Source organism: Ranitomeya variabilis, chromosome 1 (assembly GCF_051348905.1).
Source record: "Ranitomeya variabilis isolate aRanVar5 chromosome 1, aRanVar5.hap1, whole genome shotgun sequence".
NCBI lineage: Eukaryota > Metazoa > Chordata > Amphibia > Anura > Dendrobatidae > Ranitomeya > Ranitomeya variabilis.
Genome location: NC_135232.1, coordinates 1009715573 through 1010292288, shown reverse-complemented (window position 1 = coordinate 1010292288; position 576716 = coordinate 1009715573). Strand labels below are relative to the sequence as shown.

At 43.5% G+C, this 576716-nt stretch overlaps 1 protein-coding gene and 2 long non-coding RNA genes across 4 annotated transcripts; 1 reads left to right on the top strand and 2 right to left on the bottom strand.

Moving 5' to 3' along the window:
* Window positions 1-119256: 119256 nt before the first annotated feature.
* Window positions 119257-567759, top strand: GPM6A (glycoprotein M6A). Of its 2 annotated transcripts, none has more exons than XM_077279524.1 (7): window positions 119257-119479; window positions 483505-483697; window positions 506801-506957; window positions 532110-532263; window positions 543493-543569; window positions 544935-545000; window positions 564124-567759. In XM_077279524.1, exons 1-7 carry the CDS (start codon window positions 119476-119478, stop codon window positions 564274-564276), a joined length of 804 nt encoding a protein of 267 aa, XP_077135639.1. In that variant the 5' UTR covers window positions 119257-119475; the 3' UTR covers window positions 564277-567759. The 2 variants fall into 2 exon arrangements, with proteins under 2 accessions (XP_077135639.1, XP_077135638.1); XM_077279523.1 differs by lacking the exon at window positions 119257-119479 and adding an exon at window positions 326327-326969.
* On the bottom strand, window positions 161561-161895 carry LOC143782990 (uncharacterized). The gene is made up of 3 exons (XR_013217083.1): window positions 161874-161895; window positions 161713-161791; window positions 161561-161623 (listed from the first exon to the last, which is right to left on the bottom strand). It is a non-coding gene; the product is annotated as an uncharacterized LOC143782990 (long non-coding RNA).
* On the bottom strand, window positions 368684-394406 carry LOC143782968 (uncharacterized). The gene is made up of 4 exons (XR_013217072.1): window positions 394185-394406; window positions 383200-383322; window positions 369770-369952; window positions 368684-368896 (listed from the first exon to the last, which is right to left on the bottom strand). It is a non-coding gene; the product is annotated as an uncharacterized LOC143782968 (long non-coding RNA).
* Window positions 567760-576716: the final 8957 nt, after the last annotated feature.

Below are 576716 nucleotides of genomic sequence, written 5' to 3'. Positions count from 1 at the left end.
TAAAGTGTTACTTCTGTTTTAGTAATAACACACTTTGACATCATCATGAAGAAGATTCTTCTGTTTCAACCTAGATGCAAGAAATTCAGATTTTTTCTTTTGACAATAAAAGGTCTCTGATGAGATCATTTAGTTCACGTTGAGTAAAGCGTTCTGGCTGCTCCATCAGGTACATACTCATCTTGACTTGAGGTCTCCATGTCTTTGCCAGTAGCGTCAGCTCCATAGTCTTCATATTCTACTTCATTTTCATCCAATCCAGACAATGGTGGTACAGGAACTGGCAAGGTACCATCATGTGGAACTGGCCTAATCGCAGATTCAAGTTCAGGGTAATTAATCTTATGTTTGTTCTTTGTAGAAAAGACCTTCAATTTGACAAAACAAAAGTTGTAGTCATCACTAGTGTTGAGCGATACCGTCCGATACTTGAAAGTATCGGTATCGGAAAGTATCGGCCGATACCGGCAAAATATCGGATCCAATCCGATACCGATACCCGATACCAATACAAGTCAATGGGACTCAAGTATCGGACGGTATCCCTGATGGTTCCCAGGGTCTGAAGGAGAGGAAACTCTCCTTCAGGCCCTGGGAACCATATAAATGTGTAAAAGAAAGAATTAAAATAAAAAATATTGCTATACTCACCTGTCCGACGCAGCCGGGACTTCAGCGAGGGAACCGGCAGCGTTGTTTGTTTAAAAATCGCGCTATTACTTGGTTACGTGAATTCCCGGCTTGTGATTGGTCAGGTCGGCCATGTTGCCGGGACGCGGACCAATCACAGCAAGCCGTGACGAAATTACGTCACGGCTTGCTGTGATTGGTCCGCGTCCCGGCAATATGGCCGCCCTGACCAATCACAAGCCGGGACGTCACGGGAGGCTGGACACGCGCTCATTTTAAAATGGGCGCGTGTCCAGCCTCCCGTGACGTCACGGCTTGTGATTGGTTGCGCCGCGATCAACCAATCACAAGCCGGGAGGCTGGACGCGCTCATTTTGAAATGGGCGCGTGTCCAGCCTCCCGTGACGTCACGGCTTGTGATTGGTTGCGCCGCGATCAACCAATCACAAGCCGGGAGGCTGGACGCGCTCATTTTGAAATGGGCGCGTGTCCAGCCTCCCGGCTTGTGATTGGTTGACCGCGACGCAACCAATCACAAGCCGTGACGTCACGGGAGGCTGGACACGCGCCCTTTTTAAAATGAGCGCGTTTCCAGCCTCCCGTGACGTCACGGCTTGTGATTGGTTAATGGCGGCCATGTTGCCGGGACGCGGACCAATCACAGCAAGCCGTGACGTATTTTCGTCACGGCTTGCTGTGATTGGTCCGCGGCCCGGCAACATGGCCGCCCTGACCAATCACAAGCCGGGACTTCGCGTAACCATGTAAAAGCGGGAATTTTAAACAAACAACGCTGCCGGTTCCTGCGCTGAGGTCCCGGCTGCGTCGGACAGGTGAGTATAGCGATATTTTTTATTTTAATTCTCTATTTTACACATTTTAACATTAATGTTGTTCCGATACCCGATACCCGATACCACAAGAGTATCGGAATCCCGGTATCGGAATTCCGATACAGCAAGTATCGGCCGATACCCGATACTTGCAGCATCGGAATGCTCAACACTAGTCATCACTATGATTTTTGGGTTCTCTCCAAATCATGGGAACAGCAAATGGCATAGCCACTTTCCTCATATTCAACCAGTCACGAAGACCATTTGAACAACTTGGGCATATCACTAGGGTTGAGTGACTTTTCATTTTTTGAGATCGAGTCGGGTTTCACGAAACCCGACTTTCTCAAAAGTCAGATGGAGTGAAATCGGCCGATCTTATTGAAAAGTCGGGGTCGGGGATAGGCCAAAACACAAAACCCAATGCAAGTCAATGGGGAAGCATACTTTTTTTATATTTGCTTCAGCGGGATAATGTTGAAAAGCTGGTAATTCAATTGCCGGCTTTTCATTTCTCCTGCCTAAACCCGACATGATATGAGACATGATTTACATACAGTAAACCATGTCATATCCCCCTTTTTTTTGCATATTCCACACTACTAATGTTAGTAGTGTGTATGTGCAAAATTTCGGCTCTCTAGCTATTAAATTTAAGGGTTAAATCGCGGAAAAAATTGGCGTGGGCTCCCGCGCAATTTTCTCCGCCAGAGTGGTAAAGCCAGTGACTGAGGGCAGATATTAATAGCCAGGAGAGGGTCCAAGGTTATTGGCCCCCCGTGGCTAAAAACATCTGCCCCCAGCCACCCCAGAAAAGGCACATCTTGGAAGATGCGCCTATTCTGGCACTTGGCCACTCTCTTCCCACTCCCGTGTAGCGGTGGGATATGGGGTAATGAAGGGTTAATGCCACCTTGCTATTGTAAGGTGACATTAAGCCAGATTAATAATGGAGAGGCGTCAATTATGACACCTATCCATTATTAATCCAATTGTATGAAAGGGTTAAAAAAACACACACATTATTAAAAAGTATTTTAATGAAATAAACACACAGGTTGTTGTAATATTTTATTGCTCTCTCAATCCACCCGAAGACCCTCGCTCTAAAAATAATAAACCAACAATATACATACCATCCGAGGATCTGTCAGGTCCCACAATGTAAATCCTTCTGAAGGGGTTAAAATATTTTATTATATTAGCTGTGCTAATGCACTCGCTGCTGCCTGTAAACCCCGGCGAATGAATGAAGGTAATGTAGGTCAATGACCTGTAGTTACCTTCATTCGCGGTGATGCGCCCTCTGCTGGTTGTCCTCAAATGACCTCGAGCATGGGAACTTTCCTAGAAAGCTCCCAGGCTGCAGTTCATGAGGACATCCAGCATCCATTCGCCGGGGTTTACAGGCAGCAGCGAGTGCATTAGCACAGCTCCTGCCTGTAAAATATTTTAACCCCTTCAGAAGGATTTACATCGTGGGACCTGACAGATCCTCGGATGGTATGTATATTGTTGGTTTATTATTAGTGTTGAGCATTCCGATACCGCAAGTATCGGGTATCGGCCGATACTTGCGGGTATCGGAATTCCGATACCGAGATCCGATACTTTTGTGGTATCGGGTATCGGTATCGAAACAACATTAGTGTAAAATAAAGAATTAAAATAAAAAATATTGCTATACTCACGACTTGTGATTGGTCGCGTGCCGCCCATGTGGCCGCGACGCGACCAATCACAGCAAGCCATGACGTAATTTTCAGGTCCTCAATGCCTAATTCTAGGCATTCATGATTTTAAAATTACGTTCCGGCTTGTGATTGGTCGCGTCGCGGTCACATGGGCGACGCGACCAATCACAAGCCGTGACGTCACGGGAGGCAGGAGACGCGCGCATTTTTAAAATTACAGGTAAGCAAAGTGTCAGATGAAAAGGGTATACATACGCCCTATGGATCCAATACTGAGCCTGGCAAATGCAAAACATGCAAGAGCAGATGGAAACAAAAATAGCAGTGAGAGGGAGGGAAAGGGGTGTGGGGTGCGATCCCACGCGTATCGCCGCAACTGTGGCGGCTTCCTCAGGGAAAGAATGCTATTCACACCCCTTTCCCTCCCTCTCACTGCTATTTTTGTTTCCATCTGCTCTTGCATGTTTTGCATTTGCCAGGCTCAGTATTGGATCCATAGGGCGTATGTATACCCTTTTCATCTGACACTTTGCTTACCTGTTGGTAACTTTTTTTGCGGCGTATTTAGCAGGCCAGGTGGTACTGTGATACAGATAAGGCCCTGTATATGTGCATACTGGGTGTATATATATATGTATATTTCCACAGTCATGGGTCCAGAGTTGCAGGTTGATTATTTATACTCCTGCACTCTCTAATCACAGCATGTTTTTCTGTTATAACATTCCAGCTATTGCACCTTAAAACTTATTCAGTGGGAGAGGTTAGGGATGTGGTTCGTCATTTTTTCCCTATATTAGGAAATGACCGATGTGCAGGTTGTTGTTGTTGCTTAATGCACTTTTAAATGTTTTTAATCTTGTATTCTGTGTGTATTGCTGTGCTATTTATTAATAAAAGCGTTTATTGTGTAAAATAATCCCTTGGATCCTGGTTTGAGGTGCTCCCATTTGTATGGACATGATCTTTTTTTCTTTGGTTATTATCTGCAGTTTCTTCTGTCCATGGTGAGCCCCAAATACCGTTATATTCAGTGGTGCCCTCCGCATCCTTGTAATTACATTTTTAAAATTACGTCACGGCTTGTGATTGGTTGCGTGCCGCCCATGTGACCGCGACGCGACCAATCACAGCAAGCCGTGACGTAATTTTCAGGTCCTGATGCCTATTTCTGCATTCAGGACCTGAAATTACGTCACGGCTTGCTGTGATTGGTCGCGTCGCGGTCACATGGGCGGCACGCAACCAATCACAAGCCGTGACGTAATTTTAAAAATGCGCGCGTCTCCTGCCTCCCGTGACGTCACGGCTTGTGATTTGCCGCGTCGCCCATGTGACCGCGACGCGACCAATCACAAGCCGGAACGTAATTTTAAAATCATGAATGCCTAGAATTAGGCATTGAGGACCTGAAAATTGCGTCATGGCTTGCTGTGATTGGTCGCGTCGCGGCCACATGGGCGGCACGCGACCAATCACAAGCTGTGACGTCACGGAAGGAAGTAAAAGCGCGCATTTTAAGCAAACAACGCTGCCGGTTCCCTCGGTGAGGTCCAGGCTGCGTCGGAGAGGTGAGTATAGCAATATTTTTTATTTTAATTCTTTCTTTTACACATTAATATGGATCCCAGGGCCTGAAGGAGAGTTTCCTCTCCTTCAGACCCTGGGAACCATCAGGGATACCGTCCGATACTTGAGTCCCATTGACTTGTATTGGTATCGGGTATCGGTATCGGATTAGATCCGATACTTTGCCGGTATCGGCCGATACTTTCCGATACCGATACTTTCAAGTATCGGACGGTATCGCTCAACACTATTTATTATTTTTAGAGCGAGGGTCTTCAGGTGGATTGAGAGAGCAATAAAATATTACAACAACCTGCGTGTTTATTTCATTAAAATACTTTTTAATAATGTGTGAGTGGTTTTTTTAACCCTTCCATACAATTGGATTAATAATGGATAGGTGTCATAATTGACGCCTCTCCATTATTAATCTGGCTTAATGTCACTTTACAATAGCAAGGTGGCATTAACCCTTCATTACCCCATATCCCACCGCTACACGGGAGTGGGAAGAGAGTGGCCAAGTGCCAGAATAGGCGCATCTTCCAGATGTGCCTTTTCTGGGGTGGCTGGGGGCAGATGTTTGTAGCCAGGGGGGGGGGGGGGCAATAACCATGGACCCTCTCCTGGCTATTAATATCTGCCCTCAGTCACTGGCTTTACCACTCTGGCGGAGAAAATTGCGCGGGAGCCCACGCCAATTTTTCCCGCGATTTAACCCTTAAATTTAATAGCTACAGCGCCGAAATTTTGCACATACACACTACTAACATTAGTAGTGTGGAATATGCAAAAAAAAGGGGGATATGACATGGTTTACCGTATGTAAACCATGTCTCGTATCATGTCGGGTTTAGGCAGGAGAAATGAAAAGCCGGCAATTGAATTACCGGCTTTTCAACATTATCGCGCTGAAGTAAATATAAATATATATATATATATATATATGTGTCTCTATGACATATATATATATATATATATATATATATATATATATATATATATAAAACGAAACCCGACTTTGGATTACAGATCGTGTACCGTTGACCCGATCCCAGAGTGGGATCGGGTCGGGTTTCACGAAACCCGACTGTGCTAAAAGTCGGCGACTTTTGAAAAGTGCCGATCTGTTTCGCTCAACCCTACATATCACATGAGGGGCCCAGCTTTTGTCTTGATCACCAAGTGGGCACTTAAATTACATCTTTTTAATATCATGAGTAGTGTTGAGCATTCCGATGCTGCAAGTATCGGGTATCGGCCGATACTTGCTGTATCGGAATTCCGATACCGGGATTCCGATACTCTTGTGGTATCGGGTATCGGGTATCGGAACAACATTAATGTTAAAATGTGTAAAATAGAGAATTAAAATAAAAAATATCGCTATACTCACCTGTCCGACGCAGCCGGGACCTCAGCGCAGGAACCGGCAGCGTTGTTTGTTTAAAATTCCCGCTTTTACATGGTTACGCGAAGTCCCGGCTTGTGATTGGTCAGGGCGGCCATGTTGCCGGGCCGCGGACCAATCACAGCAAGCCGTGACGAAAATACGTCACGGCTTGCTGTGATTGGTCCGCGTCCCGGCAACATGGCCGCCATTAACCAATCACAAGCCGTGACGTCACGGGAGGCTGGAAACGCGCTCATTTTAAAAAGGGCGCGTGTCCAGCCTCCCGTGACGTCACGGCTTGTGATTGGTTGCGTCGCGGTCAACCAATCACAAGCCGGGAGGCTGGACACGCGCCCATTTCAAAATGAGCGCGTCCAGCCTCCCGGCTTGTGATTGGTTGATCGCGGCGCAACCAATCACAAGCCGTGACGTCACGGGAGGCTGGACACGCGCCCATTTTAAAATGAGCGCGTGTCCAGCCTCCCGTGACGTCCCGGCTTGTGATTGGTCAGGGCGGCCATATTGCCGGGACGCGGACCAATCACAGCAAGCCGTGACGTAATTTCGTCACGGCTTGCTGTGATTGGTCCGCGTCCCGGCAACATGGCCGACCTGACCAATCACAAGCCGGGAATTCACGTAACCAAGTAATAGCGCGATTTTTAAACAAACAACGCTGCCGGTTCCCTCGCTGAAGTCCCGGCTGCGTCGGACAGGTGAGTATAGCAATATTTTTTATTTTAATTCTTTCTTTTACACATTTATATGGTTCCCAGGGCCTGAAGGAGAGTTTCCTCTCCTTCAGACCCTGGGAACCATCAGGGATACCGTCCGATACTTGAGTCCCATTGACTTGTATTGGTATCGGGTATCGGTATCGGATTGGATCCGATACTTTGCCGGTATCGGGCGATACTTTCCGATACCGATACTTTCAAGTATCGGACGGTATCGCTCAACACTAATCATGAGTGATTGAACGTACTTGGCCTTTTGGTATAAAAGAACCACACAACTAGCAGAATCTGTTGGGATGATTGATACACTCTCGGGGCATTTTCCTTTAAATCAGATCAAACAGTAGAGTAAGTTCAGTTCAATGGTGGTGACAAACTAAAATAAAAATGCGGTGAGCCGACCGACTATATGTAGATATTTCCCTATAGGTGACAGAGGCAGCTTGTATTTAGAACTGATTTTACTGATGATAATCTGGTTGACAACTATATACAGTTGGGAGGTAAATGGGTCAGCCTATTCCTTACAGATGAACATTTGCAGACAGGCAGTTTCTCAGTGTGATATTGGCTGCTTTCAGGTTCTCTCTCTGTGGAGACTCTCACTCAGTTACGTCTCAGTGGCTGAGCTGTTTTCTTCCCTCTGAGGCGACTTGCCCTCCCAGAAATGCAGTGAAAATCCTCTCACAATTGTGGCTGACTGCTGCCTTCCCTTCTATCTCCCTGTGGCAGGGCTCAGATCCCTGTAGAGGCCTGTCTCCTTTCAGAGTCTCACATACCAGTCCTTACTGCCATCACCTTCCTTTTCTGACTGACTCAAATCTTACCGCCTTATAACTGTTAACTCCTCCCCATAACATGTGACTTTTCGAGAAGCAGTCATTGGTTGACTGCACTGTCAATACTCCTTCCCATAGAACTCACTAAAACCTTTACTGATGTTGTCCCTGTATGAAAATTCACAATTAAGTTAGACAAGTAAAGAAATGGGAATAACATAGGAAAAACCACATACATTGAAAATGCAGAAATAACGTAACATAGTTAGCAAACATATAATCTTATAATCCATGCGTCTTATTGCTTACCGGGGGTGGGGGCTGTGCTGAGATTTCATCTGCCGAGATCTCCATCTGCGCATGTGCCGCCCCCGGCAGCCATTTTCCTGGAGTCCACCGCATAGGAAACCATGTAACTGCGGGGACTCTAGGCTTTCACAAAATGTCGGCAGATCCCCGCAGCGCCGAACACCCGAAGCGGCGCGCCGCACATCTGAATACCCCCTCATCCCAGTGTAATAATTATAGGGAATAACTCAGGAGACTCTTTGCGTGGAACAAGACAACTACAGGACACAGTTTTATAAGTGGTAAAGTCTATATTATCACACGGTGATTCAAACAGGTGCAGAGAGAAACTCAAGTCCACAACACTTGGTGCAAATATCAAATGCAGCTCAGCAGTCTATAGGAAACTTCCGAGGAAAATGCAATCACGCAGAAAGTCTATGAAGCACAGTTATTTTTGAGGATACTTGACACGAGTAAGTCCTTGCTTAGTCCAAAACACAGATAGATATGCTTATAAGGCAGTTCAAATAATATCTTAGCTCAACCAGGGAGGTCTGGGTAATAGTCTCAGGTTCTTGCAGAGCAGAAACAGCTTACATGTCCAGCAAATGCAGATGGAAGTAACACGAGCAGCAGATGAAGGAGGATTATTGGAACTGGTGTATGCAGCAGGAACTCAGAGCAGAGTAGCAGGATAACCCCACAGGTTCACAGGAGCAGGTATATAGCCAGGGAGTCACCAGAGGTCAGGAGCTGGATGCAAAGCAGAATACTCTAGCACAGACTGAAGACTGGGGTGGAGTTTTATATCAGGAAGACACAGTGCACATGAGACCAAAGACGCCATCTTGGAAAAGGGCAGTAATGCACAAAAAGGTAATAAAAAATGTTCAGAGTCCTGACATTACTCCCTCCTTAGAAGTGGCCTCAGGACGATCCTGGACCTGGTTTCTCAGGGAATCTCTGATGAAAATGAGAAATCTTCTGTTGGGCATTGATGTTTTCCACAGGTTCCCAAGAGTCTTCCTCAGGGGGATATCCCTGCCATCTTATCAGATATTGGAGCCGATTCCTGCGAATCCTGGAATCAACAATTTCCTCCACCACAAATTGTTCTTGCCCATCAATCACCACAGGCTGCGGAGGTGGCACAACATGTCCCTGGAAGGTATTAGGAGATACAGGTTTTAGTAAAGATACATGAAAAACTTGGTGTACCTTCGTAGTCCTAGGCAGCTTCAGCCGGCAGGCCACAGAGCTCACAATACCGTTGATCTTGAAAGGGCCAATGAATTTCTGTCCAAGTTTTTGTGAAGGAACGTTTAACTTCAGATTCTTAGTTGCTAACCACACGGAATCTCCTACCTTGAACATGGGTGCAGGTTTACGGAATCTATCAGCCGATCTCTTATAACGTTCTTGAGCTGTGGTCAGGGATTCCTTCAGAACCTCCAGATTTTGCCTCATCGTAGTCAGCCTTTCCTCCACTGCCGGAACCGGAGAATTAATTGGAGACCTAGGTAAGATACATGGATGATAACCCAGAATGGCAAAGAAAGGTGTAAATTTAGTGGAGGCGCTCTGAGAATTGTTATATGAAAATTCGGCTAACGGCAGCAACTCCAACCAATCATCCTGGAGATGGCTGACATAGCATCTTAGATATTGTTCCAGCGTCTGGTTGGTACGCTCAGTCTGACCATTTGTCTGGGGATGGTAAGTGGAAGAGAGACAGACATTAATATTGAGTGCAGAGCAAAACCCCTTCCAGAATCTTGAAGTGAACTGCACTCCACGGTCAGAGATGATCTCATCCGGAACCCCATGCAACCGAAAGACATTCTGTATAACCAAGTTCACTGTATCTTTAGCTGAGGGGAGGCCGGTGCACGGAACAAAATGAGCAGCTTTAGTCAGGCGATCAACTACCACCATGATTGTATTCATGCCCCCCGATGTAGGCAGCTCCACAATAAAGTCCATTGACATAGACCCCCAAGGGCGGGACGGAACACGTAATGGTTGTAGAAGACCCGTAGGTGCCACATGAGGAGTCTTGTAATGGGCACATACCTCACAAGAGAGAACATAGTCCTTGGTATCCTTCAGGCAAGTTGGCCACCTGAAGAATCGGATCAGGAACTCTTGTGTCTTCTGTACCCCCCTGTGACCAGCCAACTTGGAGTCATGTACCAACTTGAGGATCTGCAGACGGACGACCTCAGGGACGTAGATACGTCGATCTCTGAACCACATGCCACCCTTAAAGACAAGATTAATATCCACAGGTGGGTTGGCCAGAAATACATCACCGTCATAGGCCTCCCTGCACTCCTTCCACAAGTCCTGATCATGGATAACTCCGATGAAATTGGCATCAGATAGAATGGTCTTGGACGGGGCTCCAGGTATGGAATCCGCAGCATGGATTCGGGATAAAGCATCAGCCTTCCCATTACGAGAACCTGGACGGTACGAGATAACAAAGTTAAATTGATTTAAAAATAAGTTCCAACATGCCTGACGAGGAGAAAGACATCTAGCGGATCTAAGGAACTCTAAATTGCGATGGTCAGTTAGCACTATGATCTGTTGTGCAGCTCCTTGCAGATGATGCCTCCATTCTTTGAAAGCCGCAATAATAGCCAGCAATTCCTTGTCTCCCACGTCGTAATTCTTCTCTGCTGAGGTTAGTCTAGGGGAAAAGAAAGCAGAAGGATGTAGCAGACCCTTCTCTCCAGTTCTTTGGGAGAGAATAGCCCCCAAAGCATTATCAGAAGCGTCCACCTCCACAATGAAAGAAAGTGTTGGATCTGGGTGTATCAACAGCGGTGCTGATGTGAAACAGATCTTAAGCCGATCAATAGCTTCTTGAGCCTGTGATGACCACTTAAAGGGCTTTTCTTTCTTTGTCAAGGAAGTAATGGGACGGACAATATCAGAAAAATTTCGAATGAAGCGTCTGTAGAAATTTGCAAAACCAATAAACCGTTGGACCTCCTTAACGTTCTTGGGTACCGGTCAGTCAAGGATAGCCTGAATCTTACCAGATTCCATGTTCAGCCCCTGGGGAGAGATGATATAACCTAAGAACTATATCTCAGAACGATGGAACTCGCATTTCTCCGGCTTAATGTACAGATGGTTCTCTTTCAGACGTCTTAAAACAGTTTTGACATGTTCTTCATGTTCCTGTAGAGAGTCAGAAAAGATTAGTATATCGTCCAAATAGATCACTACAAACTGGTCCAACAAATCTCTGAAAATGTCATTAGCAAGGTGTTGAAACTTTGCAGGGGCGTTACAAAGCCCGAAGGGCATCACAAGAGATTCAAAGTGTCCATACCAGCATCTGAATGCTGTCTTCCACTCATCCCCTGGACGAATACGCACCAAATTATAAGCCCCACGAAGATCCAGTTTAGAGAACACCTTAGCATGGCGGACTCTTTCCAGTAATTCGGGAATCAGAGGCAAAGGGTAACGGTTTCGTACGGTTACCTTATTGTTGTGGATTCTGTTTGTGGGCTCCCTCTGGTGGTTACTGCTGGTACTGGGTGACTTTGGTGGGTTGCGGCCTTTGGTTTCCACCTGTCCATCAGAGGCTGGGTGTTTCCTATTTTACCTGGCCTTTCTGTCATTCCCTTGCCGGCTATCAATGTATTCAGATGTGCTCTGTTTGGTTCCTGCCTACCTGCTCCCAGATCTTTCAGGATAAGCTAAGTGCTGATTTTCAGTTGTTGTTTTTTTTGTCCAGCTTGCTTATTATGTCTCTATGCTAGCTGGTAGCTCTAGTGGACTGAGGTTCTCCCCATGTGCCATGAGCTGGCACATGGGTTCTTGTAATCTCAGGATGGTTTTTTGATTAGGGTTTTTTGCTGACCGCTCAGACCCCTTTTGTATCGTTCTGCTTTCTAGTTTACAGCGGGCCTCAATTTGCTGAACCTATATATATCATCTCTATGTGTGTGCCTTCCTCTCATTTCACCGTCAATACATGTGGGGGGCAACTATACCTTTTGGGGTTCATTCCTCTGGAGGCAAGTGAGGTCTTTATTTTCCCTGCAGTACTAGTTAGCTCTTAGGCTGGTGCGTGGCGTCTAGAACCAACGTAGGCACGCTCCCTGGCTATCTCTAGTTGCGTTTGTCAGGCGTAGGGCAGCGGTCAGCCCAGGTTCCATCACCCTAGAGCTCGTCCGATATTTTGTATTACTTTGCTTGTCCCTTGCTATCCCTAGCCATTGGGATTTATGACAGTATAGCCGGCCCACAAAGTGTTAATTGTTTGGGCTGAAGCAGGAGAAAAAGAAGTGTTTAAGGGAAATTTATTTATTTTTTTTTTTATTTTTTTTTTTCCTTCAGAGTTTTGCTGCCTAGCCCTTAATTGCTGTCTAGCTGCTTCTTACCTCCTCTTAACCCTTGAATGGCTCTGATATTAGCTGTTTAACATGGATGTCCAGAGTTTGGCTTCCAGCCTGAGTAATCTCGCGGCAAAAGTTCAAAACATACAGGATTTTGTTGTTCACACTCCCATGTCTGAACCTAGAATTCCTATTCCAGAGTTCTTTTCTGGAGATAGATCTACCTTCCTGAATTTCAGGAACAATTGTAAATTGTTTCTTTCTTTAAAATCTCGCTCCTCTGGAGACCCTGCTCAACAGGTCAAGATTGTAATATCTTTCCTGCGAGGCGACCCTCAGAATTGGGCAATTGCATTGGCACCAGGGGATCCTGCATTGCTCAATGTGGATGCGTTTTTTCTGGCATTGGGATTGCTCTATGAGGAACCCAACCTGGAGATTCAGGCTGAAAAGGCTTTATTAGCCCTCTCTCAGGGGTATGATGAAGCGGAAATATATTGTCAAAAATTTCGGAAATGGTCGGTGCTTACTCAGTGGAATGAGTGCGCCCTGGCTGCAAACTTCAGAAATGGTCTTTCCGAGGCCATTAAGGATATTATGGTGGGGTTCCCTACGCCTACAGGTCTGAATGAATCGATGGCTATGGCCATTCAGATTGATCGGCGTTTACGGGAGCGCAAACCCGTGCACCAGTTGGCGGTGTCTTTTGAACAGGCACCTGAGACTATGCAATGTGATAGAATTCAGTCCAGAAGTGAACGGCAAAATTATAGGCGGAAAAATGGATTGTGTTTTTATTGTGGTGATTCAGCTCATGTTATATCAGCATGCTCTAAACGCACAAAAAGGGTTGATAAATCTTTTGCCATTGGTACTTTGCAGCCTAAGTTCATTTTGTCTGTGACTCTGATTTTTTCACTGTCTTCCATTTCCGTCGATGCCTATGTGGATTCGGGCGCTGCCCTGAGTCTTATGGATTGGTCATTTGCTAAACGCTGCGGTTTTAGTCTGGAACCTCTGGAAGTTCCTATTCCTCTGAAGGGAATTGACTCTACACCATTGGCTATGAATAAACCGCAGTATTGGACACAAGTGACCATGCGCATGACTCCCGTTCATCAGGAGGTGATTCGCTTCCTTGTACTGTATAATTTACATGATGTACTAGTGCTTGGTCTGCCATGGTTACAAACTCATAATCCTGTCCTGGACTGGAAAACAATGTCTGTGTTAAGCTGGGGATGTCAGGGGGTTCATGATTATGCACCTCCGATTTCAATCGCTTCATCTACTCCTTCTGAGATCCCTGCGTTTTTGTCTGACTATAGGGATGTTTTTGAGGAGCCTAAGCTCAATTCGCTCCCTCCGCATAGAGATTGTGACTGTGCTATAGAATTGATTCCTGGCAGTAAGTTCCCTAAGGGTCGTTTATTTAATCTGTCACTGCCAGAGCATACTGCTATGCGGAATTATATTAAGGAGTCCTTGGAAAAGGGACATATTCGTCCATCTTCGTCCCCTCTGGGAGCAGGTTTTTTTTTTTCGTGGCAAAAAAAGATGGTTCCCTGAGGCCTTGTATAGATTATCGCCTTCTGAATAAGATTACAGTCAAGTATCAGTATCCATTGCCATTATTGACTGATTTGTTTGCTCGCATTAAGGGGGCTAGGTGGTTCACTAAGATAGATCTTCGCGGTGCGTATAATCTGGTGCGGATAAAACAGGGTGATGAGTGGAAAACCGCATTTAATATGCCTGAGGGCCATTTTGAGTATTTGGTAATGCCTTTTGGACTCTCCAATGCTCCGTCAGTCTTTCAGTCCTTTATGCACAATATTTTCCGTGAATATCTGGATAAGTTTATGATTGTGTATTTGGATGATATTTTGGTGTTTTCTGATGACTGGGAGTCTCATGTTCTACAGGTCAGGAAGGTGTTTCAGGTTCTGCGGGCCAATTCTCTGTTTGTGAAGGGCTCAAAGTGTCTCTTCGGAGTCCAGAAGATTTCTTTTTTGGGGTACATTTTTTCTCCTTCTACTATTGAGATGGATCCTGTCAAGGTTCAGGCGATTTGTGACTGGACACAACCTACATCTGTTAAGAGCCTTCAGAAGTTCTTGGGGTTTGCTAATTTTTATCGTCGGTTCATTGCTAATTTTTCCAGTATTGTTAAACCTTTGACTGATTTGACTAAAAAGGGTGCTGATGTTGCTGATTGGTCTCCTGCGGCCGTGGAGGCCTTTCAGGAACTTAAGCGCCGGTTTTCTTCTGCTCCTGTGTTGTGTCAACCAGATGTTTCACTTCCTTTTCAGGTTGAGGTTGATGCTTCCGAGATTGGAGCGGGGGCGGTTTTGTCACAGAGACGTTCTAATGGCTCGGTGATGAAGCCATGTGCATTCTTCTCTAGAAAATTCTCGCCCGCCGAGCGCAATTATGATGTGGGTAATCGGGAGCTTTTGGCCATGAAGTGGGCATTTGAGGAGTAGCGTCATTGGCTTGAGGGTGCTAAACATCGTGTGGTGGTCTTGACTGATCACAAGAATCTCATTTACCTTGAGTCTGCCAGGCGTTTGAATCCTAGACAGGCTCGTTGGTCGTTGTTTTTTTCTCGTTTCAATTTCGTGGTTTCATACCTGCCAGGTTCAAAGAATGTGAAGGCAGATGCTCTTTCCAGGAGTTTTGTGCCTGACTCTCCTGGAGACTCTGGGCCTACTGGTATCCTTAGGGATGGGGTAATATTGTCCGCCGTATCCCCAGACTTGCGACGTGCATTGCAGGAGTTTCAGGTGGATAAACCGGATCGTTGTCCACCAGAAAGACTGTTTGTTCCGGATGATTGGACCAGTAGAGTCATCTCCGAGGTCCATTCTTCTGTGTTGGCTGGTCATCCTGGAATATTTGGTACTAGAGACTTGGTGGCCAGGTCTTTTTGGTGGCCTTCCTTGTCTAGGGATGTGCGTACCTTTGTGCAGTCTTGTGAAGTGTGTGCTCGAGCTAAGCCTTGCTGTTCTCGGGCCAGTGGGTTGTTGTTATCCTTGCCCATCCCGAAGAGGCCTTGGACGCACATTTCCATGGATTTTATTTCTGATCTCCCGGTTTCACAGAAAATGTCCGTTATCTGGGTTGTGTGTGACCGCTTTTCTAAGATGGTTCATTTGGTGCCCTTGCCTAAGTTGCCTTCCTCCTCTGAGTTGGTCCCTTTATTTTTTCAGAATGTGGTTCGTTTGCATGGGATTCCGGAGAATATCGTTTCTGACAGGGGATCCCAGTTTGTGTCTAGATTTTGGCGGACGTTTTGTGCCAAGATGGGCATTGATTTGTCTTTCTCGTCTGCATTCCATCCTCAGACGAATGGCCAGACGGAGCGAACTAATCAGACCTTGGAAACTTATTTGAGGTGTTTTGTTTCTGCTGATCAAGATGACTGGGTTGCTTTTTTGCCACTGGCCGAATTTGCTCTTAATAATCGGGCTAGTTCTGCCACGTTGGTCTCTCCTTTTTTTTGTAATTCGGGGTTTCATCCTCGTTTTTCCTCTGGTCAGGTGGAGTCTTCGGATTGTCCTGGAGTGGACGTGGTGGTGGACAGGCTGCATCAGATTTGGAACCAGGTGGTGGACAATTTGAAGTTATCTCAGGAGAAGACTCAGCAGTTTGCTAATCGCCGTCGCCGCGTGGGTCCCCGACTTCTTGTTGGGGATTTGGTGTGGTTGTCTTCTCGTTTTGTCCCTATGAAGGTCTCTTCTCCTAAGTTCAAGCCTCGGTTCATCGGTCCTTATAGGATCTCGGAGATTTTTAACCCTGTATCTTTTCGTTTGGATCTCCCAGCATCGTTTGCTATTCATAATGTGTTCCATCGGTCGTTGTTGCGGAGGTATGAGGTGCCCGTTGTTCCTTCGGTTGAGCCTCCTGCTCCGGTGCTGGTGGAGGGAGAATTGGAGTATGTTGTTGAGAAGATCTTGGATTCTCGTGTTTCCAGACGCAAACTCCAGTATTTGGTTAAGTGGAAGGGTTATGGTCAGGAGGATAATTCCTGGGTGGTCGCCTCCGATGTTCATGCGACTGATTTGGTCCGCGCCTTCCATAGAGCTCACCCTGATCGCCCTGGGGGTTCTCGTGAGGGTTCGGTGACCCCTCCTCAAGGGGGGGTACTGTTGTGGATTCTGTTTGTGGGCTCCCTCTGGTGGTTACTGCTGGTACTGGGTGACTTTGGTGGGTTGCGGCCTTTGGTTTCCACCTGTCCATCAGAGGCTGGGTGTTTCCTATTTTACCTGGCCTTTCTGTCATTCCCTTGCCGGCTATCAATGTATTCAGATGTGCTCTGTTTGGTTCCTGCCTACCTGCTCCCAGATCTTTCAGGATAAGCTAAGTGCTGATTTTCAGTTGTTGGTTTTTTTGTCCAGCTTGCTTATTATGTCTCTATGCTAGCTGGTAGCTCTAGTGGACTGAGGTTCTCCCCATGTGCCATGAGCTGGCACATGGGTTCTTGTAATCTCAGGATGGTTTTTTGATTAGGGTTTTTTGCTGACCGCTCAGACCCCTTTTGTATCGTTCTGCTTTCTAGTTTACAGCGGGCCTCAATTTGCTGAACCTATATATATCATCTCTATGTGTGTGCCTTCCTCTCATTTCACCGTCAATACATGTGGGGGGCAACTATACCTTTTGGGGTTCATTCCTCTGGAGGCAAGTGAGGTCTTTATTTTCCCTGCAGTACTAGTTAGCTCTTAGGCTGGTGCGTGGCGTCTAGAACCAACGTAGGCACGCTCCCTGGCTATCTCTAGTTGCGTTTGTCAGGCGTAGGGCAGCGGTCAGCCCAGGTTCCATCACCCTAGAGCTCGTCCGATATTTTGTATTACTTTGCTTGTCCCTTGCTATCCCTAGCCATTGGGATTTATGACACCTTATTGAGTTCCCGATAGTCAACACAGGGTCTCAGGGTCCCATCCTTCTTCTTTACAAAAAAGATAGATGCCCCTGCTGGTGAGGAAGAAGGACGTATGAAGCCTTTGGCCAGATTTTCATCAATATACTCCTTTAAGGCTTGAAGCTCAGGTGCCGCCAAAGGGTATACATTACCAAAAGGAATAGCTGCCCCAGGAAGCAACTCAATGGGACAGTCATAATGCCTGTGTGGAGGAAGCTGATCTGCATTCTTCTTGTCACAGATGTCAGAGAACTCTTTATATGCTGGAGGTAAAGAAAATACCTGTACATGTGGTTCCATAGCCGTGGACTCAGGGACAGCTTCTGTTAACGCTAAATTGCTCCTTGTTGGAAAGATAATCTCCTTGGTCTCCCAGTTGATAATTGGGTCCTGAGAACGCAACCAAGGAATGCCTAAAATCACAGGAAAATGAGGAGAAGAAATTAGCAAGAAAGAAAGTTGCTCCTGATGATTAGGCTCCAACAAAATTTCAAGGGGTACGGTCTCCTGATCCACAGGCCCAGAGATTAAAGGTGACCCATCCACTGTTTTCATGGTAATTGGAGAGGCTCTTTGCAGAATTTCAATACCATGTTCCTTGGCAAATGCGATATCCATGAAATTGCCACCTGCACCAGAGTCAATCATAGCTGCACTGGAAATCCACTGTCCTGAACACAGGATCTTAATAGGGAGAGAACAGTGAGAGTTCTTTTCCTTAAGCTCCTTGGGGGGTGAAGTCATAGAAAGTGAATGGAATACAGTGTTTAAAGGCAGGCTACATTCAGAAATGTCAGAATCATCATTACAGTTGTCATACTCCCCTACTGCTGCTAGCACCTTGTTAGGCCGTCTAGGACACTTAGGACAATTGATCAAGAAGTGGTCGGACTGGCTGCAGTAGAAACATAGACTTTCACGAAGGCGATGCTCCCAGCGCTCATTGATCTCGCGCCTCTGAACGGAATAAATTTGCATGGGCACCTCCTCCACCTCCCGAGATGTTATACCTGCAGGCTCTTTGGAAGGAAGGGAAAAGTTAGAAATACGGTTATATGAAGCAAACTTCTCCTGCCTACACTCAGTAAGGCGAATGTCAATGCGCACACAATGCTGTATAAATGTCACTAGCTCTTGTGGTGACTCAGAGTGAGCTAGTTCATCTTTTACAATACTAGACAGACCCCTTTTAAAAATAGGCAATTGTGCATAACTGTCCCAATTGGCATCTACCGCTAATCTCCTGAATTCAGTAGCATACTCAATAACAGAACGTTTTGCCTGGCGTAAAGACAATAAAGCAGATTCAGCGGTTGCACGGCAATTAGGATCATCAAACATTAATGCCATAGCGGCCAAGAAATCATCCAATTTATTTAACCATGGGTCACGAGACTTAATCATCGGATTCGCCCAGGCAAGCGCTCGTGCGGTCAGCAGCATTATTACACACAATACTTTGGATCTATCATTAGGAAAACAGTCAGCATTCACATCAAAATATAGCATACATTGATTCACAAAGCCACAAAATTTGTCGCGATCACCATTAAATCTGAATGGAGGCAACTTAGGTGGGCTAGCTGGTGGTGGTTGCCCAGAGGGAAAAGTCGCTTGTACTGCTATTTGCGTGCTTATGTCCTGAAAAGCCCGTCCATACTGGGACTCTATGCCAGCAAGTTTGTTTTCCTGGGCTGCCATGCGGGTGCTTAAGTCCTGCAAAGTGTGTCCAAACACTTGTTGATTGAGTTCAAAGCTAACAAACTTCTTTTGCAGACCTTCCACATCTTTCTGCAGTGATCTAATTATGGAAAACACCTGCTCTAGTCTGCTTTCTGCAGTCATTGTTCCAGCAGTCTCCTTTTATTTTTTAGGCTAGAGTATCCTGTAATAATTATAGGGGATAACTCAGGAGACTCCTTGCGTGGAACAAGACAACTACAGGACACAGTTTTATAAGTGGTAAAGTCTATATTATCACATGGTGATTCAAACAGGTGAAGAGAGAAACTCAAGTCCACAACACTTGGTGCAAATATCAAATGCAGCTCAGCAGTCTATAGGAAACTTCAGAGGAAAATGCAATCACGCAGAAAGTCTATGAAGCACAGTTATTCTTGAGGATACTTGACACGAATAAGTCCTTGCTTAGTCCAAAACACAGATAGATATGCTTATAAGGCAGTTCAAATAATATCTTAGCTCAACCAGGGAGGTCTGGGTAATAGTCTCAGGTTCTTGCAGAGCAGAAACAGCTTACATGTCCAGCAAATGCAGATGGAAGTAAACACGAGCAGCAGATGAAGGAGGATTACTGGAACTGGTGTATGCAGCAGGAACTCAAAGCAGAGTAGCAGGATAACCCCACAGGTTCACAGGAGCATGTATATAGCCAGGGAGTCACCAGAGGTCAGGAGCTGGATGCAAGGCAGAATACTCTAGCACAGACTGAAGGCTGGGGTGGAGTTTTATAGCAGGAAGACACAGTGCACATGAGACCAAAGACGCCATCTTGGAAAAGGGCAGTAATGCACAAAAAGGTAATAAAAAATGTTCAGAGTCCTGACACCCAGCCTGCAGAAATGCTCTACTCTTGCCTCCTCCAGCAGCAACCCTGGGACCCTGCTCCACCGAGGCTGGTAAGGTATATACTTAGTTTCCACCATAATTTGCAAAACAAATCTTGCCAAATCAGACAAGGTGATTTTCTTTATTTGTTTTCTCATTTTGATTCCCACAGTTGTGGTCTACCTATGATGTCAATTACAGGCTTCTCATCTTTTTAAGTGGAAGAACTTGCACAATTGGTGGCTGACTAAATACTTTTTTCCCACTGTAGCTAAAATTGCTATTAAAAAATTATAGTTCATATGAAAAGTAATGAGAAACCTGTTCAAAGTTCTTTATATCAAGAGTAGCTGATATTAAAGGGAATCCGTCAGTAGGATCAACCCTCCTAAGCCGTTTATATGGGCATGTAGGTCATAGAAAGCTGAATAAAATGATACCTTGATATCTGTGATTGCAGAGTAATCCAAGATTTTCATATAAACAAATGAGCCATTAAGATCTATGGACAGGACTCTGTTTTGCATGAGAATCTGCCTCCTCTCAGTGCTTCAGCTTCCATCTCCAGTGCTGCAATGCAGCGGAGCTGTGAGAGCTGCAGCTGACGTGTTTGTAAGGAGACAAAGTTCAGTTCTGCTGTTTTATGTTAGTTACATGTATCACACCAGTAAAGCCTCCTTTTATTAAAAAATAAGCTCTGGAGGCAGATTCTCATGCAGATCTGTGTGTTTCCCATAGTCCTGAACAGCTCATTTACATAAAAACTGTCCTTACTGACTGACTCCCTTTACGTTCATCAAGAACAAAATATTTAATGACCTTTGAAGATCTTCCTGAATTAAGGATGACCTCTTAATAATAATAATAATGGATCTAGCCTATTGAGTAACAAATAACCAATAATCAACAGAAAACAAAAATAGGGGGGAATTAGTGAGGAGGTCCATGGGTCCCAGCATGCTCATGTTTTTTAAGATGTTTTATGTGCGTTAAATAGGTTAGTCTTGTAGTAGTTCAATTTTCAAGAACTACCATCTACTATATAATTGTCTAAGGGTCACTTCGTCTTTCTGTCTGTGTTTCTGTCTGTCTGTCCTGGAAATCCCGCGTAGCTGATCGGTCGCGGCCGCCAGGCCGCGACCAATCAGCGACAGGCACAGTCTGGCCGAAAATTAATCCCTCCCTACTCCCCAGCCGTCAGGAACATTGAAACACAACTAACATCAGCAGGTACGACCGAGGAGCTCAGCGCACTCAAGACACAGATCCAGACTCGTGTTGATCAGCATAAAAGAGATACAGAAAACCAGAAAAGAAGTAAGTTCTCCAGGGACACCATCAATTATGAACAAAACCAAATCTACAGATGGCAGGGCAACTCTACTACAAGACGTCCATCCCCCCGGAATCAAAGATCCTCAACAGACTTCTCCACCTCAGAATCCGATGTGGAACGGGACACACCTTCTTCCAGCCAGGCTTCTTCTTTTTTAGGACAAGGGCGCCGGTTCCCACAAAGAAAACGAGGCGGGGGCGGAAGCAGAAACGACAACACGGACAGGATGTGGGTGACGTGCTCCATGGTACGGAATTGTTGGTGGTAAACATTTCCTCTAGGTCTCTGGGTATCGCTGAATTAAGTGTGTTACAAAAAGGCCTCTCCTTTTGCCCCTCACATAAATGTCAGACTTTCCAATTGGAGATGGACCTGCAATGCTTTTTCCGTCTTCTCAGGCTGAAAGCACATTTCTCCACTATACCACCTTCTCCCCCCAGTACTGACAGCCCCCCAACCCTCTATCTATTACCCAACTAGGACTACGTTGTAAAAGCAACTTTCGCCCACCCCAGGGGTCACATGCGGTAGAAACCTTCATCAACTTCATATACAAATCTTTTCTTGACATACGTAATGATATTGAGAAGGGGAGACTCTTCTTCCCTCCCAATTTGTCCACTGTTGAGAAACAGGCCCTTAGAACCCTCCGAGAGGATGAGAATCTGATAATAAAACCAGCTGACAAAGGTGGTGCCCTAGTGGTCATGGACAAATCCATGTACCTATCAGAGATGGCACGTCAGTTACAGGATGGGTCCATCTACACCAAACTTATCAGTAATCCCACTGGGGATATTCGGATTAAGGTAGAGGCCATATTACAAAAATACTCCACACTTGGGATTCTTGATTCCAAAACTGTTGAATTCCTTACTAAAAGGAACCTGGCTATACCGGTCTTCTACACCTTACCAAAGATTCACAAGAATCTACAGAATCCCCCTGGGAGACCCATAGTGGCCTCTACAGAGTCCATACTATCACCTATTTCTATTTTTTTAGAAAAAATCCTTACGCCCATTATCCGAAACACTCCGTCATTTCTTTTAGACACGGGCATTCTTGAATAAAATCCAGTCCATAGGCACTGCACCATCTCATGCTATCCTAGTCACTATGGACGTAAAGGACCTGTACACCTCAATTCCCCATATAGAGAGTATTAACTCAGTCCACCACCTCCTGACATCAGTTGGATTGGATACCAACCAAATTAATCTATGTGTGGATCTCCTCTCTCTGATTTTGTTTAACAATCATTTCCTTTTTCAGGACCAGTTTTTTCTCCAGACACGCGGGACTGCTATGGGTTCCAACGTTGCGCCCCCTTATGCTAATGCCTATATGGCACACTTCGAAGAGTCCGTCATCTATAAACACCCACAATTCATTACAAATGTCCTTTATTGGACACGCTATATAGATGACATTTTTTGCCTATGGGGGGGCACGTTGGAATCCCTGGAATCATTTTTTACATTCCTAAATGGGGCGTGGCCGGGCATACAATTCACTATGACCCATGATACCGGGTCCGTCAGTTTCCTTGACACAGTCATCCTGAAAGACAAGGATGGTCAGTTAACCACTGACCACTCATATAAAACCCACTGACCATAACAGCATTCTGCATTATCAGAGCTTTCACCCCCCAGCGGTCAAACGCTCCATACCCAGATCACAATATCAACGCGTACACCGCATTGTCTCTGACTATAACTTACGGAACCAACGTCTACAGGACATGACAACCAAGTTTTGCCGCCGCGGCTACCCCATTAATGTTCTGAAGGAACAACTAAATCTGTTGTGAATTCTGCTTTTGGGCTCCCTCCGGTGGTTGTAGGTGGTAATGCAGTTGCCCCTGAGTTGCAGTCCTGGTCAGGTGTATCTGCTGATTGCAGTTCTGACTGGGGTATTTAGGTGTGCAGGATTCATTAGTCCTTGCCAGTTGTCAATTGTTGTTGGGAGGTGTTTGACCTCTTCCTGGTTCCTCCTGCCTTTCTGCCAAATCAGCAAAGATAAGTGTCTGGTTTTTTTTTCCTGTGACACACATGTTGTGTGTTTCACAATTCAGTGCTATTCTTTGTGTTTTCTTGTCCAGCTTAGATTGTGTCAGTATTTTCTCAGTCTTGCTGGATTCTCTGGAGTGGCAGATATACATTCCATGTCTTTAGTTAGATTGTGGAACTTTTTGTATTATCTGCTGTGGATATTTTTGGAAGGGTTTTAATACTGACCGCCTAGTAATCTGTCCTATCCTTTCCTATCTAGCTAGAGTGGCCTCTTTTGCTAAATCCTGTTTTCTACCTGCGTGTGTCTATTCTTCTCCTACTCACAGTCAATATTCGTGGGGGGCTGCCTATCCTTTGGGGGTCTGCTCTGAGGAAAGATAGCATTCCTATTTCCATCTATAGGGGTATTTAGTCCTCCGGCTGTGTCGAAGTGTCTAGGGTTTGTTTGGCACACCCCACGGCTACTTCTAGTTGCGGTGTTAGTTCAGGATTTGCGGTCAGTACAGGTTCCACCGACTCCAGAGAAAGTTTCATGCGGCTCCAAGGTCACCGGATCGTAACAGTACAACTGGCCCATAATGAGTTAAATGCATCTCAGAAGAAAGGAAGAAAGGTGTTGAGCCATTTTTTTTTCTGCAGCCTGTTTTGTCTTTTCTTCCCTCTTTAGCTATGGGTGGCTGAGGAGTCTTGTGCCAGCATGGATGTTCAGGAATTAGCTTCTTGTGTAGACCAGCTTGCTGCTAGGGTACTGGGTATTTCTGATTATATTGTTCAGACTCCTGCTTTAGAGCCGAAGATTCCTGCTCCTGTTTTGTTTTTTGGTGATAGGTCCAAATTTTTGGGTTTTAAAAACAATTGTAAACTGTTTTTTGCTCTGAGACCGCGATCCTCCGGTGATTCCATTCAGCAGGTTAAAATTGTCATCTCCCTGCTGCGTGGCGATCCTCAGGATTGGGCATTTTCCCTGGAATGTGGGAATCCGGCCTTGCTTAATGTAGATTCCTTTTTTCAGGCTTTAGGATTATTATATGATGAACCGAATTCTGTGGATCAAGCGGAGAAGACCTTGTTGGCCCTGTCTCAGGGTCAAGAGGCGGCAGAATTGTATTGTCAGAAATTTAGAAAATGGTCTGTATTGACTAAATGGAATGATGATGCTTTGGCGGCAATATTCAGAAAGGGTCTTTCTGATTCCGTTAAAGATGTTATGGTGGGGTTTCCCACGCCTTCCGGTCTGAGTGATTCTATGTCTCTGGCTAGTCAGATTGATCGGCGCTTGCGGGAGCGTCAAACTGTGCGCGCTGTGGCGTCGTCCTTAGAACAAAGTCCTGAGCCAATGCAGTGTGATAGGATTTTGTCTAGAACGGAACGACAAGGATTCAGACGTCAGAATAGGTTGTGTTATTATTGTGGCGACGCTTCTCATGTCATTTCAGTCTGCCCTAAGCGGACAAAAAGGATCGCTAGTTCATTTACTATCAGTACTGTACAACCTAAATTTCTGTTATCGGTGTCCTTGATCTGCTCATTGTCATCATTTTCTGTCATGGCATTTGTGGATTCAGGCACCGCCTTGAACTTAATGGATTTTGAGATTTTGAGTTTGCCAGGCGTTGTGGTTTTCCCTTGCAGCCTTTGCAGAACCCTATTCCTTTAAGGCGGATTGATGCTTCACTGTTGTGAATTTGCTTTTTGCTCCCTCTAGTGGTTACTAGTTTTTTGACTCTGGTTTTTCTGTCATTCCTTTTATCCGCACCTGGGTCGTTAGTTAGGGGTGTTGCTATATAAGCTCCCTGGACCTTCAGTTCAATGCCTGGCAACGTAGTTATCAGAGCTAGTCTGCTGTGCTCTTGTCTACTGATCCTGGTTCCAGTTATATCAGCTAAGTCTGCCTTTTGCTTTTTGCTATTTGTTTTGGTTTTGTATTTTTGTCCAGCTTGTTCCAAATCTATATCCTGACCTTTGCTGGAAGCTCTAGGGGGCTGGTGTTCTCCCCCCGGACCGTTAGACGGTTCGGGGGTTCTTGAATTTCCAGTGTGGATTTTGATAGGGTTTTTGTTGACCATATAAGTTACCTTTCTTTATTCTGCTATCAGTAAGCAGGCCTCTCTGTGCTAAACCTGGTTCATTTCTGTGTTTGTCATTTCCTCTTACCTCACCGTCATTATTTGTGGGGGGCTTCTATCCAGCTTTGGGGTCCCCTTCTCTGGAGGCAAGAAAGGTCTTTGATTTCCTCTACTAGGGGTAGCTAGATTCTCCGGCTGGCGCGTGTCATCTAGAATCAACGTAGGAATGATCCCCGGCTACTTCTAGTGTTGGCGTTAGGAGTAGATATATGGTCAACCCAGTTACCACTGCCCTATTAGCTGGATTTTTGTATTCTGCAGACTTCCACGTTCCTCTGAGACCCTCGCCATTGGGGTCATAACAGTTTGCCAGGCCAGTATTAAATGTTTAATGCATTGCAGAAGAGGGATTATAAGAAAGAAGATTCTGAGTTTTTTTTTTTTTTCTTCTTCCCCTTTACCTCAGAGTGGCTATGCTTGCTGCAGACATGAATGTCCAGACCTTGATTACAAGTGTGGACCAGCTGGCTACTCGTGTGCAGGGCATACAAGACTATGTTATCAGAAATCCTAGGTCAGAACCTAAAATACCGATTCCTGAACTGTTTTCCGGAGACAGGTTTAAGTTTAGGAATTTCGTGAATAATTGTAAATTGTTTTTGTCCCTGAGACCCTGTTCATCTGGAGATTCTGCTCAGCAAGTAAAAATTGTTATTTCGTTCTTACGGGGCGACCCTCAGGATTGGGCTTTTTCGCTGGCGCCAGGAGATCCGGCATTGGCTGATCTTGATGCGTTTTTTCTGGCGCTCGGTTTACTTTATGAGGAACCCAATCTTGAGATTCAGGCAGAAAAGGCCTTGCTGGCTATGTCTCAGGGGCAGGACGAGGCTGAAGTGTATTGCCAAAAATTTCGGAAATGGTCCGTGCTGACACATTGGAACGAGTGTGCACTGGCCGCTAATTTTAGAAATGGCCTTTCTGAAGCCATTAAGAATGTTATGGTGGGTTTTCCCATTCCCACAGGTCTGAATGACACTATGGCACTGGCTATTCAAATTGACCGGCGGTTGCGGGAGCGCAAAACCGCAAATTCCCTCATGGTGTTGTCTGAACAGACACCTAATTCGGTGCAATGTGATAGAAAAACCGCAAATTCCCTCATGGTGTTGTCTGAACAGACACCTGATTTAATGCAATGTGATAGAATCCTGACTAGAAATGAGCGGAAAATTCATAGACGCCGGAATGGCTTGTGCTACTACTGTGGTGATTCTACACATGTTATCTCAGCATGCTCTAAACGTATAGCTAAGGTTGTTAGTCCTGTCACCGTTGGTAATTTGCAACCTAAATTTATTCTGTCTGTAACTTTGATTTGCTCACTGTCATCTTATCCTGTCATGGCGTTTGTAGATTCAGGTGCTGCCCTGAGTCTCATGGATCTCTCATTTGCTAAGCGCTGTGGTTTTACTCTTGAACCATTAGAAAATCCTATTCCTCTTAGGGGTATTGATGCTACACCATTGGCAGCAAATAAACCGCAGTATTGGACACAGGTTACCATGTGCATGACTCCTGAACACCGCGAGGTGATACGTTTCCTGGTTTTACATAAAATGCATGATTTGGTTGTTTTAGGGCTGCCATGGTTACAGACCCATAATCCAGTCCTGGACTGGAAGGCTATGTCAGTCTCAAGTTGGGGCTGTCGTGGTATTCATGGGGATTCCCTGCCTGTGTCTATTGCTTCTTCTACGCCTTCGGAAGTTCCGGAGTATTTGTCTGATTATCAGGATGTCTTCAGTGAGTCTAAGTCCAGTGCACTGCCTCCTCATAGGGACTGTGACTGTGCTATAGATTTGATCCCAGGCAGTAAATTTCCTAAGGGAAGACTGTTTAATCTGTCGGTACCTGAACATACCGCTATGCGTTCATATATCAAGGAGTCTCTGGAGAAAGGACATATTCGTCCGTCTTCTTCCCCTCTTGGTGCGGGATTCTTTTTTGTGGCAAAAAAGGACGGATCTTTGAGACCTTGTATTGATTATCGGCTTTTAAATAAGATCACTGTCAAATTTCAGTATCCTTTACCGCTGTTGTCTGACTTGTTTGCCCGGATTAAGGGTGCCAAGTGGTTCACCAAGATAGACCTTCGTGGTGCGTACAACCTTGTGCGCATTAAGCAAGGTGATGAATGGAAAACCGCATTCAATACGCCCGAAGGTCATTTTGAGTACTTGGTGATGCCTTTTGGGCTCTCCAATGCGCCTTCAGTTTTTCAGTCCTTTATGCATGACATTTTCCGGAAGTATCTGGATAAATTTTTGATTGTTTATCTGGATGATATTTTGGTTTTTTCTGATAATTGGGATTCGCATGTGGAGCAGGTCAGGTTGGTCTTTAAAATTTTGCGTGAAAATTCTTTGTTTGTCAAGGGCTCAAAGTGTCTCTTTGGTGTACAGAAGGTTCCCTTTTTGGGGTTCATTTTTTCCCCTTCTGCTGTGGAGATGGACCCAGTCAAGGTCCGAGCTATTCTTGATTGGACTCAGCCCTCGTCAGTTAAGAGTCTTCAGAAGTTCTTGGGCTTCGCTAACTTCTACCGTCGTTTTATCGCTAATTTTTCTAGCATTGTGAAACCTTTGACGGATATGACCAAGAAGGGCTCCGATGTAGCTAACTGGGCTCCTGCTGCCGTGGAGGCTTTCCAGGAGTTGAAACGCCGGTTTACTTCGGCGCCTGTTTTGTGCCAGCCTGACGTCTCACTTCCCTTTCAGGTTGAGGTGGATGCTTCGGAGATTGGGGCAGGGGCCGTTTTGTCGCAGAGAGGCCCTGGTTGCTCTGTTATGAAACCTTGTGCCTTTTTCTCTAGGAAGTTTTCGCCTGCCGAGCGAAATTATGATGTGGGCAATCGGGAGTTGTTGGCCATGAAATGGGCATTTGAGGAGTGGCGTCATTGGCTCGAGGGTGCTAAGCATCGTGTGGTGGTCTTGACTGATCACAAAAATCTGATGTATCTCGAGTCTGCTAAACGCCTTAATCCGAGACAGGCCCGCTGGTCATTGTTTTTCTCCCGCTTTGATTTTGTTGTCTCGTATTTACCAGGTTCAAAGAATGTGAAGGCCGATGCTCTTTCTAGGAGCTTTGTGCCTGATGCTCCTGGAGTCGCTGATCCTGTTGGTATTCTTAAAGATGGAGTTATCTTGTCAGCTATTTCTCCGGATCTGCGACGTGTGTTGCAGAGATTTCAGGCTGATAGGCCTGAGTCTTGTCCACCTGACAGACTGTTTGTCCCGGATAAGTGGACCAGCAGAGTCATTTCCGAGGTTCATTCCTCGGTGTTGGCAGGTCACCCGGGAATTTTTGGCACCAGAGATCTGGTGGCCAGGTCCTTTTGGTGGCTTTCCTTGTCAAGGGATGTGCGGTCATTTGTGCAGTCCTGTGGGACTTGTGCTCGAGCTAAGCCTTGCTGTTCTCGTGCCAGCGGTTTGCTCTTGCCCTTGCCTGTCCCGAAGAGACCTTGGACACATATCTCCATGGATTTCATTTCTGATCTTCCGCTATCTCAGGGCATGTCCGTTATCTGGGTGATATGTGATCGCTTCTCCAAGATGGTCCATTTGGTTCCTTTGCCTAAGCTGCCTTCCTCTTCCGATCTGGTTCCTGTGTTTTTCCAGAACATGGTTCGTTTGCACGGCATCCCTGAGAATATTGTGTCAGACAGAGGATCCCAGTTCGTTTCCAGGTTCTGGCGATCCTTTTGTAGTAGGATGGGCATTGATTTGTCGTTTTCGTCTGCTTTCCATCCTCAGACTAATGGACAGACGGAGCGAACCAATCAGACTTTGGAGGCTTATTTGAGGTGTTTTGTCTCTGCTGATCAGGACGATTGGGTGACATTCTTGCCGTTGGCTGAGTTTGCCCTTAATAATCGGGCTAGTTCCGCCACCTTGGTTTCGCCTTTTTTCTGCAACTCTGGTTTCCATCCTCGCTTTTCTTCGGGTCATGTGGAGCCTTCTGACTGTCCTGGGGTGGATTCTGTGGTGGATAGGTTGCAGCAGATCTGGAATCATGTGGTGGACAACTTGAAGTTGTCACAGGAGAAGGCTCAGCGCTTTGCCAACCGCCGCCGCGGTGTGGGTCCCCGACTACGCGTTGGGGATTTGGTATGGCTTTCTTCCCGCTTTGTTCCTATGAAGGTCTCCTCTCCCAAATTTAAACCTCGTTTTATTGGGCCTTACAAGATATTGGAAATCCTTAATCCTGTATCTTTTCGTCTGGATCTTCCTGTGTCGTTTGCTATTCACAATGTATTTCATAGGTCCTTGTTGCGGCGGTACATTGTGCCTGTAGTTCCTTCTGCTGAGCCTCCTGCTCCTGTGTTGGTTGAGGGCGAGTTGGAATACGTGGTGGAGAAGATCTTGGATTCTCGCCTCTCCAGGCGGAGGCTTCAGTACCTGGTCAAGTGGAAGGGCTATGGTCAGGAGGATAATTCCTGGGTGGTCGCCTCTGATGTTCATGCGGCCGATTTAGTTCGTGCCTTTCATGCCGCTCATCCTGATCGCCCTGGTGGTCGTGGTGAGGGTTCGGTGACCCCTCACTAAGGGGGGGGTACTGTTGTGAATTTGCTTTTTGCTCCCTCTAGTGGTTACTAGTTTTTTGACTCTGGTTTTTCTGTCATTCCTTTTATCCGCACCTGGGTCGTTAGTTAGGGGTGTTGCTATATAAGCTCCCTGGACCTTCAGTTCAATGCCTGGCAACGTAGTTATCAGAGCTAGTCTGCTGTGCTCTTGTCTACTGATCCTGGTTCCAGTTATATCAGCTAAGTCTGCCTTTTGCTTTTTGCTATTTGTTTTGGTTTTGTATTTTTGTCCAGCTTGTTCCAAATCTATATCCTGACCTTTGCTGGAAGCTCTAGGGGGCTGGTGTTCTCCCCCTGGACCGTTAGACGGTTCGGGGGTTCTTGAATTTCCAGTGTGGATTTTGATAGGGTTTTTGTTGACCATATAAGTTACCTTTCTTTATTCTGCTATCAGTAAGCGGGCCTCTCTGTGCTAAACCTGGTTCATTTCTGTGTTTGTCATTTCCTCTTACCTCACCGTCATTATTTGTGGGGGGCTTCTATCCAGCTTTGGGGTCCCCTTCTCTGGAGGCAAGAAAGGTCTTTGATTTCCTCTACTAGGGGTAGCTAGATTCTCCGGCTGGCGCGTGTCATCTAGAATCAACGTAGGAATGATCCCCGGCTACTTCTAGTGTTGGCGTTAGGAGTAGATATATGGTCAACCCAGTTACCACTGCCCTATGAGCTGGATTTTTGTATTCTGCAGACTTCCACGTTCCTCTGAGACCCTCGCCATTGGGGTCATAACACTTCACCTTTGGCTAAAAATAAGCCCCAGTTTTGGACACAGGTGACCATGCACATGGCGCCAGCCCATCAGGAAGATTGTCGATTTCTGGTGTTGCATAATTTGCATGATGTTATCGTGCTGGGTTTCCCGTGGTTGCAGGTACATAATCCTGTGTTGGATTTGAAATCTATGTCTGTGACTAGTTGAGGTTGTCAGGGGGTTCATAATGATGTTCCTTTGATGTCAATCTCCTCTTCTTCCTCTTCTGAAATTCCAGAGTTTTTGTCTGATTTTCAGGATATATTCGATGAGCCCAAGTCCAGTTCCCTTCCACCGCACAGGGACTGTGATTGTGAGATTGACTTGATTCCAGACAGTAAGTTTCCTAAGGGCCGACTTTTCAACCTGTCTGTGCCTGAACATACCGCCATGCGGAGTTATGTTAAGGAGTCTTTGGAGAAAGGGCATATTTGGCCATCTTCTTCACCGTTGGGAGCAGGTTTTTTTTGTTGTTGCTAAGAAGGATGGTGTTGTGAATTCTGCTCTTGGGCTCCCTCCGGTGGTTGTTAGTGGTAGTGCAGTTGTCTTGGGGTTGTAATCCAGGGCAGGTGGTTCTGCTGATTGCAGCTCTACTAGGTATTTAGGTGTGCAGGATCCATTACTCCTGGCCAGTTGTCCATTGTTCTTGGAGGGATTGCATCTCTCTCTGGTTCCTCATGCTCTGCTGCCAATTCAGCTAAGATAAGTGTCTGTTTTTTTTGTCTCTGTGCACACATGCAGTGTGCTTTGCAATTCAGTGCAATTCATTGTGTTTTTGTTCAGCTTAGACTTTGTTTGGATTTTTCAGTAATGCTGGATTCTCAGGAGATGCAGATATACTGGCTATGTCTTTAGTTAGATGTAGTATATTTGTATTTTCTGCTGTGGATATTTTTAGGATTTTAATACTGACCGCTTAGAATTCTGTCCTATCCTTTTCTATCTAGCTAGAAGTGCCTCTTTTGCTAAATTCTGTTTTCCTGCCTGCGTGTGTCTTTCCTCTTATACTCACAGTCAATATTTGTGGGGGGCTGCCTATCCTTTGGGGTTCTGCTCTGAGGCAAGATAGAATTCCCATCTATAGGGGTATTTAGTCCTCCGGCTGTGTCGAGGTGTCTAGGATGTGTTAGGTACACCCCACGGCTACTTCTAGTTGCGGTTTCAGTTTAGGGTTTGCGGTCAGTACAGGTTCCACCTACTCCTGAGAAAGTCTCTCATGCGGCTCCAAGGTCACCGGATCATAACAGTACAACTGGCCCACAATGAGTTAAATGCATCTCAGAAGAAGGGAAGAAAGGTGTTGAGTCATTTTTTTTTCTGTAGCCTGTTTTTTCTTTCCTTCCCTCTTTTCCTCTGGGTGACTGAGGAGACTTCTGCTAGCATGGATGTTCAGGGATTAGTTTCTCGTGTAGACCAGCTGGCTGCTAGGGTACAGGGTATTTCTGATTATATTGTTCAGACTTCGCTTTTAGAGCCTAGGATTCCTACTCCTGATTTGTTTTTTGGGGACAGGTCCAAATTTTTGAGTTTTAAAAACAACTGTAAACTGTTTTTTGCTCTGAAACCTCGTTCCTCTGGTGATCCCATTCAGCAGGTTAAAATTGTCATCTCCCTGTTGCGTGGCGACCCTCAGGATTGGGCATTTTCACTGGAATCTGGAAATCCGGCCTTGCTTAATGTAGATGCCTTTTTTTAGGCTCTAGGATTATTATATGATGAACCAAATTCTGTGGATCAAGCGGAGAAGACCTTGTTGGCCCTGTCTCAGGGTCAAGAAGTGGCAGAATTATATTGTCAGAAATTTAGAAAATGGTCTGTGCTGACTAAATGGAATGAGGATGCTTTAGCGGCAATTTTCAGAAAAGGTCTTTCTGAATCTGTTAAAGATGTTATGGTGGGGTTTCGTACGCCTGTTGGTCTGAGTGATTCTATGTCTCTGGCCATTCAGATTGATTGGTGCTTGCGGGAGCGCAGAACTGTGCGTGCTGTGGCGTTGTCCTCAGAGCAGATGCCTGAGCCTATGCAGTGTGATAGGATTCTGTCTTCTCATGTCATTTCAGTCTGCCCTAGGCGTACAAAGAGAATCGCTAGTTCAGTTACCATCAGTACTGTACAACCTAAATTTCTGTTATCTGTGACCTTGATCTGCTCATTGTCGTCATTTTCTGTCATGGCGTTTGTGGATTCAGGCGCCGCTTTGAACTTAATGGACTTTGAATTTGCCAGGCGTTGTGGTTTCCCCTTGCAGTCTTTGCAGAACCCTATTCCTTTAAGGGGCATTGATGCTACACCTTTGGCTAAAAATAAACCCCAGTTTTGGACACAGGTGACCATGTGCATGGCGCCAGCCCATCAGGAAGATTGTCATTTTCTGGTGTTGCATAATTTGCATGATGCTATTGTGCTGGGTTTTCCATGGTTGCAGATACATAATCCTGTGTTGGATTGGAAGTCTATGTCTGTGACTAGTTGGGGTTGTCAGGGGGTTCATAATGACGTTCCCTTGATGTCAATCTCCTCTTCCACCTCTTCTGAGGTTCCAGAGTTTTTGTCTGATTTTCAGGATGTATTCGATGAGCCCAAGTCCAGTTCCCTTCCACCGCATAGGGACTGTGATTGTGCTATTGACTTGATTCCAGGCTGTAAGGTTCCCAAGGGCCGACTTTTCAACCTGTCTGTGCCTGAACATACCGCCATGCGGAGTTATGTTAAGGAGTCTTTGGAGAAAGGGCATATTCGGCCATCTTCTTCACTGTTGGGAGCGGGATTTTTTTTTGTTGCTAAGAAGGATGGCTCCTTGAGACCCTGTATTGATTATCTCTTCTTGAATAAGATCACGGTCAAGTTTCAATACCCTTTACCTTTGCTTTCTGATTTGTTTGCCAGGATTAAGGGGGCTAGTTGGTTTACTAAGATTGACCTTCGGGGGGCATATATTCTTGTTCGTATTAAGCAGGGTGATGAATGGAAGACTGCGTTTAATACGCCCGAAGGCCATATTGAATACCTTGTGATGCCATTCGGACTCTCTAATGCTCCATCTGTTTTACAGTCCTTCATGCAGGATATCTTCCGGAATTATCTTGATAAATTCATGATTTTATATTTGGATGACATCTTGATTTTTTCCGATGATTGGGAGTTTCATGTGAAACAGGTCAGGATGGTATTTCAGATCCTTCGTGACAATGCTTTGTTTGTGAAGGGGTCTAAGTGTCTCTTTGGAGTGCAGAAGGTTTCTTTTTTGGGCTTCATTTTTTCTCCCTCATCTATAGAGATGGATCCGGTTAAGGTTCAGGCCATTCATGATTGGATTCAGCCTACATCCGTGAAGAGCCTTCAGAAATTTTGGGGCTTTCCTAATTTTTATCGCCGTTTCATTGCTAACTTCTCCAGTGTGGTTAAACCCTTGACTGATTTGACGAAAAAAGGCGCTGATGTGGCGAATTGGTCCTCTGCGGATGTCTCTGCCTTTCAGGAGCTTAAATGCCGATTTACTTCTGCTCCGGTGTTGCGCCAACCTTAATATTCTTAGAACCTGGAAGATACGAGATCAGTTTCTCTTCCGTTTCAGGTTGAGGTTGATGCTTCTGAGATTGGGGCAGGGGCCGTTTTGTCTCAGAGGGATTCTGTTGGTTCTTTGATGAAACCGTGTGCCTTCTTCTCCCGCAAGTTTTCGCCTGCTGAACGCAATTATGATGTCGGCAATCGGGAGTTGTTGGCTATGAAGTGGGCGTTTGAGGAGTGGCGACATTGGCTTGAGGGAGCTAAGCACCGTATTGTGGTCCTGACCGATCATAAGAATTTGATTTACCTCGAGTCTGCCAAACGGCTGAGTCCTAGACAGGCTCGATGGTCCTTGTTTTTTTCCCGTTTTGATTTCGTGGTTTCGTATCTTCCAGGTTCTAAGAATATTAAGGCTGATGCCCTTTCTAGGAGTTTTTTGCCTGATTCTCCTGAGGTCCTTGAACCGGTCGGCATTCTGAAAGAAGGGGTGGTCCTTTCTGCCATTTCCCCTGATTTACGGCGGGTTCTTCAGGAATTTCAGGCTGATAGACCTGACCGCTGTCCTGTGGGGAAATTGTTTGTTCCTGACAGATGGACTAGTAGAGTGATTTCTGAGGTTCACTGTTCTGTGTTGGCTGGTCATCCTGGTATTTTTGGTACCAGAGATTTGGTTGGTAGGTCCTTTTAATGGCCTTCGTTGTCACGTGATGTGCGTTCTTTTGTGCAGTCCTGTGGGACTTGTGCGTGGGCCAAACCTTGTTGTTCCCGTGTTAGTGGGTTACTTTTGCCATTGCCGGTCCCTGAGAGGCCCTGGACGCATATTTCTATGGATTTTATTTCGGATCTTCCGGTTTCCCAGAGGATGTCGGTTATCTGGGTTGTTTGTGACTGGTTTTCTAAGATGGTTCATTTGGTGCCTTTGCCTAAATTGCCTTCATCTTCAGAGTTGATTCCGTTGTTTTTTCAGCATGTGGTTCGTTTGCATGGTATTCCGGAGAATATTGTGTCCAACAGAGGTTCCCAGTTTGTTTCTAGGTTTTGGCGGGCCTTTTGTGTTAGGCTGGGCATTGATTTGTCTTTTTCTTCTGCATTTCATCCTCAGACAAATGGCCAGACAGAGCGAACTAATCAGACTTTGGAGACTTATTTGAGATGCTTTGTGTCTGCCGATCAGGATGATTGGGTGGCCTTTTTGCCATTGGCCGAGTTTGCCCTTAATAATCGGGCTAGTTTGGCTACTTTGGTTTCACCTTTTTTTGCAATTTTGGTTTTCATCCTCGTTTTTCTTCTGGGCAGGTTGAGCCTTCTGACTGTCCTGGTGTGGATTCTGTGGTTGACAGGTTGCAGCAGATTTGGGCTCATGTGGTGGACAATTTGGTGTTGTCTCAGGAGGAGGCTCAACGTTTTGCTAACCGTCGTCGATGTGTTGGTTCCTGGCTTCGGGTTGGGGATTTGGTTTGGTTGTCTTCCCGTCATGTTCCTATGAAGGTCTATTCCCCTAAGTTTAAGCCTCGGTTTATTGGTCCTTATAGGATTTCTGAGATTATTAATCCGGTGTCTTTTCGATTGGCGCTTCCGGCCTCTTTTGCTATCCATAATGTCTTCCATAGATCTTTATTGCGGAAATATGTGGTGCCCGTTGTTCCCTCTGTTGATCCTCCGGCCCCTGTTTTGGTTGATGGGGAGTTGGAGTATGTGGTTGAGAAGATTTTGGATTCTCGTTTTTTGAGGCGGAGGCTTCAGTACCTTGTCAAATGGAAGGGTTATGGCCAGGAGGATAATTCTTGGGTTTTTGCTTCTGATGTCCATGCTACTGATTCAGTCCGTGCCTTTAATCTGGCTCGTCCTGATCGGCCTGGGGGCGCTGGTGAAGGTTCGGTGACCCCTCCTCAAGGGGGGGGGGGTACTGTTGTGAATTCTGCTTTTGGGCTCCCTCCGGTGGTTGTAGGTGGTAATGCAGTTGCCCCTGAGTTGCAGTCCTGGTCAGGTGTATCTGCTGATTGCAGTTCTGACTGGGGTATTTAGGTTTGCAGGATTCATTAGTCCTTGCCAGTTGTCAATTGTTGTTGGGAGGTGTTTGACCTCTTCCTGGTTCCTCCTGCCTTTCTGCCAAATCAGCAAAGATAAGTGTCTGGGTTTTTTTTCCTGTGACACACATGCTGTGTGTTTCACAATTCAGTGCTATTCTTTGTGTTTTCTTGTCCAGCTTAGATTGTGTCAGTATTTTCTCAGTCTTGCTGGATTCTCTGGAGTGGCAGATATACATTCCATGTCTTTAGTTAGATTGTGGAACTTTTTGTGTTATCTGCTGTGGATATTTTTGGAAGGGTTTTAATACTGACCACCTAGTAATCTGTCCTATCCTTTCCTATCTAGCTAGAGTGGCCTCTTTTGCTAAATCCTGTTTTCTACCTGCGTGTGTCTATTCTTCTCCTACTCACAGTCAATATTCGTGGGGGGCTGCCTATCCTTTGGGGGTCTGCTCTGAGGCAAGATAGCAATTCTATTTCCATCTATAGGGGTATTTAGTCCTCCGACTGTGTCGAGGTGTCTAGGGTTTGTTAGGCACACCCCACGGCTACTTCTAGTTGCGGTGTTAGTTCAGGATTTGCGGTCAGTACAGGTTCCACCGACTCCAGAGAAAGTTTCATGCGGCTCCAAGGTCACCGGATCATAACATAAATCCTCCCCCCGCACTCAACATGAAGACCAGGGTAGACGTATCCCATTTGTACACGTCTACCATCCATTCTCCTCCATTCTTCATAAGCACATTAGAAAACATTGGCCCCTACTCACTACAGCATACCCTAATGTCCCGGAGTTCAAACTCCCGTTTCTTCCATGTTTTAAGAGACCACAAAACCTTAGGGACAACCTGGTTAGGGCGGACTTGGCTCCCACACAACTAAAAAAGCCGAGATTTCTGTCACATCCCAAAATGGGTACGTTTCCTTGTGTACATTGTGCGCAATGTGGTAATCTACAAAAGGGTAACACTTTTCAACACCCACATACAGGCAAAAGCTTCCAGATCAGGAATTACCAATCAGCAACGGGCACAGTCTGGCCGAGAATTAGTCCCTCCCTACTCCCCAGCCGTCAGCGCCTGCTCCATACTCCCCTCCAGTCAGCGCTCACACAGGGTTAATGGCAGCGTTAGCGGTGTAACGCACTCTGTTAACGCTGCTATTAACCCTGTGTGACCAACTTTTTACTATTGATGCTGCCTATGCAATCATTATATACTCACCTGCCGGATCCAGCCCAGGCCTTTCCCACTCCTTTCGATGCTCCGGTGACCGGTCCATGCATTGCGGTCTCGCGAGATGATGACGTACCGGTCTCGCGAGACCGCAATTATTTAAATCACGCTTCGCTGATTGGTTCTCGCCGGCTGGGCGCGACCAATCAGCGACATTGCCGCGGGATTTAAATCCCGCTTCACTCATTGCTCGCGCCCAATCAGCGACATTGGCGCGGGATTTAAATCCTGCTTCGCTGATTGCTCACGCCCAGCCGGCACGACCAATCAGCGACATTGGCACGGGATTTAAATCCCGCTTTGCTGATTGGTCGCTCCGGCTGGGCGCCACCAATCAGCGACATTGCCGCGGGATGTAAATCCCGCTTCGCTCATTTCTCGCGCCCAACTGGCGCGACCAATCAGCGACATTGGTGTGGGATTTAAATCATGCTTCGCTGAATGGGCGACATTGCCGCGGGATTGAAATCCCGCTTTGCTCATTGCTCGCGCCCAATGAGCGACATTGCCGCGGGACTTAAATCCCGCTTCGCTGATTGCTCACGCCCAGCCGGCGAGACTAATCAGCGCCATTGGCGCGGGATTTAAATCCCGCTTCGCTGATTGCTCGTGCCCAGCCGGCGCGACCAATCAGCGCCATTGGCACGGGATTTAAATCCCGCTTCGCTGATTGCTCGTGCCCAGCCGGCGCGACCAATCAGCGCCATTGGCGCAGGATTTAAATCACGCTTTGAACCGCATTATGCCGTGGTGTAATGCAGTCCGTTAACGCTGCTATTAACCCTGTGTGACCAACCAACCGCTACGTCATCATCTCGTGAGACCGCAATGTACTTTTGGGACCGGAGCACAAGAGGAGCATCGGTAAAGGCCTCGCTTGGATCCAGGGGCCAACAGAGGGTAAGTATATAACTATTTTTTTTTTATTTTTTTTTAACAGGGATATGATGCCCACATTGCTCTATACTACGTGGGCTGTGCAATATACTGCGTGGGCTGTGCAATATACTACATGGGCTGTGCAATATACTACGTGGCTGTGCAATATACTATGTGGCTGTGCAATATACTATGTGGCTGTGCAATATACTACGTGGGCTGTGCTATATACTACGTCGGCTGTGCAATATACTACCTGGCTGTGAAATATACTATGTGGCTGTGCAATATACTACGTGGCTGTGCAATATACTGCGTGGCTGTGCAATATACTACGTGGCTGTGCTATATACTATGTGGGCTGTGCAATATACTACGTGGCTGTGCAAAATACTACGTGGCTGTGCAATATACTACGTGGCTGTGCAATATACTGTGTGGCTGTGCTATAGCCTACGTAGCTGTGCACCAAACTATGTGGGCTGTGCAATATACTATGTGGGCTGTGCAATATACTATGTGGGCTGTGCAATATACTACGTGGGCTGTGCAGTATACTACGTGGGCCGTGCAATATACTACGTGGGCTGTGCAATATAGTATGTGGGCTGTACAGTATAGTACGTGGGCTGTGCAATATACTACGTGGGCTGTGCAATATACTACCTGAGCTGGGCAATATACTACGTGGGCTGTGCAATACACTACATGGCTGTGCAATATACTACGTGGCTGTGCTATATACTATGTGGCCGGCCGTGAACAATCAGCGACAAGAGCAGTCCGGCCGTGAATTGGTGCGGGATTTGAACCACGCTTCGCTAATTGGTCTCGCCCGGCCGGCCGAATCCTGTGTATTCAATGTATTATTCTAAAATCTTCATAAATTAACTACATATATATTCTAGAATACCCGATGCGTTAGAATCGGGGTACCATCTAGTCTACTATATAATTGTCTAAGGGTCACTTCCGTCTGTCTGTCTGTCTGTCTGTCTGTCTGTAACGGAAATCCCAAGTCGCTGATTGGTCGCGGCAAAACAGCCACGACCAATCAGCGACAGGCACAGTCCGGTGGCAAAATGGCCGTTCCTTACTCCCCGCAGTCCATGCATTGCGGTCTCGTGAAATGATGACGTACCGGTCTCGCGAGACCGCACGTTAACATCTCGCGAGACCGCAATTATTTAAATCACGCTTTGCTGATTGCTAACGCCCAGAAGGCGCGACCAATCAGCGACATTGCCGCGGGATTTAAATCCCGTTTCGCTGATTGCTCACACCCAGCCTATGCAGCATCAATAGCAAAAAGATCTAATGTTAAAAATAATAATTAAAAAAAAATCATTATATACTCACCTTCCGGATCCAGCCCAGGCCTTTCCCGCTCCTCGCGATGCTCTGGTGACCGGTCAATGCATTGCGGTCTCGCGAGATTATTATGTACCAGTCTCGAAAGACCGCACGTTAATATCTCGCGAGACCGCAATTTAAATCACGCTTCGCTGATTGCTCGCGCCCAGAAGGCACGACCAATCAACGACATTGCTGCGGGATTTAATTCCCGCTTTACTCATTGCTCGCGACCAATCAGCGCCATTGGCGCAGGATTTAAATCACGCTTTGCTGATGGGTGACATTGGCGCCCAGCCGGTGCAACCAATCAGCGACATTGGCGCGGGATCTAATGTTAAAAATAATAAAATAAATAAAAAATCATTATATACTCACCTTCCGGGTCCAGCCCAGGCCTTTCCCGCTCCTCGCAACAATCCGGTGACCGGTCCATGTGCAGCGCCCCAGAGTCCTGGTCGTTGCAGTATTTTCGCTCTGCCACAAGGGGGAGTGATGGTATGTCTGATGGAACTAAAGGAGTTCACCTGACCAGGTATCACAGTCACACACTACACCTAACACTCCGGCCTCCAGGGGGAGCAAAAGGTTCTATGTATTAGGCCACTCCTCACACTCTGGTAAAACTGGGAGTCGGATAGGAAGTTAGGAAGAAGCTGACTGGGTTTTGCCCAGGTAACATCTAGTGAGAGAGAGAGTTGCTTGGGAAGACTCAGGGAGGTCCCTGTCAGGGGTGGGATCCTGGCAGTGGCCTAGCACGAGACAGATCGTTACGGAGCCGTGCCTGCACCTCATTGCGGCGGCATCTTAAGAAAGGACACGAAGCGAAGTATATTGTGGAGAAGTGAGAAACGAGATCACAGCACAAAGGAGATAGATCCAGGAGGAGTCGTGCCCCAAGATCGGCAACATCCTTCTGAGGCGTGTAGCCGGCGGCCGGAACGCCGAGGAAGTAATAGGCTCTACGCATTACTTTGAACTACGGCAGGGCAGTTAACTCTAGGTTGGCTGTCTCACCTTTACACCTAATGAAGACAACGGAGGCAATTGTGGGAGAGGGGCGTCTCTAGGGTCCCTATAAAATAACTCCAGGCCTACCCCGTCATACGGGTGCGTCCTATCCAAACCATCTGGGGGACAGAGAGAAAGAACAGAAACATACACGACAGTTGTGAGGACTATCCCGTGGTGCTCAGCAGTGAGGTACTACAACACACAGGCGCTAGTAGGAAGGCTACTGATTTCCACCTGCAAAGGGAACTCTGGATGTGCCTTCGGACTGGCCGGTCTCAGCCAGCCCTGTTAGCAGTGCTCTGGATTGCGGATGCCGAAGCCTTCAGTAAAGAGGTAAAGAGACTGCAACCCTGTGTCCTCATCATTTACTACGACCTACACCATTACCATCTACTCATCAAGGGAAGCCCTGGGGACATACTTCACCTGTGGGAAGTTACAACATCTAGCTGCCATTCCATCACCCCAGTGGACCCCTAGCAGCGTCGGTCACCCTGACCGAATACCACAGGTGGTGTCACGAACACTTGACAAACTTTCACCTACACCTTTATTTGGGCGCCCCTTAGCAGGGCCACGGACCGGGTCGGGCCACCGTGACACCCCTAGAACCGAGACCGAGGGACCCGGTACCGAGTACCCCGCTGCCCTGTGTTTGGGGGCCGCTCCACATGCATTGCGGACTGCGACCTACACCATTACCATCTACTCATCAAGGGAAGCCCTGGGGACATACTTCACCTGTGGGAAGTTACAACATCTAGCTGCCATTCCATCACCCCAGTGGACCCCTAGCAGCGTCGGTCACCCTGACCGAATACCACAGGTGGTGTCACGAACACTTGACAAACTTTCACCTACACCTTTATTTGGGCGCCCCTTAGCAGGGCCACGGACCGGGTCGGGCCACCATGACACCCCTAGAACCGAGACCGAGGGACCCGAGTACCCCGCTGCCCTGTGTTTGGGGGCCGCTCCACATGCATTGCGGTCTCGTGAGATGATGATGTAGCGGTCACGCGACACTGCTACGTCATCATCTTGCGAGACCGTAATGCACTCTTGGGACCGGAGCGCGCGAGGAGCATCGGTAAATGCTTTGCATGGATCTGGGGGCTAATGGAAGGTGAGTATTGTCACGGGGATACAAGGAGGGCGAGAGCTAATAACCTGGGCCCCTGCAATTTCCCTCAGACTAGGGAAACCCTGTCTGACCCTCTACCTGAAGTTTACACTGAAGTTGTGCATGTTCAGGCCTCCACCCTCACCCTGACTCCTGATTCAGCCCTACACTGAATACCACCGCCCACCACCCAGTAGACCAATACCCACAGTTATAACAAACAAGGATAAAGAAAAATATACACCACGCCGCAGTCAATCAGGAATACACTATAATGGTGCAGGGCAAAATAAATACAAATATAGGAAGGAGTAAATAAGACAAGGAAAATACACCACCAGCAACGATTCTCCAACAACCAGCTCTCCACTCTGGACCAAGATAACTACGGATAAGACAGAAGCTATAATCGGCGACGCCCAAAGATCAGGAGAACCATTTAAAGGAAATGGGCATGGCCCAGCTTCCAATCCGAGGATCAGATAAATTAACCCTGGAGCAGCCAGACGAAAACTAGCCGACGCCAATGAGCAAACAGTGGTCAAACGCGGAATTACCGCTGTCTGTCAGACGACCTGGTCTGAACAGTGTCCGACATGACAGTACCCCGCCTTCTACGAGGGACCCCAGGGCCCTCACGGCTTATAGGACCCGGCTTGTCCAGATGGCGACGATGAAAACACCTGACCAGCCGATCCGCATGAATGTCCATGGCTGGTACCCAGGACCTCTCCTCAGGCCCATAACCACGCCAGTGTACCAAATATTGTAAAGTGCGGCGCACCACACGAGAGTCAACCACCTTGGAGACTTCAAATTCTAGGTTACCATCCACCAAGACTGGAGGTGGCATAGGCGCCGCGTCCACAGAACCCTCCACCTTCTTAAGAAGAGACCTGTGGAACACGTTGTGTATTTTATACACCGTAGGGAGCTCCAGTGGGTACGCTACTGGGTTAATGACGGCGGTGACTCTAAATGGACCAATAAACCGTGGACCCAATTTAAGGGATGGTATCTTGAGTCTTATGTTTTTTGTGGATAACCACACCCAGTCATCCACACTCAGGTCCGGACCTGGCACACGCCTACTGTCAGCCACACGTTTGTACCTAGCACCCACACTCAACAGGCGCTGTTTCACTCTCCTCCAGACTGATGACAACTGTGTTCCTAACTGGTCTTCCTCCGGAACGCCGGAAGAGCCTCTCTGACTCAACGTACAAAACTGAGGATGTAGCCCATAAACACAAAAAAACGGAGACTCCCCAGACGACTCCTGGCGGTGATTATTGATGGCAAACTCAGCCAAAGGAAGAAAGGTAGACCACTCCTCCTGGTTATCAGAGACAAAGCAGCGCAAGTACTGCTCCAAATTTTGGTTCATACGCTCGGTCTGACCATTTGACTGGGGATGAAACCCAGACGAATGAGACAACTTGATCCCCAGCCGTGAGCAAAATGCTTTCCAAAATTTTGCTACAAACTGAGTACCCCTATCTGACACAATGTCAGATGGAACTCCATGAAGCCTGACCACCTCCTGCACAAACACCTGAGCAAGAGTCTTAGCGTTAGGTAAAGAAGGCAAAGACACAAAGTGCGACATTTTTGAAAACCGATCCACAATCAACAAAATGACCGTGTTCCCAGCTGAGGGAGGCAAATCCGTGATGAAATCCATGGAGATTTCCGTCCATGGCTTACTAGGTACCTCCAGAGGAAGTAGTGTGCCAACAGGACGGGAGCAGGGCGTCTTCGCCCTAGCGCACGTGGTGCAAGCTGACACATATGAGACCACATCCTGTCGGATTTTGGGCCACTTGGGCCACCAAAACCGACGTGACACCAACTCCAAAGTACCTCTAACCTCTGGGTGGCCAGCCAGGACAGTATCATGACGCTCCGCCAACACCTTTAGGCGGAGATGAAGTGGTACAAAAGATTTGTTGATGAGGAGCTCAGATGGTACCTCCTCCTGAGCCTCGGCAATCTCAGCCTCAACCTCGGTAGTGAGGGCTGAAACCACAACACCCTTTTGGAGAATGGGTACTGGGTCTTCCCGAGGTTCTCCCCCCGGAAAACACCTGGACAGAGCATCCGCCTTAGTGTTTTAGACCCTGGTCTGTAAGTGACAACAAAGTTGAACCGCGTGAAAAACAATGCCCAGCGAGCCTGCCTGGGAGACAGACGCTTGGCAGACTCCAAATACAGCAGATTCTTATGGTCGGTAATAACAGTGACCTGATGTACCGACCCCTCCAAGAAGTGTCGCCATTCCTCAAAGGCCAACTTAATAGCCAACAACTCCCTGTTGCCGATATCGTAGTTACGTTCAGCGGACGACAGTTTTTTGGAGAAATAGGTGCACAGACGCAAACCACTCAAGGATGAGCCTTGAGATAGTACCGCCCCCACACCAACCTCAGACGCATTGACTTCCACGACAAAGGGTTTAGATATGTCTGGCTGCACAAGAATGGGGGCTGAAACAAAACTGTTCTTGAGAAATTCAAATGCGCGAACAGCAGCCTCAGGCCAAACGGAGAAATTGGTACCCTTTTTAGTCATGTCAGTTAGCGGTTTAGCAATGATAGAAAAATCCTTGATAAATTTCCTATAGTAGTTAGAAAACCCAAGGAACCGCTGAAGTGCTTTCAGGTTATCAGGACGTTCCCAATGCAGCACCGCTTGCACCTTAGCGGCGTCCATTTTAAAACCAGAAGCAGACACAATATAACCCAAGAACGGCAACTCTTGAGCAAAAAATACACATTTCTCAAGTTTAGCATACAGCTTATTCTCTCTGAGAAGCTGTAACACCTGCCTGACATGATCTAAATGAGCATCACGGTCGCAAGAATATATGAGGATGTCATCTAGGTACACGATAACGAATTTCCCCAAAACATGCGAGAACACATCATTGATGAAATGTTGGAACACTGCAGGTGCATTAGTTAACCCAAAAGGCATCACCAAATTATCAAAATGACCCTCAGGGGTATTAAAAGCCGTCTTCCACTCATCACCTTGACGGACTCTTGAGGTTGTACACCCCCCTGAGGTCAAGCTTGGTAAACCACTTAGCACCTGCCACCTGGTTGAACAAGTCAGGTATCAGTGGCATAGGGTATGGATCACGAACCGTAATCTGGTTCAACTCCCTGAAATCCAAACATGGGCGTAATCCGCCATCTTTCTTCTTCACGAAGAAGAACCCTGCTGCCACCGGCGAGGATGACGGCCTGATGTGCCCTTTGCTCAAACTTTCAGAAATGTAATCCTTGAGCGCTTGTCTCTCCAGACCGGAGATGTTGAACATCCTTGCTTTAGGCAACTTGGCCCCTGGTTTAAACCTGATAGAACAGTCATAGGAGCGGTGTGGCGGCAACTCTGAACAACCCTTCTCAGAGAACACATCCGCATAATCCTGAAGTGACTCAGGAACGCTTGAAGTCACAGCGGACACACATGTGGCCAGGCAATTCTCCTGACAGAAATCACTCCACTGGATTAAGTCCTGAGTTTTCCAGTCAATCACCGGGTTGTGTGTAGACAACCATGGAAAACCCAGAACCAATTGTGCCGGAAGACTCTTGAGCACCTTACATGTGACCTGCTCGAAATGAAGAACCCCAATGTGGAGTTTAACCTCAGCCACGAACTCAGTAATCTCCCCCTGTGGAAGAGGAGCAGAATTGATGGTGACCACACGGATAGAATGAGGCAGTTTTTCAATCTTAAAACCAGCAGTGCACGCAAACTCCTCATCAATGAGATTTGTGGCGGAACCACTATCCACAAAAATAGTGATTGGTATCTCTCTGCCAACGACAACAACTTTGGCAGGGAGAATGCACTGAGAAATCATCATGGAGGATATACATAAGCTCAGACTGGACTCCTCCACACCCTCTGAGCTCAGAAGTTTTCCGCCGTTGCGCTTTTCTTTAACAGCAGAGGACAGATATTAATAAAATGACCAGTTTTACCGCAGAAAAAACAGGCTCCCTGCTTCCTGAGTACAGGGGTACGATTCTTAACATGTGACACCCCTGCGATTTGCATAGATTCCGTGAGCTCACCTGCAGCAACCTCACGTGAACCTAAACCTTCACCCACAGGCGGCGTCTCATGATTCCCCTGACGCAAACGGCGATCAATGCGGACAACAACACTCATAGCGGAATCTAGTGAAGCAGGAGTCTCGTACATCAGGAGGGCTTTTTTAACCCTATTAGAAACTCCATGAATAAAGTGACTCCGCAATGCTGGCTCATTCCACTGAGTGTCAACCGCCCAGTGGCGAAATTCAGAACAGTAATCCTCTGCAACACGCTCCCCCTGGCAAATAGTGCGTAACTTAGATTCTGCTAGAGCCATTCTGTCTGGATCGTCGTAAATGTGTCCTAGAGCAGAAAAGAAACCCTCCACTGAGTTAAATGCAGCAGAATCAGACGGCAACAAAAATGCCCATGCTTGGGGATCCCTGCTTAATAATGACAACACCAGGCCCACACGTTGAGCTTCATTACCAGAGGCATGTACTACGGAGGACAGAGAATGAATCCAATATTGCAGCCAGCATGCAGCCGGCGGGTTAGGAAAGGGTGCATCAAACACCCGAAAACCCCGCCCCTATGGCTAAAGATTGTTCCCTCCAAATTCAGGTGACAGTGTCCCTTTAACTCCTCCTGTCGCTCCAGCCTGTATATTAGATACTGCTAGTCCCTGTTGCTGCACTGCTCCCCTCAACTCAGTGACCTGTAGGGTCAGCGCCTCCAACTGGCGGGTTATGGAAGTCATGGGATCCATGACAAAACACAGAGAAGAGAAAAAAAAAAAGGAACCCCCTTTTTTTTTTGTTAGGCCGATTATAATGTCACGGGGATACAAGGAGGGTGAGAACTAATAACCCGGGCCCCTGCAATTTCCCTCAGACTAGGGAAACCCTGTCTGACCCTCTACCTGAAGTTTACACTGAAGTTGTGCATGTTCAGGCCTCCACCCTCACCCTGACTCCTGATTCAGCCCCAGACTGAATACCAGTTACACAAGGATAAGGGAAAATATACACCACGCCGCAGTCAATCAGGAATACACTTTAACTGTGCAGGGCAAAATAAATACAAATATAGGAAGGAGTAAATAAGACAAGGAAAATACACCACCAGCAACGATCCTCCAACAACCAGCTCTCCACTCCGGACCGAGATAACTACGGATAAGACAGAAGCTATAATCGGCGACGCCCAAAGATCAGGAGAACCATTTAAAGGAAATGGGCATGGCCCAGCTTCCAATCCGAGGATCAGATAAATTAACCCTGGAGCAGCCAGACGAAAACTAGCCGACGCCAATGAGCAAACAGTGGTCAAACGCGGAATTACCGCTGTCTGTCAGACGACCTGGTCTGAACAGTGTCCGACATGACAAGTATATAATGATTTTTTATTTTAATTCTTTTTTTTTTTAACAGGGCTATGATGCCCACATTGCTATATGCTACGTGGGCTGTGCAATATACTGCGTGGGCTGTGCAATATACTGCGTGGGCTGTGCAGTATGCTACCTGAGCTGGGCAATATACTTCGTGGGCTGTGCAACACACTACATGGCTGTGCAATATACTACGTGGCTGTGCTATATACTATGTGGTCGGCCGTGAACAATCAGCGACAGGAGCAGTCCAGCCGCGAATTGGCACGGGATTTGAACCACGCTTCGCTAATTGGTCGCGCCCGGCTGGCCGAATCCTGTGTATTCAATGTATTATTCTAAAATCTTCATAAATAAACTACATACATATTCTAGAATACCCGATGCGTTAGAATCGGGCTACCATCTAGTCTACTATATAATTGTCTAAGGGTCACTTCCGTCTGTCTGTCTGTAACGGAAATCCCAAGTCGCTGATTGGTCGCGGCAAAACAGCCACGACCAATCAGCGACAGGCACAGTCCGGTGACAAAATGGCAGCTCCTTACTCCCCGCAGTCAGTGCCCGCTCCATACTCCCCTCCAGTCAGCGCTCACACAGGGTTAATGGCAGCATTAGCGGTGTAACGCACTCCGTTAACGCTGCTATTAACTCTATGTGACCAACTTTTTACTATTGATGCTGCCTATGCAGCATCAATAGTAAAAAGATCTAATGTTAAAAATAATAACACAAAAAAATCATTATATACTCACCTGCCGGATCCAGCCCAGGCCTTTCCCGCTCCTCGCGATGCTCCGGTGACCGGTCCATGCATTGCGGTCTTGCGAGATGATGATGTACCGGTCTCGCGAGACCGCACGTTAACATCTCGCGAGACCGCAATTATTTAAATCACGCTTCGCGGATTGGTTCTCGCCGGCTGGGCGCGACCAATCAGCGACATTGCCGCGGGATTTAAATCCCGCTTCACTCATTGCTCGCGCCCAATGAGCGACATTGGCGCAGGATTTAAATCATGCTTCGCTGATTGGGTGACATTGGCGTGGGATTTAAGTCCCGCTTCGCTGATTGCTCGCGCCCAGCCGGCGCGATCAATCAGCGACATTACCGCGGGATTTAAATCCCGCTTTGCTCATTGCTCGCGCCGAATCAGCGACATTGGCGCGGGATTTAAATCACGCTTTGCTGATTGGGCGACATTGGCGCGGGATTTAAATCCCGCTTCGCTGATAGCTTGCGCCCAGCCGGCGTGACCAATCAGCGCCATTGGCGCAGGATTTAAATCACGCTTTGCTGATTGGGCGACATTGTCGCGGGATTTAAGTCCCGCTTCGCTGATAGCTCGCGCCCAGCCGGCGCGACCAATCAGCGCCATTGGCGCAGGATTTAAATCACGCTTTGCTGATTGGGTGACATTGGCGCAGGATTTAATCCCGCTTCGCTGATTGGGCGCGCCCAGCCGGCGCAACCAATCAGCGACATTGGCGCGGGATCTAATGTTAAAAATAATTTAAAAAAATAAAAAATCATTATATACTCACCTTCCGGATCCAGCCCAGGCCTTTCTCGCTCCTCGCGACGATCCGGTGACCGGTCCATGCATTGCGGTCTCGCTAGATGATGACGTAGCGGTCACGCGACACCGCTACGTCATCATCTCGCGAGACCGCAATGCACTCTTGGGACCGGAGCACGTGAGGAGCATCGGTAAATGCTTTGCATGGATCCGGGGGCCAACGGAAGGTGAGTATATAACTATTTTTTATTTTAATTCTTTTTTTTAACAGGGATATGATGCCCACATTGCTATATACTATGTGGGCTGTGCAATATACTACGTGGGCTGTGCAATATACTACGTGGGCTGTGCAATATAATACGTGGGCTGTGCAATATACTATGTGGGCTGTGCAATATACTGCGTGGGTTGTGCAATATACTGCGTGGGCTGTGCAATATACTGCGTGGGCTGTGTTATACACTACGTGGGCTGTTATATACTACGTAGCCTGTGTTATACATTACGTGGGCTGTGTTATACCCTGCGTGAGCTATGTTTTACACTACGTGGGCTGTGTTATATACTGCGTGCGTGGGCTGTTATATACTACGTTAGCTGTGTTATATGCTACGTGGGCTGTTATAAACTACGTGGCTGTGTTATATGCTATTTGGGCTGTTATACACTCCGTGGACTGTGCTATATACTACGTGGCTGTGCTGTATACTCCGTGGGCTGTGTTATATACTACGTGGCTGTGCAATATACTACGTGGCTGTGCAATGTACTACGTGGGCTGTTATATACTATGTGGCTGTGCTATACTGTATACTACGTGGCCGGCTGAGAACAATCAGCGACAGGCGCAGTCCGGCCACGAATTGGCGCGGGATTTGAACCACGCTTCGCTAATTGGTCGTGGCCGGCCGAATCCTGTGTATTCAATGTATTATTCTAAAACCTTCATAATTAAACTACATACATATTCTAGGATACCCGATGCGTTAGAATCGGGCTACCATCTAGTAAGTTATATTCAGGAAGTGTATTTTGACTTCGCTTTGAACTGTGGAGTGTAGAACAGTTATGAAACTTTCTCACGTGTCAGAAACCTGTTCCACACTAGATTCTGGATGCCACTACTCAGAGAAAGGATAGTTTTTCTAAGAATAATTTATGTGTTGGTGCCTGGGCAGAAATCTAAAACTAAAGAATTGCTTTTTGACCCAAAAAAGTTTTTACAATTTTGGTAATGATATTTGTCTGTTATACTTTAAAAAAAAAAATCTAAAAAGAGCCATATGGTTAGCTGAGCAAGAATGACTTACAAAAAAAGAATGTGTTTATGTGTCATGTGACAAGTGTGAAAAGCTATTTAATTGCATTGGTATTTAGTTGGCTGAGACTAATGCACACTATAATAATAAGTATCTGGACTAAATTATAATTTAATAATTGGGCTTCTGCTTTTAATAAGACTTCAACAATTAGATTTACATTATGGCACAAGCTCTCCTGTTCTGTCCCACATCATATAACAATTCTACGTTGTTATGTAGCAACATTTTAATAAACTGTAAACAACTTAAAATAAATCTACCAATCTCTCCCTGTTATATTTCCTGACAATGTTGATGAGAACTAACCATTTCATAAACGTAACTGCCTGTAGAATGGTTGGTTTTCTTTGTACAGTGGAGACCCTTCTGGAAAAAGATGATGTGATGGTATATCACCTTAAGAGCACAGATACCATGTGTGTCCCTTAATGACAGTGGAGAGAATGCAGCCATATACACAGATGACAGTTCTATAGATTTATTCACATGGAGGCAACAAACTATATGGTTAGAGTGTTTTAATGAGGCAACATGCTTGTTGGTTACAGAAACCTACGAGAAGCCACAGACTTAAAGAGGGTTGGGCAGTTGTCTGCACAAAAATGGGCTAACACTTGAAACGAGTGGTGTAGCTAGGGGTTTAGCTCAGGGAGGGCGAGAGACCTAAGTGGGCCCCTAATCAGGTAACCCTGATTATAACTATAGTGACGTACCCCATTTGTGGGCAGATGGGAAGCTCGGCAGATGATATTACTGAAAATAAATCTCTATTAAAAAAAACACTATTATTACCGCCATATAGTGCCCATATAGTGGTAGATATAGATGTCAGTGTTCAGGTCATATTGGAGATTACTGCACAGTTATACATAGTGACTTACAGCTGAGGTTCTTTCTGATGGAGTCATTCACTTCCCTTCTTTTCCATCTGGCCCAGACCGACATAACTTCTCCAGCCAGGACTCGTCTGCAGAGATTACAACAAAGACACATCTGACTTCTCACATTTACAGCATCGTCCACATCTATCCCCATCCTGCATGAATTCATCATCCTACTGATACCCCAATACTGAGCCACAGCTGCTGTGTGTGTCCCTTTTACTGCTCCTACTGTGTAGCACAAAAACAGGGCTCTTCTTACTGCTCCACTTAATAATGCCAGCACTGTGCCCCTTACAATGTAATAAAGCCTCCTTTGTGCCCTCTATATGGCAAAATCGCCTCATAGAAAATATTAATGCACTGTGTAAGCGCCCTACAAAACAGTGTCTACATTTAGTCCCTAGAAAGTAATAATGTCCCTGTGGATCTTTGACAGTCATAAAACTCAGAGTGCCCCTATAACAATAATGCTTCTTAAGTGCCCACCTAACATTTATTAATGTCCCCTGAGTCCCTCCATGTACAGTTCATCTATACACAGAATGAGGGGCCCACAGCTGTATTATACACAGTACATTGCTTCCACAACTCTCCTATACACAGTATGAGGGGCCCACAGCTTCCCTACATACCGTATGTTCCCATAGCTTCACCTTACAGTATGAGGGGCCCACTGCTCCTCCAAAACACAATATAATGACCCCCACAGTAGTCCTCACACTGTATAATGGCTCACAGAGCAGCCCCTATGCTATATAATGGCCCTCACACTTTATATTAGCCTCCACAGTAGTCTCCACACAGTATGATGGCCCCTAAACTGTATAATGTCCCTCTCATTAGCGCTCACACTACTGTATATAATGACCCGACAGTAGTTCCCACACTGTATGATGGCCCCTAAGCTGTATAATGTCCCTCTCATTAGCGCTCACACTACTGTATATAATGACCTGACAGTAGTTCCCACACAGTATGATGGCCCCTAAGCTGTATAATGGCCCTCTCATTAGCTCTCATACTGTATACTGGCCCTTTCATTAGCTCCGACACTTTATAATGGCCCCCACACTTTATAATGGCCCCCTTACATTTTAATGGCCCCCCACACTGTATAATGACCCCCACAGTAGTCCTCACACTGTATAATGGATTTCACCACAGCCCCTATACTATATAATGGCCCTAAAACTTTATATTAGTCTCCACAGTAGTTTCCACACAGTATGATGGCACCTAAAGTGTATAATGACCCTATCATTAGCTCCCACACTGTATAATAGCCCCACAGTAGCTCCCATACTGTATGATGGCCCCCAAGCTGTATAATGGCCCTCTCATTAGCTCTCACACTGTATAATGGCCCTTTCATTAGCTCCCACACTTTATAATGGCCCCCACACTTTATGAGGACTTCACACCATAAGAGGGCTCCATACAATAGTCCCTACAATGTATGAGGGTTCCCCCATACTTTATGATGCCCCCATCACACTACAAGTTTTCATTAAAATAAAAAAGATCATATGAGTCGCCCACTAGGGCAATGGGGATACTCGGTACCGGGTCCTGTTGCTCTTAAAGGGGATGTCACGGTGGCTGCGACTCGGTCCATGGCCCTGGGCACTGAATAAAAGAGGGGAGGTCTTTTAAGGGAATTTGGTAATAAAGTCTATTTGTGATGCCACCTGTGGTTCTCGGTCAGAGGAACCGACGCTGCTTAAAGGGGTCCTCTGGGGTGATGTTGTTGCAGCAAGATGGTGACGCTTATCACAGGTGAAGCGGGGTCCCCAGGGCTCCCAACGTGTATGGCAGGGATGGTGGGTTGCCGGTAAATAACGGATGACACAGAGTTGCAGTCTTTACCTGGTTTACTGATGGTAACAGGCCTCAGTCCAGGGTACTGGTAACAGGTGCAGAAGGAGTCCAGGCAGCCTGAAAACAAGTGGTAATCTCCCTTGGCAGGTCAGCTTGGGAGTCTTCCTCTATGCGCTGGTTTTCGGGTCCCTTGCTACCTGTAGTTCGCTGGCAAGGTGCCCTTTTCACTCTCCTGTCCTGGGACAGTACCTGCACGGCAGGCAGCTTGAGCTGTACTCTTGGGGGTCTCTGACATGGTGACTTCAGGCTCTATTTGCTGCTGTGCCTCAGGTATGGTATGGGCAATTAACATCCAGTCCTATGCCCTCCGGTTCTGCTGTGGACTTAGTAGTTATCCACAACCTCGGGCTCCCGGAGCCCGGTTTCTGCGCTCTGGCTCACAGGACTCCCAATTGCAGCCTCCCTGAGCTCCTAATCACCCCTCTCCCTTCACTGTCTGCTCCAGACTGAACTAACTCCTCCTCCAGACCAGGATGGAAATCAGGGAAGCTCCCCTAAAACAGGGTTTTGAGCTCCTCCTTCTGGCCTGGAGTTAGAATATGTTGTGTGTAAGATTTAGCTGCCAAAGGGATCCCACTTGTCTCCAGGCATGGCACTACCCTCCCAGTGAGGAAGGCAGCATCACTGTGGTACCCGAACTCCTGGGGTGCCACACATATACTCCACCAAATCCAGGATCCTGACAAGGACATCGGCAAAGCTGAGTAGACGAACACAATGTCATTGTGCTGGCGCATGCACAGTACATCAGAATGACGTGAACTCGACTGGACTATACAGTTCTGTGCATACTTTGACCAGTGTATCACCCTGTGATTCTGTAAACTGCCGGCTTTAAGCGACATGCTGCTACAAAATGGAGAGCAACACTGTGACACCCCTGCGCGCAAGGCACCCAGTACAGCGGGCATGGGTCAGATCCTTTCTTGCCGTCATGGGGTTTGGTGGCCGTGCTCGGTGCCTGGCGCTCTGGTGCACAGTTAAAAAAAAAGGAGACACAGCTGTGGTTGTGCGGGCTAATGCTGGTTCTTATACTGTTCCCTCTCTTTGTGTGGTAGTAATAGTGGCGTTCCCCATGGTATTGACGAGGAGGGAGCCAGGAGAGTCAGGGGGCAGATAAACTTTAAAAACAGCTGAAACTTTTACTTGTAACACAGCCAAAAAGGATCACAGCCATAGATGGTATAACATAAAGATGACAAAGTTCCTCAGACGGCGACATTTAGTGACAGATGCAGGAAACAGCACATATGAGGTGTGATAAACAGCAAGTGTGAACAGAGCCTATCCTGTTATCCAAGCTGACACAATAGTCTTCTTCTATCCAGCTGGGGTGATGTTTCCCAGCAGACCCCAATATCTCTTCTTCTGTTTTCCCATCTCCATTATGGGGGACCACCATCCAGGCCTGTACTCCTCCTTCGTCCACAGCATAGTATTCAGGTAGGCTAAGGGTGCTGTGCAGACCAGGGAATTCCATCTGCCTCAATGGTGCTAGTCCTTAGGCTACCCTACAGGTTTCTTCTGGTCAGTCTATCTCTATTTGGCCCACTGTAAGGGGGAAACATATAATCCTCTCACATGTTTACTGGCTGGTGACTGTACTCTGAGTCGCTCACTGGAACTTTGACTGGAATAACAGTTACAGCTATTTTTAGTATGACCAAAGGCTCCACCCACCAAGCCATCACCCAGAGGCTCCACACACCAAGCCATCACCCAGAGGCTCCACCCACCAAACTATCTGCCTAGCAACTGTCTCAGTTGGGAGTTTAACCCCTTCCCGACCTGTGACGCCATGTAGGCGTCATGAAAGTCGGTGCCAATCCGACCTGTGATGCCTATGTGGCGTCATGGAGGGATCGCGTTCCTGCAGGTCGGGTGAAACGGTTAACTCCAATTTCACCCGACCTACAGGAACAGGAGGAGTGGTACTTCAGCCCAGGGGGGTGGCTTTGCCCCCACGTGGCTACGATCGCTCTGATTGGCTGTTTCACTTTCAACAGCTAATCAGAGCAATTTGTAATATTTCTCCAATGAAACTTGGTGAAATATTACAATCCAGCCATGGCCGATGCTGCAATATCATCGGCCACAGCTGGAGACCCCGATCTGACCCCCCCACCGACTGACAGCAGCGATCTGCCGCCACCAATCTTTCCTCCCCTCTGTTATGTCCCCCACCATAATCATCTCCCCTCCTCTCCCCTCCGTCATGTCCAGTGCCCCCCGCTGTCCGATCCCACCACCCCGTACCTCCAGGGTCCCTCCCGGTGTCCGTCCGGCTTCTAGGATGGGCGCTGCCATCTTCCAAAATAGCGGGCGCATGCGCAGTGCGCCCGCTGAATCTGCCGGCCGGCAGATTTGGTCATTCATTTTGATCACTGTGATAGATCCTGTCACAGTGATCAAAATAAAAAAATAGTAAATAACCCCCCCTTTATCACCCCCCATAGGTAGGGAACATAATAAAATAAAGAAAATATATTTATTTTTATTTTTCTACTAGGGTTAGAATTAGGGTTAGGGTTAGAAATAGGGTTAGGGTTAGGGTTGAAATTAGGGTTAGGGTTAGAATTAGGGTTAGGGTTGGAATTAGCATTAGGGTTAGAATTAGGATATGTGCACACGGTGCGGATTTGGCTGTGGATCCACAGCGGATTGGCTGCTGCGGATTCGTAGCAGTTTTCCATCACATTTACAGTACCATGTAAACCTATGGAAAACCAAATCCGCTGTGCCCATGGTGCGGAAAAATTTGTACACAAATCCGCAACGTGGGCACATAGCCTAAGGGTTAGGGTTGGAATTAGGGTTAGGGTTGGAATTAAAGATTAGGGTTAGGGGGTGTGTTGGGGTTAGGGTTAGGCTTGTGGTTAGGGTTATGGTTAGGTTTGGGATTAGGGTTAGGGGTGTGTTGGGGTTAAGGGTTGCGGTTAGGGTTGGGATTAGGGTTAGGGGTGTGTTGGGGTTAAGGGTTGTGATTAGGGTCATGGTTAGAGTTGGGATTAGGGTTAGGGGTGTGTTGGGTTAGTGTTGGAGTTTGAATTGAGGGGTTTCCACTGTTTAGGCACATCAGGGGTCTCCAAACGCGACATTGCACCACCATTGATTCCAGCCAATCTTGCGTTGAAAAAGTCAAATGGTGCTCCCTCTCTTCCGAGCCCCGATGTGTGGTTTACCCCCACATATGGGGTACCAGCATACTCATGACAAACTGGACAACAACTTTAGGGGTCCAATTTCTCCTGTTACCCTTGTAAAAATAGAAAATTGCAGGCTAAAAAATCATTTTTGAGGAAAGAAAAATTATTTTTTATTTTCACGGCTCTGCATTATAAACTTCTGTGAAGCACTTGGGGGTTCAAAGTGCTCACCACACATCTAGATTAGTTCCTTGGGAGGTCTAGTTTCCAAAATGGGGTCACTTGTGGGGGAGCTCCAATGTGTAGGCACATCAGGGGCTCTCCAAACGCGATATGGTGTCCGCTAACGATTGGAGCTAATTTTTCATTCAGAAAGTTAAATGGCGCTCCTTCCCTTCCGAGCCCTGCCGTGCGCCCAAACAGTGGTTTACCCCCACATATGAGGTATCGGTTTACTCAGGAGAAATTGCCCAACAAATTTTATGATCCATTTTATCCTGTTGCCCATGTGAAAATGAAAAAATTGAGGCTAAAAGAAAATTTATGTGATAAAGTACTTTTTAATTTTTACGGATCAATTTGTGAAGCACCTCAGGGTTTAAAGTTCTCACTATGCATGTAGGCAAGTTCCTTGGGGGGGGGGTCTAGTTTACAAAATGGGGTCACTTGTGGGGGAGCTCCAATGTTTAGGCACACAAGGGCTCTCCAAACTCGACATGGTGTCCGCTAAAGATTGGAGCTAATTTTTCATTCAAAAAATCAAATGGCGCTCCTTCCCTTCCGAGCCTTGCCGTGCACCCAAACAGTGGTTTCTCCCCACATAAGGGGTATCGGCGTACTCAGGACAAATTGGAAAACAACTTTCGGGGTCCACTTTCTTCTTTTACCCTTGGGAAAATAAAAAAAAAATGTTGCTAAAAGATCATTTTGGTGACTAAAAAGTTAAATGTTCATTTTTTTCCTTCCATGTTGCTTCTGCTGCTGTGAAACATATGAAGGGTTAATAAACTTCTTGAATGTGGTTTTGAGCACCTTGAGGGGTGCAGTTTTTAGAATCGTGTCACTTTTGGGTATTTTCAGCCATACAGACCCCTCAAACTGACTTCAAATGTGAGGTGGTCCCTAAAAAAAATGGTTTTGTAAATTTTGTTGTAAAAATGAGAAATCACTGGTCAAATTTTAACCCTTATAACTTCCTAGCAAAAAGAAAAAAAAAATGTGTTTTCAAAATTGTGCTGATGTAAAGTAGACATGTGGGAAATGTAATTTATTAATTATATTGGGTCACATAAGTCTCTGGTTTACCAGAATAAAAATTCTAAATTTGAAAATTGCAAAATTTTCGCCAAATTTCAGATTTTTTCACAAATAAACGCAAAAATTATCAACCTACTAACATGAAGCCCAATATGTCACAAAAAAACAATCTCAGAATCGCTAGGATCCATTGAAGCGTTCTTGAGTTATTACCTCATAAAGGGACACTGGTCAGAATTGCAAAATATGGCCAGGTCATTAAGGTCAAAATAGGCTGGGTCATGAAGGGGTTAACTGCTTTCTACCTGCGCTGCTGCAATAAGTGTTGAGTCACAGTGACAAATAGACAAATCCCTACATGAAATAATACTGAACTTCAATAATAAATAAAAATACATAGAGTTATAGTAATACCCATCTCTGGGGTACTACAATAGTGCGGGAGATCATGTTGCGCTGTGTTACTGTAGAAATTAAAGGGAACCTGTCAGCGCGATTGTGCACAGTAACCTACAGACAGTGTCAGGTCGGCGCCATTATACTGATTAAAATGATACCTGGGTTGATGAAATCCGCCTTGTGGTTGTTTAATCTTTATTTGCAGTTTTCAGTTAATGAGATTCTCGTCCTTCAGGGAGGCCTTTTGGTGGTGCTGTGAGAGGCATGTGGGTTGGAATGTGGGCAGCATGTGGGTGGGGCTGTGGGCTGTCTGTGTATTGGGTCTTTATGTAGTGCTCTTCTTAATTATTCATCTGTATGGCTGATGACAGGTCACTGATCCCTCAGTAACCTGCCCCCCTATTTTACATACTGATTATTATATTGTTGATAGTATAGCATGATACGATTTATACTTTGCATATTTTTATTTGATTTTGTCATATAATTTTGTTTGAGAAAAAAATTGTCACTTTTAAATTGTCATGGTCCCCAAGCTATGCAAAAAAAATTAAATCAGCTATTGACAATTCAGGGAGTTTAACAGAAAAAGTAAACAAAGAAGTAGTTTAAGGTAGATGTAATGCAACTGTGGAGCCACCAGGGGGCGATGTTACAGGAAAAAGGGTTGCACTTACTGTGCAGCACTTCGGTGCAGAAGTGCAGGCCGTCACCAGGAGGTGGCAGAGTTGTCAAAGAGGCCGAAGTCAGCAACAAACAGAAATTAAGTACCAGAGGTCCCAGCAAAGCACGAGGCCAGAGACGAGCCAAAAGTTAGAGCCAGACAGGAGTGCGGTATCCAAAACGTGAGACGGAAAGAGGAGTCAAGGCACAAGCCAGAAAGTCAAAAGCCAGTCGTGGAATGCAGCACCAGAGACAGAGTTCAGAGTTCTAGCTGAGTCATACACTATAGGGAAATCACTAAACGTACACTGAGTCAGGGATAGGGAACAGGTCAGACACACAGGGGAAGTCAGAGGCAGAAGGATCACTAGGGTATACGGATCAGCTGCTCTAGCCTGGAAGCATGAACTATCACTGACAAAGGCTACCTAAAATAGCACCAATAAATAGCCACCCAAGAACCAAAGAGAGGCAGGAAAAGTTAACCCCTCCATGACCAGGCCGGGGAAAGGGAAGCAAGAAGCAAACCATGACCTGGATCATGACAGTAGAATTGCCAGCCCATTTAACCCCTTCCTGACATCCGACGTACTATCCCGTCGAGGTGGGGTGGGCCCGTATGACCGCCGACGGGATAGTACGTCATAGCCGATCGGCCGCGCTCACGGGGGGAGCGCGGCCGATCGCGGCCGGGTGTCGGCTGCATATCGCAGCTGACATCCGGCACTATGTGCCAGGAGCGGTCACGGACCGCTCCCGGCACATTAACCCCCGGCACACCGCGATCAAACATGATCGCGATGTGCCGGCGGTGCAGGGAAGCATCGCGCAGGGAGGGGGCTCCCTGCGGGCTTCCCTGAGCCCCCCGCAGCAACGCGATGTGATCGCGTTGCTGCGAGGGTCTTACCTCCCTCCCTGCCTGCTCCAGACCCGGATCCAAGATGGCCGCGGATCCGGGTCCTGCAGGGAGGGAGGTGGCTTCACAGACGCCTGCTCAGAGCAGGCACTGTGAAGCAGCCTGTACTTCTCGCAGATCGGTGATCTGTCAGAGTGCTATGCAAACTGGCAGATCACCGATCTGTATTGTCCCCCCCTGGGGCAAAGTAAAAAAGTAAAAAAAAAAATTTCCAAACGTGTAAAAAAAAATAAAAAAAAATATTCCAAAATAATGAAAAAAAAATAAAATATATTATTCCCATAAATACATTTCTTTATCTAAATAAAAAAAAAAAACAATAAAAGTACACATATTTAGTATCGCCGCGTCCGTAACGACCCCACCTATAAAACTGCTCCACTACTTAACCCCTTCAGTAAACACCGTAAGAAAAAAAAAAAAAAAACGAGGCAAAAAACAACGCTTTATTACCATACCGCCGAACAAAAAGTGGAATAACACGCGATCAAAAAGACTGATATAAATATCCATGGTACCGCTGAAAACGTCATCTTGTCCCGCAAAAAACAAGCCGCCATACAGCATCATCAGCAAAAAAATAAAAAAGTTATAGTCCTGAGAAAAAAGCGATACCAAAATAATTATTTTTTCTATAAAATATTTTTTATCGTATAAAAGCGCCAAAACATAAAAAAATGATATAAATGAGATATCGCTGTAATCGTACTGACCCGAAGAATAAAACTGCTTTATCAATTTTACCAAATGCGGAACGGTATAAACGCTTCTCCCAAAAGAAATTCAGGAATTGCTGGTTTTTGGTCATTCTGCCTCACAAAAATCAGAATAAAAAGCGATCAAAAACGGTCACGTGTCCGAAAATGTTACCAATAAAAACGTCAACTCGTCCCGCAAAAAACAAGACCTCACATGACTCTGTGGAGCAAAATGTGGAAAAATTATAGCTCTCAAAATGTGGAGACGCAAAAACTTTTTTGCTATAAAAAGCGTCGCTGGTTTCACACTTGCGTTTTTGTCTGCAGCGTTTTTTGCACAAAAAAACGCATGCGTTTTTTCCCTATATTTAACATTGAAAACGCATGCGTTTTTTTTGTACACGTTTGGTCGCGTTTTCAAACGCATGCGGTTTTTTTCTGCATGCGTTAATTTTCAGAAATACAACCTGCAGTATTTTCTTGGTGTTTTTAAGCACATGCGTTTGTTTGCGTTAAAAACGCATGCATTTTTATCGAAAAAAAACAGAAAACACACTGAAAAGCCACCCACCACCATCAAGGTGATAAAGGGATCCAAACCCTAACCCTAACTCTACCCCTAACCTCACCCCTAACCATTTAATGAACATTTTCTGACAGTCATAGTGCCACGTATTTCAGTGCCACGTATTTCAGTGCCACGTATTTCAGTGCCATGTATTTCAGTGCCATGTATTTCAGGGCAACGTATCACGTATTTCAGTGCCACGTGTTTCAGTGCCACGTATTTCAGTGCCACGTATCACGTATTTCAGTGCCACGTATCACGTATTTCAGTGCCACATATTTTAGTACCACGTATTTCAGTTGCACGTGTTTCAGTGCCACGTATTTCAGTGCCACGTATTTCAGTGCCACGTATTTCAGTGCCACGTATTTCAGTGCCACGTGTTTCAGTGCCACGTATTTAAGTGCCACGTATCACATATTTCAGTGCCACGTATTTAAGTGCCACGTATTTCAGTGCCACGTATTTCAGTGCCACGTATTTCAGTGCCACGTATTTCAGTGCCATGTATTTCAGTGCCACGTATTTAAGTGCCACGTATCACATATTTAAGTGCCACGTATTTAAGTGCCACGTATTTCAGTGCCACGTATTTCAGTGCCACGTATTTCAGTGCCACGTATTTCAGTGCCACGTATTTCAGTGCCACGTATCACGTATTTCAGTGCCACGTGTTTCAGTGCCACGTATTTAAGTGCCACGTATCACATATTTAAGTGCCACGTATTTCAGTGCCACGTATTTCAGTGCCACGTATTTCAGTGCCACGTATTTCAGTGCCACGTATCACGTATTTCAGTGCCACGTGTTTCAGTGCCACGTATTTAAGTGCCACGTATCACATATTTAAGTGCCACGTATTTCAGTGCCACATATTTCAGTGCCACGTATTTCAGTGCCACGTATTTCAGTCACGTTTAGGGTTAGGGTTAGGGTTAGGGTTAGGGCTAGGGTTGGAGGTAAAGTTAGGGTTGGGGCTAAAGTTAGGGTTGGGGCTAAAGTTAGGGTTGGGGCTAAAGTTAGGGTTAGGGTTTGGATTACATTTACGTTTGGATTAGGGTTGGGATTAGAATTATGGGTGTGTCAGGGCTAGGGGTGTGGTTAGGGTTACCGTTGGGATTAGGGTTAGGGGTGTGTTTGGGTTAGGGTTTCAGGTAGAATTGGGGAGTTTCCACTGTCCAGGCACATCAGGGGCTCTCCAAGCGCGACATGGCGTCCAATCTCAATTCCAGCCAATTCTTCGTTGAAAAAGTAAAACAGTGCTCCTTCCCTTCCGAGCTCTCCCGTGCGCCCAAAAAGGGGTTTACCCCAACATATGTGTTATCAGCGTACTCGGGACAAATTGAACAACAACTTCTGGGGTCCAAGCTCTCTTGTTATCCTTAGGAAAATAAAAATTTGGGGGGCTAAAAATCATTTTTGTGGGAAAAAAAAGATGTTTTATTTTCACGGCTCTGCGTTATAAACTGTAGTGAAACACTTGGGGGTTCAAAGTTCTCACAACACATCTAGATAAGTTCCTTGGGAGGTCTAGTTTCCAATATGGGGTCACTTGTGGGGGGTTTGTACTGTTTGGGTACATCAGGGGCTCTGCAAATGCAACGTGACGCCTGCAGACCAATCCATTTAAGGCTGCATTCCAAATGGCGCTCCTTCCCTTCCGAGCTCTGTCATGCACCCAAACAGTGGTTCCCCCCCACATATGGGGTATCAGCGTACTCAGGACAAATTGGACAACAACTTTTGGGGTCCAATTTATCCTGTTACCCTTGTGAAAATACAAAACTGGGGGCTAAAAAATCATTTTTGTGAAAAAAAAAAAGAATTTTTATTTTCACGGATTTGCGCTATAAACTTTAGTGAAACACTTGGGGGTTCAAAGTTCTCAAAACACATCTAGATAAGTTCCTTGGGAGGTCTAGTTTCCAATATGGGGTCACTTGTGGGGGGTTTGTACTGTTTGGGTACATCAGGGGCTCTGCAAATGCAACGTGACGGCTGCTGACCAATCCATTTAAGTCTGCATTCCAAATGGCGCTCCTTCCCTTCCGAGCTCTGTCATGCGCCCAAACAGTGGTTCCCCCCCACATATGGGGTATCAGCGTACTCAGGACAAATTGGACAACAAATTTTGGGGTCCAATTTATTCTGTTACCCTTGTAAAAATACAAAGCTGGGGGCTAAAAAATCATTTTTGAGAAAAAAAAAAAATTATTTTCACGGCTCTGCGTTATAATCTGTAGTGAAACACTTGGGGGTTCAAAGCTCTCAAAACACATCTAGATAAGTTCCTTAGGGGGTCTACTTTCCAAAATGGTGTCACTTGTAGGGAGTTTCAATGTTTAGGCACATCAGGGGCTCTCCAAACGCAACATGGCGTCCCATCTCAATTCCAGTCAATTTTGCATTGAAAAGTCAAATGGCGCTCCTTCCCTTCCAAGCTCTGCCATGCGCCCAAACAATGGTTTACACCCACATATGGGGTATCAGCGTACTCAGGACAAATTGCACAACATTTTTTGGGGTCCAATTTCTTCTCTTACCCTTGGGAAAATAAAAAATTGGGGGCAAAAAGATCATTTTTGTGAAAAAATATGATTTTTTATTTTTACGGCTCTGCATTATAAACTTCTGTGAAGCACTTGGTGGGTCAAAGTGCTCACCACACATCAAGATAAGTTCCTTAGGGGGTCTACTTTCCAAAATGGTGTCACTTGTAGGGGGTTTCAGTGTTTAGGCACATCAGGGGCTCTCCAAACGCAACATGGCGTCCCATCTCAATTCCAGTCAATTTTGCATTGAAAAGTCAAATGGCGCTCCTTCACTTCCAAGCTCTGCCATGCGCCCAAACAATGGTTTACACCCACATATGGGGTATCAGCGTACTCAGGACAAATTGCACAACATTTTTTGGGGTCCAATTTCTTCTCTTACCGTTGGGAAAATAAAAAATTGGGGGCGAAAAGATCATTTTTGTGAAAAAATATGATTTTTTATTTTTACGGCTCTGCATTATAAACTTCTGTGAAGCACTTGGTGGGTCAAAGTGCTCACCACACATCAAGATAAGTTCCTTAGGGGGTCTACTTTCCAAAATGGTGTCACTTGTAGGGGGTTTCAGTGTTTAGGCACATCAGGGGCTCTCCAAACGCAACATGGCGTCCCATCTCAATTCCAGTCAATTTTGCATTGAAAAGTCAAATGGCGCTCCTTTCCTTCCGAGCTCTGCCATACGCCCAAACAGTGGTTTACCCCCACATATGGGGTATCAGCGTACTCAGGACAAATTGTACAACAACTTTGGGGGTCCATTTTCTCCTGTTACCCTTGGTAAAATAAAACAAATTGGAGCTGAAATAAATTTTGTGCGAAAAAAAGTTAAATGTTCATTTTTATTTAAACATTCCAAAAATTCCTGTGAAACACCTGAAGGGTTAATAAACTTCTTGAATGTGGTTTTGAGCACCTTGAGGGGTGCAGTGTTTAGAATGGTGTCACACTTGAGTATTTTCTATCATATAGACTCCTCAAAATGACTTCAAATGAGATGTGGTCCCTAAAAAAAAATGGTGTTGTAAAAATGAGAAATTGCTGGTCAACTTTTAACCCTTATAACTCCGTCACAAAAAAAAATTTTGGTTCCAAAATTGTACTGATGTAAAGTAGACATGTGGGAAATGTTACTTATTAAGTATTTTGCGTGACATATGTCTGTGATTTAAGGGCATAAAAATTCAAAGTTGGAAAATTGCAAAATTTTCAAAATTTTCGCCAAATTTCCATTTTTTTCACAAATAAACGCAAGTTATATCAAAGAAATTTTACCACTAACATGAAGTACAATATGTCACGAGAAAACAATGTCAGAATCGCCAAGATCCGTCAAAGCGTTCCAGAGTTATAGCCTCATAAAGGGACAGTGGTCAGAATTGTAAAAATTGGCCCGGTCATTAACGTGCAAACCACCCTTGGGGGTGAAGGGGTTAATTCCCCTTTGTTTACTAATCTTCATATTTTGGCGTTAGTGATCATACCAAAAAAGGGCACAGGGAAATATTGTCTCATACATCATTTGTCCTACCCTAAAGGAAAATCAAAATTAGAAAGAAGAACGGCACTCCTTAGATGAAAAAGAGGTGCACATATAGGTTCCCAACCCTTATGATACAAAATATATGTACAATTAGACTCCAGCCAGGCTCGGACTCCGGTGGGCCCAGGCACTGACACCTGCTTGCATACTGCCCAGCAGCTGCCTAGGGCACCCACTGCTTCATGGGCCCCCACTGCTCCAGTGGCCCCCTGCCAGTGGCTATGGGGCCCCTGAGTCAAGGGGGCCCACCCTGTGCCAGCATAACAGCAGCTGGAGACAGGATTCTGTCCTCACTGCTAAAGCAAAATGAATATTCATGCTTCCCCACACCCCTATGGGCGTGGGGAGGCGTGAATACCATTTCTCTTTAATAGTGGGCAGCGGTAGCCGCAGGCTGCAGCTAACACTGCCCGCATGTAAAGCCCCACCACTGCACCACACACAAACACACACAGACAAAGCACCACACCACATACACACACATTCAGACAAACAGCGCAGCACATCCCAGCGTCCTGCTTCCTGTCTGAGACAGCCCAGCTGGATGACGTCATCATCCAGCACGCTGTCTCATACAGAAAGCTGCCAGCGAGAAAGAGGCTGCCAGGATGTGCTGCTGCTGCGGGGAGGTGAGCTGAGCTGTGTGTCTGTGTGCCTGCATGTGTGTATGTGATGCGGTGCTTTGTGTGCGAGTGTGAGAGAGTAGTGTGTGTGTGTGTGTGTGTGTGAGTGAGAGTGTGTGAGAGGGGTGGTGGGGGAGGCAATGATGCAGGTGATGGGCAATGATGGTGGGGGAGGCAATGATGGATGTGATGGGCAATGATGGTGGGGGAGGCAATGATGGAGATGATGGGCAATGATGGTGGTGATGGGCAATGATGGGGAGGGGAGGCAATGATGGAGATGATGGGTAATGATGGTGGGGGGAGGCAATGATGGTGAGGGGAGGCAATGATGGAAGTGATGGGCAATGATGGTGGGGGAGGCAATGATGGAAGTGATGGGCAATGATGGCGGTGGGGGGAGGCAATGATGGAGGTGGGGGAGGAGGCAATGATGGAGGTGGAATGGGCAGTGATGGGGTGGTGGGGGAGAAGGCAATGGAGGTGGTGATGACAATGATGGGGTGGAGAGGGGCTGCATTATACTTTATGAGGGGGCTACATTATATTCTGTGGGAGGACTGCATTATTTTCAGGGGACTACATCATACTATATGAGGAGGGCAGCATTATGCCCTATGAGGGGGCTACAGTATACTCTATGGCAGGGGTCCCCAACCTGTAGCTCGGGAGCCACACGTGGCTCACGGACCCATGAATTGTGGCTCGCGGCTGTCTGTCAGCTTGGTGCATTAGCTCCAGTTCTAGCAAATAGGTATCAAGAGCACATCTGAATTTTGTGGGCAGCCCTGCACAGAAGAGCAGATCTGGATGCACATATACTGGCCTTAGTGTTTCGAGATAATTTAAGTATGGTACACTGGAGACAAAGATGACACCACCTGTCAGAGGAGGTGTTTGAAGCTGGATATGACAGTGTCTTGGGAGTGCTTTATAGGAGAATACTGAATGGGGGTATTGTAGGAATCCTTGGATCTTTGTATACTGCTTTGCGGTGATTGATTTTTGTGGAAAAACTTTGGTTACCATTATGCCTGTAATGGGGGCTTTGGTTGCCACTATTTTGAGGGGGCGGGAGCTGAATGTGGCTCACGACCCTCTCTCAAGGCTGGATGTGGCTCGCGACTAGTGTTGAGCGATACCGTCCGATACTTGAAAGTATCGGTATCGGAAAGTATCGGCCGATACCGGCAAAGTATCGGATCTAATCCGATACCGATACCCGATACCAATACAAGTCAATGGGACTCATGTATCGGACGGTATTCCTGATGGTTCCCAGGGTCTGAAGGAGAGGAAACTCTCCTTCAGGCCCTGGGAACCATATTAATGTGTAAAATAAAGAATTAAAATAAAAAATATTGCTATACTCACCTCTCCGACGCAGCCTGGACCTCACCGAGGGAACCGGCAGCGTTGTTTGCTTAAAATTCGCGCTTTTCCTTCCTTACGTGAAGTCCCGGCTTGTGATTGGTCGCGTGCCGCCCATGTGGCCGCGACGCGACCAATCACAGCAAGCCGTGACGTAATTTTAGGTCCTTCAGGATTTTAAAATTACGTTCTGGCTTGTGATTGGTCGCGTCGCGGTCACATGGGCGACGCGACCAATCACAAGCCGTGATGTCACGGGAGGCTGGACACGTGCGCATTTTAAAATGCGCGCTTGTCCTGCCTCCCGTGACGTCACGGCTTGTGATTGGTCGCATCGCGTCGCGACCAATCACAAGCCAGAACGTAATTTTAAAATCCTGAAGGACCTAAAATTACGTCACGGCTTGCTGTGATTGGTCGCGTCACGGCCACATGGGCGACGCGACCAATCACAAGCCGGGACGTCACGGGAGGCAGGACAAGCGCGCATTTTAAAATGTGCGCGTGTCCAGCCTCCCGTGACGTCACGGCTTGTGATTGGTCGCGTCGTTCATGTGACCGCGACGCGACCAATCATAAGCCAGAACGTAATTTTAAAATCCTGAAGGACCTAAAATTACATCACGGCTTGCTGTGATTGGTCGCGTCGCGGCCACATGGGCGGCACGCGACCAATCACAAGCCGGGACTTCAAGTAAGGAAGTAAACGCGCGAATTTTAAGCAAACAACGCTGCCGGTTCCCTCGCTGAGGTCCAGGCTGCGTCGGAGAGGTGAGTATAGCAATATTTTTTATTTTAATTCTTTATTTTACACATTAATGTTGTTTCGATACCGATACCCGATACCACAAAAGTATCGGATCTCGGTATCGGAATTCCGATACAGCAAATATCGGCCGATACCCGATACTTGCGGTATCGGAATGCTCAACACTACTCGCGACCCTCTCTCAGAGCTGACTGTGGCTCTCAAGGCCAGAAACGTTGGGGACCTCTGCTCTATGGGGAGACTGATTTATATTCTGCGGTGGGCTGCATTATACTATATGAGGGAGGCTGCATTATACCCTATAAGCTATAAGGGTGCTATATTATTTTTTATGGTAGGGACTGCATTATACCTGAGGGGGTTGCGTTATATTTTGTGGCGTGCTGTATTATATTCTATGAGAGGCGGCTACATTATATTTTATGAGGGGGGCGACATTATATTCTATGAGGGGGCTGCCCTAACCCCTGCTCCATAATTATGACGTTTACTACCTTATATTATACCCTGATATTAGCGTTTTACCTCACAATTGGTGGTCTTGTATTTATTTCTATGTAGCTATATAGTGGGCCCCAAGAATGATTTTCTCTGGTGGGCCCAAGGTGCTCCAGTCCGACGCCAATTCCAGCTATTTAGATTTCCAATTGCAACCCCTATGCTTACGAGCGCAGGAATGCCTGATGCAGCATTGCAGTAGCAACTTCTGTTGCAAGCTGGCTAAGCTCGGAAATCCTCCAATGTGGCTGAACTACAACAATGCTGCGAAGATGAGTGTCCAAAATTTCTCCAGAGCATTCTAAAAGACTCATTGCTAGTTATCGCAAACACTCAATTGCAGTTGTTGCTGCTAAGTGTGGCCCAACCAGTTATTAGGTTTAGGGGGCAATCACTTTTTCACACAGTGCCATGTAGGTTTGGATTTCTTTTTCCCTTAATAATAAAGAGCTTTATTTAAATACTGCATTTTGTGCTTACTTGTGTTATCTTTGTCTAATATTTATATTTGTTTGGTGATTTGAAATATTTATGTGTAAGAAACATGCAAAATAATAGGAAATCAGGAAGGGGCAAACACTTTTTCACACAACCGTGCATGTGGAAATGATCAGCATTTTATTTTAAGGAAGCTATATCTCATAGTATATACAGGGAAGCTGACATCAGATGGTGGCTAGGATCATGGAAATATAGGATGCACATCACAGGCCTAGCTAGGTGTTCAGTTCTGGGGAGGAGGGGGTGAAACATCTGAGTGAGCCCCTAACAAGTTAACCATGTGTATAACTATGGTAGCACAGACCAATCATAGGTATAGGGGAACCTCAGGAGATGACTATACTGTTACTGAAACTCTCTATTCATAGATTAACACTGACATTACCACCATATAGTGACCATATTATATAGTGGTAGATATCAGTCCTGCAGAACATATAAGTGGTTACAGTGCATTTACAGATCAGGGCTGCCACTAGGAATTTCAGGGCCCCATACTGGCAAAATTTTCAGGGCCCCCTTGAGACTCCACCCAGGCTCCACGTCCACCCATCGAACTGTCCACAGCCCCACCGCTCTCTCTTGGAAAAACTCCACTTCTCACCAATCACACATTAACAGTTCCCATCACCAGATCACACATGTAGCCAGCAGCTTTTGCTTTGACCAAAAGATTTTTTACTCTGCCACCACGACAATGTGGACTCTTTTGGCCAGACCCTACTCTACTCTAACCTTTTAATGATTTGTTAAAATCTGCAATACAATTTACGTATATTTTTATTTATTTTTCAATTTTTAAAATGAACAATAATATCACATATATGGAACATATACCACCACACCATGTCCATACCACATATTACCACCACAGTGACCAAATAATATCACATACAAGTAACAAATACCATTGCACCATGTCCAGACCACATATTACCACCACATGGTGATCAATATTAGCACATATAAGGGACAAATACCGCCACACCGTGGCCGGACAACATATTACCACCACATATTGACTGAATACTACAACACTGCTCATTAATAATAATAAAAAAAACACACAATACTAATATCACCATAAGTGCCATTATACACAGAGTATCTGTACTTAGTACGCAGTGTCTGTGTACAGGTAATACAGTGACATTATACACAGGAGCTCTGTATATACTGTCAGTGTACAGGTAACACAGTGATCACCAGTGACATTATACACAGGAGCTCTGTAAATACTGTAAGGATTGTACTCAGATGTATAGGAGGAAACAGGAGGCACATTCTCTTCAATGTCCATGTGGGTTTATTTGCTCCATAAACCATCAAGGCAGCAACAAAAAGGTAAACAGTCCGTACATCAGGCCGACACAGCATTAATGTCCATAGAAGACCTCTGCTCTCTCAGGCCTGTGGGCACACAGGCTGTGCAATGTCCAGCACTCGGACTCTATCTGAAGCCACGGACACAGAAATGCTTCTCTCTCTCTTTACACAGACTACTCTGTAGTGTCCAGCCTGGACACATGGAAATCTGTCCACCCTGACAGACTCCCAAACACTACTATGTGCTAAACACATCTCCATTAGGTAGCCTGTAACCACACCCACAGGTGAGGTAACATCACATGCACTGGTCACATGATCATGACATCACTGCAGGTCCTCAAACTCCTGCAGGGAAAAGGGTACAGTGAGCACCCCCACTCAGAGGTGAGGTATGTTGGTAGCCAGACCCTCCCATCTCTCATAGCTACCTGCAACCCGGACCCAGGTGCACTAAACAACATCTTTAGTGCTCATGTGCACTAAAGACAAAATACTCCGGGTTGCATCCATCCCTGTCACACATACCTCCCATTAACCACATGGCCACCAGTCACACCACAATACTGTCAGAGTAAAGGTAATAAAGTGATCACTGGTGACATTGTACACAGGACCTCTGTATATAGTATACAGTGTATAGTGTCAGTATACAGGTAACACACTGACTCACCAGTGACAGTGTAATAGAGTGCAGGGTTGAGTATGTCACCATGGAACAGACAGACCAACTGTTGAGGGGAATTTATTAACAGGGGCGATATTCTCCTCGCCGGGAGTAAACAGGGGGTTAATAGAGATAAAGCAAACAGTAAACAGTTAAGCTAAATTGCAATGGTTAACGATTGTTCTTGTAACTTATCAGTCCTGGGCGGTCCTGACTGGAAGGTTCTTATTCCAACGTGTCTACAGTCACCAGCAGCGCTTGAAGATCCTGAAGTCTCTCCTCTGTCTCCTGGGAACTGGAGACTCCGGGGTTAAGTATTTGCAGCCTTTTCTTCCAGTGAAGCTGGAAGCAGGAAGTCACACAGCCACTCTGCTACAAGTCTCTGTATATCAGGCTGGCAGTCTCTCTCTCTGCAGCTGCAATGCTACACACACACTGAGCAGTTTACTTTGTCACACTCAGGGGTCCTGGCTTGTCAGTGCAGTCACCGGGGCTGCGCGCTCAGGTCACTGTAAGGGGATATGTCTTCTCTGATTACGGAGGCTTCCAAGTCCACCCTCTCACATCCAGTCTTCACTATGGCTGGTATCTCAGCCTCAGTGCCCTCACAGGGAGCACTCTGTTTCAGGGAGCACGGCGCTGCAGCCTGCTCTCTCTCTGGCATGCTGTCCCCTCTGTCTCGCACGCTCTGCTCTCCCGCTCTTTTCTGACAACACCCCTCTTCCTCTCTGCCCCCAGCAGTCACATGGTCCCTTCTGTCCAGGGCAGAAAGTCTTCCCCCCGACAACCCAGCTGTCTGACTAAGTGGTTCCAGGTAAGGAGCAGGGAAAGCAACCTCCTTACAACGTCTCTAGATGAAGTCCTTAATGTTCGCTTTGCATCTTCATCCAGCACAGACCGCCATCACTTCTTCCAGCCAGGGCTCGCCTCTGCAAGAAATAACACAGTTATCTACACCTCCACTTGCAGAACACATTACATAATTTTTTCCCAACTTCTACAGAGGTGAAGAAATAAGGCAACATAGTGTTGCTCTGCACAGTAACAGGACCACCCCCATTTTAAACAGTATCCTCCAAATATAAAATAAATACTTCACTGCAGTAATAATATCCCTTAGTTAGCCCCTATGGTAATAATATCCCCCATCCTGGCCCACGAGTATCTTATTCCTGGCTCCAGCCATATGTTCTCCCATCCTGGCCCCATATGTTCTCCCATCCTGCCCTCAAGAGTATCTATTCTGACTGTTCTGACCCCATGTGATCTCGCCATCCTGCCCCATCTGTCTCCATCCTTCCCCATCTGTTTCCATCCTGCCCCATCTGTACCATGATCCTGCAACATCTGTCCCATGATTCTGCACCATCTGTCCTCCATTGAGGTAAAAAAAAATCACAGAGAAAAAAGCAGAGATGGTTACCTGCTAAAGCCTCCAAACAAATGCACCAGCAGGGCGCATCGGACCCAATTAATGATGGCAACAACACAGGTGCAAAAAATACCGATGAAACAACCACTTTCAATCCAGTATTGGTTGTTTGGCATTAGTGCACAAAAAGATAAGCGATAATAATCTGTATGTGGCATTGTTCACACAAGCAATGCAGAGCATCTGGTCTACAGCCTATTACTAACGCACATACAGGCGGGCTGCCCAGTGCTACAAAATGCATGCTGTGTGAATAGAGGCCTACTGTTTACAGAGCCATCTTGGTCCGACTGCGACCTCCATTGAGGTCCACACCATCAGGCTCTTTCTTCCTCTCTCCCTCAGAGTAGCGGTCATATACCACCCCCCAGGCTCACCCACCCACTTCCTGGACCATTTCTCTGCCTGGCTGCCGCACTTCATGTCCTCAGAACTACCAACCCTTATCCTGGGAGACTTCAACATCCCCATTAACAGCCTCACTTCCACATCTGCATCCCAGCTTCTATCACTAACCACTTCTCTAGGCCTCTCACAGCTCTCAACCTCTGAAACACACAAAGACGGTAACACCCTTGACCTGGTCTTTGTCCGTCTCTGTTCAATCTCTTACCTAGATAACTCACCACTTCCCCTCTATGACTACAACATTCTATCCTTCACAATCACAATTCCTCGCCCACCCCAGAACTCTGCTACCTACCACACATTCAGAAATCTACATGCTATTAACCCTCACACACTTTCATATTCCCTACACTCATCATTGTCCCCAATCTCCTCTTTTTCCTGTCCTGATTTGGCTGTACATCACTTCAATGACACTCTTAGAAGCACCCTTGACCAAGTAGCTCCCCTCACCCTCAGAACCTCCAAACACAGAGTAAAACAGCCCTGGCTCACATCGCAAACCCGATTTCTGCAGCGATGCTCTAGTTGTGCTGAATGCTTATGGAGGAAAAATCGTACACTTCAATTTTATGTTAAGGACCAATAACTCTGCCTTTCACCTCGCCAAACAGACCTTCACCACTTCACCACTCTGATCTCCTCACTATCCAACAACCCCAAGAAACTTTTTGACACCTTTCACTCCCTCCTCAGGCCAAAAGCACAAGCCCCTATCACAGACATTTGTGCTGATGACCTGGCCTCCCACTTTATAGAGAAAGTAGATAATATCCGTCAGGAAATCCGCTCCCAGACACCAAGTGCAGTGACTCTCATCCCTCCCTGAATCTCCCCTGGCTCACTCTCCACATTCGATCCCATCACAAAAGAAGAAGTCTCCAAGCTCCTCTCTTCTTCTCGTCCAACTACATGCACCACCAGCCCCATTCCCTCACATCTCCTCCAGTCTCTCTCTCCAGTCGTCACAACTCGCCTAACTACAATCTTTTATCTCTCCCTCTCCTCTGGCATTTTCCCCTCCTCCTTCAAACACTCTATCATTACTCCATTACTAAAGAAACCCGCCCTCGACCCATCCTGCACAAATAACTACAGACCGGTCTCCAATCTCCCCTTCAACTCTAAACTCTTGGAGCGCCTGGTCTACTCCCGCCTTACCCATTACCTCTCCACTCATTCCCTCCTAGACCTGTTGTGAATTCTGTTCTCGAACTCCCTCCTGTGGTCATGAATGGTACTTCGGCGAGTTCTGTCCATGGACTCCCTCTGGTGGCTGTGAGTGGAGCTGCTGGTTCTGAGGTTCCTTCTCCAGCTGACCTCATTTAGTTCTAGGCTGGCTGCTCTATTTAACTCCACTCAGATCGTTACTTGATGCCAGCTGTCAATGTTCTAGTACTGGTTCAGTTCTCTCTTGGATCTTGCAGATTACCTGTCTACTCCAGCAAAAGCTAAGTCCCTGCTAGTTAAATTGTTTATCTCTGTTTTCTGTCCAGCTTGCTATCATGATTTTGCCAAGCTAGCTGGAAGCTCTGGGATGCAGAGTGGCACCTCCGCACCGTGAATCGGTGCGGGGGTCTCTTTTGCACACTCTGCGTGGTTTTTACAGTTTTTTTGTGCTGACCGCAAAGTTGCCTTTTCTATCCTCAGTCTGTTTAGTTAAGTCTGGCCTCCTTTGCTGAAACCTATTTCATTCCTGTGTTTGTGACTTCCATCTTAACTCACAGTTAATATTTGTGGGGGGCTGCCTGTTTTCTTTGGGGAATTTCTCTGCGGCAAGGTAGGCTTTATTTTCTATCTTTAGAGGTAGTTAGCTCTTAGGCTGTGAAGAGGCGTCTAGGCAGAGTCAGGTACGCTCCACGGCTATTTCTAGTTGTTGTGATAGGATTAGGGGTTGCGGTCAGCAGAGCTCCCACTTCCCAGAGCTGGTCCTGTATTACTAGTTTGCTCATCAGGTCATTCCTAGTGCTCCTAACCACCTGGTCACCATAACATAGACCCTTCACAGTCCGGTTTCCGCCCCCTACATTGGACAGAAACTGCACTCATCAAGGTGACCAATGACCTTCTGACAGCAAAATGTAATGGTGACCACTCTCTGCTCATTCTTCTCGACCTTTCTGCAGCTTTCGACACTGTTGACCTCCCTCTCCTACTCTCTAGGCTCCAGTCATTAGGCACTAAGGACACTGCTCTCTCCTGGTTCTCCTCCTATCTTTCTGACCGCTCCTTCAGTGTTCTGTTCTCTGTCTCCACTTCATCTCCTCTTCCTCCCACTGTTGGGGTACCTCAGGGATCAGTCCTTGGCCCCCTTCTCTTCTCCCTCTACAGGGCCCCAATTGGACAGACCATCAGAAGATTTGGCTTTCAGTACCATCTTTGTGCTGATGTCACACAACTACACACGTCATCCCCTGACCTTACCTCCGCTGTACTACAGAACGCCACTGACTGTCTGTCTGCTGTCTCCAACATCATGTCCGCTCTCTATCTGAAACTCAACCTCTCTAAAACAGAACTTCTGCTCCCGCCATCTACTAACCTCCCTAAATCTGACATTTCCCTCTCCGTGGGTGGCACCATATTAACACCCCAGCAGCAGGCGCGCTGTCTGGGTGTTATGTTTGACTCCGATCTTTCCTTCACCTCCCATATACAATCTCTTGCCCGCTCGTGCCACTTACTCCTAAAGAACATCTCTAGAATCCGCCCTTTTCTCACCATGGAAACAACAAAAACCCTCACTGTCGCCTTGATCCACTCCCTCCTGGACTACTGCAATTCTCTATTAATTGGCCTCCCCCTTACTCGACTTTCCCCCTTCCATTCTATCCTTAATGCAGCAGCCAGGGTTGTCCATCTAGCTAATCATTACTCGGACGCGTCTGTTCTTCGCCAGTCGTTACACTGGCTGCCCATTCATTACAGGATACAACTCAAAGTACTTGTTCTCACCCACAAACCTCTCCACAGTGCGGCACCCCCATACATCTCCTCCCTCATTTCGGTCTATCGGCCTAACCAACCGCTGTGCTCTGCAAATGACTTTTGACTAACCTCTGCACTTATCCGTACCTCCCACTCCCGACTCCAAGACTTCTCCCATGCTGCGCCAATCCTCTGGAATGCTGTACCCCAAGATATTAGGACCATCCACAATTTGCTAGTTTTAGGTGCTCCCTCAAAACACATTTGTTCAGAGCAGCCTACCACGTTCACTAATCAAAGTCATTTTATGTTTGTGTGTGTGTGTAGCCCATTCACTATCTCCATCTATTCCACACCCCCTGAAGATGGCTGGACCATCATTGTAAATACATCATTGTAAATACACACCTGTACTTTGTATCTCCATCACCTCATTGTAGATTGTAAGCTCTCACGAGCAGGGTTGTCTTGTGTTGCTTTAATTATTATATTGTTAACATTGTTACTTATGACTGTTGTGTTTGAAACTGTTAAACTGTAAAGCGCTGCGGAATATGTTGGTGCTATATAAATAAATATTATTATTATTATCACTACCCATCCTGCCCCATGATCCTGCACCATGTGTCTCCATCCTGCCCATGACCCTGCCCCATCTGTCTCCATCCTGCCCCATGACCCTGCCCCATCTGTCTCCATCCTGCCCCATGACCCTGCCCCATCTGTCTCCATCCTGCCCCATCTTCCTGCCCCATCTGTCTCCATCTTGTCCCGTGTCTCCATCCTGCCGCGTTTCTCCATTCTGTCCTTGTATCTCCATCCTGCCCCTGTGTCTCCATTCTGCCCTGATTCTCCATTCTGCACCATGTGTTTGCATCCTGCCCCGTGTCTCCATCCTGCCCCCATGTCTCCATCCTGCCCCGTCTCTCCATTCTGCCCCCTGTCTCCATTCTGCCCCATGTCTCCATTCTGCACAATGTGTTTACACACTGCCCCATGTCTCCATCCTGCCCCCGTGTCTCCATTCTGCCTTGTGTCTCCATTCCGTCCCTTGTTTCCATTCTGCCCCTTGTCTCCATTCTGCCCCATGTCTCCATTCTGCACCATGTTTGCTTACTGCCCCAGTGTCTCCCATCCTGCACCCGTGCCTCCAATTCTGCCCCGTGTCCCCATTCTGCCCCTGTGTCTCCATTCTGCCCCATGTCTCTATTCTGCCCTGTGTCTCCATTCTGCACCGTGTCTCCATTCTGCACCATGTGTTTACATCCTGGCCCCCTGTCTCCCATCCTGTCCCTTGTTTCCATTCTGCCCCCTGTTTTCACGGTCAATGTGTCTCTATCCTGCTGTCAAAACATATTGCGGCTTATCGCTTTCAATAAAAATAAAAACAAAAACTTTCTCCTTACCTGGCTGCATTCCTGCGGCGATGTTCCTTCCAGGCATTTCAAGCGTAGACTCGCCGGCATATGACAATGATGTCATGTGCTGGCGACGTGCGCGATGACTTCATCTGCCAGCCTCCGATTGGCTGGCGGCTTTTATCTATTACCGTGTGGGCCCCCAGTGGCACCGGCAGAAACCTGCCACTGGGGCCCGATGAGCAGAAGAGACGGGACCTGATGCGGCCCCCTCTGCTCATCGGGCCCCATACTCCAGTCAGGGCAGTAATGCCCTGATGGTGGCTCTGTTACTTACAGATGATGTTCTTTCTGACAGACTCATTCACCTTTCCCATCTGGTCCAGGCTGATATCACGACTTCTTCAGCAACAACTCATTTGCAGAGATTACAACACAGACACATTTGACTTCTCGCATTTCCTGCACTGTCCCCATTTATCCCCATCATGCACAAACTCCTTATCCTGCTGTAACCCCAATGCTGAGTTACTGCCGTATGTGTCCCTATTACTGATGCACTTGGTACTCCACAAAATAATGTCCACCACTGTTCCTCTTACAATGTAAAATGTCTCCTATATGCCCTTTAGATGGTAAAATTGCCCCATAAACTATTATTGCCTTGTGCAATTGCCCTACAAAACAGTGCCCACACTTTGCCTCTAGAAAGTAATAATGCCCCCAGTGTACCCATTTGATAGTCACAATACCATGAGTGCCCATATAACAATTATACTTCTTAAGCACCCAAAAGCGGCCAGTACTTAGTAGAGGAGATGGTGCCAGAACAGGGGACGGCTACCATCTTAGATTTTCAGCTGTGGCGCACACTTCAATACTGCTTTCACCGGCTCTCCACTTTCCCCTCAGACCTTGTTGGAGCAGTGTTGAAGTGTCCTGAACTCGCAGGCCGTATAAAATGACATGACGGGCTGGATTCATCGCGCAGGCCTTGAGTGTGACACCTATAGCTCAACCCCTTATTTTGGAAATCTGACCATTGTCACTATATGTAGCAATAACCCTGGAATGCTTCAACATATCCAATACATTTTGAGATTATGATTATACCTTTAATCCAGATATCTGTCATGGCGCCCTCCATTGATTCCATCCAATTTTGCTCCCTCCCTTCTCGAGGCTTTCCCCCACATATATCGGTATCGGCATGCCATTTTGTGGTCCATTTTCTCCCATTACCATTGTGAAAATAAAGTTTGGGTCTAAAGTAAATTTTTTATGAAAAAAAGTAAAATGTTCATTTTTTTCCTTCTACATTGCTTTAGTTCTGAAGGGATGAAACTTCTTGAATGTGGTTTTGAGCTGCAGTTTTTAGAATGGTGTCACTTTTGGGTATTTTCTGTCATATTGACCCCCAAACTCACTTCAAGCGTGATGTGGTCTCTAAAAAAAATGATCTTATAAATTTTGTTAGAAAAATGAGAAATTGCTGATCAACTTTTAACCCTTATAACTTCCTAAGCGAAAAAAAAAATGTTTCCAAAATTGTGATGTAAAGTTGACATGTGGGAAATGTTGTTTATTAACTATTTTGTGTGACGCGACTCTCTGATATAGGGGCACAAAAATTAACAGTTTGAAAAATGCAAAATGTTCTAAATTTTTGCTAAATTTCCATTTTTTCATAAATAAACACAAGTTGTATCGAAGAAATGTTACCACTATCATGAAGTACAATAAGTTACGAAAAAAAAAACATTCTCAGAATCAATGGAATCTGTTGAAGCGTTCCAGAGTTATAACCTCATAAAGTGACAGTGGTCAGAATTGTACAAATTGTCTTGGTAATTAAGGTCAAAATTGGCTCTGTCACTAAGGGGGTAAAGAGGAAGCCACCACGCTCTGTTAACCATCTAGATGCTGTAGTCACTGTTACAGCAGTATTTAACTGGTTAAGCGAGCATGGTCGGTGCCAACACTGATCGTGGCTGATGCAGCAAGTTGTCAGCTATAGTGTACAGCTGATAGATGCCGGGTTGTCTCCCCTCAGGGATGCTAGCCTCTTATATCGCAGGTCAGTTTTAAGTCGTATTGATGGCCATTAAGGAGCTAACTGTTTTATTCAGATCAGTTTCATGTTGTGGTCTGACTTGAGGCATTACAGTGCACTTGGTGCAAATATTTATTTTATTTACTGTTAAAATGTATTAAAACTGACTAAGGACTTTTTTTATGAAGCTGACTAACTTTGTGCCATGTACTCACCCAGCCCCATTCCAGTCAGACTGCGCTGACAGACACACTGGGGGGGTTCATGTGCAATGTGTCAGACCATCCAACCAGGACTATTGAAAGTGCAGGTGACTATTTGCAGTGCAGTGTCCTGAAGCAATCAGGGTTCCCAGTATTCTACTTAACTTCACTTAGTTGTTGCACTTTGTCAGCTTGTACTACTCTGGTGCACTTATTGGACTGCCATATCAGTGATCTAAGGGTATGTGCAAACGATCAGTAAATGCTGCAGGTTGGACGTTGTGTACTTGTGCAGCATCCAGATGTTACAACATAGTGGATGGGATTACAAGAAATGCCATGCCTACTATGCATCCACAGATGCCCCCGGCTCACCCGCGGAGACGGATATGCAGCACGTCTCTACAGACAGCAGCTTGTCAATTTATTTTGTGGAGATGCAGATTTCACCCATATAATGTATTGGATTTGGTGAATCTGCATGGTTCAGTGAACACATGCAGATTCACCTGCTTTCAATATTTGGCAGTGCTTTGGATGCAGTGAACATGCGCTGAGTCCAAAGCGCTGCCACTTCTGGAACATGTGTACATTCCCTTACCCAGCTTTTCCTTTGATCATTCTATGGAATGATCTTCCCTAATTTGTTCCTTGGATGTCCACTCTGTTTTGACCTAGGACTGCCTACTCTTTGCCTGTCTATGCTAGCTGTCTTCCGTGATTCTGATCCTATTGTACATGACTGCGTTTCAATTCTGAGTCCCATTCTGTCCTTGCAGCTAATGCTCTGATTCTGACCATAACTAGTTTAGTTTTTCAATCCACTCCATCAGTAGGAAGCTACTTTGTAGACGCAACCTGGTCCCCCCTACTGCGAAGACGATATGACTAGTGCTAGCCACTCTTAGTGGTGATGTCTTGTAAGACTTTGTATACTTCTTTGTTTCTGATTCTAAGTTGCAATCTCACCTGGACTATCCTGAAGATTTCATACGTGAATTCTCCTAGATTTTCTTGCTTCCTCCAAACCATCATAAAGCTTTGATGCTTTGTACTCCGGGCATTGTCATCTCTCTCTACCATGAGCTGGACGCTACCCTAGATTCCAATATCCATCCTCTGTTGGGCTTGTCTACTTTGACTGTTTCCAATTGCAGCCAACCAAAGCTGTAAATGGAACAGGTAATATAGGTAAGGCTTTAGGAGGTGTAACTCAGGATATGTACAATATAAGTATAAAATGTATCTACAACGTTACTTCATCTTCTTTATACATTACGTCTACATATAAAAACAAAAATGTTCTTCAAAGGAGGACCTGTGTGTCTGAATGGTACGTTTCTCCATATTTCATTACACATTGATACATTGTATGAACTAGCACTTTAAATATCACTTTTTGATTCAGTTTTCTTCCTCTAACTACAAACACTATAATTCCCAATCTTGTTTTTTTTTTTAAACTGAAATGAACAAAATTGTATTTGAAGTTGCCATAGGAGCTCGTGAGGGGACTCGATTCACCGCCATTTATCTCCATATGTCGATATAAAGTTTGAAGTGCTTATCAGTGATACAATGGTCATTGGCCTGTGAGATGACAAATTCCCAGCTGACTCCATTACAGAATATACCGATAGTGCTCTCAAATGCAGCTTCAATGGCTATAAATGTATCTGCTGCTGCGGCTTCAAAGAGAACTTGTATCATGAAATGGGAAAAGATGGGAAGAGATGTCTCATTAAGAGACTTTGCATTACAGGGATCTGATGATGAGTATTATCTGTGATCAGCTTTTATTATGAGATTAGCTGACGTGCCATAGTATATGTGGGCTAAGGCAGCATTGCTGGATTATGGTATTGCATGCTAATTTACCTTGTGCGGATTATTACTAGATGAATCTCACCCGTACATAACCCTGGCATCAGAAATGTGCTTTATTTTCATTGGCATAGCAAGAATTCCAGCTAGTTCTATTCAGGCAACAATATATCACACGTAATAAAGGGAAGGAGATAGCATTTCTTGCACAGAATTGACTCATTTATTATATGTGCTGAGCAGCGCGAGGAATGGAATACAAATGACATTAATACTCTGCAGCAAGGCAGCTGTATTTCTTTATTTTCTGAATAATACTGTATCAGAAGCTTCATGTGGATGCCGTGATGCATATACGAGGGTGACACACACACACATCAGGAGCATTTATACTCGTGAGGTTTTTTTTTCATTTACTTTCTTCAATCTTAATTGCAGGGACCTGTACATTGACAAGAACTGATGTATTGGTTGCAATAAAAAAAAAATGAAAATCAAGGGAACAGTTAAATCACACTTCGTATTTCAATGAATGAAATATTCAAATTGAAATTCTTTACTGATAAAATGGTATAATTCTTTGAGAACAAAATTACGTATCAAAGGAAATGAGGTGGATTCCGACTCGCAGCAAAAAACCCCAAAGTAATTGAAATCACAAGTGGATGCAATTTGCATGAATTTCATCCAGGCAAGTCATAATGTGATTCAGTATTATGTATGGCCCCCATGTGCCTGTATGCGCTCCAAACAACATCTGGGCATGTTCCTCATGAGACAGCAGATGCTGTTCTGGGTGGTCTCATCAAAACCTGAGTCTGGGCATCAATGAGCAACTGAACAGTCTGTGGCACTACTTGGCATCAGACCCAGTGATACATCAAGTCTCAGAAGTTCTAAAATGGATTCAGGTCTGGGGAACGTGAAGATCACTCAATTTTACAATGCCTTTGTCACCCAGGAACTGCCAACACACTCTGGCCACATGAGGCGGCCAGTGTCTTGGATCAGGAGGAATCCAAGGCCACTGTACCACCACCATAAATCTGACAATACCTCTAAGCAGGGTTGGCATTAGAGGGGTAGCAAAACTGGGCAACTTCCCAAGGTCTTCATTCTAGCGATGGTCTCCAGCAGTAGCAAAGCAGAGGGGCCGGCCAATGCAAATGGAGCAGCCCATCCACAGTGACTAAATCAGCGTGCACAGCACATGGTGACCCTGCATTACCTTTTCGTTATGCCTGTATTCTACAGAATGCTGAGAGCGCACGTAAGATGTTAGTTTCCTGGCATAGATGGCTTGATAATGTCACCAAGTCCCTCCATCTCCGCACTGGCGCTGACTGTGCTGGTAGACTCAGGTATAGGGGAGTATATAAGGTCTGTTTTTTATTGTATATGTCACTACTTGTAGAGGATTGCAGTGACACTATACTGTATATAAGGGATGTGAGGCCCCTTAATATATATAGCGGGCTGTGGTGGCCCCATGCTGTATATAGTGAGCTGTGGGGTGCCGCATACTGTATAAATAGAACTTTGGGGGGCTTTCGGGTATTAAAACTGTATATAGGGGTATGTGGGGGACATTATACTGTATATAGGAGTCTTTTGGGACAACATACTTTATTTAGAATCTGTATACCGGGAGTTGTGGGGGCCTATACTGTGTATAGGGAGTTGTGGTGACATTATACTGTATATAAACTGCTGTTGGGATCCCATACTGTATGCTTTGAATAGTGGGCTGTAGGTGGGGGCCTCGTACTGTGTATAGGAAACTGAGGATACATTATCCTGTATATAAGGCACTCACAGGGGGCTTTAATATTCTCTAGTGGGCAGTTTTACCACATAGAGAGAATATTACTATGTAAGGGATATAGTGGTGGGCATTACTTTGTGGGACAATAAGGGTACCGTTACACTAAACGATTTACCAACGATCACGACCAGCGATACGACCTGGCCGTGATCGTTGGTAAGTCGTTGTGTGGTCGCTGGGGAGCTGTCACACAGACAGCTCTCCAGCGACCAACGATGCCGAAGTCCCCGGGTAACCAGGGTAAACATCGGGTTACTAAGCGCAGGGCCTCGCTTAGTAACCCAATGTTTACCCTGGTTACCATTGTAAATGTAAAAAAAAAAAACACTACATACTCACATTCCGGTGTCTGTCATGTCCCTCGCCGTCAGCTTCCCGCACTGACTGTGTCAGTGCCGGCCGTAAAACACAGCACAGCGGTGATGTCACCGCTGTGCTCTGCTTTTACTTTACGGCCGGCGCTCACAGTCAGTGCGGGAAGCTGACGGCGAGGGACGTGGCAGACACCGGAATGTGAATATGTAGTGTTTTTTTTTTTTTACATTTACAATGGTAACCAGGGTAAACATCGGGTTACTAAGCGTGGCCCTGCGCTTAGTAACCCGATATTTACCCTGGTTACAAGCGAACACATCGCTGGATCGGTGTCACACACAACACACCGATCCAGCGATGACAGCGGGTGATCCAGCGACGAAAGAAAGTTTCAATTATCTGCTGCGACGTACAATTCTCAGCAGGGTCCCTGATCGCAGTAGCGTGTCAGACACAGTGAGATCGTATGTATATCGCTGGAACGTCACGGATCATGCCGTCGTAGCGACCAAAGTGCCACTGTGAGACGGTACCCTAAGAGGCACGATGTTATCATGTCACGCAGTAGGCACAGTAATAGGAACAAACACAGCAGCAGGATGAGCTGTTTGTGTATACTGGGAGCAGACGGAGATGGTGATAGAAATGTGTGAAGTCAAATGACTTTGTTGTAAATTCTACAGATGTTTTCTGCTGGGGAAGTCATGTTGGTCTGAGCCAGATAGAAAAGACGAACAACATTAAATGATTCCATGAGAAAGAACATCACTTGTAAGCCACTATCTATATCTGCACTCTTAACATGATGTTCACAACTGGTATCGATCACTATACGATCCCCCATATAACGGTAATAACGATTGTGGTTTCTGTGTAAATGGATCGCCCCAGAGTAGGGCAATGGGGTACCCGGCACCGGGTCCTACGGTTCGGGGAATGTCACGGTGGCTGACCCGGTCCGTGGGCCTCAGGGGTGTCCGGTAAAAGAGTTTATATATGGGCAAGGTGCAGTAAAGAACGAGGAGACAGGTTTGCAGTCTTTTACCTTGTTTACTGAAGACTTCAGATGGTATCCTCAGCCCGGAGCGCCAGATGACACGACAGGCAGAGTCCGGCCGGTCTAAAGGCAAATCCAGAGTCCCCTTATCCAGGTGGAAATCAGTAGCCTTCCTACTAGCGCCTGTGTGTTGTAGTACCTCCCTGCTGAGCTTCCCGGTAAGGTCCTCACAACTCTTGTAGATGTTCTAGATGTTATTTCTTCCTCTCTGTCCCCCAGATGGTATGGATAGGACAAACCCGTATGACTGATGGCCTGAGGCTTTTTATAGGGACCCTAGAGACTCCCCAGCCCTCGCAAGTTGCCACTCTGTCTTCTTAGGTATTAAGGTCGGGCAGCCAACTTGGAATTGACTGTCCTGCTGGTCTCTGGAGCAAGGCTTGGAGACAGTTACTCCCTCGGTGTTTCTGGCTACCGGCTTCTGCGCCTCAGAAAGGAGCAGTTTGTTCCTGGCTGATCTCCCTCTGGTATTCCTCTCCTGTGCTCTGCTTTCCTGCACACTCTCTGCATTATGTTCACCTTTTAGTGTCTTTTCCCAGGAGTTGCAGCACTTCATGCCAGCAGAGCTCCTCTCCTTCTCTCTGCCTGACAGGAACTGAACTCTGAACCCCTTTTCCCTCCAGATCAGGATGTTAAATAGGGGAGTTCACTCTAAACAGGCTTAGAGCTCCCCCTTCTGGTCTGGAGTGTGAACATGTTGTATGTGTGTGATACCTGAATGTGGTTGTCCTTCATTGCCTTCAGACATGACATCACTTCTCCCCTGAAAGGATAATGACATCACTGCGACGACCAGGATACTGGGGCACCGCATAAACTTTAACAAAAATTGTTGTTCTCAGCTGCACATCACTCTGTGTAACCAGGAGATGTGCTGCCGATAACAAGATAAATATGAGATCAGAGCGATCTGTTAGTGATCGTGCAGCGCCCCAGAGTCCTGGTCGTTGCAGTACTGATGCTCCGCCGCTAAGGGGGGCTATGGTACGTCTGATGGCACTGAAGGAGTTCTTCTGACCAGGTATCACAGACACCAATACACTTCACAGTCTGGCCTCCAGGGGGAGCTAAGGGTGCTATGTATTAGGCCACTCCTCACAATCTGGTAAAACTGGGGGTTGGATAGGAAATTAGACAGAAAGCTGACTGGGGATCAAACAGGCAGCACCCTGTGGCAGAGGGCGTTGCGGGGAGAGACTCGGAGGGGTCCCTGTCAGGGGTGGGATCCTGACAGAGGCCTAGCGAACAGAGAGAACGTTACAGGACCGCGCCTGCACTTGATCGCGGCGGTACCCTAAGAAAGGACAAGAAGCGAGGTATATTGCGCTGAGTGAGAAACGAGATCACGCAACTAGGAGAAATACCAGTAGGAGTCGTGCTGTAAGACGAGGCAACATCCTACTGAGGCGCGTAGCCGGTGGCCGGAACGCCGAGGAAGTACTAAGCTCCAAGCAAATACTTCAAACCTACGGCAGGACAGTCAGCTATAGGCGGGCTGTCTCACACATATCACCTATGAAGACACAGGGGGCAACAATAGGAGAAGGGCATCACTAGGGTCCAGGAAGAGCTCCGAGCCTACCCGTCATACGGGTGCGTCCTAGCCATATCATCTGGGGGACGAAGAAGAACATCAGAATCGAGTTGTGAGGGAACACGAGAAACAGACACAACAGTTGTGGGGACTATCCCGTGAGCACAGCAGGGGAGGACCGCAACACACAAGCGCTAGAAGGTAGGCACAGATTTCCAACTGCAAAGGGAACTCTGGAGGTGCCATCGGACCGGCCGGACTTGCGCAGCCTGGTTAACAGTATTCCGGACTGAGGACCCTGAAACCTTCAGTAAAGAGGTAAAGAGACTGCAACCTGGTGTCCTCGTTATTTACTGCGACCGGCACTGCACCGCACTACCACCACCATCCACACCTATTATTGGGCGCCCCTCAGCAGGGTCACGGACCGGGTCTAGCCACCGTGACAATCCCAGAGCAGAGACTCAGAGGCCCGGTACCGGGTACCCCTCGGCCCTGCGGCAGTGGGGGCGCCGCAACTTGGCGTCACGAACAGGATCTACTTAAGCCTGAAGAATCAGGTCATGTGTGCCTTGGAACTGTGATTTATTGTACTTGGACTGTGACTTATTGCAAAGACTGTGGATTGCCACTTGCTGCCAAAAGTTCCCGCCAAAACCCGCCGCCATTGCAGCGCCACAGGGAGCGCAGAGGAAGAAGGAGGGCGTGCCATGGGAGGAGTCTACCAAAGCGGCACCAGAAGTAGCGACCGCCCCCTCCGGCTTCTGCTGCGAGATGACAACCTGCCTAGCAGCAGAGGAGAACCGCCCCCTGATTTGCAACGGCGGGAACGAGGTGAAGAGGGAGCTCGACCTCGGAGAAATGGCGGAGCCAGGTGCATGCGTTGCCGCCGAATGCCGGACAGCGATGACGAGCAGCAAGTGCCCGAGCGGCGGCGAAGTGATCCCGACTTGCCCTCACCCACCAGAGGCGGACTTGCGTCCACCTCCAGTGAAGGATCTGAACTCCTTGGAGCCACCGGCGGAGGAGCCGAGCCTACCTATCCCAACCACGGAGCCATGGAGGGCGGAGCCACATCAAGAGGCCACCTCGGAGGAGCCGCGGTCCGGGCTGCAGCCGATTCCAGTGTCCTTGTCAGCGGAGCGGATCGACACCGGTGGAATCACATCAGGCGCAGGTATGGAAGGCGCCCCTATTCCCCCGGCCGACTCTGTTCCCCCGACCGATCCTGCTCTCCTGCCCGATCCCGCTCCCGCGACCGCTCCTCACCCCAACAATAACTGCTTCCTCTCGGTGGAGCGGGTGATCCTCACCCCCGACACAATGGGGAGGCTGGTGCCTCCACTGCCGACCAGGAAGGGAGAGCCCATAGATGTGAGCTCAGACGGGGTGGTCCTCCGGTGGGACACCCCCTGGATCGGGCCGGATGGAGCTCAGGAGGAGGGTCTCACCCTTGCTGTGCTTACTTGGGAACAATACAAACAATGTCTGATCCTACATTGGAAAAACCGAAAAGAGACTGAACAGACTGATCCGCCAACAGTACGACACCCAAAGCCTGCGCACAGCAGGAAAGACGTGGTAAAGCGGGGAACTGTGCTGGCCTTTCACCCAAAGCGGGGTTGGGGCTCCAAACAGGAACCGGGACTACCGACTGACGTCTTCGTTACCAGTTACAACGTGAAGACTTCCTGCCGCAACCAATATGGTGACCCACTATTGCAAAGGGGGGATCAGGTGACCTACACCCGCCACCGGAGTGCGCAAGGATGGTGCGCTCGGAACGTCCAACGATGTGGGCCTGAGGGGGTGTCACCTGTTGCCTCGACCCTGATTGAACCAGACTTGACAGATCTTGTTACTATCGCCACTGTACGTCTTGTTGCAGCTACTGAGCTTGCAGCCAGGGTTAGCCTTCGAATCCAGACACCGGGTGACCTGACTGCACCCGAGAGACCAACCCTTGATACTGATACCACATCAGCCGCAGATAGGAGACCGCCTCCTGCGCAGCCAGAAACTGAGTAAGCAAGAATGCTTCATCATTTGTAAATAGTTAACTGTTTGTCTTTTTGCTGTTTTGCTGCTACCACCCGATCAGGGTTAACTCTTAAAGGGATCCCTTTGTTTACCCGGGATCCCTATTGCTTTTTACTTTTTGTTTTCTACCTTTTTGCACAAGTTATCAAGAACTGCTGAATCATGAACACTGCATGATTACAAACTCCTTGTACATAGTTTGCACCTTCTTAAAGGTGCCCTCTACTGGTTTTATAAAAGAAAGGACTCTTTGCGAAGAAACTGTTCCTGGAAGCAGTACTGGAGTTCTTGCTGCATACGGACTTGCAGCTTGAGAAGTTGCACTACCTCATAGAGACTTGGTCCCCTCTTAAAGGGGATGTTCACCAATAGCACTTAAAGAATGATGATGTTTTGAAAGAAAGTACTAATAATGCTGATATGTAAAAGTTATATGTAGAAAGCTAGTTAATTGTAAGAAATGTTTAATGATGTGTCAGAGAATGAGGACAGGAAGTGAACCCAGATGGGGTTAGTCAGTGAGTCCTCCTAGGAGCCATACAGAGATGGCTCAGAGATCCTGAACTGAGAGATGGATGATACGTTCTATACTGTGTATAGTAGCAGAAAGGCAGTAGGCCCGGGCAGAAAGGGGCGGTCCTGCAACAGAACGAGAGGCAGTAGGCCTGGGGCAGATAGACAGGCGGTCCTGCAGATGTAAGAATGGAAAATGAAGAGAAAGTTGATTAGCCTTATAATGTTTTATAAGAAGGTCTTTAGTGGATTCAGCGTGTACGTCCTTAAAGGCAATGTTAAATTATTGTTCAGAAATTTGCACTACGTAGAATACCCGGTTGGGTAAGAAAAGTTATTTATAGTATGTTATTTAAAATATTTAACCATGTTTGTAACGTTCAAGTGTCCTCACCTCCCATAAAGGGAAGCTCTGTTCAAACTTACTTGTTATTTGCGTTTTCAAAATTGTATGTCTTTTTGCTGACATGTATTGTTGTTTTCTTCCCAGTCCAGGAGTACTGGATTTAACCGGGGGGGAGTGCAGCGCCCCAGAGTCCTGGTCGTTGCAGTACTGATGCTCCGCCGCTAAGGGGGGCTATGGTACGTCTGATGGCACTGAAGTAGTTCTTCTGACCAGGTATCACAGACACCAATACACTTCACAGTCTGGCCTCCAGGGGGAGCTAAGGGTGCTATGTATTAGGCCACTCCTCACAATCTGGTAAAACTGGGGGTTGGATAGGAAGTTAGACAGAAAGCTGACTGGGGATCAAACAGGCAGCACCCTGTGGCAGAGGGTGTTGCGGGGAGAGACTCAGAGGGGTCCCTGTCAGGGGTGGGATCCTGACAGAGGCCTAGCGAACAGAGAGAACATTACGGGACCGCGCCTGCACTTGATCGCGGCGGTACCCTAAGAAAGGACAAGAAGCGAGGTATATTGTGCTGAGTGAGAAACGAGATCACGCAACTAGGAGAAATACCAGTAGGAGTCGTGCTGTAAGACGAGGCAACATCCTACTGAGGCGCGTAGCCGGTGGCCGGAACGCCGAGGAAGTACTAAGCTCCAAGCAAATACTTCAAACCTATGGCAGGACAGTCAGCTATAGGTGGGCTGTCTCACACATATCACCTATGAAGACACAGGGGGCAACAATAGGAGAAGGGCATCACTAGGGTCCACGAAGAGCTCCGAGCCTACCTGTCATACGGGTGCGTCCTAGCCATATCATCTGGGGGACGAAGAAGAACATCAGAATCGAGTTGTGAGGGAACACGAGAAACAGACACAACAGTTGTGGGGACTATCCCGTGAGCACAGCAGGGGAGGACCGCAACACACAAGCGCTAGAAGGTAGGCACAGATTTCCATCTGCAAAGGGAACTCTGGAGGTGCCATCGGACCGGCCGGACTTGCGCAGCCTGGTTAACCGTATTCCGGACTGAGGACCCTGAAGCCTTCAGTAAAGAGGTAAAGAGACTGCAACCTGGTGTCCTCGTTATTTACTGCGACCGGCACTGCACCGCACTACCACCACCATCCACACCTATTATTGGGCGCCCCTCAGCAGGGTCACGGACCGGGTCTAGCCACCGTGACAATCCCAGAGCAGAGACTCAGAGGCCCGGTACCGGGTACCCCTCGGCCCTGCAGCAGTGGGGGCGCCGCAATCGTTCTACTCCCACCATTCTTTGTCAGCCTGTGTGAAGAGGCCGGTAAACAAGCTCCGACCAGATAGAATAAAGTTGAATGTTGTGAGTTTAATGGTCTGAAATCAACTTACAACCAAAACGTTTGTGATGATGTTGCTATCTACTGTGGCACATGTGAAATTGTGGACCCACTTTGCCAAAGGGACGGGCCTGCCCAGGATGGGGCACAGCTAAGGCCTCTTTCACACTTGCGTCGGTACGGGTCCGTCGCTAAGCGTCGGGCCGATGTACCGACGCACGTTGTGAAATTTGTGCCCGACGTGGGCAGCGGATGCAGTTTTTCAACGCATCCGCTGCCCATTCTGAAGTCCGGGGAGGAGGGGGTGGAGTTTCGGCCGCGCATGCGCCGTCGAAAATGGCGGACGTGATGGACAAAAAAATGCGGCGGATCCAGTGCACGACGGACGCAACGTATGGCCATACGTCGCGATCCGTCAGCACTAAAAGTCAATGGGCAAAAAACGCATCCTGCGAGCACATTTGCAGCATCCATTTTTTGCCCCAAACGACGGATTGCGACGGATTACAAAATAAGCTAGTGTGAAAGTAGCCTAAGCGGCTATCTTGTTTTCACTGGAGATCCTGATGTTGGAGACATACTGAGCTGCAGATAGCCACCACGTACCACTCCTGAGCATAACCCAGTACTGCATCTGCTGACCTCAGGGGTCAGGTATGCTGACACTGATTAGGGCTAGGGCAATATTCAGACACACCGGTCTCGGATACCGGAACAGGGAAACAGGGAGAATGTTCAGGCACTGACCACTCCGGGGCCAGGGGATGAGGTTCAGGCACTGGCCGCTCTAAAACCAGGCGACTAAGTTCAGGCACTGGCCACTCCAGGACCAGGGGACTTAGCATACAGGACTGTCCACGTCATGACTAGGGGATTGCCGATACAGGACTGGTCACATCGGGACCAGGGATACAGGATCAGGACACTCCGCGGACTGGGACTGCAGCTGGCACACAGGGGTCAGGAAGCAGGAGCACGCATCAAGTGCCTGAGAGGTGAGTAAGCCGGCGTCCCTGCATGAAAAAAGAAGGGGATAGAATCTGCGCTACAGATGGTGCTATATGTCAGCACTTGGGGCTAGGTCCATATTTTATCTAAAACCATCCTGAGTCTGAGGATTTCATCCTGGTACCTAACAGAAGTCAGGATACCATGGAGTTTTGTGGGACCCTTCAAAAATATGCCTCTCCAAACCACAACTGACCCACTGTCAAACTGGTCATGCAATACATCTTTCATATGTGGTCATCTCTTTTTTTTTTAGTTTGCCAATGTGGGTATAACAAGGGCAACCGGGGGGCTAGTTGTGGCCAAGCATTTTAGAGGGACAGTTCACCAACAGAGTCCACTGAGCTAACATTCAGCAAGCATCCCTGGCCCCTTGTACATGTACACGGGAGTGATGCAGTTTTTCCCCACAGATTACAGTCTCTTCTGGTCACAGCAGTCCAGACATTTCAAAGCACACCAAGGCAATTGTTGTCCAAGAGGGAAAACTAATTCTTTAATTAACAGTGGTGAAGAAGGAGAAGAAGAGCATGAGTACAACACTGGTTTTCCTACTCTGTCACTGTGACGCTCTCCAACTGCACCCACAGCAGCTGCAGCAGCCAAAGATTAGAGGAATTCTGCATGGCGGGATTACCCCTTCAGAAGTGGGGGCTCTTTCAGAGTCCTGGGGCTCGTGTTGCAGTCCTTAGCCCTTTTGTCCAGTCCTTAGTCCGTAGCCCAGGGCAACAGACCTCCCCCATCCAGGGGGTCTGGCAGTGCCCTGTCTGTAAGGCACGTCTGCCCTGGCCAACATATCCGGACAGTTCTGAGGAAGCAACATCTTCCTCTCTCCTGGTGGCTGCAAGTCCAGCCCCCAACATTAACCATCCACTGTCCATAACTATATACAAGCAGCAGTGAATACAATGAACACATTAGCATTTAAAGGGAACATACACATTACAATACAAACATTACAATACAAATACAGCATATACATTACATTAAGATAAGACAAACACAGCTCAACATAATACATTACATCACAGTACATAAAGTGCACGGGGTGTCATACAGAAGGAGGAGAGGGCATAACTGAGGGGACCTGCCACCGCCTTACATGGGCATAGTTTAGGGTTACCAGAAGTTTTTGCCCCACAGGTGAGTATGTTGAAACTTATTTTTCTTCTCTTATAGGTCGGGCTGGAGGCAGATATACAGCATTATAGAATTCTGTATATAATCCCTCAAAGGTGATGGCCGTATCTCTTATCGGCCAAACCTGGTGACAGGTGCCCTTTAACCATTTAACCACCCTGGGCCTAGTAATTAAAAGTTGCAAAGTAGTGAGTAACCCCTGTAATTATAGTTAGGTAATCCATTTCGACATCCATCATACATGTACAGTGCATGTTGGCAGCAAGTATATGCAGTGGGCTCAGGATCTGAGCCAGCACAACACCATATGCTGGCTGTGCTACACAGATGGCATCTGCCTTAAAGGCACTGATCAGAGTTGAGCTTCGATATCTGCTATTAACATTAGTGATGAGCGAGTATACTCGTTGCTCGGGTTCATGGTTGCTAGGGAATCCCCACATGTAATCAAGCAGGCTAGTAGCTGTAAATCATTCAGCTGCCGTGATGAAAACTAAATCTCCGAGCAATCATAAATACTCGGAGGACACCCGAGCGTGCTCAGGAAAATCCGAGCAACAAGTACACTCGCTCATCACTAATTAACATCTTTAATATAAGGGTCAATCTCTGACAGTGGCATTTACAGCAATGTGGCCCTGGGCATATGCCATTTCAGATGCTCATTGGCCCTATGTAATGTGATTGTTGGATGCCAAGGGGTTGGGACAGCTTCCTGTCGTTTCTCATGGCTTTTATGTTGGTATTAGATGGAGGCCCGATGCTATCACATCGGGAGGGTGGTGACATCACGATGGGGGCAGGCTTTGCAGCAGTGAGAATCTCTCATCCCCAACTGCTCACCTACCTATCCACTCTCTCTCTCCACCATGTGCTGAGTTCTCCTGTCTGTGCTTTCTCCTCTGACCTCTCTCTGCCCTGTGCACTGTCTCTCTCCTTCCTGTGTGCTGTCTCTCAGGTTCTCTCTTCTTTGACCTGTGTACCCCATGTGCTCTCCCCCTTGTCTTCTCTCTCTCTCCTCTTCCTGTGCTGTCTTCTTTCATCATGTGTTCTCTCGTTTGAGCTGTCTACCCCCTGTGTATTCTCTGTTTCCCGTGTGCACTCGCCCCTCCTCCTGTGGTAAAATGAAAACAAAGTAGGTAAAAAATAACTTTTTATTAACATGGAAAAATTTATTACAAAGATGTTTTAATTTACATTGTATCAACATAAGCACAAAAAAACACATATTATTCTATAATGTATGTCTATCTATCCCTGTATCTATCTATTATTTATCCATGTGTCAAACAATGACTTGCTGTGACACAGTTCATAAATAAACAAATAGATCAACTGTGCATGCCACCGTCATCTGCCTCTACAAAGATGGCGGTCTGATTTACTGCGCCTGCGCAGTGAATCATTATCCTACGGCTGTCCGGCGGGGAGGGTGCCCTGGTGGTCTGGATCCGAGTGGTGGCCGGGATCCCACCAGCGGCCGGGATCCCAGCGGTGGCCTGGATCCCAGCAGCGGTCTGGATTCCAGCGGAGGCCAGGATCCAAGCGGTGGGGAGGAGTCCTTGCAGCGGGGGAGTCCCAGCAGCGGGGGTCCAGCGATGACCCGCTGGTAGTACTGCGCAAGGGCCTGGTACCACCAGCGGGTGCCATATTGGAATACCCATCACTTGGGTATTCCAATATGGCGGTTGGCGTACTTCCGGTGCGACACGGTGGATTGTGGGATTCGAGGACGTCCAGACGGAAGTGGATGACAGGCAATTTAAGGTAATTATATAAATAGATTCTTCTGAAGTCCACAAGCTGTGCTTCAGGGAAGGCCGTCATTTCAGCTATAACCTGCAATACAACTATGTTACAGTGTAAAGAACAAGTGATCAGATGATCGTATGTTTAAGTTTCTTAAACGCTAATGGAACGCCCATCAAGGCCTAGGGGTACTCGGTACTTAAAGGGACGTGTCACGGCAACGGCGACCCGGTCCGTGGCCCGGGGTGCACATGGAGTAGGGAATGTCTTTAAAGGGGTTGTGGAAATAAGGAATGTTCGTGTTGTACCACCTGTGGTACTCAGTCAGTGGGGACCGACGCTGCTTAAAGGGGTCCTCTGAGGTGATGTTATGACAACCGGATGGTATAACTTCCCACAGGTGAAGTAGGTCCCCAGGGCTCTTGATGAATAGATGGAGGATGGTGAGTGGTGCAGTAAAGAATGAAAGACACAGTTGTGCAGTCCTTTTACCTGGTTTTACTGATGGTAGCAGGCAGCCACAGTCCAGGGCACCAGATCACAGGTACAGGCAGGGTCCTGCCGGCTTAGTAGCGAATTCAGAGTCCAGCTTTATCAGGTGGAGTTAAAAGCCTTTCTTCTAGTGCTGTGGTGTTATATTCCCTTACTGCCTATGGCTTTGTAGCAAAGTCCTCTCAGTTATCTCTGTCCTTTGTTGAACTGGGACACAAACCCGTATGACAGGTGACTCGAGCCTTTTTACAGGGTCTCTATCACGACCCAGGCTCTATGTGTCACTGTGTCTCCTGGGTGTTATGGCAAACAGGTGATGCTTAATCCAGCTGTCCTTCCGATTTCTGCTATGTGTCTTAGAGTCCCACAAAAGCCTCGGTCTTCCAGCTACCAGTGTCTGCGCTCAATCAGGGATATAGCCCAGTCACAGCTAGTCTCCTATGTTGTCACACTCCTGTGCTTCGACCTCCGGCACGTTAGCTAAAGGCTGTTCTTCCTTCTGTATCTTGCTATCTAGGAGCTACAGCTCTTCAGACTGTACGGCCCCTCACCCGTCCTTCTGCCTCAGAGTGCTCCAGTCTGCTGTCTGGCAACCAACTGTCTAAATCTTCCTAACTGCCTAGCAACTGCCTAGCAACTAACTCCTCCTCCCAACCAAAGAGAGAGCAGCAACCCTGATTTTGGGTGTAGATCTCCCCCTTCTGGCCTGAAGTCAGAATGGTGTTGTATGTGCTAATTACCTGTGAAAAAGGAATTTTCCATCGCTTCCAAGCGTGACATCACTCTCCCCGTGAGGAAAGCAATGCCACTGTGACAACCAGGACCCTGGGGCGTCACACTAAAACAAAAATAAATAATAAAAAATATATAAGAATTTAAAAGAAATTTTAAAAAAATTCAAGTTAGCCTCCTTTCACCAATTAGAAATAAAGAAGTTAAAAAAATAAAAACATTCCCGTATTTGGAATTGCCGCATCCGTAAAATTCTGATTTATCAAAACATAGCATTTTGAATCAATACGATAAATGAATTAAGGAAACAATAAAACTCCAGAATTGCTGGTTTTTTGGCCACTGCAATTCCCCAAGATATGAAAAAACAAAATTGACCAAAATTTTGAATTAACAAAAATTCAAATCAATAAAATGAAGGGAAGAATACAAAAAAGTCTCCGAAAAAGGCAACAAAAAACATTGAATTTTTTTTCCCCCTTTAAAATAGATTAAAAAAACAACAAGAGTTTGCTATTGAGCTGAGTTTTTTTTCACCGTTTCACCACACTTAGAATTGTTTTGCTATTTTCCCTTAGTCTATAGGATAAACTTAGTGCCTTTAAAAAAATTATAACTCATCCTAGAAAAAAATGCCCTAAAATGTCTATAAGGCCATGTTCACACAGTGCGTTTTTTACCGCGGAACCGCAGCGGTTTTGCCGCTGCGGTTCCGCAGCTTTTTTCCATGCAGGGTACAGTACAATGTACCCTATGGAAAACGGGAACCACTGTGCACACGATCCTGAATTTCCAAAAAAAAGCCGCGCTGAATAGCTGCGGGAAAAAAGAAGGAGCATGTCACTTCTTTGTGCAGAACAGCAGCGGTTCTGCACCCATAGACCTCCATTGTGAGGTCAAACCCGCAGTAAAACCCGCAGATCAAAAATATATCTGCGGGTTTTATTGCGGTTTGTGGTGCAGAACCGCTGCAGCAGGAAGTGCGGGGAAGCGGCCGGAAGTGCGTGGGCGGAAGTGCTTGGGCGGAGAGACATGGAGGCGTACCGTCGCATGGGGATCGTGTCGGCCGTTTGATTGTTTTGGTATGTGTGTGTGTGTGTGTGTATATGTGTATGTGTGTGTGTGTGTGTGTGTGTGTGCGTGTGTGTGTCCCCATGCAACGCTAGTGCCACCATTGTGCTAAGTCGCCGTATGGGACTACTACTCCCATCCGGTATTAGGATGGGAGAGTTGTCCCTGTGTCCGGCGACTTGGCACAGTTGTAAAGTTACACAAAACACACACAATACACATACATGACACACAGTACATGCAACATATAACATAGAGTATATACTCACCAACAGCACACTTGTAGGCGAAGCCCTCGATCCCCTAGATAAAATCCCAAAATAAAAAATCAAATCCATACTCCCTGTCCGCAGAATCCATAAAACGAGTGTCCCACGCCGATCGGCTGCTCTCCGGCGATACACTGCCAGGAGCGAAGCTCCTAGCAGTGTATCGCGTACTGTTCCGGAGTTCAATGGCTCCGGCGTCTCGGTTAACGGCAGTACAGCTGCGTTGAACTTTCCCACGCAGCACTGCCGTTAAGCGAGAGTGCCGGGGTCAATGACCGCCGGTAAACTCGCTCGCGCATGCGCAGTGACACACCGACAGGAACTATGGCTCCTGTCAGTGTGTTATACGTTATATATATGTGTGATACGTGGCACTGAAATACGTGATACGTGGCACTTAAATACGTGATACGTGGCACTTAAATACGTGATACGTGGCACTTAAATACGTGATACGTGGCACTTAAATACGTGGCACTTAAATACGTGATACGTGGCACTTAAATACGTGGCACTGAAATACGTGATACGTGGCACTTAAATACGTGATACGTGGCACTTAAATACGTGATACGTGGCACTGAAATACGTGATACGTGGCACTTAAATACATGATACGTGGCACTTAAATACGTGGCACTTAAATACGTGATACATGGCACTGAAATACGTGGCACTTAAATACGTGATACGTGGCACTGAAATACGTGGCACTTAAATACGTGATACGTGGCACTGAAATACATGATACGTGGCACTTAAATATGTGATACGTGGCACTTAAATACGTGGCACTGAAATACGTGGCACTGAAATACGTGGCACTTAAATACGTGGCACTGAAATACATGGCACTGAAATACGTGGCACTGAAATATGTGGCACTTAAATACGTGGCACTTAAATACGTGATACGTGGCACTGAAATACGTGGCACTGAAATACGTGGCACTGAAATACGTGGCACTGAAATACGTGGCACTTAAATACGTGGCACTGAAATACGTGGCACTGAAATATGTGGCACTTAAATACGTGGCACTGAAATACGTGGCACTTAAATACGTGATACGTGGCACTTAAATACGTGGCACTTAAATACGTGGCACTTAAATACGTGGCACTTAAATACGTGATACGTGGCACTTAAATACGTGGCACTTAAATACGTGGCACTGAAATACGTGGCACTGAAATACGTGGCACTTAAATACGTGATACGTGGCACTGAAATACGTGGCACTGAAATACGTGGCACTGAAATACGTGGCACTGAAATACGTGGCACTGAAATACGTGGCACTTAGGCTATGTTCACATTTGCGTTGTGCGCCGCAGCGTCGGCGCCGCAACACACAACGCTAACAAAAACGCAGCAAAACGCATGCACAACGCTGCGTTTTGCGCCGCATGCGTCCTTTTTTTGATTGATTTTGGACGCAGCAAAAATGCAACTTTCTGCGTCCTCTGCGCCCGGATGCGTGCGCTGCAGTGACGCATGCGGCGCAAAACGCAAGTGCGACGCATGTCCATGCGCCCCAATGTTAAATATTGGGGCGCATGACGCATGCGGCGACGCTGCGGCGCCCGACGCTGTGGCGCAGACCGCAAATGTGAACGTAGACTTAAATAGCTGGATAGAGCTGGATCCGCGGGCTGTGATCTGGCCTACGCTCAGCACTCTGCGGAGCGCTGTCATTCAAAACACGTCCAACTCATTTTGGTGTTTAGTCCCAAAATGGAGGATGGAAGAAGAAAAGGGTTGGACAAGGAAATGACATCAATTTTTTTATTCCCCCCACTGCAGTTAAAGCTTTATTTGTGTCAAACACAGACAATCTGCAGCGAAAACTGCATAAAAAACCACATCAAAAACCGCATCAAAAACCGCATCAAAAAACGCACCAAAAACGCACCAAGAGCTGCGGTTTTAGTCCTCAAAAAAAAGGATTGAAATCAGGAACGTGTGAACATACCCTAAATATAAATATTATGGCTCTTGGAAAAAAAAGGAGAAATAAAAAACAAAATTAGCTGTTGTGGGAAGATGTTAAAAAAATGAACCCTGATGCTATTTTTTCTTTAAATGTATTTATTAGCTGCAACAGAAAGGGGCTAAAAAATTAAACTTGATAGTAATTTTTTAAATATATTTCTTTTTTAATAGAAGCAAAAAGCTAGTGTGGACACAGAGTATATTTGCAGCATGCTGGGTGCTTTTGCTTTGTTAACCCCTTTCTGACATTAGACGTACTATCCCGTCGAAGTGGGGTGGGCCCGTATGCCCACCGACGGGATAGTACGTCATAGCGATCGGCCGCGCTCACGGGGGGAACGCGGCCGATCGCTGCCGGGTGTCAGCTGACTATCGCAGCTGACATCCGGCACTATGTGCCAGGAGCGGTCACGGACCGCCCCGGCACATTAACCCCCGGCACACTGCGATCAAACATGATCGCAGTGTTCCGGAGGTATAGGGAAGCATCGCGCAGGGAGGGGGCTCCCTGCGAGCTTCCCTGAGACCCCCGGAGCAACGCGATCACATCGCGTTGCTGCGAGGGTCTCCTACCTCCTCCTTCCTGCAGGCCCTGGATCCAAAATGGCCGCGGGGCTGCATCCGGGTCCTGCAGGGAGGTGGCTTACCAAGCGTCTGCTCAGAGCAAGCGCTGGTAAGCCTGCAGGAGTGCACGTCAGATCGCTGATCTGACACAGTGCACAGCAAAGTGTCAGATCAGCGATCTTACACTATAACATAATGCCCCCCCGGGGCAATGTTATAGTGTAAAAAAAAATATTCACATGTGTAAAAAAAAAATGTAAAAAAATTCCAAAATATATATATATATATATATATATATATATATATATATATATATATATATTGTTCCCATAAATACATTTCTTTATCTAAATAAAAAAAAAACAATAAAAGTACACATATTTAGTATCGCCGCGTCCGTAACGACCCGACCTATAAAACTGTCCCACTAGTTAACGCCTTCAGTGAACTCCGTAAAAAAAAAAAACGAGGCAAAAAACAATGCTTTATTATCATACCGCCAAACAAAAAGTGGAATAACACGCGATCAAAAAGACAGATATAAATAACCATGGTGCCGCTGAAAACGTCATCTTGTCCCACAAAAAACGAGCTGCCATACAGCATCATCAGCAAAAAAATAAAAAAGTTATAGTCCTCAGAATAAAGCGATGCAAAAATAATTATTTTTTCGATAAAATAGTTTTTATCGTATAAAAGAGCCTAAACATAAAAAAATGATATAATCGAGGTATCGCTGTAATCGTACTGACCAAAAGAATAAAACTGCTTTATCCATTTTACCAAACGTGGAATGGTATAAACGCCCCCCCCCAAAGAAATTTATGAATAGCTGGGTTTTGGTCATTCTGCCTCACAAAAATTGGGATAAAAAGTGAACAAAAAATGTCATGTGCTCGAAAATGTTACTAATAAAAACGTCAACTCGTCCCGCAAAAAACAAGACCTCACATGACTCTGTGGACCAAAATATGGAAAAATTATAGCTCTCAAAATGTGGTAACGCAAAAAATATTTTTTGCAATAAAAAGCGTCTTTTAGTGTGTGACGGCTGCCAATCATAAAAATCCGCTAGAAAACCCACTATAAAAGTAAATCAAACCCCCCTTCATCACCCCCTTAGTTAGGAAAAAATAAAAAAATTAAAAAAATGTATTTATTTCCATTTTCCCATTAGGGATAGGGCTAGGGTTAGGGTTAGGGCTAAGGTTAGGGTTAGGGTTAGGGTTAGGGTTAGTGTTAGGGCTAGGGTTAGGGTTAGGGCTAGGGTTAGGGTTAGGGCTAGGGTTAGGGTTAGGGCTAGGGTTAAGGCTAAATTTAGAGTTGGGGCCAAAGTTAGGGTTAGGGTTGGGGCTAAAGTTAGGGTTAGGGTTTGGATTACATTTACGGTTGGGAATAGGGTTGTGATTAGGGTTAGGGGTGTGCCAGGGTTAGGGGTGTGGTTAGGGTTACCGTTGTGATTAGGGTTAGGGGTGTGTTTGGATTAGGGTTTCAGTTATAATTGGGGGGTTTCCACTGTTTAGGCACATCAGGGGCTCTCCAAACGCGACATGGCATCCGATCTCAATTCCAGCCAATTCTGCGTTGAAAAAGTAAAACAGTGCTCCTTCCCTTCCGAGCTCTCCCGTGCGCCCAAACAGGGGTTTACCCCAACATATGGGGTATCAGCGTACTCATGACACATTGGACAACAACTTTTGGGTCCAATTTCAACTGTTACCCTTGGGAAAATACAAAACTGGGGGCTAAAAAATAATTTTTGTGGAAAAAAAAGATTTTTTATTTTTACAGCTCTGCGTTATAAACTGTAGTGAAACACTTGGGGGTTCAAAGTTCTCACAACACATCTAGATAAGTTCCTTGGGGGGTCTAGTTTCCAATATGGGGTCACTTGTGGGGGGTTTCTACTGTTTAGGTACATTGGGGGCTCTGCAAACGCAATGTGACGCCTGCAGACCATTCCATCTAAGTCTGCATTCCAAATGGCGCTCCTTCCCTTCCGAGCTCTCCCATGTGCCCAACATATGGGGTATCAGCGTACCCAGGACAAATTGGACAACAACTTTTGGGGTCCAATTTCTTCTTTTACCCTTGGGAAAATAAAAAATTTGGGGCGAAAAGATCATTTTTGTGAAAAGATATGATTTTTTATTTTTACAGCTCTGCATTATAAACTTCTGTGAATCACTTAATGGGACAAAGTGCTCACCACACATCTAGATAAGTTCCTTAAGGGGTCTACTTTCCAAAATGGTTTCACTTGTGAGGGGTTTCAATGTTTAGGCACATCAGGGGCTCTCCAAACGCAACATGGCGTCCCATCTCAATTCCAGTCAATTTTGCATTGAAAAGTCAAATGGCGCTCCTTCGCTTCCAAGCTCTGCCATGCGCCCAAACAGTGGTTTACTTTCACATATGGGATATCGGCGTACTCAGGACAAATTGTACAACAACTTTTGGGGTCCATTTTCTCCTGTTACCCTTGGTAAAATAAAACAAATTGGAGCTGAAGTAAATTTTTTGTGAAAAAAAGTTAAATGTTCATTTTTATTTAAACATTCCAAAAATTCCTGTGAAACACCTGAAGGGTTAATAAACTTCTTGAATGTGGTTTTGAGCACCTAGAGGGGTGCAGTTTTTAGAATGGTGTCACACTTGGGTATTTTCTATCATATAGACCCCTCAAAATGACTTCAAATGAGATGTGGTGCCTAAAAAAAATGGTGTTGTAAAAATGAGAAATTGCTGGTCAACTTTTAACCCTTATAACTCCCTAACAAAAAAAAATGTTGATCCAAAATTGTGCTGATGTAAAGTAGACATGTGGGAAATGTTACATATTTAGTATTTTGTGTGACATATCTCTGTGATTTAATTGCATAAAAATTCAAAGTTGGAAAATTGCGAAATTTTCAAAATTTTTGCCAAATATCCGTTTTTGTCACAAATAAACGCAGGTAATATCAAAGAAATTTTACCACTATCATGAAGTACAGTATGTCACGAGAAAACAGTGTCAGAATCACCGGGATCCGTTGAAGCGTTCCAGAGTTATAACCTCATAAAGGGACAGTGGTCAGAATTGTAAAAATTGGCCCGGTCATTAACGTGCAAACCACCCTTGGGGGTAAAGGGGTTAAATAGACATATAATAAACCATGGAGGCCCTTTAATTAAAAATGACCCTATAGAACTGTTAAATAAATGATTGCTAATAAGGCCAACCATTTTCTTGCTAGAGACTTTATGATCACATATGATGACAGCCTATAAAACGTGACGGATCCCACAAGCCAGCAGGTGGCGCCGGCTCCATAGATGTGTATTAGAGTGGGATTCCTTCTGATTCTTTTGTCTCAGATGTTGAAAATTGAAACACTCCCACACTTCCACCATCAAATGTATTCTTACGTGTTAACTCTCTCTATATATATATGTACGTATATAGATATGAGCAGCATTTTATAGCCAATGATCATTTACTGATGATTCTCATGTGGCCATTCATTATAAATCCCCTATAAGCAGGTGAAGATTCTGATTGGTGACGTTATGTATTGTACCCTTCTAAGAGGCAAACATATGGGTTACATTAGGTGCAATTTCCTAATTTGTTCTTGTTCCTGTGACTGCTATTATTGCACTGACGATGTAGAGCAGAAACGCTCCGTTGCTCGCTCTTCGTGGCTGGACTTTCTTCACCTCCCCTGGTCCCATATCTGTGGCTCGTAGCCCCCATGTGTTTAGCTGTATAATGTCCTTTTCCCAGTTTTACAATTGTAGAAATTATTTTTACAAATGAGAGAATACAAGAATGTGAAGCAAGACTCATCTCTAAGGATGAATTTACCATATGAGCAAGTCAGCATATACAAACTGCAGCAGGTGACAGTATCTGGGTGACACAGTGTGCCGGAGTCTTCAGCCATCACTGTCCTCACACTGTACATGGAATTAGGGAAGCCAACCAGTGAAATAATAGTGAATAATGCATGAGCGCTCAGCGTTCTGGAGGATTTTCCTGATGCTCTGAAGATCGCACTTAGTCCTGTTCTTAACATAACAAAGGCAACGAAGGAAGAAACCAACACTGCAGACTAACAAGCACAATACTAAACCTGGAGACCAATAACGCTCCCTTCATTCACATGACAAAATGCAAATGTAATGTTATATAACATCTATTACGGAATATTGCTATGGTCATTTGGTTAACCCCTTTATGCCTAGAAAATGTTGCCTGTAATGGTTGGAACCTATGGCAGAATCAGTTATACCATTATGGCATACTGCTGCCATGAACGTGTAACTGATCTACCACAATATTTAGATGAGTGGTGTCATGACTCAGCTGTCGGGTGACCAGGGACCAGGGGCTCCTTCCCTGTCCCTAACACTAGGGGGCACCTTAGCTCGCCCTATTCCCCAGGATACTTCTGAAGGTGAAGATGCCTGGGCTGCCACCCTTGCCTTATCTCCTGAATCAGCCCTTTGTCTGTTTTCTTCCCCCACCCAGGAAGAGGGTCACTACCGTGCACTGCAGTATACCAACCCAACAAACAAGGGTAAACTGAAAATACCAAGCATACAAATATTCACTCACATATAACAGAGGAATGCTCCAGGTGGTGAAGGACGGGGCAAAACCAAAGTAAGAAGAGGGAAGGGAATTATCACACTTACAAACCCACACAACAGTCACAGACAATTTCTCCAAACTCCTTCTCATATAAACACCTCTCTTCCAAGCCATGCAGCATAAGCTAGCTCTGATATGGATTTCAAACAGGACCAAGATCAAAAAGGGTATGGGAGTGGTTAACCGAGCTCCCAACATGGCCGATTAACCCCTGTTCTGCCAAAAGAAATTAACACCATTTAAAAAGAAGGTGAAGTGCTTCTTTTCAGCACAAGAGTAGGAGCAATCAGACGCTGTGGTCTTTTTGCTCCTCTCTGTTGTGGTAACCGCGTGACAAGTGGAACATGTCAATCTAACATCTAAATGAATGCCAGGACCCAAGGTTTATCAGCAGAGCAATTCTCAAAGCATCACACTGGCTTGGCAAATTAAAGGGGTTGGCCATTACTTTTATATCGATGGGCTATCCTTAGGATAAGACATTGTCAGGGGACAACGAGGGGTGGATGTGGAAACCACAAATACGACTACAACAATCCAATATATATGTAAAAAATTCCTTTATTGCATATATAAGACAGAACAAAGAAGGGGGCTCATAGGAAGCATGTGCAAAAACAAGCAGAAAGTGCAATCGGACATTCTGGAGATCACACAGATATCCCACCGCTGTCTCCTGTTTGTCATGAACCAGCTCTCCATTGCCCCAAATCATCACGACAATCATGCAATTGACTGACAATTGATAGTCAAGACCATAGCTACTTTCAGTACTAGGAAGGATATTGTGTGCTACCCAGGGAATGTATAGTTTATATACACCCAATTCTAAAGCATTGAATACAGTTGTGTGAAAAAGTGTTTGCCCCCTTTCTGATTTCTTATTCTTTTCCATGTTTGTCACATTGAAATGTTTCCGATCATCAAACAAATTTAAATATTAGACAAAGATAACAAAAGTAAGCACAAAATGCAGTTTTTAAATAAAGGTCTTAATTATTAAGGGAAAAAGAAATCGAAACATACAGGGCCCTGTGCGAAAAAGTGATTGCCCCCTAAATCTAATACCTGGTTAGTCCACCCTTAGCAGCAAAACCTGCAATCAAGCGTTTACAATATCTGACAATGATTGTTTTACAACACTCTGGAGGAATTTTGACCCACTCATCTTTGCAGAATTGTTGTAGTTCAGCCACATTGGAGGGTTTCCAAGCATCAACTGCCTTTTTAAAGTCATGCCACAGCATCTCAATCGGATTAAGGTCAGGAATTTGACTAGTATTAATTTGGTTTTTCTTAAGCCATTCAGAGGTGGACTTGCTGGTGTGTTTTCGATCATTGTCTTGCTGCATAACCCAAGTGCGCTTCAGTGTGAGGTCACGAACTGATGGACAGACATTCTCCTTCAGGTTTTATGGTTGACAGCAGATTTCATGGTTCTATTTACCACAGCAAGTGTTCCAAGCCCTGAAGTAGCAAACAGCCCCAGACCATAACACTACCACCACCATATTTTACTGTTTCTTTTCTGAAATTCTGTGTTACTTCTATGCCAGATGTAATAGGACATATACCTTCCAATAAGTTCAACTTTTGACTCATTAGTAGTGTTGAGCGATACCGTCCGATACTTGAAAGTATCGGTATCGGAAAGTATCGGCCGATACCGGCAAAGTATCGGATCCAATCCGATACCGATACCCGATACCAATACAAGTCAATGGGACTCAAGTATCGGACGGTATTCCTGATGGTTCCCAGGGTCTGAAGGAGAGGAAACTCTCCTTCAGGCCCTGGGAACCATATTAATGTGTAAAAGAAAGAATTAAAATAAAAAATATTGCTATACTCACCTCTCCGAGGGAACCGGCAGCGTTGTTTGCTTAAAATTTGCGCTTTTCTTTCCTTACGTGAAGTCCCGGCTTTGTGATTGGTTGCGTCGCAGTCACATGGGCGACGCAACCAATCACAGCAAGCCGTGACGTAATTTCAGGTCCTTAAGGATTTTAAAATTACGTCCCGGCTTTGTGATTGGTTGCGTCGCAGTCACATGGGCGACGCAACCAATCACAGCAAGCCGTGACGTAATTTCAGGCCCTTAAGGATTTTAAAATTACGTCCCGGCTTTGTGATTGGTTGCGTCGCAGTCACATGGGCGACGCAACCAATCACAAGCCGTGACGTCACGGGAGGCTGGACACGCGCGCATTTTAAAATGCATTTTAAAATGCGCGCGTGTCCAGCCTCCCGTGACGTCACAACTTGTGATTGGTTGCGTCGCCCATGTGACTGCGACGCAACCAATCACAAGCCGGGACTTCACGTAAAGGAAAGAAAAGCGCGAATTTTAAACAAAGAACGCTGCCGCTTCCCTCGGTAAGGTGCAGGCTGCGTCGGAGAGGTGAGTATAGCAATATTTTTTATTTTAATTCTCTCTTTTACACATTTTTACATTAATGTTGTTTCGATACCGATACCCGATACCACAAAAGTATCGGATCTCGGTATCGGAATTCCGATACCCGCAAGTATCGGCCGATACCCGATACTTGCGGTATCGGAATGCTCAACACTACTCATTAGTCCACAAAATATTCTCCCAAAAGTATTGGAGATCATCAAGATGTTTTCTGGCAAAACTGAGATAAGCATTTATGTTCTTATAGCCCAGCAGTGGTCTTTGTATTGGAACCCTGCCAGGCAGGCTATTTTTGCCCAGTCTCTTTCTTATGGTGGAGTCATGAACATTGACCTTACCTAAGGCAAGTGAGGTCTGCACTTCTTTGGTGTTGTTGTGGGGTCTTTTGTGACCTATTGTATGAGTCGTAGCTGCGCTCTTGGGGTAATTTTGGTGTGCTGGCCACTTCTGGGAAGGTTCACCACTATTCCATATTTTCATCATTTGTGGATAATGGCTCTCACTGTGGTTCGCTGGAGTCCAAAAGCTTTAGAAATGACCGGTGTTATTTGCGAGAGTCAATATGTGTCCCCCAGGATGCGCTCAGAAGCATATTGAGGCTGCAGAAGTGCATTGCAGTCACAGGCGAGGATGTGCTCAGAAGCGTACCGGCCGGGTTTTTCATGCGTCCTACGGCCACAGGGTGATTCTTAAAACCCGTGCAACAGAGTGTTGGGTGTGTCAGTGTGGAGTTTGCAGCAAGCAGAGCAGACAGCCCTGCAAAAGCTTAGTCTGTGTGAGGGAACACAGAGCCAAGCAGAGTGAACTCCTGACGCTCTGCAGCGTGATACGGTGGTACAGTCGCCCTTGGCAACTGAACGCATTTATGGACTGTCCTGTTTCCCGGCTGTGATCTGGAGAATACCGTGTGCTGTACACTGTGTGAGTTTGGACATTAAACACTTTTGCTGTGAACTTTCCCTGTGGTCACTGTCTGTCACACTGCACCAACCCCGCTGCACTACACCCTGTACACAGGTCATCCTGAAGTAGAACTCTCCTTTTGGTCCCATGTACATACTGCCCATCCTGCAATATATCTATACTTTTTGTCCACTGTATATACACCACATTCTGCAGTATATCTCTCCTTGCTGTCCCCTCTATAGAGTCCAATCCTGCAGTATATCGCTTTCTGTTCTCTGTATACATAGACAATCTTGCAATACATCTCTCCTTTCTGTACCCTCTATATACAGCACATCCTGCAGTATATTGCTGCTCTTTAATTACTAGTATAGAGGCTCACTGCTGCTTCCTGGTATGAGATCAGCTTTGCAATTAAAGACTCTCCCTTTTCCCTGACATCATCCCTCATAGTAGAAGCTTCATTCTAGACACAGGGCAGCTATGCTATGCTGTCAAGATGCCATCTGAGAAAGACTGCACTATGCAGGATAGGCGAGGTCCCCAAGAATTGCAGGGCGGGTCCAATGGCAAATGGAGTGTCCTTAGAGCTTAGAGATTTAGCTTTTCTGGGTATCATATGTGTTAATTTAAAAATCTAGATCTAAAAATGGTTCAGATGTTTTAAGATTTTTTAAAGGTCCAGATTTTAAAGTGGATTACATTGAAACAGATTAATATTTATATACAATTGTGTTCAAAAGTTTACATACCCTGGCAGAATTTTTGCTTTCTTGGCCTTTTTTCAGAGAGTGTGAATGATAACACCAAAACTTTTTCTCCAATCATGGTTAGTGGTTGGGTGAAGCCATTTATTGTGAAACTACTGTGTTTTCTCTTTTAAATCATAATTCCAACCCAAAACATCCAAATGACCCTGGTCAAAAGTTCACATACCCCATTTCTTAATACCGTGTATTGCCCTCTCTAGCATCAATGACAGCTTGAAGTCTTTTGTGGTAGTTGTGGATGAGGTTCTTTATTTTCTCAGATGGTAAAGCTACCCACTAAAGCTACCCACTTGGCAAAAAACCTCCAGTTCCTGTAAATTCCTGTGCTGTCTAGCATGAACTGCGCGCTTGAGATCTCCCCAGAGTAGCTCAATGATATTGAGGTCAGGAGACTGAGATGGCCACTCCAGAACCTTCACTTTGTTCTGCTGTAGCCAATGATAGGTCGACTTGGCCTTGTGTTTTGAATCATTGTCATGGTGGAACATTCAAATGCTTCCCATGCACAGCTTCCAGACTGATGAGTGTTGCCTCCAGTATTTGCTGATAACGTGCTGCATTCATCTTTCCTTCAACTTTGGCCAAGATTCCAGTGCCTTTGTAGCTCACATCCCCAAAACATCAGCGATCCACCTCCATGCTTTACAGTAGGAATGGTGTTCCTTTCATCATAGGCCTTGCTGACCTCTTTCCAAATATAACATTTATTATAATATAATAATAATATATATAACATTTTTGGTCTCATAACTCCAAATTACCTTGTTCCAGAAGTTTTGAGGCTTGTCTCTGTGCTGTTTTACGTATTGTAGGCAAGATACTTTGTGGCATTTGCGCAGTAATGGCTTTCTTCTGGTGACTCAATCATGCAGCTCATTTTTCTTCAAGTGCCTCCTTATTGTGCATCTTGAAACAGCCACACCGCTAGCTGTAGAGAGTCCTGTATTTCAGCTGATGTTATTTGTGGGGTTTTCTTTGCATCCTGAACAATTTTCCTGGCAGTTGTGGATGACATTTTGTTGGTCTACCTGGCTTTGTTTTTACAGAGCCCCTGATTTTCCATTTGTTAATCACAGTTTGTACGCTGCTGACTGGCATTATCAATTCCTTGGATATTTTTTAATATCCCTTTCCTGTTTTAGACAGTTCAACTACCCTTTCCCGTAGATCCGTTGACAATTCTTTTGCTTTCCCCATGACTCACAATCCAGAAACTTCAGTGGCTGGATGGAAGACGCAAGAGTCTGTTTGGATCCCAGAAACGCGCTCAACTTTTATGCACACACACACTGATTACAAGCAAACAGGTCACAGGTGAGGATGGTACCTTTAGTAGCCATTCAAACCCATTTGTGTCAATTTCTGTGCTTGTTATCAGGCCAAAATCACCAGGGTATGTGAACTTTTGATCAGGGACATTTGGACGTTTTGGGTTGTCATTATGATTTAACCCCTTAATCCCGTATGACGTACTATACCGTCGAGGTGGGGTGGGCCTTAATTCCCGGTGACGGTATAGTACGTCATACGCGATCGGCCGCGCTCACGGGGGGAGCGCGGCCGATCGCGGCCGGGTGTCGGCTGCATATCGCAGCTGACATCCGGCACTATGTGCCAGGAGCGGTCACGGACCGCCCCCAGCACATTAACCCCCGGCACACCGCGATCAAACATGATCGCGGTGTACCGGCGGTACAGGGAAGCATCGCGCAGGGAGGGGGCTCCCTGCGGGCTTCCCTGAGACGATCGGTACAAGGTGATGTACTCACCTCATACCGAACGTCTTCTCCCTGCAGGCCCCGGATCCAAAATGGCTGAGGGGCTGTATCCGGGTCCTGCAGGGAGCACTTCCGGGTCGGAGCAGGCTGCAGATGAAAGCTGCAGCCTGCTCCGATGAAAGTATGATCGCGGATCTGATAGAGTGCTGTGCACACTATCAGATCTGCGATCTGTGATGTCCCCCCCTGGGACAAAGTAAAAAAGTAAAAAAAAAAATTTCCACATGTGTAAAAAAAAAAAAAAAAAATTCCTAAATAAATAATAATTAAAAAAAAAATATTATTCCCATAAATACATTTCTTTATCTAAAAAAAACAAACAAAAACAATAAAAGTACACATATTTAGTATCGCCGCGTCCGTAACGACCCAACCTATAAAACTGGCCCACTAGTTAACCCCTTCAGTAAACACCGTAAGAAAAAAAAAAAAGAGGCAAAAAACAACGCTTTATTACCATACCGCCGAACAAAAAGTGGAATAACACGCGATCAAAAAGACGGATATAAATAACCATGGTACCACTGAAAACGTCATCTTGTCCCGCAAAAAACGAGCCGCCATACAGCATCATCAGCAAAAAAATAAAAAAGTTATAGTCCTCAGAATAAAGCGATGCCAAAATAATTATTTTTTCTATAAAATAGTTTTTATCGTATAGAAGCGCCAAAACATAAAAAAATGATATAAATGAGATATCTCTGTAATCGTACTGACCCGAAGAATAAAACTGCTTTATCAATTTTACCAAACGCGGAACGGTATAAACGCCTCCCCCAAAAGAAATTCATGAATAGCTGGTTTTTGGTCTTTCTGCCTCACAAAAATCGGAATAAAAAGCGATCAAAAACTGTCACGTGTCCGAAAATGTTACCAATAAAAACGTCAACTCGTCCCGCAAAAAACAAGACCTCACATGACTCTGTGGACCAAAATGTGGAAAAATTATAGGTCTCAAAATGTGGAGACGCAAAAACTTTTTTGCTATAAAAAGCGTCTTTTAGTCTGGTTTCACACTTGCGTTTTTATCTGCATGCGTTTTTTAAAAAAAACGCATGTGTGAAAAAATGCATGTAAACGCGGTAAAACGCATGCATTTTTATAGAAAAACACAAGAAAACAAGAAAAAAACAAAAAACCCTAACCCTACCCCTAACCCTACCCCTAACCTGAAATACGTGGCACTGAAATACGTGGCACTGAAATATACGCTTATATACGTATATACGTATATAAGTGCCACGATATTTCAGTGGCCACGTATATAAGTGCCACGTATTTAAGTGCCACGTATTTAAGTGCCACGTATTTCAGTGCCACGTATTTACGTGCCACGTATTTACGTGCCACGTATTTACGTGCCACGTATTTTTCAGTGCCTGAAATACGTGGCACTGAAATACGTGGCACTGAAATTCGTGGCACTGAAATATCGTGGCACTGAAATATCGTGGCACTGAAGTATTTACGTGCCACGTATTTTTCAGTGCCTGAAATACGTGGCACTGAAATACGTGGCACTGAAATACGTGGCACTGAAATATCGTGGCACTGAAATACGTGGCACTGAAATACGTGGCACTGAAATACGTGGCACTGAAATATCGTGGCACTGAAATACGTGGCACTGAAATACGTGGCACTGAAATACGTGGCACTTAAATACGTGGCTCTTAAATACGTGGCACTTATATACGTGGCACTTATGACTGTCAGAAAATGTTCAGTAAACGGTTAGGGGTGAGGTTAGGGGTAGGGTTTCAGGTAGAATTGGGGGAGTTTCCACTGTTCAGGCACATCAGGGGCTCTCCAAACGCGACATGGCGTCCAATCTCAATTCCAGCCAATTCTGCGTTGAAAAAGTAAAACAGTGCTCCTTCCCTTCCGAGCTCTCCCGTGCGTCCAAAAAGGGGTTTACCCCAACATATGGGGTATCAGCGTACTAGGGACAAATTGAACAACAACTTCTGGGGTCCAAGTTCTCTTGTTATCCTTGGGAAAATAAAAATTTGGGGGGCTAAAAATCATTTTTGTGGGAAAAAAAATGTTTTATTTTCACGGCTCTGCGTTGTAAACTGTAGTGAAACACTTGGGGGTTCAAAGTTCTCACAACACATCTAGATAAGTTCCTTGGGAGGTCTAGTTTCCAATATGGGGTCACTTGTGGGGGGTTTGTACTGTTTGGGTACATCAGGGGCTCTGCAAATGCAACGTGACGCCTGCAGACCAATCCATTTAAGTCTGCATTCCAAATGGCGCTCCTTCCCTTCCGAGCTCTGTCATGCGCCCAAACAGTGGTTCCCCCCCACATAGGGGGTATCAGCGTACTCAGGACAAATTGGACAACAACTTTTAGGGTCCAATTTATCCTGATACCCTTGTGAAAATACAAAACTGGGGGCTAAATTTCATTTTTGTGAAAAAAAAAAAAAAAATAATATTTTCACGGCTCTGCGTTATAAACTGTAGTGAAACACTTGGGGGTTCAAAGTTCTCACAACACATCTAGATAAGTTCCTTGGGGGGTCTAGTTTCCAATATGGGGTCACTTGTGGGGGGTTTGTACTGTTTGGGTACATCAGGGGCTCTGCAAATGCAACGTGACGCCTGCAGACCAATCCATTTAAGTCTGCATTCCAAATGGCGCTCCTTCCCTTCCGAGCTCTGTCATGCGCCCAAACAGTGGTCCCCCCCCCACAAATGGGGTATCAGCGTACTCCAGACAAATTGGACAACAACTTTTGGGGTCCAATTTATCCTGATACCCTTGTGAAAATACAAAACTTGGGGGCTAAAAAATCATTTTTGTGAAAAAAAAAATATTTTTATTTTCACGGCTCTGCGTTATAAACTGTAGTGAAACACTTGGGGGTTCAAAGCTCTCAAAACACATCTAGATAAGTTCCTTAGGGGGTCTACTTTCCAAAATGGTGTCACTTGTGGGGGGGTTTAATGTTTAGGCACATCAGGGGCTCTCCAAACGCAACATGGCATCCCATCTTAATTCCAGTCAATTTTGCATTGAAAAGTAAAATAGCGCTTCTTCCCTTCTGAGCTCTGCTATGCGCCCAAACAATGGTTTACACCCACATATGGGGTATCGTCGTACTCAGGACAAATTGCACAACAACTTTTGTGGTCTAATTTCTTCTCTTACCCTTGGGGAAATAAAAAAATGGGGGTGAAAAGATCATTTTTGTGAAAAAATATGATTTTTTATTTTTACGGCTCTGCATTATAAACTTCTGTGAAGCACTTGTTGGGTCAAAGTGCTCAACACACATCTAGATAAGTTCCTTAAGGGGTCTACTTTCCAAAATGGTGTCACTCGTGGGGGGTTTCAATGTTTAGGCACATTAGGGGCTCTCCAAACGCAACATGGCGTCCCATCTCAATTCCAGTCAATTTTGCATTGAAAAGTCAAATGGCGCTCCTTCCCTTCTGAGCTCTGCCCTGCGCCCAAACAATGGTTTACACCCACATATAGGGTATCAGTGTACTCAGGACAAATTGCACAACAATTTTTGGGGTCCAATTTCTTCTCTTACCCTTGGGAAAATAAAAAATTAGGGGTGAAAAGATCATTTTTGTGAAAAAATATGATTTTTTATTTTTACGGCTCTGCATTATAAACTTCTGTAAAGCACTTGTTGGGTCAAAGTGCTCACCACACATCTAGATAAGTTCCTTAGGGGGTCTACTTTCCAAAATGGTGTCACTTGTTAGGGGTTTCAATGTTTAGGCACATCAAGGGCTCTCTAAATGCAACATGGCGTCCCATCTCAATTCCAGTCAATTTTGCATTGAAAAGTCAAATGGCGCTCCTTCCCTTCCGAGCTCTGCCCTGCGCCCAAACAATGGTTTACACCCACATATGGGGTATCAGCGTACTCAGGACAAATTGCACAACAATTTTTGTGGTCCAATTTCTTCTCTCACCCTTGGGAAAATAAAACATTGGGGGTGAAAAGATCATTTTTGTGAAAAAATATGATTTTTTATTTTTACGGCTCTGCATTATAAACTTCTGTAAAGCACTTGTTGGGTCAAAGTGCTCACCACACATCTAGATAAGTTCCTTAGGGGGTCTACTTTCCAAAATGGTGTCACTTGTTAGGGGTTTCAATGTTTAGGCACATCAGGGGCTCTCCAAATGCAACATGGCGTCCCATCTCAATTCCAGTCAATTTTGCATTGAAAAGTCAAATGGCGCTCCTTTGCTTCCAAGCTCTGCCATGCGCCCAAACTGTGGTTTACCCCCACATATGGGGTATCAGCGTACTCAGGACAAATTGTACAACAACTTTTGGGGTCTATTTTCTCCTGTTACCCTTGGTAAAATAAAACAAATTGGAGCTGAAATAAATTTTGTGTGAAAAAAAGTTAAATGTTCATTTTTATTTAAACATTCCAAAAATTCCTGTGAAACACCTGAAGGGTTAATAAACTTCTTGAAAGTGGTTTTGAGTACCTTGAGGGGTGCAGTTTTTAGAATGGTGTCACACTTGGGTATTTTCTATCATATAGACCCGTCAAAATGACTTCAAATGAGGTGTGGTCCCTAAAAAAAAATGGTGTTGTAAAAATGAGAAATTGCTGGTCAACTTTTAACCCTTATAACTCCGTCACAAAAAAAAATTTTGGTTCCAAAATTGTGCTGATGTAAAGTAGACATGTGGAAAATGTTATTTATTAAGTATTTTGTGTGACATATGTCTGTGATTTAAGGGCATAAAAATTCAAAGTTGGAAAATTGCGAAATTTGCCAAATTTTTGCCAAATATTCGTTTTTTTCACAAATAAACGCAAGTTATATCGAACAAATTTTACCACTAACATGAAGTACAATATGTCACGAGAAAACAATGTCAGAATCGCCAAGATCCGTTCAAGCGTTCCAGAGTTATAACCTCATAAAGGGACAGTGGTCAGAATTGTAAAAATTGGCCTGGTCATTAACGTGCAAACCACCCTCGGGGCTTAAGGGGTTAAAAAGAGAAAACACAGTAGTTTGACAATAAATGGCTTCACTCAACTACTAACCATGAGGGGAGAAAAAGTTTTTGTGTTATTATCATTCATATTCTCTGAAAAAAAGGGCCAAGAAAGCAAAAATTCTGCGGGGGTATGTAAACTTTTGAGCACAACTGTATACATATATGTACACATTATTATAAGACCACATTGTGATTTTGGGAATAACATGTACACACTCCTAGGATCCTATCACCCATTGCTCTTCTTTGGACCATTTTTAAAGGTACTAACCACTGCTTACAGGGAATACCAATACCAGCCATAGCCATCATAACATGGCTTCTGTCAAAGCTGCTCGTCATGGTTGTTCATTTTTCCTGCTTCCTACCCATCAATTTTAATAATCAGCACCATTCAGATGTCAGTAATTTTTCTGGTACACAAAAAGAGATCAAAATTTATCATTGTTTTGTATCAGATATTCATTATTGTTTGATCTATGTATCAGCTTTTACTGTCAGTGTTTCATCAGAAATTTTCTCTTGTGCTTTTTTTTAAAAAAAGATAGCAATGTGTGCAGTCAGTGATTTTTCATGAGCCCATAGACTTGTATGGGTGACTTTAATCCATGACTTGGATCAAAAACGGACATGTTTCCATGATTTTTTGTGGACACATGGTCCACAAAACATTGCAGACATTTGAAAAGCTCAATAGATTATAATAAGTGTTCTACCCTTGAAAAACACACATACAGCATGTACGTGATAAATATTTCTGAATAAATCCTATCATTTGGTGCCTAATATATTCCACGCTTTTATGCCTGGTCAGTGAATAAATAGTGGCTGAACCTAAATGTATAATATTAAAGTACTCACATTCTACAATTCTTCCATGCTTTCTGTACACAGTGCTGCACGCGCTGGTTGGATCCCCTGGCCTATAGGTTCCTGTTTACCTGCACATATATGAGATTCCCCCCTTTAAAGCACCGACATAATCTTCATCACTGTACACATATTGTATTCACCCATATTACCGTAGCCCATGTCTTCCATGAGGCCAAATCATAATAAATCATTTCACATATTAATTTGTTTTTGCAATACTAATTTTCATTTTTATTTGTTAGGGTACTTTTATGGAATTGTATGGTTTGAGCATAATAGACTTCAGAAAGTGTAGGGGAGACTTTCAGTATGTGAGGAGGTGGAGAGGGGGTCTAACAGCAGAAATTAGACTTTGTCGAAACAGCAATTGTTAGGAAGAGATATTTGAAAAACAATGGAGATGGGTTGATGTGTGTACTGTAGATCAGAAGGGGAGTATATACCTTCAGTTTACAGTGGATGGAGGTGTATGCAGTTTTAAGGTGACCAAGACAGGGGTAGGCAAACAAGGAGTCTTTGCAGATTTAACACCCATGAGGATAGAAACAGTGACACCAAAGTCGGCAACTAAACCAAATCTTTACTCCCATGAGACAAAAGCCTAATGGTTACATGCACAAAGTGCAGACTTTAGCAGTTTGGTATAGGCAGATTTGCTAGTACTCATAAATTATCACTGACTATAATACTTTGCTAAATGACAAGCTTGGTAACTTCGGTTTGCCAAATCAGAACTGCGGCACAAAGGACAGTTCATCCAATCTGTGATTGTTCAGTAACTGGACTGCAACCAGGATATGCAGCACAGCAATATATCATACTCTGCGGAGGGGTACTTAGTGGCAAACTTGCCAGCACCCGGCTTAGCAATCACTCTGTATATGGCACCTACCTGTAACAGCAGTAACCAGATCTTGCTCCGATCGCTGTTTATTTTTTTTTACAACCATATTCCTCCTCCAATGAAGTCCTGGGGTCGGGTTCTGGAGAGACCACCAATTTACCTATTAACTGCAATAATGGCTGTACTCCCACCCAAAAAAATAAATAAAAAGCAATTAAAACATTATGTGTAGAACTAAATGGTGTAGATAAATATGGAAAAACCCTATACAGCTTGGAAAAAGGAGTTAAAAAAATGCACACAAGTGAGAAATCTGCCAGTCATAATGGGATTAGTACACAGTATAACAAACATACAGTCCATCTATCAACCCTGTCGCTGCTGTCATAATTATGTGATGATTTCCTTATTCTGTACCATATCTTACTTTTAGCAAATAGTAGTGGTCGTTTTAGAAAATTCACTCAAAGTAAAGCATGAAGTATTAAAATTTATCAATTTTGGCAAATTTTTAAACATTTGTGGGAAAATCTACAGACTTTAAAACTGATATATATGGCATATTTTAAGACTGTCTACTGCAAGTTTGCACTATCGAAGAATGATACAGTGCCGATACATCTGCCCCATTGACTTTTCCTACAAAGGGCAATTGATAGCTGTTGTATAGAACGAGTCACTTTTGCTGGTACTTTACAGGGACAGATGATTTTTCACAGACATGTATTTTGTATTATAAAAGTGTGTGTATCTCTCCTTCTGTAGGCTGAGACTTGACCAGGATCTGAGTAGTCTTCCATTAGTTAGTCTCAGCTATATAATACTGGAATATATAATACTGGAACTATTACAAGGAACCTGACAGTATGTTTTTATGCGCAGTATGGAAGTAGTAGTGTGGCTGTATAGACACTTATCCAGCAATTAAGACTTCCCATTTTTTGTAAAATCCCATTCCCTAATCCAAAACTTGATAAGCAGACAGAGGTAAATGTCTTGTGATTTGTCACTTGAAGGATCTGCGAGTGGTAATATTTCTACCATCTCTCACTAGGTCACTGTCTTTTTCCTATGTATAATTTATTTTCGGTTATCATTGCAAAAATGTTAACATGACAGAATACTGTACAGAAGAAACAAACTAGAAGTGTGAAAATAATTGGGTGCAAGGTGATGAATTCCAGAATAATAAAGCAATAAATCAGGATAAAACATATTGGAAAAGTAATAAGACATTGAACAGCTGTTCACAAAGAAAAATGCCATAGTGGAAATAATCAATTACGTTGTGTCCAGGACTACAACACAGACACTTTAATTTTCAATAACAATTTTTTATCTACAATCATTTCCTTGTGTTTTATAGGTTTAATATTTTATTTAAAGTGAAACCACCTTTGTTTACCTTTCCTATCATTGTAAACTTGATTTATATTTGTATTATAACTTCAAATTAAATTTGTCCACAGTAGAACTTTCCGATTGTCCATTTGTGGAGCTGCCTGGGTTATGACTAAAAATGTTGTACTTTTAGCACTTTTGTACTATTTTATGTCTTTGTGTCAACAGTGGAACCTCCTGGGTCTCCATTCATAGCATTTAATTTCATTCAAATGCTGATAGCTAGTTCCTGCTGACACTGGTGCACCCAGAGCCTGCAGGACAACTTGAATTTCTTTGGAACTCGATTGGGGTTGCTTATCCACCATACGGACTATCCTGCTTTACAATCTTTCATCAATTTGTCTCTGCCATCCAGTTCCAGGAAGATTAGATACAGTACCATGCGTTGTAAACTTCTTAATTATATTGCACACCATAGACAAAGGAAGATCAAAATCTCTGGAGATGGACTGGTAACCTTGACATTGTTGATATTTTTTGGTTCTCAACTCCTCAGACAGTTCTCTTCTCCTCTTTCTGTTCTCAATGCTTAGTATGGCCCACACAGACACACAATACAAAGATTGAATCAACTTCTCCCCTTTTTAACTGCTTTCAGGTGTGATTTTCATATTACTGACACCTGTTACTTGCCACAGGTGAGTTAAAGCGAGCATCGCATGCTTGAAACAAAGTTGTTTACACTCAGTTTTGGAAAGGTACCAACAATTTTGTCAGGCCCTTTGTTTGAAATTATGTCCAACTTGCCTTTTTTATCTATTTTTTTTGTTTTGTTCCAATATACACAAAAGGAAATAAACATGTGTATAACAAAATATGTATAACTGCATTCATTTTCTAAAATAAATACTTCATTTTCAGGAACAATTTCAGGACAGTTCAATCCACATCTCTTACAAAAGTCCGGATGGTGGATAGGCAGCCCCAATCAAGTTCGAAAGAAATTCAAGCTGTCGTGAAAACTCAGGGTGCATCAGTGTCAGCGCAAACTATCTGTCATCATTTGAATGAATTGAAATGCTATGTCAAGAGACTCATGAGGACCCCACTGCTGACATAAGCTAGACGGCAGTTTGCCAAAATGTACGTGAGTAAGCCAAAATCCTTCTGGGAAAGTATCTTGTGAACAGATGAGACCTAGATAGAGCCTTTTTTGGTAAAGCACATCATTCTACTGTTTACCAAAACCTGAATGACACATACAAAGAAAAGAACACAGTACCTACAATCAAATATGGTGGAGGTGCAAAAATGTTTTGGGATTGCATTGCTGCCTCTTGCACTGGGTGCCATGGCTGTGAACAAGGCACCATGAAATCTGAAGATTAGCAAAGGATTTTGAGTCACAATGTAGTGCCAAGTGTCAAAGCAGGGTTTGCGTCCCAGGTCATGGGTCTTCCAGCAGGACAATGACCCCAAGCATACTTCAAGAAGCACCCATAATTGAATGGAAACAAAGCACTGGAGAGTTCTGAAGTGGCCAACAATGAGTCAGGATCAAAATCCCATTGAGCACCTGTGGAGAGATCTTTACATTGCTATTGGGAGAAGGCACCCTTCAAAGATGAGAGACCTGGAGCAGTTTGCAAAAGAAGAGTGGTCGAAAATTCCAGTTGAGAGTTGTAAGAAGCTTGTTGATGGTTATAGAAAGCGATTGATTGCAGTTATTTATTCCAAAGGGTGTGCAACCAAATATTAAGCTGAGGGTGCCAACAATTTTGTCCGGCCCAATTTTGGGGTTTTGTGTGAAATAATGCCCATTTGCCTTTTTTTCTCTTTTTTTGGGTTGTTCCAATACACACAAAGGAAAAAACAAAACATGTGTGATTGCCAACATTTTCGGCCATGACTGCATGTGGTCTTACAAAAATGATATGTTGTTTTCAATCCTAATGACACCTATGTCTGGGACAATGCTAGTAAGTGATCAAGAAGTATATATAATTGTAGAACTTGATTTCTATAAGCCTCACCTTCTGCATACCCCCTATATTGACAACTGCCATTTGGACCTGTTATAGGGAACTAGTGTTGGCCAGTTAAACTATCTGATGTAAAAACATTATGAAGACCCCCTCCCTTTGGATGTTTCACGCTGACTAGCACTTCCTGGGAGGCTTCTCCTGGAAAAGAAACTACATTTGACTCTTCTGTGCTTGTAAGCTCTGTTAGGATAAGCCATACACATCTCTTCTTACAATAGGACACAGACTTCTCAAAGAAGGCTTGTAATTTGGAATAAATAGAGGACATGTGCAGAATATTGAGGCAAATGAAAGACTGAATCGGAGATATTTCTGATTCCCCTGACACTCCAGCTGTATCGCAGAACTGAGTGAGAAGCACCATAATGGGTGAGTAACTACAAAACATCATTGCAACTACACTCCCATCATTGCAACTGACTTCTCCTGCTAATACACAAGGCTTGTAATCTTACTGTTTTCTATTGTATGAAGATTCCTTACTATTTTTTGCTTGAAAACTTATAAGATAACTCCTATATATTGGTATTTTCATCAGAGGAATATATTCTACCTGAATATAGATGTGCATGTAACAGTATTTGAAGATGTGTTCTATACTGAAATCTATTAACCTACTGGACATTGGTACAAATGAAAGCACAAAAGTACATAGCTGGCACTGGCAAGATCAGATATGAAGATGATATAAGGCATGCTGATAGAAGTAAATGGAGGAGTTGGCCAGCTTCCTTTATGTGGAGTACATAAGTAATTTAAGTGCAGTTAAAGGAGTTTTACCTTTCGCTAACTAGGAGTGATAGTAGCAGTACATATAGTGCTGTAGTAAAAGGAACTCAATTTGATCTCTCATAAGTGATCTTAGTACAGTGGTGGTGTGCTGTTTTGATGGTTTCAAAGGTTTTTATCAACTTTTCTGCTCCAATATTTGTTTAAGGATGGGGTACTAATGTGTTATATCCTTTAAGGTATCCTGTCACCATGAAAATGCCGTCCAGTCTGCGGGTATTATATTATAGAGCAAGCGGAGCTGAGCAGAATGATATCTAGTTTTGCGAGAAAAGAATTGGTATATCCTGTGATTTAATCATTTAATCCTCAGCTCTTTCTGTGATTAATTTCGGTCCAGTAGGCGGTCCTATCAGTGACTGACAGCTTGTTTGCATAGCTGTGCACACAGAGGTAGCTGTCAGTCACTGATAGGTCCGCCCAGTGGACTGAAAATCACAGAAAGAGCCGACGATTAAATGATTTAAACACAGGATGTACCAAACCTTTCTCACAAAACTATATGTCAGTCTACTCAGCTCCTCCTGGTCTATAACATGGGGCCTGCAGATTGGACGGCATTCTCATGGTGACAGGTTCCCTTTAAGAATATTAGAAGTGAGGTTTGAAGTTTTAAGCTCCATTTCCCCTTTTTCATGAAGGTGTATAATATTTAGGCAGTTTCAGTAAGAAAACAATATGTTACAATTGGAAGGATGATGACATGATACGAACTTTGGCATTCAATCTTATTTTTCCCTTGAAATTCTTGAAGACACAGTTAGTTTTCAAATCGAGAAACCAAAGAATGTTTCAGTTATTCTTCTTTGGATTCTGTGGATTATATAGTATTTTTTTCAGAAAAGGCCTTTTTCTTCCTTTTTTTTATTTTTAAATCAATACATAGAAAGGAGGAGTAAGTAGGCCAGGAGCCCTATTGCAGTGAATGTGGCACCAAATAAACATAAAGTTATCGACAGCCCCATAGATTGGTTATAAATATTTTATTAATCATTATTGTTGCCATCACATTTATGTACTTTTTTCAATTAGCATTCGATATTTTCATAGCTTGTGTCCCCTTTTTTAAAAATATTGATATATTTACAGACAAATCTCCAGATTCATCAAGAATAGAAACCTGCCGATATTGATGAAGGGGCTTTTTGAAGGGGGAAGGGTGAAACAATATCATTTTTAGTTTGTGAGTTGAAGATTGTTTATTTATTACATTATCCATCAACTCAAATCAGGTTGTCAGAAAATACAAACATGGTACAGAGGTGACTTTCTATTTTATTCAGGGGTGGATTCATGGTAAAGAAGTTGTCCACTACTTGGACAACTCCTTATTACATCCTACGCTTGGCTCCAATAAAATAAAAAGGCCTGTACTCACCTCCCGTGCCAGCACCGTTTACTCGATGTCGGTACTCGCTCTCCCCGGGGCTTTCGTGCGGTGTTGTGACATGTGACCTCGGCTCCAAATCAGCACTGACATCATTGTCCCCGCCGCCGGACGAATTAAACATGAAGAGAAAGTCAGAGATCAGCTGCAGCCTGGACTTCCTCTTCATGTTCAACTCGACAGAAGGCGGAGACCGTGATGTCAGTGCTGATTGGGCGCAAGGGTCACATGTCACAACAACCGCACGAGAGCCCCAGGGACAGCTAGCGGTGACACCAAAGGAATGGCGCCAGCACGTGAGGTGAGTATAGGCATACCTCCCAACTTTTGAAGATGGGAAAGAGGGACAAAGCTTGCGGCGCGCTTTGCGCGCCGCGGCAAATTTTAGGCCACGCCTCTGACCACACCCATTCATAACTAGCCACACCCATATCCACGTCCCAATCACACCCATTTAGCACTGCTGATCACACTTTCATAAAGAATAATTATAAACAAAAAACTATGGCCACACAGTGCTCCATACTGTATAATGGCCACACATGATGCTCCATACTGTATAATAGCCCCACATGATGCTCCATACTGTATAATGGCCACACATGATGCTCCATACTATATAATGGCCACACATGATGCTCCATACTGTATAATGGCCACACATGATGCTCCATACTATATAATGGCCCCACATGATGCTCCATACTGTATAATGACCACACATGATGCTCCATACTGTATAATGACTGCACATGATGCTCCATACTGTATAATTTTAAAAAAAGCTGTAAAGCCGCACCCTATAATTATATAGTCTCTATGGACATCGGGGCGCACGTCCTCACCAGGGGGTCCATCCCAGACAGAACAACCAAATCCAAATTGAAGAAAAGGACAGCGCCACACCGGATAGTGAAAAGCAGCTCACATATTTATTCTGCCTCCTGCGGCAACGTTTCGGTCCAAAGACCTTTGTCAAGCTTGACAAAGGTCTTTGGACTGAAACGTTGCCACAGGAGGCAGGAGGCAGAATAAATATGTGAGCTGCTTTTCACTATCCGGTGTGGCGCTGTCCTTTTCTTCAATTTGGATTTGGCCATACTGTATAATGACTGCACATGATGCTCCATACTGTATAATGACCGCACATGATGCTCCATACTGTATAATGGCCGCACATGACACTTCGCACCGTATAATGGCCACACATAGCTACTCCTACACACGCGGCTGCGCTCCGTACACACACGCTCTACTCCATACACCTCGTACACACGCGGCTCCGCTTCGTACACCTCGAACACATTTAGCTCCGCTCCATACACCTCATACACACGACTCCGCTCCGTACACCTCATACACACGGCTCCGCTCTGTACACCTCATACACACGGCTCCGCTCACCTCATACACACGGCTCCGCTCACCTCATACACTCGGCTCCACTCCGTACACCTTGTACACATTCAGCTCTGCTCTGTACACCTCGTACACATTCAGCTCCGCTCCGTACACCTCATACACACACGACTCCACTCCATACACCTCATACACATGACTCCGCTCCGTACACCTCATACACACGGCTCCGCTCCGTACACCTCATACACACGGCTCCGCTCCGTACAACTCGTACACACTCCGCTCCGTACACATGCAGCTCCGCTCCGTACACCTCGTACACACACACGGCTCCGCTCCGTACACCTCGTACACACACGGCTCCGCTCCATACACTTCATACACACATGGCTTGGCTACATCCACACTGTAAACACCTCCTGACCCCACACATAACAGGCAGCACATCACCAGGGCACTTGCTTCTCACCAGAGAAGGGGCTGTGTGAGCCCTGTGCCAGTGCTGCATGGCGCTCACCTGCGGGTGCCCTCACCAGGGCATGTGTTGCTTCCCTGGCAGTGATGGAGGGGCAGCGACAGCACAAAGCCTCATTAGGTGCAGATCAGTAAATCTGGACACATTTCTCTGCACGGTGAGAACTAGTTTCCTTACAAGCAGAGCAACAAGCAGCCTGCTGCAGCACAAGGCTACTGAGCACGCCCACTCCAGCTCATTATCCTGCTGGCACCTACCTGGCACCGCACACAGGGGCAGGAGGGTCGGTGTGCCTGCTCGTCCTGCACAACATCCAGCAGAGCTCCTCGTCTTCCTCCTCCAGCAGATCATGACCCCGTGCCCAGCGCTGGCAGTGCCTCCTTCATGCCACAGGCAGGAAGCCCTAAGAGTAAAGGCCCCGTCTCACATAGCGAGATCGCTAGCGAGATCGCTGCTGAGTCACTAGTTTTGTGACGCAACAGCGACCTCAGTAGCGATCTCGCTATGTGTGACACGTACCAGCGATCAGGCCCCTGCTGTGAGATCGCTGGTCGTGTCGGAATGGCCTGGACCGTTTTTTGGTCGTTGAGGTCCCGCTGACATCGCTGAATCGGTGTGTGTGACACCGATTCAGCGATGTCTTCACTGGTAACCAGGGTAAACATCGGGTTACTAAGCGCAGGGCCGCGCTTAGTAACCCGATGTTTACACCCTGGTTACCAGCGTAAATGTAAAAAAAAAAAACAGTACATACTCACCATCTGATGTCCGTCAGGTCCCTTGCCGTCTGCTTCCTGCTCTGACTGAGATCCGGCCGTACAGTGAGAGCACAGCACAGCAGTGACGTCACCGCTGCGCTCTGCTCTCACTGTACGGCGGCACTCAGTCAGAGCAGGAAGCAGACGGCAAGGGACCTGACGGACATCAGATGGTGAGTATGTACTGTTTGTTTTTTTTGGTAACCAGGGTAAACATCGGGTTACTAAGCGCGGCCCTGCGCTTAGTAACCCGATGTTTACCCTGATTACCCGGGTGCTGCAGGGGGACTTCGGCATCGTTGAAGACAGTTTCAACGATGCCGAAGTCGTTCCCCTGATCGTTGGTCGCTGGAGAGAGCTGTCTGTGTGACAGCTCCCCAGCGACCACACAACGACTTACCAACGATCACGGCCAGGTCGTATCGCTGGTCGTGATCGTTGGTAAATCGCTATGTGAGACGGGGCCTTAAGACTCAGGAACATGGGGAAGGGGCGTGGCCTAACGCAAGGGGGCGTGACGGCAGCTTCTCCTGTGTTGTATGCGGGATCAGCGTGTCCTGCGCTGGACAGCAGGACAAAGCATCAAATCCGGGGCAATCCCGCAGAATGAGGGACGGTTGGGAGCTATGAGTATAGGCTTTTTTATTTTATCGGAGCAAATGTGGGGTATGAAAAAGGGTTGTCCTAGTAGTGGACAATCCCTTAAATTTATAAAGTGGGCACAGTGGCATAATTAGTTTACAACCAGGGATACTCACAGTGGTGGCTTCATTTATATTCAGGGGGCACAGTGGTGGCTTCATTTATATTCAGGGGGCACAGTGGTGGCTTCATTTATATTCAGGGGGAACAGTGGTGGCTTCATTTATATTCAGGGGGCACAGTGGTGGCTCCATTTATATTCAGGGGGCACAGTGGTGGCTTCATGTATATTCAGAGGGCACAGTGGTGGCTTCATGTATATTCAGGGGGTACAGTGGTGGCTTCATGTATATTCAGGGGGCACAGTGGTGGCTTCATTTATATTCAGGGGGCACAGTGGTGGCTTCATTTATATTCACGGGGAACAGTGGTGGCTTCATTTATATTCAGGGGGCACAGTGGTGGCTTCATGTATATTCAGAGGGCACAGTGGTGGCTACATTTATATTCAGGGGGCACAGTGGTGGCTTCATTTATATTCATGGGGTACAGTGGTGGCTACATTTATATTCAGGGGGCACAGTGGTGGCTTCATTTATATTCATGGGGTACAGTGGTGGCTTCATTTATATTCAGGGGGTACAGTGGTAGCTTCATTTATATTCAGAGGGCACAGTGGAGGCTTCATTTATATTCAGGGGGAACAGTGGTGGCTTCATTTATATTCAGGGGGCACAGTGGAGGCTTCATTTATATTCAGGGGGCACAGTGGTGGCTTCATTTATATTCAGGGGGCACAGTGGTGGCTTCATTTATATTCAGGGGTACAGTGGTGGCTTCATTTATATTCAGGGGGCACAGTGGTGGCTTCATCTATATTCACGGGGTACAGTGGTGGCTCTATTTATATTCGGGGGCACAGTGGTGGCTTCATGTATGTTCAGGGGGCACAGTGGTGGCTTCAGGTATATTCAGGGGGCACAGTGGTTGCTTCATTTATATTCAGAGGGCACAGTGGTGGCTTCATTTATATTCAGGGGGTACAGTGGTAGCTTCATTTATATTCAGAGGGCACAGTGGAGGCTTCATTTATATTCAGGGGGAACAGTGGTGGCTTCATTTATATTCAGGGGGCACAGTGGAGGCTTCATTTATATTCAGGGGGCACAGTGGTGGCTTCATTTATATTCAGGGGGCACAGTGGTGGCTTCATTTATATTCAGGGATACAGTGGTGGCTTCATTTATATTCAGGGGGCACAGTGGTGGCTTCATCTATATTCACGGGGTACAGTGGTGGCTCTATTTATATTCGGGGGCACAGTGGTGGCTTCATGTATGTTCAGGGGGCACAGTGGTGGCTTCAGGTATATTCAGGGGGCACAGTGGTTGCTTCATTTATATTCAGGGGGCACAGTGGTGGCTTCATTTATATTCAGAGGGCACAGTGGTGGCTTCATTTATATTCAGAGGGCACAGTGGTGGCTTCATTTATATTCAGGGGGCACAGTGGTAGCTTCATTTATATTCAGAGGGCACAGTGGTGGCTTCATTTATATTCAGAGGGCACAGTGGTGGCTTCATTTATATTCAGAGGGCACAGTGGTGGCTTCATTTATATTCAGGGGGTACAGTGGTAGCTTCATTTATATTCAGAGGGCACAGTGGAGGCTTCATTTATATTCAGGGGGAACAGTGGTGGCTTCATTTATATTCAGGGGGCACAGTGGAGGCTTCATTTATATTCAGGGGGCACAGTGGTGGCTTCATTTATATTCAGAGGGCACAGTGGTGGCTTCATTTATATTCAGAGGGCACAGTGGTGGCTTCATTTATATTCAGGGGGTACAGTGGTAGCTTCATTTATATTCAGAGGGCACAGTGGAGGCTTCATTTATATTCAGGGGCAACAGTGGTGGCTTCATTTATATTCAGGGGGCACAGTGGTGGCTTCATTTTTATTCAGGGAGCACAGTGGTGGCTTCATTTATATTCAGGAAGCACAGTGGTAGCTTCATTTATATTCAGGGAGCACAGTGGTGGCTTCATTTATATTCAGGGGGAACAGTGGTGGCTTCATTTATATTCAGGGGGCACAGTGGAGGCTTCATTTATATTCAGGGGGCACAGTGCTGGCTTTATTTATATTCAAGGGGCACAGTGGAGGCTTCATTTATATTCAGGGGGAACAGTGGTGGCTTCATTTATATTCAGGGGGCAGAGTGGAGGCTTCATTTATATTCAGGGGGCACAGTGGTGGCTTCAGGGGGCATAGTGGTGGCTTCATTTATATTCAGGGTCCACAGTGGTGGCTTCATTTATATTCAGAGGGCACAGTGGAGGCTTCATTTATATTCAGGGGGCACAGTGGTGGCTTCATTTACATTTAGAGGGCACAGTGGTGGCTTCATTAATATTCAGGGGGCACAGTGGTGGCTTCATTTATATTCAGAGGGAACAGTGGTGGCTTCATTTATATTCAGGGGGCACAGTGGTGGCTTTATTTATATTCAAGGGGCACAGTGGAGGCTTCATTTATATTCAGGGGGAACAGTGGTGGCTTCATTTATATTCAGGGGGCACAGTGGTAGCTTCATTTATATTCAGAGGGCACAGTGGTGGCTTCATTTATATTCAGAGGGCACAGTGGTGGCTTCATTTATATTCAGGGGGTACAGTGGTAGCTTCATTTATATTCAGGGGGAACAGTGGTGGCTTCATTTATATTCAGGGGGCACAGTGGAGGCTTCATTTATATTCAGGGAGCACAGTGCTGGCTTTATTTATATTCAAGGGGCACAGTGGAGGCTTCATTTATATTCAGGGAGAACAGTGGTGGCTTCATTTATATTCAGGGGGCACAGTGGAGGCTTCATTTATATTCAGGGGGCACAGTGGGAGCTTCAGGGGGCATAGTGGTTGCTTCATTTATATTCAGAGGGCACAGTGGAGGCTTCATTTATATTCAGGGGGCACAGTGGTGGCTTCATTTATATTCAGGGGGCACAGTGGTGGCTTCATTAATATTCAGGGGGCACAGTGGTGGCTTCATTTATATTCAGGGTCCACAGTGGTGGCTTCATTTATATTCAGAGGGCACAGTGGAGGCTTCCTTTATATTCAGGGGGCACAGTGGTTGCTTCATTTACATTTAGAGGGCACAGTGGTGGCTTCATTAATATTCAGGGGGCACAGTGGTGGCTTCATTTATATTCAGAGGGCACAGTGGTGGCTTCATTTATATTCAGGGGCACAGTGGTGGCTTTATTTATATTCAAGGGGCACAGTGGAGGCTTCATTTATATTCAGGGAGAACAGTGGTGGCTTCATTTATATTCAGGGGGCACAGTGGAGGCTTCATTTATATTCAGGAGGCACAGTGGTGGCTTCATTTATATTCAGGGGGCATAGTGGTGGCTTCATTATATTCAGAGGGCACAGTGGTGGCTTCATTTATATTCAGAGGGCACAGTGGTGTCTTCATTTATATTCAGAGGGCACAGTGGTGGCTTCATTTATATTCAGGGGGTACAGTGGTGGCTTCATTTATATTCAGGGGGCATAGTGGTGGCTTCATTTATATTCAGAGGGCACAGTGGAGGCTTCATTTATATTCAGGCGGCAGAGTGGTGGCTTCATTTATATTCAGGGGGCATAGTGGTGGCTTCATTTATATTCAGAGAGCACAGTGGTGGCTTCATTTATATTCAGGGGGCACAGTGGTGGCTTCATTAATATTCAGGGGGCACAGTGGTGGCTTCATTTATATTCAGGGTCCACAGTGGTGGCTTCATTTATATTCAGAGGGCACAGTGGTGGCTTCATTTATATTCAGGGGGCACAGTGGTGGCTTCATTTATATTCAGGGGGCATAGTGGTGGCTTCATTTATATTCAGAGGGCACAGTGGAGGCTTCATTTATATTCAGGCGGCAGAGTGGTGGCTTCATTTATATTCAGGGGGCATAGTGGTGGCTTCATTTATATTCAGAGAGCACAGTGGTGGCTTCATTTATATTCAGGGGGCACAGTGGTGGCTTCATTTATATTCAGGGGGTACAGTGGTAGCTTCATTTATATTCAGGGGGAACAGTGGTGGCTTCATTTATATTCAGGGGGCACAGTGGTGGCTTCATTAATATTCAGGGGGCACAGTGGTGGCTTCATTTATATTCAGGGGGTACAGTGGTAGCTTCATTTATATTCAGGGGGCACAGTGGTGGCTTCATTTATATTCAGGGCGCACAGTGGTGGCTTCATTAATATTCAGGGGGCACAATGGTGGCTTCATTTATATTCAGGGTCCACAGTGGTGGCTTCATTTATATTCAGAGGGCACAGTGGAGGCTTCATTTATATTCAGGGGGCACAGTGGTGGCTTCATTATATTCAGAGGGCACAGTGGAGGCTTCATTTATATTCAGGGGCACAGTGGTGGCTTCATTTATATTCAGGGGGCACAGCGGTGGCTTCATTTATATTCAGGGTCCACAGTGGTGGCTTCATTTATATTCAGGAGGCACAGTGGAGGCTTCATTTATATTCAGGGGGCACAGTGGTGGCTTCATTTATATTTAGAGGGCACAGTGGTGGCTTCATTTATATTCAGGGGGCACAGTGGTGGCTTCATTTATATTCAGGGGGCACAGTGGTGGATTCATTCATATTCAGGGGGCACAGTAGTGGCTTCAATTATATTCAGGGGGCACAGTAGTGGCTTCATTTGTATTAGAACAGGGACACAGAAAGTAAGTTTGTATACATGGGGGCCAGTGGCATAACTTAAAGCAAATGTAAAATCTCCAACAGGGCCCTCATTTATTGCAGATTTGTAATAGTGATGTTTTTTTCATATGGGCCAAGAGGACCTTTTGGGCCTGCTAAGCTCCACGGCCCATGTGTGATTACAACTCATGCACCTATCATAGTTAAGCCTCTACATGGAGCACAGTGACTGGTTATATATTCATGAAGTAGCTGCATGTATATTCAGAGGGTACAGTGGTTACTTATTTACAGAGGGACAGATTGGGACTAAAATTCAGCCCTGGCATTTGAAATCACAGAAGCCATGCTATCCCCACCCCCGAGCACCAGATGGGGATACCTATCACTAATATTACCCTGCCTAAAGGAAATCAAGATTTACTACAAGACCAATAATTCTAATAATACCAATAATATTTCTATATAAGATTAAATAATTATAATATCAAAATAATATTATTGCAATATGACAGACAAATACCAACAAACTATAACTAAATATTACCAGCATATACAATATTTATAATACCATCATGCTGATCGTTAAAGGGGTTGAGGTTAAAGTCTATGTAACTTCAGAATTCTGAATCCCCATAGGGCACACTGTGAGGATTCTCCGCTGCTGGCATTGGGAGTGGGCCATCATTCTGGTTAATTGTATAAAGCTTTGCTAATTTCACTTGTATTGAGCGAGGCCGTGTACGTCTAGTTAGCATGTGACTGCGTGTATGCCAATTGCATACTTGCAGTAACATGATCAGGGACATAACTATAGGTGGTGCGAGAGTTGCAATCGCACTCTGGCCCTGGGGCCTAAGGGGTGCTAAAAGTACCCTTTGCCTATATAAAAAGACTAATGCTATTGAAGACTTGCAATAGTTGGGGGCCAAATTAGAGCTTTTGCTTTGGGGCATATGCTGTTCAAGTTACGCTACTGCACATGATCACCAACTCCCAGCACCGGCACCGGAGACTCCTCACAATGCGCAAGCCCTGAGAGGATTCAGACGTCCTCAGTCACATAGTCACGACGGACTTCCAGCTTGGACAACTACTTTAACTAAAATCGCTGTACTAGGACTGGTATTTCCACCATACAGTGACCATATAATGGTAATATCAGGTCTACACCAGTTCTCTGCAGACCATATACTGTATGTGTATATTGTGCAGGTTCTCATAAGTGACGTTCTCGCTGATTGTTTTGTTTTGATCATTTTCCCTTTTCCTTTACATTCAGTCCAGACCACCACAATCTCTTATTCCATCCATAAGTCGTCCCTGCAAAACGTCAAAACGTGACACAGACATCTTCACTTTACTGATTTTCCAGGACTCTCCTCACATTCTACCACCATCACAAACCACAACTTGTGATACCTTACAGTAATTCCCCTGTGCCTCTTTTAATAATCATCCTCACTGACCTCTTATAATAAGCACCTTGTACCTCCTTATAATAATAAAAATATCCCCTGTGCTTTATTATATTAATAATAATAATGATTCCTTGCTTTCTCTAAAATGATAACAATGCCCCCATTGTGCCTCCTTTTAATAATAACTCTCAGTGCATCATTATTGTAATAATGCTCCTCAGCAGGGGTGTGTATAGAAATAACAAGCGCCCCATAGAAAAAGTCCTATCACGTCACAGTCAAAGAAGAGCATATCTCCCACCATTTTAAGAAACAGAGAAGGCAATTTATTGCAGCATTTAAACAGTTATTTTGCCCCTACTGAAACCCCTAAGTGGTCTCACTCACTATGATACCCCTTTCATGACCACTATAGAGTAGAGTACAAAGTATGATTGCCTTACAAACCTTACACAAAGTATGATACCCCACAGCACACCACACAGTAAGATTGTCACGACAGCCCCCAATATACAGTATAATGTTTACCACAGACTCCTATATCACGTGAGATGTCCACCAAAGCCCCCCTTACAATATGAGGACCCCACAGCCCCACACAGTATGATGTCCACCATAACCATCCCATTAAGTATGATGGTTACGACAGCCTCCAACATAATATAATGTTCCCCATAGACCTCCAGGCTGTATTATGTTCACTACAGCCACCCCACACAGTATGACGTCCACCACAACCACCCTACATAGTAAGATAGTCCCTCCACAGCCATCCCACATAGTATGATAGATCCCTCATACACTATGAAGATCCCCCATAGCCTCAATACTGTATGACAATCCCTGCACAGCCCCGTATATTGTATGATGGTCCACATCACAGCTCCTTATATATTATGACGGTCCACCTCACACTCCCTCATATACTGTAGTATGATGGACCTCCCAACAGCCTCCTATGTAGTATGATGGTCCCCTCAACAGTGCACTATATTGTATGGCGGTCCATTCCACAGCCCCTTATATGCTATGATGGTCCATCTAACAGCACCTTATATAGTGTGATGGTCCCCCACAACCCCAGCAAAAACAAAACAATCCCTATACTCACCTAATCCAGACACCTCATCCTCTACAGCATCTCACTCCTTCTCTATTCATTCTCGCAATGGATGCTGGCGGTGTGATGCAGTGACATCATTGCATCGCTGATGTCCCCTGTTGGTGCTAGGGGACGTTAGGTTAGGGTTAGGGCTAGGGTTAGGGGTAGGTTTAGGGTTAGGGGTAGGGTTAAGGCTAGGGCTAGGGGTAGGGTTAGGGCTAGGGTTAGGGTTAGGGCTAGGGTTGGGGTTAGGGCTAGGGTTGGGGCTAGGGTTAGGGTTGGGGCTAGGGTTAGGGTTTCAGTTAGAATTGGGGGTTTCCACTGTTTAGGCACATCAGGGGCTCTCCAAACGCGACATGGTGTCTGATCTCAATTTCAGCCAATTCTGTGTTGAAAAAGTAAAACAGTGCTCCTTCCCTTCCGAGCTCTCCCGTGCGCCCAAACAGGGGTTTACCCCAACATATGGGGTATCAGCGTACTCAGGACAAATTGAACAACAACTTTTGGGATCCAATTTCTTCTCTTACCCTTGGGAAAATTAAAAATTAGGGGTGAAAAGATCATTTTTGTGAAAAAGTATGATTTTTTATTTTTACGGCTCTGTATTATAAACTTCTGTGTTGTGTTGGTGGATTCAAAGTGCTAGCCACACATCTAGATAAGTTCCTTAGGGGGTCTACTTTCCAAAATGGTGTCACTTGTGGGGGGTTTCAATGTTTAGGCACATCAGGGGCTCTCCAAACGCAACATTGCGTCCCATCTCAATTCCAGTCAATTTTGCATTGAAAAGTCAAAATTTTCGCAAAATTTCTGTTTTTTTCACAAATAAATGCAAGTCTTATCGAATAAATTTTACCACTATCATAAAGTACAATATGTCACGAGAAAACAATGTCAGAATCATCAGGATCCGTTGAAGCGTTCCAGAGTTATGACCTCATAAAGGGACAATGGTCAGAATTGTAAAAATTGGCCTGGTCATTAATGTGCAAACCACCCTTGGGGGTAAAGGGGTTAAACCCTGACTATATGCCTACTCTAAAATACGCTCTTCTCCTATAATAACTCTCCCTGAACTGCTTTCTGAGGACAGTGTGCCAAGCATCAAGTCACTGGATCTCATGTAAGACCCAGGCTATGACACGATTCGCCTGGCGAATCACAGTAATGCCAGTAGCCAACACGGCCACGGAATTACCGTGTATGTCAGCAATCCTTGCATGTTTACTGGCTGTTTCACAGGCCACAAACATGTGGGACAGGACTTGAGCATGGCGCTTGAGCACCTGTGATACTCAATCGAGTAACGAGCGTACCTGATCACCCAGATGCTCAATCATGTATCGAGCAGTAGCGAACACGCTCGCTCATCACAGGTCAGTATTTTACACCAGTATACCAGTATTTGTAAGCCAAAACCAAGAGTGGTTGAAAAATGCAAAATTGGTGAACTTTCCTCTGATTGTTCTACTCCTGATTTTGTCTTACAAATACTCATGTAAAATACTGACCAAATACTGAACGTGTTTTGTGCATACATAATATATAGTATATGTGACATTGTTATTATTAGGGCTACAGTACGTACTGCAGAAGTGAGTAACCAAAGACTACAGGGCAGCAAATAAGTCATTGGTTGGAGACATCTTCATTAATTACATATTCAGAAAATCAGTAGGAGAAAATAAGTATCGAAGTCTCTGTATGATCTGTATGATCATGAATGATTAGTAAAAAAAGGGGAGTGACGTTTCAAAGTAGACCGTGCTGCTGTATAAAGGAAGCAGTTTCAGAGTGGAATAGCAATTTCGTACTTTTTATATTTACGCCATTCGTGATCACACCAAGCTGTTTTCATTGATTGTGCTACGTAGTTTGTTTTTGAAAAAGAACGAAAAAAATAAAAACTATGAAAATTACTATTCCACTCTGAAACTGCTTGCTTTATACAGCAGTGCGGTGTACTCTGAAACGTCAATCTCCTTCTTCTACTAATCGATATGAAAGAGAGTCGCCTTCATTTGCCGACGGGACTGCAGCAGCTGGGCTATTGGAGTTGGGACAATCACAACCCTTTCAGGTGAGCAATTTCATAACTCCCTTCTCATCTGTACCTTTCAATATCACCCTATGTGCGTTTGTCTCCTCCCCCTCCTTTTTTTTTCTTCTTGATCATCATGAATGATAACATTGCTGCTTGTGCAAAAACTTCTTCCAATATACAAATAATAAGTACACACGTGGTCAAAATTCTTGGTACCCCTCGTTTAATCACAGAAAAACCCACAATCGTCACAGAAATAACTTGAATCTGACAAACATGATAATAAATAAAAAGTCTGTGAAAATGAACAAATTGAATCAGACATTGCTTTTCAATCATGCTTCCACAGAATTAAAAAAAAACAATAAAACTCATGAAATAGACCTGGACAGAAATGATGGTACCCTTAACTTAACCCCTTCATGACCTTGGGATTTTTTGTTTTTCCGTGTTCGTTTTTCACTCCCCTTCTTCCCAGAGCCATAACTTTTTTATTTTTCCGTCAATTTGGCCATGTGAGGGCTTATTTTTTTGCGGGACGAGTTGTACTTTTGAACGACATCATTGGTTTTACCATGTCGTGTACTAGAAAACGGGAAAAAAATTCCAAGTGCGGTGAAATTGCAAAAAAAGTGCAATCCCACGCTTGTTTTTTGCTTGGCTTTTTTGCTAGGTTCACTAAATGCTAAAACTGACCTGCCATTATGATTCTCCAGGTCACTTCGAGTTCATAGACACCTAACATGACTAGGTTATTTTTTACCTAAGTGGTGAAAAAAAATTCCAAACTTTGCTAAAAAAAAAAAAAAAAATTGCGCCATTTTCCGATACTCGTAGCGTCTCCATTTTTCATGATCTGGGGTCGGTTGAGGGCTTAATTTTTGCGTGCCGAGCTGGCGTTTTTAATGATTCCAATTCGGTGCAGATACGTTCTTTTGATCGCCCGTTATTGCATTTTAATGCAATGTCGCGGCGACCAAAAAAACGTAATTCTGGCTTTTCGATTTTTTTTCTCGTTACGCCGTTTAGCGATCAGGTTAATGCTTTTTTTTAATTGATAGATCGGGCGATTCTGAACGTGGCGATACCAAATATGTGTAGGTTTGATTTTTTTTAATTGATTTATTTTGATTGGGGCGAAAGGGGGGTGATTTAAACTTTTATATTTTTTTTATTTTTTTCACATTTTTTTTAACTTTTTTTTTTTACTTTTGCCATGCTTCAATAGCCTCCATGGGAGGCTAGAAGCAGGCACCACTCGATCGCCTCTGCTACATAGCAGCGATCATCAGATCGCTGCTATGCAGCAGAAATGCAGGTGTGCTGTGAGCGCCGACCACAGGGTGGCGCTCACAGCTGCCGGGGATCAGTAACCATAGAGGTCTCAAGGACCTCTATGGTTACCATTCAGAAGCATCGCCGACCTCCGATCATGTGACGGGGGTCGGCGATGCGCTCATATCCGGCCGCCCGACCGGATGCGGTAGTTAAATGCCGCTGTCTGCGTTTGACAGCGGCATTTAACTAGTTAATAGCGGTGGGTGAATTGCGATTTCACCCGCCGCTATTGCGGGCACATGTCAGCTGTTCAAAACAGCTGACATGTCCCGGCTTTGATGCGGGCTCACCGTGGAGCCCTGCATCAAACAGGGGAGCTAACCTCGTACGTACTATCCCGTCCGAGGTCAGGGGTTAATATTTTGTTGCACAACCTTTTGAGGCAATCACTGCAATCAAACAATTCCTGTAGCTGTCAATGAGACTTCTCCTCCTCTCGACAGATATTTTGGCTCACTCGTCAAGAGCAAACTGCTCCAGTTGTCTCATGTTTGAAGGTTGCACAAAACCCAGCATCCTGAACTCACTATTTCTGAAAAATACCATGGTGAGTATAGATATGCCTTGTATTACCTCCATTGTCTCTTCAGTATACGTAATCTATTTCACACAGACTGAAAAGACGATGGAGGTCATACAAGGCATATCTATACTATAGGTGTCAGAAATAGTGAATTCATGATGCTGGGTTTTGTGCATCATAAACTCACTATTTCTGACACATGACCTGGTGAGTATAGATCTGCTTTGTATTATACCTCCATCGTCTCTTCAGTCTGCGTCCAATAGATGCAGATGAGACGCAGGATGTAATGACCTTCAACTACCATACCACTAACATCATAAGGGGTTTTGAGAGGAAAGACATAGGAGACTTGGTACAGGTATCAAAACACATTGTTTATTAACTACAAACATTAGGAACATTTTAAACATGACTGGTACAGACCCAAAACCCAACAGAACATTTCACACAATGTCATCTTGCCATGCCACATGTCCGATGTGAGAAACAAAGTAGGCAGCAAATTGGTTCCTCATGTGGGCAAATTCAACTGTTGACCACAGAGGGTGATGCTGGTAATCTGGCAATGGGTATGCAACTGGTTCATCCAGTTCAATGTTGGGTCGCTCCTTAGCCATTATGTAATTGTGGAGAACCACACAAGCTTTGACAACCTCATCGAGTGTCTCCATTTTCAGATTAATGGCTGTCCCAAGAATGCGCCATTTTGAGACAAGAATCCCAAAGGTACACTCAACAGTTCTTCGGGCCCTGGTCAGTCTGTAGTTAAAAATCCTTTTAGTGTGGTTCAAGTCCCGACAGAATATGGCTTCAGTAGATTTTCACACATCTGAAAGGCCTCATCCCCAACCATAACAAATGGCATCGGTGGGCCTTGTGTGTTGGGGAGAGGTCGTGGCAGGGGTAAATTAAATTTTTGTCCATACAAACGTCGACCCATATCCGAGTTCTTAAAAGTCCGGGAGTCATTGCCACAGCCAAAAGCTCCAATGTCCACTGCGATGAAGCGACAGTCCACATCTGCTATTGCCATGAGCACAACTGAAAAATATTTCTTGTAGTTAAAAAAGTCCGATCCAGATGTGGCGGGGAAATTACACACTCTCCAGAATTTGTCGGCAATTTCCAGCCACATTTCCGTGGTGGATAAATTCATCCCAGAGAATGTTCTACAAAGCCCGGTAGGTGTCCACAACAATTCCAGACAGGATGGAAATTCCTAGCCGGTACAGAAAATGGAGCGATGATAGGGTCTCTCTGGTAGCCAGGAATCTGCCAAACAGAGAAAGAAAAAAATTAAGGAGCTAAACAGATAAAGGAGAAAAAAATTAATACAAGGCAGAACAATAATAATTATGACAAGTGTTTGCTTAGTATTATTACGTACCTTAATGTGACCAGGAGATGTTCCTCTGCAGGAATCGCTCTACGGAGCTGGGTGTTCTGTCTCCGGATTGCTCCTTGGACATGACCAAGCAAATACCAAAAGGTCTCTTGAGTCATCCTGTTATTTTCCGGAAATTTCTCTGGGTTGAAATTGAGCTCTCCCTGACTTCAATAATGGGGTGCCTCCAATAACGCCAACGCTGTCTTCTCCGTCTTTCTCTATTTCTTTGTTGTTCACAAGCAAACGCATAGGCAAGAAACAGCTTTATACTTAAATCCAGGCTGAAATAAAAGCTCTCCATGTGAAGATCCATCATGACACAGGATGCAGGAGAAAAATCTGAAGATTTCAGCTGTTCAAGGGTCTATGTAAAGATATCCCATAACACACGCCCACTGTTGTCCCATTGGCGGTGTCTGTTTATCTAGATTTTTCTCCTGTAAAATTTTCCACTATGCGCACAAAAAACGCAAATGCATGCAAACCCATGAAAAAGCATGCAAACGCTGCGTTTTATTGACCGCATGCCTAAGCTGATGCGTCCAAAAAACGCTGTGTTTGCATGCGGTTTATCGTGTGTTTGAGGTTGCGGAAGACACACTGCGGATTCAACTGCAAATGTGAAACTAGCCTTACAGCTGACGTTCTTTCTGAGATCAGCAGAAAAACTTCTCCAGCCATGACTCATCTGCAGAAATTACAGCAAAGACCCATTTCCTGCCTTGTCACTAGAGTTGAGCGACTTTCATTTTTTTAAGATCGAGTCGGGTTTTGTGAAACCCGATTTTGTCCAGAGTCGAGTCGAGTGCAGTCGGCCGATTATCGCTAAAAGTCGGGGATCGACCGAAACACGAAACCCAATGCAAGTCAATGGGGAAGCATAGTCGGCAGTGAGTGGAGGCCAGGAAAACACCTACAGTGCCCATTTTAATGCCAAAAACATCCATTCTTGTTTCTGAAGCTTGTCAATCTTAATTAACTTTATAATAATAGTTGGGCATAGGGAATTGGGGGTCATTTGGCAAAAGTTGTGGGGGGAGTAGGGCTGGCTCAAGTTTTTCGTGGGCCCAGGAAATGCGGACTACGTCACGGCGGTGTTGCAGGGAAAGGTAAGTATTTCAACGTTGCAAGTGCTGTGATCCTGAGCAAGCAGGGGGGGCCCACTCGTTCACATTGGCACTGGCACAGGGCCCCTCAAAGTACGGCGGTGTGTTTGCACGGCGGGGGCGCCTCCCACCAGCAGCGACACTTTGGCGTACTCTGAGGGGCCCTGTGCCAGTGACGTCGCCAACGAGTATGCCTCCCCACCTGATGAAGGAACCTGCACTTTCATCTGCACCTTCCTCTCTGTCCCTGTGTAAGGTGGTATAACATGCGGGAAGGGGAACCTTACTTTCAGCAGGGTCAGATTCTGGCTGTGTAGAGTATAAGGGGAATGTAGTGGTCTAGGTCAATGTACCAGCAGACTCATCTAGCAGTGGCTGGGCAATGGGCAGGATGAGGAGGAAACAGATATAGGGCCAAAGAATAAAGTAGGCTAAATGCAGTTCAAAATTGGTAACAGGACTAAACAGGCGGCATTGCTTTGTTCAGTGGAGTAGCAAACCCAAGAGCAGCAGACACTGTTTCAAGGGCCTAACCACACTAGTAGGCCAAATGCAGTTTAATATCTGATAGTATAGGGCGAAAGCCAGAATGTGGAAGCTCAGCTTTGTTCAGTTGAGGACAACACCAGGCAGGGGCAGACAGACACCTTTAGTAGGCCGGAACAGCCAATTGCATTTTTAAAAATGGTAATTTGGAACAGAAGGTTGAAGCACAGCTTTATTCAGTTGCAGCTTCTTGGCAATAATATAAAGAAGACGAGACAGGACAACACTCGTTGGATGCCATATCTGTGTTTTCACTGGAAAAAAAACTGTCAGTTAACTACTTGTAGGAGAAAGTTTTTGTAGCTGGAGGCCACTTTTTGTATTGTACCAGTTTTTTGTTGTATGTTTGGAACTGAAGGTTGAAGCTCAGCTTTATTCAGTTGAGGACAACACCAGGCAGGGGCAGACCCCTTTAGTAGGCCGGAACAGCCAATTGCATTTTTAAAAATGGTAATTTGGAACAGAAGGTTGAAGCACAGCTTTATTCAGTTGCAGCTTCTTGGCAATAATATAAAGAAGACGAGACAGGACAACACTCGTTGGATGCCATATCTGTGTTTTCACTGGAAAAAAAACTGTCAGTTAACTACTTGTAGGAGAAAGTTTTTGTAGCTGGAGGCCACTTTTTGTATTGTACCAGTTTTTTGTTGTATGTTTGGAACTGAAGGTTGAAGCTCAGCTTTATTCAGTTGAGGACAACACCAGGCAGGGGCAGACCCCTTTAGTAGGCCGGAACAGCCAATTGCATTTTTAAAAATGGTAATTTGGAACTGAAGGTTGAAGCTCAGCTTTATTCAGTTGAGGACAACACCAGGCAGGGGCAGACAGACACCTTTAGTAGGCCGGAACAGCCAATTGCATTTTTAAAAATGGTAATTTGGAACTGAAGGTTGAAGCTCAGCTTTATTCAGTTGAGCACAACACCAGGCAGGGGCAGACAGACACCTTTAGTAGGCCGGAACAGCCAATTGCATTTTTAAAAATGGTAATTTGGAACTGAAGGTTGAAGCTCAGCTTTATTCAGTTGAGGACAACACCAGGCAGGGGCAGACAGACACCTTTAGTAGGCCGGAACAGCCAATTGCATTTTTAAAAATGGTAATTTGGAACTGAAGGTTGAAGCTCAGCTTTATTCAGTTGAGGACAACACCAGGCAGGGGCAGACAGACCCCTTTAGTAGGCCGGAACAGCCAATTGCATTTTTAAAAATGGTAATTTGGAACAGAAGGTTGAAGCACAGCTTTATTCAGTTGCAGCTTCTTGGCAATAATATAAAGAAGACGAGACAGGACAACACTCGTTGGATGCCATATCTGTGTTTTCACTGGAAAAAAAACTGTCAGTTAACTACTTGTAGGAGGAAGTTTTTGTAGCTGGAGGCCACTTTTTGTATTGTACCAGTTTTTTGTTGTATGTTTGGAACTGAAGGTTGAAGCACAGCTTTATTCAGTTGAGGACAACACCAGGCAGGGGCAGACAGACACCTGTAGTAGGCCGGAACAGCCAATTGCATTTTTAAAAATGGTAATTTGGAACTGAAGGTTGAAGCTCAGCTTTATTCAGTTGAGGACAACACCAGGCAGGGGCAGACAGACACCTTTAGTAGGCCGGAACAGCCAATTGCATTTTTAAAAATGGTAATTTGGAACAGAAGGTTGAAGCACAGCTTTATTCAGTTGCAGCTTCTTGGCAATAATATAAAGAAGACGAGACAGGACAACACTCGTTGGATGCCATATCTGTGTTTTCACTGGAAAAAAAACTGTCAGTTAACTACTTGTAGGAGAAAGTTTTTGTAGCTGGAGGCCACTTTTTGTATTGTACCAGTTTTTTGTTGTATGTTTGGAACTGAAGGTTGAAGCACAGCTTTATTCAGTTGAGGACAACACCAGGCAGGGGCAGACAGACACCTTTAGTAGGCCGGAACAGCCAATTGCATTTTTAAAAATGGTAATTTGGAACTGAAGGTTGAAGCACAGCTTTATTCAGTTGAGGACAACACCAGGCAGGGGCAGACAGACCCCTTTAGTAGGCCGGAACAGCCAATTGCATTTTTAAAAATGGTAATTTGGAACAGAAGGTTGAAGCACAGCTTTATTCAGTTGCAGCTTCTTGGCAATAATATAAAGAAGACGAGACAGGACAACACTCGTTGGATGCCATATCTGTGTTTTCACTGGAAAAAAAACTGTCAGTTAACTACTTGTAGGAGAAAGTTTTTGTAGCTGGAGGCCACTTTTTGTATTGTACCAGTTTTTTGTTGTATGTTTGGAACTGAAGGTTGAAGCTCAGCTTTATTCAGTTGAGGACAACACCAGGCAGGGGCAGACACCTTTAGAAGGACGGAAAAGCCAATTTTTTTTAAAAACAGCAGTTAATCAGAGCCAGAAGGTAGAAGCTCAGCTTTATTCAGTTGAGGCCAACTTGAATTAGGGACTGCAGACAGACTTTGCAGGCTGTCCCCTGTGTGGACCATGCATCCAATACATTAACCCATTGAGCCACAAAGGACACGTAACCTTCCGTGGCCAGGCCTACAGGTCCATGTGTCTGTTGTCAGGTATACCTTTGGACTGACAAATTGACAGAATGCAAGGACAATGCGGTCTTTAACATGCAGGTGGAGGGGTGGGATGGCTTTTCTCGCAAAAGAATTGTCAACTGGGTAGCTCATAGCGTGGTATATCGTAGTTCATCCTGGCTTTATTAATATTAAATTAAATTAAAAAATAGGCTCTATGCACTTTATAATTGGTTCCAGGGGTACACGGGCAGCAGTGGTCTGGTCAGTGGAGGCCTAGTGGAAGGAGGGAGCGCAGAAAGGCTTCGAAGGCCTAACATAATTAAATTGGGCTGGCTGTAGGCACTTTATTATTAGCTACAGGGGTACACGGGCAGCAGTGGTCTGGTCAGTGGAGGCCTAGTGGAAGGAGGGACCGCAGACAGGCTTCGAAGGCCTAATATAATTAAATTGGGCTGGCTGTAGGCACTTTATTATTAGTTACAGGGGTACACGGGCAGCAGTGGTCTGGTCAGTGGAGGCCTAGTGGAAGGAGGGACCGCAGACAGGCTTCGAAGGCCTAACATAATTAAATTGGGCTGGCTGTAGGCACTTTATTATTAGTTACAGGGGTACACGGGCAGCAGTGGTCTGGTCAGTGGAGGCCTAGTGGAAGGAGGGACCGCAGACAGGCTTCAAAGGGCTAACATAATTAAATTGGGCTGGCTGTAGGCACTTTATTATTAGTTACAGGGGTACACGGGCAGCAGTGGTCTGGTCAGTGGAGGCCTAGTGGAAGGAGGGAGCGCAGAAAGGCTTCGAAGGCCTAACATAATTAAATTGGGCTGGCTGTAGGCACTTTATTATTAGCTACAGGGGTACACGGGCAGCAGTGGTCTGGTCAGTGGAGGCCTAGTGGAAGGAGGGACCGCAGACAGGCTTCGAAGGCCTAATATAATTAAATTGGGCTGGCTGTAGGCACTTTATTATTAGTTACAGGGGTACACGGGCAGCAGTGGTCTGGTCAGTGGAGGCCTAGTGGAAGGAGGGACCGCAGACAGGCTTCAAAGGCCTAACATAATTAAATTGGGCTGGCTGTAGGCACTTTATTATTAGTTACAGGGGTACACGGGCAGCAGTGGTCTGGTCAGTGGAGGCCTAGTGGAAGGAGGGACAGCAGACAGGCTTCGAAGGCCTAATATAATTAAATTGGGCTGGCTGTAGGCACTTTATTATTAGTTACAGGGGTACACGGGCAGCAGTGGTCTGGTCGGTGGAGGCCTAGTGGAAGGAGGGACCGCAGACAGGCTTCAAAGGCCTAACATAATTAAATTGGGCTGGCTGTAGGCACTTTATTATTAGTTACAGGGGTACACGGGCAGCAGTGGTCTGGTCAGTGGAGGCCTAGTGGAAGGAGGGACCGCAGACAGGCTTCGAAGGCCTAACATAATTAAATTGGGCTGGCTGTAGGCACTTTATTATTAGTTACAGGGGTACACGGGCAGCAGTGGTCTGGTCAGTGGAGGCCTAGTGGAAGGAGGGAGCGCAGAAAGGCTTCGAAGGCCTAACATAATTAAATTGGGCTGGCTGTAGGCACTTTATTATTAGTTACAGGGGTACACGGGCAGCAGTGGTCTGGTCAGTGGAGGCCTAGTGGAAGGAGGGACCGCAGACAGGCTTCGAAGGCCTAATATAATTAAATTGGGCTGGCTGTAGGCACTTTATTATTAGTTGCAGGGGTACACGGGCAGCAGTGGTCTGGTCATTGGAGGCCTAGTGGAAGGAGGGACCGCAGACAGGCTTCAAAGGCCTAACATAATTAAATTGGGCTGGCTGTAGGCACTTTATTATTAGTTACAGGGGTACACGGGCAGCAGTGGTCTGGTCAGTGGAGGCCTAGTGGAAGGAGGGAGCGCAGAAAGGCTTCGAAGGCCTAACATAATTAAATTGGGCTGGCTGTAGGCACTTTATTATTAGCTACAGGGGTACACGGGCAGCAGTGGTCTGGTCAGTGGAGGCCTAGTGGAAGGAGGGACCGCAGACAGGCTTCGAAGGCCTAATATAATTAAATTGGGCTGGCTGTAGGCACTTTATTATTAGTTACAGGGGTACACGGGCAGCAGTGGACTGGTCAGTGGAGGCCTAGTGGAAGGAGGGACCGCAGACAGGCTTCGAAGGCCTAACATAATTAAATTGCGCTGGCTGTAGGCACTTTATTATTAGTTACAGGGGTACACGGGCAGCAGTGGTCTGGTCAACGGAGGCCGATTGTAATGAGTGTCTGCCAGTTAGTAGTCCAAAACAACAACTAAATGTGAATGTCTCGCATTAAAACAAAACAAAAACACTAAAGGGTGCAATCATTAGGTTCAGGGGTGGGATCCTCTGCGTTGTTTCAGACCTACTAATTTTGCGCAAAGTATTTACTGTGGTAAATAGAGGACACTGCCCCTGACTATGTTAAGTACCATCATACATGTCAACACAATGGTATTGTCAGTGGCAGGTATGGAAGGATGTCAGCGCATAGACTTAACATTGGTGGAAGTGTGAGAGATAACTGTGGAAGTGGTAGAGCAATGTTTGACCTGGGGGTGGGTGAACTCTCTTGTGGCCGGCGTTACAGGCCCAAGGCCCCTCATGTTACAACAGTGTGTCTGACGTTGGGTGCGCACCACCACCGCCAGAGACACTTTATTGTACTATGAGGAACCCAGTAGCAATGCCGTCGACCAAAAGCGAGTACACCCACCTCTTCAGACAAACAGCAGTCTCACGGGTGCTTGCGCCAAGTCGCGATACCACGGCCCCGTGTGGGGAGTTTGGCCATTTAGGGAGGTGTAAACATGTCGTATGCTGGACAATCAGCTGCAGCAAATTAGACATTAGAAAAGTAATTCACAGTAGTCCACAGGCAAGAGCTTTTCATAGGAAAGCTAGGTGTCGGCCGGGCAAGGTGGGGCAAAAGATTTCGAAATCCAGTTGTGGTTCATTTTAATGAATGTTAGATCGTCAACATTTTGGGTAGCCAGACGAGTCCTTTTTTCGGTTAATATTGAACCTGCAGCACTGAATACTCTTTCTAATAGGACACTTGCTGCCGGGCAAGCAAGCTCCTGCAATGCATATTCTGCCAATTCTGGCCAGGTGTCTAATTTTGATGCCCAGTAATCAAATGGGAATGACGGTTGAGGGAGAACATCGATAAGGGATGAAAAATAGTTAGTAACCATACTGGACAAATGTTGTCTCCTGTCACTTTCAATTGATGCAGCAGTACCTGTCCTGTCTGCGGTCATAGCAAAATCACTCCACAACCTGGTCAGAAAACCCCTCTGTCCAACGCCACTTCTGATGTGTGCACCCCTAACACTCCTAGTCTGTTGCCCCCTTGAGCTCGTGTGAGAACGATCACGTGCGCTGTGTGCTGGGAATGCCTGAAGCAAACGGTCAACAAGAGTTGATTGTTTGGTTGCTAATATTAGTTCCAAGTTCTCATGTGGCATAATATTTTGCAATTTGCCTTTATAGCGTGGATCAAGGAGGCAGGCCAACCAGTAATCGTCATCGTTCATCATTTTCGTAATGCGTGTGTCCCTTTTTAGGATACGTAAGGCATAATCCGCCATGTGGGCCAAAGTTCCAGTTGTCAAATCTCCGGTTGTGATTGGGTGAGGGGCAGTTGCAGGCAAATCTACGTCACTTGTGTCCCTCAAAAAACCAGAACCCGGCCTTGACACGCAACCAATTTCCAGTGCCCCCGGGAAAGGTTCCGCATTAAAAATATACTCATCCCCATCATCCTCCTCGTCCTCCACCTCCTCTTCGCCCGCTACCTCGTCCTGTACACTGCCCTGACCAGACAATGGCTGACTGTCATCAAGGCTTTCCTCTTCCTCTGGTGCAGACGCCTGCTCCTTTATGTGCGTCAAACTTTGCATCAGCAGACGCATTAGGGGGATGCTCATGCTTATTACGGCGTTGTCTGCACTAACCAGCCGTGTGCATTCCTCAAAACACTGAAGGACTTGACACATGTCTTGTATCTTCGACCACTGCACACCTGACAACTCCATGTCTGCCATCCTACTGCCTGCCCGTGTATGTGTATCCTCCCACAAAAACATAACAGCCCGCCTCTGTTGGCACAGTCTCTGAAGCATGTGCAGTGTTGAGTTCCACCTTGTTGCAACGTCTATGATTAGGCGATGCTGGGGAAGGTTCAAAGACCGCTGATAGGTCTGCATACGGCTGGCGTGTACAGGCGAACGTCGGATATGTGAGCAAAGTCCACGCACTTTGAGGAGCAGGTCGGAGAACCCAGGATAAGTTTTCAATAAGCACTGCACCACCAGGTTTAAGGTGTGAGCCAGGCAAGGAATCTGTTTCAGTTGGGAAAGGGAGATGGCAGCCATGAAATTCCTTCCGTTATCACTAACTACCTTGCCTGCCTCAAGATCTACTGTGCCCAGCCACGACTGCGTTTCTTGTTGCAAGAACTCGGACAGAACTTCCGCGGTGTGTCTGTTGTCGCCCAAACACTTCATAGCCAATACAGCCTGCTGACGCTTGCCAGTAGCTGGCCCATAATGGGACAACTGGTGTGCAACAGTGTCATCTGCCGATGGAGTGGTTGGCCGACTGCGGTCTGTGGAAGAGCTGTAGCTTCTGCAGGAGGACGAGGAGGAGGAGGAGGAGGGGGTGCGAACGCCTACAGCCAACTGTTTCCTAGACCGTGGGCTAGGCACAACTGTCCCTAAATTGATGTCCCCTGTGGACCCTGCATCCACCACATTCACCCAGTGTGCCGTGATGGACACATAACGTCCCTGGCCATGCCTACTGGTCCATGCATCTGTAGTCAGGTGCACCTTTGTACTCACAGATTGCCTGAGTGCATGGACGATGCGCTGTTTAACGTGCTGGTGCAGGGCTGGGATGGCTTTTCTGGAAAAAAAGTGTCGACTGGGTAGCTCGTATCGTGGTTCAGCGTACTCCATCAGGGCTTTGAAAGCTTCGCTTTCAACTAACCGGTAGGGCATCATCTCTAACGAGATTAGTCTAGCTATGTGGGCGTTAAAACCCTGTGTACGCGGATGCGAGGATAAGTACTTCCTTTTTCTAACCAGAGTCTCATGTAGTGTGAGCTGAACTGGAGAGATGGAGATCGTGGAACTTGCGGGTGTGCCGGTGGACATGGCAGACTGAGAGACGGTTGGAGACGGTATTGTTTCCACCGGTGCCCTAGATGCAATATTTCCGCCTACAAAACTGGTGATTCCCTGACCCTGACTGCTTTTGGCTGGCAAAGAAACCTGCACAGATACTGCCGGTGGTGCGGAAAATGGTGGCCTTACAGTGACGGAAGGGATGTTGCGTTGATGACTAGCTTCATTGGCCGAGGGTGCTACAACCTTAAGGGACGTTTGGTAGTTAGTCCAGGCTTGAAAATGCATGGTGGTTAAGTGTCTATGCATGCAACTAGTATTGAGACTTTTCAGATTCTGACCTCTGCTTAAGCTAGTAGAACATTTTTGACAGATGACTTTGCGCTGATCAATTGGATGTTGTTTAAAAAAATGCCAGACTGCACTCTTCCTAGCATCGGATCCCTTTTCAGGGATTGCAGACTGAGCTTTAACCGGACGGCAACGCTGTGCTCCAACAGGTTTTGGCTTTGACACGCGTTTTGGGCCAGATAGGGGCCCGGCAGATGGAACCTGTTGCGATGTTGATGCCTGCTGCGGCCCCTCCTCCACCTCCGCTTCTGATCTACTGCTGCCTGCACCCTGTTCCCCCAATGGCTGCCAATCGGGGTCAACAACCGGGTCATCTATTACCTCCTCTTCGAGCTCGTGTGCAACTTCGTCTGTGTCACTGTGTCGGTCTGTGGTATAGCGTTCGTGGCGGGGCAACATAGTCTCATCAGGGTCTGATTGTGGATCTGTACCCTGAGAGGGCAATGTGGTGGTCTGAGTCAAAGGAGCAGCATAGTACTCTGGCTGTGGCTGTGCATCAGTGCACTCCATGTCAGAATCTACTTGTAATGGGCATGGCCTGTTAAGTGTTTCACTTTCTAAGCCAGGGACGGTATGTGTAAAGAGCTCCATGGAGTGACCCGTTGTGTCGCCTGCTGCATCCTTCTCTCTTGTTGTAGTTTTTGCTGAGGAGGACAAGGAAGCGACTTGTCCCTGACCGTGAACATCCACAAGCGACGCGCTGCTTTTACATTTACCAGTTTCAGAAGAGGAGGCAAAAGAGCTAGAGGCTGAGTCTGCAATGTAAGCCAAAACTTGCTGTTGCTGCTCCGGCTTTAAAAGCGTTTTTCCTACTCCCAGAAAAGAGAGCGTTCGAGGCCTTGTGTAGCCAGACGACGAAACTGGCTCCACAGCTCCAGACTTAGGTGGAATATTTTTATCCCCACGACCACCTGATGCTCCACTACCACTACCATCATTACCAGCTGACAATGAACGCCCACGGCCACGACCTCTTGCACCAGACTTCCTCATTGTTTTAAAAAATTAACCAAAGTAACTTTATTTGTTGCTGTCAAACAACTTACACGGTGAGCTATAACTTCAGTATGATTTCTATATCCCTTAACAGGTTGGTGAGACCACAAGGAAAATCAGGCACAATGTTACACACTCTGTTTTCTGTGGCACAAAATCACAGAGATGACACACACGCAGGACTGTCACTCAAGCACTAATGTCAATATTATTCTCCCACCTAATTTTTTTTTTTTTTTCTCAGGGAGACTTTAGAAACCAAATAAGATAAAATGTTTTTTTCAGGGACAATTTAGAAACCAAATACTAATAAAAAAATAAAAATAAAAAAATAGCCTTTCTATGGCCCACAATTAGAGAGAGAGAGGTGGCACACCCAGGAGTCAAGACTGGCACACAAGCTGAAAGGGCAATATTACTCTCCCACTGTTTTTTTATGTATTTTTTTTTTTTCAGGGAGACTTTAGAAACCCAATAATATTAAAAAAAACAAAAAAATAAATAGGCTTTGTATGGGCCACTGAATGAGAGATGGCACACACAGGAGTGGCACACAAGCCCTGACTGAGGCCAATATTTTTCTCCCACTGATTGATGTAGTGTTTTTGTGTTGAGGTAGATTTTAGAACACAAATCTAGGAAAAAAATAAATAGGCTTTCTATGGCCCACAATTAGAGAGAGAGAGGTGGCACACCCAGGAGTCAAGACTGGCACACAAGCTGAAAGGGCAATATTACTCTCCCACTGTTTTTTTATGTATTTTTTTTTTTTCACGGAGACTTTAGAAACCCAATAATATTAAAAAAAACAAAAAAATAAATAGGCTTTGTATGGCCCACTGAATGAGAGATGGCACACACAGGAGTGGCACACAAGCCCTGACTGAGGCCAATATTTTTCTCCCACTGATTGATGTAGTGTTTTTGTGTTGAGGTAGATTTTAGAACACAAATCTAGGAAAAAAATAAATAGGCTTTCTATGGCCCACAATTAGAGAGAGAGAGGTGGCACACCCAGGAGTCAAGACTGGCACACAAGCTGAAAGGGCAATATTACTCTCCCACTGTTTTTTTATGTATTTTTTATTTTTCAGGGAGACTTTAGAAACCAAATAATATTAAAAAAAGCAAAAAAATAAATAGGCTTTCTATGGCCCACAATTAGAGAGAGAGAGGTGGCACACCCAGGAGTCAAGACTGGCACACAAGCTGAAAGGGCAATATTACTCTCCCACTGTTTTTTTATGTATTTTTTTTTTTCACGGAGACTTTAGAAACCCAATAATATTAAAAAAAACAAAAAAATAAATAGGCTTTGTATGGCCCACTGAATGAAAGATGGCACACACAGGAGTGGCACACAAGCCCTGACTGAGGCCAATATTTTTCTCCCACTGATTGATGTAGTGTTTTTGTGTTGAGGTAGATTTTAGAACACAAATCAAGGAAAAAAATAAATAGGCTTTCTATTCCCCACTCAGTGAGAGATGGCACACACAGGGATGGCACTGTAGCAGAAATGCCAATCTTAATCTTCCACAAAAAAAAAAAAAAACAGGGACTGTCCTACAATTACTATCTCCCTGCAGTAATGTAAGCCAGGTATGGCAGGCAGCAATAGGAGTGGACTGATGCACAAATTAAATAAAAAGTGTGGACAAACAAAAAAGATAGCTGTGCAGAAAGGAAGGAACAAGAGGATATGTGCTTTGAAAAAAGCAGTTGGTTTCCACAGTGGCGTACACACAGCAATACAGCTATCACGGAGCCTTCTAGGGCAGCCCAATGAGCTACAGCGCTGAGGAAAAAAAATAAAAAATAGCTTCCACTGTCCCTGCACACCGAAGGTGGTGTTGGACAGTGGAAATCGCTACAGCACAAGCGGTTTGGTGGTTAGTGGACCCTGCCTAACGCTATCCCTGCTTCTGACGAAGCGGCAGCAACCTCTCCCTAAGCTCAGATCAGCAGCAGTAAGATGGCGGTCGGCGGGAACGCCCCTTTATAGCCCCTGTGACGCCGCAGACAGCAAGCCAATCACTGCAATGCCCTTCTCTAAGATGGTGGGGACCAGGACCTATGTCATCACGCTGCCCACACTCTGCGTTCACCTTCATTGGCTGAGAAATGGCGCTTTTCGCGTCATTGAAACGCGACTTTGGCGCGAAAGTCGCGTACCGCATGGCCGACAAGCACAGGGGTCGGATCGGGTTTCATGAGATGCCGACTTAGCCAAAAGTCGGCGACTTTTGAAAATGAACGACCCGTTTCGCTCAACCCTACTTGTCACCATTTATCCCCAACCTGGACAAACTCCTCATCCTACAATAACCCCAATACTGAGCCGCTGCTGCAGCATGTTGCACTAATACTGCATCTACTGTGTGGTACAAAAATCAGGGTCCTGTCATGATTCTCAATGGCGAGAGAACATAGCCCAGCATATATGAGAACTAGCTCTTGGAAGATGGAAACTATACTGACCATGAACTAAACCTGCCGCACAACTAGAAGTGGCCGGGTAGCATGCCTACGTTTTTTTATCCCTAGATGCCCAGCGCCAGCCGGAGAACTACCTAATCCTAGCAGAGGAAAAGACAGTCCTGGCTCACCTCTAGAGAAATTTTCCCAAAAGGCAGACAGAGGCCCCCACATATATTGGCGGTGATTTTAGATGAAATGACAAACGTAGTATGAAAATAGGTTTAGCAAAATCGAGGTCCGCTTACTAGATAGCATGAAGACAGAAAGGGCACTTTCATGGTCAGCAGAAAACCCTATCAAAACACCATCCAGAAATTACTTTAAGACTCTAGCATTAACTCATAACACCAGAGTGGCAATTTCCGCTCACAAGAGCTTTCCAGACACAGTAACGAAACAGCAGCTGTGAACAGGAACAAAATGCAAAAACACACAAGGACAAAAGTCCAACTTAGCTGGGAGTTGTCTAGTAGCAGGAACATGCACAGAAAGGCTACTGATTACATTGTTGACCGGCATGAAACTGACAGAGGAGCAAGGTTATATAGCGACTCCCACATCCTGATAGGAGCAGGTGAACAGAGGGGATGATGCACACAAGTTAAATTCCACAAGTGGCCACCGGGGGAGCCCAGAATCCAATTTCACAACAGTACCCCCCCCCCTCAAGGAGGGGGCACCGAACCCTCACCAGAACCACCAGGGCGATCAGGATGAGCCCTATGAAAGGCACGGACAAGATCGGAGGCATGAACATCAGAGGCAGTGACCCAAGAATTATCCTCCTGACCGTATCCCTTCCATTTGACCAGATACTGGAGTTTCCGTCTGGAAACACGAGAGTCCAAGATCTTTTCCACAACGTACTCCAACTCACCCTCAACCAACACCGGAGCAGGAGGCTCAACGGAAGGCACAGCTGGTACCTCATACCTGCGCAACAATAACCGATGAAAAACATTATGAATCGAAAAGGATGCAGGGAGGTCCAAACGGAAGGACACAGGGTTAAGAATCTCCAATATCTTGTACGGGCCGATGAACCGAGGCTTAAACTTAGGAGAAGAAACCCTCATAGGGACAAAACGAGAAGACAACCACACCAAGTCCCCAACACAAAGCCGAGGACCAACACGACGACGGCGGTTGGCAAAAAGCTGAGTCTTCTCCTGGGACAACTTCAAATTGTCCACCACCTGCCCCCAAATCTGATGCAACCTCTCCACCACAGCATCCACTCCAGGACAATCCGAAGATTCCACTTGACCGGAGGAAAATCGAGGATGAAACCCCGAATTACAGAAAAACGGGGACACCAAGGTGGCAGAGCTGGCCCGATTATTGAGGGCGAACTCCGCCAAAGGCAAAAAAGCAACCCAATCATCCTGATCCGCAGACACAAAACACCTCAAATATGTCTCCAAGGTCTGATTAGTCCGCTCGGTCTGGCCATTAGTCTGAGGATGGAAAGCAGACGAAAAAGACAAATCTATGCCCATCCTAGCACAGAATGCCCGCCAAAATCTAGACACGAATTGGGTCCCTCTGTCAGAAACGATATTCTCCGGAATACCATGCAAACTAACAACATTTTGAAAAAACAGAGGAACCAACTCGGAAGAAGAAGGCAACTTAGGCAAGGGAACCAGATGGACCATCTTAGAGAAACGGTCACACACCACCCAGATGACAGACATCTTCTGAGAAACAGGCAGATCCGAAATAAAATCCATCGAGATGTGCGTCCAAGGCCTCTTCGGGATAGGCAAGGGTAACAACAATCCACTAGCCCGAGAACAACAAGGCTTGGCCCGAGCACAAACGTCACAAGACTGCACAAAGCCTCGCACATCTCGTGACAGGGAAGGCCACCAGAAGGACCTTGCCACCAAATCCCTGGTACCAAAGATTCCAGGATGACCTGCCAACGCAGAAGAATGAACCTCAGAGATGACTCTACTGGTCCAATCATCAGGAACAAACAGTCTACCAGGTGGGCAACGATCAGGTCTATCCGCCTGAAACTCCTGCAAGGCCCGCCGCAGGTCTGGAGAAACGGCAGACAATATCACTCCATCTTTAAGGATACCTGTGGGCTCAGAATTACCAGGGGAGTCAGGCTCAAAACTCCTAGAAAGGGCATCCGCCTTAACATTCTTAGAACCCGGTAGGTAAGACACCACAAAATTAAACCGAGAGAAAAACAACGACCAGCGCGCTTGTCTAGGATTCAGGCGCCTGGCAGACTCAAGGTAAATTAAATTTTTGTGGTCAGTCAATACCACCACCTGATGTCTGGCCCCCTCAAGCCAGTGACGCCACTCCTCAAAAGCCCACTTCATGGCCAAAAGCTCCCGATTCCCAATATCATAATTCCGCTCGGCGGGCGAAAATTTACGGGAAAAAAAAGCACAAGGTCTCATCACGGAGCAGTCGGAACTTCTCTGCGACAACACCGCCCCAGCTCCGATTTCAGAAGCGTCGACCTCAACCTGAAAAGGAAGAGCAACATCAGGCTGACGCAACACTGGGGCGGAAGAAAAGCGGCGCTTGAGCTCCCGAAAGGCCTCCACAGCATCAGGGGACCAATCAGCAACATCAGCACCCTTCTTAGTCAAATCAGTCAATGGTTTTACAACATCAGAAAAACCAGCAATAAATCGACGATAAAAGTTAGCAAAGCCCAAAAATTTCTGAAGACTCTTAAGAGAAGAGGGTTGCGTCCAATCACCAATAGCCTGAACCTTGACAGGATCCATCTCGATGGAAGAGGGGGAAAAAATGTATCCCAAGAAGGAAATCTTCTGAACCCCAAAAACACACTTAGAACCCTTCACACACAAGGAATTAGACCGCAAAACCTGAAAAACCCTCCTGACCTGCTGGACATGAGAGTCCCAGTCATCCGAAAAAATCAGAATATCATCCAGATACACAATCATAAATTTATCCAAATAATCGCGGAAAATGTCATGCATAAAGGACTGGAAGACTGAAGGGGCATTTGAAAGACCAAAAGGCATCACCAAATACTCAAAATGGCCCTCGGGCGTATTAAATGCGGTTTTCCACTCATCCCCCTGCTTGATTCGCACCAAATTATACGCCCCACGGAGATCAATCTTAGAGAACCACTTTGCTCCCTTTATACGAGCAAACAAATCAGTAAGCAGTGGTAACGGATATTGATATTTAACCGTGATTTTATTCAAAAGTCGATAATCAATACACGGCCTCAAAGAGCCGTCTTTCTTAGACACAAAGAAAAAACCGGCTCCTAAGGGAGATGACGAAGGACGAATATGTCCCTTTTCCAAGGACTCCTTTATATATTCTCGCATAGCAGCGTGTTCAGGCACAGACAGATTAAATAAACGACCCTTAGGGTATTTACTACCCGGGATCAAGTCTATGGCACAATCGCACTCCCGGTGCGGAGGTAGTGAACCAACCTTGGGTTCTTCAAAAACGTCACGAAAGTCAGACAAGAATTCAGGAATCTCAGAGGGAATAGATGATGAAATGGAAACCAAAGGTACGTCCCCATGAGTTCCTTTACATCCCCAGCTTAACACAGACATAGCTCTCCAGTCGAGGACTGGGTTATGAGATTGCAGCCATGGCAATCCCAGCACCAAAACATCATGTAGATTATACAGCACCAGAAAGCGAATAACCTCCTGGTGATCCGGATTAACACGCATAGTCACTTGTGTCCAGTATTGTGGTTTATTACTAGCCAATGGGGTGGAGTCAATCCCTTTCAGAGGTATCGGAGCCTCCAATGGCTCCAAATCATACCCACAGCGTTTGGCAAAGGACCAATCCATAAGACTCAAAGCAGCGCCAGAGTCGACATAGGCGTCCGCGGTAATAGATGACAAAGAACAAATCAGGGTCACAGATAGAATAAACTTAGACTGTAAAGTGCTAATTGAAACAGACTTGTCAGGCTTCTTAGTACGCTTAAAGCATGCTGATATAACATGAGTTGAATCACCACAATAGAAGCACAACCCATTTTTTCGTCTAAAATTCTGCCGCTCGCTTCTGGACAGAATTCTATCACATTGCATATTTTCTGGCGTTTTCTCAGTAGACACCGCCAAATGGTGCACAGGTTTGCGCTCCCGCAGACGCCTATCGATCTGAATAGCCATCGTCATGGACTCATTCAGACTCGCAGGCACAGGGAACCCCACCATAACATCCTTAATGGCATCAGAGAGACCTTCTCTGAAAATCGCCGCCAGGGCGCACTCATTCCACTGAGTAAGCACAGACCATTTGCGGAATTTTTGGCAGTATATTTCAGCTTCATCTTGCCCCTGAGACAAGGACATCAAGGCCTTTTCCGCCTGAAGCTCTAAATGAGGTTCCTCATAAAGCAACCCCAAGGCCAGAAAAAACGCATCCACATTGAGCAACGCAGGATCCCCTGGTGCCAATGCAAAAGCCCAGTCTTGAGGGTCGCCCCGGAGCAAGGAAATTACAATCCTGACCTGCTGTGCAGGGTCTCCGGCAGAGCGAGACTTCAGGGACAAAAACAATTTGCAATTATTTTTAAAATTTTGAAAGTGAGATCTATTCCCCGAGAAGAATTCAGGCAAAGGAATTCTAGGCTCAGACATAGGTGCATGAACAACAAAATCTTGCAAATTTTGTACCTTTGTGGCGAGATTATTCAAACCTGTAGCTACACTCTGAAGATCCATTTGAAACAGGTGAACACAGAGCCATTCAAGGATTAGAAGGAGAGGAAGAGAGGAAGGCTGCAGTATAGGCAGACTAGCAAGTGATTCAATTAAGAGCACACTCAGAACTAGAGGGAAAAAAAAAAAAAAAAAAAAATTGTAGCAGACTTCTTTTTTCTCTCCTTTCTCAGCCAGTAATTTAACCCTTTTTTGGGCCGGTCAAACTGTCATGATTCTCAATGGCGAGAGAACATAGCCCAGCATATATGAGAACTAGCTCTTGGAAGATGGAAACTATACTGACCATGAACTAAACCTGCCGCACAACTAGAAGTGGCCGGGTAGCATGCCTACGTTTTTTTATCCCTAGATGCCCAGCGCCAGCCGGAGAACTACCTAATCCTAGCAGAGGAAAAGACAGCCCTGGCTCACCTCTAGAGAAATTTTCCCAAAAGGCAGACAGAGGCCCCCACATATATTGGCGGTGATTTTAGATGAAATGACAAACGTAGTATGAAAATAGGTTTAGCAAAATCGAGGTCCGCTTACTAGATAGCATGAAGACAGAAAGGGCACTTTCATGGTCAGCAGAAAACCCTATCAAAACACCATCCAGAAATTACTTTAAGACTCTAGCATTAACTCATAACACCAGAGTGGCAATTTCCGCTCACAAGAGCTTTCCAGACACAGTAACGAAACAGCAGCTGTGAACAGGAACAAAATGCAAAAACACACAAGGACAAAAGTCCAACTTAGCTGGGAGTTGTCTAGTAGCAGGAACATGCACAGAAAGGCTACTGATTACATTGTTGACCGGCATGAAACTGACAGAGGAGCAAGGTTATATAGCGACTCCCACATCCTGATAGGAGCAGGTGAACAGAGGGGATGATGCACACAAGTTAAATTCCACAAGTGGCCACCGGGGGAGCCCAGAATCCAATTTCACAACAGGGTCCTCTTTGTCCCCAACAAAATAAAGTCCACCACTGTGCCCCTTACAAAGTAAAATGACTCCTCTGTGCCCTCAGAGTGTAAATTTACCCCATAGAAAATATGAATACCCTGGGTAAGAGCCCTAGAAAATAGTGGCCACGTTTTGTTCCTAGAAAGTAATAATGCCTCACGTGCCTCTTTGATGGTCACAATACACCGAGTACCCCTATGAACAATAATGCTATTTCAATTCCCTTACTATTCACTTAACATTTAGTAAAGTCTCCTGAGTCCCTCTAGCTACGTAATAATGTCCTCTGTAAGGAGGCTAATTGCCGTGTAATCAATGGGAGGTATGTATAGCAATGATGGCTGCTCCCTGTGATGCAAACCAGAGTAGTTTGCTTTAGTGCATGTGAGCATTGGATGTTGTTTAGTGCATCTGGGTCTGGGTTGCAGGTAGCTATGAGAGATGGGTGGGTCTGGCTACCCACATACCTCACCTGTGAGTGTGGTTACAGCCTAGATAATGGAGGCTGTTGTTTGGCACATGTTCTGTGTCTTGGGAGGCAGAATGTCTTCTGTGTGTGTGGCTGCAGACCGAGCCTGCGTGCTGGACATTGCCCCAGCCTGTGTGCCCACAGGCCTAAAGGAGCAAAGAGCCCCGTCGAAGGACAGTGTTGTGTTGTTTTGCCTGCTCTGAAGGCCGTTTACCGTCTGTTGTTACTGCTGGGTTTATGAAGGAAATAAACAAGCACGGACTTTCTAAAGAAGCACGCCTTCTGTACGATCTCTACAGTTGGTGCTAGACCGTGGGCATCGGTCCAGGAGGTACCTGGGAGGAGTATAGCAGGTGATTGCTGTGGATCAGCAGGTCCACGAACTCCGGGAAGCTTGCTGTGGATCGGCGGGTCCACAAACTCTGGGAGGCTTGTTGTGGATTGGCGGGTCCACGAAAATCTGCAGAGCGGAGCCTTGAGGAGCTGTGCAGAGCCTTACAGAGTGGTGCGGAGCCTCGCTGTGTGGAGCCATGTAGAGCCATCAGGAGGTTCCCAGGAGCTGGTGGAGTGTAGCAAGAGGACATTGCTGGACCAGGTCATGCAGTCTATTAACCCCTTTCTGCCATCTGACATACTATCCCGTCAAGGTGACCTGGGACTTAATTCCCAGGGACGGGAAAGTACGTCATAGGCGATCAGCCCCGCTCACGGGAGGAGCGCGGCCAATCGCGGCCGGGTGTCAGCTGATTATTACAGCTGACATCCGGCACTATGTGCCCGGAGTGGTCACGGACCGCTCTCGGCACATTAACCCCTGGAACACTGCGATCAAACATGATCACAGCGTTGCAGCAGGATAGGGAAGCGCCCCCTTCCTGCGTGCTTCCCTGAGACCCTCGGAACAACGCGTTGTGATCCAAGATGGCCACGGGGGGGGGGGCCTTCCGGGTCCTCCAGGGAGGTGGCTTGCAAGCCCCTGCTGAGAGCAAGCGCCGGCAATCCTCCTGCACTGCCTGTCAGATCGCTGGTCTGACACAGTGCTTTGCAAAGTGTCAGAGCAGTGATCTGACACTATGCAAAAAAAATTAACATGTTTAAAAATAAATAAATTCCTAAATAAAGAAAAAAAAAATATTGTTCCAATAAATACATTTCTTTATGTAAATAAAAAACAAACAATAAAAGTACACATATTTAGTATCACCGCATCCGCAATGACCCGACCTATAAAACTGTCCCACTAGTTAACCCCTTCAGCGAACAACGCAAAAAAAACGAGGCAAAGAACAATGCTTTATCATCATACCACCGAACAAAAAGTGGAATAACACACGATCAAAAAGACAGATATAAATAATCGTGGTACCGCTGAAAATGTCATCTTGTCCCACAAAAAATGAGCTGTCATACAGCACCATCAGCAAAAAAATAAAAAAGTTATAGCCCTCAGAATAAAGCGATGCAAAAATAATTATTTTTTTCTATAAAATAGGTTTTATTGTATAAAAGCGCCAAAACATAAAAAAAATTATATAAATTAGATATTTCTGTAATCGTACTGACCCAAAGAATAAAAATGCTCTATCAATTTTACCAAACGCGAACGGTATAAACGCCCCACCCAAAAGAAATTCATGAATTGCTGGTTTTTGCTCATTCTGCCTCACAAAAATCGTAATAAAAAGTGATCAAAAAATGTCGTGTGCCCGAAAATGGTACCAATAAAAACATCAACTCGTCCCGCAAAAAACAAAACCAAACGTGACTCTGTGGACCAAAATATGGGAAAATTATAGCTCTCAAAATGTGGTAATGCAAAAACTATTTTTTGCAATAAAAAGCGTATTTTAGTGTGTAACTGCTGCCAAACATAAAAACCCGCTATAAAAACCCTGTATAAGTAGTAAATCAAACCCCCCATTATCACCGCCTTAGTTAGGGAGAAATAATAAAATAAAAAAAATGTATTTATTTCTATTTTCCCATTAGGGTTAGGGTTAGTGCTACAGTTAGGGTTAGGGTTAGTGCTACAGTTAGGGTCAGGGCTAAAGTTAGGGTTAGAGTTGTGGCTAAAATTAGGGTTAGGGTTTGGATTACATTTACGGTTGGGATTAGGGTTGGGATTAGGGTTAGGGGGTGTGTCAGGGTTACGGGTGTGGTTAGGGTTATGGTTGGGATTAGGGTTAGGGGTGTGTTCGGGTTAGGGTGTGTTGGGGTTAGGGGTGTGGTTAGGGTTGGGATTAAGGTTATGGGTGTGTTCGGGTTAGGGTGTGTTGGGGTTAGGGGTGAGGTTAGGGTTGGGATTATGGTTAGGGGTGTGTTTGGGTTAGTGGTGTGGTTAAGGTTATGGTTAGGGTTGGGATTAGGTTAGGGGTGTGTTGGGGTTAGGGATGGAGTTAGAATTGGGGGGTTTCCACTGTTCAGGCACATCAGGGGCTCTCCAAATGCGACATGGCGTCCGATCTCAATTCCAGCCAATTCTGCATTGAAAAAGTAAAACAGGGCTCCTTCCCTTCCGAACTCTCCTGTACGTCCAAACAGGGGTTTACCCCAACATGTGGGGTATCAGTGTACTCAGAACAAATTGCACAAGAGCTTTTGGGGTCCAATTTCTCTTGTTACCCTTGGGAAAATTAAATTTTGGGGGCTAACAATCATTTTTGTGGGAAAAAAAGATTTTTTATTTTCACGGCTGTGCGTTATAAACTGTATTGAAACACTTTGGGGTTCAAAGTTCTCACAACACATCTAGATAAGTTCCTTGGGGGGTCTAGTTTCCAATATGGGGTCACTTGTGGGGGGTTTCTACTGTTTAGGTACATCAGGGGCTCTGCAAACGCAACGTGACGCCCGCAGACCATTCCATCTATGTCTGCTGTCATGATTCCCAATGGCTAGGGATAGCAAGGGACAAGCAAGGTAATACAAAATATCGGACGAGCTCTAGGGTGATGGAACCTGGGCTGACCGCTGCCCTACGCCTGACAAACGCAACTAGAGATAGCCAGGGAGCGTGCCTACGTTGGTTCTAGACGCCACGCACCAGCCTAAGAGCTAACTAGTACTGCAGAGAAAATAAAGACCTCACTTGCCTCCAGAGGAATGAACCCCAAAAGGTATAGTTGCCCCCCACATGTATTGACGGTGAAATGAGAGGAAGGCACACACATAGAGATGATATATAGGTTCAGCAAATTGAGGCCCGCTGTAAACTAGAAAGCAGAACGATACAAAAGGGGTCTGAGCGGTCAGCAAAAAACCCTAATCAAAAAACCATCCTGAGATTACAAGTACCCATGTGCCAACTCATGGCACATGGGGAGAACCTCAGTCCACTAGAGCTACCAGCTAGCATAGAGACATCATAAGCAAGCTGGACAAAAAACCAAACAACTGAAAATCAGCACTTAGCTTATCCTGAAAGATCTGGGAGCAGGTAGGCAGGAACCAAACAGAGCACATCTGAATACATTGATAGCCGGCAAGGGAATGACAGAAAGGCCAGGTAAAATAGGAAACACCCAGCCTCTGATGGACAGGTGGAAACCAAAGGCCGCAACCCACCAAAGTCACCCAGTACCAGCAGTAACCACCAGAGGGAGCCCACAAACAGAATCCACAACAGTACCCCCCCCTTGAGGAGGGGTCACCGAACCCTCACGAGAACCCCCAGGGCGATCAGGGTGAGCTCTATGGAAGGCGCGGACCAAATCAGTCGCATGAACATCGGAGGCGACCACCCAGGAATTATCCTCCTGACCATAACCCTTCCACTTAACCAAATACTGGAGTTTGCGTCTGGAAACACGAGAATCCAAGATCTTCTCAACAACATACTCCAATTCTCCCTCCACCAGCACCGGAGCAGGAGGCTCAACCGAAGGAACAACGGGCACCTCATACCTCCGCAACAAGGACCGATGGAACACATTATGAATAGCAAACGATGCTGGGAGATCCAAACGAAAAGATACAGGGTTAAGAATCTCCGAGATCCTATAAGGACCGATGAACCGAGGCTTGAACTTAGGAGAAGAGACCTTCATAGGGACAAAACGAGAAGACAACCACACCAAATCCCCAACAAGAAGTCGGGGACCCACGCGGCGACGGCGATTAGCAAACTGCTGAGTCTTCTCCTGAGATAACTTCAAATTGTCCACCACCTGATTCCAAATCTGATGTAGCCTGTCCACCACCACGTCCACTCCAGGACAATCCGAAGGCTCCACCTGACCAGAGGAAAAACGAGGATGAAACCCCGAATTACAAAAAAAAGGAGAGACCAACGTGGCAGAACTAGCCCGATTATTAAGAGCAAATTCGGCCAGTGGCAAAAAAGCAACCCAGTCATCTTGATCAGCAGAAACAAAACACCTCAAATAAGTTTCCAAGGTCTGATTAGTTCGCTCCGTCTGGCCATTCGTCTGAGGATGGAATGCAGACGAGAAAGACAAATCAATGCCCATCTTGGCACAAAACGTCCGCCAAAATCTAGACACAAACTGGGATCCCCTGTCAGAAACGATATTCTCCGGAATCCCATGCAAACGAACCACGTTCTGAAAAAATAAAGGGACCAACTCAGAGGAGGAAGGCAACTTAGGCAAGGGCACCAAATGAACCATCTTAGAAAAGCGGTCACACACAACCCAGATAACGGACATTTTCTGTGAAACCGGGAGATCAGAAATAAAATCCATGGAAATGTGCGTCCAAGGCCTCTTCGGGACGGGCAAGGACAACAACAACCCACTGGCCCGAGAACAGCAAGGCTTAGCTCGAGCACACACTTCACAAGACTGCACAAAGGTACGCACATCCCTAGACAAGGAAGGCCACCAAAAAGACCTGGCCACCAAGTCTCTAGTACCAAATATTCCAGGATGACCAGCCAACACAGAAGAATGGACCTCGGAGATGACTCTACTGGTCCAATCATCCGGAACAAACAGTCTTTCTGGTGGACAACGATCCGGTTTATCCACCTGAAACTCCTGCAATGCACGTCGCAAGTCTGGGGATACGGCGGACAATATTACCCCATCCTTAAGGATACCAGTAGGCCCAGAGTCTCCAGGAGAGTCAGGCACAAAACTCCTGGAAAGAGCATCTGCCTTAACATTCTTTGAACCTGGCAGGTATGAAACCACGAAATTGAAACGAGAAAAAAACAACGAATAAATATAGAATATGTATACTGGCGCCTAATCACCTGAAAGGGTAGAGTAGATTGCTGCGGGAGCTGCAAGTGGTTGCAACAGGCTCTGTGCCGATCCTGTTAAAGAGAACAACCAAGTAGTAAAGAATAATGAGAACCACTGCGCATCCCAAAAGCAATAAAATGAGCAAAAAAACTGGACTTACTGGATAAGGAATTAAATGAATAGGAATAAAAGCCTTGAGTTCCCTTGGAGGTGGAGTGGAACCTGTTTGCGGTATATAACTGAAAAGAATATCATACAATAAATGTGATATAGATACAATAGTGCAGATGCTGTAATAGAGGATATTGAATACACACTTACTTATTATAAAGGGCTTGTATCTGCTATACTGTAAAAGTGTTCTTGTGTTGGTGCTGCTAGTCCTCCTTTCCCCAAGCTTAAAGCATGTTTGCTAAGGAGGAATAGGGTATTACGTATTGCAAAGTATTAACATACACCTTCCACCTATTGTTGGTATAATTTGAGACTACTTACTGCCTGTATGTGGGTTTGGTAGCTGCATCGATGGTGCTGGCTAGCCGTATTGTGGTTTAGCCAGTACAGATATTCCTAGAGTCAGTGCCTTTCGGTATGGTAGCGCTGGCTAGGTCCGATAATTGGTGGTGCAGGGTGACAGCAGAAGTTTTCTGCAAAAGCGTGTTCTAGCAATCTATCATAACAAAAAAGACCTTATCCTGAAGCATATACCGCTGCCGGTAGCAGAGAGATAAGGTTGTGCGTTCACTCACCAGGTTTTACTGGGGTCAGTGCTTGTAAATATGGAAGCGCTGTTTAGATCCGGCAGTGGTGGTGCAGGGTGATAGCAGGGGTTTCCTGCAGAAGCGCGATCTGGCGGGAGCGCAGGAGCGCGGGAGATCACCAGCGCCTCGCGTGCCCCGGCCGGAAGCAACGCTGAGGACGCGGCGGTGATTGGGGGGCGGAGCTGTGGTGACGTCACACAGAGTAAGGACGGGAGCGTGGTGGAGACAAGCTGCCTACGCGTTTCGAGGGTTAGCTTCCCTCTTCGTCAGGGCTATGTCTCCACCATAGGGGTCCGTCCTTAAATAGTCGCCTGATTGCTGGATGAGCTTCCCTGGAACCCCTGATTGGTAAATCGCACCATAATTAAAATTGATTGGCCGCATTAAGCAATCCCTGATTGTCAATTATCCTTGGATTTTGGGCTGGAATACCGAATGGTACATTATTAATATAAATATGAAGAATGCCGTTGGTCACCGTGAGCTGGAATACTAAAAGGAACCCTGGGCTCGGTAAAACCTAATCATTAGATACTCTTACAGATATCATTAGATTATTACATAGATAAAAGAGGGGGAGGGGGAGGGGGGAAAAAAAGGGGGGACCCTTATTAATTTGTGCTTAGAAGATATATTATGCTTAGAGGAAAATTATGTAAATGTTAAAAATATATATTTTTATTACTATTTCATTAAAAGAGGAGGATAAAATCAAACAAGAAGTCTTAATAAAATACGTATAAATCTGAATATAAATATAACAATAAAAATAAAATTAAATAGTATAGAAGATAAAAAGAGCCAAACATCACATCTGGCCATCCCTGATATTTATTTATTTATTAATTACAGCCTAAGGGGATTAACCAGGTTTGATATGAATAAAAAATATTATTTAGTAGTCCCAGCTATAGTCATATAAATAACTAATACAAATGCTAAAAAATGCTATAAAAATATATATACACACTTATAATGTATAGCTGGGGACGGTAATGATCTCCAACCACACAATCCACCTGTATATCTACGTTACTCTGCGTGATGGGATTGTGAGGAAAAAAGAGGGGGGGGGAAAAAGGGGGGGGGGTTGGGGGTTGGAGGGGATTTGGTATAGGGAGGGGGGGTTTGGGATTGAAGGAAGTTATTTCAAAAGGCGTATAGTTCGATTTCCTGGTTTAGGCCAGTCGGAGCCAGACTATCTAAGGTGAATATCCACCTGGACTCAACCCGAGACATGGCCTTAATGTAGTCCCCCCCTCGGGAATTGCGTGGGACCACTTGGATGCCCCAAAAGGATGTCCCAAAAAGGGAGTGATTATGTTGTTCAAAATAATGACGAGATAATGGATGTCCGATAAACCCCTTACTAATATTATTAAAATGTTCATTAATCCTGTCTGATAGTCTTCTTTTTGTCCGACCTACATAGATCTTTCCACACGGGCATTTCAATATATAGATGACCCCTGAGGTCTGGCAAGTGATATAGTCATGGATAGCAAATTCACTAACTTCATTGGCGTCCTTAAAACTAGTGGGAATCACTTTCTTACTAGGGACTCGTCTACAGCATGCACATTTGCCACATGGCATAAAGCCTTGTGGTTTCGCTATTGAATTGGTAAGATATGTCTGTTTTTTAGGGTTTTGCATGGGAAGTATAGAGAAAAAAACAACGACCAACGAGCCTGTCTAGGATTCAAACGCCTGGCAGACTCAAGGTAAATGAGATTCTTGTGATCAGTCAAGACCACCACACGATGTTTAGCACCCTCAAGCCAATGACGCCACTCCTCAAATGCCCACTTCATGGCCAAAAGCTCCCGATTACCCACATCATAATTGCGCTCGGCGGGCGAGAATTTTCTAGAGAAGAATGCACATGGCTTCATCACCGAGCCATTAGAACTTCTCTGTGACAAAACCGCCCCCGCTCCAATCTCGGAAGCATCAACCTCAACCTGAAAAGGAAGTGAAACATCTGGTTGACACAACACAGGAGCAGAAGAAAACCGGCGCTTAAGTTCCTGAAAGGCCTCCACGGCCGCAGGAGACCAATCAGCAACATCAGCACCCTTTTTAGTCAAATCAGTCAAAGGTTTAACAATACTGGAAAAATTAGCAATGAACCAACGATAAAAATTAGCAAACCCCAAGAACTTCTGAAGGCTCTTAACAGATGTAGGTTGTGTCCAGTCACAAATCGCCTGAACCTTGACGGGATCCATCTCAATAGTAGAAGGAGAAAAAATGTACCCCAAAAAAGAAATCTTCTGGACTCCGAAGAGACACTTTGAGCCCTTCACAAACAGAGAATTGGCCCGCAGAACCTGAAACACCTTCCTGACCTGTAAAACATGAGACTCCCAGTCATCAGAAAACACCAAAATATCATCCAAATACACAATCATAAACTTATCCAGATATTCACGGAAAATATTGTGCATAAAGGACTGAAAGACTGACGGAGCATTGGAGAGTCCAAAAGGCATTACCAAATACTCAAAATGGCCCTCAGGCGTATTAAATGCGGTTTTCCACTCATCACCCTGTTTTATCCGCACCAGATTATACGCACCGCGAAGATCTATCTTAGTGAACCACCTAGCCCCCTTAATGCGAGCAAACAAATCAGTCAATAATGGCAATGGATACTGATATTTAACTGTAATCTTATTCAGTAGGCGATAATCTATACAAGGCCTCAGGGAACCATCCTTTTTTGCCACGAAAAAAAAACCTGCTCCCAGAGGGGACGAAGATGGACGAATATGTCCCTTTTCCAAGGACTCCTTAATATAATTCCGCATAGCAGTATGCTCTGGCAGTGACAGATTAAATAAACGACCCTTAGGGAACTTACTGCCAGGAATCAATTCTATAGCACAGTCACAATCTCTATGGGGAGGGAGCGAATTGAGCTTAGGCTCCTCAAAAACATCCCTATAGTCAGACAAAAACGCAGGGATCTCAGAAGGAGTAGATGAAGCGATTGAAATCGGAGGTGCATCATCATGAACCCCCTGACATCCCCAGCTTAACACAGACATTGTTTTCCAGTCCAGGACAGGATTATGAGTTTGTAACCATGGCAGACCAAGCACTAGTACATCATGTAAATTATACAGTACAAGGAAGCGAATCACCTCCTGATGAACGGGAGTCATGCGCATGGTCACTTGTGTCCAATACTGCGGCTTATTCATAGCCAATGGTGTAGAGTCAATTCCCTTCAGAGGAATAGGAACTTCCAGAGGTTCCAGACTAAAACCGCAGCGTTTAGCAAATGACCAATCCATAAGACTCAGGGCAGCGCCCGAATCCACATAGGCATCGATGGAAATGGAAGACAGTGAAAAAATCAGAGTCACAGACAAAATGAACTTAGGCTGCAGAGTACCAATGGCAAAAGATTTATCAACCCTTTTTGTGCGTTTAGAGCATGCTGATATAACATGAGCTGAATCACCACAATAAAAACACAATCCATTTTTCCGCCTATAATTTTGCCGTTCACTTCTGGACTGAATTCTATCGCATTGCATAGTCTCAGGTGCCTGTTCAGAAGACACCGCCAACTGGTGCACGGGTTTGCGCTCCCGTAAACGCCGATCAATCTGAATGGCCATAGCCATAGACTCATTCAGACCTGTAGGCGTAGGGAACCCCACCATAATATCCTTAATGGCCTCAGAAAGACCATTTCTGAAGTTTGCAGCCAGGGCGCACTCATTCCACTGAGTAAGCACCGACCATTTCCGAAATTTTTGACAATATATTTCCGCTTCATCATGCCCCTGAGAGAGGGCCAACAAAGCCTTTTCAGCCTGAATCTCTAGGTTAGGTTCCTCATAGAGCAATCCCAATGCCAGAAAAAACGCATCCACACTGAGCAATGCAGGATCCCCTGGTGCCAATGCAAATGCCCAATTCTGAGGGTCGCCCCGCAGGAAAGATATTACAATCCTGACCTGTTGAGCAGGGTCTCCAGAGGAGCGAGATTTTAAAGAAAGAAACAATTTACAATTGTTCCTGAAATTCAGGAAGGTAGATCTATCTCCAGAAAAGAACTCTGGAATAGGAATTCTAGGTTCAGACATGGGAGTGTGAACAACAAAATCCTGTATGTTTTGAACTTTTGCTGCGAGATTACTCAGGCTGGAAGCCAAACTCTGGACATCCATGTTAAACAGCTAAGATCAGAGCCATTCAAGGGTTAAGAGGAGGTAAGAAGCAGCTAGACAGCAATTAAGGGCTAGGCAGCAAAACTCTGAAGGGAAAAAAAAAAAAAATTTCCCTTAAACACTTCTTTTTCTCCTGCTTCAGCCCAAACAATTAACACTTTGTGGGCCGGCTATACTGTCATGATTCCCAATGGCTAGGGATAGCAAGGGACAAGCAAGGTAATACAAAATATCGGAAGAGCTCTAGGGTGATGGAACCTGGGCTGACCGCTGCCCTACGCCTGACAAACGCAACTAGAGATAGCCAGGGAGCGTGCCTACGTTGGTTCTAGACGCCACGCACCAGCCTAAGAGCTAACTAGTACTGCAGAGAAAATAAAGACCTCACTTTCCTCCAGAGGAATGAACCCCAAAAGGTATAGTTGCCCCCCACATGTATTGACGGTGAAATGAGAGGAAGGCACACACATAGAGATGATATATAGGTTCAGCAAATTGAGGCCCGCTGTAAACTAGAAAGCAGAACGATACAAAAGGGGTCTGAGCGGTCAGCAAAAAACCCTAATCAAAAAACCATCCTGAGATTACAAGTACCCATGTGCCAACTCATGGCACATGGGGAGAACCTCAGTCCACTAGAGCTACCAGCTAGCATAGAGACATCATAAGCAAGCTGGACAAAAAACCAAACAACTGAAAATCAGCACTTAGCTTATCCTGAAAGATCTGGGAGCAGGTAGGCAGGAACCAAACAGAGCACATCTGAATACATTGATACCCGGCAAGGGAATGACAGAAAGGCCAGGTAAAATAGGAAACACCCAGCCTCTGATGGACAGGTGGAAACCAAAGGCCGCAACCCACCAAAGTCACCCAGTACCAACAGTAACCACCAGAGGGAGCCCACAAACAGAATCCACAACAGTCTGCATTCCAAACGGCGCTCCTTCCCTTCCGAGCTCTGCCAATGCACCCAAATGGTGGTTCCCCCCCCCACATTTGGGGTATCAGCGTACTCAGGATAAATTGCACTACAATTTTTGGGGTCCAATTTCCCCTATTACCCTTGGAAAAATACAAAACTGGGGGAGAAAAAATCATTTTTGTGGGAAAAAAAGATTTTTTATTTTCACGGCTCTGCTTTATAAACTGTAGTGAAACACTTGGGGGTTCAAAGTTCTCACAACACATCTAGATAAGTTCCTTGGGGGGTCTAGTTTCCAATATGAGGTCACTTGTGGGGGGTTTCTACTGTTTAGGAACATCAGGGGTTCTGCAAACGCAACATGACGCCCGCAGACCATTCTAATTAAGTCTTCATTCCAAACGGCGCTCCTTCCCTTCCGAGCTCTGCCATGCACCCAAACAATGGTTCTCCCCCACATATGGGGTATTAGCATACTCAGGACAAATTACACAACAACTTTTGTGGTCCAATTTCTTCTGTTGCCCTTGGGAAAATAAAAAATTGGGGCAAAAATATCATTTTTGTGAAAAAATATGATTGTTTTATTTTTACGTCTCTACATTATAGACTTCTGTGAAGCACTTGGTGGGTCAAAGTGCTCACCACACATCTAGATAAGTTCCTTAGGGGTCTACTTTCCAAAATGGTGTCACTTGTGGGGGATTTCTACTGTTTAGGCACATCAGGAGCTCTCCAACCGTGACATGGCGTCCTATTCCAATTCCAGCCAATTTTGCATTGAAAAGTCAAATGGCGCTCCTTCCCTTCCGAGCTCTGCCATGCGCCCAAACAGTGGTTTACCCCCACATATCGGGTATCATCGTACTCAGGACAAATTGTACAACAACGTTTGAGGTCCAATTTCTCCTGTTACCCTTGGTAAAATAAAACAAATTGAACCTGAATTAATTTTTTTGTGAAAAAAAGTTAAATGTTAATTTTTTTCTAAACATTCCAAAAATTCCTGTGAAACACCTGAAGGGTTAATAAATGCCTTGAATGTGATATTGAGCACCTTGAGGGGTGCAGTTTTTAGAATGGTGTCACACTTGGGTATTTTCTATCATATAGACTCCTCAAAGTGACTTCAAATGTGATGTGGTCCCTAAAAAAAAATGGTGTTGTAAAAGTGAGAAATTGCTGGTCAACTTTTAACCCTTATAACTCCCTAGCAAAAAAAAAATTTGGTTCCAAAAGTGTGCTGATGTAAAATAGATATGTGGGAAATCTTACTTATTAAGTATTTTGTGTGACATATCTCTGTGATTTAAGGACATGAAAATTCAAATTTGGAAAATTGCAAAATTTTCAAAATTTTCGCCAAATTTCTGTTTTTTTCACAAATAAACGCAAGTAATGTCAAGGAAATGTTACCACTACCAATAAGTACAATATGTCTCAGAATTACTGGGATCCATGGAAGCGTTCCAGGGTTATAACCTCATAAATGGACAGTGGTCACAATTGTAAAAATTGGCCCGGTCATTAACATGCAAACCACCCTTGGGAGTTAAGGGGTTAAAGGGCCAATGCAAGCCCAGAGAGATATCAGTGTACTGTGCAAACTGGGGCCTGAGAGAGGTAATGTGTATGAGAGGTAATAATGAGGAGGTAGCCCCCCATAAGGTCAATGTCCCAGAGTTAGGAGTGACTGGGGAAAAGTGTGGGTCTGACCAATTCAGGGACTTAGCAGAGGTGACCAACAGTGTGACAGGTAAAAACAGGGTAGCTCCAGGAAAGGGGTCCGATGCTTGTTTATGTGGTGACTTGTTGTTTCAGGGTAATAGGGGGAGTAGCGGTGACTCCCATTCAGACTCTGATGAAAGGGAAAAGAGTGCGGTAAGTTGGACCTGCGTATAGATGCCAAGTCTTCCTCTCGTCGCCGGGGACACGGCGGCCACATAAAGGCAGGACAGACTACACCCTCTGAGAAGAGGTGTGAAGAAGAGACAGGGTCAGGGGCAAACAAGGTTAATGTCCTTGATAAGGAAGTCACTTTACCACTGACAACCCCAGCACAGAGGTAATCGATGATGCGGTAAAAAAAAACTGATCCCAGGGTGGTGGTAGGGATCCAACAGCTAAAATTGCAGTTGGAGAAGAAATCTGGGAAAAAACTGAGAGCCTGCAGGAGAAGCTGTCAGAATTCACTGCTGCCACCTGACAATGAGAGAAGCAAATCGACAAACTGACAAAGGAAATGTGCACATGGAAAGAGCAAGCTGACAGTTTCCACCAGGTGGAAGCGCACATCCAAAGCTTGGACAAAGAGCACGACGAGGTCTGTCAACAGCTGGCGAATGAGAGGTTGAAGGTGTCATGTATGGAAGCCACCAACTACAAGCAGTTGGATCAGGTGCATCACCTGGAGTCCAAGCTCTATTGGCAGCCAAGGCACAGCTTGGAGAGAAGGAAGCGCAGGAGCAGAAGCTGCTTCATACTATCCCCTCCACCGAGGAAAAGCTGCGCTCCGCTCAGCAGGAGGACACAGAACATGTATCTCAGCTAAAAATGACCTGCTGCCACAAAGCGCAGGAGTTCTAGGACCTCGCGAAAGAGTTTTCTCGTGAGAAGCAATAAGTTTCAGATTTAAAGGCCGAATTAAATCATCTGAAAGAACAAAGTGAACAAGCCCTCTGGGAACTGTCCACAGACTTGGAGGAGAAGATAGCATGCATCAGAGAGGCCCATGAGAAGCATCGGCAGGAGCTTCTCCTGAGAGAGGACGAGCATCACTGCCTGGCAGGGGAGCGGGATAAAGTTCTTCGAGAGTTCAAGATCGAGCAGGAGGCTAAGGCCCAGCTCCAGAAATACATGAATGGCTGCAAAAACAAGCTCTCCGCTGTACAGTACGAACTATCGTGCTCTCTCAATCTGATCATAATGAAGGAGAGTGAGCTGGAGAGACTGACCAAAGAAGTGGCCTCCAGAAAGGAAGAAATCCAGCAGGGGAAGTGCCACGCAGACAGCTTCACAAGAAACGTCGATGTCTTGATAAAAACGCTCTGACTTTCAGGACGAGGAGGTCAAACACGATGTCCAAGAAGGTGAAACTTCACTCTCCCAGTGCGTCGTAGAGGTACCAGAGGACTTGTGAGAAATGTGTGCCAGTAATGCTGTGCATGAGGCATTTAGAAAGGCAGTCAAGGCGTATAGTGTGAACTGGGTGCCAGAGACTCAGCAGTTGGTTATCCTGTTTACTAGGGAATTCACAGTGAACCGGGTGCCTATCCTCAGTGACATGCACCTACACTGTCTCCACATGAAACAGATGATCCTGTTGAGGAACAAGGAAGCCACTCGACGTCTGGAGCATGCAAGGAAACCTCAAAGTCAGCTGGGGTTTGTGGAAGACGTTGTTCAAATGCCCAGAATTCTGGTGAGGAAAGTCCTGTGTGGTGAGTGTGAGGATCTCAGCTGATGCCGAGGCCCAGGTAGCTGGTGAAGATGGGATGGTTCCATTCTTCATTGTCGGATCAGCGTAAAGCCTTAAGAATATTCAAATACTCCTTGAATATCGGCTGGCATACCTGCGAGAGGTAGAGCAGCTGAGACGGGACAGACTGCAGATTAAGGTACAGCTACAGGAAATGGAAAGAAGGTGATGACCACTTTCAACCTGAGGTATAGAGAGACAAAGGGGTTCTCTAAAGATTAGAAGTATGCAATCTGAAGCTAAAAGGGTTAGAAGTAGTGACTTTTCTGTTAACTCAGTGCTGAGTAGGCTAGGCAGGAGACCCTGTAGCGGACATGATGACAAAGGGTCAGACTCAGACCAGACAGTAGGCTTGACTGTAAGGGAGTCTTATGGCCTCACAAACCATTGGAGGCGGTCAGGGAGAGAATGGTCTGGAAAAGGGGCAACTCTGCCAGAGGAAGTGATGGAGCCAGGTGATACATTGTTCCAAAAAGGTTCAGTGACAGGGCCCGATTTTGACAAACAGGTGTACTATCAAAGGCGACTGAGAAGGGTCTCTGGTCAGGTAATGAAAGGTGCCAGAGGGGGAGGTATGTAAGAAGGCTAATGGCTGTGTCATCAATGGGAGGTATGTATCGCAGAGATGGCTGCTCCCTGTGATGCAACCCGGAGTATTTTGCTTTAGTGCGCGTGAGCACTAAGATGTCGTTTAGTGCACGTGGGTGCAGGTTGCAGGTAGCTATTTGAGATGGGCAGGTCTGGCTACCCACATACCTCACCTGTGGGTGTGGTTGCCGCCTAGATGATGGAGGCTGTTGTTTGGCACATGTTCTGTGTCTTGGGAGGTAGAAGGCCTCCTGTGTGTGGCTCCAGACCGAGCCTGCATGCTGGACATTGCCCCAGCCTGTGTGCCCACAGGCCTGAGGAAGCATAGAGCCCCATCAAAGGACAGTGTTGTCTTGTTTTGCCAGCTCTGAAGTGCTGTTTACCATTTATTGTTACTGCTGGGTTTATGAAGGATATAAACCTGCAAGGACTTTCTAAGAAGCACGCCTCCTGTTTTCCTCCTGCCGCACCTAAGTGATCATGATCTCTACATCTCTGAGACGTCTCATATACAGCACAGTATAATGTGCTAACAGATCCCCTATACACGGTATCGTGGGCCCACAGCTCTGCTATAAACAATATGCTGGGCCCACTGCTCACACAGTCCTCACACTGGATAATGGGCCCACAGCACCAGCACACCTATACATAGTATGATGGTCTCACAACTCCCCTATACATAGTATGATGTCCTCACTCCTCCCTCAAGATACAGTATAATGACCCCTACAGTAGCCTTTGCAATGTATAATGGCCCCCACAGTAGCTCCCAAACTGTTTAATGGCCCTCACATTAGCTCCCACACTATATAATGGCATTTACAGTAGCCCTAGTAATATATAATAGACCCCTCAGTAGTCCCCACACTGTATGATGGCCCTAACATTAGCCCCCACACTGTATGATGTCTCCCACACATTATAACGGCCTCCACAGTCAGCCCCGAACTGTGTAATGGTCTCCACATTAGCTCCCATACTATAAAATGGCCATTACACTGCATGATGGACCCTTTAGTAGTCCTCACACTTTGATGGCTCCCCACAATAGCTCCCAAACTGTATAATGGCCCTCACGATAGTTCCCACATTTCATGAGGACCCCCACACTGTTTGAAGGCCTTCCACAGCAGCCTCCAAACTGTGTAATGGCACCCACATTAGTTGTCACGCTGCATAATGACCTTCACAGTAGAGCCCAAACTATTCAATGGCCCCCACATTAGTTATGACACAATAAAATGCCCCCTCAACAGTACTTGAACAATATAATGGCCCCCACATTAGCTGCCACACTATATCGTGACCCCCAGAGTAGGACCCGAACAGTTTAATGGACCCCACACTTTGATGACTCCCCCACAGTAGCCCCTACAATGCATGACTGTACGATGCTTCCAGTCACACCGCAAGTCTTACTTAAAATAAAAAAAATCATATATTCGAGGATCGTGAGCAGTCCACCAGAAAAAGCGTTGACGCATGCATAAGATGTCAGAGGTCCAGCTTGACATGATGACGTCACCACACAGGGACTTTGGCATCCTGCGTGTGGGCACCAGCACTTCCACTACTGCATCATATGGTGCCAATTCATTAAAATAGCCTTAATGAAGGGCTTGTTGGAGTCGCACACCACTTAATGAATTTTGTGAATCTTCACTGTGGCGTGCAGGACTGGAGTAGCATTTCTTGAGTAAGAACATGGACAGTTTTAATGAATCTGACAGGTGTGTGTAGCTATGCCCTGGCCTGCCTCCTTCCCAGCTCTGCCCATTTTGAGGGAGATGGCTGAATTTAACATGAAAATACCAAAATGTGTAACATTTTTGTGCAAATCCATGTTGTGAAAGGATTTTGTGACAATTGAAAGTGTTTTATGCCAGAAGAATGATGTAAACTAAGTATCTGCCTGAATGTGACTGCAAAGCTTTGCACTTTATAATGAGAAATAACGACTGAGATTCATACCCCTAACAAATAATTTTAGAAGGAATGCTGGACACTTTTCATTCACAAAGTTTCCGCCAACTTTACTTGTTCACCACAAGTGTGTGTTACTGTATACTTGCAGTAATGACAATTAAAAGGCTGCACTTTGGAGGTTTGTTCATCTCACACAGTTTATGAAGAATTTATCAACTCCTATCTGAGCACTTGACTTCTCATACTTGCTAATGGCCCGTACGCTTAGTGATAAATACTTAGTGCTTTGTGCTAATAGGAATTTTAGATTCTTTACAGGAGATGATGTATATATTTTTTATATTCATTTATTTAGCTCAGTTAATTTTCTTTTAATTGTACATTAGATTATTGATTAAAGTGCTTTGTAGAGTTTTAGAGAAGATGTTTCATGATTATTGCCAAAATCAAATTGCAAAGAATTTATTTCAGAATGGTATGAAATATTTTGTTGTTCTTTAAGAATTTAACTTATGTTATGACATCTTGTAAGTTTCTTCAGGATAAAAAGACATACATCATCCTGGGTGCTTCATTACTAAAGCTTCATTGTACTCAGCTGTCTCTATTAGTACTATACAGTAGACTCTGTGGTGGAGTGGCAGTGTTCATGGCCGCTACCACTCTACTCAAATTCCTAATAACCAGTGAGGTGGCATGGGGTAATTGGTAAGCCTGTGTCTTCTGTGGTTCCATTTGAGAAATAATCTAAGACCATGATGGTAGACGAGATGACTTTTCTATAGGGCTCATTCACGTCTTATTTTTATACCTACAAGATAAACGTAACAATTATTCTGATCAGACTTTGATCCAAGCGTGGTCCGAGTATCATCCCTTTTTGTTGACCGTGGAGAAATAAAAAAATAGTTAATCCATTTTCTCCAGTTTGACAGTCCATGAAAATCAGACTGCACTAGGATGTTATCCCAGTGAAGCCGATTTTTTCACTGACCCATTGACTTGCATTTCCATTCCAATGATCGGGCCCTCAAATCAAAATTGGACATTTCACTGCAAATCACGAATATGTGAATGACCCCATAGACATAGATAAAACACGGATAGCACTCTTACGTGAAAATCGGACATGTGGTTGAACCCTTACTCCATCATGCAACAGATGCGCAGTATGCCTGATGATTACAGTCCACTTGGTGGTTATAATACTTTTGCCGTGGCATGAAACTCCTTGTGGTTGCTAATAGTAGAAAAAAATTTAACATTTCAGAACTTGAATAATCATTATCATGTCAAAAAACTTTACTTAAATGAGTATTACAAGCAAAAATAACGAACTTAACTTTGTGCTATATCTTATCAGAGAATTCTTTTTCTTTTTCCACACATGAGCCAATTCTTCTTCTCCATCTCCTGAGCTCATCATTTACTCTGGAAAGAGCTAAAAAACCATCTTGGTCATAGCAAGATGTCCATTAAGCACCGTGAGATGTGACGTTACACAGCTTATAAAACTTTATGTAGAGCGATAGAAGCATTTAGCATGGTGAAGGACTAGACAAACCAGGCAGATCATGCAGCAGCTTTCATCATATGTATTTCACTTCAGTGCTTGATTCACAGCCATACTACTCAGTACTATCTTATAAAGTCTTCCATTTTGTTGTGAATTCTGTATATGTGCTTCAGAGAACAAAGAGCAGGAATCCATCTCTCTGTGTGTATGAAAGACATTATAGCAGCTAGTCGTCAGAGGCAACTGAAAATCAGGGAAAAAGCCTGCAAAGGTCAAAAGCGGTGAAAAATTCAGGATACAAATTATTTAATGGAAAAAATAGTATTACATTTTATATACACTCAGACGACTTATTCTGATCATTTACCTGAAATAACAGGTCCTCTTTTACTGATGCTCGGGGACTGTGTGATACTTCACATTTTCACAGTTGGGCTGTGCACAAAGTTGCTGCCATCTCTCGCCCATCCTATCATCTTTGCGCCATGTTGGGTCAGTGCCATAGCCTTCTCTAGCTAGAAGTAACTGGCAGGGATGTATCTGTGATTTTCTGTAGCTCTGACCTTCTGGCCTGCCAATCTCTCACTATACAGTAGGTATGGAGAATATTCAGACCCGTTAAAATTGTTCTTTGTTTCATTGCACCCATTTGGTAAATTCAAAGAAGTTAATTTTTTCACATTAATGTACACTCTGCACCTCATCTTGACTGAAATCCCCCACAGAAATGTAGTAATTTTTGCAAATTTAATAAAAAAGAAAAACTGAAATATCACATGGTCATAAGTATTCAGATCCTTTGCTCAGACACTCATATTTAAGTCACATGATGTCCATTTCCCTGTGATCCTCCTTGAGATGGTTATACTCCTTCATTGGAGTCCAGCTGTGTTTAATTAAACTGATAGGACTTGATTTGGAAAGGCACACACCTGTCTATATAAGACCTCACAGATCACAGTGCATGTCAGACCAAATGAGAATCATGAGGTCAAAGGAACTGGCCAAGAAGCTCAGATACAGAATAGTGGCAAGGCACAGATCTGGCCAAGGTTACAACAGAATTTTTGCAGTATTCAAGGTTCCTAAGAGCACAGTGGCCTCCATAATCCTTAAATGGAAGAAGTTTGGGACCACCAGACGTCTCCCTAGACCTGGCCGTCCAGCCAAACTGAGCAATCGTGGGAGCTGAGCCTTGGTGAGAGAGGTAAAGAAGAACCCCAAGATCACTGTGGCTGAGCTCCAGAGATGCAGTACAGAGATGGGAGAAAGTTCCACAAAGTCAACTATCACTGCAGCCCTCCACCAGTTGGGCCTTTATGGGAGAGTGGCCTGAAAGAAGCCTCTCTTCAGTGCAAGACATAAGAAAGCCCTCACATGAAGGACTCCCAGACTGTGAGAAATAAGATTCTCTGGTCTGATGAGACAAAGATAGACCTTTTTGTTGATAATTCTAAGCAGTATGTGTGGAGAAAACCAGGCACAGCTCATCACCTGCCCAATACAATCCCAACAGTGAAACATGGTGGTGGCAGCATCATGCTATGGAGGTGTTTTTCAGCTGCAGGGACAGGACGACTGGTTGCCATTGAAGGAAACATGAATGTGGCCAAGTACAGAGATATCTTGGATGAAAACCTCTTCAAGAGTGCTCTGGACCTCAGACTTGGCCGAAGGTTCACCTGCCAACAAGACAATGACCCTAAGCACACAGCTAAAATAACAAAGGAGTGGCTTCAGAACAACTCTGTGACCATTCTTGACTGGCCCAGCCAGAGCCCTGATCTAAATCCTCACATGTTCCATTTACTCTCTGGTATAGATCTATTTTACACTTAATCCTTAATAAAAAAAATGTTTTACTTTGTACCCTGACTTTGGTTGTATATGTTAGTAGAACCCACAGGTTATTGTTCTATATATGATGGGAAAACCCCTATAACTATGTTTATAAATCTTTTGGATATTTTTATGGTCATATCCGTGGTCAGAGTGGGTGAGGCTCCTAGTCACACCCCTCCAGGCCTTCCTTGGGCTTCGGCATAGTGATTCCACCACCCAGCCCATTACAGCTGCCCAGCAAGAGCTCCAAAACCTGAAAGATCTGGAGAAGATCTGCATGCAGGCGTGGGCCAAAATCCCTGCTGCAGTGTGTACAATTCTGGTCAAGAACTACAAGAAATGTCTGACCTCTGTCAACAAAGGTTTCTATACCAAATATTATGTTCTATTTTTCTATTGCATCAAATACTTATTTTATGCAATAAAATGCAAATTAATTATGTAAAAATCATACAATGTGAATTTCTGGATTTTTGTTAAGATTCTGTCTTTCACCTTTGAAGTGTACCTATGATAAAAATGACAGACCTCTCCAATCTTTGTAGGTGCGAAAACTTGCAAAATCGGCAGAATATCAAATACTTATTTTTCCCACTGTATGTAAAATGACAGCACCTTGTACATATTTATGACTGAGACCAAAAAAAATACAACTATGAATTTTATTCAAATAAAAGCTGTCTTCTTAAAGTTATTATTAGGCCGGAGTCACACTACCGAATTGCATAGCACTCGGACCAATGTTAATCTATGGGGCAGCTCCCATCATCATTTTTTTTCTCGGCTGTATTATACGTGAGAGTGAAATCGTAGCATGCTGCGATTTTCACCATATATTGGCCAAGACTCGCCATTGAAAGTCTGTGGGTGCGAGAAAAACTCGCACACCACACGGACCATCAGTGTGACTTGCGAGAAATATGCACCGGTGTCCTTTAGAAATGCCGGCAATTCAGTGCAGTGTAATGTAAAATCACACTGACAGGTTAAAATAGAATAGATAAAATAAATGTCTACACTAGTGTTGAGCGATACCGTCCGATACTTGAAAGTATCGGTATCGGAAAGTATCGGCCGATACCGGCAAAGTATCGGATCCAATCCGATACCGATACCCGATACCAATACAAGTCAATGGGACTCAAGTATCGGACGGTATTCCTGATGGTTCTCAGGGTCTGAAGGAGAGGAAACTCTCCTTCAGGCCCTGGGATCCATATTAATGTGTAAAAGAAAGAATTAAAATAAAATATATTGCTATACTCACCTCTCCGACGCAGCCTGCACCTTACCGAGGGAAGCGGCAGCGTTCTTTGTTTAAAATTCGCGCTTTTCTTTCCTTACGTGAAGTCCCGGCTTGTGATTGGTCGCATGCCGCCATGTGGCGGCGATGCAACCAATCACAGCAAGCCGTGACGTAATTTCAGGTCATTCAGTATTTTAAAATTACGCTCCGGCTTTGTGATTGGTTGCGTCGCAGTCACATGGGCGACGCAACCAATCACAGCAAGCCGTGACGTAATTTCAGGTCCTTAAGGATTTTAAAATTACGTCCCGGCTTTGTGATTGGTTGCGTCGCAGTCACATGGGAGACGCAACCAATCACAAGCCTCCCGTGACGTCCCGGCTTGTGATTGGTTGCGGCGCGGTCAACCAATCACAAGCCGGGAGGCTGGACACGCGCGCATTTTAAAATGGGCGCGTGTCCAGCCTCCCGTGACTTCCCGGCTTGTGATTGGTTGCGGCGCGGTCAACCAATCACAAGCCGGGAGGCTGGACACGCGCGCATTTTAAAATGGGCGCGTGTCCAGCCTCCCGTGACGTCCCGGCTTGTGATTGGTTGCGGCGCGGTCAACCAATCACAAGCCGGGAGGCTGGACACGCGCGCATTTTAAAATGGGCGCGTGTCCAGCCTCCCGTGACGTCCCGGCTTGTGATTGGTTGCGGCGCGGTCAACCAATCACAAGCCGGGAAGCCATTTTAAAATGCGCGCGTGTCCAGCCTCCCGGCTTGTGATTGGTTGACCGCGCCGCAACCAATCACAAGCCGGGACGTCACGGGAGGCTGGACACGCGCCCATTTTAAAATGCGCGCGTGTCCAGCCTCCCGTGACGTCACGGCTTGTGATTGGTTGCGTCTCCCATGTGACTGCGACGCAACCAATCACAAAGCCGGGACGTAATTTTAAAATCCTTAAGGACCTGAAATTACGTCACGGCTTGCTGTGATTGGTTGCGTTGCCCATGTGACTGCGACGCAACCAATCACAAAGCCAGAGCGTAATTTTAAAATACTGAATGACCTGAAATTACGTCACGGCTTGCTGTGATTGGTTGCGTCGCCGCCACATGGGCGGCATGCGACCAATCACAAGCCGGGACTTCACGTAAGGAAAGAAAAGCGCGAATTTTAAACAAAGAACGCTGCCGCTTCCCTCGGTAAGGTGCAGGCTGCGTCGGAGAGGTGAGTATAGCAATATTTTTTATTTTAATTCTCTCTTTTACACATTTTTACATTAATGTTGTTTCGATACCGATACCCGATACCACAAAAGTATCGGATCTCGGTATCGGAATTCCGATACCCGCAAGTATCGGCCGATACCCGATACTTGCGGTATCGGAATGCTCAACACTAGTCTACACATAGTATAGGTATATACACAGTATATTTATATATACTGTATATATGTCATTGACACATATATATATTTATATTTCATAGAGCATTAGGTAGCAGAATAGCTGATAATTCAATTGTCGGCATCTGTAAAATCATTCCAGAACCCGACAGGATATGAGACATGGTTTACATACAGTAAACCATTGCATATTCGTTAGTTTTTTATATGTCCCTCACTAATAATGTTAGTAGTGTGTGTGTAAAATTTTTGAGTTGTAGGTGTTAAATTAAAGGATTAATTCATGGAAAAAACTGGCGTGGGCTCCTGCTCAATTTTCTCTGCCAGAGAGGGAAAGCCAATGACTGAGGGCAGATATTGATAGCCTAAAGAGGGACCATGGTTATTGGCCCCCCACTAAAAACATCTGCCCCCAGCCACCCCAGAAAAGGCGCATCTGTAAGATGCCCCTATTTCGGCACTTAACCTCTCTCTTCCTATTGCCCTGCAGCGGTGGCATATGGGGTAATAAGTGGTTAATGTCACCTTGCTATTGTAAGGTGACATTAAGCCAGGTTAATAATGGAGAGGTGTCAATAAGACACCTATCCATTACTAATCCTATAGTAGTCAAAGGGTTAAAAAAAATACACACACATTAAGAATAAAGCCTTTTAATGAAATAATTAAACACACAGGTTTTCCATCTTTATTACACTCTCAATTCAAGCAAAGCCCTTGTTCTGCTGTAAAAAATAAAAAATAAAAAAACAACAATATTCCATACCTGTCTGCCGCACAGTCAAGTCCCATGCTGCAATCCATCTCAAGGGGTTAAATAGTTTACAACCGGGAGCGGTGCTAATGCTACCGCCCTGACTGGACACCACTGTGTAATGAATGAAAAGCTGCCTGTGCAGCTTCCCCGCCTGACTGGACATGAACTCATTAGTGTGGGAAAGTTTCTGAACTTTTTCCCATTCTGTCAGTTCACTGTGGGTCAGGCTGGGAGTCAGCACAGCCTACGTGACGTCAGCGTCTCACTGACATATATATATATACGACATATATATACTTATATATAGACTGTATATATGTTTTCACGAATATTTGAGGCCATGGATCCATTATATGTCCATTTTGCAAGCCGGCGACAAAATCTCACCATACAGATGCCATACGTATGTCACACAGATGCTTAGATGCGAGAAAATCGCATCCTCGCATTGCACACGGATGACATACCGATCACTGTCGAGGGAACATTGCTGCGATTCTCATCCGTGTAAAACGGACTGATTATTTATACGTTGTGTGTGACTCCAGCCTTAGGGAAATTATTAAATGACAAAAATTGCAAGGTAGCTCTGCATAGTAGCCTAGGCTCCATCGCTCAAGTAAAATATCTGTGACTTATTCTTACAAAATATGTTTGTGTGACAGATTAGAGGTTATCAGCACATCTAGCTGCCCTTAGTGCTTAAATATGTATTATGACTGGTGAGTGGATATGCTTGTTTTAAATATTAAGAAGTACAAGGCAAAGTGGATTGTATCTCATGCTAGTGGTCTCAGGAGTCTTCTCTCTCTGGTCCAGTTTTTTGCTAACCATCTTGTTACTGCAAAGACTAAGGTTTTAAAGCAAAATTGTTGGATATATAACCTTTGCAGTTTTATCCTTTCTGTGTGGAGAATTGAACAACATTACAGTATACGTAAATGCCAGTTACCAAGTAATTTATAAGTAGGTAAGAAAAGTTACATATTTACCACATATTGCTCTCATTTCATGCAATAATTTTATTTTAATCAACTTGGCTTTTATAAAAGTATTTTATGTTCTATTGTTGGATATGCAAATTACCACCATCCAAGGGTAGATTATTACTATATGGCATGGGATGTCCAAAAATTATGGGCACTGGTCTTTTGATTGGGTCACGTGATTTTGTCACATAAATGGAGTGTGTCATGTGAAAGGTTACATGATAAACACGCAGGTGCCCCGGTGCACATTTAAGAGAAATTGAAAAACAGGGAAAATGCATCATGGAAAATTACTTATTTCCATTGTCCAGTCTAGAAAATTTAATTCGGAAACTATATACAGTTGTGCTCAAAAGTTTACATACCCCGGCAGAATTTTAGATTTCTTGGCCTATTTTCAGAGAATATGAATGATGACACTAAAACTTTTTCTCCACTCATGGTTAGTGGTTGAGTGAAGCCATATAATGTCAAACTACAGTGTTTTCTTTTTTTTAAAATCATAATGACAACCCAAAACATCCAAATGATCCTGATCAAAAGTTTACATACCCTGCTAATTTTTGCCTGATAACATGAACAGAAGTTGACACAAATGGGTTTGAATGGCTACTAAAGTTAACATCCTCACTTGTGACCTGTTTGCTTGTAAATAGTGCATTTCCATAAAAGCTGAGTGATTTTCTGGGTTCTAGACAGACTCTTGCATCTTTCATCCAGCCACTGACGTTTCTGGATTATGAGTCATGTGGAAAGCAAAATAATTGTCAACGGATCTACGGGAAAAGTTAGTTGAACTATATAAAACAGGAAAGGGATACAGAAAAATATCCAAGGAATTGATAATGCCAGTCAGCAGCGTTCAAACTGTGATTAACAAATAAAAAATCAGGGGCTCGGTAAAAACAAAACCACGGTCAGGTAGTCCAACAAAAATGTCATCCACAACTGCCAGGAAAATTGTTCAGGATGCAAAGAAAACCCCACAAATTACATCAGCTGAAATACAGGACTCTGAAAACTAGCAATGTCGCTGTTTCAAGAAGCAAAATAAGGAGGGACTTGAAGAAAAATGGGCTGTAAGGTCGAGTCGCCAGAAGAAAGCCACTACTGCACAAATGCCACAAAGTATCTCGCCTTGTGGTAATAAATGGGCAAGAAATAGGAAAAACCCAATGTAGCTAAACAAAGAAGTAAGAGGGGCAATTAACAGTAAAAAGAAAGCATTTAAACTACTAAATATGGCACCGTTGAAGCTCTAAAATACTATAGGGAGAAAAATACTAATTAAAGTTGCCAAAAAGGAAACAGAGAAGCACATTGCTAAGGAGAGTAAAACTAATCCCAAACTGTTCTTCAACTATATCAATAGTAAAAGAATCTTAAGTGAAAGTGTAGGCACCGTAAAAAATTGTGAGGAAAGAATGGTTGTAGATGGCGAGGAAAAAGCTAATATATTAAACACCTTCTTCTCCACGGTATTCACGGTGGAAAATGAAATGCTAGGTGAAATGTTGAGAGACAAAGAAAACCCTATATTAAGAGTCACCAATCTAACCCAAGAAGAGGTGCAAAATCGGCTAAATAAGATTAAAATAGATAAATCTCCGGGTCCAGATGGCATACACCCACGGCCACGAGTACTAAGAGAACTAAGTAATGTAATTGACAAGCCATTATCTAATATATAAAGCTGAATGTGTGTATGTGTGTGTGTGTGTGTGTGTGTGTGTGTGTATGTCCGGGATTGGCATCTGAACCGTCGCAGCTACAGCCACAAAATTTTGCACAGTCACACGTCTGGACCCCGAGAGCGTCATAGGCTATGTTGTGAGGTGAAATTTTAACCCCGTGCTTTCCAATTCACCAAACAATTTTGCCCCTATCTACATAATGGGGAAAAAGTGAAAAAGTCTTATCCTTCTTTATAAACCATTGAGTGCCAAGTTTTTCTACACATTTTCTAATACGGGGTGGAGACCCTACTTGAGCACCTACATTCATATTTTACAGAGTGCCGTGTATTTTTCATATACAATACCCAGAGAGATTAGCAAAATTAGGATTATTCAGTCTAGAAAAAAGACGACTAAGGGGCGATCTAATAACCATGTATAAGAATATAAGGGGACAATACAAATATCTCTCCCAGGATCTGTTTATACCAAGGAAGGGGACGGTCACAAGGGGGCATTCTCTGCGTCTTGAGGAGAGAAGGTTTTCCCACCAACATAGAAGAGGATTCTTTACTGTTAGGGCAGTGATAATCTGGAATTTCTTGCCTGAGGAGGTGGTGATGGCGAACTCAGTCAAGGGGTTCAAGAGAGGCCTGGATGTCTTCCTGGAGCCTAACAATATTGTATCTTATAGTTATTAGGTTCTTTAAAAGGATGTATATCTGAGGATTTATTCTGAAGGAATATAGGCTGAACTGGATGGATAAATGTCTTTTTTCGGCCTTGCTAACTATGTTACTATGTTACATCTAGATACTGTAGATAACCACAAATCTGCCTACCAGATGACTAAAGATGTCATGTCATGGTTTGTCTGGGTCGGTTCTTCTAGGGTTAATTTCTGTAGCCTCACACTGATCCTGGGTGGACTTTTTATTGCCTCCATCTGGGCGATTCCTATGTCAGTGATACTTCCGTCCTTGGCTAAGTGTATTGACCCAAGTGTGTTTTGTGCTGTGTGCTGGTTTGCTTGAACCTTGGCTTTTTGACTCGGTCTGTTCTCTGGATACTGTTTGTTGGATTCCGTCTCTGTACTTTCTCTGTCCATTTGGTATGGACCTCTGCTTGGCCCCTACTATCCTATCTGTCTAGTCCCTTGGTACCATTACGCTATCCCATGCTCTGACCCCGGCCTGATCTGTTTATGCCTCTGTCTGTGCCCCTTGGTAGCTCTGTTCTTTACCTATCTTTCTAGGAGTTTTCCTTCAGCTTCTAGCTCCCTGGAGTTTAAGCCTTGCCCCTCAGCAGTCAGGTGCTTCAGGTCCTGTCAGGCCTGAAGCAATCTCTCTCCAGTCTCGCTTGCCCCACATTCCTGGGAGTCTGTGGCTCTCTCCGAGTCCTGTCTTCTCAGGAGATAGCATCGGTGAGTGTCACTTATAACTCCCCTGGTGATATGTCATTTATAAAGTGTTGAAAGATGACAGGCATGTTTGTCAACCCTAAAGGCATCACCAGATTCTCATAGTGTCCCTCGGGCGTATTGACCGCCATCAATGTAACAGCAACCTTCTCAGAGTCTGGGGCATTGATTCACTTGACTTCAACATCCGCGGAGGCAGAGTTACTCAACATCTTACCCAACTTGAATCCAGGTGGATCTGGACCCTGCAAACCTAACATCCGCAGGGTCTGAAGAGAACATCTGTTCTGTTCTGTTTTTGTGATCACTGACCTGCTCTGTGATACACAAAGTGTCATCTCTCATATACCCATGTTTTTTTTTCTTGCATGTGTTGTTGTATTTTAACATTGTGGTGTTTTATCATCATTCTTCAAGTTCTCCCTTTGTTTGCACTGGACTCCTCTTTAGACTGACATGTACTTCAATTTGTGCCTACTTTGATGTTGCTTACTGGGCCATACATGGCGTCACCATCACCTATGAGATTGTGGCTAATGTTATTTTCATTTTTGTAGACAATGTACAGTATATCCATGTATTTTCCTTGTGCATCTATATGTGTAGTATATTTGATTCAATCGACATTATATACTCTATATATTGGGCATGTACAGTATGTATATGCTTATCTGTGGACAATTGTATACTATTGTCCTGATATGATGAAATTACTTTTTATTTTCTATATGTAGTTGACTATTAGTCATACATACTGGTTTATTATAATACAATGTCGATCCACATGCATAAATAGCATATCCCAGTACAACATACTGTATATGCACTGTCCTAGGTAATTTCTTTATACTTGTCGGATATACCATAAATCACTGAGAAACCAGTGTTTAAATGTCTCCTCTGCGGTAACTCCTTGATGCCTGGCCGAACATCTCCAGCATCCCCATGTATACACATGATAGTGTCCGTCATGCACATCCTATCTATTGTCATAGGCCAACACGCATGTGTGCCCTGTCCCCACTTTCCTCGCCTGCCTTCTGTGTCTATATGCCGTGGCTGACGTCGGGTCATATGTTGTCATGTCATCCTGACTTCACCAGCTCCATGAGGCGGACGCCGGCCAGCATCGCGGCTGTCATGGCAATGGATGTGTCACTTCCGGTCCGTGGTAATGTGAGTTCCAGTGCTCACTTGTTTTAAATCCCTGCCTTTCACCACTTCCCATGCCCCTTGACGAAGGTTCGGTATCCAAAACGCACGTTGTTGTGGACACGCAGGCACTTGCGAGCCCCTGCGTATATTGGTGTCAGTTCTCAGGAATACCATCTGCTATTTATTTGTCCTTTACTTTCTGTGACTTGGATGTTACCTTCCGTGACATAATTTTGTGTGCTTTTTATTGCAGTGTTGTTCTATATCTTACATATCTCTCTATATATGTAATACTGCTAGTTTCTGGCTATGGAGGTATGTCATAGCTCTTTGCCCTGTGTTTCCCATGCACACATTTTTGCATATGTTATGTGTCTCCATGTCTTTTCCTTGACTGCATATTACCACTGCTAAATAAAGATTTGTTACATTTTACTCTATATGGGAATTTTTGATCGTTCTTTTCCCTCCCCCCTTTGTCTGTAGATATGCATGACGATCTGTCCCGATTTAGTCCTTCATAGATAGTGATACATTATTGCGTTACATATTTTTACATATTCTCTTGTTAATGCTACTTACTTCCATGAGCTATTTTCATGGTTAGTACCTAGTAGCTCCTCATTTTGTAAGTATCACAGCTTGTAAATGCTTTTTGTAGCCAGACAAAACAATCTTTCAATTCTTGTTTGAGGGATTTTCATCCATTTTTCCTTGGGAAATTATTGCGGTTCCGTGAAATTCCTGGGTTGTTTTGCACTCACTGCTATTTTGAGGTCTAGCGACAGATTTTCAATGATGTTCAGATCAGGGGATTGTGAGGGCCATTGTAAAACCTTCATCTTGCGCCTTTTAAGGTAGTCTATTGTGGATTTTGATGTGTATTTAGGATCATTATTAGCGATGAGCGAGTATACTCGTTGCACGGGTTTCCCAGAGCATGCTCAGGTGGTTTCAGGAATTTGGTAGTGCTCGGACATTTAGTTTTTGTCGCCTCAGCTGCATGATTTACAGCTGCTAGCCAGGCTGAATACATGTGAGGAATGCCTGTTTGTTAGGGAATCCCCCCTCATGTATTCAGCCTGTCTAGCAGCCCCAAATCATGCAGCTGCGGAGATGAAAACTAAATCTCCGAGCACTACAAAATACTCGGAAATCATGCTCTGCGAAACCCAAGTAATGAGTATACTCGCTCATCACTAACCATTATTCATTTGTAGAAGCCATCCTCTTTTCAACTTCAGCTTTTTTACAGATGGTGTTATGTTTGCGTCAAGAATTTGTTGAACTTTCATTGAATCCATTCTTCCCTCTACTCATGAAATGTTTCCAGTGTCATTGGCTGCAACACAACCCCAAAGCATGATTGATCCACCCCCATGCTTACTGGATGGCGAGATGTTCCTTTCCTGAAATTCTTTGCCCTTTATTTTCCCACACATTACTTTAATCATTGTGGCCAAATAGTTCTATTTTAACCTCATCGGTTCACAGGACTTGTTTCCAAAATGCATTAGGCTTGCCATATCAACCGCATTCTGTGAAGCACTTCAATATTGATCAAACCTTATAGTCTGTGACGGTGATGGCTATCGGACATGAAGAGATGCCACACTAAACAACGTTTTATTAATAATGTATAAAATTAACATTAAAAAGACAAGAAAAAGGTAGCGGATACAGCAACTCAAATAAAAAAATTAAATATTAAATCATAGAAGGAGTTTATGACATGCAGGGTATCATGAGAGAACAGCATTTCAAAAGCATGTGGCTTTAAGTGTCAGTCTGTCATAGGCTTATTTATACTATAGGTTAATAAAGTGCAAATGATCGCTTAAAGGGAACCTGTCAGCAGGATTGTGCACAGTAACCTACAGAGTGTCAGGTTGGTGCAGTTATACTGATTAAAATAATACTTTGGTTAATGAAATCCATTTTGTGGTTGTTGTTTAGTCATTATTTTCAGTTTTGAGTTACTGATATTCTCCTGTTTCGGGGCGGCCTGTGGGGGGTCTTCATGTTGTGCTCTGATTAGGTGTTCATACTGACAGCTTCTGACAGGTAACTCATCCCTCAGTGACCTGCCCCCTATTTTACATACTGCATATCTTATTGTTTGAAAAAAAAATTACATTCGTCATGTAGCATGATATGATCTATAATATGTATATTTTCATTTGATTTTGTCATATAAATTTCTTGAGGAAAAAAAATTATCTTAATCAAAATGGCGCCGGCAGCTGCGCCTGTGCAGGAGTGAGCGCCAGTCTGCTGGAGAAATTTTTTTTTGGGCTCCATCAAGATGGCTGTGGCAGCACCAGTGCAGTAGCATCTATCGTATTTTGAACAATGCTACTGCGCAGGCGCGGCTGGCGCCATATTGATGGAGGCAATTTTTTTTTCTACAGCTAAATTTTGCCAGTGGCAGCGCCTGCGTATTAGCATCTATCGCGTTGTTGCCACTGCGCAGACGTGGCCGTGGGTGCCATTTTGATTAAGATAATGTTTTTTTCTTTGAGAAATTTATATGACACAAATGAAAATATGAATATTATAGATCGTATCATGCTACAGCGAAGGCGCTGACTGCATGATGAATGTAATTTTTTGTTTAAACAATAGCATATGCTGTATGTAACAGGAATCACTCAGGAATCAGTGACCTGTCATAAGCCATACAGATGCATATGTAAGCAGAGCACCACATAAAGCCCCACCCCCACAGGCTGCCCACAGCCCTGCCCACATGCTGCCCACAGCCCCACCCCAGAGCACAAGAATCTCATTAACCGAAAGCTGCAAACAAATATTAAACAGCAACCACAAGACAGATTTCATCACCGGGTATAAACAACAACCACAAGACAGATTTCATCACCGGGTATCATTGTAATCAGTATGATGACACCGACCTGACACTGTCTTTAGTTTGCAGAGCACAATTTTGCTAACACGTTCACTTTAGTAAGCATATAAATCCTAAACAAATCCTGTTTTTTTCCCTGGGATGGGTACAATCTCTACCTTTCCCTGTCCTCAAACTTTTTTTCGTGCTCTCCATTAGCATTACACGCAGCTTTTTCCCACCTTTCATTACCTAATTTCTGCCTTTAAGACTCAAGGGAATGTCTTTATGCCATGACATTATACAGTTACATCAGGAGCTTAGAGCCTAAGTAGCACCAATGACACTAAAATTGTGAAAACCAACATGATATATGGCGAGCGATGGTTTTGGGGGTCCCAGTAAAAATGGCCTAGCAGATTCGCATTCTCTGAAATGATTTCCTTCAGATAAACAAATTAAAGTGCTCAGCAAAAATATACATATTTGTTTCCAAAAATATTTTTAAATTTCTTGTAATATTTATTTATATTTATTGTTTTTTGAGGTGTAGTTTACCTATGATAAGCTGCATTCCCAATTTTGCAGTAAATATGCAGCTATAGAAGTCCAAAGAAATTGGAAAGAGTCAATTAAAACATAACTTTAAATAATTGGCCAAGTAAAATATGCACATACTGTAGATAAGGGTTTTCACGTTTCAGATCCTGTACGGACCCTTACTCATAACTAAAATACAAATACCTAACTGGATCCCAAATACAGACCTAAAACAAGCATTTCAGGTCTGGTTAAAGGGGTATTCCCATCTCCAGTACCCCTATCTCAATATGTAGTAGGTGTAATAATAATAATATTAGCAAATACCTCAAATTAGAAATGTAGTATAGTTTTTCGGATTTGCTGTCTCTTTCCTCATGTGCAGGTATTACAGGACCTAAGGTATCCAAGGTTACAACCACTCGCAACTAGCTAACCATCACTATATCAGTGGTCGTAACCAGGGCCGGACTGGCCATAGGGCACTTCTGGCAAATGCCAGAAGGGCCGGTGCCAGTGGTGGGCCGCTCAATCCGCCGCCCCCGCCGTCGCATTCAACTATACCGGCGTGGTACAGTTGAATGCAATGATGGAGGAGAGAGCGTCTACAGACGCTCCTCTCCCATCATTCCCCGCTCTGCCTCTGACACTGCGGGTGCGCGATGATGTCATATCATCGCGCACCTGCTGTGTCCCGGGCAGACTGCAGCTGCTGAGACAGGAGCAGGAACCAGGAAGCAACGCTGGGCACGAGGAGAGGTGAGGAGAGTTTTTTTTTTTTCTGGACTGTGGGGCCATTCTCGGAGGAGGTGAGGGGAGGAAGAGAAGAGATGTGGGCTGTATATAGTTCTCTGTGGGCTGTGCTCTGTGCTGTATACTGCTGTGGGCTGTATATAGTTCTCTGTGGGCTGTGCTCTGTGCTGTATACTGCTGTGGGCTGTATATAGTTCTCTGTGGGCTGTGCTCTGTGCTGTATACTGCTGTGGGCTGTATATAGTTCTCTGTGGGCTGTGCTCTGTGCTGTATACTACTGTGGGCTGTATATAGTTCTCTGTGGGCTGTGCTCTGTGCTGTATACTGCTGTGGGCTGTATATAGCTCTCTGTGGGCTGTGCTCTGTGCTGTATACTACTGTGTGCTCTGTGCTATATATAGTTCTCTGTGGGCTGTGCTCTGTGCTGTATACTGCTGTGGGCTGTATATAGTTCTCTGTGGGCTGTGCTCTGTGCTGTATACTGCTGTGGGCTGTATATAGTTCTCTGTGGGCTGTGCTCTGTGCTGTATACTACTGTGGGCTGTATATAGTTCTCTGTGGGCTGTGCTCTGTGCTGTATACTGCTGTGGGCTGTATATAGCTCTCTGTGGGCTGTGCTCTGTGCTGTATACTACTGTGTGCTCTGTGCTATATATAGTTCTCTGTGGGCTGTGCTCTGTGCTGTATACTGCTGTGGGCTGTATATAGTTCTCTGTGGGCTGTGCTCTGTGCTGTATACTGCTGTGGGCTGTATATAGTTCTCTGTGGGCTGTGCTCTGTGCTGTATACTGCTGTGGGCTGTATATAGTTCTCTGTGGGCTGTGCTCTGTGCTGTATACTGCTGTGGGCTGTATATAGTTCTCTGTGGGCTGTGCTCTGTGCTGTATACTACTGTGGGCTGTATATAGTTCTCTGTGGGCTGTGCTCTGTGCTGTATACTGCTGTGGGCTGTATATAGCTCTCTGTGCTCTGTGCTGTATACTGCTGTGGGCTGTATATAGTTCTCTGTGGGCTGTGCTCTGTGCTGTATACTGCTGTGGGCTGTATATAGTTCTCTGTGGGCTGTGCTCTGTGCTGTATACTACTGTGGGCTGTATATAGTTCTCTGTGGGCTGTGCTCTGTGCTGTATACTGCTGTGGGCTGTATATAGCTCTCTGTGGGCTGTGCTCTGTGCTGTATACTACTGTGTGCTCTGTGCTATATATAGTTCTCTGTGGGCTGTGCTGTATACTGCTCTGTGCTGTATATAGTTCTCTGTGGGCTGTGCTCTGTGCTGTATACTACTGTGGGCTGTATATAGTTCTCTGTGGGCTGTGCTCTGTGCTGTATACTACTGTGTGCTGTATATAGTTCTCTGTGGGCTGTGCTGTATATAGTACTCTGTGGGCTGTGCTGTATATAGTACTCTGTGGGCTGTGCTGTATATAGTACTCTGTGGGCTGTGCTGTATATAGTACTCTGTGGGCTGTGCTGTGTATAGTACTCTGTGGGCTGTGCTGTATATAGTACTCTGTGGGCTGTGCTGTATATAGTACTCTGTGGGCTGTGCTGTATATAGTACTCTGTGGGCTGTGCTGTATATAGTACTCTGTGGGCTGTGCTGTATATAGTACTCTCTGGGCTGTGCTGTATATAGTACTCTCTGGGCTGTGCTTTATATAGTACTCTGGGCTGTGCTGTATATAGTACTCTGGGCTGTGCTTTATATAGTTCTCTGTGGGCTGTGCTGTATATAGTTCTCTGTGGGCTGTGCTGTATATAGTTCTCTGTGGGCTGTGCTGTATATAGTACTCTGTGGGCTGTGCTGTATATAGTACTCTGGGCTGTGCTTTATATAGTACTCTGGGCTGTGCTGTATATAGTACTCTCTGGGCTGTGCTGTATATAGTACTCTCTGGGCTGTGCTTTATATAGTACTCTGGGCTGTGCTTTATATAGTTCTCTGTGGGCTGTGCTGTATATAGTTCTCTGTGGGCTGTGCTGTATATAGTTCTCTGTGGGCTGTGCTGTATATATTACTTTGTGGGCTGTGCTGTATATATTACTTTGTGGGCTGTGCTGTATATATTACTCTGTGGGCTGTGCTGTATACTACTGTGTGGACTGTGCTGTATACTTCTACGTGGGCTGTGCTGTATACTACTGTGTGGTCTGTGCTGTATACTACTGTGTGGTCTGTGCTGAATACTGCTGTGTGGGCTGTGTTATCTACTACGCGAGCTGTGCTATAGTATGCAGGCTGTGCTGTATACTATGCGGTTTGTGCTATATAATATGCGGGCTTTGCTATATACTATGGGGAGTATATTATATTCTATGGGGGAGGCCATGTTATGTACTATGTGGCTGTGTTATATACTATTGTGGGGGTATATTATATTCTATGGGGGAGGCTGCGTTATATACTATGGGGGGCTACATTATATATTATGGGGAGGTGGGCTGTATTATATTCTATGGGGGTTACATACTCTGGGGTGGCTGCATTATACTCTGAGGTGGCTGCATTATACTCTGGGGTGGCTGCATTATACTATATGTGGGCTGCATTATACTGTATCGAGGACTATGGGGAATACGTTATACTATATGAAGAACTATGGGGTGCATTATACTATGGGAAGTGAATTGTACTACATGGATGACTGTGGCGGTGCATTATACTATATGGAGCACTATGAGGATTGTATTATGCTATATGGAGGACTATGAGGATTGTATTATGCTATATGGAGGACTATGAGGAGTGTATTATACTATGTGGAGGACTGAGCAGTGTATTTTAATATATGGAGGACTAAAGGGAGTGTATTATACTATATGGAGGACTATGGAGCACATTATAATATATGGAGGACTATGGGGTGTATTTTACTAAACAAGTAAAATGCTGCATATTCGGATTGTTTTTGCTGGAACAAAAAGCCTTGTTGTCAGCAGCACATTGCCAGTGTAAACTGTAGATGTGCTGCTGAAAACATGATACTGTATGGTGATCTATTAGTGATCATTCTGTCTCATCATTATTCCTCAGCTGGTGGAAAGAGGCCGGGAAACAAGCGTTGAACAACTTCAGTATTGTCGATCAAACTCGTTTAGCGGCCTGAACTCAGCGCACGTAAATACAACAGAAAGGCTTCTGTGTGATGTGCAATATGTTAGCATTTGGGGACCCATTTTAAACTTTGCCTAGGGCCCCACTTTGCCTAAAACCGGCCCTGCCTACAAGTGTACAAAGATATTATACAGTCACCGTGTGACAAGTGGGCCTGGGTAACTTCAAATGCCAGGGCTGAATTTTAGTCCCAATCCGGCCCTGGTCGTAACTATGGATACCTAAGGTCCTGCACATGAAGAAAGAGAAATAGCGAATAAGAAAAACTATTCTACATTTCTGATTGGAGGCATTTGCTAATATTATTATTATTATACCTATTACATATTGTGATAGGATCTTGGAGATGGGAATACCCCTTTAAGTGTCTCGTATTTTAGTTCTGAGTATGGGTCCATACAGGATGTAAAATATGTAAGCCCTGGGAGTGTTTTTAATGTTTACACATAATAAGATGATGTTTTAACTAAGCTGACTATTAAAACTTGTGTTTTAATTTATCTTTTTGTGGTGCTGGACTCCCCTATCCAATGTGCATGGACTTGTATAGCTGCCTGACCTAGGACCTGGCCCAGCGCTTACTGACTCTGCACACCCTTCCCTGTATTATTTATTATTATTTCTTACTTTACAAGTATGAGGTTTGCGGATTTTTGGATGAATACTAAAGTCTACAATGGGTGTGAGTTTATTTCTCCATTTATTATATCTATGTGCTAAATAAGCAGCTCAGAAATAGAGCCGCAAATGTCCTGTTAATTAAGCCCGACATATACGACTGTAAGTTCCTATTTCCATAGGTTATTATTATTTCCAGAAATCTGTGATAGGTTCGGCTCTCACTTTTGGCTGCTATGACTATAATTGTAACTTATCATAAGGTAGGCAATTTAGAACCAATGAGTCCTGGATGAACGGACTTTTGATTTAAAGAGGTTGTCTTCTGAGAACAGCTTTTAAAATAAATTTCGATAAGTCCAGGTTTTCCGACTCCTAGTAGATAGTAATTATTCTTGGGAAAAATGATGTCCGGCCAAAGGACATATTAACAGAGGTTGTCCTAAATAATGAATCCCTTTCCGTTTTCCCAGGTTAATTCATCACCTTTAGCCTCTGGTGTCATAGCTCTGTTCCATCATGTGTTAGCTGCTCCTGATGGATGGCCGTATATTCTGCTATTCTGCCTGCTAAAAAAGAATGTATGCAAAGCGTATTACTGTTTTCTGATTAAGAAACCTTAACGATGAAGTCATAAAATAATGCCGCAGAATAGTGATGCCCAGACTATTGTGTATTTGATGTTTTATTTTCCATGGAAGAAAGGAAAAGGTCCAACACAGGTTAATAAGAGGAGTAGTTCTTGCTTATCCTGGCTGTCTCCTTTACACCCTTTCTATTATGCTTGGTTTCCATAGTTACTGGTTTATTCATGATGCTCTGAACCTCTTCTAATTATACCCTGGCATAAAATTAATACTTCAATCCTTGATTCAAAAACAACTTGCTGCACGGTGTTTGTCATCGCATTGTGACACATCTTGGAGTCGAATACTGTCACATACTGTATCTCTGCTTCACATGTGCCATTGTATAAATTATTGTCTTACAGATTTAGGAGGCAGCATGTTACCCTACATGTTTTTCAATCTCCGGCTGATTCTATTGTGCTGTTCATAACAAACTACAATGCAAATAATAAACCTTCAAATCAGGAGCTTAGAGCATATCCCTATAGTGAAAGCTATGATCAGACGTATTTAGAGCTGTTCATCATCTTAATATCTCTGCGGGGCTCAGCGTATAATTAGCCCATGTACAAAACAATCAGGCGCCTTCTTTGACTTGTTTGTAGATGTTTTTGGTATATTTACCGTACATAGAGCCCAGGATTTTGATAACAACTACTATAGATAGCAATACTTATCCTGTTCCTATGCTCCATTAAGGGTACCGTCACACATTGAAATTTCCATCGCTACGACGGTACGATTCGTGACGTTCTAGCGATATCGTTACGATATCGCAGTGTCTGATACGCAGCAGCGATCAGGGATCCTGCTGAGAATCGTACGTCGTAGCAGATCGTATGGAACTTTCTTTCGTCTCTTGATCACCCGCTGACATCGCTGGATCGTTGTGTGTGACAGCGATCCAGCGATGTCTTCGCTTGTAACCAGGGTAAACATCGGGTAACTAAGCGCAGGGCCGCGCTTAGTAACCCGATGTTTACCCTGGTTACAAGCGTAAACGTAAAAAAACAAACCGTACATACTCACCCGTCGGTGTCCTTCAGGTCCCTTGCCGTCTGCTTCCTGCTCTGAGTGCCGGCCGGAAAGTGAGAGCAGAGCGCAGCGGTGCTGCGATCTGCTCTCACTGTACGGCTGCACTCAGAGCAGGAAGCAGACGGCAAGGGACCTGAAGGACACCGACGGGTGAGTATGTACTGTTTGTTTTTTTACGTTTACGCTGGTAACCAGGGTAAACATCGGGTTACTAAGCGCGGCCCTGCGCTTAGTTACCCGATGTTTACCCTGGTTACCCGGGGACTTCGGCATCACTCCAGCGCCGTGATTGCAACGTGTGACCGCAGTCTACGACGCTGGAGCGATATTCATACGATCGCTGCGACGTCACGGATCGTGCCGTCGCAGCGATGAAAATTTCAATGTGTGACGGTACCCTAAGATATTAATATGGAGATTATGATCACTCACATCAGCCCCTATCTTCAATGGGGCTAGCAATCTAGTTACCCTGTCTAGAATAGTATAGACATCATTTCCAAAGATGTCTGTCACCACAAAATGTCTCATCAAACCAAGCACAGGCACTCAGTGCACCGTTGACATGGCCAAACAATTCTGCGCACCATTCCACCAACGTCTTTTGCATCTGTCTCCACCCTCCTCTTTCTTGATTGACAACTCTAGTTTTACTGGCGCAAGAGAAAGGCAGATATAACTTTGCACAAGGTGGTAGTCGTGGGCGAGAAACTCATCTCTTGCGCACCGGCACATTAAATAAAGGTGGGGGTCCTGGCTGGGTCTGTGTACTTGTGCTGTAGGGATGCTATGCCCTTGCAGGCCGCATGTAACCGATTATGTGGGTTGTAGAGACAAAAACTGAGGGCACTACTGTAAATATAAGACTAGATGGTAGCCCGATTCTAACGCATTGGGTATTCTAGAATATGTATGTAGTTTATTTATGAAGATTTTAGAATAATACATTGAATACACAGGATTCGGCCGGCCACGACCAATTCGTGAAGCGTGGTTCAAATCCCACGCCAATTCACGGGCGGACTGCGCCTGTCGCTGATTGTTTGCGGCCGGCCATGTAGTATATAACAGCCCACGTAGTAAATAGCACAGCCACGTAGTATATAGCACAGCCATGTAGTATATAGCACTGCCACATAGTATATAGCACAGCCCATGGAGTATATAGCACAGCCCACAGAGTATATAGCACAGCCACATAGTATATAACACAGCCCACGGAGTATATAGCACAGCCACGTAGTATATAGCACAGCCCACGGAGTGTATAACAGCCCACATAGCATATAACACAGCCACGTAGTTTATAACAGCCCATGTAGCATATAACACAGCTCACGTAGCATATAACAGCCCACACACGCAGTATATAACACAGCCCACGTAGTGTGTAACACAGCCCACGTAGTGTATAACACAGCCCACGTAGTGTATAACACAGCCCACGTAGTATATTGCACAGCCCACGTAGTATATAGCACAGCCCACATAGTATATTGCACCGCCCACGTAGTATATTGCACAGCCCACATAGTATATTGCACAGCCCACGTAGTATATTGCACAGCCCATGCAGTACATTGCACAGCCCACATAGTATATTGCACAGCCCACGTAGTATATTGCACAGCCCATGCTGTACATTGCACAGCCCATGTTGTACATTGCACAGCCCACGTAGTATATTGCACAGCCCACGTATTATATTGCACAGCCCACATATTATATTGCACAGCCCACATATTATATTGCACAGCCCACATATTATATTGCACAGCCCACGCAGTATATAGCAATGTGGGCATCATATCCCTGTTAAAAAAAGAATTAAAATAAAAAATAGTTATATATTCACCTTCCGTTGGCCCCGGATCCAGGCAAAGCGGTTACCGACGCTCCTCGCGCGCTCCGGTCCCAAGAGTGCATTGCGGTCTCGCGATATGATAACATAGCGGTCTCGCGAGACCGCTACTTCATCAACTCGCGAGACCGCAATGCATGGAGCGGTCACAGGAGCATCGCGAGGAACTGGAAAGGCCGCTTCTGGATCCGAGGGGCCGACAGACGGTGAGTATATAACGATTTTTTATTTTTTAAATTATTTTTAACATTAGATCTTTTAACTATTGATGCCGCATAGGCAGCATCAATAGTAAAAAGTTGGTCACACAGGATTAATAGCAGCGATAATGGAGTGCGTTACACCGCGGCATAACGTGGTCCGTTACCGCTGCAATTAACCCTGTGTGAGTGATGACGGGAGGGGATTATGGAGCAGGCACTGACTGCGGGGAGGAAGGAGCGGCCATTTTGCTGCCGGACTGTGCCCGTTGCTGATTGGTCGTGGCCGTTTTGCCACGACCAATCAGCGACTTGGATTTCCATGACAGACAGAGGCCGAGACCAATGAATATCCGTGACAGACAGACAGAAAGACAGACAGAAAGACAGACAGACAGACAGGCGGAAGTGACCCTTAGACAATTATATATTAGACTAGATTGTGGCCCGATTCTAACGCATCGGGTATTCTAGAATATGCATGTCCCCGTAGTATATGGACAATGATGATTCCAGAATTCGCGGCAGACTGTGCCCGTCGCTGATTGGTCGAGGCAACCTTTAGGACATCATCGTCGCCATGGCAACCATTATGACATCTACGTCGATACTGTGCCCGTCGCTGATTGGTCGAGGCCTGGCTGCCTCGACCAATCAGAGACGCGGGATTTCCATTATGACATCATCGTCGCCATGCTGTGCCCGTACCTGATTGGTCGAGGCCTGGCGGCCTCGACCAATCAGAGACGTGGGATTTCCAGGACAGACAGACAGACAGACAGACGGAAAAACCCTTAGACAATTATATATATAGATGGTATCACTGACCACAAGCTAAAGAAATATGAGCAAGCAAAGAAAGTAGTGTGTAGAGGCAAGGATCACCATTGAATATATAAGATTTAACAAAATTATCTTTATTCAAAATTATGCAAGCAAAACAAGACGTGATTTAAAAACAATTACAAAACCCAAAGGTTTATAGATGAACAACAACATGGAAGGTCATATAAGTACCCTCCAGACCCCGGGAGTGTGCTGAGGTCAAGAACACTATACAGAAAAAAAAAACATATAAACAATACAAAATATACGAAGCTCAAAAAAACTCCAAAATTACAAAATATGAAAATACATCCTTTGACTGTATAAGACAGCCTTATTTATTTGCTCTTACTTCTCCTTCTTTCCCTCTGACTTTTGTTTATTTCCCTTTTATAGGGATAGTTCCTTACTCTTTCCATTCTCAGGAATTATATTCCCTTTATAGGGGTTCAGTTATTTACAGTCAAAGGATGTATTTTCATGTTTTGTAATTTTGGAGTTTTTTTTGAGCTTTGTATATTTTGTACTGTTTATATGGGTTTTTTCTGTATAGTGTGCTTGACCTCAGCACACTCCAGATGCACATAGTGGAGGAGTCTGGAAGGTACTTATATGACCTTCCATGTCGTTGTTCATCTATAAACCTTTGGGTTTTTTAATTGTTTTTAAATCACGTCTTGTTTTGCTTGTATAATTTTGAATAAAGATAATTGTTAAATCTTTTATATTCAATGGTGATCCTTGCCTCTAAATGCTACTTTCTTTGTTTGCGATTACTTGGGTTGACCAGTACCAAGTGTTTGACAGTTCAGTAAGGGAGACCACCAGTCAAAAATAAACTTTTTACTCTACAATAACTTGGGAGGGATTATATACAGTGGAGAGCGAGCCCATATCTTGATGAACGTTTCCTTTACATTATGGAGCATTTTTCCCCATACAGTTCCAATTATTTCCCCTTTTTTCTCTTTTATCCTCTATCTTCAGCTTTCCATGACACTTCACCACAAACAGCTGTATACTGCAGTCCAGTTGGTAAGAGTCCTCTTCTGAAATCGTGTCTTCTCTTCCCTCCAGGGAACTGTGTTGCCAGTATGGCAGGTACTTATCTTCTCTGTCTCTGATGCTCTGGAACTCTTTCCCGGGCACTCTCTCCGTCCCATCTAGGCCTGTTACCCCTGCGAGTTATACTCTGGGCTATAGTGCTTGGCGTCCTGACCCATCTCCGATCAATCACTCTGTTCTTTCGATCACTTCTCTCTTGTTCTCTCCACTAGGCTCTTCCTATCCTCATGCTATGTCTTCCCCCTCAGTAGGGACAGGCACTTCATGTGGCACTGCTCACATTAGACCTTAGGTCTTTTCTCTATGTGCACTGGGCCCTTTTTTAACATTCTGACAGGAACTGTATCTGTTCCTTCAGCTTGACACCTCCCACGCTGGGCTTGTCTCGAACATGAACTCTCGCTTTCCCTACTGTCAGGCAGCACACAACATTAATGCAAATAATCATTCACATTACCCAACTTCACAATATACTTGTTCTTCAATGGGGAACGTTATACAATATGTCCAACTCCTTACACAGAAATAGATGGAAAACAAGTAGTTGAGAAGATGTACTGAAATGCTCCAACGTGAAAAGGGTGAACCAATCGAATCTGCTTGGTTTAAACCATCATTTTGTGCTTGACTGACTTTCTTTAAAGGGACTCTGCCAGTGCAGAATGACTGCTCAAAGTACAGGTGCTCGTTACTTCATGGCGGGTCCAAATATTTAGCTGCATCTTCCCACCTGCTTGTTTTTCCCTATCTTCACCTCATCCTTCATTTCTTTGATTGACAGTTCTGGCTTAAAAAAAGGGCAGATATAGATGGAAAACAAGCAGTTAGAAGGTGTAATTAAATGTTTTTCCACACCATGATGCACTGAGAGCCTGAACAGTCATTTGCTTTGAACAGTCATTCCATGTTGACAGAGTCCCTATATAAGCCACTTAACTTATCACTATGTTTTAGGAATATAGAAATAAAATAGAAAATCCACAGAAAAACCATGCAAGCACTTTGGAGTACACACAAACTCTATGCAGATGTTGCCATTGGTTGGACTTAAGCTCAAAGCTAAAGTGCTCCAAGGCAACAGTGCTATCCTAGTATCTCCCCGTGGTTTCCAGCGATATTCTTATCTTCTTCTGATGCACTAACCACAATTCAGACTAGCCAGTCTGATTAATCAAGACCAGTGTTCTTCACTCTAGTCTTGAAGAGGGGACATGGTGGAGTCAGAGGCACCTGATTCATTAAGAGGAGTTAATCAATCAGACATGTCTTAAAAATGGCATGCACCTCCGAGCATCATGTAAAATTTGTGGCATAAGGTAAGCCACAACTCAAAGTGAAATTGACCAGTGGTGGTCAACAAGTCCCGTCCCAGTTCCACCCATTTTGGCAGAGCTAGACAGAACTGAGAAAACACGAAAAGTCACAACATTTTTGCACAAATTTGCATTGCGCAAAAATTTTACAATTTTTGAAAGTGTTTTAGTCTAGATTTCTGGTGCAAACAAGTTTGATGAATCAGGGGCAATGTTTTCTGTGTTGATCGGAGTCACTTTCTGAATATAATCCTTTCAGAGTCTCTATATGAATCTCAAAGTCTTACATTGGAAAAACAGTGACTGGTCGATACAGGAGACACCGTACAAGATGAGCAAGGTAAATAGCTGTCATGTGGTCTAGAAGACGACCAGGTCGGAGCTGAGAACCACAGAAGATTGAGATCGGTAATTGTTTAAACACTTGTACAAAATATACATTACTGTACATGTCGTTTTAAAATATTTTTATTGATTTATATTATATTAAGAAAAGGTAAGGTGAGAACGGGGAAACTTGTTAAAGAAGAGGGGAATACCATTTATACTTTACATGCTTCTCTAAAAGTCAGCGTTTTATATTCAGCTCTTCTGTATTGAACAGTGCTGATCCTAGTACAACATTACTGATCATTACCATCACATATACTATGGCCTCGTTACTACTTTAAAGGAAATGTGTAATTAGGAAATGACTAGGTAATGCCGCACCTCCAGAGGACACAGTCGATGGAAGTTATTTACTTTTCTTTTACTTTTTTCTTTTGCCTGTTTTGGACATAAAATGTTGAATCTCTAAAAGAAAAGTTATTGAAAGTTTAAAGCTGGAGTATTATCCAGCTCTCTAAAAAAATAGAAGAAATCAATATCTTAAGTTCAAGATCTGCGTAACATTTCTCACTTGCTTGATCTGAACAGCGTAACCTTTCCCTATAAAGGGTAGGACCTTATTTGGCACTTTTAACTGTGAAAATGATGTAATGCTATTATCTCGATATATTTCCCATGGTGTATAGAGATATTGTATGTTGCTGCTAGCATTGCCCGTAGTACATATTGTACACAAACACAACCAGTTAATCATGGCCATTTAAAAAATGAAGGCCCCAATTCATCAAGACCAGCATTGTTCACGCTGATATTGAGTAGTTGTGCTGGAGTCAGGTGCTCCCGATTCATGAAAAGGCGTAGTTGGAGCGCCCCCAGATGCAGGGCCGCGGGGTACCCGGTACCGGGCCTCTCTGTCTCGGTTCTGGGGTTGTCACAGTGGCTAGACCCGGTCCGTGACCCTGCTAAGGGGCGTCCAATGAAAGGGGTGATGATGGTGCGTGGTGCAAGGCGCGATGGATAACGAGGACACAGGGTTGCAGTCTCTTTACTTCTTTACTGAAGGCTTCAGGATCCGCAATCCAGAGCACTGCTAACAGGGCTGGCTGAGACCGGCCAGTCCGAAGGCACATCCAGAGTTCCCTTTGCAGGTGGAAATCAGTGCCTACCTACTAGCGCCTGTGTGTTGTAGTACTTCCCTGCTGAGCACCACGGGATAGTCCTCACAACTGATGTGTCTGTTTCTGATGTTCTTTCTCTCTCCGTCCCCCAGATGATATGGCTAGGACGCACCCGTATGACGGGGTAGGCCTGGAGTTATTCTGGGACCCTAGAGACGCCCCTCTCCCACAATTGCCTCCGTTGTCTGCTTAGGTGAATTAGGTGAGACAGCCAACCTAAAGTTAACTGTTCTGCCGTTGGTTTGAAGTAATGCTTGGAGCCCAATACTTCCTCGGCGTTCCGGCCACCGGCTACACGCCTCAGTAGGATGTTGCCACGATCTTAGGGCACGACTCCTACTGGTTCTATCCTCCTTTGTGCTGTGATCTCGTTTCTCACTTCTCCACAATAAACCTCGCTTTGTGTCCTTTCTTAAGATGCCGCCGCAATGGGTGCAGGCGCGGCTCCATAACGATCTGTCCTTTTCGCTAGGCCGCTGTCAGGATCCCACCCCTGACAGAGACCCCCCTGAATCTTCCCAGGAACTCCCTCTCTCACAGGATGTTGCCTGGGCAAAACCCAGTCAGCTTCTCCCTAACTTCCTATCCAACCCCCAGTTTTACCAGAGTGTGAGGAGTGGCCTAATACATAGAACCCTTTGCTCCCCCTGGTGGCCAGAGTGTGAAGTGTAATGTGTGACTGTGATACCTGATCAGTAATGTTGAGCGATACCTTCCGATATGCAAAGGTATCGGTATCGGATTGGATCGGCCGATACCCAAAAAGTATCGGATATCGCCGATACCGATACCCGATACCAATGCATATCAATGGGACACAAAATATCGGAATGGTTCCCAGGGTCTGAAGGAGAGGAAACTCTCCTTCAGGCCCTGGGATCCATATTCATGTATAAAATAAAGAATAAAAATAAAAAATATTGATATACTCACCCCTCTGACGGCCCCGGCTCTCACCGGTCCAAGCGTCTGCCTCCGTTCCCTAAGAATGCAGAGTGAAGGACCTTCGATGACGTCGCATCTTGTGATTGGTCGCGTGACCGCTCATGTGACCGCTCACGCGACCAATCACAAGCCGCGACGTCATCGCAGGCCCTACACTCACTCATTCTTAGGAACGGAGGCTGCCGGTTACATCGCTAAGGTCCAGGGTCCGCCGGAGGGGTGAGTATATGAATATTTTTTATTTTTATTATTTATTTTTTACATGAATATGGATCCCAGGGTCTGAAGGAGAGTCTCCTCTCCTCCAGACCCTGGGAACCATACGCACCGCACACTTCCGATTCTGATTTCCGATATCGCAAAAATATCGGAACTCGGTATCGGAATTCCGATACAGCAAATATCGGCTGATACCCGATACTTGCAGTATCGGAATGCTCAACACTACTGGTCAGGTGAACTCCTTTAGTGCAATCAGACGTAACATCACTCCCCTTAGTGGCAGAGCAACATTACTGCAACGACCAGGACTCTGGGGCGCTGCATATGCATGAGACGAGTGATGTGCACCTCTGTGTGCGCATCATCACAAATCCTACTCCAGTTTCCGCTAAAATAAGAATTGTGGCATAGCGAAAGCCACCACTTGTAATGAATTTGATGAGCAGCAGTCATCATACCCCCGTTTCACTTAAGCTCCATCCACTTTGTCAAAGCTGGATGAAAATGGCATGAGAACGCCAAAATTATGAAACTTATCGAAGCTTTTTATGATTCTGGCATAAGGACATTGATTAATCTGGCAAATTGTGAAGCGGTTATTTAGGGTTATAAAAATGCTTTTCTCACTCATGAAACTCGAGGTTTTCTTTATAAATTTAGTCTGCTATTGCTGCTCATGTATGCTGAAGTGAATGGAGCTGTACTGCAATTCTAGACTCAGGCTATAACAGGGATGCCAATAAATTACTGCCCAAGAGTTGAGATGTTAACCCCGGATGCTTGAGCCTGGCAAATTGCAAACCACAACCAGCCACAAATAATCATTAGAAAATTAATAAAAGCATCATGTTATAAAACCTCAGTTACTAGAACCATAATCCACTTAAAGTGATAAAGAGACCAATCACAGTGGCAATCAAAATGATTTAACCCCCTCCTTGAAAATTAAGTTTATTAGCAAAATGTACTAACCTTCTGCTGTTTGTAATAAATTATTCAAAAAAAGAACAATCTACATAATTGAACCCAGCTAATATAACATGCAGTTTTTCCAAATTCAACACACAATGCCTCTTTTAATGACTACTGCAGTCTCAGCATTTTTAAAGAAGACCGGTCACTTGCTCAAAATATTGAGTGAAATATCATGTAAGGAATAAACCTCTGAACTCTCCCGGACATGTACTGGCTTAAGCAGGGGGACACGTCTGGCATTGCAGGATCCGAGTCCCTGGTGGAGTAGTGTGTTACTGATGATAGCCTTTGTTATGGTGGTCCCAGCTCTATGCAGATCATTCACTAGGCCCCCTTGTGTGGTTCTGGGATTTTTGCTCACCATTCTTGTGATCATTTTGACCCCACGGGGTGAGATCTTGTGTGTTAGGGGTCGAGTTCCCGCCTCTGCACAGGGGGAATCTCGGGCCATCTCCGCTGCGGTCTCCCATTCTTCTCCTGCTGCAGTGGAGACTGCTCAGTGGAGATGTCGGACCCAGCATCTCGCTCAGTCTGACTCTGTGCAAAGGGTTACTGCTGCTTTTCCAGCTTCTGCCATTGAAGCCAGTGCTGGGCAGCGGCGAGCAGATGCTTTTGGGACTAAGTCCTGCTTTTCTCCTTCTGAGCATGCCCAGGGTAAGATCTCTCATTGGAGATCGAGGGTCACATGCTTGGATACTGCAGCAAAGCCCATTGGTTCTCCAGGAAGGTCGTGAAGGTGCTCAGGCTCTGTGACAGCCTCTCATTGGTCCTTCTAGGAAGGTCTTGTACTTGCTGCAGCTATATAAGGTTCGCATGGCCGCACGGCCATGCGCTAGTTTCAATGCATGTTATGAGTTTTGCGCCAATGTGGTCACGCTTGTGTGGATTCAGGGACCCGGCTGAAATAAGCCACTTAGAATACCGGCACCTCCGGTGAGGAGATTGTGTGTATGGTTTCAGGGCCCCGGCTGAAATAAGCCACCTAGAATACCGGCTCCTCCGGTGAGGAGATTGTATGTTTGCCTCCTTGACTGCGTGACCACAAGCTGCTATCTGCTCAGCAGTTACTGTGTATTCTTGTGGAGTTTAACAGGCCACAGTCCTTTCTTTATAGCGACAGAGATTACTTCTACCACCATATAGTGCCGCCGTTTGCCAGCAGCAGGTTCTTTTCCTGCACGGTGGACCCCGGGCTGCGAATGCACCAAATAACATCTCTATATTTACTTGGTGCGTTCCGCCAGCCCTAACAGTATACTAGCCAGGGTCTGGCTGGTAAATGGCGGACGATCAGCGTCTACAGCGGTACATCCAGCAGCTGGAGGGTAGGTTGGCGGCTCTTGAGTGCACAACCTCAGCTGTGGATGTTCTGCAGTCACTGCTCAGGCTGCCAGTGTAGCTGCAGCCAGTTTGTCCTCTGCCATCCCTGCTCCAACTTTATCTCGTCTCCCACTTCCAGACAAGTTTGCTGGTGACAGTAAGCTATGTCGGGGATTCGTGAGTCAGAGCTCCATACATCTTGAGCTCCTGGCTGCATGTTTTCCTATGGAACGGGCGAAAGTGGGATTTATTTTATCCCTTTTATCGGGCAGGGCATTGGAGTGGGCAACGCCGCTATGGGAGCGTAAAGATCGTGTGGTGCAGAGTGCTCCTCTCTTCCTGGACGCTCTGAAACAGGTCTTTTTGGGACCTCGTGTCACCCACGATACCGCGCTCCAATTGTTGGCAATAGCACAGGGTTCGTCCATGGTCAGCCAGTTCGCCATCCAATTCCAGACTCTGGTCTCTGAGCTGGAGTGGCCGGATAAAGTCCTTATTCCGGTATTCTGGAAAGGACTCGCAGACCATGTGAAGGATGCCTTGGCCACCAGGGAGATTCCCGCCACACTGGAGGAGCTCATTACTATATCTACCCGCATCGACCTCCGTTTTAATGAGCAGAGGTTAGAGCGGACCCAGTGTAGGCAAAGGTTTCGGCTGGCTCCCACCTTCACCCGACCTCTAGAATCTTCCGTTCAGGTGTTCGACTCCCATGAGGCCATGGAGGTTTCTCGAGCGGGACCTAAGTCTCAGACTGCTCGAGTACCCGTGGTTTGTAGAAATTGCCAACAACAAGGACATTTTGCGGTCGGGTAAACAATCGCGTCTAGTAAACATTGGAGGAGGTTCACTAGACACAGCGGCATTTTCCTCCAAGCTGTCCTTCAAAGGGACAATCATGTTAGGCTCATCCTCTCTAACAGTCGAGCTTTGTGTGGACTCTGGAGCAGAGGGGAATTTCATGTCCTCTGCTTTTGCTCTGCGCCATGCAATACCTCTGGTGATGCTCGACAAACCGATGACTGTTAAAGTAGTGAATGGGTCGACACTTCCCTCACAAATCACACACCAGACTGTCCCATTCACGTTATCTATGTCCCCTTCCCACCAGGAGATTATTTCCCTTCTTGTTCTTCCTGAGGGAATGGACGAGATTCTGCTGGGAATACCTTGGCTCCGTTTCCACTCTCCACATATTGAGTGGTCCTCTGGGAGGATATTGGGTTGGAGTGATTCATGTAAGGGCAGATGTGTGAGGGAGTGCGTTCAGGTTTCCTCTACTGAGATACCCGCAGATCTCTCTTCCCTTCCCAAGTGCTATTGGTCCTATGCAGACATCTTCTCCAAAAAGGCTGCGGAGACCCTTCCGCCTCACCGTCCCTATGACTGTCCTATTGATCTCTTGCCTGGAGCAGAACCTCCTCGGGGACGGGTCTATCCACTCTCTCTCCCGGAAATGGAGGCTATGTCCCAATACATCCAGGAGAATTTGGCAAGGGCGGGGTTCTTCTTCATGCAGAAGAAGAATGGAGAATTACGTCCTTGCAAAGATTACAGGGGTCTTAACGCCATCACCGTTAAGAATAAATACCCATTGCCCCTGATTTCTGAGCTCTTTGATAGGCTACGGGGAGCAAGGGTATTTACTAAATTAGATCTGCAGGGTGCTTATAACCTGATTCGCATCCGTGAGGGAGACGAGTGGAAGACGGCGTTTAATACCAGGGATGGGCACTATGAGTATCTGGTGATGCCCTTCGGGCTCTGTAATGCCCCAGCCGTTTTCCAAGTCTTTGTCAACGCTATCTTCCGGGATATGCTCTCCACCTCGGTCGTAGTCTATCTGGATGATATTCTCATCTTCTCTCCAGATATTGACTCCCACCAGAGAGATGTTGGCAGAGTCTTCGACCTCTTTCGGGCAAACTCCCTCTATGCAAAGTTGGAGAAGTGTATGTTTGAGCAGGAGTCTTTACCTTTCCTGGGCTATATCATCTCCACCCAGGGATTGGCTATGGATCCTGCCCAACTGCAGGCTGTAATGGACTGGCAAGAACCCCATTCTCTTAAAGCGGTGCAGCACTTTATGGGGTTCATAAATTACTATCGTCAGTTCATTCCCCACTTCTCAACTTTGGTAGCTCCCTTGGTAGCCCTCACCAAAAAGGGAGCAAATCCCAAATTGTGGTCTGATGAGGTTTCCAAGGCTTTTTCTTCTATTAAGTCTCATTTTGCTAGAGCTCCCATCCTACACGGTACCGATGTTGATAAGCCATTTATAATGGAGGTGGATGCCTCATCCGTTGGTGCAGGAGCAGTCCTCTTCCAAAAGGATGCTCAAGGTCGGAAGCATCCTTCCTTCTTCTTCTCCAAGACCTTCACACCAGCGGAGAGGAATTATTCCATCGGGGACAGGGAGTTGCTAGCAATGAAGTTAGCCTTCTCGGAGTGGAGACATGTTTTGGAGGGGGCTCGCGTTTCCTTCCAGTTCTTCATGGACCACAAAAATTTGGTTTATTTACAAACAGCCCAGCGGCTAAATTCTCGTCAGGCCAGATGGTCCTTGTTCTTCTCCCGGGTCCACTTCACCCTCCATTATCTTGCTGGGGAGAAGAACATTCGTGCTGATGCCCTCTCTCGCTCTGTTTTGTCATCTGAGGAGGAAGAAGGGGAGCCTCAGCTTATTGTCCATTCTGAGAGCTTGAGAACCATAGCTCCGGTTTCGCTAGAGTCTGTGCCTCCGGGCAAGACTTTTGTACCCATTAATTTGCGACCGAAGGTTCTCTCTTGGGCTCATTCGTCCAGGGTGGGTGGACACTTTGGGACAAAGAGGACATCTGAGCTGATGCCAGGACGTACTGGTGGCCACATATGGTCCGTGATGTCAGAGATTATATTCAGGCGTGTGTCTCCTGCGCCAAAAATAAGTCTCCTCGACAACGGTCAGCTGGGTTACTCTATCCCTTGCCAGTGGCAGACAGGCCCTGGGAGATGGTCGGGATGGACTTTGTGGTGGGTTTGCCCAAGTCTCGTGGCTGTACCATCATTTGGGTTATCACCGATCATTTCTCTAAAATGGTGCATTTGGTGCCACTTCCACGGCTACCTTCTGCATGGGCCTTGGCAGCGTTGTTCATAAAACACATCTTCCGCCTACACGGTATGCTGGACAAAATTGTCAGTGACCGGGGTCCCCAGTTTGCGTCTCGGTTCTGGAGAGAGCTTTTTCGTCTTCTCAGCATTGAGTTGAATCTCTCTTCCGCATATCATCCCGAGACGAATGGGTTGGTAGAGAGGGCCAACCAAACCTTGGTCACATATCTGCGACATTTTGTCTCAGCCAGGCAGGATGACTGGGCTTCCCTGCTACCGTGGGCGGAGTTTGCACTGAACAACGCTGTAGCTGACTCCACTGGACAAACCCCATTCCTCCTTAACTATGGTCAGCATCCGCGGGTACCTGTGCCTATGCCCGTGTGTTCCGCTGACTCCAGGGTGGCAGACTGGGCTGTGGAGGCACGGGATATTTGGGACCGCACTCAGGATGCCATTCGGGCCTCCAAGGAGAGAATGAGGTCCTCCGCCAATGCACATCGGCGCCCCGCTCCAACCTTTGCTCCTGGTGACTTGGTGTGGCTCTCCGCCCGTAACATCAGGCTGCGAGTTGAGTCCACTAAGTTTGCACCTCGCTACTTGGGCCCTTTCAAGGTCCTCGAACAGGTTAACCCTGTGGTCTACCGTTTAGCCCTTCCACCACGCCTGGGTATCACCGACACCTTTCATGTGTCCCTCTTGAAACCCGTATACATGACTCGGTTTTCCGAGTCATCTGCCGGGACATCGGGTTCATCTACGGACGATTACGAGGTGAACGCTATTTTGGGGTGCAAGGTGGTACGTGGCAAAAAATTTTATTTGGTGGACTGGAAGGGTTATGGTCTTGAGGACAGGTCCTAGGAGCCTGCTGAGCACATTCAGGCTCCGCAGCTCATTGCTGCCTTCGAGCGTAGCGAGGTCCAAGGAGGGGGGCCCTAGGATGGGGGGTAATGTTAGGGGTCGAGTTCCCGCCTCTGCATAGGGGGAATCTCGGGCCATCTCCGCTGCGGTCTCCCATTCTTCTCCTGCCGCAGTGGAGCCTGCTCAGCGGAGACATCGGTCCCAGCGTCTCCCTCAGTCTGACTCTGTGCAAAGGGTTACTGCCATTGAAGCCAGTGCTGGGCAGCGGCGAGCAGATGCTTTTGGGACTAAGTCCTGCTTTTCTCCTTCTGAGCATGCCCAGGGTAAGATTTCTCATTGGAGATCGAGGGTCACATGCTTGGATACTGCAGCAAAGCCCATTGGTTCTCAGTAAGGTCCTGCAGGTGCTCAAGCACTGTGGCAGCCTCTCATTGGTCCTTCTAGGAAGGTCTTGTACTTGCTGCAGGTATTTAAGGTTCGCATGGCCGCACGGCCATGCGCTAGTATCAATGCATGTTATGAGTTTTGCGCCAATGTGGTAACGCTTGTGTGGATTCAGGGACCCGGCTGAAATAAGCCACTTAGAATACCGGCACCTCCGGTGAGGAGATTGTGTGTATGGTTTCAGGGCCCCGGCTGAAATAAGCCACCTAGAATACCGGCTCCTCCGGTGAGGAGATTGTATGTTTGCCTCCTTAACTGCGTGACCACAAGCTGCTATCTGCTCAGCAGTTACTGTGTATTCCTCTGGAGTTTAACAGGACACAGTCCTTTCTTTATAGCGACTCTGTGAAGCAACAGAGATCACTTCTACCACCATATAGTGCCGCCGTTTGCCAACAGCAGGTTCTTTTCCTGCACGGTGGACCACGGGCTGCGAACGCACCAAATAACATCTCTATATTTACTCGGTTCGTTCCGCCAGCCCTAACAGTGTGGAGCCCCAGATCGAGGGAGATTATCAGTGGTCTTGTATGTCTTCCATTTTCTTATTATTGCTCTCACAGTTGATTTCATCACACCAAGCTGATTGCCTATTGCAGATTCAGTCTTCCCAGCCTGGTGCAGGGCTATAATTTTGCTTCTTGTGTCCTTCGACAGCTCTTTGGTCTTCACCATAGTGGAGTTTGGAGTGTGACAGTATGAGGTTGTGGACAGGTGTTATTTATACTGATAATAATAACAAGTTCAAACAGGTGTCATTACTACAGGTAATGAGTGGAGGACAGAGGAGCCTCTTAAAGAAGAAGTTACAAGTCTGCAAGAGCCAGAAATCTTCCATGTTTTTAGGTGACCAAATACTTATTTTCTATCATAATTTGCAAAATAAATAAAAGGTGATTTTCTGGATTTGTTTTCTCATTTTGACTCTCATAGTTGTGGTCTACCTATGATGTCAATTACAGGCCTCTCTCATCTTTTAAGTGGGAGAACTTGCACAATTGGTGGCTGACTAAATACTTTTTTCCCCACTGTATTCACGCCCCCGCCCCTTTGGATTTTTACCTATATTATTTACAACCTGTGTTTACATATTTTTGTAATCTGATTTGTGCATTATGCATCAGAACTAAATAGTCTAAGTTGGTGAACTGAATTGAGAAAAATATAGGCAGAAATAAAATTTATGGGATCACTAGAAAATGGCATTTGCATAGGTATTCATCCCATTTGCAATGAAGCCCCTAAAAATTTCTGGCGCAAGCAATTACCTTCATAAGTAACATGCTTAGTGAAAAGAAGTACAGCTGTGTACAATGTAAGTGTCACATGGTCTGTAAGTATATACACACCTTTTCTGAAATGCTACACAGGCTGCAACACCATTAAGCAAGAGGCACCATTAACCAAACAACACCATGAAGACCAAGGAGATCTCCAAACAAGGCAGGGACAAAGTTGTTGAGAAGTACAAGTCAGAGTTCGGTTATAAAAGAAATCCCAATATCTGATGATCTTCCAGAGCACCATCAAATAAGTTATCTTCAAGTGGAAAGAACATGGTACCACAATGAACCTGCAAAGAGAGGACAGCCCGGGCAATAAGGGTATTAATCTGAGAAGTAACACAGAGACCAGAGGTAACCTTGAAAGAGCTGCAGAGTTCCTAAGCAGAGACTGGAGTATCTTTACATACAACCACAATAAGCCGTGCACTCCATAGAGGTGGTCTTTATGGAACAGTGGGCAGAAAAAAGCCTTTACGTACACACACAAATTGTAAGGCTCATTTTTTGCGTTTGCCAAATGACAAATGGGAGACTCCCAAAATGTATGAAGGAAGGTGCTGTGGTCAAATGAGACCAAAATTTAACTTTTTGGCCACCAAGGTAAATGCTATGTCTAGCGCCTAACAGCACAGGTCATCACCCGAAGAATACCATGAAACATGGTGGTGACAGCATCATGCTGTGGGGATGTTTTTCAGCAGCAGGGACAGGGAAAATGGTGTGAGTTGAGGAGAAGATGGATGTTGTGAAATACAGGGATATTCATGAGTAAAAATTGTTTCAGTCTGTCAGTGATTTGAGACTGGGACAGAGGTTCTCCTTCCAACAAGACAATGAGCCAAAGTATACTGCTAACGCAACAATACAGTTGTTTAAGAAGAAACGTGCTCATGTTTTGCAGTGGCCTAGTTAAAGCCCAGACATTAATCCAATTGAGAATCTGTGGTCAAATTTGAATATTGCTGTTCACCAGAGGAAGCCAGCTAACTTGAAGGAGCTGCAGCAGTTTTGCCTTTTTGAATGGGGAAAATTCCCAGTGGCAAGATGTGGAAAGCTCATAGACACTTAGCCAAAGTGAATTGCATCTGTAATTTCTGCAAAAAGAGGCTCTACAAAGTACTGACTGTAGGGAGTGAATAGTTATGCACACTGAAGTTTTTAGTTATTTTGTCCTATTTGTTGTTTTCATCACAAAAAAGAAAATCAAATGATCACAGTTGTAAGCATGTTGTGTACATGAACTGAAGCAACCTTAAAAAACCCCAGTGAAATGCCAGGTTGTGAGGTAGCAAGACGCAAAAAATGCTAAAGGGGGTGCATACTTTTGCAGGGCTATCTAGATATTCTCCTAAGTCAGACAAAACCTCACTATTACTTTCCTAAATACTCAGGTTTATTAAACTTTAGGACTAACAGACAGAACTGTAGTTGTTGAATTATAAAATTAATAATCAAAAAATACAAATTACATAATTGTGCGCACAGTGTATAGGGGAGCTATAAGACCCTATTACCTTATATATGGAGCTATGATGCCAAAATACTACATAAAGAGGAACTGTGGGGACATTGTACTGTACATAAAGTGGTGGGGCCCCAATACTACATATAGAAGAGCTGTAGGACATAATACTGTATATAGAGAGCTGTGGTAGACATTATACTGTGTATAGAGGGCTGTGGGACCCATATACTGTACATAAAGCAGCTGTTTAATCCCTTATACAGCATATATGGGAGCTGTGGGGCCCACATACTGCATGTATGAATGCTGTGTGGCCATAATACTGTATAAGGGAGGCTGTGCGGCCATCATACTAAATTCAGGGAGCTGTTTATTAATCATATTTCGTTACTTTGTAGAGGGAGCTGAGGCGGCCATCCTACAGTATATATGGAGCTGTTTAGGCATACATACTGAATCATAGAATCATTGAATGTTAGAGTTGGAAGGGACCTCTAGGGTCTTCTTGTCCAACTCCCTGCTCAATGCAGGATTCACTAAACCATGTAAGACAGATGTCTGTCCATCCGCAGTTTGAAGCCTTCTTTTAAAAGAGAACTAACCACCTCTCGTGGCAGTGTGTTCCACTCATTGATCACCCTTACTGTCAACCTAATCTGTATCTTTCCCTTTAAACTTCATTCCATTGCTTCTCGTGTTTCCATGTGCAAATGGATGATCTCTCTACACTGTGACATTCCTTTAGATATTTGTAGACAGCTATTAAGTCCCCTCTTAGCTTTCTATTTTGCAGGCTAAATATTCCCAGATCCTTTAATCATTTCGCATAGGACATACTTCGCAGTCCATTCACCATCCTGGCAGCTCTTCTCTGAACTTCCTCAGGTTTTTCAATGTCTTTTTTGAAATTTGGTGCCCAGAACTGGACACAGTATTCCAGCTGAAGCCTGACCAAGGAGGAGTAGAGGGGGATAATTACTGCACGTGATTTAGATTTTATGCTTCTCTTAATAGATCCTAGAATTGTGATTGCCTTTTTTTGTTGCTGCATCACACTGTTGACTAATGTGCGGTCTGTGATCTATTAGTATACCCAAGTCTTTTTCACATGTGCTGTTGCTTAGTTCTATTCCTCCCATTCTCTAGATGTGATTTTCATTTTTCTTGTCCAAATGTAGAATCTTGCATTTCTCCCTGTTAAATACCATTCTATTAGTCACTGCCCATAGTCCAAGCTTATCTAGATACTTATGAATTCATTCTCTTTCTTCTCTAGTGTGAGCTATGCCTCCTAGCTTTGAATCATCTGTAAATTTGATTAGTTTACCTTCAGTTCCCTTATCTAGATCATTTACAAAAATGTTGAACAACACTGGGGCCAGGACAGAGCCTTGTGGTACCCCACTTGAAATACTCTTCCCAATTGGACATGCAATCATTTATTACCACTCTTTAAGTGCAATCACTGAACCAGTTATGAATCCACCTAACTGTAGCCTTGTCAATCCCATACTTGGTCATTATTTCAATAAGGATAGCATGAGATACTTTACCAAGTGCTTTACTGATGTCAAAATATGCTACATCTACCGCATTTCCCTGATCCACCCAGTCAGTGATTCATCATAGAGGGAAATTAGATTATTCTGGAATGACTTGTTTGCTACAAACCCATGCCGGCCCTGATTAATTACTGTATTCTTATCCAAGTACTTACATACATGCTGCTTAATAATTTGATCACAATTATACTGATGTCAAAATATACTATATCTACCGCATTTCCCTGATCCACCCAGTCAGTGATTCTGCAGCGCCCCAGAGTCCTGGTCGTTGCAGTACTGCAGGGTGGGGCTATGGTACGTCTGATGGCACTGAAGGAGTTCATCTGACCAGGTATCACAGACACCAATACATTTCACAGTCTGGCCTCTAGGGGGAGCTAAGGGTTCTATTTATTAGGCCACTCCTCACAATCTGGTAAAACTGGGGGTTAGGCAGGAAGTTAGACAGAAAGCTGGCTGGGTTGGAACCAGGCAACACCTTGTGGCAGAGGGTGTTGTAGGGGAAGATTCAGAGGGGTCCCTGTCAGGGGTGGGATCCTGACAGAGGCCTAGCGAACAGAGAGAACGTTACGGGACCGCGCCTGCACGATATAGCGGCGGTACCCCAAGAAAGGATAAGAAGCAAGATTTATTGTGCTGAGTGAGAAACGAGATCAACGCAACAAGGAGAATACCAGTAGGAGTCGTGCTGTAAGACGAGGCAACATCCTATTGAGGAGCATAACCGGTGGCCGGAACGCCGAGGAAGTATAGTGCTCCAAGCCAAACTTCAAACCCACGGCAGGACAGTCAGTTACAGGCGGGCTGTCTCACCCAGACCCAGGAAGACACAGGGGGGTAACAACAGGAGTGGGGCGACGCTGGAGTCCCGGAAGAGCTCCGAGCCTCCCCGTCATACGGGTGCGTCCTAACCATAAGATCAGGGGGATGTAGAGGGAGAACATCAGAATCGAGTTGTGAGGGAACACGAGAAACAGACACAACAGTTGTGGGGTACTATCCCGTAAGCACAGCAGGGGAGGACCACAACACAAGCGCAGGAAGGTAGGCACAGATTTCCACTTGCAAAGGGAACTCTGGAGGTGCCATCGGACCGGCCGGACTTGCGCAGCCCTGTTAACCGTATTCCGGATTGAGGACTCAGAAGCCTTCAGTAAAGAGGTAAAGAGACTGCAACCTGGTGTCTTCGTTATTTACTGCACCGCACCTCCACCACCATCCACATCTATTATTGTACGCCCCTCAGCAGGGTCACGGACCGGGTCTAGCCACCGTGACAACCCCAGAGCAGAGACTCAGAGGCCCGGTACCCCTCGGCCCTGCGGCAGTGGGGGCGCTACAACTTGGCGTCAGGAACAGGATCTACTTAAGCCTGAAGAATCAGGTCATGTGTGCCTTGGAACTGTGACTTATTATACTTGGACTGTGATTTATTGCAAAGACTGTGCCGTGCCACTTGCCGCCAAAACCGCCGCCATTACAGCGCTAAGAGGAGCGCAGGAGAAGAAGAAGGGCGTGGAAGTGGGCGTAAACAAGCTGAAGAGCGCGAAAGACAATGGCCGCCCAGTCTAAGTATTTCTGCCCCTTGAGGACGTGTCCTTCAGCAGCCGAGATCCGCCTCCTGATTCTCAATGGTGGGCGGAGGCAGAGGAAACGAAACCGCCCACGAAGGAGAGAGCGGGAAAAGGACCAGGAGGAAGAAGTGAGTGACATGGAGGACGCCATGGCGAGCCACCCAGAGCCGGAGCGTGGGGTAGGAGCAGAGGATTCACCCAGTTACCCGGAGGGGCACCGCAACGAGGCTTCCACCGCTGATATTGATTTCCTGCAGGCCGGAGTGGATGAGCTCGGCGACCAACTCCGGCGGATGCAGCTGAGCACTGAGGCCGGGTGGAAGAAGACCTTCATCGGGAGCCTCATCAGACGTCTGTTGGCAGCCTCGTCTGGTCCGGAGCCGGAAAGAAGTTCCAGCGCTCCGAAGCCAGAAAGCAAGGCCCTGCCGGAAAGCGAGATGCCGCAAACGGAGATGACAACGCTGCAGCGCAAGGCCCTGCAACTAGCGTTCCAGACAACAGCGGAGACGGAGCAGATCGGCACCGGAGGGACCGCATCTGAAGCAGGTATGAAGAACGACCCTGCCCCGCCAGCAGAGGCCCTGCTGATAGGCCCCGTCGCGGCACCCCCTCTCCCTGGGACCTATAAACTCCAGTGCCTTACACCCTGGGATCAGGCCCCGGGTACGGAGCACTTCTTAAAGGCCCCGAGCTCGCCGATCACCTTGCCGGGCGAGGTCTATGCGGAGCTACGGCCGCCAGAGCGAGAGTAAACCTCGATGCCATGGATATGTAAATAGTTAACTGTTTGTTTCCCTGCTCTTTGCTGCTATGACCCGATTAGGGTAACTCTTAAAGGGATCCCTTTGTTTACCCGGGATCCGTTCCTCTGCTTTTGCTTTTGTTTCTGTTTTACCATTGTTGAAAGAACTGCTGAATCATGAACAATGCATGATTACAAACTTTTTGTACATAGTTTGCACCTTCTTAAAGGTGCTCTCTACTGGTTTTACATGAAGAAAGGACTCTTTGCGAAGATGCTGTTTTTGAAAACATTACCGGAGTCCTTATTGCGAACAGACTTGCAGCTTGAGAAGTTGCACTACCTCATAGAGACTTGGTCCCCTCTTAAAGGGGATGTTCATTGATAGTACTCAGAAAATGATGATGCTCTAAAAGAAAAAGTAATAATGCTGATATGTGAAAGTTAAATGTAGCCAACTAGTTGATTGTGAGAAATGTTTAATGATGTTGATAGAAGAACGAGGACAGGAAGTGAACCCGTACGGGGTTAGTTAGTGAGTCCTCCTAGGAGCCATACAGAGATGGCTCAGTGATTTTGAACTGAAAGAAAAATGATATGTTCTATACTGTGTATAGTAGTGGAAGGACAGTAGGCCCGGGCGGAAAGGGGCGGTCCTGTATAGAAAGGAGAGGCAGTAGGTCTGGAGCAGTTAGGACAGGCGGTCCTGCAGACGTAAAGAAGGAGAATGCATAAAAGTTAATTAGCCTTATATGTGATATAAGAAGGTCTTTAGTGGATTTAGCGAGTACGTCCTTAAAGGCAATGTTAAATTATTGTTCAAAGATTTTGCACTTAGTAGAATACCCGGTTGGGTAAGAAAAGTTATTTAAAGTATTTAACTATGTTTGTAACGTTCAAGTGTCCTCACCTCCCATAAAGGGAAGCTCTGTTAAAAGTTTACTTGTACTTGCATTTTCAAAATTGTATGTCTTTTTGCTGACATGTATTGTTGTTTTCTTCCCAGTCCAGGAGTACTGGATTTAACCGGGGGGGAGTGCAGCGCCCCAGAGTCCTGGTCGTTGCAGTACTGTGGCTCCGCCGCTAAGGGGGGCTATGGTATGTCTGATGGCACTGAAGGAGTTCATCTGACCAGGTATCACAGGCACCAATACATTTCACAGTCTGGCCTCTAGGGGGAGCTAAGGGTTCTATTTATTAGGCCACTCCTCACAATCTGGTAAAACTGGGGGTTAGGCAGGAAGTTAGACAGAAAGCTGGCTGGGTTGGAACCAGGCAACACCTTGTGGCAGAGGGTGTTGTAGGGGAAGATTCAGAGGGGTCCCTGTCAGGGGTGGGATCCTGACAGAGGCCTAGCGAACAGAGAGAACGTTACGGGACCGCGCCTGCACGATATAGCGGCGGTACCCCAAGAAAGGATAAGAAGCGAGATTTATTGTGCTGAGTGAGAAACGAGATCAACGCAACAAGGAGAATACCAGTAGGAGTCGTGCTGTAAGACGAGGCAACATCCTATTGAGGCGCATAACCGGTGGCCGGAACGCCGAGGAAGTATAGTGCTCCAAGCCAAACTTCAAACCCACGGCAGGACAGTCAGTTACAGGCGGGCTGTCTCACCCAGACCCAGGAAGACACAGGGGGGTAACAACAGGAGTGGGGCAACGCTGGAGTCCTGGAAGAGCTTCGAGCCTCCCCGTCATACGGGTGCGTCCTAACTGTAAGATCAGGGGGACGTAGAGGGAGAACATCAGAATCGAGTTGTGATGAGGAAACACGAGAAACAGACACAACAGTTGTGGGGTACTTGTTGTGAACTCTGTTTTCAGGCTCCCTCTTGTGGTCACAGGTGGTATTGTGTGACTTTTGTTTTGGGCTCCCCCTGGTGGCTTTGTTTGTTATCCTGCGGGTCTGTGGCTGATCAGCTGCCTCGTCATTCACTTGGGAGTTTCCTATTTTAGCTCTGTTTCACTTCCACTTGTTGCCAGCTGTCAATGTACTCAGTGCTATTCTGATTACTCCTGATTATCTTCGGTTTCAGTCTCTTCAGGAGAAGCTAAGTTCTGTTTAATTATTTTTTGCTCATCAGTCTGCAATATGATTTCTGTGTATGATGAGTTTAGTCCAGCTTGCTAATATGTGATTTCTTCTGCTGGTTTGCTCTGGGGTACAGAGTTGCTTCCCCCGCACCGTTAGTTGGTGCGGGGGCTCGAGCGATCTCTGCGTGGATATTTTGAATAGGGTTTTTAATTGACCGCACAGTTCCCTTTCTATTTTCTGCTTTCTAGTGTTAGTGGGCCTCATTTGCTAAATCTAATTTCATCTCTGCGTTTGTGCTTTCCCCTTAACTCACCGTTAATATTTGTGGGGGGCTATTCTATATCTTTGGGGTCATTTCACTGAGGCAAGTAAGGACTTTCGTTCCCTCTAGGAATAGTCAGTTTCTCAGGCCGTGAAGAGACGTCTAGGATTTCCAGGTAACGTTCCACGGCTGCCTATAGTTGTTTGCGGATAGGATCAGGTTGCGGTCAATTCAGTTACCACTTCCCCAGAGTTTGTAGTCGGTTTAGTTACTTAGCTAGTCCTACTTGTGATCCTTGCCACTAGGATCATAACAGTACAGCCGGCCGGTAAAGTGTTAATTGCATGGCAGAAGCAGGAGAAAAGAAGCCTTGAGAATTTTTTTTTTTTTTTGCCGTGTGTCTAGCTGCTGTGTGTCTAGCTTCTCTCCTCCTCTTAATCTTGGTGTGGCTCTGAACTCAGCTGCTGATATGGATATTCAGAGTTTGGCCTCCAGTGTAGATCATCTTGCTGCAAGGGTACAAAGTATTCAGGATTTTGTTGTTCACAGTCCTATGTCAGAGCCTAGAATACCTATTCCGGAGTTGTTTTCTGGAGATAGATCTAGGTTCCTGAATTTTAAGAACAATTGTAAATTGTTTGTTTCTTTGAAACCTCGTTCCTCTGGTGATTCCGTTCAGCAAGTTAAAATTATAATTTCTTTCTTGCGTGGTGACCCTCAAGATTGGGCCTTCGCATTGGCGCCAGGGGATCCGGCATTGCTCAGTGTTGATGCATTTTTTCTGGCCCTTGGATTGCTCTATGAGGAACCTAATCTTGAGAACCAGGCTGAAAAAGCGTTGTTGGCCCTCTCTCAGGGGCAAGATGAAGCAGAGGTGTACTGCCAGAAATTTCGGAAATGGTCGGTGCTTACTCAGTGGAATGAGTGTGCCCTGGCTGCAAATTTCAGAAAAGGTCTTTCTGAGGCCATTAAGAATGTCATGGTGGGGTTCCCTACGCCTGCAGGTCTGAATGAGTCAATGACTCTGGCCATTCAGATTGATCGGCGTTTGCGGGAGCGCAAACCTGCGCACTATTTGGCGGTGTCTTCTGAACAGACACCTGAGTCTATGCAATGTGATAGAATTCTGACCAGAAGTGAACGGCAAAATTATAGACGGCAAAATGGGTTGTGCTTTTACTGTGGCTCATGTTATCTCAGCATGCTCTAAGCGCAAAAAAAAGGTTGATAAATCTGTCACCATTGGTACTTTACAGCCTAAGTTCATTTTGTCTGTTACCCTGATTTGTTCCTTGTCATCTTACCCGGTTATGGCTTTTGTAGATCCAGGTGCTGCCCTGAGTCTGATGGACTTGTCATTTGCCAGGCGCTGTGGTTTTGTTTTGGAGACTTTAAAATTCCCTATTCCACTAAGGGGAATTGATGCTACGCCATTGGCTACGAATAAACCTCAGTACTGGACACAAGTGACCATGTGCATGACTCCTGTTCATCAGGAGGTGATTCGCTTTCTTGTGCTGCATAATTTGCATGATGTTGTCGTGTTGGGTCTGCCATGGTTGCAGACTCATAATCCAGTCCTGGATTGGAAAGCAATGTCTGTGTCAAGTTGGGGTTGTCAGGGAATTCATGGCGACGCTCCTGTGGTGTCAATTGCTTCATCCACTCCTTCTGAAGTCCCTGCGTTTTTGTCAGACTACCAGGATGTATTTGATGAGCCCAAACTCAGTTCTCTACCTCCTCATAGGGATTGTGATTGTGCTATAAATTTGATTCCTGGTAGTAAGTTTCCTAAGGGACGACTTTTCAATTTGTCAGTGACGGACAATGCTGCCATGCGGAGTTATATAAAGGAGTCTTTGGAGAAAGGACTTATTCGCCCCTCCTCCTCCCCTCTTGGTGCGGGGTTCTTTTTTGTGGCTAAGAAGGATGGTTCTCTGAGACCTTGTATTGATTATCGCCTTCTAAATAAAATCACGGTCAAATTTCAGTATCCTTTGCCATTGTTATCTGATCTGTTTGCTCGCATTAAGGGGTCTAGTTGGTTCACCAAGATAGATCTTCGTGGTGCGTATAACCTTGTGCGTATTAAGCAGGGTGATGAATGGAAAACTGCATTTAATACGCCCGAAGGCCATTTTGAGTACTTGGTGATGCCTTTTGGACTTTCTAACGCTCCTTCTGTCTTTCAGTCTTTTATGCACGACATCTTCCGCGAATATCTGGATAAATTTATGATTGTGTATCTGGGTGATATTCTGTTTTTTTCTGATGATTGGGAGTCCCATGTTAAGCAGGTCAGGATGGTGTTTCAGGTCCTGCGTGCCAATGCTTTATTTGTGAAGGGCTCAAAATGTCTTTTTGGAGTCCAGAAGGTTTCTTTTTTGGGTTTCATTTTTTCTCCTTCTACTATTGAGATGGACCCAGTCAAGGCTCAGGCTATTCATGACTGGACGCAGCCTACATCTGTTAAGAGTCTTCAGAAGTTCTTGGGTTTTGCTAATTTTTACCGTCGCTTCATCGCTAATTTTTCTGGCGTTGTTAAGCCTTTGACGGATTTGACCAAGAAAGGTTCTGATGTTACTAACTGGTCTCCTGCGGCTGTGGAGGCCTTTCGGTAGCTGAAGCGCCGGTTCTTCGGCTCCGGTCTTATGTCAGCCAGATGTCTCTCTTCCTTTCCAGGTCGAGGTTGATGCTTCCGAGATTGGAGCGGGGGCTGTTTTGTCGCAGAGAAGCGCCGATGGCTCTGTGATGAAGCCATGTGCTTTCTTTTCAAGAAAGTTTTCACCTGCCGAGCGGAATTATGATGTCGGTAATCGGGAGTTGTTGGCTATGAAGTGGGCATTTGAGGAGTGGCGACATTGGCTCGAGGGAGCTAAGCATCGTGTGGTGGTCTTGACTGATCACAAGAATCTGATTTATCTCGAGTCGGCCAAGCGGCTGAATCCTAGACAGGCTCGTTGGTCGTTGTTTTTCTCTCATTTTGATTTCGTGGTCTCGTACCTGCCTGGTTCGAAGAATGTAAAGGCTGATGCTCTTTCTAGGAGTTTTGTGCCTGACTCTCCTGGAGATTCAGAGCCGGCTGGTATTCTCAGAGAAGGGGTGATTTTGTCTGCCATCTCCCCAGATTTGCGACGAGTGCTGCAGGAGTTTCAGGCGGATAGACCTGACCGTTGTCCACCAGAGAGACTGTTTGTCCCGGATAGATGGACCAGCAGAGTTATTGCCGAGGTTCATTCTTCGGTGTTGGCGGGCCATCCTGGAATATTTGGTACCAGAGATTTGGTGGCCAGGTCCTTTTGGTGGCCTTCCTTGTCGCGGGATGTGCGTTCCTTTGTGCAGTCTTGTGGAATTTGTGCTCGGGCTAAGCCTTGCTGTTCTCGTGCCAGTGGTTTGCTATTACCTTTGCCTGTCCCGAAGAGGCCTTGGACGCACATTTCCATGGATTTTATTTCAGATCTCCCTGTCTCTCAGAGAATGTCTCTCATCTGGATGGTGTGTGATCGTTTTTCTAAGATGGTCCATTTGGTGCCCTTGCCTAAGTTGCCTTCCTCCTCCGAGTTGGTTCCGCTGTTTTTTCAAAATGTGGTTCGTTTGCATGGCATCCCTGAAAATATTGTTTCCGACAGAGGATCCCAGTTTGTGTCTAGATTTTGGCGGACCTTTTGCGCTAAGATGGGCATTGATTTGTCTTTTTCGTCGGCCTTCCATCCTCAGACGAATGGCCAAACCGAACGAACTAATCAGACCTTGGAAACCTATTTGAGATGTTTTGTTTCTGCTGATCAGGACGACTGGGTGACTTTTTTGCCGTTGGCCGAGTTTGCCCTTAATAATCGGGCTAGTTCTGCTACTTTGGTTTCTCCTTTTTTTTGCAATTCGGGGTTTCATCCTCGTTTTTCCTCGGGTCAGGTGGAGCCTTCTGACTGTCCTGGAGTGGATGTTGTGGTGGATAGGTTGCATCAGATTTGGAATCATGTTGTGGACAATTTGAAGCTGTCACAAGAGAAGGCTCAGCGCTTTGCCAACCGCCGTCGCTGTGTGGGTCCCCGACTTCGCGTTGGGGACTTGGTGTGGTTGTCTTCTCGCTTTGTTCCTATGAAGGTCTCCTCTCCTAAGTTCAAGCCTCGGTTTATCGGTCCTTATAAGATTTTGTTAGTCCTTAACCCTGTGTCATTTCGTTTGGACCTCCCAGCATCGTTTGCTATTCATAATGTGTTTCATTGGTCGTTGTTGCGGAGGTATGTGGTGCCTGTGGGTCCTCCGGTTGAGCCTCCTGCCCCTGTGCTGGTTGAGGGAGAATTGGAATACGTGGTGGAGAAGATCTCGGATTCTCGTATTTCTAGATGGAGGCTTCAGTATTTGGTTAAATGGAAGGGCTATGGTCAGGAGGATAATTCCTGGGTTGTCGCCTCTGATGTTCATGCGGCCGATTTGGTTCGTGCCTTCCATGTGGCTCACCCTGATCGCCCTGGGGGTTTTGATGAGGGTTCGGTGACCCCTCCTCAAGGGGGGGGTACTGTTGTGAACTCTGTTTTCAGGCTCCCTCTTGTGGTCACAGGTGGTATTGTGTGACTTTTGTTTTGGGCTCCCCCTGGTGGCTTTGTTTGTTATCCTGCGGGTCTGTGGCTGATCAGCTGCCTCGTCATTCACTTGGGAGTTTCCTATTTTAGCTCTGTTTCACTTCCACTTGTTGCGGGCTGTCAATGTACTCAGTGCTATTCTGATTACTCCTGATTATCTTCGGTTTCAGTCTCTTCAGGAGAAGCTAAGTTCTGTTTAATTATTTTTTGCTCATCAGTCTGCAATATGATTTCTGTGTATGATGAGTTTAGTCCAGCTTGCTAATATGTGATTTCTTCTGCTGGTTTGCTCTGGGGTACAGAGTTGCTTCCCCCGCACCGTTAGTTGGTGCGGGGGCTCGAGCGATCTCTGCGTGGATATTTTGAATAGGGTTTTTAATTGACCGCACAGTTCCCTTTCTATTTTCTGCTTTCTAGTGTTAGCGGGCCTCATTTGCTAAATCTAATTTCATCTCTGCGTTTGTGCTTTCCCCTTAACTCACCGTTAATATTTGTGGGGGGCTATTCTATATCTTTGGGGTCATTTCACTGAGGCAAGTAAGGACTTTCGTTCCCTCTAGGAATAGTCAGTTTCTCTGGCCGTGAAGAGACGTCTAGGATTTCCAGGTAACGTTCCACGGCTGCCTATAGTTGTTTGCGGATTGGATCAGGTTGCGGTCAATTCAGTTACCACTTCCCCAGAGTTTGTAGCCGGTTTAGTTACTTAGCTAGTCCTACTTGTGATCCTTGCCACTAGGATCATAACAGGTACTATCCCGTAAGCACAGCAGGGGAGGACCACAACACAAGCGCAGGAAGGTAGGCACAGATTTCCACCTGCAAAGGGAACTCTGGAGGTGCCATCGGACCGGCCGGACTTGCGCAGCCCTGTTAACTGTATTCCGGATTAAGGACTCAGAAGCCTTCAGTAAAGAGGTAAAGAGACTGCAACCTGGTGTCTTCGTTATTTACTGCACCGCACCTCCACCACCATCCACATCTATTATTGTACGCCCCTCAGCAGGGTCACGGACCGGGTCTAGCCACCGTGACAACCCCAGAGCAGAGACTCAGAGGCCCGGTACCGGGTACCCCTCGGCCCTGCGGCAGTGGGGGCGCTACAATTCCATCATAGAGGGAAATTAGATTATTCTGGAATGACTTGTTTGCTACAAACCCATGCCGGCTCTGATTAATTACTGTATTCTTATCCAAGTACTTACATACATGCTGCTTAATAATTTGTTCACAATTATACTGTTTATAGGTAGCTGTGAAGGCTAACATACTGTGTATAAGGGATTGTGGTGCTCCCATGCTGTTTGCCAGTTTGATCAGTCATCACATGATTGCTCATATGCAATTTGAATATGTGTGGTTATATGCTGAACAACTTCAATTCCTGCTTTCTAAATGCTTTACCATTAACATTTAGGGAAGCAGGAAGATTATATTGTCGGTATGTGACCACAAGCATGCAAATCGCAAATGATCAATCACATGATGACTGTTTGAACCAGCAAACAGTGTTGAATTCTAACATTGTGTATCTTATGGCAATACTGTAAGGTACAATTCTGATAAAAAAAATGCCCTGGTTCAAAACACCCCTGTAACTATAATGTATTGGTTTTGTATAGATGACTTGTGGGCCCTCAGAACAAACTTCTCTGGTGGGCCCAATGTTACCCAGTCTGACACTATTTTGTAGAGTAAATGATGGCAGTGCCGGCACCAAGATCATAACAGACAGCATCGGTACATGACAGAGCCATTAAAGGGAACCTTTCACCCCCCCAGATGTTTTTAACTAAAAGAGCCACCTTGTGCAGCACTAATGCTGCATTCTGTCAAGGTGGCTCTTTTATTTGGGGTCCCATCCAACGCTAAAATATTCATTTTTATAATTTGCCCCTCATACCTGTAGTCTGTCCGTGGGGCATGTCTTTTCTCCCGGACACAAACGCCTCCCAGTCATCCCTCAGCCCCTCCGTGCGCCAGGCGCTGCCTCCTCTGTGGTCATTAACGTCCCCGGTGCCTGCTCTGTAAGTTTTTTTTTCGGGCATGCACAGTTTGCACTGCCCTTCGACTCCCATCACATGATGGGAACTTACAGCGCAGGTGCCGGGGACGTTAATGAATGCAGAGGAGGTGGGGATGGCTGGGAGGCGTTTGTGTCCGGGGGAAAAGACATGCCCCCCGGACAGACTACAGGTATGAGGGGCAAATTATAAAAATTAATATTTCAGCGTTGGAAGGGACCCCAAACAAAAGAGCCACCTTGACATAATGCAGCATTAGTGCTGCACAACATGGCTCTTTTAGTTAAAAATGCCTGGGAGGGGGTGACAGGTTCCCTTTAAATATAATGGGTTCCTTTGGGTTTACATAATTTTCAATAGAATAATAATAATAATAATAATAATTTTTATTTATATAGCGCCAACATATTCCGCAGCGCTTTACAACTTATAGAGGGGACTTGTACAGACAATAGACATTACAGCATAACAGAAATCACAGTTCAAAACAGATACCAGGAGGAATGAGGGCCCTGCTCGCAAGCTTACAAACTATGAGGAAAAGGGGAGACACGAGAGGTGGATGGTGACAATTGCTTTAGTTATTTGGACCAGCCATAGTGTAAGGCTCGGGTGTTCATGTAAAGCTGCATGAACCAGTTAACAGCCTAAGTATGTAGCAGTACAGACACAGAGGGCTATTAACTGCATAAAGTGTATGAGAACACGATGCAAGGAACCTGATTATGTGTTTTGTTTTTTTTGTTTTTTCTATTTTTAATAGGCCACACAGGGATAGTTAGGTTAATGCGTTGAGGCGGTAGGCCAGTCTGAACAAATGAGTTTTTAGGGCACGCTTAAAACTGTGGGGATTGGGGATTAATCGTATTAACCTAGGTAGTGCATTCCAAAGAATCGGCGCAGCACGTGTAAAGTCTTGGAGACAATCTGTGACAGCATCTCCAGCGAAGATATAAAGAAGCCTTACTGAAGGGCATCGTAGTTGGTGAAAAAATGAGACAATATATTTAAAGGCATGCCATCTGGTTTGAGAATCATGGGTAAATGTAAGGGACACGATATGATTTCTATAGCTATAAACACAGACAATTCTACTAATGCAGTCTACGGACTGTGTTCACAATTCCGCACCTGCAATATATTTACTGAATCCATTGAAATCTCAACAGTATTATGGCATAAATATACACGGATCCCTTGCTGAAAACCACCATGCACAACAGAAGAAATTTTATGTGTGTTCTCATCATCTTGGCTCTGTGATGTTTTTCGGAGCCTGCCCACTCACAGAATAAATTGCTAGGCTGAGGAAATGCAGGAAAGATACCGAGGCTTTCATGTACTGTACAGCCAGACAAGTCGGGGAAGATGCTTTCCTTTCTAATAAATATTAGAACTGGCAACAGTCTCCGTTCAATCACACATCGCTTATAACGTTAAATTATTCTAAGATAATCTGAGAAATAAATATACCTTTCTTTCAACATATATAATGTAAAGAAATTAGTAGGGGGCCATGGAAATAGTCAGAGGCAAAGAAAATAATATGTATTCAGAAGGCAGTAATGCGGTCTCATTCTCATGTTTAGATGACAGTGTCAGAAACAACATGGCAATCTATATTTATCTACCTATCTATTATACTATTATTTATCTATCTACATATCTATTATCCTATTAATTATCTATGCACATATCTATTATCCTATTAATTATCTATGCACATATCTATCTACCTATCTATTATCCCATTATTTATCTATCAACGTATCTATTATCCCATTATTTATCTATCTACATATCTATTATCCCATTATTTATCTATCTTCCTATCTATTATCCATTTAGCTGAATATTATCTAATTGATATCTTGGTAGTATTCGTCGCTCCATTTCTTCTGATAGTATCGTAACCCCAGTAACATACATTCACTTTCTACGTAGTTGCCCCAGTAGAGGAAGCTGAGGAGCCATGGAGTTTGATATGTAAGCAGTGGGGCAGATTTACTAAGCTAATAAATGGGCCAGAGTCTGACTTTTTGGAGTTCTGTGTGCTGCTTCTACAGTTATCCCTGTGGGGTGGCCCTGAAAGCTGCCAGAAAGAAAGATGCCAAAATGAATTGAGTGTTGAGTGCTCTATTTGGCCAAAAGCATACTCATTGCCATAAATGTCTACAAATTAAATTATGGGTAACTAGATGGCAGCCCGATTCTAAAGAATCGGGAGTCTAGAATCCATACATACTTTATTTATTCAAATGTAAGAATAATACAATTAATAAATAATAGTAAGAAAGAACAAAAAATGGCTGCACTCACCAGCTCTTGACAATTCTTGACAGTACGGCACATTTCTGATTGGTCGCTCGCGGCAGGCGGCAACCAATCAGAAAAGTGCCGCGCACCACGAAGGCATATATCTTTGTCCACCCTGAGCGGGTGTGGGACGCTGGTGACGTCACTTATCTCCGGACATTATCTCCGGACAAAGCCACGGAAGTTGGCACAAATTGCCGGAAGTAGTATTCTAGGCAATTATATATTAGATTTTAATGTTATCAGTGTTTACCTTTGAACGTTTATATTGTATTGTCCTGTCACCAGCCATGTGTACGATTATCGGCCGAAAGCCTCTCTGGAACCAATAATCACCCCAAGTAAAGGTATCTTTATAAGTTAAAGATTCAGAATACTATGACTTTTATCATATCCTGAACAGTCAAGTTTTTTATGAACCGTTAAGGTTTTCTGGTTGAAGTAAAAAAAACTCTGAGTGTTTACAGTTTGAAACCATAAAATGTTTAAAAATTATGTCATTCTTGAGTATATCACTCAATGGTGCTCATAAACGTGTCAAATTTGATCTATAATATACTTTAATATACGTTACTTTAATCTTTAATATACTTAAGAACAGGGCCCCAGACATCACACAGGGGGTCTGAAACACCGCACAGTGGTCCAAAATATCGCTGTGCTCTGCCTGGGGCCCCATATGCTGCCTGGGGCCCCTGTGCTCTGCCTGGGGCCCCATGTTCTGCCTGGGGCCCCTGTGCTCTGCCTGGGGCCACTGTGCTCTGCCTGGGGCCCCATATGCTGCCTGGGGCTCCTGTGCTCTGCCTGGGGCCCCATATGCTGCCTGGGGCCCCTGTGCTCTGCCTGGGGCCCCATAGGCTGCCTGGGGTCCCTGTGCTCTACCTAAGACCACTGTGCTCTGCCTGGGGCCCCATATGCTGCCTGGGGCCCCTGTGCTCTGCCTGGGGCCCCTGTGCTCTGCCTGGGGCCCCATGTTCTGCCTGGGGCCACTGTGCTCTGCCTGGGGCCCCATAGGCTGCCTGGGGCCCCTGTGCTCTGCCTGGGACCACTGTGCTCTGCTCTGTCTGGGGCCACTGTGCTCTGCCTGGGGCCCCATATGCTGCCTGGGGCCCCTGTGCTCTGCCTGGGGCCCCATATGCTGCCTGGGGCCCCTGTACTCTGCCTGGGGCCCCTGTGCTCTGCCTGGGGCCACTGTGCTCTGCCTGGGGCCCCATGTTCTGCCTGGGGCCACTGTGCTCTGCCTGGGGCCCCATAAGCTGCCTGGGGCCCCTGTGCTCTGCCTGGGACCACTGTGCTCTGCCTGGGGCCCCATATGCTGCCTTGGGCCCCTGTGCTCTGCCTGGGGCCACTGTGCTCTGCCTGGGGCCCCATATGCTGCCTGGGGCCACTGTGCTCTGCCTGGGGCCCCATATGCTGCCTGGGGCCCCTGTGCTCTGCCTGGGGCCACTGTGCTCTGCCTGGGGCCCCATATGCTGCCTGGGGCCCCTGTGCTCTGCCTGGGTGTAGGACACTGGTGACGTCACTTATCTCCGGACATTAGCTCCGGACATTAGCTCCGGACATTAGCTCCTTGACATTAGCTCCGGACAAAGCCACGGAAGTTGGCACAAATTGCAGGAAGTAGTATTCTAGGCAATTATATATTAGATGGGCATTTCCTGAAGGAAATACATGGTGCTTGAACAGCGCTACCAGCTTTACAGCAGCACTTTTCACACACGGGACTGGGGGGCGCGCTTACTTTTGCACCCGGGGCCGGGGGCGCGCTTACTTTTGCACCCGGGGGCGCACTTACTTTTGCACCCGGAGGCGCACTTACTTTTGCACCCGGGGGCGCACTTACTTTTGCACCCGGGGGCGCACTTACTTTTGCACCCGGGGGCGCACTTACTTTTGCACCTGGGGGCGCACTTACTTTTGCACCCGGGGGCGCACTTACTTTTGCACCCGGGGGCGCACTTACTTTTGCACCCGGGGGCGCACTTACTTTTGCACCCAGGGGCGCACTTACTTTTGGGGCCGCACTTACTTTTGGTGGGCGGGGCTCCTCGGCCTCCGATTTGGTTGGTGGGGCCCCTCGTCCTCCGATTTGGTGGGTGGGGACCCTTGGCCTCCGATTTGGTGGGCGGGGACCGGCCTCCGATTTGGTGGGCGGGGACCCTCGGCCTCCGATTTGGTGGGCGGGGACCCTCGACCTCCGATTTGGTGGGCGGGGACCCTCGGCCTCCGCTTTGGTGGGCAGGGCCCCTCGGCCTCCGATTTGGTGGGCGGGGCCCCTCGGCCTCCGATTTGGTTGGCGGGGCCCCTCGGCCTCCGATTTGGTGGGCGGGGACCCTCGGCCTCCGATTTGGTGGGCGGGGACCCTCGGCCTCCGATTTGGTGGGCGGGGACCCTCGGCCTCCAATTTGGTGGGCGGGGACCCTCGGCCTCCGATTTGGTGGGTGGGGACCCTCGGCCTCTGATTTGGTGGGCGGGGCCCCTCGGCCTTCGCTTTGGTGGGCAGGGCCGGGCCCCTCGGCCTCTGCTTTGGTGGGCGGGGCCGCTCGGCCTTCGATTTGGTGGGCGGGGCTCCTCGGCCTCCGATTTGGTTGGCGGGGCCCCTCGGCCTCCGATTTGGTTGGCGGGGCCCCTCGGCCTCCGATTTGGTGGGCGGGGACTCTCGGCCTCCGATTTGGTGGGCGGGGACCCTCGGCCTCCGATTTGGTGGGCGGGGACCCTCGGCCTCCGATTTGGTGGGCGGGGACCCTCGGCCTCCGATTTGGTGGTCGGGGACACTCGGCCTCCGCTTTGGTGGGCGGGGCCCCTCTGCCTCCGATTTGGTGGGCGGGGTCCCTCTGCCTCCGATTTGGTGTGCGGGGACCCTCGGCCTCTGCTTTGGTGGGCTGGGCCCCTCGGCCTTTGATTTGGTGGGCGGGGCCCCTCGGCCTCCGATTTGGTTGGTGTGGACCCTCGGCCTCCGAATTGGTGGGCGGGGACCCTCGGCCTCCGATTTGGTGGGCGGGGACCTTCGGCCTCCGATTTGGTGGGCGGGGACCCTCGGCCTCCGATTTGGTGGGCGGGGCCCATCGGCCTCCGATGTGGTGGGCGGAGCCCCTCGGCCTCCGATTTGGTGGGCGGGGACCCCTGGCCTCCGATTTGGTGGGCGGGGACCCTCGGCCTCCGATTTGGTGGGCGGGGACCCTCGGCCTCCGATTTGGTGGGCAGGGCCCCTCGGCCTTCGATTTGGTGGACGGGGCCCCTCGGCCTCCGATTTGGTTGGTGTGGACCCTCGGCCTCCGATTTGGTGGGCGGGGCCCCTTGGCCTCCGATTTGGTGGGCGGGGACCCTCGGCCTCCGATTTGGTGGGCGGGGACCCTCGGCCTCCGATTTGGTAGGCGGGGCCCCTCGGCCTCCGATTTGGTGGGCGGGGACCCTCGGCCTCCGATTTGGTGGGCAGGGACCCTCGGCCTCCGATTTGGTGGGCGGGGCCCCTCGGCCTCCGATTTGGTGGGCGGGGCCCCTCGGCCTCCGATGTGGTGGTCGGGGCCCCTCGGCCTCCGCTTTGGTGGGCGGGGCCGGGCCCCTCGGCCTCTGCTTTGGTGGGCGGGGCCGCTCGGCCTTCGATTTGTTGGGCGGGGCTCCTCGGCCTCCGATTTGGTTGGCGGGGCCCCTCGGCCTCCGATTTGGTTGGCGGGGCCCCTTATCCTCCGATTTGGTGGGCGGGGACTCTCGGCCTCCGATTTGGTGAGCGGGGACCCTCGGCCTCCGATTTGGTGGGCGGGGCCCCTCGGCCTCCGATTTGGTTGGCGGGGCCCCTCGGCCTCCGATTTGGTGGGCGGGGACTGTTGTGAATTTGGTTTTTGGGCTCCCCCGGTGGTCACTGGTGGTACTGGACTTGTGTGCTTCACTTTCTCTGTTCACCTGTTTCCATCAGGATATGGGAGTATCCTATTTAGCCTTGCTGCTCAGTTATTCTAGTGCCGGCCATCAATGTAACCAGAGCCTTTCTGTTGCATGTTCCTGCTTCTAGACTACTATCAGCTAAGTTGGACTCTTAGTCCTAAGTTTGTTTTGCATTTTTGTTCCAGTTCACAGTTATGTTATTTTTCTGTAGCTGGAAGCTCTTGTGGGCCGAAATTGCCACTCCGGTGTCATGAGTTGACACATGAGTCTTAAAGTAATTTCGGGATGGTATTTTAATAGGGTTTTCAGCTGACCGTGAAGTTCCCTATTGTATCTTCTTGCTATCTAGTAAGCGGACCTCGCTTTGCTGAACCTACCTTCATACTACGTATGTCTTTTCCTCTGAACTCACCGTCAATATATGTGGGGGGCTTCTGTCTCCTTTTTGGGGGAATTTCCCTAGAGGTAAGCCAGGTCTGTCTTTTCCTCTATTAGGGTTAGTTAGTCCTCCGGCTGGCGCTGGGCGTCTAGGGATAAAACGTAGGTACGTCACCCGGCCACTGTTAGTTGTGTGACAGGTTTAGCTCATGGTCAGCTCGAGATTCCATCACCCAAGAGCTGTTCTGTTATTTATGTTCTCTGACTTTCCCTTGCCATTGGGAACCATGACAGGGGACCCTCGGCCTCCGATTTGGTGGGCGGGGCCCCTCGGCCTCCGATTTGGTTGGTGGGGCCCCTCGGCCTCCGATTTGGTGGGCGGGGACCCTCGGCCTCCGATTTGGTGGGCGGGGACCCTCGGCCTCCAATTTGGTGGGCGGGGACCCTCGGCCTCCGATTTGGTGGGCGGGGCCCCTCGGCCTCCGATGTGGTGGGCGGGGCCCCTCGGCCTCCGATGTGGTGGGCGGGGCCAGGCCCCTCGGCCTCCGCTTTGGTGGGCGGGGCCCCTCGGCCTTCAATTTGGTGGGTGGGGCTCCTCGGCCTCCGATTTGGTTGGCGAAGCCCCTCGGCCTCCGATTTGGTTGGCGGGGCCCCTCGGCCTCCGATTTGGTGGGCGGGGACTCTCGGCCTCCGATTTGGTGGGCGGGGACCCTCGGCCTCCGATTTGGTGGGCGGGGACCCTCGGCCTCCGATTTGGTGTGCAGGGACCTTCGGCCTCCGATTTGGTGGTCGGTGACCCTCGGCCTCCGATTTGGTGGTCGGGGACCCTCAGCCTCCGCTTTGGTGGGCGGGGCCCCTCGGCCTCCGATTTGGTGGGCGGGGTCCCTCTGCCTCCGATTTGGTGTGTGGGGACCCTCGGCCTCTGCTTTCGTGGGCGGGGCCCCTCGACCTTCGATTTGGTGGGCGGGGCTCCTCGGCCTCCGATTTGGTTGGTGGAGCCCCTCGGCCTCCAATTTGGTGGGCGGGGACCCTCGGCCTCCGATTTGGTGGGCGGGGACCCTCGGCCTCCGATTTGGTGGGCGGGGACCCTCGGCCTCCGCTTTGGTGGGTGGGGCCTGTCGGCCTCCGATTTGGTGGACGGGGCCCCTCGGCCTCCGATTTGGATGGTGTGGACCCTCGGCCTCCGATTTAGTGGGCGGGGACCCTCGGCCTCCGATTTGATGGGCGGGGACCCTCGGCCTCTGATTTGGTGGGCCCTCGGCCTCCGATGTGGTTGTCGGGGCCCCTCGACCTCCGCTTTGGTGTGTGCTCTGCCTGGGGCCACTATGCTCTGCCTGGGGCCCCATATGCTGCCTGGGGCCCCTGTGCTCTGCCTGGGGCCCCATATGCTGCCTGGGGCCCCTGTGCTCTGCCTGGGGCCCCTGTGCTCTGCCTGGGGCCCCATGTTCTGCCTGGGGCCCCTGTGCTCTGCCTGGGGCCACTGTGCTCTGCCTGGGTGTAGGACACTGGTGACGTCACTTATCTCCGGACATTAGCTCCGGACATTAGCTACGGACATTAGCTCCGGACAATAGCTCCGGACAAAGCCACGGAAGTTGGCACAAATTGCAGGAAGTAGTATTCTAGGCAATTATATATTAGATTACACTGGTCAACAGCATTTTTGATGCCAAAGATATTTCATCGAATTTAGGGTATTTTTGGGGTGCTGATTCTGAATATGTCATCAGTTTTGCCAGATTGGCTCAAGTTTTTGAGATTTTTGGTATCTTATTTATAGCACTTGTTGGTAAATGCGACGCATCATCTCATTAATTTCTTTGGATTAGTACTTGAACTGAGCAGTTCTCAATATAGTTTTGTGTTAATTAGTGTTCTAAAAGTTTGTTCATAGCTTGATTTTTGCACTAACTTTATGTTGTTGTCTGTTTTCCAGTGAAAAGCATGAACTCATCAAGAAGAAGTTGTCTTAACAATCCAGACTCATTCTGTTACATTTGTGGTGAATACACACTGCCAAAACATAGAAGAAACATAACAGACTTCGTAAAAAAAGTGTATTTTGCCTATTTTGGGGTTATGCTTGGGGACCAAGACAAGTTTTGGGCACCACACATAGTGTGCAAAGCATGTATCGAATTATTACGAAAATGGAGCAAAGGACAAAGAAAAAGCTTCAAATTTGGTGTTCCAATGGTGTGGAGAGAGCCAAAAAATCATCATGATGACTGTTATTTATGGTAAACACAGGTACAGGCACATCTTCACAATGAGGGACAGGCCTTCTTGCAGATTCCATGTTACTCCCATTTTCGTTTCTTATGCTTATTGAATCCTTGCACTTGCACTGCACAGAAATAACAGTCATCATGATGATTTTTTGGCTCTCTCCACACCATTGGAACACCAAATTTGAAGCTTTTTCTTTGTCCTTTGCTCCATTTTCGTAATAATTCGATACATGCTTTGCACACTATGTGTGGTGCCCAAAACTTGTCTTGGTCCCCAAGCATAACCCCAAAATAGGCAAAATACACTTTTTTTTACGAAGTCTGTTATGTTTCTTCTATGTTTTGGCAGTGTGTATTCACCACAAATGTAACAGAATGAGTCTGGATCGTTAAGACAACTTCTTCTTGATGAGTTCATGCTTTTCACTGGAAAACAGACAACAACATAAAGTTAGTGCAAAAATCAAGCTATGAACAAACTTTTAGAACACTAATTAACACAAAACTATATTGAGAACTGCTCAGTTCAAGTACTAATCCAAAGAAATTAATGAGATGATGCGTCGCATTTACCAACAAGTGCTATAAATAAGATACCAAAAATGTCAAAAACTTGAGCCAATCTGGCAAAACTGATAGCATATTCAGAATCAGCACCCCAAAAATACCCCAAATTCATTAAAATATTTTGGACACCAGAAAAAAATTTTTTTTTTGTTGACCTGTGTTATTTATCTATCTTCTTCAAAAAATTCTACTTTTCTTACTAGCTCTTTTACATTGAGTGACCTGACCTCTTATCTTTATAACACAATATGTTCATGTAACATACAGATATGTTAGGGCTGGCGGAACGCACCAAATAATATAAAGGAAGCTATAAGGTGCGTTCGCAGCCCGGGGTCCACCGTGCAGAGATATTACCTGCTGCTTGGTAATGGTGGACAGTATATGGCGGTATAGAAAAAGCACACACAGGTTAATGTCACCCAAAATTAATTAGAAACGGAACCTGTTACGTCACAGAGCCGCAATACCACAGAATAAACGCTAGTGTTCGGTCACAGGACCCTGCCCCAAGACACGGGGTTAGAGTTCCTCTAGACCCACTAGCGTTTTGCGCCGCACCTGCGGTGCCAGGGAAAACTAAATAATAGATTTAGCGCACTGAGTGCTTGCAGGGCCCACTAACTGCCCTAACTAGGGACTGGAAAACGCACTAGTTGCGCACGGCGCCGCACTTTGAAAGCTGCTAGATTTACACTGTACTCGTTCTCTGCTGGATTGCACTATTTGGCGCTGTACTTGCTTCAGACCAACCACATACAACAACACTAGGGAGGGGGATGATTAGGAGCTTTCACCAGATAGCATCCACGCATCCACACACACACGATTTCTGTTTATACTAGCGCATGGCTGAGAGGCCATGTGAACCTTTTATAGTTGCAGCCTTCCGGGACCTTGCCAGTGCTCCAATCAGAGCCGCTTAAGTGACCTGAGCGTGTGACCTCCAAACTTTAATGAGAGGTCATCCCACGGGCATGCTCAGTAGACAAAAAGCAGGACTTAATCCCTGGAGCATCTGCTCGCCACTGATTAATGGTGGTTACAATAGCTGGACCTGAGACGGCAGCAGTAACCAGACGTACAGCATCAGCCGGAGCAAGACGCTGGGACTGACGTCTCTGCTGAGCAGGTTCCTCTGTGGCTATGGGAGACCACAGAGGACGTAGTTCTAGATTCTCCCTGTGCAGCAGCGGGAACTCGACACCTAACAGATATCACATTTTTGGTCGTTTAAGAAGGGGTTGTCCAACAGCGGGACAATGCCTTTAAAATGAACCTGTCACGTTAAAAAAATATGCAGCTATGGGGTTAATCTGCACATTAATAGCATTCTGAACTTGCACTATACTGACACTGAGACCCCACTGCAGGGAAAAAAATTACTTTATTACCCCAGCAGTGTTCAGCTTTCAGCCATAGGAGCGGCACCACTCTGTGTAGTGTTCATTTCCTCCTGCCAGCAGGGCCTTAAGTGCCCGCACAGGGAAAATTCAGAACTCCATTAATCTGCAGATTAACCTCTGCATATCTGCAGGTTAAGGCTATATGCACACATTGCAGATTTGCCTGTGGAATTTTCTGTGCAGATTCTATCCTCTCTTGCCAGAAAACGCAGGTGCGGATTTGATGCGTTTTTTATGTGTTTTTTTCATGCAGATTTGTATGCATTTTTGAAAGCTAAATAAAGATCTATTATTGAAAAAAATAGAATTGTGATGTCATCTGGTCCAACCTCCTCTTTAACATTTGTCCAACCCACACTCTATTACACACACAGATAGATAGATAGATAGATAGATAGATAGATAGATAGATAGATAGATAGATAGATAGATAGATAGATATGGGATAGATAGATAAATAGATAGATATAAGGAATGAGATAGATAGATAGACAGATACATAGGGGAACCCCCCAAAAATGTTGTGGGCTCCCCCTATAATTTAAAGCCAAAAAGGCTATGCAGACAGCTGCGGGCTGATATTCATAGCCTACAGAGGGGCCATGGATATTGGCCCTCCCTGGCTACAAATACCAGCACCCTGCCACCCCAGAAATGGTGCATCTGTAAGATGCTCCAATTCTGGCACTTAGCCTCTCTCTTCCCACTGTCCTGTAGTGGTGGCATATGGGGTAATAAGGGGTTAATGTCACTTTTGTACTGTAATGTGACATCAAGCCCGGTTAGTAATGGAGAGGCGTCAGTAAGATACCTATCCACTACAAATCCTATAGTAGTGAAAGAGTTAAAAAAAAGACAGCCAGAAAACAGTATTTTAATATTCTTAATTTCACCATACTTACAACCACCATTGATCACCTGCAAAAAAAATAAATAAACCAACAGTATACTCCCTGTTTCGATGTAGTCCAATTAATAACGAGTGTCCTACGACGATCTCCCCTATAGAACAGTGACATCCAGGAGATGTGACCGCTCTATAGGCTTTCAGTGACACACTGACAGGAGACAATGTCTGAGGGTTCAATGAGTTCATTGCTCTCACTTTACGGCACTGCTGCATGAGAATTTACCATGAACTATACTGTACTCACAGTGGAGGAGGGATACAGTGCGGATGGATACCTTCCGTCATTGTATCCTGGAGCCCCTGGAGAGCGGTCGCATCTGCCGATGTGACAGCTCTCCATGGGAGATCGTCCTGGTACACCCATTAACACATGGATTACTGCAGATCAGGGAGTATACCTTTAGTTTATCATTTTATTATTTTTTACAGGTGATCGATGGCTTCGGGGACTAGGTGATTGGTGAGTATGCACTGTACGTTGTATGTTGTATCTACTGTCTGTACTGTATATGTGTGTATGTGTTTTTTTTTTACACTTGAACACAGTATAGTCCCATCAACCGGCTACCTGTCACTAGCAAGCATAGCCGGATGGGACTAGAAATCCCATCGGACGGTGCCTGCCTACATACAGACCAGCACACACACAGCCCCGCACACACACACAGACACACACAGCCCCGCAGACCCCCGCACAGCCCCGCAGACCCCTGCACACAGACACACAGACTCACAGCCCTGTGATCCCTGCACAGCCCCGCAGACCCCCGCACACAGACACACACAGCCCTGCAGACACTCGCACAGCCCACATATCCCCACACAGCCCTGCAGATCCCCGCACAGCTCCGCAGACTCCCGCACACAGACACACACACAGCCCCGCAGACCACCGCACACAGACACACCTAGCCTCGCAGACACCCACACAGCCCTGCAGACACCCGCACAGCCCCGCAGATCCCTGCACAGCCCCGCAGATCCCCGCACAGCTCCACAGACCCCCCACATAGACACACACAGCCCCGCAGACACACAAACACCCGCACACAGCCCCACACATCTTCTCCGCACACACACAGTCTCCGCTCACAGACACAGTCTCCGCCACACTCTACCCACACACTCTGCCCCCTCCTGATCTGCAGCGTTTCTCGCACACAACTCCACAGCAAAACCGCAGATCCTGTGGTTTTGCTACAGATTTGACTGAATTAATGGACGTCAATGGGTGCAGAAAGAATTGACATTGTCCTTTTTTGAATCTGCTGCATTTTTAGTGTGGAATTTTCCGCACCATTAGCACAGCATTTTTTTTCCCCATTGATATACGTTGTACTGTAAATCACTTGCGTTTTTTTTCTGCGCAGAAACGCTGCAGATCTGCAGGAAATCTGCAACGTGTGCACATACCATAATAGTGTTTTTTCATGTGACAGGTTCCCTTAAACCCCTTTCTGAACTTAGATGTATATATAAGTCCAGGTCGCTTGGTACTTACCAACCTTGGACGTATGGATACGTCTAGGTGATTTTGCGTGCACAGAAGATCTGTGAATTATCCTATTATTTATTTATCCACCTATCTTTTCTCCCATTATTATTATCCCAACTCGATTGCAGTGTTTTCGGGAGCAGGCAAAGGGAAGAATGCCCCTTTACCATTTGATCGAAGACCCCGCAATGTTATCGTGGGGTCCCTATCAATGCCACGGTGAGACGATGTCATCTTGACGACATCCGGGTCACCAGGGTTAACCAAAGTTTGCCTGTCAGCGCAGTGATCACAGCTTGAATAACAGGGATGCTCCTGCATTTCAATGATATCTTGGAGATCAGCCTGCAAAAAATGAAAGTCCCATAGTGGGACAAAGTAAAAAAGTAAAAAAAAGAGAAAAAATTAAAAAATATAAAAAAAGTAAAAAAAAAATATAATATATATTGTACCTTTTTCTGAAAAATTTATTTTTCTGGAAAAAAAATATAAACAATAAAAGTAAACATATTTGTTATAGCTAAAATTGGAACGATCTGACCTACAAAACTGCTTCACCAGTTAACCCCTTTAGTGAACACCATAAAAATTAAAAAAGGCAAAAAACAACGCTTTAGCATCATACCGCCAAATAAAAAGTGAAATTAAATGTGATTAAAAAAAGACGAATATAAACAAACATGAAACAGCTGAAAAAGTCATCTTGTCGCACAGAAAGCAAGGCTTCATACAGCTCCATCAGCAGAAAAATAAACAGTTATAGCTCTCAGAAAAAACGATGCAAAAATATATATTTTTTCTATAAAATAGTTTTCATTGTGTTAAAGCACCAAACTACAGATAAAAAAATTAATTTGGTATCGTTGTAATCGTACTGACCCAAAGAAGAAAGCTGCCTTATTGATTTTACCAAACGCAGAACAACATAAAAAAATGAAGAAAAAAAATAGTTACTGAATTGCTGATTTTTCTCATTCTGCCTCTCAAAAATATGAAAACAAAACGATGAAAAAATGTCATGTGTTCAAAAATAGTAGGAATAAACATGTCAACTTGTCCGGCAAAAATCAAGCCAGCCATAACATGCCTTTTTTGGTTGAAATATGGAAAAATTATAGCTCTCAAAGTATGGCAATGCAAAAACTAGTTTTTGCCAAAACAAGTGTCTTTTAGTGTGTGACAGCTGCCAAACTTAAAAAAATATATATACCGTATTTTTCGGCGTATAAGACGACCCCAAACTTTTCGGGGGTCATCTTATACACCGGGTGTCGTCTTATACGGCGTGTGCAGGGAGTGGTCCCGGATGGTTACCAGGGTCTGGAGAAGAGACTCTCCTTCAGGACCTGGGATCCATATTCGTGTAAAACAAAAGTATACAAATAAAAAATATGGATATACTTACTTTCCGACGGCCCCCGGAGTTCTCCCAGTTCTCAGCGGTGCATGCGGCGGCTTCCGTTCCCAGAGATGCATTGCGCGTTGCGAAGGACCTTTGTGACATCATGATCGCGTGACCTGCACCATATGCGGCGACCTCAGAGCTCCGCACATGCTGTACCCGGCGTATAAGACGACCCCCGACTTTTGAGAAGATTTTCAGGGGTAAAAAAGTCGTCTTATACGCCAGAAAATACGGTAAATCTGATATCGCTGTAATCATACCAACCCGAAGAATAAAGTTGCCCAATCACTTATTATACTGCATGAGGAATGGCGTAAAAAAATAAATCAAATTAATTTTTCACCTGCTGTTGATTTGTTTTTCATTCTACCTCTCAAAGATCGAAGTAAGGCTTTGCTCACATTTATCCTGCTCTCTGCACGGAGCGCTTACACCTGGTTTTTCCATGTAAATCTCTGAAATACATGATTCCTTCAGAAACACTGCAGAAGTTCCCCTATAATAAGGTAGATGGAGGCACTGTTTATGCTGTCTGGCCTACGATCTGGTGGTGTTTGTCTTTTTAGGTGTGTATAAAAGTGCAGTTGGCAACAGTTTTGTGCACTTCTTAGAGTGAGTCCAGAGTAACTCTGCTGCCTCATTGTATTGAATGGATCCCTCAGGTGTTTCATCTGAATCACATCACTAGGAGAATTAGTTGCAAACCCCAAAGTAAGTGCTCAGCGTAGAGAGTAGGATAAATGTGATCTCAAAGGATATGTAAATGTTCCTAACAAAAGCTTAAACTAAATCACTAAAAAAAGCAAGGCCCCACTCAGGTCAAACAACAAAAGTAAAATCTGCACTATAATATGGTGCGCTTTCCCTTCTTAGCTTTGCACTGTGCCTATAAAGTATGTCCTGATTAAATGAATGGTATTGGTGCAATCAGAAAAAAATTGAATTCATTTTGTTGTAAAAATTAGCCCTTAGAAAAATTACAAACTGGGTGCTAAAACAGCACCTTCAAAACATTCCAGCAAAATCTGAACTCCAATATGGCTCTTCTTCACTTCTGAGCTTTGCACTGTGCCTCAAAAATAGTCAGGAGAAACTACACCACAAATTGTATGGTGCAATTTCTCCTGTTACCTTTGTGAAAAAATTGGGGCTAAAATGAAATTTTTGTGGAGATTTTTTTTTTTTCCATGGCTCAACATTATAAACTTCTGTGAAGCACCTAGTGGTTCCAGGTGCTCACCATACATCTAATTACAGTCCTTGATGGGTCTAGTTTCCAAAATCGGGTCACTTGTGATGGGTTTCTACTGTTTAGGCACATCAGGGGTTCTCAAAACGGGACATGGCATCCATTAATGATTCCAGCAAATTTTGCATTCAAAAACTCAAATGACGCTCCGTTCCCTTTTGAGCCCTGCCATGCGCCCAAATAGTTTTCTCCCTCATGTGGGGTATTGGTGTACTCAGGAGAAATTGCACAACCAATTGTATGGTGCAATTTTTCTGTTAACCTTGTAAAAATGCTAAATTTGGGGCTAAAAAACATTTTTGTGGTGAAAATGTGATTTTTTTTTTTTTAAATTTCATGGCTCAATGTTAGAAACTTCTGTGAAACACCTGGGGGTTCAAGGTGCTCAACATACATCTAGATAAATTCCCTGAGGGGTCTAATTTCCAAAATGGTATCTCTCATGGAGGATTTCCACTGTTTATGTACATCAGGGGCTCTGCAAACATGACATGGTGTTCGCTAATTGTTACAGCAAAGTTTTCATTCTAAAAGTCAAATGGCTCTTGTTTCTTTCTGAGCTCTGCCGTGCGTCCATCAGGTGCTCTGGTATGCATGGTATATCATAGATCCCTGCATTTTTTTTGGTGTCTAAAAGCAGCGCAACATGCGGGGCAAGGGCATGTCACTCATGCACCTGTGGTGTTTGGTGCATACCCGAGCACTCGATGCAAACTGGAGTAGCAAGCACTTGCGCTCAACGCTAATGACGACATATTCAATATGACAACCTATTGTTATCAAATTCTGTGTCATACCTGAGAGTTTAAAAGGCTCACTATGCCCCACGATAAAATCCTTGAGGGGTGTGGTTTCCAAAATGGGGTCACTTGAGTCACATCAAGAGCTCTCAAAAATGCGACATGGTGTCCACTCTCGATTTAAGACAATTTTGTCTTCAAAAAGTCAAATGGCGCTTCTTCCCTTCCAAGCCCTGCCATGCAGCCAAACAGTGGATTTCCCCCATGTTAGCAGGTTGCGTGATGCAGTGACAGACAGAAGGCAGAGCAAGGGTTAACAAATTTAACAGTTTAACAACGGATTAACTCCTCGCAGGGAGACAAATGGTTAAGGGGGGGAATGAGCAGAACAGTAAGTACAGAATAAGAACAGTCTTTTTAGAGTGAACTTATCATGTCCTTTGTGCTCCTTCACGGCAGATGATCCCATTGGGAGTTGCAGCATCAGTGACGGCTGAAACGATGTCCAAAGGGAGGCTCTTTACATGACAGTCTGTATTCTGGCGGCAGCAGTTGGTGTCTGGTACCATCCGCTGAGCCCCTAGTCCATAAATTACTGTGGTCAGATCAATCAGGGCCACAATGTCTCTCCAGTCCAAGGTGGATCTGTCAGAGTTTACTAGCAAGGAGGACAGCAGAACCAGCTGTGAGTTTTGTCTGGTTGGTTCAAGAAAATAGGGGTGAACCCACGTCGGGTTTTTCATTCATTTATTTAGATAGATCGCAGGCAGCGGCTGTGGAATACCCCGATCATCCGCTCCTGCTGTAACTGTTATTAGTGGCAGCAGGTGTTGGATGATGGAGGTAAGAGTCCCAAAAGCCTCCACCTGCTCTCATCATTCGGACATCATTGTCCATTGCTCTGATCCAACCGATCGCCGGCTGAGCAGGGGAGAATGATGAGAGCCGGCTTCAGCACCAGCCGCTGGGGAACAGTGCTTACCGTAGTGCTTCTTTCCTGGCGGCCGTCCGTGTGATACTGATGCATCACACAGACGGCATCCGTGTGCGGTACATGTTTACATGGACCCATTGATTTGAATGGGTCCGTGTAATCTGTGCAGCTGCACAAAAAATGGACATGTGTACGTGTGGGTCACTCGGACACACGGTCTGTGAAAAAACACAGATATCTGCACAGACCCAATCATTTGAATGCGTCTTCGTGTGTCAGTACATGTGAAAACTGTCACCACACGTACTGGAGACACTGACGTGTGAAAGAGGCCTAAAATATCATAAATTATGATAGAAATATACTCCAGTCACTGACTGGAGTGCATTATTTCTGGTGACGCTCTACAGCTGAAAGATGCACTGCTCTTAATGAATTTGGTGCATATATTACTCCATCACACTCTTTATTTAGACGACTGGCATACATAACACTAGTCTTGATTAATGGGGGCAAAAGAGGTTAAATTTGTTGTCTACTGTTTTTGGAAAAGTAGCCAAGTATGCTAACTTTTCAATATTTTTTGTAACATACATTTATTAGATGTACTGCTTATATACTCTAATTTCCAATTTCAGTCAGATCTTGTGATCATAGATGGTACCTGCTCATTTAGTCATAGGGGTGTGCTTAATTTCATTCAGTCACAGTTGGCACCGCTCATGCAATTTGAATAATTTTCCAGAGATTGCGCCCATGTCACTCAAATCTGCTTTGAAAAATCCCACACTTGCACAGTGTATCTTAGACCAGCGCTTGCACACTGTCAATTGGGGAGCCGTGCATGCGCCGTCATGAGTGGCTCCTCCGAGCATGCGCACTAAAGGTGTTTGTAGTACAGCTTCACTGACTGTGCGGCCGGAGCCGCTCGTCACGACACAAGCGCGGCTCCCGATCGACACTGCGCAAGTGCAGCTCCATGATACGCTGTGCAAGAGCGGGATTTTTCAAAACAGAATTGAGTGATGTCGGTGCAACCCCAGGAACATCATTCAAATTGCGCGAATGGCGCCAACCGTGACTGAATGAAATGAAGCACACCCCTGTGACTAAATGAGCAGGTATGATCTAACTATATAAAGTGCCTTTTCCACATGATTAGACTGCGGCTTTTAATGAATAAAAGTGTGTTAGGGATGCAAATCGCATCATTAACAACGCACAGGGGACAGTTTACATGCTGCAAAGGACATGACAGGTTCCCTTTAAACATCGGGCTGGTCCACACATGGCACTTCAGTGCTACTTGTAAATGTCTGCAGCTGCCTATAACCTGTACTGCTGTTGTAGGGAGGAGGGTGGCTGGCTTCCCATAAAGATGACAAGGACTATGTTTTATTATTGCTGCATTCCTGATAGCTTTATATGGTGCATAGCACTTAATGCCTTCCATGTGTACAAAAATGTTAAGGACTTGAAGTGCTGGGTCTTAGCAGAACCAGAATAGATATGTAATGTGGGTTCAGATGTTACATTTTTCTTATTGGAAGTAGCAATCCTAAAAGGCAATATAATAAAGAAAGATGATTAAAAGAGTTGCACTCCCATATAACATTGCATTCAGTAGATAAACTTGGGTAGTCTGAGGTTGTGTTGTCATTCGGCTTAAGAATTGTCACCTCACCACTCAGCCGCGTAGAATCTTGTTGCCACTCATCTACACTAAGATACTGACTAATGGGGTTATTATATTTTCTAGATCCATGACTTGTATTTTTCTTGGAGTTTTATGTTGGGCACACTAAGAAATATGGCAAACAATCGCTACAATGACCAATATAGAAAACATACCTTAGCAACAGGAACTAAATGTAGTTATGGTCAATAAAAATTTAATAAGCAGCAAAATACCTAAAGAACAAGAGTGTAAGAGATTACCAAAACCACTAAAAAGACCAAAAGCACATTTTGTTACCAGCAATTTATGAGTGCCTGGGACATATTTAATGTTTATAGGCATTTCATTTTTCAGAAAGAAACACTCCCAATAATTTTTTTATTCCCCAAAACTGTATAAATGTGTATGTAATCTTATGTAAATGCAGTAAAATACTCACCAAATGCCATCCTACCCAGTTTTCAGCATCACTCCGCTCCAATTCTGACTCGTGTGACTTAATTTCCAACTCACCATAAAAGATCGCGATTGGTATTTTATTGCATTTACTGATTCAGGTTTAGAAAATAAAAAAAATTCTAGGAAATGCTTCCTGAAAGGAAACCTGTCACCAGGTTATACTGTTCCTAAACTAAAAGCACCACCTTTAAGTCCTTTTACTCATCCAGCAATCTGTGTATAAGCCCTCGCTTCCCTGCAGATCCATTAAAACACCCGGTCCGATGACTGTCACAGGTCTGTGATTGGTGCCTCCTCTCTCTCTGTCTTGATGGGCATGGATGACGTTTCCTACATCATCCACCTATCGCTGCAAATCTTGAGTCTGGGCTCTCCTAAGGGCAGAGCAAAGTCCTGTAATACGCATGTACCAGCTTTGCTTCAGGGTCATCAGCTCCTTCAGGAATGCAGAGCGAAGTGCACCTGCACTTGATATGAGAAGGGAAAACACTCTAACCTGTCAGTGTCTCACATAAACTACAATGGAGAATGCAGAATCCATGATCTATTCATTTCTAGACTCCAAACAGGAGAGAAGAGGTATTCTAGCCTCCTGATACGGTGGAAGTCCTAAAATATTTATTTTGTGATATTTATGATGTTGCATTGCAGTCCATGGGGTTGGCTCATACTGACAATGTGGCCCTCAGTCCAAAAGAGGTTGTGAACATCTGCTTTAGAAGTATATAAATATTAATGAGAGGGTTGGGTTCCCCCACTTGGCACGCTACCTCCTCTATTAGCCAAAGAAGATATATAGGTCTGGCAAAGGTCCACAATATTATTATGTCTTGTTTCAATGTTTTCAAAATTTACCTAGCATTTATATGAAACCACATTCCCCAAGACCTCATCTATTTACTGCCTAGTTACGAACCACATAAACAGGCTATAACAATGTATAAATGAGGCAGGAGGTGACAAAGGTAGAAGGAAGCCCCTGTGCAAAAACAATATATGGGTGGGCACTTTGTAGTCCAATATGTGATACTAGTCACTACTTACAGACTAGCCGTGAGGCAGATTGGTCAATAGGTCAAAGGTCTAAAGCCAGGAAGGTTCATCATAAAAGGAAGGAAAACAGAAATACGTAGTCTGGTAACATTCCGAGATCAGAATAGCAGGAGGATAGTAGATCAGAGCAGAAGAGGTTAAACAGATGGATGGTAAGAACGAGGTCCCAGGTCAGGCAACGAAAGATCTTCAAACACAAGGCACAGAGAAACAAACCACACAGTAGCTGAATGTACGTCTGGCAGAAGTCCGGGACTAACAGCCCAGCTAAGTAGCATAGCAATAACCTGGGACAATGAACACCCGGAGACAGCCACCGCCTCCCAGTCTCAGATTGAATGACTGAGCGGTCAATCAACACACTGATAGCTCAGCATGCCCCTGCAGCAGACTGTATGACTGAGCTGTCAATCAAAGTACTGACAGATTCAGCATGCCCCTGTCCCAGATTGGATGGCTGAGCTCTCAGTAACTGCATCCCAGACACACTGAGGGGTGGAAACATGACACAATAACTCTGTACAATGTACAATTCCACCTGCTGTAGAAGAAGACCTGGGCCCCCCTTACCTCTTGGGCCCATGTTTGGCTGCATAGTTTGCACAAATCGTATCTCTGCCCTGGGATGAGGCCTGAACCCACATGAATATCTGCTAGTAACTATGTCTACCAGCAAGTCTGTGTATGAGGTCAAGTTTTGTGGACTAACTACCGGTAAATACTTACATAGAATTATCAGAATGTAGCACAAATTTGGTGCTTTGCGGGCAAAAATATTAAACTGTGAAATATACATAAATGAATTCATGTCAGATTTTATATGCTGGGCAATGAATGTCGATCATGAACATTGATAGAGAGGTACCTGAAGCACCGAAGATGTCCCTATTCAGCATTGATCTCCTTCCATACATTTCTGTAGAGCTGTTGTTGTGTTCTAGTCTCTAAGAGCAGCATTGTCAGCAAGCGCTTTTGAAATCTACAAGCTCTTGAAACATAGCATCTGTTGTCATGGAAATGTAGATTTGCTGCTTTTCTTTCGCTTTTTATAGGTTCTCTATCTTTTAAGCTAGATTTGAACAGTCATCCTTCTGTTTTAAGACCATCAATCCTTTCTTTCAAAGCCTTTTGTTCTATTGCTATGCCCAAAAGGATTTTCTAATAACATGAAAGGAGAGAGAGCAAAGGTGTTTCATACGGGCAGAGCTTTTTCTCCTTATTTTTGTTATGTCAGTCGTTGCCTAAGGCTAAAGAAAAACGAGACTATGCCCAGGAGGATTGTATATTAACTTACAGTAAGTAGGAGCATGCATATTTTTGCATGGGCACTAGAAGTTGTCTGTGATGTGAAATTTTGCCTGAGGCTTTGAGAAAAATCGACAGCGTGTAAAGCAGAAAATGAAAGAAATATTAAAATACTTAAAAAAAATTCACCTTGCCATTTTGTACATTGTAAAAAAAAGTCATATGTAATTTTATCAGATGCAAGATAATTAGACTCGAACAAGATTGAGGCATGAGAATAGCAGAAGAAGCCTGATCTCTGAAGGACAATATCAGAAAAGGTGTAATATGTAGGTCAGACATGTAGATCAGAGGCTGACACTTACAGCCGAAGGTCCTGTGTATGAAGAGTATGATTGCCCCTTATTCTTCTGTCTGACGAGGGATTGTGCACACGTGCTCTTGAGAGTTGGATGATGATGATGATGATGATGATAGATGGATGGATGATGATGATGGATGGATGATGGAAGATGATGATGATGATGGATGGATGATGGATGATGATGATGGACGATGTTGGATGATGCTCTTAAAAAGGACCTTTCACTTAATTTTTTTCATTTAAACTATCTTCTATATTCTGTTTCACTGATCCAGACACAGTTTTCGTTTTTTTCTTCTGTTCCCCCTTATTCCAAAGTTTTGTCCCCTGGTAATAATCATGTAAATTTTCTCTTCACAGAACTTCTCTGTGGTATATGCCTGATTGGTTAAAGGGAAATTTTCCACTATTATTAACAGGTAGCATAACTTTGGAACAGAGGGAAACAGAAGAAAAAAAAATCAGAATCAGTGGATCAGCGACAATTTTAGGAGGTGCTGATCTTAAATTTAAAAAAATCTAAAGAAATGCCCTCTTCAATTCCAGGGTGTTGTGCATATAATAAAAAAACAAACAGCGCTTTAGTACATAGGATTACATCATATAAAAGTAAGATTATTTTTTAAAGTACATTATACATGGCTAAATAAATGACAGACAGCAACATGGTTGCCAACTGTATTCTTAACTTTTCTGGACAGCTACTCAAAAAATCAGAGACAACTTGTTTACGAACGCATTAGATGACCATAATAGATCATTAAGATTATAAGTGAAACATGTCTACAAACCATAACTCATGCATGAAGACATAATTTGCCTTTTCTGTGAAGTATAAAAAGCTGGTAAATACAATGATAAAAATCTGTACAGGTCTCTCCAGCTTCCCAAAAAAATCAGACACAATCTTTTTTTACGGGCACGGAAAAAAAAAAGCCCTATTTTTACAGACTGCCCAGGAATTTCTGGATGGTTGGCAACCCTGGAAAGCAACCAGCCCTCAAGGGCTCTCAATCTACAAGGGTAAGGGGCCATGTAGTGGGAGCAGGGCTACAGGATGTTGTAAAGTACTAATCTAATTAGTAAATGGCATATAGGGGATGTGTGAAATCTTACAGATAGTGACGAGAGTAGCAGAAAAGTGGAGAACAGAAAAGGCATCCAGAGAACCAGAGATTATGCATGGTGAGGGATCACGAATAGGTTATGGACGTCCTTATAAGTCTTTGGTAATGTTTTGAACTGAATTATCTTGGCAGTCAGTGAAGATATTGGAATGGGAAAGCTGAAAAGGAGTGAAAGAAGGAAAAGGTGAATTTATGCCTGAAACTGTAAGGGGTGATTCGTGGGAAGTAATAGTGTTAATATAGGAGGAAATGAAGAAGAACATTGCTCGGTGGGAGATGACAAGAGCCTGTGATAGGATTTTTGTTGTCTCAAAGTTGAGGTAAGAATGAGCTGTAGGTGGCAGGCCGTGGTAAGGGGCTCGGATGTAAGCACACAGGGTGGCAGTGTGATGAGGACATACATGTGTATAAATTTGCTGCGGTTACTCATCTCACACAGTTTTAGCTCATTATCCCAGTGAGTGTTCATGGCGTTGGGTTGCTAAGACAACCTGTCAGCCTTCTATATCTTGCCTGTTATATGAGGTTCATACCTTGTCCTGGATTTGTCCTATTATTCCCGGTTTTGCCATGTGATTCAGCAGTATCCTTGGCTTCATATTTGGCTAAATATCCTTGGCTAAGTATTGTCTCTGTCTTCTCCTTGGGATTGCTTTGGTGACTGGGAATGTCATCAGAAAATGAACCATTGTTGAAATCAGGTTTTTGCATTATACCTGTTTAAAATATAAAAAAATTGCAATGGTTTTATTTTTCATGACATGAGTTTTATTTAAAAACTGGGGCTTTTTTAGACTGAAACACATAGAGAATTTCCTGACCTTATAGAAATTGTCTACAGCAGTTTCCTTATCAGAGGCAGGACTACAGTGACAGGTAGCAGGTTACCTGGACATGATTACAGCCACAATCCCAGTATGCTGAGCGGTGACATAATCACTGTCCTGCACCACCCCGGTGACTCGCAGAGAGTCGCTACACTGAGATGAAAACTTCATTTTCTCTGTGTAGCTGAACTTCCAAGTTACATGTCTAGTTTAACTGCACACCTTTCTGATGATGACAGGTTCCCTTGAATTACTGCACTGTACTTCCATGAGACTCTGAAATATGAATGTGTCGCGTTCGTTCAATAGCAGAAATATAAGCACTGAGATTTTACAGTTGGAGGAGACTCGGCTACTAATTTAGTGTTCAGTTACATAGTGCCTAAATCAGAACCAACTGTAAGGCTACGTTCACATTTGCGTTGTGCGCCGCAGCGTCGGCGACGCAACGCACAACGCAAACAAAACCGCAACAAAACGCACGCTAAAACGCTGCGTTTAGCGACACATGCATCCTTTTTGGCCAAAAGTTGGACGCAAAAAAAATGCAACTTGTTGCGTTCTCTGTGCCCAACGCTTGCGGCCATGCGTCGCAAAACGCAGCACAACGCATGTCCATGCGCCTCCATGTTAAATATAGGGGCGCATGACGTATGCGGCGACGCTGCGGCGCCCGACGCTGCGGCGCCGAACGCTAATGTGAACGTAGACTAAGTACAGCGCTGTCTCTGTATACACAGTCCTCTCTCTGTATACACATGTACACAAGTGAAAGAGGCATATTATTATTATGTAATGCTTTTTTCCCTGGAATTCATGTGGTATGTGGTTATTTGACACTGGAGCTGAAGAGGCCCTAGAGATATTGTGGTACATAGTGTGGTAAGTGACTAACGCTTTAGATGATATCATGTATTGTCCTCAGACGATAGTTGATGACTGTCTAGTCTAGAGGTTCCCTTTGTATTATTTGCTATATCGGGTGCATATAGGGAAAGTGAGGGGAAGCTGCCATGTAGTGGGTGCGCCAAAACCTCATTATCTAGAGTGCCAACCTCCGCTGCCAGGCAGGAAATATATAGTGGACATCTCAGGGCTTCATAGGTCATATGTGGTATTACCTAGGATTTTATATTTTTCCATAAACTGAGTCCACTGGTCCTTCTTGATATGAGGACTAATTGGCTACTTTTATTTGTATCCATCATTGATCATATAAAGGAGAAGACATTCTAAGTGGCGGTTTATTGGATTTATTGATTAGTATGGTGTGAATCGTTCATACCTTTGATCTGTTGGTCTTTATCCCAGACCTTTATCCCAGACATTTTGTGATATTTTAGCATTGTCGTGCAAGGGTTTTCTTTCTAGGTGTTCTTTTAATATACAATAATAAAAACGAATTTTAAGGCTTACATGCACACACTTGATAATCCCTTATGGCCGTAATTAAATTGCATTGTATTGCATTAAATAAGTATTTGATAACCTATCAACCAGCAAGAATTCTGCCTCTCACAGACTTGTTAGGTTTTCTTTCAGAAGAACTCCTACTCTGCACTCATTACCTGTATTGACTGCACCTGATTGTACTTCTTACCTGTATAAAAGACACCTGTCCACACACTGAATCAATCACACTCCAACCTCTATACCATGGCCAAGACCAAAGAGCTGTCTAAGGACACCTGAGACAAAATTGTAGTCCTGCACAAGGCTGGGATGCCCTACAGAACAATAGGCAAACAGTTTGGTGAGAAGGCAACAACTGTTGGCACAATTATTAGAAAATGGAAGAAACAAAAGATGACTGTCAATCTTCCTTGGTCTCCATATAAGTCCCACCTCGTGGGGTAAGAAAGATACTGATAAAGGTCAGGAATCAGCCCAAAACTACATGGATTACCTGAAGAGAGCTGGGACCACAGTAACACACTGCGCTGTCATGGATTAAAATCCTGCGCACACTAGCACATGTCCTGGCCCGTTTGAAGTTTGCCAATGACCATCTGGATGATCTAGAGGAGGCATGGGAGAAGGTAGTGTGGTCAGATGAGACCAAAATAGAACTTTTTGTTATCAACTCCACTAGCTGTGTTTGGAGGAAGTAGGATGAGTACAACCCCCAAAACCCTGTCCCAAATGTAAATCATGGTGAGGTAAACATCATACTTTGGGGGTGCTTTTCTGTAAAGGGTACAGGACGACTGCACCATATTGAAGGGAGGATGGATAGGTCATATATCACAAGATTTTGACCAACAACTTTCTTCCATCAGTAAGAGCATTGAATATGGGTCGTGGCTGGGTCTTCCAGCATGACAATGACCCAAAACATACAGCCAGAGCAACTAAGGAGTGGCTCTGTTAAAAGCATTTCAAGGTGCTGGAGTGGCCTAGCCATTCTCCAGGCCTGAACCCAAAGAAAATCTTTGGAGGAAACTGAAGCTCAAAATTGCCCAGCGACAACCCTGAAACCTGAAAGATCTGACCCCCCTGACGAAGGAGTTCCTCTCCGAAACGTGCGTCGGGCAGACATGCAGTCCATGGATCTGGCATACATCTGATAGCTGCCTGCACCAGGTATTACACATCAGAGCAGCCTTGTCTGCCTAATGGTTATGTGGGTGGTGTTACCATCCTGGTTTCTGCGGTTATGGGGTAGTGGCTTTTGGTGTTGTCTGGCATACAGGCTCTGTTAGTCTGACCTCCCTTATTTAGTCACCTGGCACTTTTTTATACCTTTGGGTCCGTTACATGCACTAGCATATTGGTGGTGACCATTAGGGCATTGATAGTGATCTTATTATTTGTTCCAGGGCACAATAGGGAGGAATACACTGATACTAGCCACCCTTTTAGTAGTCACTTTAGGTTGTCTGCTATATCCCTTGTATTTACATTATCAGCTTACAATACGGTCTGCATGCCTTGTTTTGCACAGTAACACTCTATCTGAGTCTTGCACCATTTCGTCACTGTGTTCCATGTTTTGGTCCGATTTTTACTAGTTTCTATATATCTTGCATTTAATAAAGATTTTTTACATTATAGCTATTCTCTTTTGGTCGTATTTCTGTGGTTCCCATATTTCCTCTACAGAAGACCTGTATGGCAGAGTGTACCAAAATCCCTGCTGCAGTGTGTGCAAACTTGGTCAAGAACTACAGGAAACATCTGACCCTGTAATTACAAACAGAGGTTTCTGTACCAAATATCACGTTCTGTTTTTCTATTGTATCAAATACTTATTACATGAAATAAAATGCATATTTGCTATTCTTAAATAATATTTTGGGCGCCCAATTTTTTCTATTTGAGTGGTTATTAACCCTTTTGCTAGAGATTATTCATCGCATGGATTGGCAGAACAATAAAGATGGCAAAACTGTGTGGTGTTTTATTTTATTAAAATACTTTATTCTGCATGTGTGTGTTTATTTAACCCATTAAGAACTATAGGATTAGTAATGGATTGGTGTCTTATTGACGCCTCTCCATTGCTAAGCCGGCTTGATGTCACCTTACAATTCAAAGTTGACATTAACCCCCTATTACACCATATGCCACCGCTACAGGGCAGTGGAAAGATAGAGGCTAAGTGCTGGAATTTCTGGGGCGGCTGTGAGCTGGTGTTTGTAGCGGGGTGGGGGGCAATATCCCTAGTCCCTTCCTAGGCTATGAATATCAGCCTGCAGCTGTCTGCATAGCCTTTTCTGGCTATTAATTATAGGGGGACCCCACGTCGTTTTTTGAGGGGGGTCCCTCTATTTCATTAGCCAGTAAAGGGTATTAACCCCTTCCCAGGCTATAAACATCGGCCCCTAGTCGCTGTCTTTCCCTCTCTGGCACAGAACATTGCGCGGGAGCCCACGTAATTTTATTTTCAATTTTTTTATAAATTAAACAGGTATTGCGTTTAAGGCCGGGGTCACACTTGTGAGAAACTTGCACGAGTCCCTCGACCGGAGCGTGCGGCTTCATGTATTTCTATGCAGCTGAATGCTACGGTCCCAAGCACATTGCCGGGTATAGAGGTACGAGACTAGTGCGAGTGTGTGTGTGTGTCTTTATTTAACTCTTTATGTACCATTTTATTATGGTACTTATTACTAAACATCGGGCTTGGTATTATCTATCTATCGATATATCTATCTATAATAATCTAATCTTTTATTTTTATATAGCACTAACATATTCTGCAGAGCTTTACAGTTAGCACACATTATCATCACTGTCCCCGATGGGGCTCACAATCTAGATTCCCTATCAGTATGTCTTTGGTATGTGGGAGGAAACCCACGCAAACACGGGGAGAACATACAAGCTATTTTCAGATGTTGTCCAAGGTGGGATTAGAACCCAGGACCCCAAGGCTGCTCTAGATAGATGGATATATATATATATATCTATAGATAGATAATAGATAGATAGATCTATAAATCTATCTATCTATAGATAGATCTATCTACAGTATCTATCTATCTATCTATCTATCTATCTATCTATCTATCTATCTATCTATCTATCTATCTATCTATCTTTCTGTGTGTAAACATTATTCTTCAATGGAATATGTAAATGAAGAGGTTGGACATTACAATTTTTTTTGTTCAATAATAGATCTTTATTTTGCTTTCAAAAGCGCATACAAATCCACATGAAAATCTGCATAAAAAACGCATCAAATCCGCTCGGATTTTTACCTGCGTTTTCTGCCAAGAGATGCAGAATCTGCGCAGAAAATTCCGCGTTCAGAATCGACCGATCTATCAATAAAAAAAAGCATTAACCTGATCGCTAAACAGTGTAGCAAGAAAGAAATTCTAAACGCCAGAATTACGGTTTTTTGGTCACCGCGACATTGCATTAAAATGCAATAACGGGCGATCAAAAGAACGTATCTGCACCGAAATGGTATAATTAAAAACGCCAGCTCGGCACGCAAAAAATAAGCCCTCAACCGACCCCAGATCATGAAAAATGGAAACACTACGGATATCGGAAAATGGTGCAAATTATTATTTTTTTTTTAGCAAAGTTTGGATTTTTTTTCACCACTTAAATAAAAAAGAATCTAGTCATGTTAGGTGTCTATGAACTCGTAAAGACGTGGAGAATCATAATGGCAGGTCAGTTTTAGCATTTAGTGAACCTAGCAAAAAAGCCAAGCAAAAAACAAGTGTGAGATTGCACTTTTTTTGCAATTTTTTTCCCATTTTCTAGTACATGACATGCTAAAACCAATGGTGTCGTTCAAAAGTACAACTTGTCCCGCAAAAAATAAGCCCTCACATGGCCAAATTGACGGAAAAATAAAAAAGTTATGGCTCTGGGAAGGAGGGGAGCGAAAAACGAACACAGAAAAACGGAAAATCCCAAGGTCATGAAGGGGTTATAGACAGTATTAGCAACACTTACACAATGGTTTATGACCTAGGACCCCACTAATCCATAGACTGGGCTAATTATTCGGGCTAATTTTTTGTAAAAATTTTGACCATTTTTCTTTGTCAGAAAAAAAATACAAAAATCATTGCTGGGAAATTCGGAGACATGTTATCAGAAGTTTATAGAATAAATGAAAAATTTACATTTTACTCAAAAATATACCTATAAAGAGAAAAATCAGACAAACTAAACATTTTGCAGTGGTCTCTTAATTTTTGCCAGAGCTGCATATATGGTTCTTGTTTTTTTTTTTATCAATTGTACATACGTATCATGTTGGTTATTCATTGTCATGCTCCCAAGCCTTGAATAACTTGTCTTACGATTTTTTTTAAATGCATTACTTTTTTAATTATATTCAATAAAAATTTATTTTTATCAAATATATTGATGCCCCACACTAATCCTTTGCAGGTTTTTCCAATTTTTTTGCGTACTGGCATACTTACTCTGTGCCCAAGATATCTACTGTATATAGGTTTATATGAAATAAAGCATAATTTGTGTAATGCTCTTCAGGCTGAAGATATAAAATCATACAGTGCAATGCGAATTTTCTATGATGAGTAAAGAATATTACATTACAAAAAAGGCAAGGAATGGGTTATGCTTCTAAGCATCGATTTGCCAAGGCAAAACACATTTGCCTGGCTTGAAAGCATTATTGAAAAATAATTATGAGAAAGTTAATGAAACTGTAAGCTTTATTTTACATTATTATATGACTATTTAGTTAAGAGACAGGAACAATAGCCCATCAAATCAGAACAAAAGGCAGACAGGGAAGTCGAGGGAAGAGAACAGAACAAAACTGCTGTTTGACTCAAGGTTTATGAAGTTAATTTGCACACTGATTACTTAAATGACTTTCTGTATGTCTTCATTTCTGGGCTTTAATAACTTCTCTATAGATAATGGTAAAAAAAAACTAATGGTATCCTGGAAGCAGCTGTATGATAAAGGATCTAGACCATTACAGTTCATTGCCTTTAATAAAACTATTTCTCTGATTTTGCTTCCTTGCAAGTTACATCAGAAAATTACATTCAGGGGATCCGAATGTTCTTAAAGACAGGGTGCAAGGGGCGCCGTCATTGGCTACAATGGTCCTTGTACCATCATAGGGAGATTATAGCAGCTTTATATAACTCAGACTGTGCAGACCTTAGCCTGTGGGGGCAGCACATATAACATACGCATGGCATCCACTGCTATAATGATGTCATTCTCTAGTGTATATGCTGTGACGTAGCGGGTTGGGGAACACTCACTTGGCAGAAATGTTCCAATGCACAACTGCCGTTTCTTCATTTAACACGTCCATTTCTGGTTTATTATACAATCATAAACCACTGTAGGGCAGTTGAACATCACATACCACACATACAGTCCATTTCAGGTGCGGCTACGTTTGCACAACGCAATACCTGATGCCCGGCAGGTCACAATTCCCAGGCTCTGGGTTACTTGCTTAACGGAATCTCAGGTTTCCCAGCCTGGCTTCATATGGTTCCTGTTAGTAGGCCAAGTCCTCAGTGCTTCCTGGACTTTACAGAGCTCCAGTCTCACACATGGCCATCTCTCCCCATGTGGCGCAACCAGGAAACATATAGGACCTTCCTTGTTATGGACCTGGTGGTTAGGAGCACCCGGAATGACCTGATGAGTAAACTAGAAATCGGGACTAGCTCTGGGGAAGTGGGAACTCTGCTGACCGCAAAACCTACTCCTAGCACACACACTAGAAATAGCCGTGGAGCGTACCTAACTCTCCCTAGACGCCTCTTCACAGCCTAAGAGCTAACTACCCCTAAAGATGGAAATAGAAGCCTAACCTTGCCTCAGAGAAATTCCCCAAAGGTAAAGGCAGCCCCCCACATATATTGACTGTGAGTTAAGAGGAAAGTCACAAACACAAGAATGAAACAGGTTTTAGCAAAGGAGGCCAGACTTTAACTAAATAGTCAGAGGATAGAAAAGTGAACTATGCGGTCAGCACAAAAAAACTACAAAAACCACGCAGGGTATGCAAAAAGACCCCCACACCGACTCACGGTGTGGAGGTGCAACACTGCACCCCCAGAGCTTCCAGCTAGCAAGGAAATATCATGATAGCAAGCTGGACTAGAACTTAGCAGTACTAAGAAATATATTCAGGCAGCAGTAACAACAAATGAACTAGCAGGGACTTAGCTTCCGCTGGAGTAGACAGGTCCTCAGAGAAGTCCAAGAGAGATCTGAACCAATACTGAGACATTGACAGCTGGCATGAAGTAACGATCTGAATGGAGTTAAATAGGGAAGCCAGCATAGCAGTAAATGAGGGCAGCTGAAAGCCAACCTCAGTGACCAGCGGTTCCGCTCAAAGCCACCAGAGGGAGTCCAAGAGCAGAACTAACCGAAGTACCATTCATGACCACAGGAGGGAGTCCGAGAACGGAATTCACAACAATACCCCCCCCTTGAGGAGGGGTCACCGAACCCTCACCAGGGCCCCCAGGCCAATCAGGACGAGCCAAATGAAATGCACGAACTAAATCGGCAGCATGGATATCGGAGGCAACAACCCAGGAATTATCCTCCTGACCACTTAACCAGGTACTGGAGCTTCCGTCTCGAAATACGAGAATCCAAAATTTTTTCCACCACATACTCCAACTCCCCCTCAACCAACACCGGAGCAGGAGGATCAACGGAGGGAACCATAGGCACCACATACCTCCGCAACAACGACCTATGGAACACATTATGGATGGCAAAGGAAGCTGGAAGGACCAAACGAAATGACACAGGGTTGAGAATTTCAGAAATCTTATAAGGACCAATGAAACGAGGCTTAAACTTAGGAGAAGAAACCTTCATAGGAACATAATGAGAAGACAACCAAACCAAATCCCCAACACGAAGTCGAGGACCAACACAACGACGGCGGTTAGCGAAACGTTGAGCCTTCTCCTGGGACTACGTCAGATTGTCCACTACGTGAGTCCAAATTTGCTGCAATCTGTCCACCACAGAATCCACACCAGGACAGTCAGAAGGCTCAACCTGCCCTGAAGAAAAACAAGGATGAAAACCAGAATTGCAAAAAAAAGGCGAAACCAAAGTAGCCGAACTAGCCCGATTATTAAGGGCGAACTCAGCCAATGGCAAAAAGGTCACCCAATCATCCTGATCAGCAGAAACAAAGCATCACAGATAGGTTTCCAAAGTCTGGTTGGTTCGTTCGGTTTGGCCATTTGTCTGAGGATGGAAAGCTGAAGAAAAAGACAAATCAATGCCCATCTTAGCACAAAAGGACCGCCAAAACCTAGAGACAAACTGGGACCCTCTGTCCGACACAATGTTCTCCGGAATGCCATGCAAACGAACCACATGCTGAAAGAATAATGGCACCAAATCAGAGGAGGAAGGTAATTTAGGCAAGGGTACCAAATGGACCATCTTAGAAAAGCGATCACAAACCACCCAGATGACAGACATCCTTTGAGAGACAGGAAGATCCGAAATAAAATCCATGGAAACATGCGTCCAGGGCCTTTTCGGGACCGGCAAGGGCAAAAGTAACCCACTGGCACGAGAACAGCAGGGCTTGGCCCGAGCACAAGTCCCACAAGACTGCACAAAAGAACGCACATCCCGTGACAAGGAAGGCCACCAAAAGGACCTAGCCACCAAATCTCTGGTACCAAAAATCCCAGGATGACCAGCCAACACCGAGCAATGAACCTCAGAAATAACTCTGCTAGTCCATCTATCAGGGACAAACAGTTTCTCCGCTGGACAACGGTCAGGTCTATCAGCCTGAAACTCCTGCAGCACCCGCCGCAAATCAGGGGAGATGGCAGACAGAATTACCCCCTCTTTGAGAATACCAGCCGGCTCAGGGACTCCCGGAGAATCAGGCACAAAACTCCTAGAAAGGGCATCAGCCTTCACATTCTTAGAACCCGGAAGGTATGAGACCACAAAATCGAAACGGGAGAAAAACAGTGACCATCGAGCCTGTCTAGGATTCAACCGCTTAGCAGACTCGAGATAAGTCAGATTCTTGTGATCCGTCAAGACCACCATGCGGTGCTTGGCTCCCTCAAGCCAATGTCACCACTCCTCGAATGCCCACTTCATAGCCAGCAGCTCCCGATTGCCGACATCATAATTACGCTCAGCAGGCGAAAACTTTCTAGAAAAGAAGGCACATGGCTTCATCACAGAGCCATCAGAACTTCTTTGAGACAAAACAGCCCCTGCTCCAATCTCAGAAGCATCAACCTCGACCTGAAAAGGGAGCGAAACATCTGGCTGACGCAACACAGGGGCCGAAGAAAAACGATGTTTCAGCTCCTGAAAAGCCTCCACGGCCGCAGAGGACCAATTCACCACATCAGCACCTTTCTTTGTCAAATCAGTCAAAGGTTTAACCACACTAGAAAAATTAGCGATGAAGCGACGGTAAAAATTAGCAAAGCCCAGGAATTTCTGAAGACTCTTCACAGATGTAGGTTGAGTCCAATCATAAATGGCCTGAACTTTAACAGGATCCATCTCGATAGTAGAAGGGGAAAAAATGAAGCCCAAAAAGGAAACCTTCTGAACTCCGAAGAGTCATTTAGACCCCTTCACAAACAAGGAATTAGCACGAAGGACCTAGAATACCATTCTGACCTGCTTCACATGAGACTCCCAATCATCTGAAAAGACCAAAATATCATCCAAGTATACAATCATGAATCTATCCAGATACTTTCGGAAGATATCATGCATAAAGGACTGAAACACAGATGGAGCATTAGAAAGCCCGAATGGCATCACCAGGTACTCAAAATGGCCCTCGGGCGTATTAAATGCTGTTTTCCATTCATCGCCCTGTTTAATATGCACAAGGTTATACGCCCCTCGAAGATCTATCTTGGTGAACCAACTAGCCCCCTTAATCCGAGCAAACAAATCAGACAGCAGAGGCAAGGGGTACTGAAATTTGACCGTGATTTTATTGAGAAGGCGGTAATCTATACAGGGTCTCAGAGAACCATCCTTCTTGGCCACAAAAAAGAACCCTGCTCCCAACGGTGATGAAGACGGGCGAATATGCCCTTTCTCCAAGGACTCCTTTATATAACTCCGCATAGCAGCGTGTTCTGGCATGGATAAATTGAAAAGTCGGCCCTTAGGAAACTTACTACCAGGAATCAAATTTATAGCACAATCACAATCCCTATGAGGGGGTAGGATACTGGATTTGGGCTCATCAAATACATCCCGGTAATCCGACAGAAACTCAGGGACATCAGAAGGAGTGGATGAAGAAATTGACATCAACGGAACATCGCCATGTACCCCTTGACAACCCCAACTAGACACAGACATTGATTTCCAATCCAATACTGGATTATGAACCTGTAGCCATGGCAAACCCAACACGACCACATCATGCAAATTATGCAACACCAAAAAGTGAATATCTTCCTGATGTGCAGGAGCCATGCACATGGTCAACTGAGTCCAGTAGTGAGGTTTATTCTTGGCCAAAGGCGTAGCATCAATTCCCCTTAATGGAATAGGATACTGCAAAGGCTCCAGGAAAAAACCACAGCGCCTGGCAAACTCCAAGTCCATCAAATTCAGGGCAGCGCCCGAATCCACAAATGCCATAACCGAGTAGGACGACAAAGAGCAAATCAGAGTGACAGACAAAAGAAATTTAGGCTGTACAGTACCAATGGTGACAGACCTAGCGAACCGCTTAGTGCGCTTAGGACAATCAGAGATAGCATGAGTAGGGTCACCACAGTAAAAACACAGCCGATTCTGACGTCTGTGTTCTTGCCATTCAGTTCTGGTCAAAGTTCTATCACATTGCATCAGCTCAGGCCTCTGCTCAGAGGACACCGCCAAATGGTGCACAACTTTGCGCAAACGCCGATCAATTTGAATGGTCAAGGACATTGATTCATTCAGACCAGCAGGCGTGGGGAACCCCACCATAACATCCTTAAGGGCCTCAGAAAGACCCTTTCTAAAAATTGCTGCCAGGGCACACTCATTCCATTGAGTAAGCACAGACCACTTTCTAAACTTCTGACAATATACCTCCGCTTCACCCTGACCCTGACACAAGGCCAGCAAGGTTTTCTCTGCCTGATCCACTGAATTCGGTTCGTCATAAAGCAATCCAAGCGCCAGAAAAAACGCATCTAAATTAAGCAAAGCAGGATCTCCTGGTGCAAGGGAGAATGCCCAGTCTTGAGGGTCGCCACGTAACAAAGAAATAATAATTTTTACTTGCTGAATGGGGTCACCAGAGGAGCGGGGTTTCAAAGCAAGAAACAGTCTACAATTATTTTTGAAACTTAGATCTATCCCCAAAAAACAAATCAGGAATTGGAATTCTAGGCTCTAACATCGGATTCTGAACTACATAATCTTGAATGCTTTGTACCCTTGCAGCGAGTTGATCCACAGAAGAGGACAGACCTTGAATATCCATATCTACACCTGAGTCCTGAACCACCCAGAGATTAAGGGGAAAAGAGAGACAAAACACACTGCAAAGAAAAAAAAATGGTTTCAGAACTTCTCTTATCCCTCTTTTGAGATGCATTAACACTTTGTGGGCCAGCTGTACTGTTATGGACCTGGTGGTTAGGAGCACCCGGAATGACCTGATGAGTAAACTAGAAATCGGGACTAGCTCTGGGGAAGTGGGAACTCTGCTGACCGCAAAACTTACTCCTAGCACACACACTAGAAATAGCCGTGGAGCGTACCTAACTCTCCCTAGACGCCTCTTCACAGCCTAAGAGCTAACTACCCCTAAAGATGGAAATAGAAGCCTAACCTTGCCTCAGAGAAATTCCCCAAAGGTAAAGGCAGCCCCCCACATATATTGACTGTGAGTTAAGAGGAAAGTCACAAACACAGGAATGAAACAGGTTTTAGCAAAGGAGGCCAGACTTTAACTAAATAGTCAGAGGATAGAAAAGTGAACTATGCGGTCAGCACAAAAAAACTACAAAAACCACGCAGGGTATGCAAAAAGACCCCCACACCGACTCACGGTGTGGAGGTGCAACACTGCACCCCCAGAGCTTCCAGCTAGCAAGGAAATATCATGATAGCAAGCTGGACTAGAACTTAGCAGTACTAAGAAATATATTCAGGCAGCAGTAACAACAAATGAACTAGCAGGGACTTAGCTTCTGCTGGAGTAGACAGGTCCTCAGAGAAGTCCAAGAGAGATCTGAACCAATACTGAGACATTGACAGCTGGCATGAAGTAACGATCTGAGTGGAGTTAAATAGGGAAGCCAGCATAGCAGTAAACGAGGGCAGCTGAAAGCCAACCTCAGTGACCAGCGGTTCCGCTCAAAGCCACCAGAGGGAGTCCAAGAGCAGAACTAACCAAAGTACCATTCATGACCACAGGAGGGAGTCCGAGAACGGAATTCACAACACTTCCTGACATCACAGGAGCACACCCCTCTGGGAGGTATGTGGTTAACCAGTCAAACCCATCATTTTCTGGTTAACCCTTAAATCCAGCCCTTTACAATATACAGGTTTGTGGGACTACAAGACCCAGCCACCTGACCTGGATTCAGATCACAGCAGACCTCTGTCTGTGCGATACATACCTGTCTCTCATTATATCACTAGCTGGTACATCACAATGCATATATATTTCTGGGCATAACCATCTAAGCAACCACTGTATATGGATGTATTACATTTACTACAAGAAAAAATTGGAAGAAATCCAGCACTCTCACATGGGTAGAAAAATCTAAAAACACCTTTTATTTTGAAGCAAAATTAAAATCATCCAGCAGATGGAAAAGGAAACATTTCTAATGCATTTTGAGCATAGTATGTGCAACGATAAGGAGAACACACACCATGCTTGAAACACGGCAGCATTGTTTCCTTTTCCTTGTTCTGGATGATCTTAATTTTTCTTCAAAATAAATTGATTGATGTCTTTATTTTTTCCTATCCACGTGATAGTGACGGATTTTTTCTATTTTTTCCTGCTGTGAGCGATGCCATATCGAATCCGTGCACCCGCCTCCTAGGTAAGCGGGCTGCTCCACTTGCTTTATTAGATTTATTTCCATGAAACTTCTTCAAGTAAATATTGCATATAACTCAGATTGAAAAAAAACAACAACAGTAGTTATTCTTGAATATATTATGATTAATCTTCAGATTTTGACTTTACTTAACTTAATATATTAGAGCAAATCATCATGACTAATTGCCTTTAAAGAGTACCTATCACCTGTCTGGGGTTGCCCTTTTTTATTTAGGAAAACATTGGGCAGCTTCAGACAGGTCATTTTGCCAAATAACATTAATTAATAATAATAATAATAATAATATTAGTAATAATAATCTTTATATAGCGCCAACATATTCCACAGTGCTTTACAGTTTCAAACACAACAGTCGTAAGTAACAACATTAACAATACAATAATTAAAGCAAAATAAGACAACCCTGCTCGTGAGAGCTTACAATCTACAATACAATACAATTAGAATACACGTTCGCTCAGATGTGCCCAAAATGCCACCCAAAGGACCAGACTTTCTAGCAAAAGTTGGGTCCAATCTTGCTGGTTGTTGGATGCAGAATGGTATCCCAAAAGCCTCTGTGGCCCCTCATTGGCAAAGCAAGAGCTCTTGCAATAACACGTGATTATACACATAAATGGATAAAAGGGTCTTGGGCAGTTTGAATGATTGCACTCACACATATATCCTTAAAGAAGCACTACTCCCATTAAAGTGTTTATCCTCTTACTATATTGCAGTCATATTATAGAGCACTGTGTACTTACAATTGCTTATATGCCTTTCTACCTAGCTAATTTTTCTCTTTTCTCTGCTCTATGTAGAAACGCGAAGCATTTTGTCCTTGTAGAAAGCATTCCGCTCTTCAACTCCTGACCCAGGTGTTCCCCCCCTCACCCCTGTGATTTTGCAGTGACTCATGACTCATACATGGAAAATTGACCTCTTGTTTCTGCATAGAGCTTAGAAGGATTCAGCTAGTCAGATTTTAATCATGTGATGTCATAGAATTAATGGAAAAGAGGAGAATTAACTAGAGTAGAAAGGCAAAATGAGCAATTGTAAGTACACAGCGTAATAGTACGCTGATGTCAGTATCCCTCCCTTTGATGTGGGCTCCGGTGGTGAGAATATATCACAGAACATCAATAAATGTGTCCTATTCAAATCTGCTCACTGTATATGACACTATAACAAATGACACCTATAAAACTTAACATTTACTTAGTTTATAATAAAACAACATACACGACCTAAAACCATGTGATCTGCTAACAAAGATACAAGGTGCATACGTTCCCTATAGGACCAACTATCTGTCTCCTACCTTGCAGCGGAGGTTGGCACCCTATAAACCCTGCGCATTGGCGCCCCCGCTCACCGCTGACTAACCCCAACTAGCCCTATTAGGCCCTATCGTGAGGAAAAAATACAATCAGCAGACCATACAGACAGACAAGACATAAAAAACAGTAAAAAGTCACTAAGGAAAATATTGCACTTATTAGGAAGATGTAATAGCACTCCTAGTTCAGTATAAAAGGCCGTGCAGCGAGTACTGACTCGTATTATATATTGCACATATTAAGCCTATGTACCTAAGCTGAACCTAGAAAGTCCACCCTACCTGCCTGCGGGGGTTGGCACCCTACAGTCCTACGCAAATGGCGCCCCCGCTCTCGTCGTCTGTCCCTAATAAACCCTTAATTAGATATAAATTATCATATCAAGGCAGGCAAGATAAAGTGAAAAACACAGTACAGGCAAGATAAAGTGCAAAAAACAGTGCATATAAAGTGCAAAAATTGTCATAAACCCCGTGACTTTAGATATGACCAAGTATGTAAGAGCATTTAATTATGCTTGGCTTATAGCCCTGAGTATGCTTTTGCTCGACGCGTTTCCCCTTTGTAGGTTCATCAGGAGACATACCCATATCATAGCTGAACAAATTAATGACTTATCTGGCTATATTCTGAGGAGCGATAAACCTCTGAACGCAGTGGGGAGCAATATCCATCCTGCACCTGCCGGTCTCTGTCAGCCTTGTGGTGAATGCGATAACCGCTTTTTTATATAACCTCCGGCGGTCTCTGCACGCCGCCATAATGAGACTTCCGGATTAAGTACATAATCCCCCCAACAGGCCAATGCGCAGGCGCTAAACAATGTATAACCACGCATGTCTATGGTGAAACGCTAATGCGTTCCTCTTCGCGCCTGCGCAGTAAGTATAATGCAAGAAACCTCAAGCGCAGAATCAGTAGTGAGCGGTCAATGCGTTCCACTACTCATACATTTTAATACTATGATGCGCTTACATCTCAAGTATACAGATGCGAACCTGGGGGCCCATACTTGTAAAGACTATGCAAATAAGCCTGCTCAATGAATAATATTAGAATTATTAGATACTTGTAGTTTACCTTTTTCAATGTAGTTGCCCCCTGGATTATGTGGAACGCATTGACCGCTCACTACTGATTCTGCGCTTGAGGTTTCTTGCATTATACTTACTGCGCAGGCGCGAAGAGGAACGCATTAGCGTTTCACCATAGACATGCGTGGTTATACATTGTTTAGCGCCTGCGCATTGGCCTGTTGGGGGATTATGTACTTAATCCGGAAGTCTCATTATGGCGGCGTGCAGAGACCGCCGGAGGTTATATAAAAAAGCGGTTATCGCATTCACCACAAGGCTGACAGAGACCGGCAGGTGCAGGATGGATATTGCTCCCCACTGCGTTCAGAGGTTTATCGCTCCTCAGAATATAGCCAGATAAGTCATTAATTTGTTCAGCTATGATATGGGTATGTCTCCTGATGAACCTACAAAGGGGAAACGCGTCGAGCAAAAGCATACTCAGGGCTATAAGCCAAGCATAATTAAATGCTCTTACATACTTGGTCATATCTAAAGTCACGGGGTTTATGACAATTTTTGCACTTTATATGCACTGTTTTTTGCACTTTATCTTGCCTGTACTGTGTTTTTCACTTTATCTTGCCTGCCTTGATATGATAATTTATATCTAATTAAGGGTTTATTAGGGACAGACGACGAGAGCGGGGGCGCCATTTGCGTAGGACTGTAGGGTGCCAACCCCCGCAGGCAGGTAGGGTGGACTTTCTAGGTTCAGCTTAGGTACATAGGCTTAATATGTGCAATATATAATACGAGTCAGTACTCGCTGCACGGCCTTTTATACTGAACTAGGAGTGCTATTACATCTTCCTAATAAGTGCAATATTTTCCTTAGTGACTTTTTACTGTTTTTTTATGTCTTGTCTGTCTGTATGGTCTGCTGATTGTATTTTTTCCTCACGATAGGGCCTAATAGGGCTAGTTGGGGTTAGTCAACGGTGAGCGGGGCGCCAATGCGCAGGGTTTATAGGGTGCCAACCTCCGCTGCAAGGTAGGAGACAGATAGTTGGTCCTATAGGGAACGTATGCACCTTGTATCTTTGTTAGCAGATCACATGGTTTTAGGTCGTGTATGTTGTTTCTCCGGTGGTGAGCCCACATCTTTCCGGGGACATGTCAGCTGTTTTAACCAGTTAAATGAAGCTGTCAAACTCTGACAGCGGCATTTAAATTGCACTACCTGCCATCGGGCCAGAAATACGCACACCGGTGACCTGTGTCATGTGATCGCAAGTCACCAGAGTGTTGGCATGACAAACTGAGGTCTAATGGAGACCTCTATGTCAGTGCTGGCTTGCTGTGAGCGCCAGCCAGTGGTCGGTGCTCATAGCAAGTCGGTATATCTGCTATATAGAGGCGATCTGAACATCGCCTCTATGCAGCAGAGCCAATTTGGCTATGGCAGCTTCTAGTCTCTTATGGAGACTATTGAAGCATGCCAAAAGTTAAAAAAAAGTTTTTTAAAATATAAAAAAAAATACAAAAGTTCAAGTCACCCCCCTTTTGCCCCATTCAAAATAATAATAATAATAAAAAAAAATCAAACATACACATATTTGGTATCGCCCAGTTCACAATCGCCCAATCTGTCAATAAAAAAAAGGATTAACCTGATCGCTAAACGGCGTAGCAAGAAAAAAAGTAGAAACGTCCAAATTACTTTTTTGGTCACTGCGACATTGCATTAAAATGCAATAACGGGCGATCAAAAGATTGCATCTGCACTGAAATGGTATCATTACAAACGTCAGGTCGGCACTCAAAAAATAAGCCCTCAGCCAACTCGAGATCACAAAAAGTGGAGACTGTTATGGACCTGGTGGTTAGGAGCACCCGAAATGACCTGATGGTTAAAATGGAAAACCTGGGACAAGCTCTGAGGAAGTGGTAACTCTACTGACCGCAATCCCTAATCCTATCACACACACTAGAAATAGCCGTGGAGCATACCTAACTCTCCCTAGACGCCTCTTCACAGCCTAAGAGCTAACTACCCCTAAAGATAGAAATAGCAGCCTACCTTGCCTCAGAGAAATTCCCCAAAGTAAAGGTAGCCCCCCACAAATATTGACTGTGAGTTAAGAGGGAAGTAACAAACACAGGAATGAAACAGATTTTAGCAAAGGAGGCCGAATCTTCACTAGATAGACAGAGGATTGGAAAGGGAACTATGAGGTCAGTAATAAAAACTACAAAAACCACACAGAGTGTGCAAAAAGACCTCCACACCGACTCACGATGTGGAGGTGCAGCTCTGCACCCCCAGAGCTTCCAGCTAGCAAGGAAATATCATAATAGCAAGCTGGACTAGAAACATAGCATGTACTGAGAAATATATTCAAAAACCAATGAACAGCAAATGGACTAGCGAGGACTTCGCTTCTGCTGGAGTAGACAGGTCATCTGATAAATCCAAGAGAGAACTGAACCAGTACTGAGACATTGACAGCTGGCATGAACTAACGACCTGGGCAGAGTTAAATAGGGAAGCCAGCAGCAGCAATAAAAGAGGGCAGCTGAGAAAGCCAAGCTCAAAGATCAGCAGTTCCACTCAAAGCCACCAGAGGGTGTCCAAGGACAGAACTCACCAAAGTACCATTCACGACCACAGGAGGGAGCCCGAGAACAGAATTCACAACAGGAGACTCTACGAGTAACGGAAAATGGCCCAATTTTTTTTTTAACAAAGTTTGGAATTTTTTTTCACTACTTTAATAAAATAGAACGTAGACATGTTTGGTGTCTATGAACTCGTAGTGACCTGGAAAATCATATTGGCAGGTCAGTTTTGGCAGTGAACCTAGTAGAAAAGCCAAGCAAAGCACAAGTGTGGGATTGCACTTTTTTGCAATTTCACCACATTTGGATTTTTTTTTCCTGTTTTCTAGTTCATGACATGGTAAAACCAATGGTGTAGTTCAAAAGTGAAACTCATCCGGCAAAAAACAAGCCCTCATATGGCCATACTGACGGAAAAATAAAAAAGTTATGGCTCTGGGAAGAAGGGGAATGAAAAACAAAAACGCAAAATGGAAAAAAGCTCTGGGGGTTAAGGGGTTAAAGGAGTTATTAAAGAGAGAGAGACCCCAGAATGGAAAATGCATGCTTGGTTTAAAAAAAACTGAATCCGTCGCCGGATTGGCCTCATGTTTCATCCGTTTTTCGCCGGATCCATCGCTGTCCGTTTTTTTGACGGAAACAAAAAACGTTCCTATGTCTGTTTTCTCCAACCACCGGAAACGTGAGGCAATCCATCGCTAATACAAGTCTATGAGAAAAAAACGGATCCGGCGGCAACTTTTGCCAGATCCGTTTTTTTCAAAACTAGCCGGATTGTGCCTAACGGCAAAAAAATGATGTGTGAAAGGGGCCTTAAAGCCATTGCTCCTGTTCTCCGAGCCAGTAGGTTTGATATCATACAGTATCTATCAGTCACAAAGAACAAACTATTTCCATCAGTTCCAAAGCAGCTCCATTAAAGCTTCTTTAGATCACACTTTAGCGAAAAGGAGGTTCTAGTGATCAGTGGGGGTCCCATCTACTAGACCCTCAGGGATCATAAATGTTCTTCATGGGTAAACCAGTTTAAAGGGAGTCAGTCAGCTCCAAGATACTTGGGTAGCAAAGTAAGCACAGATTCTAAGAGAAACCACAAATACACACACATGAAAAAGAAATAAAAGGAAAAATGTGCAGCATAGAATATATGTATACAGTGGAGGTGGGGAAAGATCCAAACATTTTGTTCCCGTATACAATTTGGCCTTCAAATATACCACAACTCCCGGGCAGGGAAGGAAGCAAAAGAGTATAACAGGGGATCGCAGCTGATTCTTTCTGTGAGGTAAAACATTACCCTGCCTGTCTACCTGCTTAAAAACTTGTTTTACCTCACAGAAAGAACCAGCTGCAATCCCATGTTGTAATGTCTGTATATTCTTTTGCTTCCTCCATTGTCCAGGAGCTGCGGTATTTCTAATCATGTTCCAACATGGTCTGAAACAGTCATTACACGGGAGGGCACAGTTATAAGATTATCTAGGAACAGGAACATTTTTACACATCCAGTTGTAGAACTTATCTTTTTCTAAGATCTATTGATTGAAATGTACTTTGTTCATGGCTCAACCCCTTTAAATTTATGATGAGAGGCAGCATTCCTTACACCACAAATCTTTCTTCAGTCCCACGCAGGTGCACGTCACTTGTCCGACGCACCTCTTAATGAGGGGCACCTTTAATGAATCAGGAGCATCTGACTCCAGCACTCCTCTTCATCGAGACTGGCATAAAAATCGTTTTGATGAGGCAGGGCCAAAGCCTTTGTTACAAGTGCTGACTGCATTTCAGTTTGTTATTCAAAGCTCTGAAGATCTGATTCTACACATTAAGATATCTAGTCACCTGATAGAGCTGTGTAACCCGCTTCAGAACCGACTGTGCCCTCATTTCTTCATTGGCTTATTGGAAGTTTTCCCTAATTAGAAAGAACTCTTATATAACTACCACTTCAAGGTCTGCTTCTCTGCTGGCATGACAGCTTGCATTCCTTCCTTTCATCTGCAAGTTTCTCCAAACTGCTTGTCTATCTCTTATTTATATTGATATGTATATTAGGCCTATGAATGTGTACCCTTGTTTATTCTTATGCTTTAGGAATATGCACTACATTTTGAACAACCTATTTCTGCTAATCTACTGATTTAGGCAGCTTTGTAGTGGATTTTCATTATACATTATGATGCCAATATCGTTATACCATTATCATTGTGGGGTAAAAGCCATTAATAAGGAACAGAACATGTCTTCTTATAGTAGGTCTCAAGTAGTGCCTTGGGCGCTAACCAGTTTCCTATAAGTGGGGGAGCCCTAGTCTATCCCTGTCCTCAAGATTACTCCTGAAGGTGGAGACGTCAAGTTCTCGTGCCTTGCTATGCTTTTAAATCAACCCTTATATGTCCCCTCCACCACCCAGGGAGGTAGGGAGGTGGGAAGCCTAAGTGTATAGGATAACACAAACCAGACAAACAAGGAAAGATGGACAGGGATAAATGAAAATAACAATCATACAAAATACACTCACCAAACAACAGAGTGGAATGCAACACAGAGGATTTTAAGGATGGAGAAACCAAATAGGAGAGGGTGAGGATGTGCACGCAAGCAAAACTCCAAGCCACAATATCATGAACAACTCTTCAGACACCAACTCCAACTACGAATTACACCTAAAACTCCAAACCAGGCAGTAAGAACTAACATTGACAATTCCTAAGTGCCCGAAAGCTCCAGATTAACCCTTTCTGTGCCAGCGGGGAAAAAAACTGCACTCTTCAGTTTTTGAAGTATTTCTAACCAGTGCAGGAGTACATGAAATCAGAAGCTGCGATCTTCTGGCCCATCTCTGTTGACGTATTCCTGTGACAGTAGGCTTTTTACATGTCATTCTGACATAAGAGGTAGATTAGTTCTCTGAGTATCTATGTCTGCATATTATTAGTGGTGCAGTTTTGTAAACCATAAAACTAACTTTGCATACATGTGTTAGTATGACTAGTTATTAAGTTAGTTTAAGCTTAGGCTAAAATGCAAAGTTCCCCATCCTGATATATGTCTCATATCCCGGTACATCTCTCCCATCCTGGTATATGTCCCTCATTCTGGTATATGTCCCCCATCTTGGTATATGTTCCTCATCCTGGTATATATCCTACATCCTCGTATATGTTCCCACATCATGGTATATGCATCTTATCCTTGGCCCCATCCTGTCATATCTACTTCATCCTGGTATATGTTCCCATCCTGATATATGTCTCCTATCCTGGTACATCTCTTCCATACTGGTATATGTCCCTCATTCTGGTATATGTCCCCCATCTTGGTATATGTCCCTCATCCTGGTATATATCCTCCATCCTGGTATATGTTCCCCCATCATGGTATATGCATCTTATCCTAGGCCCCATTCTGTCATATGCACTTCATCCTGGCATATGTCCCTCATCTTGGTATATGTCACTAATCCTGGTATATGTCACTCATCCTGGTATATATGTCCATTATTCTGCCAGCGCCTCAGTTGTTCAATGCATGGAAAAATAAATGCTCTTACTCACCTTCCCTCCACTCCCCCACCGAGCGACTCTGTCTTCTGTAGCCGGCAGCTGACTTCAGCATCCAAGTAACAGGAGTGCATGAAGTCACTGCCATGCGCCCCCAGTCACACACATGCCGAAGTCGGCTGTTGGCCTCTGGCCGGTTGCGTGTATTGCGGCACACAAACTCGGTTAGTTCATGCTCTGCGATACACTTCAGCTGGATGTGTGTTGGCGGTTCATATACAGCTCAAGTAGGAGGCGACCAATGCGACCGTGATCATTATGCCACTGTCCCTGAATAACCATAAAGTGCTGCAGAATATGTTGCCGCCATATAAATAAAATTACAATTATGAAACTATCTGGCAAAAGTGAGACAGAAGGCAGTTATTGACACACTCAACAAGGAGGGTAAGCCACAAAAGGTCATTGCTAAATAAGCTGGCAGAGTGCTGTATCCAAGCATATTTTAATGTAAGGTGGAAGGAAAAAGTGTGGTAGAATAAGGTGTACAAGCAACCGGGATAACAGCAGCCTTGAAATGATTGTTAAGAAAAGACCATTCAAAAATTTGGGGAAGATTCACAAGGAGTGGACTGCTGCTGGAGTCTTTGCTTCAAGAGCCAGCACACACAGACACATCCAGGATATGGGCTACAAGTGTCGCATTCCTTGTGTCAAGCCACTCATGACCAACGGACACCAGAAGAGTCTTGCCTGGACTGTTTCTCAGTGGTTCAAGGGTGTTGTTTTCAGATGAAAGTAAATTTTGCATTTCATTTGGAAATCAAGGTCCCAGAGTCTGGAGGAAGAGTGGAGAGGCACACAATCCAAGATGCTTGAGGTCTAGTGTGAAGTTTCCACAATTAGTGATGGTTTGGGGAGCCATGTCATCAGCTGGTGTATGTCAAATGTGTTTTATGAAGACCAAATCAGCGCAGCCATCTACCACGAAATTTTAGAGCACTCTATGCTTGCCCCTGCCGACAAGCTGTTTGGAGATGGAAATTTAATTCTCCAGCAGGACTTGGCACCTGTCCACACTGCCAAAAGTACCAATACCTGGTTTAATAACAACAGTATCACTGTGCTTAATTGGCCAGCAAATTCGCCTGACCTTAACCCCATAGAGCATCTATGGAGTATTGTCAAGAGGAAGATGAGACACCAGACCAAACAATGAGGACAAGCTGATGGCTGCTATCAAAGCAACCTGGGCTTCCGTAACACCTTAGCAGTGGCACAGGCTGATCTCTTCCATGTCACGCCGCATTGATGCAGTAATTGATGCAAAAGAAGCTCTGACCAAGAATTGAGTGCATTTACTGAACATACAATTCAGGCCAACATTTTGGATTTTAATTTTTCAAACTGGTGTTATAAAGTATTCTAATTTACTGATATAATGACTTTTGGGTTTTCATTGGCTGTAAGCCATAATCATCAACATTAACAGAAATAAACACTTGCACAATAATAAACCTTAAAAACACCAAGGCGCTAAACACGTGTGCCTAAAGGAACAGCAGCAGGCAAACCAGCCAGTGAGGTGTGGAAGACTGCCAAAAAATCAACAACATATATAAAAGGTAGCCGCGCTGTGAAGGCACTTACAGATGGAGTTGTAGTCCTGTATGTGAGATGTCCGTTTGTATAGCGGTATTTTCCCCACTGTTCGGTGGTGCTTTGGCGGTGGGAGCGTCCTCCCCAGGGTAGCAATCCCCGAAAAAGCCCGCCGCTGTAGCTCAGCAGTAGCCTCGGCCGATGGCGCCGCTGTCAGCGTAGCGAGGTCAGCGGGGGGCATGGTGTAGTGGTGATGTCACCTGTCCGTGTATGACGGACGTATGCAAGGGCCAATCCCGACGCGTTTCGAGGGAAACGTCCCTCTTTCTCAAGGTATGGCACCTGCACTGCCGCTATTCCTATATATCCACGCCTCTGCAACCCCGTGGTTTTGCCAGAAAAGCTCACTTTGCTAATCAAACCGAGCTTAAAGGAACTTAGTATAATCAAAACGGTTACTGCTCTCAAAATACTAAGCGATGGGTATACTTAAAACTCATAATAGCAAATTCAATAGATAAATGGATCCAACAAAATTGGGAATACTATCGTAATCCTCTCTTCACCTGATAAAATTCAATCTTTATTTATAAAACTATTAAAACCAAATAAATATGATAAATATATAAAAATATTTTTTTTTTTTACTATGTAGATAAATACCTATAAAAATATATGCATATATAATGCACGCATGAATATACATGCATGCAACTTAAAAATTTGCATAAAACAACCTAAAACTCCCAAATAATTTCTAAAATTTTGGCAGTAAATATTGTAAAACAGTATACAAACGTACACGGGGGAAAGAAAGGGAGGGGGGGAGGGGCCTCCAGTGTCAGAAGATTTTCCTTGCATCTAACGTGGTACAAAAAATATATATATATATCTCTCAACAAGAGGCGGGGGGGTTCCCTGCATCAGCATCATAAGACCTTAAAGGGCATACAGCTCAATTTCATGATTGAGTCCTTTGGGGACTAAAGTGTCTAATGTAAAAATCCATTTGGACTCAATACGGGACATGCTCTTAATGTAGTCCCCTCCCCTTGGGTTTTTGGGTACTGTTTGAATGCCACAAAACGAAAAACCTACAATTGAGCGCTCATGTTTTTCTGCAAAATGTCGCGAATATCGTATTCCTAAAATACATAAGGATTCCAAGTGCCCTCCAGGTAGACCGATTATATCGGGTATTAAGTGCCTAACGGCAAATCTTTCAGAATATATAGATACACATCTACAAAAGTGCGTCCCATCACTTCCGGCCTATCTTAAAGACACCCAGGATACTATTAGGGCTTTGGAGAATATTGAGTGGACAGATAAATATATATTGGGCACCTTGGACATTAAGTCCCTCTACACAGTGATTGATCAAACAAAAGGGTGTGAATCTGTAGAGAATTTTTTTACCAAATCCCAGCTATATAATCCAACACAAAGAGCGTTCATTTTGGAAGGTATGAAATTCATCCTCCAACACAATTATTTTGTATATAACAATCAATTTTATTTACAAGTTTGGGGAACGGCTATGGGGACAAAATTTGCCCCAAGCTACGCCAATTTGTATGTTGGAAAGTGGGAGGAGTCGTACATTTTTCAAGATGGGACGCTACGCAAAGGTCTAATTATGTGGCGTCGATATATTGACGACGTCCTTTTTATCTGGGAAGGGTCCCGCCAGATGTTGGAGGAATTTGTGGGGGGTCTGAACAATAATACCTATGGTCTAGAATTCTCTGGCACTTTTAGCGTAACGGAGGTAAACTTTTTGGATTTGAATATCTTTGTTGAAAATAACGTCCTATATCCAAAATGCTACCATAAAGAGGTGGATTGTAACAGCTACATTCAGATGGATAGCTGTCATCTTCCCGCTTGGCTCCGTAATATTCCTAAGAGCCAATTTATACGGGTTAGGCGCAACTGCACAAGAGATGTGGATTTTGACACTGAATCCAGGATCTTACAGAAACAGTTTTTAGAAAAAGGGTACGATCTCCCCTCCCTTGAACAGGTAAGCCAGGAGGCCAAATCTATCTCGAGGCCTAACTTAATCAATGGAACCAAGGAACACAAAGAAACGTTGTCTTTGGCACAAGAAATCGGGAGAATTCCATTGATCACTCAATATCATGTAGATCATGGAAGGTTCTCGAAGATTATTAATAAATACTGGCCAATTTTACAAAAAGATAAGGTGGTGGGAGAACTTTTACCTATAAAACCTAGGTTTGTGTACCGAAAAGTGAAAAACATTGGGAACATCCTAGCGCCCACCACGAGAATGGGGTTTGATATAAGTAAAGTTTCAAAAAAGAAAAACAATCTGAACCCCGTTGGAGGTAATTTTACGTATTGTGGAAGATGTCCGTGCTGTTTGCGTATGAAATGCCCAACAACACGGCAGGAATCATTTTGGGATACGGACAAAACCAGGGAATTTCATCTTAAAGAAAAGATCTCATGCCATACTATGGGGGTTATATATATAATAAGATGCCCTTGTGAAAAAATGTACGTGGGTCGGACAAAAAGACGACTTATATATTCATGCGTGCATTATATATGCATATATTTTTATAGGTATTTATCTACATAGTAAAATTTTTTTAATTTTTATATATTCTTCATATTTATTTGGTTTTAATAGTTTTATAAATAAAGATTGAATTTTATCAGGTGAAGAGAGGATTACGATAGTATTCCCAATTTTGTTGGATCCATTTATCTATCGAATTTGCTATTATGAGTTTTAAGTATACCCATTGCTTAGTATTTTGAGAGCAGTAACCTTTTTGATTATACTAAGTTCCTTTAAGCTCGGTTTGATTAGCAAAGTGAGCTTTTCTGGCAAAACCACGGGGTTGCAGAGGCGTGGATATATAGGAATAGCGGCAGTGCAGGTGCCATACCTTGAGAAAGAGGGACGTTTCCCTCGAAACGCGTCGGGATTGGCCCTTGCATACGTCCGTCATACACGGACAGGTGACATCACCACTACACCACGCCCCCCGCTGACCTCGCTACGCTGACAGCGGCGCCATCGGCCGAGGCTACTGCTGAGCTACAGCGGTGGGCTTTTTCGGGGATTGCCACCCTGGGGAGGACGCTCCCACCGCCAAAGCACCACCGAACAGTGGGGAAAATACCGCTATACAAACGGACATCTCACATACAGGACTACAGCTCCATCTGTAAGTGCCTTCACAGCGCGGCTACCTTTTATATATGTTGTAGAAATAAACACTTGAAATAGATCACTCTGTAATGACTCAATATAATAGGAGTTTCACTTTTTGTATTGAAGAACTGAAATAAATTAACTTTTTGATGATATTCTAATTTTGTGAGAATCACCTGGATATATATTACAGTATATATCATTTTATTATTATTATATATTAATTTTTACAACAAGCACACTTTGGCTTAAAAAAAGCAACAACAAAAACCCAACATTATAGCTTGCCTATTTCACAATGCAGGAACCACACTTTCTGTGAAACAAGCCTTGGTTTCAGGATTTACAGTAGGTTTAGCTGCAAAATTAGCACTTGATTGCATTTTGTGAATTAAAAAAAGCTATTAAAGTGCTGTTACTGCCGTATATGACACATCAATCAATTTACAGTCGCATTGTGTGACTATACACCTGTAATGTGATTGAACCACCCTATATATATCTTGAATATTTGGATTATTACTCACAGACTGTGACTATTATTCCCATTTCAATGTAATTCAGGACTGAATTAGTAAACTACAATTATATTGAGCTTTTTTTATAGCCCCAGGTAAAATGAGTTGTGCGTTCTGACCTCCTATTCCTATTCTAGAAAAGACTGAACTGGAACAGCTTGTTTGGCACCCATCTTTTGTACTTGCTGTAATAGTCCACCTTGATTGGATTGGCTAGACCATGTGATGCAATCACTGCAGAACATTATGGAAATTGCACCTGATGTCATTAGCCCATTTTCTAACTTTTCAATACAGAGGTGTAGTTAGGGTTTTGGTTCAGGGGGGCGAAGCTTCCGAGTGGGCCCCTAACCAGGTAACCTTGATTATAACTGGGTGACACACCCTAATAGTGGAGGAGAACCTCAGCAGATGACAGTGCTGTTACTGAAGATAATCTCTATATAAAGACCAACACTGATATTACCGCCATATGGTCAGTGGTAAATACCAGTCCTACAGAACATATAAGAGATCAAAGCACAGTTCCAGATGGTGACTTACCGATGACGTCCTTTCTGATGGAATCGTTCACTTTTCTCGTCTTTTCCATCTGGCCCAGACCGACATGACAACTTCTTCCAGCAACGACTCACCTGCAGAGAATACAACAAAGACACGTTTCACTTCTCATATTCCAGCCCCATCACCATCTATTCCCAACCTGCACAAACTCCTCATCCTGCTGATACCCCAAATACTGAGCCGCTGCTGCCGTATGTCACCCTATTACTGCCCCTGATACCCCAATACTGAGCCGCTCCTGCCGAATGTGTCCCTATTACTGCCCCTGATACCCCAATACTGAGCCGCTGCTGCCGTATGTGTCCCTGTTACTGCACCTGATACCTCAATACTGAGCTGCTGCTGCTGTATGTGTCCCTATTACTCCACCTGATACCCCAATACTGAGCCTCTGCTGTATGTGTCCCTAATACTCCACCGGATACCCCAATACTGAGCCGCTGCATAAAGTATAATGCACCAGAAAGTACTCAATATAGTATAATGCAATCCCCATAGGCAGACTCTATAGTACAAGGCAGCACCCATAGGCAGATTCTGTAGTATAAGACAGCACCCCCATAGGCAGACCCTGTAGTATAAGACAGCACCCCATAGGTAGACCCTGTAGTACAAGGCATCACTCCAGAGGCAGACCCTGTATTATAAGGCAGCACCCCATAGACAGACCCTGTAGATTAAGGCAGCACCTGATAGGCAGACCCTGTAGTATAAGGCAGCACCCCATAGGCAGACTCTGTATTATAAGGCAGCACCCCCATAGGCAGATCCTGCAGTATAAGGCAGCACCCCCATAGGCAGATCCTGTAGCATAAGGCAGCACCCCCATAGGCAGATCCTGTAGTATAAGGCAGCACCCCATAGGTAGATCCTGTAGTATAAGGCAGCACCCCCATAGGCAGATCCTGTAGTATAAGGCAGCACCCCCATACGCAGATCCTGTAGTATAAGGCAGCACCTCCATAGGCAGATCTTGTAGTATAAGGCAGCACCCCCTTAGGCAGATCCTGCAGTATAAGGCAGCATACCCATAGGCAGACGTTGTAGTATAAGACATTACCCCTATAGGCAGACCCTGTAAGTATAAGACAGTACGCCCATAGGCAGATCCTGCAGTATAAGGCAGCACCCCCATAGGCAGATCCTGTAGCATAAGGCAGCACCCCCATAGGCAGATCCTGTAGTATAAGGCAGCACCCCATAGGTAGATCCTGTAGTATAAGGCAGCACCCCCATAGGCAGATCCTGTAGTATAAGGCAGCACCCCCATAGGCAGATCCTGCAGTATAAGGCAGCACCTCCATAGGCAGATCTTGTAGTATAAGGCAGCACCCCCATAGGCAGATCCTGCAGTATAAGGCAGCATACCCATAGGCAGACGTTGTAGTATAAGACATTACAGACATTACCCCTATAGGCAGACCCTGTAGGTATAAGACAGTACGCCCATAGGCAGATCCTGTAGTATAAGACAGTACCCCTATAGGCAGACCCTGTAAGTATAAGACAGTACGCCTATAGGCAGATCCTATAGTATAAGACAGTACCCCTATAGGCAGAACCTGTAAGCATCAGACAGTACCCCCATAGGCAGACCCTGTAGTATAAAACAGTACCCCAACAGGATGACCCTGTAGTATATGACAGTACCCCTATAGGCAGAACCTGTAAGTATAAGACAGTACCCCCATAGGCAGATCCTGTAGTATAAGACAGTACCCTTATAGGCAGACCCTGTAAGTATAAGACAGTACCCCCATAGGCAGACCCTGTAGTATAAAACAGTACCCCCACAGGATGACCCTGTAGTATATGACAGTACCCCTATAGGCAGACCCTGTAAGTATAAGACAGTACCCCCATAGGCAGATCCTGTAGTATAAGACAGTACTCCTAAAGGCAGACGCTGTAAGTATAAGACAGTACCCCATAGGCAGACCCTGTAAGTATAAGACATTATCTCCATAGGCAGACCCTGTAGCATAAGACAGTACCCCCATAAGCAGACCCTGTAGTATAAGACAGTACCCCTATAGGCAGACCCTGTAAGTATAAGACAATTTCCCTATAGGCAGATTCTGTAGTATAAGACAGTACCCCCATAGGCAGATCCTGTAGTATAAGACAGTACCCCTATAGGCAGACCCTGTAAGTATAAGACAGTACCCCCATAGGCAGACCCTGTAGTATAAGACAGTACTCCTAAAGGCAGACGCTGTAAGTATAAGACAGTACCCCCATAGGCAGATCCTGTAGTATAAAGCAGCACCCCTATAGGCAGACTCTGTAATATAAGGCAGCACCCCTATAGGCAGACCCTGTAGTATAAGGCAGCACCCCATAGGCAGACCCTGTAGTATAAGGCAGCACCCCATAGGCAGACCCTGTATTATAAGGCAGCACTCGATAGGCAGATCCTGTAGTATAAGGCAGCACCCACATAGGCAGATCCTGTAGTATAAGGCAGCACCCCCATAGGCAGATCCTGTAGTATAAGGCAGCACCCCCATAGGCAGATCCTGTAGTATAAGGCAGCACCCCCATAGGCAGATCCTGTAGTATAAGGCAGCACCCCCATAGGAAGACCTTGTAGTATAAGACAGTACCCCTATAGGCAGACACTGTAAGTATAAGACAGTACACCCATAGGCAGATCCTGTAGTATAAGACAGTACCCCTATAGGCGGACCCTGTAAGTATAAGACAGTACGCCCATAGGCAGATCCCGTAGTATAAGACAGTACCCCTATAGGCAGATCCTGTAAGTGTAAGACAGTACCCCCATAGGCAGACCCTGTAGTATAAGACAGTACCCCTATAGGCAGACCCTGTAAGTATCAGACAGTACCCCCATAGGCAGACCTTGTAGTATAAGACAGTACCCCTATAGGCAGACCCTAAGACAGTACCCCCATAGGCAGACCCTCTAGCATAAGACAGTACACCCATAGGCAGATTCTGTGTTATGATCTGGTGGCCTAGGAGCAGCATGGACGAGCTCTGGAGTAGGTGGCCTCTATACTGACCGCAGACCCTGAACTTAACACCGCAACTATAAGTAGCCGTGGGATGTTCCTGTCACTCCCTCGACACCTCGTCACAGCCAGAGGACTAATTACCCCTAAAGAAAGAAACAGGAAAACTATCTTGCCTCAGAGAAAATCCCCAAAGGAAAGACAGCCCCCCACAAATATTGACTGTGAGAGGAGAGGGAAATTACAAACGCAGACTGAAAACAGAATTTAGCAAAGGAGGCCACGCTACCTAGAAAGAAAAGACAGGACAGAGTACTGTGCGGTCAGTATTAAAATACTACAAAAATCCACCACAGAGAATACAAAAATCTCCACAGCTAACTAAAGGCATGGAGGGTAACTCTGCGACTCCAGAGCTTCCAGCTTGGCTGAATAAATCCTTACACAGACAAAGCTGGACAAGAAAAAACATAGCAATTCACTGAACTATAAAGTCCACCGCATGTGGACTGCAAAAACAAAGCCAGGACTTATCTTTGATGATTTGGACAATCCAGCAGGAGAAACCAAGCAGAGATGTGAATCCTCCAGAAAAACAATGGACAACTGGCACTCACTAAAGGGTGAAGCCAGACTAAATAGCCCCGTCCAAAGTGGAAGCACCTGATGACTGCTGTGAAGGACAAACAGCAGCACTACCACTTATAACCACCGGAGGGAGCCCAAGAGCAGAACCCACAACAGAATTCACAACAATTCTGTAGTATAAGACACTACCGCTATAGGCGGACCCTGTAAGTATAAAACAGTACGCCCATAGGCAGATCCTGTAGTATAAGACAGTACTCCTATAGGCAGATCCTGTAAGTATAAGACAGTACCCCCATAGGCAGACCTTGCAGTATAAGACAGTACCCCTATAGGCAGACACTGTAAGTATAAGACAGTATGCCCATAGGCAGATCCTGTAGTATAAAGCAGCACCCCTATAGGCAGACTCTGTAATATAAGGCAGCACCCCTATAGGGTGAAAATGAAAATGTACAAATCTCCAAAAAAATGGATTGTTTGCTCACATTAGGCAAAAAAGACAAACCCCTGTTATTGGAGTTTAATTCCTCAATGAAAATTTCAACATTAATAAGAGAGTTGTCCCAAATAATAAATAAGTCAGTAATGTATCTTTTGTATAAAACAATGATCCTTTCATAAAAATCTTTAGAAATAAAAACTTCCTCAAAAATGCCCATAAAAAGGTTTGCATAGGTAGGAGTGACCTTTGACCCCATAGCCGTACCTCTCGTTTGGTGAAAAATATTTTTTAAAAATGTGAAAAAATAATTATTTTCCAGTATAAAATCCAGACATTCAAAAATAAACTCTCTGTGTGGCATGAATAGTCTAGTGTCCATTAACGTTTTTTTTTCAAAACATCCTAGATCAATATCATGGGATATATTGGAGTAGTAGGCTGTCACTTCTAATGTAAGAAATAAAAAAGGATGGGTTCCATTTAATATTTTTCAGGATTTCAATGAGTTGTGTGGAATCTCTTAAAAAACTTGGTATTTTATTGACATGTGGGTGCATGATGGTACCAATATATTCTGATAATCTGCTGGTAAGAGCATCTATTCCTGAAATAATAGGTCTGCCAGGAGGATATATTAAAAGTCTTATGGATTTTAGGAAGATGGTAAAGAAATGGATTGGTTGGATGTTTGATCGTTAAGAATCTTTTTTTCTTGTTCATTTAGTATGTTATTGTCGTGTGCGTTTTTAATCAAGTCATTATGTATTGGAATGATGTGGGGGAATTTATTGTGATCAATTTTCTTATAGTGATTGGCGTGAGAAAGTATTCTATCTGCTTCTTTTTTATAATCTGTGTAATCCTGGATCACTGTGCTACATCCTTTATTGGCTGACCTTATCTACCATATCCCTATTATTACATAGATATAAGAGAGCTCTCTTTTCTTTCCGGGATAAATTATGGGGAAATTCTGATTTTGTTTGTGTAGATTATTGGTGATAGTTTTAAAATTATCAATGACCAGGTCATTGAAGGTTTTCAGATGATGAGCCCTACTCTCAGTTAGATAAAAATTAGATTTGTTTTTAAAGTCTACATGGAGTCCTGGGTCCGTGGGCAATGTAGAAGATCGTGGGTTAGGTTTTTTGCCTTTGTTGATCATGAAATGTCGTTTTAAAGTAAGTTTTCTGATGAAAACCTACAAGTCTAAAAATATTTCAAACTCACTGGGTGCAAAAGTGGGACAAAAAGATAATCCTTTTTTTAAAAGGGAAATTTCAACTGTGGAGAGTTGGTAGTTAGATGGGTTAAAAATACTACTTTTAGTCAATGTTCTGGTATTGCGTACTTGTTCATATTTCCTTTCTTTCCTTTTGCCTCCTCTAGTTTCTCTGTATGATTTTTTATTTTCATTGGTTTTTGTGTGAAATATTAATTTATTCGGTTCACCTTTGGTGACATAACCTGGGGCAAAAAAGATACAGCTACTGATTGTCCTGCAGAGATGTTGTCAAATGTGATGACTTCTTTGTCTATTCCAGGGGTGTTTCAGGAACTGGTGTCCTGTGTGCACAGATCGATTAGGGCAGCAGATAAAGGGTCAGTGAATTCAATAGGTGCAGATGAGGATGATGTTTCAGAGCATACAGAGCCCATGGACAAGCATGGCTGTCCAATCTGTGACCTGGAGGTGTGGAGATTCTGGAGATTACCCAAGCTATTTAACTGACCTCTTTTCCTCTGATCCCTGCCAGACGTAATTTATGCTTCCTGGAGAGTGTCTGATCTGTTGTTTTGCGTTCTGATCTTCCGCTGCCTGACCGTTTGGACCATATTCTGACTATCCCTTTGTCTTGTACTTTTGCTTTGATCAACTATTTCCTGGTAATTTGACCCTGCACCGTGACCTGACTAACACCTTTGTCTTTTCCCTTGGTTTTCTATGTGCACTCTTGGTACTGACCCCGGAACGTCTCACTTCTCTGCCTCATGGTCGTCACATGCTTCTCTCCTATGAAGAACTGACACTATGAGACATAACTTGATTCTGGTGAACTAGACAACCTTGCTCTTTACCCCCCCCCCCCAACAACATACACACCTGTAAGTAATGCAACACAGTGTACCAAAACCAGGTCTTATTCAGAGCTGCTCTCTTCCACTTCAGAAGTGTAGGGAGTGTGATTTTTTTTATGGCCATATAACATTGATTCATGATTCCTGATACAATTGTACTTTTGCATACAGGTTTATTGAAAAGCATAATCAACTACACCTTTTAGTTAAGTTCAGGCAAAGCATATCTTTGGCTAATGTTCTCAGGCAAAGATGAGTGCTCAAACATGGTGTCCTTTTGCTGAGGCAGTGCACAATAGCATGGTAACAGCATTCATATTTGCGTCAATGCTACTATTGCTATATAAACATGTTGCAGGCTGTCTGGCCAGTACAAGGATTGCACGGCGATCCTTGAATTAGAAATACAGCCATCTGTCTGTAGCCTAAAACCAAAGTACTGAAGGATGCTTTTTATGTCTGGAAGGTTGGGATTAATTATACCTTGACATATCTGCAGGGTTGTCAACTTGACTTTTTTTAATTTTTTCTGAACAACTTATCAAAAAATCACAGACAGACAATATTTTTTACGGACACATTGTAAAACCATAATAAATTATTATGATTATAAGTGATACATGTCTACAGCCCATAATTATGCTAGGAAGACATCAGCTGCATTCACTGTAAAATTAAAAATGTTGATTACTACAGTGAAAATAAATTGCATGAGTTTCTTCAGCTTCAAACAATTCACGGACGCTTTACATTTTTTTTACGGACAGGGCCAAACATTTCTATGGACTGTCCTGGAATTTCTGGGTGGTTGGCAACCGTGCACTTGTCTTCATCCAGAGTCTGCTGGGGTAAGATGCCAAAGCCAAATTTATTAAGAGGCACATGCCTAGCCTTAATGAATTTGGTGTGTTGGCAGCCTTAGCTCCCATCATGGACTGGTGTACATATTTGCTAAAATTTGAACCATTATTTGTTGCACAAATTACAGTAAGTCCTTCAGGCCACTCTTGGCCTCTCCCTCTCTGTTAAGCCTCAGCCACTTTTGAAAAAGTTGGTGAAGCTATGATATAAATGCAAACAAAGTTTGTGCAACTACATGTTGCTCAAAAAATTGTGATTTTTTTTTTTAAGTCAATTTTTGTTGTTGCTTGAAGCATTCTATCTACTGTGTCTTTGGGTCACGAGGAAGCAAGCCCTTCAAGATAGGGGAAAACTTGGTGTTGCCTAAAAGTTCAAGAAAATATGGATAACGCAAAAATAATATTGTATCTATATTTTTATGGTAAACAATATTAACTTGACATTTAATCTAATTGTTTAATGGATACATTGCTTTGGGCATATTCAGATTCAGTGACTCAGGTGTTTTTTTTGTTTGAAAAGGACAAGTCTAGGGATGAGTTCACCTAAACCCTTTGTAGCAGACCTTCTCTGACCTATAACGTCAATCAGTAATTTGTACGTCGCCCCTGTTTTGGCTAGTCTTAAAGGTGATGTTTACTAAAGATTTTACCTGGAACATAGCTGCTTAGAAATCAATTTCATCTGTTATCCATCAATATATTTTCTAAATAGTCCAGTTTGGACATACTGGAGTTATGTGATGAAAAGTATGAGGACAACAGGCAACCAACATAAATTCTAATGACGTTCTGTAGTGGTGCAAACTGTTTTGCCTAGCACAGGGCCTAAGGGGTGATGGGTGCATGGGAGAGGGATTCCTTTTATTTTTATTTTTTTTATCGCTCTAACCACACTGGGATAACTTTTGTCTGGAGTCTTCCTTTAATATATTTATTTCTTTAACTTTCTTAACACTTGTCTATAAGCATATGTGTACAGTCATGGCTGAAAGTGTTGAAACTAGTGTTGGCACCCTTGAAATAGTTCCAGAAAATGAAGTATTTATCTCAGAAAATTATTGTAGTTACACATGTTTTGTTATACACATGTTTATTTCTTTATGTGTATTGGAACAACACAAAAAAAAACAGGAAAAAAAAAGCAAATTGGACATAATTTCACACAAAGCCCTAAAAATAGGAGGGACAAAATTGTTGGTACCCTTAACCTAATATTTGATTGCACACACTTGGGAATAAATAACTGCAATCAATTGCATCCTATAACCATCAACAAGCTTCTTACACCTCTCAACTGGAATGTTGGACCACTTGAGTTGATTGAGTTGCTAAAGTGCAAATTGCTAAAACCATCAAAAGACACATGCCATTGAAAGGACTGTGACCACTTAGGCCTCTTTCACACTTCAGTCTTTCGGCGTCAGTCAAAAACCGCCATTTTCGTAAAATGGCGGATCCGTTTTTTTTTTTGGGCGGATCCGCTATTTTCCCATTGACTTGCATTAGAGACGGATTGTGGCGGATGGTCGTCCGTTCCATCCGCCTTGCGACGGATCCGTCGATATTTGGTGGACGTTGTCTAGACATTGACGGACTTTGTAACGTTTTTTGTCGCCGGCAAAAAGGCGGAACGCGGCGGATCCGTCGCGTCCGCCTTTTTTTTGAATGGGTGCCTATGGGCGACGGATCCGTCGCGATCCGTTTTTTGGCGGATCCGTCGCCTCAATCCGCTTTTTTTGATTGAGCATGCTCCAAAAAGTTGCAACTTTGCCCAGACAACCCAAAAACTATATAAAGAGGACAGGTCATTCCCAAATGTACCAGCCAGCAAGAGAGACCCTTCCATGCCCGAGAGACCCAGCCAGACCCAGCCAGCAAGACCTCTGCCAGCAAGACTTTGCCAGCCAGGCACTGCCATCCAGCCAGAGAGGCCCTGCAAGCCAAAGACACTCTGCCAGCAAGACTTTGCCAGCCAGGCACTGCCATCCAGCCAGAGAGGCCCTGCAAGCCAGACCCTGCCTGAGACAGCCATGTGAGTACTGCCATCCAGCATGCATGCATGCGTGCGTGCATGCTTGTGTGCGTGCGTGTTTGTGTGTGTGCTTGTGTGCGTGCATGCTTGTGTGCGTGCGTGCTTGTGTGCGTGCTTGCGTGCGTGCATGCTTGTGTGCGTGCGTGCTTGTGTGCGTGCTTGCATGCTTGTGTGCGTGCGTGCTTGTGTGCGTGCTTGCGTGCGTGCATGCTTGTGTGCGTGCGTGCTTGTGTGCGTGCACCTGCCTGCCCTGTTTATATGTTTTTCATACTATTTAAGGCTTCTTTCACACTTCAGTTGTGTGGCGTCAGTTGGGTCCGACATCGTGGCGGATCGACGGATCCGTCAAATTTTGTTCAAAAACGGTTCTAACGGATCCGGTTTTTTAACGGATCAGCTGCCCTAATCCGTTAAAAAAACGGATCCGTTAGAACCGTTGTGAACGTTTTTACATCCGTTGCAACCGTTTTTTGACGGATCCGTTTTTAAAAAGGGGAGGATTTCAATGTGATTGGCTACTGGAAACTTCTGGAAAACTATATATAGCGTGTATTTACACCACATCTTTGAAAGGTTGTAGAGAAAGTGGCAGAAATGGAAGGAGTCCTGGCGAACATTGCAAAGATCTATGCAGATTTTACTTTTGAGGCAAATCAGTTGGCAGTCAGCGTTCGAGAGAGGGAGGAACGAAGACTGCGAATCCTACGGCAGTGGCGTAAGAGAAGGCTGTGGATCCATCCCATCACAGCACAACGTATGACCCGTGGTGTTTATTCCACGCTTTACATGGAACTAAGGGAAAACCCTCAAAAGTTCTTCAATTATGTGAGGATGAGAGCTGAAAATTTTGAATTTTTATTGGGCTATGTGGAAGACTGTATACGGAGACGAGACACCCAGATGTGATTCTCAATATCACCAGCAGAGCGTCTCATGGTGACTATTCGGTAAGTCATTTTTTTATTAAATGATTCTCATTCATCAGACTTATAACTGTGTTGTTTTTTTTTTGTATTTTTTTTATTAAGTATTGTCTTTTCTTTTTGTTAACAGATTCCTTGCAACTGGAGAGTCCTTCTCATCCCTCCATTTTCAATTTCGACTTGGGATATCCACCATCTCGGGGATCATCAGAGATACCTGCCGGGCATTGTGGGAGTGCCTACAAGTGGAATACATCCCAGAGCCATCACAGGAGAGGTGGCTGGAGATCGCCCAAATTTTTCATCAAATTTGCCAGTTTCCAAATTGTGTTGGAGCAGTTGATGGAAAGCACATAAGGATCGTCAAACCTTCAGGCTCTGGGTCACAGTTTTATAACTATAAGAAGTATTTCTCTATTGTGTTGATGGCCATAGCTGACGCACAATGCAAGTTCATCGCTGTGGATATAGGTGCGTATGGACGTGCAAATGATTCACAAATCTTTAAAAATTCACCAATGGGGCGCCGTTTATATGGAGAGACATTTGATTTTCCGCCCCCTAGACCTCTCCCTGGAACCACCGGTCCACCGTTACCATTTGTTTGTGTTGGAGATGATGCCTTCCAGCTTTCCCCACATTTGCTTAAACCCTTTGGAAGTAGTGGACTGACCCAGAGGAAGAAAATTTTCAATTACCGTTTAACCAGAGCACGCAGAGTAGTGGAATGTGCCTTTGGCATCCTAACTGCCAAATGGAGAGTGCTACTAACTGCCATTAAACTGCAGACTGAAACTGTCGATGATGTGGTCAAAGCGTGCGTTGTCCTGCATAATTTTGTTCTATCAAAAGAACAAGTTTCCCTGGAGGATAATGTTTCAGAAAGCACCTTACGGGATTACCAAAACCCCACTTTTCGCAGTCCAGTTGCAGTCTGCAGAATGCGGGACAGTTTTGCAGACTACTTCATGTCTCCTGCAGGATCAGTTGACTGGCAGTATGAAATGGTGTAAAAAATTTATTTATTTTTATACTTGTAAAAATACCAATTTTTGTTTGCATACAAAATCTTTGTACTTTAATGCAGCATTGTATGTTTTGCAACGGTACCCTTTAAACACTGTTAATGTTACTATTGCCATAACCTTGGTGACTTAAAAAATTAAAAGAAAAAAAAAAGAAAGACAATAAAAAAATTTTTAAACCAAAAAACTGTTTATTTATTGACTTTTACAGATTCTCATAGTTTTGGGTGGAGATAGTAGCGGAGGGGCTGACAGGCGGGCGGACCACGTCGAGAGTGGGGGACAGGACATCACGGGGAGGAACAGAAGTGGAATGGGTGGTGAAAACATGAGGTTGTGTAGAGAGTTGAGGTGCAGATGTGGTGTGTGTGAGGTATGAAGGTGTTGCTGGGATTGATAACGGAGAAGTTAAAGGGGAAGAATGGAAGGGGGACGTTAAAAACTGGGAAAGACTAAGGGGGGAAGGAACAAATGACGAAGGAGTAGAATGGACGGGAGGAGGACGTACAGGAGGAGGACGGATGGGAGGATAGACGGTGGATTGAGAGGGGAAAGGTGTTGACACATGAAGGGTAGGTGGAGGGGCATGGGATATCGCCTGCGCTAGAGCAGTGTGGCAGCCTTGCATCACATGCATCTGCAGGTCAGGAGTTAGATTTTCCATGTGCCTGTGGATCGCCTGAAAAAAACAGTGCCTTGGTGACTGGTTTGCATCTGATTGCATCCTATCAAGACGACTGCTGAGTTCAAGTATGCTTTTGTTAAGCATATTGTACCCAGCAGACGTTTGCTCACTCAAAAGCTTGATGGCACTGTGAAAGGATGCATTCAGATGCAAAAAGTCAGGCGCATAGCTCCTTTCCTGACCTCTCTGGCGCTGCCGTCCTGACCACAAAGTTGGTCTAGAAGTTGCGGCAGTGGCAGAGGGGTGGGGTAAAGGGAACTCTAACTCATCACCTGCAGCTTCAAGTGACGAAGTCCGCCCTGCTGCTCCAGCGCTGGTGGATGAGGCTGAGGGATCAAACAAAAGGGTAGGTGCAGAAACAGAGGGGTCGACGTGGTCCCCGGTGGCGGACTCTCGAGGGATCGCTCCAGAGGGCTGCAACTCTGATGCAGGCTCCCGAGTGCTGCAGAAAGTGCTGTTAAAGAAGAAGAAAAAAATATTAGTATCTTTATATTACAATTGCCCTTGCTGCAAAAAAATTGAAGGTTACACATTTTTTCAGTTTGACTGAAAATATGTGGTGTTGAACATTTACCTTCTGCTCAGCAGCGTCGACCATAGGAACGACAGGGCTCTGGCATGTTTGTATCTGCTCCTGCGTCCTCTAGATCCACTCGGGGCCTGCATCTCCTTATTAAACTCCCTCTTGAAGCGATCCCTGATTGACCGCCACCGCACGATAATCCTGTTACCTGGAAAGAGATAGCAAAAATTGGTTACTATACACCACATTAAATCATGCTAAAATAAGGTTATGAAGTGTGAATACTTACGCGCTAGATCCTGGGCCCCAGCATCGAGTTCCTCCCAGTTATCCATAACAGCACTGCACACTTCCTCCCATAGCCGTCGGGTGATTAACTGGTCAGCATGGCGGCGGTCCGACATGTTCCACAGCGGCTCCCTACTTTGTACTGCTTCGATGAGGGTGTTCACATCGATGTCCTCCTCTTCATCATCTTGTTCGGGAGCACGCTGTGAAGCCTACGAAAAATATAACAATAAAAAGGGAAAGATTACAACACATGAATTTTACATTTTACTACACAACAAAACAAAAAGGAACTTACTCTTCGGCGACCGCCGCGATTATCATTCCGACGACTATGGGAGGTGCTTTGAGGAACTCTATGTCGAGCCCCGGATTGTGAGGACTAATAAAAAAAATTAAAAAAAAAAAATTAATAATGTTCTTAGATCGAGGCATATGTATTGTGTGTGCTGTCATGAATGTTTGTGTTGGGTGTAGTGCATTGTATGTGAGGATCGGTCTGTTCAAAACTTACACTATGCGCTCCCGCTCCTTGTCTTTCTCCACCCTGTTCGTCTCCTTCTGTAAGCCCCTCTGCTTCATATTCCTGTGAATACAGAACACATAAAGGGTTAAAAAACAATGACCATAGTTGTATCACCAAAAAATTTTACAGAACAAAAAAAAACAAAAAAAAAAAAACAATACCTCAGTTTGCTGCTGATGTGCTGGGGGGCTCTCAGAAGAAGACATTATGGTCTTTGCGTACCTCTTGGTCCCAAGTATCTGTAAGTATACAGACAGTTCTAAGCTACTATACACAAGGATAGATGCAGCTGTAGGATTTAACACTTACATCTTTTTTAAAAACTTTTAGATTTCATCCCACACAAAATGAAATTTTTTTTCTAAGCGTCATACTTTATATGGTAGATATGCTTGATGCACAAGCTGCCAAACCCTCTAGCCCTGTTTCCCCACCAAAAAAAACCCCCAAGAACCCTTTAAAGCAACACCAAAACTGAAATTGATATGCGCAATGCGCATGTTGGTAAAAGCCACCTATCAAACCTTATCAAAAATGTTCCTCATTCGAACTTAAAATACCAATTCCAAAAATTGGTAATTATGATTACCCTACAGTTTGTATTTTCTAAAACCGGATAACATATTCTATACACAAGATTTGCATTACACATTTATATATATAACCTTTACTGCATGTTTACCCAATATTACATTTATCTTGAAATGAGACTACTGACAGTTTGGTGTAATTTTTATTACTATTTTTAAAAAAAAAATTTTTTTTTTTAATGGTACAGTAGGAGCTACACTGCTCTTTATTTGAAATACTATAACATTTGGGATAACAACAAAAATGCAGAACACATCACACATCATTTATACACACACACAAAACACATTTTACACCTCAGCTATAAAAAATAACAGCTTAGATGGGATCTTCCTCCTCTGCTGCGCCTCACCAACAACTGTAGTAACTCCTGCCTCACTAGTGAGGCCAGCTTCGTGGTTTGAGAACCACTGGATTAGAGGTCACTGGTGACCCATCAGCCTATGCTTACAATTATATCAGATAATAATAGATAGATCTCAGAGACTAGAACTGAAAAACTTACAGAGATATGGTATATCTATACATATTTTTCCTTTTTTTATGGGGCATTGTAATTTCTACCAGGGAGCGTCATTAGACTAGTTAAAGAGAACCTGTCATCAGGTCAAACAAGACCAGTTTTTGCTCTTATTCTATTCCCGCTGCTCTACTATGTAATCCTTTTTTAAATTATTTAATTCTAGAGATATGGGTCTTTTTATTTTGATTCGTAAAAAATTATAAAATTTATATTTTTGACAAAGAGGCGTTGCTCACAGAATTATCTGGAGGCCTGTCTTTAGGCTTCATTACATACCGTATTTTCCGCTTTGTAAGACGCACTTTATTTCCCCCAAATTTGGGGGGGAAATGGGGGTGCGTCTTACAAAGCAGATATACCGCTTACCGTTACAGGCTGGGATGAGGGGGTGTCCGCTGCCGCCCGCTGCTGCTGCCGCCCACCACCGCTGCTGCTGCCGCCCGCCACCGCTGCCGTCCGCCACCGCTGCTGCTGCCGCCCGCCACCGCTGTCGCCCACCACCGCGGCTGTCCGCTGCTACTCCGGTGCTGCGGGGGCTCTGGCGACATTTTGTGAAAGACCAGAGCCCCCCGGCAGTTCGTCCATGCGTTCCTTCCTGTATGACTGACTCCGGGAAAATGGCCGCCGAAATCTCGGGAGATGAGATTTCAGCGCTGAGATCTCATCTCTCGAGATTCCGGCGGCCATTTTCCTGGAGTCAGTCATACAGGAATACATGGACGAACTGCCAGGGGGCTCTGGCCTTTCACAATATGTCGGCAGAGCCCCCGCAGCACCGGAAACAGCCCTGCAGCCCCGAAGCCCCCCTGCAGCACAGGAGCCCCCCCGCAGACCGCCTCATCCCAGCCTGCAGCACAGGAGCCCCCCCGCAGACCGCCTCATCCCAGCTTGCAGCACAGGAGCCCCCCCGCAGACCGCCTCATCCCAGCCTGCAGCACAGGAGCCCCCCCGCAGACCGCCTCATCCCAGCCTGCAGCACAGGAGCCCCCCTGCAGACCCCCTCATCCCAGCCTGCTGCATAGGAGCCCCCCTGCAGACGACCTCATCCCAGCCTGCAGCAATGATCCACTCCTGCCTCCAGCAACGACCCTGGGACCCTGATCCACCGCAGCCACAACCCCTGGTAAGTAATAAGACGCATGGATTATAAGACGCCCCACCAATTTATTAAAAAAAGTTTTTTCCTATTTTTCTCCTCAAAATTTGGGGTGCGTCTTATAATCCGGAGCGTCTTACAAAGCGAAAAATACGGTAATTACCCTCCATAATCTCTCCTTGGTAAATACCATAGATATTAGGATTCAAGATGCACAAAATAAAAAAGACCCATATTTCTGGAACCGTATGGTGGATTTAAGAAAAAGAAAAATGAAAAACAGTGGGAACAAATAAGTAAAAAAAAAAAAACTATTCACTTTTGACGTGAGGACAAGAAAAGAAACCCTTTTATAACCAAAGTACTACACAATTGTATAAATCACAAATCTTCTCTGACCACTTGTTTCTCCCATCCGTAGCTGGTTGTGGGCAGTGGCAGCCCCACACCACATGCTAATCTTGAAGCTGTAGCTTCCAGGAATTGCTCAATAGTTTCCTTATCCCAATAAGCCAACATGAAGACAAGATTTACATGAGAGTTTTTACTGTCCATGATGCAAAATGAGGGCAGAGCTGGAAGTATAAACCATAAAATAAGAATTTTTTATTTTAGCTATGATGCCCTAACATCAGTCATTTAGTGCCAAGGTTTTTAGTGTGTGCGAATGGAGGATTACAATGGAGATGAATAAAAATACAACATAATATAAAAGAAATACTGAGTATTTGTTCTGTCCTTATTGAGAAATCGGCGCTCCTGTGATATCTGGGAAAATTAATAAACATTAGAACAAAGCAGAGAATTCTGTATTTATATGTTGGGTTTGGGGAAAGAGGAAGCTCTGCAGTATACCTGATCCACAAGAATATTGAATGAAAGAATGAATAGAATCTGAAAAAATGCCACAAAAAAAGTCCTCCAGTCACTGCATGTTATTACAGGTACAGTAGGCATAATAGTGGATCTTGTTGATTAGGGAACCTGTCACTTGATTCATGCTGCCTAAACCATGGGCAAAATAAGTCAGAGCCTGGCTGTACTGTTGCAGCCAGGTATATTTTTCTTTCAAACGTTCCAGCATTTCAAGGAGAAGGCAAGTTGAAGATCTGTCTGCCAATCATATCCATAAAAGAGACTAGTCAGACTCCACCTCTGACTGGATTCTCCCAGCGTCAATAGAGGCGATTAACAGGTATCTCCCATAGTGAAAGACCTGTCAATCACTTAGAGCGGGGCAAAGAAAAGCCAGCCAAGGGTGAAAACGAACTAGTCTCGTCTATGGCCATGGTCTCTGGCCAAGTCATCTAATTATATTTTCTATGAAACACTATTCAGAGAAAGTATACCTGGCTGCAAATATGGAACCAGGCTCTGATCCATGCAGCTTGCAGTTTGGGCAGTATGAATCAGAGGACAGGTTCCTTTTAACTATAAATCTTCATCTTGGTGGGAGAAGCTTACTCATCACATGTCGCTGCTAGTGTTGAGCATTCCGATACTGCAAGTATCGGGTATCGGCCGATACTTGCTGTATCGGAATTTCCGATACCGAGATCCGATACTTTTGTGGTATCGGGTATCGGGTATCGCAACAACATTAATGTAATAATGTGTAAAAAAGAGAATTAAAATAAAAAATATCGCTATACTCACCTGTCCGACGCAGCCGGGACCTCAGCGAGGGAACCGGCAGCGTTGTTTGTTTAAATTTCGCGCTTTTACTTGGTTACGTGAAGTCCCGGCTTGTGATTGGTCAGGGCGGCCATGTTGCCGGGACGCGGACCAATCACAGCAAGCCGTGACGAAATTACGTCACGGCTTGCTGTGATTGGTCCGCGTCCCGGCAACATGGCCGCCATTAACCAATCACAAGCCGTGACGTCACAGGAGGCTGGACATGCGCGTATTTTGAAAAGCGCGCGTGTCCAGCCTCCAGTGACGTCCCGGCAACATGGCCGCCATTAACCAATCACAAGCCGGGACGTCACTGGAGGCTGGACACGCGCGCTTTTCAAAATACGCGCATGTCCAGCCTCCCGTGACGTCACGGCTTGTGATTGGTTAATGGCGGCCATGTTGCCGGGACGCGGACCAATCACAGCAAGCCGTGACGTAATTTCGTCACGGCTTGCTGTGATTGGTCCGCGTCCCGGCAACATGGCCGCCCTGACCAATCACAAGCCGGGACCTCACGTAACCAAGTAAAAGCGCGAATTTTAAACAAACAACGCTGCCGGTTCCCTCGCTGAGGTCCCGGCTGCGTCGGACAGGTGAGTATAGCGATATTTTTTATTTTAATTCTTTCTTTTACACATTAATATGGTTCCCAGGGCCTGAAGGAGAGTTTCCTCTCCTTCAGACCCTGGGAACCATCAGGAATACCGTCCGATACCTGAGTCCCATTGACTTGTATTGGTATCGGGTATCGGTATCGGATTGGATCCGATACTCTGCCGGTATCGGCCGATACTTTCCGATACCGATACTTTCAAGTATCGGACGGTATCGCTCAACACTAGTCGCTGCAAATGACAACAGACATTGTGTATGAAAACAGGAACACATGGGCTACTTGCACAGTGAACAAGTCTGTAGGAACACGTTCACACACCACCAAGAAACTTGAAGACACAAAAGAGCATAGTAAAACCAAAAACACTCAGTTTAAAAAAAAATCACAGTAATCCGCAAGTGCTAGTAAAAAGATGTAAAAAACAGGGTATTTGGTTGATACGTTTTTTGCAAAAAATGTATACTAAGCTGCTCCACCAAACGTCAAGGTATATCCATATAGAGCAGTCCTAACTAATGTATATAATCCTTATCTGATGTATTTAAAAACCTGATCATCTGTATTTTACCTGTGTGAACAGGGTTCAGAGAGGAAAAGTCCATGTGGACATGCTGAATGGAACAGCTTTTGTGCAGATAGCCCACAAGGAGTGGTGGATAACTCCCTAGTCTTGTAGACACAAGAGAACCATTATGGAAACAGGAATACATGGGCTACTTGCACAGTGAACAAGTCTGTAGGAACATGTTCACACACCACCAAGAAACTTGAAGACACAAAAGACCATAGTAAAACCCAAAACACTCAGTTTCAAAAAAATCACAGTAATCCGCAAGTGCTAGTAAAAAGATGTAAAAAACAGGGTATTTAGTTTATACGTCTTTTGCAAAAAATGTATACTAAGCTGCTCCACCAAACGTCAAGGTATACCCATATAGAGAAGTCCTAACTGATGTATGCAATCCCTATATGATGTATTTAAAAACCTGATCATCTGTATATTACCTGTGTGAACAGGGTTCAGAGGGGAAATGTCCATGTGGACACGCTGAGTGGAACAGCTTTTGTGCAGATAGCCCACAAGGAGTGGTGGATAACTCCCTAGTCTTACAGACACAAGAGAACAATTATGGAAACAGGAACACATGGGCTACTTGCACAGTTAACAAGTCTCTAGGAACATGTTCACACACCACTAAGAAACTTGAAGACACAAAAGAGCATAGTAAAACAAAAAACACTCAGTTTCAAAAAATCACAGTAATCCTCCAGTCACTGCATGTTATTACAGGTACAGTAGGTATAATAGTGAATCTTGTTGATTAGGGAACCTATCACTTGATTCATGCTGCCTAAACCATGGGCAAATAAGTCAGAGCCTGGCTGTACTGTTGCAGCCAGGTATATTTTTCTTTCAAACGTTCCAGCATTTCAAGGAGAAGGCAAGTTGAAGATCTGGCTGCCAATCATATCCATAAAAGAGACTAGTCAGACTCCACCTCTGACTGGATTCTCCCAGCGTCAATAGAGGCGATTAACAGGTATCTCCCATAGTGAAAGACCTGTCAATCACTTACAGCGGGCAAAGAAAAGCCAGCCAAGGGTGAAAACGAACTAGTCTCGTCTATGGCCATGGCCTCTGGCCAAGTCATCTAATTATATTTTCTATGAAACACTTTTCAGAGAAATTATACCTGGCTGCAAATATGGAACCAGGCTCTGATCCATGCAGCTTGCAGTTTGGGCAGCATGAATCAGAGGACAGGTTCCTTTTAACTATAAATCTTCACCTTGGTGGGAGAAGCTTACTCATCACATGTCTCTGCAAATGACAACAGACATTGTGTATGAATAGGCTAGAGCTCAATCAGCCATGGAAGCGCCCTTTCAGATGTGAAACACCTTGATAGGCATTCATCTCATTGTCAAGTGCTGCAGAATATGTTGGCGATATAAAAATATAATAATAATAATAATTTTATGTTTTCAAACCAATCTTTTTTTACCTACATGCTAAAAGTAATGCCATGAATAGGTAACATTCATGTTATCTACAGTGGGGGAAATAAGTATTTGATCCCTTGCTGATTTTGTAAGTTTGCCCACTGACAAAGACATGAACAGTCTATAATTTTAAGGGTAGGTTAATTTTAACATTGAGAGATACAATATCCAAAATAAAATCCAGTAAATCACATTGTATAAATAATATAAATTTCTTTGCATTTTTCAGTGAGAAATAAGTATTAGATCCCTCTGGCAAACTAGACATAATACTTGGTGGCAAAACCCTTGCTGGCAAGCACAGCAGTCAGACGTTTTTGTAGTTGATGATGAGGTTTGCGCACATGTCAGGAGGAATTTTGTTCTACTCCTCTTTGCAGATCATCTCTAAATCATTAACATTTTGAGGCTGTCGCTTGGCAACTTGGAGCTTCAACTCCCTCCATAAGTTTTCTATGGGATTAAGGTCTGGAGACTGGCTAGGCCACTCCATGACCTTAATGTGCTTCTTTTTGAGCCACTCCTTTGTTGCCTTGGCTGTATGTTTTGGGTCATTGTCTTGCTGGTCATTGTCATTGTCAACGCCCCCATACAGTGTGATGTCTCACATAACCACCCAATACAGTATGATGGTCACTATAGCTCCCCACACAGTATGATGGCCACCAAAAACCTCCACAAAGTATGTGTTAGAATCTGTTTAGTTTGCTACTATCCGCCATTTTCTTGTGGTGTTCTGGCTGCTGGTCTTTTCCCTCTGGTGCTGGGTTTGTCTTGGGTCAGGTGATTGTATCACTCTTTATTAACCAGCACCTGCCTCCCAGTCCTTTCTGGACAACAGTTTTAATCTGCTTTAGTTCTGGCTTGGTGCTTTACTTTGTCCTCTGTGTGTATAATTTGTGCAGTACTGGGAGCTCTGGTTCTGCTAGACTCAGTTTCTGTTTTCTGTTTGTATCTGCAGCCTTCTCTGTGTTATTCTATTAGGAGGTGACCCGTTTTTGCACCCAGTCCTTAGATCTTTTAGGGAAACCCTTCCCCCGATCTATAGGTCTTCACTTGAGATTAACCTAGGATCGTCGGTGGGTCTATTCGCAAGGAATTGGTCGCCCACTCCATCGTAGGGTAACAGCCTAGTCATAGTGCAGGGTCAGTTTTTCCTCTTCTACCCTAGTCCTGTGTTGCAGTTCCACAACAGTATGATGGCCTCCATAGCCAACGCACACATTATTAAGTCCTCTACAGCTACAGTGCACGGTATAATGTCCACCACAACCACCCCACACAGTATACTGTCCACCACAGCAACCCAATGCAGAATACAATACAAAATTATGAACCCCCCTACACAAGCTACCATATAGTATAAGGGTTCCCCCCACACATAGCCCCATTACAGTATAGTGGTTGGTCCCATCCACATAGCATGATGGTCCACATCACAGCCCATATACAGTATGATGATCCACCTCACAGCTCCTTGTATAGTATGATGGTCCACCCCACAGCATCCTATATAGTATGATGATCCACCTCACAGCACCTTATATAGTATGATTGTCCACACCACAGCTCCCTATATAGTATGTTGGTTTACTCCACAGCCACCTGTATAATATGATTGTCCCCCCAATAACACCCTATGTAGTATGATAGTCCACCCCACTACCCCTTATATAGTAATGAAGGTCTTCCCAACAGCTCCTATCAGCCCCTTTTATAGTATGATTTTCGACCCCATAGCCCCCTATATAGTATGATGGTCCACCACACAACCCCCTAAAATAGTAATAATTTGTATTTTTATAGCGCTCACATATTCTGCAGCACTTTACAATTTTAGAGGGGACTTGTACAGGCAATAAAGAAAATACAGAATAAACATAACTCAGATATCAAAAGAAGTGAGGGCCCTGCTCATATAGTATGATGGTCCACACCACACCCCCCTATATAGAATGATGTTCCACCCCACAGCCTCTATGTAGTATGATGGTACCCCCAACAACCCCATATATAGTATGATGGTCCTCCAACAGGCCCTTATATAGTATGATGGTCCCCCACAGTCCCAAATATAGCATGATAATCCACCCTACAGACCACTATATAGTATGATGGTCCACCCCACAGCACCCTATATAGTATGATGGTCCCCTTCACAGTCCCCCCCAAAATTAAAAACCTTATATTCACTTAATCCAGACACCTCATCCTCCACAGCCTCCATCTACTTTTCTATCCTGTTTTGCAGTGGACACTAGTGGCATGATGTAGTGACATCATTGTACCACTGACGTCCCCTAAGAATGCCAATTCTGTTAACAGTGTAGCACACAATGGATCCCATGGTTGGACAGGCCCTTCTGGAATTGTCAGATGGCCAGTCTTAAAGGTAGAGAGACCTGAGACTTTGACCTTATTATGCTCCTGTAAAAACCCTAATCCGTCCCCTAGCCCATCCCATGAGATCTGGCACAGAATTGAAAGGTAAACCAAACACAAAGACAAAACAGGGATAACAGAAAACGTCTATCATACAAAAGCACTAACTAATAATAGCGAGGAGGATAGGGACTGGGAGGGATAAACTGAATGTTTTATAGGAAGAGTTAAGAAACAGATCAGAAGCAGCTGTAATGGAGCTGCTTGTTTCTGACCAGCATAGAAAGGGTTGTTAACCTCTTCCGCACAAAAGGAAACCAAATTCAATTAATATTGAATCCAATATGGAATCCAAATACACAGGCTAAATGGAAGATCTGCGATTCAGAATACAAATTGATCTTCTACCCCCAGGTTTCCCAGGATGGCGTGACACACTTGTGACTAGGGTTGAGCGACTTTCATTTTTTTAAGATCGAGTCGGGTTTTGCGAAACCCTACTTTGTCCAGAGTCGAGTCGAGTGCAGTCGTCCGATTATCGCTAAAAGTCGGGGATCGACCGAAACACGAAACCCAATGCAAGTCAATGGGGAAGCATGGTCAACAGTGAGTGGAGGCCAGGAAAACACCTACAGTGCCCATTTTAATGCCAAAAACATCCATTCTTGTTTCTGAAGCTTGTCAATCTTAATTAACTTTATAATAATAGTTGGGCATTGGAAATTGGGGGTCATTTGGCAAAAGTTGTGGGGGGTAGGGCTGGTTCAAGGTTTTAGTGGGCCCAGGAAACGTGGACTACGTCACGGCGGTGAAGCAGTGAGAGGTAAGTATGTCAAGTTTGCAAGTGCTGTGATCCTAAGTAAGCAGGGGGGGCCCACTCGTTGGCATTGGCACTGGCACAGGACCCCTCAAAGTACAGCGGTGTGTTTGCACGGCGGGGGCGCCTCCTGTCATGAATCCCCAATGGCTAGGGATAGCACAGGACAAGCAAAGTACAAATAGATAACGGATGAGCTCTAGGGTGATGGAACCTGGGCTGACCGCTGCCCTACGCCTGATAAACGCAACTAGAGATAGCCAGGGAGCGTGCCTACGTTGGTTCTAGACGCCACGCACCAGCCTAAGAGCTAACTAGTACTGCAGAGAAAATAAAGACCTCACTTGCCTCCAGAGGAATGAACCCCAAAAGATATAGTTGCCCCCTCACATGTATTGACGGTGAAATGAGAGGAAGGCACACACATAGAGATGATATATATAGTTTTAGCAAATAGAGGCCCGCTGTAAACTAGAAAGCAGAACGATACAAAAGGGGACTGAGCGGTCAGCAAAAAACCCTAATCAAAAAAAACCATCCTGAGATTACAAGAACCCATGTGCCAACTCATGGCACATGGGGAGAACCTCAGTCCACTAGAGCTACCAGCTAGCATAGAGACATAATAAGCAAGCTGGACAAAAAACCAAACAACTGAAAATCAGCACTTAGCTTATCCTGAAAGATCTGGGAGCAGGTAGGCAGGAACCAAACAGAGCACATCTGAATACATTGATAGCCGGCAAGGGAATGACAGAAAGGCCAGGTAAAATAGGAAACACCCAGCCTCTGATGGACAGGTGGAAACCAAAGGCCGCAACCCACCAAAGTCACCCAGTACCAGCAGTAACCACCAGAGGGAGCCCACAAACAGAATCCACAACAGTACCCCCCCCTTGAGGAGGGGTCACCGAACCCTCACGAGAACCCCCAGGGCGATCAGGGTGAGCTCTATGGAAGGCGCAGACCAAATCAGTCGCATGAACATCGGAGGCGACCACCCAGGAATTATCCTCCTGACCATAACCCTTCCACTTAACCAAATACTGGAGTTTGCGTCTGGAAACACGAGAATCCAAGATCTTCTCAACAACATACTCCAATTCTCCCTCCACCAGCACCGGAGCAGGAGGCTCAACCGAAGGAACAACGGGCACCTCATACCTCCGCAACAATGACCGATGGAACACATTATGAATAGCAAACGATGCTGGGAGATCCAAACGAAAAGATACAGGGTTAAGAATCTCCGAGATCCTATAAGGACCGATGAACCGAGGCTTGAACTTAGGAGAAGAGACCTTCATAGGGACAAAACGAGAAGACAACCACACCAAATCCCCAACAAGAAGTCGGGGACCCACGCGGCGACGGCGATTAGCAAACTGCTGAGTCTTCTCCTGAGATAACTTCAAATTGTCCACCACCTGATTCCAAATCTGATGTAGCCTGTCCACCACCATGTCCACTCCAGGACAATCCGAAGACTCCACCTGACCAGAGGAAAAACGAGGATGAAACCCCGAATTACAAAAAAAAGGAGAGACCAACGTGGCAGAACTAGCCCGATTATTAAGAGCAAATTCGGCCAGTGGCAAAAAAGCAACCCAGTCATCTTGATCAGCAGAAACAAAACACCTCAAATAAGTTTCCAAGGTCTGATTAGTTCGCTCCGTCTGGCCATTCGTCTGAGGATGGAATGCAGACGAGAAAGACAAATCAATGCCCATCTTGGCACAAAACGTCCGCCAAAATCTAGACACAAACTGGGATCCCCTGTCAGAAACGATATTCTCCGGAATCCCATGCAAACGGACCACGTTCTGAAAAAATAAAGGGACCAACTCAGAGGAGGAGGGCAACTTAGGCAAGGGCACCAAATGAACCATCTTAGAAAAGCGGTCACACACAACCCAGATAACGGACATTTTCTGTGAAACCGGAAGATCAGAAATAAAATCCATGGAAATGTGCGTCCAAGGCCTCTTCGGGATGGGCAAGGATAACAACAACCCACTGGCCCGAGAACAGCAAGGCTTAGCTCGAGCACACACTTCACAAGACTGCACAAAGGTACGCACATCCCTAGACAAGGAAGGCCACCAAAAAGACCTGGCCACCAAGTCTCTAGTACCAAATATTCCAGGATGACCAGCCAACACAGAAGAATGGACCTCGGAGATGACTCTACTGGTCCAATCATCCGGAACAAACAGTCTTTCTGGTGGACAACGATCCGGTTTATCCACCTGAAACTCCTGCAATGCACGTCGCAAGTCTGGGGATACGGCGGACAATATTACCCCATCCCTAAGGATACCAGTAGGCCCAGAGTCTCCAGGAGAGTCAGGCACAAAACTCCTGGAAAGAGCATCTGCCTTCACATTCTTTGAACCTGGCAGGTATGAAACCACGAAATTGAAACGAGAAAAAAACAACGACCAACGAGCCTGTCTAGGATTCAAACGCCTGGCAGACTCAAGGTAAATGAGATTCTTGTGATCAGTCAAGACCACCACACGATGTTTAGCACCCTCAAGCCAATGACGCCACTCCTCAAATGCCCACTTCATGGCCAAAAGCTCCCGATTACCCACATCATAATTGCGCTCGGCGGGCGAGAATTTTCTAGAGAAGAATGCACATGGCTTCATCACCGAGCCATTAGAACTTCTCTGTGACAAAACCGCCCCCGCTCCAATCTCGGAAGCATCAACCTCAACCTGAAAAGGAAGTGAAACATCTGGTTGACACAACACAGGAGCAGAAGAAAACCGGCGCTTAAGTTCCTGAAAGGCCTCCACGGCCGCAGGAGACCAATCAGCAACATCAGCACCCTTTTTAGTCAAATCAGTCAAAGGTTTGACAATACTGGAAAAATTAGCAATGAACCGACGATAAAAATTAGCAAACCCCAAGAACTTCTGAAGGCTCTTAACAGATGTAGGTTGTGTCCAGTCACAAATAGCCTGAACCTTGACGGGATCCATCTCAATAGTAGAAGGAGAAAAAATGTACCCCAAAAAAGAAATCTTCTGGACTCCGAAGAGACACTTTGAACCCTTCACAAACAGAGAATTGGCCCGCAGAACCTGAAACACCTTCCTGACCTGTAGAACATGAGACTCCCAGTCATCAGAAAACACCAAAATATCATCCAAATACACAATCATAAACTTATCCAGATATTCACGGAAAATATTGTGCATAAAGGACTGAAAGACTGACGGAGCATTGGAGAGTCCAAAAGGCATTACCAAATACTCAAAATGGCCCTCAGGCGTATTAAATGCGGTTTTCCACTCATCACCCTGTTTTATCCGCACCAGATTATACGCACCGCGAAGATCTATCTTAGTGAACCACCTAGCCCCCTTAATGCGAGCAAACAAATCAGTTAATAATGGCAATGGATACTGGTATTTGACTGTAATCTTATTCAGAAGGCGATAATCTATACAAGGCCTCAGGGAACCATCTTTTTTTGCCACGAAAAAGAAACCTGCTCCCAGAGGGGACGAATATGGACGAATATGTCCCTTTTCCAAGGACTCCTTAATATAATTCCGCATAGCAGTATGCTCTGGCAGTGACAGATTAAATAAACGACCCTTAGGGAACTTACTGCCAGGAATCAATTCTATAGCACAGTCACACTCTCTATGAGGAGGGAGCGAATTGAGCTTAGGCTCCTCAAAAACATCCCTATAGTCAGACAAAAACGCAGGGATCTCAGAAGGAGTAGATGAAGCGATTGAAATCGGAGGTGCATCATCATGAACCCCCTGACATCCCCAGCTTAACACAGACATTGTTTTCCAGTCCAGGACAGGATTATGAGTTTGTAACCATGGCAGACCAAGCACTAGTACATCATGTAAATTATACAGTACAAGGAAGCGAATCACCTCCTGATGAACGGGAGTCATGCGCATGGTCACTTGTGTCCAATACTGCGGTTTATTCATAGCCAATGGTGTAGAGTCAATTCCCTTCAGAGGAATAGGAACTTCCAGAGGCTCCAGACTAAAACCGCAGCGTTTAGCAAATGACCAATCCATAAGACTCAGGGCAGCGCCCGAATCCACATAGGCATCGACGGAAATGGAAGACAGTGAAAAAAACAGAGTCACAGACAAAATGAACTTAGGCTGCAGAGTACCAATGGCAAAAGATTTATCAACCCTTTTTGTGCGTTTAGAGCATGCTGATATAACATGAGCTGAATCACCACAATAAAAACACAATCCATTTTTCCGCCTATAATTTTGCCGTTCACTTCTGGAGTGAATTCTATCACATTGCATAGTCTCAGGTGCCTGTTCAGAAGACACCGCCAACTGGTGCACGGGTTTGCGCTCCCGTAAACGCCGATCAATCTGAATGGCCATAGCCATAGACTCATTCAGACCTGTAGGCGTAGGGAACCCCACCATAATATCCTTAATGGCCTCAGAAAGACCATTTCTGAAGTTTGCAGCCAGGGCGCACTCATTCCACTGAGTAAGCACCGACCATTTCCGAAATTTTTGACAATATATTTCCGCTTCATCATGCCCCTGAGAGAGGGCTAATAAAGCCTTTTCAGCCTGAATCTCTAGGTTAGGTTCCTCATAGAGCAATCCCAATGCCAGAAAAAACGCATCCACACTGAGCAATGCAGGATCCCCTGGTGCCAATGCAAATGCCCAATTCTGAAGGTCGCCCCGCAGGAAAGATATTACAATCTTGACCTGTTGAGCAGGGTCTCCAGAGGAGCGAGATTTTAAAGAAAGAAACAATTTACAATTGTTCCTGAAATTCAGGAAGGTAGATCTATCTCCAGAAAAGAACTCTGGAATAGGAATTCTAGGTTCAGACATGGGAGTGTGAACAACAAAATCCTGTATGTTTTGAACTTTTACCGCGAGATTACTCAGGCTGGAAGCCAAACTCTGGACATCCATGTTAAACAGCCAAGATCAGAGCCATTCAAGGGTTAAGAGGAGGTAAGAAGCAGCTAGACAGCAATTAAGGGCTAGGCAGCAAAACTCTGAAGGGAAAAAAAAAAAAAAATTTCCCTTAAACACTTCTTTTTCTCCTGCTTCAGCCCAAACAATTAACACTTTGTGGGCCGGCTATACTGTCATGAATCCCCAATGGCTAGGGATAGCACAGGACAAGCAAAGTACAAATAGATAACGAACGAGCTCTAGGGTGATGGAACCTGGGCTGACCGCTGCCCTACGCCTGACAAACGCAACTAGAGATAGCCAGGGAGCGTGCCTACGTTGGTTCTAGACGCCACGCACCAGCCTAAGAGCTAACTAGTACTGCAGAGAAAATAAAGACCTCACTTGCCTCCAGAGGAATGAACCCCAAAAGATATAGTTGCCCCCTCACATGTATTGACGGTGAAATGAGAGGAAGGCACACACATAGAGATGATATATATAGTTTTAGCAAATAGAGGCCCGCTGTAAACTAGAAAGCAGAACGATACAAAAGGGGACTGAGCGGTCAGCAAAAAACCCTAATCAAAAAAAACCATCCTGAGATTACAAGAACCCATGTGCCAACTCATGGCACATGGGGAGAACCTCAGTCCACTAGAGCTACCAGCTAGCATAGAGACATAATAAGCAAGCTGGACAAAAAAACCAAACAACTGAAAATCAGCACTTAGCTTATCCTGAAAGATCTGGGAGCAGGTAGGCAGGAACCAAACAGAGCACATCTGAATACATTGATAGCCGGCAAGGGAATGACAGAAAGGCCAGGTAAAATAGGAAACACCCAGCCTCTGATGGACAGGTGGAAACCAAAGGCCGCAACCCACCAAAGTCACCCAGTACCAGCAGTAACCACCAGAGGGAGCCCACAAACAGAATCCACAACAGCCTCCCACCAGCAGTGACACTTTTGCGTACTCTGAGGGGCCCTGTGCCAGTGACATCGCCAACGAGTATGCCCCCCACCTGATGAAGGAACCTGCACTTTCATCTGCACCTTCCTCTTTGTCCCTGTGTAAGGTGGTATAACATGCGGGAAGGGGAACCTTACTTTCAGCAGGGTCAGATTCTGGTTGTGTAGAGTGCAAGGGGAATGTAGTGGTCTAGGTCAATGTACCAGCAGACTCATCTAGGAGGAAACACAGATATAGGGCCAAAGAATAAAGTAGGCTAAATGCAGTTCAAAATTGGTAACAGGACTAAACAGGCGGCATTGCTTTGTTCAGTGGAGTAGCAAACTCAGGAGCAGCAGACACTGTTTTAAGGGCCCAACCACACTAGTAGGCCAAATGCAGTTTAATATCTGCTACTATAGGCCAAAAGCCTAAAGACTGAAGCTCAGCTTTATACAGTGGAGGACAACACCAGGGAGCGGCAGACCCCGTTAGTAGGCCGTAACCACCAAGCTTTTTAAAAAACAGCACTTAATGAGAGCCAGAAGGTTGAAGCTCAGCTTTATTCAGTTGAGGTCAACACCAGGGAACGGTAGACACCGTTAGTAGGCCGTAACCACCAAGCTTTTTAAAAAACAGCACTTAATGAGAGCCAGAAGGTTGAAGCTCAGATTTAGACAGTTGAGGACAACACCAGGGAGCGGCAGACACCGTTAGTAGGCCGTAACCACCAAGTTTTTTAAAAAACAGCACTTAATGAGAGCCAGAAGGTTGAAGCTCAGATTTAGGCCGCCGTCACACATGCGAGTTTTACGAATGTAAGAGCGCAGAAACTACGTGCGTAAAACTCGCATAACATACGGCACAATGCTTCTCAATGGGTCTCGTCCTATCAGCCGTATATTACGGATCCGTAATATACGGCGTTCTACGGCCGTACAAAATCGCAGTATGCTGCGTTTGTCAGCGTATTGCGCAAAAAAATCGCCAATGAAAGTCTATGGGGGTGAGAAAAATACGGATTCCACACGGACCAGCAGTGTGACTTGCGAGAAATACGCAGCGGTGTTAGTGAAAAGTCGGTAATTCAATTGCCGGCTTTTCATTTCTCCTGCCTAAACCCGACAGGATATGAGACATGGTTTACATACAGTAAACCATCTCATATCCCCTTTTTTTCGCATATTCCACACTACTAATGTTAGTAGTGTGTATGTGCAAAATTTCAGCGCTGTAGCTGCTAAAATAAAGGGTTAAATGGCGGAAAAAATTGGCGTGGGCTCCCGCGCAATTTTCTCCGCCAGAGTGGTAAAGCCAGTGACTGACGGCAGATATTAATAGCCAGGAGAGGGTCCATGGTTATTGGCCCCCCCGTGGCTAAAAACATCTGCCCCCAGCCACCCCAGAAAAGGCACATCTGGAAGATGCGCCTATTCTGGCACTTGGCCACTCTCTTCCCATTCCCGTGTAGCGGTGGGATATGGGGTAATGAAGGGTTAATGCCACCTTGCTATTGTAAGGTGACATTAAGCCAGATTAATAATGGAGAGGCGTCAATTATGACACCTATCCATTATTAATCCAATTGTTTGAAAGGGTTAAAAAACACACACACACATGATTTAAAAGTATTTTAATGAAATAAACACAGCGGTTGTTTTAATATTTTATTGCTCTCTCAATCCATTTGCAGACCCTCGCTTGGCAAAACAATAAACACACAATATACATACCTTCTGCTGACCCGTCACGTCCCACGAGGTAATCCATCTGAAGGGGTTAAAATAATTTACAAGCAGGAGCCCTGCAAATGCAGCTGTGCTCGTGCTTGTAATTCCCCGGCGAATGAAGGAAATATAGGTCATTGACCTACATTTCCTTCAGTCGCGGTGATGTGCCCCCTGGTGGATGTCCTCATATGACCTGGAGCGTGGGAAAAAGTTCCCAGGCTGCAGTTCATGAGAACATCCAGCAGGGGCGCATCACCGCGACTGAAGGAAATGTAGGTCAATGACTTACATTTCCTTCATTCACCGGGGAATTACAAGCACGAGCACAGCTGCATTTGCAGGGCTCCTGCTTGTAAATTATTTTAACCCCTTCAGATGGATTACCTCGTGGGACGTGACAGGTCAGCAGAAGGTATGTATACTGTGTGTTTATTGTTTTGCCAAGCGAGGGTCTGCAAATGGATTGAGAGAGCAATAAAATATTAAAACAACCGCTGTGTTTATTTCATTAAAATACTTTTAAATCATGTGTGTGTGTGTTTTTTAACCCTTTCAAACAATTGGATTAATAATGGATAGGTGTCATAATTGACGCCTCTCCATTATTAATCTGGCTTAATGTCACCTTACAATAGCAAGGTGGCATTAACCCTTCATTACCCCATATCCCACCGCTACACGGGAATGGGAAGAGAGTGGCCAAGTGCCAGAATAGGCGCATCTTCCAGATGTGCCTTTTCTGGGGTGGCTGGGGGCAGATGTCTTTAACCACGGGGGGGCCAATAACCATGGACCCTCTCCTGGCTATTAATATCTGCCGTCAGTCACTGGCTTTACCACTCTGGCGGAGAAAATTGCGCGGGAGCCCACAACAATTTTTTCCACCATTTAACACTTTATTTTAGCAGCTACAGCGCTGAAATTTTGCACATACACACTACTAACATTAGTAGTGTGGAATATGCAAAAAAAATGGGGATATGAGATGGTTTACTGTATGTAAACCTTGTCTCATATCCTGTTGGGTTTGGGAAGGAGAAATGAAAAGCCGGCAATTGAATTACCGGCTTTTCACAGATATCGCGCTGTAGTAAATATAAATACAGACTATATATATATATGTGTCTCAATGACATATATATATATATATATACTGTATATATGTTTTCCCGAACATTTGAGCACATAAATCCATTAGATGTCGGTTTTGCAAGCCTGCGAGAAAATTTCGCAGTACGGATGCCATACGGATTACATACGGAGGATGCCATGCGCAAAATACGCTGACACACCCTGCCTACGGATCACTATTTTGGGAACATTTCTCCGTATTACGGCCGTATTACGGCCGTAAAATACGGACCGTATTGTCTTACGCCGAGTGTGATGCCGGCCTTAGACAGTTGAGGAAAACACCAGGGAGCGGCAGACACCGTTAGTAGACCGTAACCACCAAGCTTTTTAAAAAACAGCACGTAATGAGAGCCAGAAGGTTGAAGCTCAGATTTAGACAGTTGAGGAAAACACCAGTGAGCGGCAGACACCGTTAGTAGGCCATAACCACCAAGTTTTTTTAAAAAAACAGCACTTAATGAGAGCCAGAAGGTTGAAGCTCAGCTTTATTCAGTTGAGGAAAACACCAGGGAGCGGCAGACACCGTTAGTAGGCCGTAACCAAAGTTGAAGGCCAAATGCAGTTTAATATCTGATACTTTAGGCCGAAAGCCTAAAGACTGAAGCTCAGCTTTATACAGTTGAGGACAACACCAGGGAGCGGCAGACACCGTTAGTAGGCCGTAACCACCAAGTTTTTTAAAAAACAGCACTTAATGAGAGACAGAAGGTTGAAGCTCAGCTTTATTCAGTTGAGGAAAACACCAGGGAGCGGCAGACACCGTTAGTAGGCCGTAACCACCAAGCTTTTTAAAAAACAGCACTTAATGAGAGCCAGAAGGTTGAAGCTCAGATTTAGACAGTGGAGGACAATTTGAATTAGGGACTGCAGACAGACTTAGTAGGCTGTTCCTTGTGGACCATGCATCCACCACATTAACCCATTGCGCCGTAATGGACACGTAACCTTCCGTTGCCATGCCTACAGGTCCATGCGGCTGTTGTCAGGTGCACCTTTGTACTCACAGATTGCCAGAGTGCATGGACAATGCGGTCTTTTACATGCTGGTGGAGGGTTGGGATGGCTTTTCTCGCAAAAGAAGTGTCGACTGGTTAGCTTGTAGCGTGGCACAGCGTAGTCCATCATGGCTTTATTAATATTAAATAAAATATATAAATAGGCTCTATGAACTTTTAAATAGGTTCCAGGGGTACACGGGCAGCATTGGTGTGGTCAGCGTAGGAGGATTGCAAGGAGGGACCGCAGACAGGCTTACTAGGCCTAAAATAACTAAAAATATGCTCAAGGCACTTAGAGTTATCTCGCAGGGGTACACAGGCAGCATTGTTGTGGTCAGTGGAGGAGGATTGCAAGAAGGGACCGCAGACAGGCTAACGAAGGCCTAAAATAAATAAAAATAGGCTCAAGGCAGTTTTAAATCGGTTACATGGATACACTGGCAGCATTGTGGTCAGTGGAGGTAAATTGCAAGTAGGGACCGCAGACAGGCTAACGAAGGCCTAAAATAAATAAAAATAGGCTCAAGGCAGTTTTAAATCGGTTACATGGATACACAGGCAGCATTGTGGTCAGTGGAGGAGTAATGCAAGTAGGGACCGCAGACAGGCTAATGAAGGCCTAAAATAACAAAAAATAGGCTCAAGGCAGTTTTAAATCGGTTACATGGATACACAGGCAGCATTGTGGTCAGCGGAGGAGGATTGCAAGTACGGACCGCAGACAGGCTAATGAAGGCCTAAAATAACAAAAAATAGGCTCAAGGCAGTTTTAAATCGGTTACATGGATACACAGGCAGCATTGTGGTCAGTGGGGGAGGATTGCAAGTAGGGACCGCAGACAGGCTAATGAAGGCCTAAAATAAATAAAAATAGGCTCAAGGCAGTTTTAAATCGGTTACATGGATACACAGGCAGCATTGTGGTCAGTGGAGGAGTATTGCAAGTAGGGACCGCAGACAGGCTAACGAAGGCCTAAAATAAATAAAAATAGGCTCAAGGCAGTTTTAAATCGGTTACATGGATACACAGGCAGCATTGTGGTCAGTGGGGGAGGATTGCAAGTAGGGACCGCAGACAGGCTAATGAAGGCCTAAAATAACAAAAAATAGGCTCAAGGCAGTTTTTAATCGGTTACATGGATACACAGGCAGCATTGTGGTCAGCGGAGGCGGATTGCAAGTAGGGACCGCAGACAGGCTAATGAAGGCCTAAAATAAATAAAAATAGGCTCAAGGCAGTTTTAAATCGGTTACATGGATACACAGGCAGCATTGTGGTCAGTGGAGGAGTATTGCAAGTAGGGACCGCAGACAGGCTAACGAAGGCCTAAAATAAATAAAAATAGGCTCAAGGCAGTTTTAAATCGGTTACATGGATACACAGGCAGCATTGTGGTCAGTGGGGGAGGATTGCAAGTAGGGACCGCAGACAGGCTAATGAAGGCCTAAAATAACAAAAAATAGGCTCAAGGCAGTTTTTAATCGGTTACATGGATACACAGGCAGCATTGTGGTCAGCGGAGGCGGATTGCAAGTAGGGACCGCAGACAGGCTAATGAAGGCCTAAAATAACAAAAAATAGGCTCAAGGCAGTTTTAAATTGGTTACATGGATACACAGGCAGCATTGTGGTCAGTGGAGGAGTATTGCAAGTAGGGACCGCAGACAGGCTAATGAAGGCCCGCAGACAGGCTAATGAAGGCCTAAAATAAATAAAAATAGGCTCAAGGGAGTTTTAAATCGGTTACATGGATACACAGGCAGCATTGTGGTCAGTGGAGGAGTATTGCAAGTATGGACCGCAGACAGGCTAACGAAGGCCTAAAATAAATAAAAATAGGCTCAAGGCAGTTTTAAATCGGTTACATGGATACACAGGCAGCATTGTGGTCAGTGGAGGAGTATTGCAAGTAGGGACCGCAGACAGGCTAACGAAGGCCTAAAATAAGTAAAAATAGGCTCAAGGCAGTTTTAAATCGGTTACATGGATACACAGGCAGCATTGTGGTCAGCAGAGGAAGATTGCAAGTAGGGACCGCAGACAGGCTAACGAAGGCCTAAAATAAATAAAAATAGGCTCAAGGCAGTTTTAAATCGGTTACATGGATACACAGGCAGCATTGTGTTCAGTGGAGGAGTATTGCAAGTAGGGACTGCAGACAGGCTAACGAAGGCCTAAAATAAATAAAAATAGGCTCAAGGCAGTTTTAAATCGGTTACATGGATACACAGGCAGCATTGTGGTCAGTGGAGGAGTATTGCAAGTAGGGACCGCAGACAGGCTAACGAAGGCCTAAAATAAATAAAAATAGGCTCAAGGCAGTTTTAAATCGGTTACATGGATACACAGGCAGCATTGTGGTCAGCGGAGGAGGATTGCAAGTACGGACCGCAGACAGGCTAATGAAGGCCTAAAATAAAAGAAAATAGGCTCAAAGCAGTTTTAAATCGGTTACATGGATACACAGGCAGCATTGTGGTCAGTGGAGGAGTATTGCAAGTAGGGACCGCAGACAGGCTAATGAAGGCCCGCAGACAGGCTAATGAAGGCCTAAAATAAATAAAAATAGGCTCAAGGCAGTTTTAAATCGGTTACATGGATACACAGGCAGCATTGTGGTCAGTGGAGGAGTATTGCAAGTAGGGACCGCAGACAGGCTAACGAAGGCCTAAAATAAATAAAAATAGGCTCAAGGCAGTTTTAAATCAGTTACATGGATACACAGGCAGCATTGTGGTCAGTGGAGGAGTATTGCAAGTAGGGACCGCAGACAGGCTAACGAAGGCCTAAAATAAATAAAAATAGGCTCAAGGCAGTTTTAAATCGGTTACATGGATACACAGGCAGCATTTTGGTCAGTGGAGGAGGATTGCAAGTAGGGACCGCAGACAGGCTAACGAAGGCCTAAAATAAATAAAAATAGGCTCAAGGCAGTTTTAAATCGGTTACATGGATACACAGGCAGCATTGTGGTCAGCGGAGGAGGATTGCAAGTAGGGACCGCAGACAGGCTAATGAAGGCCTAAAATAACAAAAAATAGGCTCAAGGCAGTTTAAATCGGTTACATGGATACACAGGCAGCATTGTGGTCAGTGGAGGAGTATTGCAAGTAGGGACCGCAGACAGGCTAATGAAGGCCCGCAGACAGGCTAATGAAGGCCTAAAATAAATAAAAATAGGCTCAAGGCAGTTTTAAATCGGTTACATGCATACACAGGCAGCATTGTGGTCAGTGGAGGAGTATTGCAAGTAGGGACCGCAGACAGGCTAATGAAGGCCTAAAATAAATAAAAATAGGCTCAAGGCAGCTTTAAATCGGTGACATGGATACACAGGCAGCATTGTGGTCAGTGGAGGAGTATTGCAAGTAGGGACCGCAGACAGGCTAACGAAGGCCTAAAATAAATAAAAATAGGCTCAAGGCAGTTTTAAATCGGTTACATGGATACACAGGCAGCATTGTGGTCAGCGGAGGAGGATTGCAAGTAGGGACCGCAGACAGGCTAACGAAGGCCTAAAATAAATAAAAATAGGCTCAAGGCAGTTTTAAATCGGTTACATGGATACACAGGCAGCATTGTGGTCAGCGGAGGAGGATTGCAAGTAGGGACTGCAGACAGGCTAATGAAGGCCTAAAATAACAAAAAATAGGCTCAAGGCAGTTTTAAATCGGTTACATGGATACACAGGCAGCATTGTGGTCAGTGGAGGAGTATTGCAAGTAGGGACCGCAGACAGGCTAACAAAGGCCTAAAATAAATAAAAATAAGCTCAAGGCAGTTTTAAATCGGTTACATGGATACACAGGCAGCATTGTGGTCAGTGGAGGAGGATTGCAAGGAGTGTCTGACACAGTTAGTACTCACAAAAAATAAATAGATGTTAATGTCTCGCAAAACAACAACAAAAAAAAAAAGTGTGGCATACTTAGGTACAGGGGTGGGCTCATCTGCTGAGTTTCTGACAAAGTAATTTGGCATTAAGTATTTACTGGTGTCAATATAGGACACTGACCCAGACTACTTTAACTAGCATCATAGATGTCAACAAATTGGTATTGTCAGTGCCAGGCATTGAATGATGTCAGCGCATAGACTAAACATTGGTGGAGCTGTGCGAGATAATTTTGCACGTGGTAGAGCACAGTTTGAGCTGGGGGGGGACTCTCTTGTGGCCGGCGGTACCGTCCCAGGGCCCCTCATGTTACAACGGTGTGTCTGACGTTGGGTGCGCACCACCACCGCCAGAGACACTTCATTGTACTATGAGGGACCCAGTGGCAGTGCCGTCGACCAAAAGCAGGCACACCCACCTCTTCAGACAAACAGCACTCTAACGGGTGCTTGCGCCAAGTGGCGAGACCACGGCCCCGTGGGGGGAGTTTTACCATTGAGGGAGGTGTAAACATGTCGTATGCTGGACAAACAGCTGCTGCAAATTAAGAGATTGGAACACTCAGTAAGACCAGTCCACAAGCAAGACCTTTTTATAGGAAAGATAGGTGTCAGCCGGGAAAGGTGGGGCAAAATAATTTGAAATCCAGGAGTGGTTCATTTTAATGAAGGTGAGAGCATCCACATTTTGGGTAGCCAGACGAGTCCTTTTTTCGGTTAATATTGAACCAGCAGCACTGAATACTCTTTCTGATAGCACACTAGCTGCTGGGCAAGCAAGCTCCTGCAATGCATATTCTGCCAATTCAGGCCAGGTGTCTAATTTGGATGCCCAGTAATCAAATGGGAATGATGGTTGAGGGAGAACATCGATAAGGGATGAAAAATAGTTAGTAACCATACTGGACAAATGTTGTCTCCTGTCACTTTGAATAGATGCTGCAGTACCTGTCCTGTCTGCGGTCATTGCGAAATCACTCCACAACCTGGTCAGAAAGCCCCTCTGTCCAACGCCACTTCTGATCTGTGCACCTCTAACACCTCTGCCCTGTAGCCCCCTGCAGCTTGTGTGAGAACCATCACCGGCGCTGTGTGCTGGGAATGCCTGAATCAAACGGTCTACAAGAGTAGCTTGTTTGGTTGCTAATATTTGTTCGAGGTTCTCATGTGGCATAATATTTTGCAATTTGCCTTTATAGCGAGGGTCAAGGATGCAGGCCAACCAGTAATCATCATCGCTCATCATTTTAATAATGCGTGTGTCCCTTTTGAGGATACGTAAGGCATAATCCGCCATGTGGGCCAAAGTTCCAGTTGTCAAATCTGCGGTTGTGCTTGTTGGAGGGGCAGTTACAGGCAAATCTACGTCACTTGTCTCCCTTAAAAAAACAGAACCCGGCCTTGCAACGCCACTAATTTCTGTTGGCCCAGGAGAAGCTTCCTCATTAAAAAAGTACTCATCCCCATCATCCTCCTCGTCCTTCTCCTCCTCTTCGCCCGCTACCGCGTCCTCTACACGGCACTGACCAGACAATGGCTGACTGTCATCAAGGCTTTCCTCTTCCTCGGCTGCAGACGCCTGCTCCTTTATGTGCATCAAACTTTGCATCAGCAGACGCATTAGGGGGATGCTCATGCTTATTATGGCGTTGTCTGCACTAACCAGCCGTGTGCATTCCTCAAAACACTGAAGGACTTGACACAGGTCTTGTAGCTTCGACCACTGCACACCTGACAACTGACAACTCCATGTCTGCCATCCAACTGCCTGCCCGTGTATGTGTATTCTCCCACAGAAACATAACAGCACGCCTCTGTTCGCACAGTCTCTGAAGCATGTGCAGTGTGGAGTTCCACCTTGTTGCAACGTCGATGATTAGGCGATGCTGAGGAAGGTTCAAAGACCGCTGATAGTTCTGCATATGGCTGGAGTGTACGGGCGAACGGCGGATATGCGAGCAAAGTCTGCGCACTTTGAGTAGCAGGTCGGGTAACCCCGGATAACTTTTCAGGAAGCACTGCACCACCAGGTTTAAGGTGTGAGCCAGGCAAGGAATGTGTTTCAGTTGGGAAAGGGCTATGGCAGCCATGAAATTCCTTCCGTTATCACTCACTACCTTGCCTGCCTCAAGATGTACAGTGCCCAGCCATGACTGAGTTTCTTTCTGCAAGAACTCGGACAGAACTTCTGCGGTGTGTCTGTTGTCGCCCAAACACTTCATTGTCAATACAGCCTGCTGACGCTTGCCACTAGCTGTCCCATAATGGCACACCTGGTGTGCAACAGTGGCAGCTGCGGATGGAGTGGATGTGCGACTGCGGTCTGTGGACGAGCTCTCACTTCTGAAGGAGGACGAGGAAGAGGAGGAGGGGGGGCGAACGCCTACAGCCAACTCTTTCCTTGACCGTGGGCTAGGCAGAACTGTCCCAATATTGCTGTCCCCTGTGGACCCTGCATCCACCACATTCACCCAGTGTGCTGTGATGGACACGTAACGTCCCTGGCCATGCCTACTGGTCCATGCATCTGTTGTCAGGTGCACCTTTGTAGTCACAGACTGCCTGAGTGCATGGACGATGAGGTCTTTAACATGCAGTTGGAGGGCTGGGATGGCTTTTCTAGAAAAGAAGTGTCGACTGGGTAGCTCGTAGCGTGGTACAGCGTAGTCCATCAGCGCTTTGAAAGCTTCGCTTTCAACTAACCGGTAGGGCATCATCTCTAATGAGATTAGTCTAGCAATGTGGGCATTCAAACCCTGTGTACGCGGATGCGAGGATGAGTACTTCCTTTTCCTAACAAGAGTCTCATGTAGGGTGAGCTGGACTGGAGAGCTGGTGATCGTGGAACTAGCGGTGGTGACGGTGGACATGGGTGAGTGAGAGAGGGTTGGAGATGGTATTCTTGCCGGAGCCCTACATGCAGTGTTTCCTACTGCAAACCTGGTGATTCCCTGACTGCTTTGGCCTGGCGACGAAAGCTGCACTGATACTGCAGGTGGTGCGGGAAATGGTGGGTTTATAGTGAGGGAAGTGTTGTAGCATTGCTGACTAGCTTCATTGGCCGAGGGTGCTGCAACCTTTAGGGACGTTTGGTAGTTAGTCCAGGCTTGCAAATGCATGGTGGATAAATGTCTATGCATGCAACTTGTATTTAGACTTTTAAGATTGTGACCTCTGCTTAAGGTAGTTGAACATTTTTGACAGATGACTTTGCGCTGATCATTTGGATGTTGTTTAAAAAAATGCCAGACTGCACTCTTTCTACTATCGGATACCTTTTCAGGCATTGCAGACTGAGCTTCTTTAACTGGATGGCCACACTGTCCTCCAACTGGTTTTGGTTTTGCCACGCGTTTTTGGCAAGATACGGGCCCGGTAGATGGAACCTGTTGTGATGTTGATGCCTGCTGTGGCTCCTCCTCCTCCGCTTCAGAACTACTGCCGCCTGCACCCTGTTCCCCCAATGGCTGCCAATCAGGGTCAACAACTGGGTCATCTATGACCTCCTCTTCTATGTCGTGTGCAACTTCGTCTGTGTCACCGTGTAAGCCGGTGGTATAGCGTTCGTGACGGGGCACCATAGTCTCCGCTGGTTTTGATTCTGCCTCAGTACACTGCGAGGGCAATGTTCTGGTCTGAGTCAAAGGAACAGCATAGTAATCTGGCTGTGGCTGTGCGTCTGTGCACTCCATGTCCGATTCAACTTCTAATGGGCATGGCCTGTTAACTGTTTCACTGTCTAACCCAGGAACGGTATGTGTAAAGAGCTCCATGGAGTAACCTGTTGTGTCGTCTGACGCATCCTTCTCTGTTGTTCTGGGTGAAGGACACAAGGAAGCGACTTGTTCCTGACCGGGAGCATCCACTGACGATGCACTGCTCTAACATTTGGCACTTTCCGTGGAGGAGGCGAAAGAGCTAGAGGCAGAGTCAGCAATGAAAGCCAATACTTGTTCCTCCTGCTCCGGCTTCAAAAGTGGTTTTCCTACTCCCAGAAAAGAGAGCATTCGAGGCCTTGTGTAGCCAGACAACGAACCTGGCTCAACAACTCGAGACTTAGGTGCTGTACTGCTTTTACCATGACCACCTGATGCTCCACCACCACTACCATCATTACCAGCTGACAATGACCGCCCACGGCCACGACCTCTTCCACTAGACTTCCTCATTGTTTGCAAAACGTAACCAAAGTAACGGTATTTGTTACTGTAAAACAAATTATAAGGTGAACTCTAACTTCTGTAGGATTTATACACACCTTTATAGGTGGCTGACACTGGAAGGAAAACCAGGCCCAATGTTACACACTAGGTTTTCTGTGCCCCAATAATTTGAGACAGATGGCACACACACGACCAGCACTCAAGCAGAAATGCCAATCTTAATCTTCCACTATTTATTTTTTTCAGGGAGAAGTAAAAAAAAAAAAAAAAAAGGCCCAGTATTACACAGTGGTTTTCGGTGGCACACAATGAGACAGATGCCACACACAGCAATGGCACAGAGGCAGACTTGCCAATCTTTATCTCCCACTAATTATTTTTTTTTTTACAGGGAGAATTTACCCCCCCCCCAAAAAAATGGGCCTGTATTACACAGTGGTTTTCGGTGGCACACAATGAGACAGATGCCACACACAGCAATGGCACAGAGGTAGACTTGCCAATCTTTATCTCCCACTAATTATTTTTTTTTTTACAGGCAGAATTTACCCCCCCCAAAAAAAAATGGGCCTGTATTACACAGTGGTTTTCTGTGGCACACAATGAGACAGATGCCACAAACAGCAATGGCACAGAGGCAGACTTGCCAATCTTTATCTCCCACTAATTTTTTTTTTTTACAGGGAGAATTTACCCCCCCCCCAAAAAAATGGGCCTGTATTACACAGTGGTTTTCGGTGGCACACAATGAGACAGATGCCACAAACAGCAGTGGCACAGAGGCAGACTTGCCAATCTTTATCTCCCAATAATTATTTTTTTTTTTACAGGGAAAATTTACCCCCCCCCCAAAAAAAATGGGCCTGTATTACACAGTGGTTTTCTGTGGCACACAATGAGACAGATGCCACAAACAGCAATGGCACAGAGGCAGACTTGCCAATCTTTATCTCCCACTAATTATTTTTTTTTTTACAGGGAGAATTTACCCCCCCAAAAAAATGGGCCTGTATTACACAGTGGTTTTCGGTGGCACACAATGAGACAGATGCCACAAACAGCAGTGGCAAAGAGGCAGACTTGCCAATCTTTATCTCCCACTAATTTTTTTTTTTTTTACAGGGAGAATTTACCCCCCCCCAAAAAAAATGGCCCAGTATTACACAGTGGTTTTCGGTGGCACACAATGAGACAGATGCCACACACAGCAATGGCACAGAGGCAGACTTGCCAATCTTTATCTCCCACTAATTATTTTTTTTTTACAGGGAGAATTTATAAAAAAAAAAAATGGGCCTGTATTACACAGTGGTTTTCGGTGGCACACAATGAGACAGATGCCACACACAGCAATGGCACAGAGGCAGACTTGCCAATCTTTATCTCCCACTAATTATTTTTTTTTTTTTACAGGGAGAATTTATAAAAAAAAAAAAAAAGGGCCTGTATTACACAGTGGTTTTCGGTGGCACACAATGAGACAGATGCCACACACAGCAATGGCACAGAGGCAGACTTGCCAATCTTTATCTCCCTGCAGTAATCTCAGGCAGGCAGCTATAAAAAGGACTGCTGCACACAAAAGTGTGGACAAACAAACAAGATAGCTGTGCAGAAAGGAAGGAACAACAGGATTTGTGCTTTGAAAAAAGCAGTTGGTTTGCACAGCGGCGTACACACAAAGCAACGCAGCTATCAGGGAGCCTTCTAGGGCAGCCCAGTGAGCTACAGCGCTGAGGAAAAAAAAAAGTAGCTTCCACTGTCCTGCAAACAAAAGGTGGTGTTGGACAGTGGAAATCGCTACAGCACAAGCGGTTTGGGGGTGAATGTACCCTGCCTAACACTGTCTATCCCTGCTTCTGACGAAGCGGCACCTCTCCCTACGCTCAGATCAGCAGCAGTAAGATGGCGGTCGGCGGGAACGCCCCTTTATAGCCCCTGTGACGCGGAAGAAAGCAAGCCAATCACTGCAATGCCCTTCTCTAAGATGGTGGGGACTGAGATCTATGTCATCACGCTGCCCACACTCTGCGTCCACCTTCATTGGCTGAGAAATGGCGCTTTTAGCGTCATTGAAACGCGACTTTGGCGCGAAAGTCGCGTACCGCATGGCAGACCCCACACAGGGATCGGGTCGGGTTTCATGAGACGCCGACTTTGCCAAAAGTCGGCGACTTATGAAAATGAACGATCCGTTTCGCTCAACCCTACTTGTGACACCTACCTTCCCAAGGTGGCCTCCAAGTTGCATAGGAGTCAGGAAATTTGTCTCCTTTCAGGGATTATACTGGGAATTCAAAGGAAGAACAATATCCCATTTGGATGGCAGGAGAAGTATTATAAAATACTGCATAAATCTGATGCAAGTTGCTTTTAATTTCCTTTCAGGGTCCTAGAAAGGGTCTTTAATTCATCTTGCTAGTGTACTTTTAGAAGCTTTAAGATGTTATAGAGTTAGCTTATTCCACAAGAAATAGGGCAGTTCCAGGAAGCCCGAAGGCTCATTTTACTAGGACTATTTCAACCTCCTGGGCAGAGAAAACTGATGTCTCCAACTTGCCAATGTGTAAGGCAGCAACGTGATCCTCACATTGCACTTTCTATAGGCACTATAGGCTGGATTTAGAGTCTTCTGCTTTCCTTTGGGAGAAGGATTCTACAACCTGTGATTCCACCTTACGATTAAAGTTTGTCTGTAAATCTCTCTGTGGGTGATGTCATCGGTGATAGGAAAAAGCAGAATTATTTATCAGTAATGGGATTTTCTACAACCCATGACAGCACCCTCCCATCAATGGATGGTCACTTTATGTCCTTTATGGTCATGGATAGTGTTGAGCATTCCGATACTGCAAGTATCGGGTATCGGCCGATACTTGCTGTATCGGAATTTCCGATACCGAGATCCGATACTTTTGTGGTATCGGGTATCGGGTATCGCAACAACATTAATGTAATAATGTGTAAAAGAGAGAATTAAAATAAAAAATATTGCTATACTCACCTCTCCGACGCAGCCTGGACCTCAGCGAGGGAACCGGCAGCGTTGTTTGTTTAAATTTTGCGCTTTTACTTGGTTACGTGAAGTCCCGGCTTGTGATTGGTCAGGGCGGCCATGTTGCCGGGACGCGGACCAATCACAGCAAGCCGTGACGAAATTACGTCACGGCTTGCTGTGATTGGTCCGCGTCCCGGCAACATGGCCGCCATTAACCAATCACAAGCCGTGACGTCACGGGAGGCTGGACATGCGCGTATTTTAAAAAGCGCGCGTGTCCAGCCTCCCGTGACGTCACGGCTTGTGATTGGTTAATGGCGGCCATGTTGCCGGGACGCGGACCAATCACAGCAAGCCGTGACGTAATTTCGTCACGGCTTGCTGTGATTGGTCCGCGTCCCGGCAACATGGCCGCCCTGACCAATCACAAGCCGGGACTTCACGTAACCAAGTAAAAGCGCGAATTTTAAACAAACAACGCTGCCGGTTCCCTCGCTGAGGTCCAGGCTGCGTCGGACAGGTGAGTATAGCAATATTTTTTATTTTAATTCTTTATTTTACACATTAATATGGATCCCAGGGCCTGAAGGAGAGTTTCCTCTCCTTCAGACCCTGGGAACCATCAGGGATACCGTCCGATACATGAGTCCCATTGACTTGTATTGGTATCGGGTATCGGTATCGGATTGGATCCGATACTTTGCCGGTATCGGCCGATACTTTCCGATACCGATACTTTCAAGTATCGGACGGTATCGCTCAACACTAGTCATGGATTCACATAGTATAAAAGGAAAAAGAGGGGTGGGAAGGGGGGTGAGAAAGGTTTGTTTTTCATTGATGGTGTATATAACTACTATGGTGTGTCCTCTCATGCTTTGTAAACCAACTGATGCATTGGTGAGGCTCCGGCCTTTTATTCTGTAGGTTTCCTGTCATTGATAGACCGAAACCCTCTTTCTGTGGGAGCTGTCATCGGTTTTGGAAAATCCCATTACCGGTAAGTAATTGTTTCTTTTTTCCACTACCATGTTACTTTAGATTCAAATTTTTTATTCTTACAAGGGCTGATAAGAGAATATGGACCCTACAATTTATTCAGCAATGTCTACTTAACAAGGTAATACATAATTTGTGGTGGTTTACTACTGTTTTGGCACACACGGAAGGAGCACCACTTGGCTTTTGAAGCTCAGATTTTGTTTAAAAATATTGTGGTCACCATTAATGGAGCTGCCAGTGCAGCGCCCTAGAGTCCTGGTTGCTGCAGTAATGTCGCTCTTCCACCAGGGGGCGTGATATTACGTCTGATGGTACTAAAGGAGTTCATCTTGCCAGGTATCATAAGTCACACACTACACTTCACACTCCAGTCCACCAGGGGGAGCCTTGCTTCTATCTATTAGGGCACTCCTCACACATGGGTAAAACTGGTGGGTTGGATAGGAAGTGAGTCAGAAGCTGCCTGGGTTTGACCCAGAGAGGACCTGTCAGGCAGACAGGGGGAGAAGGAGGAACATCTGAGCTGCAGACAGAGGGTCCCTGTCAGGGGTGGGATCCTGACAGAGGCCTAGCACGAGATAGAATGCTACGGAGCTGCGCCTGCCCCACGTGCGGCAGCATCCTAAGAAAGGACACGAAGCGAAGTGTATTGTGGAGAGTGAGAAACGAAGTCACAGCACAAGGAGATAATACCGGGAGGAGTTCTGCCCCAAGATCGGCAGGCTCCTTCTGAGGCGAGTAGCCGGCGGCCGGAACACCGAGGAAGTAATTGACTCTACGCATTACTTCAGAGACCGGCAGGACAGTCAATTCCAAGTTGGCTGCCCGACCTTAATACCTAAGAAGACACGGTGGCAAATTGTGGGGGTCGGGGCATCTCTAGGGTCCCTACAAACAAGCCCCAGGCTATCCCAGTCATACGGGTTGTCCTATCCATACCATCTGGGGGACAGAGAGAGAGAGAACATCAGAAATATACACGACAGTTGTGAGGACTATCCCGTGGTGCTCAGCAGGGAGGTACTACAACACACAGGCGCTAGTAGGAAGGCTACTGATTTCCACCTGGTTAAGAGAACTCTGGATGTGCCTTCGGACCAGCCGGACTCTGCCTGCCCTGTGAATGGTACTCTGGACTGTGGATGCTGAAGTCTTCAGTAAAAGGTAAAGAGACTGCAACCTTTGTGTCCTCGTTATTCATTGCACCTTACATCGTCCACCATCACCACCTACACATCCGGGAAGCCCTGGGGACATTCTTCACCTGTGGGAAGGTATACCATCTAGCTGCCATTCCATCACCCCAGCGGACCCCTAGCAGCGTCGGTCACCCTGACCGAACACCACAGGTGGCGTCACGAACACCAGACAAACTTCACCTTTAATTGGACGCCCCTCAGAAGGGCCACGGACCGGGTCGGGCCACCGTGACATCCCCAGAACCGAGAAGAGATAGACCCGGTACCGAGTACCCCATTGCCCTTAACGTGGGGGCGCTCCACCAGAGCAGCAAATAATCTCCATAGGTGACCCCATTTTGGAAACTACACTGCTCAAGGAATTCATGTAGGGGTTTAGTGAGTGTTTTGAATATATATATGCCTCAAAGAATTTTATAACATAGGGCTATGAAAATAAATGTATACATTTTTACCACTAAAATGTTATATTCGCTGCAATTTTTTTATTTTCACTAGATGCAATTTCTCCCAATCACGGTAATGTCCCATATCATATGTCATCATAAACTACTGTTTGGCCATACAGCAGAACTCAAAAGGAAATAGCGCCATTTAACTTTTGGACCACAGATTTCACTGAGATAGTTTGAAGTTGCCATTTTCAGAGCTTGCAGAGGTGAAAGAACAGAAAACAAAAAGTGAACCTATTTTGGCAACTAGACCCCTTGATTTCACTGGATTTTATTTTGGGAGCAGTCATGTCACGTTTGAAGAGCCTTTGTTCTACTAGTAATACGGAAACCCACTTTTTTTGCATTGATAGAAGACAGATCTGATTTGGGGCTTGTTGAATTGAAAATTTTAATTGTAGCTTTTTAGGGTACATAACATATTTTGATCACATTGAGGCTGGATTCACTTTTATCCTGTGCTCTACATTGAGAACTTTTGTAAAAGTTTCAGTTTAAATCTCCAAAAAAATGTGATTCAAACAGTATTCCCAATGGAACCATTCACTATAATGAGTTAGGGAGACATTTTGGACTCCGTTTGATCTGTGTTCTGGCAGTGTTCCCTGATTTTTAAAGCAGACACTCAACTGTGTTTGACCACACATTTGTGCACCAAAAAGATGATAAAAAAGATAGACACTGCTGGAACAGAGGATAGACAAAGCCTAAGGTGACTCCAACTGCCTCATTATAGTGAATGCTTCTGTCTTATGTTTTGTCTAAATTACACTGGTTTGGGGATTTAGACGCAAACCCCGAGTTGAGTGCTCAATGTACAGCAGGGGATACATGTGAGCTGAGCCTTAGGACATGTTCCTTTGTAGCGCAAATATTGTGTTTTTTCTTGTGCATAAAATATTTTGCATTTAACTGTCTAAGTAAAGTGGTTGTAATATCATGAAAACCTCTACGCACTGTGCGTATAAAGACGACGCTGAAAAAAAATGCATGTAAAAAAGTGCTGGTGTATTTTCACGTGCATATTCAATGCTTTTAAATATTATAATATTATAAAGTGAATTAAAAAAAACATTGATATACAGCTCTGGCAAAAATTAGGAGACCACCACATAAAAACCCTGTCATGGGCAGCCTAATCTCCAGACCTGAACCCCATTGAAAACCTCTGGAATGTAATCAAGATGATGATGGATAGTCACAAGCCATCAAAGAAGAACTGCTTAAATTTTTGCTTCAGAAGCAGTGTGAAAGACTGGTGGAAAGCATGCCAAGACGCATGAAAGCTGTGATTAAAAATCATGGTTATTCCACAAAATATTGATTTCTGAACTCTTCCTGAGTTAAAACATTAGTATTGTTGTTGTTTCTAAATTATTATGAACTTGTTTTCTTTGCATTATTTTAGATCTGAAAGCACTGTGTGTTTTTTTTAATTTTGACCATTTCTCCTTTTCAGAAAAAAATACAAAATGTATTGCTTGAAAATTCGGAGACATGTCAGAAGTTTATAGAATAAATGAACTTTTTACATTTTACTCAAAAATATACCTATAAAGAGACAAACTGAACATTTTGCTGTGGTCTCTTAATTTTTGCCAGATCTGTATATCTGCACCAAAAATGTATCAAATAAAGGACAAAATGTGTAAAAATCACGATAATCAGAGCAGTATTTGCGTATTTTGGTGCGGACACCTGCAGAAAACAAGTGAAAAAAGAACACTTTCACACTATGGACCTTGAATATTTTTAACACCGATTGCTGATCTCACGCGCTGCGCTATTTCTGTACTGCAGTGCATGATATGTTAGTTTCACACTGTTAGAACATGTTTATAACAGGGCCTAACAGGCCACCGTACATCAAGACCATCTCTTGGCCTTCGGTTGTCATGGCAACTATCAGGAACCCTCTCCCTCTGTTAACCATCTAGTCACTGCCATTGCAATTGAAAGCGGTATTTAGGGGATTAAATGGGCAAAATCAGTGTTAAAACCGATCACGACTGATGCAGGAGGGTGTCAACTGTAATATCCAGCTGACACCAGCAGCATTCTTGCTTATCGGGGGTTGCTTTTCACTCAAAGGAGTATTCCCATCTCCAATATCCTATTACATTATGTACAGTGGCATGTAAACGTTTGTGCACCCCTGGTCAAAATTACTGTTGCTGTGAACAGCCAAGCAAGTTGAAGATGAAATGATCCCTAAAAGGGCTAAAGCTAAAGATGGCTCCTGAACTAACCGGGGTCTCCGTGAGACGCCTCCCAGGATTCTTTTCGACTAGAACGGAAAAAAACATATTTTCTAAATATTTTCCACGGCAGCAATAAAGAAGAACAAACAGAATACTATTGTCACACAACATCTGTCTGGACGATGTTCCATACAGTGTTAATTAATGCATGACGGATCTCTCTGAATGTGCTAAATTGTCTTAGAAAATGTCTTGTAAATTCTCGGGATTCTCTTGCTTTTGTGCGTCAATGTGACTAGATCCCGAATGTTGCGTCTCGTGAAGGCAATATTGATGATTTTTTGTGCCCCCCATGTACGTAATGGAAGGCATTCAGTTTCAGTGTACATCGAGGACGCTGGTTTTTTTTTTTTCTTACGTGCTAAAAACAAGCCGAAGCGTTGTTGGCCATTATACCGTTCTACATTGCCCGAGATGTGAAAATGGAAAGCTTGTCACTCGGACGCAGACACAAGATGCAGTTCTCAGACTGCGATGTGTGATTTGCATTACAAATCAGAACGTCAAGCTTCCAAAATCTCCCTCAAAATGGCCCTGCCGCTATATATGCTTCCCTGTGGTGTGTAGACAAAGGAATCCATCCTTCCATCCCCAATGTACGAAATAAGTGTGCCAGCCTATGTCCCCATCCCCGTGACACCATGTTTGTGCTGCACACCTATTATTCCCCTCTCCCATCTCTGTGCAATGCAAAGCGAGGGCTGTAAATAGCATCGTGATCAATAAAGGCAACACATAGAACCAGCAAAGCGTGTCATTTGTAATGGGTCTAATTGGGAGAGCGGCCCCTACTGCAGCAGACAGAGCCCACAGACATTTGGGCTTTTCCACTTTTGCCAGCAAGTAGGGGGTATTTGCAGTTGGTGGTCTGTTTTCTGCGCGAGCTACGCCCCTTCATCTGTTCTCACTGCAGCCTGTTCCCAATTTCAGGCTCAGAATACAACAACCCCTTAGCTTCTAGGCTGTATGTGCAATTGTAGCCGGAGACAGGGAAACTGAGCTTCCCATAGAGGAGTGAATGAGAGGCGGTAGCAGGACCTGCTAGTGCTGGTGTACAATGGGAAGCTTTGAGCAGAGAAATTGATAATCTTCATGGAAGAGTAATTTGAATGAAATTCCACTTGACAGGCTGTCTCCAAGCAAAAGGCAGGCAGTGAGGGAGTGTGTGCAGCACCCAGGGCTCCGCTGCTGCTGTAGGTGACAACCACATATACACTGTAGCCACATCTCATTACAGCTCTTCATTAGTTTCCTTCCAGCAAGAGAGAGAGGTGGACATGGAGGAAAACATGGAAGAAGGACAGACACAGAAAGGTAATGTGTTTATGTGATTACTACATATCCTCTTGCCTTGGATTAGCAAAACCCTCTTATTCTTCATTTTCTGCAATGTGCATGTTCTTGGCAACATACATGGCCGGGCAACGAAGGCTACGGAGACGGCTGGGAACCTGTTCCCATCTGAAGAACACTAATCTTCATTTTTTTTTTTTTTTTTTTTTTTTTTTAGCCTTTCACGCTTGCCTTGCTGGGAAAAATTAGGACCTCAGAGTGAACTGTGCAACAGACGCTGACAATATGTATAGTTAGCCTGGGCTCACAAAGAAGTCAATGTAGCCATTAATTCCATGATTCAATGGAGCACAAGAATTGGGAAACAGATTTCCGTAGAGCTAGAGGGGTGAACATGATTAGTCCCTGTTCTTCGCCATGGTTAGAATAGACATAGCGCTGTATATGTTTGTCTATTGTGTGTTACTCTACCGTTATTATGGTCCTATCGCCGTCCTGTATGTTTGTTTACTGCCGCGAGCAACAATCCGAGGCACGAGATCCGGTCCTGCAGAATTGGCGCTGTTGTCTAATAATCAGCTTTGCAGATTTTATTTTTTTTGCCTTTAAATGATTATATTTAGTAGCCGTTGGGGAATTATGCAAACTGGTCAGAGGGTTTTTATTTGCCAAATTTTCATCTGTGTTGTTGCACTTCTCTCATTAGACCTGACCTACTTACGCTAAATGAATGCTGTTTTTTTTATGCTGACTTGTTTTTCCACGTCTTTGTGCATGAAATTAGAGGGAGTCTTGCTTAGGATAACCTGCTACCTGCAGATGTTTTGCAATATGTTTAGACTTCATTCATCAGATTTTAGCATGGTTATGATAAAAACCAGGAAGATTATTATTATTTTGGAAAATGATCAATGTAAACAAATGCAGTGGGAAGATAAAAAAAAAAAAAAAATAGAAAAATTAACATACAGACACCATGATGCTTCAGGAAAAGTAGTCGTGTTTTTTGGTGGCCATGTTGACGTATTGTTTACTTGTTATTATATGTAAGATTCCCAAATCCCATAATACAATTTAATATGTCATCAATGATCCCCAAATGTCACGATCAACACGGTGGCTTTGCTGTATCTGTTGCTGTTTCCTCTATTTATGTGACACGGTGTTGTTTGTGTATTGTGTACCTTTGTGTACCTACAGCATATACTGTATATACTGTCAATAGGAATGTTTTTTACGTTTTTTACCATTTGACTCTATTTTTCTCATATGCTAAATATAAGCTTGTAGAACGGAAAACATTAAGGCTTTGTCTTCTACACTTAGTATATCCTCCATTGCCTAAAATGCCAAGAACGAAGATTTACAGATCTTGTGATTTCTACAACACTGACATCCTGTGGTAGCTGTGCAATTGTGAAGAGTCAATGAAGTTTAGGATAGACGCTAATTGTTCACAATTTAATGGCTCCGGCCTCCGATTTATGACTAGTTACTAATCTGAGCATCTTGGGTGAACCCACATAAAAGGGCATAAGGCCTGCTGTGGGTAGGTGATGACCCCCCCATTAATAAAGAGATGAACTGATTATTCTGCATCATCTCTGTTATTCATGGTGCTGACCTGTGCCATTATTTAGCAACTGCCCATCCTGTTATTACATTACTGACCAATCTTGGCTTTTTGGAGCTCATTAGTACCAGATTTTTACATATCCAACAAATAATAATAATTTATTAAATGAGAATTTTCAAATCAGAACTACTTCTTGTAGCATTATCATAATGTAAAAAAATGTCAGTGGAAAATATTTAAGCATTGATTAGTATTCTGCAATACTTGTATAATTTATATTCTTCGTAATTTAAAAAAAAAAAATCTACCTTTAGTAGATAGCCGTGTACCTACATTTTTTGGATTATTTTCTAGAATAGCTTGCCAAGGGTGTTTAAAAGATAGATAACATTATTTTGACCAATATATGACTTGTATCCTGCATTTTAGCCAGTGTTCCTTTCTGTATTCTTTATTTCTATTCATTTATTCCAGCTTATCTGCTATGATGTCTCCATACAAATCACACATAGGGGAGCAGGATCTTATCTTCTCTATGTCTCTGTAGCAGAATGCAGGACATTGTATTGCAGTACTGTTCAGTGTAGCTGTGAATCCAGCTCTCGATTGACCTAAACACTTGCTAGTAAACAGCTGCACAATCTCTTTGAGTCTCTGTCTCTCTCCATCAAGGTCAGGAGCTGGATTCTAATCTTACTGTACAGACTTCTGTGTATGGAAACATGGAGGGAGAGGTACAGAAGGGGCTTTTATGTAGGGAAGTGTACATTTCTGATATTAAGAAATTCTTTACAAATTAATTTATGAAGAAACTACAATGTTACACTTTAAGCAGATGTCTACCAAAAAATGGATATGCAAGTCATAAGGTCTGATTTCATCCGTGGGCTATGCTTTATACTGCAACATTTGAAGCATTCTAGGAATATATTTTTTTTTTTTGCTTTTATTTTTATACTTCATAAAGTATAAGATAGTGCAGGTACAGTAACTCTTAACAGGCGTGTTATTGCCAAATTATCAGCTCCATTAGCGCCCATCGTTATATCATATGACCTGCTTGCTGACTGCCTGAATACTATAGGGTTTTCTGTGTAGGCCAAAAGAAGTCTCTGCATTCATTAGGCCAACATCCAATTGGCTACCTACTAAAAAACGGTGTCTGCTAAACATATCATTTTATAATAATGGAACCTATGGGTGACAAATGAACCTCAAAAATATCCTCTGCGGCCATCCTGTAAAAATAAAATACATAAAATGCATACATTCTTTTTAATACAGAAGCCTATGAGTGGAGAATGACTGAAGCATGACATCTGTTCATGCATCTGTTGGATTTTTATTCCATGTTTCATGTTTTTTTTATATTCACGCACCAAACATCTTGGGATGTGCCAGAATAAGAAAGGACAGATACGTACTGATGATGTATAATGTCACCGTTGGTTAAAATACATTTGTCCACCAATCTAACATATATGATTTAGTATTATGGAAAAGAATTGGTCCAAGTGTCCTTCATGGAATTTCTTTATGTTGCCAATAGCTAATCTCTCAATTGCTGACGTTTACCTGTTCTTGTAACTGAGTGAATGTCGTGTTTTTGCAGGAAAGGATGCACAGTGGGGCCTTGAGATTTGCTGCCTATTAGCAGCAAGAGGCAATGGTTGTATACCTGTACATTTCTTTTATAGGTGAACTTAGCTCTATAGGAAACCAGGTATCTTATTTTACATAAAAGAAACATAAAAGATTCACTGAGTTGTTGAAACCTCCACCTGTGAAAAAAAGAGAATTGAGAGGAATATCTCAGTACCTATCAATGGACTTACAATTCCCTGAAAAGGACATGAAATTCACAAGATATCACTGAAAGAGGCAATGCGTACCAATACATGGTTAAAGTACCAGTTCACTATATGATTGAAACAGGACACATTGGTGTATAATGGAGGTAGCACAAGTACAAAATACTGATGAGCAACCAGTCACACACCTATCATGCATGGGGGAGGGGAGGGTGGATGCGCAGTATTGTAGATGCACATGGCGTGTGTAAGGTGCCAGTCACACTTGGCGTTGCTCACTTGCCATTAATTCCACAGCACTTTACAGACATTGGGACTCACAATCTATATTCCCTATCAGTCTGTCTCTGGAATGTGGGAGGAAACCGGAGTACCCAGAGGAAACCCACACAAACACAGGAAGAACATACAAACTCCTTGCAGATGTTGTCCTTGGTGGGATTTGGTTGGAATCAGGTTGTGACGATGCACAGGCCAGCAAAGATGACGCAATTGACTTCTGAGAGAGGTGAATGGAGAATAAGGGAAGGTCTGACAGGGCATACAGCATGGCATGATTGGGCTGTCTTTAGAGGTACAGATGAAAGAGTGCCAAAGACAGCTATAACCAAACTCAAGACAGACGGAATTGGTGGTGGGCAGCAAATCCTCTACAGATCCATAGGGATTATGGATGTACCAGTTTGCCGGGGTCTACATGTATGATGGGGACTCAGGAAATAAGCCCGCATCACAAGCGGCATATGCAAACTGTGGCACACAGCTAATGCGTCTCTACTAGCAGCGAACGGAGCTCGCACCAATTGCTGCTTGTTAACAATTTAGTGAAATGAAGGCACACTAACCAGCATTTAATGAAACATTAATGTGCTGATGGTTCACCATGCCAGCTGGGGACCTACTAAAAGCCCACATGGCTGCCATCTTGGTACTCTTTTGAAGCCTAGCCATCAGAGATGCCAACTGGATTTTTTCTTTTTTTCTGAACAGTGTCTAAAAAAATCATGGAACGCCAACATTTTTTAATGCACACATTACTGAGGCATCTGTTGGCCATATAAATATATATATATATATATATATATATATATATATATATATATATATATATATATGTGTATATATATATATATATATATATATATATATATATATATATATATACAGTATATTTTATATTTCGTATTTTTTTGTGTTTCTCGCACCAAACATTTTAGGATATGTCAGGTTAAGAGAGAACACATACTGTATCTACTTATGATGTGTAATTTCACAGATTCTTAAAAAAATGGTTTTCCAATCTAACTTGATTTGGTAAAAGGAAAAAAAATGGGTCCAAGTAGTACTATATTATATAGAAAAAGAAATCAAAGCATGACAGGTATAAGTGCCCAGAGGGGAATTTTTTTTTAAAAAAAAGAGATAAATGAGAAATAAAAAAGAAAAGAATATTATATGTAAATATACAAATTCATAATGCAAATATTAATAGATATTTGCTATATTAGCATCCATATAAGTCCATTGTATCAAAATATAAAATTACTTAAAGAGAATTTGACAGATGATGGATTGGGCAGCATGCATTAGGCACATTTTTAATAACCGCTTGAGGACCAAGCCATACGACAGACGATGCGCTTCTCCCCACCCACAGCCCTGGATTGACAGGCCTCTGCCTATATGCAGCTTTTAAAGTATGTTTTTTTCCTGAGACACCACAGCGTTTCAGAGTCAAAACCATTCCTGGCTGAGTTCATACAGCCAGTGCCTGATACATGGTGCCCATGAAAACACCATAAAGACAAAAGCAAATCAAAACACCAAAATTACTTTTTTTCCAGCCACCACACCTTACAAAAAATGTCAATAAAAATTAATCCAAATGTGATATCTACTCCAAATTGGTATCAATGAAAAAATCATCTCACCTAACCAAAAAAAAAAACAAATCCCCACACAGCTCTATCGACAGTAAAAGTCACCTCGATATGCTTATAATGTCACTCTCCGCAAGGAGAAAAGATACTTCCTGATCCCGGTCAGACCTCTCTCACTCAGCCAAACCAGATCTTCACTTTGCACTGATGAGGGGCAGTACCCCGAAACACAGTGTCTGCAAATTGAGATTCTGGTTTGGCTATTATCCTAAGTCATGTAACACGGCTCGTTAAAGGGTCGACATTGACTGTTAGGATTGCTACTTCCAATAGGTGGCACTAGAGTTCTAGTCCTCTTCCTCTCTGAAGAGACAATTTGCACATTTCCCAGAGGAGCATTGCGGCTTTAAGTGTCCTCACCTCGACATGCTTATCATGTCACTCTCCTCAAGGAGAAACGATACTTCTTGGACAGTAAAAGTCGAGAGTCGTGAGTCAGAGTAGTCAAGGAGTCCAAGGTTAGAAACCAAAAGGGTACGTAGTATACAGAAGGAAGAGACAAAAGCTTAGTCAGGTAACGTTCCGAGGTCAGAATACAAGGAGGATAGCAGATCAGAGCAGAGACGCTAAAGTGTGTCTGAGCCAATTTGAGTCAGGTGGAATAAACAATGTAGAAAGTATTAATTCTGTTAAATAGTCACTGTCATTTCAACAAATTTTGCATAAGTCAATAGTACAGGTGAATTTAGGAAACATTTTAACATCCAGTAGCTTACTAGAGAAATCAGCTTCTGTCTCCATTTATGAGCCAATTCATCCTTTCAGCCTTGCTTATCAACATCATTATCTGAAGCGAAAAAAGTGCTCAAATCCACCTTGGCTAAAACAAGATGGACTGCCAGAAAAGTGAGGTGTCAGGTTATAAAGCATTTTGGTCTATAAACAAGGGATGGGTAGGAGGCTTCAGATGCTTTCAGTACAGTGAGACACCAGGCAGACACAGGCAGATTGTGCTGTAGCTTTTAGTAACTGTATATTACTTCAGTGCTGGATTCACAGCCACACACATACTGCTGTATAATGTCTTCCATCCAGGAGACATAGAAAAAGACTGCATCTCCTTGTGAAAAAAAATCCTTAAAAAGTAAAGTTTTAAAAGAGAATGTCTTTGTGATCAGAAAATGAAAAACTGTCCTTATTGCCCATTGGAATTATCCATTATGTACCTCACATTAATCCGACGTAATTTAATAATCTAAACTTAGCTTTTTGATTTTGCTGTAAGTCTGTATAGATATAGAAGTCTGCCTGTTTTATGGGTTTGACCAATCGTGATATGTTTATTAGCTGTCATTAAAACTTGTTCAAGGATTTACCTCAGGGAGATATATTTAGCAGTGTTTTAATAGTCCCTGTGTTATGCCTAAAAGCTACATGTGTGTATTTAAAAAATGATATTAAAGGGACTCTGTACTTTGTTTGAACAATCATTCTGCACTGACAGATGCTCGGTGCACCCTTGGCGTGGCCAAACATCTAAGTGCACAATCTCACATAAGTGTTTTCCTTCCATTTCCTTCTCCTTTTCTTTAATTGACAGCACTGTCTAGATAAACCCAGAGAAGACCAGAGATAGATGGAAAACAAGTAGGTGGAAAGATGTACTTCAATGTTTAGCCATGTCATGGTACACTGAGTGTCTCAACTTTATTTGAACAGCCATTCTATTCTGACTGATTCCCTAAATCTTCCGGTTCTCCCTGTCTTCAGGTAGTGGAATAGACAGGAATAGCTGTCAGTCATTGCACTCTGTACTAGGATTATGCCTATAGCAGTGTGACTGACATCCCAGCATGTGCAGGGAGATCAGAGAGCAAGAGGAGAGGTGCAATTCCGGTACACTGTAGTAATTATTGGTAGCGGTCCCTGATTCTTCCACAACTCGTAGGCAGGGAGAACAGGGATGATTTTAACATTGTTTTTAAACACACACACACACACACACACACATACAGTATATATATATATATATATATATATATATATATATATATATATATATATATATATATATAGCATTTGAGTATAACATAGATTATTAAAACCTGTATTAGCAGGTATCTAAAGAGGTCCTAATATCTTCCAGGGGTAAATCTTGCTGTCAGGCTCCCTTTAATGAAAGTGCATGCTCCTATGGCTTGAGTAATATACCTTAAAGGGGTTGTCCACTACTAGGACAACCCCTTCTTAATCAAAATGTTTGTCCGCCATAAAATAATAAAGCTTATACTCCCCTCCCGTCCTGGTGCCGTTCCCACGAAGTCGACAGTCACTCTCGCCTGGGCTCTTGTGCCGTGTTGTGACATGTAACCCCAGGCCAAATCAATGCTGGCGTCACTGTCCCGGCCTTTGGACAAATCAATCATGAATAGGAACTCCAGTCTGCAGCTGATCCCAGGCTTCTTTTTCATGTTCAAGTTGTTTGTAGGCGGAGACAGTGATGCCAGTGCTGATTGAGCGCCGGCATCATGTGACACAACACAGCACGACAGCCGCGGGGAGCGCAAATGCCAACACTGCAGGAACGGCGACAGCACGGAAGGTGACTATAGGCTTTATTATTTTATTGGGGTCAAGTGAGGTATGACAAGGAGTTGTCCAAGTAGTGGACAACTTCTTTAAAAGGGTATTCCAGTGTAATGCATTTATCACCGGTCCTGTCCTGGAATGGTGATAAATTCTAGATACTCACGTGTACCAGTGCGATATGAAGAATCGTGGTCCATCATAACCTCAGCAGAAAGACCATTCCTACGAGTAATTAAAATGGGGCAATAATCAATCCTGTCACTCGCCAGTCCATTCGATGTCTGAAGAAATCGTTCCAACTTAGGTGCTACGGGAAGTGCTGTACACTTTTAATACACTAAGAACTATTCAAGTCACATAATTGTGCCAGGATATACAGTGGGGAAAAAAATTATTTCGTCAGCCACCAATTGTGCAAGTTCTCCCAATTAAAAAGAGACCTGTAATTGACATCATAGGTAGACCACAACTATGAGAGTCAAAATGAGAAAACAAATCCAGAAAATCACCTTGTATGATTTGGCAAGATTTATTTTTCAAAATATGGTGGGAAATAAGTGTTTGGTCACCTAAAAACATGAAAACATGAAAGATTTCTGGTTCTCACAGTAACTTCTTCTTTAAGAGGCTCCTCTGTCCTCCACTCATTACCTGTAGTAATGGCACCTGTTTGAATTTATCAGTATAAAAGACACCTGTCCACAACCTTAAACAGTCACACTCCAAACTCCACTATGGTGAAGACCAAAGAGCTGTCGAAGGCCACCAGAAACAAAATTGTAGCCCTGTACCAGGCTGGGAACAGTGAATATGCAATAGGCAAGCAGCTTGGCATGATGAAATCAACTGTGGGAGCAATAATAAGAAAATGGAAGACATACAAGACCACTGATAATCTCCCTCGATCTGGGGCTCCACATAAGATCTCACCCCGTGGGGTCAAAATGAGCACCAAAACAGTGAGCAAAAAATCCTAGAACCACATGGGGGGACCTAGTGAATGACCTGCATAGAGCTGGGACCACTATAACAAAGGCTACCATCATTAACACACTACGCTGCCAGGGACTCAGATCCTGCAGTGCCAGACGTGTCCCCCTTCTTAAGCCAGTACATGTCCGGGCCTGTCTGAAGTTTTCCTAGAGAGCATTTGGATTATCCAGAAGAGTGTTGGGAGAATGTCATATGGTCTGATGAACCAAAGTACAGCTGCTTGGTAGAAACAAAACTCGTCATGTTTGGCGGAGACAGACTGCTGAGTTACATCCAAAGAACACCATACCTACTGTGAGGCATGAGGATGGCAACATCATGCTTTTGGGCTGTTTCTCTGAAAAGGGACCAGGAAGACTTATCTGTGTACATGAAAGAATGAATGGGACCATGTATTGTGAGATTTGAGTGCAAACCTCCTTTCATCAGCAAGGGCATTGAAGATGAAAGGTGGATGGGTCTTTCAGCATGATAATGATCCTAAGCACACCGCCAGGGCAACGAAGGAGTGGCTTCATAAGAAGCATATGAAGGTCCTGGAGTGGCCTAGCCAGTCTCCAGATCTCAACCCCATAGAAAACCTTTGGAGGGAGTTGAAAGTCCGTGTTGCCCAGCGACAGGCCCAAAACATCAATGCTCTAGATCTGCATGGATGAATGGGCCAACATACCACCAACAGCGTGTGCCAACCATTTGAAGACTTACAGAAAATGTTTGACCTCTGACTGCAACAAAGGATATATAACAAAATATTGAGATGCACTTTTGTTAATGACCAAATACTTATTTTCCACCATAATTTGCAAAATAAATCTTGCCAAATCAGTCAAGGTGATTTTCTAGATTTGTTTTACTCATTTTGACTCTCATAGTTGTGGTCTACTGATGATGTCAATTACAGGCCTCGCTCATCTTTTTAAGTGGGAGAACTTGCACAATTGGTGGCTGACTAAATACTTTTTTTCCCCACTGTATAACATTTCATCAAAAGTGACAATTGAATTGGTTAGTTGAATACAAGTGCACAAAATGATTGTTTTTCCTTTTTTTGAACAAAAACAAAAGTTTTGATTGCTCATCTTCTTAATATGACATATTTAACAGTTCATTATTATTACATTGCTTTTGTTTAGTATATCCAAAGCTTTGTCGTAAAAAGCTTAGCATGAATTTTATGTTCCTTAGAAATCCTGAATCAAGTACTTACTAATTTTAAAATGCTGTCACCAAAGCAAAACTGCATTTTACTTCCCAAATGTTTCCAAAATGCATCATTATTCATTTGAAATTACTACTTCTAGGATGCATAGACGAAACAGAAATTAAGTGACCTATAATTACTGCATTCACCAAAACATTCCAACAAGAAAACTCTTACCACAAAGTGAATTATTGGATTATCTAAGTGGACTTATTTGATTAAGGCCCTCTGAAGGCTAGGCAGGCGGCCTAATCTTGGCATGTCTTAAGGTAAAGATTTGGTTTGGTCAAAACCACTTGCACAGATACATAGTTTAACATTTGTTGCTAGTGGGTTCTCTCTCTTCCCCCTCTCGGCCACTTTCTGCCCCCTCTCGTCCTCTTTCTCCCTCCCTCTCGTCCCCACCTCCCCCTTTCTCTGTCTCTTCTCCCCTTATTCTATGTCTTCCCGTCTCCTTTAAGTCCTCTCCTCCCTCTTGTTCGCTCTCCCTCTCTCCCTCTCATCCTCTCTTGTTTTCCCTCTCTCGCTAACCCTCACTCTTGCTTGCCCTCCCTCTCGATTTTCCTTCCTTTTCCTCTCTTTTCCTCCCCCTCATTTCCCATCTCTTTTCCTCCTTTCTCTCTTCTTTTCCCTTTTTTTTCCTCTAAGTTAATCTATTTTTTGGAAGAAAATGTTAGCATATATCTAGTTCTGGTTCAGTTTGCTTGTTCTAGAAGAGCTACTAGGTAACGTCTTTTGGCAGTCTTTGTCAGAAGATCACAAGTTCCACATACATTATCTCTAGTTTGATCTCTTTATATATTTGATTTTATGTTTTTTATCTTTAAAGCAGATTCTTTATAAATTAACTAGATGGTGGGCCGATTCTAACGCATTGGGTATTCTAGAATATGAATGCGTAGTGTATAGCACAGCCCACGTAGTACATTGCGCAGCCCACGTAGTACATTGCGCAGCCCACGCAGTACATTGCGCAGCCCACGCAGTACATTGCGCAGCCCACGCAGTACATTGCGCAGCCAACGCAGGACATTGCGCAGCCAACGCAGGACATTGCGCAGCCCACGCAGTACATTGCGCAGCCCACGCAGTACATTGCGCAGCCCACGTAGTACATTGCGCAGCCCATGTAGTACATTGCGCAGCCCACGTTGTACATTGCACAGCCCATGTAGTACATTGCGCAGCGCATGTAGTATATTGCGCAGCCCATGTAGTATATTGCGCAGCCCACTTAGTATATTGCGCAGCCCATGTAGTATATTGCGCAGCCCATGTAGTATATTGCGCAGCTCACTTAGTATATTGCACAGCCCATGTAGTATATTGCGCAGCCCACTTAGTATATTGCGCAGTCCACATAGTATATTGCCCAGCCACGTAGTATATAGCACAGCCCATGTAGTATGTTGCCCAGCCCATGTAGTATATTGCCCAGCCACATAGTATATAGCACAGCCCATGTAGTATATTGCCCAGCCACATAGTATATAGCACAGCCCATGTAGTATATTGCCCAGCCCATGTAGTATATTGCCCAGCCACGTAGTATATAGCACAGCCCATGTAGTATATTACCCAGCCACGTAGTATATTGCCCAGCCCATGTAGTATATTGCCCAGCCACGTAGTATATTGCCCAGCGCATGTAGTATATTGCCCAGCCACGTAGTATATAGCACTGCCCATGTTGTATATTGCCCAGCCCACGTAGTATATAGCAATGTGGGCATCATATCCCTGTTAAAAAAAGAAATAAAATAAAAAATAGTTATATACTCACCTTCCGGAGCCCCCGATCCAAGCGAAGCTGTTACCGACGCTGCTCGTGTGCTCCGGTCTCAAGAGTGCATTGCGGTGTCGCGAGATGATGATGTAGTGGTCTCGCGAGACCGCTACGTCATCATCTCTCGAGATCGCAGCATGGACCGGTTACCGGAGCGTCGCGAGCGGGGAAGGCCTGTTGTCGATCCGGGGGCCGACGGACGGTGAGTATATAACGATTTTTTTTATTATTATTATTTTTAACATTAGATTGTTTTACTATTCATGCTGCATAGGCAGCATGAATAGTAAAAAGTTGGTCACACAGGGTTAATAGCAGCGGTAACGGAGTGCATTACACCACGGCATAGCGCGGTCCATTACCGCTGCCATTAACCCTGTGTGAGGGCAGACTGGAGGGGAGTATGGAGCGGGCACTGACTGTGGGGAGGAAGGAGCGGCCATTTTTCCGCCGGACTGTGCCCGTCGCTGATTGGTCGTTGCTGTTTTGCCACGACCAATCAGCGACTTGGATTCCATGACAGACAGAGGCCACGACCAATGAATATCCGTGACAGAAAGAAAGACAGAAAGAAGGACAGACAGACAGACGGAAGTGACCCTTAGACAATTATATAGTAGAAACTACTCTCGGGTCCTCTCATATGCTTTTAATGCTTGATAGTCTCCAAGTTTTAACAATACCCAAGGACAGGTACAGTGAAGGTTATTTCAAAAGAGCCCAGGAAAAAGAGAAAAAAATGGTTTGCACTCACCAAGCCCGATAAAATAGATGAAACTTTATTAGGACACTAGATGGTGGCCCAATTCTAACGCATCGGGTATTCTAGAATATGTATGTCCACATAGTATAATGCCCAGCCACGTAGTATATTGCCCAGTGACATAGTATATTGCACAGCGATGTAGTATATTGCCCAGCGACGTCGTATATTGCCTAGTTACAAAGGATCAAAAAAACGGGATATCCACCAATCAAAAAAACGATAATTCAAAGCAGGGTGTGACTAATATATAAAAAATAACTTTTAATATATTTTTAGCTAAAATTGGTATAACCAACCACATAAAAAATGGACTCACAGGAAAAATTCCCATCCACAGGGAATAAACAAATCACCAAATCCCCGAGACCTTCTAGACAACACTTCAATGTCAGTCTCTAAAGGGAAACAATTCACTCCTATGAGGGAGCACAAAACACGTATAGATCACAAACCGCATGTCTCTTGTCTCCATCAATCATATGGAGATGCAGTAACCGTGATTCGTGTATAATAATTAGAACGATCTCACCTCAGGATTTCCTTTTTCGGTAAGGGTAATTGGTATTGGGAAATATGTTTGGTATTTTGGGGTTAAAATTACTTTCATGACAGCGTGGACGGGCATGTGTGCGGCCAGAACTGTGGGCACCCCCCTTCCAGATGCTGCGGATATGAGCGGCCTTACCCTTACCGAAAAAGGAAATCCTGAGGTGAGATCGTTCTAATTATTATACACGAATCACGGTTACTGCATCTACATATGATTGATGGAGACAAGAGACATGCGGTTTGTGATCTATACGTGTTTTGTGCTCCCTCATAGGAGTGAATTGTTTCCCTTTAGAGACTGACATTGAAGTGATGTCTAGAAGGTCTCGGGGATTTGGTGATTTGTTTATTCCCTGTGGATGGGAATTTTTCCTGTGAGTCCGTTTTTTTATGTGGTTGGTTATACCAATTTTAGCTAAAAATATATTAAAAGCTATTTTTTATATATTAGTCACACCCTGCTTTGAATTATTGCCCAGTTACGTTGTATATTGCCCAGCGACATAGTATATTGCACAGCGACGTAGTATATTGCCCAGTGACGTAGTATATTGCCCAGTGACGTAGTATATTGCCAAGTGACGTAGTATACAGCACAGAGCCACGTAGTATATTGCCCAGCGACATAGTATATTGCCCAGTTACGTAGTATACAGCACAGAGCCACGTAGTATATTGCACAGCGACGTAGTATACAGCACAGAGCCATGTAGTATATTGCCCAGCCACGTAGTATATTGGGCAGTCATGTAGTATATTGCCCAGTGACGTAGTATATTGCCCAGTGACGTATTATATTGCCCAGTGACGTAGTATATTGCCCAGTGACGTAGTATATTGCCCAGCGACATAGTATATTGCCCAGCCACGTAGTATATTGCCCAGTGACGTAGTATATTGCCCAGTGACGTAGTATATTGCTCAGTGATGTAGTATATTGCCCAGTGACGTAGTATATTGCCCAGCTAATTAGTATATTGCCCAGTGACGTTGTATATTGCCCAGTGACGTAGTATATTGCCCAGTGACATAGTATATTGCCCAGTGACGTAGTATATTGCCCAGTGACGTAGTATATTGCTCAGTGATGTAGTATATTGCCCAGTGACGTAGTATATTGCCCAGCTAATTAGTATATTGCCCAGTGACGTTGTATATTGCCCAGTGACGTAGTATATTGCCCAGTGACATAGTATATTGCCCAGTGATGTAGTATATTGCCCAGTGACGTAGTATACAGCACAGAGCCACATAGTATATTGCCCAGCCACATAGTATATTGGGCAGTCACGTAGTATATTGCCCAGCTACGTAGTATATTGCCCAGCCACGTATGTCACAGGTTAAAAAAATAAAAAATAAACATATACTCACCTTCCGCAGGCGCGTCGTAGTTCTGTCGCTTGTGTGGGGTGCAGGCGGCAGCTTCCGGTCCCAGGGTGTGATGACGTCGCGGTCACGTGACCGTGACGTCATGACAGGTCCTTCTCACGCAGGCGCGCAGGTCCTGTGATGACGTCGCGGTCATATGACCGTGTCCCGGTCACATGACCGTGACGTCACGGCAGGTCCTTCTCGCGCAGGGGCGCAGGACTTGTGATGACGTCGCGGTCACATGATCGTGACGTCATGGCAGATCCTTCTCCCAGACCATCCTTGCCACCGGAACGTGCCGCTTGCATGGACTGGCCGGAGCATCGCGAGGAGCGGGAAAGGCGACGTAAGGTGAGTATATAATGTTTTTTTATTTTTTTAATTATTTTTAACATTAGATGTTTTTACTATTGACGCTGCATAGGCTGCATCAATAGTAAAAACTTGGTCACACAGGGTTAATAGCGGCGGTAACGGAGTGCGTTACCCGCAGCATCACGCGGTCTGTTACCGCCGGCATTAACCCTGTGTGAGCTGTGACCAGAGGGGAGTATGCGGGTGCCGGGCACTGAGTGCGGGGAGTAAGGAGCGGCCATTTTCTTCCGGACTGTGCGCATCGTTGATTGGTCGTGGCAATGGTCGTGGGCGTTTTGCCACAACCAATCAGCGACTTGGATTCCATGACAGACAGAGGCCGCGACCAATGAATATCTGTGACAGAAAGACAGAAGGACAGAAGGACAGAAAGACGGAAGTGACCCTTAGACAATTATATAGTAGATATGCGAAATGGACAAGGAGATCATGTTGACCACAGGATGACAGCTGTTTCACGCATACAGCGCTTCCACAGATCCCGATGTCAGAACGGGAAATGAGGTAACAATTTATACAAATGCAACCCCTCCCCTGACATCATACAGAAAAACTCCCCCTGCCCCAAAATGTGAAAACAAAAAGAAGAAAAAAGAAAAAAACACATTGATCTAGAAATATAAAACATCAATAATCACATGTTAAAAAGAATACAAACTAATCAGCAAAAAACGGAAAACAAAGCAAAAACACATTAATAACAGAAAAAAATGAACATTAAACATTGCAGACAGGGAAAAACTACAGAAAGACCGACATATCAATTCTCTCATTAAGGCCCATTGGGCCCAATGCGTTAGTACGCAATATCCATGTTGCCTCTCTCCTTAGAAGGAGCCTATTTAGATCACCGCCTCCTTGCGGTAAAACAACTCTTTCCAACCCCACAAAAACGAGTGATTTTATATCTCCGTTGTGCACCTGTCTAACATGACTTATAAGACGGGGAACACCCTTCCCTGTGCGAACCGAGTTAAAGTGTTCCCTTATGCGAACAAAAAGAGGCCGAAAAGTTTTTCCAATATAATAAAAGCCGCAAGAGCACAAGATGGCATATACCACATGCGTGGTCTTACAAGAAATAAAATCAAGCACCACATGATCCATGGGGCCAATTTTACAATTTCTACCAATCTGATGAAAAAAACAAAAATTACACTGCCCGCATTTGAAGTTACCCCTAGGAACACCTTCTGTTAACCAATTACTACCTTTAGATCGTACCTGATTATGCACCAACAAATCTTTTATATTCTTACCACGACGGCTGGCGAAAAGAGGACCATTACCAACTCTATCCTTCAGATCACTATCCCTACACAAAATATCCCAATTCTTTCTGATGACTGTCCTGATTACATTATCCATTGGGCCGAATTTAAAGGAGAAAACAAATCGTTTATCCCCCTCATTACCCTTACTATTAGTATGCGAATTACCAGAAGAGAGATTCACCCCATCATGCTCTACTCTTGCCAAAGCTGCATCCAGAATGGAAGAGGGATAGCCCCGACTCTGAAACCGCTTGTGTAGTTCTGAGGACTGCTCTTTAAAACCCGATAATGTGCTGTTTATCCTTCTTACTCTAAGGAACTGACTATAAGGTAAGGAATGTTTCATATACTGCGGGTGAGCGCTACCATAATGAAGTAGAGAATTAGAAGAGGTCGGTGTTCGGTAAACACTAGTGTGAACAACCCCCTCTTTGATTTCCAGCTTGACATCTAAAAAATCCAAAACAGCACCACCAAAATGGGATGTAAATTTCATGTTCATTGTATTAACCATCCCCAAATACTCTACAAATTGTACAAATACGTCCTGAGCGCCATCCCAAACGACGAATATATCATCGATATACCTTACATAGAGTTTTATGTACTTTAAAAATGGATTGTCCACAGAGTAGATGAATCTCTCCTCGAAAATCGCTAAAAAAAGATTAGCAAAAGTACAGGAGACTGATGTGCCCATGGCTGTACCCTCCTCTTGTATATACCAGGAATCATCAAACCGAAAAGCATTATGACCGAGAACAAAGAGCTGTAGCTTATTTTTCTTCTGTTTTTTTTTTTCCTTTAGAATAGTGTCTGAACATTTCTGAACTCTTCTTTACTTGTAAAGGGTAACCATCCTTGCGTTTTCATCAGTTTTCACCTCTGTAAGCTTTATCTTTAATTTGCAATTCATTCTTCATCTGCCCCTGCTGCCATTGCCTATGATTTCCAGACTGCTGCTACTCTACCACTCTGCCCTCCGCCTTTTCCTTACCAGCCCACCTTCTGTGGTCCTGTGACCCCAACTGTTTCCTCTTGCTGAGCTTGCTGCTTTTCTTCTGGCACTGATTCCCACTATTTTAGAGAGCCGGGACCACCAAGGCTCCCTGTCTGAGGAATAAAGTTCTAGTAGTGGCCGATTTGTGCTATGGTGTTACTTGGAAGTTTGCTATCCGTTATCATCCCTACTGGTATCTAGGTCTGTTGCCTGGCCTGACTTTCTGATTGACAACTGTATTGAACAAACTCTACCAATCCGAACTCCAGCTTGTGTGGCTACGCTTTATGGATCACATCTTTGAATCATTTCTCCGATGACAACTGTCAGCTATTGCGAACATCAACTACATAAAGAGTTTCCCAATCCCATTGTTCTTAATAGTGGTAATCTCACCTTGTAGAACATAGATTGACGGAAGATCAGGCCAATCCACTTTCCCATATGATTGTGTATCTCTTATACATGTAGTATATGCATTGTATCATAACGTTGGCATGTGACAACCTAGCTGCTTCATCATACTGTAAATATCCGTTAAAAGGGATTTTAGGTTGTACATTATTGTTTTGGGAAGATTTATAGTATCTAAATAGCGATGGTCTCTCGGGTAATAAGCTGTGCATTATTGTACATAATATAAGTTGTGTATAACATTCATTAATTGATGATGCGGATCTCTCTAAGGATTTGGCATCATATTGTACAAATTACATTAGCGTGACGGCTATTACCGACCAGTTGCTGAGCAGTGATTATGACGACCTGGGCTATAGATTTTCATTCTGTGTCTCACCGGCAGCGACAACAGCGCAGTCTCATTTGCTGCCAAACAATTAATTATATTCCAGCAGATAAAGGCCTGACATTTGCTTTATAGAAATAATAGCTCTGCTGCCTAACAACTCAATGTGAGTCATATGACGCTTCATCAGAACAAAAGCATTAGTATAAAGAGGTGCCACTAAGCACATTTTCTTTTTCGAAATATCAGAAAACGTATAAAAATTCTGTCACATTTTAGTTAATTATATTACTTGGTAGAAGCAAATATCTTTCCCAGCGTTAAATTGGTTGTTCGGTCTTCTGATTAAAGTCTTCAGTCATTCTATGTGACTGCAGACTTCAGAATACTGACAGTGTGTGGTGCGCACACTGTCAGGATTAACAGTATTGTAGGTGAGAGCGTGCAATCACAAGACTGTAAGAATACAATTTGCATTCATCATGTGCCATCTAGATGTGCTCAGTTTACTCTATTTTAGAGAAATCAGGAACATCAACGTCTAGTTGAAATTTGGCCGACAATATTGGGGAGTACTGACAGTGTGCACTCTACATGCTGTCAGGCTTATGAAGTTTGCAGTCAGATAATGACTATAGACTTGTATCCGAAGACCAAAAAACCTTTTAAGAATCCTTTTTTTTATTAATAACCAGTTATTGGGAGAAGTTGAATGGGTAGACAGTGATCATCTACTTTAAAATATCCCTACAAATGTAACATTTGTTATCTTTGATATATTATCAGTAGGTTTGGTTTTACTTTTTTTTATTTTTCCCAGAGCTGGAACTGACTTTAAGTCCTTGTGTGAACAGCATATCTTTGCAATTGCTAATGAAATCAGAGAGGTGCTAGTCATTAGGCAACTTTTTCATGGCTCTCCAGAAAATCCTTCACTGACCATTAATTAATGCCTCCATGCAATTTAATTGAAAATAGACCCATCATAATTCCAACATTGGGCCCCTTTACCTGTCGGGCCCCTGTAAAGCTTCATAGGTTATAGTTACATTATGGTACAGCTGCTCCTTATTCTCACTGGGCTGAGCTAAATTTCTTGTAGCGCAAACCCTTAATGTCAGTCTACTTATGTTGGTGTTAATAAGCATTGCCTAGTAATGTGTACATGAACTGAAGGACGGCTGAGACGGCTTCTTGATGGTTTTTGCGTTGCTACCGATATTTTCCTACAATGCGCATGGTTCTATGACCAAAGTAAAAAGGATAAAAAGCTAATAAAATAGTAGATTATACTGACTGAATATGCAATTAGCCATAGATTGGGGTTCACATAGATCTGTACAGGAGGATACCTGAAGAGATGCTGTGTATATACGGATTTCTTACTTTACGGCCCCCTGTTTTCTTGCAGTAAGTGTCTCCTCGCCTTAGCCAGGCAAAGCCAGGGAGTGTAGACATATGATAATGAGCCTATCACCAGCTGTCTTTCTGAGAATACGGAATACATTAAATAAACAGAATACATTAGCTATAATTGTCTATATGAGCTTCATATTTAATGCAGCCTGCAAGTAACTTCAACATTTGTTTGGCACTGTAGTTTTTGGGGTAAGATCTAGTGTCTTGGAGCTATTTATCTATGGTTGTCACTTATCATTTGTTTGTGTTCATCAATAAAATATAGATCTAGAACATCTCTGATCTATCCGGCAGGTACATATCAGACAGCAGATCACACTATTCAATAACTTAGAGTATTTCATTATTTAAAGCTTTTCTCCAGCTGATAAACCCAGTTCTCATGAAGCAGTTGTCCTGTACAGGTCCATAAATTGGTCAATGTCAACCTCTTCACGCGACCCGTGAGGTTATAATGAGAACATAAATTGTGGTTGATGTGGACACCTAGATTCTAAATAATGGTGGCATTGCATTTTTTTTCTGGAATGTTTCTTTAATTGAGAAATGACGATAGAACCAGGAATAATATTGAGGTCCCCAACATATCTATGCCCAAAAGAAGAATGTAACTGCATAGCATAGACAAGAGGTTTTTCGTTAGCTTGGGCAACAGATTGTGGTCAGCTTTGTAAATTTTGGCTTTATTATAAAACATATGCTTGCCGTAACAAACATCATTTTGAAATTAATCGTATATATTTAGAATGTTTATTATAACAAAATGGTGTAATATCATCTCCAAGTTGGGGTTCCTCAGTTTGGAAAATCTCATTTAGGGAGTGCTTACAAGAAGCATGTCTCACCAGTCCTGTCTTATATTACACACAATGGGGCAGAGTCATTAAGACCGACATTCTGCATGCCAGTCTTAATAAGGGCTCGCTGTAGCACAATGGCTAGTTAATGAATTTGGAGCATCTTAGTTTGTCCAGAAATGTTACTCCAGTCTACATTTGTGGCCTATGAAATGGCAGTACTTTTCCTGAATTTGACAGGCAGATAGTGATGTCCTACCTCTTCATAGCTTCTATCCAGTTTCATCCATTTTGGCAGAGTTGCTTCAACCTGGCATGAAAATTCGCTTTACACAAAAACATTGCGTCTTTTCAAAGTGTTATACACCACTTTTGTAGCGTAAAAGCATTGATGAGTCGAGGTCAATGTTTATGGCGTCTTTTTCCAGACTTGCCAGATGACTCATTCTGTTCTTCTCGATTCATCCTATATAACCTGACTATGGATTTACAGTATTATTGGCTGAAGGTTGGGGGGATTCAGAATCCAAATCAGGTTCTTTATACAATGCCCATAGGTAGTGTTTCAGTTGACGATTAGTACATTTTTCTTTGATCTTTTCACGTGTTCGCAATGATAATATAGGTCAGAGTCATGTAAGTCTAAATATTTTTAGGGATCATCTGAAAAGACAAGAAAAATGGAGCAATTTTATATGCGTCTAAACTGCAGTAACAGCTGGCTCAGCACAAGATCTCCATGAATAGCAATTAGACATATGGAAAATTGCTGGAGTAATGGATTGAGAATAAACTACGAGGGAAAGCTGTAATTAAAGATTAGTGAATTAAAAGGTATAAAGACGGAATTATTAATATTCACACTTATTACTTTTTAAGATGAACAATGACCCTGAATGGTATAGTCGTCATGCGTTAATAATTGTCCTTTCATACTGACTGTATGACTATGGCTCAAACACAACAGTTGCATAGTGCATTAAACAATAGTAATGCTGATATATAATATCCATACAGATCATACTGTATATTTAGATTAATTCATTGGGCCTATGTGAAATTAAAAGCCCCCTTGCACAATAGCCAACGCTTCATCTGACAGCCATCTCTCAAATCCTTCACAAATCGGAACTCTCATCCGAACGCCCCTTGTGTTCCCTGTTAGAGCAATGGTTGCACCTAGACTCCTTTGGTAGCAACTTACGTCCAGGAAAATGAAAGGATCTGTCTGGGGAGAGTTGGGTAGCCGTCATACACATGGATATCAGCAGGATCGGTCAATAGTCTAGTGTGTGATGGCAAATTATATAGCTTGTATACATTTTATGGAGCCACAATATGGTGTCCAAGTGCCGAGAAATCCAGCTGGAAATGAACTTGGGTGGTTTGTAGACGAACGCAAACTACACAAAAATAAATGTCAGATTTAGGAGAATAGAAGCATCTGCACCAGGGTAAAAGAAATACATATTTCTGGCAAGTGACAAGTCCGCTTTACGTCATATGCAAATTAAACTGGAAATCGATATCAAGCAGTCCAAGCGCACTAACACGTGACCTGTGCACTTACAGCCTATTTTGCATATGACTTAATTGCTAGATTTCAGACATACGTGAAATACATACATACGTATGTACAGACATACCACTAGTTCCATTAGTAACATCCACCCGAAAGATTCCCTTAATACAATACTGCACAGAGCCACCATAAATACAGACACAAAGGGCCGGACTCATCTTGTTGTTTTTTGGCGTAAACCACTTGAACTGCGCCTCTTAATGAATTGGGTGCATCGTATTCCAGCGGTGACTTCATTAGGACAGCCTTAAGCTAGGTTCACATTATAGAACTGTGTTTATAGTGTCTTAGGTTCTGTAGTATATAGGGGCTCCCTATGGCATCCTACAGACTTCAAGAGTCCTTAAAGAGGTGTTCCAATCTCAGACTTTTACAGATTGCAATACTCTATAAAGGGTCCACCCAGTGGCGTAACTTGAAACTCATGGGCCCCGAAGTGAAAGCTCCAACGGGGCCCCCAAATATTTTAAATTTTTAATAGCAATAGTCTTTTTATATAGGTCAAAGGGAATTTTAGGCCCCCCTAGGCTCCAGGGCCCGGGTGCGATTGCAACTCCTGCACCTGTTGTAGTTACGCCCCTGGGTCCATCAACCCCATTCAGTCTGGAAGTGGTGACCACAGGAGGTGAGCACGACCAAAACAGCACTATTCCCACTGTACACTATAGTGCAGGCTGCAGCACTATTCCCACTGTACACTATAGTGCAGCCTGCAGCACTATTCCCACTGTACACTATAGTGCAGCCTGCAGCACTATTCCCACTGTACACTATAGTGCAGCCTGCAGCACTATTCCCACTGTACACTATAGTGCAGGCTACAGCACTATTCACACTGTACACTATAGTGCAGCCTGCAGCACTATTCCCACTGTACACTATAGTGCAGCCTGCAGCACTATTTCCACTGTACACTATAGTGTAGCCTGCAGCACTATTCCCACTGTACACTATAGTGCTGCCTGCAGCACTATTTCCACTGTACACTATAGTGCAGCCTGCAGCACTATTCCCACTGTACACTATAGTGCAGCCTGAAGCACTATTTCCACTGTACACTATAGTGTAGCCTGCAGCACTCTTCCCACTGTACACTATAGTGCTGCCTGCAGCACTACTTCCACTGTACACTATAGTGTAGCCTGCAGCACTATCCCCACTGTACACTATAGAGCAGCCTGCAGCACTATTCCCACTGTACACTATAGTGCAGGCTGCAGCACTATTCCCACTGTACACTATAATGCAGCCTGCAGCACTATTCCCACTGTACACTATACGTAGTGCAGCCTGCAGCACTATTCCCACTGTACACTATAGTGCAGCCTGCAGCACTATTTCCACTGTACACTATAGTGTAGCCTGCAGCACTATTCCCACTGTACACTATAGTGCAGCCTGCAGCACTATTTCCACTGTACACTATAGTGTAGCCTGCAGCACTATCCCCACTGTACACTATAGTGCAGGCTGCAGCACTATTCCCACTGTACACTATAGTGCAGCCTGCAGCACTATTCTCACTGTACACTATAGTGCAGCCTGCAGCACTATTTCCACTGTACACTATAGTGTAGCCTGCAGCACTATTCCCACTGTACACTATAGTGCAGCCTGCAGCACTATTTCCACTGTACACTATAGTGTAGCCTGCAGCACTTTTCCCACTGTGCACTATAGTGTAGCATGCAACACTATTCACACTGTATACTATAGTGTAGTCTGAAACACTATTCTCACTGTACGCTATAGTGCAACCTGCAGCACTATTTCCACTGTACACTATAGTGTAGCCTGCAGCACTATTCCTACTGTACGCTATAGTGTAGCCTGCAGCACTATTCTCACTGTACACTATAGTGTAGCTTATAGCACTATTCCCACTGTTCGCTATTGTGTAGCTTGCAGAACTATTGTCACCGTACACTATAGTGTAGCCTGCAACTCTATTCACACTGTACAGTATATTGTAGCTTGCAGCACTATCCTCACTGTACACTATAGTGTAGCCTGCAGCACTATTGTCACTGTACACTATAGTGTAGCCTGCAACACTATTCACACTGTATACTATAGTATAGCCTGAAACACTATTCTCACTGTACACTATAGTGCAGCCTGCAGCACTATTCGCACTGTATAACATAGTGTAGCCTGCAGCACTATTCTCACTTTACATTATACTGCAGCCTGCAGCATTATGGTCAATGTACACTATAGTGTAGCCTGCAGCACTATTGTCATTGTGCACTATAGTGCAGCCTGCAGCACTATGGTCAATGTACACTATATTAAAGCCTGCAGCATTGTTTTCACTGTACACTATAGTGCAGATTTCTGCACTATTCTCCCTGTACACTAAAGTGTAGCCTGCAGCACTATTGTCACCGTACACTATAGTGTAGCCTGCAGCATTATTTTCACTGTAGCATTATTCTCCCTGTACACTAAAGTGTAGCCTGCAGCACTATTATCACTGTACACTATAGTGCAGCCTGCAGCACTATTCCCACTGTACACTTATAGTGCAGCCTGCAGCACTATTACTACTGTAGTGAAAAAAAAGGAAAGTTGCATTACACATGCACATGCATTACAAATCTATGGGATGCATCAGATTGTATTGGGATCTGTGAAGAATGATAGTTGTGTTAAACCGTGCCTTAGAAATGCTGATAAGGCTACATCTATATATGTATTGACGTTGTTTAATGGAGGAGCATTGTTTCATCACTTTTACAGAATGAGGATTTGGAGGTGATTATAGAGTTTAATATAATGTTATTGCACATAACAAATGAATAAAAATGATGATGTCTATCAGAAGAAATTGTATGGCTTGCCTAAGTTCTGTCAGCTAGAATGTGCTGTCGCATTATCTCTGCGAGTACGTGACATGGTATTTAATTGTGCACATCATTTTTTTCTTCTTCCTACACTTTTTAATTATGGTTCACAGCTCTCATTTTCGTACTTGATGCCTCTTATTCTTTAGTGTCGAGAGCAGCCTGCTGCTATATTCTTTTAATTATTTTTGGATGTCTTTGCCAAAATTCGAGCTCTTTCCAGTGCCAAAGTATTCATTAGTCTGATAATACTGAGCATAATCATTTTCAGTGACATTTTTTACTGCGGTCATATATGTCCTAGTATGTCTGATATGCTTTTATAACTTTCTTGTATTATATGCTATGTACCGTGGCTTCTTCTCCATGCTTCCAATCAATTTAAAGATGACTTGTCACTTGTCATAAATAGCTAATTTTTTACTTGAAATAAAAGCTTGTGTTCTCCTGAATCTGGCATTGCTTTTGTTGTTCCTGTGCTTCTCCTTTCCTGAGATATCACCCTCTCTTCCCTGCATATACTGCATAGCTAGTAATTCTAGCCAACAGGGCATGGTCTTCTGGGAGATTGCTGTAGACAGGAGAAGAGGATCTGTCTGCTCTTACATTATGGTGCTCTCAGATTACATAGCAAAAGGCTGCTGAGACCCTGATTACAGTTATGTATCATTTACTGTGCTGTGTTTCAATAAATTCAGTGTTTTATCAGCAGGAGATTATCACTACAGGACAACTGGCCTTGTGCATCCTAGTCTAACCCCACACCTCAACAACCGAGCTCTGCTCTACTGTGATTCTATCACAACTGCTGCACCCAGTAAACTAAGTGATTTATCACTGGAATCAGGGTCTCTTTCTCAGCCTCATGCAGCTCTCAGATTACATAGAAAAGAACTGCTGACAGATTCCCTTTAAGAACCATTCTCACTTGGCTAAAAAAGGCTAGGCTTAGATATGGGGAAGAGGCCGTATTTAAGCAATGGAGAGGCGCAGGAACAAGAAAAAAAAGCATCAGATTTAGGAGAATAGCAGCAGCAATTATAAGCAATTATAACAGGTACAAAATTAAATGAAATCTATAGCAAGTGACAGGTCCTCTTTCAGGCTGCACATAATGTGAAACACAAGATGTGAGATATTACACTTTAAAATTACAGTACTCAAGGCTAAATACTATTGAGGACACCCGCACGTGGCCACATTATATATGTGCTGTAAAGATCTTTAAAGGGAATCTGTGAGCAGGATTTCACAACCCAAATTATCAATTTGTGCATATAACTATTACATAGGTCCTCTGCTCTATTCACCACGTGCATCCTTCTGGTTGACCCTGAGTCTCTACGACGTGTTACTTCAGTTATTATTATTATTTATTATTATAGCTCCATTTATTCCATGGCGCTTCACATGTGAGGAGGGGCATACATAATAAAAAAGGTACAATAATCTTGAACAATACAAGTCACAACAGGTACAGGAGGAGAGAGGACTCACAATCTACAAGGGATGGGTGAGGATACAGTAGGTGAGGATAGAGCTGGTTGTGCAGCGGTTTGGTTGATCGGTGGTTACTGCAGGTTGTAGGCTTGTTGGAAGAGGTAGGTCTTCAGGTTCTTTTTGAAGGTTTCGAGGGTAGGTGAGAGTCTGATATGTTCAGTTAAGCAGAAAGAGTCGGGACTGGCCGGGCAATAGAGCTGGAGTGACAGATGCTTCAGATCTACCATCGTATTTTAGCTTCATTTGCATGTCAATTCAAATGCTGATTTCTGTGTAATGGAGGAACGTATTGGCCATGTAATGGTATTTCTGGACTTGCTGACAGATTTCCTTTAATACACTGCCTATAGAAATTATTTGTCTCTTTAGTTTCTAAATGTTATATGGAAGGATCCATGAGCAGAAAGTCATGATATATTTTATTGGATTTCTATATTACATGCAAATTGTCTCTTCAGAGAGGAAGAGGACTAGAACTCTAGTGCCACCTATTGGAAGTAGCAATCCTAAAAGTCATTGTCGACCCTTTAACGAGCCTTGCTACATGACTTAGGAAAATAGCCAAACCAGAATCTCCATTTGCAGACACCGTGTTTCGGGGTGCTGCCCCTCATCAGTGCAGAGTGTGAGATCAGGTTTGGCTGGGTGAGAGGCGTCTGACCGGGATCACGCCATGGTGCAGCATGTCCCTGACTCCTATATGTATGTATGGAGTCTGTGTGCCAGTGTGGCCTGAGGTAAGGCCAGCAAGGAAAGAAAGAAACAGGGAACAAAATGAATGTTTCCTGGGTCACTTCTAGGAGATTCGTGAGGATCGGATATAATTTAGTCTCCTGACTTTGGATGGAGGACATGTAATGTATAGAGCCAAGCTGTCAGAGAGCAGATTGCAGCAGTAGACAAGGCGCAGAGGTCTGTACAAGGATTGTGATGCCCCTAGCACTACGCTAGGTCAGGTTCAGAGTGTGAGTGTTTCCTGTAATGACACAGTTATTAGGTAATTGATAGGTGAATCCCTAATCTAAGCATTGCGTCGCTCCACACTGAAGGACCACTCACATTGTTAGGAAAGACGCAAAGTAACAGCGTGATTGTGAAATCTCTGACTTCACTGCCAGACAGTTGTTTTTTTAGAAGGACAATCTGTTCCAGCTATGATCTTTTCTACAAAAACACAGTAACATCTGTGTGTTATATATTTAGAGCTTTAAGATGGCCAGAGAAAAAGCATGCCTTTTATTAGTCGTAATTCACGAATCCATGGAAATGTAACTCAAAACATTCTGACTACAGAAGACGAAATCTGCCAGGTCTGAAACAAACCAAGCGTACTGTATCCGGGGACACATTGAAAGGAAGCATCTTATCGTGCCTTTACACCACAAAAGAGAAGTGGTATCACAATCCATCAATAATGAACTATCAGTCATAGGAAAGGGTTATTACAGCCAGTATGGAAATAACGCAAACTGTGATATTACATAGGTGATGGCAGAGAGGCAGTAACAGAAAGGGAACATCAGGCTCCGTTCCCACCATGGTGAATTTTTTATGTTGCAAATTTTCTGTAGCATTTCTGCACCTATTATTAGATTATTTGTGTGTTTTTACAGCCATTTTTGATATCTCATGTTTTTAATAATGCGACTGGTTTTAATTCTTCCTGGAATTTGGCTTTGACAAAACCTTGATACAGTCACGTGCAGATTAAAGGCGTTTCTAGTTCATTTCTGCTGCGGAAATGCACTAAAAATAAATGTATTTTTACTTGTGGACTTTCTGCATCTAATGCAAGTCTAATGGGAAGGCACGCACATAAAGGTGCATCCACCTAACATGTTGACATGTTGCGAATTCCAAACACAGGCGCATTTTGAATAGCTCAGATTTTACTGCATCAAAAACCACTTTGATGAAACCGTAAGGCCACTTTGGTGAAACCACTTTGCTGATTTCATTATTCTGGCATTTGGCAAATATTAATAATTATGGTAATCCTAATTGACCTAAAACGAGAAAGGTTTATTCTGATTTCATGTCAGATATTGAGAAAAACATGCATATGTGTCTTTTTATATAGTGTATGTAAACTTCTGGTTTCAACTATATAGCAGGATGGGGCCCAGGATAAGGGACGTATATACCATGATGGTGGATATATATATATATATATATATATATATATATATATATATATATATACCATGAAGGGGGCCACGAAGGGGAACATAGATGCCAGAATGAAGGACATAAAGATATACCAGGATGGGGCATGATCAGAGACATATATACCATGATGGTGGATATATATATACCATGAAGGGGCCAGGAAGGGGAACATAGATACCAGGATGAAGAACATAAAGATATACCAGGATGGGGCATGGTCAGAGACATATATACCATGATGGTGGATATATATATCATGAAGGGGCCAGGAAGGGGAACATACATACCAGGATGGAGGGCTTGTATATACTAGGATGGGGTGGTTCCGTTCCAAATCTTGCCCCCGGGCACATCAAACTCTGGTTGGTTACATCACTGACACATCCATGTGTATTGTAGGAAAGCCAGGTAGGACTGGTTATTTCCTAGCACTGCAGGTCTTATTTAGGTGCACCTAGCTATGTCTATAGGGCCAGGTTGGATGTTCACTTGTCTTGGCAGTTAGCTAGGGAGCTAAGCAGTCTGTGGTGTTAAGAAAAAAGACTATTTAAGGCTATGTTCACATGTTGCATTTTTGCAGTATGTTTTTTTTATGCCAAGTTTAAGCTGCGTTTAAGCAGCTTACAAAAAGCAGGTTTTGCTTAGTTTTTGCTGTGTTTTATTAATGCGCTTTTGTCAGGGTACATTTGTCTCTAGCGCCTGTTGATACAATTTAGTTCATGATACCTGCATTTTTGGCTTAGCTTTTGCAGCGTTTTTGCACTACTCATTGCTTTCAATGGTTGAAAAGCGCTGAAAGAAGTGACATGCGGCATTTTGTAAAAACTAAGCTCTTGTGACAAAACCATGAGGAAAAAACCCAAAGTGTGTGCATGAGGTTTCTGAAATATCATTGACTTTGCTGGTACTGCTGTGAAGCGCAGATGAAAATTTGCATAAAGAAATGCTGAAAGAAAAACACTGCAAAAAACGCAACATGTGGATATAGCATAATGCTGGTAGTGTACCAGAGCCCGAGAGGTGTTGGAGCTGGTGAGTAACCAGCTAATGTGCAGCAGATTGAGCTTGTTATGGAACCTGAACTGCTGTCTGGGAGAGACTCTGACATTGTTTAATCTGCTGTAAGAAGGACTGAGACCTGAATGGGTGAGTCCGCTCTGGTGGTCATTACCTTCTGGTGTATGAGTTGTATATTTGCGGTGATACCTTTGTGCCAAGAAGAGGCTGTTTTCCCTTGAATCCATTGGAGTTTTATGAAAGCAATAAAGCTGTACATGTTTGGACCAGACCACATTGCCTGTGTGAACACTACCTACTGCTGAGTGTGACTCCCTACAGTGTAGGTAATGAGACTGCAGAGTCGGTTATTGATTGGAGACAGTGTGCCGCGTGTCCGCTCCCACAGCTGCTGAGGTAGCGCTGTCTGACAGTGTCAGTGTGCTATACCGCAGGCACAGGCGGTGATTGAAACCTGCTACATTTGTGGAATGTTAAAACAGGTTGGAGTTTAATTGTGAGGATGGTTGCCATGGAAACTAATTAGCTGTTTGTGCCAATCTATGCAAATGTCAAATTGTGGTTAAGAACAAAATCAAAGCAATTAGTGTCATTTTTTTCTGTGAGTTCAGGGATGAAAAAAATCAGTGGAAGCTTCAGTTCGTCATAAGCCATTCTTTACTAAATTAGAACATGTAAATCATGTGCTCTAGTAACATGCAAACTTAATGATGGAGGAATCATTCTACAGACTAAGGTGCACGTGACCGGTGTACAGCGTGTGTACAGCGGCCAAGGAGTTTAGTGCTGAGGTGTGGAGCTCGCATGCTCTTCTTTACAGGCTCAGTGAACTCCTTATGGTACAATAGAAGTCCTCACACAGCCCCAGATCCCAAAAAATTAAAACACCATGCGTCTCACAAAATGGAAAAAATCTTTTTCATACAAATTTCTGAATTTTTTTCACCACTTAAATAAAAAAATAACTACACATGTTTGGTATCTGCGTACTCATACTGACCTGGAGAATCATATTGGCAGGTCAGTTTTACCATATAGTAAAAACATGGTAAGTAAAATACCCTAAAAAACTATTGTGGAATTGCACTTTTTTTTGCAATTACATTGCATTTGGAATTTTTTCCCCATTTTCCAGTACATTATATGGTAAAATCAATGGTGTACTTAAAAAGTGGAAAAAAATGGCCTGGGGGTGAAGGGGTTAATGAGGTGAGAGTGTCCTTGTACAAGCATGCAGCTCTAGTGAATGAGGAGAGGCTTGGGAAGTAGAGTTTCATATTGGACTTGTTTGATCCTTACTATAAGCTGTGTACAGAGCACACCGCTTACAGGGAACAGTGCTCGGGACCCCCATTCTAGTCATAAATGGGGTTCACAGCTGTCAGGAATTTAAGTAATAATTTTAACAATTGAAACATTTTGCTTTTATTGTGGCTTAAATAACGATAATGCCAATATAAGGACATTTTCACTACCTCCTGGTCTATTTGTTAAAAGGCTATGGCTTTGACTATGCATTTATAAGTATAAACTTTTGCTGGTGTGATGACAGCTGTAGTCGAGGTGAGTATCAGCGCCCCACCACGCTACAGGAGAATGGAGATCCTGGCTGGGTGCGTGTGCTGCCGCTAGCTTGGCGATGCCCCTCTGCAGACCGCATGCTGCCGCTTGGCATGGCAGGCCATAGATAAACTTTTCTTTACTGAACAAATTGATGAGAAGTGCGATGCATACATCAGATAGCAGGAGCAACAGTTTAAGAATACTTCTTCTGCACAATCCAGAGGCAGGAACTTCACGGTTACACATGGTGGTACATTGCTTCCATTACATTTACATAAGTGCAGCAAACCATTATGAGAACCTCCATATCTCCTGTGAGAATGGGTCGAGATGTGTCGTTACGGCCCCCCACAGCTAATCTCTATTTCAGGTTGATTTGTGAGGAGTCGGACCTCACTGGCTGATATATGTCACTACGACTCCTCGCTACAATTCTTAGTCAATTGGATGAGAGTCACACGCTCCTTTCTGTGTCACTGCATCATCAGCTCCCCAGGAGAACTTGTGTTCCATCCTGACCATCTTCCCTGCTATGACCATCAGGCCTGGCTAAACTCTAGATTATTATCTACTATAAATAATGTTTGCTTTAGACCCCCTTGCCTGAGATAATGAATCCTTCTTCTGCTTAGTCCATACTTTAGACTCCCTTGCTGAGATAAATCTTTTTGCCACTTGTTTCCTTCAGAATATTCTATCCAATAATCCCTTCTTCAAACACAAATTGTCTCTTCAGAGAGGAAGAGGACTAGAACTCTAGTGCCTCCTATTGGAAGTAGCAATCCTAAAAGTCAATGTCGACCATTTAATGTGCTATGTCACATGACTTAGGATAAGAGCCAAACCAGAATATCAATTTGCAGACACTGTGTTTCAGGGTACTGCCCTTCATCAGTGCAAAGTGGAGATCTGGTTTGGCTGAGTGAGAGGCATCTGACCGATATCCAAGAAGTATTGTTTCTCCTTGCAGAGAGTGACATGCTAAGCATGCCGAGATGAGGAGACGTAAAGCCGCAATGCTCCTCTGGGAAATATGCAAATTGTCGTTTCAGAGAGGAAGAGGACTAGAACTCTAGTGCCACCTATTGGAAGTAGCAATCCTAACAGTCAATGTTGACCCTTTAACAAGCCTTGTCACATGACTTAGGATAAGAGCCAAACCAGAATCTCAATTTGCAGAAACTGTGTTTCGGGGTACTGCCCCTCGTCAGTGCAAAGTGGAGATCAGCTTTGGCTGAGTGATCTTCAAACACAAACATCCTTTTCAATACAGGACTGCAAACATTAGGACCACAGGTTCTTCTCCTGTCCAGCACTCTTCCCTATCTCCCTAACAATAGGAACTAAAGTTCCTTTTGCCCAGTTAACTCCTCCCACCATGGGCTGACCCCAATAGTTAATCCTACCTGTAGCCACCCAACTTGCTGCAAGCCACAACATAGATAAAACAGTATTCAAAACATGGCAATTTATTACATAACCACAAGATCTTCAAGGGAGGGTGTCAGCAGCTTCAATTCCTTTACGCTGACTCAAAGTGTAAATTTGCTTTGTTCCTATTTATGTATCAACCTTCTTAGTCACTGGTATTTCAACAAATTTTGCATAAATCAGTAGAACCAGCAAAAAAAGAAAACTTTGTAATGTCTTATCAGAGCAATATGCTGTGTTCTCCTTTTATAAATCACATCTTCTACCTTAGATCCTGTACTCATTATTCACTCAGAAACAAAACTACATTTCAAGAGATTGCCTGCTCACTGAGGAGTCAGATTCCAGCTGCCTAATTTAGTGTTTAGAGAAGGGTAGGACAGAGAGAGAGAGGGGCTGAGACACTGGTCTGTAGTTTTCTAGTAAGTGTTACATCTCACCCCAATGCTGAATAATTTGAATGATGCCCTCCAAGCTGCTGCTTCTAAACATGTGTTACAGAAAGACAGGAGAGCAGGAATCCTTCTTGTATTTGTGTACAGTGAATTGGAGACATTATAGTAGCTAGTGCTGGCCCACTAGCTCAGGGACAACTGAAAATTAAAAGATAGTGCATTCATAGGGAAAACTTGTAGTAGTACTAGTACAAGTGATTTAATGGCCTGAAATAGTGTCACTTGACACACACACATGATAGCTAATTCTGAAAAGTCACCTGAAATATTAGATATGTATTTATGCCTATTGACAACAGATTACATAGAATTGTAATCTTAATCCAAAAATGTGTGTAGCTTTGTAAATATCTCACATTATTTACCATGTGCTGAATCTGAGTGATACCTTCAAAATCCAGAGCTGTATTCATAATTTTGCAAACTTCAAAACTAAAGCCTTTCAGTCTTCAATTATGGTCCATTTGGCTTATTGTGCTTATTCTTTTGATTTGCAGAAGTATTGCCATTTCTGAAGAAGTAATTTCATATAGAAATAAATGTTCCCTTGCATAGACACAAATTCTTTTCTTGAGTGTTAGTTGGTGAGCGAAGCCTTTAGACGTGTCAGATGTCAAGTTTGTAAACTGTTTAACATAACATTCAGCAGAATTATGAATTCAGCTCCGAATTATATTCATTCTGTAATTTAGAAACCGTATAACATAACTACAGTAATGTATCAACCAAAAATAACATAAACCATGAAATAATAAAATAGTCATGTGTAAGCTTCCGGCATTTCCTTATGTGGTCCACGAATAACGGCATAAGAAACATAATATCCCAAAACAGTGACAATGAAGCTACGTCTGGGGAAAACATCACCAATATTTATCAGGCCATCAAGCTGTGAGTGGAAACAGGATCAGCAGTTCCTTTATGCCACTGATAAAATAAATACGCATTTCATTTCAGCGATTGTCCCAGGAAGCAGGAAGACGAGCTGAGTACACCATTTGCCTGCTTGCTGATGTGGGATAATCTTTAGAATGAAACACGCAATCTTATATTTCAATAGGAAATGAAAATTAATAGTTTTGCACTTTTCTAGATCCAAGTTTATTAATTCTCATTCAAACTTTCCCAAGATGAAAAAGCTGCGCTCCTTATAATGCGGAAATAGATAATTCACAGCTGCCACTTTTTATACTATTTAGTATTTATCTCTGTGAGATAGATATATAGAACACACACAAACACACAAGTATATATATATATATATATATATATATATATATATATATATATATATATATATATATATATATATACAGTATATGTATATAAATATATATATATATTTTTAACATTTTTACATTTATGTTGCCTATGAAGTTGGAGGGTTATCCGGCAAACATAAGTTATTCAATGGTGGTCTCACACCGATAGGCCAAATGAGAAATTTGTATCCCCCACAAGGCACTTTTATTCTTGTTAAACCCGCCTGTCCATTCATTCTATATGGGGCTTCTGGAAAAGCAGAGAGCGTTCATAGGGAAGTAATAGAGCATCAGTCAAGGATGCACACTGCTGCTCCATTCCCTGGAGATGACAGTGCCCAACGATTATTGTGGGTCCCAGTGATCGGACCACCACCGAACAATCAGTTATTACCTATAACTTAGGAAGGTGATGACTTGTTTTCACTGGAGAACCCCTTTAATGGCATCTCCTTGGATGTAACTTTAGGTTTCATGTTCCTGGGTTGGGTTTGCGTTGCCTGTATGGCTTATAGCAGGATCCTACACAACAATGACTGCTTTGCAGGCCACCATTTAGTGCCTGTCTGTGGGGCCATTTTGTGGAGGCGTTTTTCTCCTACAAGCAATGTTTATAGAGGAGTACACTTCTGTTACACGTCATCCTGGTGAGCACACTATAGAATGTATAGTTTGCTTCTATATGAGAGAGTGTGACTTATACAGGGGCTGTCGGGGGTGGACATATCATTGGTGCAACCTGTGCAGCCATACAGGGACCCACGAGGTAAGCCGGCCTACTCCAAAGAAGCTTCTATGGGACGTATATGGCCCACATACTGTTCTTGCACAGGGGCCCTTTTCTATATTGGCCACTGGGAGCTGTAATACAAACATGCGGATGGGTCTTTTGCCCGACTCTGCACATGGTTTTATTTTTATGCTGTTTTCCTTTATTGCATTTGCTATGCACTGTTTCTAGTCACGTGGAGAATTGCTTGAGGTTTGGAAGTTGGTATCCAATATGTGTTTTTTACACTGCAATATACTGAAGGCATAACAAGTGTGTATATAGTTCTCATTCAACGCGTAATCGTAATTTTAGTTTTTAATACATAAATCAATTGACAGGGAAACACCCAGATAGTTGTCGGCGCTTCCGTCACAAGATTCTCGTGGAAATCAAATATAATCGTTTATTTAGGAGTTACAGGATAAAACAACGCGTTTTGTCTCCAACATCCCGGAGTCTTCTTCAGGTTGTTTAAAGAATACATATATCACAAGAATCTTGTGACGGAAGCGCCGAGAACTATCTGGGATTTTCTCTGTCTATTGGTTGCTTCCACCACGGTTATCTGAAGCCTCCCGTGAGCCCAGCTGATGGAGCTGCAGTCCGCCACCACGGGATTCCTGTGGGATCCTGTTTATGCCTCATTTTGCCTGTTTCTGGTGAGTGCAACTATTATAGCGTGCAATTTAGAAACAATTTTTACTACACTTAGATCGTGCGTTGAGCTTGTTCCTCTATTTTCTCCCTATCTCTTAGGGTCAGTTGGATTTATTACATAAATCAATAATACACATGAAAATAAGCAACTTTGTAATATATTTTATCAGAGAAATCTACTTCTTTCTCCAGCAGGACTGAACATTAATTTTAATTCACTGGTAAAATCTGTATACAATGAAGATTGGATTGTTACATTACTGATATAGGAGATGGCTGGTCCAAATAACTAAAGCAATTGTTACCATCCACCTCTCGTGTCTCCCCTTTTCCTCATAGTTTGTAAGCTTGCGAGCAGGGCCCTCATTCCTACTGGTATCTGTTTTGAACTGTGATTTCTGTTATGCTGTAATGTCTATTGTCTGTACAAGTCCCCTCTATAAGTTGTAAAGCGCTGCGGAATATGTTGGCGCTATATAAATAAAAATTATTATTATTATTATTATTATTATTATTATGACACTTGGTGCCTATAAAGTTCTATCTTGAGGGAAGAGGTATGGTCCAGAGGCAGAGCTCCTCCTCTTCCTCCTCCTCCAGTTCTCCCCTCTCATCTACATAGAATCTTATCAGCACCAACTGCCATCTCCTATCTCAATAACGTAACAATTGGTCTTCACTGTATACAGATTTTACCCATGCATTGAGAATTTCGAGAATGATAGATTGGTCCTGGAGGAGAAAAAGCAGGTTTCTCTTTAAGACACACTACAAAGTTTCTTATTTTTACATGTACTATTGATTTATTGGACAAAAACTAAATTGCTGGTTACTGTTTAATTTGTCAGTCTATGGGCTATTTTTTTTTCTACATTTTTTACCATACTTGCATTTACAGTCCAGTGTGTTGGGGAATTGCAAGTATATACAGTAAATAGTAATCCTGCATGTCACATATGGAGTCTTTACAGAATACTGCAAAAATGCATTCAAAACCCCCTTTGCCATACCGTAGCTCACATCCATAGGAAAATAATTCACCTTCTACATGGAAATCAGCTCTGAAATGTCTGCATGTCCTTTATGTGGATTGCACTGAGAATTTGACCCCAGATTTCATTTATTGAGTGAAATCTGAAAACAAACCTACAATAACTGTAGTAGATGCATGCTGGAGATGCCAGACCAGCAATATTCCTACAATTCACCGGAGCTCTCTCTTTTGCATAACAATCTGGTGCTTGAAATCCCTGTTACCGTGTACTGCCCTGTGCTGTGCATACAGTACTGCACATGAGAATCCAGGCAATGGGAACATTTCCATAATATTGGTTTCTTATAGATTAGCTGCCTATTCAATTACCTAATGCCGCAACCTAAATTGGCTGCAAAGCTGGATTTATTTTTTCCAATACTATAGTAACATTTTAAAATGAGTAGTGTTGAGCATTCCGATACCGCAAGTATCGGGTATCGGCCGATATTTGCGGTATCGGAATTCCGATACCGAGATCCGATACTTTTGTGATATCGGGAATCGGTATCGGGATCGATATTAATGTGTAAAATAAAGAATAAAAATAAAAAATATTGATATACTCACCTCTCCGACGCAGCCTTGACCGTACCGATGTAACCGGCAGCTTCCGTTCCTAAGAATGAGCGCTTGAAAGACCTTAGATGACGTCACGGCTTGTGATTGGTCGCGTGACGGTCACGTGGCCGCTCACGCGACCAATCACAAGCTGCGACGTCATCTAAGGTCTTTCAAGCGCTCATTCTTAGGAACGGAAGCTGCCGGTTACATCGGTAAGGTCCAGGCTGCGTCGGAGAGGTGAGTATATCAATATTTTTTATTTGCATCCTTTATTTTACACATTAATATGGATCCCAGGGCCTGAAGGAGAGTTTCCTCTCCTTCAGACCCTGGGAACCATACAGGATACCTTCCGATACTTGGTGTCCCATTGACTTGTATTTGTATCGGGTATCGGTATCGGCGATATCCGATACTTTTCGGGTATCGGCCGATACTATCCGATACCAATACTTTCAAGTATCGGACGGTATCGCTCAACACTAAAAATGAGGCATCATTGCCAACATATCAAAAGACCAAATGGCTAGGAGCCAGAAGAATATGATCAAAATCAATAATTATCCTTGCCTACTGTATTCTCACCCATCCCTTGTAGATTGTGAGCCCTCGCGGGCAGGGTCCTCTCTCCTCCTGTACCAGTTATGACTTGTATTGTTTAAGATTATTGTACTTGTTTTTATTATGTATACCCCTCCCCACATGTAAAGCGCCATGGAATAAATGGCGCTATAACAATAAATAATACCGGTAATAATAATAATAATAATTATGAGGAAAATGGTATGAAATATGAACATGATATATACACTTCAGACGTCAAATTGAAGATTTAAGAAAAATACTACTCCTGTGGCACTATATATTAATAAGCACACACTATATATGTACATACGCACATATATATATACATACATACACATATACAGTACATAAATACGCACACAAACACATACATATGTACACTGTGAGGCAATGACAGATATTATATGTGAGGGTCGCTATGTGTCCCCCAGGATGTGCATAGAAGCGTATTGAGGCAGCTGAAGTACTTTGCAGTCACAGGCATAGCTGTGATTGCAGTGCGAAATAAAAGTAAGAGTTGATCTTGGGCAAGATATTTGCCCAAGGCAGATTTAAGAAAACCCGGCATGGCATGGGCTTTTATTTTTGGAGTGGACTACAGAATGGTAGTGGCAAAGTCCGCTCACTACAGGCTAGGTCTTACAAGTGGCTCCTGGCCACAGATTTCATTTAAAACCCCTGCAGCAAAGGGTTGAGTGTGCCTGTCCTGGTTTACAAACTTGTAAAGTAGGTGGCTCTGCAAAGCTCAACCTGTGTGAGGCAACATGGAGCCAAGCAAAGCCAAAAGGCCTGCACCCCTCAGCGTAGCACGGTGGTGCAGTCGCCCACGGCAACTGGACTCGGATACAGACTGCCTTGATTCCAGGCTACGATCCGGAAGATACCATGTTTTGTTTACTTTGTGAGTTCTGGACATTAAAACACATTTGTTTTGAACTTTCCTGAGTCACTGCCTGCCTGTCACACTGCACCAACCCCGCTGCACTACAACATGCATATATACATATATACAGTATGTATGTACACACGCATATATATATGTACATATATATTTATATATATACATATGCCTACACACATATACATATATATATACTGTATATACACACACACATATATATATATACATACACACACAAACATATATATGTACACACATATATATGATGTTTTTTACACACATTACTTATGTTTTTAGACCTACATTTTTAGAGCATATTCTTGGCTTTAGCTTAGATAGGCATGCCTACAAAGAATAACAAGCCTGAATTCTACCAGAACATCTAGAAATCAAGTGCTCATTTTTTTATTTGCAAACATTTCATTTTCAGTATCTTGATATTTTTTTTTCAGTTAGATTTAATCCTGATAATGTGTTAGTCTCTATTGTCCCTGTGAATTTGTTGACGGACAGTAATTGGGTCACTGCTGCATTGAAATGCCTACTATAAGCTCAGAGTTCTCCTTCCTTGTTGGCATGACAACCATGGTGGTCGATTAAACATGCGCAGATCGGGCCGGAGCCTTGAGTTAACAAGTGCTTCTGACATAAAGAAGAAAAAGACAATGGCACATGCAAATAACTGAATATACAATATAACGAAAATGCAACCACATTGGCCATGGACAGGCACATGAGAGCTAGACTCTGTAAATCTGAGCAGTAATTATCAAAAAGGAAATGTAGTGTCTATGTATTGAGAGACGGAATCTGTCACAATGAGAAAAGCTCCGACACCCGGCCCTGTGGATATGAGGGAAGCTGTGTGTACCGTGTCAGCACCTCTTTGTCCTAAGCACCTGCACTAAGCGAGGGCCTTTCTCCTCCTACACATTGTAATCTCTCCATAATTAGGAATGATTGTCTCTGGAGGATTAGTGACTGTTGTGCCTGAAGTCTGACAGATGGGCAGGCGAATGTATTCTGTATCACACAAGTGTTATCTGGAGACAAAGGGGCATTGCTAGAAAGACTCGCACAGATTATTTCGCACTGTAAAATCCTGAATGTACTGAATAGCTCTGCAACATGTGTTAATGATGACACTAGTAAATATGCAGTAAAAAAAGTGATATCTAATCATACATACAGTATACCTTCTTGTGTGCAAATGAAACACAGCAGAATCACTTTGTCAGATATTTCCATTATTCGCATTACGTGCAGCACATGATGCCTCCGTCTACAGTAAGGCCTCATTCAGACATCAGTTTTTCATGTACATGTTCTATCCATGTTTATCAGTGATTGAATATGCAATATGTACCCGTTATAATCTATGGAGCTGTTAACATGTCCGTGTTTAATTGTGGACGGTGTGTGAGACATATTCATTTTTTATTGAGGTCATGGATCAAAATTACCCATAACAGTTTGTGGGCCTGTGAAAGTCATGAACCCCACATGGATGGCCTCCGTATGTAGTCCGCAATTAACACTATAATGGACAGTAGAAACTTAGCAGTGTGTTTATTTTTCATATGTGAAAATCACTGATGAAACACTGACCAAACACTGATCAAACGCTGACTGTTTTTTGAGTACATGAAAAGTCACTGATATGAGAATGAGTCCTTAAAGTGAACCTTTCACCAGCTTTAGCATGTTAAACTGGTCACATCTGGTAACACCCAGTTACTACAGCCCCTATTCCCTGAGATTTGTCTCTGTGGGCATGCATTTCTTCCTCTGCATGAGGCTAACCAATCATTAGCAGGCAGCATCATACAGGGGAGAAGAGAACACACCCTCCACTCCACACTGACCTCTGCAGCTACATTGAAGAGATACCGCAGAGCTGAGTTACGTATCATTACAAACACTTCTAGATCTCATTTCATGGTAGTTAATGTGGGGGAGGGGGGCAGCTGACAGCACTATGGCATGTCAGTCTCATGTAATTGAAGAAGTATTTGCACTGCAGAGACAAATCTCTGTTAACACCCAGTTGAACTTTAAATAAATTATAACCTAAACTTTACAAGTTAAAATCTCTGCAACAGAGAGGAGGAACTAAAAAATGAAAAGGATCGGTAGTCATATGACTGCCTGTTTACACAGGCAGACCAAAAGCAAATGATATGAGTGATCTATACTAAATGAATTAGTGTGCATAGTCTGCCAAGGTTCTGAGTAGCATTAGTTCTGCTTACACAGGATGATGCACTGATGAAAATGATGAGCTTTTATCCTGCATAAAAGTTCAATTCACCCCATGAATGAGGGTGACATTCATAGAATGATTCATTTAGTAATTTCATCGAATGATTGCCAGAATGATAACATGGCAACATAATATTGAAACGAGCATTTTTAAACCTACAGTATTTAAGCATTTGTTTGGTTGTTCCTTTAGTCAGACATACCATGCTGAGTATGGTTGGTGAGAACCTCCACTGGAACTCGAGTCTTAAAAGGTTTGTCCACTTCTGCACAACCCCAATTTAATCAATTCAAAGCCCATGTAAAATATTAACAGTGTATATTTACCTTCTGCAGTGGCGCCGCTCCAGTGATGTCGGCACCACTGTTCCCGGCGATGGGATAAGATTGTTGTGTCACATGCTGGCTGAAGCCAATGAGCCAATTTTGTGACATCTCAAGGTGTTTTCTGTCCGATTTCTAATGAAAACATCTTGATCCTGCTCTTCAGCTGCAACCTTTAATATTTCATCAGAGTTGATGTCCGCCCTGACCGATCTGGTCACTCATTGACTGCAGCCTGCACGTGACATAGCAATATCATATCACTGCCGGGAACAGCAGCAACGACCTAGCTGGAATGGTGCCAATGAAGGAGGTGCGTACACATGGTTTTTATTTTACATGGGGTCCTGAATTGATTAACTGGGGTTGCATAGTAGTGGGCAGTCCCATTAAAGAGTTATTCAGATTTTTATAACTGATAAATTCACATTATCAAAGCTATGAAAAAAATGGATATTCTGAGTGTTTTTTGTGTGTTTTTTTTTTAATTAATATATTCAGAAGTCAAATTTATAGCATTTTTTCAAGCATTAACACCTCAAGAATTGACATTTTTCAAGAAAAAAACATAAGTCAAATGGAAGAAGTTGTGAAAATCCACATAAAAAAGTTTTCATTCTGTGGATTTAAAATTGTGCTCAAGTAGCTTTCGAGTGGGATTGGACCAAGCAGGCCAGTGTTGACTCTTGAGAGGCATCAATATGCTTTGGGAGCCCAAGACCCTTCCATTGGTCTACCCCTTGTCCTTCTTTGGGATGTACTTACCACGGCATACGAGATACAGCCACAAGACGTCCTATTTTAGAGAGGCTCTGACACAGTTGTCATCACATCGGCCCTTGTCAAAGTCACTCATCCATACAAATTTTTTTTCTGCTTTCAATATGTCACTGTAATGAGATAACCCATATTATTCACCTTACATCTAGTTTTAATGTTCTTTTGACAACCGTCTAAATGACTCCCGGTGTACATGACTGAGACATTGAATGACTATCATGAATTATGTTTTTAGAATTTTGTTTTATGTTTGGAGATCGGAGCAATTATCTGAATGACTATAATTATGTGTTGGCTCAATTTAGCCTCTGCCAGTCTCCCGGCTTCCCAGTCATAACTCCATTAAGTATATTTAATAATGTGGATTACTTTTAGCGCATCCATTGTTTGACAATCCATGTGTTACAAGACATATTAAATAAATTCATCTGTTATGGAGGTAATAGGAATCTGAGTATTACATTGTACAGAACACCTTGGTCAACAATTCGACGGTTTTACAGGTGTATTTTTCTGCAATGAGCCCATGATCCATTATCACTGACATTATGGGAGGACGTCTGCTCAGGATCTGTTCTGTCGCTTGTGATTTCCTACTTGAGGGCATAGGATAGCGGGAGCTAAAAATGAGGATATGTATATATTTCTAGGAATTAATTCAGTATTCTGTAAAAAAAAAAGTTGCAGTAAGGCTTTCTATAGGGTATCTGTGAGTCCTGCGCTCCTGCCCACACAGCCTGACTGACTGCTTTCTTTGTATGACACTGTGATCTAGAAGAGCTGCCAATCAGCAGTGTGTAGGCAGAGGAAGCAGGACTCGCGGGTTCTCTCCATGAGTTCTTGCAGCAAAAGCGTTGACAATAGTGACTGAAATAATAGATAAATCTATATTTCCAAGCTCAGCATCACGCCTTCTTTCCATATAGCCTGAATGACTGACAGATCGGCTGTAAAGAGCAGCTCTGCCCATAATGCTTGCTTACCTGGATGCGATCAGTCATCCTTTTATGTTTTCATTCTTGTGCTTTGTTTTTTCATCCTTTTTTTTACAAGAAATGTAATTCTTTTTTCTACGTATTTATTTTTTGTAGCATACCCATGGCATTCCACAGGGCTTATTTTTTGTGGTATGAGTTGTAGTTTTCAATTGGACCAGTGATAACGCACTAAAATGTAAAATACAGACATTTTCAAGTATGACGTTGAGAATCCCCCCAAAATCTACCATTTTTGGGGTAAAAATGGACAGGCAATTTGTTTCTTCAATTCAGTAATTTACAGTAATATCAAACGAAAGGTTTCTTTTTTATTTTTTTATTATTTTACTTCAATATTTTTGTTATTAAGATGAAATTTAGCACTTTGTAAAAAAAAATAGTGTAGTGTCGCCTCTTTTCATTTCGAGGTACTGACAATGTTCTGATTGCTTTTTATTGAGTTTTTTTGGGGGTGGGGTGGAGTCTGAAAACTACAATTCTGTTATTTCAATGGGTTTTTTATTTTTTGCATTCACGTTATGGGGTAAATATTTAGACATTTTAATAGTTCGGGAAATTATGCCCATATCAGTAACAAGTAAATACATTCATTTTAAATTTACATTTTTTACATTAAACTATTAACATTTGGGGACGGTGGTGTGATTTAAACTTAGACTTGAAATGGCAACAACATGAAAGAAAAGTCATGGAATTATGGTAATCACAGGATCGATAGACATGTTAATGATATGAAAATAATGAAAACAAAATGGAAACCAAATTTTCAAAATATCTCAATTTATTCAGTATCGAATATGAGCGCAACATGCAGAAATATATACACGTACATGACTTTGCAGCTATCAATGACATTATTAATTGTTGTGTGTGAAATGTTCTGCCTTGCTGAGTCGTTGTGCAAATCATCAAGATCCGCTGCTGGCAGCTTCCTTTTCAATAGCCAACCAATTAGATGCCAGATGTGCTTGATGGTAAACAAGTCTGGAGACACTTCAGGCCATAGTAACATGTTTTTAGGCCACACAAGCTGCTCACAGTAAAACAAACAGCAAGCAGTCAGGTGTCATGATGAAAAATGGCTCCTGGGATATTTGGAGAAATGGTGCTGCTAACAGGAGATCTTGATGATTTGCATGCCCACGTGTATTCAGCGTAAGAAACCATTAATAACCTCACTGATAGCATGTCTAAATACACATATTTCTGCACATGACGCTCATACTCAATACTGAATAAATTCAGATACTTTGAACATTTTATTTCCATCTTTTCATCATTTACATGTCACTGACATGTCTATTGATCTCGTGATTTTCATAATTCCACAACTTTTCCTTCTTGGTGTTGCAATAGCCATATTGAGCATATTTTGTTTATTTTAGAGGATTTGAGCCTGCGATTGCCTGATTGCCTATACTGTACACTGTAGTACTGTGGCATTAGAGCGTTTTGTAAAATTGGCGATCTCATATAAAGCCTAGCCATGGGCTTGGTTTTGTGGGTCTTCTAACATGGCAGAAACACGGGCTTTCAGTAGGTCCTTTGATGACACGGCAAAGTGCGATAGCGACGTCAATGGCCATCAGAACTGAGATATATCATGGTAAAGCATTGCTAAAGTAATCAATGAAAAAAGTGCAATACACACGAGCAAATAATACATAAGTGACGCTGTATCAAAGGAATATGAAGACGCGGTAACACTGTGTAATAAGGTGCCATGTGCGCAGTCACAGTGTCCTGTCCTGTGCCGATACTCGTGGGGCCCATATGATGGCATTTATTGGAGCATTTCACCCCTTGTCTATGCACATGGCACTTTATTGCTCAGTTACTGCTTTTTTTCATGCTGCATTATTATCATTTTTCTTTATTGAGCACTATTTGTCATCACTTTAGAGGTAATGTATATTTATATCTATTTCAGATATCCATTATCTTTATGAGCATATTGTTATCATGCCGTTCTATGGGTTGTATCTCAGTGCCGGATTTTTATATAGGGATTAGGTTCTGGCTAGTGATGAGCGAGTATACTCGCTACTTGAGATTTCCCGAGCACGCGTGGGTGATATCCAATTATTTGGATGTGCTCGGAGATTTAGTTTGTCGCCGCAGCTGCATGATTTGCGGCTGCTAGACAGCCTGAATACATCATGGGATTGCCTATTTGTTAGGAAATCCCCACATATATTCAGGCTGTCTAGCAGCCACAAATCATGCAGCTACGGTGACAGAAACGAAATCTCCGAGCACATCCAAATAATTGGATATCACCCACGTGTGCTCGGGAAATCTCAAGTAACGAGTATACTCGCTCATCACTAGTTCTGGCCCAATGTGCACATTTTTACATTTTTTTATTTCTCATGTCTAGGATTTTATGTTTGCTACATAATAAAGATGTATATCGTTATCATTTTGGAAGTGCAGCTCATCATTTTTACTCCTCTTTCCTCTTTTTGTGAATTCCATATGTTTTACAGGTATATTAGCAAGCACTCTATTAATATACATGTGCTGCCTGCTTCATTGGGTTTTTTAAACATGTCCACTGGCCTTTGGAATAAAAAAAGTGTGTTCCCGGATAACCTTTCAAGTAACGAAAATGAATTAAGCTATATGTTAAGAATGCTGTAGACATGGTTCCAATTTTGGATCATCCTCTACCTGTAACAGGAGATCTCACATTTGCTTGAGGGGTAGGAGTGAACTGTGATGCTAATGATAATGCAGTGTGAATTTACAAACCATCATTTCTCTAATTTTCTAGTCTAAAATGTTTTTTTTATGCAACCTATTTGGTAAAATATGGACATTAAAATAAAGAAGACCCTGAAGAACATCCACTTTTGGATCAGGTTTATATAAGCACCAGCCCCATTTTAAAAAAACCTGGAAAATGCCTGAATTTTTTGGAGTTGTTAACATACAGATTACCAATGGTGATCATACTAAAATTGTCTGGGACCCCTAACCCCTAGCATCTGCATATAGTATACCCATGAAATCACCCATAGCCTGCTATGGGCCCATACTGTGCCTGTTTTCTGATAGAACATTGACGTTTCTTGTGGTACCTATATATTATTTATTATATCACAGGGTTATATATCTGTTCTTTGTTCTGCTTCCTTTTTAGAATTACCTAGCTGTCCAGCGTAATGATTTTTCATTATTTCAGGTCCATAACTGAGATGACTGTGTTCTGGGACATGTCCGCTATTTCTTTTGCATTTACTTATTTACTACTTGTTTGATCTTAATGGTAGATAAAAAGACATGGACCGCACATCCAAATATTATACATTGATCTAAGCAAAATTATCAGCACTAAACTTTGGACCTGTCCAGTCCACTTCTTTTGCACTTATTTAGTCATCCTTTCTTATTTCTCCACTATGAACTGTGTCTCCTGGAACATGAGATGCTTCTTTTCTATTGATTGTTGTAAAGAAGGCTTGGCTCCCTGAGCAGATGACATGTATTGGTGACTTAGTTATGTCAGGCAGCAATTACCTGGGTTTTTCATGGTTAAATATTCCCAAATATAAGGCTGTTAAAGGGACTGTGTCAGCAGGTTTTGTTACCTCATCTGAGATAATGTAGACAGTGAGCTGCTTATCACAGGAGGGGGCGGAGTTTGACTAGCATGCACGCTGTTGTAGTCCAGGCAGCGATGATCACAAGGTGATAAAACTCTCAGAATAATTAAACAACAGCACACAGCTGGAAATGTGACACATTGTTAAAATCTGTGTTTAACCCCTACCTCATGCTGTCCTCAGATTACATAGCAAAATCATGCTGCCAGATTCCCTGTAAACACATTTGACGTCTTAAGTCACTCTGTTTTCCTGAATGTTCTTCCAACCTGATTCATGGCCAAATTAGATCAAAGTTCAACTTTATGATTCTAGAAAACATGTCGGAGAATAGGTTGACTTTATGAATGTCTATACATCGTGGATGTTGCATTCTTAATTGGAAAATGTCACCACGTTTTTGCCATTTAATCTGAGAGTAGCATTATATAGAGGCAAAGTCCCTGATTCCAGCAATGTGTCACTTACTGGGCTGCAAGTTGGACTTTGAATAAAATTAGTGGATTACAAGCAGGGGATTGCTGACTCATGCCATGTAGTCCTCCTCCTCAGTGTACACAGAACGCTGTCAATCAGTGGTGTGGGATTACCTTTAAAGGGTTATTCTCATCTGTATTGTTCTAGCATAGGATGATGAGGCTTAGACCTGTTAACATTGGTGTACTTACATGGACCACTACACTAACCACATCAGGTCTAAAAGATGTATTTACTAGTGTATTCAGTTTGAATTGTGAAATCTGGTTTCAGATCTGCTTTAAAGAGCTATTTTGACTCTTGTCACATCATCCTTTCTGCAAAGCAAAGCCAAGAATACAGATATGGCTTTCAAGTTGTAATATATTATGGGATAGCTTTAAAAGCTGAAAGTAGGTTGTTTAAATGTGGCTGTGGTTTACAGTAACTTCAGAAGAAGCTGTCCTGTGTGTGAATAAGACCCATGACAGTGTTTCTGCCCCTATAACGTGTATCCTGCATTTTCATCAGATTTCTTTTTTATAGTCTCTAATTTTCAGTGCTGACTCTCTGTAGCAAATGTTCATAAGCAGCTGCTGCCTAGAGGACAAAATGCAGCTGCACTGAGCAGTGTAGATGTGAATCCAACATTAGGATGAGGTAAAACACTTACTAGAAACCAGCAGTGTGTGTTTTTCTCTGCCCCTCTCCTTCATTGCTCCTGCCTGTCCTTCCGTGCCACTTCAAACATTCATAGACTTTAGTGAAGAGAGAAAAGTTTATCCCTCGGCGAGCTGGCAGCCCATCATGTTTTACAAAAATGATTTTAGCTGCACATACAGTACAGACCAAAAGTTTGGACACACCTTCTCTTTTAAAGATTTTTCTGTATTTTCATGACTATGAAAATTGTACATTCACTATGAAGGCATCAAAACTATGAATTAACACATGTGGAATTATATACTTAACAAAAAAGTGTGAAACAACTGAAAATATGTCTTCTATTCTAGGTTGTTCAAAGTAGCCACCTTTTGTTTCGATGACTGCTTTGCACACTCTTGGCATTCTCTTGATGAGAAGGTGTGTCCAAACTTTTGGTCTGTACTGTATATATATGAGTTAATATCTAGTTCAGGAGTCAAAGTGAGGAAGCGTAGTGTCTCATAAGCGGAGAAAGGAGCAGATTTCTCTGATAAGACGTATTATACAATTTTCTTACATTCACTAGTGCTATAGATTTATGCAAAAATTTGTTGTGCCGGCAGTGATCATTTAATTATATTTTTAATCCATAGATGGTATATAGCCAGACTGCATGTTCCTTGAGCTGCATTGTAATTCAGTGAACAAATTCACTTAGAAATAAAGTCTTTGTAATTTCTCGCCTGTTTTTCTAACAGAAAACATAAGCTTTACCTAAGAATTAATGTTTCATGGACTCCAACAGAGTAAAAGCCAACTAATTACAGTCCTAAATTAAAGAAACGAATCAGCAAGCTTTAAAGCATGGCTGGGGGCATAAGTTTATTTTTTTTTGTTGATAAATTAACATAATCAAGAGAACTCTTGAAGGGGAGGCCATTTTTATTATTCTCAAGTTCTTCATTTTGCTCTGCAACCAATAATACTTGGCCATCTGTATAGAAACGTACTGCATTGTAATGGGTATTAAATGGAGTTGTCTACTTCAGAAGCTGCTTAGATGTGATACTCACTAATATACTTTTATTTCCAAAGGTTTCACTAGGAGTTTCATTTCCCATCAGCCCCACTTCCAGCTTCTGATCGACACAGGGCAGCGTTTCCCATGTTGCCGCATCATCTGTGCTGTGTGAAGGAGGCCTGCCAATTTGTTCATTTCAATAGCTAAGCCAGCCTCATTTTTATTTTAAAGATAGGGCTGGCTTAGCTTTTCAAATGAGCCATGCAGCCAGTCCCCTTCGCACAAGCACTGATAAAGCTCCACACTGAAAGCCAGCTCCTGTGGTGGGCACAAAGCAGAAGTGAACCTGAGGTGACCTGGGACCAATGGTTCTGGATCTACAGGAGGCAGCATTACCAATCATAATATATTAGTAATATTATTATGCTCTATATAATTAGGCTACAAGTCTACAGTCACTCTACGCTGTGAGGATTCTCCAGTGCCTACGGCAACAAACATATGATTTGCATGCATGAGGTCATGTGCTGACTAGACATGAGCGGCCTCAGTCACTGCAAGTGCATGGACACGTCTAGTCAGAATGTGGCTGAAGTATGCAAATGTTATACTTGAGGTCAGAAGACCGCCCACTCCTGGCAAAGTTACATATATCTTAGACTATATAAATTAGTCTTCTAATTATTAAAATGTTTCATACATAAAAAAATAACCATGGACCTCAATTTTAAAAGTTGAACAGCAGAAAGTCATTTTTCCCTCTTTACAAATGTAACCTTTTTAGATCAGTGTAATTAATATAAGCCTAGCTCTGATTGGTTATCACATGTTACACATTGTAACAGATCCCATCCCCTCCATCTTCTAAGCTCGTGTCGTCTTATAAGCTACCAATATGTATAATCCCAGATTCCCAGCAAATATTTATGTCCCAAAAGGAGACATTCGATAAAGCAGAAAGCAGAAATAAAAAGTGCCAGGATGGAAGTAATCATTCCAATATAGTAAAACCTCAGAATCTTTATTAAATACAATTTATAAGAACAGTAGGTGCAAGTAATCCCAGCAATGCAGACAAAAATTCATTAAAATCAGTGAGTGAGCAATTTTGGGAAACCCCCGGAAGGTATAGAGCAGAATCAGTGCATGGTATAAAATGCAAGTAATAAAAATGATAGAACATGTATATGACAAAGTATTCCATGGTAATGAGATGTGCATATACCCATAGGTCAAATATCAAATCAGGTATGCAGAAAAGTATATAAACCAGTATTCAATAGTATATGTACATTCATCCAGAGGCAATGCCTAAAAAATGCAAATAAATATATATTCTACAAACAACCAGAGGTAATAATAATTAATAAATAATTATTGTGAATAATGCGACCACTCCCCAAATACTCGACGCGTGTTTCACATGCAAGGCCCCTGTGACACATCCTATCACATGATTGCTGTGCCTGCTGCTGGGCCCCTGGGCTTATTGGACCGCCATCGGCTTTCTTATCTAATACTAACCCTTTCAAGACCCATGATATATAGGTACGTCATAAGTCATGTCCCGGCATATAATGTGAGCTCTGGCGCTGAGCCGAATGTTTTCAGGCACATGACATCTGAGTTGATCCGCTATCTTGTGCCCCTAACAGCCGCAGGTGGAATCGCGATCCACCCGTGGCTGTTAGCATGTTAAATGTCAATCTCTGACGGCGGCATTTAACTCACGCAAACAAGATGTGTGTCTCTAGCTCCACCAATCAATGCTCCTGTAACATGATCGCAAGGCGCCAATGGGCTGGCCTGACAACCTGGGGTCTGCAGGAGATCACCATTCTTGTCATTGTTGATCTAGTATGAGTGCCGCCCCTTGGCCAGCGCTCATAGCAGATGATCAATTCTGCTATACATTGCAGGGATGAAGCCCTGCTATGTGTAGCACTGGCGATCAGAAGATTATAGCTTCATGTCTCCTAACGCAACCATTGAAGCAAGTGAAAAGTGAAAAGTAAAAAAAATTTTTTTTAAAAAATAAAAAAATATATAAAAGCTCAAATCACCCCCTAAACATATTTGGTATTGCAATGTTCAGAAAAGCCCGATCAAAATATTAAAAGAATTAGAATTAATCCAATCAGTAAACAGCGTAATTAAAAAAAATCAAAACTCCAGCAGTACGTTTTTTTGGTGATAAAAAATATCGTACATACTCCAAAATGGTATCAATAAAAACGTCAACTTGGTGCTCAAAAAATAAGCCCTCACCCAGCCCTAGTGCCGAAATAAGGCACTTGTTTTTTTTTTGTTTTGTTTTTTTTTTTACAAATTTGGGATTTTTTTTTTCACCTTTTTAAATAAAAAAGAACCTATACTTATTTGGTATCTAAGAACTCGTAATGACTTGGAGAATCATAATTTCTGGTCAGATTTCCATTATATGAGAATGTTAAAGAAAAACAAAAATCAGTTGTGAAATTGCACTTCTTTTTTGCAATTTCACCGCACTTGGAATTTTCTTTCCCATTTTCCGATTCACTATATGGTAAAATCTATGGTGTCATCCCAAAGTACAACTTGTCTCGCAAAAAAACAAGCCCTCACACGGCCCTATTGACAGAAAATTAAAAAAAGTTATGGCTCTGGGAAGAATGAGAGCAAAAAATAAAAATGCAAAAATGGTAAATCCCAATGCTGAGAAGGGGTTAAAGGACAGTGCGAATGTGTCGGCATTTGTATGATGTAGTTGCGGTGTCTTCATCTGATGTGTGGCTTGTTTGCATTTTGCACACCGGGTTTTTTTCTATGCACTTTTTTCATTGGCTAGCTGCACTTATGTCAGTCTTACCTCCCACCAAGCACCAGAATTTTTGTGTGTATTGCGGGGATTACTTTCACCTATTATTCTTATTAATAGTATTTAATAAAGATTATGATGTTAAATATTGGACTGATTATTTCCATCCTGGAACTTTCTTCCTTTTGTTTTTTTCGTGTCTTCATATGTAATGGAGGGCACTTTGGTCTCCAGGGCCCAGTTGAAACTACCACATTTACACCCCTATAGCTAAGCCCATTGCGATCCTTAGAAAACGGAGGAAAAAGCAATAGGGTTTTATCCAAGGGACATAAAGCTGTTTAAATAAGGTTATACTAACCGGATTTAGTTGTGGGTCCACAACATTTCAATCACTTATACATCCAGCTGCTGCAGGTCTTCCGACCGGGAAAACACAGCTAAGGCCGGTTTCACACGTCAGTGATTCCAGTACTTGAGGTGTCAGTTTCCTCACGTACCGGAGCCACTGACACACGTAGACATATTGAAATCAATGCATCTGTGCAGATGTCATTGATTTTTTGCGGACCGTGTCTCCGTGTGCCAAACAGGGAGACATGTTAGTGTTCGTGGGAGCCCACGGATTACACGGACCCATTAAAGTCAATGGGTCCGTGTAAAACACGTACCGCACACGGATGTTGTCCATGTGCAGTTCGTGTGCCGTGCAGGAGACAGAGCTACAGTAAGCGCTGTCCCCCCCACATGGTGCTGAAGCCGCCATTCATATCTTCTCTGCAGCAGCGTTTGCTGTAGAGAAGATATGAATAATCCTTTTTTTTTTTTGTTTCTCGTGTTTAACATAAAGATCCATGTCCCCACCCCCTGTGCGCCCGCCCACTGTTATTAAAATACTCACCTGCCTCCCTCGCAGTGTCCTGTCCTGGCCGCAGCTTCTCCTGTATGCGGTCACGTGGGGCCGCCATTACAGAAATTAATATTCATGACTGTAATCGGCGGCGCCACGTGGCCGCTCATACAGTAGAAGGTGCGGCCAGGACAGGACACTGCAAAGGAGCCGGGTGAGTATTTTAATAACAGCGGGCGGGCGCACAGGGGGTGGAAGGGGGGTGGGGACAGGGATCTTTATGTTAAACACGATAAACAAAAAAAAAGGATTATTCATATCTTCTCTACAGCAAACGCTGCTGCAGAGAAGATATGAATGGCGGCTTCAGCACCACGTGGGGGGGACAGCGCTTATCTCTAGCGCTGTCTCCTGCACGGTGCGTGTGGTACCCAGTCGGCACACGGGCAGCACACGTGTGCCACATGTGTGCCACACTGATGTGCCACAGAAACGCACGGGCACACGGACACGGATAATTCCGGTACCGATTTTTCCGGTACCGGAATTATCTGGACGTGTGGGACAGGCCTAAGGAGGGTTTGTGGATAATCTGCGCTGCTGGTATCCCATATACTAAATCCAAATCCAGACAGAAAGTTCATGCGGTTCTTCTTTATTTGGTCTGTGCGTTTCGAAGTACTACAGACTTCTTCATCAGGACAAGAAAGGATTATCCACAAGCCCTCCTTATCTGCATTTATATTCTTGCCATTTTATTTCTATTTTGTAATATTATCTACAAATGGAAACTTGAAAATTATTGTACATGAATTAATTTTAATCACTATATCTACATAAATATATAAACCTTGCATTTTTATATTAAGTTTACTGAAAAATATAGTGGAGATACAAGTTACAGTAAAGATACATGGCATGTAGCTTCATCAGATATTAACTAGAGAATCAGAAGATTAAATCTTAGTTGGAGCCAGTCTACAAAATTGCTAAATGGTCCAAACTGTTCCAAATGTACAAAAATGGTGTATATAGCATGATACATTTTGCACAACTTGCTGCACTTTTGGGAGGATTTTTCAGTGGGAGAACAAAATAGATTAGTTTAATTTTTTTATGTCGGCAAATTGTCTCTTCAGAAAGGAAGAAGACTAGAACTCTAGCGCCACCGATAGGAAGTAAAAATCCTGCAAGTCAATATTGACCCTTTAACGAGTTTTGAAATAGGACTTAGGATAAAAGCCAAATCAGAATCTCAATTTGTAGACAAGTCCAGCAATTTCTTTACATAGGAAATGCTCCTCCACCTCTGAGACATAAGTGTATGAATTGATTGACTATGGTAGATGTGAAGACTCTGTTACTCCAAACTATTCTCCGCCCGCTCCTGCTTCCTCCTGCTTCACTGACATCCTCTATGCATTGTAACTTCAGGTAAAGGAGCTATCAGTCAAGTAAGAGGCTGCAGTGCCGAGTTGGGAATAGAGCTGGAGTGACAGAGGCTTCTGATCCACAAATGGTTTTCAGCGTCAATTTAAACTCTAATTTCTCAGTAACAGAGGAACAGACTGTCTAGATAAAGGTATTGCGGACTGGTCTTTGATAAGCTACATACATGTACAAGTAGGTTAACATGTGAAATCCTGCTGACAGATTCCCTTTAAGCCTAAACATGATTTAGATAAAATTAGTCTAATTGTGTTTCAAAACTATCACTGATTTACAGTATGGCTGTCGAAATAAATTCATATAACTTGGTAGGGTGCACTTTTTTCAGTTTAACAAATTGAGAACATGAAGTTAGTACTATAGCGAGTATATTTTGTCCATGAATTCTTTCATATTTTTATAAATTTGGATATATAGAACAGTCACAGAAATTACTGCTACGATTGTGCAGCATGAGAGTATACCCTAATACGGACTATGTTTTATACCCCTTTTTAGAGTAAAACGTCTCACAATTCTTTAAAATGATGGACGTTAGACTTCAAGTAACTAAAAAATATTTTTAAAAAAATTACACGGGGTCATGGAGTATATTTGCACAAAATTGAGGATTTTTAAAATGTCACAAATCGTGATTTAGACTAAAAAAATCTGGAATTTACTAACTATAACCACAATGATGAACTGAATATCCCAAATGACTAACAAAAAGAAAATGTTATAGATGGAAAGGTGGGCACCGACAAAGCGTAGCTAAGCAGGCGCAATGTCCAGTATAGACTATACAGAAATAAAAAATGGAGAAATTCCTCACAGCATTGCTAAGTCACATACAGGAAGCCTAACTAGTGAAAGCAAGGAGAAAGATGGCGTATACAGTAAGTCTTGCACACCAAAAGTAGAGTAAAAATATTTTCATGTTAGATATATATTGGGAAATAATTAAGCACAACGCATACAATCAAAAAAACATTTTAAAAGTGCTCTTTGTATTAATGGTAAGCTTTGTGCTGGCTTAATCTCTAATAAAGATGGAAATATTAGATACATTTGGTTTGCATGGCTTACTATATATAGCTGTTTTCTTTTTTGTTATAATGAAAGAGAAAAAGTGACATTAAAAAAGGTACAAAACAGATAATAAAGTAGGCAGAAAAAGAATAACGAGTAAAAGAGAAAACTACTCCAAAAAAATGTACAATTTCACCCAATTGACCCCATCGTTTTTTGGGGGGGTTTTGGTACAGATTTTTTTTATTTACGCATTTTTTCATTCTCTAATTGCGTACGGACCGCCGACAGACTTCAAATGTCGGCGGTCCTGCTCCTTCTCTGCAGTAACGTTCTGAAGCATCACTGCATAGCAGCACATCTACACGTGATAGCGTAGCTGTAGAAGTGGGGACCTGACTGTCAGAGACAGCTGGAGGCCCCATGGAGAAGGCAAGATAGTGTATTACTTACTGAGCCTTCTCTGTCGCTGTGTACACAGTGCAACACAAGCGCAGTGCACACAGTAATAGGAAGCACAAATGGTTCTGTGAGCGCTGTGTATGGAGACGGAGCAGGAGCTGCTAGGCTATAGGACAGACATCTCCGCTATCCTGCCAATTGGTTGCATTTCCCTTGTAACTAGGGCTGTTATATTGGCTCCAGTTACAAGGGAAATAAGGTGATAAAAATATTTATATGTCCCAAAAGTCTTTTATGAATTTGTGGGAGGAACAATGTGTAAAATAAATGAAAACTAAATAAAAAAGTCCTGGCCAATCCAAATCGCTGTTACTAGCCACACCCCCATAAAGTGTCCAATATTTAAAAATGACCTTACAGAATGATGAACATATTTTTTAAAGTACTTGTGATCCCTCGTGGTCACAAAAAAATGATATTTTTTTTATTGCTGATATTGCTTAACATGAGCAAAAAAAAATTATTATTGCAGACGTAAAATTTGGGGGATGAGATCATGAGAAAAAGATGCAAAAATATTTTAATATCTGAACCAAAAATATTGTTATAGCTCTTTAACTCCTTCACAACCCGGCAAATTTTCTATTATTTCGTTTTTGTTTTTTCCTCCCCTTCTTGCAAGAGCCACAAGCTTTTCATTCTTCTGCCATATGTGAGCTTGTTTTTTGGGGAACGAGTTGTACTTTTGAAAGACTCCATTAATTTTACCATGTAGTGTGCTGAAAAACAGGGAAAATCCAAGTTTGTTGATTTCACATAATTTTTTTTGGATGTACCATTTTCACAATATAGTAATAAGATTCCCCAATAAAGGTAAGCAGGTACTAAACACATATAGTTTTTTTTTATTTAGGTGATAAAAAAAACTCGGAAATTGGGGGATCAAGAGCATTTGCGCCCTGCGATCACGTTACAGGGGAACTGATAAGTGGATGAATGATGCGACTCTGGCCAATGCGTTTTGAATCCCGCTGTCATTCATAGAAAACCACACTGTCTGTAGTATATGTAGTAACTCTGTTATTTTACTGCTGACATATAGCTGCGGAATTTTTTTCTGTAAACAAAAATGCCCTAAAAAAATGACTGCATGCAAAAATGTCATAGTTCTCATACCTTTGTCCCTTCATAAATGGCTTTGTGAGGTGGTATTACATGTTGCAGACGTATCATCTTTGGCCATTCAGAAAACGGTGAAAGCTGAGCTGGGCAGTAGACAATAGACAATCCTCCTAAAGACTGCAAGGAGACAGAGGTTGGAGTTGTGCTGATCCGTACAGTTCTATGAAATGAGCCACCGTGAGCAAAAGTGACTTTCGCTTTATGTAAATTCCATCCAGTAAAGGTTGTGAATGCACAGCTCAACTTGATGGCTGCCTTTCTATAACCTTGAGGCACGTCTCAAACATACAGGTCAATGATCAAGAATCATCAGCATTGTCCCATTTATAGGATATTTGTTGTGTTATTATGTTCTGTGAAAGTTAGGTGCTCTGAAATATGACCACGATTATAGCGCTCACAAGGGTCATCATCACCAAGAAAATGGAAAAACACACAGAATAACGGATTCTTCTATATATGTCCAAAGAAATCAGCCATATCCCTCCTCTCTCGATTCTATAGTCCTCTGGCTGATGGTTGAGGTGGCCATCATTTTTAGAACACTTACTGGCCTATGTCTATTTTTCCCGATAATCTTCCAAATCATGACATTCTTTTTTTCTTTATACCTTACACAGTGTCCCAACCTTTTTGGAAGTGGAATTATAAACATATTTATAATATAAAGCATATATGATATAGCCATTTTGCTCATATATATTTTACATATATATTGGACATAAAAATTGGGGAAAAGAAGTATTTGATATACTGCCAATTTTGCTAATTTTTCCACCTACAAAGAATGGAGAGATCTCATTTTTATCGTAGGTACACTTTAACTGTGAGACAAAATTTAAAAGAAAAGACCTGAAAATCACATTGCATGATTTATATATAATTAATCTGCATTTTATTGCATGAAATAAGTATTTGATACAATAGAAAAACAGAACTTAATATTTGGTACAGAAACCTTTATTTGCAATTACAGGGTCAGACCCATCTTCAATGCCGTTACTGAGGGAAGGATGTTATTGGCCACAATCTTGCAATACATAACACCATCCATCCTCCCTTCAATATGGTGCAGATGTCCTGTCCTCTTTGCAGAAAAGCACCCCCAAAGCATGATGTTTCCCCACCATGCTTCATGGTTGGGACTGTGTTCTTGGGATTGTACTCATTCTTCTTCTTCCTCCAAATACGGCGAGTGGAGTTGATACCAAAAGGTTCTATTTTAGTTTCATCTGACCACATGACCTTCTCCCATGCCTCCTCTGGATCATTCAGATGATCATAGGTGAACTTCAAACAGGCCTGGATATGTGCTCTGTGTACCCTGCAGGATTTTAATCCATGATCGAATAGTGTATTACTAGCGGTAATATTTGACTCTGTGGCCTAAGCTTTCTGTAAGTTATTGACCAGGTCCTCCCCTGTAGTTCTGATTCCTGACCTTTCTCAGAATCATTCTTACCCCATGAGGCTACATTTTGCATGGAGCCCCAGACCGAGGAAGATTGACAGTCATCTTGTGTTTCTTCTGTTTTCTAATAATTGTGCCCACAATTCTCACCTTCTCACCAAGCTGATTGACTATTGCCCATCACAGCATTGTGCAGGTGTACAATGGTCTTGGCCATGGTGGAGAGGTTGGAGAGTGATTGATTGTGTGGACAGGTGTCTTTTATACAGACAGGTAATAGCTTCTGAAAGAAAAACTAACAGCTGTGTAAGAGCCAGAATTTTTGCTGGTTGGTAGGTTATCAAATTTAATTATTGAACAATCATACAATGTGAATTTCTGTATTTTTCAGTTGAAGTGTACCTACGATAAAAATTACAGACCTCTTCAATCTTTGTAAGTGGGAAAACTTGCAAAATTGACAGTGTATCATATACTTATTTTCCTCACTGTATATGTATCATGACCAGACCAGGGTATATATATAGTTTAGAACATTTTTTTTTCAGTTTCAATCAATAAAAAATCTTGCTCTTTGGTAAGCAATTCCCTTACTTCAGTGACTGCATGAACTTTTTGTGTCTGGCTGAAACTGTTAATTATGTTACAATGTACAATGAAAACCCTTACTAACCCACTATTACTAATGAAACCAATTTAGCCTAATACTAATTCTATTGTAATGAGCTGTTAATTATACCTCTATGATATGAAGAACCATGGTAATCCGGAGAACACAATACGGTGCTCCCTGGATTATCTATAAAGGTCCTGCAGCTAGAATGGATGGAGCATACCTCTGGAATATTTAGTTTTAAACATTTGGGTTTGTGATTCCTGAAACACAGAGTTTACTGTAATTTTGGATTGAAAAGTTCAGGAATAAATAGGATCTTTACGAAAACGCAATTAAAAAAGTATAATGCAGAGCAGAATGTATGCTCTAGTCTCCAAGCCAATACCAAGAATGAAAAGTCATGAAGTAACAAAAATCCAATGATCTATGACAATGTCAGGCTGCATGTTGCTTGTGTTACTGTGGGCAGCCTGCATGGAAAAATGTGCTTCCATGGCCTGCAGCATCTCTGGTCTTGTCTCCTATCGAGCACATCAGGAACGTCATTGGTTGACAGTTGCAAAGGGAGCTGCCAGAAGAGGATCTTGATGAGTTGCATGTCCAAAAGCATTCCTCATGGCAGAGCATTTCTCATCCAATCATTAATAACCTCAATACCAAGTTGAGTAGGTTCGAGTATTTCTGCACGGGGAGCTTATACTTATTCAAATAATGAAAAAGTAGAAACAATATGATCTAGATCTGAGGTTGGGAGTCTGGCTCTCTCATCCATCATTGGCGTCTGACCTCATAAATGGTCTTCTGGATGAATGGGTAAAGATTTCAACAGAGACCTTTCAAAATCTGGTAAAAAGTGGGGACCAACTCCATATTAATGCCCAAGGATTTAACATTAGAGGTCATAGAAATTCCTGTAGTGTAATGAATATTTTTTCCATTTTCTGTGGTGGAATATTTCTGATCTGAGTCATTTTTGAGCTAGGAAAACCCCTTAAATATCCTTGCTAGGATATGCCATCATTTTATGATCCTTGTGGGTCTGACCCCCAGTTCTGAGAAGCCCCCATTTTTAGAATAATATAAATTGGCAGTGTAGTGCAATGTCTCCTTCCAATTTTTCCAATTGCCCAGTTAGGCAGGGAACTGTAGTCAGACCCAGGACCGCACTGCACTTTCCTACACAGCCAAGTGGTGTTGTTCATTGCAAATGAAGGCAGACCTTTGCTGCTTTTTCAGAGAGGGTCCTGGAGTTCAGATCCCACTTCTAATAAAGTAATGACTTATCATAGTAATATGCGATTATGTTATGGCAATGCCCTATTTGGCACTAAGGCTGCATTAAGTGAAGGTGGCTCATATGTTTAGCATCCCTAGGAATGGTGAAAATAATGACTTTTATAAATTTGGCGCCATACTTCTATTGAGTCAGGGAGGTATGATTTCTCCTTTACTTAAGTGCCTCACAGCTGTCCATCATCCCACCGTGCACTGCCTCCTCTCTGTGGTGACATAACTGGCGCCTACGTGTAGCCAAGGCCCCAGATCCCACCCCGCAGTGTGTTATGATGTATTCACACTGTGGGGCTGGAAATCAGGTGCCTGCGCAGTGGAGTGGGTCACTGTGCTCCATTGAAGATAGTGCTAAAGTCTCGCGAGATTTGTGCAGTTTTGGTGCCAAATTTATAAAAGTCATTATTTCAGCATTCCTAGGGATGCTAAACATAAGTCTCTCAGTCTGATGGTTTTTGTTCATATATTGCATGGACGTCCATTCACCTGAATGGCTGTTACATTATTACATTTTCCTGGCAAAAGCCACAGCAGGAAAAATGTGCATTAGTCATAATTATACTTTGATAGCTGTTTGTCGGGGTCTTTAGGAAGCTGATCAGGTGATTGTTGCTGTCAAACTAAAGGGGTTTCTTATCATGAAGCAATTCATTTAGGAACAAAAAAAAAAGAGTTATTTAATTGCAGTTAAAGGGAACATGTCACCAGTTTTGTCGCTTATAAACTATGCCCATCACCTTTAAGATCATAAGAATGAAAATTATTAGCATCCTAAAACAGTAATATCACATCCACGCATCAAAACGTTTTTATGAACCATATATAAAATGTAATTTATGCACAAAAATACACATCACTAAGATACTATTGCAATGTATCTTCTCGAGCATTGAGAACATAGAAATTGTGTATTTAGTGTTATTCCTGACAATTTAGATATTTAAATTCATTTTTCTCTATTATTTTAAACCTTAATTACTCTTCCTTTTTTATTATTATTATTATTATTATTATTATGTCTTTTTTAGCTTTGACCTCTTTGTGAATGGGTTTGTACTTGGTTTGGAGCAACATCTTATTGCTACTAACATTTCTTTTAGAGAAATTACTTCTAATTCACAATTTATTCTATTCTCTAGGGCTGAGGTACAGATGTAGAAAACATTAACCCCTTCACCCCCAAGGGTGGTTTGCACGTTATGGACCGGGCCAATTTTTACAATTCTGACCACTGTCCCTTTATGAGGTTATAACTCTGGAACGCTTCAACGGATCCCGGTGATTTTGACACTGTTTTCTCGTGACATATTGTACTTCATGATAGTGGTAAAATTTCTTTGATATTACCTGCGTTTATTTGTGAAAAAAATGGAAATTTGGCGAAAATTTTGAAAATTTTGCAATTTTCCAAATTTGAATTTTTATGCAATTAAATAACAGAGATATGTCACACAAAATACTTAATAAGTAACATTTCCCACATGTCTACTTTACATCAGCACAATTTTGGAACCAAAATTTTTTTTTGTTAGGGAGTTATAAGGGTTAAAATTTGACCAGCAATTTCTCATTTTCACAACACCATTTTTTTTTAAGGACCACATCTAATTTGAAGTCATTTTGAGGGGTCTATATGATAGAAAATACCCAAGTGTGACACCATTCTAAAAACTGCACCCCTCAAGGTGCTCAAAACCACATTCAAGAAGTTTATTAACCCTTAAGGTGTTTCACAGGAATTTTTGGAATGTTTAAATAAAAATGAGCATTTCACTTTTTTTTCACACAAAATTTATTCAGCTCCAATTTGTTTTATTTTACCAAGGGTAACAGGAGAAAATGGACCCCAAAAGATGTTGTACAATTTGTCCTGAGTACGTCGATACCCCATATGTGGGGGTAAACCACTGTTTGAGCGCATGACAGAGCTCGGAAGCGAAGGAGCGCCATTTGACTTTTCAATGCAAAATTGACTGGAATTGAGATGGGACGCCATGTTGCGTTTGGAGAGCCCCTGATATGCCTAAACATTGAAACCCCCCACAAGTGACACCATTTTGGAAAGTAGACCCCCTAAGGAGCTTATCTAGAGGTGTGGTGAGCACTTTGACTCACCAAGTGCTTCACAGAAGTTTATAATGCAGAACCATAAAAATAAAAAATCATATTTTTTCACAAAAATTATCTTTTCACTCCCAATTTTTTATTTTTCCAAGGGTAAGAGAAGAAATTGGACCACAAAAGTTGTTGTACAATTTGTCCTGAGTACGCTGATACCCCATATGTGGGGGGTAAATCACTGTTTGGGCGCATGGGAGAGCTCGGAAGGGAAGGAGCGCCGTTTGACTTTTCACTGCAAAATTGACAGGAATTGAGATGGGACGCCATGTTGCGTTTGGAGAGCCACTGATGTGCCTAAACATTGAAACCTCCCCACAAGTGACACCATTTTGGAAAGTAGACCCCCTAAGGAACTTATCTAGAGGTGTAGTGAGCACTTTGACCCACCAACTGCTTCACAGAAGTTTAGCCGTAAGAATAAAACAAACATTTTTTTCCCACAAAAATTATTTTTTAGCCCCCAGTTTTGTATTTTCCCGAGGGTAACAGGAGAAATTGGACCCCAAAAGTTGTTGTCCAATTTGTTCTGAGTACGCTGATACCCCATATGTGGGGGGGAACCACTGTTTGGGCGCATGGGAGGGCTCGGAAGGGATGGAGCGCCATTTTGAATGCAGACTTAGATGGAATGGTCTGCAGGCGTCACATTGCGTTTGCAGAGCCCTAATGTACCTAAACAGTAAAAAAAAAAACACAAGTCACACCATTTTGGAAAGTAGACCCCCTAAGCAACTCATCTAGATGTGTTGTGAGAGTTTTGAACCCTCAAGTGTTTCACTACAGTTTATAACGCATAGCCGTGAAAATAAAAAAAAATAATTTTCCCCCAAAAATTATTTTTTAGCCCCCAGTTTTGTATTTTCCCAAGGGTAACAGGAGAAATTGGACCCCAAAAGTTGTTGTCCAATTTGTCTTGAGTACGCTGATACCCCATATGTGGAGGGGAACCACTGTTTGGGCGCATGGGAGGGCTCGGAAGGGAAGGAGCGCTATTTGGAATGCAGACTTAGATGGAGTGGTCTGCAGGCGTCACATTGCGTTTGCAGAGGCCCTAATGTACCTAAACAGTAGAAACCCCCCACAAGTGACACCATTTTGGAAAGTAGACCCCCTAAGGAACTCATCTAGATGTGTTATGAGAGCTTTGAACCCCCAATTGTTTCACTACAGTTTATAACGCAGAGCCATGCAAATAAAAAATATTTTTTTTTCCACAAAAATTATTTTTTAGCCCCCAGTTTTGTATTTTCCCAAGGGTAACAGGAGAAATTGGACCCCAATAGTTGTTCTCCAATGTGTTCCGAGTATGCTGATACCCCATATGTTGGGGTAAACCCCTGTTTGGGCGCACGGGAGAGCTCGGAAGGGAAGGAGCACTGTTTTACTTTTTCAACGCAGAATTGGCTGAAATTGAGATCGGACGCCATGTCGCGTTTGGAGAGCCCCTGATGTGCCTAAACAGTGGAAACCCCCCAATTATAACTGAAACCCTAATCCAAACACACCCCTAACCCTAATCCCAACGGTAACCCTAACCACACCTCTAACCCAGACACACCCCTAACCCTAATCCCAACCCTATTCCCAACCGTAGATGTAATCCAAACCCTAACCCTAACTTTAGCCCCAACCCTAACCCTAACTTTAGCCCCAACCCTAATTGTAGCCTTAACCCTAACCCTAGCCCTAACCCTAGCCCCAACCCTAACCCTAGCCCCAACCTAACCCTAGCCCCAACCCTAGCCCCAACCCTAACCCTAGCCCTAACCCTAGCCCTAACCCTAGCCCCAACTCTAACCCTAACCCTAGCCCTAACCCTAGCCCTAACCCTAGCCCTAACCCTAATGGTAAAATGGAAATAAATACATTTTTTAAATTTTTTTATTTTTCCCTAACTAAGGGGGTGATGAACTTTTGATTTACTTTTATAGCGGGTTTTTTAGCGGATTTTTATGATTGGCAGCTGTCACACACTGAAAGAAGCTTTTTATTGCAAAAAATATTTTTTGCGTTACCACATTTTGAGAGCTATAATTTTTCCATATTTGAGTCCACAGAGTCATATGAGGTCTTGTTTTTTGCGGAACGAGTTGTCGTTTTTATTGGTGACATGCTCGGGCACGGGAGATTTTTGATCGCTTTTTATTCCGATTTTTGTGAGGCAGAATGACCAAAAACCAGCTATTCATGAATTTCTTTTGGGGGAGGCGTTTATACCATTCCGCATTTGGTAAAATTGATAAAGCAGTTTTATTCTTCAGGTCAGTACGATTACAGCGATACCTCATGTCTATCATTTTTTTTATGTTTTGGCGCTTTTATACGATAAAAACTATTTTATAGAAAAAATAATTATTTTGGCATCGCTTTATTCTGAGGACTATAACTTTTTTATTTTTTCGCTGATGATGCTATATGGCAGCTCGTTTTTTGCGGGACAAGATGACGTTTGCAGCGGTACCATGGTTATTTATATCTGTTTTTTTGATCGCGTGTTATTCTACTTTTTGTTTGGCGGTATGAGAATAAAGCGTTGTTTTTTGCCTCGTTTTTTTTTTTTTTTTACAGTGTTCACCGAAGGGGTTAACTAGTGATATAGTTTTATAGGTGGGGTCATTACGGACGCGATGATACTAAATATGTGTACTTTTATTGTTTGATTTTTTTTATTTAGATAAAGGAATGTATTTATGGGAATAATTTTTTTTTTTTTCTTTATTTAGGAATTTTTTTTCTTTTTTTTTTACACATGTGGGAATTTTTTTTAAACTTTTTTACTTTGTCCCAGGGGGGGACATTACAGATCAGTGATCTGACAGTGTGCACAGCACTCTGTCAGATCACCGATCTCACTTACAGCCGTGCAGGCTTACAAGCACCTGCACGGCACCCGGAAGTAATCCCTGCAGGTCCCGGATGCAGCCCCGCGGCCATTTTGGATCCGGGGCCTGCAGGGATAGGAGGTAGGAGACCCTCGCAGCAACGCAATCACATCGCGTTGCTCCGGGGGTCTCAGGGAAGCCCGCAGGGAGCCCCCTCCCTGCGCGATGCTTCCCTGTACCGCTGGCACACCGCGATCATGTTTGATCGCGGTGTGCCGGGGGTTAATGTGCCGGGGGCAGTCCGTGACCGCTCCTGGCACATAGTGCCGGATGTCAGCTGCGATAGGCAGCTGACACCCGGCCGCGATCGGCCGCGCTCCCCCCGTGAGCGCGGCCGATCGTGCTGGATGTACTATTCCGTCCTTGGGAATTAGGGCCCACCCCACATGGACGGAATAGTACGTCCAATGGCAGAAAGGGGTTAATGGACTGGTCAGCATTCAATAAACTTTTTTAGCGTTGGCTCACTCACTGTCTTGGCCCTCGGTGTGCGCTTCCTCTTCCTGCTGCTGCCTCCCAGGATCTGTGCACGCCTGGCAGCTCCCCGGGCACTGGCTAGGAGACACTTATTATGTAAGGCACCTCCACCTGTTGAGAGGTGCCTGAGCTGCGTGTTTAGTCAGTTGTCTGCATGCTTGCTAGTTCTCAGGTCTCCAGTGCTCATATCTCAGTATGCCTGTCCGGTTTACCTGCCTTAGCCATGCCTGCATCTGCTGTGCCAGTCTCTATACCAGCCGTACCTGCCTGCACCTGCCATGCCAGGCTGAATACCAGTTGTACCTGCCTGCACCTACCTGGACACTCTGTATACCATCCATACCTGCCAGCACCTGCTGTACCAGTCTGTATACCAACCATTCCCACCTTCACCTGCCTTGTCTTCCAGTACTCCAAATCTACCCATTCCTGGCCATTCCAGCTTCCTGCTCTTTTGGGGGCCAGGTGCCATGTGTCTGAGGTCTGTCCTGAAGCAGCACCTTACATCCATCTGGAGCCAAATCTAACCACACTTTGAGGAGCTCTAGCAAAGAGTCAAGTGTTCACCTAGTTACACCCCACCAGGCTCTCTTCAGTATATTGGACCATGGTTCCACCACTAAACCAGTTACATTGATCATATGCTCAGTTATTTAAAAAGCAAACTGACCATACTTAACCACCCCAGGTCCAGTGGCGTGTTTCCTCTGCTGTTCTTGCCTCTGCCGATATGGCAGGAGCCACAGAGCTTGGCTGTATTGCAACATGGAGCCAAACAACAGGGTTCAGGGCAGAAGTGGAGGTACCACGCTGGAGTAGAGCACAGTTCTCTTTGAGTTTTTTTTTATGTAACTGAGCCCATGAGAAAAAAAAATTCTGAAATGGGACAGCTCATTTAGGTCACAATACTGCTTTGCCGGGTTATCCTTGTGCAACATTTCTGACGCCTTGCTATTCCAATATTCAGAAAAATTGAGTTTGCTACTTTGTTAAACTTATGACTTCAAAAGTAACAAAGAGGCAGCACTGACATTTTATACACTTCCTTTACATCAATGATTGTATTCATAGAGAGATAACTACATAACTACAACAACGTTCACTCAGCAATATACAGGCAAAAAAATCAATGGCTAAAAAACAATTGCCTACATAACAATTTGCCTTAGGTGAAATTCAGTTTAGTTTATGCTTCACATTTGTCCTATTTTCATTTTACTCAACATATGAATTCAAAACACATTTCCACTTTTTTTAGGGTTCTGTTTTATATAAAATAGGTGGTTTCGTGGATCCAAATGTATGCTTTATTTAGAGATAGTGCAAATCAGATTCGCAGGACCTGGTCCAGTGGCCACTTCCAGAAGCCCTGTGCATTGCCTTCCTACCGGCCAGCATCCATGGATCTTCTTTTGAGTAACGATAACATCATACCAGGGCGACTAATCTAAAGAGGAGCTGAGGATGCCGCCATGTAAGAGGCGACTCACAGGGCCACTGTCCAACGACCACAGATTGCTGACATGGCCGCCAGACTGGCTGCTGCTAATACATATGCACCGTCTCTAGTTCCATTGTGTATGGTGCTTATAAAATATTTTAGTATCATTGTGCCCGGATGTAATGGTTACAATGGGAACTGGCTTATTTCAGTAGGTAGGTCCCTGTCTTCATCTCTCCATAGGCTGTGAGAGAAGGCGAGTGGCAGACTATTCAACTGAGCCAAAATTGAGCCTATGTACAGTGTACACAGAAAGCAGCCAATCGGTGGTGGGGGCGGGGTTATACAGAGCTAATGAATATGCCGGACTACCTAGCAGCAGGACTAGTCCTCTAATGATGATCTCCTGCTTATACTGTAAAACAGTCAAAACTACAGCAAGCAGCTCAGTAAGTGATACATCGCTGGAGTGAGGGTCTCTATCTCTACATAATGCTGCTCTTAGATAAACACCTATTGACACATTCCCTTTAATATTAATAAATTGTGATAAGATCCTACTAATGTTGCCGTGAATGTATTTTATATTCTGCTTCTGAAATCTAATTGGAACCCGCAATCTTCCTATTCATGTTGGCGGTTTTATTACTTTCTTTTGCTATTCTTACACATTGGGATAAATGTGTATGTCGCTTCTAGATGCACAGCTATGACTTAATAAGGAAGGCTTTATGTTCTTACCCACGCTTCATATATATTATGTTTTTTTCATTTATAGGAGCCTATAAGCGCCACTTTCTCACTGCCTGATGCAAAGAATGTCTATACTATGCCGCCTTTCCTTTGTCAAATTGCAAGTCTGGGACTTGTGAGCTATGCGATTCTGTTACCATGGCAACGCAGAATTACCTCTATATTTAGAGCTTTGAAGAAAAGACGAGATTGAAAGTTTATTTTCACAGATCTTTGTGAAGCCCTGCAAAAACCTGAAATATTCATGAAAATGAATTCTATAACAGGGCTCTCTATCACATGAATATAGGCCGCATGTGGGAGTATTAAAATGTCTTGTAACACTTCGTATTAATAAATGTAGCCAGTATCATTTTATTTTGCTTTGAGCCTCCTAGGATTTCTCCCTTAGCTGTTGTGCTAATATATAGAATATATGGTGATTTTTATTGTACATAATATAGATTTTAGAGTTTTTGGATGCCTATCATTCAGCACCCTGTAATGCCCAATACTAGGTAAAACACGGAGGTTTTTGGGGGTCTCACTGTTCCTGTAAAATGGTTGTCTCAGAAACAACATTTATCTTCTTCCTGCAAGATAAGTGTATGATCACAGGCAGTCTACGGGCTGAGACCCCATTGATCCAGAGAATGGGAAGAGGGAGGGTAAAATCCCGTGTGTTATTGGAGCAGCACTGAGCATGTGCAGCTACAGCTATAGGCAGTGACAGCAGATGTGGCCGCACATGCTCACTACCAAATCATTCAATAGTGGGATTTTGGATGCTAATTTTTAGGATTTTATGGGGTCCCAGCTCGAGACTCCCTGTCACCATAGGTTTATTACTTGTCCGGTGAACGGTCGATATATATTGTTTATGGGATGCATACTATTTACTATGAGACTATGGGAATTCACTCTCTGTGTCTCTGCTCTCCACTCCTGTTCTCAGACAGTGGAAAATGTGCACTCAAATTAGAGCAGGAATCTTGGCTTACCAAAAGTTGAAATATGCTCCTGAAGGAACATGAACTGTCCATGCACTGGTGGACACAGACAGAAGAGGGACCCCATGCAAGAACAGTATATGGGCCCTTAACAGTCCAATAGCTCCTCAGAAGGCACCATTTCAGCTGCTTTGGAGGGGGAGATGGGCCCCTTTACCTTCTGGATTCCTGTGCGACTGCACAGTTTGCACCAATGATAGTGATAACATTAGCCTGCAGTGAAACAGCACTGCAGGCTATTGTTTCCGAGATCAGATAATAAAAAATATAACAAAGTATATTACAAAAATGTATAACTTGGCAATGTCTAGAAGATAATTAAATAAAAAAAAGTGTAGTTAATCTTTAAAAAGATTTGTTCACTACCCAGGACAACTCCCTTTTAAGGCTCTGTTCAGACTCTTGTTTGCTAAACAATAGAAATGTGATTATGATGGATGCTTCAAAGGATCAAAACCAACACTGATGAACCTCACTGACTTTAGCCTGCAGACACAGCTGTTTTTGTGCCATCAAAAATACTAGAATGGATGTGGCTCTCAATTCGCTTCTTAAGGCTCCAGATGCCAAGAGGCTGCATATATGGATTACTTTGTAATCTGGAAGAGTCAAGCGATATCAATCCAAAATCTTAGAAACATTGATGTTATATTACACATTCTTAAAAAGAAACTTTTTGGAACGTTCTTTCCTGGAAATATGCTTCCCGTTAGACAGGTTATAGCTGCAAACAATGACGTCTATGAGCACATTTTGGCACCCATTACCGGCACACCGGGGATCTCTTTGTTTCTTATCTACACATATGTTGCTTGTGTAGAAAGTAGTGTGAGCTAAGACGTCTATTGGTAGAATCATTATTTTACCGCCCTGGTAACCTCATGAGAGGATGAATGTGTGTACTTGTAGCAGTGATTGAACGCCGTGCGTGCCATTGTCAGGTGCAGCTTGGGCTATGCTGACACTGTGGTGCCCTTTTTAGTTCAAGTCTATAAGCAATCTGTACACCAGTTTTTGTAGACATTACATAAAATAGCTATAATTGCCATTGAGGTTTTCCTTTTTACCTGGCTCCATGTGTAATGAGAGGATTAGTCATAATTGTATAAAAGCTCATTATTCAAAAATATGTTCGAAATGGAACTTTTGTTTCATTAATTTAGTTTATAATAGAGGTGAAATTATACACTACAGTGTCTCATGCCAAATGTGTGCTACAATGAGAGACTGGATGCAATATACAAATGCTACTCTGTGTGATATTGATCCATGGAGTCGGCTTCCAGCAGAGGTGGTTTCAGAAATTCAATTGTAGACAGCGCGAGAGTGGATTACATTGATGCTCTGTGGGAAAGCAGAAAAACCTCTCTCGTCTCTAAGAAAATCTGGTATGAAAGATGCAGAATAAAAACATTTACACTTTTCTAGTATTAAAATACTAAATATTACCCTTCTCAGCCTGATCATTTGCTACATGGAGATCCTCTTATCAGCTTAGCTGATGCCCCCGGGTCACCCCAAGCATGCATGAGTGTTAATATCCAGCTTGTGTCATTACATCATGCATTGACTCTTTAATAAAAGAAATAACTGACTTTCCAGAATTTCATAGTATTTATTAGAATTACCGTATAATGACAATTTAATAATTGTAAGCCAGTTTGACATGAGCGTAGTAAGGGCACAGTTTTGCAACATATTATGGCTTCATGTACCGGTACGGCCGACGGTCTAACAAACAGTGGTTTGATGCGCTCAGTTTTAGTCTCTAGACTCACGGTTGGGCCAGGATTTTAAGCTGTAATATGTATTACACTTGGGCGAAACTATCCTTAAAGTGAACTTGTCATCAGACCTGTCTTTCTCTTTAAGAAAAGATATGGTAGATGTGCTTTCACAATCTTGGATGTCATCTTACAATGATAAACTGTATCCCTATTCCTTGGTATGGCAGATGGGATAATACTGGGGAGCAAAGAAAATGCTATGGAGTATTATTCAATTTAACGTAGTAATCAGAGGCAGTTCCTCTCATCTGATGGGGTTCTGTGAGACACAACTCTGAAAAGTTATCAAATATGGCTACAGCCCATCTGGTTGGTAGATCCAACGTAGTAATCTTGACGCATTTCGAAGATCTTTGTAGTACTCCTGAAGAAGTTCTAATACTTTGAAACGACATTAATCAGCACTGACATATCTTTTTTTGATCCTGACTCCTTGTTCAGTTGTACAGCAGCAGTGCAGATTACCGCTATCTCTTATCACTTTCTATTACGGCAGATAGATTTCAGAGTAGGATCCTCTGCTAGGGACTCCCGTCTATATGAAAGACAGATTGTTGGGGCTTACTTTATATGTCACTACATTACTTAAAGATTTTCCAGAACCATTGATAATTACCCAAAACCCATATTACCATCATTATAAGTATATTTCTAATACAATTACTCCATATATAGATCAAATGGCCTATCTGTATGACACTTCCATCAACATAACAAAATCCAATAAGCACCAAACACGGAAGTCAATGTCATATTTTCATAAACCGATAAATTTTATTAAATATTTTTTAAAAACAGCAAAAAATTCATCAAACAATTAAAATAAAAAATTCTAACAGTGGAGACAACATATGCAAGTATACCGCATAATACCTGTTTATGTAGCACATACAGTATAAGGAGTGTATAACAAATTAATGAGGTGCATGAATAGTATATAACCAAATTTTATATTGCTGAGGTTCAGGATATGGGTATAAATTATAAGTGCATATATAACTGTCCCAACAGTGGACCATACCAGATAACCCTCTTAGGATACAAGTGGTGGTATATATAGCCTAATAAAGTGCATAGTGCATTGTGCTCAACTATTGCCACCACATAGCCTCCATACCAACAGCATATCTGCCCTCAGTAAACAAAACTTCCTATTCACTGCAAAGTCCTACAAGTCTCATAACTCAAGGTAGTTTAAACATAAAGGTAAACAGTGCTACATAACCTGTATATGCGGTCCTGAGCCCCAACGCGCGTTTCGCGTTTAGCTTCGTCCGGGGGAATGTGTTGGTATGGAGGCTATGTGGTGGCAATAGTTGAGCACAATGCACTATGCACTTTATTAGGCTATATTTACCACCACTTGTATCCTAAGAGGGTTATCTGGTATGGTCCACTGTTGGGACAGTTATATATGCACTTATAATTTATACCCATATCCTGAACCTCAGCAATACACTCACCGGCCACTTTATTAGGTACACCTGTCCAACTTCTTGTTAACACTTAATTTCTAATCAGCCAATCACATGGCGGCAACTCAGTGCATTTAGGCATGTAGACATGGTCAAGACAATCTCCTGCAGTTCAAACCGAGCATCAGTATGGGGAAGAAAGGTGATTTGAGTGCCTTTGAACGTGGCATGGTTGTTGGTGCCAGAAGGGCTGGTCTGAGTATTTCAGAAACTGCTGATCTACTGGGATTTTCACGCACAACCATCTCTAGGGTTTACAGAGAATGGTCCGAAAAAGAAAAAAAATCCAGTGAGCGGCAGTTCTGTGGGCGGAAATGCCTTGTTGATGCCAGAGGTCAGAGGAGAATGGGCAGACTGGTTCGAGCTGATAGAAAGTCAACAGTGACTCAAATCGCCACCCGTTACAACCAAGGTAGGCCTAAGAGCATCTCTGAACGCACAGTGCGCCAAACTTTGAGGCAGATGGGCTACAGCAGCAGAAGACCACACCGGGTACCACTCCTTTCAGCTAAGAACAGGAAACTGAGGCTACAATTTGTACAAGCTCATCGAAATTGGACAGTAGAAGATTGGAAAAACGTTGCTTGGTCTGATGAGTCTCGATTTCTGCTGCGACATTCGGATGGTAAGGTCAGAATTTGGCGTAAACAACATGAAAGCATGGATCCATCCTGCCTTGTATGGAGCATCTTTGGGATGTGCAGCCGACAAATCTGCGGCAACTGTGTGATGCCATCATGTCAATATGGACCAAAATCTCTGAGGAATGCTTCCAGCACCTTGTTGAATCTATGCCACGAAGAATTGAGGCAGTTCTGAAGGCAAAAGGGGTCCAACCCGTTACTAGCATGGTGTACCTAATAAAGTGGCCGGTGAGTGTATAAAATTTGGTTATATACTATTCATGCACCTCATTAATTTGTTATACACTCCTTATACTGTATGTGCTACATAAACAGGTATTATGCGGTATACTTGCATATGTTGTCTCCACTGTTAGAATTTTTTATTTTAATTGTTTGATGAATTTTTTGCTGTTTTTAAAAAATATTTAATAAAATTTACCGGTTTATGAAAATATGACATTGACTTCCGTGTTTGGTGCTTATTGGATTTTCTAATACAATTACTGCAGGGAATCTGCAGTGTTCTGGGGCTGCAGAAATACAGCCTGATGCTCTTCTTATCCTGCACTGTGCTCTTTACTTCTGACCCAGAACTTTTGGCTACTGTTGGGATTGGTACATCACAGGTCATGTGCACAATTGTTATATGGGGAGGTCCAGACCAGCTCTGTACTGGTGACTGAGTTATTAGTTTGATCATAGGGCTGTTCACAGGAGGCAGTCCAGATCATGTTGACATGGCGATATCAGAAATTATAGGGGCTACAAGACCAGTGTGTACTACTGAGGTAGTATTCTTGCATAAAGGCGTGGAGGGAGAGGAGCTAGGGTAGAACAGACAATGATCACTCAGAGCTGATTTGCATAATACCCTCTTCACTGTTCCTGCCCTACACATTACATCGGTGATGGTAACAATGCTGTCTGCAAAGCAAGTGCTTTGAATCACGGAATATGTTGTTTTTTAACATAAGTCCTGTATCACAACAACCCGGGTGTGAGGCAGTGGCTTTTGGGAATTAAGAGGTGGACTAAAATAGAACCTAAATAGGTATATGGGTGGCTTTGTAGGAACATTACTGCATGGTGCCTACATTTATTTAAATTCATATGAAAGTCCTGGAGATTTTCATGAAGTTGGGGCCTTCACTGTCTCATTATTTCCAAAGCTGTGTGAGACTTTCTATCTGTGAGAGACTCAGGTGAACAAGTGACTGTAACCTTCTCTTGAAGATTAACCATATACAAGCAGCTATGTCTTCTTTTAAGTGTTTAATATGTTGCAAGTAGAGATGGGTGAACCCGAACAGTAATGTTTGGCGTCCGTACCAAACATCTATTATTCGGGCATGGACATATGGACATGTGCACGGACTTCACCAGGTGACATGAAGCCCACAGCTTTGTATTGGAGAGGCGTCTGTGAGACACCTATCCATCACTACTATAGTTGTATTGTAAATAAAGACACAGCCAGAATAAAGTCTCTTATTAGAAATAAAACAAAACACGCTTTTTTACTTTTTTATTTAAAAATAACAAATACAGTTATACTCACCAAACGCTTTTTCCACCGAAGTCCTCGTTCTCCTGTAATAAAGCTAAAATAAAAAACAACATTGGGCTGAACTGCCATGACCTCGGTGATATCGCCGCTAGCACTATGAGAAAAACTCTCATGGTGCTATCGGGGATCTCACCGAGGTTAGAGATTGGCTCTAGTTCCTGAGATAATTAATAGTTAATTAATTACAGTACAATGCTGGCTTCGAAAAGTTGCTTTTATACCATTGTAAGCCTACAAATTGAAATACAAAATAATTATATGGGATATTTCAATACCTAAGATGCTGATAAAGAGTCAAAAGACCAAAAGGTGTTGCAATTGTTATCACACACAAGTTGCGTTGGGGGAATGCGTTAATATCATGGATGAATTATGTCAAAAACTAGAACAAATTCAACAAAAGTAATGGGATTTTTAATTCAGCAAACTCAAAATACCCTAAATCCATTAAAAAAAACCTTGGCATCTGAAAAACAATTTTTTTTTTTATACACATGTATAATATAATGATTTCTAACATGTATGTGTTAGGGTTGGCAGATTGCGCTAAATAAATTTAACAGTAAAGTGCAATCTTAACCTGGGGTCCACGGTGCTGCTAAACTGCTGCTAATGTGAACAATAACGGAACACACAGCGAAAGATTGCTTAAGCGCCACTCAGTGTGAACAGCACAAGAACTGCGCTCGCATGCAGAAACAAAACAAAAGCTCTGCAACGGAGCTGTGTCACTTGCACACAGAAACAGAGCAGGTATGGCGCTAGACACGACCCCTGTTAACCTCACAGGGGAACGTAGGCCGTAAATGGGGTAAAAGGCAAACAGTGGTCACACAATCATCAAATGCACTCAACCAACTCCTCTCCGGAGGTGCCGGAATTCTAATAGCTAAATGCCAGGCCAGAATTCACTCAAACAATCTCCTCTCCGGAGAACCAGAATTCTAACGGCTTACTGCCGACCCTGAGCACATGCTGGTAAAGACCACACTGGTGCAATGTCCCACGCATACATGTAACAATAATGATAATAGCACACCCGCGTGCGCCTCTGAGACCCTTTATATGTTCAGTTCATGTCCATTCGGACAGGACCTTGCTTGCGGACAAATCCGGTGCTGCCATATCACCAGAGCAACTGACGACCGACCACCAATGAGACGCTGCTACATCACGAGCATGCTTAGTAGGGTGATTTCTAGACTTAGCCTCCAGAGTGTTCGCTCATCGCTGCCTACCGCTGGTTACCATAGGCTTGGCTGAAGAGCCAGCAGTTAAACAATGAACAGCACGAGCCTGAGCGAGACGCTGGGACCGACATCTATGCTTAGCAGCACCCGCAGTGGCCAAAGCTAAATGAGAGGCCGCAGATGCAGAGAAGGCTTGGAATCTACCCTGTGCACTGGGAGAATCCTGGCACCTAAAACTATGTCTACGTATGAAGGCCATAACATATAGTTATGTTTGAGAGTATATTGGAATTGTTGGCATTATTGTTACGCAAAGTGTGCACAAATCACTCATGGACTTAGTTCAGATTTAACATAAATCTTTGTTTTAATATACCTTTGCTATATAAGAATCTCTGATGAGGCTATTTTAGCAATGTTTGTACTACTACAAATGTGAAATATTGTACTTTTTTATTGTATTGATTTTATTTATTTTTTTACATTTGCTAATCTTGTTATTAATCTAAAAAAAATCAACCTAAACAAATCGAACTCCTAGTGGGAGGTGGTGTAAATAATTACTCAAATTGTCGGTAAGCGATTATATCGAAAGACCTGACCAGTGTAGTGCTGTCCCCAGCTGGGTTCTTCCTGCACTGTTTTAGTTGATTGACAGGTCTGCTCCATGTGTGTATATAGGCAAAGGCCTGTCAGAGAAATGTCAATCAACCAGTGTGGAGAGAAGAGAAAACATACCTGGCTGGAATCGTGGAGCCAGACTTTGATCAATGCTTCCTGTGGTTTGGGCAGATTGATAGATTCCCTCAAATTGCTTCTCACAGGAGAACACAAACTGGTCTTAACTATTGATAATATGATTGTTCTGTTCCCATACAGCAAGCATATTGTCAGAAGCACATCCCTTGTTGACACAGGCCAATGTGCTGTTAAAACTATTATAAAAATGTTTGTACAATTGATCCTAGAAGCTAACGAACAACCACTTTTCTTATTTTCACCTAGTGCTTGCTTGAAATATCCAGTTGAAATGAGATATTCAGGCCGTTCAGTGGGTGCAATAGCCCCTATTAGCTTTAGTTGGTGAGAGTATAAAATAAAACTTATTTTTTCTTTCTGAAATAATAAAATTCCCTCCATTACAATAGTTATAGTGTACTAAAATTGAGTTCACATTTATGGTAATAGTCCAATTTAAGTGGTAGCACAACAATTCTTAATTGCATGGTTTTTACACAGTTTGCGACCTATGACGTATAGGTACGTCATAGGTCGCCTCCCCCTCTTTGATGCATGCTCTGGCCGTGAGCCCACATCTTTTCAGTCACAAGACAGGGCTGTAGCACTACTATGTGTAGCACAAGCGATCAGAAGATCGCAACTTCATGTCTCCTAAGGAGACTGTTGAAGCAAGTAAAAAGTAAAAAAAAAGTTTTAAAAAATATAAAAATATATAAAATTTCAAATCATCCCCCTTTTGCCTCATTAAACAAAAAAAAAAGCAAACTTGGTATTGCTGCGTTAAAAAATGCCCCATCTATCAACCTATAAAAAGAATTAATTCGATCGGTAAATGGCATAATGATAAAAATCAAAACGCCAGAATAGTTTTTTTGTTGCTGCAACATTGCACTAAAATGCAATAACAGGTGATAAAGACATCATACATACCCCGAAATGGTATCAATAAAAATACTAGCTCGGTGCACAAAAAGAAACTCTCACCCAGCCCAAGATCCTGAAAAATTAAGACTATAAGTCTTGGAAAATGGCGCATTTTTTTTTTTTTAACAAAGAAAAAAAGCTAATTTCTCTAACAAGTTCTATGAAATAGTTTCTTATATTCCCTCATAGTTAGTGTTGAGCGATACCTTCCGATACTTGAAAGTATCGGTATCGGATAGTGTCGGCCGATACCCAAAAAATATCGGATACCGATACCCGATACCAATACAAGTCAATGGGACTCAAGTATCGGAAGGTATCCTGGATGGTTCCCAGGGTCTGAAGGAGAGGAAGCTCTCCTTCAGGCCCTGGGATCCATATTAATGTAAAAAATAAAGAATTAAAATAATAAATATGGATATACTCACCCCTCCGGCTGCCCCTGGACCTTACCGCTGTTAACCGGCAGCCTCCGTTCCTAAGAATGAGGAGTTTAGGACCTTCGATGACGTCGCGGCTTGTGATTGGTCGCGTGAGCGGTCACATGAGCGGCACGCGACCAATCACAAGCCGCGACGTCATCGAGGGTCCTAAACTCCTCATTCTTAGGAATGGAGGCTGACAGTTACATTCGGTAAGGTCCAGGGGCCGCCGGACGGGTGAGTATATCCATATTTTTTATTTTAATTCTTTATTTTTTACATGAATATGGATCCCAGGGCCTGAAGGAGAGTCTCCTCTCCTCCAGACCCTGGGAACCATACACTGGAAACTTCCGATTCCGATTTCCGATACCACAAAAATATCGGAACTTGGTATCGGAGTTCCGATACCGCAAGTATCGGCCGATACCCGATACTTGCGGTATCGGAATGCTCAACACTACTCGTAGTAGTAGAAGTTTATAGAGCTTTATCTGAAAGCGATCCCCATCACAGACAATGGTGGCATCCTGCTAGGCTATGCTCCAATGTCTAAACTGCAATGGTCTTCCTTTTGTCACCCCCTCTGATAGCTGCCATAAAATAGACCATTTGTGCATATTCTTGCAGTTGTCTTTTTGTTTCAGGTTTGCTGGAGAGTTTAACCCCTTAGTGACCAGGGCAAATATTTTTATCTGACATGCATCCCTTTATTTATTAATATCTTTGGAATGCTTAAATATATATCCCATTGATTTTGAGACTTTGCTTTTCACTCCAGAAGAATTGATTTTGTATGACATGTCTGTGTATTGCACTGGACAGTTTACTTTGGTGTGAAATCAACTTAAGCCGTTTTGACTGGTATATTTGGTGCTGCCGGGGGTTTGGTTTGTAGACGCATTGAATAAATAGAAGTGGGTGTAGAAGCAGAACATAGACTGATTCACATCCGTAATAGCTAATAAAAATAGAATAATGGAAAACATAGACTGGTTCTGTCTGATTGATGTTGGGCAGCATGGTGGCTCAGTGGTTAGCACTGTGTTGTGGCTCAGTGGTTAGCACTTTTGCTTTGTAGCCCTGGAGTCCTGTGTTCAAGATCCTACCAAGGACAAGATCTACAAGGCGTTTGTATGTTTTCCCCGTCTTTGCGTGGGTTTCCTCTGGGTACTCCGGTTTCCTCCCACAATCCAAACACACACTAATAGAGAATTTAGAATGTGAGCCGCAATGAGAATGGTGATGATAAAGGCAACTGTAAAGCACTGTGAAATATGACAGCGCTATATAAGAAAAGCATAGTAAATAAATATATGTTCTGAGAAATATCATGTAAATATAAAATATTCATTGTAGAGATATTTTATCCACTAATTTTGTGCTAGTAGCAAATATCCAATTGATGCTTTAATGCAGGGTGCATCTGTTAAGTGTAGATAGAAAGCACAAGGAAAATGTAATTGCTACAGTAAATTCTGAACCTACAGTAGATCTAAAAACATTACAGTAGATCTGAAAACATTACATTAAGAGATGCTGCTGAAACAGACAACGATGAGCTGAAGATATGATTAATGAGAAGGGCAAAGATGTCCTAAGGGACTCAGTACTCTGCTGGTGTTTAAGACACTTTTGTTTGAGTTCAGCTGCTGCCGTCAATTACAGATTTAGTGAAGTCTTAGGAGGATTTTGCCTTTTAGTTTTAAGGGAACCACAACATTTTTTGGTTTTTGGTGAGTCTGTGTGCCGTCCTGTACAGTACTCAGTTCCCTTCTTTACATATGACTCTTTCCACTTCTGCAGCAAGGCTTCCTGTAGCTGAGGGCTTGGGACTTCTTTTTTCTGTCTTACTATGGGTCAATCACAGGAGAGAGACTCATTCTGCAGCCACTTGTCTCGCAGCCAAGCAGAAGATTGTTAGGAGGATAAAGAATTCTATATAAATATACTATTGTCATGATCCAGACTGGGTTTTTAGTCCTGTTTTCCCTTTTCCTGGTCTGTTCATGTCAAGAGTTAACCTTTCTCACCCTCTGTCTGGGTTCAGGTTGGCTATTTATCGCCGCTGCTTCCTGCAGGCGATGTCAGTTATAGTTTTTGCCTAGGGCAGCTGTAGCTGACTCTAATTGCTCTGATTTGTCCTGCTGCATTTGCTGTCTGAACCCATGTCTCTATTTTCCCTATTCCCGTCTTGACTCCGTGTTTCCCTTTAAGTGTGCTGACTCCCTGGTTATGACTTGGCTTGTATCCTGACCTGCTTCTGTCTTTAGTCTTTTGGCTTATCTGCTCCTGACCATTACTGACAACCTGGCTTGTCTCTGACCAGGAGTTTGCTTATTCCTTTGGTACTGCACTACAGTTTAGGATTTTATCCGGCTTGTTTGGCTAATCCGCTGCCATCTGTGGTGGCCTCACTGCTGCATGGCATGTCAGCTTTGTTTAGGTGCAGTCCTGCTTCCACTCTACTGCCATCTAGTGGAGCCTGCGCCTACCTGCATTCCAGAAGCATGACAACTATATTTCTCAGTTTTGACTCCTAATAGAATCACAGGAAAAGTAGTTATCTTTCACAGCAGTTTTGTTACCAGATTGCACAATACATTAATTGCATACATTAATGCATACAACTCTTGGACCTGATGAGGTTAGTGTTTTTACTAAGATGTTCCATGTTGTCATGTCAGAATGTCTGTATAATCCTTTTTAAAGTTTCCTAATATTAAAAATGAACATTTGATGAATTCAAGCTGGACTCATTTTACTATCAGGAATATAGATTAATTCTGACAAGGATTAGAGATCAATTAGGACTAGTCAGCTTAGACACGTAGCTCCCAGTCGGCTTTTCAAAGTATGTTTACACTGAAACCCTATAGTGTTCCAGAGGAGAATACGCTGTATCTGGCCACAATCATTCAGCCAATGGCGGATTTATGCTGCTCGTACTTAGGGCAACAGGAAACTGATGACAGGTTCCCTTTAGATGCCCATGCACCTCTCCTATCTATAATAGTAATAATCTTTATATAGCGCCAACATATTCCTCAGCGCTTAACAATTCAACACTTCATATGCAACAGTCTTAACAAAGTTAACGATAATACAATAATTAAAGCAAAGATAATGACCCTGCTCTTCAGAGCTTACAATCTACAATGAGGTAGGGGAGACACAAAGTACAGGTACATCCAGAGGATTGGGGCAACTTGGGAGAAGTTTAGTGCTATTGGCAGTTTTTCAATAGCCCCTTATACGTATGCAGTCAGCAGTTGCTTGAATCAATTTATATGTTATAGATAGCAACCAAAACCATTAGTAGTTGCTTCTTTTTTTTTTTTTAGAAAGATTTCAAAAGCATTTCAATTTAATGTGCAAAAAATCCTACCACCCATTCCCTGATTATAGAATAATATACCGCCCTTAGTGGAACACCCAAGTTTACGTAGACATAAATTATTCTTTTACGTAGATCTAGTAGATGAAACATTTCCGCAGCACAGAGCCAAGAGCACTTCATACAACTAGTCCTATACAACATGAAGTATCTGGGTTACCAGGACCTAATGTCTTCATGTTAGGCCGACATACAAGATGTATAGCCTATTTGGCAACCTGCAAGGATTTCTGCTCTAATGTAGCCTGAAAACATATTGTACCGCTCTCTAATAATTAGTATGGAAATTGTTCTTTCATAGCCGTTTTTTCATACAAAATATTATATATTACAGATACAATTGTATTCACAGCATGACTCTCTAAATTGTTTTTTTCTTCATGCAAACAAATAAGATTTTCTCCTATCCAACAGAGATAGACAGAAAAGTCAATAAAGGAGATGATAAATTAAATACAGGCATATGTCCTCATTGTTATGGAGGGTTTCAGACATTTGTACATTATGGAGTTGACTCAATGAAGACCAGTATGAACATGTCTGTCATTTTAACCCATATGCTGAACCTTGTTAATATTAAATACATTTTATAAGAATTAAAGAAGCACTCATCCCATCAAAATTTTTATCTTCTTATTATATTGCAACCATCATATTATATAGCACTGAGTACTTACAATTACTACTTTTGTCTTTCTACCAAGTTAATTCTTCTCTTTTCCATTAGGTCTAATAATCGTGTGATTGAAAACTGACTGGCTGAATCCTTCTAAGCTCTATGTAAAAACAAGAAGTCTCTATTCCCTGCATGAGTCATCATTAGAACTACAATTCTAAGTTTCAGTTATGTCTCTGGCAGGGGGTAAGAAGGAAGAAGCTGGGCCAGTAGTGGGATGAAGAGTGGCATGACTTCTTGTTTCCACTTTGAGCTTAGAAGGATTTTTAATCACGTGATGTCATAGAACCAATGGAAAAGAGAAGACTTAACTGGGTAGAAAGGAGAAGTTGCAATTCTTACACAAAACTGTTAGGCTTATGAATTATGAATAGCTGTAGCTGGTAAAAATTGGTTGAGTTTTCTGGACGCAACTGACAATTTTTTATGCAGTCATGTGAACCTGGCCATGGGTCCCATTCAGACGATAGTTGACAATCCGTGTACGTAAAAATTGGTCCAAGTTTCATCAGAGTTTTCGATTAGTGTCATCGGAATTTAGTCAGCGCCAGTTTTTGCCATCAGAGCTTGATCAGAGTTTCAGTTTTTCTCAGATGCAAAAACAAAACAACTGATGGAGGTTTCTTAAGCTTCTCATATCAGACAGTCCATGAAAAATGGGCAGCACACAGGCTTCATCTGAGTATTGTCTGATTTTTTCACTGACCCAGAGACTTAAATTGGTGAGTTTGATTCAATACTCGGATCAATATCGGACAAGTCACTGTGCCACTGTACAAACAGCTCAGTCCCAGGAAAAAAAACTGAAATGGGAACAGCCATAGATTACTCATGAAAAACACTGTAGCACTCGTATGAGAAAAACTGATGTTGTCTGAATGACCCTTTATACTATGAGGCTAATTAAACCCAATTAACCCCTTTACTACATAAGTGTTATAAGTACCTCATAGGTCGCATCCCCTCCTCCTTGATGCAGGCTTAGGTGCTGAGCCTGCATTTTCTCCGTCACATGACAGCTGATTTAATCAGTTGACATTTGCCCTTAACAGCCAAAATTGCGATCCACCCATGGCTATTAACATGTTAAATGCCGCTTTCAGTACCTGATAGTGGCATTTAACACACGTGCCCTGGAAGCGCATCACTAACCCCATCCATGCTCCTGTCACATGATTGGGGAGCACTTATGGGTTGGCATGACAACAGGGGGTCTGCCGTAGACCCCCGTGTTTGTCATTGCAGAAATGCTATGAACACTGCCCCATGGCCGGCATTCGTAGCAGATCATTTCTGTTATGTGCAGCTCAAGCGAATCAGAAGATTGCAGCTTCAAGCCTCCTAAGTTGACTATTGAAGCCAGTGAAAGGTAAAAAATATATATATTTAAATTAAATATGAAATTTCAACTCACTCCCCTTTTGCCCCATTCAAAATAAGAAAAAATGCACATATTTGGAGTCACTGCTTTCGGAAAGGCACAATCCGTCAAAATATTAAAAAAAATAATCCATTCGGTAAGCAGCATAACTAGAAAAAGATTCAAAACGCCAGAATTACGTTTTTTGGTCGCTGCAACATTGCAATAAAATGCAATAACAGCCGATCAAAAGATCATATCTACAACAAATTGATATCAATAAAAACATCAGCTTGGCGATCAAAAATTATGCTCTCACCCAGCCCAAGATCCCATAAAATAGAGACACTACAGGTCACTGAAAATGGCGACATGTTTATTTTAATTTTTTTGTTACAAACTTTAGATTTTTTTTTCACCACTTAAATAAAAAAACAACCTACGAGGGGTGTTCATTAAAGATTTCCTCTGACCCACTTCCTGTGGACCGAGAGCAATTAAACTTGGCTTGATTATTAGTGCTTCTCTATATAGGTGCCACCTAGAGACACACACTTCTGCCGCCCCTTTAAGCAACTGTAAACACCTCGCTTGTAGAAGCCGACAGGTTATTCCAAAAGCTACATTGTAAATCAGCGTCTCATCATCTGGAAAATGCTTGCCCTTCAAAAATAACTTAATTGTTGGAAATAAGTGGAAGTCCAATGGTGTTAGGTCAGGCGAATAAGGGGGATGCGGTAGAATTCCAAAGCCACAGGAGCATGCTTCCATTTGGCCAACATGTGAGTTGTTACCTGGTGTATTGTCTTGCAGAAGGGGGAAAACTTTGGTGAGCATGCCACAACTCTTGGTTTTAATGGCCTTCAGCAATTTCTGAAGCAGTGAAGCACAGTATGCCCCAGTGATCATGGTACCCTTTGCTAGGAAATCTATCAATACTACTCCGTGATGGTTCCAAAATACTGTGAGCATGACCTTGCCTGCCAAAGGTTGGGCACGTGCCTTCTTTGGAGGCTGTGAGTCATGATGCTATTGCATCAACTGGACTTTATTCTAAGGCTCATAGTGATGGACCCAGCTTTCATCCTGTGTTATCAGTCTGTTGAAAAAGTCCTCCTGGTTTCCATGGCACATCGTTAATAGAGCCTGAGAGCTTTCGACTTGTTCCTGCTTCTGGAAAGGTGTGAGCAGCCAAGGATCCCAGCGACCAGATACCTTCTGCATGTGAAGATGGTCTTGAATTATTTTTTCCACGGACCCCACTCTAATTTTGACATTTTGGGCTAGGTGGCGAATGCTTACACAGCAATTTTCCAAAATAACGACCTCCGCTTGCTGGATGGTGTGTTCAACAATAGCAGAGTGGGGTCACCCTGGAATTGGAGCTTTTTGCACCGAAATCTGACCACATTTGAATTGACAATGCCAGTTCTTCACTACATCATATGATGGGGAATCATCACCATAAACCTCTTTCATCTCATCGAACGTCTCCGTTGGTGTGCTGCCTTTCAAGAAAAGGAATTTGATGAATGCTCTGTATTCCACTGGGTCCATTATCAAACCTCACACCACTTCATCACCTATAAAATCAGGACAGTTATCAGTTCTGAGTTGCAAATTGGCACATAACCTATAGAGATTATATCATTTCACATGTGCAGTTTCCGCTTCCTGTGATAAATAGAAGTGGGTCATGGGAAATCTTTAATGAATGCCCCTCGTATACATGTTTGGTATCTGTGAACTTGTAGTGAACTAGAGAATCATAATGGCAGGTGAGTGTTAGCATTTAGTGAATATTGTAAAAAAAAAACAAAACAAAAAACATTGTGGAATTGCACTTTTTTAAAATTTCACCTCACTTGGAATTATTATCCCATTTTCCAGTACAATATATGGTAAATCCAGTGGTGTCGTTCACAAGTACAACTGGTCATACAAAAAAGATCTAATATGGCTCCATTGATGGTAAAAAAAATTATGGCTCTTGGAAGAAGGGGAGGAAAAAAAAACACAATAATGTAAAATCCCAAGGTGGTGAAGGGGTTAACAGTAAAAAAAAATCATTGGTCATTGTAGCATATTTATTTTATAGCACCATAATAACCTTATAATAGACATAATCTTTAGCTGATGCAACTTCTTTAACTTTAGTAAAGCTTTTACCCTAAAATGCATTTTAAAGAAGCAATGCAGAAAAGTGTAGTCTCGCAATTAACATTACATTATATTAAATCACATTTGTTAATGGTCATTTATTTATTTGGAAAGCCCAATACACAGGTGCTTCTCACAAAATTAGAATATCATCAAAAAGTTCATTTATTTCAGTCTTTCAATACAAAAAGTGAAACTCCTATATTATATACCGTCATTACAAACAGAGTGATCTATTTCAAGTGTTTGTTTCTGTTAATGTTGATGATTATGGCTTATAGCCAATGAAAACCCAAAAGTCATTATCTCAGTAAATTACAATACTTTATAACACAAGCTTGCAAAATGATTTTAAAATCCAAAATGTTGGCCTACTGCTCGAGAATGAAATTCCTGCTGGAGAATGAAATTTCCATCTCCAAAAAGCTTGTTGGCAGATGGAAGCGTGAAGTGCTCTAAAATTTCCTGGTAGACGGCTGCGCTGACTTTGGTTTTGACAAAACACAGTGTATCTATACCAGCAGATGACATGGCTCCCCAAACCATAACTGATTGTGGAAACTTCATACTAGACCTCAAGCAGCTTGGATTGTGGCCTCTCCACTCTTCCTCCAGACTCTGGGATCTTAATTTCCAAATTAAATGCAAAATTTACTTTCCTCATGGAGTGTGTAAATGACTGCCTTCTGGACATCTGTAAAGTCAGCAGTCTTCCCCACGATTCTGGAGCCTAATCAAACAGACTAAGGGCCCTTTGAAAATGCTTAGGAAGCCTTTACAGGTGTTTTTTGTTAATTATTCTGTAAGCAATATTAACAGAAATGAACACTTGAAATAGATCACTCTGTCTGTAATGATTCTATATAATATATGAGTTTCATTTTTGTATTGAAGAACTGAAATAAATTAACTTTTTGATGATATTCTAATTTTGTGAGAAGCGCCTGTAATTTCTGGAAACGTAATAAATGGTCATCAGCATTCAGCGAATCTTTACCCACTGACAATATAAGTATATGAACCTCCAAGCATATAATGTGTGCCATTTGTAAGTGCAGCATTTATTATTTAAGTGGGCGTTTAAACATATGGCCACAGATTATTTTTGTACAGAGAACGTTAACCATTCGCATATTTTCTTATGCGTCTTCTCTATAACGTGCATACTCAACCCAGGTCAAGAAGACGCAGTAGTGTAAAAGTGCTTCATTAAGCTCTACTAGCCAGAACCAGTAGTTATTGTCACGATTGGGTCTAGGTACTCTAATCATCTATGGCAGTGTTCCCCACGCCCCATCCTCATAGCCTCCATTACATACATTTTGTATTAGGAATAATAAAGGAACGGCACATCACAGCGTTAAATGAACAGCTCTAGAATTGTTATTTCATTGTGAATGGCGGTATTCACTAAACCAGACTAGCCAGGAGAGCCAACACATCCTCTTGAAAGTGACCCATTTGACACTTTTACTTATAAAAAGGAACCTGATAGCAGATTCATACTGCTGGAGACCAGATCAAGAGGTTCTCTCATGGTGGTATCTCCCCTGCCTGGATTAACAGTTTTTTCCCTCATGTGTGTTTATAGGGAGAGTGGTATACTCCCACCTTCCTCCATATATTTGGGAAGGCTCCCACATGACTTTTGGCAAACTCAAAATGAGCCTTACAATTTTTATGTGTGACTAAAGGCTTTTTTCTGCCCACTCTTCCATAAAGGCCACCTCTAAGGAGCTTACGGCTTATTGTGGTTCTATGGACAGATACTCCAGTCTCTGCTTGGGAACTCTGCAGCTCCTTCAGGGCTATATTTGGTCTCGGTGCTGCCTCTCTGATAAATGCCTTCCTTTCCCGGACTGAGAGTTTTGGTGGGTGGCCCTCTCTTGGCAGGTTTGTTGTGGTACCATGTTCTTTTCATTTGATGATAATGGACTTGATGGTGCTCTGGGGGATCCTCAGAGATTGGGATATGTTTTTATACCCCACACTTGACTTGTATTTCTCAAAAACTTTGTCCGTGACTTGTTTGGAGATCTCCTTGGTCTTCAATGTGTTGTTTGGTTAGTGGTGCCTCTTGCTTAATGGTGTTGCAGCCTCTGTGGCCTTTCAGAAAAGGTGTGTATATAATGACAGACCATGGAAACTGAGGCAAACACAATACTCATTCATATAAATGGGTTGAAAGTATAATGTAGGACTGGATAGGTCCTTGGTGGAAAGAAATACAGTGGCTTGCAAAAGTATTCACCTCCTTGGGTTTCTACCTATTTTGTTACATTACTACCTGTGCTTAAATATTTTTATAATCTGATTTATGTGTGATGCATCAGAAATAAATATTCCGAGTTGTTGAAGTGTCAAATTCTGTGTATGTTATCAGGCCAAAATCACCAGGGTATGTGAACTTTTGATCAGGGTCATTTGGAGGTTTTGGGTTGTCATTATGATTTAAAAAGAGAAAAACACAGTAGTTAGATAATAAATGGCTTCACCCAACCACTAACCATGAGTGGAGAAAAAGTTTTGGTGTTATCATTCACATTCTCTGAAAAATGGCCAAGAAAGCAAAAAATCTGCCGGGGTATGTAAACTTTTGAGCACAACTGTAGACATAAATTAAATTTATGGGATAACTAAAGATTTGTATGTGTATTCACCCCTTTTGCAATGAAGCCTCTAAAAATTTCTGGTGCAATCTTTTACCTTCATAAGTCACATGATTAGTGACAGGAAGTCCACCAGTGTGCAATAAAAGGTGTGACATTCTGATGGCAAAACAGGGAAATAAAACATATACTGCCCTGTTCCCCATCATATTACCAATATCTGAATGCTGAAAGTCCAAGCATAGGTATACTTTGTAATCAGTTTTATCACGGGACCTTTTTAATAAGTAGTATGTTATATTGGTTTACAACCTGTACTAGGAAACCAGCCTTTGACTGTGAGCATATGCTAACCATTGTATGTGCAGAGCTTGATCATGAATATCATGGAAATATTAGCCACTAGTTGCTTCATTGTAAAAGTGCGTAGTGCAGACTTGAAGTATAAGGCTAGCTTCCACAATGAGTATATGGTTAGTTTTTAATTTTGCAGCATTTTTGCCCCTATTATGTACATTAGATTACTCATGTTTTTAAATGTGTTTTTACTTGTTTTTTTGTGTGCGTTTTTGATGTCATGATTTAAATAAATCTGCTTTGTTTTATGTACTACCTGATATTTGGCTTTGACAAAACTTTATTAACAGTCATGTGTGAATCACATTTGTTTTTAGTGCATTTCTCCAATATGTTTTTTATCTGCAGATTATCCGCATCTAATGTAATACTGTGGGGAAAATACATAAAACTTAGCATATTCGTGACAGAAATTGGCATGTTAGGCTTCTTTCACACTAGCGTCAGTACGGGGCCATTGCCATGCATCGGCCTGAGGTACCGACGGACGTTGTGAAAGAAATGCACAACGGGGGCAGCGGATGCAGTTTTTCAACGCATCCGCTGCCCCACTGTAATGTCCGGGGAGGAGGGGGCGGAGTTTCGGCCGCACATGCGCGGTCGAAAATGGCGGACGCGACGCACAAAAAAAGTTACATGTAACTTTTTTGTGCCGATGGTCCGCCAAAACATGACACATCCGTCGATGTGTGGCCATGCGTCGCTAATGCAAGTCTATGGAGAAAAAACACATCCTGCGGGCAACTTTGCAGGATGTGTCTTTTCTCCAAAACGACGCATTGCGACGTACGTCACACAATGCTAGCGTGAAGGTAGCCTTAAGGAGTTCAAAAATGTAACACATTAAGTTTGTGCAACTTGAAAAAAAAAAGCAGAGTGAGCACAAGATTTCTGTAAATTCCATCCACTTTGGTGGAACTGTAAGACTCTGCATTATTTTGCATAGTGAAAATACTTAGCGTCAAAAACTGACTGTTGGATCTTAACCTAATCATGCGACTGAGTTACAAATTTGTTGCTAAGATGTTATGGGTTGGTTTGGGGATTTGATCTGTGTTCTGCTGTCTGTTGAGCTATAGCTCAACAGACAGCATATAGCTACAGGTCCTTCTCAAAAAATTAGCATATAGTGTTAAATTTCATTATTTACCATAATGTAATGATTACAATTAAACTTTCATATATTATAGATTCATTATCCACCAACTGAAATTTGTCAGGTCTTTTATTGTTTTAATACTGATGATTTTGGCCTACAACTCCTGATAACCCAAAAAACCTGTCTCAATAAATTAGCATATCAAGAAAAGGTTCTCTAAATGACCTATTACCCTAATCTTCTGAATCAACTAATTAACTCTAAACACATGCAAAAGATACCTGAGGCTTTTAAAAACTCCCTGCCTGGTTCATTACTCAAAACCCCCATCATGGGTAAGACTAGCGACCTGACAGATGTCAAGAAGGCCATCATTGACACCCTCAAGCAAGAGGGTAAGACCCAGAAAGAAATTTCTCAACAAATAGGCTGTTCCCAGAGTGCTGTATCAAGGCACCTCAATGGTAAGTCTGTTGGAAGGAAACAATGTGGCAGAAAACGCTGTACAACGAGAAGAGGTGACCGGACCCTGAGGAAGATTGTGGAGAAGGACCGATTCCAGACCTTGGGGAACCTGAGGAAGCAGTGGACTGAGTTTGGTGTGGAAAGGCGTGTGCAGGAAATGGGCTACAGGTGCCGCATTCCCCAGGTAAAGCCACTTTTGAACCATAAACAGCGGCAGAAGCGCCTGACCTGGGCTACAGAGAAGCAGCACTGGACTGTTGCTAAGTGGTCCCAAGTACTTTTTTCTGATGAAAGCAAATTTTGCATGTCATTCGGAAATCAAGGTGCCAGAGTCTGGAGGAAGACTGGGGAGAAGGAAATGCCAAAATGCCTGAAGTCCAGTGTCAAGTACCCACAGTCAGTGATGGTGTGGGGTGCCATGTCAGCTGCTGGTGTTGGTCCACTGTGTTTCATCAAGGGCAGGGTCAATGCAGCTAGCTATCAGGAGATTTTGGAGCACTTCATGCTTCCATCGGCTGAAATGCTTTATGGAGATGAAGATTTCATTTTTCAGCACGACCTGGCACCTGCTCACAGTGCCAAAACCACTGGTAAATGGTTTACTGACCATGGTATTACTGTGCTCAATTGGCCAGCCAACTCTCCTGACCTGAACCCCATAGAGAATCTGTGGGATATTGTGAAGAGAAAGTTGAGAGACGCAAGACCCAACACTCTGGATGAGCTTAAGGCCGCTATTGAAGCATCCTGGGCCTCCATAACATCTCAGCAGTGTCACAGGCTGATTGCCTCCATGCCACGCCGCATTGAAGCAGTCATTTCTGCCAAAGGATTCCCGACAAAGTATTGAGTGCATAACTGAACATTATTATTTGATGGTTTTTTTGTTTGTTATTAAAAAACACTTTTATTTGATTGGACGGGTGAAATATGCTAATTTATTGAGACAGGTTTTTTGGGTTATCAGGAGTTGTAGGCCAAAATCATCAGTATTAAAACAATAAAAGACCTGACAAATTTCAGTTGGTGGATAATGAATCTATAATATATGAAAGTTTAATTGTAATCATTACATTATGGTAAATAATGAAATTTAACACTATATGCTAATTTTTTGAGAAGGACCTGTATATACCTATGGCTATTGCTCTTTTCCTTCCCTGTCCAAATGCTAATTATTGCTATTGTCTTTATTCTACCTTCTCGATCTGCTCCTTTCGGGGTGTATTCCATTTTGGTATGTCATATCATGTTCTGAGTGGGAATTATATATTATCCCTTCACTTCACTTCATTGCTATACTTCAAGGTGGATTTGGGCTAAGGATTTCTAGCCCTTTAGCTGAGGGATTTTTCCTGGTAGACTTACACCGCTTATATTTTTGCTGTGTGTCTACCTTCCCTGCATCTTTTCCTTTTACTACTGTTAGGTTCCTGGAAGTTATTCTGGTTTCATTTATTTTTTTGGTTCCATCTATTCCATCTCTCTCCCCTTTTATCAACGTGTTTTAAGTTTCTCATTCTCACCCTGGATCTTTGTGTCCATCTGCATACATTTATCTCCCCTTGTTGGAAGTCTGTTGCGGCCTCCCTTCTGGTTCCTCAGGAGGCACGAGAAATCTCTCAATGGCCAATAGTCAGGTCCGAGTTGATGTTTTTAGTTGTGTGGCTAGGGATTAACTAGTCTATACAAGAATCACATCCCACAGTTCTTTTGCATTTTTAGGTTTTTTTTAATAAAAAAACAGATTTTTTTATGTCACTCCATAAATTCTCAATAGGATTGAGGTCTAGGTATTGGGCTGACCATTTCATAACATCAATCTTGTTGGTTTGAAACCAGGAGGTTGCCCACCTGCTGGGGTGTTTGGGGCCATTCTGTTGCTGAAACACTCATTTAAAAGGCATTTCTTCAGCTTAAGGCAACATCACTTCTTACAGTTTTTTTATATATTCATACTGGTCCATGGTGCCTGGTTTGCGATAAATGGGCCCAACTCCACAGTATGAGAAACATCCAGGAACCATTATGCTTGCACCTCCATGTATTGCAGTGTTCATTGTACTGTGGCTTGAATGCAGTGTTTATTTGGCGTCTCACAAACTGTCTGTGGCCTTTAGACCCAATAAGAACAATCTTGCTCTCCTCTGTGCATAGAATATTGCACCACTTCTCTTTAGGCCAGTCAATGTGTTCTTTGGCAAAAACTAACCTTTTCAACATGTCTTCTTTTCAGCAAGTAGAAAAATAATAAACGACACTCCGAAGGGGATAGATGAGGTGGCGGAGTAGAGTTCCAATCTGTACCAGTAGTAGTAGTAGTAATGAAACTCGGCACTGAAAAGGATATGTTGCAAAACAAAATTAATTTATTTACAGTCTGTGGATCAACAGCTAGTGGATAAGAGTGCTTCCCGACTGTGGCTTTCAGCCCCCATACCCCAGCGCAGACATGCCTCTCACCACCTTCAGTCCATTTAAAGTGTCATCCCCTATTAACTACTCGTCTTCCCCTTCAACAACATAGCATGTATCTGATGAAGGTCCATACGGACCGAAATGTTATCCACTAGCTGTCGATACATGGAAAGTAAATAAATTCACCTTTTTTCAGCAAGGGTACGCTATGAGGGTTTCTTGATAATATTTTGGCTTCATGTAAGCATCTTCTGATGGTTGCAGGACTCACAGGTAACTGAAGATCTTCTTTGATCTTATTGGAGCTGATAATTGGATGCTTCTTTGCCATTCTAGTGGTTCTATAATCTATGCGTATGGTAGTATATCCTTTTCCTACCATGTGTTTCTGCTTTTGCTTTTTAGCTGAGCAGCCAATTATTTTCTGCACTTCTTTATATGGTTCCCCTCTCCATTCAACTTCTTGAGTAAAGTTCTTTCTCCTTCAGTACAATGTGTAGAACTATCCATTTTACTCACTAAGCAAAGGCTAGAACTAGCAGGTACAACATTTGCAGTCCTCTTTCTTTAAATAAGCGCAGTAACATAAACTGGATTTGTAGCGCCCCCACTACCGCAGGGCCGAGGGGTACCCGGTACCGGGCCTCTGAGTCTCTGCTCTGGGGTTGTCACGGTGGCTAGGCCCGGTCCGTGACCCTGCTGAGGGGCGTACAGTAAATAATAGATGTGGATGGTGGTAGTGGTGCGGTGTAGTGCCGGTCGCAGTAAAATAACGAGGACACCAGGTTGCAGTCTCTTCACCTCTTTACTGAAGGTCTCTGGGTCCTCAGTCCGGAATACGGTTCACCAGGCTGCGCAAGTCCGGCCGGTCCAATGGCACCTCCAGAGTTCTCTTTGCAGGTGGAAATCTGTGCCTTCCTGCTAGCGCTATGTGTTGTGGTCCTCCCCTGCTGTGCTTACGGGATAGTACCCCACAACTGTTGTGTCTGTTTCTGATGTTCCCTCACAACTCGTTCGGATGATGTTCTTCTCCTCCGTCCCTCCCTGATGTTCTGGTTAGGACGGCACCCGTATGACGAGTAGGCTCGGAGCTCTTCCGGGACCCTAGAGTCGCCCCTCTCCTAGTGAGCCCCCCATGTCTTCATAGGTGATGTATGTGAGACAGCCCGCCTGAGACTGACTGTCCTGCCGTTGGTTTGAAGTATTGCTTGGAGCTAGATATATAAATACTTCCTCGGCGTTCCGGCCGCCGGTTGTGCGCCTCAGTAGGATGTTGCCTTGGTCTTACAGCACGACTCCTACTGGTATTTCTCCTCTTGCTTTGATCTCGTTTCTCACTCAGCACAATATATCTCGCTTCTAATCCTTTCTTAGGGCACCTGTTGTGAATTTGCTTTTTGCTCCCTCTAGTGGTTACTAGTTTTTTGACTCTGGTTTTTCTGTCATTCTTTTTATCCGCACCTGGGTCGTTACTTAGGGGTGTTGCTATATAAGCTCCCTGGACCTTCAGTTCAATGCCTGGCAACGTAGTTATCAGAGCTAGTCTGCTGTGCTCTTGTCTACTGATCCTGGTTCCAGTTATATCAGCTAAGTCTGCCTTTTGCTTTTTGCTATTTGTTTTGGTTTTGTATTTTTGTCCAGCTTGTTCCAAATCTATATCCTGACCTTTGCTGGAAGCTCTAGGGGGGCTGGTGTTCTCCCCCCGGACCGTTAGACGGTTCGGGGGTTCTTGAATTTCCAGTGTGGATTTTAATAGGGTTTTTGTTGACCATATAAGTTACCTTTCTTTATTCTGCTATCAGTAAGCGGGCCTCTCTGTGCTAAACCTGGTTCATTTCTGTGTTTGTCATTTCCTCTTACCTCACCGTCATTATTTGTGGGGGGCTTCTATCCAGCTTTGGGGTCCCCTTCTCTGGAGGCAAGAAAGGTCTTTGTTTTCCTCTACTAGGGGTAGCTAGATTCTCCGGCTGGCGCGTGTCATCTAGAATCAACGTAGGAATGATCCCCGGCTACTTCTAGTGTTGGCGTTAGGAGTAGATATATGGTCAACCCAGTTACCACTGCCCTATGAGCTGGATTTTTGTATTCTGCAGATTTCCACGTTCCTCTGAGACCCTCGCCATTGGGGTCATAACAGTGGGGTTCTTGAATTTCCAGTGTGGATTTTAATAGGGTTTTTGTTGACCATATAAGTTACCTTTCTTTATTCTGCTATCAGTAAGCGGGCCTCTCTGTGCTAAACCTGGTTCATTTCTGTGTTTGTCATTTCCTCTTACCTCACCGTCATTATTTGTGGGGGGCTTCTATCCAGCTTTGGGGTCCCCTTCTCTGGAGGCAAGAAAGGTCTTTGTTTTCCTCTACTAGGGGTAGCTAGATTCTCCGGCTGGCGCGTGTCATCTAGAATCAACGTAGGAATGATCCCCGGCTACTTCTAGTGTTGGCGTTAGGAGTAGATATATGGTCAACCCAGTTACCACTGCCCTATGAGCTGGATTTTTGTATTCTGCAGATTTCCACGTTCCTCTGAGACCCTCGCCATTGGGGTCATAACAGTTTGCCAGGCCAGTATTAAATGTTTAATGCATTGCAGAAGAGGGATTATAAGAAAGAAGATTCTGAGTTTTTTTTTTTTTTCTTCTTCCCCTTTACCTCAGAGTGGCTATGCTTGCTGCAGACATGAATGTCCAGACCTTGATTACAAGTGTGGACCAGCTGGCTACTCGTGTGCAGGGCATACAAGACTATGTTATCAGAAATCCTAGGTCAGAACCTAAAATACCGATTCCTGAACTGTTTTCCGGAGACAGGTTTAAGTTTAGGAATTTCGTGAATAATTGTAAATTGTTTTTGTCCCTGAGACCCTGTTCATCTGGAGATTCTGCTCAGCAAGTAAAAATTGTTATTTCGTTCTTACGGGGCGACCCTCAGGATTGGGCTTTTTCGCTGGCGCCAGGAGATCCGGCATTGGCTGATCTTGATGCGTTTTTTCTGGCGCTCGGTTTACTTTATGAGGAACCCAATCTTGAGATTCAGGCAGAAAAGGCCTTGCTGGCTATGTCTCAGGGGCAGGACGAGGCTGAAGTGTATTGCCAAAAATTTCGGAAATGGTCCGTGCTGACACATTGGAACGAGTGTGCACTGGCCGCTAATTTTAGAAATGGCCTTTCTGAAGCCATTAAGAATGTTATGGTGGGTTTTCCCATTCCCACAGGTCTGAATGATACTATGGCACTGGCTATTCAAATTGACCGGCGGTTGCGGGAGCGCAAAACCGCAAATTCCCTCATGGGGTTGTCTGAACAGACACCTGATTTAATGCAATGTGATAGAATCCTGACTAGAAATGAGCGGAAAATTCATAGACGCCGGAATGGCTTGTGCTACTACTGTGGTGATTCTACACATGTTATCTCAGCATGCTCTAAACGTATAGCTAAGGTTGTTAGTCCTGTCACCGTTGGTAATTTGCAACCTAAATTTATTCTGTCTGTAACTTTGATTTGCTCACTGTCATCTTATCCTGTCATGGCGTTTGTAGATTCAGGTGCTGCCCTGAGTCTCATGGATCTCTCATTTGCTAAGCGCTGTGGTTTTACTCTTGAACCATTAGAAAATCCTATTCCTCTTAGGGGTATTGATGCTACACCATTGGCAGCAAATAAACCGCAGTATTGGACACAGGTTACCATGTGCATGACTCCTGAACACCGCGAGGTGATACGTTTCCTGGTTTTACATAAAATGCATGATTTGGTTGTTTTAGGGCTGCCATGGTTACAGACCCATAATCCAGTCCTGGACTGGAAGGCTATGTCAGTCTCAAGTTGGGGCTGTCGTGGTATTCATGGGGATTCCCTGCCTGTGTCTATTGCTTCTTCTACGCCTTCGGAAGTTCCGGAGTATTTGTCTGATTATCAGGATGTCTTCAGTGAGTCTGAGTCCAGTGCACTGCCTCCTCATAGGGACTGTGACTGTGGTATAGATTTGATCCCGGGCAGTAAGTTTCCTAAGGGAAGACTGTTTAATCTGTCGGTACCTGAACATACCGCTATGCGTTCATATATCAAGGAGTCTCTGGAGAAGGGACATATTCGTCCGTCTTCTTCCCCTCTTGGTGCGGGATTCTTTTTTGTGGCAAAAAAGGACGGATCTTTGAGACCTTGTATTGATTATCGACTTTTAAATAAGATCACTGTCAAATTTCAGTATCCTTTACCGCTGTTGTCTGACTTGTTTGCCCGGATTAAGGGTGCCAAGTGGTTCACCAAGATAGACCTTCGTGGTGCGTACAACCTTGTGCGCATTAAGCAAGGTGATGAATGGAAAACCGCATTCAATACGCCCGAAGGTCATTTTGAGTACTTGGTGATGCCTTTTGGGCTCTCCAATGCGCCTTCAGTTTTTCAGTCCTTTATGCATGACATTTTCCGGAAGTATCTGGATAAATTTTTGATTGTTTATCTGGATGATATTTTGGTTTTTTCTGACAATTGGGATTCGCATGTGGAGCAGGTCAGGTTGGTCTTTAAAATTTTGCGTGAAAATTCTTTGTTTGTCAAGGGCTCAAAGTGTCTCTTTGGTGTGCAGAAGGTTCCCTTTTTGGGGTTCATTTTTTCCCCTTCTGCTGTGGAGATGGACCCAGTCAAGGTCCGAGCTATTCTTGATTGGACTCAGCCCTCGTCAGTTAAGAGTCTTCAGAGGTTCTTGGGCTTCGCTAACTTCTACCGTCGTTTTATCGCTAATTTTTCTAGCATTGTGAAACCTTTGACGGATATGACCAAGAAGGGCTCCGATGTAGCTAACTGGGCTCCTGCTGCCGTGGAGGCTTTCCAGGAGTTGAAACGCCGGTTTACTTCGGCGCCTGTTTTGTGCCAGCCTGACGTCTCACTTCCCTTTCAGGTTGAGGTGGATGCTTCGGAGATTGGGGCAGGGGCCGTTTTGTCGCAGAGAGGTTGCTCTGTTATGAAACCTTGTGCCTTTTTCTCTAGGAAGTTTTCGCCTGCCGAGCGAAATTATGATGTGGGCAATCGGGAGTTGTTGGCCATGAAATGGGCATTTGAGGAGTGGCGTCATTGGCTCGAGGGTGCTAAGCATCGTGTGGTGGTCTTGACTGATCACAAAAATCTGATGTATCTCGAGTCTGCTAAACGCCTTAATCCGAGACAGGCCCGCTGGTCATTGTTTTTCTCCCGCTTTGATTTTGTTGTCTCGTATTTACCAGGTTCAAAGAATGTGAAGGCCGATGCTCTTTCTAGGAGCTTTGTGCCTGATGCTCCTGGAGTCGCTGATCCTGTTGGTATTCTTAAAGATGGAGTTATCTTGTCAGCTATTTCTCCGGATCTGCGACGTGTGTTGCAGAGATTTCAGGCTGATAGGCCTGAGTCTTGTCCACCTGACAGACTGTTTGTCCCGGATAAGTGGACCAGCAGAGTCATTTCCGAGGTTCATTCCTCGGTGTTGGCAGGTCACCCGGGAATTTTTGGCACCAGAGATCTGGTGGCCAGGTCCTTTTGGTGGCCTTCCTTGTCAAGGGATGTGCGGTCATTTGTGCAGTCCTGTGGGACTTGTGCTCGAGCTAAGCCTTGCTGTTCTCGTGCCAGCGGTTTGCTCTTGCCCTTGCCTGTCCCGAAGAGACCTTGGACACATATCTCCATGGATTTCATTTCTGATCTTCCGCTATCTCAGGGCATGTCTGTTATCTGGGTGATATGTGATCGCTTCTCCAAGATGGTCCATTTGGTTCCTTTGCCTAAGCTGCCTTCCTCTTCCGATCTGGTTCCTGTGTTTTTCCAGAACGTGGTTCGTTTGCACGGCATCCCTGAGAATATTGTGTCAGACAGAGGATCCCAGTTCGTTTCCAGGTTCTGGCGATCCTTTTGTAGTAGGATGGGCATTGATTTGTCGTTTTCGTCTGCTTTCCATCCTCAGACTAATGGACAGACGGAGCGAACCAATCAGACTTTGGAGGCTTATTTGAGGTGTTTTGTCTCTGCTGATCAGGACGATTGGGTGACATTCTTGCCGTTGGCTGAGTTTGCCCTTAATAATCGGGCTAGTTCCGCCACCTTGGTTTCGCCTTTTTTCTGCAACTCTGGTTTCCATCCTCGCTTTTCTTCGGGTCATGTGGAGCCTTCTGACTGTCCTGGGGTGGATTCTGTGGTGGATAGGTTGCAGCAGATCTGGAATCATGTGGTGGACAACTTGAAGTTGTCACAGGAGAAGGCTCAGCGCTTTGCCAACCGCCGCCGCGGTGTGGGTCCCCGACTACGCGTTGGGGATTTGGTATGGCTTTCTTCCCGCTTTGTTCCTATGAAGGTCTCCTCTCCCAAATTTAAACCTCGTTTTATTGGGCCTTACAAGATATTGGAAATCCTTAATCCTGTATCTTTTCGTCTGGATCTTCCTGTGTCGTTTGCTATTCACAATGTATTTCATAGGTCCTTGTTGCGGCGGTACATTGTGCCTGTAGTTCCTTCTGCTGAGCCTCCTGCTCCGGTGTTGGTTGAGGGCGAGTTGGAGTACGTGGTGGAGAAGATCTTGGATTCTCGCCTCTCCAGGCGGAGGCTTCAGTACCTGGTCAAGTGGAAGGGCTATGGTCAGGAGGATAATTCCTGGGTGGTCGCCTCTGATGTTCATGCGGCCGATTTAGTTCGTGCCTTTCATGCCGCTCATCCTGATCGCCCTGGTGGTCGTGGTGAGGGTTCGGTGACCCCTCACTAAGGGGGGGGTACTGTTGTGAATTTGCTTTTTGCTCCCTCTAGTGGTTACTAGTTTTTTGACTCTGGTTTTTCTGTCATTCCTTTTATCCGCACCTGGGTCGTTACTTAGGGGTGTTGCTATATAAGCTCCCTGGACCTTCAGTTCAATGCCTGGCAACGTAGTTATCAGAGCTAGTCTGCTGTGCTCTTGTCTACTGATCCTGGTTCCAGTTATATCAGCTAAGTCTGCCTTTTGCTTTTTGCTATTTGTTTTGGTTTTGTATTTTTGTCCAGCTTGTTCCAAATCTATATCCTGACCTTTGCTGGAAGCTCTAGGGGGGCTGGTGTTCTCCCCCCGGACCGTTAGACGGTTCGGGGGTTCTTGAATTTCCAGTGTGGATTTTAATAGGGTTTTTGTTGACCATATAAGTTACCTTTCTTTATTCTGCTATCAGTAAGCGGGCCTCTCTGTGCTAAACCTGGTTCATTTCTGTGTTTGTCATTTCCTCTTACCTCACCGTCATTATTTGTGGGGGGCTTCTATCCAGCTTTGGGGTCCCCTTCTCTGGAGGCAAGAAAGGTCTTTGTTTTCCTCTACTAGGGGTAGCTAGATTCTCCGGCTGGCGCGTGTCATCTAGAATCAACGTAGGAATGATCCCCGGCTACTTCTAGTGTTGGCGTTAGGAGTAGATATATGGTCAACCCAGTTACCACTGCCCTATGAGCTGGATTTTTGTATTCTGCAGATTTCCACGTTCCTCTGAGACCCTCGCCATTGGGGTCATAACAGGCACCGCCGCTATGCTGAGCAGGCACGGTCCCGTGATGTTCTTTCTTGTAGCCAGGCCTCTGTCAGGGTCCCAAACCTGACAGGGACCCTACTGAATCTTCCCCCACAACACCCTCTGCCACCAGGTGTTGTCTGGTCCAACCCAGTCAGCTTTCTCCTCTAACTTCCTGCCTGACCCCCAGTTTACCCACAGTGGTGAGGAGTGGCCTAATAAATAGCACCCTTAGCTCCCCCTGGAGGCCCGGCTGTGAAATGTATTGGTGTATGTGATACCTGGTCAGATGAACTCCTTCAGTGCCATCAGACGTACCATAGCCCCCTTTAGCGGCAGAGCCACAGTACTGCAACGACCAGGACTCTGGGGCGCTGCACTTTCTTCACAGAACAAATGACTTCACTAATTGAAATCTGCAGTACACTAATTAGGATACCCCCTTTATTAAATAAGTAAATTTCAGCCAATTAGCAGCGTGCATATCATGACCATTGACTCTGTTGGTTGACCATTACTCACCTACACCTAGTCATGAATTTTGTCCCATGTTGTATGATCTTTTCTCATTAAAACAGTAATTAACATGTTAGTGATGTTAGACTGCTATTACTGTATTTTGCATATAACCATATATTCACAACAGCCCATTACCCACTGGATGGATAGAACAGTGATCTCCTTATGATAATCAAAAACTGCATCAAACCTTTAGGCTTTATTATTTTCCAATATTCACATAAATGACAGATGGTAGGTGCATTTTCTTTCACTGAAATAAAACTTGAAACTGCCTTTCTATAACTTTCGAAATTCTGCTAACTCACAGTTCACAAAATATATAGTTCAGTGATGAACTAAACTCTTCTGTATTTGACGATTCTATAGTGTCCTTAAATGCTAGCTGATTAACATGATTCCTAGTGCTGCTTAAGCATACAATATTTGTGATAATAACTCTTAGGCGTATTTTTCTTATTCTCTCTCATACGTTTTTTTCCATGTACTACTAAGCAACAATCTGATGTTAATTAAACTGATGGGCAAATTTGTCTAATTAACATGTTCTCCTATGAAATGTGTGCATTATATTTTCAATTTTTTGTTGAGGCACCATCTGAATTGATTCATTTGGATAAAAAACTAAAGAAACTACAAGCATTTAAAAAATCTTTTCAATTTTACAGGTCCCTACCAATCAAGATATGTAGTCGTTTGAACATATCTTGGTAAAAATTAACCATTATGATCAGCAATTACAAATCATGTCTATTTCTCAACGAAAACAGTTACTTTTGTTGCCTTACAGTTAAATACTTGCTTTACTAGCGTCACTTTTTATTTGCAGTCCATGAGTGTCTTTTTCGTTCTGTCCCTATATTGTTCTCGATACTCCTTGACTACCAACAGCAGAAATTGTTTCTGTTCTTCATTTGCTGTGTGTCACTTGTTATATGCTTCCATCCCTGCTACTTCTCGTTCTGCAGTATCATTAGTCACTCTCATACCACTGGCTGTTTTCTTGGCAGCCTGGTAGCCTTCATCTGCAGACTATAAATCTACATCTTTAGATAGGAATGCCAATGACATGCAGGTAATGAGTGACAAAGTCTTCCAGGTTCTTCGTCACAACTGATGCCGAATAGGCAGTTATATTCTTGGGAGGATGTTCTATAGCTGGTGTTTGTAGGACTGTCACTAGACGCTTTGTGTCATTTGACACAGCATCATCAAACAAGGATAGAACGATCAGTTCCTCGGACAAGTACCATAAGTGTCTTTTCATCTTCTTCATCGCAACTTCTGACACTGAGTTGTTCTGTTCGTTATGCAGAAAGATGTCCTTGATCAGCTAGAGATCAATGCGTGGAGCTGATGGTGCTGACAGCACCAGGAACCACACCTTCACATAGATCAAAACAGTGAACTGACAGATGTCTGTGATTAGCCTTCTCTTCCTCATTTGTCAGCACGAACTGACTCCTGAAGATCCACATTTTCAGCGCATAGATGGCCTTTGCCATCTATCTGGCTCGGTGCAGTCCAGCTGGAGCTCTGAATGAAGTTCCTCTAGATGGAACACCACCAAAGAAAATGATTGTTAACTACAATAATTCTCGGTAGTCCTCGTGGGGTTAGTACTGAAGCAGGTGCATCTATGCAAAGGCTATGATATCAGCTGAAATGTGGAAAGCTGATGCTGACATGATCTGGACTGATAGTGTTGTCTGAAAGGTAGTCAAGTCAATGATATGCCAGTTGAACCTGCTGAAGATAATTTTTTCTGGACCTTTCTATGAACCAAGGCAGTGAACAACCACTGCTTCAAGCACTATTTCTAGACTGTTTGTAGCATGTAAACCACAGCATGTCCTTGCCAAAGCTTCTGCTCTATAAGTTTGCAGGCTCCATTCCTAAAACCCGATGTGGTATCAAAACATATGCACTTCACATTGTCAGTAAGATTCCACGTCACTGCTGAAACATAAGCAGCATTAGCACAAGCTCACGTGTTCCTTTGGTAAGCATTGGAACTCCAAGCTACTGATCAATGCCAACATCTGATACCAGAATGGGAAGATGGGCTGCAGGTTTCCTGCTGCTGTTGTATTCTAAGAGCTTTCCATCCCAGTAAATTGTTAAAGGTACAGTTGACTGAAACCCCTGTTTCAGGTTTAGAGCCATTGTCTGACAGCGTTTTATTCTTTTTCTATGAACTTATGATGATCTATTTACATTGAAATCTGCAAGATCACAGCCAAGGTGCTGAAGGGTTTGTGTGAGAATTAATGCTGCTATTCTGTCACTAATTTTGGCCATCTCAAGGCTTGCTGACAGTTTGTCACCTACTACACTGACTCTTTCTCTTTTGGCTAGTTTTGCCGACGGCAGTACCTCTGCTGTTTCATGATCTTTTTATATCTGTATCTACTTCATCAGATGACTACTTCAGCCCCACCTTTTACTCTCTAGCACTTCTTTTTTTATGTCTTGCTCAATTCTCTTCTTGTAATTTGCCTCTCTTTCTTCAAAATTTCTTTGTTTTTTCTCAATAGTTCTCTTTTTCATGGAGTAATTTGTCTGCGAACTAGCGAAAACTCCTTTTCTTCTGGTATACTTGCCATATCCATAGCCCTAGCTTGCACAACATCAAGTAGTCTAAACCTGCATTCAATTCCTTTTTCTTATTCAGAAATTTTAGTTTGGGTTTTTTTTTCAGCTTGTCATATTCTTTGAAGAAGCCTTCCACTTTTTCAGCCACATGCTTTTTCAGTCTCATGGTGATGTCTGCCTTTGCCCAGACATCAAGAACATCATTAGCTGTTAAACGAGCTGCATCACAAACTGTCTTTTTAGTCATTTTCTTGTAGTAGTAGAACAGTGACATAACCTCTTTCTCGAATGGCAGTTTAGTTGAAGATAAACTACTATCAGACATTTGTCCAATAAGCCACAAGTCTGTTTTGCTTCTGGTTGTTGGCTTTAACATATTTCAGTGCTACCTGTGATGTTTGATGTTTTATTCTTGTAACCTCTGTAAAGGGAGTATGGTGTACATGACAGTTGGTATACGTGAATCCCCATGAGTTTCTCTACCCACCTTTTTTACTCCTCATTTTTACCCTTCAACCAAACGGCCCGATCGCTTTATCTGAAATAAAAAACTGACCACAATGGTATTTGGATAAGTTGGCCACAGCAGCCGTTTATTAACACATAATAACAAACAGTTTATTTATTAAACATTAACCACGGGGAGGGTGGTCCTCGAAGCCCCAAAATGTAATAAACTTGGCCTCCAGACCATAAAAACTTGTCTTCCATAACCGTAAAACTTGGCCTCCAGGTCACGTCTTGCCTCTAGCCGCTACGCTCCAGCTCAGAGACGCCCATAGACTCACCCGGCCAATTTCCTCCAAAATTACCCATATATCCTAATTATCACCTCCATGTGATCTTTTTGTTCCATTCCAAATTTGTTCACCCACGGGGGAGTCCAGGACCTTAGAGATCCCCCCCCCTCCGATCCACCATTTCCATCACCACCAACCTCGAGGACCTCCCCCCCACGCCTTGCTGCCGCGACAAAACAACAGAAAACATAACGCAATAATTCGAGCAATACAACGATAATAACCCCTTTTTCTTAACGACCTTGACATCACCTATGAACGTTTCCAAAGCAACCAACAAAAAAGGGAGGGTGGGTGGGAGCTTGTTTCTAGTACGGTGGGGGACCTAAAATGGTTGCCCCACTGAGATGGCCGTTGCCCCTTATACTGCCCGCCCTTACTCCGCCTCTTCTCCCCATTCCCCCTCCCCCTAGCCATACATCATTCCCCTGATTCAAATTTATTAACCCTTCCCCACCCAAAATTCCCTCAACCCAATGCTTTCTCATGTATTATCACTTAACCCTGTCATGGCGTCCTCCCTTTGAAGGCCTGCGGCCCAGTACGGCCTTACTTGACAGTTGGTATACGTGAATCCCCATGAGTTTCTCTACCCACCTTTTTTACTCCTCATTTTTACCCTTCAACCAAACGGCCCGACCGCTTTATCTGAAATAAAAAACTGACCACAATGGTATTTGGATAAGTTGGCCACAGCAGCCGTTTATTAACACATAATAACAAACAGTTTATTTATTAAACATTAACCACGGGGAGGGTGGTCCTCGAAGCCCCAAAATGTAATAAACTTGGCCTCCAGACCATAAAAACTTGTCTTCCATAACCGTAAAACTTGGCCTCCAGGTCACGTCTTGCCTCTAGCCGCTACGCTCCAGCTCAGAGACGCCCATAGACTCACCCGGCCAATTTCCTCCAAAATTACCCATATATCCTAATTATCACCTCCATGTGATCTTTTTGTTCCATTCCAAATTTGTTCACCCACGGGGGAGTCCAGGACCTTAGAGATCCCCCCCCCCTCCGATCCACCATTTCCATCACCACCAACCTCGAGGACCTCCCCCCCCACGCCACCAGCATAAATGTTCTGACCCCTCAAACATTTATGTCACGCCATACCAAAATACCTTTCTCAATGCCCTCTTGAATCGCCAGACACCACAAATCTAGACCTATCGCATTTAAATGGACCCCATCTTTCCTCCAGTATTCCCCTTGCCCAGACTCCAGATCCTTATGCCGAACCACAAGTGCCCCATTTCTCACCATAAAACGTGAAATCGCTCTGTTTAACTTAATCCTCGCCTTGTTCACACCATGAACAGATCTTGCCTCGCGCCAAACCTTCCTGGGCACAATGTCCGACCAAACAACCAACAAACGTGGAAACATAGACCAAAGCCGTAACATGTCAAACTTGATATCCTTAATTAGTTCCCTACAGGGACGTTTGCCCAAGTCATTGCCCCCCAAATGAACCACCAACAAGTCTGGCACCCGATCCAATCGAACAAATCTGTGGAATTCCGACAGCAATTGCTTCCACATCATACCCCTTTTTCCGATCCACCTCAGGGTTCCACGCGATCGGGGCACTCCCAGTTGTCTCCCGTCCGGCCGAACGTCGGCCCTCAATGCCGCCCAGAATACAAATGAATGACCCATGATCCAAATAAGCAATTGCCTCGGCTCTGAAAATAAAAAAGGAAACATCAACACCGTATAACTGAAAAGGAAAACTGCGGTCAATTAGATCAATCCGTTACAACAAAGACGGGCGAATGTAAGAACGAAATCTTACTGATTCCCACCGACCGATCCTCTGAACCATTTCATCTCCTAGACCCCTCCTGGCAGCCTCCGTTGCCGCCCCAATCCGGAATGAATGCCCACTAAAATTCTTCGCTGAAATGCCCCCTTTTTCCAAACAACGTCTAAATACAGTCAAAAATTGAAAACGGGAGCGAAATGACCCATCCTTATGCACTAACAATGGGCAATCCCCTGAACCTGGACCAGACAGGAACTCCCTCAAACATTTTACCGGGCAAACTGGAGAGCCGTTTACCTCAAAAAGAACCACTCGACAACCTTTACCTGCAGTATCCGTTTTGGAAGAACGCACAATTATCACTAGCCTGTCCCCAAACATGTCCACATCCTGCCTCAGTATACCACCTTTCTTACACTTGGAAGGACTAACCAATTCACCTAACCGAAACGCACCAAAAAATGCTAGAGAAAATGCTAATCTAAACAAAATTACTTCCCCCATATCCGAACACACAGCCTCTAACTGATTTTCCAGATTTAATAAAACTTCATATGACACCGGCCGCCTACCGTCTGACACCTTCCAGCCTTTACGACAGCCTTTTACCACCTGCCGGACCAGAAACGATTTTGTCAAATCCTGCAACCCTCTAAGTTTAAAGCCAAAAGCCAAGCCTGATAACGAATTATTGATTTTTGACACTGACCAACCTGACTCCCAGATATGACCGATAAATAAAATCAATTTGCTTTCGTCCTCTAAATCCGCACCCATCTGATTTTTCCACCGGACCCAAGAATCCCAGGCCCTCGTATAGTGCGACCAAGTTCCAGCCGACAGCGATCTGGCCAACAAGTCTCTCACTGCCCCAGCGGAAGATTCCAAAGCTCCTCTGAACAAACCTTCCCCGTGGGTTCCACTTGAGGTGCCAACTCCCGAACACGATCCCACTGCGAAGAAGAAAGAGCTTCAAGAATTTTGTTATATTTCAAAACCCCAAGCTCCGCCGTGACCCACAAATTAAAATTCAAACCAGCCCAAACCAATTGTTGTAAAACTCGCAGAAGAGAGTGTTTTGATGATGACAACGAATTAATAGCCTCCATGGCCCCAACTGAGCCGCAACAAAAACATATTTTCTTGTCTCGAACATTGCCTCCCCATAGTGTCAAAGCTACCACGATAGGAAAAACTTCGCGTAGTGTAATATCAGCCACTAAACCGCTCTCTTTCCACGTTTTTGGCCACTCGGCCACTAACCATTCGTTCCGAAAAAACTAAGAAAAACCCGATTCGTCCGCTGAACCGACCAAAATGCCGAGAAACTCCGCCGACACCACCGGCGCAATCCAGAGTGACTTTCCATTGTATGAATCCAGAAAAAATTCCCAAACTTTCAAATCATCCTTCAGATCCCTTCTAAGCCGTATGAAATGATTTGGCGCCCTAATCCCAACCGTGGCCAATGAAAGTCTACGACAAAAGGCTCTTCCCATTGGCATGATCCGACATGCGAAGTTCAGTTTACCAAGCAACGACTGGACCTCACGAAGTGTTACCTTCTTCAAGCTACCCACACGCTTCACCTCCAATCTCATGTTCACCAGTTTGTCCTCAGGCAATCTACACTCCATTGCCACCGTGTCGATTTCAATACCCAGAAAACTCAAAGATGTAACAGGCCCAACCGTTTTTTCCGCTGCCAACGGAACGCCAAATTTTTTAGCCACCCCTTCCATCGAGTGAAGTAAAACCGAACAATCCGAAGAAAAGGCCGACCCAACAAACAAGAAATCATCCAGATAATGAACACAAGAACCGAGTCCTGTCACGTCCCTAACTACCCATTCTAAAAACGTACTAAATGCTTCGAAATAGGCGCATGACAGTTGAACACCCCATCGGTAAACAACGATCCACAAAAAATCCCCCGTCCCAAAAACAACCAAGCAAATGCATACTGTCCGGATGAACTGGTAGCAGTCTAAACGCTGCCTCAATGTCCGTCTTTGCCAACATGGCCCCTTGTCCACATTTTCTAACCCATGACATTGCCGAATCAAAAGAAGTATATAACACAGAACACAATTGGGGGTCAATTCCATCGTTTACCGAAGAGCCCTTCGGAAATGAGAGGTGATGAATCAACCTGAACTTGTTAGGCTCCTTTTTTGGTACAACCCCCAATGGCGACACTCTCAGGTTAACCATGGGGGCTGTGTCAAACGGCCCAGCCATTCTACCTAAAGCCACTTCTTTTTGCAATTTTTCAGTGACCACTTCTGGGAATTCCCTGGCTGATTTCAAATTCCTGGTTGATAACCTCACCTCCATGTCAACAAAAGGGATCTTGAATCCCTCCCGAAAACCATCACGCAACAATTTTGCAGCCTCTTTGTCAGTGTATTTATTTAGGAAGTGCTCCATCTCTTCCAGCCGAACCGGTGTCACCCCTTTTTTCAAAACCCTCAGATCCCTTCTGTTTTCCTCCCTTGAAGCACTTCGACACCCCATGATTACCTCCGCAGGCGGAACACTCGTGTTTGAATTTGCACTTGGCGCCGAACCTGCATGCGCCGTCATTGTATGAGAAGCACAGTCCTTTCTGTACTGCCACCGAGTGCCCTGACTGCCCTGAACCCCCGGTGCCCCCAAGAAACGATTGTGAACCAGAACCCCCTTTTCCAGGGGCCGTCACTCTCATCCATAGAGCTATGTCTTTATGTTCCCATCTAATGTTTGGACGAACTGCTTTCCTCTGGCGGAATTGTTCATCATATCTCAACCATCCTTGTCCCCCGTATACTCTATATGCCTCCCCTATGGTATCCATATAGCAGAATAGGGGCGAACAATTTTCTGGCGCTTTTTCCCCAATCACACTAGCCAATATAGCGAAAGCCTGTAACCAATTATTGAATGTGCGGGGTATCAAACGAAAACGTCTCCTCTCCTCGTCTTCCTTTTTATACTCATCCCGTCTGACCCTGTCTAAATTAAAACGTTCGAGTGGGAGAAGTGAGAATATCTCCACGTATTCCCCCTTCCAAATCCTATCCCTTACTTCCTGCTTTAAATGTGTTCCCAGAGGCCCCTCAAAACAGACATACACTTCACATTTTGCAGCATCCCCTAAACGCACTGCTTCATCTTTATCTTTGCCCCCGTTATCAACCGCCGTGGATACCTGACCCGTTATTGCGTTGCCCGAAGCCGCCTCGTCCCCAGCCGCCGCAATAACCCCCGTTACCTCGCTCTGTACCACAGGACGTGACTCCAGACTTCTTTCTCCATCCCCTATACCCCTTCTATTACCTAACCAAGCCGCCGAGGGAGATAACGTACCCTGTGCACTCCCCGCCTCCCATAACCGCACTAAATCTTTAAGACTTTGTAATAAAACACCAGAGCCGCCACTAGCCCCCCCAACAGATAATTCCTCCCCCCTTGCATTCACATTTGAGGCTAGTGCAGGTAAGTAAAAAGAAGTGCAGTCTCGCTCACCTGGCTGCCTGGGTGCTGTGTTCCCAGCAGCCGCCAATCCGGCGTCCTGACGCGATCTCTCTGGGCGCGTGCTTCCTCCATCCTCGTGCTGTCCCATGGAAGTTGATGCAGTGTGCAGCCAGCCTGACTCGACCGCTGCGTCCCCAGTGTCCATACGTCCCACATGTCCTGGTTCAAATCCATCTGATGATCCTCTTCTTCTAAATGAATGGCCTAATCCATGCTCCCCCCTCCTCTCCCCCTCCCCAGTGGCCAGAGATTCCCTCCCTCCTACTACACAGCGATCTCCTCCATGCCTGCGGTCAGCTTCACCCCCCCTCCCCCTCCCCCTCCCAGCTGCAGCACAGGGACGTCCAGCTCTGCTCTCTGTAGCAGCAGCAGCAGCCGATGAGCAGGAGGAGACTCCCCACTGCCACTCACCAGCCGCCCTGCGTGCTGATGCTCGCCCCGCCGACTCCTCACTGCTGCTGGATGAATGCCGAGCCTGGGGCCGAACCGAAGGGGCCCCAGCCGTTCCTGACCCCGGATCCCTGGCTCCTTCTGCTGCTGGTGAGTGCTCGCGTTGCCGGCTTCCCCCCTGCGCTGAAGGCACCTGACTAGCAGGCCCTCGTGTGCTCTTCAGTACCTCTCTGCCCCGCCGAGCCGAGCCCGTTCCTGGTTGGGCAGCGGCCGCTCCTGCTCCTGGATCCACGCTTCCTCCAGACGCCATCGCTGCAGGGGAGGCCGACACCTCCCCCTGTTGCAGGCCCCGCCGGTGTTGCGGATTCCTCCCAGCCGCAGGTTTACGCGCCGGCTGCCGACGCTTCGTGACCGCGGCCGGAGGGTCCCTAGAGGGGCTCCTTATATGGCGCCGGGCCCTGGGGGTAGCCTCAGGGTTGAGGCGCTCCGGAGGCCTAGACCTCCGAGTCCGACGCCCTGCACTTAAACCTTGGGGTTGGTCGGCTCCCTCATCAGGCAGCAGGCCCTGAATGGATGCCTGCAGCCATCCCGCACCTCTGGTTCCCGCAGCCGCTCTCAATTGCTGCAAAATCGCCTCAATCTCCATAACTAAAATCAGCTCTGAGCTTGTTTCTAGTACGGTGGGGGACCTAAAATGGTTGCCCCACTGAGATGGCCGTTGCCCCTTATACTGCCCGCCCTTACTCCGCCTCTTCTCCCCATTCCCCCTCCCCCTAGCCATACATCATTCCCCTGATTCAAATTTATTAACCCTTCCCCACCCAAAATTCCCTCAACCCAATGCTTTCTCATGTATTATCACTTAACCCTGTCATGGCGTCCTCCCTTTGAAGGCCTGCGGCCCAGTACGGCCTTACTGGAACTGATGCAAACAAGAAATGACAATGCTTCTCAGTAAAGCTGCTTTCCCACATCAGTTTTTTGCTGTCAGTCACAATCTGGCGAATTCGGAAAAAACGGATAGGGAAAAAGTTGCCCCAGATCCTTTTTCCTCATAGACTTGTATTAGCGACGGATTGCAACAGATGGTCTCACGTTTCATCCATTTTTTGCCGGATCCGTTGAAAATTGGTTTTCCGGCGGCCGGAAAAAGCATAGTAACGTTTTTTGTGTCCATCGCCGTCCGTCACTACAATGGAACCCTATGGTGACGGATCTGTCAAATGACGGAATTTTTTAACTGAGCATGCTCATTTTTGGGGGATCCAATTAGCTGAATGAGCTAGTCGGGTCCGTCGAAAAAACGGATCTGTCATCAGTTTTTCACAATCTGCGACGGATCTGTTTTTTTCAACATTTGACGGATTGTGCCTGATGGCAAAAAACTGATGTGTGAAAGTAGCCTAAGAGACCTTAATCCTCTCAGAGCTGCATTGGTTTGGCAACCTAGGGGAGGAAGAGCAGTATCAGAGTACAAGACTGATTAGCTGAGCAAGCTTGAGAAGGAGGTTGTTATTAACCCCTTTCTGCCCTCGGACGGAATAGTACATCCGAAGGGAAGAACCCCTGCTTTGATGTGTGCTCCGGTGGTGAGCCAGCATCAAAGCCGGGACATGTCAGCTGTTTTGCACAGCTGACATATACCCGCAATAGGCGAGGGTGGAATCACGATCTGTCCATGCCTATTAACTAGTCAGAGTTTGACAGCGGCATTTTACAAGCGCTTCCGGCCATCCGGCCAGAAATGCGCGCACCTGTGACCCCCATCATGTGATCGGGGGTCATCGGAGTGTCGGCATAACATCCAGAGGTCTTCTTGAGTCCTCTAGGGTTGTTGATGCCAGATTGCTATTAGCGCCACCCTGTGATCGGCGCTCATAGCAATGCAGTAATTCTACATAGGGGTGTTCTGAGAATCGCCTCTATGTAGCAGAGCCGGTCAAGTTGTGGCAGCTTCTAGGCTCCCATGGAGGCTATTGAAGCATGCCAAAATAGAAAAAAATGTTTTTAAATATATGAAGAAAATAAAAAATATAAAAGTTTACATCACCCCCCTTTCGCACCATTTAAAATAAAACAATAAAAAAAATCAAACCTACACATATTTGGTATCGCCGTGTTCAGAATCGCCCAATCTATCAATAAAAAAGGATTAGCCTGATCGCTAAATGGCGTAGTGATAAAAAATCAAAACGCCAGAATTACGTCTTTTTGGTCGCTGCAACATTACATTAAAATGCAATAACGGGTGATCAAAAAATGTATCTGCACCAAAATGGTATCATTAAAAACGGCAGCTCGGCTCGGAAAAAATAAGCCCTCACCCAACCCCAGATCACAAAAAATTGAGACACTATGGGTATCGGAAAATTGCGCAATTTTTCTTTTTTAGCAAACTTTGGATTTTTTTTTCACCACTTACATAAAAAAAACCTAGATAAGTTTGGTTTCTATGAACTTGTAATAACCTCATAATGACAGGTCAGTTTTAGCATTTAGTGAACCTAACAAAAAAGACAAACAAAAAGCAAGCGTGCACTTTTTTTGCAATTTCACCACACTTGGAATTTTTTTCCTGTTTTCTAGTAACTACATGGTAAAACCAATGGTGTCGTTCAAACGTACAACACGATCCCACAAAAAATAAGCCCTCACACGGCCATATTGACGGAGAAATAAAAAAGTTGTGGCTCTGGGAAGGAGAGCGAAAAACGAAAATGTAAAACCGAAAAAAGCTGGGGTCATGAAGGCGTTAATGTCAGGTTATATTCAGCGAAATTTGCACCGTTCTGCCACAACCAGATCTTTTAGACAAGGTGCAAATGGAACTCAGCCATGGGAAAAATCCAGAAAGTTTGATGGTAGGGACCCCTAAATCTGTGTGTATCTGGCTGAATTATTTTCTGCATTTTTAGTTTACATACAGAAACAGAATCAAGGGTGGCCTCCTGAAGAAAATACACTTTTGAAAGTAAGGACCACGCTACTATACATCCCTGTAACAGAAAAAAATGGTGATCAGTTTGTGCTACCTAAAATTAGTTATAGGTGGTGGGGGTGGGTGGGGGGATATCCTGCAATGTTGAAGCATGCCATAAGATTCTTAATTGGAGCAAATAATACCCACTTTAACCTCCCCCTCAATTTATCACAGTGTTTGCTTGATGCAAAGTAATAAAGTAAAGTGCAGTAATATGAAAAAAAAAAACTAATAATAAAATAATGAAACCCATTGTAAAGGATACCCTGTCTACAATAGGACAGCTTTATTCAAATTTGCTTAATTTCACATAGCCGCGACAATGAGCCTCACAAGGTTGGCCATTCTCAGGATATGAGACTACATTTTCCCTTCAGTGGGTCAGCATGTGTGACTGAAGAGATTACAATCGCACGACCGCTTTTCTCATAAGAGTGCCATCCATGGTTTTCCCACCTAGCTACCTATGATATTCTATTGGGCTTTGCACATTTCCAATATTGATCTGACGTAGCAATTCAATGGGTCAATGAAAAAAAAAAATCAGACCTCACTCGGATGACATGACCGCAGACTTCCATGGACTGTCAGAATGATGGAGGTGATTAAATTTTGTATTCTATTTCTACTCGTATGAGAGAAAAATCAGGTTTGTGAATGAGCCCTATGGAGAAGTGGTGGACATATATATTTTTTTTGCTAATTTAGTAATTCCAGAAAAATTTATAGATCACCTTTTGGGAAAAGTTGTATGACGATAAATGTAATTCTAGTCTTTTGCCAATCAGTGTCTAAAGGTATTTTTCGGGGTGTGCCTTTACAAATTTATTTACGCATATATGGCTTGTGGGAGAGTGAAGCTAGGTGGTTATTTTATTTGGATATGTCCCATTTTGATGTTTTTCATGTTCATGTAGGCCATTTTTTATGTCATATAAAAATGTTTTGTTTACTCATTTATACTTGGTTAGATCTGTCTCAGATTACACTTTTTGCCTTTTTATTATATTAACCCCTTCACTACCTTTGACGTACTCATACATCATAGTCGGTTAGAGGTTCCTGACCTTTGGCGTATGGGTACTTCATGACGATCCTCTGGGGGAAAGTAGTTGTGCTCGTGCGATCTCCACCAGGAGCTTGGCCAAGAATATAGCTGAGACAAGGCTGTCCTGGCCAGGAGCAGCGTCTTCACCTCCCCAGGACATTTAACAACCTAAATGCAAAGATTGCAGCATTCAGAATTCTGGGAGAGGCAGGGGGCTCCCTCTCCCTTCCAATTGTTGCCATCTCAATGTCATCGCTAGGGCTCGATCATTGCCATGGCAACCTGTGGTCATCATGACTCCATGTTACAGTAAACCTTTAAGACCATGCCAAGAGCATCTTCTAAGAGGCTTTGTTCGATGCAGCATCGGCAGATTAAATGTATTGCAAAGCATTATATCAGCGTTCAAACTAATAAAAGTTAAATTCTAGTGATGAGCGAGTGTACTCGTTGGTCGGGTTTACCCGAGCACGCTCTGGTGATTTCCTAGTATTTGTTAGTGCTTGGAGATTTAATTTTTGTTGATGCAGCTGCATGATTTATGGCTGCTAGATAGGCTGAATACATGTGGGGATTCCCTAACAACCAGGCAACCCCCACATGTACTCAGGCTAGCTAGCAGCCATAAATCATGCAGCTACTTCAACAAAAACTAAATCTCCGAGCACTAACAAATACTCGGAGATCACCCGATTGTGCTCGGGAAAATAAGTATAAGTATATTCGCTCATCACTATTAAATTCCCATAGAGGGACTAAGTGAAAAAAAATTAATTGTAAACATATTTTAAAAAACTCACAAAATAAAGAACAAAAAAATGAAAAAAATATACCATGAAAAAGACAAATTTATGTAAAAAAACAAAAACAAAACAAAAATATAACACATATTTTGTATCGCCATGTCCAGAATGACAAGAGTTATAAAACTGTCACACTAGTTAACCCCTTCAGTGAACACCGTAAAAAATGAAATAAAAATGTGGCAAAAAACTATGTTTTTTGTCATGTGCGAACAAAAAGTGGAATAAAATGCCATCAAAAAGTTGAATGAAAGCAAAAATGGTGACATCATATTAATCCGCAAAATACGAGCCACCATAGAGCTCCATGAGTCAAGAAATAAAAAAGTTATAGCTCTCAGAATAAAGTGATGCAAAAATAATTTTTTATTCTATAAATGTTTTTATTGTGTAAAAGCAGCAAAACATAAAAAAATATATAAATATAAAGCTCTGGCAAAAATTAAGTTTGCCTGAATTTTCTCTTTATAGGTATATTTTTGAGTAAGATATAAATTGTTCTTTTATTCTTTAAACTTCTGACAACATGTCTCCGAATCTCCAAGCAATAAATTTTGTATTTTTTTTTCTGACAAAGAAAAATGGTAAAAAAAACCCCCCGTTGCTTTGGGACCTCAAATAATGCAAGGAAAACAAGTTCATAAGCATTTAGAAACAACAATACTAATGTTTTAACTAAGGAAGAGTTCAAAAATCAATATTTTGTGGAATAACCATGATTTTTAATCACAGCTTTCAAGCGTCTTGGCATGCTTTCCACCAGTCTTTCACATTGCTTCTGGTGCAAAACTTTAAGCAGTTCTTCTTTGTTTGATGGCTTGTGACTATCCATCATCCTCTTGATTACATTCCAGAGGTTTTCAATAGGGTTCAGGTCTGGAGATTGGGCTGCCCATGACAGGGTTTTGATATGGTGGTCTCTTAATTTTTGCCAGAGCTGTATATAAAAAACAAGTCCCCACTCAGGTCCATCATCTGCTAATGGAAATATAGGGGGTTTCTACGTTACTTATAGCACAAAGACTCTGGAAAAGTGTTATGTCTCCTCAACCTTCAAATGAAATCCAGCAAATTCTGCTCTCCCAAATCCAAATACCCCTTTATCTGAGTTCTACAGTGTGCCTAAACCACATTAACGTCCACATGTTTGACATTACTGTAGTGATGAGATCCCACTTAATTTACAGGGTCCATGTCTCCAGAAGTGGGCATAATGGATGAGCAGTACAATGTCCTGGGCACTATAATTTACTGGGCACTGCAATGTGCGGGCACTACAGTGGCAGATTTGCATTTTTAACTCAGCAACATCCACTACTGCTTGTTTCAGGAAAACACCCATGGAGTCAAAATAGTAACTACACCAGTAGATAAATTCTCAGAGGGGTGTAATTTCCAAAATCGGGTAATTGAGGAGGGGATTCTGCTCCTCTGGCACTAAGGGGCTGTGTATATGGAGTCTGCAAACTATTTTTTGATAATTTTTTCTCCAAGTCAAGTAGCGCTCCTTTCCTCCCGAGTCTTGCTGTGTAGCTAAGCAGTACTGTACAGCCACAAATGGGGTATTTCCATGTTCAGCAGAAATTGTGTGACAAATAGTGATGAACGAGTATACTCGTTGCTCGGGTTTTCCCGAGCACGCTCGGGTGGTTTGGTGCCAGTTTTACTCATTTCCCCATGATAATGTAATATTTGGGCCAAAACAACATTTTTGTGGCAAATTATTCTTTCTTCACCACCGATTCATATAAAATTCTGTGAGGCACATGTGGTGTCAACATGCTCTCTGCACCCCTAGATTAATTAAAAGGGGGCTATAGTTTGTAAAATGGGATCACTTATGGGGGGCTCTGCTGCTCTGGCATCTCAGGGTCTCTGCCAGTGTGACATGACACCCTCAAACCATTCCAGCAACATTTGAACTCTAATTTGGCACTTCTTCCCTCCTGAGTTCAAAAGTAGTCTTAAACCACATACAGGATACTGGCATACTCAGGAGAAATTGCCTAACAAATTGTTTTGTCCATTTTCTCCTATTATCCCTTATGAAAATTAAAAACTTGGGGACAAAGCAACATTTTAGTGAAAAAGTGGTAATTTTCCATTGAGTCAGCCCAATGTTATACAATTTCTTGAATCACCTGAGGGTTAAAAATGCTTATTGCACACCTAGATGAAATCTTCAAGAAGTATAGTTTCCGAAATAGGGTCACCTGTGGGTGTTTCTGCTGTTTTAACATGTCAGGGGTTCTTCCAATCTAACATGGCATCCCCAATCTATTCTAGACAAAATAATGCTCCGGAATTTGTTTGGCACTCCTTCCCTTCCGAGCCCTACCTTGTGCGTAAACAGTAGTTTTCTACCACATTTCTGGGTATTGGTGTATTCAGGAGAAGGGTATTGGTGTATTCGGGAGAAATCGCACAACATATTTTTTGGTCCATTTTCTCCTGTTACTCTTGTGAAAATGAAAAATCTTTCATTCTGTGACTCATAAACTGCGAGTGAGTTTACGTAACAGTAAATAAAAGCACATTGGATGTGGGATTTCTATAAATCCCATCCACTGTGCCTCTAATGTAGAACACAGCTTTTGGGGCACAGTGCAGACGAGCTGCGCCCAAAACACTGCTATTCCTGGTCATGAGCACATACTTTAATATATGTCCTAAAGATCCCTAATAGGTCACTATACTGAATCCTGCCTGGCAGTGGAGGTTGGCACCCTTAGTTTCTGCGGTATGGCGCCCCCACTGAACGGGGGCTTTCAGTGCAATATAAATAAGTACCAAATGAAAAAAGTTGACCTACTCCTGTTAGCGATGGTATCAAGACAGGAGAAGCAAAAAATGGATTACCCTTTGCAGATATAGTTATATCAAATTATAAACTGGTGAGAACCCACTAAATCTTCTATATTAAATCATCAAAATAGGAATAGTTCATGTCAACTTTCAAGGACAAAATGAAATATCTACTGAACTTAAGCTGGCAACAAAATCCACATATGCATGAATAAACCAGCAACAATAACCATAGAGCAAAATATCATCATATAAAGGAAAAATGGGAATCTCTGCCACTGAGCCGATGAGCCTCAGTAGGACAACCAGATGAGTATACCATTACTGTACCCTGTTTTTTTCCTTTATATGATATACAATTTCATAAAAATGAAAGCTATTTCATCTCCTTGGAATTTTTTCCCTTATGTTTTAGCATAAACTTTATAGCAAAAAAACTATGTCTTTCAAAACTACAGTTCTTCCTGCAAATATGTCCTCATACATCTATGTCGACGGAAAAATAAAAAAGTCATGGCTCTTTGAAAAGGGAGGAAAAAATTAAAAACACAAAAATGAAAATTGTCTGTGAATGGTCTTTTCTTTATGAAAGAAATCCACAGCTTTGGTGTAAAAGAACTGACGCTAGAAATGAACATACTTATAATGGTTCATGTAAATTTTCTGAGCAGTAGAAGTATTTAGTAAATCAGGGCCCTACGCAGAAGTCATGGGGCCCCATAGCAGAAGTACATGTCACACAAAAAAAATTCAGTGGAGTAGGCGGGATCACAGCACATAAGCCTAGTCAGAGAAAGGCATATCTCTCCTAAAGAGAGTAAGAAGGACATGTATTGCAGCACTTATTAAGTAACTTTGCCCACATTGAAGACCCCTAATGTTCTCAGTCACTATGATAACCTTTTAATGGTCATATAAAATATGATGTCAACAAAAATGCACCCCCAAACACAATATGATACCCCCAAATTGAATTCCACCACACGCACAGTATGATACCCCCACTGTGCCCGCACCCCAGTGATGTCCAAAACTTCTTACACACATATTGAGGCCCCCACAGTAGTGTAACACAGTATGATAGCCCCTACACTGCCCTTCACACAGTAGAATGGCTTCCACACAGCCCTCCACATCGGAATAGCCTACACATAGCACTCCATACTGTATAATCACCCCAACACAGCCCTTCTCGCAGTGTAATTGCCTCCACATAGCCCTTCAGACAGCCACACAGTATCATGGCCCCACACAACCTTCTACACAGTATAATGGCCCTCACACAGTTTGATCACCTCCACATACAGTTCATACAGTTAATGGCCCCCAAAGCTCCACACATTGTATGATGGCCCTACATCCCCTTACCCATGGTATGATGGCCCTACAGTATATCCCTGTAGCAAAGCTAAGTAGGCTAGTGTTAAATCCTAGCTCTGCAGGCTTTAATTAGTGCAACTGGCTGGCCCTGTGTATACACAGGCTAGTTGTTCATCTGAGTCAGTCAGCTCAGGGTAGCTGACCAGACTGGAAGTGTCTTGAAGCTGAAAAGAGACAAGCCAGAATCCCTCTCTGAGAAGAGTCTGCACAGGCCAAGTGCAGAGAACCGCAAGTTTAAGTGGTTGCTTTGACAATATCTGTCTTGCTTGACTGAGCTGTGATTACCTTATCTGTGTATGAGTAGCCAGGGCCAGTTTTGTTTAGTTAGTACCTGGACAAGGCTACAGGAAATAAATTTATCTTGGTACCGTGTTAGCCAGTAGATAGAAAAATATTTAGAATTGAGAGTCCTCAGTGGTTGATACCTTTTAATGGCTAACTGATAAGATGATAACAAATTGCAAGCTTTTGAGACTACTCAGGCCTCTTCATCAGGCATAGACTAATACAAATTCTGAAGAATCACATATTTATACACATGTATGTAGGGGAGAAAGGGCAGAAACTGAGAACAAGGATGAACTCTCATTGCCACACAATAAGAGAAAAAAGAATAGATCTACCTGTGGCAAAACTTTTTTGTATCCCAGATCACAGCACCATGGACATGACATTACTTGTATTAAAGGGTAATTTCAAATCTCAGAGAGACAGAAAGGTCTGGGAGTATAAGCTGATGATGACCTTTGACACTCTCAGTGCAGGAATGAATGTGTCACAAGGATTTATGTCCTTCTACATCAATTAAGGAATTTGCTCCTCAGACCTTGTGGGGGCATCACAACACAGAACCAGACCCCAATCGGAGGACAATAAAACATTCACACTCCTTATCTATGAACTGTTCCAATATTTATGGACACAACTGCTTATCCCCCTCTCCCCTCTCTTGTCGTATGCATTGCATTATCTTTCTGCTGTGCTGTGTATAAATATGTGATTCTTCAGAATTTCTTTTAGTCCGTGCCTGATGAAGAGGCCTGAGTAGTCCCGAAAGCTTGCAATTTGTTACCATCTTTTCAGTTAGCCATTAAAAGGTATCAACCGCTGAGGACTCTCAATTCTAAATATTTTTCTGGACAAGGCTAGGGATTTATGTTAATGAGTTTGTTTTGGTGCTGTGAAACCTGTTGAAAGCAAAGAAAACTACATGTTTTTTCACCAAAGCTACATTGCCTGTGTAAACTCTACCTGAGGTTTGATGCCTAACACCTACCAGACAGAGTGAAACCCTACATTCCCCATACATAGAATGATAGTCCTATACTAATTAATAATATAATAATAAAAAAAACTAACCTCTCCCTTTTCTCGTCTGCTCTGATCTCTACAGTCTGTGTTCTGAAGCTCTGCACAACAGGCGTGATGTGAAGTCATCGTGCCCGCTACGCTGAGATGTCAAGAGCTCAGAGGCACAGGGCATATCATAGAACAGGGAAATGAGAGATCTGTTCAATTATTGCCTTCAACTCAGTACCATAGCTACCAGGGGGCAGAGGGGGCGGTCACCCCAGGCCCCACGCCTATGTATAAGAGAGCATCATACTGTGTAGAGTGGGGAGTCTCTGGACATTATTAAATGTTATGAGGGCACTTATTGTTATAAGTTATACTCAGGTTATTATGACTGTCAAAGATGCACACAAAGGGAATTATTACTTTCTAGGAGGCAAAATGTGGGCATTGTTTTCTAGGGCACATGCTCACAGCATTACCCTGTTCTAGAGTGTTGTTTTACCATTTAGAGGGCACCCAGCACCACACAACAGGTGCAGTAATAGTGACACATACTGCAGCAGCGGCTCAGTATTGGGATATTAGCAGGATAAGGAGTTTGTGCAGGTTGGGGATATATGGGGACGGTGCAGGAAATATGAAAGTCAAATGTGTCTTTGTTGTAAACTTTGAACCTGAGTCCTGGCTGAAGAAGTTGTCATGTCGGTCTGGATCAGGTGAAAATGACGGGAAAAGTGAATGACTCCACCAGAAAGAACCTCACCTGTAACTCACCATCTATAACTGTAATCTCTTATACTGTATGTTCTGCAGGACTGGTATCTACCACGATATTAGCACCATACGGCAGTAATATCAGTATTGGCCTTTGTATAGAGATCATTTTCAGTAACATCCTTGTTATCTACTGAGGTTTCCCTACATCCACTCATAGGGTAAGTTCACAAAGGGCGTTTTTGCTGCATTTTTTATGCTAATTTTCAGCTGCTTTTTACAGTACCAGCAAAGCCTAGGAGGTAAACTTCACCTCCGATCACTGGCGTCAGCTGATGGGACTACTGCTCCCATCTGACACCTACAGCTGCTAATTACCGTGAGAGCAGGAGCGGCAGATGGGAGTTTTCATCTGCCGCTCCTGCGCTATAAATAAATATTTTTTTTTTTAAAACGGCGTGAGTTCCCCCCTAATTTTGATAACCAGTCAGACTAAACTCACAGCTGAGGGCAGCATCCCCCAGCTGTCAGCTTCAGCAAGGCTAGTTATCAAGAATAGAGGGGTCCTCACCCTTTTTTTTTAAATTATTTAAATAAATAATTTTAAAAAGCGGCGTGGGGTCCCCGCCATTTTTTGACAACCAGCCTTGCTAAAGCAGACAGCTGGGGGCTGGTATTCTCAGGCTGGTAAGGGGCTATTGATATAGGCCCCCCAGCCTAAAAATAGCAGCCCACAGCTGCCCAGAAAAGGCGCATATATTAGATGTGCCCATTCTGGCGCTTTGCCTGGCTCTTCTCACTTGCCCTGTAGTGGTGGCAAGAAGGGTAATGAGGGGTTAATGTCACCTTGCTATTGTAAGGTGACATTAAGCCGGTTTAGTAATGGAGAGACATTAATAAGACACCTATCCATTACTAATCCTATAGTAATTAATGGTTAAATAAACACACACACATGCAGAAAAAAGTCTTTTAATGAAATAAAACAATACAAACAGTTTTACCATTTTATTGTTCTGCCATTCCAAAGTGAAGCCCTCGATCTTCTGTAATAAAAATAAAATAAAAAAGCTAAAGTATACTCCCTGATCCGTCGTAGTCCAATATAACAAGTGTCCCATGCAGTATCTGAGGGAGATAAAGCTTACACCCGGGAGTGCTGCTAATGTGACCACTCCGGGCTGTAAGTACTGGGGAATGAATGAGACGGAGAGGGCGCAAGCTCAGTAACGAGCGGTGATGTCACCGAGCCTGCGCTCCCTCACAGCCTGACTGGAGGTAACCTCTGCACCGTGGGAAAATGCCGGGGAAGAGGATACCGCAGGTAATGTATCTATTCTATCTATTCTATCAATCTATCTATTCATTCTATCTGTTCTATCAATCTATCTATTCTATCAATCTGTCTATTCTATCAATCTGTCTATTCTCTCTATTCATTCTATCTATTCTATCAATCTATCTATTCATTCTATCTATTCTATCAATGTATCTATTAATTTTATCTATTCGATCAATCTATTAATTTTATCTATTCGATCAATCTATCTATTCTATTCATTCTATCTAACTACAGGAAGTTGTTTTTTTTCTCTGTGTGCACTCAACTTTATTGGCATGCACAAAGAGAAAAAAACGCATGAAAAAACGCACAAGAAACGCAGCAAAAAACGCACTAAAAATGCACCTAAACCCTGCGTTTTTGGCGCAGCTTCTTTCCTGCCCAGATGATCAGGTTTTGCTGCAGAAAAAAACGCAGCAAAAACGCCCTGTGTGAACATACCCTTAGGGTGCCCCACCATAGTTGTAGTCAGGGTTACCTGTTTAGGGACCCATTCAGAAGTTTTGCGCTCCCTGAACCAAAACCCTAGCTACGCCTCTGCTTCAAATATATTTGCTTCCAGGATGCAAATACCATTAGATGTGTGATGCTGGGTTGGTGGAGGGTCTCTGCTAACATGGTCTGCTTCTTTTAGTGGTACACACTTGGGGTACATAATAAAGTGATGTTAAACAGCTCATCTAGTACTGCAGTGATAATCCGATAGGGCATCCAACAGCATCTTCTAATTGCACTTGTACAATCAGCAGAATGGTCATAATTATAGGATCTATATTAAGAAAATTACATTTGTGCAGAGTTATTTGTCCCATGTGATAAAAATGCTATAAGTACCTACTTCTGGTTATTGTCTTATTCATTCAGTGTAATTACAGTCCTGTTAAATGAAATGTAATCTGTTGTCTACAGCTGAGAATCCATCATTTGTTCTGAATGACAATGATTTGCAAATAATGCTTTTTAGCTGTTCTCAGATGTTGCCCTGAGTAGGCATCAGCAATAGGGATGAGTGAATAGCTTCGGATCACTCATTATCTGAATAGCTATAGCGCTTACTGAATAGCTGCATCGGGATCCCGGATACCCGATAATCAGCTGTTCCAAGCCGCAGGATTTGTTAATCACAGTTTGAAGGCTGCTGATTGGCATTATCAATTCCTTGGATATCTTTTTGTATCCCTTTCCTGTTTTATACAGTTCAACTACCTTTTCCCGAAGATCCGTTGACAATTCTTTTGCTTTCCCCATGACTCACAATCCAGAAACGTCAGTGGCTGGATGAAAGATGCAAGAGTCTGTCTGGATTCTAAAACCTCACTCAGCTTTTATGCACACACACTGATTACAAGAAAACGGGTCATAGGTGAGGATGTTACCTTTAGTAGCCATTCAAACCCATTTGTGTCAACTTCTGTACATGTTATCAGGCCAAATTAACCTAGGTATGTGAACTTTTGATCAGGGCCATTTGGATGTTTTGGGTTGTCATTATGATTTAAAAAGAGAAAACACAGTAATTTGACAATAAATGGCTTCACCCAACCACTAACCATGAGTGGAGAAAAATTTTAAATTAATTCATGCTCTCTGAAAAAAGGCCAAGAAAGCAAAAATTCTGCTGTGTGTGTTCGAAGGTTTACATACCCCAGCAGAATTTTTGCTTTCTTGGCATTTTTAATTCCTATATGGGAGATATGTGTCACGAAGATTGCTTTCCTCCGTGATCCACATACTCATAAGTTTCTCACTACCCCCCTACTCACCATATCTCCAACTCAAGGATGTGGCTGGGGAGTTAAATGCTCAGCCACTGTTTCGTCTGGGTGTGTGTGTTTGGAGAGACAGGTCTCCAGATGTGGCTCCAGGAGGAGCAGAAGATATATGGTAGTCTGAGCGGGCAAATCTCGCAAACGTAAGGATGTTGCTTTGACTTATCTTTTGTTTTGCCATTAAGCTGGAAAAACCACATTTATTTTTTTAAACTCTGCTATTGTTTATGCTGTTCCATAATAAACCAGCAGGTGATTATCATAAGAAGCATTCCTGTGTCTACCTCTGAAGGCAACTGAGTGAGTCAACCCCTCACATGTGGTGTTTCGAATGCGGGCAACGATTCAGGAACACGCATAGCGGCTGTAGACAATCTACATGTCCTTGGTAAAATCCACCATCCAGCACGAGATGTCCATCAGCATGGGGGAGCTTGTCAAGCATCTAATCCAGGTACAACAGCAGCAGCAGCTGGCAAGTCAACAGCAGCAAATGGCACAATAGGAAGCAAATAAACTTTTCGCACAGCAGCTCCAACAACAGCAGCAGCAATGCCAGCAACAAGAGGTACTAATGCAGCAAATGGAACCCCTCGCTGGTAGTCTCCTCCCCAACTCCAGGTGATGACTCGTACTTACGAAAGCCATGCAAAAACTGACCCCTGGGGATGATGTGGAAGCTTTTCTGACTGTTTTCAAGAGGGTGGCGGAATGGAAGAAACATCCACCAGAGCCGAGGGCGGAGGTGTTGACTCCATATTTTTCAGGTGAACCTCAAAAGGCGTATTATGACTTAACACTCCAGGATGCTAAAGAATATGCCAAACTAAAGACTGAAATCTTGGCACACCTGGTAGTAACTATGTCCATTAGAGTGCAGTGACTCCACCGCTGGGCGTATGCTTGCAACAAACCTCCTCGCTCGCAGATGTTTGACTTGTTGCACTTAGTCCAAAAGTGGTTGAGCCAGAGCCTTACACTTCTGCCCAGATGGTCAAGCGCATGGTTTTTGACAGATTCATCCACTCCCTTCCCAGGCCAATACAGACCGGAGTTGCCCCAGGGTGATCCTCGAAATGCAGACGACCTGATTAGCCTAGTAGAGAGATACCAGGTTGTCAAAAAATCCCTAGAGAAAACAGACATTGCCACTTCCCCTTACTTAGAAACCCAAAGTGGGGCAGGTTCACCACAAAAAATGTTTAGATTCACAAATGGGGAGTCCCAATCCTGCTGAAGAGTCCCTTAAGACTGTTATTAAGGACGTGGGCTGTTGGTAATGTCACAATCCTAGACATGTAGCTGCCCCACCAGTTGATCCCTAATAAGTTTGTAGGCATCTGCTGCATACACAGAGATGCAAAGGACTACCCTGTGTCCATGGTGACCATGGGAAAAGACTGTGGTACTAAGTCTCATGAGGTTGGGGTAGTAAAAGACTTGATACCTTCTGTCATACTGGGGCGGGATTTTCCATTTTTTTGGAACTTGTGGGAAAAGGGAGCTGCACAGAGTGTCCTGGACAAAAGCCTGGTCCCTCTGGCAGAGGCTACATTAAAAGCAAAGATGGAGGAGTTTCCCTTATGCGTCCTCGCTGGAGAAGTGGACAAGAAGTTGACAGAGGAGCCTAACTTCCCTGCGATAGAAGGGCACGAAGAGAACTTTGGGACTCCTCCAGTTAGGGACCTTACCTTAAAGGGGGCATTTGATAATATTACCATATGTAATGGGGTTGCTCAAGAGCCGGGGGCTCACAGCAGGTTCCCATCCTCTGCAGGTAATGGTGATTTATTGTATCGGGTGATCAAACTAAAGGGAGGTGAGATAGTGAAGCAGATGTTGGTTCCAGGATCCTACCAGCAGAGGGTTTTAGACATGGTAGACATCTGGGGTAGAGAAAAGTCAGGAGAGAGTAATGCAGAGGTTCTATTGGCCGGGATGTTACAGGGAGATCCTAAATTATTGTAGGTCCTAACCCACCTACCAGATAATCGCTCCCTCTTCTCACTTATGAAGTCCTTTAGTCCCATTACCTGTTATAGAAGTCCCCTTTGAGAGGATTGCCATGGACCTATTAGGACCACTAATTAAGTCTGCACAGTGGCATCAGTGCATCTTAGTGGTCATGGACTATGTAACCGGTACCCTGAAGCAGTGCCACTAGGGAACTGTTTGAGCAAGAATATCGCCTGGGAGCTTGTCCATATCTTTGCTAGGACAGGCATGCCAAAGGAGATTTTGACAGACCAGGGAACCCCCTTCATTAGCAAAGTGATCAGGGAGCTGTGTAGAGTGCCCCAGATTGCCCAGCTGCAAACCTCAGTTACCATCTTCAGACCAATGGCCTGGTAGAGCACTTCAATAAGACATTAAAGGCCACGCTCAAGAAGATAATTGAGAAGGACAGTCAAGACTGGGACTGTCACCTTCCGTTTCTGCTCTATTCCATCAAAAAGTTCCTCAAGCCTCCACTGGCTTCTCACCATTTGAACTCCTGTATAGTCGACATCCGCGAGGGCTCCTGTACATTGCCAAGGAAACCTGGGAAGCTGAGGTCACACCACCCTGGAGCGTCATAGAGCATGGTCGCCCAGTTGCAGGAGAGGATGGTGAAAGTAATGCCTATTGTGAAGGAGCATCTTCTTCAGGCACAGAAGGCACAGGCAAGGACATATAACCAATCAGCTAGGCTGAGGCAGTTCCAGCCCAAGGACCGTGTGCTAGTGCTTATCCCCATGGTGGAGAGCATGTTCCTCACCAAGTGGCAATGCTCATATGAGCTGGTGGAAAAACTGGATGAGGTGAATTACATGGTACATCAGCCAGGTCGAAGGAAGCCGCACCAAGTATACCATGTGAACTTGCTCAAGCCATGGTGAGATCAGGAGTCGCTGGAAGCTTTTTGCCTTGGTGCCCATCCTGAAGTCAAAGTGGAGGAGGTCACAATTGCAAAGACCCTAACGCTGGCTCAGAAGCAACAGTGTTCGGATTTGCTGCAGTGGAACGGTGACCTATTCTTGGAGTTGCCAGGGCGTAAATAGGTGGTGGAGCATGACACTGTGGTGTTAACAGAGCCACATGTAAGGGTGAACCTCAATCCCTATAGAATTTCCGAAGTGCTCTGGGAGATAATATCAAATGAGGTTAAGAGAATGCTAGACCTTGGGATGATAGAGGAGTCAAAAAGTGGATGGTCGAGTCCCATTGTCCTTGTACCGAAGCCCGATTATGAGTGGTGGTTTTGCAATGACTACCACAGGCTGAATGAGGTATCCAGTTTTTATGTGAGGTACATTACAACCCTCGACCTGACGAAGGGCTACTGGCAGATCCCCATGTCCCAGCGTGATGGCCTTCTCAACACCTGCTGGGTGTTTTCAGTACACCAGAATGCTCTTCAGGCTGCAGGGGGCCCCAGCTACCTTCTAGAGGGCGATGGATCGGATCTTGGCTACACATAAGAAGTATGTCATAGCCTACCTTGATGACATTGTGGTCTTCAACCCTAACAGGAGTAGTCATCTTCCAAAGATACAGGCAATCCTGGATGCATTGAGAAAAGCTGGGTTCACTGTGAATCCGAAAAAGTGGCTATCGGGAAGGAAGAAGCCAAGTACTTAGTCTACATCATCAGGAGAGGCGATAACAAGCCACAGTTAAATAAGATTGAGGCAATTCAGAAGTGTCCGCAACTGCTTTCGAAGAAGCAAGTGAGGGCATTTCTTGGAATTGTGGGGTAGTACTGGCTGTTTAGCCCAAGTTTCACCATAATTGCTGCTCGATTAACAGATTTCCTTAAGGGCACTAATTCGATGATGATTAAATGGACTGCTGACACAGATGACATTTAAAGAGCTGAAGCGGGTGTTGTGTAGACATCTGGTTCTGATCGCACCGGACTTTACCAAAGAATTTGTGGTCCAAACAGATGCTTCAGCAGAATGGTTGGGAGCCGTGCCATTATCGAGAAGGAGTGCTTAGCCATAAAATGGGCCATGGATACACTGAAATATTACCTACTAGGCCGAAAGCTCAAACTAGTATCAGATCATGCCCCTCTGAGATGGTTAAAAGAAAAGAAGGGTAAGGATGCCCCAGGTGACTAGTTGGTTCTTAGCCCTTCAAGATTTTAGTTTCCACATAGATCATAGACCAGTCAAGGTACATGGTAATGCAGATGCTTTCTCCCGAATCCCCTGTTTGGTGTCTGAGGCTGCCAAAACCCTCGGCTTTGGGCAGAGAGCGTATATGTGATAGGGTCACTGGCACTGTATGTAAAGGTAGATATGTGTCATGAAGATTGCTTTCTTCCGTGATCTAAAAAGCCATAAGTTTCTCTCCAGCATGCTAAAGGCTGAAGGGGTTAATCGGTCATGATAAGGGACCGGGTTTTTTTGGTGAGTAGGTAAGAGATGAGAGGAACGCCTACTCACCATATCTCCACCTCAATGGTGTGGCTTGGGGGTTAAATGCACAGCCACTGTTTTTTTTCTGAGAGTGTGTATTTGGAGAGGAAGGTCTCCAGACATGGCTCCAGGAGGAGCTGAAGATACATGGTGGTCTAAATGGGCAAATCCCTCAAGCATAAGTACTTTGCTATGACTTATCTTTTGTTTTGCTGTTATACTGGAAAGGCCATGTTTATTTTGTTAAACCCTGCCATGGTTTATGTTGTTATATAATAAGCCAGCAGGTGACTTACATTAGAAGCATTCCTGTGTCTATCTCTGTAGGCAGCTGAGTGAGTCAACCTCCTACACGTGGTGTTTCGATTGCGGGCAACAATCCAGGAACAAATATAGCGGCTGTAGACAAATTGCATGTCCTGGGTAAAATCCGCCATCCAGCACGGATGTCCAGCAGCATCGAGAAGCTTGTCAGGCATCTGGTCAAGGTACAACAGTAGCAGCTGTCAAGTCAACAGCAGCAAATGGCGCAGTGTGAAACAAATAAACTGTTGGTACAGCAGCTCCAACAACAGCAGCAGTGACAGCAACAGGAGGCACTAATGCGGCAAATGAAACTCCTTGCAGAGGTTGTTCTTGGGAGGTCGGTAATCTCTTCCCCAACTTCAGGTGATGAGTAGTATGTCCAGAAAGCAGTTAGACGAGCTATGCAAAAAATGACCCCGGGTATGATGAGGAAGCTTTTCTGACTGTTTTCGAGAGGGTTGTTGCATGGGAGAATCTTCCATCAGAGCAGTGGGTGGAGGTGCTGGCACCATATTTTTTGGGCAAACCTCAAAAGACGTATTATGAGGAGCTGGAGATATATGATGGTTTGAGTGGGCAAATCCGGCAAACATTTGCTGTGACTTTTCTTTTGTCATGCCAGAAAGGCCATGTTTATTTTGTTAAACCATGCCATGGTTTATGCTGTTCTGTAATAAATCAACAGGTGACTTACATAAGAGGTGTTCCTGTGTCTACCTCAGTAGGCAGCTAAGTGAGTCAACCCCTCACAAAATATACAGTATATACTGTATATATACTGTATATATATATATATATATATATATATATATATATATATATATATATACACTCACCGGCCACTTTATTAGGTACACCATGCTAGTAACGGGTTGGACCCCTTTTGCCTTCAGAACTGCCTCAATTCTTCGTGGCATAGATTCAACAAGGTGCTGGAAGCATTCCTCAGAGATTTTGGTCCATATTGACATGATGGCATCACACAGTTGCCGCAGATTTGTCGGCTGCACATCCCAAAGATGCTCCATACAAGGCAGGATGGATCCATGCTTTCATGTTGTTTACGCCAAATTCTGACCCTACCATCCGAATGTCGCAGCAGAAATCGAGACTCATCAGACCAAGCAACGTTTTTCCAATCTTCTACTGTCCAATTTCGATGAGCTTGTACAAATTGTAGCCTCAGTTTCCTGTTCTTAGCTGAAAGGAGTGGTACCCGGTGTGGTCTTCTGCTGCTGTAGCCCATCTGCCTCAAAGTTCGACGCACTGTGCGTTCAGAGATGCTCTTAGGCCTACCTTGGTTGTAACGGGTGGCGATTTGAGTCACTGTTGCCTTTCTATCAGCTCGAACCAGTCTGCCCATTCTCCTCTGACCTCTGGCATCAACAAGGCATTTCCGCCCACAGAACTGCCGCTCACTGGATTTTTTTTCTTTTTCGGACCATTCTCTGTAAACCCTAGAGATGGTTGTGCGTGAAAATCCCAGTAGATCAGCAGTTTCTGAAATACTCAGACCAGCCCTTCTGGCACCAACAACCATGCCACGTTCAAAGGCACTCAAATCACCTTTCTTCCCCATACTGATGCTCGGTTTGAACTGCAGGAGATTGTCTTGACCATGTCTACATGCCTAAATGCACTGAGTTGCCGCCATGTGATTGGCTGATTAGAAATTAAGTGTTAACAAGAAGTTGGACAAGTGTACCTAATAAAGTGGCCAGTGAGTGTATATATATATATGTATACACACACACATATATATATATATATATTATATTACATTACATTACAATGCATGAAAAGGGTTGGATTTAATTGGAACATTTAGCGCTCCAGACAGTGGCGTAACTACAATATGTGGATACGTGCAGGGGTTGCAATCACACAAGGGCCTCAGAGCCTAAGGGGCCCAAAAAGTCCTTTTTGCCTATATAAAAAGACCAATGCTATTAAAGACTTGGGGGCCCATTGGAGATTTTGCATTTGGGTCCATAACCTGTAAGTTACGCTACTGGCTCCAGGATAACATTCCTATGTAGATTTGACTTTTTTATTGGGGGGGCAATCTAATATATAAAGCTGAATGTGTGTATGTGTGTATGTATGTATGTATGTGTGTATGTCCGGGATTGGCATCTGAACCGTCGCAGCTACAGCCACAAAATTTTGCTCAGTCACACGTCTGGACCCCGAGAGCGTCATAGGCTATGTTGTGAGGTGAAATTTTAACCCCGCGCTTTCCAATTCACCAAACAATTTTGCCCCTATCTACATAATGGGGAAAAAATGAAAGGAAAAGTGTTGGAGGCAAATTAACAGCTGCCAGATGTGAACAAGGGGGACTTAAAGAATGACAGCGATGGCGCCAAAGAGTATATACTGTACAGTTGCTAAGGTGGGGCCCCAACATGGGATAATCACCACACCACCACGGGGATATGAGCACACACACAAAATGCGCCATACACTACCATGTGCTTGAACACATATACCACCCTCAGCGCACATTTCACCACACATACACCAACCTCGCCACATAAAAGTCGAAACACAAAAGTCGCCGCTCAAAACTCGCTACATGCAAAACTCGCCACACGTGCAAAACTCACCTCATGGAAAACTCGCCACACGCAAAACTTGCACACGCAGAAAAATTGCCACATGCACAAAAGTTGCAACACATGCAAAAGTTGCCTCACACAAAACTTGCACATACTCAAAACGCACCACACATAAAACTCGCCACGCGCAAAACTCGCCATGCACAAATCTTGCTGCACACAACTTGCTACACTAACCTGTCACATGCAACTCGACACACAAAAAGTTGCTACACGCATGTCGCCACACAAAACTCATCTCACAAAAGTCGCTACATGCATGTCGCCACACGCAACTCAACACACACAACTTGACACACGAAACTCGCCCTAAAACACACACAAGTCTGGTATTGTCCTTCAAAAATAAAAATCTGATTAATAAGCAGACAAACTACAAGAGCAACAAATGTACCATATAGGAATCCGGCAGCTGTAAGTCACATGACCTGTCTATTATGTGTATGTGTGAGCTAATATATACTGCCAGGGGGGAGGGCTTCCTGTTGGCTGGGGATTTATCAGGCTGCCAATAGCAACCAATCACAGCTCAGCTTCTATTTTGCTACAGTTAATTAATCTGAGCTCTGATTGGTTAATATAGGCAACAAAGACATTCTCAGTATAACAAAGCTAATACAGTGGGGCAAAAAAGTATTTAGTCATTCAGCAATAGTGCAAGTTCCACCACTTAAAAAGATGAGAGGCGTCTGTAATTTACATCATAGGTAGACCTCAACTATGGGAGACAAACTGAGAAAAAAAAATCCAGAAAATCACATTGTCTGTTTTTTTCTCATTTTATTTGCATATTATGGTGGAAAATAAGTATTTGGTCAGAAACAAAATTTCATCTCAATACTTTGTAATATATCCTTTTTGGCAATGACAGAGGTCAAACGTTTTCTGTAAGTCTTCACAAGGTTGCCACACACTGTTGTTGGTATGTTGGCCCATTCCTCTATGCAGATCTCCTCTAGAGCAGTGATGTTTTTGGCTTTTCGCTTGGCAACACGGACTTTCAACTCCCTCCAAAGGTTTTCTATAGGGTTGAGATCTGGAGACTGGCTAGGCCACTCCAGGACCTTGAAATGCTTCTTACAAAGCCACTCCTTCGTTGCCCTGGCGGTGTGCTTTGGATCATTGTCATGTTGAAAGACCCAGCCACGTTTCATCTTCAATGCCCTTGCTGATGGAAGGAGGTTTGCACTCAAAATCTCACGATACATGGCCCCATTCATTCTTTCATGTACCCGGATCAGTTGTCCTGGCCCCTTTGCAGAGAAACAGCCCCAAAGCATGATGTTTCCACCACCATGCTTTACAGTAGGTATGGTGTTTGATGGATGCAACTCAGTATTCTTTTTCCTCCAAACACGACAAGTTGTGTTTCTACCAAACAGTTCCAGTTTGGTTTCATCAGACCATAGGACATTCTCCCAAAACTCCTCTGGATCATCCAAATGCTCTCTAGCAAACTTCAGACGGGCCCGGACATGTACTGGCTTAAGCAGTGGGACACGTCTGGCACTGCAGGATCTGAGTCCATGGTGGCGTAGTGTGTTACTTATGGTAGGCCTTGTTACATTGGTCCCAGCTCTCTGCAGTTCATTCACTAGGTCCCCCCGCGTGGTTCTGGGATTTTTGCTCACCGTTCTTGTGATCATTCTGACCCCACGGGGTGGGATTTTGCGTGGAGCCCCAGATCGAGGGAGATTATCAGTGGTCCTGAATGTCTTCCATTTTCTAATTATTGCTCCCACTGTTGATTTCTTCACTCCAAGCTGGTTGGCTATTGCAGATTCAGTCTTCCCAGCCTGGTGCAGGGCTACAATGTTGTTTCTGGTGTCCTTTGACAGCTCTTTGGTCTTCACCATAGTGGAGTTTGGAGTCAGACTGTTTGAGGGTGTGCACAGGTGTCTTTTTATACTGATAACAAGTTTAAACAGGTGCCATTACTACAGGTAATGAGTGGAGGAAAGAGGAGACTCTTAAAGAAGAAGTTACAGGTCTGTGAGAGCCAGAAATCTTGATTGTTTGTTTCTGACCAAATACTTATTTTCCACCATAATATGCAAATAAAATGATAAAAAAACAGACAATGTGATTTTCTGGATTTTTTTTTCTCAGTTTGTCTCCCATAGTTGAGGTCTACCTATGATGTAAATTACAGACTCCTCTCATTTTTTTAAGTGGTGGAACTTGCACTATTGCTGAATGACTAAATACTTTTTTGCCCCACTGTATATGTTGTGAAATTCTTCTATTAGCTTAGTTTTTGCCTTTTAATAATTTCTATCTATTTGTTTTGTGGTTTTTGTGTGCAGAATAAATTTTTGTTAACACATTCTATTTTGCTAACAGCAGTCATTAACCCGGGCGAAGCCGGGTAGTACAGCTAGTGTCTTATAAATTTTCTTTAAAATTCAGGTCTCCTCTATTTTCAGCAGATATTTTATATCCTTCCCTAAAGCAACATTTTTTATAATCACTTTCTCCTCCATCCCAAGCATGATGTCTGGTAACTCCTTCAGAAATGTCATAGGTCGCCCTGCGGCTTTCTCAGTTGTGCAAAATTCTTTCAATTATTAATTATTGACTGGTGCTTATGCACAGAATATCACTAAGGTGTTAGTAGTGATCCTCTTGTGTTTTTTTTCTATCAAAAACTGTATATACTGTATGCAGTGGGGAAAATAAGTGTTTGATACACTGCAGATTTTGCAGATTTTCTCACCTACAAAAATGGAGAGGTTTGTGAAAGCAGGTACACATTAACTGTGAGAGACAGAATATAAAAAAAATCATGAAAGCACATTGTATGATTTTTGCATAATTCATTTGTATTTTATTGCATGAAATAAGTATTTGATACAACAGAAAAATGGAACAAATTATTTGGTACAAAAACCTTTGTTTGCCATTACAGAAGACATAAGTTTCCTGTAGTTCTTGATCAAGTTTGCACACACTGCAGCAGGAGTTTTGGCCCACTCCTCCATACAGATCTTCTCCAGATTTTTCGGGTTTCAGGACTATCACTGGGCAACATTGAGTTTCAGCACCATCCAAAGATTTTCTATTGGGTTCATGACTGGAGACAGGCTAGGCCACTCTAGGACCTTGAAATGTTTTTTACAGAGCCACTCCTTAATTGTCCTGGCTGTGTGTTTTGTGTCCTTGTCATGCTAGAAGACCCAGCCACGATCCTCCTTCAATGCTCTTACTGAGGGAAGGAGGTTGTTGGCCAAAATCTCACAATACATGACCCCTTCCATCATCCCTTCTATACAGTGCCATCGTCCTTTCCCCTTTTAGAAAAGCATCCCCAAGGTATGATGTTTCTTCCACCATGCTTCACAGTTGAAACGGTGTTCTTGGGGTTGTGTTCCTCCTTGTTCCTCCTCCAAGCATGGCAAGTTGAGTTGATACCAAAAAGATCTATTTTGGTCTCATGTGACCACATGACCTTCTCCCATGCCTCCTTTGGATCATCCAGATGTTCACTGGTGAACTTCAAACAGACCTGGACATGTGCTGGCATGAGCAGGAAGATCTTGCATGCCCTGCTGGATTTTATTCCAAGATGGCGAGGTGTGTTACTAATGGTAATGTTTAAGACTGCTGTCCCATCTCTCTTCAGGTCAATGACCAGGTCCTCCCATGTATTTCTAGGCTTATTTCTGACCTTTCTTAGAGTCATCCTTACCCCACGAGGGAGACGAGATCTTGTTTTGAGCCCCAGACCGATTGACAGATTGACAGATTGAAAGATGTGTTTCTTCCATTTTATAATAATTGCGCCAACAGTTGTTGCCGTCTCACCAAACTGCCGGCCTATTATCCTGTAGCCCATCCGAGCCTTGTGCAGGTCTACAATTTTGTCCCCGGTGTCCTTAGACAGCTCCTTGGTCTTGGCCATGGTGGAGAAGATGGAGTGTGATTAAGTATGCGGACAGGTGATGAGTTCAAATAGGTGCAGTTAATAAAGGTAATGAGTACAGACTGGGAGAGCTTCTAGAAAAACTAACAGGTCTCTGAGAGCCAGAATTTTTGCTGGTTAGTAGGTAATAAAATACTTATTTTGTGCAATAAATTGCTATTTAATAATTTCTAAATCATACAATGTGATTTGCTGTGTTTTTATTTTTAGATTCTGTCTCTCACAGTTGAAGTGTACCTATGATCACCAAAAATTACAGACCTCACCATTCTCCGTAGGTGGGAAAACTTGTCAAATCAGCGGTTTATCAAATACTTATTCTCCCCACTGTATGTGTATTTATATATATATATATATATATATATATATATATATATATATATATATATATATATATACTGCTCAAAAAAATAAAGGGAACACTAAGATACCACATCCTAGATATCACTGAATGAAATATTTCAGTGCAAATCTTTATTCATTACATAGTGGAATTCGTTGAGAACAATAAAACATAAAAATGATCAATGTAAATCAAAATGAATATCCCATGGAGGTCTGTATTTGGAATGATACTCAAAATCAAAGTGGAAAATCAAATTACAGGCTGATCCAACTTCAGTGGAAATGCCTCACGACAAGGAAATGATGTTCAGTCATGTGTGTGTTGCCTCCCTGTGCCTGCATGACCTCCCTACAACGCCTAGGCATGCTCCTGATGAGGCGGCGGATGGTCTCCTGAGGGATCTCCTCCCAGACCTGGACTAAAGCATCTGCCAACCTCTGGACAGTCTGTGGTGCAACGTGACGTTGGTGGATGGTGCGAGACATGATGTCCCAGATGTGTTCAATCGGATTCAGGTCTGGGGAATGGGCTGGCCCGTCCATAGCTTCAATGCCTTCATCTTGCAGCAACTGCTGACACACTCCAGCCACATGAGGTCTGGCATTGTCTTGCATTAGGAGGAACCCAGGGCCAACTACACCATCATATAGTCTCACAAGGGGTCTGAGGATCTCATCTCCGTAACTAATGGCAGTCAGGTTACCTCTGGAGAGCACATGGAGGGCTGTGTAGCCCTCCAAAGAAATACCACCCCACACCATTACTGACCCACTGCCAAACCGGTCATGCTGAAGGATGTTGCAGGCAGCAGATCGCTCTCCACAGCATCTCCAGACTCTGTCACATCTGTCACACGTGCTCAGTGTGAACCTGCTTTCATCTGTGAAGAGCACAGGATACCAGTGGCGAATTTGCCAATCCTGGTGTTCTGAGGCAAATGCCAAGCGTCCTGCATGGTGTTGGGCTGTAAGCACAACCCCCATCTGTTGACATCGGGCTCTCAGAGCATCCTCATGGAGTCGGTTTCTAACCGTTTGTGCAGACACATGCACATTTGTGGCCTGCTGGAGGTCATTTTGCAGGGCTCTGGCAGTTCCTCCTTGCGCAAAGGCTGAGGTAGCGGTCCTGCTGCTGGGTTGTTGCCCTCTTTCGGCCCCCTCCACATCTCTTGGTGTACTGGCCTGTCTCCTGGTAGCGCCTCCCGCCTCTGGACACTACGCTGACAGACACAGCAAACCTTGCCACAGCTTGCATTGATGTGCCATCCTGGATGAGCTGCACTACCTGAGCCACTTGTGTGGGTGGTAGAGTCCTTCTCATTCTACCATGAGTGTGAAAGCACAACCAACATTCAAAAGAGACCAAAACATCAGCCAGAAAGCATTGGTACTGAGATGTGGTCTGTGGTCCCCACCTGCAGAACCACTCCTTTAGTGAGTGAGTCTTGATAATTGCCAATAATTTTTATCTGTTGTCTATTCCATTTGCACAACAGCATGTGAAATTGATTGTCAAACAGTGTTGCTTCCTAAGTGGACAGTTTGATTTCACAGAAGTTTGAATTACTTGGAGTTATATTCTGTTGTTTAAGTGATCCCTTTATTTTTTTGAGCAGTGTGTGTATATATATATATATATATATATATATATATATATATATATATATATATATATATATATAGTGTGTACATAAAAAGCTGGACTTAGTTTCATTAACTTGCTGGCATTCACATGGCTGACCCTGTTATGAGATAACTGCAGATGGTTTGAGAGCTGAGGATTGCAACCACCATAACGTGTCTTTTTTACAGTTTTGTGCATAATTATTGGAAAGCATGTATGAACATCTGCCCCTGATTTGAGAGTTCTCATGCAGCCTATCAAAGGCAAAGAGGCAGGTTAACAGGATCACCCATCAAACGATTCGGTGCTGAATTCTAGAGACAGATGTATAGGCAGGCCCATGTTTGCCTTTTTGGAAAAATTAGAGGTACATTTGTATATATTTGCAGCTAAGACATCCAGAGTCAGAGAAGCTCCAGTCAACTCTCTACTCAAACTCGCAACAGTGTGCTGACATTTCTGCAGCACAATGAGGTCACCGCATCATGCTGCAGCGCGCTACAGAGCAGGCGAAGACACCGGAGCCAGGAGCATGATAGTGCTCATAGAACTGAAGATAAAGAGGGCACTTTTACTGGAGACTGGGGTTAGAGAGCTTATAGAGTTGAGGGATAGTGTGAGGGACAGGTATGGAGAGAGGACAACATGGATGAAATGGTGAAATGGTGTCTCAGTGTGAAGAGAAACAGTATGAGGGCTCAGTATGGAGACGAAGTATGAAGGGGCAGTATGGAATGCACAGTATGGACAATAAGGCTGCATGGGGGGCTCACTATTGGAGACTGGGGCAGCAGAGATGCTCACTATGGAGAATAGGACAGCATGAGTGGTTCAGTATGGAGTGTGGGGAAGCATGGTCTGCTCAGTATTAAAAGTGGGGAACTATGGAGCACAGTGTGAAGAGGGGGCTTAGTATGAAGTGGACAGAACATGGGAGGCACAATGGAGAGGGGGTTCAGTACGGAGACGGGGCAGTGCGAGATGGACATTGTGAAGAGAAGAATCAGTATGTAGTGGTTAGGGGAAGCATGAGGTGGACAGTGTGATGAGTGGGCATCATGGGGTGGGGACAGTGTGGAGATCATAGTTATAAGTGAGGAAGGTGACATAGGTATAATTCCTAAGACAGGACAATGTGGCAGTTATAGTTTACAAAGTTGAACAGTGTGATGATCATAGTGTACTAGGGTAATGGTGTAGTTGTGAAAGTACATGCTATATGAAACCGATCAGTTATGTAATAGCCTGTTCAAACATGTACACATAACCATTGTTAACAAGATCGTCCTATGCAGATAAAATTACGTTGTTCTCAGCAGCACATGTTTACACAGGGCGATCTGCTGCCAAGAACGATATTTAAGCAAGCAGAAAAATATTTTCACCCAAAGAACAAAGGATTTGCTTGTGCATCATCTGATTGACAGCCTCTTTAGATAAGCTGATTCTCGGTTCTTGATTTATCAATCTGCATAAATGGACATGTGAGAGTAACTAATCTTTTGGGAGTTTTGTAGAATGTTTTAGGTCTTTTAATTCTGAGCAGATCAGTGTGGAACAAAGTACCAAGACCACAGCGGTCAATCAAAAGGCATCTTGGAAGTAGGTATTTCGGGAGACTGGAGCGCACACACGCAGTGCAGAGAAAATGCAATAAAAAGTCATAGGACCTAAAACGTTTAACATATCTCCCAAAAGTTGTTTCACGTTACAAGTTTAATTGTACTAGTGCATGTGTCTAATCAGTACTCTGCTTCCTGTATGGTCTGCAGTCAGACGATGGCTGGTAAGGACAAATCCCAACATTCCCTTACCATTGTTAAAGGGAACCTGTCAGCAGGATTGTGCACAGTAAACTACACATAGTGTCATGTTGGCGCTGTTATACTGATTACAATGATACCTTAGATGATGAAATCCATCTTGTGGTTGCTTAATCTTTATTTTCAGTTTTGAGTTAATGCTTCGGGGCAGCCTGTGGGGGGTCTTCATGTGCTGCTCTGCTTAGTTATTCATGTGTATGGCTTCTGTCAGTCCCTCAGTGACCAGCCCCCTAGTTTACATAAGGAATATTCTATATAGCTTGGAAAAAAGAAGTATCCCCTTCTACAGGCAGGCACCGGCGGTCTAAGCTTGCCGATCGGTTGGTGCCGTTAGTCTATAAGAACTTTAGTCCACCCAACCACGACATGGACATGCATTACGATAGGCTGCCATCGGGGAAAGCAAAGGGCTCATCTGCTATCAAATCAAAGTATAGCTAATGACAGGATCATTTTTTTTGTGGGGGGGGGGGGAACGGGACAAAATATATTTTTCAATATTGTGTATTAAAAGATTAAGAATAGGTGACGTGATTGATTATCTCTGTATGTTCTAAAGATTAGACTTGTAAGTTTTTCTTTTTGCAATAATGCAATAGCCTTGGATCAGGGAACCCATTCCTGTTATTATTTTAATAGATTTGTTACATTTTTTATTATGCTTACAGTAATAAATTTTACTGACATTTTTACAAAAAAGGCATTGAAATATCTGCTAAAAAATAAGTCACATATGAGTAATGCTAACAAGGAACCTGAAATCAGATTTGGGCTTGTGGTTCGAGCAGCGTTAATGTGACATCGGCCGTATGTTTGCAGCCAGATATGTCTTTCACTGAAATGTTGTTGTGTTTCAGACAAAACGTACTTTGAAAAACAGGTTGAGGACTATGTGTCTTGGAGGACTGGTCAGAAGCAGGTTCCCAGGTGGCCTCTTCCTGCCCCAATCTCTGGGACTGACCTGTCTCTCCCTTTATCAGCATATGAAGAGACTGGTCAGTCAACTGGAGGAAGGCGAGGGAAGGCTACTTTCACACGTCAGATTTTTTGCAACAGGCACAATCCGGCAAATGTTGGAAAAACTGGATCCGGCTAGCCTATCTAGATTATTGGATAAAAAAAAAAAAATTTGGAGCATGCTCAGTTTAAAAGAACGGAATTTGGCGCTGGAATCCATCATTTTCCGGATCCGGCACCTTCCGACTCCCATAGACTTCCATTCTAGGAAACAGCCGGAAGCACCAGATTTGATTTGCCAGATCTGGCGAAAACCGGACGAAACGCAATGTCATCCGGTGCAATCCGGCACTAATACAAGTCTATGGGGAAAAAATGGATCCAGTGACAACATTCGCCGGTTCTGGTTTTTTGAAAATTAGCCAGATTGAGCCTGACAGCAAAAACCTGATGTGTGAAAGTAGCCTAAAGCTGCCTGGGAGACTGCCTCGGACTAGTCATACTAGTCAACCAAGGCTGGTTTTCAAAGGGCGTTTTCTGTGAAACTCCTCAGCATTTCAGAGTGAAACATACCTGGCTGATATTGTGCACCAGTGCCCGACTCATGCTGCCTTTGGTTTAGGAAGCATGAATCTGCTGACCAGTTCCATTTAAAGCCAAGTGTCTGTTCCAGAGATAACTGATGAAATGTTCTTCACTGAGGGCGAATAAAAAAAAGGTCAATTAGCTTTGTAGATGCATTTTTATCACATTGTAGGACTTTGTTAAAAGTTGTAATCGGGCTCATTTACACTGATCCTTAAATGTTAACCACTGTGAACCTGTGATTCCCCATAATAAAAACACACCAAAGTCCATTGAGGTGAATCTTTTTTACACTGTGTTGTAGAAATAGCGGGACAATGGCTTAAAACCTACAAAAATTCCTGAACTCTACGTGACTTATGGATCCTAAATGCCATTTTTTAGATCTAAAGGTATTATTCTAGCTGCCTCTAGCCACCACTGGGGGGAGCCATCAGCATACTGTTCATACTGAATGTTGTAAGTTCCTGAGCTCCCTCTAGTGGTGGATTCAGACAACAATGGGTTTATCAATCGCATAACAAATGTAGATTCCGAGCTGCTATAAAGGTATGTTAAGAAATTTATAAGCTTGTAACTTTGTAACTAAACATATGATAAATTATCATATCACATTTAGGCTGCATTTACCAGTTTTATCAGATTTTGACATGTTTCTCTTTCTACAGAAATGAATCAATAAATAAAACCAAAGGAGAGCTCACAGTAGTAGTAGGGAGATAATACAAGATGGATATTGGATATATTTCTGAATATTATAAGCTACTGATAAGCTGGACGAGTATAAAAAAGGTGGACAGTCGGAAAATTCTCAATTAAAAACCAAAAATGCACCACAGAACCGACCATATGTCCAATATAAAATAGTTTTTATTAATATAAAATTCTAGTAAGAAGAGACAATTTATAAGGGAAAACCAATGCAGGTACAGATTGTAGGCCACAGTGCCTTAATCTACATGGTATAGGAATATTATATACCGTATATACTCGAGTATAAGCCAACCCGAGTATAAGCCGACCGCCTAATTTTGCCACAAAAAAACTGGGAAAACTTATTGACTCGAGTATAAGCCTAGGTTGGGAAATGCAGCAGCTACTGGTAAATGTCAAAAATAAAAATAGGTACCAATAAAAATAAAATTAATTGAGACATCAGTAGGTTAAGTGTTTTTGAATATCCATATTGAATCAGTAGCCCCATATAATGCTCCATACAGTTCATGATGGCCCCATAAGATGCTCCATATTAAAATATACCTCATATAATGCTGCACAAAGGTCAATAATGGCCCCATAAGATGCTCCATAGAAACATTTGCCCCATACAATGCTGCATAAAGGTTGATAGCCCCATAAGATGCTCCATACATTGTGGCCCCATGAGATGCTCTATACATTATGGCACCATAAGATGCTCCACACATTATGGCCCCATAAGATGCTCCACACATTATGGCCCCATAAGATGCTCCACACATTATGGCCCCATAAGATGCTCCACACATTATGGCCCCATAAGATGCTCCACACATTGTGGCTCCATGAGATGCTCCACACATTATGGCCCCATGAGATGCTCCATACATTGTGGCCCCATACGATGCTCCATACATTGTGGCCCCATAAGATGCTCCATACATTGTGGCCCCATAAGATGCTCCATACATTGTGGCCCCATGAGATGCTCCATACATTGTGGCCCCATACGATGCTCCATACATTGTGGCCCCATAAGATGCTCCACACATTATGGCCCCATGAGATGATCCATACATTGTGGCCCCATACGATGCTCCATACATTGTGGCCCCATGAGATGATCCATACATTGTGGCCCCATAAGATGCTCCATACATTGTGGCCCCATGAGATGCTCCATACATTGTGACCCCATGAGATGCTCCATACATTGTGACCCCATGAGATGCTCCATACATTGTGGCCCCATGAGATGCTCCACATATTATGGCCCCATAAGATGCTCCATACATTGTGGCCCCATAAGATGCTCCATACATTGTGGCCCCATGAGATGCTCCACACATTGTGGCCCCATACGATGCTCCACACATTTGCCCCATATGCTGTTGCTGCGATTAAAATAAAAAAAATCACATACTCACCTCTCTTCGCTCAGGCGATAGTCACCTTCCTCGTTCCATCGCTGCGTGCTGCTCTGTCTTCCATCCTCTGCACTAACTGTTCAGGCAGAGGGCGGCGCGCACACTAATCGCGTCATCGCGCCCTCTGACCTGAACAGTCACAGCCAGAGGATGGAAGACAGAGCAGCGCTCAGCGATGGAATGAGGAAGGTGACTATCACGCAATGCTCACATCCCCCGATATACTCACCTGCTCCCGGGGCGGTCCCTGGCAGCGTCTCACTGTCAGATGGTGTCCGGGAGCCGGCGGCATCTTCCTGTGTTCAGCGGTCACGTACCGCTCATTACAGTAATGAATATGCGTGCATATTCATTACTGTAATGAGCGGTACCACGTGACCGCTGAACACAGGAAGAGCTGCCCGGAGACCATGGGACATGCAGGGACCGCGCCAGGAGCAGGTGAGTATGTGACAGCGCCGCTCCCCCTCGTCCGCCGACCCCACGCCGACACTGACTCGAGTATAAGCCGAGAGGGTCACTTTCAGCCCAAAAAAGTGGGCTGAAAATCTCGGCTTATACTCAGGTATATACGGTACATAGAGAAGCAAGGACGTATATCCAGGAGACGATGTGTTAAGGATATAGCTATGTAAACCACAAAAATATGACATCATACAAATTATAAAGAGATCACAACCCAGTTATGTGAGCGGACAAGAGAAAAATCTCAAAAAATGTGTATAACTAATAAGTATTCATATGTGATTATAAAAAATTGTTACTCTATAAGTCAAAGTGAGTACCAAACTAAAATAATAATCGAAACAACAGCAAAAATGTATACAATGTGAGGCAACCATGTGTCTACCAACATTATAAAACAACCATCAATAAAAAACCTGTAAACAATGAGTGAATTCTATGTTTACAGGGTAACACAAAGTATTATAGGTGTTAAGTGAAAAGAAAGTAAATAGTAAGAGTAAAGGAGGAAGGATTGGATGTAAATGTGAATAGTCACTCACAATGAGTCTGTGGATCTCTGGCTCCTGGATGGCCTCCAGATACTGTGGCTTACAATCTGTATCTGTATTGGTTTTCCCCTATATATTGTCTCTTCTTACTAGAATTTTATATTAATAAAAATTGTTTTATATTGGACATATGGTCGGTTCTGTGGTGCGTTTTTGATTTCTACAGAAATGGTAGAAAAATATTTACCTGCATTAAAAAAAAAAAAAAAAAAGTTGCGTAAACACAATAAAACAAGAAATGTATATACATGTATATTGTTACATAGTGCGATCAGACAAGTTGAATAAGTAGAAAAGCAAATATTTCCTGGTAACAATGGTTGTACCTGTTTTTATTGCTAATATTCATTATTCTGCAGACAGAATCAATAGTGCACATTACATCAATCACATTATAGTAATATATCACCGCTCGCTCATTTCCGCCGAGGGATTGTAGAAGTGAATTTGTGTTATATTTTATGTATGTTACTCATTGAACGACACACGTGTATTGATCGGATAAACACCGCAGGGAACTTTTTGAAAACTCTTTATGTATAATGTCTATTGCCAAAGGCAACACATTGTGTAAAAGCGTCCAGTATTCACTGCATCTTTAATGAAGGATTTCACTCGTCAATTTCAGTTCTCCAGTAGAATAATTTACAACAATTTGTTAACATTTAGTATTTTAGATTTCTGCTGTGGTTTGTCTAAAACGTCACCAAATACTTGTCAAAAAAATTGTATATTTTATTTTATTCTACTAAAAAACAGCCATTATCAATCTCCCTCGGCATAAAACTACCGTAAGCACAGAACGTGATTCCGAACTTTTGTGTTTCAAAGTACCACTTAGTTCTATTTTTTTTTATTTCAGCACTGAATTGATGCCACTAACATCAATTCCCTGCCCCTATTATTATACCTACCAGCTGCTGTCTTCAGCTCTTCCTGGTGCCATTCCAATCCCGCGCCACCATCTTGCGACCGTGACTGCTGACAGGCCAGAAGTCAGACTTACTTGGAGAGCTGTTGTGATGGTTACTTCTATGAAGGCCTTGTTTTGGCTCTCAGACTTACACTGACTTGTGAAAAGGCCCCCATACACATTAGATTAGCATTGGCCAAACCCACCAATATCAATGGGTTTGGCTTACAATCTAATGTATATGTTGGACCTCGACGCTCCCCTGACAGATAATGTCGGAAGGAGATAAAGATTCGGCTTGTCCGGTTTGGCGACTTTCTCATAGAGAACACAGGTGCCTTCATTAGAGCAAGATCTCCCGTGTTACCCATACAAATTTATGGGTCATTGAATGTTGTAATTCATGTGCAATCCATGTGTTGCTCATTTTTAACATTGTGAAGCATAGAAGAAGCTTTGGAATTTTTTTTGCACACGAGAAACTAACTTATGAGACATTATGGAAAAAACTGGCACACTAACCAAACACTGGTGATATCCCACTGATTCTGAGAATGTTTTTTCATGACATATTGTACTTCATGTTAGTGGTAACATTTCTTAGATATAACTTGCATTTATTTATGAAATAAACAGAAATTTGGCGATAATTTTGAAAATGTAGCAATTGTCAAACTTTTAATTTTTTACACTTAAATCAGAGAGTGGTGTCACATAAAATAGTTAATAAATAACATTTCCCACATGTCAACTTTACATCAGCACAATTTTTTTGTTAGGACGTTATAAGGGTTAAAAGTTGACCGATGATTTCTCATTTTTCCAACAAAATTTCTGAAACCTTTTTTTAGGGACCACCTTACATTTGAAGTGAGTTTGGGGAGGTTAATATAACAGAAAATACCCAAAAGTTACACAATTCTAAAAACTGAACCCCTCAAGGTGCTTAAAAACACATTCAAGAAGTTTATTAACCCTTCAGGTACTTCACGAGAACTAAAGCAGGAAGGGAAAAAAACATTTAATTTTTTTTCACCAAAAAATTACTTTGGAACCAAATTTTTTTTATCTTCGCAAGGGTATCAGGAGAAAATGGACCACAAAATTTGTTGTGCAATTTCTTCTTAGTACATCAATACCCATATGTGGGGGAAAGCCACTATTTGGGCACCTTTTGACTTTTTGAACACAAAATTGGCTGGAATCAATGGCGGCGCCATGTTGCGTTTGGAGACCCCCTGATATACCTAAACAGTGGAACCCCCCAATTCTAACTCCAACCCTAAACCCAACACACCATTAACCCTAATCCTAACCATAACCCTAACCCCAACACACCCCCAACCCTAATCCCAACCCTAACCACAACCTTAACCCTAGCCCAACCCTAACTTTAGCCCAGCCTTAATTTTAGCACAACACTTAATTTAGACCAACCCTGACCCTAGCCCCAACCCTAACCGTAGCCCAACCCTAACCCTAACTTTAGCCCAACCCTAACTTTAGCCCAACCCTTACCCTAATGGAAAAATAGAAGTAAATAAATTTTTTATTGTATTATTTTTACCTAACTAAGGGGGGTGATAAAGGGTATTTGATTTACTGTTTTTTATATTTTGATCACTGTGATAGGGTTTATCACAGTGATCACAATGGTCCAGTAGGAAAAATTTCCTATTGTTGCCAGGTGCTGGCGGACAGATCTTGGCAGGCGCACTGTGTATGCGCCCACCATTTTCTTCTTGGAGGAAGATGCCGCCGGCTGGTGTACTTCACGGGGAAATGCAGGGACTTTGATAGGGGGGGTTGGGGGACCCCATTTCTCTCTCCTCTGTGCGATCTCATCAGAGGAAAGTGAAATTAAATGGGATATCATACATTTTTTTTGGCTGTCGCTGTTATTCCATTAATAACGGCGATCGCACACACTGGGGTTGGTAAAAACCAACCTGAATCATGTTCTCTGGGGTCTCAGCTACCACTGGTAGCCAAGACCCTTAAGAATTTCTGACACTGGGGGGCGCTCTACTCTTATTTCTCAGTGCCGTTATAAACCCTTAACTGCCACTGTTAAAAGACGTATCGGTGGTCGTAAAGGGGTTAAAGTAAATGTAAAAGCACTGTTGCATATTAGGCACCACACAATAGCCTGAAAACAAAAACCGAACCCAAATCAACAATACAACAGAGTTGTACTCCAGCGGGGATTTTTTTCAGCACGGGAGTAGCTTTTTAAATCTAAGCCCACTATACTCACCCTCTGGCGTTTTCATAGTTTTTTCTGTACCGCTCTGGTCTCCCCTGCGCCATCTTGTGACAGTAGCTTATGACTGATCCGAAGTCAGAAGCTACATTACACTTTCTCAATACAAGTCTATGAGAGTCATAATGAGGCTCTCCTAGACTTGTATTGAAAAGTGACCTCCAAGCAGCTCCATGAAACACTGGAGCAGCCGGCAAGTCACTTTTCACCAGAGACCAATTGGAGCCGCACTAGAAATAGATGAAGGTGGTGGCAGATGAGTTTCAGACAGGGGGCAGGGGACTTACATGTAAAGCACCACTCCAGCAGTGTAATAAGAAAAAATGCTGTTGTGGTGCTTTAAAGGGAATCTTTCATCAGGATTTTGCTTCCTTATCTGAATGTAAGATGCAAGAGGGCAGTAGCCGTGGACGAGCTGCTGCTCCATAACGCCCTGGCACTTTACAGGAAAATTGTGTCTCTGTCCAAATGTGCTGTCAACTTGAGGAGGCACCGCACATAAGTCGAGCAACACAGTTTGTTTCAACAAACAGAAGCTTACTGGACAGTTCAAGTTCATCAGATTGTAAGACGCAGTACCAGGCACAACAATTCTTATTTCTTGTTTGCTTCAGCTTTTCTATCAATTCTCCCTGGACTGTCTCTATGTTTACTGGCTCTCTCAGCCCCAGGAATTTCCTCTCCAGTCCTGCGGTACACCAGTGATGTTACCTTCCCTTCACATGGTTTCACACTCATCTTACTCTGTATGCCAGAGTATAAGGACCTCTTCACAGTCCCTGTTTCGAGCCTTGAGCTCCGGACGTTACAGGAATTTCCGCAAAAGCATTCAGTAAGGCTTCCCACTGCTCCGAATTATTGCAAATTAAACTTAACCTTGGTTAACAAACTTCACTGTCTTACTGACTATCAGGAAGCAGTCTCTTTTTGCTGGGACTTGTCCAACCCACAAAGGGCTAGTCCCGAACTTTAACTATGTGTGTCCCTGCATCCGTAGCTGAGAGATCTCCTTTAAAAACGTTATGCAGTACATTGTCATCAGTTATACATATTACATCTATAATGCTTGCCAAAGTCTGTCTTACTCTTTGGTCACTACTTTATGTCATAAAACCTATCCCATGTCTTACTCTATACTTTATACATTACCATCATAGTCTATCACAATACACACTAAGAAACGCAGGACATAGTTCACACTTCACATGTTATGACATATGTATAAAAACACACAACATTATTCACACGATTGGTGTCTTCAGAGGTAAGGATGTTGACCGCATAGTCCACCACTCTTACATGAGAACAACATAATGTAGGAAAAGAGACCCTTAGGGTATGTGTCCACGTTCAGGATTGCATCAGGATTTGGTCAGGATTTTCCATCAGTATTTGTAAGCCAAAACCAGGAGTGGAACACTTAGAGGAAAAGTATAATAGAAACACGTCACCACTTCTGCATTTATCACCCACTCCTGGTTTTGGCTTACAAATACTGATGTAAAATCATGACCAAATCCTGATGCACTCCTGAGCGTGGATACCCTTAGGGTATGTGTCCACGTTCAGGTTTGCTTCAGGCTTTGGTCAGGATTTTATGCAGGTAAAATCCTGACCAAAAATGCACCTGAGGTCACTGGCAGGTCACCTGCGGTGTTCCTGCGTGTTTTGCTCATTGTAGCAACATGCTGCGTTCTGAAAAAAATGCACTGCATGTGCGTTTTTGCGGGAAAAACGCATGCATTTTTAATGCACAGTGGAGACGGGATTTCATTAAATCCCCTCCACTATGCTGTAAGATCTGGACGCTGCGTTTTTTACGCTACGGCTCTACGCTGCATCAAAAACGCAGCGTTTCCTGAACGTGGACACATACCCTTAGTCTTATCACTTAGTTTGATGGGTGCAGCAGTTGCGACACAGTATTTAGATGTAGCAGAGCTCTGAAAGCTAACCCCTCCCACACCATAGCTTTCTATATACATTGTTTTTTGACAGTGAGCTGCTTATCAGATGAGGAGGCTTGATTGGTCTAGCAGTGGCATGAGACCTAGTCACAGCAGTGATAATGTCCTGGCGATAAAACCTTCAGTGTAGTAAACAACAGAACCTGATAAGTGACACACTGCTGAATTCAATGTGTTAACCCCTACAAACCTGCTGGCAGATTCCCTTTAATCACACAGTGGGTTTGAATTTTCATAAAATCACATCCTTCTTGCTTAAACTGATGAACACAGCTGATTTTCTGCAAAAAAAATAAAAATGGCAGCAATGGTGCATTGTGAGAACATGGCCTGAGTTTCCTACTTTATAGTATGTACCGGAATTTGGGAATATTCGGAAACCTTGCTTGTTAATTACCAATGATCTAGGATTTATTTTTCTGATAGATGCTTATTCCTGTGTTCTGTGGAAATAAGATTCTGGGGATGCAAAAATTATTTGTTACCATGGTAACGCATATAATAACACTAACAGCTCAGTTACACCCACTGCTAACTGCTGCAGAACATCACATCTCCCAACATTCCTAGCAGAATATGTGATGCCAAAAGCTCACGGACTTGTGGTGGCTGCATGACTCCGTTACTGCTGCCCCAATGAGTGCGCCCAAGCACACATTCTGAAACAGTCCGTGATAAAGCATGTGACTCTAATTAACCTGCCCATTGCTGGCAGCCCCCAGTAATACGCTGCAAGGACAAGCATTGTTGCTTTACCAATAGTGTTTCCATGGCTGTGAGCTGCACATAAGGCAGATCACCAATACCAACCATAAAGGGATAAAGACGATCACTACAAAGGCTCCCTACACACTATTTTCCAGTGGATTTAAATGTATGTAAAGACCCATGAAAACCCCATGAATTTCAATTGCGTTGTACATTTGTAACTTGTCCTCACACAGAGCTTTGCTGCTTTTCATTGTTTTTTGTTGCAGTTTTTAGTAGGATTTTTTGTGAACACTGCAGTGAGATATTAAATTAAAGTCTATAGCACTTTAAAGGAAAAAAAAAAAGTTTGATATGTCTGCATAAATTTCAATTTTGTCCCTGGTATTTTTTTTCCTCCAAAGTACATGTTGTGAGTATGACATTTTTTATTGTTTCCCCCCCCCCTTAGACTTCGCTATAGGATGTAAAATTGGCTGTACAATTGTTTTAAAAATAAAATATTCAACCAAACACATTTGAAAGTTTTTTTTTTATACAAGCATTTTAAAAACTGTATGTTGAAGAGTGCCAGATGTGGACGAATGATCAGATTTTATCACTTAGGCTACTTTCACACCAGCGTCGTGCACTGCACGTCGCAATGCGATGTGCCGACGCAACGACGTTAGCGTTGAAAGCTCCGCACAACGGGGGCAGCGGATGCAGTTTTTCAAAGCATCCGCTGCCCCATTGTAAGGTCCGGGGAGGAGGGGGCGGAGTTCTGGAAATGGCGGACACGTCGCACAAAAAAACGTTACATGTTGCATTTTTTTGTGCCACGGTCCGCCAAAACACGACGCATCCGTCGCAATGCGTCGCTAATGCAAGTCAATGGAGAAAAAACGCATCCTGCAAGCACTTTTGCAGGATGCGTTTTTTCTCCAAAACGACGCATTGCGACGGAGGCCAAACAACGCTAGTGTGAAAGTAGCCTTAGGCCAGGGTCACACTTGTGAGTGTGATGTGAGAAACTCGCATCAATACCCGGCACTGCCGCCGGCACTCAGAATCAGAGCATGCGGCTGCATGTATGTCTATGCAGCTGAACGTTCCGGTCCTGAATGCCGGTGGCAGTGCCGGGTATTGATGCAAGAAACTCACGTGAGTTTCTCGCATTGCACTCGCAAGTGTGACCCCGGCCTTAAAGAAAATCTGTCACTTGCTGAATAAATGAGATGGATACCTTGTAAAAATTAATCAGCTGCCTTGATTGTCTCGCTATTTTCTGTTTCGTGCTGCGTCAATCCATTACAGAGATATTCACATTTGCTGTTTTTGGAGCAAAGTATGTGAAATCTCTTCTTGCAGAACAATTAGGTGTTTCTTCGGAGTCTTTGCTTGGGGACTGCATTTTCACTTTCCCCTATGAGACACTGCAAATCAGATTCTGCCAGGCTGTGCTGACAGTGCCTAGGAGGGGTGAAAGCGCAAAAGACTTTAAAACACCCAATTAGTCTAATATTAGAGATTTCACATACTGTGCTCAGAAAGCAACAAATCTCGATATATCTGCAAAGGATCAGTGAAGTACAAAATCAAAAAGAGCTTTAGTATCAGTGGAGCTAAGGCATTTTTACAAAGTATTTAACTCATTTTTTCAAGAAAGTGACAAGTCGAGTTTCAGGTGTGATACAAATTAGGCCAGGCCCAGAAACATACATACTTAGGGTCATCTCATATGGTAATTTAGCCCCGCGGTCACTTTCAGTTTTGCCCTGTACGCAGAGCTCCAAGCCACCAGCTATGCAGCCTGCTCTGTTCGTTTGCCAACTCTGGCCATATCTTCCTTGAGAATAAAAGTTTGTTCAACCCCATACACATCAGACAGTTGACCGATTCTGCTGAAATCAGAAAGTTACGGTAGGCGTACTTGTAATGGCTGACTTTAGGGCTGAGAGGAATTAGTAGACTCTCTAATACAGTAAAAGTCTAATAATATCATGTTATTATCTGGTCAAAATACAGAAGATGAAAGAATTGTGATGATATCAATTTGTGCCCACCCTGCACCATCTGGCAATATGTGAATGTTTTGTACTACACTGGGCGACACGGCTCTGCAGCTGCTGCCTTTGGCTTGGGATTGAGTTTTGGATAAATGTAGATTCTAGTAATATGAAATCATTTCCTAGGTGAGCGCATGCTGCGTATTGTTGATAACAGTTGATTGCAATAATGGAAGCAGTTACATTTGATGGATACTAAATGCACTTTCATATCGGGGTAATAGAAGCTGTTATCTGATGACTTTTCTTGGGTGTCATGCAATTTGTACTTATTATAATCTCTTTAAGTCTACAAAAGTGCAAGGAAGACCCCCTTCTAAGATTCCTTAGTTTCCTGAATACAACCAACAATTACTAGTAGAGCTGTTATGAACGTTTGCCAATTTTCCAAATACACAAGTTTAAGAAATGTTAAATCTTTTACCGTGTTTCATTTTACAGGAAATTGTTGATGTTATGATGATTATGTTATGATGTCCTTGATTATATGATAATTTACCTCATTAGTTGTCTCTTTAATTTGTGAAGATTTCATTAGTTACAGTGGTGCACACCTACCTCCAAATAGTTCCCTGCTCAATTGTAGGACACTTAAGCCCCATCCCAACCACTAATGAAACATTCTTGGTGTGCCTACAATCATGCCAATATGCATAAGACTCACCTACTATGTGACCCATTCCATTGAACAATCCTATCAAAAGGAAGAGTTTTGGGGTAGCGTGAATATAATAGTGAGAAAATAAAATGGGAGGCCCAACTGGGTGTCCCATGCTAGTTCCAAGTTTTACAACCTGGGACAGATGGACCTTAACCTTTTTTCCCCTTCCACACACTTCCCATGACATTTGTATAATAAGTGGCAGGCAAGCTAAAACAGGCAAGAATGAACACAATGTAGGAAACCTGTCCCAGACTACTTCATGGAGTAGCGACAACCACTTGTCAGTGTACAAAAACAAGTAGCGGAGACTTAACTAGTGACACATAACTTTTATCAGCTTTTAGGTGGCACTGACAGGCAGGTTGCTTCAGAATGGCTACCCTGCCATACAGCAGTCGAACTGAAACATCAATTTATCAAGTATAACCTGCAGTGGTGCATTCAGCAGTGGTGGGTACTCGTGTCGCAGCTTGAATCAGCCTATCCAGTAATGCTTGCCCACATTATTTGACCAGTTGCATTTATCTTGCATGATCTGCAACCTTCCCCTTCCTTGGGATATACTGTAGGGTGAATCTATTCTTATAAAGAGTCCATCACTCTTAGGGCAGCCAATCGTTTTCAGGTCATAGAGTCATAACTGGACCTCCTCTTGGCCTGTGTATGTGTTGACATTTCATCTCAAAGGCAGGAGTCTCTACATTGTCCTCTGGCTCAAAAAATACTGTTAGGATGGTAAAATCCTGACCTTTAAAAAGGGCACCTACCAAACCAGCTGTTGGCAGTGGTGTCCTCAAGTTGCCCCTTCCCAAAATGAATAGCCAATGACTGAAGTCTCTATTACATTTTCGCCTGGTCCTGTTCATTCTTTAGCCAACTAGAAGGTTCTAGCTAGTACAGTCCTAGTTTATTTCAAGAAAGAAGTACCACTTTTCCAACGCCCTATAACAGTTGCATCCTTCTTGACTCAAGAATATAATAAGACAATATATACTGAGCAGTAAATATTCTCTAAATTCATACTAGACTTACTGTTGAGTTTGAGCCCCAGGTAATAAACATCTGCTGCAGTGGGTGAATTAATTTAAAGATGGAGCATGCCTCAGCTATTTAAAAGCTATTTATATGTATATATTCCTGAAATGCTCCTTTAACCACACTTAAGGCTTCCACACTGGCTATAAAAAAATCCAGTAAAATCAATGATTAAATAATGCTCCGGCAAGGTCTGTGTCACTAAATTAGCACCAATGCTCTAGTAAAAATGATTGAGATTATTAATATCCATGGGGTCTGCTGGTGTCCAGTTGGATCTATAGGGAGCCTTGATGTTTATGGGAACATATTGTGCCTATTAAAATTATTCACTCCTTGCCTATGGACTGAAGTGAATGTAACAGAATGTTATTTTGGACTCATGCCCATGCTAGATATGCAGTACCATGGAGGCATGGAGTGCTTCGTGAAGATCAGTAACTCTTACATTTTAAATCTTTGGGTCTGTAAATGGAAATAGAATGTGTGATATTGATTTCATCAGAATATGTCCTTAGAGAAAGCGATCTGTTTAAATCAAATTTTTATGTCAAGCATATTAAGAATTTCTAGTGATTTTTTTTTTAATCCTGAAATATGGCAGATTTTACTTTGATTACTGAGCCACATAATATACTGACACTTCCTACTCTGTACAGATGACTTTTCAGCCGTCATCTCATTATTAACACAGACAGTTTACCAATGATGGATCACATCTACATATAAATGTCGCAGGATTACATAATTCACAGTATATGATGCAGAGTGTCCAGCGCACATGGCCTTTGCACAGATTGCAGAACATGCCTAGAAAACTTCCAGTAGTTGATGCAAAAATGAACACACCCCACATCAAAACTACTGCAGTGATTCAATGGCCAAATATGTCTCCTGATCTGAATCTGCTTGAACACCTATGGGGAATTCTGAAGGGACAAGTTGAGCATCCAGGCTCTAAGGGTATGCACACACGATTCAGAGTTGCTGCAGCAGCCAGATGTTACAGCATAGTGGATGGGATTTCAAGAAATCCCATGTCCACTATGCATCCACAGACACCAGCAGCTCACCCATGGAGCCTGACATGCGGCGCGTCTCTCCAGATCGCAGCATATCTATTTCTCCTTCTGAGAGCAAGTCTCCGCAAGAGAAATTTCACCAATAGAATGTATTGGACACGGTGAATCCGCACGGTTCAGTGATCACATGCAGATTCACCAGCGTTCAGTAGATGGCAGTGCTTTGGATGCAGTGAACATGCCCTGCATCCAAAGCACTGCTACTCCTGGATCACGTGCACCTGGCCTAAGACAGATTCCATTCTTAAAGAAAGGAAAAATATGTTGCCAACTGTTGGCGCTGTCCTTAAAATTCATAGTGTTCATACAAAATGCTAGATGTAGTAGTTTAATCTTCATTTTAGCATCAGCCAATTTGACTAAGGGCGCAGTCAGGTGTCCGTATAACACAGACAGCAATCACAATGCTCGGACTGGCCGATGGCTATTCCAACACCAGCGTGACAGAATGTATTTCTGTGCAACTGTTATTCTCAGGTAGGGAGAGCCGACTGTCAGTCTGAGCGTTGCTATGCCATCATTGTCCATTTTATATGACCTTCTAACTGCACCCTAAGACTGAGGAATCTATAATGAATGTTAAAAAATGTTCTCTGAAACTCAGTCTTGTCAAAATCTTGGAAATTGTTCATGTGTTCAGTGAGATATTGATTATTATCTTAGATTTGAAATGGGGTGTACTCATTTATGCTAAGCACTGTATATAAATAATATATACCCAAAAATGTATATTATTTATTTTACTCACTTATTTAGCACCATTAATACCACAGCACTTTACAGACATCATCTCTTTCCCTACTGGGGCTCACATTCTAGATTCCCTATCAGTATGTCTTTGGAGTGTGGGAGGAAACTGGAGAACCCGGTGGAAACCCACGCAAACACGGGGAGAACATACAAACTCCTTGCAGATGTTGTCCTTGGTGGGATTTGAACCCACCACTGCTAACCACTGAGCCACGGTGCTGCCCTTATAAGATATGTAGATGTTATACCATTATATATACCCTATTAAACCATTTGCATGCACACACTGTACTGTGCTACATTTTTAGACAAAACTGAATGTGAATAAACAAAGAAGAAATCTAAATCAAGTAAATCAATCAATATTTGGTGTGACGCCATTTGCCTTCATACAGCATCAATTCTTCTAAGTACACTTGAATGCAGTTTTTAAAGGAACTATGTCGGGAAGTTATTCTAAACATCTTGGAAAGCTAACCACTGTGCACAAATCCTTCTGTCTCTTCGTATGATCCCACGCAGACTCGATGTTAAGATCAGGACTTTGTGAGGGTCTAATATTATACATTCTGACTCATCAGTCCAGTGCACTTGGTGCCATTTTTCTGCACTCTTGGTTCTCTGTTTTGGGGCATAGTTAGGTCACTTGGCCTTGTTTTAATGGAAAAAGTATGGGGTTTCTGGTCGCAGTTCTTTCATGAAGACATCTTCTGGCCAGATTTCTCTGTACAGTAGATGGGTGCAGCTGCGTCTCAATGGTTGCTGCTAGTTCTGTAGTTCTGAGCTGATGGCACTGCTGGACCACTTCCGATTTTGACAGGAAATAGGCGTGATGTGTCTTTCACCAAGTTTCCTTGTATATACAGAACTTTGAGGACCACAGATGCAGTGGTAATTGGAACCATACTCTACCTGTTTTTATTTCTGACTATATTTTTCCATACATGATTATGGGGAAGACATATTTTGTGAGCTGTAGTTAGCAGCATCTTGGACATAGGAATACCCCTTTAAGGGATTGAATTTCAAGACTTACAATTTCTAATAGCTAGCCTTAGAGTTCCAGTCCTCTTCCTCCCTGAAGAGGCTAGTTGCATAGGAAATTGTTAGAAATTCATATGGGGCACTCTGCGATGAAATATTGGAAAGAAAGAGGCCATTATTTTGCTTGTTCTGTCAGTGCCCACCCCAGAATATAGCGTACTATTTAATTTTATAGTGAACCTCTTTGGGGATAGAGAATTGTGAATGACAACTGAAAATAGGTTTAAGAAGACATAGGCCATAAAGAGGGGATCACCACGAGGCATGGACATTTAAATAAATATTTTATTGGATACAAAAGGAAACACAAAAAGCATTAGAGCAATTAAAATAGTCACACGTGTGACATACTAGGACATAACAAAAGCTCATAAATAAAGCCTTAAACCTTAAACCAGACTCCAAATGTGTGCAAATATATGTCAAGGCTAATAAACAGCATACCATCACTGATATACATGGCTAATCCCCCACACAATAGAAATCCCTGACGAAGCCACCGTGAGTGGCGACACGCGTCGGGTTCCTCCTGCTTTATCAGACTTCGTGTGTGTTGAATAGACTGGCGTCTTGGCTGCTCCATGATATTTTCTCTTGGGCACCCCCTTAGAATTATTTACTATGGACACCCCCTCAGCAATTGTTTAGACCTAACTACTTCTTTACTCTCCATATTACTCCTCACTTAATCTTCCTTTTCCATTGGGTCATAATATTGGGCCATCAAGGATTTCTTGCCTGGAGTTTGTATTTGGCAAGCTGTTTATTGTTTCCTTATGTAAGTTGGGTGGATCTGTTTCACTGAGGGTCATTATATGTGTGTCTTTAAGATTTCTATTGTGTGGGGGATTAGCCATGTATATCAGTGATGGCATGCTGTTTATTAGCCTTGACATATATTTGCAAACATTTGGAGTCTGGTTTAAGGTTTAAGGCTTTATTATGAGCTTTTGATATGTCATGGTTAGTGATGAGCGAGTGTACTCGTTGCTTGGGTTTTCCTGAGCACGCTGGGGTGACCTCCGAGTATTTGTTAGTGTTCGGAGATTTAGTTTTCATCACCTCACCTGAATGATTTACAGCTATTAGCCAGGCTAAGTACATGTGGGAATTCCCTAGCAACCAGGCAACCCCCACATGTACTCAGCCTGGATAGTAGCTGTAAATCATTCAGCTGAGGCGATGAAAACTTAATCTCCAAACACTAACAAATACTCGGAGGTCACCCGAGCGTGCTCGGGAAAACCCGAGCATCGAGTAAATTCGCTCATCACTAGTCCTGGTATGTCACATGTGTGACTATTTTAATGGTTTTAATGTTTTTTGTGTGTGCTTTTTTATCCAATAAAATATTTATTTAAATATCCATGCCTCGAGGTGATCCCCTCTTTATTGCCTGTATCTTTTTCTTGGATTAACAGTTGTTACTAGTATTATAGGCCGAGGTGGGATCCCATAAAGATTCTCCTGTCGTGCCCCCTCAACTTGTGTTACCTGAAAATAAGCTTATATACTGTATAAAGATTCAATAGACATTTTCCTTCTTTGTTCTTTACACTTGTGTATATGTACAGATGTATATTCTAATTAACGTCATTTTCACCTTGTATCTCTTTATCTGTTTTGTTTGAAGGTTGCTTCGAATGCTGCATAAAATGCCTAGGGGGTATTCCGTATGCATCATTGATCGCTACTATCTTGCTCTATGCCGGGGTTGCACTGTTCTGTGGTTGTGGTCACGAGGCTCTATCGGGCACTGTCAACATTCTGCAATCCTATTTTGAAATGGCAAGAAGTGCTGGGGACACACTTGACGTCTTTACCATGTGAGTCATATATTTTGATACTAACAAATGTATAAAGACTAAATAAATGCCTACACTGGATAAATAACAGATGAATGTTTTCTGAAGTTATGAGTGATTATACATATCTGTTTATTATGTTATTATTACCTTCCAGTGATTATATCGGTGCAACTAAATACCTATTATCTGTATCCATAGCATTATCTGGTATCTGCTCCCCTGCAGAATAAGCAGAAGATAGATGGTACATTAATATTGAGGATGAATGAGATTAAAGAAGTTGGTCACCACTTGGACAACCCTTTCTCATACCCCTCGCTTGCCCCGATAAAATGAGAAAGCTTATACTAACACTTCTGTGCCGGCGCCATCCCATCGGTGTAGGCACTAGCGTTCCCGGTCCTCTTGTGCGGTTACTAACGTCATGCCAGCGCCCCATCATTGCTGGGGTCACTGTCCTCACATTCAGACAAATCGAACATCAAGAGGAAGTCAGGGCTGCGGCTGCTCTCTCACTTCTTGATGTTCGATTTGTCCAAAGGTGGAGACAGTGACGGAGCTGATTGGGTGCCAGGCTCACGTGTTATAACAACCATATGAGAGCCGTGTGCAAATCAGTGCTGATACCTCTGGAATAGCGCTGACATAGGAGGGGAGTATAAGCTTTTTCATTGTATTGGCGCCAAACATTTAGATCAAGAAGTGGTTGTCCTAGTAGTGGACAAATCCTTTAAGATAAAAAATAGGCTGTTTTTTTTCAGAACTCTTTGACCTTCTTATGTGTGGCATTGAAGCTTTTTACCATTCACTTGTACCCAGGACTGCCTATGGCCAGTTTTGGGGAAAATGCTGTTTTTCTCTGTAAATAGGATTTTACACATGATATAACCCTCTAATAGACACGTTGTATGTCCCTCCAAAGTCTGGGGCTTCACCTGCAATTAATGCATGAAGTGCGGTCACCATTAGGGCAGGTGCAGATGAGAGTATATTCTCTTATCCAAGAAAATCACACTCTGCAGCCGAGAGAATCGGATCACACTATGATCACACTCTGATCAAAGAGGGTGGAGAAAAAAAATTTCACCCGACTGCACTCCGATGGTTTCCATGCAATCATTGATTTGCATGGCTGAGTGCGATCGGAATATCGAATCGAACTTGGGCATTGAGACATTTTTTTTGCCAGGACTGTCTGTCTGAGGGAAAAAAAAAAAATCGGACATGTGCGCAGGCCCATAAACTAACTTTGGTCCGATTGTGATCTGATGTTTTGTTGGATCACACTCGGACCAATAATCCGGTCATCTGCACCAGCCCTAAGTGTGTTTGAGAGATTTAGTAGATAAGTACTTGTAGATTCATACATACTGTAGCTAAAGGAGTTTTTATATTTCTGAAAATGTGCAAATGTAGAAAAAATACACACAGCACCGCTACTATTCTGGACCCAACGCCTCCACTACAAAATGCCGCTGCTGCGCCGTCTATGCCTTAAACGGACACTCGGGTACACATATGCAGTTAAATGTGTTGATCCAAACAAAGGAGAAAAGATAAGCAGTGCACTCACCGGTCCTGTTTTCATAGGTCGTTTGTTTAGAACATGTGCAGGGATGACCCGTAGAAGCGCAGCAGCGCGAAACGGCCGTCGTCTCTTTTGTCCACGTTCTCCCCAGAGACACCTTTATATTTTTGAAAAGACCCCACAATTCTAATCTCTTGCATGCATATTATACTCTCCATTACAGATATATGAAGGGCTATAGGACTAGGTGGAGTGGATTCTGCTTCTGACCCCGCTACAAAGGGCAGACGTCAGCTATATTATCTGCCTCTAACAGCAGCAATTGGTTCATCAACAAATCTGTTATTAACCTTTTAAATCCAGCTATAAATCACATAAACACGATGATCCTGTCCTAACACTAAACACTCCTATCAAAGTTTTTACCCTCTTAATATATTGCAGTTATCATATTATATAGCACTGTGTACTTACAATTGCTCACTTTACCTTTCTACCCCATAAATTATTTTTTGCTCTATTTGGAAACCGGAAGTAACATGTCCGTGCATTTATCATTCCCCTCTTCAACTCCTGATCCAGCTGCTCTCTCCTTCCCCTGCCAGGGACTTTTGCAGTGACTGTTGTCTTGTGCAGAAAAAAAATGACCTCCTGTTTCTATATAGATCTTAGAAGCATTCAGATAGTTAATCACGTGATGTCATAGACTTAATGGAATAGAATAATTAGCTGGGTAGAAAGGCAAAATTAGCAATTACAAGGACACAGTGCTGTATAATATGATGACTGCAATGTATTGAATTCGGGATCCTTTTGCTCCCCCCTTCATTTCACTCCCTGCGCAATGCAATTGGAACGCCCGTCAGGGCCGAGGGGTACTAGGTACCGGGTGTGGTACTTAAAGGGATGTGTTAAGGCATCGGTGACCCAGTCTGTGGCCCTGGTTGCCCAAGTAAAAGGGACAGTCTTCAAAGGGGTTTGTGAAATAATAAAAGTTTGTGACGCCACCTGTGGTACTCGGTCAGGGGTGACCGACGCTGCTTAAAGGGGGTCCTCTGGTGTGATGTTACAGCAGCAGGGATGTATGGCTTTCACCGGTGAAGCTAGGTCCCCAGGGCTCCCGATGTGTTTAGCAAGGATGTTGTGGTGCCGAAAATAAACAGAGGACACAGGGTTACAGTCTCTTTACCTGGTTTACTGATGTAGACAGTCACAGTCCAGGGTACCAGCAACAGGCATTGGTGTGATCCGGTCGGCCTGGAGGCAATGGTGGATCCCTCTCACATGTGAGGTCCATAAGCCTTCCTTCTCGTGCTTTTATGCAAGTTCCTTGCTGCCTGTGGCTCCCTTACAAGGTCCTCTCTCTCCTGTCCTGGGACAGTACCCGTATGGTGGGCAATGCAAGCCTTTTTACAGGGTCTCTATCACGACCCGGGCTCTGTGTACTGCTGCACCTTCGGGTGTGAGTGCGGACAGACTACATAAAGCCTTCTGCCCTCCAGTTCTGCTGTGGAACGTGAAGTACTACACAGCCTCGGGCTCCCGGTGCCTGGTTCCTGCGCTGCAGCTCAGAGAGTGCCCGGTCACAGTTCCCCTCTGAACTCTTTTGTTCTCCTTTTCTTCTGCCCTCTCACACTTGCTTTCAATGCAACTTGTCTGGTTCTCTTCTGTCCTGGAGCTGAAGCACCACACGTGACTGCACGGCCCCACTCTCTGCTCACACTCTTCTCTCCTCCAACTCCTCTCAACAACTCACTCCAACTAACTAACTCCTCTACCAGGCCAGAATATCTATATATATCATAATATATATATATCATAATATCTATATCTGAGGGAAGCTCCCCTGAATCCAGGATCAGAGCACCCCCTTCTGGCCTGGATTCAGAATGTGTTGCATGTAGGTGTATTACCTGTTAAAGGGATTTCTCCTTGCCTCCAGGCATGACATCACCCTCCCCAAAAGGAAGGCAACATCACTGTAACAACCGGTTACCTGGGGTGTTACACTATTGCAGGGACATAATTGGTTGCTATGAAATCCAGGGTTTGTCTGAACACCCCCGTACCTGTCATGTGATCTCTCATGTGAAGTCCAGTCTGTGGCTGGATATCATAGGAGACTGTCATTTTTACAGTATTCTGCAGTATTACTGTTTACAGTACAAGTGATCAACTTATTGGAGGTTCAAGTTCCCTAAGGGGACTAACAACGAAAAAGTATATAAAAAAGGTTGTTTTAGGTGAAATAACACCTAACAGTTAACATTAAAAACATGTAAAAAATATATACATATTAGGTATCACTCCATCCATAAAAGTCACCACTAGTGAATGATGCTGCGCTCTCAGCAGCTCATTCACCAGTGAATTTCAGCTGAGAGGGTCGCATCTTGGCACCGTCCAGGTTGAAAACAATTTAGCCCCCAGACATGGATTACAGCGTGGGACACCACAACGGACAGGTATGGTATATTGGTGCTTTTTATTTTATTTTTTATTGAAGGAGATCGAGGATGTCGGGGAACTAGGTGTTGTAGTAAGTATGGTTTAATTTAGAATATTAAAGGGGTCTGTGTAATTTTTTCAAACAAAGTATTTTATTCTGACTGTGTCTTTATTTAACATATAACTATAGGATTAGTAATGTATAGGTATCTTCTAGACACCTCTTCATTACTAAGTGTGGGCTTGATGTCACCTGATATAACAGAGGTGACATCAACCCCACAAATATGAACCCCACTTACCACCACTACAGGGCAAGTGAGAAGAGCCAGGCAAAGCGACAGACTTAGTGCATCTGGGCAGCTGCGGGCTGCTGTTTTTAGGCTGAGGGTGTTATATAAATGGCCTCTTACCAGCCTGAGAATAGCAGCCCCCAGCTGTGAGCTTTAGCAAGGCTGGTTGTCAAAAATGGGGGGACCCCATGCCATTTTTTAAATTATTTATCTAAATAATTAAAAAACAGCATGTGGACCCCTCTATTCTTAATAACCAACATTGCAGAAGCTGACAGCTGAGGGATGCAGCCCCCAACTGTGAATTTTGTCTAGTTGGTTCAAGATAATAGGGGGAATAAACGTCAGGTTTTTCATTAATTTATTTAGTTAGATCGCAGGCGGTGCCTGTGGAATACCCTGATCATCTGCTCCTGCTGTCACTCTTATTAGTGGCAGCATGTGTCGGATGATGGGGTAAGAGTCCCAAAATCCACCACCTGCTGTCAACGTTCGGACATCATTCTCCTCTCCTCGTGCTGATTGCCGGCAGAGCAGGGGAGAATGATGAGAGCCAGCTTCAGCACCAGCCGCCGGGGAACAGCGCTTACTGTAGCGCTTCTTCCCCGGCGGTTGTCCGTATGATACTGATGCATCACACGACCGGCATTCTTGTGTGGTACGTGTTTACATGGACCCATTGACCTGAATGGGTCCGTGTGATCCGTGCAGCTGCACAAAAACGGACATGTGTACGTGTGGGTCACTTGGACACATGGTCCGTGAAAAACCACAGATGTGTGCACAGACCCAATCATTTGAAAGGGACTATGTGTATCAGTGTCTCCAGTACGTGTAAAAACTGTCACCACACGTACTGGAGACACTGACGTGTGAAAGAGGCTTAAGGTGGTGCTGTGAATAGGGGGTTTCTAACCTTTAGCTATTTAGTCTTTTGTCTGGCCCTTTGTATATTTATGGGTCTATTGGAGCACCCATACAACAGGGTTGAATTTATATGTTTTTTACTGGTATCTTGTTTCTAAAAATGTATTTGATGCCTTAACTGGAGCCATATATTATTAAATTGCTGGCTGGCTGCCGCTAACAATCTGTTCCACCCGCAATTGTTATCTTATTAAATGCCTCTGTCAATCATGGCCTGCATGCGTGTCATTGTTTCCTCCCATCGGAGCGCCCGTGGCATGATCGCGAGTCGTCGACAGGACAGCCGGGTGTAAGCTGATCAATCAGGACATGTTGTGTATCGCCTTATTCGTATTGATGAGGTGTATCATATTACATGGCCATTTTTACTAGAAGATGTACAATGTCAAACTGTTCACAAAAAAACAGTGACAATTGTGATTTTTTTTTCACAATTTCGCCATACTTGGAATTTTTTTCCAAGTTTTCCAGTTTTCCAGCACACTATTTGGTAAAATGAATGGTGTCATTCAAAGTTACAACTTGTCCTGCAAGCCTTCCTATGTCAATGTGTGCAGAAAAATATGTTAGGGCTCTGGGATGAAGTCAAGGAAAAAACAGAAACGCAAAAATGTAAACTGGCTGCGGTGTGAAGAGGTTAAAGAAAGTAAAGAAGTGTTTATGATCTGAAACCTGCTTCATAGTTTCTTTGTTGCTAAGGTTAAAAAAAATCACAGGCCCATCAAGTTCACCTTATAATCTTAGCTGTCATCTGTCAAATATGGTAGAAGCAGTGTAATGGCATGTGGCGTGTGTGGCTGTCAATGGAACTGGGTCACTGGTGTTTACTGGTGATGTGACTGTAAATAGAAGCAGCAGGGTAGATTTTCATGTACAGAGGTAAGGTAATAGGCTTTTCTTCAATGGTTGAGTCAGCCACCTGACCTCAAACTGACTGAACATGCTTGTCACATGCCAAACACAACACTGAAGGCAGAAGACCTACAAGCATCAGCTTAAGTTAGAAGCAGAAAACTCAGTAGTTGGTGATTCCAATGGGAAACATACATCATGATGTCATTGACTACAAAAGATATTCATGCAAGTATACAAATCCATTGAGAAACAAATAATTTTGGAGAGGGAAAATAAAAATAACAAAACTAAAATAATATGGTTGCATAAATAGGAACATTCTTTAATTGGAGATGTTCAGAATTAGCCTATCACATTTCTACATGTTAAATAGTAGTCGGTACACAGCAGCCATAATTTAAAGTGATTCTGATTAGCCCCATATAAAGAAAAGTTGTTCAAACAGGATTTTTTACAACACAGCAAAAGGATCTCATTGTTAAAAGTTATCAGTCAGTAGAAGACTACAAAAAATATCCATGGCATTAAATATATAATGAAACACTGTGAAGATAATCACAATAAGCACAATGGTGATGTTATCTAGAACTGGATGTCCCTCACAAGGTGATGAAAAGAAAATTAGTGCGGAAGGCTGCCAAGAGGCTTATAGGAACATTAAAGGCGCTGCAGGAATTTCGGGCAAGTACTGATTGTGTACTCCATGTGACAACTATCTCTCATATTCTTCACGTGTCTGGCCTGTGGGGTAGGGTGGTCAGATGGAAAACTTTTCTTACAAAGAAAAACATTCAAGACAAGCTATGTTTTGCCAGAGCCTACATCAAGTCTGCCAAAAGCATGTGGGAAAATGTGTTATTCCAAAATATATGGTTGGTGCAAAGGCAACAAGCATGATGGAGGCACCATTATTGTTTGGGGCTATCTTTCGGCAAAGGTAACTGGGAGTTTAATCAAGATGATGGGAATTATCAACATTTTCAGATCAGTCCATTTTATAACAAAGCCTTCAGGCCTCTGCTAAAAAGCTGAAGTGGAATTTACCTTTCAGTGTGACAATGGCACTAAATATACATCCAAATCAACAGAAGAATGGCTCTGCCAGAAAAAGATCAAAGTTTTAAATGGCCCAACCAAAGCCCAGACCAGAATCCAATTGACAATCTGTGGGTTGACCTGAGGAGGGCTGTAGACAGGCGAAGCCCTTACAATCTGACAGATTTGGGCGCTACTGCAAGGAAGAGTGGGCAAAGATGGCCAATTCTAGATGTGCAATGCTGATAGACTCCTACCCAAAAACACTGTATGCAGTCATAAATTCATAAAGTATAAGTATAAAGTATGAGCATAAGATTGTATATACTGTATTTATGCAATTACGTTATTTTAGTTCTTTATTTTTCATCTCAAAAGATTTCAGTTCATTTTTTTCAATTGAATTGTATTGATTATAGGTGACATTAAAAGCTGGAAAAATCTCAAAATTATTCTTAGTATTGTTTTTTTATGACCAAAACTATGCATTTTAACAATTTTGTAAACTTTTATTATTTACTTTATATGATAAAAGTGCAGTTTTACATGTCCTGCAATCCTTTTGCTTCGATCCCAAGCAACTGGTGCCCTCATCATTGAAACCAACCACATGTTCTCTCCGTGCTTCAGAGCCAACGTAGGATAAATAAACCATTACATTGCACATCTCCCAACATTTAAATTCCTATTTATGGGATATTAACCATGTGGACTATTTATCCACTTTGTGACATATTTGCAACACATTCATCTATTTAAGGTACAGGGACATTTTTGGGGGATGTTCCAAAGGTATAAAATTGTGTCCCTTTTAAAATCGGTGGATGGCATTTACAATTGTTTTCTAAGAAAAAAAGATGGATTTGTAGCTGGCTAATGATGGATCAACTTGTAATGTCTTAATCATTTAAAAAACCTTTTTAACTAATAACTTCTGCTTAAAGATAAATGACTGTTTCATAGTATTCTTTACGATGGCAGCCAGCAAATTTAGTGAATGAGAAAGGTTCATAAATGTATTATGAACAAAAATTCCACATTTGTACAAAACAGATGTGATGCCACTAATTGTTAATGACGTCCTATAGTAATATGTGTTCTATAATCTTAATGTAAAGTAAAGCTGACAGTTGCATTAAACATTTCTCCAATAAGTGCAATCATTTTTTTTCTTCCCACTTGCAGGAATTAGTACACTCCCATGAGATTATATAGTTTGTCGAAATTAAGGGAATGGATGCTTTAGTGTTTTCACTTAAAATGTACCATATGCATCGCTAATACTCCCGAGACAAGCGGTTAAAATCCATTCTTCCTTTTGGAGTTGTAAATATGAATATGTAGGACAGAGCAGAGAAAGATCATAACAGCAAGATAATAATTGTTTAATGAAACCTAAAAAACTAGCAGTAACACTAACAATTTTCTCATAACTTTCTCTGTAAAAAAATAAAAAGGTTTATTTTAATATATATATATATATATATATATATATATATATATATATATATATATATATATATATATATATATATATATATATATAAAATTATTATTAAAGATATATATGATGTATATGAAATTTCCAGTAGTCTAAATGATAAGAGGAGTTAAAGTTGGCCAATAGTCCATATTGATTTGGATGCATTTTTCGCTGGTTGCATGCCCTTCATTACAACAGCTGCCCATCTGATCCAATGTGGCTCCCCTGCCACTTGCATTTCTTCTATGACTGATATTCATTGCAAAAAAACAGCACAAAAACCTACACTTGTGCGAATACCCTAAGTGGTAATTGTTACCATCATGACTAAACATGGTCATTGTCACTGTACTTATTGCTCACACCTCTAAAGAGTAACATCAAAACTACATGCCGGGAATTGCAAAATGCACAACATTTTCCACGAATAAAGCCAGTCATCTTATTTTGGCTACATTTCTAAACAATATATATAAAAAATATACATATGGCTTACAGAGGACCTATCTCCTCTCCTGACATTCCCCGTGAAATAGCATCTTGTCTTATAACTCTGCATTTCGCTGTTCCTCTCTTAATCCTCTTAGAAATAAACAAACAACTGGGCTTAACCATTCCCTTTGGCAAAACGGTGCATCTATGCAAAATATGTTGCTGTCAGCACAGAATACATAGTGTCCAAATGTCCGGGAACACATCCCCAACTGGCCGCAGAGTTGTCAATGTATTAAAAAATCGAAGAATAGAGGAACAGCATATGAAGGTGTTAAATAAATAACTCAGTTGTTATACTATTGGAAAACACAATTATTTTCTAAAACCGAAAGATCAGGAGAGATACTATAGCTTCTTTAACCGCTTCGTGATCCTGCACGATAGCAGGTAGATGCCGGCTGTGATAAATAGCTGGCATCTCTTTGTAACTAGACCTGCTGAACTCCAATCGCTGTAGTTTAGCCACTTAAATGTCACTGTTAAACTTTATTGAAAAGGCATGATTGTGATTGCCAAACCATGTGGTTACCAGCTTTCAACAGCTACCTGAGACATGATTGTGGAGAACTGATGGTTTATTATGGCAGCCAAGGGCCTTCGAAGCCATCTTGGCCCTCCTATGAAGTTTAACATGTGTACGGACGTAAAGTGAACCTGTCAGCAGGATTTTGTTAAGTAACTAGAAATCCATCATGTGGTTCTTGTGTAATCAGTGTTAGAAGTTTGCAGCTAATGAAATGATTGTGCTTCGGGACTGTAGGAAGAGTCTTATCTTCCTGTTCTAAGCCAGTGAAACCAAAGAAAGACCAACCCACAGGCCACCCCCGAAGAACAAACAGTCTTTCTCTATGATCAGGCGGCCTCTTCTTAGTTTCTCTGACTTAGAGCACGAAGATAAGACTCTGCCCACAGTTCTGCCCTGGAGCAAACTTATAACACTGATTACACAAGAACCACAAGACAACTGAAAATAGGGTAAAAATGAAAAGAAAAAAAATGATTAAAAAAGAAAAATAAGAAAGTTTAAATAACTTCCTTATTCCCCAATCAAAATGAAGAAATAAAAAAAGTTTTTGTTTTGCTGCATTTGTAAAAGTACAATATATTGTAATATAAAATTAACCCCTTAAGCCCCGAGGGTGGTTTGCACGTTAATGACCAGGCCAATTTTTACAATTCTGACCACTGTCCCTTTATGAAATTATAACTCTGGAACGCTTCAACGGATCTTGGCGATTCTGACAGTGTTTTCTCGTGAGATATTGTTCTTCATGTTAGTGGTAAAATTTATTCGATATAACTTGCTTTTATTTGTGAAAAAAAACAGAAATTTGGCGAACATTTTGAAAATTTCGCAATTTTCCAACTTAGAATTTTTATGCCCTTAAATCACAGAGATATGTCACGCAAAATACTTAATAAGTAACATTTCCCACATGAAGTCATTTTGAGGGGTCTATATGATAGAAAATACCCAAGTGTGACACCATTCTAAAAACTGCACCAATCAATGTGCTCAAAACCACATTCAAGAAGTTTATTAAACCTTCAGGTGTTTCACAGGAATTTTTGGAATGTTTAAATAAAAATGAACATTTAACTTTTTATCACACAAAATTTATTTCAGCTCCAATTTGTTTTATTTTACCAAGGGTAACAGGAGAAAATGGACCCCAAAAGTAGTTGTACAATTTGTCCTGACTACGCTGATACCCCATATGTGGGGGTAAACCACTGTTTAGGTGCATGGCAGAGCTCGGAAGGAAAGGAGCGCCATTTTACTTTTCAATGCAAAATTGACTGGAATTGAGATAGGACGCCATGTTGCGTTTGGAGAGCCCCTGATGTGCCTAAACATCGAAACCTCCCACAAGTGACACCATTTTGGAAAGTAGACCCCCTAAGGAACTTATCTAGATGTGTAGTGAGCACTTTGACACACCAAGTGCTTCACAGAAGTTTATAATGCAGAGCTGTAAAAATAAAAAATCATATTTTTTCACAAAAATGATTTTTCGCCCCCATTTTTTTATTTTCTCAAGGGTAAGAGAAGAAATTAGACCAAAAAAGTTGTTGTGCAATTTGTCCTGAGTATGACGATACCCCATATGTGGGGGTAAACCACTGTTTGGGCGCATAGCAGGGCTCGGAAGGGAAGGAGCGCCATTTTACTTTTCAATGCAAAATTGACTGGAATTAAGATGGGATGCCATGTTGCGTTTGGAGAGCCCCTGATGTGCCTAAACATTGAAACCCCCCACAAGTGACACCATTTTGGAAAGTAGACCGCTTAAGGAACTTATCTAGATGTGTGGTGAGCACTTTGACCCAACAAGTGCTTCACAGAAGTTTATAATTCAGAGTCGTAAAAATAAAAAATCATATTTTTTCACAAAAATGATCTTTTCACCCCCAATTTTTTTATTTTCCCAAGGGTAAGAGAAGAAATTGGACCCCAAAAGTTGTTATGCAATTTGTCCTTAATACGCTGATACCCCATATGTGGGGGTAAACAACTGTTTGGGCGCATGGCAGAGCTCGGAAGGCAAAGAGCGCCATTTGAATTTTCAATGCAAAATTGACTGGAATTGAGATGGGACACCATGTCGTCTTTGGAGAGCCCCTGATGTGCCTAAGCATTAAAACCCCCTACAATTGACACCATTTTGGAAAGTAGACCCCCTAAGGAAATTATCTAGATGTGTTTTGAGAGCTTTGAACCCCCAAGTGTTTCACTACAGTTTATAACGCAGAGCCGTGAAAATAAAAATTCTTTTTTTTTTCACAAAAATGATTTTTAGCCCCCAGTTTTGTATTTTCACAAGAGTAACAGGATAAATCGGACCCTAAAAGTTGTTGTCCAATTTGTCCTGAGTACGCTGATACCCCATATGTGGGGGGAACCACTGTTTGGGCGTATGGCAGAGCTCGGAAGGGAAGGAGCGCCATTTGGAATGCAGACTTAGATGGATTGGTCTGCAGGCGTCACGTTGCATTTGCAGAGCCCCTGATGTACCCAAACAGTACAAACCCCACACAAGTGACCCCATATTAGAAACTAGACCTCCCAAGGAACTTATCTAGATGTGTTGTGAGAACTTTTAACCCCCAAGTGTTTCACTACAGTTTATAACGCAGAGCCGTGAAAAGAAAAATTCTTTTTTTTTTTCAGGAAAATGATTCTTTAGCCCCCAGTTTTGTATTTTCACAAGGGTAACAGGATAAATTGGACCCCAAATGTTGTTGTCCAATTTGTCCTGAGTACGCTGTTACCCCATATATGGGGGGGGGAACCACTGTTTGGGCGCATAGCAGAGCTCGGAAGGGAAAGAGCGCCATTTGGAATGCAGACTTAGATGGATTGGTCTGCAGGCATCATGTTGCATTTGCAGTGCCCCTGATGTACCCAAACAGTACAAACCCCCCACAATTGACCCCATATTGGAAACTAGACCTCCCAAGGAACTTATCTAGATGTGTTGTGAGAACTTTGAACCCCCAAGCGTTTCACTACAGTTTAGAGCCGTGAAAATAAAAAATCCTTTTTTTCCCACAAAAATGATTTTTAGCCCCCAAAATTTTTATTTTCCCAAGGATAACAAGAGAACTTTGACCCCAAACGTTGTTGTCCAATTTGTCCCGAGTACGCTGATACCCCATATGTTGGGGTAAACCCCTATTTGGGCGCACGGGAGAGCTCGGAAGGGAAGGAGCACTGTTTTACTTTTTCAACGCAGAATTGGCTGGAATTGAGATCGGACGCCATGTCGCATTTGGAGAGCCCCTGATGTGCCTGAACAGTGAAAACACCCCAATTCTACCTGAAACCCTAATCCAAACACACCCCTAACCCTAATCCCAACGGTAACCCTAACCGCACCCCTAACCCTAACACACCCCTAACTCTAATCCCAACACTAATCCCAACCGTAAATGTAATCCAAACCCTAACTTTAGCCCCAACCCTAACCCTAACTTTAGCCCCAACCCTAACCCTAACTTTAGCCCCAACCCTAACCCTAACTTTAGCTCCAACCCTAGCCCCAACCCTAACCCTAGCCCTAACCCTAGCCCTAACCCTAACCCTTGCCCTTACCCTAACCCTAGCCCTAACCCTATCCCTATCCCTAGCCCTAACCCTAACCCAAGCCCTAATGGGAAAATGGAAATAAATACATTTTTTTAATTTTATTATTTTTCCCTAACTAAGGGGGTGATGATGGGGGGTTTGATTTACTTTTATAGCGTTTTTTATATCGGATTTTTATGATTGGCAGCTGTCACACACTAAAAGACGCTCTTTATAGCAAAAAAGTTTTTGCGTCTCCACATTTTGAGACCTATAATTTTTCCATATTTTGGTCCACAGAGTCATGTGAAGTCTTGTTTTTTGCGGGACGAGTTGACGTTTTTATTGGTAACATTTTCGGACACGTGACAGTTTTTGATCACTTTTTGTTCCGATTTTTGTGAGGCAGAATGACCAAAAACCAGCTATTCATGAATTTCTTTTGGGGGAGGCGTTTACACCGTTCCACGTTTGGTACAATTGATAAAGCAGTTTTATTCTTTGGGTCAGTACAATTACAGCGATATCTCATTTATATCATTTTTTTTTGTTTTGGCGCTTTTATACGATAAAAGCTATTTTATAGAAAAAATAATTATTTTGGCATCGCTTTATTCTGAGGACTATAACTTTTTAATTTTTTTGCTTATGATGCTGTATGGCAGCTTGTTTTTTGCGGGACAAGATGACGTTTTCAGCGGTACCATGGTTATTTATATCCGTTTTTTTGATCGCGTGTTATTCCACTTTTTGTTCAGCGGTATAATAATAAAGTGTTGTTTTTTGGCTAGTTTTTTTTTTTTTCTTACGGTGTTCACTGAAGGGGTTAACTAGTGGGACAGTTTTATAGGTTGGGTCGTTACAGATGCGGCGATACTAAATATGTGTACTTTTATTTTACTTTATTTTTTAGATAAAGAAATGTATTTATGGGAATAATATATATATTTTTTTCTTTATTTAGGAATTTTTTTTTTTTTTTTACACATGTGGAAATTTTTTTTTTGCTTTTTTACTTTGTCCCGGGGGGGGGGACATCACAGATCGCTGATCTGACAGTTTGCACAGCACTTTGTCAGATCAGCGATCTGACATACAGCCGTGCAGGCTTACCAGCGCCTGCTGTGGACCCGGAAGTACTCCCTGCAGGACCCGGATGCAGCCCCGTGGCCATTTTGGATCCGGGGACTGCAGAGAGGAGACGCTCGATACAAGGTGAGTACATCGCCTTGTACCGATCGTCTCAGGGAAGCACGCAGGGAGCCCCCTCCCTGCGCGATGCTTCCCTGTACCGCCGGTACACTGCGATCATGTTTGATTGCAGTGTGTCGGGGGTTAATGTGCCGGGGGCGGTCCGTGACCGCTCCTGGCACATAGTGCCGGATGTCAGCTGCGATAGTCAGCTGACACCCGGCCGCAATCGGCCGCGCTCCCCCCGTGAGCACGGCCAATCGCATATGACGTACTATCCCGTCACTGGGAATTAAGTCCCAGGTCACCTCGACAGGATAGTACGTCATATGGGATTAAGGGGTTAAAGGGGTTTTCCGCCAACAAGGTTAATTTCAAAGTTGATTTTAATCTATAGATCTTGGAATAACAATAATTTCCACAATTGGATGTGTTTAAATAAAATATTCCTGTGCTGAGATAATCTTATAAATGTGCCTCTGGTGTGTACTGTGTAATGGCTGTGTCTGACAGTACAGGAACATGGTCTGATCACTACATCTTCTGGGCGGAGGAAGAAGCAAAAGAGAGTATACAGACATTACAGCACAGGATCACAGCTTAATTATTTTTTTGAGTTAAAGCATTTTCCTGATGGGGCTTGATTCATAGTTTGATGCTTTATATTTACATTAACATGTATGGACATTCAATCATTGCTTGTATATATGAGAATCCCGGCAATGGGGCTTAGCAGCCTCTGTATTTATCTAATGGTGTAATGCTATTTTTTAAATGTTCAAAGAAATTTATTTTTATGGGTTATATACTCTATGGGCTTTCCTTGCTCTTCTGTTGTCAAATTAACAATTTGAATTCTACCTGTTAACCATTTCATTAATATTCATGGTTATTTTGCTATATAAAGCATACTAATGGCTTCAGTTACAGAATAATTTCTAAACTACTGAAGGCTCCAGTGATCAGTTTTGGGGCCATAATCCAGAATTGGAAAAAACATAATTTCACCATAAACCGGCCATGACTATGTGCTCAACGCAAGATTTCAGACGGAGGAGTGAAAAGAGTTATCAGAAGAGTTGTCCAAGAGCCAAGGACTAGTAGTGGAGAGCTACAGAAATAGCTGGAATCAGCAGGCAGAATTGTTTCAATGAAAACTTTAAGTAATGCACTCAACCTCCGTGGCCTATATGCACTCTCACCAAGCAAGGCTCCATTGCTGAAGAAAAAGCAAGTTCAAGAGTGTTTAGAGTTTGCTGAACAACATTGAGACAAGGCTGTGAAATACTGGCAGAATACAGTCTGGTCAGATGAGACCAAAAAAACTCTTTGGATGCCATAATACACACCATGTTGGAGACCAAAAAGCCTTGCATATCACCTCAAAAACACCATACCAACAGTAAAGTTTGGCGGTGGGAACACCATAGTGTGGGGCTTTATTTTAGCGTATGGAATTGCCAAACTTCATATAATTGAAGGAAGGATGATTGAACAAATGTACAAAGGCATTCTTGAGAAAAATCTGCTGCCATATACCAGGATGATTTCTCTGTGTCATTTCTCATTATCACACATAACTTAATTTATGGACATTTATGGTTTGATTTCTTTGCCTGTGTGGATTAGATGGGTGGTACCGACATCTACTGAGAATTTCATGTCAATAGCACCTTCAGAAATATATTTACTTGGAAAATTGGTGATTTGTTCAATGCTTTCACTCGCTCTCTATATTTTTTCTTATTTCTTGGAAAATTAATGTATTAATATGACTGCGGCTTTCCTTGTTTACCCCTTCTTACACTGTCCTGTCACACATGGTTATTTTGATCTTTTAAAACATTGTGTCATGTTATGATGCTGGACATAAAGTGCAGATCGGGTAATTGGTTTCAGGCAGAATTTAGAAAGAAGATACACACAGGATATACCAGCGCGAATTACATATACATATTTTAGAATTTAGAAAGAAGCCAAAATCACATTCTGAGTTGCATGTAGAGATGTATTTTTATCTATGCAAAACTCAAATAAAGATCTTTAGAAGATATTAGCAGAATTTATGTTTGTTTTGTGCGTTAACGGTATGCAACATCTGGGCAAAGTTTTAGGAACTTTTACCTACTTTAGTTTGAGCTTTTGTCCTTTGCTCATCTGAAGATTAAGGAGGTAGAAAACGTACAGTATAGATAAGTGCATCTGTCTTTGCCTGTCATGGCCCACTAACACGAGCCCACCACGGCTGATCAAAAAATAACAACTTTTGATAGGCTATATCCTAGTACACAGGATGATTGATAATACGATCATTCTTTACAAATAGAAAATGTTGTTATCAACAGAAAATCATCTGCTTGTTTAGAGCGATTGGCTGATGATAATGATTTTTTAAGCATGCTTAAAAAAATTATCTCTTGTGAAGATCCTAGCGGTATGCTAGTCTGAAATGCGGTACTTGCAGCAATGGAAAAAAACACTGCTAGCCGTGTTTTTTTGTCTCACCACAAGTGCAAAACCGCAAGTGCTGCACATGTCCGCAAGTCCCATAGGGAATTAATGAGGCCGAATCTATGTATATGCCCATGTAGCTCCATATTTTTATTTTTTTTCGTGCTGACAGTGGTCATTTAACTAGAGCTTCCGTCACGCAGCCATAAATACTTGCATCGCTGACCCCGTCACGTGATCGGGGGTCAGCGCTGCATTGCCATAACAACCTGAGGTATCCTCTAGACCTCTGTGGTTGTTGATGCCGGATTGCTATAAGTACCACTGTGTGGTCGGCGCTTATAGCAATGCTGTAATTCTACTACATAGAGGCGATCTATGCATCACCTCTATGTAGCAGAGCCGATCAGACTATGCCAGCTTCTAGCCTCCCATGGAGGCTACTGAAGCATGTCAAAAGTTAAAAAAAAGTGTTTAAAAATTTAAAATCAAACCTACACATATTTGGTAATGCTGTGTTCAGAATCACCCGATCTATCAATAAAAAAAAAAAAAAAATGAATTAACCTGATCGCTAAACAGCATAGTAGAAAAAAAAAAAAATCAAAACACCAGAATTACTTTTTCTGGTCGCCGCGACATTGCATTAAAATGCAATAACGGGCGATAAAAAGAACGTATCTGCACAAAAGTGGTATCACTAAAAACGCCAGCTCGGCACGCAAAAAATAAGCCCTCACCCGACCCGAGATCACGAAAAATGGAGACCCTACAGGTCTCGGAAAATGGCGCATTTTTTTCTTTTTAGCAAACTTTGGAAGTTATTTTCACCACTTAGATAAAAGAGAACCTAGACATGTTTGGTGTCTATGAACTCGTAATGACCTGGAGAATCATAATGGCAGGACAGTTTTAGCATTTAGTGAACCTAGCAAAAAAGCCAAACAAAAAAGTGTGGGATTGCACTTTTGCAATTTCACCGCACATGGACTTTTTTTCCCCTCGTTTTCGAGTACACAATATGGTAAAACCAATGATGTCATTCAAATGTACAACTAGTCCAGCAAAAAATAAGCCCTCACATGGCCATATTGACGGAAAAATAAAAAAGTTATCGCTTTGGGAAGAAGGGGAGTGGAAAACGAAAAAAAGCTCCAGTCATGAAGGGGTTAATATAATCAAACAAGTCCCATTGTATTGATAAAGGAGATTCTTAGACTTGTAGTTCCACTAACTGCTGAGCCCTGTCCTCTTTTAGAGAGGGGAGATGGGACACATCAGAGGCGGATAGCTGCACATAACTGTAAACCATCAGATGTAGCAGAGCTGAAACGGTCATGTTGCCCTGTATGTGCTGTGTATTAGACCAGCAGCCCCCGGGGTTATGTCAGAACATCACAGAGGAACATGATGGGACATTAGTACAAGACGTAATGTGAGCAGAGGAGCATGATGGGACATTAGTACAAGACATAATGTGAGCAAAGGAGCATGATGGGACATTAGTACAAGACGTAATGTGAGCAGAGGAGCATGATGGGACATTAGTACAAGACATAATGTGAGCAGAGGAGCATGATGGGACATTAGTACAAGACGTAATGTGAGCAGAGGAGCATGATGGGACATTAGTACAAGACATAATGTGAGCAGAGGAGCATGATGGGACATTAGTACAAGACGTAATGTGAGCAGAGGAGCATGATGGGACATTAGTACAAGACGTAATGTGAGCAGAGGAGCATGATGGGACATTAGTACAAGACGTAATGTGAGCAGAGGCGTCTGATGCCCAATAAATGTGGTATATAAGAAACCACAATAAGATTCCCCCAGATAACACACAACTCCCTCAGCTCTGCTACATCCATACTGATGCCGCCTCTGCTCCGCTACATCCATACTGATGCCGCCTCAGCTCGGATACATCCATACTGATGCCGCCTCAGCTCTGCTACATCCATACTAATGCCGCCTCTGCTCCGCTACATCCATACTGATGCCGCCTCTGCTCTGCTACATCCATACTGATGCCGCCTCAGCTCTGCTACATCCATACTGATGCCGCCTCAGCTCCGCTACATCCATACTGATGCCGCCTCAGCTCTGCTACATCCATACTGATGCCGCCTCTGCTCCGCTACATCCATACTGATGCCGCCTCTGCTCTGCTACATCCATACTGATGCCGCCTCTGCTCCGCTACATCCATACTGATGCCGCCTCAGCTCCGCTACATCCATACTGATGCCGCCTCTGCTCCGCTACATCCATACTGATGCCGCCTCTGCTCCGCTACATCCATACTGATGCCGCCTCTGCTCTGCTACATCCATACTGATGCCGCCTCTGCTCTGCTACATCCATACTGATGCCACCTCAGCTCTGCTACATCCATACTGATGCCGCCTCTGCTCCGCTACATCCATACTGATGCCGCCTCTGCTCTGCTACATCCATACTGATGCCGCCTCTGCTCTGCTACATCCATACTGATGCCTCCTCAGCTCTGCTACATCCATACTGATGCCACCTCAGCTCAGCTACATCCATACTGATGCCACCTCAGCTCTGCTACATCCATACTGATGCTGCCTCTGCTCTGCTACTTCCATACTGATGCCGCCTCTGCTCTGCTACATCCATACTGATGCCACCTCAGCTCTGCTACATCCATACTGATGCCGCCTCAGCTCTGCTACATCCATACTGATGCCACCTCAGCTCTGCTACATCCATACTGATGCCGCCTCAGCTCTGCTACATCCATACTGATGCCGCCTCTGCTCTGCTACATCCATACTGATGCCGCCTCTGCTCCGCTACATCCATACTGATGCCGCCTCAGCTCTGCTACATCCATACTGATGCCACCTCAGCTCTGCTACATCCATACTGATGCCGCCTCAGCTCTGCTACATCCATACTGATGCCGCCTCTGCTCTGCTACATCCATACTGATGCCGCCTCTGCTCCGCTACATCCATACTGATGCCGCCGCTGTCCGGTCTCCTAGTAACAATTTTGCACAAGTCTTGACACCTGGAGATCAGTCACATTGTGCAGTAATTCTGTGTTACATTTAGTAAGACCATAGGCTTCTCACTAGATTTCTAATGCACGGAGCTGATTTGCACCATCCACTAAGCTGTGGCTCTGCAGTGTGTGCTGGGACCTGTAGTTCCACTCAAGCTGCACAGCTATAAGCTAGTAAGTAACCCCTGCCCTAGAGACTGGGGGCTGCATATCCCTCCTGTAGCTTCTAAAACTCCCAGCACAAAGTCTGCCTCCCATTCTCATCGCATAAGTAAAACAAGTGCAGTCCGCCCTCCTTCCCCCACACCAGCTGCAGCAGACTGAGGAGTCACACCGGACACACAGCACTGACCTGCTGGAGGTCACTCGGCAGAGCAGGGTAGTGATGTGTCGTTCGCGAACGAGCTGACACAAAGAGCCGGCTCCCTGCTGTGAACGATGGGAGCCGGCACGCCAGTGAGAGACATTAAAATTCCTGAATGGCTCTCACTGGGCGTAAAATCCCGGGCTTCGGCATGTGTAGCTCCGCCCACCTGAGCAAAACCCCGCCCACTCTTCAAATTAATTGGCTCTAAGAAGTGGGCGGAGTTTCTGCGGTAGGTGGGCAGAGTTTCGGACGCCTGAACATATATTCAATAGGGATCCATTTAGGATCCAAAAAGAGCCGTTTTGTGAGCCGAAAGAGCCGGCTCTATTTGGTGAGTGGAGCCATGAGAGCCGGATCACCAAAAAGAGCCAGACTGCCCATCACTAGAGCAGGGAGCCTGGCTGCATCTGCAGTGAACCGGAGAAGCTCCTGCTAGGTGTTGAGGATAACTAGGAACCACGTGACACAGGCAGTTCACATGACTCGTCCCTGCAACATCTCCGCTCTGAAGACTGACTGAGGTGGGTTAGTGGGCGGGCCGACCCCGGGTTAGTGGGCGGGCCGACCCCAGACTAAGAACCCGCACTAAAATAAAACAAAAAAAACCCACACACCTTGCTCGGGTGCCGCCCCCCCAGCATGCTCCCGCCCCAGGCACGTGCCCTCAAGTGCCTAGTGGCAAATACAGCCCTGTATGTAGCAAAGGTCTTTGGGGCCACTGGCAAAACTTTAGCATCAAGAAAAGATGAGAAAGTAGATGGAACTGCGTCCTACCTGTCAGAATCAGTTATGCCTCTTCTCATGCATGGTGACACAACAAAGACCTAAAAATCAGAATAGGCGCAAGGGATTCTTACAGGTCGGAGGTGATTCACAGAGCTTCCATCCTGTGACCATTGACCACTAATGTGGCTGTTGGACCAAGGTCCTACTAATTGATTCACGCATCTCTGATGTGTAGACATAAAATTGATGCAATGCTGAAAAGAGACTGTAAAGCTGAAGTATGATACTTTGCAGGTATTTTATAAGTGGCCTTGAACTCTTAACCCCTTCACCCCCGGAGCTTTTTTCGTTTTTTCGTTTTCGTTTTCATTTTTTGCTCCCCTCCTTCCCAGAGCCATAACTTTTTTATTTTTCCATCAATATGGCCATGTGAGGGCTTATTTTTTGTGGGATGAGATGTACTTTTGAACAATACCATTGGTTTTACCATGCCGTGTAACAGAAAACGGGAAAAAAATTCCAAGTGCGATGAAATTGCAAAAAAAGTGCAATCTCACACTTGTTTTTTGTTTGGCTTTTTTGCTAGGTTCATCAAATGCTAAAACTGACCTGCCATTATGATTCTCCAGGTCATTACGAGTTCATGGACACCAAATATGTCTAGGTTCTCTTTTATCTATGTGGTAAAAAAATTCAAAAGTTTGCTAAAAAAAAAAAAAAATTGCGCCATTTTCCGATGTCCGTAGCATCTCCAATTTTCGTGATCTGGGGTCGGGTGAGGGCTTATTTTTTGCGTGCCAGGCTGGCATTTTTAATGATACCATCTTGGTGCAGATACGTTCTTTTGATCGCCCATTATTGCATTTTAATGCAATGTTGCAGCGACCAAAAAAACGTAATTTTGGCATTTAGATTTTTTTATCGCTACGCTATTTAGCAATCAGGTTAATCCTTTATTTTTGTTGATAGATTGGGCGATTCTGAATGCGGCGATACCAAATATATGTAGGTTTGATTTTTTTTTATTGTTTTATTTTGATTGGGGCGAAAGTGGGGTGATTTGAACTTTTATCTATTTTTTTATATTTTTAAACACTTTTTTTTTTAATTTTGGCATGCTTCAATAGCCTCCATAGGAGGCTAGAAGCATGCACTACACGATCACCTCTGCTACATAGAGGTGAAGCACAGATCACCTCTACATAGCAGAAATGCAGGGTTGCTTTGAACGCCGACCACAGGGTGGCGCTCAAAGCAATTGGCCATCAACAACCATAGAGGTCTCAAGGAGACCTCTGGTTGTTATGGCAATGCACCGATGACCCCCATCATGTGACGGGGTCAGCGATGCGAGCACTTCTGACCGCGCGGCCGGGAGATCTAGTTAAATGCCGCTGTCAGCGTTTGACAGCGGCATTTAACTAGTTAATGGGCACGGGCGGATCGCGATTCCACTCGCGCTCATTGCGCGCACATGTCAGCTGTACAAAACAGCTGACATGTTGCGGCTTTGAGGTGGGCTCATTGCCGGAGCCCACCTCAAAAGCAGGGGATCTGCCAGCTGACGTACTATTCCATCAGCTGGCAGAAAGGGGTTAATATTAACGTTATTTTTTTTTTGTATTATTAGCTTATTGTGCCCCATGTATTATGATAAGTAATTAGCTTCTGTATATACTGATCAGTTTAAAGCACCACTCCTGAGTTTGTTTGATTTTTCAATTTTACCACTGGAGTGGTGCCATTAATGTAAGTTCCCTGCCCCAGTATTATACTCACCAGTCTCCATCTGTTCTTGGCGTCGCTCTGGTTGATGTCCAGCAGTTTTTGACTTGTCGGTTCACTGCAGTGTTTTGTAGAGTGACTGGGAAGTCACAGCTCAATCCAAATCTATGAAAACCAGAATGAGGCTCTCAGATTTGCATTGAGAGCTTGTTGTGACCGTTACCTCTGACTCCTGGTCAGCCAGAAGTTGCAGTCACAAGACTGCAGAGTGGAACCGTAGTGGCGCTGGGAAGAGTTGAAGATGGCGACTGGTAAGTATAATACTAGGGGAATGGAACTTAGATTAGAGGCCCCACTCCAGCGTCGAAATAAAAAAAAAATGCTGGAGTAGTGCTTTAATTGCTTTAATTGTATTTGCCAGTAAGATACATGCATTTTTTATACATTAATATTTCAAATAGTTTTTAAAACTTTTATCTTTTTTCTCCTTAGGATTGATATCTTCAAGTATGTCATCTATGGAATAGCAGCTGCCTTCTTTGTCTATGGCATTTTGCTGATGGTAGAAGGATTCTTTACAACTGGTGCCATTAAAGATCTCTATGGAGATTTCAAAATCACAACCTGCGGTAGATGTGTGAGCGCATGGGTAAGTTCTTTACATATGACATTTTTCTACTTTTTCATATTAAAGTACTAAAAAATATTTCTACTAAGTACTCTCCACTATCTAGTCATAATTAAAGCACCACTCCGGGTTTTTTTTATTTCAATGCTGGAGCGGTGTTTTAAATCTAAGTCCCCTGCCCCATCCTATACTCACCCTCTGGAGTCTTCATCTGTCATCACCGCTACTCTTTTTGGTCTCCTGCAGTTTGTGACCTGCCAACTTCTCCAGTGTTTCATGGAGGGAGCCGGAGGTCAGCTCTATATGAGGCTTCCTGGCTCTCATTGACTTGCATTGAGAGCTTGTGATGTAGTTTCTGACTTCTGGCCAGTCAGAAGCTGCGTTCACAAGATGGCGCCGTGGAACCGAAGCGACACCAAAAAGCCCATTTTCCTCCATCGAGAGAGGAGGAGTGAGGAGCAGGACTGAGGATCAGGGAAGGGAACAGACAGACAAAGGAAAAGAGAGATTGTGTAGATCTCTATAACTAGTGTCTTACCTCAGATCAGAGCTTGCTTCACATCACCACAGCTCAGCTCTGCTGTATAATATCATCTATATTGCCTCAGCCATTCTCTGTGAGCTAAAAAGTGAATGAAAATCATAAACTCACCTTTTTATGCTCTGCTGTTTATGGGAGAAATCACTGCAGCCATCTCCTCCCCCAAGCTGTCAGTGGATTGCAAATTACAGATAGAGCAGGCAGAGGGAAAAATCGGTGAGGGTGCAGACTATAAGTCACATAATGGCCAGAAATTATGTTATTCCTCATATACATACTCAGGACTGCTTACTTGAAAACACAGTTACCCTTTAGCTTAAAGAGAACCTATCATATAGTATTTCATACCCAAAACTAATAGCATGTATCTAGATATGCTTTGATGTTAAGTAGTGATGAGCGAGTGTGCTCATAACTCGAGTTTTCCGAGCATGCTCGGGTGTTCTCCGAGTATCTTGGGCGTGCTCGTAGCTTATGTTTGTGTCCCTGCAGCTGCATGATTTGTGGCTGCTAGACAACCTGAACACATGCAGGGATTGCCTGTTTGTTAGGGAATTCCCACATGTATTCAGGCTGTCTAGCAGCTGCAAATAATGCAGCTGCAGGGGCACAAACATAATCTACGAGCACGCCCAAGATACTAGGAGAACACCCGAGCATGCTCGGAAAACTTGAGTAACGAGCACATTCGCTCATCACTAATGCCAAGTAAATCCTTATCTTTGCTTTAGAAATCCATTTTGTGGTTTTAGAAAAAAGCCATAGTTGAAATTGTATGCTAATGAGTTACAAGTTAAGTGGGCGGGCCCTGCACCCACAGCTCTCTTTCCTTTCTACCTATCCTACCAGTCACAGGCAGGAGGCAGGCACGGGCAGGGTATATGGGGAGAGGAATGAGAGTTGTAGGTACAGGGCCCACCCACTACACTTGTAACTCATTAGCATACTATGGATTTCCCTAAAACCACAAAACAGATTGCTATATGAAAGCTGAGTAATCAGCATTAAAGAATCGGTATTAAAGGTTCTCTTTAAAACCTTGATATTATATTGTGTTTTCAATTGATAATCCTGGCCACCATCATGGATCTCCCCAATGCTTAGTATGACCTGGACATTTCATGTGCGCTACCAAACTAAAGTTATGAGTAACTTCTGAGGTGTACATAATTGTAATATAGACCCTATAGACTTCTAGGAGATACCATATGCCTCCAGTTTCTCATAGAAACTTAGAGGGTTTTTTTCTGTCCTATTCTTACAGAGTTGTTCCCCCGTTTGAAGTGCTGCTTTGAAACACAGGTAGCTCCTACAGTGCTTGCTGATTCCAGGCTATCTGCCTAAATGAGTAGCATTATTTTCATACTAGACTGGACTTTTACTTGAAGTTGATAAAATTGCTGGTTTTAAAAGAGATCTTGCTATCTATTGATATTTAGCCTATTTTTGCTCCTTACATATAAGATGTAAAAGGGAACTTGTCATTAGGTCATGCTGCCTGGATCAGGGACAGCAGGAATCAGAGCCCTGCTGTAGGTTGTAGCCAGGCATGTTGTACTCTGGTTTCTTTGAAATGCTGCATCGATTCAGCGAAGTTAGCCAAGGATGATAAGGAGAGACTTAACAAGAATGATGTAACCCCTGTTGTGAATTTACCTTTTGGCTCCCTCTAGTGGCTACTAGTGTTTTTACTCTGGGTATGTCATTCATTCCTTGTATGCTCACCTGGGTCGTTAGGTCAGGGGTGTTGCTATATAAGCTCCCTGGACCTTCAGTTCAATGCCTGGCAACGTTGATATCAGAGCTAATCTGTAGTGCTCTTGTCTACTGATCCTGGTTCCTGCTTGATTAAGCTAAGTCTGCTTTCTTGCTTTTTGCTATTGTTTTTGTTTGCATTTTTGTCCAGCTTGTACATAATCTGTATCCTATTCTTGCTGGAAGCTCTAGGGAGGCTGGAGTTCTCCCCCCGGGCCGTTAGACGGTTTGGGGGTTCTTGAATCTCCAGTGTGGAGTTTTGTTAGGGTTTTTGTTGACCATATAAGTTATCTTACTACATTCTGCTATTAGTAAGTGGGCCTCTCTTTGCTAAACCTAGTTCATCTCTGTGTTTGTAATTTCCTCTTACCTCACCGTTATTATTTGTGGGGGGCTTGTATCCAACTTTTGGGGTCTATTCTCTGGAGGCAAGAGAGGTCTTTGTTTTCCTCTTCTAGGGGTAGTTAGTCCTCCGGCTGGCGCGAGACATCTAGCGACCAACGTAGGCATGTTCCCCGGCTACTTCTAGTGTTGGCGTTAGGAGTAGATATATGGTCAACCCAGTTACCACTGCCCTATGAGCTGGATTTTTGTACTCCGCAGACTTGCTGATATCTCTGAGACCCTCGCCATTGGGGTCATAACAGTTTGCCAGGCCAGTATTAAATGTTAAATGCATTGCAGAAGCGGGATTATAAGAAAGAAAGTACTGAGTTTTTTTTTCTCTCTCTCATTTTTTTTTTCTTTTCCCCTTTACCTCTGAGTGGCTTGTGATTGCTGCAGACATGAATGTCCAGACCTTGATTACAAGTGTGGACCAGCTTGCTGCTCGTGTGCAGGGCATACAAGATTATGTTACCAGAAATCCTATGTCAGAACCTAAGATACCGATTCCTGAACTGTTTTCCGGAGACCGATTTAAGTTTAGAAATTTCAGGAATAATTGTAAATTGTTTTTGTCCCTGAGACCCTGTTCCTCTGGAGACTCCGCTCAGCAAGTGAGAATTGTTATTTCTTTTTTACGGGGCGACCCTCAGGATTGGGCTTTCTCGCTGGCGCCAGGAGATCCGGCATTGGCAAATATTGATGCGTTTTTTCTGGCGCTCGGTTTGCTTTATGAGGAACCCAATCTTGAGATTCAGGCAGAAAAAGCCTTACTGGCTATGTCTCAGGGCCAGGACGAGGCTGAAGTGTATTGCCAAAAATTTCGGAAATGGTCCGTGCTGACCCAGTGGAACGAGTGTGCATTGGCTGCAAATTTTAGAAATGGTCTTTCTGAAGCCATTAAGAATGTGATGGTGGGTTTTCCCATTCCCACAGGTCTGAATGATTCTATGGCCCTGGCTATTCAAATCGACCGGCGGTTGCGGGAGCGCAAAACCGCAAATTCCCTCATGGTGTTGTCTGAACAGGCACCTGAATTAATGCAATGTGATAGAATCCTGACTAGAAATGAGTGGAAAATTCATAGACGCCAGAATGGCTTGTGTTACTACTGTGGTGATTCTACACATGTTATCTCAGCATGCTCTAAACGTCTTACTAAGGTTGTTAGTCCGGTCGCCATTGGTAATTTGCAACCTAAATTTATTCTATCTGTAACTTTGATTTGCTCACTGTCATCGTATCCTGTCATGGCGTTTGTGGACTCAGGTGCGGCCCTGAGCCTTATGGATCTGTCATTTGCCAAGCGCTGTGGATTTGTTCTTGAGCCATTGGAAAATCCTATCCCTCTTAGGGGTATTGATTCTACGCCATTGGCAAAAAATAAACCGCAGTTTTGGACACAGGTTACCATGTGCATGACTCCCGAACATCGGGAGGTAATACGTTTTCTTGTTCTGCATAAAATGCATGATTTGTTTGTTTTGGGTTTGCCATGGTTACAGACCCATAATCCAGTCTTGGACTGGAAGGCTATGTCAGTGTCAAGTTGGGGCTGCCATGGAATTCATGGAGATTCCCTGCCCTTGTCTATTGCTTCTTCTACGCCTTCGGAAGTTCCGGCGTATTTGTCTGATTATCAGGATGTCTTCAGCGAGTCTAAGTCCAGTGCACTGCCTCCTCATAGGGAATGTGACTGTGCAATAGATTTGATCCCTGGCAGTAAGTTTCCTAAGGGGAGACTGTTTAATCTGTCGGTACCTGAACATACCGCTATGCGTTCATATATCAAGGAGTCTCTTGAGAAGGGGCATATCCGTCCTTCTTCTTCCCCTCTTGGTGCGGGATTCTTTTTTGTGGCCAAAAAGGACAGATCTTTGAGGCCTTGTATTGACTATCGGCTTTTAAATAAGATCACTGTCAAATTTCAGTATCCTTTGCCGTTGTTGTCAGATTTGTTTGCCCGGATTAAAGGTGCCAAGTGGTTCACCAAGATAGACCTTCGTGGTGCGTACAACCTTGTGCGCATTAGGCAGGGCGATGAATGGAAAACCGCATTCAATACGCCCGAAGGTCATTTTGAGTACTTGGTGATGCCATTTGGGCTCTCTAATGCACCTTCAGTTTTTCAGTCCTTCATGCATGACATTTTCCGGAAGTATCTGGATAGATTTTTGATTGTTTATCTGGATGATATTCTGTTTTTTTCTGATGATTGGGACTCGCATGTGGAGCAGGTCAGGATGGTTTTTGAGATTTTGCGTGAAAATTCTTTGTTTGTAAAAGGCTCAAAGTGTCTCTTTGGTGTACAGAAGGTTCCCTTTTTGGGGTTCATTTTTTCCCCTTCTGCTGTGGAGATGGATCCAGTCAAGGTCCGAGCTATTCATGATTGGACTCAACCCTCGTCAGTTAAGAGTCTTCAGAAGTTCTTGGGTTTTGCTAACTTCTACCGTCGTTTTATCGCAAATTTCTCTAGCGTTGTTAAACCGCTGACGGATATGACCAAGAAAGGCTCTGATGTAGCTAACTGGGCTCCTGCTGCCGTGGAGGCTTTCCAGGAGTTGAAACGCCGGTTTACTTCGGCGCCTGTTTTGTGCCAGCCTGACGTCTCACTTCCCTTTCAGGTTGAGGTGGATGCTTCGGAGATTGGGGCAGGGGCCGTTTTGTCGCAGAGAGGCCTTGGTTGCTCTACTATGAGACCTTGTGCCTTTTTCTCTAGGAAGTTTTCGCCGGCAGAGCGAAATTATGATGTGGGCAATCGGGAGTTATTGGCCATGAAGTGGGCATTTGAGGAGTGGCGTCATTGGCTCGAGGGTGCTAAGCATCGGGTGGTGGTTTTGACTGATCACAAAAATTTGATGTATCTCGAGTCTGCTAAACGCCTGAATCCTAGACAGGCCCGCTGGTCATTGTTTTTCTCCCGTTTTGACTTTGTGGTCTCGTATTTACCAGGTTCTAAGAATGTGAAGGCCGATGCTCTGTCTAGGAGCTTTGTGCCTGATGCTCCTGGAGTCGCTGAACCTGAGGGTATTCTTAAGGAAGGAGTTATCTTGTCAGCGATTTCTCCAGATCTGCGACATGTGTTGCAGAGATTTCAGGCTGGTAGGCCTGACTCTTGTCCACCTGACAGATTGTTTGTGCCTGCTAAATGGACCAGCAGAGTCATTTCCGAGGTTCATTCCTCAGTGTTGGCAGGGCACCCGGGAATTTTTGGCACCAGAGATCTGGTGGCCAGGTCCTTTTGGTGGCCTTCCTTGTCAAGGGATGTGCGGTCATTTGTGCAGTCCTGCGGTACTTGTGCTCGAGCTAAGCCTTGCTGTTCTCGTGCCAGCGGGTTGCTCTTGCCCTTGCCTGTCCCGAAGAGACCTTGGACACACATCTCTATGGATTTCATTTTGGATCTCCCGGTGTCTAAAGGCATGTCTGTCATCTGGGTGATATGTGATCGTTTCTCCAAGATGGTCCATCTGGTTCCTTTGCCTAAGCTGCCTTCCTCTGCTGATCTGGTTCCTGTGTTCTTCCAGAACGTGGTTCGTTTGCACGGCATTCCTGAGAATATTGTGTCGGACAGAGGATCCCAGTTTGTTTCCAGGTTCTGGCGATCCTTTTGTGGTAGGATGGGCATTGATTTGTCGTTTTCGTCCGCTTTTCATCCACAGACTAACGGACAAACGGAACGAACTAATCAGACTCTGGAGGCGTATTTGAGGTGTTTTGTCTCTTCTGATCAGGATGATTGGGTGACCTTCTTGCCGTTGGCTGAATTTGCCCTTAATAATCGGGCTAGTTCTGCCACCTTGGTTTCGCCATTTTTCTGCAACTCCGGTTTCCATCCTCGTTTTTCCTCGGGACATGTGGAGCCTTCTGACTGTCCTGGAGTGGATTCTGTGGTGGATAGGTTGCAGCGGATCTGGAATCATGTGGTGGACAACTTGAAGTTGTCACAGGAGAAGGCTCAGCGTTTTGCCAATCGCCGCCGCGGTGTGGGTCCCCGACTTCGTGTTGGGGATTTGGTATGGCTGTCTTCTCGATTTGTTCCTATGAAGGTCTCCTCTCCCAAATTTAAGCCTCGATTCATTGGTCCTTACAAGATATTGGAGATCCTTAATCCTGTATCCTTTCGCCTGGATCTTCCGGTGTCGTTTGCCATTCACAACGTATTTCATAGGTCCTTGTTGCGGCGGTACGTTGTGCCTGTGGTTCCTTCTGCTGAGCCTCCTGCTCCGGTGTTGGTTGAGGGCGAGTTGGAGTACGTGGTGGAGAAGATCTTAGATTCTCGTCTCTCCAGGCGGAGGCTTCAGTACCTGGTCAAGTGGAAGGGCTATGGTCAGGAGGATAATTCCTGGGTGGTCGCCTCTGATGTGCATGCGGCCGATTTAGTTCGCGCCTTTCACGCCGCTCATCCTGATCGCCCTGGTGGTCTTGGTGAGGGTTTGGTGACCCCTCACTAAGGGGGGGGTACTGTTGTGAATTTACCTTTTGGCTCCCTCTAGTGGCTACTAGTGTTTTTACTCTGGGTATGTCATTCATTCCTTGTATGCTCACCTGGGTCGTTAGGTCAGGGGTGTTGCTATATAAGCTCCCTGGACCTTCAGTTCAATGCCTGGCAACGTTGATATCAGAGCTAATCTGTAGTGCTCTTGTCTACTGATCCTGGTTCCTGCTTGATTAAGCTAAGTCTGCTTTCTTGCTTTTTGCTATTGTTTTTGTTTGCATTTTTGTCCAGCTTGTACATAATCTGTATCCTATTCTTGCTGGAAGCTCTAGGGAGGCTGGAGTTCTCCCCCCGGGCCGTTAGACGGTTCGGGGGTTCTTGAATCTCCAGTGTGGAGTTTTGTTAGGGTTTTTGTTGACCATATAAGTTATCTTACTACATTCTGCTATTAGTAAGTGGGCCTCTCTTTGCTAAACCTAGTTCATCTCTGTGTTTGTAATTTCCTCTTACCTCACCGTTATTATTTGTGGGGGGCTTGTATCCAACTTTTGGGGTCTATTCTCTGGAGGCAAGAGAGGTCTTTGTTTTCCTCTTCTAGGGGTAGTTAGTCCTCCGGCTGGCGCGAGACATCTAGCGACCAACGTAGGCATGTTCCCCGGCTACTTCTAGTGTTGGCGTTAGGAGTAGATATATGGTCAACCCAGTTACCACTGCCCTATGAGCTGGATTTTTGTACTCTGCAGACTTGCTGATATCTCTGAGACCCTCGCCATTGGGGTCATAACAAACCCCCACCAGATCCTCCCTGCCTCACTACAGTTGATTACATATGGAGAGACCTGTCAATAACGGGAGTGGAATTATTTTTTCTCAAAACTGGCTGAAATTGCACAGCCAGGCTCTTCTTCATGCTGCCCGGCGTTCAGGCAGCACAGTTCTACGCACTAACTAAATTCTTCAGTACTCTGCCTTTGTGGGGCACACACAATAGATAGCAGAGCGTACTTTTGTCATTTAGTATTTTAAAAGTCTGTTTCTATTTAAAAAATAGATCAGTCAAATAGCTACCTATAGCTGTCTATTGGTATAGAATTGGTATCTAATATGGAAATAATGTAAAAGCTTTGTATTCCAGTTTGCCCTGTTTATTTTCTTAATGCTTATTTGCTTCCTAAATGGCAATCTTAAGAAACGACTTACAATTTTACTACTGTGCAAAAATTATGAAGAGATTCTTATGCTGCTGCTTTTGAAATTGATCTGATAGGCGCACTGCATCTGTCTGCTGGCTGATCGGGGCAGACACTACACGATCTGTCCATTACCAGACCTCCTAATACTGCATCATAGGGTTTTAGCTGGTGACCCCAAATATAGTGACAGTTACAGTGCGCCCAAATAAAGCAAACAGTGTCCCCAGATATGTCAGCATCCACAGTGTCCCACGATACTCTGGCAGAGGCAGTGACCCTATAGTTACAGAGCCCAGCATATTTCACCTCCTTGTCCCTAGATGAATCCTGTCTGAGTAGAAGGAGTTACTTGCCGTTGTTCTGCCCCCTGCTGATTGCATTTGTTCTATGTGTTCTATGTAATAATGAGCTCATCTATAGCATTTATTAAATCAGGTCCCATATTGCCTGGTTGGAGGGCACAGTGCCAAGATTCCCATATAAAGAGCCTCGCTCACTATCTGCAAAGACTTAGAGGGGACATTGTTGAGATTTTCAAAACCCCACCTAGCGAAGTCATTAGATTAGAGAATAGATATGTCACATACAGACAGGAATCTTTATATCGAGAGAGAAGAGAACCCATTGCAGAGTCTACAGCAAAAGGACGTAGAGATCATGCAAGTAGCCAGTATCTTTCTATAAAATGGTGCAGACAGAGAGCATACTGGGGCTATCCTTCTATAAAATTTCAAAACACTCTTTTTCAGTGATTCCTTTGTATCTCCGTTCATCCTGCACCCACACACACAAATGATACACCATTTGAAAGGTAAACTTCACCAAGAAAATAGCCAAACAAACCACAAAATACATTTTAAACATTAATTTTCATAAAACTGCAGAAAGGAAAAATGACCTGCGGGTGGCACCACACTACCCCAAAGCACAATACCACAAAGCTGAAACAAATCCTAACATTTGCCTTGGGGGCTTTCCAGCTTGCTGAACTCCTTGTCCAGCCGATTTCAGGCAGGTACATATAAAATATTTGCTACATATGTGGAAGTGGAATAACAGTAAAACTTTACTTGTTGAAGACATCAGCTTGAAAACTGAAGATATAAATGAATGCGAACAGAAGAAGAGCAAACGCGGCAACACTCACCAATCCTGTTAGTTCAAATGTCCTTTATTGATACACACGAAAAAGCATCTTCACTGCTCGGGGGGAGTGAACAAAGAAAGGAGGGCGACAGGCGAGACGACGGCCTTTTGCGCTACTCAGAGCGCTTCTACGGGTCCTACGGGTTGGAGCCGTAGAAGTGCTCTGTGTAGCACGAAACGGCCGTCGTCTCGCCCGTCGCACTCCTTGCTTTGTTCACTCCCCCGAGCCGTGAAGATGCTTTTTCGTGTGTATCAATAAAGGACACGTGAACTAACAGGATTGGTGAGTGTTGCCGTGTTTGCTCTTCTTCTGTTCGTATGATTTATGCTTTACATCACGCGAGCACCTCTTCCTCAATTTCGGACAATCCATTGCTTTGTGATTATACACCGTTAATCTCTGGACGTTTAGGCTGTGCTGCTATCTTTTTTCTTTGATATTGAATATAAATGAATGCAGCCTAAAAGGGACTGGACAGGTTCTGAACCATCAGATTTTCCTTATTATTGGACAGTCATTGAAAAGTCTATCTTCCTTCTAAGGTTGCAGCTTATTGGTGACCTGGAGTCACCTCTGGTTCCAAGTAAAAAATGCAGCGTTGACATAGCTCAGACTGTACATTGTTTCCCGATGGGAGAGATTGGTGGAAACAACGTTGCAAAAATTGAAAAAAAAAAATCCAACCGTAGGGAAAAAAAAGGTAAAATAATCTGCAGATATTACTTTTTTTTAAAAGGGATATTCCCAATTATTGTACAATGGTGTAAATATGCTCAGTTATGGGGTCAATTCTCCTTCATCATTTTTACTGTCAAAGTGGCACTGCTGTACAGGGAGCTGCTCCGTTCACATACATAGGGCTGTGCTGCACGTCCCTACACTGCAGATAGATGGCAGTGCTGCTGTGGAGGGGAACAAAATGCTGCTGCCCCTGTACATTTGCAAGGTCCTGACAATCAGACCCCTTCTGACCAGTAAGTAAAACACCATTATGTTTAATGTTGGGGGATCTCCTTTAGGCTGAAGTCACACACAACGTACAAAAAAATCAGTCCGTTTTACACGGACGAGAATCGCAGAGATGTTCCCTGAACAGTCATCCGTATGTCATCCATGTGCAGTGCGAGTATGCGATTTCCTCACATGTAAGCATCCGAGATTTTGTCGCCGGCTTGCAAAATGGACATATAATGGATTAATGGGCTCAAATATTCATGAAAACATATATATATATATATATATATATATATATATATATATATATATATATATATGTCAGTCACACACATACCTCTCTGTGTGCATCATCTCATTAAATACATTTACATTTGACCAGCTTGATTTTCCTGAAATTGCCTGCGCCCCCAACAACCAATGTGCGAACATTTCGCACGGGCCAACTAGTATTATACACTTCTCAAAGCAAAAAACTGTGGTGAACTGCAGTAAAGAGAGGGGTTTATAAATTAATGAAATAATAATGATTGCAACTTAATATGTTAAGGGAATCTGTCAGCAGCATCTGAGAGCAGCAAGAACACAACTGACTAACAGCTTTCTGCCGATCAGTGCTGTGGGTGGATTCAGACTGCTGCTACATCTCTGCACCAGAGAAAACAGTGATTTTTATCATAACCATTGCACCCAGTAAGCTAAGTGATGTATCACTGGAATCTAGTTCTCTGTCCCTACATCTTGCTGTTCTCAGATGTGGTAGAAAAAGCCTGATGACAGATTCCTTTTACACGATCACTATCATTTCAACACACTTCGCAATTGTTTTATATTGTATCTGATTAGAGAAATATGCTTATTTCTTATTTATGAGCCACTTCATTCACTGTAAAAAAAAAAAGCAAAAAAAAACAGCTCAATCATATTGGTCAAGACAAACTCACTGAGGGAATAAATTACATCTGCCTATCAAAGTGTATGGAAAGGGGAGGAGGAAGGAGCAGAGTAAAACCAGCTGCTACATCCTAATAAGTGCTTTAACCTCACCCCAGAGCTGGATTTACAGATACACTGTTCAGTACTGGTGTAGAAGGTCATAATGACTAAGCCTCCACCAACTATGTTGGAGACAACTAGAAATTAAAAATAAATGCAATAGACTGGAAAACTGGTGAAAAATGTACATACTCCACAACTTTTTCTTAAAAGTTATTGATAACAGCCTTGCTGTAAGTTAACCACTACCATATGTAAAAATCATGTTTGTTCATTTTCTGGTGTGTCTATAGTTTTTAAATGCTTTGAAGAAAAAAAAAAAAACTTGGTTTACACAAACCAATCTTGAAGCCTTTAGATTGAAGCAATGTTAAACAGCACTTACCGTATGTACATGTCATACGCTTCCTGTTTGTCTGTAAATGAGCGGTGTTGTGATTTACCGGCATAAATGTTTTGTGAATGTTATTGTTGATATGGTAGTTTTTTCCTGGTGTAGAGATAAACAGTTCATAGGAGTTAATGTGAACGAAGAATTCTTCACTAATAAAGCGTGAAAGGTTTTTATTAACGCTGTAGTAATTGGTGCCAAGCACTGTCAGCCGATAGGCAGCAGGTTCTAATTAGCAGGAGGACAGATGGAACACAGGAAATAACCCTTATACAATCCACTTGGCTTCTATACACAGTGTGATAATACATGATTTGTGCACCAGCCTGCAAGCTAGAGATATAGTCCGCAACAGATTTCTAAACATTACCTGTATGTTCTGTCTGTCCAGCTGTACTGGGAAATGTGCACCATGAATGGAGCTTAGATCTAGTGCAATGGAGATCTTGGTAGTGTGAATTCTTCTTCTTCCATCACTAGTGACAGAAAAAACTAGAATGGAGAAACTTTATGGATTCATTGTTTAGGAATGAATTTTTCTTGGTTTTACTATAGAAGTTTTGATGATTCCTAGTGGCGTAAAAGAGCTTTTTTCTAACCATAGTATAGTAGTCAGCTAATACCATACACTGATCTATTCAATAAAATGCAGGGGAATAGTGACCGAGTTCACAATTTGGTTGTCTGCTGTTGCATAAAGTGACTGCTGAAATTTGTTTTGAGATTAGAAAACTTCTTTAAATATCACATCTGGCACTTTCTAACCATAATTAGATGACCATGCCAGTGTGAGGGAGCGCCAGGGCCGTAGTCGTGGCTGAGGCTAATGGCTCTTGTGCGCCCTGGTTTCCTATCACATACAAAAAATGTCCCCTTTTTAGCGTACTTTCAGCTAAATCATCTGCACTGTCAGGGTCCCATCTGAGCGGCCGAAGTTCTGCTGCTGGTGTTGGTGCACAAATAGAGACAGAGTTCACATTCAACTTAAAACAGATAACTTTACTGGTTTCTTCTCTCAGCACATCCAGCATCAACATTCGGTTCCACACAGCTCATTTCCTTCGCTTTCCCTGTGCTTTACAATGTGTTCCCGGGACGTCCCGTCCCGCTTGGTATCGCAGCATCCTCCCTGTCCGGCCAGACTACCTTAAGGAGTTTCCTTATCCGTTTCACTCCAAACATAAGGGCATCAGCTAAAGTAGCAAGCTGCCACATATTCGGAGCGACCTGCAGTACTGTCCTGCTGTTACTCTTGCCGTAGCTCCTGCTCTCACTGCTGTTATCACTGATTCTTGCACTGCTGCTGTCACTGCTTCTTGCACTGTTGCTATCAGTGCCTTACTTCTGGCCTGCTGACCCTGGACAGCTGGGCCCCTTGCTACAACATTGCAGGACCCACTGTGTTGCCCTTGCCTCTAAGGCCCTATGGGACAGCCTGGGCTCTCTGGCTCTCCAGGCCTGTCTCAGCTCCCAGGATACTCTGACTAAATACAGGAAATTCCCTTTCTTACCCACAGCAGGCCCCTCCTAATTTAACGGTTTCCTCTACCCTGTATACTAATGTGTCCCCATCTAGTGGACTATCTTACATACTGCACTTTCCCTACCCATACAATAGACAGCATACAGGAACATGTCAATATATACAGAGTAAAACATGCATAACAGTTCACATTTATACATTGCAGTAACTTGAAAAGGAGAGGTACACGTTAGTCGTGGTATACCCCTTACACTGACTCCACCATATTCTACACATAAAGCAAAAAAGTGAACTCCCGAAAATGTGAAATGTAAGTCTTGTGTACACCAGAACTTCATGCAATTTTTTTTTACATCTAAGTCACATCCAAATCTTCTTGAAATTATATATATATATATATATATATATACATATATATATATATATATATATATATATATATATATATATATATATAAATTGGATTTTCCATTCTCTTCCCTACCGATAACTAACATTTTACTCCCCCGCATGTTGTAATGATAGGAATCTTAACATGTGAGAAGCTGCTTCATGCAGATGTCACAGGGGAGAGTGTGTGCTCATTGATGACTTTCTTTGTCACTCTACAGAGCTAAAGAAAAGTCAAAATTGTCTCTTTTTAGCTTTACCTTTTTAGGAAAGGAAAGAAAATCACTGGTGAACATCCCATCAGTTTCCAAATACGTGTCAGTTTTTTGTTATCAGCGAGTGTTTTATTAGACTTAATGCCAAGAAGTTGAGCTTTCTTAAATTATATACTTTTAGTGGAATATAATCTGTTTTGGTTTTGCCATTAAAAAAAAAATAAGGCAAAAAAATGTAAGAAAAACTGTCTGAGTTGACACATTTCAGGCAAAGGTTTTAACCACTTCATGACCTATGACATATAAGTGCATCATATGTCGTGTACCCCCTTTGATCCAGGCTCCGGCACTGAGCCCGCATGTTTTATGGCACATGACAGCTGATTTGATCAGCTGTCATGTGCCCCTAACAGCCGCGGGTGGAATCGTTATGGCTCTGGGAAGAAGAGGAGCAAAAGACGAAAACTCAAAAACGGAAAATCCCAAAGGTCTTGAAGGGGTTAAAATTAAATGTGATGCATTTATATAATTTCATTGTTAAATGTACACAAAAGGTTAAATGTCTTCTTGAGAGATCATATTTTAGACGATAAAGGGATTTTGTAAAAGAAAAAACGCCATAGCACCATAATCTGCCCCCCCACTCCATTGCTGCCACGCCAATAGTCTCTGCTAGAATGGAATTGACGATATCCCAGCCACCTGACCCACCAGGCATTTAGTGGCCTCAACTGTGAGATCACTGATGGTCGTGATGTTATCTCTTCCAATCTGGAAAAACCATTGACGCAGCAGCACTGGAGCATGAGGCACATTCTAGTGGTAAGTATGGCTTTTTTTTCTTTTATGGAGATTGCTTACCAATGGTAATATTAATATTCCAACAGAAAACCCTTAAAAACCTACCTTTCTGTCTCACTAGGGTTTAAATTGCTATTGACAGCAATGTATCATAAAATATGGCTTCATGTTCTTTTATAGGATTGACTTCCAACTGGAAACTTTGCGGAAGAACTCGAAGTAAAAATGTATTCACTAGTCCCATATCAATATGTATGTAGCTTAATGTGGATGTAAATATTCTGTTACCGATCACCCTCTTCTGTACCACGTGAGTGCGAAGAAGACTAACCGGGCCTTTTAGGATGGACTGCAAGTAGCTTTGCAATAGCAAGTCTGTGAGTCCTGATGTGCGTATTAGGATTACATTGAAAAAGCAAATACAGGTGCACACAGGAGATGGAGTGTGAGATTGAGTGTGATCTGGCTGATCTCATACACAAGAGGGTTGTTTAAACCCTTCTTGGAACCTGAAAAAATGGTGTTTACCAAGTACTGTATTACTATGCTTTTAATAAACATTACTTAAAAAATATTCATATAGCACATAATATGTAACCACCAGGTTAGAACATAAACGTAAAAAGTTCCCCCTACATGTGAGAAAAAGTGGGAAACAAAGGTGGAGTGCTCCTAAGAACTGTAAGAGCTGAAAAAATACTGCTGGAGTAGCCACAAACCACCAAAGGAATATTAAAAGAATTTTTATTAAGACATAATAAAATTTTGCTTTACCTGTATATCGTGGTCTAATAAGGAGGAAAGAACATGAAGGAGAGTTGTTAATACACAGTTACCCCCATAGGAGAGGTATAAATTACATTAGACTCAAGTGCAATGATAAATAATACAGACAGTGGCATGTAAAAGTTCAGGCACCCCTAGTCAATATTACCGTTATTGTGAACAGTTAAGCAAGTTGAAAAAGAAATGATAGCTAATTGGCCTAAAGTTAAAGATGACACATTTCCTTTCCATTTTAGGTGTATATATATATATATATATATATATACTAGATGGTGGCCTGATTCTAACATATCGGGTATTCTAGAATATGTAGGTAGTATATAGCACGGGCTATGTACTATATTGCACAGTGACGTAGTATATAACACAACCGACGTAGTATATAACATAGCTACCTAGTATATAACAGAGCTGCGTAGTATGTAACACAGCATACGTAGTATATAGCAGAGCTACATAGTATATAACACAGCCACGTAGTATATAACATAGCCACGTAGTGTATTGCACAGGTATGTAGTATATTGGTCAGCCACGTAGTATATAGCAGAGCCACGTAGTATATAACATAGCCACGTAGTATATTGTAGAGCCACGTAGTATATTGTACAGGCACGTAGTATATTGCACAGCCACATAGTGTATAGCACAGCTATGTAGTATATTGGTCAGCGACGTAGTATATAGCAGAGCCATGTAGTATATAACATAGCCACGTAGTATATTGTAGAGGCACGTAGTATATTGCATAGCTACGTAGTATATTGCACAGCCACGTAGTATATAACAGAGCCACGTAGTGTATTGCACAGTCGACGTAGTATATAACAGAACTGACACAGCCACATAGTATATTGCACAGCTACGTAGTATATAACACAGAGCATGTAGTATATTGCACAGCCACGTAATATATTGGACAGTCACGTTGTGTATTGCACAGTCACGTTGTATATTGCCCAGCTACATAGTATATAGCACAGAGAGGTAGCATATAACAGATCCCATGCAGTATGTAACACAGCCCACATAGTATATAGCACTGTGGGCACTATATGCATGGTTAAAAAAGACTTAAAATAAAAAATAAACATATATTCACCTTCCGAAGGCCCCTTGAAGTCCTGGCGCCTGTGCGGTGCACACGGCATCTTCCTGTCCCAGGGTTGGTATGAGCGCAGGACCTGTGATGACATCGCGGTCACATGACCATGACGTCATGGCAGGTCCTTCTCGCATAGCATCCTTGGCACCGGAACCTGCCGCTTGCACTGCCGAGGACAGCGCGCGACGTCAGATGGTGAGAATAACCATTTTTTTATTATTATTATTTGTAGCATTAGATATTTTTACTATTGATGCTGCATATGCATCATCAATAGTAAAAAGTTGGTCACACAGGGTTAATAGCTGCGTTAACAGAGTGCGTTACACCATGGTCCGTTAACGCTGGCATTAACCCTGTGTCAGCACTCAGCGCTGACTGCAGGGCAGTAAAGCAGGGGCCATTTCGCTGCCAGACTATGGCTGTCGCTGATTGGTCGTGGGCGTTTTGCCATGACCAATCAGCGACTTTGATGTCCAAGACAGACAGAGGCCGCAACCAATGAATATCCGTGACAGACAGACAGACAGACAGACAGAAAGACAGAAGTGACCCTTAGACAATTATATAGTAGATATACACTCACCGGCCACTTTATTAGGTACACCATGCTAGTAACGGGTTGGACCCCCTTTTGCCTTCAGAACTGCCTCAATTCTTCGTGGCATAGATTCAACAAGGTGCTGGAAGCATTCCTCAGAGATTTTGGTCCATATTGACATGATGGCATCACACAGTTGCCGCAGATTTGTCGGCTGCACATCCCAAAGATGCTCCATACAAGGCAGGATGGATCCATGCTTTCATGTTGTTTACGCCAAATTCTGACCCTACCATCCGAATGTCGCAGCAGAAATCGAGACTCATCAGACCAAGCAACGTTTTTCCAATCTTCTACTGTCCAATTTCGATGAGCTTGTACAAATTGTAGCCTCAGTTTCCTGTTCTTAGCTGAAAGGAGTGGTACCCGGTGTGGTCTTCTGCTGCTGTAGCCCATCTGCCTCAAAGTTCGACGCACTGTGCGTTCAGAGATGCTCTTAGGCCTACCTTGGTTGTAACGGGTGGCGATTTGAGTCACTGTTGCCTTTCTATCAGCTCGAACCAGTCTGCCCATTCTCGTCTGACCTCTGGCATCAACAAGGCATTTCCGCCCACAGAACTGCCGCTCACTGGATTTTTTTTCTTTTTCGGACCATTCTCTGTAAACCCTAGAGATGGTTGTGCGTGAAAATCCCAGTAGATCAGCAGTTTCTGAAATACTCAGACCAGCCCTTCTGGCACCAACAACCATGCCACGTTCAAAGGCACTCAAATCACCTTTCTTCCCCATACTGATGCTCGGTTTGAACTGCAGGAGATTGTCTTGACCATGTCTACATGCCTAAATGCACTGAGTTGCCGCCATGTGATTGGCTGATTAGAAATTAAGTGTTAACAAGAAGTTGGACAGGTGTACCTAATAAAGTGGCCAGTGAGTGTATATATATATATATATATATATATATATATATATATATATATATACTTTTTCTTTTTTTTTTTTAAGCTGTGGCAAAAATTAAGAGACCACTGCAAAATGTTCAGTTTGCTTGATTTTTCTCTTCATAGGCATATTTTTGAGTAAAATGTAAATTGTTCTTTTATTCTATAAACTTCTGAGAACATGTCTCTGAATTTAAAAGCAATACATTTTGTATTTTTTTTAAAGAAAAATGTTCAAATTTTTTTTTTAAATCCCAGTGTTTTCAGATCTCAAATAATGCAAAGAAAACAAGTTCATAATCATTTAGAAACAACAATACTAATGTTTTAACTCAGGAAGCGTTCAGAAAACAATATTTTGTGGAATAACCATGATTTTTAATCACAGCTTTCATGCGTGTTGGCATGCTTTCCACCAGTCTTTCACACTGCTTCTGGCTCAAAACTTTAAGCAGTTCTTCTTCTTCTGGCTTGTGACTATCCATCATCCTCTTGATTACATTCCAGATGTTTTCAATGGGATTCCGGTTTGGAGATTGGGCTGCCCATGACATGGTTTTGATGTGGTGGTTTCTTAATTTTTGCCAGAGTTTTATGTTGGATATTACCCCCCTAGCCTAAAAATAGCAGCATTTTTTTTAGTTGATAACACCTTTGTATTATCTGGAGATATTACAATGGAGATATTACTAACCCTATAGTTACATGGTAAATAAACACAGAGCCAGTGTGAAGTCCTTTATTTGAAATGAAAAACACATACTTTTACTTTTTATTTAATAACAAACACAGTTATAATCACCTAATGCCCATTCCATTGAAGCCATAGTCTCCTGTAAAAAGACAAAAATAGAAAACAACCATATCCTACATCTGTCTGACGTTCTGTCCCACACCGTAATCCATGTCTGGGATACATAGTTTGCAATCTGAACAGTGTTAAGATGCGACCGTCCTGGCTGAAAAGCATTGGATAATGAGCTGTTACAAACTCAGCCTCAGTGATTAGCGGTGACGTCCTCGAGGTTACCGCAGGTCACTGAGGCTGCATTCCCAGCTGGGTTCCTGAACTTCGGAGACTTTAGTGAAATCATTGCTCGCAATGTGAGAGAAAGTCTCATGGTACAGCGCTGAGCTCAGCGAGTCACTGACTGCTATTGCTGTTATTAGTGGCAGCAGGCATAGGCTAATGAGAGTCGTCCATCAACCGATGCCTATGACCTTAGTTAAAATTTTTATCTCCAGTCACAGTTACTGGCTTACGCTGTCACCTGACAGAGAAGGAGCAGCAGCGCTCTGACCGTCGGTAATGATCTTGTCACTGATCAGAGCCATAGGTGTTTCTCATGCTGATATGCAAATGACAGCACGAGAAACTCCTGGTGTTTGGGTGCCAAACCCGAACACTAACACGGACTTCCTGGTGAAGTTCGTGTTCGGGGTCTGTGCCCAAATAGTAGGTGTACAGTACGGACCCTGACCTTTACTGTTTGGGTTCGCCCATCTCTAGAAATGTTCTCCTTTGTGTTTTAGGCAAAAAATATATTTCACCTTTCACATTTTAAAGATAACAAAAAGGAAAGTGGGCAAAAAATGCAAAAGTTGGGCACCTTGCATGGTTAGTACCTAACAGCACCTCCTTTTGAAAGTATCACAGCTTATAAACGCTTTTTGTAGCCTGCTGTAACAATTTTGTCACATCACCCTGGGAGATCTGAGCTTAGAAAATCATTACATAGTGTGAATCGCAGGTCGTCCTTTCAGCCTGTGTGCTTCATATCCCATATTAAATGGATTTCGTATCCGTTGGTGCTGAAGAGGTTAACAACCCTTTCAATGCTGGTTAGAAATTTGCAGCTCATCTCACAGCTCTTCCTGACCTGGTCATTTTGTCTCTCTATAAAATCTGGCCAGACCTTCCTTCCAGTGAAAGTTTAGTTCCTAGTTCCCTCGAGTTGCTGTGCTCAAGTTGAAGATCATTTTTGCTGCTGGAGATTGTTGTATGCTGTTTTTCAGTGTATGCTTTCCTCATTAGTAGTGTTGAGCATTCCGATACCGCAAGTATCGGGTATCGGCCGATACTTGCGGGTATCGGAATTCCGATACCGAGATCCGATACTTTTGTGGTATCGGGTATCGGTATCGAAACAACATTAATGTGTAAAATAAAGAATTAAAATAAAAAATATTGCTATACTCACCTCTCCGACGCAGCCTGGACCTCACCGAGGGAACCGGCAGTGTTCTTTGCTTAAAATGCACGCGTTTACTTCCTTCCGTGACGTCACGGCTTCTGATTGGTCGCGTGCCGCCCATGTGGCCGCGACGCGACCAATCACAGCAAGCCGTGACGTAATTTTCAGGTCCTCAATGCCTAATTCTAGGCATTCAGGATTTTAAAATTACGTTCCGGCTTGTGATTGGTCGCGTCGCGGTCACATGGGCGACGCGACCAATCACAAGCCGTGACGTCACGGGAGGCAGGAAACGCGCGCATTTTAAAATTACGTCACGGCTTGTGATTGGTTGCGTGCCACCCATGTGACCGCGACGCGACCAATCACAGCAAGCCGTGACGTAATTTCAGGTCCTGAATGCCTAATTCTGCATTCAGGACCTGAAATTACGTCACGGCTTGCTGTGATTGGTCGCGTCGCGGTCACATGGGCGGCACGCAACCAATCACAAGCCGTGACGTAATTTTAAAATGCGCGCGTTTCCTGCCTCCCGTGACGTCACGGCTTGTGATTGGTCGCGTCGCCCATGTGACCGCGACGCGACCAATCACAAGCCGGAACGTAATTTTAAAATCCTGAATGCCTAGAATTAGGCATTGAGGACCTGAAAATTACGTCACGGCTTGCTGTGATTGGTCGCGTCGCGGCCACATGGGCGGCACGCGACCAATCAGAAGCCGTGACATCACGGAAGGAAGTAAACGCACGCATTTTAAGCAAAGAATGCTGCCGGTTCCCTCGGTGAGGTCCAGGCTGCGTCGGAGAGGTGAGTATAGCAATATTTTTTATTTTAATTCTTTATTTTACACATTAATATGGTTCCCAGGGCCTGAGGGAGAGTTTCCTCTCCTTCAGACCCTGGGAACCATCAGGGATACCGTCCAATACTTGAGTCCCATTGACTTGTATTGGTATCGGGTATCGGTATCGGATTAGATCCGATACTTTGCCGGTATCGGCCGATACTTTCCGATACCGATACTTTCAAGTATCGGACGGTATCGCTCAACACTACTCATTAGCCTATTCCCATTTGGTTTGTGCATTCCTACCTTTCCCTATATACCTCTTTACCTTTGGTGAGTATTTTGTATGCTTATTGCTTTGTTATCCCTTTCTGTCATGGGCGTTTATACACTGGCATTTTTGTCTCATGCCTCCTGTGGTAGGGGACAGCTTAGGGTATAACAGGAGAACAGTAAGGCACATGGCCCAAACTTCCTTACCATCAGAGCTACCTTTGAGGGCAGGGAAAGTTAGAGCCCCAGCCCTGGGGACGATGAAGGACCCCTTCCCCTAATCACATATAGTTATAGTGTGACACCAGCCAAGAGTCTTTTGATTCTTATTTGAGGGATTTTCACCCATTCTTCCTTGGAAAATTCTTCCAGTTCTGTGAGATTCCTGGGTCGTCTTGCATGCACTGCTATTTTGAGGTCTAGCCACAGATTTTCAATCATGTTCAAATCAGGGGACTGTGAGGGCCATTGTAAAACCTTCAGTTTGCGCCTTTTACGGTAGTCTTTTGTGGATTTTGATGTGTGTAGAATTATCCATTTGTAGAAGCCATCCTCTTTTCAACTTCAGCTTTTTTACTGATGGTGTTATGTTTGCATCAATAATTTGCAGAAATTTCATTGAATCCATTCTTCCCTCTGCCCGTGAATGGATTTTTGTTGCCCAAGAGTTCTATTTTAACCTCATCAGTCCACAAGATGTATTTCCAAAATGCATCCAGCTTGTTTTGATGTACTTCTAAAGCTGAATTTTATGATGAAGATGTAGGAAAGGTATTCTTCTGATGTCTCTTCCATGAATGTCATATTTTTGCAGTTGTCTCTGACCAGTAGAACAATGTATTACAGTTCCTGAGTCTGCTGAATCTTTCTGAAGGTCTTTTACAGTCAAGCGGGGGGTCTGATTTGCCTGTGTAGCAATTCTATGAGCAGCTCCCACTAAAATTTAGCTTGGTCTTCCAGACCTTATCTTGACTTCCAGTGTTCATGTTAACTGCCATTTCTTAATTATATTTCTGTAATGAACACCAGGGGGGAGTATGGAGAGAGGCAGCAAACTCACGCTGGAGCGAGCGGCAGGGTGCAAGCCACATGAGAGTAAGACCTGAGAGATGTGACCTCCGAAAGAGAGCTGCATGACAGCAGGACCTGAGACACGTGACCTCCAGGGGAGTGCCTTGAGGGAGAAACAACTTCCGTACGGGAGAGAAAATGAAAGCGGGAGCCTGCGGTGCCGGGAGTGAGGTCAGACAAGCCGAGTTCAGTAATCAGAGGGTAACGCAGTTCCCTAGGGATTAGGCAGAAGAATGGTACAATACAAGCCGTAGTCAGAAACCAGAGAGAGGCGCAGGCAGGAGGGAAGTCAGAGAACTTAGCCGAAGGTGAGAACCGGAGAATCCTAAGCAGTACAGAATCAAAATGCAGACACAAACCGAGGGACAAGCCGAATCATACACAGGACAAACACACAGAGGAACAAGCGGTATACACTAGGGTCACTTAGGTCAGCTACTCAGCCGAGAACGGATATATCACTGACAGAGAATCATGGCACCAGAGCGGGTTAAAATAGCCCTAGCCAAACTAAAAGCAGGCCAAGCAGAGCTAACCCCAACAAGCCCAGGACGGGGAAGGAAATCCCATCCTGAGCCATGACATTGTTAAACTGAGGAAAGGGCAACTTGAAAACACTTTGCTATCTTCTTATAGCCTTCTCCTGCTTTGTGGACCTTCACCATTTTCATTTTTAGAGTGCTAGGCAGCTGCTTAGAAGAACCCATGGCTGCTGATTTTTGGCACAAGGTTAGAGAAGGCTGTTTATTTTTTAAAGCTGGGAAATTTGCATCAACTAGCCCTTTCTAAATGATGGCCAACCAAAACAACCGACAATCTTGAATTTCCAAGGAAATTCTTTCCGAAACGCCCATCAGGGTGCATGGCAACAGAACGTGGCGACCCTTAAAGGTATATTAACCTCATATTTTATTTCTCGCAATTCTCCAACTATTTTCACTTTTTGCACTTAGTATAATCTTATGGTTGAGCACATATTTTACTTTTGCACTGGCTCCTTAATTTGATCATTATATGTGGTACAATTGATTTTGATATGATATTGGCGTTTTTGTCCAGTCTTGGCACACATGTTTTTTCCTATTTTTCACTCGAGGAATATGTGATATAACTGGGTCTGCTGGTTTTTGATTGATATATATAATTTATACAATCTATCATTGGTAATTTCTGTTCTAAATACGCACACATTGTTTTCTTAGATTTTTTAATTGTTGTATATTTTGCCACTTTTTACTTACTAAATGCATAATGTTAATTATTCAGTTTCTGGTCACCCTTGGAAATTAACTGATCATTTATTGAGCACAGGTGAGGATTTAAACTAGGATTGGGTGCATTATATGACCAGGTGACAAAACTTTTGTCTTGCCAAAATCTGACCATTCTGTGTCCATTAACTGATCAATATTTCTGCATTGATGGCAATTTATTTTCTTAACCTAAACCACATTTTGGAGGGTTTCAGCTTTCAAAAGAATAATTTATACAACCAATGGATGAATTTAACGTCAGGTTATTAGCTTTTATTTACGTAACATGGGTAAGCGACATAACTTCTGTCAGGGAGTGTATATATCTATATATAAATATATTTATTTTATTTTATTTTTTTCCTAAAATTCAAAGGAAATGTGCCATCTTTAACTTTAGGCCTTTTAGATATAATTTCTTCTTCACCTTTCTTAACTGTTCACAAGAACAGTAATTTTGACCAGGAATGCACATACTTTTACATGCCACTGTATGTATAATTTTATCAGTGCATCTATGTCTAATGTAATTTATGCCTCTCCTATGGGGGTCACTGTCTGTTGACTGTCTTCCTTCATGTTCTTTCTTACTTTATTAGACCACGATATATAACTAAAATTTTGCATTACAAGTATGTCTTAATAAAAAATTATTTTAATATTCCCTTGGTGGTTTGTGGCTACTCCAGCAGTGTTTTTTCGTTCTAACAATTTTTAGCAAACTGCATAAATCAAAAGCACAAATGAATATAAGAAACTATGGAATATATCTTATTAGAAAATAATATGATTCTCTCTCCACTAGTGAGTCATTGTATTCCCTAACATCTCTCTACTAAACTTGTTATTCAACATGAAAAATCAAATCCATCTTGCCCAAATAAGATGTGCTGCCAATGCAGTGAGGTGTCATTTCACAAGATATATCAAAATCTATGGAGAGGGGGTATAGGGGAGAAGAAAGTAGCAGTGAGAGGAAACAAAACAGAAAATGCAGATTCTAGCTTATAGCTAGGTCATACTACTACTGTATTCACAGCTACACAGCTCAGTACAGCTGTACAGTATTTTCCTGCTACTAAAGGGAAAAGAGCAGGGATCCTTCTGTATTTAGTGTGTGAGAAACATCATATCAGTGTCCACCCACTAGCTCAGAGTCAATTGCAAATTACAGCTAGAGCCTGCAGAGGGGGAAAGTGATGAAAATGCAGAATATAAGACACATAATGAGTAGAAAATGTTATTCCTCAAACACGCATTGGCAGCATATTCTGAAAGAATAGTTCCTCTTTAACCACATCCACGCTAAGCTACAAATATATTGTAAGTGATTAGGGAATAACATTTTCATCACAGTGCTTTTTAATAACACTGTGAAAATCCACTTTAATTGCATATTGGCTTAATCTCTCAATCATGATTAGAACTAGAACATTGTCATTTACAATACTAAAAGACAAACCTAAAATAATGAAAAGGATGTTCTTGGCATTTTATATATGTGAGCTGTAATAATGTGTTTGTTTCTATTTTAGTTTATTATGCTGACATACCTGTTCATGCTTGCCTGGCTCGGCGTCACAGCGTTCACCTCCCTACCAGTCTACATGTACTTCAATATTTGGACCGTTTGCCGAAATGCTACATTAGTCAATGAAGCTAACTTTTGTTTGGATCTTCGCCAGTTTGGTATGTGATTATTATATTTTATTACAATGCATTTGTATAATGTATAACACTGGTAATATTAGAAGGGAAACTTAAAAATAAAACATGAAAGGGATGGAAAATAGGATTCATGTGTAACCTTAAAGGGAATATCTAGTCTTCTAATAAAAATGTGCAGTCACTGTATGTGACCGCACACTTCTGAATCCTTACAGTGTGCGTGCTGCATGCTGTCGGGATTCTCCGGTACTACATGCAAAAAGGGGTGGCCAAGTGACCACTAGTCTGCACTTTGCATACCTGCTGTCACGTGATGACCATATGTGCTCGGTTTCACCAAGGGCCAAGCATGTCTATCGCAATATGGCCGGAAATAATGAAATTGGCAACAGCAGAGTATCCTGACATTGTGCGTAGTGCACACTGTAAGGATTTGGAAGTCTGCAGCTACAGAGTGACTGCAGTCTTTTTTTTTTTAAGAAGGCTGGACAACCCCTTTAAGGATATGTTCAGATTAGCTCTTATTGGTTCTGTGGGGTGTGTATTTGTATGGCAAGAATAACAGACTATAGTGCAATCCACACCACTACTATTTCATTACTTTTGTATCTTTTATTCTCTGTTCATGTGTTATACTTTGTATATTGGCTCATAATCTATGCCACTTGCTTCAGTAGGATCATTGGTGCATTTTGCAGAGAGAGAGACATTGCTACTACTCGTTTTGCCGCTGCTTTCTTCTATGCTATTACTTCCATGTATTTTATTTATTTTTAAATCATCATGTTCTAATATAATATAGAAATATTTTAATTCCCGTGCTGCCAATCAATGGTCGGAGCAGGTTACATAGAGCTCATCAATATGGATGACGCCGTGACATCCTACTGATAGCACAGTGATTTTATAAAATCCACGACAAGCAGACTAGTAGGTGACACATCACTGGAATCAGTATCTCTGTCTTTACATTATCTCTGAATCGATTACAAGAAACTGGTGCTGGATTGCTGTATTGTGGACACCGGGTCTGAGACTCACATGCTCCAACATCACAATCCCTAAATCTACCAATAGTCTTCTTCACTCTCCAAATGTGCTCTGCAAAGGAAATAAATTGAAATTCACTATATGGACAAAATGAGGTTTGATAAAGACCCATCACGGGGTCGAAACGTTACCTACTTTATCCTACCTTAATACTGTGGTGACTTCAATGAAACTTTGCTCGTGTTATGCATTTAAAAACCCAAAATCTGATTGCGGCTGTTTCCTTAACTAATTGCCTTTAAATGACACACATATGGATGGCAGAAATTCGAGAGACAGCCTCAGATTTCTGCTGCAGATCCTCTTGTGAAATACACGTAGGCATATTCTTGGCTTCTGAAACTGAAGATACGCAGTGGTGAGGCTTTTGCAACTTGTGCATAGATTTATGCAAACTTAATTTAGACATTATTTGCAGCAAATCTGCCGTGTGTGAACACACCCAATGACATAGTAAGATTATGAGAGCACTAAACCTACAGCAACATCTACTGATCTTATGAAATGCTCTTACTTTCACATTTGTGTGCTAAAATCAGGCATCAGATTATCAGATTTTCCAGATTACCACCTGAACGATTAAATATTAATAAAGAAGCAAACAGACAACTTCTGCAAGCAAAGCCCACAAAACTCATCCTCATGAATAAAACAGATAGTTATTAAGTGTGTTAATTTGCTGGAATATCTCATTATCCACAATCTGAAAAAAAAATCATAAATAATAAATGAATTCTCAGTATTTTGTAACCACAAAATCACCAAGAATCTGGAATTTTTCCTACATAGCAGATATAATGGCAGATAACAGTCCTCCCATTTTTCTTTATTATGGCTTTTTCTATAGTTTAGGTCACAGCTGAGCGTTTTCTTTCTGCCGCTCCAGTCCAGCGTCCATTGATAAGGGCAGGAACATATTTCTTCTTTGGTGTCTGTGTGCAGTTGCCTTTGTTGATTTAGTTTTAAGGTCAGGAGTTCCTGTGAACATTATTATAACTCTGTTCGTTTCAGATATAGATGGATTTTATTATTAACAGATGATTACACATACTTGTCGGAGATATATTATTTTATAGCGAGGCTAGCTGCACCACAGTATATCACAGCAGGGCAGGGTAAAAGCGTTACGCTTGTCACAGGCATCACTGCAGAATAAGTAGTGGGTTTTATATATTACTGTACATGTATAATGTTCCATCTGATTGGATTATGCTTACATTTTAAAGGGATCTTGTCAGCAGGTTTTTAGACCCCAAACTAACATCATCTATGTAGAGTCCCTCTAATAAAAATGTTCTGCAAGTGCAAGGAGGTGGCCCTCCACTAGGTCTCTGACCTCTCTCCCACTGCGCTGATGGCCTCCTGTCAGTAACTGACAGGTCACTCCTTTCTGATCTGCACCCCTGCCCCAGATCTCGCGCTAACACCATCATACCAGGGAGTGACACATGCGCAGATTGATAGTTCTTCTCTCGAATGCCATCAGGATGCTACTGGGCATACACAGTAGAAGTCTGTGTCCTTTAAAACAAGAGCACAAACACCCACTCATGGTGCCAAAGTCAATCCAAAGATTGAACTAGTAGACCTTTGTCATCATTGTTGGACTCAGAAGAATACTTGGGGCATCATGGAGCACTGGAGAAGAGGGTGCAAAATAGACTGGAAGTTTGGCAGACAAGCTCTAATAATTGCATCAAGACTCAAGTTCCTCGGACCCATCAAATGAAATAATTCTGAGTGATCTTGTCCTACAAAGAACATGTGCATGTCAGTGTACTGTAGGATAAGTTATTTGTGTATCCACCATAAAATAAGTTTTGTCCTCTTCAAATGAACTCTTCTGTACACCTTTGTCTACTGGTACTCTGGTGGGCTAGCCCCACCATGGTTGGCATCCAACACAAGAGAGCAATGTTTTCTTTCGTTGCATAAGGCATTAGTATTTTGTTAAAACATGCAGAATAGTACAAAAATCTCATCTGTACTTCCCCTCCGCCCCACACAGACTGCTGTGACCTTATCTGAAAGGTGAAATACAGCAACATGACACATGTGTAAAAATATGACAAAGTGACAAGCACTAAAATTCAAATACCCAAATATTCCCTTATATCGGGTATCAAGTCATAGACCACAGTGGTTATTATTCAGTCAAAAATTAAGTTTAAATTCTCACATACTTGAAATAACGTTCATACCTAACCCATAAGATAGGGTCATCAAACTCGTGTGCATAACATGTACTAAAGCATATGGCTACAGTATAGTGCCCAATATATCTGTGGGTAAACAAAACATCAGTGGGTATAGAATAAAAATTAACTTTTTTATCCATCTGCTTCATCCACATAGATATAAAAGAAGGTCCTCCTTTTCAGAGGATCCCCATCTGGTCAGCAGGATGCAGATCTTGGAGCTTGCCCCATAGTGCCCAAATTGTCATTGGATAGCCCTATTGTCCCAAAAGCTCCCGCCCTCAAAAGGGTAGTCCACAGCTTTCCCTGCCTTTCTAACCCTGTATTTGCCCTATGTGCCTACCTATACATTTCTCCTGTGATAGGTCCTCAGTGGAGAGCATATGCATGTCTTCTATTATACATGGACATCAATGTCTAGTAGTGACCCTTATTATTAAGAGTTCAGTGTGGCACACATCACCAACTGATGCTTAATTTTATACCTATTCATGTGGTAAAAAGTATTAAACAAACACTTTCATTTTAAATTATATACTATAGGTAAGGAATCCTACCTACTTGCTACCATGCCCCTGTTGAAACACACACGACATGTCACATGAGTCCCAGGTGGAACGCATTGAAAGAGGAAGAACACTCCTCCCGAAAATTACATTTATGCATGAAGATCACACTCTTGATGGCTACGTCATCGGCAGCACCATTAGTCAAATGGCAACACTGGGCCTTGTGACTTTTCGCATAGTGACGCGTGTCCTAGACCCCTCCACAGAATTTCGCCATCCTGTTTATGTTGCAACCTCTAATCATCCCTCTGCCACTCCCCTCAGGGAAGGCATGAGGCTACATCCCGAAACATCCTGTTTAGAATGGACAGTAACCCGACTTCAGGGGTCATATATATTACAACTCGAAAGTGCAAGAGACCTAAATCCTTGTTTTTCAGATATTGAATACTGTACTTATATTTGTTGTTAAGATAAATTTCATTTCTTGAAACCGTCTCTGAAAATATAAATACTGCTAATGAAAAATGTGATTAATCCTGGATATTTTCAATACATAACCTATAACAGTAGATATTTGAGCTATTAAGGGGTAAAAAGAGGGGGTGGGCAAGAGGAAGGGCTGGTGGGGGCATTGTCACATATAGTGGGTAAGATGTATGCTCAAAACATCACATCATTCAGTGTCATTTTTTCAGTTTATGGCCTAAAGCAGAATAGATCTTATCCTCTGGGTATGTTCTCTCAAAAGAGCCCAGTTAGGAGTCTCCTCAGTACATCCATGGGAGCTCTCTGTGGGTTTCTCTACCTTAGTATATGTATATCGATGTGATATTTAATCCCCCAATGCACAGTTTTGGTCATTGGCTCCTTTTAAAGCCCTACTGACCTTGTGTGTCTACTGATCTAAGTAGGAGGAAATGGTATAGTCAAGATTCTATTCTACAGGATGTACACATTACTGAACGTGATGGTGCTAGTTATGCTGAATAGCAAAATCTTATAAAAAAGGACGTTACTTAGGTTGAATTATAAGAAACATCCGAAATTCAACTGCTCATTGAGGCCTAGAGACGAAGCCGTGCTGAGTTTAAAGATCCACTTGGTCTCCTTTTTTAGGATCATCTGGTCTCAATCCCCCTCTAGTAGGTTTAGATATTTTATCTATCACCATAGAGCTGATGGATGTTTTCCAGCCTCCATGAAGGATATTTATATGTTTTGCAAGGGGATTATCCCTCTTATGTTCAGTGTCACCTAAATGCTCATCAACTCTGCGTCTTAGCGGCCTCCTTGTTTTTCCTATGTACTCAAGGCCACATGTGGCTTTGTATACAACACCCTTTATGCAGCAGTTGATGAAGTCTCTGATGGTAAATGTGTCATATGTGACATTTCCTTGGTAGGTCTTCCCTGATTCTGCATTTGTAGCACCCTTTTAGACCGGAATGTAGCCATATAGTATTCTGTGGTACAGAAAAATGGCTATGGACCAATCTGTCTTTGAGGGACTTGCTCCTTCTGAAGGTGATTTGGAGGTAAGTGTCCAGATCGCTACTGTCTTCATCCATCTTAAGGATGGGCCAGTGTTTTGCCAAAATGGATCTACTTTCATGTGCTCTATTTGAGTATGTGGTAATGTAAATTATACAGGTTTCCCTGTCAGTTCTTTGGCAAGGAGATAGGATAGAGTAACTATTTCTTCTCTTCATCTTTCTATAGGCATCCCTTAGAATTTTCTTGGGATATCCTCTTAGGAGAATCCAGTCTCTCAATTTCCTGGCCTTTTCTTCAAAGGTCTCATCCCTCGTACAATTACGTCATAACCGCAGATAGTGGCCTTTGGGAATTCTTCTCTTGAGTGATACAAGGTATTTACTCATTTCAAGAGGGAGTTGCTGGCCATAGATTCCCTATGTACAGAAGTTGCCAAGTACTATTCAAAAGACTTTTGAATGATCACAGCTAGGAATGATAGTTCATCCAGGTTATGCTCATATGTGAAATGTATTTCAATATCATTTAGGTTAAGGCTTTCTACAAAGCCTTTAAGTTCTTTTGGTGTGCCCCTGCAAATAAAAAAAAAGACATCATCTATATATTGACTCCACATATCTATTTTTTCAGTATATCTCCAATTTCCATCTGGAAAGATGGCCATTTCCTCCCACCATCCCAGGAACAAATTAGCATAAGTGGGAGCACATGGGCTACCCATCATTGTGCCCCTGAGCTTGTGGTAGTACTTACAGTTGAAAATGAAGAAGTTCCTAGTTCGGCAAAATTCAAGAGTTGTCAAAAGAAAATTGTTGTGAGATTAATACTGGCACACTCTTGCAAAAAGGTAGTAAAGACCATTAGGATTCCTTACTAATAGTATATAATTTAAAACGGAAGTGTTTGTTTAATACTTTGACCCCATGAATGTGTATAAAATGAATCATCAATTGGTGATGCTGTGGACTACCCTTGTAAGGGCAGGACCTTTTGGGTTAATAGGGCTATCCAATGATGATTAGGACACTATAGGGCCAGCTACAAGCTCCACATCCTGCTGACTAAATGGGAATCCTCTGAAAAGGAGGCCCTTCATTTATATCTGTGTGGATGAAGCAGATGAGTGAGAAAGTTCCATTTATTCTATACCCACAGATATATTGGGCACTATACTATAGGCAAATGTTTTTGTATATGTTTTGCACATGAATTGGATGACCCTTATCAGATGGGCTAGGTATCAACTTTATTTTTGCTCCAACAAAGTGTTAATCCGCACAGCGGGGAAGCCCACTCAGTGCACAGGTAATTGCATGAACTGATGCTGCAAGCATGTATACAGCAGTAAGTGCTCCGTGAGCCGGGGTGCCACTCCAAAGAAAATAGCCAAAAGTGTTCAAAAAATTGAAAGGAATGGCTGTCACTCACTGGTTAAAAACCTTCTTTATTCTAATACTTTAAAACATCGGCATCGGGAGGATGGGAGCAGGAGTTGAATGGATGACAGCCGTTTTGCGCTGCAGTGGCGCTTCTACTGGTCACACGTTATTTTTGGTCTGTGAGGATTTAAACTTCATTTTTGACTGCATACCCACCATTGTAGTCTATGACTTGATACCAGTTATATGGGATCATTTGGGTATTTAAATTTTAGAGCATGTTAATTTGTCATATTTTTATCTATGAACACTAAAAGTGAGGTTTTATTATACTCACCATTGCTGCTAACAATTGTCTGAAAGGTGTCATCTGTGATGGATAAAATAAACTGTAAATGATCCAGCTTCAGATGTATAGACTTCAGTGGTTAAAGCCCATAATTTCTTGGTGCGATCAAAACATGAAGATACAGTTTATATGATAAATGGAAACCAACTTGTTTCAAATGTCAGAGAATTCTTAGTGTTGGTGTCAGCTAAGCTAATCAAATCAGCTTAGCTAATATAAATTATACTCTCCCTTAACCCCTTAACGACCGCCAATACGCCTTTTAACAGCGGCAGTTAAGGGTACTTAAACCACAGCGCCGTTAATTCACGGCGCTGTGGAAAAAGTGAATAGCTCCCCCCAGAGTGACATTTTCTCTGGGGTCTCGGTTACCGGGGGTAGCCGAGACCCCAGAGAACATGATTCGGGGTTTTTTTACCTACCCCCTGGTTGCGATCGCCGGTAATTAACCGTTTACCGGCGGTCGCAAAAAAACCCCAAAACGCGATTTCCCATTTAATTTCTCTGTCCTCCGATGTGATCGCACATCAGAGGACAGAGAAATGGGGTCCCCGATCGCCCCCCGATACTCACCTGTCTCCCCCGGTGCTCCTCGTGGCTCCCGATGGGCGCCGCCATCTTGTTCCAGCCAAAAAATGGCCGGGGGTAGCCGAGACCCCAAAGAACATTATCGGGGTCGGTTTTTGCCGACCCCTGTTTTGCGATCGCCGGTAATTAACTGTTTACCGGCGACTAGTGTTGAGCGATACCTTCCAATATTTGAAAGTATCGGTATCGGATTGGATCGGCCGATATCCAAAAAATATCGGATATCGCCGATACCGATACCCGATACCAATACAAGTCAATGGGACACAAATATCGGAAGTGATCCTGGATGGTTCCCAGGGTCTGAAGGAGAGGAAACTCTCCTTCAGGCCCTGGGATCCATATTCATGTAAAAAATAAAGAATAAAAATAAAAAATATGGATATACTCACCCTCGGACGAGCCCTGGCTGTCACCGCTGCAAGCGTCTGCCTCCGTTCCTAAGAATGCAGAGTGAAGGACCTTCGATGATGTCGCGGCTTGTGATTGGTCGCGTGACCGCTCATGTGACCACTCACGCGACCAATCACAAGCCGCGACGTCATTGCAGGTCCTACACTCACTGCATTCTTAGGAACGGAGGCTGCCGGTTGCACCGCTAAGGTCCAGGGTCCGCCAGACGGGTGAGTATATCCATATTTTTTATTTTTATTCTTTATTTTTTACATGAATATGGATCCCAGGGCCTGAAGGAGAGTCTCCTCTCCTCCAGACCCTGGGAACCATACGCACCGCACACGCCTGGGAACTTATAGGAGCTTCCGATTCCGATTTCCAATATCACAATAATATCCAAACTCGGTATCGGAATTCCGATACAGCGAATATCGGCCGATACCCGATATTTGCAGTATCGGAATGCTCAACACTACCGGCGACCAGCAAAAAAAAAAAAAAGCAATGTGCACATCAGAGGACATAGAAATAGGGGGATTCGGGGACCCTGTCATACTTACCAGTGTCCCTGGGTCCTCCTGTGTCCCCTCCTGGCCGCCGGCTTCTTCCTTCGGTAAGAAAATGGTGTGCGCATGTGCAGTGCGCCCGCCATGATCTGCCGGCCGGCAGCTAGAGTAGGATTAGGGTTAGGGTTGGGGCTAAAGTTAGGGTTAGGGCTTGGGCTAAATTTAGGGTTAGGGCTAGGGTTTGGGCTAAATTTAGGGTTAGGGTTAGGATTGGGGCTAAATTTAGCATTAGGGTTGGGGCTAAACTTAGGGTTAGGGTTGGGGCTAAAGTTAGGGCTAGAGTTAGGATTGGGGCTAAAGTTAGGGCTAGGGTTAGGGTTGGGGCTAAATTTAGGGTTAGGGTTGGGGCTAAAGTTAGGGCTAGGGTTGGGGCTAAAGTTTGGGTTAGAGTTGGGATTAGGGTTAGGGTTTGGATTAGGGTTGGCATTAGGGTTATGTTTGGGATTAGGGTTAGGTTTAGGATTAGGGTTAAGGTTAGGGTTGGGATTATCGTTAGGGTTGTGATTAGGATTATAAATCGGGTTGGAATTAGTGTTAGGGGTGTGTTGGGGTTAGGGTTTGAGTTAGAATTGGGGGGTTTCCACTGTTTAGGTACATCAGGGGGTCTCTAAAAGCCACAGCCAATTTTGCGCTCAAAAAGTCAAATGTTGCTCCCTCCCTTCTGAGCTCTGCCATACGCCCAAACAGTGGTTTACACCACATATGGGGCATCAGCGTACTCGAGATAAATTGGACAACAACTTTTGGGTATTTGCACTTGGGCATTCAAAGTTCTCACAACACATCTAGATAAGTTCCTTGGGGGGTCTAGTTTCCAAAATGGGGTCACTTGTGGGGGGTTTCTACTGTTTAGGTACATCGGGGGCTCTGCAAACGCAACGTAACACCCGCAGACCATTCTATCAAAGTCTGCATTCCAAAACAGCGCTCCTTCCCTTCCGAGCTCTGGCATGCACCCAAACAGTGGTCCCCCCCACACATGGGGTATCAGTGTACTCAGGACAAATTGACAGCAACTTTTGGGGTCCAATTTCTCTTGTTACCCTTGTGAAAATAAAAACTTGGGGGCTAAAAAAATCTTTTTTGTGGAAAAAAAAATATTTTTTATTTTCACGACTCTGCATTATAAACTTCTGTGAAGCACTTGGGCATTCAAAGTTCTCATCACACAGATGATAGATAAGTTCCTTGGGGGGTCTAGTTTCCAAAATGGGGTCACTTGGTAGGGTTTCTACTGTTTAGGCACATCAGGGGCTCTCCAAACGCGACATGGCGTCCGATCTCAATTCCAGCCAATTCTACATTGAAAAAGTAAAACGGCACTTCTTCTCTTCCAAGCTCTGCAGTGCGCCCAAACAGTGGTTTACCCCCACATATGGGATATCGGCGTATTCAGGAGAAATTGCACAACAAAACGTTTGGTTACATTTCTGGTTCTGAAGTAAAATGTTTGCAAAAAAATTTAAATGTTCATTTTTTCCTTCCACATTGTTTCAGTTCCTGTGAACCACATAAAGGGTTAATAAACTTCTTGAATGTGGTTTTGAGCACCTTGAGGGGTGCAGTTTTTAGAATGGTGTCACACTTGGTTATTTTCTATCATATAGACCCCTCAAAATGACTTCAAATGTGATGTGGTCCCATAAAAAAAATGGTGTTGTAAAAATGAGAAATTGCTGGTCAACTTTTAACCCTTATAACTCCCTAATGAAAAAAAAGTTTGTTTCCAAAATTGTGCTGATGTAAAGTAGACATGTGGGAAATGTTATTTGTTAACTATTTTTTGTGACATATCTCTCTGATTTAAGGGCATAAAAATACAAACTTTGAAAATTGCAAAATGTTTACAATTTTCGCCATATTTCCGTTTTTTCATAAATAATCGCAAGTAATATCGAAGAATTGTTACCACTAACATGAAGTACAATATGTCACGAAAAAACAATCTCAGAATCAGCAGGATCTGTGAAAGTGTTCCAGAGTTATAACCTCATAAAGTGACAGTGGTCAGAATTATAAAAATTTGCTCGGCTCGGTCATTAAGTACCAAATTGGCTCTGTCACTAAGGGGTTAAACATTCACCTTATGCAAATGAGTCTGCTTGCTAGGCCTTTTTGAAAGCTGAGATGTGCATACTACAGGCATCTTGTCTTGAGTCTCAGGATGAAATTGAATGACTTCCTTATCATAATTTAAAGAAGCACTCCCATCAAAGTTTTAACCTCCTAATATAATGCAATCATCTTATTATATAGCACTATGTACATACAATTGCTCATTTTGACTTTCAAGCCAGTAAATTCTCTTTTCTTCTGTAATGTAGAGGCAGGAAGTTTCTTGTCCCTGCATTTATCATTGCCCTCTTCAACTCCTGACTTAACTGCTCCCCCATCCCACCAGGGACTTTTGCAGTGACTGATGACTCATACAGGGAAAATTGACCTCCTGTTTCTACATAGAGATTGGAAGGATTCAGTTATCAGTTTTTAATCACTTGATGTGATAGACCTAATGGAAATGAGAATAATTAGCTGGGTAGAAAGGCAAAATGAGCAATTGTAAGTACACAGTGCTATATAATAAGAAGATGTCAAGTGGATAAACATTTTAATGGGAGTACTTCTTTAAGAATGTGTGTGTCTTATTTTCCAGCAAAAGCAGAAAATGTAAAGTTTTATTATAAAGTTGTGCTTATTCATCATGTCTTTTTTTTTTAGGTATTGTTACTATTGGTGAGGAGAAGAAATTGTGTACCCCATCTGAAACCTTCCTGAGGATGTGTGAGTCCACTGATGTGAGTAATACAATGCTACATGAATACATTTTATACTTGATTCTTTTGTTACCAAGGCCGTAGTGCTGAATAATAATAGTCAGCGTTACTAAGCCACAGCTCTGTTTGCAAAACCTGACTTAATAAAGCGAGGAAAGTAAAAGATAGGATTCAAGTCTGTAAAGTTAAAATCTGTAGCTTTACTGTAATCATGCAGTAGCTAAATAGCCCATAAATTGTAGTAATCAGACTGCTTAAATGGCAAATCTGATCTATCAAAACTTTCATTGTTCCTTTAATTTAGAGGGTGTCAGATTTAAGTGTTGTCCACTTTAGGCCAACCCCTTCTTAAATGCTTAATTTCTCTAGGTAAAAGCAAAAACATATACTTGCCTCCCAGACTTCTTCTATTCCAGAGATGTCACTGCTGTGTCTCCAGCCTTGACAGTTCCATCTGACAGCAATGTGACAGTTGCTGCCAATCAGAGGCCACTGATTGGCTGCAGTGGTCACATGACTAAATCAGTAGCCATGGATCAGCTAACACTTCCTTCAGGTGGAACTATGAAGAATGCTGTCTAAGAGCATATATCTGACATAATGTCACGTGACCTTGGAGACACAGTGCCAACATCCCTGGAACAGCAGTAATCCAGGAGGTGAATATGGGTTTTCTTATTTTATCTGCCACTTTAGCATTTAAGAATGGGTATATCCAGGGGTGTACAACCCATATAATTACATGACAAATTAGAACATCATCACACAACAAAGTGAATTTGATATTTTTCATCCTATCACATCAGTTTTTGTAGCTACATTTTGCCTCCATCACTTAACCGAATTGGGTTTCTTATTAGTAATTTGAGAGCAATATGATAAATCATGCAATACTTTCACAGTTCCCCACTCAGATGATTTAGTATGTGTAAACAATTTGTCAGAAAAAAACAAAAATAAAAAAAAACAATGACATGAACGTAAAAGAGTACTGTGTATGCTGTTGATACATTGCACTCCATAATTAATCAGTATACAGTATGCTTCTTAGCTCCCTCTAGTGGTGACTGCAGGTATTCAGTATTTCACAATTTAGGATTTTGTCCCTATAGATCACTTGACGCTCTGTCAGTAAGGTATAAGTATAGCTGTAACCAATATAAATATACAATTAGAAACTAAATAGCATAAAACTGTTGTCCTTAGTTCAGTACAAGCCACAGTGTTAAGGGTGGACAGTCTGTTTAAAGTATGTCTGTGGCAATATTATATGTGAATAGTCTTCTTATAAAGTCAGGTCACTTTATCATATTTGCAGAACAGTGGATGATAAGAAAATGTCTGTTCAATTTGATTTCTGATGTCTTATTTTGTCTTTCTTTATAGCTTAACATGACTTTCCATCTCTTTATTGTTGCTTTGGCTGGAGCCGGAGCTGCGGTTATTGCTATGGTAAGCTAATGATTTATTAAATATATACCAAATCCAGTTGTATACCTCTAATTATGGCATCTGCTGTAGGGACAGGAGAACAGGGGAATATCCCGAGCATTTGCAAAGTGCAGCAGATATTAACTTACTCGAGATATTGTCTTCGTTCTTCTGATGCCCTGCAGTCCCCTGTATGCCTGACTGCCAAGAACATTTGGGATGGGCTGTAGCCAATGGCAGCGATAACCATCTCAGGAGGGAGGCACATCGAAGGGATGAGTTTTAGAATAAGGAGAACAAGATAGTGAGAGTCCTTACATTTTTTTTTCCCTTGAGGCCAAGGCTGTAAAGAGTACCCATCATTTATTTATGAGAATAATAATTAGAAATCTGCTTATATTTGTTCTGCTGGACTTATCATTCATTCTCGAAATCTCAAATTCATGGGTGATGTACAATTAAAAATTAATTATAATGTGGCACCATGTTAGCTGAAAAAATCAATGTAAATACTTTTATGCGCTAAAAAAAAAAACTAATTGTCATTTTGGGGCATTTACATCAATTCATGGGTAAAATTTCTCCCAAGTGAATTCAGGTTCCCATTACTGAGATAGGTGACAATTGGTGCTATGGAACTTGCCGCAGAATGAGTGTCTGTCTCTAGCGCCTCCCGCCTCGTCTCTCTCCATAGATTTTCAAAAACATCAACTGTCTCCAATCTCAGCAATGGGAAAGTCTGTCTTCACTGAAAAAAGGATTTTACAGATTTTACCCAAGAACTGAGATTGAATAATCAGTCCGGCAGGAGAAATGAGATCATTTCTCTGGTGAGATAAACAGTATTAGAAAGCTGCTTTTTTCATGTATGCTATTAATTTATTAAATCACAAGTAAAGCGATAGTTACTCTAAGGCTACTTTCACACTAGCGTCGGGCACCGCACTACACAATGCGTCATTGTGGAGAAAAAACGTATCCTGCAAAGTTGCCTGCAGGATGCGTTTTTTCTCCATAGACTTTTATTAGCGACGGTTGCGTCGTGTTTTGGCGCACCGCCGGCACAAAAAACGTTACTTGTAACTTTTTTTGTGCGTCTAGTCCGCCATTTTCGACCATGCATGCGCAGCCGAAACTCCACCCCCTCCTCCCCGGACCTTCCAATGGGGCAGCGGAAGCGTCGTAAGACTGCTTCCGCTGCCCACGTCGGGCATTTTTTTCACAGTATGCGTCGGTACGTCGGGCCGACGCAGCGCGACGGCCCCGTACCGACGCTAGTGTGAAAGCAGCCTTAGTGAAGTGTGAGGGGAAATATTACATATCAGGGTGTGTCTCAACTAATAGGGTATAAGAAAAATGATGCCACAAGGGTTCCATTGAAAGAGTCATAGGACCGGACCTCCTCAGGGATTTCACTTGTATCATACGTTTATAATCATATTAATAAATGCATGTTAACGATTGCAGCATGTTGCTAATGCATCCAATAATTGTATAGTATGCACCCATACAAGTATATGGGTGTGTGGAAAACATCAGATGCATTCAGATGTAATCCGAGTGCAGTCCGATTTATGTGGACAAAGACAATGGAGAAGATGAAGAAATTAAGTTCTCCGTCTTCTCCACACCTGTGCTGGGACTCTCATGCGAGAGAATTGACGCATGGCTCAAACTCCAAGAATTCTAGCAAAGTGTCATTACGCATAATCGGCCGATTCTCTCGCATGACAGATCATATGGCCGTGTGACCTCAGCCTTACATGATCAGTCTCTTCCTGAGAAATTGGCATATGGATTGATAGGCCACTGAGGCTTTAGATCTGCGGTCTCTGTCACTCCAGCTCTATTCCCCATGTAGCACCACCTCCCCCTACTTGACTGGCAGCCTCCATGCCATCTGAATTTAGGCAAAACAGCAGTCAGTCAAGCAGGAGGATGTAGCACTTTGCTGGGAATAAAGCTGGAGTGACAGAGGCTTCACATCTCCAGCTGCATTTAACCATCAATTCAAACCCTGATTTGTCAGTAGCAGACCGGTCATGGAAACATTGTGCTGGACTTGCCTTTAAAAGAGCTATATGTGCATATAAATAGTTTGGGTGTGAAATCCTGCTGACAGATTCCCTTTATGGAATTTTTGGTGTTAGCAATTATAAACTAACTATAAAGCTGCCATTTATCCTGACATACATTAATACATGTGTCCCACCACATTAACCCTTTAGTGACCACCAATACGCCTTTTTACTGACCTGCGATATAAGAGAATAGCATCCCCCGACAGGTGACAATCCAGCAGCTGTCGGCTGTACATTAACCCCTTCATGACCTTGGGATTTTTCGTTTTTCCATGTTCGTTTTTCACTCCCCTCCTTCCCAGAGCCATAACTTTTTTATTTTTCCGTCAATTTGGCCATGTGAGGGCTTATTTTTTGCGAGACGAGTTGTACTTTTGAAAGACATCATTGGTTTTACCATGTCGTGTACTAGAAAACGGGAAAAAAATTCCAAGTGCGGTGAAATTGCAAAAAAAGTGCAGTCTCACACTTGTTTTTTGCTTGGCTTTTTTGCCAGGTTCACTAAATGCTAAAACTGACCTGCCATTATGATTGTCCAGGTCACTGTGAGTTCATAGACACCTAACATGACTAGGTTATTTTTTACCTAAGTGGTGAAAAAAAATTCCAAACTGCTAAAAAATAAATAAATAAAATTGCGTCATTTTCCGATACTCGTAGTGTCTCCATTTTTCATGATCTAGGGGCGGTTGAGGGCTTATTTTTTGCGTGCCGAGCTGGCGTTTTTAATGATTGCAATTTGGTGCAGATACATTCTTTTGATCGCCCGTTATTGCATTTTAATGCAATGTTGCGGCGACTAAAAAAAATGTAATTCTGGCGTTTCGATTTTTTTTCTCGTTACGCCGTTTAGCGATCAGGTTAATGCTTTTTTTTATTGATAGATCGGGCGATTCTGAACGTGGCGATACCAAATATGTGTAGGTTTGATTATTTTTTATTGATTTATTTTGATTGGGGCGAAAGGGGGGTGATTTAAACTTTTATATGTTTTTCATTTTTTTCACATTTTTTTTAAACTTTTTTTTTACTTTTGCCATGCTTCAATAGCCTCCATGGGAGGCTAGAAGCAGGCACAGCACGATCGCCTCTGCTACATAGCAACGATCTGATGTTAGCTGCTATGTAGTAGAAAATCAGGTGTGCTGTGAGCGCCGGCCACAGGGTGGCGCTCACAGCTACCGGTGATCAGTAACCATAGAGGTCTCAAGGACCTCTATGGTTACAATGGAAAAGCATCGCCGACCTCCGATCATGTGACGGGGGTCGGCGATGCGCTCATATCCGGCTGCCCGGCCGGATGCGGTAGTTAAATGCCGCTGTCTGCGTTTGACAGCGGCATTTAACTAGTTAATAGCGGCGGGTGAATCGCGATTTCACCCGCCGCTATTGCGGGCACATGTCAGCTATTCAAAACAGCTGACATGTCCCGGCTTTGATGCGGCTCACCGCGGAGCCCTGCATCAAAGCAGGGGAGCTGACATCGGACGTACTATCCCGTCCGAGGTCAGTAAGGGGTTAAGCTGACAACTTACTGCATTAGCGAGGATCAGGGTTGTCACCAACTGTGGTTGTTTAACCCATTAAATGCTGCTGTCAATAGTGACTATGGCATCTAGATGTTTAATAGAGAGTGGTGGCTTACTCCTTAAAGGGAACCTGTCACCTGAATTTGGCGGGACCAGTTTTGGGTCATATGGGCGGGGTTTTCGGGTGTTTGATTCACCCTTTCCTTACCCGCTGGCTGCATGCTGGCAACAATATTGGATTGAAGTTCATTCTCTGTCCTCCGGAGTACACGCCTATATGCAATATTGCCTTGCGCTGGCGTGTACTCCGGAGGACAGAGAATGAACTTCAATCCAATATTGCGGCCAGCATGCAGCCAGCGGGTAACGAAAGGGTGAATCAAACACCCGAAAACCCCGCCCATATGACCAAAAACTGGTCCCGCCAAATTCAGGTGACAGGTTCCCTTTAACCCCATTGGCACCCTGAGTACTTGATTATGTGGTTCTGCTATTTGCCATGCGAATTCATCGCCAAATAAAAGTCTTAAAGTCTTCCAACGGCCTGTTCAAAAGTTATCAAAATTTAGGTGGTAAAACAACTTTTTTCACTCCTGTCATGCCACTTTGCATTAATTCCTAAAAAGCACCTGAAGGGTTAATGAACTACCCGAAAGCAATTTTGAACATGTTGAGGGGTGCTATTTTTAAAATGTTATAACTTTTGAGGGTTTCCAATATATAGGACCCCCAAAAGTCACTTCAAAACTAAACAGGTCCCTAAAAAAATCTGTTTTGTAAATTTTCTTTAAAAAAATGAAAAATTACTGCTGCATTTTTAAACCTTCAAAAATGCTAACAAAATAAAAGAACATTTTACAAATGGTGCTGATGTAAAGCGGACATGAGGGAAATGTTATTAATTAATGTTTTTCTGTGGTATGAATATCTGGATTAAAGGGATAATCAAAGTTTGAAAATTAATAATTTTTTAAAAATGTTGTCAAATTTCTGATACTTTTATAAATAAATGCAAAACATATCAACCTAAATTTACCATTATCGTAAAGTATGATTTGAAAAAAAAATCCCAAATAAATGGGATATGTTGAAGCATTCCAGAGTTATTACTACGCAAAGTGACACTGGTCAGATTTCAAAAAAATTGGCTCCGTCATTAGGAGGATAACATTTTGGAATCAGTTAAAACATTTTACATTTGTCACCTGCACAGAATAAAAACTTAAAGAGTAACAGTTTTAATTTTGTTTTCATGAATCAATAATGTTCTTAAAATATATTACAAAGTTGCTTATCTTTATCAGAAAAATCTGCTTATTTCTTCTCCAGGACAGATCATTCATACTGAAAATTCTCAATTTACTGGTAAATTATGTATTTAGCGAAGACAGACTTTCCAATGACTAAAGGCCCCGTCTCACATAGCGAGATCGCTAGCGAGATCGCTGCTGAGTCACAAGTTTTGTGACGCAACAGCGACCTCAGTAGCGATCTCGCTATGTGTGACACGTACCAGCGATAAGGCCCCTGCTGTGAGATCGCTGGTCGTGTCGGAATGGCCTGGACCTTTTTTTGGTTGCTGAGGTCCCGCTGACATCGCTGAATCGGTGTGTGTGACACCGATCCAGCGATGTCTTCACTGGTAACCAGGGTAAACATCGGGTTACTAAGCGCAGGGCCGCGCTTAGTAACCCGATGTTTACCCTGGTTACCAGCGTAAATGTAAAAAAAAAACAAACACTACATACTCACCATCTGATGTCCGTCAGGTCCCTTGCCGTCTGCTTCCTGCTCTGACTGAGATCCGGCCGTACAGTGAGAGCGCAGCACAGCAGTGACGTCACCGCTGCGCTGTGCTCTCACTGTACGGCGGCTCAGTCAGAGCAGGAAGCAGACGGCAAGGGACCTGACGGACACCGAAAGGCGAGTGTGTACTGTTTGTTTTTTTTGGTAACCAGGGTAAACATCGGGTTACTAAGCGCGGCCCTGCGCTTAGTAACCCGATGTTTACCCTGGTTACCCGGGTGCTGCAGGGGGACTTCGGCATCGTTGAAGACAGTTTCAACGATGCCGAAGTCGTTCCCCTGATCGTTGGTCGCTGGAGAGAGCTGTCTGTGTGACAGCTCCCCAGCGACCACACAGCGACTTACCAACGATCACGGCCAGGTCGTATCGCTGGTCGTGATCGTTGGTAAATCGCTATGTGAGACGGGGCCTTAAGATGGGAGCTGTCAGATGTTACTGATAAGATTCTGTTTATACTAGGGGTTGTTGGGGGGAGGGAGGAGCTTTGCCTCCAGCTCTTCCCCCAATACCTGTACATAGAATCTTATCAGTATTAAGTGCAGTCTCCGATCTCAGTAATGTAATGATCCATCTTCACTGAATGCAGATTTTACACGTAAATTGAGAATTTTGAGAATTAATGATCTGTCCTGAAGGCAGAAGCAGAGATACCTGATAGATTACAAAGTTGTTTATTTTTACGTGTACTATTGATTTATGGAATAACAATTAAAGCAACACTTACTCTTTTAGGCCGGCGTCACACTTAGCGTAGGAAAATAAGGTCCATCTTTTACAGGCGTAATATGCAGAAAAGTTCCTGAACAGTGATCTGTATTCAACGCGAGGATGCAATTTTTTTCTCTAAAAATTATCCGTGTGTCATCTGTATGGCATCCGTACGGCGAGATTTTCTCATCGGCTTGCAAAATGAACATAGAATGGATCCATGGGCTAAAATACTGGTGAAATCATATATACAGTCTATATATATATATATATATATACTAGCTGTACTACCCGGCTTCGCCCGGGTTAATGACTGCTGTTAGCAAAATAGAATGTGTTAACAAAAATTTATTCTGCACACAAAAACCACAAAACAAATAGATAGAAATGTAATTATTAAAAGGCAAAAACTAAGCAAATAGAAGCATTTCACAACATATATTAGCTTTGTTATACTGAGAATGTCTTTGTTGCCTATATTAACCAATCAGAGCTCAGGTTAATTAACTGTAGCAAAATAGAAGCTGAGCTGTGATTGGTTGCTATTGGCAGCCTGATAAATCCCCAGCCAACAGGAAGCCCTCCCCCCTGGCAGTATATATTAGCTCACACATACACATAATAGACAGGTCATGTGACTGACAGCTGCCGTATTTCCTATATGGTACATTTGTTGCTCTTGTAGTTTGCTTATTAATCAGATTTTTATTTTTGAAGGACAATACCAGACTTGTGTGTGTTTTAGGGCGAGTTTTATGTGTCAAGTTGTGTGTGTTGAGTTGCGTGTGGCGACATGCATGTAGCGACTTTTGTGAGATGAGTTTTGTGTGGCGACATGCGTGTAGCAACATTTTGTGTGTTGAGTTGCATGTGACAGGTTAGTGTAGCAAGTTGTGTGCAGCAAGATTTGTGCATGGCGAGTTTTGCGCGTGGCGAGTTTTATGTGTGGTGCATTTTGAGTATGTGCAAGTTTTGTGTGAGGCAACTTTTGCATGTGGTGCAACTTTTGTACATCTGGCAATTTTTCTGTGTGTGCAAGTTTTGCATGAGGTGAGTTTTCCATGAGGTGAGTTTTGCACGTGTGGCGAGTTTTGCGTGAGCCTAGTTTTGCATATGGCGAGTTTTGCATGTAGCGAGTTTTGAGTGGTGACTTTTGTGTTTCGACTTTTATGTGGCGAGGTTGGTGTGTGTGTGTGGTGAAATGTGTGCTGAGGGTGGTATATGTGTTCAAGCACGTGGTAGTGTGTGGCGCATTTTGTGTTTGTGTTCATATCCCCGTGTGTGGTGAGTATCCCATGTCGGGGCCCCACCTTAGCAACTGTACGGTATATACTCTTTGTCGCCATCGCTCTCATTCTTTAAGTCCTCATTGTTCACATCTGGCAGCTGTCAATTTTCCTCCAACACTTTTCCCTTCACTTTTTCCCCATTATGTAGATAGGAGCAAAATTGTTTGGTGAATTGGAACGCGCGGGGTTAAAATTTGACCTCACAACATAGCCTATGACGCTCTCGGGGTCCAGACGTGTGACTGTGCAAAATTTTGTGGCTGTAGCTGCGACGGTACAGATGCCAATCCCGGACATACACACATACATACATACACACATTCAGCTTTATATATTAGATATACCTGTATGTAATCTCCTGTATATAGTATATACCTGTGTGTCATCTCACCTATATATAGTATATATCTGTGTGTCATCTCCTGTATATAGTATATACCTGTATGTCATCTCCTCCTATACATAGCATATACCTGTGTCATCTCCTCCTGTATATACTATATACCTGTAGGTAATCTGCTCCTGTATATAGTATATACCTGTGTGTCATCTCCTCCTGTATATAGTATATACCTGTATGTCATCTCCTCCTGTATGTAGTATGTACCTGTATGTCATCTCCTCCTCTATATAGTATATACCTGTGTGTCATCTCTCCTGTATATAGTATATATCTGTGTGTCATCTCCTCCTGTATATAGTATATACCTGTGTGTCATCTCCCCTGTAAATAGTATATACCTGTGTGTCATCTCCTGTATATAGTATATAGCTGTATGCCATCTCCTCCTGTATTAGCCCTCGTTCACACGTTATTTGGTCAGTATTTTTACCTCAGTATTTGTAAGCTAAAATGGCAGCCTGATAAATCCCCAGCCAACAGTAAGCCCACCCCCTGGCAGTATATATTAGCTCACACATACACATAATAGACTGGTCATGTGACTGACAGCTGCCGGATTCCTATATGGTACATTTGTTGCTCTTGTAGTTTGTCTGCTTATTAATCAGATTTTTATTTTTGAAGGATACCAGACTTGTGTGTGTTTTAGGGCGAGTTTCGTGTGTCAAGTTGTGTGTGTTGAGTTGCGTGTGGCGACATGCATGTAGGGACTTTTGTGAGATGAGTTTTGTGTGGCGACATGCGTGTAGCAACTTTTTGTGTGTCGAGTTGCATGTGACAGGTTAGTGTAGCAAGTTGTGTGCAGCAAGTTTTGCGCATGGCGAGTTTTGCGCGTGGCGAGTTTTATGTGTGGTGCCTTTTGAGTATGTGCAAGTTTTGTGTGAGGCAACTTTTGCATGTGTTGCAACTTTTGTGCATGTGGCAATTTTTCTGCGTGTGGCAATTTTTCTGCGTGTGCAAGTTTTGCGTGTGGCGAGTTTTGCACGTGTGGCGAGTTTTGCATGTGGAGAGTTTTGCGCGTGGCGAGTTTTGAGCGGCGACTTTTGTGTTTCTACTTTTATGTGGCGAGGTTGGTGTATGTGTGGTGAAATGTGCACTGAGGGTGGTATATGTGTTCGAGCACGTGGTAGTGTGTGGCGCATTTTGTGTGTGTGTTCATATCCCCGTGGTGGTGTGATTATCCCATGTTGGGGCCCCACCTTAGCAACTGTACAGTATATACTCTTTGGTGCCATCGCTGTCATTCTTTAAGTCCCCCTTGTTCACATCTGGCAGCTGTTAATTTGCCTCCAACACTTTTCCTTTCATTTTTTCCCCATTATGTAGATAGGGGCAAAATTGTTTGGTGACTTGGAAAGCGCGGGGTTAAAATTTCACCTCACAATATAGCTTTGACGCTCTCAGGGTCCAGACGTGTGACTGTGCAAAATTTTGTGCCTGTAGCTGCGACGCCTCCAACACTTTTCCTTTCACTTTTTCCCCATTATGTAGATAGGGGCAAAATTGTTTGGTGAATTGGAAAGCGCGGGGTTAAAATTTCACCTCACAACATAGCCTATGACGCTCTCGGGGTCCAGACGTGTGACTGTGCAAAATTTTGTGGCTGTAGCTGCTACGGTTCAGATGCCAATCCCGGACATACATACATACATACATACATACACACACACACACATTCAGCTTTATATATTAGATATATATATATATATATATATATATATATGTCAGTGAGACACATGTATATATACTAGATGGTGGCCCGATTCTAACGCATTGGGTATTCTAGAATATGTATGCGTAGTGTATAGCACAGCCCACGCAGTACATTGCGCAGCCCACGCAGTACATTGCGCAGCCCATGCAGTACACTGCCCAGCCCACGCAGTACATTGCGCAGCCCACGCAGTACATTGCGCAGCCCACGTAGTACATTGCGCAGCCCACGTTGTATATTGCGCAGTCCACGTAGTACATTGCGCAGCCCACGTTGTACATTGTGCAGCCCACATTGTACATTGCGCAGCCCATGTAGTATATTGCGCAGCCCACGCAGTACATTGCGCAGCCCACATTGTATATTGCGCAGCCCACATAGTCCATTGCGCAGCCCACGTAGTAAATTGCGCAGCCCACGTAGTATATTGCGCAGCCCATGTTGTATATTGCGAAGCCCACGTTGTATATTGCGCAGCCCACATTGCATATTGCGCAGCCCACGTTGTATATTGCGCAGCCCACGTTGTATATTGCGCAGCCCACGTTGCATATTGCGCAGCCCATGTTGCATATTGCGCAGCCCACGTTGTATATTGCGCAGCCCACATTGTATATTGTGCAGCCCATGTTGTGTAGTCACGTAGTATATTGCCCAGCCACGTACTATATAGCACAGCCCATGTAGTATATTGCCCAGCCACGTAGTATATAGCACAGCCCATGTAGTATATTGCCCAGCCACGTAGTATATTGCCAAGCCCATGTAGTATATTGCCCAGCCACGTAGTATATAGCACAGCCCACGTAGTATATTGCCCAGCCACGTAGTATATTGCCCAGCCCATGTAGTATATTGCCCAGCCACGTAGTATATAGCACAGCCCATGTAGTATATTGCCCAGCCCATGTAGTATATAGCACAGCCCATGTAGTATATTGCCCAGCCCACGTAGTATATAGCAATGTGGGCATCATATCCCTGTTAAAAAAAAGAAATAAAATAAAAAATAGTTATATACTCACCTTCCGGAGCCCCCGGATCCAAGCGAAGCCTGTACCGATGCTCCTCGCGCGCTCCGGTCCCAAGAGTGCACTGCGGTCTCGCGAGATGATGATGTAGCAGTCTCGCGAGACCGCTACTTCATCATCTCGTGAGATCGCAGCATGGACAGGTTACCGGAGCGTCGCGAGCGGGAAAGGCCGGTTCTGGATCCGAGGGGCCGACGGACGGTGAGTATATAAAGATTTTTTATTTTTTTTATTATTTTTAACATTAGATCGTTTTACTATTCATGCTGCATAGGCTGCATGAATAGTAAAAAGTTGGTCACACAGGGTTAATAGCAGCGGTAATGGAGTGCATTACACCGCGGCATAACGCAGTCCGTTACCGCTGCCATTAACCCTGTGTGAGGGCAGACTGGAGGGGAGTACGGAGCGGGCACTGACTGCGGGGAGGAAGGAGCGGCCATTTTTCCGCCGGACTGTGGCCGTCGCTGATTGGTCGTGGCTGTTTTGCCAATCAGCGACTTGGATTCCATGACAGACAGAGGCCGCGACCAATGAATATCCGTGACAGACAGACAGTCAGAAAGACAGACAGAAAGACGGAAGTGACCCTTAGACAATTATATAGTAGATATATATATATATATTTATATTTCATATAGCACTAGATAGCTTAAAAGCCGGTAATTCAATTTGCTCCATGATTTAACCCTTTATTTTAATAGTTAGCGCTCCCAAATTTTACGCACAGACACTTCTAACATTAGTAGTGAGGAACATGTAAAAAAAATGAGGGATATGAAATGGTTTACTGTATGTAAACCATGTCTCATATCCTGTCGGGTTTGATAAGGAGGTAGCAAAAGCCGGCAATTGAATTACCGGCTTTTCTGCTTTCTAGCTCTGTAGTAAATATAAATATATATATATATATATATATATATATATATATATATATATATATATATATATATATATATATATATATATATCTGTGTCTCACTGACATACAGTATATATATATATATATATATATATATATACCTATACTATGTGTAGACATTTATTCTACCTATTCTATTCTATTCTGTCAGTGTGATTTTACTGTACACCGCACTGAATTGCCGGCTTTTCTATAGAACACCGGTGCGTATTTCTCACAAGTCACACTGATGGTCCGTGTGTAATCCGTATTTTTCTCGCCCCCATTGACGGATTTTTTGCGCAATATGCTGACAAACGCAGCATGCTGCGATTTTCTCAGCCCGTAAAATACGGCCAAGAAATATACAGCTGATGGAAGCTGCCCCATAGAGAAGCATTGGCCCATGTGCAATGCGTTGTTTTTGTGCCTCTCATACGTTCGTAAAATTCTCTATTGCGACGCTGGCCTTACTGTGTCAAAGATCAGTCAAAGATAATAAGTTCACGATGTCTCTGAGACACACGAGTTCCACAGTGTCAATAATTTGATCTTTAAGGAGGATTTGCCACCAAGTCCAAGGTGGCCAGTGTTTGTTCTTCTTTTATAAATTCTGCCCTCCTGGGTATTTTTTTCCTTTTGTTGAAATACCAGTTTTTTCCAATAGGGAATTGCTAAGAGGGTAATAATGCAGAACAACCAAAAAATATGTCCTGGAGAATCCTATCAGCCATTAACACTTAGTGCTAATTTTTATTGTCTTTGTTATGTTAAAAAGCCCATGTCTCTGAAACATTATTGCAGATTAAAAAATATATACAGTATATTGATAACTCAATGGAGGAGTAGGAATAAAGTAAGAGAAAAACATGTCCACTTTCAAAATGATCCTCTTTAACTCCAGACGTTAGCTATAATTTATGACAAAATAGTTGTTATGAACCTTAAATCAATTAATAGAATTGATTAAAAATATATACATTTAAATATATACATGAAAGTGTAATGACGTCATGTTACATGTGATGTAATAATGTAGACCAGGGGTGGGGAATCATTTTTCTACCAAGGGCCATTTGGATATTTATACCATTCTTTGGGGGCCATACAAATTCTGCGCACAAAGTACATCCTGACTCTGGCACTAGTTTCAGGACGTAATCTTTCATTGCATGCCCTTCAGTGTACAGTATTTATCACTACATGTGTGTGCTATAAGAGCAAGAAGAAATTAATGAGCTGGTTGAAATCAAAATACATCTCCCTGCCCAAGAATGCAATCCCTGAGAATCTGCCTAGGGGCCTGATAAAAGGTTATCGAGGGCCGTAAATGGCCCTGGGGCCTGAGGTTCCCTCCCCTGATATAGAGCTCAGACAAATTTTTCTTTAAATCTGCGTGGTCTTGTGAAGCAGAATGACTCATCAGATCCCGTCCTCTGCAGCGTCTCTACCACATAATGAGCCTACCTATGGTGTTTCTATGGTAATGGGCTGGAGGATGGATCCGATTCCTGTGCTGGGAATGCATTGCACATATTTAGACACTGTTACATCTCTTTACTTACTAGTGATTGACAAAATAGCAGGATGACGCCAACCATAGCTTTAAGCACATCTGACTGTCCAGCCAGGGTAATACAGTGTTCATCTGATTTGTTAAAGGTTCAGAATTTTTTGCTGCACAAGCATAACATGAAATACATTTTTTATAGTCCACACTCAGTGGTGTATTACTAATAGCAGCAGGCCATGTGAATGCTATGGGGCCCGTGAGTCTGGGGAGTTCAGTGCTACCACCGACACTGGGGGCCCCCGCATTACGTTTATTGCATCCACATACTGGATGCAGATACAGTTGAAAGCAATGATAAAAGAGGGAGCAGACAACTGATGCCCCCATGTTCATTTAACCTTATGTGGCGACATCGCATTTAATCTGAATTATCCAGACATATTATTTCAGTAGGCCCAGGGACAAGAGCTAGAGTTCATGTGACAATGGCTGTTGACTCTTATTGTCATTCAATTAAAGTTCAATGGCTGCCATTTTTTGACTGACTGCTGACTACCTATTGTATCTGTCCTAGTATTGCAGTCCTAGTATTGTTCTACTATCTATGGGAAACAAAGGTACAATGTTTGAATGTTTTTTAATATGTTGATGACCCATTGGTGCTCTGCAAATGAAGGGGAATCTATGCATGTGGTTTGAACACTCCAGTAGTGAGGGATGGACTCCTTCCACATTCCCCCAAGTCTGTGGTGAAATGACTGAATGAGAAGTTGTGACCTATAAAAAAGAGGATCTGCCTGTGTTCAGAGAGACTACATTACAATAGCAATCACATCATTTCTCCAACTCAAGAAATACAGAGCTGCTTCATTGACTGTCACTGAATCCTCAAAGACGATTAGAGAATCCAGGTTGGGACAATCGGGTCACCTGGCCTCGTGCATCAATGCATTGTCATCTTCCTAACTTTGTCATTATGTCCTCACTGTGGGGGCCTGCAAAAAGCAGGAAGCCACTGGTGGGAGTACTTGGCCCTGGAAGCAGCTCTAATCCCTGCGAGTCAGTGGAAGGGCGAGATTTTGTATTTTGCAAATTCTTGGGGATTTGCTGGGACTGTTCTATATGCTTTTGTGTTTTGGTGGTTCAATAAATTATAGCCACACTGTTTTACCCTCACCCTGTGCTGTTTGAGTAGCGTTCTGCTCACAGGGAGAAAGAGCAGGCATTCAGTTGATTCAGTATGAGCCCTGGTCCGTGCAGTCTTTCTAAAGACAGCCAGGCCAGCGGATGAAAGCACCCACCCTGTATCTCTATACCTTATCTTTTTCATAGAGCCCAAACCCCCATGATAAGTTCCATCCAAGTCTCGAATTTGTAGAATGTAATGCAGAGACGTCAAAAGCATTTACGTAGTTTACCGAAGGAGAGGGCACACTCTGTACCCCATTTGCATCCCCATGATGTGATAGAGGGGTGACTGTAGTGATGGGTCATGAGCAAAGAGCCGGCTCCCTGCTATGAACAAAGGGAGTTAGCACCCCAGTGAGAGCCACTAAAGTTTCTGAATTGCTCTCAGTTCAGAAACTTTAGTAGAGTGAAATGATTGTATTCGGCTGCAGTTTCAGCTGTGGGTGGGTGAGAATTCAACTATATCAATTTTTTCTTAAAATGTGCGTTCAGTGATCTAGATTACCAAAAAGAGCTTGACAGTGGTCATCGTGCCATCCAAAAAATGAAATATTGGCCTTCTTGGAAGCCATGGAATGATATTCCTTCATGGATGCCAATTTTTCCTATCTAGAAGCAGAGCCCAAAAGGCTACATATAGTGTTTTCTGTAGCTCTGTGCTGGTGTAAATGAAAAATTTGGGACTACATTTTTATTTCATTGTAAAAAAAAATATTTAAATTAATAAAACTTTGTGAGACAACTGTGGGTCAAAATCATAGCCACACCAATAGATTAATTCCTTGAGGGGTAGTTTCCAAAATGGGTGTTATTTTTTTTTCCTCATCACTACCTATTTCCTTTAATTCACTAAATGCTTTCTTTTTGTCACTTATAGCGCCCCTTACAGCTCTATTTAGCCATATTGGTTTCCTCCTATTTCTAGTATGTTTATTCCCATACGGTATATACTGTACACAGGTCCTATCCAGGATGCTAATAAACGCCTCCCATTTTCTTTGTGCATTTTTATGACTCAGGATATCATCCCAGTTAATTGCACCAAGATCATCTCTCATCCATTGAAAATTTGCCTTCCTGAAGTTTAGCGTCCTTGTAACCCCTCTACTACACATCTTATTAAAGGATACATGAAAACATATTATTTTGTGATCACTATGGTGTTTCGATTTTTTTCTCTTGTTACACCTTCTACCAATCTGATTAATTTGTATTATATTTTGATAGATTTGACATTTCTGAATGCAAAGATACAAAATATGGGGATGATTAGAACTTGTGTTTTTTTAATTTTCTTAATATTCTTCAAAACTTTTTACTATGTTCAATCGTCTTCTTAGGAGACGTGAAGCTGCGATCATCCGATCGCCTGTGCTACATATAGCAAAAATCATAATCTCCTATGAAGGCCGGCCATGGCCAGTGTTCACAGAAGGATCGTGATGACAGGCTTGGGGGTCTACTGCAGAACTCGAGCTGTCACGACAAAGTAACAGGGGAAGCAATGACAGTGATTGACAAGCAGCATTTAACTGGATAACAGCTGCAGATGGATCTCGGATCCACTCGCTGCTCTTAGGGCACATGTTGGCTGATTAAATAAGCCATCAACTGCAGGGAAAGATGCAGGCTTAATGCCGTAGCCCGCATCAAAGGCAGGGACATGGATGGTCATGAACGAGTTAATGTACACCCAATATTTTTTTTTAATTTATGGAAATTATATGTTCTATGTTGTTGATGCCCTTTAGACTAATACCATTTATATGATTTAGACTGCTGCACATGTTTAAAATCATATTTACCTGCAGATTGCAACTGTCACTTTTTTTTGCTGACAGGATCCCTGTAAGGCCCCCTTCACATGTCCAGTACTGGTACTATCTGTGTGTTACATACATGTGACGTCCGCGTGAGGCACCAGCGTGACATGTGTCAGTGCCTGGGAAAAGCAGTACAGTTAACGCTGTTCTCAGGAGCAGGGTGCTGAATGCAGCTCTCATCATGTTGCATTCCCTGCGATCAGCAAGAGCAGGCAACGTTGATGACTGGGGGCTGATGTTAATATTCTGGGAAGGAGCAAATAGCTATGAAGTTTCCCAGGTTATTAATATCAGCTGTTTGTTTAGCCTTTAATTATAGGCTGATCCCCCAAAAAAGATGTGGGATTACCCTGATATTGACTAACCAGCAAAGGCTAAACAGACAGTTGCGATCTGATATTAATTGCTTAGAAAGGGGCCATGAATATTGGCACCCTCCAATACTAAGAACATCATCTTTCAGCCACCCAAGAAATCATTCATCCATTAGATGCACCAATTCTGGAGCTTCGCCTACACTCTTCCCACTTGGTGGCAAATGGGGTAATAGTTGTGGACTTGATGTCAGCTGTTTTAAGTTTGCAGACATCAAGCCTAGGGTTTATTAATGCTACATTATCCGATTTTGTGGTGAGCGGCGACATCAGTGATGTGAACACTCACCATGCCATCCGGAACACAATTAGCTGAGCGTGAGAACAGCTTCTTGTGTCTGGCGGTAAACTTAATGATGTAACTGCTGGTCACATGCAGCCATGTTATAACACTCAGATCATTGTGTTCTGTTAGGAGACATCCACATCTGGATGTAGCTAAGATTGGGAAGGTCGTGGGACATGAGCATTATGGATTATTGGCAGAAATGTAAATATAATTTAATAGACACCAATGTATGAAGGAGACCTAGAAGAGTTTTAATTTGAACTATAGAAATCTCAGACTTCTATTTATTTTCCAATTTTGGGATTGTCAGCATGTGATCAGAATTTGTGCCACAACATTTATGGGGAGATTTATCAATTGATTTGTGACGGTTTTTAGTGAACTTTGCATAAAATAGTGTGCACCACAATTGAGCCCTTTATTCCATGTTGTCAAACGGTTAAATAGGGGACACTTAAATCCAGTGAGGTATGGGTTAACATTGTATGTAGGCAGCAACAGGATTGTACTGTCCTAACAAATTACCCAACAGAGTATTCAAGCTTTTTGATAATAATAATGGGTCTAAAGTCCAATAGAAAGTGGCCCTATTTCCCTATTTGGAGCTTACTTTGGGGACAATAACTTTCCTCTCGAGTTTATTTGTTATGGGTTTATTTAACTTGACCTTATTTAATAGTGATGGGCCAAATATACTCGTTACTCGAGATTTCTCGAGCATGCTCGGGTGTCCTCTGAGTATTTTTTAGTGCTCGAAGATTTAGTTTTCCTCACCTCAGCTGATTCTGGTAAATCAGCAGAATGATTTACATCTGTTAGCCAGCATAAGTACATGTGGGGGTTGCCTGATTTGCTAGGGAATCATTCAGCTGAGGTGAGGAAAACTAAATCTCTGAGCACTAAAAAATACTTGGAGATCACCCGAGCATGCTCGAGAAATCTCGACTAACGAGTATATTCGCTCATCAGTCTATTATTTAACCTTATTGACATTGTTTGACCTTATTGATATGTCATCGTGTAAATTGATAACAATATATAATCAATATGGTTTTCTTTGAATATGACATCAAAAGTAGAAATACAATTAAGTGGTTGACCACCCTGGAATTTTCTTTAAAACAAAACCTCCCAGCATGCTCTGAAACAACATAATATAGCATACTCACCAGCATTATTCCTTCTGTACTAGCTTAGTCTTTCACCCGTGGCTGTACTTCCATTTATGCTTACATAGGATATGATAGCTACCGCTAATCACTGGCCATAGCAAGTCATCCTAATTGTGGGCATTGATTGCTTCAGATTTCACATGTTCCAGACAGTGCATAAATGTACAGCGATTGGTTGAGGGTCCAGACAGCACAAGTAAAAGGAACTGTGGAGGATTGGTAAAGAGCGAATACTTTAGAATACTTTATTAAAGTAATTTAGATAACAGCGTTTCGGGGGTTTTTTAAGAGAAAAAATAAAATTTCAGGTATGAGCAACCTCTAACCCTTAAAGGGTTTGCAATTTTACCAATTTTGCAAGCAACTGTGCAATTCACCGCATATTAAAGAGCTTCTCTGTTCAGGAACGCAGGTAGTTTTAATTCAATAGTTTACTTCTCATTCACTAGGTTTCTAATACCAGCCACCATTGCAATTCTATCAAGTGGCTTGTTTCCTAGGCAAAAAGTGTGCGCTTGCCAACACAGTTTTCCAAACTCCTGTCTTCATGGTTCCCCCCCCCCCCCCCTCAAATCTCAAATCACGTTTTCAGGATTTTCTAAGTATGGCACAGGTGAGAAAACCTGGGGCAATTTATTGTTCAATACAAAAGATACCCTGAAAATTTGACGTGTTTGGGGCTGTGAGTACTGGAGTTTGGGAACCACTGCTTTGGAATTTCAAAGCCTTACTCTGAAACTGGCTGAATGCTAGCTCACAGCATTGGAGAGTGCCCAGTTTGGACCAGTGTCTCATCCATGCAGCTGGTCTGGGCTGTCAATCTTAAGTGCGCCGCCTCCTAGAAAGAAGGAAACCAGGAGGCAGAGGTTAAAGAAAATGATAATAACCCTTAAACCCACCATAACCTTGTGATGTATTTAAATGAAAATGTCCTTTTTTTAGCATAGAATGTACAGTTTACTTAGTATTATAAATATCTGGTAAATTATGTATTTTGCATAGAGGTAAGATTAAGACTTAGGAATATCTATATTTTTAGCATTAATGCAGAAAATTATAGAAAATGACTCATTCGATTTGATAAATTAGCCTTTTACATTTTAGAGGTGGCACCCAGTTACACATATAAAGACAAAGCACAACCAGCTTTCTGACATTCACCTCTGATTAATGCTTGTTAAGAACATTCATGACTTTTATGGTATTTTAGGAACCATGTATTACTTTGTCAATTAAGGAAAGACCTTTCTGGAAAGCATTATTACATTTCTTATGTAATGTTCCGCACATTTTATCTTCACTTTCCCACTTTGTCTCTTCAAGGTCCACTACCTGATGGTGCTATCTGCCAACTGGGCCTATGTGAAAGATGCATGCCGAATGCAGAAATATGAGGACATCAAATCCAAGGAAGAGCAGGAACTGCATGACATCCACTCAACCCGCTCTAAAGAGCGACTCAATGCTTACACATAAAACGAACCTCCCACATCTTTGTAACATTTCAGTTCTTTGTTGTTTCAACTAACAGCCTCCCTTCCATTGTAAAATGAAAAATAAGTGCTTTTTCCTAAAGATAGGTTAATGCCACCTATCTACATAACCTTGATTGACCAGCACTTGGCATCTTCACAGTGGTCTGTGTGACAATGTCATATAATATGGAACACCCTTATAGTCTTTCCTAAATTGTCATAAGGTGACTGGTTTCTTAGATAAAGAAAATTAACTGTTAAATAAAAGATGTTTGTTTCTTTTTTTAACCACTTTATATGTGTTTTGCATAAAACATTTTGCATTGTTTCCTATGTTTTTAAGAGAAAGCTTTTTATACTTTTTAGTTTTGAGTTTCAAAAAACTACTTTTACCTACAGGTAAACGTCAAAGGGATCGTTGTACAGAAAGCATGTACGATAATATGCTTACTGCTCTAAGTTCTAAACCATGCATGGACTGTTCAGGCTTCTTAGTAGTGTTTTGGTCCTATGAGTAGTCAGTCATAGGTGTAATTTCTGTTTGGCAGGTTTAGAGGTGCTTCTTTATTGGTGTTATGTATCAGTATTAATGTATGCTATTAGAACCTCAGTTTTCCAGTTCTGGCAACTACAGTGACATAGTCATCTGTATAACTTGTGAGCATGCATATTGTGAGGATAGTGCATGGGCACGTCCCATATAAATGACATCTTATGCCCAGTTTTAATCAATCATGTAAGTGGTGTTTAACCAACCGATAATCTATAGCTGAAATCCATATGTAGGCAACTAAGTATTATTTAACCCTTGCTTTTTTATATTTGTTGTAAAATAAATGTCATACTATCAACTGAAATCAATGTTTTCTCACATATTATTTCATGAAATTGTCAAAAATGTGAAATAATTCCTGGGTATACAGAATTCTAACTCTTACTAGCTGTGGACTTCTATATGTAGTTCTACTTTGAGATCATTCCAGCAAACCAATGTACTGTATATATTTTTCGGTGAAACTCTACATAGGGTTTTCATATAACAGTGTTACTGGACCAAATTTGTTGTTTCCATCTGTTCTGCCTCTTGGAATGCTCTGGGAATGCTGTGAAGTGTCTTTATAACATTCAGGCAAGAATTTTGTCAATGGTGAAGCAAAATCTTGTATTGTTTTGTGCACTTTATTGAATTGTGTGACCGTTCAGTGTTAGTGCATTGCTTATTTTGATAGATCTTGGGGTTAATTCATCACTTCTTCTTATGTTCTGTATATTTCTTTACTTTACGCTTGCATTGACAATTTTTTAGCATTTTGCACTTATAGTAATGGAGTAGCTGTTGGTGGAAAAATTAAGTAAGTGACAATATTGGACTATGGGGTGTTGCATTGTACACATGGACTTTTATCCCTATACATGTAAGTGACCATGTAGATGCTCTTGCAATGATTTGTATTGAAATTGTCATAAAAACAGAAATGTGTTTTAACATATACACTTGTGGTATTTAGCAGTGTGTGTGACCTATTCATCATTCTGCACAAGAAAACAATCAGCTTTGTTGCAGTGTCTCTCTTGGGCTCGACCACTTTAGCTTCACTTTACACAATGGGATAATGCATGTTAATACGCAAATCTGTTTCCTGGTTGTTTTAGCACTTAGTTCTAGGCTTACTTCTAGCTTTTCTTTCTTCTAATTAAAATGGCAAAATAAATTAACATAGCTGTGTTCATTAGACAGCCTGCCTTCATTTTCCAAACCCAGGAGAAGTCATTTAGAGTTTCCTTCTTCGTGGATTCCGAGATCTTGAAAATATTGATTGTGTGAAAGTTGAGACTATAAGTGCATAGGAGAGACAATCACTTTATATAGTTGACCAAAATGCATCAGAACAAAGCCAAACCAGTTAATTAGAAAATCAGTACCAATATTAAATGATCATAAAAGAACAAGTTTCTCAGTGTCCCCATGACCAATCCATAAAGTTTAATAAATTGCAAACACCATAAAAAACGAGTATGAACAAACCTTATCTGATCGCTTTTTATGTACACCAAAGTCAAAGTCCTGCAAAGCTATGCACTGCTGATCCCCCCAAATGTATATATTATGCTTCCCTAAAGTGAAGACAATAGTTTTGTTGCCGGATTACTGTATGATGGTTCCAGTTGGGTGGTTATTGCTTGACCAACTCATGCCAATTTATGGAACCCAAAATCTATAAAAAGCTGAGTAGGCGAAAACCTTATGTGATTTCTTTATAAGTATTCCAAAATCAGAATACTACAAAATTAGAGAGCCCAAACAATCTATACATTGTACTTCCCTACAGTGAAGACAATATTTTGTTGGCCGATTTCTAGCTATAATTGTGGTGGTTAGAGTTGGGCACTTGGGTTCACATAAATTGTGAACTGTTGTTCGCTTTATGCTTATATTAAATTATTAGAATGTAAAAAACTAAAAAAAAAGTCAATATATTCTCAGTAATGTAAATGGATCAACCTTTAGCAATTGGTTTGTAGAGAAAATATCATTCAGCTAGCGACTTTGCGGTTAAAACTGAAATCACTTTTTTGACTGGTTTGTAACTTCTCCCTCATGCATAAGGTTTCCCTCACAGTGAGCTGTTAGAATGGTTCTGAATTTTATCCCATCATTCCAACAGCAGCATATGAGGATTCTTTTTGTGAAGCATTTGTAGATAAGAGTAGCTGGAATATAGGAGAGCCAACACATTTCTGTCCAAAGTAAGTTTACAAATATTTTTTTAGTAAAGATAAAATGTATAATTCAAATTAGGTAAAAATGAACAAATTAAAAAAAAAAGATTTTTTTAGTTTATTATGAATTCATCCATTGGGTTATGGTTTCAAGTAACACATTTTTTCATTTTACACAGGAAATGCAGCAAGTTGTGTGTGTTTTAACCTGTTTATAAACCACGAAAAAGAGAATGACTTGTAAGGAATCAGTTAACAATTTAATTGTATTAATTTCCTCCAAGAAGACATTTTTTATCTAATATTGCTTATTCATGATGGGGATTTTTGTAAAGAAATTCGCATAATGCTAGTATAGTAACTCGTTGCATGCTTGAACATCTATTAGTGATAGTTAGATTTTTCTTTTTTAGCAACTATGTCCGTCAACAGTTCTCAAATTTGTGCAGTATTAAAAAGAATCTTTTCAAAAATATTCTTCTAAACCTCTTCTAAATTCTATATTGTAGTGTTTCAGTTTTGTGTCTCAAACAGTTTGTGATTTTTAAACAAATGTCCTATGGATCAGTGTAATAATGTTGATGCTTTTTGGCTTTCCTCTGGTATTAGAGTTTGTATTTTCACAAAGAATGCTTTGTAGCAGGCATTATAATTAATCTGTTTTGTACATAAATGTGCCAACAGCTTCATGGTGGCGTTTTTGAAATGTAGAACAAAGTGCTTGCAAAATGTAATAAACACACTTGTGTACTTTGTGTATTTACTGGTAGTCACTGCTTGTTTCTTTTACACAATGACACCATTGGAGATGTCAATCAATGTCATGTTTGTATTCAAAATATATACATGGTATTACTAATTGTGACCCGTGGTAAATTTAGAATTGAAGTAACATGTTGACATATGCTTCTGGTTACAGGCAGAATTTCTATTTTAATAAGATCTATTTTCCCACAGAAAAAAAATTATAAAACACTTGGTGTTAATTAAATAAGGATTTCGAGGTAGACATACGGTACAACTTTTTGATAACTGTTTAGGTGTTTAAATACCTTTATAAAAAAGTCTAAATTTAACATTCGGCAAACTCATCTGTTAGCTTAAAACATCCTGATACTCATGCACAAAATACGCACTTCTTTATTACTATCAAAAGGGTGCAACTGCTATGACCCCATAAATCTTTAGAGAAAAGTGGCATCAGCTAAGAAAGCACTGTTTCTAAGAGTTGTCGTAGTTAATGGTTGAAAGGTTATTTTGTCAGCACTCTGGATAGATGAAGATTAGAGAATCGATTTGCTGAGTATCAACTTTGAGTCGAATTTTATTAAGTTTGCAATTCGATTTGGGTCAATCGCTAAAAAACTTCCCTACGCGATTTCACACTTTATAGAAGAGTGCATCATAGGGTACTTAGTGCACACTATTTTGATCAAAAAAGCATAAAAAGCCATCCCACCATGACAAGGTGTACCCAATCAGGGTGGTTCTCTCCATCCTTACCTTCTCTAACCTTATGTATCTTAAACGAGACACTTAAATATCAGATTGACTTTACAAAAAAGGTATCTTCTGAACCAGATTTTGCATCAAGAGAACTTTATTTACAAAATACACTTGCACATTTTCAATTCCACCTGAAATAAAACAAACAATAAATCGGGGAATTACAGGAGTTGAAAGAAAATAAGGCGTATCTTTAACCCAACAGCAGAACAGTAAAATATACCAAAACAGATCTATCTTCCTGATGCTAGTATCTCTGATGCAAGGGGCCGAACAAGGACCCAGTGAGGATAACAGAGGGGCTGGGGAAGAGGACTGGTGAGAACAATTGATAGTTAAACATCTCAAGGAACATTTTTTTTTGGAACAGACATACTGCTTGAGAAGTCAGTCTAATCCATTAACCTTTCACAGTCTTCTGGAGTCAAATAGGCCATAAACCTTTCCTCCAGACAACAAAGTGAAGCTGAAATAAGTTTTAAATAACGGACTATCTTTCATTCCCACAACAGATTTTAATGCCTTTGAGTATATAAAGTAACACTTTATATGAGAAGACCTTATAACCTTGCAGATGAAAACCCCAATGATAAGTGTGCTCGTTACTTGAGATTTCTGAGTATGCTCAGGTGTTCTCTGAGTATTTTGGGCGTGCTCAGAGATTATGTTTGAGTCTCCACAGCTGCATGATTTGCGGCTGCTAGACAGCCTGAATACATGTGTGGGATTCTCTAACAGGCAACCCCCACATGTATTCAGGCTGTCTAGCAGTCACAAATCATGCACCTGTGGTGACTCAAACATAATCTCCTAGCACGCCCGAAATACTTGGAGAACACCCGAGCATACTCAGAAATCTCAAGTAACGAGCACACTCGCTCATCACTAGTGCTGTTGCATCACAAACAAATCAGATGGCAAAAATATTTAAACATAGGTTGCAATATAACAAAATAGATAAAAAGCCTATGGGGTGAATACTTTCTCAAGCCATTGTATGTTGAGGTCACAATGACATTAATAAGGATGGTTTTGCGTCAAAGTATGAAGGTTTATAAATAAATGAGAAAAAGGAGCACTCAGGTATAAATAGTAACACCAAGAAATTTTATTAATAATGCAACAAAATGCATATATAAGCAGCATACCCATCAACAATTGAACAATAGCAGGATAGAGACAGGGAGGCCAGGGCATCCATCATTGCAACTGCCCATGTAAACATTGGAAATTTAAGTAAAGTGCCAGTGCAAGACGAGCGTTTCGAGTGTCAAATGCACCGCTTTATCAAGGGGAGTGTAAATATGAAGCATACAGACAGGACCTTTTATGGCCATGTGATAGGACATGTGGTATCCGACTGGCCAATGATGGTGGTTATCACGGCGCATGCGCACAGCCCAACTCCAGCTCTGGACAATGCACCGGAGCGTCAAGCCACTTGTTGATGCAAGGTGCATTTGACACGCGAAACGCGAGTCTTGCACTGGCACTTTACTTAAATTTCTAATGTTTACATGGGCAGTTGCAATGATGGATGCCCTGGCCTCCCTGTCTCTATCCTGCTATTGTTCAATTGTTGATGGGTATACTGTTTATATATGCATTTTGTTGCATTATTAACAACATTTCTTGGTGTTACTATTTATACCTGAGTGCTCCTTTTCTCCTTTATTTATATATTTTCTGGAGTGGGTATTTGTCTTCGCTCTTTTGGATGGGCTTTGTATAGCCCTACCTACCTTATGACATAAAATATGTCACTGAGGTTTTTGTATTTACAAAGTTTGAAGGTTGTTGGATAAAGTCAGAGGAGACCACAAAGAATTATACACTTCTTTTGGGGGCATTTTAAGCAATTATGATTTGCTACAAATCTTGCTCTTTGAAAAAATACAGCAATGCTGCTGAAATTGAATTTGACAGGATTTTTTCATTTTGAATAGTTTCCTTTTTACAAACGAAGCTGGATTAATTAAATTATTTAAACTTTAAGCATATTACTGTTATGAGTTTTCTACAATTCTATGCAACTGTGACTTGAACTAGACTATTACAACCATGACAAACCAATCTCACAAAAAATATGGGAAAAATTGGACAATGCCATCAAAATTCACATTTTCAGTAATTTGATTATTTCTAGTATGGAGAGATTCAGTTGCAATTGCTTAATTGAGTCTAGAATAAAATGTAGTAATACAACTTTAATAATGTGAAGGTACTTTACTTGGTGGTTCCAGGTAAACTCTTGTCAGCTATACAGTACAGTCTCTTCACTTGGTGGCAGGTACGGACTGGAGCTGAATTTCAGCCCTGGCATTTGAAATCACACAGGCCCATGCTGTCCCCATCCCCAAGCATCAGATTCAGAGGCGTAGCTAGGGGTTCAGCCCAGGGGGGGCGAGACATCTGAGTGGGCCCCTAACCTTTGATTACAACTATGGTGATGCACCCTAATAGTGGACATAGGAGAACCTCATCAGATGATCCTGCTTCAACAAAAAAAAAAACATCTCCACAAGACCAATACTGATATTACCACCATATTGTGACCATATAGAGGTAGATACCAGTCCTACAAAGCATACAAGTGATTACAGCACAGTTACAGATGGTGTCTTACCACTGACGTTCTTTCTGATGGAATCGTTCACTTTTCCCGTCTTTTCCATCTGGCCCAGACCGACATGGCGACTTCTTCCACCCAGGACTCAGCTGCAGAGAATACAACAAAGACACATTTCACTTCTCATATTCCAGCCCCATCACTATCTATCCCCAACCTGCACAACCTCCTCATCCTGCTGATACCCCAATACTGAGCTGCTGCGTTATATGACCCTATTACTGCTCCTGCTGTGTGATACAAATGCAATGCTCCTCATACTGCATCACATAGTAATGCCACCACTGTGCCCTTACATAGTACAATGTCTCCTTTGTGCTCTCACGGTAGCCCCAAACTCTTTACAGGCCCCTACACTGTATGATGGCCCGACAGCAGCCTTCAAACTGTATAGTGACCCCGGCGTTAGCTTCCACACTGTATAATGACTCCTGCCTTAGGTCCCACGCTGTGTAACGGCCCCCACATTATCTACCACACTTTATAAAGACCCCTCCATTAGCTTCCACACTGTATAAAGACCCCCGCATTAGTGTCCACGCTGTATAATGACCTCCGCATTAACTTCCACGCTGTATCCCGCTGTAGCTCCCACTCCTTGGATTCTGGTCACTGTCTGTCCCTCTCTGTGGGCTGATACTTGCACAGCCCTGAAATATATGACAAAGACCTAAATAGAAGAAACTGCCAGTGGGTGTGTATAGAGGCCATCATATGGGTATAGCTCCCTGAATGTGTCCAGGTAACCCTAAAGGAATACTCTTGTCTGGACAAGACCGCAAAGAAGGAAACGGAAATGAGGGAACCAGAAAAAAGAGCAGGAGGTAGAATATTACCAATCTAAAGAAAAAAGTACACCCCCTGGCTCTTCTGTTCCTCTTTCCTTTTCTCCCCCTTGGGGATCTTGTGGTCTAGACTGAGTATATGTAAATGGACCCGCGCACATTTACCCATACACACACTGTATACGCCGTACGCACCACACACCCACTGTATACACGGTACGCACCACACACACCGTATACACCGTACGCACCACACCCACTGTATAAACCGTACGCACCACACATCCACACACACTGTGTACGCCGTACGCACCACACACACAAACACACTGTATACACCGTACTCACCACACATCCACACACTGTATACGCCATACGCACCACACACAAACACACTGTATACACCGTACACACCACACACAGTATACGCCATACGCAACACACACATACTGTATACACCGTACGCACCACACAGACACACTTTATACACCGTACAGACCACACACACAGTATACGCCATGCGCAACACACACTGTATACACCGTACGCACTACACACACAAACACAGTATACGCCATACGCAACACACACACACTGTATACACCGTACACACCACACACACAGTATACGCCATACGCAACACACACTGTATACACCGTACGCACTACACACACAGTATACGCCATACGCACCACACACTGTATACACCGTACGCACTACACACACAGTATACGCCATACGCACCACACACTGTATACACCGTACGCACTACACACACAAACACAGTATACGCCATACGCAACACACACACACTGTATACACCGTACACACCACACACACAGTATACGCCATACGCAACACACACTGTATACACCGTACGCACTACACACACAGTATACGCCATACGCACCACACACTGTATACGCCGTACGCACTACACACACAAACTGTATACGCCGTACGCACCACACCCACACACAGTATACGCCATACGCAAAACACACACACTGTATACACCGTACACACCACACACACAGTATACGCCATACGCACCACACACTGTATACGCCGTACGCACTACACACACAAACTGTATACGCCGTACGCACCACACCCACACACAGTATACGCCATACGCACCACACCCACACACACTGTATATGCCGTAGGCAGCGCACACACACACTTTATACTCATCCTCTTGCGGGTTCCACCAGCGGAACACTGTTGCAAACATGCCACTGCCGGGATCAGCCGAATGACTCACTGACCGCCGCCATCTTTGTACAAGAGGAGCGCATAGCACATGGGGTAGACAGGTCAAAGAAGAGAGCACAGACGAGGGAAAGAGAGAGTGGATAGGTGGGTGAGCACATAGGGGGGAGAGATTCTCAACACTACAAAGCCAGCCCCCATTGTGACATTACTGCCCTCCCGAAGCGATAGCATCGGGTCTCCATTTAGTAATTATATATTAATTCTCAACTTTTTTAATAAAAGGTTTTACCTTTTATTTTTCATATTTTGTGTTTTTTATTTTTCATGTTTACCACCTTAGATTTACTGATATGAAATCCTGCAGACACGGGTCTGATGGGATCCTGACCCAGGCTACAGGATAGAACAAATAGATGGGTTGGGGTCTTATCAGACCAGTGTCTTTGTGTATGGGTATATACAGTATATATATGTGTGTGTATATATATATATATATATATATATATATATATATATATATATATATATATATATATATATATATATATATACACATACTGACAAGACTGGTCAGTAATGTGCACTCATGGACGTGACCCTGGCTGCAGGACCCCACACATGAGGATATTTGACTCTTTCCCATATAAGGTATATATAGGAAAGAGACATACTGTATATCCTGCTCTGTGGGGTCCTGCAGCCAGGGTGAGTGCACATCACATTACTGACCAGCCCCCATAAATCTGCAGTGCCTTAAAAACTGCAGATACAGCACAGGAATCCTGCTGGGTCTTATCAGGAGAGCAGCAGAGTAGAGTCGAAGTGGGAGCTGTACTTACACCCGTGTCCTGCTCCTCTCTCACTGGAATAAGATGCTCCTTCCTGTCTGCTCTTCAGCACTCAGCGTGCAATGTGGGCGTGTCCTCAGTATACTGGAGGCAGGCAGCTGTCAGGTCAGGTACAGTGCTGGCATTGCATGGGGGGTGTTGCTTTGCATGGGGAATTTGTTCCTCTTTCTTCAGCCACTGCCCGCGGTAGTGCAGGGAGATCATGTCTCCCTCTTCTCTACTACGGAGCTTACAGTAACTATATCGGCGGGCTGTGCACGCAGATATAATTAAGTGTAGCATAGCTCCGGGTGGGCCCCTGTGAGTGGTGGGCCCGGGGCGACCGCACCCTCTGCCCCCCTGCTAGCTACGCTACTGATCAGATTGGATATATTACTAATATTACCCTGGATGGAGGAAAGCAAGATTTACTACAAGAACAATATACCTAATGATTTTCGTGGCCTGGTGGGGTAAGTGATGGAGTCACTGGGGTAAGTGTGCTCCATCACAACTCTTAACAGTATGGGTGTCTTGAGAATACCAATTCTGTTAACAGCGTAGCATACAAGGCGGCCGACAACAGACAGGCCCTTCTGGCATTTGCCAGAATTGCCAGATGGCCAGTCCGACCCTGCTTGGTGGTTACCAAAAAATGAAAAAAACAGTTATGGCTCTTGGAATAAAGAGGGTCAAAATGAAAGCACAAATATGAAAAAAATCGCCTGGCCATGAAGTGGCTGATATATACAGAGCCTTTGAAGGTAATGGCATATTAATCTAGGAAAAAGCTTGTATTAAGTTTTGTGCCTTAGAGTTGCTATTTATTGCAGAATTTTTACTTTCCATGTCTGAATTTGCATACAATGTATGATCTTTTTATGTAAGTGAAATCAAATGGTCCACATTTTAGTTTATTCTATCGAAAAGCCAGCATAAACATAAGTCTCTTATACATCTTAGTTGGCTGTCAGCTAAACAATGATTTGGGCGATCATACAGATGGCAGCTATCTTGACCCTGTCTCCTATACACCGGAGTGCTCATCCAAAATGCAAATCCCAGTCCGGCTCCACAATTACAGCCAAATATATTACTCTCTGAAATGCTCTAGCATTTCAGAGAAAATATACTTTGATGATCCGAATAGGGACCATAGATGGAAACCAGCTCTATGTGATATAACTTTAAAAACTAAGCAAAACATATAAAGAATCAGGCTCAAATACTACAGCCACTAAAATGGAGAAAATTGCTCTAGAAAAGTGGACCTTAGCTCTTAATTCGTCATTTGTTTTTTTTCTTTTTTGTCTTATGGTAATTGTTGCCATTTATTATGCCAAAATCTTAAAAATGGCGCACATGGTTCATGAATTGTGTGCGAAGGCAAAAAAAAGGTTTTCATTTTTATCTTGTCTTTTTAATACAAAAAGATGCATATTTCACAAAATGGAGAAAAACTTCCTCCAAAATACCTGCCATGAAAAAAATCAATCCAGTAGTGAACTGAAATACACTTGCACCAAACTTAACCCTTTTATGACCTTGGGATTTTCAGTTTTTGGGGGGGTTTTTTCTCCCCTTCTTCCCATAGCCATAACTTTTATTTTTATGGCTTTGTGAGGGCTTGTTTTTTGTGGGACAAGTCCCAATTTTGAATGACACTATTGGTTTTACCATATCGTGTACTGGAAAATGGGAAAAAAAAATCAAAGTTCAGTAAAACTGCAAAAAAAATATATTTTTTTTGCTTTTTTTACATGATCATTAAATGCTAAAAGGGACCTTGACCTGCCATTATGATTCTCCAGGTCATTATGAGTTCACAGATGCCAAACATGCATAGGTTCTTTTTTATTAAGTGGCTAAAACTTTTTTAAAGTTTGCAAAAAAGTGCCATTTTCAGGATTTGAGGCTAAGTGAGGGCTTATTATTTGTGCTCTGAGCTGCCATTTTTATGGATATCATTTTGGGGTACAATGCTTTGATCGACCGTTATTGCAATTTTGCAGCGATCAAACAAACGTAATTCTGGCGTTTTGATTTTTTTCTCTTTACGCTGTTTACCAATTGGATTAATTCTTTTTATATTTTGATAAATCGCTTATTCATGAACCAGGCAATACCAAATATGTGTATTTTTGATGTTTTTTGTTTTATTTTGAATGGGGTGAAAGGGAGGCAATTTGAACTTTTATACTTTAATATTTTTTAAAACTTTTTTTTGATTTTTACTTGTTTCAATAGTCTCCATGGCAGACTAGAAGCTGTGATCATGTGATCATTTTTGCTACATATAGCAGGGATTCAGCCCTGCTATGTGTAGCTAAAATGATCATCTGCTAGGAGCACCAGTCTCTGGGCGGCGCTCATAGCTGTTCGGCAATGTCAACCACAAAGGTCTCCTGCAGACCCCGGGTTGTCATGCCAACCCATCAGCTCCCCAGAATCATGTGACATGGGCACGGATGTTAGAGATTAATGATGTGCTTCTGGCGCGACCATGTTAAATGCTGCTGTCAAAGAGTGACAGCGGCATTTAACATGTTAACAGACGTGGGTGGATTGCGATTACACCCGTGGCTGTTAGAGGCAAATGTCAGCTCATGAAGTCAGCTGACATGTGCCGGAAAAAAAGTGGGTTCAGTGCTGAGCCCGCATGGAGTATAAGGACATGACTTGTGACGTATTTATTTATACTTCACAGGTCGTGAAGGGGTTAATGATATTTTCAAAAGTCACAATTGATGAATCA

Coding starts and splice junctions, on each gene's coding strand:
- GPM6A (XM_077279523.1), top strand. CDS start 326,933: ATGGAGGAAAACATGGAAGAAGGACAGACACAGAAAG. Junction 326,970..483,504: donor AGAAGGACAGACACAGAAAG/GTAATGTGTTTA, acceptor TTTTGTTTGAAG/GTTGCTTCGAATGCTGCATA. Junction 483,698..506,800: donor ACACTTGACGTCTTTACCAT/GTGAGTCATATA, acceptor TTTTCTCCTTAG/GATTGATATCTTCAAGTATG.